Below are 567,708 nucleotides of genomic sequence, written 5' to 3' on the forward strand. Positions count from 1 at the left end.
TCTGTTGGGAGTTCTTGCAGTGGATACTGTTTTACTTATTTTTCTTCCGGTGTGGGTTAGTCATCTGTAGGTCGGAGTCTGTCTGTGTTTGTATCACTTATCGAGTCTGACTCTTTGGGACCCCACAGCCTATAGTCCGACCGTCAGGCTCCTCTGTCCATAGAATTCTCCAGGCAAGAATACCGGAGTGAGTAGCCATTCCCTCCTCCAGGGGATCTTCCTGACCCAGGGGTTGAACCAGTGTCTCCTACTTCACAGGTTGCCTGGAGGAGTCTTTTTGTTCCTTCAGGATAAGTGCAGGGGAAGACAGTCCTGGGTTGTGCGGCAGTTGCATCCTTCGTTGTTTTTTTTTTAAGACACTGCCAATTTTCCAAACTGTTAGCACTATATTACATTTCTGTTAGCAATGGATGAGTGATCCAGTTTCTCCATGTCCTTGCCAACACTGGACTTGTATTTTTTTTTTTTTAAATTTTAGCCACACTGATGGGGGTGTAGAGAAATCTTGTGGTTTTAATTTGCATTTTCTTAATGGCTAATGATATTTAACATCTTTTCATGTGCTTATTTGTCATTTGTATATCTTCTTTGGGGAAAACTATCTCTTCCTGTTGTCTGCCATTTTCTCACTGGACTGTTTTTTCTGCTGTTGAGTTTTGAGAGTGCTTTATATAGCCTAAATACTGGTCTTATGTTAGATATGTTGTTTGCAAAAATTTTCTCCCAATCTATAGCCTGGCTTTTCATTCTTGCTAACAGATCTTTCACAGAGCAAACACTTGTAATTTTGGTGGAGTCAAAATGATGAAATTTTCCCTTTTTTGTATCATGCCTTTAGTGTCAAACTCTGCATAGCCCTAAATCCTGAAGATTTTCTCAGATTTTTTTTCTAGATGTTTGATAAGTTATAGTTTTATGTTTTATATTTAAGACCATGAGTTAATTTTTATATCAGGCACAAGGCTTAGGTTGAGGTTTTTATTTGATTTATTTTTGCCTATCGTTGACCAATTGCTGCAGCACCATTTGTTTAAAAAGTTATCTTTATTCCATCGAATTCCCTTTACACATTTGTCAAAACTCAATCGGGCATATTTGGTGGATCTATCTCTGGGGTCCCTATTCTGTTCCATTGATCTAATTGTCTATCCCTTTACCAATGCAGGTTTCCCCAACGGCTCAAGGGGGAAAGAATCCACCCTCAATGCAAGAGACCCAGGAGACTCGGGTTTGATCCCTGGGTTAGGAAGATCCCCTGGAGGAGGAAATGGCAACCCACTCCAGGATTCTTGCCTGGGAAATTCTTTGGACAGAGGAGCCTAGACATGACTTAGTGACTAAACAACAACAACATCTGCAGTTTTGAGCAAAGTAAGTGGTATTCTAATTTTTTCAGGATCCATATGCTCACTGATAGTATATTGAAATAAAGTTGAATTTTGAATGTTTACTTTATACCCTAAATCTTGTTCAATTCATTTATTAGTTTTAGAAGTGGTGTTTTTTTTTTTTTTTTGGTCACATCTTTGAGACTTTCTATATAGACAATCATGTCATCTACAAATTGTAAGGCCGGACCCCGGGGCCATGATGGGCCGCCCCTCCTCTCTCCCACCGGAGGGGGGACGTCCCTAACGGAAGGAGCCTCCCAGATCCCGGGGACCAATGACAGCACACTTCACCAGCTAAAGCCGCCCCGCCCCAGCCACGTAGAAGGACCTGTCAGCCCGTGACACCTTGGCCTTGGCAACCTGTCCGAACCCCCATTCACTACCCGTACCTTTTTTGGGTGATCTAGCCTGACCATCCCCCACAACGAACGTATGTAACCCACTCCCCAGCACAGTCCAGGCACGGACTTCCTCGACCTGCCTCGTTCCGGTCCGGGAACCCTGCCCAGGAGTGCTTCCCATTAAAGCCTGTTAGACACTCTTTTGGTGTCCTGGTCATCTTTTACCTAACATTTGGCTCCCAACGTGGGGCTCAAGGCGAGGGCCCATCCCACGATGAGCGGAATTTGCGGCCCCCCTCGGGTCTGGCCCGCGCCGGACCAGGTGACCCCATCACCCCTCCGGGACCATTCAACTGTCTGGCAGGATACGGAGTAAGTTCCATGGGTCAGGTTTTAGGGGCTGTTGTTCCCATGGCAATTATTCCTAGCGTGTCTCATACCTTTAAATCGCAGCCACGTTCGGACCCCTCCTCCACAGGCCAGGCCTGCTATTCCTCTGCGCAAGTCAACTCGGAGACGTCCATCTCGGCTGAGTGGCCTTCTCCTCACCTCGCTGGGTTGACAGCCTGTTCGGGGACGCCTGACCGGACTGCTCCCAGCCCCACTAACGATTGGTCCAGGACCTACGTTTCATATTCGCCATGGGGGCGGCTGCCTCCAGGGCCGACCAACCCTGGTCCACACCACTAGAATGTTTACTCGCCAACCTCAGAACTCTACATATCTCTGGAGAAATTCGCTCCAAACGCTTAACCTTCCTCTGTTCTGAGGCATGGCCCCAATATTCTTTAGATAACGGCTCACAATGGCCGCCAACCAGAACTTTCGATTTTAACATCCTCCGTGACTTAGATAATTACTGCCGGAGGACGGGAAAATGGTCTGGGGTACCTTACGTACAGGCTTTCTGGCTGTTGCGCTCCCGTCCCACCCTATATACCCACTGTTCCCCTCCTAAAATTCTCCTAACCATGGCCCTTCCTAGCCCTACACCAACTCCCCCTTTATTGCCCTCACCAACTTCCTCCATATCCACTCCTCCCCCCATCGTCCTCACAGCCCAGCCCTCCTGTGACTAAGCTGCCTCTATATCCACCCCTTCCTTTGTGCCCTACCTCACCAACCTCCCCCACACCAACTTCCCCTCTATCGCCCTCACCAACTCCCTCCATATCCTGCCCTCCCTCATCGTCCTCACAGCCCAGCTCTCCTGTGACTATGCCTCTCACCGCTCCCTTGGCTCCGCATCAATATCCACCCCTTCCTCCATGCCCACCCCTTTCAGCTCACACACAAGGTCCCAAACCGCTCCCAATCTACCGCCAGCTCCCCTGCTTCCTCTCTGCCAGGTGGCCAGCCCAAAGGCTCTCGCCCACGTCCACGTGCCCTTTTCACTCCAACATCTTGCCCACATTTAACAACGGCTAGGATCCTACTCAGCCAACCCCTCTAACTACATCAATAACTTCACCCAGCTGCCTCGGTCTTACGCCCTCACCTGGCAGGACGTATTTGTCATTCTGGGGTCCACCACTACCCCAAAGGAGAGAAAGGCCATTTGGGCCGCGGCAAAAGTGGTGGCTGACCAAAAACATCTAGCTAACCCAGCAGACCCAGCCTGGCCGCCTGGAGCAGCTGCTGTTCCAGATGTAGACCCAGACTGGGACTATCAGGAGGGACAGAGAGGAAGAGCCAACATTTGGTGCATGGTAAAATGCCTATTGGAGGGAATGGAGACTACCTCCCTCAAGGTAGTAAACCTACTTAAGCTAGATGAAGTAACCCAGGGCCCCGATGAGAACCCGGCAGCCTTTCTTAACAGACTGACAGAGGCTCTCATCGCCTATACCTGGATTGCCCCAGATTCTCCGGCGGGGGTCACCACCCTAGCCAACCGTTTTATATCTCAATCAGCTTCAGACATTTAAAAAAAAAAAACTCTCCAAGGCTGAGGATGGGCCTCAGACCCCCCTCCGAGACCTGGTAAAAATGGCCTTTAAGGTTTATAACACCCGAGAGGAAGCCGCCGAAGCCAGCTGCAAAGCAAGGCTTAAACAAAAAGCCAAACTCCAGGCTAACCTCCTTGAGAGACACACCCAGGCACTGATAGCAGCCCTGCGGCCAGCCACGGACAGAAGGTGGGTCCCCAGAAAGCCACCGCCAGGAGCCTGCTTCAAATGCGGTCATGAGGGCCACTGGGCCTGCCAATGCCCAAACCCCCGGCTCCCGACAAAGTCCTGCCCTCGTTGCAAACAGCCAGGACATTGGGCGAGTGATTGTCCCCGGGCGACTCAGGCCCTGGCCTTACCGGGCCGAGGTCTGGGCTCCCAAAAGGACATTTCCTCCCCGCACCCCGCCTTGGAACTTCTCTCCTTTGATGAAGATTGACGGCGCCCAGACTCGGGGACCCCCATAACCCAAGTAGAGCCCAGAGTAATGCTTCAAGTGGCGGGTAAGTCTATCAATTTCTTGATAGATACGGGGGGGCTACTTACTCGCTCCTTCCCTCCTTCGGGGGCACCTTGCCTCCTTCCCAGGTCTCGGTGGTGGGTATAGACGGCACGTCTTCACGACCCCGGCAGACTGGGCCACAGCCCTGTCAGCTTGACCACTTCTTGTTCGCACACTCTTTTCTGATAATCCCTCCATGCCCCACTCTGCTGCTGGGGTGGGACATTTTAGCTAAGCTTAGGGCCACCATTCACCTACCTCTCTCACTTTCCCAATCTCTCACCTTTCCCCTTCTCCTCCTCTGCTCCCCTGAGGCTCCAGTTGTCGACCCTAGCATCTGGGACACCGAAATCCCTCTGGTAGCAATCCATCACACCCCCGTCCTGATTAAACTACGTGATCCTTCCTGCTTCCCAAGCCGCCCTCAGTTCCCCATCTCTCAGACTCACCTACATGGTCTTAAACCAATCATAGACCATCTCTTAGGCCAGGGCCTCCTAGTCCCCACGGCCTCGCCCTACAATACCCCCATTCTCCCGGTACAGAAAGCTGCTAGCGACTACCGGCTGGTCCAGGACCTTCGACTGATAAATGAGGCCATGATCCCTGCCCATCCGATTGCCCCCAATCCTTATACCTTGCTTTCTAACATCCCTAGCAGTACGACTCACTTTACTGTCATAGACCTCAAAGATGCCTTTTTCACTATTCCCTTACACCCAGACTGCTAGTTCCTCTTTGCTTTCACATGGACTGACCCAGAAACCCGACAGTCCTCCCAGCTAACGTGGACAGTCCTCCCTCAAGGGTTTAGAGACAGCCCCCATTTTTTTGGCCAGGCTCTAGCCGGGGATCTGGCTACATGCCCTTTGGCCCCTACTGTCCTCTTACGCTATGTGGATGACCTTCTGCTCTGCAGCCCCTCACAAGCTCTTTCTCAGACACATACCACTGTTCTTCTTACTTCCTTAGCTCTAAAGGATACTGAGCATCTCAACAAAAGGCCCAACTCACCCAGACCTCTGTGACTTACCTAGGTCTAAAGATTACCCCGACAACCAAGGCTCTAACTACTGACAGACTCAGCCTTCTCCAAGACCTCTGCCCCCCGTCCACTGGAGAACAAATCTTGTCCTTTTGGGGGTTAACAGGATTCTTCCGGCACTGGGTCCCCAAGTATGCTTCGCTGGCTAAACCACTCTACGCAGCCACAAAAGACACCCCTACTGGACCGCTCTCTTCAGAAACAGAGGTCCAGAAGGCTTTCTACAACCTTCACTCAGCTTTGCTGTCCTCTTCCCCGCTCTTCCTGCCCAATCCCAACCTCCCCTATCACCTGTACACTGACTTAAAAAAAGGGGGCATAGCCTTTGGAGCCCTCATACAGCCTGTGGGGCCTGAATTGCTGCCAGTGACATTCATCTCCAAACAGTTAGGCCCCACCGCCCGGGGATGGTTCCCTTGCCTACCCGCCCTGGCAGCAGCAGCTTCTCTATACGCAGATGCAAAAAAGCTAATTTTAAATCAACCCCTAACTATATTCTCACCACACCGCCTGGCTGACCTCCTGGCTTCCAAATTCCTGTCAGACCTTAGCGACTCTCGGCTCCAACAATTCCACCTGGTCTTTCTGGATAACCCCCAGGTTACTTTGGGCTGCAGCTCCCAACTAAACCCTCTATCTTCTCTCCCCTCACTTCCAACCTGTCCTTTAGGCAAAGACACAGGACCTCACTCATGCATAGAGGTCCTGGACATTCTTACCCAACCGCCCCCAAACCTTTTTGCTACTCCGCTACAAAACCCAGACCTCACGCTATTTGTAGATGGCAGTTCAAAACAAGACCCTAACGGTCGTCGGGCTGCTGTGTATGCAGTTGTGATCACCGATGACATCCTCGAGGCTCGCCCGCTGCCCAAGGGAACCACCTCCTAAAAGGGAGAACTGATAGCGCTCACTAGAGCCTTTCACCTGGCAACAGGAAAACGGGTTAACATCTGTACTGACTCCAAATATGCCTTTCTGATTGCACATTCTCATTCAGCTATTTGGAGAGAGAGGGGATTCCTCACCACCAAGGGACCACCCATCTCTAATGCCCCCCTAATCGCCAAGCTCCTGGAGGCCATCTCACAGCCCACCCAGGCAGCCATCCTACACTGCAAAGGACATCAGACGACTCACGACACGGTTTCCCTAGGCAACAATAAGGCTGACCAGGTGGCCCGACAGATAGCCTTACAACAGGGGCCTCTGCCCATACTATTTCTCAGGACCTCCCTTACACCTAACTACTCAAAGGCCAAAATGGAGGCCCTCCTCTCACAGGAGGGCGCTTCCAAACACCCCTCGGGATGGATCACGCTCCACGACAAAATAATCCTACCCAAAAAACAGGCAATGTCCATTATCACCCAGATCCATGACTCTTTACACATTGGGCCCCGCGCACTCTTGACCTTCCTTAGCCCTCTCTTTTCCCCGTTACATCTCCGACCTACCATTCAGGCAGTCCATCGTCGCTGCCTAATCTGTGCCAAGACCTCTCCTCAAGGAGGACTCAGGCCGCCACAAGAAACTCACCAGTTGAGGGGACACCTGCCGGGACAGGATTGGCAGATAGACTTTACCCACATGCCTAGATATCGGACCTTCCAGTATATGCTGGTCTGTGTTGATACTTTTTCTGGATAGGTGGAAGCATTCCTCACTGCCCGGGAGACAACCGATACTGTTGCCAACACTCTCTTAACACACCTCATTCCACAGTTTGGGTTCCCCAACTCCATCCAGTCTGATAATAGGCCTGCCTTTGTTTCTCAAATCACTCAGCAAATAGGCGAGGGTTTAAACATTTCTTGGCACTGACATGTCCCATACAGGCCTCAGTCATTAGGCTAGGTAGAACAGGCTAACGGCATCCTCAAGGCTCATCTGACCAGGTTAACGGCAGAACTTCGTCTCTCTTGGGTCGATCTCCTGCCAGAAGCCCTGACCCGCATACGGACAACTCCTTATGCTAAGACGGGTTTGACGCCTTTTGAATTGCTGTACGGTAGGCCATATCTGCTGATTAAGCTTCCGGATTCCCCAGCCCCCCTTCTTGGGACTTACTTGCCCTATTTCACCCTCCTGAGGTCCCTACTTAGAGAACATGCTGGCCGTGTCCTCCCTCAACCTGTCACAGATCACGCCCAGGCGATCCTGTCCCCCGCTTTGGCACCAGGAGATCACGTTCTCCTAAAGACGCTGACCCCTCAACCCCTCCAGCCCCAGTGGAATACAGCAGCCACACTGTGGGGACACGAGCCGTGGTATCGCATCATATGGCTCAAGTGGGCTCCACTACACGGCCTGCCTTCTCCCAAACCCCTGGAGACTTACACCTCTAAAATCTCAGGACCTACCAAGATCACCATTACTAAGACACTCTTGCCTCTTGCCAGTGAGTGACACGCCCCGTCCAATGCTTGTCTGGCCTCATTCGCTGTGGCTGTTGCCAATCACAACTCTGGCCATACTCTTCGCCATTGGACTGGCTGTCACGGCCCCCCGGGACTGGCCGCTCACACTTCGACTTTCACTGGCCCTTGCTTACCTTATTATCTGTTCACTACTCCTGGGGTGCTATTCCTTTGGGGCAGCCTAACCTGGCCATATGTCTCTCACCCTAGCCTGCCTTGAAGACTTTATCCTGACCCTATTACAGGACCTTTAGCTGGCTATCCTGATTATTGACTGTGCCTCTTTCTTTCAGGCAATTTCTGATCTACACTTACAGGGGACCTTCCTCCTTTTTACAGAATCACCCCATCTTCCTTACTCCCGACCTGACCATTCTGACACCTCAGGCAGTGGAAGACCAGATCCAACCAACCCGCCACCACCGGAGGGAACTGGCTGCAGCTACCCTGCTCCTCGGGGGAGGCTTATCCACGGCCTTAGGACTGGGGGCGGGAGGATTGGGATCAGCCACGCACCTCTACTATAAGCTGTCCACAGACCTCAATCGAGACCTGGACAAGGTAGCAAATTCCCTAATGGCATAACAAATCCAGATAACCTCTCGGGCAGCAGTGGCTCTCCAAAATCGAAGGGCCCTAGACCTGCTAGAAGAAGCTGAAGTTGAACGGTTCTGTGAAGACCTACAAGACCTTTTAGAACTAACGCCCAGAAAAGATGTCCTTTTCATTATAGGGGACTGGAATGCAAAAGTAGGAAGTCAAGAAACACCTGGAGTAACAGGCAAATTTGGCCTTGGAATGCAGAATAAAGCAGGGCAAAGACTAATAGAGTTTTGCCAAGAAAATGCACTGGTCATAGCAAACACCCTCTTCCAACAACACAAGAGAAGACTCTACACAAGGACATCACCAGATGGTCAACACCAAGATCAGATTGATTATATTCTCTGCAGCAAAAGATGGAGAAGCTCTATACAGTCAGCAAAAACAATACCAGGAGCTGACTGTGGCTCAGATCATGAACTCCTTATTACCAAATTCAGACTTAAATTGAAGAAAGCAGGAAAAACAGCTAGACCATTCAGGTATGACCTAAATCAAATCCCTTATGATTATACAGTGGAAGTGAGAAATAGATTTAAGGGCCTAGATCTGATAGAGAGAGTGCCTGATGAACTATGGAATGAGGTTCTTGACATTATACAAGAGACAGGGATCAAGACCATCCCCATGGAAAAGAAATGCAAAAAAGCAAAATGGCTGTCTGGGGAAGCCTTACAAATAGCTGTGAAAAGAGAAGCGAAAAGCCAAGGAGAAAAGGAAAGATATAAGCATCTGAATGCAGAGTTCCAAAGAATAGCAAGAAGAGATAAGACAGCCTTCTTCAGCGATCAATGCAAAGAAATAGAGGAAAAGAACAGAATGGGAAACACTAGAGATCTCTTCAAGAAAATTAGAGATACCAAGGGAACATTTCATGCAAAGATGGGCTTGATAAAGGACAGAAATGGCATGGACCTAACAGAAGCAGAAGATATTAAGAAGAGATGGCAAGAATACACAGAAGAACTGTACAAAAAATATATTCACGACCCAGATAATCACAATGGTGTGATCACTCATCTAGAGCCAGACATCCTGGAATGTGAAACAAGTGGGCCTTAGAAAGCATCACTACGAACAAAGCTAGTGGAGGTGATGGAATTCCAGTGGAGCTATTTCAAATCCTGAAAGATGATGCTGTGAAAGTGCTGCACTCAGTATGCCAGCAAATTTGGAAAACTCAGCAGTGGCCACAGGACTGGAAAAGGTCAGTTTTCATTCCAATTCCAAAGAAAGGTAATGCAAAAGAATGCTCAAACTACTGCACAATTGCACGCATCTCACATGCTAGCAAAGTGATGCTCAAAATTCTCCAAGCCAGGCTTCAGCAATACATGAACCGTGAACTTCCAGATGTTCAAGCTGGTTTTAGAAAAGGCAGGGGCACCAGAGATCAAATTGCCAACATCTGCTGGATCATGGAAAAAGCAAGAGAGTTCCAGAAAAACATCTATTTCTGCTTTATTGACTATGCCAAAGCCTTTGACTGTGTGGATCACAATAAACTGTGGAAAATTCTGAAAGAGATGGGAATACCAGACCACATGACCTGCCTCTTGAGAAACCTGTATGCAGGTCAGGAAGCAACAGTTAGAACTGGACATGGAACAATAGACTGGTTCCAAATTGGGAAAGGAGTGCGTCAAGGCTGTATATTGTCCCCCTGCTTATTTAACTTCTATGCAGAGTACATGATGAGAAACGCTGGACTGGAAGAAACACAAGCTGCAATCAAGATTGCCAGGAGAAATACCAATAACCTCAGATATGCAGATGACACCACCCTTATGGCAGAAAGTGAAGAGGAACTGAAAAGCCTCTTGATGAAAGTAAAAGAGGAGAGTGAAAAAGTTGGCTTAAAGCTCAACATTCAGAAAATGAAGATCATGGCATCCGGTCCCATCACTTCATGAGAAATAGATGGGGAAACAGTGGAAACAGTGTCAGTCTTTATTTTGCGGGGCTCAAAAATCACTGCAGATGGTGATTGCAGCCATGAAATTAAAAGACGCTTACTCCTTGGAAGGAAAGTTATGACCAACCTAGATAGCATATTCAAAAGCAGAGACGTTACTTTGCCAACTAAGGTCCGTCTAGTCAAGGCTATGGTTTTCCAGTAGTCATGTATGGCTGTGAGAGTTGGACTGTGAAGAAGGCTGAGTGCCGAAGAATCGATGCTTTTGAACTGTGGTGTTGGAGAAGACTCTTGTGAGTCCCTTGGACTGCAAGGAGATCCAACCAGTCCATTCTGAAGGAGATCAGCCCTGGGATTTCTTTGGAAGGAATGATGCTATAGCTGAAACTCCAGTACTTTGGCCACCTCATGCGAAGAGTTGACTCATTGGAAAAGACTCTGATGCTGGGAGGGATTGGGGGCAGGAGGAGAAGGGGACGACCAAGGATAAGATGGCTGGATGGCATCATTGACTCCATGGACGTGAGTCTGAGTGAGCTCCGGGAGTTGGTGATGGACAGGGAGGCCTGGCATGCAGCGATTCATGGGGTTGCAAAGAGTCGGACACGACTGAGCGACTGAACTGAACTGAACTAGACCTGCTAACGGCTGAAAAAGGGGGAACCTGTCAGTTCCTAAGGGAAGACTGTTGTTTTTTCATTAATGCCTCGGGGATAGTTCAGAACAAGGTCCAAGAGCTGAGAGAGAGCATCAGACTTGGACAGGCCGAGTGAGACGGTTTCGATTTCTCGGGATGGTGGAGGTCGTCTTGGGCAGGATGGCTTCTCCCGCTTCTTGGACCCCTCGCAGGCTTGCTCCTCATCCTGTCGATAGGACCTTGTATTTTTCAGATCACCCTCCAGAAGGTCAGGGAGCTGACCCAGACGGCTACTGGACAGATGTTGATGGTGGCTGCACACTCCAGACTCCCGTCCAGAGACCCTGAGGCCCCCTAAAGGTCACCGGGATCCGGCCACGACCCTCAGCCCCAGTGATGCCCCAGTTCAGCAGGAAGTAGCCAGAAGTGATAATGGCACCCCTTATCCTATCAAAAGGGACAGAATGTAAGGCCAGACCCCGGGCCATGATGGGCCGCCCCTTCTCTCACCCGCCGGAGGGGGACGTCCCTAACGGAAGGAGCCTCCCAGATCCCGGGGACCAATGACAGCACACTTCACCAGCTAAAGCCGCCCCGCCCCAGCCACGTAGAAGGACCTGTCAGCCCGCGACGCCTCGGCCTGGCAACCTATCCGAACCCCTGTTCACTAACCGTACCTTTTTTGGGCAATCTAGCCTGACCACCCCCCACAATGAATGTATATAACCCACTCCCCAGCACAGTCCCGGCGCGGAATTCCTTGACCTGCCTCATTCGGGTCCAGGAACCCCGCCCGGGAGCGCTTCCCATTAAAGCCTGTTAGACACTCTTTTGGTGTCCTGGTCGTCTTTTACCTAACACAAATAAGAACTGGTTTATTTTTTCCTTTCAAATCTGTAAGAAACAGGGCTATTTCAATTATCTACTTTATACTGAGTGCACTGCGATAGTTTATATTGAGTTGGCCAGAAAGTTCTTTAGGGTTTTTCTGTAAGACGTCATGGAATTTTCTGAGGAGGTGTTCTATTTCTTGTAAATTGTTAAATGTTTGCATGTGGAGTTTTGAGTACTCCCTTTTGATATCTGCAGGTTCTATAGTGATATCCTTGATTCCTTCATCCGTTCCTGATTTGGTAACTTGCATCTTTTCTCTCTCTTTTTATCAGCCTTACTTGAGATTTTTCAATTTAATCCTCTTTTTAAAGAACTAATTCTGTGAGGCTGTTTTTTCTGTTTTCAGTTTCATTGATTTCAGGTCTTATATTTCTTTTTCCCATCCTTCTGCTCACTCTTCTTTTTCTAGGCCGTTGAAGAGTGGGAGCTTAGATTATAGAGATTTTTTTCCTCTTTTCAAAAGTATAAAATTTAATGATAAACATTCCCCCTCTCTATACTGGTTTAGCTATATCCCACAAATTTTATGTGATGTATTTTCATTCAATTCAATGTATATTTTATTTTCCATTGCAATATCTTTTTTGACCCATGGATTATTCAGAAGTGAGGAATTAGTTTCTAAGTGTTTGGAGATTTTCGTACTATCTTTCTGTTCAGTTCAGTTCAGTCGTTCAGTCTTGTCTGACTCTTCGTAACCCCATGGACCACAGCATGTCAGGCCTTCCTGTCCATCACCAACTCCCGGAGTTCGCTCAAACTCATATCCATTGAGTTGGTGATGCCATCCAAACATCCCATCCTTTGTTGTCCCCTTCTCCTCCTGCCTTCAATCTTTCCCTACATCAGGGTCTTTTCAAATGAGTCAGCTCTTCACATCAGGTGGCCAAAGTATTGGAGTTTCAGCTAAACATCAGTCCTTTCAATGAACACTCAGGACCAATCTCCCTTATGGTTGGATCTCCTTACAGTCCAAGAGACTCTCAAGAATCTTCTCTCAACACTACAGTTCAAAAGCATCAATTCTTCAGTACTCAGCTTTCTTTATAGTCCAACTCTCACATCCATACACAACTACTGGAAAAACCATAGCCTTCACAAGATGGACCTTTGTCGGCAAAGTAATGTCTCTCCTTTTTAATATGCTGTCTAGGCTGGTCATAACTTTCCTTCCAAAGAGTAAGCATCTCTTAATTTCATGGCTGCAGTCACCATCTGCAGTGATTTTGGAGCCCCAAAAAATAAAGTCAGGCACTGTTTCCCCATCTATTTGCCATGAAGTGATGGGACTGGATGTCATGATCTTAGTTTTCTGAATGTTGAGTTTTAAATCAACTTTTTGACTCTCCTCTTTCACTTTCATCAAGAGGCTCTTTAGTTCTTCTTCACTTTCTGCCATAAGGGTGGTGTCATCTGCATATCTGAGGTTATTGATATTTCTCCTGGCAATCTTGATTCCAGCTTGTGCTTCATCCAGTCCAGTGTTTCTCATGATGTACTCTGCATATAAGTTAAATAAGCAGGGTAACAATATACAGCCTTGACGCACTCCTTTTCCTATTTGGAGCCAGCCTGTTATTTCACATCCAGTTCTAACTGTTGCTTCCTGACCTGCATACAGGTTTCTCAAGAGGCAGGTCAGGTGGTCTGGTATTTCCATCTCTTTCAGAATTTTCCACAGTTTATTGTGATCCACACAGTCAAAGGCTTTGGCATAGCCAATAAAGCAGAAATAGATGTTCTTCTGGAACTCTCTTGCTTTTTCCATGATCCAGTGGATGTTGGCAATTTGATCTCTGGTGCCCCTGCCTTTTCTAAAACCAGCTTGAACATCTGGAAGTTCACGGTTCATTGTATTGCTGAAGCCTGGCTTGGAGAATTTTGAACATTACTTTACTAGTGTGTGAGATGAGTGCAATTGTGCGGTAGTTTGAGCATTCTTTGGCATTACCTTTCTTTGGGATTAGAATGAAAACTGACCTTTTCCAGTCCTGTGGCCACTGCTGAGTTTTCCAAATTTGCTGGCATACTGAGTGCAGCACTTTCACAGCATCATCTTTCAGGATTTGAAATAGCTCAACTGGAATTCCATCACTTCTACTAGCTTTGTTTGTAGTGATGCTTCCTAAGGTCCACTTGACTTCACATTCCAGGATGTCTGGCTCTAGGTCAGTGATCACACCATCATGATTATCTGGGTCGTGATGTGGTCCACTAGAGAAGGGAATGGCAAACCACTTCAGTATTCTTGTCTTGAGAACCCCATGAACAGTATGAAAAGGCAAAAAGATAGGACACTGAAAGATGAACTCTCCAGGTTGGTAGGTGCCCAATATACTACTGAAGATCAGTGTAGAAATAACTCCAGAAAGAAAGAAGAGACGGAGCCAAAGCAAAAACAATACCCAGTTGTGGATGTGACTGTTGATAGAAGCAAGGTCCGATGCTGTAAAGAACAATATTGCATAGGAACCTGGAATGTTAGGTCCATGAATCAAGGCAAATTGGAAATAGTCAAACAAGAGATAACAAGAGTGAACGTTGAATCAGCGAACTAAAATGGACTGGAATGGGTGAATTTAACTCAGACGACCATTATATTTACTACGGTGGGGAATAATCCCTTAGAAGAAATGGAGTAGCCATGATAGTCAACAAAAGAGTCCGAAATGCAGTACTTGGATGCAATCTCAAAAAGAAAGAATGATCGCTGATCATTTCCAAGGCAAACCATTCAATACCACGGTAATCCAAGTCTATGCTCTAACCAGTAATGCTGAAGAAGCTGAAGCTGAACGGTTCTATGAAGAGCTACAAGACCTTTTAGAACTAACACCCAAAAAAGATGTCCTTTTCATTACAGAGTACTGGAATGCAAAAGTAGGAAGTTAAGAAACACCTGGAGTAACAGGCAAATTTGGCCTTGGACTACAGAATGAAGCAGGGCAAAGGCTAATAGAGTTTTGCCAGGAGAATGCACTGGTCATAGCAAACACCCTCTTCCAACAACAGAAGAGAAGACTCTACACATGGACATCACCAGATGGCCAACACCGAAATCAGATTGATTATATTCTTTGCAGCCAAAGATGGAGAAGCTCTATATAGTCAGTAAAAACAAGACCAGGAGCAGACTATGGCTCAGATCATGAACTCCTTATTGCCAAATTCAGACTTAAGTTGAACAAAGTAGGGAAAACCACTAGACCATTCAGGTATGACCTAAATAAAATCCCTTATGATTATACAGTGGAAGTAAGAAATAGATTTAAGGGACTGGATCTGATAGAGAGAGTGCCTGATGAACTATGGACGGAGGTTTGTGATGCTTTTGAACTGTGGTGTTGGAGAAGACTCTTGAGAGTCCCTTGGACTGCAAGGAGATCCAATCAGTCCATCCTAAAGGAGATCAGTCCTGGGTGTTCATTGGAAGCACAGATGTTGAAGCAGAAACTCCAATACTTTGGCCACTTGATGCAAAGAGCTGACTCATTGGAAAATACCCTGATGCTGGGAAAGATTGAGGACAGGAGGAGAAGGGGACAACAGAGGATGAGATGGTTGGATGGCATCACCGACTCAATGGACATGGGTTTGGGTGGACTCTGGGAGCTGGTGATGGACAGGGAGGCCTGGTGTGCTGCAGTTCGTGGGGTTGCAAAGAGTCGGACACAACAGAGTGACTGAAGTGAACTTTCAATATGCATATATCATTATATTTGAAATGAACTTCTTATAGACAACATACAGTTGGGTCAAGCTTTAAAAACACCTACTCTGCTAGGGCCTGTCTTTTAATTAGTGTTTTTAGGCCATTTACATTTAACATAATCATTGATATATTAGGGCTTAAATCTGCCACTCTGTTTTCTATATGTTCTCTATTTCTCTATCTCTATCTTTCTTATCTCTCTATTTCTTATTTCCTCTGCCTTTAGGTGGATTATTTGAACATTTTTTAGAATTCCATTTTGATTTTTATATAGTGATTTTGAGTGCATTTATTAGTATAGGTTGTTTAGTGTTCATTCTAGGTATTACAATGTATATACATAACTTAGCACAGACTCAGTTCAGTTCAGTTGCTCAGTCACGTCTGACTCTTTGTGAGCCCATGGACTGCAGCACACCAGGCCTCCCTGTCTATAACCAACTCCCAGAGTTTACTCAAATCCATGTCCATTGAATTGGTGATGGCATCCAACCATCTCATCCTCTGTCGTCCCCTTCTCCTCCTGCCTCCAGTCTTTCCAAGCATCAGGGTCTTTTACAATGAGTCAGTTCTTTGCATCAGGCAGCCAAAGTATTGGAGTTTCAGCTTCAGCGTCAGTCCTTCCAATGAATATTCAGGACATGAACAGTATGAAAAGGCAAAAAAGAATCATATCAGGCAATGCCATAATTTTGGCTTCAACCATTAAACATTACTTAGAAAAGCCAAGAAGAAAAAGAGCTTATTGCAGTTACCTATATTTTTTGTTTGCTGTGTACTTTCTCCTTCCTGATATTCAAATATTCCTTTGTTTATCATTTCCTTTTGGTTTTGAGAACTTTTAGTCATTCTTTTAGAGTAGGCAACAAACCCTCTTAGTTTTTCTTCATCTGAGAAGCTTGTGACTTCCGCTTTATTCCTAAAATATTTTCACTGGATATAGGAATTTGAATTGACAGCCCTTTTCTTTCAGCACTTGAAAAATGTTATGCCCCTTTTTTCTGGACTTCATGAATGTTGGTGAGAAATTTGCTGTCATCTGAATTGTTTTTCCTCTAGAGGTGAGATGTCATTTCTCTCTCACTGCTTTCAAGATATTTGTCTTTAGTTTTCAGAAGTTTGACTTCTGAAGAGTCAAACTTTTATGCATTGGTGTAAGTTTCTTTTGGACTTCCTTGGTAGTTCAGACGGTAAAGAATCCACTTGGGATGTGGGAGACCTGGGTTCTATCCCTGGGTTGGGAAGATCCCCTGGAGGAGGGCATAGCAATCTAGTATTTTTGCCTAGTGAAAAGTTTCTTTCAGTTATTTTGTCTGGCATTAACTCAGCCTCTGGACTCTGTAGGTTTATTCTTTTACCAAAGTTGAGAAGTTTTCAGCTATTATCTCTTTGAACACTTTTATACTCCTTGCTGTTTTTTCTCTCTTTTCAGAACTCCAATGACACAGATGTTAGACTGTTTGTTACAATTCCACAGATTCTTGAGGCTCTGTTCATTTTCAGTCTATTTTCTCTCTGCTGTTCAGATAATGTAATTTCTATAGTTCTATCTAAGAGTTTTTAAAAAGCATGATGTTCTAAAAATATGAATAAGAATTAAAGTAAACTCCATGGGATCAGGACTTCTGTAATGATCTTGGTGTAAAAGTTTTCATAAGTTTCATCCACAATGAATTTGTATTTACTTTGTCTACTGTTTAATATGCTTGAACCATTCAAAAGAATCAGACTTACTGACATTTATAATTGCAGTTTATTTTGTTCAAGAGAATTTAATAAAATTAGTGATCTATGTCAAATGTGCAAGGGATATTGGCTTTCTTATTTATTAATGAATAACAGCCAGCATTCACTGGTACTTACTCTGTGCCAGGCCCTATTCTAAAAGATTTATATGATTTAACTCATTAAACACAAAATGACTTTATGCGACAGATCCTAATACATTCCCATTTTGCAGAAGAAGAAACTGTGGTACACAGAGCTTGAGCAACTTATCAAACAACACACGGTTATTAAGGGGGACTCAAATCCCAGTAGTCTCCATGCCTAAGCACAACATAGTAATGACTCAAGTGTATGTTTTATTAGCTACGTTTCATCATACGTGTTCATTAGATATGAGACTTATGACTTCTACACTGAACACTGAAGTAAAATAGCACCCAATCCCCTCAAATATTGTAAGACCTGTCAACAATTTGAGTATATTTAGTCACGAAGTGGTTTCTCAGTACTCAGTACCACCCGGTAACAAGGACCACTGACACTCTTATAACCTAAAATCTGACACAGTGGTTCTCAACCCTGGCTGCAGAGTGAATCACCTGGGAAACTTAAAATGCTGATGCCAGGCCCTGCCCTTAGAGACTCTGACTTAATTGTCTGGGATGTGGCCCGAACACGAGAATTTTTAAGAGCTCCTAGCAGATTCTAATATGCAGTTAGTGTTGAGAGGCACTTTTGGAACAACTCCACTGCTTTCCAGCTGCCCACATCCCTAAAAGCTAGTCCCTCTTTGCTCAGATTCTGGTAGAATCGTTTCCCTGATGCAAAATCTCAGTTGGTATCTGTCACTTCACGTCTAGAGACTTCAATCCAGTTCTCATGGCCCTCCTAAAAGAAAGAAAGTCAAGTCACTCAGTCATGTCTGACTCTTGGTGAGCCCATGGACTGTAGCCTGCCAGGCTCCTCCATACATGGGACTTTCCAGGCAAGAATACTGGAGTGGGTTGCCTTTTCTTTCTCCAGGGGATCTTCCTGACCCGGGGATCGAACTCAGGTCTTCTTCATTGCAGGTAGACTCTTTACCATCTGAGCCACCAGGGAATCAGGTATGGCTCACCAAGGAATGGCCCTCCTGAGTTCTACCGAATTTTGCATCTTTACATCTCCAGAGCCCAGGCATGGTCTGTGGTAGACATTCTGTTAATGTTTACTAAGTTAATATTTGAATACCAGACTTGGTTTCCCTCATCAGCAAACTTGGCATCCAAGCCTTTCATTATTCCTTTTATTCAAGAAATATCGCATATACTAGGCTAAGAATACAACAATGAATAAGACCAACATTTTTAAATCTCTGCATACACAGAACTTATATTTGGTTGAGGGGAGGGGAGGTGGAGTTGGAGGGGACACATAATAAACAAATGAGTGGAACGTATGATAGCATAAAGAAGAGGAGACAACCAGGGCTACGGAGGAAAACGAAGCCGGAGAGAGAGATGGGGAGTGATGGAGTGGGGTGCCATTTTGGATAAGGTGGTCAGGGAAGCCCTGGATGATTAGGTGACCAAGCGCCCTAAGTTAAGCAGAGACCCAAGGAAAGTAAGCAACTGGGACCCTCTGGGAATGTGAAGGAAGGATTCCAAGAGGAAGGAAAAACCAAGAGCAATGGCTCCAAGGCAGGGACAAGCAAGACCTGGCTTAGAGCCATCAGGGGACTGGGGTGCAGAGCCAGTGACAAGACCACACAGCATCTTGAAAGGCTGAAGGAGGACTTTGCATTCTACACTGAATGACAAGGGGAACCATTGCAGGGACTTGAGCAGAGGAACAAATTCTGCTTTCATTACGTTAACAACAGATTTAGTTGGATATAACTGACATAGCATACAATCCATCCGTTTAAAGCCAACAGGTCAATAGGTTTTAGTATACTCACAAAGGTGTACAATCATTACTACAACCGATTTTACAACTTTCTCATCATCCTAAAAAGAAACCCCATGCCCATTAATAGTCTCAATCACCCCCCAACCTCCAAAGCCCTAGATAACCATAACCACTGATCTACTTACTTTCTGTCTTTCTAGACTTGCCTGTTCTGGACACTCTGCATAAATGGAATCATACAATATGCGGTTCTCTGTGTCTGACTTCTTTCACTTAGCATGATTTTGTTCAAGGTTCTCCCCCATTGTAGCATGCATCAGTACTTCTCCCCTTTTTGCAACCAAATCATGTTCCATTGTATGAATATACCACATTCTATTTATCCATGCATCAGTTGATGGATACTTTGGGGCTAGTATGAATAACACTGCTAAGAACATTTGTGTACAGGTTTTTATGTGGCTCTGTCTTCAGATCTCTGAAGATGAGACAGAAAGGAGCTGTTGTTGAGACCAAATGAGGTGGTGGAATATTTCTCAACATGAGAGAGGCAGACCCATGAGGAAACACAGATCATTTTATGTTGCACTAGATAGCTCTGCTGGTAAAGAACCTGCCTGCCAAAGCAGGAGATGCAAGAGATGCAGGTTCAATCCCTGTGTTGGGAAGATCCCCTGGAGGAGAGCATGGCAACCTACTCCAGTATTCTTGCCTGGAAAATCCCACAGACAGAGGAACCTGGTGGGCTACAGTCCATGGGGTCAGACACGATTGAGCATGCACACACACAGATGGTATTTAAATAACATTTAATCCCACAGAGTGAAAGTTATTTCCTGTGTCAACTTTCTTTAACTCTTCATTACCCCACGGAGAGGGTCTCCGCGGGGTGTTAGTCTCCCATTAACTCCTCATCACTTGGTAACTCCCTTTCTAACAGCCTGAGAAGACTTCAGGACCAGGGACTTTGACATCTTGCTGCACTTTGACATCTTGCTGCACTTTGACAGCATTGGTTTCTTTTTATTTTATTCTTCTAATTACTTTTGACTTAAAGCAAGTGACTGTTTTTTGATTAAAGCCAACGATTTCTTTTTGATGAAGACCATTCTTAAAGTTTTGTTGAATTTATTACAATATTGCCTCTGTTTTATATTGTGTGTTTTTGGCCCCAAGGCCCACTGGACCACCAGGGAAGTCCCTAACGCCCATGACGTTAAAATATTCCTCCTTTTAAGCTACATCTATTGAAGTTTACAATGTGAAGCAATTCAAAGAAAAATACTAAGTAATTCTGGAGACTGCATGGTTATGGCAAAATTCCAAAAATTAGATGCAAACATCTGAAATTTTGGAAGACAAGACAAGACACGAGAAAGGCCCAGATAGAGGTGCAGTGTTCACTTCCTACCCAGGTCATGCTGCTGTGATTCCCATAAACCCTAGGCCAAGTTATTTCCCAATGGACCCTTGCAGGCTGTGATGAAACCTTCTCCCGTGTCCTTTCAGGTTGGAGACCTGACCTTGAGCCAGTCCAATAGTCGGCTTCATCAAAGGTGCTAGCCAGGTTAGCATCAGATGGTCTTGGATGGACTGCAAAGCCCTACAGGGAGCACTTTGGACATTTGAGGACTGGATGTGGGAGGATGGGGCGCTCCAAACTGGAAAAACTAGTCCTAGGGATTTGGACCAGCTGACTTCATAGAAACTCAGGTCCATTCCCCAAACCCTGGGTGGAAGCTGTTGGGACAGGGTATACTGGACCCAGTGTCCCTGGACAGGCTCCCTTATTCTGAAACCAGCTAAGGGATTAAGAGTACAAATATTTTCTATTAGAGCAGATGTTTCAATCTGGTGGCTCAAATGTATTAATAATAATAGCATACAGTCCATGGAATTCTCCAGGTCAGAATACTGGAGTGGGTAGCCTTTTCCTTCTCCAGGGGATCTTCCCAACCCAGGGAACAAACCCAGGTCTCCCACATTGCAGGTGGATTTTTACCAGCTGAGCCACAAGGGATAATACCAGATACATATCCTGCACTTACTATGTGCAGGGCACAGTTTGCAGCACTTTATATGTATTTACTTTTTTTTTTTTTAATCTCTGTTTCTTTTTTTTTTTTTTTTTACTTTATAATATTGTATTGGTTTTGCCATACATTGACATGAATCCGCCATAGGTGTACATGTGTTCCCCATCCTGAACCCCCCTCCCTCCTCCCTCCCCATACCATCCCTGGGTCATCCCAGTGCACCAGCCCTGAGCATCCTGTATCACGCATTGAACCTGGACTAGTGATTCATTTCACATGTTAATATACATGTTTCAATGCCATTCTCCCAAATCATCCCACCTTCGTCCTCTCCCACAGAGTCTACAAGACTGTTCTATACATCTGTGTCTCTTTTGCTGTCTCACATACAGGGTTATCATTACCATCTTTCTAATCCATATATATGCATTATTATACTGTATTGGTGTTTTTCTTTCTGGCTTACTTCACTCTGTATAATATGTATTTACTTTTTAAAAATCCTTACAATAATCTGTTTCCATTACCTTATTGAGTCTGTGGGCTTCCCTGGTGGCTCAAACGGTAAAGCGCCTGCCTGCAGCGCAGGAGACCTGGGTTCAACCCCTGGGTTGGGAAGATCCCCTGGAGAAGGAAATGACAACCCACTCCAGTACTCTTGCCTGGAAAATTCCATGGACTGAGGAGCCTGGTGGGCTATACAGTCCATGGGGTCGCACAGAGTCAGACACGACTGAGCGACTTCACTTTCTTTCTTTTCTTTGAGTCTGTGACCTTGCATTAGATAAAGCTACATTCAAATTCTGGCTGTTCCACTTGCTGGTTGTGCAACCCTGGGCAAGACATTTAATTCCATGGGGCTCCAGTTTCCTCATCTAAAATGAGAACAAAAATTGTATATAACTCATAAGGATGTGGAGAGAATTATCAGGTGAGTGTATAGCACAGAACTTGCACATAGGCAGATAACAACCTCTGTAGCAAATATATATATATATGTAAACACACTGTTATAGTCATCAGGTAAGTTACTAAGGGGCCTGCTGTGTGCCAAGCACTGTGCTGGGCACTCACACGAATGACTGAGTCCTGCTGAGTACTTCAACTCCATGTCCTACCCACCTTCCCTTCAACCACTAGGTGCCACCCTCTTTCTGACCTTCTTCCTCCTCCTTGAGCATGCCAGGTCCTTGCACTGACTGCTCCCTCTGACTGCATGTCTCTTCTCCCACTCCTTCCTACCATCCCTCATAGTGGCCGCTTCCTTCTCCTCACTCAGGTCTCAATTCAGACGTCACCTCCTCAGTGGGGCCTCCGTGACTACCTAATTTAGTGAAACACAGCATTCCTCAACTTGCCAACACTTCCTCTGTATAAAATCCTCTGTGCTGTTTCCCTCACAGCATGACTCACCATTTGAAATTCTTCCTAGATGAAGCCCCGTGAGAACAAGGAGTCCAGATCGCATCCTGCCACAGTCCCCGTGCCTGGGACACAGCAGAGGCTCAGTCAACTGCTGAATAGTTGAACATGCTTTAAATCACTGTATTGTATTACTGTGAACATCAACCAAAATCATGCCTATCATTCATTCAACAAATATGAATTGAGTGCATCCTATGTACCAGGCATCACTCTGGGTGCTGGGACAATAGCAGGGATCAAATGAAACAAAAGTGTCTGCTCTCACAGAGCATTTGTTTTGGCAGCCTTCTAGCAAGATGCATGCGTGAAATACGCAGCATTATGTTCAGCATCACGTGATGTTTAGCACTATGAAGAAATATAAAGCAGGGAGAGGGGAGAGTCTTCTGAGGGGCGTATGGGCACCAGTCTCCCACTTTGCCCGCACAGAAGGGCCTCTCGGTGCACCCCCCATTCCCCTCACTGAGCCCCGTGGTACCACGGTCAGCATCTCAGTGGGACATCTTGGTCGAAGCCTCTGCATCTCCAAGAGCAATATTGGCTTTGAAGCCAGGCCCAGCAGGTGGGGTCGAGGCTGGGGTTGGGATAAGTCAGCCCTTGAGATGCCCTGGAGGGAGGGGGTCACGCGGCTTGACCTCTCAGGGCCTTTCCTCACTGTGGGGAAAGTGGCAGGCTATGGACTCCCCTGGCCTGGAGCTGCAACCAACCCTGGATTCTGGGCCATCCCTTGACCCCCTCTATCTCATGCAGAGAGCCACGGTTTACAAACATCCAGAGGCCTTTGATCGGCACCAAACCCCCCAAGGGTTCTGACTGTTTTTTGTTCTAAGCCACAGGCCAGGACCCTACTCTGCTTTGCATCCAGCAGGGAAGACTGTGGGTAGTTGGGGTGTGTGTGTGTGTGTGTGTGTGTGTGTGTGTGTGTGTGTGTGTGTTTGACATAGTGGTAGGCAAGTGCACATGGCTCCTTGATTTTTTTTTCTCCAACATCTAGGCTGGGCTTGTATGAGGGAATTCAATTCAGTAAATGTTTACCGAGCACCCACTACCTTCCATGCACCAGTGCAAAAACCAGGGCTGGAGCAACAAAGCAAACACCACCTTGGCTCCCAGGGTGGCCAAGAGGCAAACGAGCAAGTGAATGGAAATGGGAGCAGGTGCTTGTGAATGGGCTGGAGACAAAGCTGGGGAGGCAATGGGGTACCTTCTGCACAGGATCCTCCCGGAAGACCAAGTGGAGTCTGGGAGAGATCGGAAGGAAGCGAAGGCGGTGGCCACGTGAGGATGTATGAGGAACAGTGTGGCAGGCAAAGGGAAAAGCAAGTACAGTGGCCCCGAGTCACTGGAAGACAGTTCCAATTGGATGAACTCCGTGACTGACCCAAAGTGAGAAGAGGGGGTCAGAAAGGTAAGAGGGTGAGGGTGGGGGCAGGTGGGTGTCTGGCCCTGAGAGAGGTGGCAACCCTGGAGTGTTTTGGACAGAAGAATGAATGACATGATAGGGATCGGTCTTGAACAGGATTCCCTAGGCTGCTGTGCGGGAACAAGACCAAAGGGGATGAGGCAGAAGCAGGGAGTGTGGTGGTGAGACGGCCAGAGTGGTTCAAACGAAAGAGCAGAAGGTCCAAGAAATAGGATGTAGGTCTTGTGGTGGGGGTGGGGTGTGCTGGGTGGGGTGGAGGAGCTAATTTCTGTGTTCTCATGAACAGGATTTACTTTTGCTAGTCATTGAATATTCATAATTTCTGGCAGATCCCCTGAAGAAGTGAATGGCTACCCACTTAATATCCTTGCCTGGAGAATTTCATGGACAGAGGAGCCTGGCGGGCTACTGTCCATGGGATTGCAAGGAGTTGGACACAATTGAGCAACTAACACTTTCACTTTTTTTTTTCCAGGAAAAAGATTCATTTATGGTAAGTGTGCATGCAGTTGGTGAAGTTTTACAACAAATCCACCCAAGTAACCAGAGTCAAGATGGCGAAATGGAACTTACCCCTCCCCTGCAGAAGGCCCCAGAAGCCTGTTCCATGTCTCTGCCCCTCCTCCAAGGGAAGCCACTCTCCCAGCTTCCTGATTATATTCTGGAAGTAAAGCTAAGAGGATTCACTGCTGGGTTGGGGAACGGGGTGTGAGGGTGAGAGAGAGGTGTCAAGGGGAGTCATTTCCTATGATGGGGAAGCTGGGTGGGAGCAGAGACCAAGGGCTGGAACCAGGAGTTTGTTTTTGAACAGACTGCATTTGGAGCTGCTTGTGCAATCCCTGGAAAAAGATAGAGACCAGCTTATCTGGGGGCTTCAAATTCAATACTTACAGGAATGAGCAGCATGAGGGGGAGAAGGTCTGCAAATAAGAAATGTTTCACTCTCTTCTTAACTGCATCGTGAGAAGAGCAAGATGAGCATGGGGATAAATCGTGACCAGCAGCCAGCCTCAGAGCCAAGGGGCAGGGTGGGGACTGGGGTAAGCTGGGAAGCACAAGCCCTCCCCCCTCACAAGGGGAAGTGCTGGAATGCGGGTCCAGTGTGGCTGGATCTCCTGACGATGTTTCCAGAGAAGTCAGATACCTGGATGTTGCTATGAAACCATCCTAATCATTTAACACTGGCAACCAAAAAAACAAATACTCCACGGACCCATCAAACATGTCTACAGGTACAACAACCAGTCCGATCCAGATGAGAACCTTCATTTTACAGATGGGGAAACAGAGGGCCAGAGAAGTCTAGGATTTTTCCTAAATTTAAAGAGGAAGTTAGTGGAGAGATGGGCCAGGCGCTGAGTGGGCCGGATCTCAGGCCACTGGTTTAACCTCGTTCACCACTGCATTTAAAAGCAGGCATTGTTCACACAGCGGGCAGCTGCACAGGCACCCATGCCAGGCTGTGCAACATGGCTGGGCTGCTGCGCTGCTGAGTCTTGCGGGCAAAGCAAGTGCCCAGGTCCAGTCTTGTACCACCTGGCTCCTGGGCACCACTGCCCCTTTCGGGAACTGCCATGGCCACCAGGACCCGAGCAAAGTCACTGAGACAACAGGAGGCAACATCAACAGCAGAGAGGAGAAAAAGCAAAGCAAGTCGCAGCAGCTGAAAAAGACTTTCCAAAAATATGGTGCTCTTGGCGTGTCACTGCACACTGGAATCTCATTAATCTCCTTGGGCATGTTTTACATGGTTGTTTCAAGTAGTGCGGGCATGTCGGCTATCCTGCTTAAACTCGGATTTAAAGAGTCACTGGTCCAGTCAAAAATGGCAGCCGGCACGAGCGCCTTCGTGGTAGCGTAGGCCATCCACTCACACACATCCGTGGATGTGAACATCACTGTTCACACCCATGAGGATCAGCATTACCTTAGTTTCCTGGCCCTTGACTGTCAGATATTTTCAAAAAGTGAGACTTTTTAAATTCCCTCCAGCTGCAAAGCCTTGATGAACTCTTCAATTGCAGACCTACTTCTTTTAAATAACACATTTTGGATTGGCTTTATTAATAGGATGTACGTTTTGCGGTGGGTGGGGGGACAAGGGCTAATTGTTGTGTTCTTGTGAACAGGATTTACTTTTGCTAGTAAAAATTCAGGGTTTCAAATCATTGTAATTTGGGGGGGGAGGGCTTTATTATTTTTGGTAATGCTATTCATCACAGGGCTTGTCTGCATAATTGAAAATGTCAGCAAAACACCACCGATGAGTTGTCATCTCAAACAAAACTGTCACCTAGGAAATGTTCTTCCGGAAGACCATCGCTGAGGGTCTGCCTGCAAAAGCCTCGGGGTTTTAGTCTTTGCTCAAGTTCTTAACGGACAATGGTTCATCAAGCTGGTTTTTAAAATTCTCTTTCCTCCAGTATTTGTCGTCAGGCTGCCTGCAGCTTAGCGTGCAATATTGTGCAAAACAACTACCAGTGCTCCAATTAATGAAGCAGAATTTAAGGATTCACAATATGTAATCAGGATCTCAGTTAGCATCAACACTTTGACATTCATTACACTTGTTTGGGGGGAAAGAAAAATATTTCTGGTATGTTTCATTAATCCCCCCAAACACCTTCAAATCTGGACATGATGGGGCCTGCCTCAGCTGTTTTTTCCCAAATTTCATTAAAGTAGGTCAGAATCCTTTGTCTCTGTTCAGGTAAAATAGGAAACTTAGTCCAATACTAATGGCATCAGTTGGCTTTGGATACCTGGGTCCTCAGAGCAATCTGGATACTGTACTTATATGGAAAGCTGAGGCAACCTTGGCCTGAGTCCATCTCAGACTTCAGACATTCCAGAACTACCGTCACAAAGTTTACACTGTGTTGCTACTTATATTTTTTGAGTTAAAATTACATATGTTAAGAAAAAAAAAAGATTTTGCGTCATTCTCTAAAAAAGGAAAATTACTAGCAGTTGCTGTAAATGGGAGGCAACTGTGAAATAAGAATACAAGCCCAGGAGGGACTGAACCAGTTTATCAGCTAAAGGGGGCGTGACCTGAGGCCCCCTGTTCTCTGTGAGAGACATTCCTTAAGAATAGAAATCCAAGCACACAGACCCAAATTAAGACTTTCTCTTGAAATAATCAGGAGCAGGCAAAGGAAAAGGAATTCCTCCCGTGGGCTTCAGCATCAGTGACCGCTGTGACCAGGTTCCTGCAGGGCACCTGCCACCATGCATGAGGGCTTGTGTTTATCTTTTCTGGCTCCCAGATTTATTTTTATTTTGGGGGGCTTGATTAAAACTACATTTGGGACAATCAGAAAACTAAAGGAACTATAAACTGATCTGATAAACTATAACCTGGTTTTAATGAGATCTGACTATTGATAGTTTCCTAGTTAGCCCTTAGAAAACCCATGTCAATCAGTTATTTCAGTTAACTTTTGCAAGAATCTTTGTGGGACAAATTCTCCACTTTCAAGATCTCTAAAGCGGATCCGTTATACTCCTGCCCTCTTAAAGCAATTAAAGTGAAAGTGGCAGTCGCTCAGTAGAATCTGACTCTTTGCGACCCCAACAACTATACAGCCCATGGAATTCTCCAGGCCAGAATACCGGAGTGGGTAGCCTTTTCCCTTCTCCAGGGCATCTTCCCAACCCAGGGACTGAACCCAGGTCTCCCGCATTGTGGGCAGATTCTTTACCAGCTGAGCCACAAGGGAAGCCCAAGGATACTGGGGTGGGTAGTCTATCCCTTCTCCAGCTGATCTTCCTGACCCAGGAATCGAACCGGGCTCTCCTGCATTGTGGGCGGATTCTTTACCAACTGAGCTATCACCAAAAGGTTTTAAATGGCATCATCGACTCAGCGGACATGAATCAGAGCAAACTTCAGGAGACAATGACAGACAGGGAAGCCTGGTGTGCTGCAGTTCACGGGGTTGCAAAGAGTTCGATATGACTTAGTGACTGAACAACAATAGGTTTTAACAATTTAAAGTTGGAGCTGCCTTTCTGGGGCCAAATTCAAAGGACACATGTACACAGCAGAGCCAGATGGTGACGCCAGTACCAGGTAATTCCTCTCGAGGACAGGACTGGTGCTTTTGTATTGCTGTCTTTATGTAAACAGTTGGCTTTGGGTTCCTAACCACCTTCCACAAGGAGCCTCCCTACCATTCAGATCCCAAGTAACGCCTCTGAAAAAAAGCCGACAGGAATTCCTACAGGTTTAAGGGCTTAAATCTCAAACTTTGATTCTGTGTTTGGAGAAATGGGAGTGGACTGAAAGGGCAAGGAAGAAAACAAATTACCATACCAAACAGCTATTTGTTCAAGGCATAGTTCTCGTCTAAGCCCCGACTCCTATGGCCAGTGGTCAAAACACAAGATAACTGGAGAGGTGAAAGTAAGGTGTTAGTCGCTCAGTCGTGTCCGACTCTTTGGAACGCCATGGGCTCTAGCCTGCCAGGCTCCTCTGTCCATGGAATTTACTGGGCACGAATACTGGAGTGGGTTGTCATTTCCTTCTGAGGAGAGGAAGTTAAAAGATAAGGGAACTAGAGTATTACGTGAATTCTTCAGCAAAGTATACAAATCACTTGTAAATTTACATTGTTTTCATGGAACTAGGGGAATAAAACTGATGATCCATTTAAAAAATGTAATAAATAAATAGAAGCAGACATTGTTGATGGGGGTGTGTTGGGGTCAGAACTTAGAATTCTCATACTCCTCTCACCTTTTATAAGAAGCAAAATCTTCCCCCAGAGCAAACTTCAAAGGTTTTCTCTAATGTCTTATTGGCCAGAAAAAGGTCACTCACCCACCCCTATCTCAGGGACTGATCTTAGCTTTCCTGGAACCACCTGCACCTAGTAAATACCTGGACAAATCGAGGCTCTGTTCAAAAGGATTAAGGGGGTTGGCTTTTTAGGAGGCAACAATGTCTGGCACAATCTCTACCATATAGGCTGATGACTCTGGGCCAGGCGTTTCGTGGGAAGATCAGGAAATGGATGCTGCAGGGCGAGGGCAGAAACGGTCATGAATTTGTTCTGCCCCTTTTACAGTGAGGGAGGCTGGAAGGGCAGGAAGTTTTTCTTTGCACCCAGAATGACAGAAACTGCGACCTCTGGTGGCAAAGGAGAGCCACTCCACTGGGTTCAGGAAAAGGGGAACTGAGTCCTTTGGAATTGCAGGGCCCTGAACTCAGGACACAAGAGGAGAGTCCTAGTTCCCAAAAAGAGGGTTGGGGGCAGGCCCTTATAAGGGCATGGGCACTCATTCAGGGTCTCCGTTAGTTGGTGACAGCGGGGTTAGGAGTTAAGGATGAGTGCAAGGCCAGAGCAGCACTTGCCTAGGGCCAAGACACAGTAACTGAGACAAATATTTTAATGCAATATTTTAAACAAATCAACCTGGCAAATTATGGGCCACAACCAGGCGCCTGTTTAAAAGAAATCGTATGGGAAGTGGCATCAGGATCCAGGCTGACTCCTCAGTTACAGCAGAGACTACAGCCCACAGGCCTCACCAGTGTGCCCACCTCGAGGGCAGCTCAGACGGTTCAGGAGCATGCCTGCATGGGGCACTCGCCAGGCCAGGCTTGGGTAACTGCATTCCGTGGCCCACGGACTAGCCAGTTCTCCAGATGTGGCCTGTGCCCTTTTTGCTGGACACCTCTATGTCAGCACCTTGCCCTGCTCTGCCACTCACTCACTGTGTGACCTGGAGCAAGGCTGAGTTTCTCTGCCTCACTGCCTTCCCTTGAAGACGGGGCGATGTACACAAAGAACCTAACTGCTCAATACAGTTAACTGATGTTGCAAATGGGAACTTGGATCCCAGTTCTGTCGCTTACTGCGACCCTAGCACATCATACTTACGTTGCTCAGTATTTCCTTATCTGTATAATGGAGGTTTGAACCCCTGTCTGGGGGGCGTGGGGATTCCAGGGGGAATTCACACAAGGCTGCTGGTGCTGTTGGCTCACTGATGCAAAGCACAGGCTGTCCCCACGTGGACGAGGGAGCTGGGATCGCAGAGGGTTCCCTAGCCTAGCCTGTGTGAGACACTGAACTAGGAGAATCCACTGATCCCCTAGGAAGGCTTGTTCACCCTTGCTTCCCAGCCTGGAAAATGGACTGAGGAAGAAGATGGAAGCTCCTCCTGGGAACAGGTAGACATCTCTCCAGTCTCTGGTTATCTCCTTCTCCCCACCTGCAGAGGCCAGTTTTTGCCTCCCTGTTGCTGCTGACACCTCCCCCAGCTGCTGGCCAGCGTGTCGCATGGCTTACCATCCACCCATCGACCATCATCACAGGCTCAACCTTCTCGCTGCTCTCTTGCCTTCACTCTGACTCCGTACAGTCTCTCCTCTACTGATGCCATCCTTTCACAACACAAACCAGATGTTCCGTTTAAAACCTCTTGAGTTGCATTAAGAAGAAAAACCCAAACTCATTACCAGGCCAGGAATGACCCAGCACTTACCCACTTCTCGATTTCACTTCCCACTTCTCCTTGCTCAGCTACCAACCAGTCCCACTGGCCTTGCTGTCCCTCGAGCAAGTTCCTCCTTCACCAACCTGGTACACCATGCTCCATCTGCCATCTCTTGGTTCTCCGGCGCATCTCAGCGCCAACATCACTTCATCAGAGGCTTCTCTGACCACTCCTGCCCCTCCCCCCGCAACGTGCATTCCTCGCAGGCACTTGGGATCTCAGCATCCTTTACAGCCCTCATCACTGTCTGAAACTGTCTTAGGTACTTAGTTTGTTTCCCGAGTGGTTCACGCCCCATCTGTGTCTCCGGTGCCTGGCACACAGCGAATACTAGGTATCTGCTGATGTAACGCCTGCACACATGGGTCAACCATTCCCTCCATGAGGCAGAGATTAGCCATAGTAGCTGTACAGTACAGGAGGAAACTGGGGAATGAGCCTGCAGTCTTGTTGAGAATATTCATTGAAAAAATTATGGCCAGCCTCTGGGGCCTTGGAATTCTTTGAAAAACACTGTGATATAACGCCAATACATAATGTAATGATTTAAAGACATGTCATAGCCAGCATCTCATTTCTTAAAGGGTCAGTGGAGTTAAGCAGCATTTTTCTTTTTTTTTTTTTCACCATACTCTCAAAAAGAACTGTATTTTACACCAAAACCTACTATGTACTGTTGTCTATATACACATTTGAAACAAGTTTCATAAAACAATATTAACAATACTACGGATAATGCACTTTAATATTTTCTAATCTCGGATTCCATTTCTTTTTTTAATATGCTGATTGCATCCCACTATACTGGTTTCAAAAGGAGTATGTCATGAACAAAACAACAAAAAATGCTGGGTTACAGAGCTGATAAAGATACACTGACACCAACTGAAACGTTGTCCTTGTCTCACCAGAAGCACTGAAATGTGGTTCAGTGTGGTTCACTGGTTCAGTATGTGGTTCAGCGTTTTGTAACGTCAGGCCCTTCAACCTGGGGTGTATGCCTTACAACTGCAGACAAAGCCTGAGATTTATTCTGAATGCCCAGTTCTGCCAGACATATACAGAGTAAGTGAGAACAGCCAATGGCAGGTGGTAATGCCTAACAAGCACGATCACAGCTCTTAAAATTATCCGACCATCTTTATTTAGGTAGAACCTCATACTCATAGCCTTCCTTCAAACGTACTGTGAACAGTTTCCTGCCTGTGGTTGTCGCACAGAGAATTCTTCTAGCCCACCATGGATCTCTTTCTCCCTCTGAGGCGCACCTCATCTAATTTTTTTAACACTGGTTTGGACTTTCTGGAGGAGGTGGAGTAGCTCTTCAGAAAGGCTTCAAACACAGTCTCAGTGTTGGGATGGGTGCTGAGGAAGGCCTTCTCCAGCACGTACAGGTCAACTCCCTTGTCTTCCGGAAGTGCTGAAACGAAGCTCAGCCCAAAGTCTATAAGCACAATGTTCAGCTGCTCCAGAGGGGGTTTCAGGAGCATGTTGGATGTGGTGAGATCACCATGAATGAGGTCTTCGTCGTGCATTCGAGCCAAAACCTGCCCGATGGTCCTGGCTAAGCCCAGGAGACTTTGGGAAGATTTTTCAATCTCCAGAGTGGATTCAATATAATCTCGAACAGTCACTGAGCCTTCTATTTCTTCCATAAATAAGCAGTTGGAAGCATAGTCCACAAAAAAGACAACTGGGGCACATATTCCTGTAACCAAGATATAAGGGGTCATTGAATTAGATACTTTTTTTTTTTCTTAATAGTAAGCTTAATTTTCTAGCTCAGTCAGAAAAATTTTCCAGTGTGTATCTGCATATTTTGGGAAAAAGATTTAGGAATGCTGCAGAATGGTACAGCTTTCCTTCTCTGGAAGTTTCTCCTGCCAGACTATGCTTAGACCACCACAGCTAAGGTCAGCACGCCAAAGCTCCCTCCTCCCTTCTACCCACTGTGATTGAACGTCATTTGTTATATTTGGGCTTCCCTGGTAGCTCAGCTGATAAAGAATCCACCTGCAATGCAGGAGACCCCAGTTCAATTCCTGGGTCTGGAGGAGAAGGGATAGGCTACCCACTCAAGTGTTCTTGGGTTTCCCTGGTGACTCAGCTGGTAACAAACCCGCTGGCAACGTGGGAGACCTGGTTTTGATACCTGGGCTGGGAAGATCCCTTGGAGAAGGGAACAGGCTACCCACTCCAGTATTCTGGCCTGAAGAATTCCATGGCCTACAGTTCATGCGGTCGCAAAGAGTCAGACACAATTGAGCGACTTTCACTTTCCCTGTCATACTTCTTCCCTAAAATACAAATCAAAGTAAACAGCCAGAAGGGTAAGCACCATTAGTTATATGTTCAAACATATGAAAGCAGTTTCCTGACAGGGACAGAAGCAGGAGAGCAAGCAGCATGCTGGCTTAGAGATGCACCTTTACAGAGAGGAAAGAGAGTGAAGTCGTGTCCAACTCTTTGTGACCCCGTGGACTGTAGCCTACCAGGCTTCTCCGTCCATGGGATTCTCCAGGCAGGAATACTGGAGTGGGTTACCATTTCCTTCTCCAGGGGATCTTCCCGACCCAGGGATTGAACCAGGGACTCCCACATTGGAGGCAGACGCTTTAACCTCTGAGCCACCAGGAATACAGAGAGGAAGGACAAGTTCAAATCCCAGCTTCCTTCCTTATTAACTGTGTATCTTTAAAGTCACGTGTATTTCTCTAAGCCTCCATTTCTGCTTCTATAACATGAGATCAGTACTACCAATAATCCAATAACTTCACTGAATTTGAAGATTCAATGACTCTTTACTGAATGTCAATCACACTCAAGACACTTCAAGATACTAGAGACAAATGTGTAGAGATACAGCAGGAAACAAAGCAACCGGGATCCCTGCTTAAGAGAACTCAGCTGCTGGAAAGGGTGAAAATAGGAAATACGAATGCATGCGTAACTTTGCAAATCCAAGCAAGGGCAGAGACAGTGTGCTTGTTGCCAACTGAATTTCTTCCAGATCTCCCAGCACCTAACAATGTCTTGGTGTGAGGTAGATGCCTAAAAAATTACCAATGAAAGAAACAAAGGTAAAAAGTGTAAAAGTGAAATGCCAGTGTTTCTGAGTCAGAGGGATGGGGGGTGAAAGCCTTACTAACTGTGTAACCTTGGGCAAGTTAACTTCCCCCACTCGGAATTTGTTTCTCAACAGAGGCAAAGGTTTACCGTCATGGTGCAAAATAGTGTTTAGTCAAAGCTATGGTTTTTCCAGTAGTCATGTATGGATGTGAGAGCTGGACTATAAAGAAAGCTAAGCGCCAAAGAATTGATGCTTTTGAACTGTGGTGTTGGAGAAGACTCTTGGATCCTTGAGATCCAACCAGTCCATCTTAAAGGAAATCAGTCCTGAATATTCACTGGAAGGACTGATGCTGAAGCTGAAACTCCAACACTTTGGCCACCTGATGTGAAGAACTGACTCATTTGAAGACGCTGATACTGGGAAAGACTGAAGGCAGGAGGAGAAGGGGACAACAGAGAAAGAGGTGGTTGGAAGGCATCACCGATTGGATGGACGTAAGTTTGAGCAAGCTCCGGGAGTTGGTGATGGACAGGGAAGCCTGGCATGCTACAGTCCATGGAGTCGCAAAGAGACACGACTGAACTGAACTAGACTGTGTGAACCCAGAGACCCTGGCTCCTGGGCAAGTACTTGTAACTACATCTGCTTCTTGAAAGTAACTAACAGCGATCGAAAGCTGGGATTGTACAGATGGGGAAACTGAGGCTCGGGGCAGTTAAAAGACACGCTCAACGTTGAGTAAAGGTGGCAGAGTCGGAACTGAACCAGGCGCCAAGAGCTCCGGGACAAATGCTCGTCGCTACAACGTCAAGTGGCTTCTTAAGAGTTAATGAAAGGAAAAGGACGAAAGGATGACATTTCTTAATGGAAAGCCGTGAAGAAGGTACAAATGGAGAAACTGAGTCAAATCTCGCTCGCCCCTAACCCCGCAGCGCAGGGGAGCCCCTCACCTGCGTCGCCCGAGCCCCGGAGCCTCGGGGGTCCCCCGCGTCCCCAGGCTGGGCCGTCTTACCTGCGCGGCGACAGCGGAGCAACGCCCGGGCCTCCTGCACCGTCCGCCGCCGGCTGAGCCGCGCTTCCAGCGTCGGGTGCCGGTAGCCTTTGGGGAAGCGGTGCTTCACCACGGCCGCGCGACCCTGGAAGCGGCCGCGGAACACGCGCGCCTCGGCGCCCTGCTTCACCAGCTCCAGGCCGCTCAGGAAGCGGCTGCTCCGCTCCCGGGCTGCGGCCAGCGCTTCGGCCGCGGGAGCCAGCTCCTCGTTCAGCTTAGCGGCAGGAACGCCTGCCGCCGCCATGTTCGCGTTTCCGCGTCGCCGCTCGGAGCCCTTCGGCCGCCTCCGGAAACTGTCAGGGCTGCTTCGGCTCGCTCCGAAAGTACTCGGGCCTCCTCGGCCTCTCTAACGCCGACCTTTTTGCCTCGTGGAAGTGGTTTCTCCTCTCTTCGGCTCTTTTCTAAACCTCCTGGTCCCGCCACTCGGCTCCTCGGCTATTTCCGTAAACCCGCGGCAGCTCTCGGTGAGCCGCTCTTTCCACTCCTCGGCTCTTTCCGGAAATCCTTCGTGACTCTTGCGGTTGGCTTCGGTGGTGCTGTCTCTCAGCTCTTCGGCTATTTCCGGAAAGCTTCGGCGTCTCCCTGAAAAACGTCTCTTGGAATCTGCTCTCAGGAATCTATCTGGATCCTGGGAAGTTGCACTTCACAGTCCCTGCGTTTCATTCATACACAGGGAAGGTAACCTTTTCAAACATCAGATCCTTTGTTTTGTACTAATGTGGTTTCCAGCACCTTTCATCAGTTCAGCCTACTTGAAGCCCCTATAGAACCAATTCTATTTGGTTTGGAAAACCCAATTTCCCAAGTTTGTAGTTTCATTATCATAATTCTTAGTGTCCATATGGTCATCTCCATGGTTACCAAATCTGTCTGAACTGCTCTGTATGGTTGTTAGCATAACTGAGGCCATCTTGGGTCTGTACTGTTCCTTTTGTCCTGCTCACCCTACCTATGGCTGTTCTGTGTAGTAAATATCTTCTCTGTCATCAGTGATTTTTAGGTCCAGGTGGCCTCTATGCTTTGTTAGCCTCCAAACGATGAAGACTTTTGCTGACCTACTCTTGGTTCCTGCAAAAACTAGTTACCCATTCATAACTTGACTTAGGAATGCACTTCCTGTTTCCAAGGATGTACCCCTAAACCCTAGGTTAACTATAAAATTGTCCCAATGGCCTCTTGAAGGTTCAAAGTGCAGCTGCAAATGCTTCTGGATCTCTGTCCACTTGAATCTACCCTGTAAGTTATCTTATAATAAACTTTTCTGTTGATTTTATGGAGCTGCCTGCCTTGTTTTCCATTCTCAAGATACCTTTTCAGTTTGGTGGGCACTTTTCGTTTCCTCCAATTTCCAACACCCTCCTTTGGAAAAATCCATTGTGCAAACATATTTAAAAGTCCCAGGCTTGCTATAGTCAGACTGGTTCTGACTTTTACCATAGGAAATCTAGTTTAAAATCTTTCAGTGAAAAAACAAACAAACAAAAAAATAAATAAATAAAATCTTTCAGTGGCTCCCTGTTGTGCTTCAGACAAAGACCCATGAGGTCCTGCATGGGGCCCTATGTCCCTCTTGCAGATTCATCTCCCACCAAACTCCCCTTTACTCTGGGATCTTCAACACATTTGCCTTCTCTCAGTCTCATTCTTGCCAGGCTCCCTCTTGCCATGGGGCCTTTGCACCTTCTATTTCCTACATCAGAAGTGCTCTTCCTTCTCTTGGTTGCCTAAACTCATCTAGGCATCTTTCCATTTCCAGCTCAAATGTTACTTCCTCAGGAAGCCCTCCCTGACTTCTCATAGGAGGGAAAACCCAACTTAATAATTCCTGGAGTCCCTATGAATCTCTCTTTTGTGTTGCCTTTTTGTTTGCTTACATAACTATTTGATTAGTGGCAGGATTTAGTTCCCCACAGATTGTTAATCTGAGGGCTTTAGTTCCTCCCTGGGTATTGCCTAGAGGCCACCCTCAATTCTTGCCACACTGGCCTCTCCACTGGGCAACTCATAACACAGCAGGTGGCTTCATCAGAGTGAGTAAGTGATCAGAAGAGGTTGCACAAGATGGAAATCACCATCTTTTATAACCGGAGCACACTTTTGCTTATTCTCTTTGTTAGAAATGAGTTACTAGCTCCTGCCTTGCCTCAAGGTAAGCCATTTTTAAAAATAATGTTTACTCTTTAAATTTTTGTATTTATTTATTATCATTTTTGGTGGCTGTGCTGGGTCTTCATCGCTGCACGTGGGCCTTCGCTAGCTGCAGTGTTGTGGCGAGTGGCAGCTACTCTCTACTTGCGGTGTGTGGGCTTCTCATTGCAGTGGCTTCCCTTGTGGTGGTTTCTCCTGTGGTGGAGAATGGGCTTTAGAGCACATGGGCTCAGGAGCCATGGGTCGTGGGCTTGCAGTTTGCCCCATGGCATGTGGAATCTTCCCAGACCAGAGACTGAGCCCAAGTTCTCCGCGTTGGTACGTGTGCTCCCAGCCACTGGACCACCAGGAAAGTCCAAGGGAAGTCATTTTTGAAGACGCCTACCAAAATGCCCAATTAGAACTTTTCCTCATTTGGGAAAGAAATGAGTGAAGAGATATTCTCTATTCTCTAGAAGAGCTAAAACCCAACAGCAGACTTGCAAACATCCTCCTGACATAATGCAAGCCGTGAAGATCAGACTTCCTGCCTTTTTTCATCATATAATTTCTACAAGTTATCTCGGGAATGGAACAGCCTAGGCTTTTCTGTACGTCTCCTGGTGACAACTCCAGATATGCATGTGAAAGAGGAACTGTCACGTGGCAAAAGCCAAGAGGCCTCCTTGGGCTCTTCTCCATGCCAAAAAGGCAGTAGAGCTTGATGGAAAGAGCGTGGTTTTCCCCATGAGCTTGACTTCAAGCTCAGCTGTATACTAGCGTGTGTCCTTAAGCACTGTTGATTTCCTGTATTGTTTATGATGCAAATTACTTCAATTCCCTTTGCCTCTGTTTCCGCATTCATAAAATGCTCCTCTCCCGGTCCATCTGCCCTTATCGAGTCTGTCTGACAACTTTTCTCCAGCCCCACTGCTATCACTCTAGTCCATATCAATGTCACCTTTTCACCCTGCAACAGCCTCTAAAGGGCCCCCGGTTTCCACTCCTGCTCCCTATAACCTGCTAGAACTGCCCAATTATTTCTGTGTCAGTTGGAATAAAGTCTCATCCTGATCTTGGCCTCCCAAGGACTTAAATGATCTGGGTTTGCCAACACTTACCCTGGACCCTGGGCTTCCCAGGTGGCGCTGGTGGTGAACAACTCGCCTGCCAATGAAGGAGACATAAGAGCCTCGACTTCAATCCCTGGATCGAGAAGATCCACTGGAGGAGGGCATGGCAACCCACTCCAGTATTCTTGCCTGGACAATCCCCCTGGACAGAGGAGCCTGGCTGGCTACAGTTCATAGGGTGGTGAAGAGCAGGACAGAAACTGAAGCGACTTAGCATGCATGCACCTTAGACACTGTCTCCCCTGTGCTCCAGAAACTCTGGCTTCATTTGTTTTTATGCTGCACAAGCTCTTCCCTGCAGGGTCTTTGCCTTTGGTCTACTTTCTGTCTGGAAGCCGAGATCTTAGCTCAAAAAATTCCCTCCCCCCCACCTCCCTCCCACCCCTCAGCTAAAGCAGCCACCTGTGGCTGCCTAACCCAGCACCCTAGCTTAATTCTCTGTCTGGCCTTCATCACTAGATGGTATTTCTCTGGTTCTTTTGGCTATTTATCTTTCTGCTTCCCACACCAGAAAGTAAACTCCACAGGAACAGAACGAACTGTCTTTCTAGTTCTCCCAGCCCATCCTCAAGAGGTAGGAGAGTGCCTGAAGGCAGGTGGGAGGTGTCCAAACCTAATTGTTCAATGAATGGAAAATGAATCCGTGTGAGCCTGAGCGGCTGAAGTGGGTGTGTGTGTCAGTGTGGACGCATGAGTGTGTGTGTGTGAGTGCACACACACACTCGCTGGAGAGGCCAAACTATCATGGATCGCAGTGATTCTGACTCCTTTCTTCTAGGAGGACAAATTGTGGGCTCCCCACCCGCAACTGGGATGACGGTGGGTGGGGTCCCAGCCTGGCCGGGAGAGACTAGCGACGTCCAGAGCGCACCTCCGTCCCGCCCCCCCGCCCCGAGCACAGGGGCCCTGAGCTGGCCGACGTGGCGGCGGCGCTGCAGGCGGACAGGCGGGGAGGGAGGGACGGAGGCGGGCCTGAAAGTTTGTCCGGCTGCGGCTGCCGAGGCGGGGACTCGGCTGGGGCGATGCACACCCAGTCCCCCAGCGCTCCCCGCTCGCCTCGGGAGCCCTGGTCGCCATGGGTAAGTCGCGATCTGTGCTGCGGGCAGAGGGGTGCTTCAGACCTGGAAGCCCCGAGACCCCATCCTTGCGCGCGCGCACCCTCTGCCCGCCGCTGCCGCGCCCAGACCAGATACCGCCCACTCGGGTGGCCGCCGGGACAGCAGGCCTTGGCTGGGGGCTGGGAAGGGACTTGGGCCCACTTCCTTCCACGCTCCTTTCTGCCCAGAAAAAAAAGTTACCTGAGAAGGCTCCTTAACTTGATACCAGAAGCTTATTCCGGGGTCCTACCCTCTCCTGACCGCTTGAAGCCTTGTAGTGTCCCACGAATGAGTGAAACTGCTCCTATTCTGCAGACGAAGAGGCTCCGAAAGGAGCAAACTCATTCATGGATTCGCTGAGCACTTCTCTCCAGGCACTGTTCTAGGCTTGGGATGCTGCTCTACACAAAACAGACAAAAACCTCTGCTGTCAGATGCCTAATAGACGCGAGATAGAGAAAAGTGGGGCGGGGGTGTGGGGGTCGGTGGATGATTAGGAAACTTCTTTGTTGCTCCGGGGGACTAAGGTTTGTGTTTTTCTCTCTGGATTCAGAAGCCTCAAAAGGTCAATCATTGATCCATCTACTACCTGGCAGACATTGGTTTGGGGGTTGGGGCCTCAGTGGACTTGTATGTAGATTTGGGGGTCAGAAAGATGAGTGGGGCGCGGGGTGGGGTGGTTCCAGCCCTCATTCTCCCATTTCCCAGGTGCATCCTGATCTAGGACAGGGTAGTTAACTTTTCTGACCTTAATTTCCGCATCTCCAAAACAGTCACCAGGAAACACCCCATCACAGGGAATGTGAATGACATGAGAATATGAACTTAAATACTCCAGATACCACTTGCACATGGTAAATGATCCGTTAACATGATATATATATTTTTTAATCATACCCAACATCGGAACTCTGGAATCAGACTTCTCAAGTTCAGAATCTGCTCTGTGACTTGATAAACTCTCACCCTAGGCAAATGTCTTGGGAAATAGATGGGGAAACAGTGGAAATAGTGTCAGACTTTATTTTTGGGGGGGCTCCAAAATCACTGCAGATGGTGATTGCAGCCATGAAATTAAAAGATGCTTACTCCTTGGAAGAAAAGTTATGACTAACCTAGATAGCATATTGAAAAGCAGAGACATTACTTTGCCAACAAAGGTCCATCTAGTCAAGACTATGGTTTTTCCAGTGGTCATGTATGGATGCAAAAGTTGGACTGTGAAGAAAGCTGAGCACTGAAGAATTGATGCTTTTGAACTGTGGTGCTGGAGAAGACTCTTGAGAGTCCCCTGGACTGCAAAGAGATCCAAGCAGTCCATTCTAAAGGAGATCAGCCCTGGGTGTTCTTTGGAAGGAATGATGCTAAAGCTGAAACTCCAGTACTTTGGCCACCTCATGCGAAGAGTTGACTCATTGGAAAAGACTCTGATGCTGGGAGGGATTGGGGGCAGGAGGAAAAGGGGATGACCGAGAGTAAGATGGCTGGATGGCATCACTGGCTTGATGGACGTGAGTTTGAGTGAACTCTGGGAGATGGTGATGGACAGGGAGGCCTGGTGTGCTGCAATTCATGGGGTGGCAAGAGTTGGACACGACTGAACAACTGAACTGAACTGAGGCAAATGTCTTTACTTCTCTGTGCCTCAGTTGCTTCATCTGTAAAATGGGAAAGGCACCAGTGTCTGTGACACAGGGTTAATGCAGGAATTAAGGCAGCTGCTACAGGTATGGCTTCTGGAAAAGGAGGTGAGCTGGCTATAGTATCAACAACAGTCTCACTTATATCACCTGTCGTTGGGACACTTGGAAGCCAGCCGTCTGGGTGAAGATATTTGCATGGGTCAGTCTCACCCACGGGTCAGTCTCACCCCTGGCTTTTCCCTGGAGTTGCAAGGGAAGCCACGGCAGGTCTCTGGCCGGGGAGGGGTCCAGTTCATTGTGCCTCTGGGTGAGATGCTGTCTAGTGTCACCCACTGGAGACGCCCTGCGACTTGCGGCTGGTAACGTGTGCAGCCATGACCTGGGGTTTTCCTCTCCACCTGCCCCTCGATTCTCTCCCCTGGGAAGCTCTGCTTTCAAGAACTGAGGGACTTCATCCAGCGTGAGCCAGTTTCACATACTATATTTAGACAGACAATCCATAGAAAGGGAGTTGTTTAGTCGCTCAGTCTTGACTGACTCTTTTGCGACCCCATGGACGGTAGCCCACCAGGCTCCTCTGTCCATGGGATTTCCCAGGCAAGCATACCGGAGTGTGTTGTCATTTCCTCCCCCAGGGGATGACCCGGGGATCGAACCCAGGTCTCTTGTACCTCCTCCATTGCAGACAGATTGTTTACCTGCTGAACCATCTACTACCTAAACTCAGGCGGTGCTGTCATAATTTGGAGGCCAGGCTTTACTCCACTTCCTGTCCATGGCCATTTCCAGACCCTGAATCCACCAAGATGCTCAAGAGCCCAAATCCTTTCTGTCTGGGTCTCCTCTGTCCTGAATTCACTCATTCATTCAATCATGTGTTTGCTCAACCAGTATTTACTGAGTGTCTACTGTATGCCAGGAACTGTCCCCAGCATCAGGAGACAACTGAGAATGCACAAAGAACTCCTGCCCCTTTAGGGCTGACATTCTGGTTGTTGAGCCCCCCAAATATGTAAAATGTATAGTTATTTCAGATGATGACAAGTACCGTGGAGGAAAACAAGCAGGAAAGTGGAATATGAAGTATTGGATGCCATGGGAGCTTGCAGTTTTAAGTAGAGCACCAGGGAAGCCTCATGAAAAGGTGATGCTTGAGCAGGACCAGAGGGAAGCAGGGCTGGGGTTGCTGAAATGGAGAGAAAGGGCTTTCCCAGCAGAGGTGAGACCTGGTAAAAAGCTTTGACTTGAGATGGGCGTGGAGTGAGGAGGAACCGCAGGGAGGCTGGTGTGGCAGGAGCTCCGTGAGAGGGGGCAGGTCCTGTAGGGCCTTGAAGATCACTGTCAGGACTTTGGCTTTTTTCACAGTGAAAGAGGAGCCATGGAGGGCTTTGGGCAGAATGATGTGGCCTGACTTGGGCTATCATAGGATGTCTCTGGCTGCTCTAGAGCATTAAACTAACTTCAAACGTATCTGACACAGTCCTTGGAATGGGATGTGGAGATACTGCCCTGGATCCTGACTCAATCTTTCATTCATTCAGTAGAAGCTTTAATTGGCCCATCTATGGCAACCCACTCCAGTACTCTTGCCTGGTAAATTCCGTGGACTGAGGAGCCTGGTAGGCTACAGTCCATGGGGTCGCAAAGAGTCGGACACGACTGAGCAACTTCACTCACTCACTCAGGTTTCAGAGTGGGGCTGGGGCCTAGAGACACAGACACTCATCATATCCCGTTTAACAAGGAAAACACATCAATTTCACAATTACTTGATGTGAGCAAATGCAAAAGAAAGCATAATTGGCTGGAAGTGAAAAATATGACTTGGAAAGTTGAGGAAGATGTACAGGAATTAGAGTCTCTGTCAAACTAGCTTAACCAGGAGAAAAAAAAAAAGGTACTTATTTATTGGTCCCAGAAAAATTCACAGCTTCAGGCATGGTTGGATCTAGGAGCTCAGGCAGTGTAGTCAGGATTCCCTGCTAGGGAAAGATGACCCTCAGCTGCTCCAAGCAGGTAAACTACCAGCTCAGAACCCCAAATAAGCAACCACCCTGGGCTGGACTGTCTCTCACTGGCTCAGGGTCAGCCACGTGGCTGCTAGGTAGTCAGATCTGGATCATGGACACTATGTCTGGAGCTAGGTGATGGGGGCTGGAGGTGGGGAGGTCAAGTCTGCCCAGATCCAGAGATTGAGAGATGAAGACAAGAGAGGCGAAGGCAGCTCCCCACAGAGCACGGGGTACTGAGGCCAAATCACAGATGTGTATTGCCAGAGCCCCTCAGGGAGGTGAACTGGGACTGAGCAGGATGAGTGAGCATGTGGGGAAGAGAGGTCGGGAAGAGAGGGACCAGGTCGTGTAGAGGGCAGGGCAGCATGAAACGCTATGATGTGTGCTGGAAACAAGTGTTTGCAGGGTGTGTCGGAGGGGAGGGAGTAGGGGTGGAGAGGAGAGGTGGCCAAGGAGGTGGGCTGGGGCCACCAGCTCGTGCAGGGACTGGGAGGTCATGCTAATGAGTTAGGACTCAATAGAGCAGGTGGTGGGAGCCTTGGAAAGCTTAAATACGTGGGTTTGGGAGTCAGATGGGACAGCGTTTGAGTCCTGATCCTGTTGCTTGCCAGCTGTGAGAACACTTTGTTTCTCACAGAACATTTAGAACCTGAGCCTTAGTTTCCCCATCTGTCAAATGGGGGTAATGGGAGCAGTACCACCTCGAGTTGTCACCAAGGTGACTTGAGAGAAGGCACCTGGAGTCTTTGCAGAGATCTTCCTTTATTGTCGCTGTTCTGCTCTTACCACTGAGACCTGAGTCTGTCCTTCAGCATTTTCTGGTGGAACCTGTGGACAGTTAGCTTTGCCCCTGGGCCCTTTGGCTGGGTTCCCATTCACCTCCAGAAGAACCCAGGACATGGCAGAAAAGTTCTGTGTTTGCATGGGATTGCCTCACAAAGCCTGGATGAACCTTCCCTTCTGGCAGTGAATTCTAGAAACTGAGTGAGGTGGGGCAGAAGGGGGTGACAAGGGGCAGGACCTGGGCAGCATGGTCCCCCCACAGGGTGTTGGTTGATGGTCATGAAGAGGAAGGACTAGGCCAGCCAGGGAATGGTAGGGGGTTGATTCCTGGGGGGCAGAGGTGATGGGGAGAAAAATGAGCTGGGTGGGGGGAGGTGATTCCTCCGCCCATGAAAGTCCTCTCCCCGCCCCTGCACAAAAATTGCCTAACATAGATGGGGTGAGGCAGAAGTGAGAAAACAGTGAAATTTTATTCTGCCAAGGTTTTATACTGGAGTGCCTAAGGGTACAGATTGTGGAAACAGACTGCCAGGCTTTGAATCTCAAGAAGCTACTTACCATTAACGCTCTTCATCTTAGGCAAGTCATTTCGTGTCTCTGATAATCAGTTTGTATGTGCGTGCTCAGCTGCTCAGCGGTGTCCTACTCTTTGTGACCCCGTGGACTGTAGCCCGCCAGGCTCTTCCGTCCATGGGGATTCTCCAGGCAAGAAGACTGCAGTGGGTTGCCATTCACTGCTCCAGGGGACCTTCCCAATCAAACCCAGGTCTCCTGTATCTCCCACACTGGCAGGCGGATTCTCTACCATTAGCACCACCTGAGAAGCACAGGGATCAGTGGACTCCTTCATAAACAACACAAAAGCCCATCTCATAAAGTTGTCGTGAGAATTAAATGAGCTAGTCCGCTAAAAGGGCTCAAAGCAGTGCCTGGTCCAGAGCAAATACTCCATAAATCTGACTACAATGTTATGAATGTTCTTGTCAGGTCCAGGGTAGGGGGTGGGTGAGACAGATATGTCTGGACTACTCTAGATGCTTCCAGAAATATTTGTTTAAATATGTGAGTTAAAAATTAAGAGCCACCTGTTTAGCTGCTCTGCCAGGACAGTAGCTGCTGGCCACATGCGGCTATTTTTACACTTGATTAAAATTAAATAAGATTAAAACCACAGTTCCTCAGTTACACTGGCCACATTTTAAGAGTTCGATTTTTTAAAAAAAGGTGCCTAGAATCCACTGAAAGGGAAGTTCGTCAATGTCCTCCTGATCTGGCCCCTGCCTACCTCTCCTACCTCATCACCTACTACTCTCAGCCACTCCTGCCTCCTTGCTCAATAGGCCATGATGAAAAGCCTGAACTCTCTAGTCACATCCACTTTGCCACTTACTTGCTGTGTGAGCATGAAAAAGTTTCTTCACCTCTCTGTGCCTTGGAGGATGGTGCTAATAATGGTAGATGTTAAGGTTGTTGTAAGAATTAAATGAGTAAATACATGTAAAGCCCTTAAAACAGAGCCTAGTACTTAGTACCGTAGGAGTATTAGCTATTCATAGTTATTTTTCAAACATGCCCCAAACTGTCCAGCTTCAGAGCCTTTGTTTCTGCTGCTCTCTTGTCTAAGATGTTCTTCTCCCATACTTGACATGACTTTCACCCTCACTTCGTCTGCTCAAGTTTTCCCTCTTCAGAGATGCCTCAGCTGGCTGGCTGCCCTATTTGAAACAGAACCCCTCCATCACTCTCAGCTCCCTTTCAGCTCAGCCCAGTCGCTCAGTCATGTCTGACTCCTTGCGACCACATGGTCTGCAGCACGCCAGGCTTCCCTGTTCATCACCAACTCCCGGAGCTTGCTCAAACTCATGTCCATTGTGTTGGTGATGCCATCCAACCATCTCTTCCTCTGTCGTCCCCTTCTCCTCCTGACTTCAGTCTTTCCTGGCATTACCTGCTCTTTTTTTTTTTTTTTAATGACACCTATCACCTATTCATTTATTATCTGCCTTTTTCTACTAGAATGTCGGGTCCTTGAAAACACCGCTGTATTGCCAGCCCCAAGAACACAGCCTAGTGTGCTGTAGATGCCAGATAATTTTTTGAATGATTGGATGGATGAGTGAATGGATCGGTGTGTGTGTGTGTATCTGGGTAAATAGTGAATAGACTACAACGATGGGTGGATGAATATATTTTCGGATAGATGGATCAATAAATGGATCGTGTTTGGGTGAATTAAGGGGTGCAATGTGAAGTCAAGTGGGCCTTAGAAAGCATCACTATGAAAAAAGCTAGTGGAGGTGATGGAATTCCAGTAGAGCTATTTCAAATCCCGAGAGATGATGCTGTGAAAGTGCTGCACTCAATATGCCAACAAATTTGGAAAACTCAGCAGCGGCCACAGGACTGGAAAAGGTCAGTTTTCATTCTAATCCCAAAGAAAGGCAATGCCAAAGAATGCTCAAACTACTGCACAATTGCACTCATCTCACATGCTAGTAAAGTAATGCTCAAAATTCTCCAAGCCAGGCTTCAGCAATACATGAACCGTGAACTTCCTGATGTTCAAGCTGGTTTTAGAAAAGGCAGAGGAACCAGAGATCAAATTGCCAACATCCGCTGAATCATGGAAAAAGCAAGAGAGTTCCAGAAAAACATCTATTTCTGCTTTATTGGCTATGCCAAAGCCTTTGAGTGTGTGGATCACAATAAACTGTGGAAAATTCTGAAAGAGATGGAAATACCAGACCACCTGACCTGCCTCTTGAGAAACCTGTATGCAGGTCAGGAAGCAACAGTTAGAATTGGACATGGAACAACAGACTGGTTCCAAATAGGAAAAGGAGTACATCAAGGCTGTGTATTGTCACCCTGTTTATTTAACTTCTATGCAGAGTACATCATGAGAAACGCTGGACTGGAAGAAACACAAGCCGGAATCAAGATTGCCGGGAGAAATATCAATAACTTCAGATATGCCGATGACACCACCCTTATGGCAGAAAGTGAAGAGGAACTAAAAAGCCTCTTGATGAAAGTGAAAGAGGAGAGTCAAAAAGTTGGCTTAAAACTCAACATTCAGAAAACGAAGATCATGGCATCCGGTCCCATCACTCCATGGGAAATAGATGGAGAAACAGTGGAAACAGTGTCAGTGTTTATTTCTGGGGGCTCCAAAATCACTGCAGATGGTGACTGCAGCCATGAAATTAAAAGACTCTTACTCCTTGGAAGAAAAGTTATGAGCAACCTAGATAGCATATTCAAAAGCAGAGACATTACTTTGCCAACTAAGGTCCGTCTAGTCAAGGCTATGGTTTTTCTAGTAGTCATATATGGATGTGAGAGTTGGACTGTGAAGAAGGCTGAGCACTGAAGAATTGATGCTTTTGAACTGTGGTGTTGGAGAAGACTCTTGAGAGTCCCTTGGACTCCAAGGAGATCCAACCAGTCCATTCTGAAGGAGATCAGCCCTGGGATTTCTTTGGAAGGAATGATGCTAAAGCTGAAACTCCAGTATTTTGGCCACCTCATGCAAAGAGTTGACTCACTGGAAAAGACTTTGATGCTGGGAGGGATTGGGGGCAGGAGGAGAAGGGGACGACCGAGGATGAGATGGCTGGGTGGCATCACGGACTCAATGGACGTGAGTCTGAGTGAACTCCGGGAGTTGGTGATGGACAGGGAGGCTTGGCATGCTGTGATTCATGGGGTCGCAAAGAGTCGGACACGGCTGAGTGACTGAACTGAACTGAATAGACCAATGAATGGAAGAATATGTGGTGGATGAAATAGGTGGATGGATGGAGGAGTGGATGATGAAGGGATGGGTAAATTGATCAATAACTGGATGGACAGATGGAGTGGATGGATGGATGGGTAGATGGATGGAAGGAAGGATGGAGGGAGAGATGGATGAAGAAAGAAGTGGGTGAAGGGATGGATGAAGGAAGGATGGATGAAGGATGAAGGCAGAAGTGGACACATGCATATGTGCATGTGCGGGTATATGGACAGAACAGATGGATATATAGAGGGATACACAGATAGGTGAGTGAACAGATGGAGAGATGGAGGGCTGGGCAGATGGGTAGGGACAGGTGGATGGATGGTTGGGTGCTCTGGCATGGAAACATTCTGCACCCGCCCTGTCACTTTTGTTTTTCAGGCCGACCGTCACTCCTCCTGCCCCTGTGTGCCTCGGTGTCCTTGCTGGGTGGCCTGACCTTTGGCTATGAACTGGCAGTGATATCGGGGGCCCTGCTGCCGCTGCAGCTTGATTTCGGGCTGAGCTGCTCACAGCAGGAGCTCCTGGTGGGCAGCCTGCTCCTGGGGGCTCTCCTGGCCTCCCTGGTGGGGGGCTGCCTCATCGACCACTATGGCCGGAAGCAAGCCATCCTCGGGAGCAACTTGGTGCTGTTGGCAGGCAGCCTGAGCCTGGGCCTGGCAGGCTCCCTGGCCTGGCTTCTCCTAGGCCGCTCGGTGGCTGGCTTTGCCATCTCCCTCTCCTCCATGGCCTGCTGCATCCACGTGTCCGAGCTGGCGGGCCCACGGCAGCGGGGAGTGTTGGTGGCCCTCTACGAGGCAGGCATCACTGTGGGCGTCCTGCTCTCCTACGCACTCAACTATGCGCTGGCCGGCGCCCCGGGGGGATGGAGGCACATGTTTGGCTGGGCCGCTGCGCCTGCTCTCCTGCAGTCTCTCAGCCTCCTCTTCCTCCCCGCTGGTACAGTCGGGGCTGCAGGCCACAAGGACCTCATCCCACTGCAGGGAGGCGAGGCCACGAAGCTGGACCCGGGGAGGCCGCGATACACCTTTGTGGACCTCTTCAGGGCCCGGGATAACATGCGGGGCCGGACCGTCGTGGGGCTGGGGCTGGTGCTTTTCCAGCAGCTGACCGGGCAGCCCAACGTGCTCGCCTATGCCTCCACCATCTTCCGGTCGGTCGGCTTCCGGGGAGGCTCCTCTGCTGTGCTGGCCTCCGTGGGGCTCGGGGCGGTGAAGGTGGCGGCCACGCTGACGGCCATGGGGCTGGTGGAGCGAGCCGGCCGCAGGCCGCTGCTGCTCGCCGGCTGTGCCCTCATGGCCCTGTCGGTCAGCGGCCTCGGCCTCGTCAGCTTTGCTGTGCCCCTGCACTCAGGCCCAGCTTGCCTGGCCATGCCCAATGCCACCAGGCTGTCCGGGCTCCCTGGAGACTCCAGCCTGCCCAGGGGCTTGGCTCCGCCGCCGCTGCCCACGATGGACCAGAGCCCCAGGCCGCCAGTCTTGTCAGCCTCTGAGAAGACCAGGCCTCCTCCTGGAGCCGAGGACCCTACAGCGCTGAGCCTCACTCCCCCTGCAGGCCTTTCTCCCGCCCCCGAGGACGCCCTGCTGCACTGGACCGCGCTGGTCTGCATAATGGTCTTTGTGAGCGCCTTCTCCATTGGCTTTGGACCCGGTAGGTGGGAGTCTTCTGCAGGTAACTTGGAAGCCTTCTGCCTCTCCTAGCGGAAAGCCTGGGGACTGAACCTGTCAGGGTCTCAGAGGGACCAGAGGTGGCTTGACCATGAGAACAATGAGCTCAGACTCCAGGGCTCCTTGCTTCCTTGAAGCTACTTCTTCCAAGCGCAGGAGCCTAATTTGTGTCTGTTATGTTTTCTTCCTTATAAAGAACCCAAATCTTTTAAGCTTCATAAAGTCAGAATGTGCCCCTGGATAGCTCACTCAGAAGGGTTGACTGGAAAGGAATTTAATAAATAGGGTGACCAACCATCCCAGTTTGCCTAGGACACTGAAAGTCTGGGGTCCCAGGAAACCAACGGGTCGCTGGTCCTTCTAAAGGGAATCTTATGGCCACGTGGGTGAAACAGCAGGGAGAAATGAGTGTCAGGGGCCTGACCCTGCACTGAGTCCCATTGTTGGGGGGCTGCCTGCTGGACTGTGGGTTCCAGACCCTGGGTCCCGGCTACTAGGCATCCTCTCTGCCCTCCTGTCCTAGTGACCTGGCTTGTCCTCAGCGAGATTTACCCCGTGGAGATCCGAGGGAGGGCCTTTGCCTTCTGCAACAGCTTCAACTGGGCCGCCAACCTCTTCATCAGCCTCTCGTTCCTCGACCTCATCGGTGAGTCCTCGGACCTAATTCCCTGGCCCAAGATCCAGAAACAACTGCCTCCAAACAGAGCCCAGGCTTCCATATCGTCTGGGTATAAGTGACAGAAAATCCCGTGCAAACCAGTTGATGAGCAAAAGGTAATGTTTTTGTCTTAAGTCATGAGAAGAGGAGGGTAGTAGCTGTCTTTAACCATGACTGATCCAGAAGCTTCAACAAAACTGTGGGCCCACCTTCATACTCTCTTGGCTCTGCCTTCCATGCTGTGAGCTTCATTCTTTGGCTACAAAGATGACCACAAGTGGGGTTCTTCATCTTGGCAGCCCCCCGGGGAGAAGAGCCTGTCTTTTCCAATGGCTCTCACTCAAGTCCTGGGACTGACTCTCATTGGCCCAGCAAGATCATGTGCCCATCACTGAACCATCACTGGAAGGCTGCAATATTCTGATGCCCAGGCCTTGGGCCACATACACAGTCTGAACAGCATGGAGTGTTAGACACCCCACTGCATGGACTGAGAGTTGGGGGAGGGTTCCCCAAAGGAAAACTGAGGTGCTAGTGAAAGAATGAGAGGGGCTGAGAGACAAAGACAACAGGAGATACGACCTGCGAAGTTTCTACTTCATTCCAGGCCCCATTGGTTGGCAGCAGAGGGGTGAGGGTGGGGGGAATTGGCTTTATTGACAACCTGGGAGTTGAGGCTGAAGGGGGAATAGAGCTAAAGCATCCAGTTCTCCTCGGTCCAGGAAGCCATCCCTGATTGGTGGTGGGGGGATGAGTTTGTTCTCAAACCCAGAGTTTGGTCTCTGGGTAGGGAGTACAGAGATTGGGAGCCCTGAGTGTGGGCCTTTGCTCTCTGCCCCCATCAAGACAAGTCCATTCTCCCCTAGTAACTGAAAGTTTTCACTCTACAGCAGAGGACTTTCCACTGAGTGACATCTTCTCTTCCTACCTAGCATTCAGACCCAGTCTGAGTGCTGGTGGGGTGGGGTGAGAATTATATGGCCCAGAACACGTGGGGGTGTCCGAGATGCAAAGGATATTCATGACTCAAGGCCAGAGGTCATCGGGGCTCAGATGGGAGGTGGGGGGCGCTCCTCCCTCAAGGCAAGTTCTGAGAATTTAGTTATTTTCCCACTTCCTGCAGCCAAGGGTTTCCCCTTCAAAGGAGGAGCCCTTGGGGGCTGTGGAAAATACTGGTGGAAGAGCCTGTCCACAGTGCCAGTCTCCCACACCCAGTCTTTGGGAATTTAAATTTCTCACTAGTGCCTCAGTTTTCAAGCATCCCTTTTATGTGGAATGAATGAGAGAGAAGAGAGGAAGGAAGGGAGAGAGAGGAGGAAGGAAGCAAGGGGAAGAAGGGCTTCTTAGAATTGTTTCATAGCCTATCATCCCCATCTCACAGATTGGGAAATACATCCTTCCCAAGTCTAGCCAGGTAATCAGAAGACTAGAACTCAGTCCTCCTTCTCGCAGCCCAACACTCTCTGCTGGTATAAGGACTGAGTGGAGGTCAAGCTTCCCAGGTGGCTCAGAGATAAAGAATCCACCTGCCGACACAGGAGACACAGGCTCAGTCCCAGATGTTTTGTGGATTTGGGTCCTGGCCCTTTGCCTGCCTCTGGGACAACCAGTCCCACTCTTGCTTTATGGTACTTTTATCTGACAGTGTATTGGTCATTCTGCAAATCTACCGTCTGGAGAATCTGTTCAGGGTAAACTGATTTTCAGTGTTTCCCCTGGAACACTGGTCAACCAGTTGGCCCAGGCTAAGCTCCGCCCACATTCCACCCTGTTGTTCCCAGGTGCCATTGGCTTGTCCTGGACCTTCCTGCTCTATGGGCTGACTGCTGTCTTCGGCCTGGGCTTCATCTATTTATTTGTCCCAGAAACAAAAGGCCAGTCGTTGGCAGACATAGACCAGCAATTCCAGAAGAAATGGTAAGGTGGTCAGGGCTGGCCAAGGGGGAAGAGTGACCTCAGACCATGAGTACTTTGCTTCGGGATTTAGTCCTTACTCTTTGCCTTTGCAGAAGAGTGTTTTCCTTCTCTTCTTATCGTTCTTACTGCCTGGACACAATCACTTCTGTTCTATCTTTGTATACGAGCTCTTCTCCTTGAGTGGGATGGGAAAAATGGGACTGGAAAGCGGTGATGTGGGAGAGGCTGGTTGGGCGTGATGTCACTTCCCAGCAGGAGTGACAGGAGCTAGCCTTTGTATTTAGGAGGGTCAGCCTGGCTGTGATGGGGAGATCTGGCTGTAGAGGGCACAGGTGGACCCAGGAAGACCAGGGGGAACAGCTGGGCCGTTCGGAAGATGGAAATGTACTTTAAGGCAGAAAGTAGGAAGGGTCAGGTAGGAGTGGGGTGGGGATGGGGTGGGGATGGGTTGGGGATGGGTTGGGGATGGTTTGGGGACCCCAGGCATGGTCCACTCTCATCACCCCCAGGGAAGGCTGCCAGGCCCTGCCGACCTCTGACCCCACCTGCTCTCTGCACTGCAGGTTCCCCCTGAGCTTTGGCCACAGGCAGAGCTCAGCTGGCATCCAGTACAGTCGTATCGAGGTCTCTGCAGCCTCCTGAGGGGGTCCATCTGGAAGGTGCTGGAACCATGGCCTTAACAGACAGTCTTCAGCTTCCTGCTTGCCTGGGCCCCAGAACACAAATGCTAGATGGTCCTTCAAGACTCGCCCCTGCCCCAGAAGAGGTCTGTTTTGCTGGGGGAAAAGGGATGAAAGTCTGAGAGCTGCAGTCTTCATTTTGAGTCTCAGGCTCAGAGGGTTCCTGAGGCGCTGCCTTCCTGCCTCAGTTTCCCCACTGACTCCGCACATCGCTGCAGTAATGACATGATGAGAGCATCTCACGGTGACTCTGCTGCTCCGTGGGCTTTCTCAAAGAATCTCAAAGGTACCACCCTGGCAGGAAGTCACTCCTGGAATCGCCCCTAAATCCAGCAAAGGATACTATATTATCTGCTCTCTTTCTTCATCTGGCTGGGACTTTTGGGGGGGAACACTTGCTTTTTGGTACTCAGATCTCATTTTGTTCAACCCCTCCAATTCCCTTGCCCAGAACACTTGTCATTCACCAGCGACTCAGGTGGCTGGTAGGAGGCTCGAATTCTAGCCCTGACTGTAGGTGTTCTTGCTGTCTGACCGTGGGCCTCAGCTTCCCTTGGGTGTACAACAGGGGATCTGAACCAGGTGGTTCTTAAGATCTCTTCAGAAGCCAATGAGTCAGAATTTTAAATGCTGGCAATACCACATAAATCAGCATGGACCCTGCTTTCAAGTTGCTAGTCATCCCTTTAGGGGAGATAAGTTTTAATTAGGGGAAAGGTGAAGAATTCCAGAGTTGTGTGCCCTGAAATCCAAGGGCCATCACATTGCAGGTTATGCGCTCCAAGAGCAGTGTCCAGGATGGCACGGGAGGACTTTGCAGAAAGGGGATAGGTCTGAAAGCTAACAAACCCGGCTGCCAGTGTGGCCTCCACCTCTTGGCAGCTACTGACCTTGAACAAGTAAGGACTCCCTCAAGCCTCAGTTTCCACATCTGTAGAATGGAGTTGACTTTCTCCCTAAGGGTGTATTTAACCTCTGTCTCCCATCAGGAGTGTCTTCAGCTAGTCCCATTCAGCTGATCAGGGTGAATGGGGTTTCTCTTTACCCTCAATACCTAGGTCCCTACCTTTGGGACATTGTAAAGGATCACCCCCCACTGCTCCAGGCCACAAGGGTTGAGTCAAATGGAGACAGAGCAAATAGCTCCACCCCACAGGACTCTGGCCCCTCCCAAGTCCTCCTCTCCTCTCATTTCTAGAGACTTCCTTTAGAGCACTGGAGCTGGCTTGTGCTGGCTTATGAAAGCTGATTGATAAATTTTCAGACTCTTGTGAGATCATTATTAAACACAGTTGCTAAAAAATTAAACTATTTAAATTTATACTAAAATTATCTTAAAAACCAAGGTAATGTATACTCTAAGCTCATCACGTCCTCATTTTACTGCATTTTGCTTTTGTCTGTGCTCTTAAGGTGATTTACAGCTATTGTATCACAAGAGGGGCATGGGGAAGGGGCACTGCCCACCCCTGGCTGATTCTGCATTCGTGATGTGTTGGTCACCTGAAACCTCCACGGGGAGTGTCTTTACATCAGAGAGACTGAGGAACAGGACAGATCAGGGCTTGATGTATTGTTTTGTTGATTTTCCAGTCTCAACAATGTGATTGATAAAATGTTAATAATGTAAATTAAACTTAACAATTTGTTGTGTCTGTAGTCGATACGTTGTGAATGGCACCCAAAAATGGAGGGATTATTATCCAGTTCAGCCAACAGGTGACTCATGTCACCTGTGAAGGAGTCTGAACACACATCTGCCTTGTTTTACTTCCATCTTACTTATTAACATGAGCAAAAATTTCAGCTAGCATTCATATCACAACTGCACACATGCTTCAGTGATGTGAGCGACTTCCTTACTGAGTTGCGTTGCTGTCAACCATTTCTTTACGGTCTGATTTTCTGAAATCATGGCTAAACTGCAGTGACAGTTGGTTTTGGGATCCAGAGTTTGACAGGAAAACCAGTGAAAACATTTCTGAGAGAATTAGTTAGCTAGCTGGAGTTTACAATAAAGAGTATTTACAATGAAGTGTTTATTATTATTTGTAAATTTGTCAGGTTTGTGCAACAGTACATCCTTTATCCCAGTAAAACACACATTTTTTTTCCCCCTAAAGAGCAATTATTACCAGTCCACTAGCAGCATTTACCCGGCCACCGTTGCTTACAGCTGCTATTTTGGCTCCTTCAGACCTAATTTTCTCTGCAGGAGCCCCCAACCTTCTTAGTTCTCCTTTCCTGTCAGCCTAAGGGGATTCTTTTCCAGCCTTAGGGTGGGTTCTCCTCTGTTTTGATCAGGGTCATAAAACTCATAGATCAGGCAGGGGATGTATTGCATGTGCGAAGGCCCAGAGGTAAGACTGAGATTCCTTCTTGGAGGAATGCGAAGGAGTGAGTGAGTGAAGGGCGGAGTGATGCAGAAGATGAGGAAGAGGTCAGCAGGGGTTAGGTCATGAAGGAACTTCCAGAAAACAAGCATTTCCGACTTTCTTCTAAGTGTTCTGAGGAGCCACTGGAGAACTTTGACAATGGAATGGCATGATCAGACTTAATGGTATAAAATACCCTTTGTGGGAGATGTTGGTGAATACAAAAAAAAAAAGAATGTCAGTTACAGAAACAGAAACCATAAAGATACTATGGAAGTAATCCAGTCCCACTGGACTTGATTCTTTTGCAATACTGTCAACAACCGATGGCTTTGAACTTAAGGCCTCCTCTGTGTTGAAAAGGGGGCTTAGCAAGTGAGAGAGGTGTTCATGACATAGTAGCACCATCCTAAGCTTGTGTCTGGATTGAAAGAAAAGTGGTGTGATTCAGCGCATTTACATGTTTGTGAACCAACGAAAACCATTTCCAATGCCATGGGAACTATGCTTCCCAGTCTTTGGTTGATATAGCACTAGAGTGAAACGATCAAGGAAGTCTTAAGCACCAAGAAAGAGAAAGGGTGCCTTCAGTTCAGTTCAGTTCAGTCACTCAGTTGTGCCCAAATCTTTGCGACCCCATGAATCGCAGCACGCCAGGCCTCCCTGTCCATCACCAACTCCCGGAGTTCACTCAGACTCGTCCATCGAATCAGTGATGCCATCCAGCCATCTCATCCTCGGTCATCCCCTTCTCCTCCTGCCCCCAATCCCTCCCAGCATCAGAGTCTTTTCCAATGAGTCAACTCTTCGCATGAGGTGGCCAAAGTACTAGAGTTTCAGCTTTAGCATCATTCCTTCCAAAGAACACCCAGGGCTGATCTCCTTCAGAATGGAGTGGTTGGATCTCCTTGCAGTCTGAGGGACTCTCAAGAGTCTTCTCCAACACCACAGTTCAAAAGCATCAATACTTTGGCACTCAGCATTCTTCACAGTCCAACTCTCACATCTATACATGATGACAGGAAAAACCATAGCCTTGACTAGATGGACCTTTGTTGGCAAAGTAATGTCTCTGCTTTTGAATATGCTATCTAGGTTGGTCATTAAGTTACTAAGGTAACTTTACCTTAGTTACTCCCTAATCAGACCCTGCTGGAGAGGAGCATTGGCAGTGTCAGCCTGGAACCATGGAGACAAGAGCAAGGTCCCCACAGCAAGTGTCCTTCAAGGAGGACTGAAGGGATGGGGGGATGGGTCCTCCAGCAGAGGAGAAGGCTGTGCACATCCACCCACTATCTCCCTGCTGCTTTGAGGGGCTGCTTATTCATGAGACAAGATGTGAAACCAATCACAGCCCATGCTTGAGGTCATGGGTCATGAGACTTGGGAGGGGAATCTCCATTTCTCCTTTGTGGATAAGGAAACCAAGGCTTACAAGGAAGATGACTGACCCTCTCTAGCTTTAGCATCCTCTTGGATGACACCTCAGCATGGCCTCTCTGGGTCCCTGTACCTGCCATTCCATCAGCCTCCTGTTCCACCCCAAACCTGGTCAGCCTCAAACCCTACTCAGTCTTAATGTTTTATATCAAACATCCCACTTCCTGGTCACCATGTGCTAACATTTCTTCTAATACTTGGATGCTCCCCCTGGCAATAACTCTCTGACCTCACTGAGATCTCTGATCTCTAAAGGCTGATCCCTGACTCCAGTACTTTTCCAGAACCCATCAAGAGGCTCATGGGCTTCACTGTCCTTCTTGTCGAATCTAGATCCCACATCCCAGCCTTAGGACGAATCCCTGCAAACACCGTCTTATATATTAGCCATGTTGATACTGGATTAATGTACACACCTGCCGCACGTGGGCAGAAAATGCACGTCAGCCAGCCTGACAAGCAGGTTTCACTGGAAGCCCAGGAACTCAAAGCCTGACACTCACCCTCCAAATGCTCCGACACAGCAAAGGAAATGCTCAGTGAGTGGGAAAGGCAACCGACAGAATGGAAGAAAATTTCTGCAAACTCTAAATCTGATAAGGAGTTAATCTCCAAAGTATATAAGGAACTCAACTCAATAGCAAAAAAGCACATAATCGAATTTAAAACTGGGTGCTGGACCTGAATAGACATTTTCTTCCAAACACATACAAATGGTCAACAGGTACGTGGCAAAACCACTGTCAAAACCACAATAAGACCACACCGGTGAGGATGAGCATAATGAAAAAGAAGAGATAATAAACGTCAGCGAAGATGTAGAGAAAAGGGAACCTGCACCATTGGTGGGGATGGCAAACCGTTGCAGCCACTATAGAAATCAGTGTGGCGGTTCCTCAGAAAGTTAAAAGGAGATCTATCACGTGAGCATCCACCCCTAGGTACATGATTGAAGAAACTGAAGTCAGTATCCCCAAGAGGTATCTGCATACCAGGTCCACTGTAGTATTGCTCACAGCAGCCAAGCTCTGGAAACTACCACGGATGTTGACTTTGGCCATGTGACTTGCTCTGGCCAATAGGATGTGGGCTGAAGCTACACCGTGTCAGTTCCCAGCCTTGACATTAAGAGGCAGTGGGTGTCTCCTCTCTCTCCTCAGGGAACTTTCTACATCCACCATAACAACAGGGTACCCCAGCCCATCTAGCCTGGGCCCCAGAAGGAGAAATCTGGTACAGCTTGCAGTGGGGCTGTGCCAGCCAACTCACAAGTCTGAAAGTGAGAAAGGAGTGCTAACTTGTGATTCTGGGATTGCTTATCGCACAGCAAATAGTGACTAATACAGAATCCACCCAGATAGTAAGTGCTTTTAACCTCACCCACAGGGTATACAATTGCCATGACTGAAAGCCCTAAAATAAAATAATAATAATGACAGCAATAATAATAGTAATACAGTCTTTGCTTGCAAAAATACAAAATACTGAAAAATATTGAGAAAAATAAAACCCACCCAAGCCCTACTACTCAAACATAATCACTAACGTGTGTCCATGCGTGGTCATGTCAGTCGTGTCTGACTCTCTGCGACCCTATGGACTGTAGCCTGCCAGGCTCCTCTGTCCGTGGGGATTCTCCAGGCAAGGATACTGGAGTGGGTTGCCATGCCCTCTTTCAGGGGATCGTGCCCACCCAGGGATTGAACCTGTGCCTCTTATGGCTCTCTCATTGGCAGGTGGGTTCTTTACCACTAGCACCACCTGGGAAGCCCCAAATCACTAAAATCTTGGTGTACATCCATCTAACCTCGTATCTCTGATGACAGCTGAAGCACCTTAGGAAGAGAGATAACAGGCAACCTCATCCTCCGAAATGTTCAGATTAAGACCTTGGAGGCATCCTTGACTCCTCTTTTTCTCTCTCACATCCGGTCTGTCAGCGCATCCTGACAGAATCCCATCTTTCTGATCACCTCCTCCATCACCATTGCCACCCCACCCCCACCTCTCACCAGAAAGATTGCAAGTGCATCTCAGGCCTTCTTCCCTCTGGTCCTGCCCTCTCGTCTGCCCTCCACGCAGCGGCCAGAAGGAACCTTTCCAAACCTGAGTCGGTCCACGCCACCCTTCTGATCTGATTGCCCCACAGTTCCTCCTCTTACTCAGCAGAGCACCGACCACCACCGCTCAGGCCCTCCATGCGGGGCCACCCTTTCCTCTCAGACCTCATCTTTTCTCCATTGCTTCTAACCCATCTGGCCAACTCCGCCTTCCATTCTTGGCTCCTTCTGCGCCCTGTGGTAGGAGCGTGCACACGGCAGATACTGGGACTGCTCAGCTCCTAGCTTCCTTCCATCTGTTATTGCCAAGCTGCCTTCTCCGGAAGGCCTTCACTGGCTACCACAGCTACACTTGCACACTCACACGTGCACACACACATGCACAACACACGTGTGTACACACAGCTAAACTTGCACACTCGCATGTGCACACACACACTGACACTTCACATTCTCCCTTCCCTACATCCTCGCTTCTCCTTGGCCCTTTCCAGTCTCCAACAGACTGTAGCTCATTTATTTGTTCATTTATTATCCATATCCCCTGTGAGAATATACGTGCCACAAAGGCAGGGTATTTTGACTGCTTGCCTCTATACTTCCTGTGTCTAGAACAGCTCGTAAGGGGACACTCGGTGTTTACCACATGAATGAATGAAGGAATGAATGAGTGATGGATGAGTGACTGTAAAGTGCCCAGAGTGTTGCAGATACAGAATAAAGCGTATTTGTTAGTGCCAGAGACTTAAAGAAAAATGCTTTCTTCCTCTTATAGCATAGGTGTTATAAAAAGTTGATATAAATTTTTTAATGGAGTATAAATATTTAAAGTCATAAAGGTCACACTGGCAGAATAATAATATAAGCAATAATATCACTAATAAAACCAAGGGAATAAAAGGAAAGGAAGGGACACTGGAAGGAATGCAGATGGCCCAAATTCCTCATCCCTCTCATCATGAGACACTGTCTAGGACTGATAATTTAAGAAAAGCACTGTGTTTATTTTTCTAAAGAAGAGGCCTCAGTGCTCTAAAAACAGGTCCTAAAGTGTATTCTATTTGGCCCAACCATTGCTTTTAACTTTTTTGAGTTAGTACCAGCTTTTGAAATTTGGGCCGTTTTCACATTCAGCCTTGTCTTTAAAGAGATCTGGGCTTGCACTCTGACGTCTAGCCAGCAGGTGGCGAAGGGTAGCAGCCTTTCTCTTCAGATGTGGCTTTTAACCCACAGTTGGCTGCGGACCCACCTAGATTTTCATTCCTGGTATAGTTTTATGGTAACAACCTTAAAGGAAGGAAGGCGGGCAAGGACAAAGGGAAAGAAGAAGACAAAATTTTAACAATTGTTATCTCACAGATGTGGGGCCTGGGAGTGTTGGAAAGATGAGCTACTCCCTGATTTGAACCTTTTAAGCTCTGTCTTCAATATATTCATGTAAATTCAGGTATGCATGTCTTGTTTCAATAATAAAGGGATTGCTGCTGCTGCTGCTGCTGCTGCTAAGTCGCTTCAGTCATGTCCGACTCTGTGCAACCCCAGAGACAGCAGCCCACCGGGCTCCCCTGTCCCTGGGATTCTCCAGGCAAGAACACTGGAATGGGTTGCCATTTCCTTCTCCAAAGCATGAAAGTGAAAAGTGAAAATGAAGTCACTCAGTTATGTCTGACTCTTCGCGACCCCATGGACTGCAGCCTACCAGGCTCCTCCGTCCATGGGATTTTCCAGGCAAGAGTACTGGAGTGGGGTGCCATTGCCTTCTCCAATGAAAGGACTAGTTGGGTTTTTAAAAAATCATTGAAAAATAAATTTTTACCTTAGGAAAATCTCAAAGCACTGAAAAATCTAAAGATCAAAAATAAAACTGCCCATGTCCTGCCAGTTACTAACCACATGTTGGTGTATGGTCACTGAACCTGTTACGTATGATGACAGCTAGTTTAAAATGGAGACAGACAACACGCTTGATAGATACTTCCACATCACTGAGACCATACTCTATCTAAAATGTGCTGCCATATACCTTTGTAACCCATCAGGCATTGACAGAAGGCTGAGTTCATGTACGTATTGCCTTCACTGGTGTTAAAACCTGTATCAGCCGTTTCACTGTCTGGCTTTTCCTTTACTTTGGAACGTATAGAAAATCGAATTATGTGCATACCAAGTCAGCATTCCAGTTTTCCTGGCAAAGACTGATTTCTGCCAGTGGAAACAGAGTGTTCTCATTTTCCTTCTTCCCCCCATCAACCTCTGATTTTCTGGTTTCTCTGTGAGCATATTTTCGCCCTGGATCTGGCACTGTGAAGTTGCTAAGTTCTTCCAGATTTGGGATCTGATGCCATCCTAAATCTCCGGGTTTGACAGGCGAGGTCGGTGGTCACTGAGATACGATCCAGAAAGCTCGCTCTGAGGTCATCTCTCAATCAGATGTCAACCCCTGAAGTGGGGGGAATTTGGCAGCCATCCTGCCTTTGGACGCCAGCTTTCACTGCCTTCTCCCTGAAATACATCTGGCACGACACTGGGCACAAAATAAGTGCTCACTACATCCTTGACAGTTGGAACCAACTCAGGTAGCTCTTGGCAGGAGATAGAATTTTTGCTCCAAATCAACTCTTCACTGCCCTCCTTACCAATATTTCCAGATCTGAACAGCATTTAAAGCATCAGTGTGCATGCTCAGTCATGTCCAATTCCTTGCAACCCTATGGACTGTAGCCCACCAGCCTCCTCTGTCCATGGAATTTCCCAGGCAAGAATACTGGAGTGGGCTGCCGTTGCCTTCTCTAGGGGATCTTCCCCATCCAGGAATCAAACCTGCATCTCCGGCTTTGGCAGGCGGATTCATTACCACTGACCACCTGGGAAGCCCATAAAAGTACCAATGGCCATTCTAAATTCTCGAATGCCATTGTGGCTTCATTTTTGAAGATATTTACAATGTGACCCCCGTGTTAGCACCTGCGACTTCCAGCCTTCCAGAGTCACCCTCTCTCACGCCTGATCTGAAGCTCCATTCCTTACGGTGGTCCTGCCTGCCATCACTGTCTCTTTGAACTTGCTCCAGGGGCAGACACATTCGAGCACATTGAAAGGGAGGAAGCCAGCAGTTGCAATCATCAACCCTATTTCCTCTCCCGCCAGGCACTCAAGCACTATGAGTGGGAAGGTTCTTTACCTGGCCCCGCGGGATCTATCCCACAGACTCCCTAGCTTTTCCGCTCACCCATACACAATGATAAATAACAATATAAGAACAATAAAACACCTTTCAGTTATTTCCAAGGGTAACAGTCTGTGTGTGTTCAGTCACTCAGTCATGTCCAACTCTTTGCCACCTCATGGACTGTAGTCCGCCAGGCTCCTCTACCCATGGAATTTTCCAGGCAAGAATACTGAAGTGGGTCCCATTTCCTACTCCAGGGGACCTTTCTGACCCAGGAATCGGACCCGCATTAGCAGGTCTCCTGCATTAGCAGGCGGATTCTTAACCACTCTAGTGCCACCTGGGACGCTAAGTGACAGTCTAAAATCAGTAATTAACATGTCATGTCAAAATTCCCGATTTCATTCATGTTACATCTTCCCCTTCCCCACACTTTCTTTTTTTTCTTTTTTCCCACACTTTCTTCCCCTTCCCCACCTCCCCCAGACACCAAAGAGGTGAGAGGCAAAAAAGGCCTTACCTGGCTGGCACTGTTAGGACATGGTGTTGTGCCTTCTGGACTCAGCAGGTGTTGGCAGTGGTTTGCAGTGGGGTGTGCATGTGTGCGTGGGGTTTCTTGGCCATTCCCCTACCGGGAACCTGTGAACTCACTTCCTTGGAGGCAGATTCTTGGGGTTCCATGGTCCAGTCCCTGCCCTCGGATCTCTCACCTTTCCAGGTGGTCACTGAGAACCCAAGGGATCGAAGGCTTCTGTGGGATTCAGAACCAGTCCTCGGGAAAATTCACACCTTTGACCCCCTCGGGCCACTTCCTGCTGTTGTTTGCAGTAATCCGTTTCCTATGGAGGCTGAGCAGCTACTGTCTAAAACTTGTAGACTGTTGGAGGCCTGGGTGTGTCCAGGAGACTCAGGGCAAAATTCCAGGTGGTTCCCCCACATCGCTCTGACTTTTCTGTAGGTGAGGAGCTGCCAGCAAGGAGAGCCTGGCTGAGGATGAGGCCAACACATAATGTGGCAGGGTGACGATAAGGAGAGAAATAGATTTCTAATGACATTGTTTGAGCACCTCACATCCGAATTCAGACCCACTCATGACCTTTTTCATGACTGTAAAATCTCCTTTTGTTCTTTTAAACCCGTTTACATTTTTTTTTTCTTTTCTTGCAATCAATAGACCTGACTGATACAGAAAGAGGAGCAACTGTCTCCCAGGAGGGGAAATGATTAAGCATTTAATTTGAGACATGCCTAATCTTAAATGTCTCTTTCGCATAACTCACAGCAAGAATCTCATCAAGTCATTCATTCATTCAGCAAGTATTTCTGGGCTTCCCTGGTGGCTCAAGTGGTAAAGAATTCACCTGCCAATGCAGGAGACATGGGTTTGATCCCTGGTCAGGAAGATCCCACATGCCACGGAGCAACTGAGCCTGTGTGCCACACCACAGCTGCTGAACCTGTGCTCTGGAGCCTGGGAGCCGCTACTGCTGAGCCCGTGGCCCCAACTATTGAAGTCCATGCACCCTATAGCCAACGCTCTGCAACGAGAAGCCACCGCAATGAGAAGCCCGCACAGCAATGAAGACCCAGCACAGGCGAAAATAGATAAATAAAATTATTTTTTAAAAACCAAGTATTTCTGAAGCACGTGGATTTCCCTGACAACCGCCCCCTACCCCCCACGAACCAAGTTAAGTATTATTATCCATATTTTATCAGTAGGAAATGCAAGTGTGAGCAAGGACATGAAACCGGCCTGATGTCTCACACTGGGATGTCAGAGCTGGGTCTGGACCCCATGAACTTTCCCATCAGGTTTCACTGACTGCTCTGTGAGGCTGCTTATTGGATCACATTTCAGAAGGGAGCTTCTGGAGGTGCAGGGCACAGGTTGTGCCATCCCCAGGCAGTTGACCAAGGCCATCGATTGAGGCGGGGTAGGCAGCAGGCTCTCTGCCCTGAGAGAGTCTTTAGATTATGCCCATGTGACTCAGTAAGTCCGAGTCAGCCTGGAGTCTTTCACGGGACTTAACACCATACATCCAGTAGGTGCTCAGGGGTAGTTTATCAAGTGAAGGAAATAATAGGGGAAAATGCCCATCTCCGCAACTAGTGCCAGTGCTGATTCAAAGTGGTGCAAATTGGCCCTGGGAAGCACCACATGTGTGTCTGCGTGCTAAGTTGCTTCAGTCATGTCCGACTCTTTGCAACCCCATGCACTGCAGCCCGCCAGGCCCCTCTGTTCATGGGATTCTCCAGGCAAGAACACTGGAGTGGGTTGCCATGCGCTCCTCCAGGGGATCTTCCCGACCCAAGGATCAACCCTGCGTATCCTGCAGCTCCTACATCTCAGGTGGATTCTTTACCCTTGAGCCATCAGGGAAGCCCGAGAAGGACCACATACACACGCAATTGTATGCCTAAGAATTTTCCACACGTACATTTGCACATCAGGGCTCCAGTGCAAGGCTGGGCAGACTGCACTGTCCAACATGAGGGGGGCACTTTTTTGCATCATGGAGGATGGGAGTGAGAGACAGATAACTTTTCACCGCCTACCTTTTTGTATTAAATGAATTTTTTTCCTTTTACCATAGTCATGTAAAACTTATTCCAATGAAAAACCTGATGTCACGACTGAGGTGGTGCATTTAAATTACTGAAAACACTGCTTGGCACAGCAGTCGTTATTACTATTGCTGCAATTTTTAAAGATGTACTGTTTGAACATCCTACAGTGTTATTACACCATAGAGACTCACGAGGGCGCGCCAAGCACCTATTAAAGAAGTGTTTTCATAGCTGTGGCCCTTGGAGGCTCTAACTTGAAGAACACGGGGTGGTGGGGAAAAACACCCTGGGGGTCTCCTGTAAGTGATGAGGGCGATTCTTGGCTCCATCTTGGTCCCGTCGGCCAACCCCGCCAGTGGAATTCGAGGGCGTCCTGAGCGCGTCCATAAGAGGAATCAGGGTGAGGATCCATTCCCTGTAGGTGGTGGGGAGGAGAGCTGGCAAAGCCAGACTGAGCAAGGGAGTGTTTGTATTCTTGGACCTCAGTTTTCTCATCTATGCCATGGGGACAGTAAATCCCACCTTGCGGGGCTGTTGCGAGGATCAAGCAGGGACTCCTAGAGATCAAAAGAAGCCTGAACTAGTTCTCTCTGTAGTGAAAAATTGAAAAGAAAAAAAGAGAGAGAAAGAAAAAATAAAGCCCCAAACGGAGTTACCGAAATCGAAGTCACTTTTACTGAGGTTAGATTTTAAAACTCATGCCTTGAACACACACACACACACACGTAAAAGCTGATGCCAGGACCTGCAGCAGACAGACTGCTGTCCTCCCTTCCTCCTGACCGAGCGAACTCCCACTTTGTTCCAGCACAGAGCATATGGCAGTGTGCTCAAGGGAGAGATGCTCCGGCCCCGGTCCCAGGAGGACAACTGTAATTGATGTAAACCATCCCCCTTTGCCAGTGATTGGTTTACAGGTGGACAGACGCCCTGGTTCTGGCCAATGAGAAGTAAGTGCATGTCTCCTGGAGGCTTCTGGGAGAGATTTTCCTGCGTAATAAGAGACAGACCCTTGAGAAACTTCTCTACCTCTCCTCCTACCTTTGAACATAGTCAGAATGGCTGGACTTGCGGCATCCATCTTGCAACCACAAAGCAAAGCCCAGTGGATGCAGGGATCCCCATCCTTCTGTTTGACGTAATTGAGGCTGAGTGAACCAAACTTTAATTCAGTTCAGTTCAGTCGCTCAGTCGTGTCCGACTCTTTGCGACCCCATGAATTGCAGCACACCAGGCCTCCCTGTCCATCACCACCTCCCGGAGTTCACTCAGACTCACGTCCATCAAGTCGGTGATGCCATCCAGCCATCTCATCCTCGGTCGTCCCCTTCTCCTCCTGCCCCTAATCCCTCCCAGCATCAGAGTCTTTTCCAATGAGTCAACTCTTCGCATGAAGTGGCCAAAGTACTGGAGCTTCAGCTTTAGCATCATTCCTTGCAAAGAAATCCCAGGGCTGATCTCCTTCAGAAAGCACTGGTTGGATCTCCTTGCAGTCCAAGGGACTCTCAAGAGTCTTCTTCAATACCACAGTTCAAAAGTATCAATTCTTCGGTGCTCAGCCTCCTTCACAGTCCAGCTCTCACATCCATACATGAACCAAACTTGGAACCATTTAATTCGAGGCTACTTGTTACACGACGCACTTTCTAGAAAATACAGTTCAAATCTCTTCTAGATGATCGCTTACTTGCAGACAAAGCACATCCGATGATACAGTGCTTGTGTGAACTCCGTGAGGCACCTGCCAAAAGCTTCTTTGGCAGAACCTGAGAACTGCATATCTAACAAGCTCAGAGTGGGTTGCACTCTCCTCCAAGGGATCTTCCCAACCAGGGATCGAACCTGCTTCTCCTATGTCTCCTGCATTGGCAGGCGAGTTCTTTACCACTAGCACCACCTGGGGAGCCCCAGATGGAGGATAATCGCTTTGCACTGTTGTGGGTTTCTGCCATACAACTATGCGACTCAGCCGTAAGTGTATAACGTATATCCCCTCCCTCTTGAGCCTTCCTCCCATCCCCCTTCCCACCCGCCACATCTGTTTTCTTCTCACCGTTGTATCTCTGCTTCCAAGCATGGAACCTGGCACACAATAGGTCCTCAACAAATACTGATATTTGCTGAATACAATACCTGGATGACTAGCAGCAGTTACACACACTGCAAAGTTGTGAGGATTTAGTGGGATAATTTTGTAAACCATCTGGCACAGTGCCTGGCCCTTAAGTGTTAGTCGCTCAGTGGTGTCTGACTCTTTGCGACCCCATGGACTGGGGCTTGCCCGGCTCTTCTGTCCATGGGATTCTCCAGGCAAGAATACTGGAGCGGGTTGCCATTTCCTTCTCCAGGAGATCTTCCTGACCCAGGGATCGAACCCGGTCTCCTGCATTGCAGGCAGACTTTGTATCATGGGAGCCATCAGGGAAGCTCGCCCAGCCCATTCGCACTCAACATGTGAAGGTCACTAATCGAGGCCACCCTCCCCGGGGGCAGGGTGGAGCGGAGCTGGCAGTGAGAACCTTCCTCTATTCTAATCTCTGATTGTCTGAGGTCCAGGCTTTGGGGATAGGAAGAGCTTCTCTCCCCAGGAACCGAGGAGGTAAAGAATCCCCCGCCCTGACCCCTAGCTGGACTCCCCAACCTTTGAGCACTTTCTGAGCCAATCTTGTGGCTCTCTCTGCTCCAGCCCGGGAGGAGCCCAGGGAGACTCGGATCCCACTCTATTTTCCTTGCCCCCACACTGGAGAATGGGAGGCCCATGGGCCAGGGAATGGAGCGAGTTTTTGTTTTGCTAGCTGTCCCCCGCCCCTGTAGGGGGGGACACCGACGCCTCCACACCTCTGGGGATTCTCCAGCTCAGCCAAGCTCTGCGGCCTCCCTCGTTCACCCACACCCACCGGGGGCCTGTTTGCCAGATTCTTTTCACCACTTTCCTTGCTCCACAATAACTCTGACCCTTTCTGCTATTGTTTTTCTAGGTTAATTGAATACGTGCTCTTTGCCGTGGAGGCCTGCAGACCACGCCAAGCACAACAGGCCCAGCATGAAGTGGGCCTGGGAGGCCCGGCCCACCTCGGCAGCCTGGGGCCCGCTCAGGCAGGGGCAGGGGATGTCTCTAGGGGACCAGGGATGTGAGCTCACCTCGCATGGGCAGCTGCCAACTGGGGTGGGAGGCAGGAGGGAGGAGGGCGTCTTATCTGCTTTTCAACTTATTTTTCTTAATAGAGCAGATAATCCCCAAATTATTCTTTTTTAAAAAATTAAAAAAAAAAAATCTTTTGGCTGTACCGCACAGCATGTGGGGGTCTTTGTTCCCTGACCAGGGATCAAACCCACGCCCCCAGCATTGGCAGCATGGAGCCTTAACCACTGGACCACCAGGGTTTTTGTTCCTGTTTAGTTGCTCAGTCATGTCCAGCTCTTTATGATCCCATGGACTGTAGCCTGCCAGGCTCCTCTGTCCACGGAAGTCCTCCCCAGTTATTCTTTAGGAACTCATGTTGATATTTTCTCAAGAAGAAAATCTGTAGCAAGGTGTTGGGGGTAATAATAGAAACCAAGGGTGCAGTTGTTCTCAACTGAGGGGCATCTGTGCCCCCAGGAGACATTGGTCACTGTCCAGAGACCTTTGGGTTGCTGTGATCTTTGGGTGGGGTGTTGCTGGCATCTACTGAGTAGAAGCCAGGGATGCTGCTAAACTTCTTACAGTGCACAGGACAGCTCTCACAAGAGAGAATTACCCGACCCAGAATGTCAACAGGGCTGAGGCCAAACAACCCAGATTTCTCACGATCCCATTGTATGGATGAGCTGGCTGAGGTCCAGAGCAGTTATGTAATACATCCAGTGACACACAGGAAGGAAGGATCAGGACAAGGTTTCGGCCAGAAAGCCTGCCTCTGCTACCCTCCTGTCCCTCCCACTACTAGATCACATGATGCTTGTTCCTTGGAAGAAAAGCTATGACCAACCTAGACAGCATATTAAAAAGCAGAGACATTACTTTGCCAACAAAGGTCCATCTAGTCAAAGCTATGGTTTTTCCAGTAGTCATGTATGGATGTGAGAGCTGGACTCCAAAGAAAGCTGAGCGCCAAAGAATTGATGCTTTTGAACTATGGTATTGGAGAAGACTCTTGAGAGTCCCTTGGACTGCAAGGAGATCCAACCAGTTCATCCTAAAGGAAATCAGTCCTGAATATTCATTGGAAGGACTGATGCTGAAGCTGAAACTCCAATACTTTGGCCACCTGATGCGAAGAGCAGACTCACTGGAAAAGACCTTGATGCTGGGAAAGATTGAAGGTGGGACGAGAAGGGGACGACAGTGGCTGAGATGGTTGGATGGCATCACCGACTCAACGGACATGACTTTGAGTAAACTCTGGGAGTTGGTGATGGACAGGGAGGCCTGGCGTGCTGCAGTCCTTGGGGTGGAAACGAGTCAGACATGACTGAGGGACTGAACTAAACTGAACTGGGGTGATGGCATGTGAAGGAGCTTGGAGGAGGGGCTCATTCCGGGCGAGGTGGGAGCTGGGAGAGAGAGGGGTGAGAAGTGGAGGGTGGAGTCCGGGGACCTACCACAGACGGGGGAGGCACTGGGAAATTTGGAGTCTCAGAGGATGGCCAAGTCTGTCACGATCCCTCTTCTCATTCACTTTTACCTGCTTCCAAATTTCCATGGGGCACCTCCAAACGCGCCACTTGGGGCGGATCTTGGGAGCTCCGCTGCAGTATCCAATAGTCAGCAGAGGGCGCAAGAGGTCCTTTGCTGCCTTTCCGCTTAAAAAGCTTTTTCATTATAAAGGAATAGGTGTGCCTTAAAGAGAATGCGGCCAAAACAAAAAAAAGTAGAACAAAGAACTCTAAACTGCCCCTAGTCCCACCTCCAGGGGCAGCTAAAATTTAAATCATACTTTCTTCTTTTTCTCAAGCCAAGTTGTTTATGATTTCTCTTTTGTTAGTTTTTCAACACAGGTGTGATCACCCCCAGAGGCTTGATTCTATGGCCTAGGTTTTCACCCAAGGTCACATCTGAAGTTTCTTTCCAACTGTCTAACAAGCTCTCCGTACCACCTGTAGTCCCTGAGCAGCAGCGTTGGAGGGGGTGGGGTGCAGGCATCCATCTGACAATTGGGTTTTAAGTGCCAACTGTGTGCCAAGCTGTGTTTGTGCACAGTGGGGGGGATGGAGGCCAAGGTCTGGGGACATACTCGGGATCCCTTCATATTTGGAGCAGTGCAGGGAGGTGGGGTAGGAGGGAACCCCCAGGGTGATGTGATGGGGACTCTGGGGTGGTGGTCCCGGAACCTCTCCTCAGAGGATGGGACCTTCAAGCTGAGACCTGGAAGATGACAAGCAGTCAGCTGGCAAAGAAGCAGGGGTGAGTCAAGTGATTCTGCCAGGAGCATGCCTGGCACATTCGGAGACTAGGCTGGGAAGGGGGCGACCGGCTGGGGGCTGGGCGGAGAGAGGAGAGCGGGCAACCGCCAGACCAGGAAAGCCCCCGGGAGGACCACAGAGGGGAGGTCCATCTTCATCTGAAGAGCAGTGGGATGTCTCGGGGTTTTCTGCACAGTGGGTGACGGGCTCTTTGCATTTTTTTCCCTTGGGGATGGGGGAGCTGCCGGAGGAGAGGAGCCAGGAAGCTACCGCAGACACCCAGCAAGAAAGGACTTTGGTCGGGAGAGTGAATAGAGAGCAGCTTCATCCAGAGCAGGACTTTCCTTTCCCAGCGGCGCTAGTGCTAAAGAATCCGCCTGCCAGTGCAGGAGACCCAAGCGACGCGCTTTCCATCCCTGGGTCAGGAAGAGCCCCTGGAGTAGGGAATGGTTAACCAGTATGCTTGCCTGGAAAATTCCATGGACAGAGGAGCCTTGCCGGCTATAGTCGTAGGATCGCACGACTGAGTGCACATGCACAGAAACGTTTTCTTAAAAATCTAAACAAAAGTACAGAAAATGGTAAGGTCGACCCCACGACCACCCCTCTGACCCCCAACTCCCGGTCCATCTACCCTCATTGATGGACCCACCCCACCCACCGCACTGGGTGATTTTGAAGCAAACCACAGATGCCACGTCATTTTACCTGTGGACATTTTGTAAATATCACCAAAATGAGAATTTTTTAAAATGTCACCTTGAGACCGTTAACATGACTTCAAAAATTACCCATGATTCTATGCTGCTGCTGTTAAGTTGCTTCAGTCGTGTCCGACTCTGTGCGACCCCATGGACGGCAGCCCACCAGGCTCCTCTGTCCACAGGATTCTCCAGGCACGAATACTGGAGTGGGTTGCCATTTCCTTCTCCACCATGATTCCATAGCGTCACCCTAAATCTAGTGTTCAAATATTCCTGATGGTCTAAATTAGCTTTATAATTTATTTATTCAAACAAGCATCCAAAGAAGGAACAGATATTGTGAATGGCTAATCTGCCATGGGCTTCCCAGGTGGTGCAGTGGTAAAGAATCTGTCCACCGATGCAGAAGACGCAAGAGACACAGGTTCAATTCTTGGATCAGGAAGATCCCCCAGAGTAGGAAATGGCAACCCATTCCAGTATTCTTGTCTGGAACACTCCATGGACAGAGGAGGCTGGTGGCCGGTCCATGGAGTTGCAAAGAGTCAGACATGACTGACCACACGCACATACAACCTGCCCCTTAAACCTTTTAATCTACAGGTTCCCCCTTTTTCTTTATGTGTTTTTTGGGGGGCGGGGGAAAGCTGGGATTCAAAGACTCAAAAGGAGCTGGACATGGGAAGAATCAGGTTTAACTCTTTTACTTAAAACCACAGTCATTCCCCTTTCCATGCTTGCTTCCTTTCTCACCTTCCAACATAGATTTTTATTTCTGAAATTAAATTGTTCAGTTGTGCCTGACTCTTTGCAGCCTCGTGGACTGCAGGCTGCCAGGCTCCTCTGTCTGTGGAATTTTCCAGGCAAGAATACTGGAGCGGGTTGCCATTTCCTTCTCCAGGGGATCTTCCCGACCCAGGGATCGAACCCGTGTCTCTTGTGTCTCCTGCATTGGCAGGCAGGATTCTTTACCACGGCGCCACCTGGGAAGCGCATTAATTGGATTTATTGCTTATGTCTTTTCATTGGAATGCCAGCTCCGTGAGGACTGTTCTGTTTGCCAGGGATCCCTCAATGCTTAAAACAGGGTCTGGCGCACAATAGGGGCCTAATAAATTTTTCTTGAGTGAATGAACGTTGCACTCAGAGGCAGCTTCAGATTTCTTGTCAACAGTGAGTTCCCAGCAACCACAAGGAATCAATCAGAACAGGCAAAGGAGATAAACCCAAAGCTACGGGGATTCAGCAAGAAGAGACTACGGATTTGTCAAAGAGGTTCCATCTGAAAACCCTTTCAGTGGGCTTCTAAATCGGACTGAATTGGCTTCAACCCCAGGTCCACCACTATATAAACTGTATGATCTTGGGCAAATCCAACGTCCTCTCTGAGCCTCAGTTTCTACATCTGGAAAATAGGGAAAAACAATAGGTGCCTCCCAGGGTCATTGAAAGAATTAACAAGATAACATATGTTAACAGTTCCAAGGGCCACGGGAAGAAGAGGGATCGGGGCCATTACATTTCATCTTTAAATTGACTTACCATGGGTCTCGTCTACACTGGAAGGTATATGAGATCATCACAAAACTACTGGGAAACCAGGGAACTAGGTAGGAGGAGTAGGGGTCACTTTGGGGCCTGGGCACTCTCTGTCCCCTCTCCCTGCTGCACGGTCCCCCTCCCTGACTCCTTCTGGTCATTCGAGTTTCAGGTCCAACATCAGCTCCCTAAACGGGTCTTCCCTGGTCGCTGTGTTAGAAGTAGCCTCTCTCCTCCTCTCCCCCCTTTCCTTGCCTCATCACCGAGTTGATTTCTATCATAGTGCCCATCACCACCTGTAAGTCATCATTGCTTCGCTGTCTTCTTTATCGTCTGTCTTACCCTCCACCAGCCACGCCTCCCCACCAAACGTGACCATAAATGCCTTTTCTGCGGGGAGGGGCAGGGCTGTGCTGGGTCTTCATTGTGGCGTGCAGCTTTCTCCAGTTGCAGCTCGTGAGCTTCCCTAGTTGTGGCACGTGGGCTTAGTTGCCTTGCAGCACGTGGGATCTTAGACCCTGGACCAGGGATCAAACCCTCATCCCCTGCATTGGAAGGTGGATTCTTAACCACTGGACTGCCAGGGAAGTCCCTCGATCACAAACTCCTTGAGAATGGGCTCTCACCGGTTTTTCTTCACCACCTGCATCCCCAGCACCTAAAACAGTGTTCGTCCCATAGCAGCACTCAAGACACAGGTGCTGAATGGCCGAATGAATGAGTGAGTGAGTGACTTAGGTCGATGGGAACAACCCTTGGAGGGAAAGCATGGGAGGAAGGGAGGCTGAGAGGCTGTCCCCCCAGGAGAGGGATTTTGGAGTTTCAGACCGCGGTGGGTGGAAGTGTAGAAACAGATCCCCAGGAAATACCAAGCCTCCTGCAATATTACTGGTTTTTAAATGTGGCCTTAATGTGATTTTGGCATATTGGGAGTAATAAAAGTGTAGGCGATGTCTGCTCAGAACACACTCCCCGATTCAATTTCCACTCTGCTCATGAGCATGTTGCTAAATTTTCTGGTCCCCTGGGTTAAGAACTCAGATTCCTCGTCTGCTAGAAGCGAAAGGCCCTGGGAAGTGATCTAGTGCAGAGCATTCCACTTCCTTCGACGGCAGCCCACGATAAAGAGCTACATGCGGTACCTGCTCCCACACACGGGAACCTGGAAGTCAGAGGAGACGCGCTCACCCTTCCTCACGCTCAGCTAGTCACACTCTGCTATTTTCTATTTTTGAAATAATGGTCCCAACCCCCAACTTGATTGTGTGACTCATTTAATGGGTTTCAGCTCACAGTTTGAAAATCAGCAGACCTAATGCCTTCAGCTTACAGATGGGAAACTGAGGCATACCCAAGGTGGATCAGTGACCTTCCTAAAACAACAGGAAGTTAGTGGTAGGGCTCAGGGCTTCCCGGGTGGCACTAGGGGTAAGGAACCCGCCTGCCAATGCACGAGATGTAAGAGACATAGGTTCGATCCCTGGGTCTGGAAGATCCCCTGGAAGAGGGCATGGCCGCCCACTCCAGTGTTCTTGCCTAGAGAATCCCGTGGGCAGAGGAGCCTGGCAGGTTACCATCCGTGGGGTCGCACAGGGTCGGACATGACTGAAATGACTCAGCACACGTGCATTTCAGGGTGAAGGAACTTCCACTTTCCTTCCAGAGCGGATGTCGGGGAGCCTGGGGGTCCAGGGGAGAGCAGAGAGCCTGGAAACGGAGGAAATCCAGCGTGGAGAAGAGCGATTTCGCTGTGGTGTCCTATGAGCCCCACTAAGTACCCTTTCCACACCTGCCCTGCTAAGCCAGCGTCCACGTCAGCACGCTGTCAGATTATCTTCAAGATGCTATTGCCAGCCGGCAAGATGGTGTTCATTTGCAGGTTTCCTTGTTGTCCGTTCCACCCCCCACAGTACCCAAAATATAGTCTGCGCGAGAGGGAGGACTTAACCGCATGGTTGTCTGCTGTGCCTCCAGCACCCAGAAAGGTGTCTGGCACATAGTAGGTGCTCAATAAATGTTTATCAACTGACTATGAGAATAAATGGAGCAGCTGGCAGCGGGCATCCTGGTTTTGAGGAAAGCAAATCTCAGACCACATCCATTTTACACAAATTGTTACTTATCAACAGACAGCAGAAAATAGCCATACAAGCCGACCTGGAAGCTTAATGGACTGCCGGATCCTTGTCCTTTTTGAGGCTCAGAAAACGCTTTGCACAAAAGACAAAGACAAAGACAGCAATATTGCAGCAGCAGGATTTGTCTGACATCCACAGGGGTCAGAACCAAAGTCACGCAGGGGTCTGACCTAGGATAGCAAAGGGTACCACTCCCTAGATCAGCTCTGTCCAATAGCACTTGCAACAAATGAATCTTCTACTCTGTTCCATCCAGGACATTAGCCCCCAGCCACATGGCTATTGAGCACTTGAAACTCAAGCTGATGTGACTGAATTGAACTGAATTTTCGATTTTATTTAAACTTGGGTTAGTTTACAATGAAGTTGAAATACCCACCACGTGGCTTCTAGCTATTTTATCAGACATCACAGACCTAAACCATTAAACCCTGTTCATGCACGTGGAGGGAGCTGCTGTTAAATATTTTCTGCCACCTCCTTTCCTTGAGTAGCGCTAAAGTCACTGAAGAGAACACATTCGAACATCCACTTTGTTACTCATCAGCCACGACTTTCACCAATTCCATTTATGTCTAATGTTCATTGTGTCAATTAGTGAAGTCTCTGGTATTGACCAAACATCAAAGTCATTGCCTCTGGAGTATGGTCTCTCTGATGCCTTGCTAGGGGATCACCCACAGAGAGTGAGTTATTGATTAGAACAACTGATCACCATGAACACGGTGGTTGAAACGAACACTGTCAGCCCTCCATATCCCACAGGTTCCGCATCTGCAAGTTCAGCCAAATTCAGGGAGCAGACCTAATCTACCATCCAAGGATGGTTGAACCTGTGGATATGGAGAACTGACTCTGGGACTTAAGCATTGGGGATTTTGGTATCCACAGCGAGTCCTGGAACCAGTCCGCCAAGGATACCCAAGGATGACTGCCCTATGTGCCCCATCTCTGCAGAAGAAAAAGAAACACTAAATGCATTTTAATGTAATTACGCTTGGTGACGAGTCATGAAGGGCCTGAGAGGGGGGATAATGGGAGAAGGTTGTGGTTAAACCCAGCTTCCCGAGCAGGTGATTTTTGAAGTTCAAGACTGAGAAGGAGAGAGCCAGAGGAGGGCCAAGGGAGAAAGCATTGCAGAGGCAACTGTAAGCGCACAGGGCCGGGGTTGTCCTCGGTCGGTTTGAGGAATAGGAACAAAGACGAGTGTGGAAAATTAGTGAGCAGCCAGAACTTTCTGGCCGTGCCGTGGTAGCAGGGATTCCAGATTTTGTTTTGGCATCCTTCACTGGAGACACTGGCAGATACTGGGTTAAGCAAAGCTCAGAAGAAGCCGGAGACTTCCAGTTGAAATGAAATCCTCTGTACAGGCTTTCTGCTATGCGATCCAATTCAGTATCGATATTCTCATTTAAAAAATACTAATTTCCATTAGATTGAGGCCAGAATGCCCTGGGAAGCCTAGTGTGGTTTGCCAATTGATTCACAGAATGAAATCTTATCTAAAATCTTTTTATTTTATGCTATTAAGGACACAGGAGGGAGAAGCGAGTAAAAAGTTTCCCAGGCAGGTTAATGCACAGGGTCAACTGAAAGTGGCCCCAGGGCTGTCTTAAAAAGATTGTCATTTGTGATTTCTCACTATTTTGTTTCCCGCTACCAGTAATTGAAAAAAATTTTTTCTTCCCTTCGGGGGAGGTTAATGGATTGACACCTCCTTATCAGCACCTCAGATCTTTATTGGCAATTTCTTCCTGGGGCTGGCATCACTCCCAGGTGCCCTTGGAGGGAGTGAGGCGGTCAGCGTGGTTTGCTCACACTGGTCTCTGCTTCTCCTCCTGCCGATGGGAAGCAGGGCAGGGGGCGTCGAGGGAAGGAGGGGGTGCTGCCCACAGTTCTGAGACCACAGGCCTCTTCAGCACTGACCATGTGATAACCCAGGGAAGGACAGACTTGAAGGGATGCTCAGGTCTCACGGGAAGTCATCCACTGTGCCGATGCAGAACTGATCAGAAGGAGAAAACCATCAGCTTTCCACGGGCCAGAAAGGAGGAGATGTCTTCCCTCCTTCTCTTTGGCTCTTCCTTTAATGATAATAAAGGGTTTTTATTTCCATGATGAGACTTCCCTGGTGGCTTAGCAATAAAGAATCCACCTGCAATGCAGGAAACATGGGTTCGATCCTTGGGTCTAGAAAATCGACCCACTCCAGTATTCTTGCCTGGAAAATCCCATGGACAAAGGAACCTGGCGGGCTATAGTCCATGGGGGTCACAAAAGCTGGACATGATTTAGTGACTAAACCTCCACCATTTCCATCATACAAGTTCTGTGCTCTCATTAGAGAGAACACAGAAAGCACAGCAAATATCCACCCCTTTTTCTCTCTGCTCCAGCCTCACTGACCCCCGGCAAGTTTTATGCACTTGCTGTTCCCTCCACTTAGAACCTTCTTCCTCCAAACATCCTCACTCCCTCCTTTCCTCCCCATCTTTGTTCAGCTGTCACCTTTTCTCACTGAGGTTTTCCATCACCCTGCTTGAACTCAAGACCCCCATCCCCAGCCTAGCACTCCTTGTCCCCCTGTCCGGTTCTATTTGGTTCTCCCAGGTACGTGCCAAGCCCCATCCTGCTCTGTATTTTACTTACTTAGGTGTTTATTGTCTGTCTCTGTCCATCAAGAATTTTTGCAGCTTGTTAAGCACTGTGTTCTTTTTCAGGGTGTATAATAGTATCTGGGACCTAGTAGATGCTCAATAAACATTTGTCAATGAATGAAACAGAGAGGCTGGGAAAAAATCACCCACACTTCTCATTCATAGTCAACCACTGGTGGTATTTTGGTGCATTTGCTTCCTATTTTTTTTGGCATATATAGGCTTTTGTTTTCATTTCTACTGTGGAGTCATTGTGTACACCAGGGTTAGAGTATCAAGAAAAATGCCTCTGGAGAGAAACCAGAAATGCCCATGAAAGCTGCTAATTGCTCCCAAATGATTTTGTCTACACAGGAAGTAGCTGGTTTGCTTTTGAAAGGGTTGTTGCATGGAAATTATGTATCCTGAGTTGCCAGAGAGTGACTCTAAGAGGGAGATGCTCTCAGGAGTACTGGGACCCAGAGTCTCTGCCCCCCCAGCATCTCACCCCCCATTTCACACTCAATTCACGGCAAACTGTCCTTAAATTAGAGGAACTGCCTGTACTGTGTAAATAAATTTTTTCTTTCCTATTTATTTTATTGAAGTATAGTTGATTTACAATATCATGTTAGTACAACATATATATGTATATTCTGTTTGACATTCTTTACAAGTTACTAGAGAATACTGAGTGTAGTTCCCTGTTCATACAGCAGGTCCTTGGTGGTTATCTGTTTTGTATAGTGCGCATATGTACATCTCAACCTCCTAACGCCCTCCCCCTTTTCCCTTGCTGACCATGTTTGTTTTCTGTGTTTGTGAGTCTCTTTCTGATACATGAACCCCAACATTCACAGCAGCACTATTTACACTAGCCAAGACACGCAAGCACCCGAAATGCCTGTCGACAGATGAACGGATAAAGCTATGGCACGTTTATACAATGGAATACTACTCAGCCATAAAAAAGAATGAAATAATGTCATTTGCAGCAACATGGATGGCATACTAAGTGAAATAACCTACTAAGTGAAATTACATGCTAAGTGAAACAACGCAAAGACAAACATCACATTATTGTTTATAAGTGGAATCTAAAAAACAAACAAGATACTAACGAACTTATTTGCCAACCAGAAAAGTCTCTTTCCTTTTTAAATGTTTTTGATCAAGAGACTATATAGGTGACTTTACTTGCAATTGATGGACACGCATGCAGCTCCCCTATGTACAGCTCTAATTTCAAATTGTGCTTTTTCACTTCATGATACTGTATTCGTTTCCTATGTTCTTGCAAACTTGTCATGCCTATCATCTCTAAAGGCTACGTAATCTGCCCTCAGGATATGCCCTCATCTATGTCTTGTTCAGCCCATCCTGTATTCTTGTACATTTTTTCCCTGTACCCTGCCCAGCTTTATAAATAGAAACCTCCCTTCAAAGGGCCCTCTTTAATTCTGTCCCCATTTCTTCCTCAGACCCCGGCTGATACAGATCTCTCTTAGTTTACATACCCTCAGTGTTACAAGCCAAGATTGCAGACTAGTGGCCCTCGTGGGCTGAATTTGGGTGTCACTCTTGCTCAGCTGATCTTTGCCACCATTAGTCATCAGGAGAGCTCATGTAACTAGATGTCCACATGGAAGTTTAGATCTGGCCACACACAGCTGCCCCTCACAACATCTCTCAGCCATCAGGGAGGAGCTGTGATGTCTGTTGCCTTTTTAGGAGCTTGACCCCAAGCTCTCCACGAACTAACCCTCCCATCTAAAACCGCCTTTCCTATTGATGTTACCTGCCTGGCTCCACTAGGCATTGAGTTTATGACCTCTCAAGTCTTCCAGACTTCACCGGCCTTTAACCATGGGCCTGCTTGTGAGAGAAACCAGAACTAGGATCCCATTCTCGGGTTTAGGGGGAGAGCTCGGATGGCAGTCGATATTGGAGGAAATGGACCAGCAGTGATGGTCTGGGAGCTCGGCAGCTGCAGTGGGTGTGGAGGCAGCAGGCAGGCTATGTATAGATCGGACCGAGCTGGAGAGACTGTGCTTTGATCTCCAGCGAAGCTAGTTAGATTTGGGAATAGCAGCCTCAGTAATTTGCCAGCGGTAAGAGCTGAGAGGCAACATGAGAGCTTCTCACTGAAGTCTCTCTCTGAGATATGAGTTCAGATGGAATCAAAGAATTAGAAGGGCTCTGCACTAGAGGCCACCTTTGCCTTCCTCTCTGGGGTTTGTGATGGAGCTCTGGGACCCAGTAAGAGTGAGAAGATCAAGGCCCTTGACCTTCTAATAAGATGATGCTGTAAATTTCCCTCTAATTTGCTTATCAAGCTCACACTTATCCAAGAGCAAGGTTAGGCCTGGAGAGAGCTCCCTTCATGATCAATGAGCTGAGAAAGCCCTCTGGAAGAGTCCCAACACACACACACACACATACAAAGATCCCAAAACCCAGCACAAGAGAGAACGCAGAGAGAGCATGGAGAGTTAGGGCAAAGAATCCCAATTCAGGGGCTTCCCAGGTGGCAACAGTGGTAAAGAACCCACCTGCCAATGCAGGAGATGCGAGACATGTGGGTTTGATCCCTGGGTTGGGAAGATCCTCTGGAGGAGGGCATGGAAACCCACTCCAGTATTCTTGCCTGAAGAATCCCATGGACAGAGGAGCCTGGCGGGCTACAGTCCATAGGGTCACACAGGGTTGGACACAACTGAAGTGAACTTAGCCTGCACACATGCACCCCAGTTCAGTCTGGGGGTTACCCCGTCTAAGAGGTCTCACTGTGCTGGTCCCGAGCTGATACCCATGATATTCTCACATCGACAGTTTGGGAAAGTTCAGTTTTTCAAGCACCCGAGGGACAATTTTCAGACTTGGGGTCTGCAATATGATCGGATGATCCATTAACATCTGGGAGTTGGACAGACTTCAAATCCAGCCCGTCTCCCAAAGCTCGGTGTCTTTAGCAATGAGAGCAACCTCTCTGTGCTGGCTTTACTCATCTGTAACAGATGCCGGCCATTGCCACTGAGTTCTTGCTGCACAAAGCAGAGGACCAGCGGCACAGCATCACCTGGGAGCTTTTAGAAATGCAGGACCTGGGGCCCCACCCCAGGCCAGAAACCGTGTTTCCACAAGATCTCCAAGTGATTCATGTGCATGATACATCTTGAGAGGTACTGACTGAGCTTTTATGAGGACATGCAATTAATTCATTGATTCGACATGTTTCTTGAGCACTTAGTCTGTGCCAGGCTCTATGGCAAACACTGGGAATACACCAGGGTACGTGATCCACAAATCCTGACTCTTCTGAAATTTAATTGCTACGGAGGGAGACCAACAGGCCAGGAGGTGAAGCAGTGCTCCTGGATGGGGCTTGGCAAGAAAGATTATGATGGTGGAGAGAATGACAAGAAGGTGGCAGCTGAGCATGAGCCTGATGGAGGTGAGGAAAGGGGTGTATCACAGCTGACCTGAGAAAGTACCTGCAGAGACGCCTCAGCAGAAGCCATGCTTCCTGCGTTTGAAAGAGCAGAGTGGCTGAAAAGAAGAGAAGGTGCCAGAAGATGAGCTGGGAGAGACGAGAGGACGGGGCAGGTAATGGGTGGCTTCCCTAGTGGCTCAGACGGTAAAGTGTCTGTCTGCAATGCGGGAGACCCGGGTTTGATCCCTGGGTTGGGAAGATCCCCTGGAGAAGGAAATGGCAGCCCACTCCAATATTCTTGCCTGGAAAATTCCATGGACGCGGATCCTGTTAGGCTACAGTCCATGGCGTTGCAAAGAGTCAGACACTACTGATCGACTTCACTTACTTAGGAGTCACTGAAGACGGTGGCTTCTCCTTCAGCAAGCAGGGACCCCTCCACCACCACCGGCAGGAGGAGAAAGAAGGGGTAGCAGATGGTAAGTAGGCAACCAAGGGTGACACTGTTGTTGGCATTGCCCCCGTTATCCAGGTTGTGTGGAAGCAAGTTGGAGGTTTCAGCCTGGACATCCCTTCTCTAGAATTCCTTCTCGGACTGCCCACACTGGAGGGGAGGGATTGTAGCCGTCTGAGTGCCCACAGGCTTCTGAAAGCTCTTGGGTGTGTCTGGGGTGGGGAACTGGCCAGTCTTATTCGGGATCATATCTCAGAGCTGAGCACAGTGCTTGGCACCTGCGAGATGCTTAATAAATGCTTTGTCAGCTAAAGGAATGAGTTTATACAAAGACCCAGGGGTGTGGATGGGCGGGTGTGCTCAGAAAGGGTGAGAAAGTGGCCGGGGAGGAGTGGCGGGGTGTTGTTAGACGCCAACACCTGAGCTTTGTCCCTTCAAGGCGCCCTGGAGCCTGACATCCAGGAACAAGGCAAGGGCCCCGGCCGGCTTTGGTCACACAGCTGGGACACGTGACCCAGAGGCCGCAGGGACTCGGGGCCGAGAAATCCTGGCTTTTTGTGCCGAGCGTGGTGAGGCTTCTGCTGCTGGCCACCTTATGCTTGGGCCCAGGCTCCTCCACAGATTTCTCCCCAGCAGCAGTGCTCGGCTCTGGGAGCTGGAGCAGAGTCCCGTGGAGAGCCATGTGGCAGCACTCTGAGAAAGTAACAGTGCGCACGCTCTCAGACAGGGCATCCTGCCCCACGGCAAAAGCCCAGAGCAGGGATTCTCAACCAGGACAGTCCTGCGCCCGGGTGACACCTCGGCAACACCTGGAGACGTTATTTACAGTCTTCACTTATTTATGCGGCTGTGTCAGGCAGTTAGATGCAGCGGTGCACAGGATCCTTTCCTTGCAGGCACAGACTCTCTAGTTGTGGCACGTGCGCTCCCGATCACGTGGGCTTCAGTAGTTGCCAGAGGAGGGCTTAGTTGCTCCGAGGCAGGTGGAATCTTGGTTCCCCTACCAGGATTGAACCCCTGTCCGCTGCATTAGAAGGCGGGTGCTTAACCATTGGACCACCAGGGAAGTCCCTGGAGACATAGTTGATTGCCACACCTAGGGGTGCGCTACTGGCATCTAACGGGTAGAGGACAAGGAGGCTGCTAAACGCCCTACACTGCACACAGTCATCCACATCAGAGAATTATCTGGTCAATAGTTATTATTGTTTCCTAAGGAGCTTTTGAGGAGGGCATGGCAACCCACTCCAATATTCGTGCCTGGAGAATCTTCATGGACAGAGGAGCCTGGTGGGCTACAGTCCACGGGGTCGCAAAGAGTCAGACAAGACTGAACAACTAAGCACAGCACAGCACAAAGGAGCCTTTAGGGGCATTATTCCTAAATGCCCACCCCCAAGAAATGTTAATACCACAGGGACACTCTGTGTACTGTATCTGTTTATGTGCTGTAGGTATAGCTGTGCTTTATACATAAGCAGAGTTAAGTGTTTTAAGTGTCCATCGACAGATGAACAGATAAACAAAATGTGGTCTAGACCTACAATGGAATATACTACTCAGCCTTAAAAAGGAAGGGAATCTGGACACAGGTTACAACATGGATGAACCTGGAAGATGTTATGCGAAATGAAACAAGCCAGTCACAAAGAGACAGACGCTTTATGATTCCACTTGTAGAAAGTACCTATGTGCATGCGTGCTAAGTTGTCAGCCGTGTCTGACTCTTTGTGATCCTACGGATTGTAGCCCGCCAGGCTCCTTTGTCCATGGGATTCTCCAGGCAAGAATACTGGAGTGGGTTGATGTGCCCTCCTCCTGGGGATCTTCCCCACCCAGGGATCGACACTGTGTCTCCTGCAACTGATGCATTGCAGGCAGATTCTCTACTTCTGAGCCACTGAGGAAGCCCATAGGAGGTACCTAGAGCTGTCAGATTCATAGAGACAGAGAGTAGAAGGGGCTGAGGGGAGGGCGAATGGGGAGTTATTGTTTAATGGGACTAGAGTTTCAGTTTCACCAGATGAAAAGGGTTTTGGGAGATGGATGGTGATGATGGTAGGACAAAAACGTGATGGACTTAATACTACTGAACCATATGCTGTAAAACAGTTGAAATGGTAAATTGATGCCATGTGTATTTTAGCACAAACTTTTAAGAGTTCTGTATTGCCAGCCCCACAGCAATTGATTCTTATCCTCTAGGGGACAGTGGGACACCTGTTAAGAATGCATAGTCGAGCAGGTCCTTGTATAGGACACACATGTTTGCACGTACATGGCAGCGCAGCTCACACAGGACACACGCATTTCCATTAGATGGCAGCGCAGCTGGAGGAGATGGGACCTGGGTGTTCCTCCCTGGTGACTGGGGGAGGATGGTGACTGTCCGGCCATGCAGGGCGGAGGTGCTGATGGAAAGATGCTTGTGTTCAGAGACAGCCTGTCACAGGTACTCCACAATCATCCTCTCCAGGTTTTCAGAAAATCCATTTACAGCCAAAATGTCTCTTTGCTCTCTTGAGCTGATGACTCAATGACCATTTCAAGGCAACTGCTTTTCTGGATGCTAGAACTTTCAGAGGAAGGATTAAAGAACAGGTCACGAACCATGTGAGTTCTGCCGGCTGCTTGGGAATTAGCCAGGTGAATAAGGCAAGGAGAGCATGGGGCACATGGATCATGAACCATCAGGGACCTTTCAGAAATTCTCGGTGACTGAGTGGGAGGCCAAAACGAGACATAAGATGAGGGCAGAGACGTAGGCAGGGGCCAGACCATGAAGGTGCTTGGTCACCTGGCGAGTGAGGAGGTTGGTAGGTTTATGGGATGGATCATATAACTTCTGGCATACCATTGTAAGGACTAAAATTTTCCTGGAAGGAGACGGAAGCCACTGCTGGATTTGAGCAGAGGCAGCACATAGTCTGGGCTCTCCAGGTGGCACTAGCGGTAAAGAACCCACCTGCCAGTGCAGGAGACATAAGAGACATGGATTCGATCCCTGGGTCGGGAAGATCCCTGCAGGAGGGCATGGCAACCCACTCCAGTATTCTTGCCTGGAGAATCCCATGCACAGAGGAGCCTGGCGGGCTATGGTCCATAGGGTTGCAAAGAGTTGGACATGACTGAAGCGACTTAGCACGCACGCACAGCAGGTAGTCTGACTTAGGTTTTAACGGAAAGGAGGTGCCACTGATACTCGCCCCTGAAACTCAGCCAGACCATACAACAGATTGAGGTCTGTTACTTCTTTTCCGGAGTAGTTTCTAAGATGAGAATTCAGCCTGTCACCCCCAAATACAGCAGGCCATTAGCCCCCCATCTTAATCAGATCTCGCCTATCTTATTAAGCAATTTGGGGCCGTTTCTAGAGAAGATTTTGTTATTTCCCTAAATCTCTGGCTGCTTCATTTAGACCTGGTGTTTAGGTGGAATGCAATTAACACATTCCAAACCTGGTTTCCCCTGAAATCCAATCAATTGTAACTCGTTTTTAAATCACGCCGCTTTCTCTAATTGGGAGCTGCAGCCTCCACAGAATAGCGATTTAAGTCAATTATTGCATCGCCTGCATGAAAATTGCGCTATTTATGTTGGCAGCTCCCCCACATTACTGATGAGCTTCCTCCAGCTAATGGAATAATGAAAACACAAAACAGATTTACTGTTCTTAATAAGAGAGAGAGATAATGAAGGCAAATTAAAATGGAAGCTCAGATCTGCGTAGAGTACAGGTAATGCAGTTTCTTCTTTTAAATTAACACTCGAATTCTCAAATGCTGATGGCGAGCGGTGGAGAGGAACTCAAAATTCTATTAGACACAAGTGTACCACTTGGGTTTGGTTTGGGAGATGGTGGTCTTCCTTTGCACTTCCTGGAGTTTAGTTACGGGACGCTGTTAGGAGCTGAGCCCCCTGGTGCCCCGTTCCCCCGTTTTCACCCCTACACCTCCATTTATTAGAATAAACTCACTTTCTGCCAACCACCGGGCTTTTCTTGTTACATGCTTTCAGTCATCTGCTGTTGCTGCTGCCAAGTCGCTTCAGCCGTGTCCGACTCTGTGCGACCCTATAGACGGCAGCCCACCAGGCTCCCCCGTCCCTGGGATTCTCCAGGCAAAAACACTGGAGTGGTTGCCATTTCCTTCTCCAATGCATGAAAGTGAAAAGTGAAAGTGAAGTCGCTCAGTCGTGTCCGACTCTTAGCAACCCCATGGACTACAGCCTACTAGGCTCCTCCGTCCATGGGATTTTCCAGGCAAGAGTACTGGAGTGGGGTACCATTGCCTTCTCCGATTCAGTCATCTAATCCTCCCCAAATTCTATGAGCTTGGTGGTGTTATTATCATCGTTTTACATTAGAGGAACAGGGAGTTAAATCATGGATCTAAGGTTTAAAGCTGCACATGAATCCATATCAGAGTTTCTCAGCTTTGGGGCCCAAATTGTCATCTGGGGCCAGATAATTCTTTGTAGGGGGATGGATGGTTGTTCTGTGCATTGTAGCATTCCTGTCTCCACCCACTAGATGCCAGTGGTACCCCTGTCCCCCAGTTGTGATAACCAAAATGTCTCCAGACATAGCCAGATATTCTCTGGAGGGTGATACCATCCGCGGTTGAGACCCACTGGTCTAGAATCTGGGTGTTCACCCATCACCCAGGCAGCCTCTCTTGCCAGGAAGGGCAAGGAACGTGGGGTTGGAATTTGGGAGACTGATCCTGCTTCACAGTGGGATCCAGAAGAAATCATGACCCCTCACTGGGCCTGGTTCCCTGACTTGTCAAATGGGGGTAATAACACCAGGACCTGGAATCTGCCTTGGCTGAAGAGGTTTGGCCAAGGTCTTAGAAGGTCTGGTCAAATGAGAAGCAGCAAGCCAAGGGGAGGATAGAGAGGAAAGGACCAGAGAGATGCCAGAGGCCAGGAAAGCTAGTTGGAGGGTCCAGACTGGCAAGAGGTAAGGCCAGGGACTTCCCTGGTGCTCCAATGGCTGACTCCGAGCTTCCAATGCAGGGCGCCCGGGTGGGTTCCATCTCTGGTCAGGGACCTAGATCTCCCATGCTGCAACAAAGATCGTGCCACAACTGCAACCCCGTGTGGCCAAATAAATAAATAAATGTTTTTAAAAAAGAGGTAAGGCCAGAGGAGGGGCCAGCAGCCAGCATAGGCAAGGCCCGACTCTGGAAGGCCAGGAGAGTTGGACCCTCCGCCACCCCTCTTCCCTGCCGCCCACCCCACCCTGCCTCCCTCTTCCACCTCCTCTGTGCCAGGCACTTAGCATCATAGACTCAGTTATTGTTGTTTAGATGCTAAGTTGTGTCTGATTCTTTTGCGACCCCAAGAACTGTAGCCAGCCAGGCTCCTCTGTCCATGAAATTTCCCAGGCAAGAATACTGGATTGGGTTGCCATTTCCTTCTCTGGGGATCTCCCCAACCCAGTGATCAAACTCGCATCTCCCACACTGGCAGGTGGATTCTTTACCACTGAGCCACCATAGACTCAGTTGCTCCTGCACTTTCATTGTGTGCTTTCTCATCTCCTAGGGCAGGTGGGTCTGAGGGACACCTCAGAGGTTATCAGAATCACAACAGATCCCAGCAGACATGCAAATGAGAGCAATGTGTGTGAAGCACCATGCTAAACCCTTCAGGTGCATCGTGCCAATGCCGCCAGGTCTTCCCAGTGGCGCTTGTTTTTTTCAAGTTCACTCATTCCTTTTCTCTTTCTTGTTTCCTTTTCTGGCTGTGCTGCACGACATATAGGATCTTGGTTCCCTGACCGGGAATTGAACCCTCGCTCTCTGCAGTGGAAGCTCTGAGTCTTAGCCAGAGACTGCCAGAAAAGTCCCTGGATCTGTATTCTTATCACTACTAGCCCAGTGGGATGGCCTACTGCTAAGCGTCCCAGAAGATGAGGAGAGGCAAGAGGGTCCTTTGAGGCCAAAGAAAAAGAAAAGAGAAGGGGTGGGGGACGTTTGCTGGTGCCAGCTGTCATTTACTGAGTGCATCCTCTATACCAGGCCTTATCCTAAGGCCTTAAATGGTTTCACTTGTTTACTCCTTACCATAACTTTTAATCTCCATTTCAGAGCTAGAGGTTAAGCCAGTTGCCAAATCTGCACAGCTAATAAGTGGTCGAGCTATGATATGAACCCATATGGCCTGGCTCCAGAGTCTGTGCCCCTAAATCTGCCCATTAGAGCTGTTGGCTGCAAAGTGCACCTGGGAAGTTAGGGGCAGTCTTACCAAAGGTCTTGTGTCTTGATCATGGTGTGAGTGACTGGGGCTTCCTGCCTGGGTGGGAACTGGATGTCTCATCAAGAGGGGACTGTGGACCAGTAAGAACCGCCTCCCATGACTTGAGCCATCCCCGGCCACCAAACATTGGTACAAGACTTGGATGGGGGCACCCAAAAGGACTAAATTTGGTTTTCCCTACAGTTCACTGACATGCATGTGGCTTGGAGACCAAAGGGAAGTGCTTAGCAAAACACAGCAAAAATTTACCTGAGTTTGTGGACCAAGAATAATCCAAGGACAACACTCAGTCAGTAAGAAAGAGGCCCAGCGTGGGGGGTGGCAAGGAGCAGATACTTAGCTTCTTCCTGAGTTCCTTACTATCCCACCCACCTTCAGCTTGGCTGACCCTGTGGCTGGGGTTAGTTTTGGGGTAGCTTTGCAGACTTCTGACTGCCCCCACCCCTCACTTGCTGCAGACCACTCTCCCTTAGTGACTTCTCTTTCTTTTCAGAGGCCCATGCTTAGCTGTGTGACCTTGGGCAGGTTGCTCAACCTCTCTGAGCCTCCACTTCCTGGGGGGTTGGTCGGGATCTGTGGACTCCCAGCTCTAAAGCTCTAGGAATCTGCACTCTGGCCCCCTGGCCATCCTCTCCTCTCCTCTTTTCCTCCCCGCTCCTCCTCCTACGCTGTTTTCCTTGCACCTCTGCACACACCTCTGAGACTCTGTCTAGATCACGATTGCCCAGGGATGAGGGGCAGGATAGCATAGAGAAGACCCTCTGTTTTTCTAAGAGGTTCAGGCTAGATACGGGGGTGCTCAGCTTGCCTTTTCCAGAACTTTCTAGCACAGGTAGAGCTCAGCTGACATCTGGTTGACAAGCTAAATATTTATGGAGCTCCTAAGATTTCCCGCCATGTTAAGCCCATTGCTTTATCTCCCGTCTGCACAGAGCCCTTCTCTGTTCACCTTGGGTCAGGCATTTCCCAGAATCCTCTGGGTTTCAGGCAGCATCTCTCAGGAGGGTGATGAAACCACGTCCGGCTCTAATCACTTCCAGTAATAATAATAGTTCCCGACATTGTATAAGATTTCTCAAAGCCCCTTTGCACACGTTATCTCACTTGCTTCTCACAATAACCCTGAGACTTGGACCTTCTTTTGAGTCCTGTTTTAGAGAGCACTGTTAAGCCACCTGCCTCCGAGCTCCCAGCCAGTGTGGGGCAGAGGCATCACAGCCCCTCGCGGGCCATCCGCAGTGACCAAGGGCCGCTCATCCAGGTTCAGCTCATCTGTTGGACCTGGAACAAGAGTATAAATGGAGGCCCAGGGACTTCCCTGGCAGTCCAGTGGTCAAGACCCAGCATTTCCAATGCCAGAGACACAGGTTCAATCCCTGGCCAGGGAACTAAGATCCTATGTGCCACTTGGCACAGCCGAAAAATAAACAATACAGTAAAGTTAAAAGTTTTAAAAAATAACTGGAGACCTTAAGCTTCATATGCAAAAGGTATGAGTAAACCTAAGAATTTTTTTTTTTTTTCTTTCTCCTCCTACCTTGACACACATATCTGGAAGGCCAGGTTTGAATTTAGCGATCTCACACTCCTTGGCGTTTCACACTGGAATGTGCTAGAAACCATAGTATACATGGCTTTTTCAGTTTCATGAGCCAATAATTCTTCTTTATGCTTAAGCCACTTACGTTTTTGTCACTTATGACTAGAAGACCTGCTAATATATCGCTGTGGAAGACAGACTGGGGGGCAGGAAGGTGGCTCAGTTATACCCTTTGAATTGTGAAGGTCAGAGGCCCACAGTAATTTATAACCAGACCTTTTAGATAAAGAAATAGTGATAGAAAGTTGAATCAAAGAATTTATACCAGAAGATGCATAAATCTCTGAACGACACACATATACACTATATCTTTTTTTAAAAAAAATTATTTTTAGATTTCATATTTAGGTCTATGATCCATTTTGAGTTAACCTTTTGTATATGGTGCAAGGTATGACCAGTTGCTGTTTTTTTGCATAGAAGTATTCAAATTTTCCTGGAGAAGGCAATGGCACCCCACTCCAGTACTCTTGCCTGGAAAATCCCATGGATGGAGGGGCCTGGTAGGCTGCAGTCCTTGGGGTCACTAAGAGTTGGACACGACTGAGCGACTTCACTTTGACTTTTCACTTTCATGCATTGGAGAAGGAAATGGCAACCCACTCCAGTATTCTTACCTAGAGAATCCCAGGGACAGGGGAGCCTGGTGGGCTGCCATCTATGGGGTCGCACAGAGTTGGACACGACTGAAGCGACTTAGCAGCAGCAGCAGCAGCATTCAAATTTTCAAGAGTTATTTTTCTTTCTGCACCTCTCAGCATGTAGGATCCTCGTTCTCCAACCAGGGATCAAACCTGTACCGCCAGCATTGGAAGGTGAAGTCTTAACCACTGGATGGCCAGGCTACTTCTATCACACCTTTTTAAGATAGAAATAGTGTGGGCACCTTGAAATTCTCAGCCACCACTTACTCTCACGAACAATCACAGCTCATCTGATTCAATCCCTTTATTATACAAGTGAGGAAATGAAGGCTCAGAGAGAGGAAGTGATTTGCTCAAATTCTCACAGCTCCTGAACAGCAAGAATCACCAATCAAATCAGCAAGTATTTATTGATAACATAGCACATCCAAGATCTTATGGGAAGCACTGGGATACCACGGGGCAGACATAACAGAAGATACCACTGTGGCCCACCATCTGTTTTTGCAAATAAAGTTTTATTGACACATAACACCGTTCATTGGTTATGTATCATCTGTTGCTGTTTGTGTTTTGCAGCGGGGCTGTTCCATAGCCACAACAGAAACTACGTATCATGAGAGGGTTGGGCTTACCTTGGGTTCTGACCACCTACAAGTTGATACCCCATGCTCAAAGCTTCCACCATCCTTATTGGAAGACAAAGACCCTTGGGTCAGCAGGGCAGGCATTCCGGCTCCTCTCTCCCCTTAGAAGAGGCCAGGGCAGCAATCTTGACTTCAGAATCTTTATTGGAAAATAAACACCATTAATGTACAAGAAATCCATCCAAGGGTCCAGTCAAAACATCCCCGTGTGGGATTGATGCCATTCTAATGGACTCCAGATGTCCCCTGGCCCCGGTGTCCTGGTGACCTGAAGGAGGGAGGAAGGCCCTGGGAGGGAGACACATAGCAGGTTCGGAACCCAAAGAGGCATCTTTATCACCCCAATTTCTTCCTAGTGGGGAAGTTTGGGGGGACTCCCTCACCCCGCCCTGCTCACCAGACCCAGTTGCTCTCTGCTCTCAGTGGTCCTGACAGCCCCCTTCTCTTGTGTTTATTCACCTGGCCAAAGGAGATAGCCAGGGTTAGGGTTCTACTTGGAATGGGAGCTAGGGGTGACTTCCTGAGGCCAGGCCAAGCTAGAATCTCTGCCAAAGCCAGCCAGTGCAGCAAAGAGAATTGTGGAAGGAGCCAGCTGTAAGGGGTGGGGAGTGAGTTATGGATAGAGGAGGCCAGAGATACATATCAGAGCCCAGAAAGGAAGACACCAATTTGGGGGCTGGGGGGGCGGTGGTGGAAAGGCAACCGCAGAAATGGCTCTATGTATTATGATTTTAAAGACAACCATTCAAAAGCACCACTTAAATACCTTTTCATCCACTTTTCCATTTAAATACCTGAGCTGGCCCCCAACTCTCTCCCTCTCAGGCCTCACTTCCTGCCACCCCGCCCATCAGTCACGGGGCTCCAGCCACACTTAGTCTGCTTACTATTCCTCCAACAAGACGAGGATCGTCCTGACTCCAGGCCTTTGCAGCTCCAGGCCTTGTCTGTATTTGAGGATGACTTGCTTTATTCAGATGTCCTCCTCCAGCAATGCTTTCCCTGTCCACTTGCCTCCTTCCCATCTGATTCTTCTATCTCTTAAATTGTTTCACTTTTTTTCCAAAGCACTTCTCTAGCTGCTATCAGATTCAGATGGTGTATTTCATTGTCTGTTTATTCGTTTATTTTTCCACGTCTCTCTCTGCTAGGTTCTACGTGCCACCTGGGGACTGTGTCTCATTCACTGCCTTGTCTCCAGCACTTAGATCAGGGCCTGCATTCTCAAGGCGCTCAGTCAATATTTCTTGAACAGGACTTCCTGGGGGTCCAGTTGTTAAGAATCCGCCTGCCAACAATGGAGAAACAGACATAGAGAACAGACTTATGGACACGGGGAGAGGGGAGGAGAGGGTGAGATGTATGGAGAGAGTAACATGGAAGCTTATGTTACCATATGTAAACTAGATAGCCAATGGGAATTTGCTCTATGTCCCAGGGAACTCAAAGAGGGGCTGTGTGTCAACCTAGAGGGGTGGGATGGGGGGAGAGACGGGAGGGAGGTTCAAGAGGGAGGGGGCATAGGTACACCTATGGCTGATTCGTGTTGATGTTTGGCAGAAAACAACAAGATTCTGTAAAGCAATTATCCTTCAATTAAATAATAATAATAAAAAGAATCCACCCGCAAAGGCAGGAGATACAGGTTCGATCCCTGGTCCAGGAAGATCCCATGTGCTGCGGGGCAACAAAGCCCCCCATGGCCGCAACTACTGAAGCCGGTGCACCTCGAGCCCAGGCTCCTCAGCAAGAGAAGCCCCTGCAGTGAGAAGCCCGCAGACTACAACGAGAGAGTAAGCCTGGCTCGCTGCAACTCGAGAAAGCTTGCGTGCAGCAACAAAGACCAAGCACAGCCAAAAATAAAAAATAAATAAAGATAAAAATTATTTCTTGAGCAACTTCTGTGCTCATACCATCCTTTTGGTAAAAAAAAAATTTTTTTGTGTGTGTTTGTGGACCATTTTTTAAGTCTTTATTGAGTGGGTGACAATCCTGCTTCCATTTCACGTTTTGGTTTTTTGGTCCTGAGGCATGTGGGATCTCAGCTCCCTGACCAGGGATTGAACCCACACCCCCTGCACTGGAATTGTGGAGTCTTAACCACGGGGCCGCCAGGGATGTTCCCACGCTAATGCATTCTTGATATAAAAATAGTTAAATAGCCCACCAGATGAGACTTGTGCCCTTGGGAGGGTTGAGCCACCCCCAACCTGGCTCCCGGGCTGCCCCAGGGCCCCATGCCCCTGGAGTCAGGAGCAGACAGCCATGCCTCTCTGTGATGCAGTCATGTCTGATCCCAAGGGCTGAGAGCTGGGAGCCTGTCTCATGCACTCTGGTTGGCCTTCCTCTCACCCCTTGGCTGCCAGAGGATGACCACTGGAGAGGACTCAGTAGCAACCAAGGCAGTGACAATAATTCAGGCTGATAGCTCAGAGCCCTCATTAAGCCTCACGATAACCCTGGACAGGAGGTTGCAACCATCACTACCCCATTAGCAAAAGAGGAAACGGAGGCCCAGAGAAGTTAAATGCTTGCCCAGGGTCCTGTGCCCAGCAAGCAGAGGAGCTGAAGGTGGAAAACCACAGTCATTGGTTTTGTCTCTACAACAGGGAGCTCTAGTGTGCTCTGGAGTCCAGCAGAGTTAAGTAGTTTCCATCATCAGTGTGGTTCTGAAGGGGAAAGAAGTCAGAGAGGAGAATTACCTTTGGGCATCGGAGAGCGAGAGAGGATCCCGCTAATGGGATGACCCAGTATCCAGGGTCCTGCTCCACCAGTTGCCTCTTAGGGTGGCCTTCCATCCTCCCTTCCCGTTATTGCCAAGATACTGGAATCAAGGTTTGTGGGGCTGCAAGAAAGAGCCCTGTGCACTCTCACCAGACCTCCCTCCCCGAGAGAACACAAACTTAACAAACGCCCAGTGACTGGTGTGAATTTCTCATGATGTACACAATCCAGGATTGGTTCCATCAGCCAGAGGGAAGCAGAGACTTCTAGCAATCTAGCGCTAAAAGGGGACTTAAAAACCATGTATCCATTCTCCCTTTCTTTCACTCTGTCCCACCCTCACTGATGTTCTTGGAGCACACAGGGCTCCCTCCCACCCCAGGGCCTTTGCATTTGCTGGGCCTTCTGTATGGAACAACAGTCTATCTCTTTCCTATCAGAAAACAAAAAACAAAAAACAAAAAAAGTCAGCTTCTCAGTAAGGCCTTTTTTTAGTGTTCCTTCATTTTTTTTTAACGTGGACCACTTTCCAAGTCTACATTGAATTTGTTACAGTACTGTCTCTGTTCCGGATCTTGGCTTCTTGGCTGCTGGGCATAAGGGATTCTAACTCCCTGACCAGGGATTGAACTCACACCCCCTGCACTAGAAGGCAGTCTCAACCACTGGACCACGAGTGGAGTCCCATCAGTAACACCGTCTTTCCCATTACAAACACACCTCCCACTGGTCCTTCTACCCTTCTTCCTCACTTTATGCTTTCTCATAGGACTTTCACATCCTCTGTGTGTGTGTGTGTGTGTGTGTGTGTGTGTGTGTGTGTGTGTGTGTGTATGTGTGTATGAAGTCACTTCAGTTGTGTCCGACTCTTTGTAACCCTATGGACTGTAGCCTTCCAGGCTTGTCTATCCATGGCATTCTCCAGGCAAGAACGCTAGAGTGGGTTGCTGTGCCCTCCTCCAGGAGATCTTCCTGACCCAGGGATCGAACCTGAGTCTCTTATATCTCCTGCCTTGGCAGGTGGGTTCTTTACAATTAGCGCCACCTGGGAAGCCCATTCACATCCTGATATACATGTTATCTACTTATTTTCATGTGTATGACCTTCCTCCCATTCTCTGGGATGTCAGCTTCATGGGAGTAAGTGTTCCTGTCTGTTTATCCAGTGCCAGGTACATAAGAGGTGCCCAATATACATTCATTGAATAAATCTATGTTCAAGAGCATCCCATTTTACAGGTGAGGAAGTTGAGGACCAGCAGAGGGACGGACTTGATCAAGCCATGAGATCTGTATAGGTGTCCTCAGGTTGCTGGAAAAAATTGCCACAAACTTGGTGGCATAAAACAAAGCCATTTATTCTGTCACAGTTCTGGAGGCCAGAAATACGAAGCTGAGGTGTTGGAAGGGGCTCTTCTCCCTCTGAAGGCTCTCAGTGGAGGATCCTTCTTGTCACTTCAGCTTCTGGGGCCTCGGCATCCTTGCCTCGCAGCTGCATACCCGCCTCAGTCTCTGCCTCTGTCTTCACACGGCTCTCTGCCCTGGGTCTCTGGGTTCATCTCCTCCTTCTTGTAAGGACACCGGTCATTGGATTTAGAGTCCCCGCCCCCCCCCACCAGCTCTGGGATCAGCTCACCTCAAGATCCTTAACAATTACAAATCTGCAAAGAGCCTATTCCAAATAGGGTCACATTCTGAAGTTGTGGGTGGACATGAATTCGGGAGGATGCTGTTCAACCACTACACTGGTGGAGCTGACAAGGACCCGGGTCCCCAACCATGTTCCCTAGGGGCGTCACCCAGGTCTCCCACAATCACATCCCCTCGGGGTTTCACCAGCGGCTCGGCTAAGAGAGGCTGGGTTGGCAGCCGGCGGCTGTGGCTGTCAGTCTCCCGTGAACTTGTCAAGACGGAGAGGGAAAAAATAAACTCTGGGGTTAATGAAAGCAACGAGATGATCTGGGCTGATCCCCGTAATCCCCTGCTCTGAGCTCAGTTTTCCATCATCAGTCGAGGGTTCTTTTTTTACCCCCTTCTTTTTTAGAGTTTCCCCAGAGAAGCAAACCTTCCAAATTTAATAAACTTCCCCTGCCCCCAGCTTTCCCTGAAATAATGTAACAGCAGATGATTTTCAAATGTCTGTCCTGACCCCATGATTGATGAATCCCAACGAGCAAAAAATGAAGGGGAGGGGGACATGGTGACGAGGGGATGAGAATGCACCAGTGTGTTTTTTTAAATAATTTTAGTCATGCATTTGGCTGTGCTGGGTCTTTGCTGCTGTGTGCAGGCTTTCTCTAGGTGCGGGGAGCGGGGGCCACTCTCCTGTTGCGGTGCACGGGCTTCTCACTGCGACGGCTTCTCTGGTTGCGGGGCACAGGCTCTAGGGTGCGCATCAGTTCAGTTGCTCAGTGCTGTCTGACTCTTTGCAATCCCATGGGCTGCAGCACATCAGGCTTCCCTGTCCATCACCAACTCCCGGAGCCTACTCAAGCTCATATCCATCATGTCGGTGATCCCACACAACCATCTCATCCTCTGTTATCCCCTTCTCCTCCTGCCTTTAGTGTTTCCCAGCATCAGGGTCTTTTCCAATGAGTCAGCTCTTCACATCAAGTGGCCAAAGTATTGGAGTTTCTGCTTCAACATCAGTCCTTCCAATGAATATTCAAGACTAGTTTCCTTTAGGATGGACTGGTTGGATCTCCTTACAGTCCAAGGGACTCTCAAGAGTCTTCTCCAACTCCATAATTCAAAAGCATCAATTCATTGCCACTCAGCTTTCTTTATAGTCCAACTCTCACATCGATACATGACTACTGGAAAAACCATAGCTTTGACTAGATGGATCTTTGTTGGCAAAGTAAGTTCAGTTCAGTTCAAATAATGTCTCTGCTTTTTAATATGCTGTCTAGGTTGGTCATAGCTTTTCTTCCAAGGAGCAAGCGTCTTTTAATTTCATGGCTGCAGTCACCATCTGCAGTGATTTTATTTCCCAAAATAAAGTCTCTCACTGTTTCCATTGTTTCCCCATCTATTTCCCATGAAGTGATGGGACCAGATGCCATGATCTTATTTTTCAGAATGTTGAGTTTTAAGCCAACTTTTTCACTCTCCTCTTCCACTTTCATCAAGAGGCTCTTTAGTTCTTCTTCACTTTCTGCCATAAGGGTGGTGCCATCTGCATATCTGAGGTTATTGATATTTCTCCTGGCAATCTTGACTCCAGCTTGTGCTTCATCCAGCCCAGCGTTTCTCATGATGTACTCTGCATATAAGTTAAATAAGCAGGGTGACAATATACAGCCTTGATGTACTCCTTTCCCTATTTGGAATCAGTCTGTTGGTCCATGTCCAGTTCTAACTGTTGCTTCTTGACCTGCATACAGATTTCTTAGGAGGTAGGTCAGGTAGCCTGGTACAGTCAAAGGCTTTGGCATAGTCAATAAAGAAAAAGTAGACGTTTTTCTGGAACTCTCTTGCTTTTTCAGTGATCCAACGGATGTTGGCAATTTGATCTCTGGTCCCTCTGCCTTTTCTAAAGGCAGCTTGAACATCTGGACGTTCACAGTTCACATACGGTTGAAGCCTGGCTTGGAGAATTTTGAGCATTTCTTTGCTGGCATGTGAGATGAGTGCAATTGTGCAGTAGTCTGAACATTCTTTGGCATTGCCTTTCTTTGGGATTGGAATGAAAACTGACCTTTTCCAGTCCTGCGGCCACTGCGGAGTTTTCCAGATTTCTAAGGTGTGTGGGCTTCAGTAAATGCAGCTCCCAGGCTCTAGAGCACAGGCTCAGTAACTGTCTCGAATGGGCTCAGTTGCTCCGTGGCACGTGGCATCTTCTCAGATCAGGGATCGAATCCGTATCTCCGACATTGGCAGGCAGATTCTTTAGCCACCAGGGAAGCCCTGGTTGTGTGTTTGAGTCTCTGCACAACCGCTGTGAGTGACAGTGGGAGCAGTCAGCAGAGAGGTGTGTGTGTACAAGAGTGTCAGGTGGCGTGAGGGGGGTCAGGGCTGAGTGTGAGTGAGCCATGTGTGGGCAGCTGATGCTGGTAAGCATGTAGATGTGACTGAGCAGAAACGAGCACACGTGAGTGCACATGCATGCTTGTGATTGTGCGTGCATGCTTGTGTGCGTGAGTGCGTGTCAGAGAGGATGTGGGCAAGTATGTCAGAGTACGTGCGTCCAGGCAAAGGATGTACACGTCCATGTGTGAGTGTGTGTGCTTACGCGTCCATAGGCTAACATAAGCGCAGGTCTGCAGGGTGTATGTGGGCCTGTGGGATTGTGGGTGTGAGCGTGTGATGGAGAAGATGTGTAAGGCTGACAACATAGTAACCACGGTCAACACCACCATATCGCATCCTTGAGAGCTGCCAGGAGAGTAACGCTTGAATGCAGCAACAAACTGAAATTATGAAGGATGAGAGCTGTGTTAATTAACCTGACTGTGGTAAGCATGTCACAGTGCATGTGTGATGAAATCATCCGTACACAGTGTCATATGCAAATTATATCCCAACAAAGCTACAGAAAGATGTGTGGGACCAAAAAAAGGATTTACATAACTGTGAACATCATGCTAAGATTAAAAAATAACTCCCAGCTCCCCACACAGTCTGCCCCCTCCCACATTTCCTCTCTGAACTCACCTCGTACCACTCCACTCCCCCGTTCCCTCTCCTCCAGCCACACCAGGCTCCTTGAACACAGCAGGCTCACGTTTGCCTCAGGACCTTTGCACTTGCTGTTTTTCTTGCCTGGAATACTCACCCTCCAGAAACTCACATGACTTCCTCCCTCACCTTTTCCTGGCTCTGCTGTAATGCCATCTGATCAGAGTCTCCAGCTGTGACCACCATTGTCATCCGCCAGCCGTCCCAACCTCCTGTCCCTGGGGTGGAGCAGAAGGACAGAAGGACAGACCAGGAGAAGGGAGTGAAAGGGCGGCCAGAGGTGAGCGCTGAGTTGGTGACTATTAGGAAAACTTCGCTGGCTTGACAAGCAATCCCAGGTCGCGTAAAATTCTTTGTTGTCAAATCTTGGAAGGGAAGTTTTTTAGACTGTTTGGCTGGAGGGGAATTTAGAAACCATCTAGCTTCATGCTTCTTAAATGATTTGTGGTTGTGAACTAGTATTAAGCCTCTCTGGATAAAAAGTGACAAAAATATAAAACTTCAAACCGGCTTAAACCAAAAAGCAAATCTGTTTGCTCCTGTAACTATAACATCCAGAAGTGAAATTGGCTTTCAGCTTGGCTGGATCCGGGGACTTACTTGTGTAGTCAGGAATGGTCCCCCTCCATCCCTCAGCTCTGTTTTCCTTTGTGTTGGATTCAGACCCAGGGGGCTGTCTTGGCCTGGGTGTCTCGAGTGATTTTGGGCTTTCATTTAGCTTAGCAACCCGAGTTCATATGCTTGCAGAAACAATTCTAGGAAGACACCCACTGCCCTGACTTGAACCCTCTGCTCAGGCCAGAAAGATGGCTCGATGCACAGGATGTAGAAAGCACTTAATATTTTTGCTGACCAGCATGTGCTCTGCTGTGCTGTTCTCAGTCACTCAGTCGTATCTGATTCTTTGTGACCCTGTGGAGTGTAGCCCACCAGGCTCCTCTGTCTGTGGAATTCTCTAGGCAAGAAAACAGGAGTGGGTTGCCATTCCTTCTTTAGGGAATCTTCCCCATGCAAGGATCGAACCTGCGTTTCCTGAATCTCCTGCATCGGCGGGTGGATTCTTTACCACTGAGTCACTTGGCAAGGCCAGATACCTGTGCAGTGTTACGTGCACTCTACCACAATGGTAGATCGTATTTTCTTGGACTCCAAAATCACTGCAGACAGTGACGGCAGCCATGAAATTAAGAGATGTTTGCTCCTTGGAAGGAAAGCTATAACGAACCTTGACAGTATATTGAAAAGCAGAGCCATCACTTTGCTGACAGAGGTCTGTCTAGTCAAAGCTATGGTTTCTGTAGCAGTCATGTATAGATGTGAGAGTAGGATTAAGTGCTGAGGCCCTCATGCTTTTGAATTGTGGAGAAGCTCTTGAGAGTCCCTTGGACCACACGGAGATCAAACCAATCAATCCTAAAGGAAATCAACCCTGAGTATTCATTGGAAGGACGGATGCTAAAGCTGAAGTTCCAATTCTCTGGCCACTTGATGCAGAGAGCCAACTCATTGGAAAAGACACTGGTGCTGGGAAAGATTGAAGGCAAAAGGAGAAGGGGGCAGCAGAGGATGAGATGGTTGGATGGCATCACTAACTCAATGAATATGAATTTGAGCAAACTTGGAGAGATAGTGAAGGGCAGGGAAGCCTGGTGTGCTGTAATCCATGGGGTCACAAAGAGTTGGACAGAGCTTAGCGATTGAAAGACAACAACCACAATAAAAAAATTACCTCCAATGCATTCCTTATTTGTTTAGGTTCAGTTGAATCGCATTTTTACCTCTTAAAACCACAACTTCATGGTAGCACTAGTTATCTGCCTTTGACGTGTATCTGTCCTGTGTCCCCTCCCCTCATGGACTCCACTGGCACCTGACCAAGCATCTGGATGAAGGTTTTAGCAGGTGCCAACGAGCTTAGCGCTTCTGGGTGTCACGGCGTGAGTTCACCCAGGCTCTTGGTAGAGAGTCCAAGTCCAAAGGCAGGCTCCCGTGGTGGAACAACCTGAGAGTGACCTGGCTTCCCCACAAATCCATAATAGCTTCATTCAACAAGCAGCACTTCCTGAGGTCCACGTCCTCCCCCTGGGAGTGGCGAGCCTGGGCACCCTGGTCTGCAGGAGCCTCCGGGGTGTCCCCATCCCAGAGGAGCGGCCCCGCCTCCCCTACAAGGAAGCAGACTGCGGCAGGCCAGACAGCCATCCCACTCACCCCTCTGCTCGGCCCTAAATGCTTCCCCACCCAGATTTTTATCCCTGGGGGTAATTACATGTGATTTCCTGGTGACAGATGCTGTCAGATTCTGAGACCCTGGTGGGACAGACCGTTGGGCCTCCCCACTCCCTCCCTCCTCACCTTGTCTGGCTCCCTTCCTTCGCCTCTCGACCTCCAAGTGGTTATTAAAGTAATAAGCGGCATTTCTGATCCAGCTGCAACATTTCTGACGGTTCTCGTCGCCATCCTAGACAGGGGACTTCCCCTCTCCCTCCAGGGGCTGGAGAGATCTACCCCAGATGGCCTCCTCTCCGATTTCTCTAGCTCTAGGTCGTCCGCTCAGTGGTTCACGCAGCCGTGCGTTCATTCTGGCCACTGCAATCTTGCCGGCCTCATTTCCTATCTCTTTTACTTGATGGTGGGCCCCATCACACTTACTCCTTTCTGCTCCTCTGACGTGCCCATCTTTCCCCTCCTTGCCCTTCTCACGCCAGCACCTCCCCCTCCCCCCCCCCCCCCCCCCCCGCCCCAGCACTTTCGCTGGCCTTGCTCTCTGCCGGGAAATTTTTTCCTTCAGAGCTTCCCACGGCTGCCTTGTCTTCATCCTCCAGATCTACCTTATCAGAGAAACCTTGCTTCACCATCCAGACCAAGATAGTCTTCGCCCACCAGCCACTTTCTGAATCATGGTACTGTTTAACTCTTTGGGGCATCAGCATTTTCTGTTGATTTTCTTGGCGATCTACTGATGGGCTTGTTTCTGGTCTGTGATCCATTCCAATCAGAGGAAATAAGGGTCAGAGGAAGCCTGGTCAGTTTGTTCCTGGAGACCAAAGCCACTTCTGGCCCCAAGTGGGTCCTCAAAATCTTTGAATGTCTGATTTGGTCTCCACAGGAGCAGACACCGTGACGGGAATTCAAGTGCAAGAAGTGTATTTGGGAAGAATGGGAAACACCACTAACTGAGTGGGGAAGTGACGTGGGAAGGAAGACGGCCTCTGCAGCAGGTGGCATCAAGCAAGTTTCCACCTTGGGCGACTGGAGCCTAATCCCATTGGGATGCTCAGGGCAACCATGGAGAACACGCACCTCAGTTACCCTCCCCTGGGGAGTGAGCAAGCTGGAGTAATCTCCAAACTCTAATCAGTCATTAGCTGAGCGTTGCTCTTGGGAGGGGAGGGAGTGTTAATTTCTTGGTACCTCCTACCTGCCACATGCAGGGCAGAACTCATCACAAAGGCTCATGGAAGCCCTCAGGCAAAGAATACAGATGTTGGCACCTGCAAAGTCGGTCTGGGGTATACTGAATAAAGACCAGATGGACCCAGGCAGAGGGCAGCGGGCTGATGGTGTCTGCTTGGTGAATAAATGAATGAATAGAAAAATATCATCATTCATTAACTTCATAAGCCTGAACACTTACAGAATATATAAAGCCCTGGCGACAGTGATGGTTTAAACAGACACGGTTCTTGGCCTGATGGAGCTGGTAGTCTGGGAAGGGAAATGAGATAGACTAGCAAAAAACAGACTTCCCTGTTTAATTTCAACTATGACACAGGCACTAAGGAGATGGGGAAGGGAGGGTGGGGCTCTGAATGTCTGTAAAGTGGAGACCTGGGGAGGATCTGCGGCATGACAGAGGGATCTTCCTGAGTGGGTCACAATGAACCTGAACTATTAACTTGAAAGAACAACATTTGCACAGAGGGAACAGCATTATGAAGGCTCTGAGACAGAAGGGTGATTTGTTTGAGAATTACATCATTCGGCAAATTCTGTCTTCAGTGGCCTGTCTCAAATCTCCACTAGGTATTAGCAGCTAATGAGCATCTCAGATTAATGTGTTCCCCCCAGAAATGTTTTTCCGATCCCAAACTTGCTTCTCCCAAAAAAGTTTTCCCATCCTTGTCAATGGTTCTTGCACTCTCCCCAATTACTCAAATGTCACCTTGACGCAGAAGAGCCCTCTGATCACTAATATGAACATGAAGGAGTATTCTACCCCATTTTGTTTCTTCATCACTGGTATCACCACTTGACCAATTGTTTGTGCTTTGATTATCATCTGCCTCACTGAAATGTCAGATTCTCAAGAGGACAAATGTTTCTCTGTTTCCTGAGATATCTCTGCCCCTAGAATAGTACATGGCTCAACTAATATCTGTTTAAATAAATGAATATCTGAACAAAAACTGGGTGAATGATTCTGTCTCCACTACCAGACTATGTGCTACATGAAAACTAGGACTGTGTCTGACTTTTAGCTTAGGCTGCAAGAACCAAAATTCCCAGCCAGCAGCAGCTTAAGCACCCAAGACATGCAATTGTATCATTTAACAAGATTTCAGAAGCAGTCATGCTCAACCAGGGGTGATTTTGCCCATCACGGGACACTTGATAATATCTATGGAGACTTTTTTTTTTTTTTGTCATGACTGGGATGTGAAATCTACTGAATGGAGACCAGGAATGCCGCTAAACATTCTATAGTACACAGGACAGCTCCCCACAACAAAGAATTATCTGCTCCACATGAGGTTGAGAAACTGACCTAAATGAAAATTTCAGGGTCTAAATGGTTTCAGAGTTTGTTCAATAGTTCATCAATGGCAGGACTTTGTGTCCCTGTGATTTTCTAGAGTTTTCCCTCCTGGTTATAATGTGGTTGCCATAGCTCTGAGCATCACACTCATCATCCCAATCATTCCAAAGAGAAACAAATATCTCTCTTGCTCTCTCTCTCCATCTCTTTCTGAAAAATCATTCATTATATGTCCAACCTTGGGTCACGTGTCCACCCCTAGTCCAACTGTCCAATGAAGACTGAGTTACTGTGATGGGCTTGGATCAACTGACTCATCCTCTGGAACAGGACCCTGTGCCTGGGATCAAAATCAGGGTTATATGAGTAATAAAGAAGGGGAATGGCTGTTGGATAGTCAAGTCAAAGGGAAATGTCCATCATTGAAAATAATTTCATTTTTTGCTTTTTATTGCTGCTGCTGCTGCTAAGTCACGTCAGTCACGTCCGATTCTTTGCAACCCCATGGACTGCAGCCCACCAGACTCCTCCGTCTATGAGATTCTCCAGGCAAGAATACTGGAATGGGTTGCCATTTCCTCTTCCATTCTTAATGCTCCTACCACCCAAACCAAAAACCAACAAACAAGTAGAAAATACCTTGCTCTTCCAGTTATTGCCCACCTAGAGTTCTACTTTTGCCAACCTAGCCCCACTTCCTCAGTTTGCTAGAGAAAAGAAGGCAACTCTCCCCACTGTTCCCCATCAGGTCACGATGGGTCCTAGGTTTGCCTTTGAACCCAGATCAATCAGATACCCCTTCCAATATTCCCTCAGTGAAATGCCCCTTCTTCTTCCTGCCAGAAGTCTCTTGCTGGCTGGACAGCTCTAAGCTGCTGGTAGCAGTGGGACAAACATCCAAGTTCACTGAAGAGGCCTGACCTCAGGAAGGCAGGTGGGTGTTAAGCAGCCTGAGCCCATCCGTCCGCAAATGCCAGACAGCTGTGCACATCTTTGGGGTGGAGATGAAAAACAGATACTTAATGTATCTGGTTAGAAATGAGGATTTTCTGGTTTGGTTATGCCTGTCATTTCGGATGTGTCTCTTCTATTATTTACAGCATTTGTGCACCTGACCTTGTCAATTTCATCCCCAGAAGCAACTTGGCGAACCATCTTCACAATCCAACCAGAGGTGCAGGGGAGCTCTCAGCCCAGACTCAACCTCTCAAGCCTTTGTTGAGAGACAAGTCTGGGTTAAGATGCGCATGTAGGGAAAGATTTGGGAAGCTGTAGACACCGCTTCTCAACTCAGGGCAGAGCCAAAGCAAGCTGGTTTCTTGATTTCACCGTCCTTTACCTTCACCCTCAAATCTGTGGATGGCCCCAACACCCAACCCATTCCAAGTCTCTCAGTCTCGAGGTTATCCTTTCCTTCTCTCATACTGTACCTCCTTTCCATCCATAAATCCTATTGGCTCTTAATAAAGTTTATTCCCCAAACCCATCTAATTGCCGGTGCTTCTCTAGCCCTCACTCTGGTCCAAACCATCATCAGCTCTAAAGTACTGCAACTGCCATCTCATTGGTGTTCTTATTTCTATTCTTGCCCCCCTTTAAAGCCAGTCTCTACAGAGCAGCCAGAAAGATCTTTCAAAAAAGAAATCAAGTCAGGGGACTTCCCTGGTGGTCCAGTGGTTAAGGCTTTGCCTTCTAAAGCAGGGCGTCTGGGTTCAATCCCAGGTCAGGGAGCTAACATCCCACATGCCTGGGGCTGAAACACCAAAACATAGAACAGAAGCAATATTGTAACAAATTCGATAAAGCCTTTAAAAATGGTTCACATCAAAAAGAAAAAAATTTAAAAAAAAAAAAGAAGAAATCACGTCAGGTCCCTACCTTGCCTCAAATCCACCAATGACTAATTATTGCCCTTAGAATAAAATCCAAATTCCTGGCAATGACTTCTAAGCCCTGCATGATTGGTTCCCCAGAAACTTCTGTTCCAGCCATGAGAGCTCCTTTCTGCTCCCTGATCGCTGCAAACTGAGTCCCACCTCCCAGCCACAGGGGATGCCTTCCTCACACAGGAAAGACACAGTGCTTGGACCCAGCTCTCAGACTTCCCTTGCCATGGCTCACTCCTTGTCACTCACATCTTCACTTCAGTGCCATATCCTGAAAGCCTTCCTGCGCATCCAGTCTATGCGGCCAACTCACTTCATCAGTCACCATGACACCATCCCATTCTGTTTGTTGATTACTTGGTGAGTACTTTCCTCCCTCCATTTGACTGTCCCCTCTGTGAGAACAGGAGCCGTTTCTAACTCTTTTGACACTATTTTCCGAGTCTAGAATGGTACCTGGAACACAGTAGAGGTCAGTAAATTGTTGCTGTCCGGTCACTCCATCGTGTCTGACTCTTTGCAGCCCCATGAACGGCAGTGTCCCAGCCTTGATTACTAGTGGCCTTTTCACCAGAGCGTTATCCTGATGTACTGGGCCCCCAGGACCCCTGCTCTCTCTGAGTCTCCCCGAGCCTTGGCTGTCTGCTGCTGCTGCTAAGGTTGCTTCAGTCGTGTCCGACTCTGTGCGACCCCATAGACGGCAGCCTGCCAGGTTCCCCGTCCCCTTGGCTGTCTAGGAACCTCCAAAAGGGAAGCAAACACCCTGGGAACGCCCTGCTCTCAACTAGACTCTAAGCGCATCGGGACAAAGCCTGGACTAGATCTAACTCCATCTTCGCCTGGATAAGTGCTGGATACACGGTGGATGGAGAATTCTGTCTCTACCTCAGAACAGTACTGAGTCCCAAGACAAGCTTGGCTCTTTACTCTTGGCAAAGTCAAAACAGCACAGCATCTGCCCCAGAGTACAACCTCTCTGACGTGGCACTTCCACTCCTAGGACACAGATGTGAGGCACACACGTGTGAGGCAAACTGCATTGGGGCGGGGGAGGGGGGTGTTTCCTGCGGCATCAGCAGTCCTGGGGGAAACCTGGAATTTAACCCAAAAGCTCCTTTTTACAGGAATGGCTGCATGTTCCATAGTCCTCCCAGTAGCAGGAAACACTCTAAGCTGATTTTTTTTTAAGTTTTTTTTTTGTTGTGGGCCATTTTTAAAGTCTTTATTGAAGTAGTTAAAATACTACTTCTGTTATAGGTTTTGATTTTTTTGGCCACAAGGCATGTGGGATCGCAGCTCCTTGACCAGGGATCGAACCTGCATCCTCTACGCTGGAAGATGAAGTCTTAACTACCGGACCACAAGGGAAATGCCTCTGAGTTGATTTAAAAGGCACAAAAGTGCTTGGATGCTGTGTTCTTTCTTGAATGCCTACCATGTGTCAGGCACTGTGCTAAATATATGGTATGTAACGGGGAGCAATGAGGACAGAAATCTGTGCTCAAGTTGAGGAAGACAAGCAGAAAAACTAAATCAAAGGAAGAATAGGGCAGATCGGGATAAGGGCAATGGAGGGAAATTAAAAATTAAACAGGCCAGGGTCAGGGGATTGCCTAGCTATCTCCGAAGTCTCATGGAGATGAGGGTCCTGGGAAGAGGGGGTTATGAGGGTCTGGGCTTCTTGGGGTGTCTGATGGAGCCAAGGGGTCAAAGACAGATTAGTTCTGATGGTTTTGAGGCAGATAAAGGTGAACAGTGGGTGTGGAGGGGAGGTGAGGAAGGGGTCTTGCTGAGAAAGTATGGAGCCTCCAGCACCCACCCCCCATGCAAGCTGACAGAAGAAGCTCCAGGGGGGCAGGTCACATGGGCCTCCTTCACTGCCCCTCCAAATCCATCCTGGAGGAAAAGCCAGGGGGTAAATCTAAGCACTCCCCTCCCCCAGCTTCCTGTGGGTTCAACCAGTGAGAAGCCCCAGCAGGAGCTGGACACACAGAAGGAGAGTGAGCACAGGGTCTCTCTCCCCCTGCTCCCTGCCGGGCACAGTCTCTCTCCAAGCATCTCTCTCTGGGTTCAGGGGCTCCTCCCTTCCTGAATCCCTTCTGGCCTGGAGAGATGAAAGCTCCCACGGCTGGTACCCCAAGTGCAGAGCACCGTCTGCAGGGTTCTCCCTGCCTCTCCCCATGGCTTTGTAAATATTTCATTCACTCTGTGGCCTAGACTGAATGCTCCACCTGTTTCCCACAGGATCCTGATGGACACACGGTGGAGTCTCTTAGCTATAAGAAGTAAAATTACCCCTAGGCAGGCACAGAGACTTCCAGACTGGAAACAAAGCATCTCCAGGCCCCCGGGACCCCCAGGAGCTTAGAAACAGCCCGCACTCTCCAGACTGGCAGAGCTGATCGAGGTCCCTCTTGGAGAATCCGAGTGGACTTCAGGGATGGTCTGACTTGAGACAGGCCCAGGACGTGTTGAAACACCAGGTTTAGAACCTTCTTGGGAAAGGAGCACGTGAGAAGCATCCTCCTCTGCCAGGCTGCCTGTCTTTCCCCAACACTTGGTGCACCATTGGAAACAGACAAGATGGAGGAGACCAGCCATGCACCAAAATCTTCGGAGCTCTCACTTTCCCAATTTTCTGATAACCTCTGTGCAAGAAAGCTAGCATTTCATAAAATCACAGCTATTTGCCATTCATTTTCTAAAATTCCAAATGTCCATTTTTCTGATTAAAGTTCATTCACCTTTCTACAGCAGGCAACCATTCTAGTGTGTTCAAGATGTATTTTGGTGGAATTCCCTGGGGGGGTTCCCGTGGTTAAGAATCTGCCTTGCAATGCAGGGGATGTGGGTTCAATCCCTGGTCAGGGGACCAAGATCCCACGTGCTGCAGGGCAGTTAAGCCCATGGGCCACAACTAGAGTCCATGTACTGCAAGGAGAGATTCCGCATGATGAGGGAAAATCCCTCGTTCCAAAAGTAAGACCTTATCCAGCCAAAAAAAAAAAAAAAAAAAAAAAGATGCATTTTGGGTTTGCATGTGCCCATATACAAATTGTAGTATTTGGGGATACATATATGCTTTTACCTTCTGTAAATGGTAAAGTGCTGCATACTAGGACTAGGTTCTTAGGATGCATTCATGCTGTACTGTATATGCTTCAGCCATTGCTCAGAACTGCAAGCTGCTGCTGCTGCTGCTAAGTCGCTTCAGTCGTGTCCGACTCTGTGCGACCCCATAGTTGGCAGCCCACCAGGCTTCCCCCGTCCCTGGGATTCTCCAGGCAAGAACACTGGAGTGGGTTGCCATTTCCTTCTCCAATGCATGAAAGTGAAAAGTGAAAGTGAAGTCGCTCAGTCGTGTCCGACTCCTAGCGACCCCATGGACTGCAGCCCACCAGGCTCCTCTGTCCATGGGATTTTCCAGGCAAGACTACTGCTGCAAGAGGGCCTCCGTATTTTATCCATCTACTCCCTCAGTAATGAACGCCCCGGTAAACTCTTCTCGCCACCACCACTGATGCTGGAATGATGTCCTTTGGAAGGTCCTTTTATGACCTTCATGAGAGCTTGTCTTGAATTAATACCTGGGAGAGGATTAGCTCTACTAACGCAGCAGTGCCTGCCTGTCTGCTCTTTAGAAAGACTGCATCAGATTACCCTCCCGCAGAATATTTTTGCTTTACCCTGTTTTTATTACTTTCTACATTTTGAGTTTCCACAGGTAGCAATACCAATGTCCAAGGTCCCTTTTGGTGGCTTTTTCCTTCTTGTTCACACACAGTTTCCCTCTTTGTCCTTTTCAAAGCTCTTCATCTCAAATTCTGTTTTGTTGGGCCCCAGGACCTGAGTGCTTCCTAATTTTACATGCTGCCTTTCGGACTCAAAACTCGTGCCTTCTAATCCCACTGATCAGGATTTATGTCAATGCCCATGGCTCATGCATGTCCATTGTCAAGATGGGATAATTCCTGTTGATGGATTCTTCAAAACAACAGCCTTTTGCCAGCAGAGAAAAAAACAACTGACTAAGAAATGTAATGAAACTGTTGTTTATGCCTGCTCAGAATCCATTCCTTTTTCTGGCCTTCGAAGCCCAGTTTTCATCTGGGAAATCCACCCTTCTCCTATTCCTAGTCTGTGAGGATCCATCTCTCCCTGGATCCAAGTCCTGGCCAATCAGAGTATCCCACACTCCTGGCCACCGTGATTGGCTGAGCAAGGGCAACTGACCCACGCCATCTCACAAAATTTAAACCCAGGATATTACATGGAACTTTTTAGGAAAAGGTACTCTATTTCTCCTGAGGTGTCTAAGTTTGCAGAATGAAACATGGAACCACTGGAAGCCACCTTAGCCATAATATGTAGAAAGCCTGCTCAAAAGGGAAACAGCTGACAGAGAGAGACAGACACAAAGAATTGAAAATTCATTATGACATCGTCGTCTTCTGAGCTACTAGATTCAGCCACGCCTGAAACCTGCATGCCTCTGTTGTTTGTTTTTTTTTCCCCAGATACATGATCTAATAAAGTCCCCTGTTTCGAAGAAGATAACTTGAGTTGGATTTCTATCACGCACAGCTGAAAAGTGCCTAATACAGTGAGTGACAGGCAGTTTACCCCAGTACCTATTGGAAAAAAAAAAACAAAAACTACCCCTCAATTACCTATTAGCCTTAGCCCCTGCCCACCTCTTGAAGCTCGTGGTTTACCTGGCTTTCTCACACACACTCTGCCTCCTGGCTATTCCCGGAGCACCACAGCTCGTCCTCCGTCAGACCTTTGCGTTTGCTGTTCTCTCTAACGCGAGTGTCCCACTGCCCGATTGTCACCTCCCCATTTCCTTGTCAGGCTTCCGGACTCAGCTAGGATGGGGACTCCCATCTAGATGCTCTCCCGTCACCCTGCTTTCCAGCCTGGCACAGCCGTCCCACATATGTGATGCCTTTCTGTGTACTGAGTCCTTTACATCATTCCCACTTGTTTCCCTTGGTACCATGATGCTGTTGTTCCCTCACCATAACTGATGTTTAGAACAATGGTTTCTGGAAGATGCTCCATAAACTAACAAAGGAAGGGAATTTAGCAGGGGGGGGCGGAGGTAGGAAAAAAGAGAAAGGAAGGAAGGAAGAGAGGAAGAAAAGAAAGGAAGAGAGGAAATGAGGGTGGTGGAGGATGGATTCAAACAAATGTTCTAGGTTTAAGAAAGAGCCATTCCTTTCTTCTTCACACACTCAGACTTGGTCCAGAACCAAACTCAGAAAATATCAGAGCCTTTGAAATCCCATCTCAGAATGTCCCTCTGGCCCGTCACTTAATTAAATGACCCCATAATGAAATTTCTCCCCATTGAATCTATATTTAATAATTAATTGACCTCTTCAGCCCAGCCACGCTTGGAGTCTCATCAATTATGCATCTTTCCCTTCTGCACTCAACATTCACCTCCTGGGAAAGTAGGACCCAGACAGGAGAGACTCAGAGTGGCTGGAGCCTAAAAGGGCCCCTCTGAGGGGAGAAGGTCCCCAAAATGCTGATCTGTTGGAGAGATATGGGGTAAAGGTTTGGGGGCAAAGACAATCTTGGGCCTGAAAGTTATTCTATCTGAGGGGCCCTCTTTATTAAAAAGAAGACAAAATTACTGATAAAAAATCTCATACAAACTGAAATATTTAGAAAAAAATAAATCAAAAACAATTACTTTTTTAAAAGTTGGCACAAGCCACAAAATTCAGAAATAAAAAGCAATATCATTAATTAACTTCCTGGTATGCTTTGAGAGGGCTTGCCAGGTGGCTCAATGGTAAAGAATCCACCTGCCAAGAAGGAGACGTGGGTTCAATCCTAGGGTCGGGAAGATCCCCTGGAGAAGGAAATGACAACCTACTCCAGGACTCTTGCCTGGGGAATCCCATGGACAGAGGAGCCTGGCAGGCTAAAGTCATGGGGTCACAAGAGTTCAGACACAACTTAGCGACTAAACCACTACCGCCACCACCAAAGAGAAAAGGAAGGTGACTCAACCTTTCCTCTAGAAAAGTTGATCAGGAAAAAAAAAAAACCAATTGACAATTTTTAGAAAAATTTCTCTTGGCCTGGTAATCCATGATCAGCGATGTCACATCCAGTGTTAGCTTGCTACAGCTGTCATAACGACGTACCACAGACTAGGTGATTTAAACAACAGAAATTCATGTTCACGCAGTTCTGGAGGGTGGAAGTCTGAGAGCAAGGTGTCAACAGGGTTGGCTTCTACCGAGGTCTCTCTCCTTGGCTCAGAGACGGCTGTCTTCTCCCTGGGTCTTCACACGATCTTCTCTCTGCGCCCGCATCATCTCCACCCCGTCTAACGACATCAGTCATGTTGGGTTAGAACCCGCCCTGAGGACCTCATTTTGACTTAATGACCTTCTTAAAGACCCATCTCCAAATACAGTCACATTCTGAGGTACCGGCGGCTAGGACTTCAACACAGGAACTTGGGGTAGGATGCAATTCAGCCCACGACACACTTTGGCAGGACGGTTGTCAAATCTGGGGAAAACACTCTCAAGTTTCTTTCCTACACGAGCTAAAACATTTCAAGGCATTTCAAGTTTTCTAAGCCCAGTGTCTCAGCTCCAATACTGTCTAACTGATGACTCTCATCAACCAGTCTGTCAATGCCATCCATCCTCGTGTTGTGACGATGTCCCTGGGGCCACCGTGAGCAAGAGGAATTTTCTGGGAAGCCATTCTCACACCTGGAGGTCAAACAATGACTTAACTATGCAGAGATGTCTGTGAGCCACACAAAACATCTCATGGGGCCAACTGAACGCAAACCCAACCAAACTTCCCTTTGGCCAGCCCCCTAGGGCTGTCCCAACACAGTGGTCTTGAGAAATAGTAGTTAAAATGGCACATTTTTGCAGATTTCACAAACATGTGGTTCCATGGACATGGTGTTAGGGCTCTTCCCAGAGTTTTAGAAGATGCCCGGGTGAGTGACTCGGGCCCTGAAGTTTAAGCTTCATTAACTTCACAGGAAATCTGCCTCTGGGGCGGGTGGTCTGTGTTCTGAGCATCCCCTCTCTAGCCCCTCAGAGTCCTGGCCAGGCCAGAGTTCCAAAGAGAAAAGCAAATGGGGCTTTTTGTGAGTGTGATGAGGCGTGTATTTGTTTCCTAGCATCACTGTAACAAATTACCACAAACTCAGTGACTTAAATAACATGAACTTATTCAGCCACAGTTTTGAAAACAAGAAATCTGCCATCAACGTGTTGGCAGGTCCGCACTTGCTCTGAAGATTCTAGGTGAGAACCTGCTGTGTCTCTTCCAGCTTCCAGTGGCCCCTGGCAGGCACTGGCTTTGGCTAGCACTCCAGTCCCTGCCTCCGTCTTTACCTGCCCTTCCTGATGTCTTTTCTGTCTCTTATAAGGATATCTGCATTGGGTTGGGCCAACTCAACCCAGGAAGACCTTATCTTGAGATCTTTACTGTAGTTACATCTGCAAAGACCTTTATTTCAAATAAGGACACATTCATAGGGTCAGGATTTGGACATATCATTTGAGGGGGGGGGAAGTGTCCAATGGAAGTGTTCAGTCCACTACAGGGGGTCACCAATGCCCTCACCAGGCACAGCCTTTAAAGAATCCCTAGGCTCCAGGGATTTCATTGGAAAGACCACCCACTCAAGACTGAAATCCCACTATTATCACTCTACTTCAGGCTCAACTTGATTTCAGCACATCCATCCATCACCCACGGGTGAAGCCTCTGAAAGCAAATGCGTGGGAGACAGGTTTCTCTCCAACACAGCAGAGTTGCCCAAACTTCAATCATCTTCTCAACTTCTGGGATGAATTTCATGTCCACAAACCACTTAATGTTCTACTATTCACTTAATGTTTTTTCCTCAAATGGGTCTATTTTTAAAACTTCACGCCCATGAAGGGGTTTGACATGCTCCTTCTGGTTTTGGCTCACATCATTAGAACTCACAGGTAGGGATGGCTAGCTTTGTGCCAGGGGGTCTCTAAGCCCTGGTTAATTAATCCTCACAGCAACTCTGAAAGGAAGGAATTTTTTATTATCATCCCATTTCACAGTTGAGAAACTGAGGTATAGAAAGGGTAGGTAACTTGAACCAGGTAATACAGGAAAAATGGGGTGCAGCTTTGTTTCATTCACTGCTATTTCCCAAGAGCCTTGAGCAGTGCCTGACACAGTAGGCACACAGTAGGCATTTTATTGTGGAATGCTGTCCCAATGTGGCAGGATCAGCACATATAGGGAAACAGAGTATGAAATGAGGGCAGAAAAGTGTCCTGGTACAGGACCGATGGGGTTCATAGACCTTGGTAGGGATCAGAATTGTATTCTTGTGCAATAGGAAATTAATGGAGGACTCTGGGTTGCAAGAAACAAGTTCTGATTTTTTTTTTTCTATTTTGATTGACTATGATTTCTTAAAAAAAAAATTTTTTTAAGTAGAGGGTAATTACAATATTCAGTTCAGTCTCTCAGTCGTGTCCGACTCTATGTGACCCCATGAACTGCAGCACGCCAGGCCTCCCTGTCCATCGCCATATTATTAGAAGATAATTACAATCTTCCTTCATAGCTCAGTCAGTAAAGAATCTGCCTGCTATACAGGAGACCCGGGTTCGATTCCTGGGTTGGGAAGATCCCCTGGAGAAAGAAATGGCAACCCACTCCAGTGTTCTTGCTTGGAGTATCCCATGGACAGAGGAGCCTGGCGGGCTACAGTCCATGGGGTCGCAGGAGTTGGACCCGACTTAGTGACTAAACCAACACCACACTATTGTGATGGTTTCTGCCATAGGTATATATATGTCCCCTCCCTCTTGAACTGCCCCCCCACCCCGGCCACCTGCCTCCTCATTCCACCCCTCTAGGTTGTCACAGAGCACCTGTGGTGGGTTCCCTGCTTCACACACCATCTCCCACTGGCTTATCTATTTTACATACCTAATGTACAAGCTCTGATTTCTAAAAGATTGCCCTGGCTGCCGCAGGTGAAAATTTGGCAAAGAGCCTGACACTGAGAATGTGTGTTCTAACCAACTGGCCTGAGAGCAGCTGAGTGAGGAGGTGTTTGGAGAGGTGGGGGATGGGACCAAGAGGTCCTCCTTATCCACCAGGCCATGGCCCTGCTGAGGAGGGCCTTGCACTGGGCCTTCTGAAATTACATCTAAATGAGCTTTCCACTTAGTCCCAAGGCTTCCCTGATAGCTCAGTTGGTAAAGAATCCGCCTGCATTGCAGGAGAACCCAGTTTGATTCCTGGGTCGGGAAGATCCCCAGCAGAAGGGAAAGGCTACCCACTTCAGTATTTTGGCCTGGAGAATTCAGTCCATGGAGAATATAGTCCACGGACTACACAGCCCATGGGTTCACAAAGAGTCGGATATGACTGAATGACGGTTACTTCCCTTCGTCCCATGGACAGAGGAGCAAGTAGCTGATAGGAGGCCGAGATTCACCTCCTACAGAGAAGCAGCTCATCATCCAGCCGGACCCTTGACCACATTACTGGCCACCCTGTCTGCAGGGCTCTTAAGAACTATCATTGTACAGCTCAGTCCTATAAGCGTCTTAGGAAAAGCACAATTTGATTGCACTTTGATTGGTAATAGGCTTGGGGGGGGCGGGGTCAGGTACGGGCGGTATTGGAGGGTGGGGTTTGGGTGTGAGGAGGTTCAAAAGGGTTGATGCAGTCAATGCCTATTTAAAATGGGATAGAATTTCAACACCCTGCTTCCGCATTTCCTGTGCATACCTGGTGTAGGACTAAAAATGAAGCGGAGGAGGGGGGGTCACTCAACGTCACTGAGGGTCCCTTGGGGACAGTCCTGGACTCGGAGTCCCTGGGGAGCTCCGACTTGCTGGGCGTCCTTGGCTGCGAGGTCGGTCTCACCTGGCTTCAGTCTCCCGCACTAAGCGAGGCCCTGGGTGCGACAGGGGTTGCGGTTCCCCGCCCCGCCCCCAGCCCACGCCTTTTACCCCTGCGCGCGCTCTCCCCGTCCCCCCCTCCCCCAGGCTGGAACACCCCTAAGAGACGGCGGCGGTAATGACCCTCGACAGCTGCGCTCCCACTAAGCAGCCGCCCCTCCCCGGGCCCCCGCCCTCCACCCTGTCGCCTCCCGAGACAGGTTCGCACCTGCTCGGGGCCATTTCTCATCAATTAGGCCTTGGCAGCGCTTGAATGCGGCCCGGCGAGGGCGCGTCCCGGCGGCCCCTCCGCGCGCCGCCCCCGGCCGCCCCCGGCGGCCCGGCGCACGCAGATGGCAGCCCGGGCGCAGCTGCCCGCCGGGCTCGCGGGGGCCACAATCGGCCGTGTTCGCTGCCCCCAGGTTGGGCAGGGGGCCGGGCACACCTGCGCGGCGCAGATGGTGCCGCCCGCGGCAGCAGGCACCGAGGACCCTCCAGGGACCCGGAGGCGGGACGAAAGCGGGGGGATGGGAGGGGTAGGGGAGGTATGGGGGCGGGGGGGGGGGTGTCCTTCCCTCCCCGCCCCGGTGACTCCTTTCAACGTCTGTAATCTGGAGAACGGGCCACTGAGAAAGTGGCATTGGGCTGTGGGACCAAGCCAAGCCCCCATCCGTCCCTTCCCCATGCCATGCCCTGCGCCCCTGGCCCGGTGGCCTCCCCAGCCCCCCTCGCTGCAAAAAAGAGTGAGTCCCTTTTGGTAACCTAAATACTCAACAATAGGGGATAGACTAAAAAATGTGCTGTGGTTTCTGCAAAGCCCTGACATGCAGCCGTGAAAAAAACATATTAGAGAAGGGACGCAAGTCTTGGAGCAGTATGTTCAGTATACTGGATCCAAGATTGGATTCTGGCTTCCTTCATTGCTTTGGAGCTCTGCAAAACTGCTGAGATCACCTCTTCCAACATCAGTTTTCTCATCTGTAGAATGGAATAATAATAGGACTGTTTCAAGAGTTAAATGAGACTGTGGGTTGAAAGTGCCCAGCATAAGACATAGTTAAGTACTTAGTATTTTTTATTTCTTATAAAAATAACACATACTCATTGTTAGGAATTCACACTTTATCAAACTATATAAGATTCCAAGTTAAAGTATCATCCTTTCACCTCTGCATGAAATATCCATTAGTAATGGTTTACTGTTTGGCTCCAGGACTTTTTCTGCATTATATCTACATTAGATGTATAATATACATATGTGCTGTGTGTGCTCAGGCTCGTCTGACTCTTTGCAACCCCATGGACTGTAGCCCACCAGGCTCCTCTGTTCATGGAATTTTCCAGGCAAGAACACTGGAGTAGGTTGCCATTCTCTTCTCCAGGGGATTGTCCAACCTGAGTCTCCTGCATTGGTAGGCAGATTCTTTATCACCAGCGCCACCTGGGAAGCCACCTATATATGCACATAGACTCCCAAATCAAATGAGACGCAGTTTAACTTCGTGATTAAAATCTGAAACTCTGGGGCCAGACTGCATCCAAAAAACCTGACTCTGTTGCTTGTCTGCTGTGTGTCCCTAGGAAAATCACTCAACTTTTCAGGGCCCCAATTTCCTCATCTAGAGCATTGCAGGAAGGCTGTGAGATTAATTGAGCTAATGTACACAAAACATTTCAAACGATGCAAATAGAAATATTAGCTTTATTGTAGATACTGTTTTGTAAGTTTTTTTCTTAAGATTTTTCTGGTCCAGCAATCGATTGTTAAAGCAATAGAATTCTTTAAACAGCTGTAGAATATGCCATCCGATGATAGACCATCACGGACTTAAGCAGTCCTCCTTGTGGCTAGCTGGTAAAGAATCTGCCTGCAATGCAGGAGACCCTGGTTCAATTCCTGGGTCAGGAAGACCCATTGGAGAAAGGATAGGCTACCCACTCCAGTATTCTTGGGCTTCCCTTGTGGCTCAGCTGGTAAAAAAAATCCACCTGCAATTCAGGAGACCTGGGTTCAGTCTCTGGGTTGGGAAGATCCCCTGGAGAAGAGAAAGGCTACCCACTCCAGTATTCTGGCCTGGAGAATTTCATGGACTACAGTCCATGGGGTCACAAAGAGTCAGACACGACTAAGCAACTTTCACTTTCACTGGAAGGGACTTTGGGTTTGGTTCCCTAATGTTACAGTAAACACCACTGAATGCACATCTTTATGCCCTGGAGTGAAATTTTTTGTAGTTTCAAGTCCTAAAGGTGGTTTTGCAGAGTTGACTCTCCTGGGCTGGGACTAGGGAGAGGCAATCAAACCACTCCACTCAGGCACAAAATTTAAGAAGACACCGAAAAGAACCGTAACCAAGATACATCAGACGTTAATGCAACAGTTCTTAAAAATTGAATGCTAAAAACAGGCCACGATGAACAAAATATCACACTTTTACAGATGGGATCTGGCAGTGCCATACTGAACTACACTGAAGCCTGTGGCCAAAGAAAATGCATGCCTCTATATACAGAATTTTGTATATTCTTTAATGGTAATTTTTTGCCAGAATATTTTTAAAATTTATTTTATTGACGTATAGTTGATGTACAATGCTGTTAATTTATATTGTACAACAATGTGATTCAGTTCTACATATAAATGCATTCTTTTTCATATTCCTTGCCATTATGGTTTATCCCAAGATATTGAATATAGTTCCCTGTGCTATACATCCATTCTATATAAAATAGTTTGCATCTGCTCATCCCAGACTTCAAATCCATCCCACATCTACCCCTCTCCCCGCTTGGCCACAAAGTCTATTCTCTGTGAGTCCATTTCTGTTTCATCGGTAAGTTCGTTTTTGTCATATTTTAGACTCCACATATCAGTCATATCATATAGTATTTATCTTTCTGATTTAACATGATAATCTCTAGGTCCATACGTATGGCTACCAATGGCATTATTTCATTCTTTCTTTGTGGCTGAGTAGCATTCATTGTATGTACGTACCACATCTTTATCCATTCATATGTTGATGGATATTTAAGTTGATTTCATGCCTTGGCTATTGTGGATAGTGCTGTTATGGACATAGAGGTGCATGTATCTTTTCTAATTAGAGTTTTTTTCCAAATATATGCCCAGGAGTGGGATTGCTTTTTTCCCAGAATACTAAAGTAGTTGGAAAAAAATATTGTAAAGTTGAAAAGTAGGTGTATTAAACAAAAGAGCATTATTTTATGTTTAAATATTTTACTGATATCAGACAGAATTTGTATCAGTTTTACTTTCCTGGCTTTAATGGAAGTAAACTCATCACTAGTATTTTCAAAGTCTACTTCTAGAAAGAAATTAACCATGACAAAAATTACATAAAAACGTGTTTATCAGGGATACACATTTTTTTCTCTTGCCACAGGCTCTAAAACGACTCAAGAAGGTTCTGGATGTTGTAAATTTGTCATCCCAAGGGGTTAAAACCATTGTCATTCCCACTGACAAGGGACTTCGTTTTTCAGGCATCTTTGGGCATTAAGCTGCTTCCAGCAGACAGTCATTATCTCCACATTAGGCCCTTGTCTGAGAAGACCCCGGAGCTGGCTTGCCTACCGGGGCTGGCTTTCTGTCCTCATTCACTGCCGAGGAAAACCCAGACAGCCCTACCAGCGCCTGGGAGGGCTCAGGTTACATCAGGCTCTGAGAGCAGCCTTATCACAGATCTGCAAAGGCCCTGCGTGCGCGGCGCTCTCAGGAAGACCTTTCAACTCCAGGGCAAACTCTAAAAACCCTGCAGCTGCCTCGGGGGCAATGAATGCAGCTCCGGAATTGAGTAGATCTGGGACCCTGGCTGAAATAATCTCATGAATGTTCCCTCACATGTGGCCAGCAAGAGGGGCTCTGCTCCTTCGCTTCTTCACTCCCTCTACAGACACCCCGAGCCTCGCTGCTCTGAGCGGCCCTGAGTCAAGCCCTAGGACCAGGGCGGTCTCTGGAGTGCAGAGGACAGACAGCTGCTGCTGCTGCTGCTAAGTCACTTCAGTCTTGTCCGACTCTGTGCGACGCCATAGACGGCAGCCCACCAGGCTCCTCTGTCCCTGGGATTCTCCAGGCAAGAATACCGGAGTGGGTTGCCATTTCCTTCTCCAAGGCATGAAAGTGAAAAGTGAAAGTGAAGTCGCTCAGTCGTGCCTGACTCTTAGCGACCCCATGGACTGCAGCCTTCCAGGCTCTTCCGCCTATGGGATTTTCCAGGCAAGAGTACTGGAGTGGGGTGCCATTGCCTTCTAACAGTAGTAGTTGTAATAGTAATAATGATGATGGTGATGATGAGGACAGAGTATTTACCGCAACCAGGACTGTTCCAAGTGCTTTATACACATTAACTCAGTAGGTCCTCATCAGGATCAAATACTTTTCTGTACTGTCTAGTTCCATTTTACAGATGAAGAAACTGAGGCATAGTGGGGCTTAGTCGCTTGCCTGAGTTTCTGAAGATGGTAAGTAGCAAAGCTGAGAAATGAACCCACGGGTCTGGCCCCAGAGTCTGCTACACTTTGATCTTCGATTCCTCCTTTTTCTCCCTTAGTTTTCCACATCTCAGAAAAACAGCAGCACTCAAAAGAAGGAAAAAAGAGAGAAAGAAAGGAAGGAAGGAGGGGAGGGAGGGAGGGAGAGAAAGAGGAAGGAAAGAGATTCAGCCACCGCTTTTATTCCACTCTTTGCCAATCTTTCTCAAAACCAGCCACTCGTCACTCAGATATCAGAGGCGCCTGACAGCTGAGTTTCCCAGAAGCGTCACAGGCATGTGGTTTATTTGAGAAGCCTGAGGCAAAGGGAAGCAGGGAAGGGGACGGGCCGTGAGCAGCCACTGCCCATCCCTTATCAAACCAGCCGCCGCATGGGCGACCACGGTTTCATTCCTCAGACAAACCCCGGGAGACGGCGCAGATTACACGCCCCAGAGGTATTCTGCCCAAGGGGAGGGAGCTAGAGTGTTTCTACATGAATGCCTGAGTCACTGCTTGAGAGCTGTCACAGTGTTAGATCCTGGGTACTTCTTCTCGTTGGCAGCAAAGCTTTCCAGTTTCAGGGAAAGAAGCTCCCAGGCCGAGATGTCCATACTGGCAGTGGGAAGTTATTAGAGCCTCCAGGGACCATTTTCCTTGTCTATCCCCTACTCCTTCTTCTCCTTTCTCTCCATACGACGTTATGGACTGAATGTTTGCAACCGCCCCCCAAACTAATATGCTGAAATATAACACCCTATGTGATGATATTTGGAGGTGGAACATTTGGGAGGTGGTTAGATCATGAGGCTGGAGCCCTCATGAACGGGATTAGTGCCCTTATAAAAGGGGACCCAGAGAACTTGAATAGAATTTGCATGCTACTGTTGTGTGAGCATAGTATAAATCTTAATTGTGTTGAATTGGTTCATAGCGCTCTTCTGGTCTCCTGTATCCTTCTGCTTCTCTGTACATTCATCCTATTAATTTGCGAGAGTTGGATATTGAAACTCCAACTAAAAATCTTATTTATCTACCAAAAAATAATTGTAATATATAGTGGAGCTGTATGTAACTTTGTTCTGTATTTTTTTAAGTCTCCTGTAAATGCGTTATCATACTTTCATAATTTAAAAAAAGAAAAAAAGAAAATTACTGACCGAAAAAATAAGTAAATAAAAGGGGACCCAGAGAGCTCTCTTGCTTGCTGTCTCTGACAAGTGAGGATCCAACAAGCAGTTGGCAGTGTGCCACTCGGAAGAGGGTTCTTACCAGAGTCTGATCATGCTAATCCCCTGATCTCAGGCTTCCAGCCTGCAGGACTGTGAGAAATCAATTTTTTAAAAATTGTTTAGTTTTTTGCTTGCAACTGGTCTTTTCTGCTGCATGGTGGCTTTCTCTAGTTGCAGCAAGCGGGGGAGGGAAGCTGCTTCTCATTGCCGTACACAGGCTTCTCACTGAAGTAGGTTGTCCTGTAGTTCACGACCTCTAGAATGTGGGCTCAGAAGCTGTGGGACATGGGTTTAGTTGCTCTGCAGCATACGGAATCTCCCCGGACCAGGGACCAAACCCGTGTCCCCTGCACTGGCAGATGGATTCTTCACCACTACACCACTGGAAAAGTCCAGAAATCAATTTCTATTGTTTGTAAGCCACCCACTCTGTGGAACTTTCAGACTAAGACAGAAGACAGAGAAGAGAAGGAAGCCAGTATAGAGTGTAACCAAGGAGGTGATCACTGCAGGCAGCCAGTTTCATCTCACTGGGGCTGTCCGGATGCAGGGGTGGGGGGCTGCACTGAACAGGTGCCTCCTGCCGGGAGAGGGAGCGCAGGTATTTATCCTCCAGTCCCCACCTGTCATTGGGCGAGCTGCTTCTTCAAGCATTAACTCCTCCGTCCTCTGGCTTGCCCTGAACGCAGGCCAAGCATGCTCCTGGGGCCAGAAAAAGAGCCTCAGGCTGGAGGTTGGCAGGTGTTTGCAGTGAGCATTCTCTGGTGAAAGGAGGGCAGTGCGAGGGGACGTAGATGAGGCACCGCCGTGGCTGCTCCAAGTCACTAGCTTAGAGGGAGAAGCGGGTGGTGGCCCTGCTATTTGCCTAGCATCATGCTGAGTGCTTTCCTTGTGCAATTTCACTGCAAAACATTCTCATGTTAGCCCCATAGGTGGATGAGAAAGGCAAACTTTAGGGAACGTAGGACTTTGCCTAAAACCACATACCCAGTTAAACATGGCAGATTCATGATTCAAACCAGGTCTGTTTGATTTACCAGACCCAATATTCTCCCCCTCAGTCCATCCCTCTGGCTTTCTCTGCATCTCTGAGATTCGTGAGCCTCAGCATTCAGGCCCATCAGGGTAATATGTTCCAAAGCTCTTATGAGTGCCGAAGTGAATAAAATGCTAATCCTCATCAATAGATTAAACTGAGAAATGCTTAAACCAGAGATCTGTCTGCAATAAAAGCAATTGGGTTGTTTCTTTGTAATTTGACTGCTCACATGAGCCCAGGAACCTGCCTTATAGCTTTACAAATCTGTGATAATTTCCTTCAACTTTTCCATTTTATTGCTGCCATTAAAATCCCGTTGTGTTCTTAAAACAGAAAAAAAAAAATGATTAAAACAGATGTGGCTCTTAAAGTTACAATATGAATTTTACAACCCAGGGTTTTATGGTACTGAGAGAAATTTCAGCCACCAGGGTCAGAGGCAAGAAAAATGGGACCGGATTTCTGAAATGGGTTTGGGGAGGGGGAACGAGTCAGGGCACGGGGGTTCAGAATGACAAAGACAGCCAACAGAGCTAATTTCCTGACGTTTACTTCTCTCTCCAAACTCTCGGGACCAACTACAGGATGTCACATTTGCAGCTTGCACCCCAAGTTTCGTCTCTGCAGCTACCAAGTTTTGATTAAACCACTTTCCCTCACTCCAGCCTTCCTGCCAAGCAACTCTTTTCAAATCATACTTTCCACTTAAATAGTCTGCAGGGATCTTTGTTTTGTTTATGGAGGCAGCATTTTGTCATAAAAAGAGCATTGAGACACGAGTTCTAGACTCAAATCTTCAACAAGTTCATTGTGTGACTTGGGCAAATCATTGAACTCTTGTGCTTCAGTTTCTTTGTCCACAAAACCGAAGACTGTACCAGGTCTCCAGTTTCTCTCCCAGCTCCGCAGTTTCCTGACCTCGTCCACAGGATCATGGTTTCCAACACAAAGAACACTGAATATTTGTTGCCTGGAAAAATAAGTGAATTCCTAAATTCTTCTTTATTTCTCTTTTTTGAAAAATGAAGGGGTTATTGACTTCTACTAACAATCAAAAAGAGAATTAAAACCACCATGAGATTGGTTTTCCTTTTTTTAAAAAAAATAAGTTATCAGCCTGGCAAAGAAAGAGAACTCGGGATTCCTCTATACAGCTGAGTCGGATTGTAACGGTATGTGTGTGCTTAGTCGCTCAGTCGTTCTGATTCTTTGCGACCTTATGGACTGTAGCTCACCAGGCTCCTCTGTCCATGCGGATTCTGCAGGAAAGAATACTGGAGTGGGTTGCTATACCCTCCTCCAGGGGATCTTCCTGACCCAGGGATTGAACCCAGGTCTCCCACATTGAAATTAAAAGACACTTACTCCTTGGAAGGAAAGTTATGATCAACCTAGACAGCATATTAAAAAGCAGAGACATTACTTTGTCAACAAACATCCGTCTAGTCAAGGCTATGGTTTTTCCAATGATCATGTATGGATGTGAGAGTTGGACTCTAAAGAAAGCTGAGCACCGAAGAACTGATGTTTTTGAACTGTGGTGTTGGAGAAGAATCTTGAGAGTCCCATGGACTGAAAGGAGATCCATCCAGTTCATCCTAAAGGAGATCTGTCCCAGGTGTTCATTGGAAGGACTGATGCTAAAGCTGAAACTCCAATACTTTGGCCGCCTGATGCAAAGAGCTGACTCATTTGAAAAGACCCTGATGCTGGGAAAGATTGAGGGCAGGAGGAGAAGGGGACAACAGAGGATGAGATGGTTGGATGGCATCACTGACTCAATGGACATAGGTTTGGGTGGACTGCGGGTGTTGGTGATGGATAGGGAGGCCTGGCGTGCTGTGGTTCATGGAGTTGCAAAGAGTTAGACATGACTGAGTGACTGAACTGAACTCCCGCATTGTAGGCAGATTCTTTACCATCTGAGCTACTAGGGAAGCCAAAAGTGGTGTAATGCTTATTATCAAAATGTTAAATGGTCATATCCTTTGAAGAGCAATTTCATTCTCAGGAGTTTATCCTAAGGAAATGATCAGAAAAACATAGCATGAAGAAATGCCCACAGTAGAAAGTCTAGGTAAAGAGAAAAAAAGAATATAAACAACGCATGTGCTGTAAAAACCTGAAAAGATTTCTCTATTGGAAAAATAATCTGAATCCTTTTCAGATTTTATATATATATTTATTCTATATATAATATATATATTCTATATATATATACACAGGGGCTTCCCGGGTGACACTAGTGGTAAAGAATCCACCTGCCAGTACAAGAGATGCAAGAAACATGAATTCGATCCCTGGGTCAGGATGATCCCCTGGAGAAGGGAATGGCAGCCCACTCCAATATTATTGCCTGGGAAATCCCATGGACAGAGAAGTCTGGCAGGCTACAGCCCACGGAGTCACAAAGAGCCAGATATGACGGCACACTCATTATTTCCTAGTATTTATATATACTCTGATATATACATGTATATATGTATAGATGTACATATATGTATATATCAGAATCACTTTGCTGTACGCTTGAAACATTGTAAATCAACTATGTATCAACAAATTATTTTATAAAACCTTGTATTTCACATGTGTTTAATTACGTATTCAAGTTTCATTCAAGTTGCCCCACAACCTGAGTGTCAAGTCCATGAAGGCTATTTCCTTAGTACGTAAATGAAGCCTGGTGTATAGAAGGTGCAAAAACCATGAATGGTCACTTGAGTGGATGAATAAAAATATGCAGATATGTATATGTAAATACATATGCAGATATGTATATAAATATGCAGGTATGTATATGTATATACAAGAGTAATCTGTTGCAGTGTAGTTTATAATAGTGAAAGTTTGTTTAGATGTAATACAGTATATTTTCATGTATATTTGTCATTCTGTAAATACTCCATTTTGCTATTGAAATGTTTTACCTTTTTCTTGTCCATTTCTAGGAGCTCTTTGTAGGTTAGAAATATTAAGTCTTTGCCTGTCCGTTTTGTTGTAAATGTCTCCTCATGCTCTCCTGAGTGTATACAAACATTCTCTCAAGTATTATCCAAATGTCATGCTATTTTCTCACATTTAGATACTTGATCCACCTAGGATTGATTTGTGTATAGTACGACGTAGAGTCTAACCTACCTCCTTATAAAGAGATAGCAGTCAGGCTCTCTGAAACCTTACAGCAATACTATCATAAAATAAAACATCCTGTTTCTACTGAATTGAAATGCCACCAAAGTATTTTTTTCCGTATATACTTAGATTCTTTTCTGGAAGTTACAATTTCCTACAAATCTTTTTGTTTATTCTTAACGTTTTTCTTTCACTAGTTGTCTCATAATATAGCAGCCAGGTTCTCAAAAGGAAATAAACGTCCCACTCAAGCAAGAGGACACAGAAGGGGTTAATACACGACTTGCCAAGGGAGGGACAGGGTCTATGGAAGCCAACAAGGGATAAAGCAGTACAGGGCTACTAGGGAGCTGCCGCGATCTTGAGACCTTAAAGGAGGCAGAGGAATGCTGGAACTAGCTTGCACTGGCTAGCAAGAACCAGTAGTCAGCATCTCTTTTGAGCTACGCATGACTTCACATGGGTAGCTTGAAATCAGCCACGGTGGGAATATTTCACACCAAGAAGTTGGCAAATGCTATAAATCAGAGCTCCTCATCCCCAGAGTCGACTCTTCAATGCTTAGCAGCACACCACCGGGAGAAGTGTTGCCTGGAACCGGGAGAGTAGACTTGTCTGGAGCAGCCTGTCTATGAGGAACTTTGATCTCCTCTAGGACACAGCCCAATCACCACAGCCCAGCGGGGAAGAAGGGGGGAAAAGTATGCTGATCTCCACCTTGCATCCCTTCATACCTCTCTACCCTTGCAGTGCCTCCCACTACGGAAACCCCAGCAGATGTAAGGGAGCTGGAGACACAGTCCGAGAGATCAACTTCCAGGGACATGGAGCAAAGGGTGGAAATGGAACTATCCAGATGGAAATGTTCTCCCAAGACAATCTGGTAGGACAGCTTGTCTAATCCATCCCCACCCTGATCCTCATTTTCAAAAACATCTTGGAGATTCTTACCCATGTCCCTAAAGACCTTGTTGAGATAAGGATTGGAATTTTATACAACTTAATGATTAATTTGGGAAGGATTGAAGCTCTGGGAAATTAAATCTTCTCATGCAGGGACATGGAATGTCTTTCTTTGGATGCCATTTATTTAGGATTTTGTTTCTTATTCTTTAATTAAATCTTAAAGTCCTTTCGATATGGGTCTTGTGTTATATTTTTATTGCTAAATTTCATCATATTTTATAGTTTTGATCACTGATATGGGTGAAATCATTTTTTACCTTCCTTGTTCACTAAATTCATACTTAATAAAAAGAAAAGCTATGGGTTTATTCATCTTTAAAACATATCAGAGCAACTTATAAATTACCATTTACAAATACCAAATACTCAAGTGAATGCTATTTTTTAAAATAACCTCTTTTGAATTTTCTGCACTTACAATGATATGATCTGCCCCCTAAAAAAGACAATTTTGCCTCCTTATTTTGAATATTTATACTACTTATTCCATTTTTATATAATTACATTAGCTAATTATATAACTAGCTAAAACTCTTCAGTATCAGTAGAGGCAGTGACCTTCCTGCCATATGTCTCATTTTACTGGGCCTGATTCATGTTTCATGGTATCTTAATAAGTCCACTGTTAGGTTGTCATAATTAATTTTATTCTATTTATGTAGCTTCTTTTTATCCTTGGTTTTACTTAGAGTTTTTCCTAGGAACAGCTGTGGAATTTTATCAAATGCCAATCCAGCATTTTTTTAAATATAAAAACGGTTTTCCTCTCTTAATTTGCTAATGTAATGATGTAATAAATTATATTGTCAGCTCTTCTAATGAGCTATTCCTGCTTCTGAAAAAGATGTTATTTTCTCATGATATATTATGCCTTTTAATATGCCACTGAATTCTATTTGCTGACATTGTATTCAGATTTTTAGTATCTCTATTCACAAGTGAATACAATCTAGGGTTTTCCTAACTGTACTGGGAATGACAAATCTTGTCATTAAGGTTGTTCTTTGCTTTGATAAATGACTTGGGACCTTTGCATCAGTTTCTACTGAAATGCTTTGAATAACATTTTGGTAAATTTTTAACAACTTCATTTTTTCCTATGGTTTGCCTTTTAACATTTCTGACCTCTTCTTGAGTCAATTTTGGTCATTTATATTTAGATTTTAAAAATCACTTATTTCCTCTAGATTTTCCATGTTTTTGCCCATGGTGTTTCCATTTTCCAAGCCATTTTCTTAAAATAATTTTACTTTCTTCTTCATCTGTAATTATATTTTTCTCTCATACTTGATGCATATTATTGTCTTTATTTTTCTTCCAGAAGGCTCACACAGGATTTATCTAGTTCTCCCCTTCTTCTTGACCCTCTCTTGCTCTAAAGAACTTTGTTTGGCTTTGTGTTCTGACTGTAATAGTGTATGGAGTGATAGGAAGGGTTGTGGATGCCAGTACACATTCTGCCACTTGCAAATGGGGGACCTTGACAAATCATTTCACTTTTATGAGCCTCAGGCTCCTTATGTTCCCATGTCCCAGCGTTGCTCCCTGTAGTCATCCATTGTATGAAATGATAAATTTTGATCGAGTTTCCGTCACTTGCAACTCGGAGACCTGAGTAACTCTGAGGGGGTACCCTATGAATTAAACTGCAGTTGATTTTTTTGGTCCAAAGGACCCCCTCTATCTGCTTGCACAGCCTCCAATCCCTCTACTGTTGTGTCCCTAATCCCAGGATACAGTAATTGCCTCTCTTCTTGTCTGTCTCTCCCCAAAGACTGCAGCTACTAGAGACCAGAAATCTTTTTCATTTCTGTGTTCTCCTCGTCCCGCCTAGAGTCCAGAACCAACAGTTACTGGGAGCCTACAGTGTAAGCCCATCCCTAACTGTAATGTGTGGGTTCCTTACTCATTGCGCAGATAGCTGACCACATACACCTCTACGAGGAACTCCCCATGCCCCTCACGCTTCAGAGTCCCCATTTTACCTACCCTTAATGCTCTGTATGTTTCCTTAACACCATCCAACACACCTGTTAATCACACACCTGTCTAGTGCCACATGGGAGCAAGACACCATCCTGGTGGTTCTCAGCTGTGTCCTCACCCCTGGAACAGGACCCAACCCTCCCTGTATGCGTACTCAGTCACTTAGTCATGTTCAACTCTTTGAGACTCCCTGGACTATAGCATATCAGGCTCCTCTGTCCGTGGAATTGGACCAGCAAGAATACTGGAGTGGGTTGCCATTTTCTTCTCCAGGGGTGGGGGCGGTCTCCCTGACCCAGGGATTAAAGACATGTCTCCTGTGTCTCCTACATTGCAGGCTGATTCTTTACCACTGAGCCACCAGGAAAGCTCCACTAGGAAATCCATAAATATTTACTGACTGGATGAATGAATGAGATCAACCAATTTGTGCTCAGATCTGGAGGATTCTAGTGGGTTAATGATCAGTTCCCCTCAGATTGCAAACTTATTTATATGTCATCAAAGTGTTAGTTGCTCAATCATGTCTGACTCTTTTGAACCCACAAAGCTCCTCTGTCCATGGGATTTTCCAGGCAAGAATACTGGAGTGGGTAACCATTCCCTTCTCCAGAGGATTTTCCCAACCTAGGGATCGAACCCGTGTCTCCTGCATTGCAGGCAGATTTTTACTGTCTGAGTCACCAGGGGAGCTCCAGACACCTCCCAACCCTTCACCTGGAGCTGGAATACTGAGCACCAGAGCAGGATGACCTCTCACCTGGTCTGGATTAACATGAGGACACCTTCCACACCCATCCCACTCTGGGCTGCGTGCCCTCCTAAAGCTGAGGCTGTTTCCTATTTGTATAAAAATCTCTCTCTAACCTCTGCTCTTAACTCCCCTGAAAATGTCACCCCATCTGCCTTTAAAGGAGTAATAAGTGAAGTCGCTCAGTCGTGTCTGAGTCTTTGTGATCCCACTGACAGTAGCCTACCAGGCTCTGCCGTCCATGGGATTTTCCAAGCAAGAATACTGGAGTGGGCTGCCATTTCCTTCTCCAAAACGAGTAATAAAGATAATACAAACAAGGATGATAGGAATTCCCTGGTGATCAAGTCCCTACTTGGGGAACTAAGATCCCACAAGCCACATGGCATGGCCAAAATAATAAAAAAAGGATGATAATAACAAGTGTTTATCATGTGCCAAGCACTTAGCACACTTCAGTTCATCTAATCTTCTCCCACAAATTCTATAAGGTGGAGGTACAATTATTGCCCCCATTTCAGAGACAAGGAAACTGAGGCCCAGATAGATTAAATCAGTTATTCACGGTCACACAGCTGGGAAGCGATGGAGCCAGACAGTCTGACCCCAGAAAAACCTCACATAACCACTAAACTATATAATAACGACTTCCCTACATTTTTCACGGTGACTCACAGCAAAAAATACTCTTTCTCTCATGACCCAGTTCACACATATGCATTCACCCACATGAAAGATTGAGACAGAAGTTTCTCAAAGCAGTACTTACTTTCATTACGTGCCACGCATTCTCTCTCCTAAGAGAATAGATGATGGTAAAGATCCAGGGCAACTAATAGGTGGTACATGTCCAGTAGGTTAAAAATTAGGTCCATGTCACGTTTGAATGGGAAACACTGCTTTTTTTTGTTGTTGTTTTACATCAGAATTCGACAGCTCCTCTTTAGCCGATAAGACCTGTGTCAGACTTCCAACCTACACAACTAAAACGATAATAAATTCGGGTCGTTTTCAGTCACTAAGTGTGTGACCATTCGTTACAGGAGCAGCAGGACACTAACCCAACTAATAAGACTCCTTCCGTTCTTAGTTGCCTCTGGGAAACGGGAATGATCGGTTAAAGCACAGGAATGAAAGGGTATGGAATGGAAAGAATACATTGTGTGAGTTTTGAACTATGTGAATGCACGGTTTTAACATAAACAAACTGTTTTGACTATTTGGGAATTCCTTTTAAGTCTCCCCTAAACCCAGACTAGAAAGCCATTGATCCCCTCCAGTCCCCCTGGCAAACATCAGGTAATGTTGCCTTCATATAGCATGAAGCCCCTTTGCTCCAGCTCTTCCAGTCTGACTTTCCTTTGAGAAAAACTTTCCCACTATTGGGCTTCCCTCATAGCTCAGTTGGTAAAGAATCCACCTGCAATGCAGGAGACCCTGGGTTGATTTCTGGCTTGGGAAGACCTGCTGGAGAAGGGATAGGCTACCCACTCCAGTATTCTTGGGCTTCCCTTGTGGCTCGGCTGGTAAAGAATCTGCCCACAATGCAGGAGACCAGGGTTCGATCCCTGGGTTGGGAAGATCCGCTGGAGGGGCAGCCCACTCCAGTATTCTGGCCTGGAGAATTCCATGGGGTCGCAAAGAGTTGGACACAACTGAGTGACCTTCACTTCCCACTCTTACTCTCTGTCTACATGATTTTTGTAGGTCCAGTCCCTAGTGTTGGGCTTCCCTGGTGGCTCAGATGGTAGAGAATCCACCTGCAATGCAGGAGACGTGGGTTTGATCCTGGGTTGGGAAGATCCCCTGGAGAAGGGAATGGCAATCCACTCTGGTATTCTTGCTTGGAGAATCCCCATGGACAGAGGAGCTTGGTGGGCTACAGTCCATGGGGTCGCAAAGAGTTGGACACAGTGGAGTGACTAAGCACAGCAGAGCACAATCCCTAGTGCCGGGGTGAGCACGTGACCCAGGCTGAGCCCATCACAGCCTTGTTCATCCGGGCACAGTGACTGTTAGGGTGTGGGAAATGGCTCCAGAGCGGTTACTCTTCCCCACTGCACTATACCTGGCTAGGTGGTGTGCTGCGCTTAGTTACCCAGTCATGTCCATGGACTGTAGCCTGCCAGGCTCTTTGTGACCCCATGGTGGCAAATGTCTCCCGCATTGCAGGTGTATTCCTTACCATCTGAGCCACCAGGGAAGCTAGGTGGCAGTGAGAATTAAATGAGAGCAAGCTTGCCAGGTGCTTAGTACAGGGCATGGCACAATAAACTCCAAGCTCCATAAATGATGCTCTTCTGACTTTACACACTCTTCTGCCGCCTCTGTGTCCATGCATTACTTTACTTGTGACACACCCAGCTACATGCTTCTGGAGGCCTGGCATCCATTGATCTAACTCTGGAGAAAGACTGAAGTCAGTCTGTTCCTCACAACACCTCACAACAAATTCCCACAGGTCTCACCCTAGAGGTGGCTAAACCATGTCTCTAAACACCTTGGCAGGGCCAGAAAACTGTGCCCTAGTCCCAGGCAGACAACCCAGAGAACTCAAGTTCAGAGTTGAAGAGTTCAAATCCAGGGCAGTTCATGAATGTTCCTGGACCCCAAAGAGTAATCCGAGAAATTGTTTGTATCAGCAAAGAATGACTTAACTCTTGGCAAATTCTAGTAGACAGCCTCTCTTCTGATTTCTAGAGGCCTTCCAAAGAAAAGAAACAGTTTAGGTTTGCTCTGCTCTGTGGCTGACTGGAGACTCCCTCCCTCTGTGGTGTAGGGGACCCGTGGGTGAGGTTTCAGCTCCCAGGAACAGCGGGAGGGAACATTTACGGAGTGCAAGCCAGACAGTTGGTTTCTCTGGCCACGGGGGCCTCTGAGTCAACTTCAGAGACCATCAAAGGGTGGAAGGGTCTTCAACACTGATCCCAGGATCTCGACTCTGAACTGCACCTACCAATCGACAAGGCCGGTCTCCTCACCACCCCAATCCAACCTGTTCCCTCTCCCGCCATCTTGCTTTCCACACACGGAGGCAGCTGCCTGGGATGCCCAACATGCCGTGACTAAACAAATCTATTTCAGCTTTCAATACCCAGGTAAAGTGCTACATCCATCCCATGGAGACTGCCCTGAGCACCACAGTTCAACACAAACTTAATTTTTTAAAATTTATTTATTTGGCTATGGTGAATCTTCTCTAGTTGCATGTGGACTTTCTCCAGCTGCAGAGAATGGAGCTGCTTTTTGTTCCCGTGCGCAGGCTTCTCGCTGCGGCGGTCTCCCTTGCTGGAGAGCACAGGCTCCAGGTGTACCAGCGTCAGCGGCTACAGCGCTCGGGCTCAGTAGTTGTGGCCCATGGGCTTAGTTGCTCCGCAGCGTGCGGGATCTTCCCAGACAAGGGATCGAACTGGTGTCCTTCACACTGCAAGGCTGATTCTTAACCACTGGACCTCCAGGAAAGCCCCCAACATAAACTTTTATTTCTTTCCATCAGCCTGCTATACTACTTCTTCATTCATTAATCCAGCAAATCATTTTAAAGCAAGCAGTTCTCAAGGCTGCTGATCTCACGAACTCTGTAGACTCTTGAGAATGATAGAGGACTCCAAAGAACACTTGTGTTCCATCTATTGGTTTTTACTGTATTAGAAATCAAAACCAGGACATGTTTATAATATACCTTAATGTATGTGCAAAGAACAATAACAAGGCCAGTCCACGTTAATATCGGGCGATGACATCATCATACATCATGTGGCCCGGGAAATCTCCACTCGACACTTGTGAGAGAATGAGAGGGAAAAAGGCAAATAGCATCTTATTATCATTATATCAAAACAAAAGTGAGTTTTGATCTTACGGATTCGCTGAAGGTTTGGGGGAGCCCAGGGCCCAAGAAGCACAGTTTAAGCATTAGAATACTTAGAGGTACTGAGGTCTCCCTGTCCCTCCAGAAGCCTTCTTATCTTTTACCTATCATTGCCTTTTTGGTGTAACTTCAGTATTTATATTATGGGTTCTGGTTAGCATTTTTATTATTTTTTTTAATTTTTTTTTTTTTTTAATTTTAAAATCTTTAATTCTTACATGCGTTCCCAAACATGAACCCCCCTCCCACCTCCCTCCCCACAACATCTCTCTGGGTCATCCCCATGCACCAGCCCCAAGCAAGCTGCACCCTACGTCAGACATGGACTGGCGATTCAATTCTTACATGACAGTATACATAAAAATCAAATAAGATAGGAAAGGGGGGAAAAGGGACAGGAAGGAAATATTAGTGTGTAAAAATGGATAAAAGTGACAGTTTTCATTACTTCCCATGAGGCTGTGTATCTGAAATGAATGAGAACCATAAAATCAACCAAGAGTAGGATACCTGTGTGTAGATTCTAGATACTTTGTTATGCATTGTTCTAGATACAGCCAAAACTGCATTCAGATATCGATATATCTATACAGATAGAGATATGAATGGGAATACAGATATGGTGATGAATGTGGGTATGTACTTGTTACCATCAGTGGGTGATTGTAAAATTTTGAAAACTAGTCTACAACAAGACCTCTTGTAGAGGTTCCTCAGTGTAAGGCAGTGTTTAGCAGAGTGTGGGGGCCTTTCCCCGTGGTGGTATGGGAAATGATGTTTTGGTTGCAAACTGCACGTGAGTATGTGATGTAACACTTTATCACATAGTGGGATTTGCCGGGCAAGAGTACTGGTGTGGGTTGCCATTGCCTTCTCTGAGTGATAGTGTTAATAATCCCTGTCCAATTATCTTTCAACTATTCTATTACAGCCAGGAGAAAGTCTCACTTGAAGGTAAGGATGCATCTAACATGGATGCTCTCTTGCATGTGTGTTCAGTTGTGTCCAAGTGTAATCCTACGGAGAGAGGAGCCTGCTGGGCTACAGTCCATGGGGTCACAAAGAGTCCTCTGTCCATGAGATTATCCCAACAAGAATACTGGAGTAGACTGTCATTTCCTCCTTCAGGGGACCTTCCCAGCCCAGGCATAGAACCTGCCTCTCCTGTGTCTCCTGCATTGACAGGCGGAATCTTTAGCTCTGCCCCACCTGGGAAGCCCCACTTTCAACACTAACACATACTCTCCCTTCATAATTGAAGCAGCTGCAGGTTAGAGTTCTCAGCGCATCACAGCATCTAGCTGAGATTGAACAACATTGTCTTGGTTTCATTAAAAACTAAGTAAATGTAGGTACATACACATAAAGTATTAGAGTCACTGTCTGTGTTACAGTGATGCTGGTTTTCCATTCTGAGATGTAACATTTCATATTTAAATAAATTTATTGCTGTAATAAAATGAATTTATTTAAATAGCTTTAAGAAAGTAATGTTGCAGGTGGTGTGCATATCTGGTGAAAAGTGCAAGATGAAGGTGGCTACTGAGTGGTTGAAGTTCCAGAAATACTCATCGACTTGGAAAGAGCACTAGATGGAGTTAGACATATGTAGGTTCAAATTCTGACTCCACCATTGGCTTTGTGATCCAGCCAGTCTGGGACTCATTACTCCTTTGGGCTTTGGAAGTTTTCAAGGATCAAAGACATCCCAGGGTGAATTAAGATGACTTCAGGTGAGAGAAACATCCTTGTAATTAATTCTGTGCTACACTGTACGCTAAATAAACAATCTGTGGGCATTATCTCATTTCAGACTCACAGCTACCTTGGTACAAGGACACTATTTCTACAGCTGAGAAGAGAAAGGCAGAGGTGCAATGATCTGCCTAAGGTCACACGGCTGGAAAGCGCAGGAGCGGGTACTTGAACTCAAGTCTATCTAGTGCACTATCCACTGGGGTCCTGGAAAACTTGCCCAGCATCTTGGATTCAGTTACAGAAGCAGGAGTGGCCATCTGGTAAGGGCCCCCTCTAATCACCCTCCTCTTTCTGCCTCTTCCTCTACAGATGCTACTGAACATGGTGGGAAAAGTCGAGATCATTTTAATTTCTTCTGCTATAGCCATAATTTATTTTTACTTGCTTTGTAATTTACATCTGGGGGAAAAAAAGGCAGGCCTTTTATTTTCCCCTAAGTCTAAGAGACTAAGATCAATGCAGTCATTGTCATTGAGTTAAACCATTAGGAGGCTGGTTTGTCAATTCAAACTCAAGGTTACATTAAAAAAACATTTAGTTGAACTGAATTTTATGAGGACAAGAATATGCATAAATCTGATAGAAAAGATTTCTTCCCATCCACCCTGCTTATATTTACATTTTTGAAGTCTTCAAGGTCTGACTTAGAACAACAGTTTTCACCTTTATTTAGATAATCAACTGTTATGGCTGGTTCAAGGTTTTGTATTTTGAAGGACTTGCATTCATAGTTCAAACTTTCTATTACAAGTGAATGGCTTCTGATTGGAAGTTTAATTTTATTCAAAATTAAATAAGAGGATTTTGGAATCATCATTGTGATTCCTTTCAACAAATCAATGATCTTAGTTTCAAATTTGAATACCCTCATCCCCGAGCATAACTTTTACATCGGGTCATCTTACAGGGGGAGGAGCATTCAGGCACAGGTAATAGCAAGGGCCAAGATCTTGACATGAGAGTGACCCCCCCCGCCCCCCCCCCCCAGTTTCCAAGGAGAAGCTTCAGAGTCTCCAGAGCCAAGGGAATGGGATCAGATGGCATCAGAGAGGTGACGGGAGTCGGGAAGGAGAGACCATTCAGGGTTTGTGCTCCATGGAAGGATTTTACCCCTCCTGCCCCAGTGCCTCAGTGGTAAAAGAATCCACCTGCCGAGGCAAGAGATGCGGCTTTGATCCCTGGGTCAAGAATATCCCCTGGAGAAGGAAATGGCAACTCACTCCAATATCCTTGCCAGTCCCATGGACAGAGGAGCCTGACGGGCTATATTCCTTGGGGTCACAAAGAGTTGGACAAGACTGATCACATTCACATCTAATTTCAGGTAAGGACTTTGGTTTTACTCTGCATAGGATGGGAAGCAATTGAAGGGTTCTGTGCAGAGAAACAGGATGCTCTGTCTTAGGTTTCAATAGGACCACTCAGGAAATGGTAATGATACTAGGTCTGGAAGGAGGACTAGCTGAGGATTCTATACAATAAGCCGTGTGAGAGATGATGTTGGCCTGGGTGAGACCAAGAGTTGGTTCGGGCCACGCAGTTTGAAATGCCCACTAGACATACAATAGCGGATGTTGACAAGACAGCAGGGGACTGAGTCTAGAATGCAGGGGAAAGGCTGGGCTGGAGGCAAAACAGAGGAAGCTGTCATCACGAAGACTCTATCTGAAGCCTGAAAAGTGTTTACCGAATTACTGAAGGCTGTCGAGGGAAGAAGTTTCCATTGAAAAGGAAATTTGAGTGCTAAAAAGCTAGAGCATCTCAAGAAATTGGGGAGTGTTCCCAGCCCAGACAGAGAAAGGAGAACGCACAAAATATCACCCAGCCGGGACCCCAGCCTGAGGATAGAGGCTGCACAGAGGCATGGCTATGGACCGAGTGCTTCTGTCCCCCCAGAATTCTTAGGTTGACATCCTAGTCCCCGCGGTGATGGTATTAGGATGTGGGCCTTTGAGGGTGGGTGAGGATTAGTGCCCTCATAAAGAAGGCCCCACAAAGCTCCCTTGCCCTTTCTGCCACGTGAGGTCACGTCAAAAGGGCACCAGCTGTGAACCAGGAAGCCGGTCCTCACCAGACATGGCGTCTGCTGGCGCCATAATCTTGGAACTGCCTGCCTCCAGGATTGTGAGAAATAAATTTCTGTTGTTTATAAGCTGCCGGGTTCCTGGTATTTTGTTAGAGCAGCCTGAACAGACTAACTCAGACACCCAAGCCAGGGCAAACCACGAGGCCTGGTTACAAAATGACACCAGACGTGTTGTAACTGAATCACAGGCCACTGTCTCTTCTCTGAAGTATTTTCCCGAGACTCTGCCTGCTTCTGGCTTTCCCATCCCTCTCGTGGTCAATTGTTTAATAGCCACAGATTCCTCCATTCCGGCTCGCACAGCCCTTGACAATGTGACTGGTGCTTCTCCCATCCGGTGGTGGTGGTGGTTTAGTTGCTAAGTTGTGTCCGGCTCTTGTGACCCCATGGACTGTAGCCCACCAGGCTCCTCTGTCCAGGGGATTTTCCAGCAAGAATGCTGGAGTGGGTCATCATTTCCTTCTCCAGGGACTCTGGACCCAGGGATCGAACCCCAGAATCCTGCCTTGCTGGTGGTCTCCTGTACTGCAGGTGGATTCGTTACCGAATGAGCCACCAGGGAAGTGAGGTCTATTTCTCCACCCCTTTGAATCTGAGCTTGACTTTGTGACTTGGTTTAACCAGCATGATGTGGGGTTCCAGAGCGTGTTCTTAAGAGACCTTGAAGCTTCTGCCTTCACCTTCTTGGAATCTTGAGACCACCACATAAGTTGGTGTGTCTAAACCTCCTGGGGGATGAGACCCTCTGTGGAAGAGGACCAAGGTGTCCCAGACAACAGCCAGCGAGACAGAGGAGGGAGTCTATTTGCAGCCCTTTCAGCCTCAACCTATCTCCCAGCTCTGTAGACACATTGGTGAGCCCTGGCCAATCAGGAGAGAGACTGCTTATCCAAGCAGAACCACAAGATGTCACATCCAGAGTCACCCAGCCTATCAGCAGCAAAATCTGTGTTCCCAACAACTTTGCCTGCGTTTTCTCCTTCTATGAGTACACACTCCCCTGACCCACAGTGAAACAGGATAAGAAGAAAGTATCTGAAAAATGCTTTTTAAGCGGCTTCACCGTCTCTCTTCCTGACTCGCAGCCCTGCTCCCAGGTCATCCTTGGAAAACTCAAAATGTCTAAGACGATAAAAGTTTCCAAACTTCCCCAGCCGACGGGACTTTGATCTCAGTGTTTCCCACATTTTGCAATGATTTGCCTTTTGAGACGCCCCGAATTCTCTCGCCTGACAAGCTAGCAAGAGCCAGACCATCTCTCAGGAGGGCTGATGTTAGCCCGAGAAAAGAAAACACCACTGTGTATTTCGCAAATACCATTCACATTCAAATGTCCCAATTTTTGTTTCAGTTATTTAAATAATCCAGTCAATTAACTTCTTAATTTGAATTTTTTATTTATTATTAGAGTAAATTTAAGCCTCTCCACCCCTCAGAGGGAAAAAGAAAAACCCACATCTTTAATCCATTTGCTTCCATCACCCATGCATTGCATTTGTGGGGGGAACAATATAGTTACAGTTCCATGGTTTCCTTTTTCTGTTATTGTTTAGCTGCTAAGGGACTCAGGGAAGCCCGGTTTCCTTTTTTGACACTTGGTAGAATATTGTATGCGCTTTCCTGGTGGCTCAGACAGTAAAGAATCTGCCTGCAATGCAGGAGACCTGGGTTCAATCCCTGGGTCTGGAAGATCCCCTGGAGAAGGGGGATCTTCCAATATTCTTGCCTGGAGAATTTCATGTACCAAGGAGCTTGGTGGGCTACCGTCCCTGGAGTTGCAAACACCTGGACACAACTGAGTGACTAACACTCACTTCCCAGGGATCAGCAAACTTTCCTCTGTAAAGGGCCTAATAAATCTTTTACGCTTTGCAGAACAGATGGTCTCTGTTGCAACGACTTGAGTCTGCCACTGTGATCACAAAAGCAGTCACAAGCAATCCATCAGGGAATGGGTGTGGCCATGTTCCAATGAAAACGTTTCGCAAAAACGGGTGGCCCGCGGGCCACAGTGTGCAGACTTCCTGTATATGCTTGTAAGTATGCAATGTATCGGTATGGTAAGGAGCTGAGGCTGAGAGTTTAGTACCAAACCTGTGTTTCAGTTTGAATTGCTCCAATACAAGTTATAGAAATCTGATTGTACAAATCATATAACCACTCTCTGCCCCAATTTCTTCATCTGTACAATGGGAACAGTATGACTAGATCCCATGTCAACAGTATTAAATGGGCTAAAGTGGGTCGCTCACTCAGCCCCTTCACTGGACGTGGCAGCACCTGCAGAAACAGTAGCTGCTGTGATGACTTGTTACCTTGAGCCAGGCTTTTTGTTTGTCTTCCATCCATCGGCACGTTAGTCCGTTGAGTAAATATACTTTAATCTTTTTCATTATTTCTCCCAGACTGTCTACTTTAAAAATCATTCAACGCCTTTGAAGAGTGGAGGATGAAGGGGAGAAATTGATTTGAATTTGGGACCACATGTCTGAGTAACTCTGTGTGTTTGAGTGACGGATGGTGGTGTTTAAAGACATCATCAACAGTGAAACATTAGTGCTCAGGAAGACTTTTCTTCCCCTCCCTCTATCAAGGACATGTCTACTAAAAAACGTGACTGCCTTACAGAATTCTTTGAGCTTGAGTTGGGTTAGATAGGCTCTTCATTGAAAGTAAGAGAAACTTAAATTCCGGATGGTCCAGGGAAGTTCTTCAGTGGGGTTCTTCTAAACCAAACAAAGGAATTTGTTATAAGGAATCAGGGATGTTCTATGGATTCCAAAGCCCAAACATGCAGGCCACATCAGCAATCCAAGATAAGAATGGAAAGATACTGGGGCCAAGATAAGGGCATCTCTTCCTCTGGGGCAATATGGTATCTCCTCCCTGCAATGACTGCAGAGAAAGGTACACCTGGATAGTATCCTTTAAATCTCGTTCTATGTGCAGCCTCCTTCATTGGATCCAAGACTACAGAGTTCTTATTATCAGGTGGGGGCAAGGAATGACAGAGAGAATAAGAGAAAAGAAGGCATCTGTGTCTTCACTTCCCACCATGGTTTTGGGCCAGGAGACCTCCATCAGACAGGTTAGGGGGAGCCTGAGATAAGAGGGGCCCCTGCCTCAATTTTTCATGTAAGACTGAAAATGGATCCCCTCTCTGGCTTCCTCTGGCTGACTTGTCTACACCCAGGGATGTCACATTGGAAGTGAACTTGGAGCAGCAAGTTGGTGAGGCCAAGGACAGCCTTGGCTTTCTGCTTTGCCCTGCTGTTCTTGGTTCCCGACATAAGGAAGGGTGAGACCTGGCGTTCCCTGTGGCTTATAAATTGGGACTCAGGAGGCAGCTAAATCAAAATTTAGCACATGGTACCTAGGGTGGCGAAGGCAGCATGGCTTGCTGCAGAGGCTGGGATGCAGCTGGACTGCCTGGGCATGATAAAATTACGGGGGCGCGGTTCACAGTGGGAGATGGGGGTAAAAGGAAGCACCGCGGCCATTTGCAGGGGGAGAACATTGGCTCAAAGAGCCCCAAGGTGAAGGAGAACACAAGTTAATAGTGAGGTTCTGGCCGAGTTGAGGAAAAACAGATATCCTGTTCCATCAGCCATCAGCTTTCACTGTGGAGGCCCTGGGGCCTCCAGGGACCCGAAGAGTCACAACAGCAGGCTGTGGATGCAAGGACATCTTCCCTTTGGACCACCTGCACTCACACTGCCTCTGAGCACCTGGAGATCATCTCAGCAGGCTAGACACAGAAATAGGGGACCTGGGACTAAAATAGTACAATTTAAATATATGTAATAGGAAAACAAAATTGGTTAATGCCCCTCACACCTCAACAGTAGAGGTCTTCCTCTATTTGAAGATCAGTTTTCAGGGACTTGGAAGAACGAAATGGTTGATGGGAACATAAAGATTTACCTAACATTTCCATGTTTGTATTGAACATTGATAGAACTGGGTGGAGGCAGAAGGAGGTGGGAGTGAGGATCGGGTATGAGCAGAACGGGGTGTCCGTTGCACTGTTGACAGAAATATGGAAATTCACAAGAAGCGCTCATTGTACAAATTACAAGGTGTATTCCACGCATGATGTGTGCTGAGCTTAGTCTCTTAGTCATGTCTACTCTTTGCGACCCCTTGAACTGTAGCCTACCAGGCTCCTCTGTGTATGGGATTTCCCAGGCAAGAGTACTGGAGTGGGTTGTCATTTCCTTCTCCAGGTAATTTTCCCGACCCAGAAATGGAACCATGTGTCCTGCATTGCAGGCAGGTTCTTTACCACTGAGGCACCAGGGAAGCCCCATTTCAATCGTATGACTAGGTAATAAAGAAAACAAAATTTAAAAAAAAGAAAAAGAAAAAAGGGACCTGAGTAGCTCAACAGCTGAGCATTACCTAGAAGAAGTATTTGAATCACTAGATTAGAGCCTTTTTTTATAAGATAGCTTCTAAAAATTTTTTCTTTAATGTAATATTTAAGAGGTCAGCAAAGTTTTTCTATAAAGGGCTAGAGTGTAAATATTTCACTTTCCAAGTTACACGGTCTCCACCATGAATACTCTATTCTGCTGTTGTATGCAGCAAACAGCCTTGGGCAGTTGTAAACAAATGGACATGGCCACGTTCCAACAAGACTTTATGGACACTGAAATTTGAATTTCATATAATTTTCAAGGGTCATGAAATAGTCTTTTCATTTTTTTTAACCATTTCAAAACCACAAAAACCATACCTAGCTTGAAGGTCTTACAGAAACCGCAAAAAGTTATATATAAAATATGTTATAAAATGCAAGAATAAAAAACCTGTGAACTCGGCATCCAACGTAACTCTCAAAATATTACTCGCACCATCGAGTCTCTACTCCCTTCTCCAATCCCACTGCCTCCCTCTACCCTGCCCCAAGGGGACCACGTTCTCAGTTTTGTGCTTACCTTCCAGTTTTTTCTTTCACAGTTTTATCAAATATGTATGTTTCCATAAGCAACATGTGTAAATACTTCGCTTGTGGGGGAGCTTTCTAAAAATAATATTATATCGTCTATAATTTAAAGGGACTGGCTTTTCAGATGTGACATTTTATTGCTAAGATTTATCCATGTTGTTCCATGCAGCTGTGGTTCCCTCATCCTCACTACACCAGGGGTCCCCAACCTCTGCGCTCTATTGCCTGATGACCTGAGGAGGAGTTGATGTGATATTAATAGAAATCAAGTGCACAGTAAATGGAATGCGCTTGAATCATCCTAAAAACATCTCGTCCGCGGAAAAAATTGTCTTCCACAAAACCGGTCCCTGGTGCCAAAAAGATTGGGGACCACTGCACTAAATAACATTTTAACCAAATAGAGATGAGAGTAAGTTTCTTTCCATGGAAGAGGGCTCATGAGAAACCAGTCAATCAGAAAATAAAATCGCCCTGTATATCCACCACCTAGACGTGTCAGCGTTGTTTCCTCCTTCACTCACTGCTATTTTTTTCCTTTCCAGCAGGCATATGAGCAAACACGGCCACCTCCAAACCTCCAGCTCCTATATCCTCCCTCCTGACCTTGGTGGAGGAGGCTGCCCTGTACCTTGAGGGATGTTTAGCAGCACCCCTGGCCTCCACCCACTAGATGGCAGTAGCACCCCCGAGTTGTGACAACCAAAAAATGCGTCCAGGCAATGCCATAGAGGACAGTGTCAATCCAGGTGAGACCTGCTGCAGAGCGCACGCACAAGGACTTGTTTTAAGCTTGAGTAGTAGCAGAGACCCACTCGTGTTTGAATGTCACATGTTCTAATTCTCCGGAGGACAAATCCGACTGTTCAGCCTGAAACTGGAGAGGCAACAGTGGCCAAAGATGGCGCAGGGTTTGGGGGGAATCACATGGTAAACACTTGGCCTCGGGGACTTGGCCACAGGTCACTGGGGGCTGTTCTCCATGAATAGGATCGTGGGCTAGGTTAGATAACCTCTCAGGTGTGGATTACACCAGTTCATTTTATCAGTAAGTATTCAATCTCATATTTCGTCAACGGAATTTAATGCAGGAAATTGATTATGAAGGTGTTGGAAGGGCTGGAGGAAGGAGACGGAGGATGTGAGGTTACTGGAGTCCACAGGCATGGTGCCTCTGAGTCTGCTGCTGACAGGAACGAGCTGCCCGGGTAGGGTCAGAAGCCGCATGTCACTCTGCCGTCTCTGTCACCGGTCAAAGGAATCACCAGGAGCAGGGGAAATGGCCTCTTCCCTCTCCCACCTTCCATTAACTCCACAGTGCCGCCAGAACCACAGGAAGCCAGCTAACAAAGGAAGTGGAAAGCGTAGTTTGCAGCTGTCTAGTCCCTGCAGTGGAGGAGAAAGGGGAGCGTAGGCACATGGAGCTGGGAGTCAACCTACTTAGCCTGCACATGCTGCCCAGCCTGCGGCATGCTAGTTCCCCAACCAGGGATCAAACCCACGCCTCCTGCATTGGAAGTGTGGAGTCTTAACCACTGGACCTCCAGGGAGGTCCTGAATTCCTAGGAATTCTTGAAGCTGTTGTTTATTTCATTCTTAGGAATTACTGCAAATCTTTGATGTGCTCAGTTCAGTTCAGTTCAGTCGCTCAGTCGTGTCCGACTCTTTGTGACCCCATGATGTGCTCACGTGCTCATAAATGCTGCAAAATAGAAGTCTCTTGGGCTCCCTGGTGGCTCAGTGGTGAAAAATCCGCCTGCAATGCAGTAGCTGCAGGAGATGTGGGTTCTATCCCTGATCCAGGGATAGATCCCCTGGAGGAGGGCATGGCAACCTATTCCAGTATTCTTGCTTGGAGAATCTCATGGACAGAGGAGCCTGGAGGAGCCTGGAGTCCATGGGGTCGCAAGGAGTCGGACACGACTGAAATGACTTAGCAGGCACACAGGAGGCTCTTAGGGTTCCATATATATATATATATATATATATATATATATATATACGTATATATCTGGCCAGGCACAGGTGCTGTTCCACCTTCATAGTGTGATCACATCTACCCTAATTAAGTGGACAGATTTGGAGATGAGTGGATTGGTTCCCAAGGAGGCTGAAATGCTATTACCAGAAGAGGGAATTATGCTGGGTCAGCCAAAAAAATAACTTATTCTGAGGGAAGGCGGAAGTAAAGGAGAGTTCCAGGCAGAGGCTGTGAAGATCAAAGAAAACCTGTGATGCTTCAGAGGACCCCAAGGAATGCTCAGGACTCAAGGTCCTACATCAGAGCTGGCAACGTGAGAGATGAGTCTCGGAGGCCAGGCCACAGGGCGTCTTAGCCACCTGAGGGTTTCGCCTTGATCCCAGAGGCAGTGAGAAGCCACTGCAGGAGGAGAAGTCACTGAAGAAGGAGACTGAAGATTCTGAATGTCTTCACATTTGAGAAGTTGACAGTTTTGCAGAGAGCGGGGTGAGAGGGAAGAAGCACTGCTCTCAAGATCAGACCTTGAAAACAACCCTATTAAAGCAATTGGGCATTCACGTTTTCCAGCAGAACCCATTTGGGTGACATGTGTTCCTCCGATGGGTATAACAACCTGGAGATGCTTTTCCAGGGCAAGATGGCCCTCTGACCCTCATGCTGTTTCCTGTGATTCACTCAAGTGATTTCATTCCTCAGCTGAAAGAAGAGGGTGCTTGTACAGGGGCTACAGCACGCCCTGCCCTGCAACTTTTAAAAAGGTGCTTCTTGTAGCAAACAGCGCAGGTGCTTCCAGCAAATGGTTAGAGTTAACCCTTCAGCAGCCTCAGTCATCGCCCTGCAGGTGGGCCATGACCATCCTCCACGGGAGGACAAATCCCACCTTTGAAACAACCATATGGGGCAAGTTCCGCTCCTAAGACAGTGTCTGCATGTCTGGTTCTACGCGTAGTTAAATTGCATGGAAAGTACAACTGGATTTCTCCCCGGTTTTCCCATTAGGGATAATATAAAGTGGAGGCGGAAGTTAATTGAGTTCCGAGTTGACTGTGTAATGTCGGGGAATTGGGACTCTGGCAAGCTGGTCGTGTGTAACATGTGTTCTTGGGGGTAGCATGTTCACACGACCTCCCTAGGGGAGGAGAAGTTTTCTTTCACCAGGAGTGCAACCTTCAGAAAACAGGCTTCTGGAGTTCCAAAGGGGCTTTCACCTACATTACAGGATAAAGGTCTCATTTTGCTTAGAGAGACTTTCTTGCAATGGGGCATGTTCATGATATTCAAGAAAAGGTAATAAAAACCTCCTGCCTTTCAACAAGAGCCATAAAGTCCAAGTGGTTAAGAGCTGGGACCCTGGAGCCAGACTGCCAGAACACTCACAAGTTGGGAGATGTGGCACTGATCACTTAACCCTTGGGGCCTCGATTTTCTTATCTGTAAAATGGAGTAGTCAACTGCACCTCCCCTATAACACCACAATGAGGATTAAACAAGTTAATCTCTGTTAAGTGCTTAGAGCATTGGCTGGCTATTTAATTGTTTGCTGTTAGTAATGAGCATTTCTGTGCTAGGACATGGCACTGAGTTATTTACGTGTCTTGTTTCATTATAAAAAAAAATGAGAAAAAGTCTTCATGAAAGCAAAAGTGGGTTTGCGTGCAAGTTAGGTTGCTTCAGTCATGTCCGACTCTTTGTGACCCAGTGAACTGTAGCCCACCAGGCTCCTCTGTCCGTGGAATTCTCCAGTCAAGAATACTAGCGTAGGTTGCCGTGCCCTCCTCCAGGGCATCTTATGAACCTAGGAATTGAATCCTGCGTCTCTTGCATCTCCTGAATGGCAGGTGGGTTCCTTACCACTAGTGCCACCTGGGAAGCCCCAAAATGAGTTTACCTTGAGGCTATTAAAGTTAAAAGAAGACCTCTGGGAAAGCTCCTGACAGCATGGTAACATTGGAAAAGTCAGACCCTTATTCTCAAAAAGGACCCCCCCTCCCAAGTTATATAATCTTCAGGCCCCAGAACACCACTTCCTTCCCTGGAGGTAGGGAGTCTTATCCCCATTTCACAGAGGAGAAAACAGTTCAGAGAGCTAAGATGACTTGTCCAAAATCACCAGAGAGGAGCGGAGCTGAGATGCCAGCCCAAGTCTATCCGGCGTCTGTGGGACCCCACCGCCTGCTCTGGGAGCAGACAGACAACGGCAGATCCCCGCCAGCCAGAACCTACTTCTTCTCATCTCTCCTACCTGCATCCTGCCCAAGTGGCCATCTAGAGCTTAGCCTCAATGAGCACAGTTTAAACACAAACATTTTCTGGATGATTGAATGAGTGATTTTCTAACCTCCCCTTCCAGAGCCAGTCCAAGGACCATGACTTCTCTTCCCCCACTGCATGTGTCTTAGGGGCCCCAGCACTGTTGTTAATCAGGTGGGACCCCATCCCTGTCCTAGGAGAGGGCACAGGAGTAACCCAAGCTAGGACAACAGGGGGCTTCCTCTCTGCAGTGTGAGCTCAGAGTAACTAAAAGACACAGGGGGAATTAATTCCTGCCTCCTACAGCATCCTTGGTCCTTCCTGTTCCTTTCCCCTGTTCTGAAGCCTTTCCAAAAATTCCATGACCTCCTGATAGCCTCACTGTAAAGTCTCTTTCACTCAAGGTTGCTGAGAGCAGGGTGCTAAGATTCACAATCAAGAGCTGCAGTCAAAATTAATTAATTAATTATGAATTTAGGGGAGGGGGGGACAAAATTTGCCCTGTAACAATTGGTTTTATAATTTAATTTTTGTATTAAGTTTTAGCTATACATCTTTGCATTATTTTTTAAATTGCTTTACAGGGTATATTCTCAACTTTTCATAGTCTACCTACAATTAGGCTTATATCACTTCATGTAAAAGGTAGAAATACTATAACTTTATAGATCCACATTCTCCCATCTTTTATGTTATAGTTGTTATGTGTATTAAGTCGACATACATTATAAACCCGATAGTGCTATAGTATTTGTTTAAACATAGATATGTATTACAAAGAAATTAGACGGGGGAAAAAGCAAAAACATAGAACTTGGTATTCATCCAACTATTTACCATTTGTAATGGTCTTCATTGTTTTCTGAAGCATGAGATTTCCATTTGGTAGCATTTCCCTTCTGCCTGAAGAAATTCCATTAACAATTCTTGCAGGCAGAACCACTGGCAAAGCAAATTCTTTTAGTTTTCTTTCATCTGATAATATCCTTCATTCTTGATGAACGTAGAATATCTTCATACTGGATATGGAATTCTGGGTTGACAATTTTTTTTCTTTCTTTCATCATTTTAATCATATGGCTTCACCCTTCTGTGCTCTGTGTTTTCCCGTGGAGTGTCAAATCTTCGCCCATATTTGTGATACGTTGTTTTTCTCTTGCTGCTTTCATGACTTGCTCTTCAGCTTGACTTCAGCATCCCCTTTCTCATCTCTATTCTTCTTGCTGTTCATTGAGCATCCTGAATGGGTGAGTTTATGTCTCATCAAATTTGTGGCGTTTTCAGCATTGCATGCTTAGTCACTCAGTCGTGTCTGACTGTTTGTGACCCCAAGGACTGCAGCCCCCCAGGCTCCTCTGTCCATGGGGATTCTCCAGGCATGGATACTGGAGTGGGTTGCCATGTCCTCCTCCAGGGGATCTTCCCAACCCAGGGATCAAACCCAGGTCTCTCACATTGCAGGCAGATTTTTTACTGTCTGAGCCACCAGTGAAGCCCATTTTTAGCATTATTTCAATATTTTTTCTTATCTCATTCTTGTTCTTCTCTCCTTTCCTCTGTCTCTTCTACTCAATCAGTTTCAAAGCGGGGTCTGAATCACCTGCAGGATGAGAGGTGGGGAAGGCTTGTACAAAATGCAGATTGTTGGTTCCTACTCCAGGCCTATTGAATCAGTCTCTGAGACTGAGACCCAGAGAAATAAGGATAAATGCCCCAGGTGATTTTATTTATGCACAAAGTCTAAGAATGGCTGCATAGCATTTTCTAGGCTTCAAGGGCTAGACTATGTCTCATTCACCTTTAAGATGTTCCTTACTTGTCCTGTTGTGCCTAATACCATGCCTTGTACCTTGAAGGTACTCAATATACAGGTTGACTTCATGTGATATTTGTAGAGATATGTGTGATGGCTTATTCTTCAAAATTCAAAAGATGTTTCTTATACCACTCCTTACCTCATCTTAAAGTTGAGGTGGTCGTAGTTCTACTGAGTTGATCAGAACTCTTCTGGTTTCCAGTTACAGAAACACAACCCTAACTGACTTAAACAGAACAAAGGAATTTGTTAGCCCAGGCAACTGAAAGTCCAGTGGTTGCATCAGCATCAGTCATGGCTGAACCCAGGGCACTAGCAACACATCACTAGTCCCTTTCCTCTCCTTTAGGTTGGTTTGTTTATAGGCAGGTCTTTTCCCACTTTAAGACAAACACTGTTGTCAAGTTCTGGGCTCCTATGATCCTTCCTTGTGAAAGTAAATGGAGCAATATTTCCCAGACATCTCCAAACAAAGGACTAAGTCTATGGCCTGACTTAAGTCAGGTGCCCATTTTTGAACCAATCACAATAGCCAGGAGATGGATGATTCTAACTGCCTCTTCTGAGTCACATGGTCAGCCCGAAAGTAGGAGAGGCAGGGCCATGAAATTGATGGCTCTTGGATGGGAAGAAGGAAAGGATGCTGAGCACACAAAGTAACGGATGTCCCCTACCACAGTCTCCAAATAATGGATGTGAATTCCTGTCAATGCCTTTCACCTGAGAAACTTTAGAATCACATTTGTGAAATGGGCCCCCTTCTTATTCCAGGGAGGTTACAGCAAATTCCATAAACCAGTCATTCCCAATCTTGGCTGTAAATCAACATCCCCTTGGTATGCTTCCTAAAAATACAAATGCTTAGACCCCTTTCCAGACTGAAAGAAGCAGAATCCCAGGGGGTGTGACCAGGGAGGGCATATAGTAATTGACGTATAGAAGGGTAATGTTTTTTCCCAGCCAGCATATATTCCCCTTTCCTCTAGAAACTCCAGGTCTCCTTCTGAAACCACATTCTCCAAGCTTCAATCTATGCAGCTGCTGGAGGGGATGACACAGCCCCAGTACTGAGAGCGAGCACAGACCTGGACCTGGTCAACCTGAGAACTTGCTCCCTCTGTCCACAGAGAGTGGTTCAAGGGCAGGCACTGAATGCAACCTGAGCTTGTGAACCCCAGTCCCAGAATTTTATTGGAAATCTTGTAAACCAGAAGTCCTCTCTTTCCATTGGGAGCACTAATGTGAGGGTGATGGAAACCTGCAGTGGTCAGGGTCTACCACCTGGTGCAGACCCACTGGAGAGTAAAGACTTCAGTAGGCAAAATGGAGCTGGAAAGGGGAAAAGAGGTGTCTATAGATTCTTCTCTTAAATATTTATTTAATTTATTAGGCTGTGACAAGTCTTAGTTGCAGCACGTGACTCTTTAGTTGGGGCATGCCAACTCTTAGTTGCAGCATGGGAGCTCTAGTTCCCTGCCCAGGGATTGAACCCAGGCCCCCTGCATTGGGAGTGCAGAGTTGTAGCCACTGGACACCAGGGAAGTCCTGATTCTAGAGGTTCTTAAGGGAGCAGCCCAAGAATGAACCCATATGCAGAAGACCCAGAGGGCTGAGAAAATCAAAGAGAAATGAGGCCATAGTCCTGAAGCATGCTTCTATAGCCTGCCCTATCCCTAGATTTGCAGTTAGGAGAACCTCTGACCTCCCTTTAGAGCAAAGACAGTTCGAGTTGTGGGTTTTTGTTACCTGGTGGTTCAGAGGGTAAAGCATCTCCCTGCAATGCAGGAGACCCAAATTTGATCCCTGGATCAGGAAGATCCCCTGGAGAAGGAAATGGCAACCCACTCCAATATTCTTGCCTGGAGAATCCCATGGACAGAGGAGCCTGGTAGGCTACAGTTTACTGGGTCGCAAAGAGCCAGACACGACTGAGCGACTTCACTCACTCAAACAGAATATGCCCGAAGTCCTTCATTCATGTTCCAAAGCTTAATCATTCATTCAACAGCTGTTTATTGAGCGTCTACTGTGTGCTTAGCACTATCGTAGATGCTGGGGACACAGCAGTAATCCAGATACACAAACTCACTGGCCTCATGGCGATTCCAGCTAGGAAGGTTGACAGGCCATCAATAACACCTATTTGCATATATACATAAAGCATCACTAAAAATAGCATATAAGAGGGAGAGAAAGAAAACAGGGAAGGAGGATAAACCATGGCAGGTTTCTGAGCAGAGGAGGGTCATGGGTTTTGTGGCCTTAGGCAAGTGGTTTCAGCTCTGTGAGCTTCCTTTGCTTAATGTATAAAATGAGAGTGAATCCCATTAGGTAAACATCATAGTAATAATTGTTTCAGGCAAGATCCACCCACAAATGCTAAAATCAGTGGGCAAAAGTTTACAGAGAGACAGGATACTCACAGAGCATGAAAGTATCACCTCCAGGATATTTATTAATTGCAAAAGGAAATCTTAGAACTTTACAGCAGAGAAGCTCAACAGGTACAACCTTGACCAAGTGATCAAGGTTAGCATCCCCAATAATAAGACACAGGGAAATCCTGTCACCCCTGATAAGATGCCATGAGAATGCAACATTTGCCCTGTTCTTGCCAAAGATTCATAAGCTCAACCTAATCCGAGAAAACACCAGACTAACCCAAATGAAAAGACATAACTCACCGCTACTCATCAATCAGAGGCCGTGAAAAATCAAGGAATGTGGAGAAATTGTCACAGACTGGAGGAGACTAAGAGACAATACATCTAATTGCTATGTGGGTTCTTAGAGTGGATTTGGGAACAGAAAAAAGGATGTGAGTGGGAAAAACTGGTGAAACTTGAATAAGGTCTGCAGTTGAGTTAACAGAATTGCTCCAGCATGAATTTCCTGGGGTTGGAGATTGATACTTGTACAATGGTAGGTAACTTGTTAACATTGGGGGCAGCCAGATAAAGGGTATATGGGAACTCTCTGTACTATTTCTGCAGTTTTTTCTGAAAGTCCAAAATTACAGCAAAATTAAAAATTAGGGTGAGTTAGTTCTTATCATAGAGATGTTATATGGACTGAACACACGTAAAGCCCATAGTGCAGCACTTGATAAGCATCCTATAAGTGATGGTGACTATGACTGCTAGCCCCTTTACATCTGTTATCAAACACTTGCTCACATAGCACCAGCATGTTCATCGCTGCCTGGTGGCTTTTGCTGTCTCTTGCCCTCAGCAGTGACTTCTCTGTTTGGGACGGAGTAAACAGGATTCCTCAGATCAGTCCTAAAAACCAAGAGTTTAACCAAAAGCAAACTGTGACTCTGGCTGCCTGTATCACTCCAATTATGAAATAGAAACCAGAAGCTCCCGAATGCTAGATGCAATACATTAGCAAACAGTCCCAGCCCTGCCTCCCCCAGAAGCAGATGGTATTATTTATTTGCACAGGTCTACAAGGAGTAAGAAGAAAGCATCCACCCTCAGACAGACCTGCCAAAGTCTCAAAGGCAAAGGGGCCACTTGCGGTTTCACCCTGGGTCACGTTCTACCCTAAACCAGTGTTTTCCAAACTTCTGATCAGGCAAAATATTTTGAAACAGCTCCCCCAATATTGACATATTTACTCACAAATCATATACATATTCTAGTCTATTAGCATATTCTCTGAATGGTGAAGCAGATGCAAGAAAAAGCCTAAGAAGAAGTGATAAATAAAGGATATTTTGGAAACAATGATTCGATGACATCAGAAAATCTTTTTACTCTCATTAAACCATTATTACTGTTTGAATATTGAAAACAATGTGACTCAATAGCCTTCGTTCTTTTTAAATTCTTGGCTTATAATCATATGGTAGATTTTCTAATCAATTATTGATTTTAATGGCTGTCATAAATGGAAAAATAACTTCATAAAGATATGTCTTCCAACTGGAAGAAGGGTTTCACTTGCTGTAGTTGTTTTCTAAAATGCTTTCTAGCCTTTCCATCCCATACACCAGTTTTGCAAAAGTTTTAGTTGAAATCTGTTTGCTTCCTTCTGTCTTCCCTGAGGTTAAGCTATTGTTCTTGAAAATGGATTCAAGAGTGTTGAATGTTTATGCTTTTAACCCATGAGTTTAAAATCCCCTGACATGTTAGGTTGAGATGATTTTTTTCACAATTTACTCAACATTTATTTACTTACGGCTGTGCTGGGTCTTCACTGCTTCACGCAGGCTTCCTCTAGTTGTGGCAAATGGAGGCTCTTCTCGAGTTGTGCTGCGTGGGCGTCTCATTGCAACGGCTCTGTTGTGGAGTATGGGCTGTAGGCACACGGGCTTTGGTAAATATAGCACACAGGCTCAGTTGTTGCAGCACAGGGGCTTGAGGGTTCTAGAGCAAGGGCTCGGTAGTTGTGGCATGTGGGCCCACAGGATCCTCCCGGACCAGGGATCAAACCTGTGACCCCTGCCCTGGCAGGTGGACTCCCAACCACTGGACCACCAGAGAAGCCCTAGGTTGTTTTGCTTCGTTATACACAATGGGATGATTTTAAATTATACTAGAGAATGCCATTTCCAAGTCTTTGCATTGTGTACAGTTTTGAGCATCTATATAGGTAATTTACATAATGTTGACCCATGTAAAAATATCAACAGTAATCCCTGAACAAGAATCTTTCCAAGCATTTGTTTTCAAAATAATCTCTCTGTAGTCCAGTTTTCCTTTGAAAAGCAATCCTTTTCTCTCTCATTTTTAAGTGCCACCTTCACCCTGAAGGCCCTGAATAAGTATGTGGCTGAACCAATGCCTGGAGTGGGAGGAATATGAACTCTGCCCTCCTCCTCTGCTTGCATGATTCTCGCCATCTTCTCCCCAAGGCATCTCTTCAGCCACTTGGCCATTGCCTTTTGGGAAAGGCTGGTTCAATTGCAACTAGAGTGGCCACAGAGCCCCCATCTGGTCCTCCTCCAGCTGTGCCCTCTCCCTGGGGGAGGAGTCAGCAAGGTGAAGGGGATGCGCCCACCGAGAATCCACATACCATCTCCCAGACCACAACTCTGGACCCTAGAATTTCCTTCCAGGGCTGTTTGAGCTTCCTCCCCAGGGCCATCCTCCCACGAGCAGATTGCATCAGCAAGGTCCACATGTTGCAGCCCCAGTGAAAGCCAAGCACGGGTCAGGACAGAGCTGGCACATAGGTGCTGCATGTGCCAACGTGTGCATGGAGCTTCTCATAGTAGAAGGAGTTAGAGGTAGAAGGAAAAGGGAGGTAGGCTATAGGCTGGGTGAAATTCCAGCCAGAACATGGAGAAGTTCAAGAATTCTAAATCTGAACCTGGCAATCCAAGTCACCATGACAGTGTATTTGTAAAAGTAGGAGACTTGATAAAGCTTTATTTAACATTTGAATATTTGGGCATATGGTAAGTGGGCCTCCATTTGTACAATTGCCCTGGGCTCCACAGATTGATAAGGGCAGTTGATCAGGGCAATTTAGTATCATTCAGCTGCCTCTTCTACACAGGCAGCCACTTCAGAAGGCCATTCAGTGAGAGTCTTCATCAAATGCCATCCATTATCAGGTGCTCCCCCTTGAGCTCTTATTGCCAGCGGGCCCTAGGAGGCTGCCAGCCTGCAACAGGACAGGCTGTTCTCCCAACTTGAGACCACAGTGTCCATCATTAATGGCAGACTGGCATGAATCTGAAAGTCCGAACCTACCAACATGAGATGATTCACCGTGGGGGACTGGGAAAGAGAAAAGTTTTCAGTTCCACCCCGGACCTAAAAACCCATTTCAAGGGCTGCTGTAATCAACTCCACTGTCAATGTGAAAGATATTTCAAAAAATATAGAGTGAAATGAACAGTTGTCCAAGAATGGAGAGAGCGCACAAATAATTTCTAAGTAGCGTTTGTTAATTTCTAAGTGAAAGTCAAAGTTGCTCAGTCCTGTCTGACTCTTTGCAACCCCATGGACTGTATATATAGGCCATGGAATTTTCCGGGCCAGAATACTGGAGTAGGTAGCCTTTCCCTTCTCCAGGGGATCTTCCCAACCCAGGGATCGAACCCAGGTCTCTCTGCATACCAGCTGAGCCACAAGGAAAGCCCCTAATGTCTAAGTAGTGTTAGTTAATCGACTTACCTTCAACACATGACAGAGGTAAGTGAATGAATGAAAGTGTGTTGCTTCCAGCCTCTCAACTTCGGAAAACTCCAGTTCTTCCCTCTGCAGTTCTCAAATCCCTAAGGGACCCAAGACTATCTAACCTACAGTCTAAGGGGGCATCACTGCCAAATGGAATATTCAGTATTAGTAGAGCTGAATGCCTTTCTTATTATTTTAGATAAAAATTATACTTAGAAATAGTTCTTCTGTTGTCCTCTTCAATTCCAATGGTTAATCTGACCTACTTCACATTGGAGACCCTGCCCTACCTAGATCATGAATTCCAATTAGAGGAGTTAAAAGCCTTAGAGCAGGTTATCTGCTGAAACAGGTGCCAAGCAACCAAGGCTTCTCCAAATTAAAAGGAGAAAACTCTTCTCCAAATTAAAAGGAGAAAACTCAGTAATACATTTTAGTTACCTCACTGGAGAGAAAGTTCAAGAATTTCATCTCCTGCTAATGAATATGGAGAAAGGGAACAGGGCTCCAGCAGAAAGAGGAATTACTGAGAAGTCAGAAGACCAGCACCTAGTTCAGCCTCTACCCAACCATGTGATTGCCTCAGTTTCCCCATTTGTAAAATCAGAAGGTCAGCCTTGATGCTTGCAAGTTGAAAAGTTTAGATATCCATCAAATTAAGGGCTGCACATTCAAATGATTGTAGGGGCCAAGGAGAAAAGATACACAAATGAAGAAGCCCAGGAGTGACACCACAGGGGGTGGCAGAAACCATGGTGAACAGAAGAGAAAAAGTCAGCTCCATCAGCTGCCACCATTTAGGCAGGAATAGAAGCCGATTATTGACAGATGTTCCAATTATTTGGGGAGAAACAGAAACCCAGATCTTAGAGAAGTTTTTCATATCATTCATGATGCCATCCAATTTTTAAAAACAATTTTTGGTAACACTGGACAAACAAAATCCACCCTGTTTTAGAACACGGTCACACGTCACTACAATTCAACTTCACTGGCAGCATTGATTGGAAAGACTTTATGCTGCCCTGTCCTCATGGCCTTAATGTTTACTTCTGCAAAAGATGTTTATTCGCCTGGGAAGTGGCTCCCTAACAGAAACATTTGTTTTAACTGTTGTGGCAAATCATCCATTTGCTAGAAGACCAAGAAGAACAGCCAAACTTTTTTCCCCTACAAGAGAGGCCAACTTATAAAAGCATTTGCAGATTTGTTTGTTTGTCTCTGTAAGAGAGGCCAAAGTTGTCTTGGCATACAATGATGCCCTCTTGAACAGTTGGGATGCAAGTTTATAATCCGGCACTGCAAATTCAGCACCTGATAAGGGAGACCTTGATAATCTTCGTAAAATTTACACTCAGTCCTACACACAACTGTCCATGTGAAGACCCATTCTTCTTCCTTCCTCATTCACTTGTCCATTCATTTATCTCAGCCTGCTTTGTGGCTGATATTGACCTATTTTTTTTATAATGAATATCAAGTTAATTTCTATCCTCCTTGCTTCACACCATTTCATGCAAATGATTCCTGCCTAAATGCACATTTCAAAGGGGACTCGTTTTATTTGATCCTTCAATCTTAACTTTGCCCTCTAAGCATGCCAAAGATACCTTGAGCCTCGATTTTTAATATAACTGCACAAAAAATTGTGGGAAAATAGAATCCAAATGATGGACTAGATATTTTTTATATAATTAGGCAGGAATTAATTTTTCAAAATAATTGTCTAGAGGTGATTCAGTTTCACATCCTCTTTAAATATGTATTTTTCAGCGTTCTATGGCTTGAAGGAATGATTTTAAATTAGTGTATAGAATAGGCTCTGAATCATAAAATAAAAACACTAGCAGTGAAGCTCTGTCATCTTGGTGGCAAAACTATTTTGTCTAAATGATATTCTGCCTTCCTGTTAAATCTACTTTCTTCCCCTCTCCTCCACTGTCTAAATAATTTCATCAGTGGAAAGACAGAGGATTGGGACTTCCCTGGTGGTCCAATGGTTAAGACTCTGCACTTCCCCTGTAGGGGCATGGGTTCAATCCCCAGTGGGGGAACTAGGATCTCGCATGCTGTGCAACATGAGGGTAAAAAGAAAGATAAGAGGATTGTTGAAATAACTGCCACTTAGAGATGTCCTGGCTGGAGAAATCCTAAGATGGTTCCCATGATCTTGACCTTGGTGTTAATGCCCTGTAGAATTCCATCCCCTGCAGGGGCAGGGGCCCTGTGACTTCCTCTGAGCCAGTAGAATTTGGCAAAGGTGGTGGAACGTCTCTCCCTTAATTACATTACATTAAATGGCAAAGGTGAAGGGAGTTACTCCTATGATTTTATATATACACATATAATTTATATAAATGTAAATATTTTATATACATATATAAAACTCCACAGGAATTTTTTATATAAAATATGTATATAAAGATTTTACACGTGTGTGTGAGAGAGAACCCTGTTGCTAGCACGATCTAGAGGAGAGAGAGATTCTAGCCTTGAAGCAAACAGTTCTACCTGTGTGAGCTCTCCATGGTGAGTATGAACTCCCCAGAATGAGCGCGAATGGTACTGACCCACGTCCTTGCACTTTTTCGTCTATAGACATTGTTAAGAGGCCGGGGCTTCCCTGGTGGCTCAGACAGTAAAGAATCTGCCTGCAGTGCAGGAGACCCGGGTTCGATCTCTGGGTGGGGAAGATTCCCTGGAGAAGGGAATGGCTACCCACTCCCTTGCCTGGAGAATTCCATGGACAGAGGAGCCTGCTGGGCTCCAGCCCATGGGGTCGCAAAGAGTCAGACACAACTGAAGCGACTTAGCATGTTCAAGAGGCCAGATGAGAAATTCAGGAAGGCTTTATGCTGTAGCACAAGACAGGGAGAACTAGTAACAGGGAACCCCGCTGGCGCTGGCAGAAGGCAGGCTGGTCCCTTAAATAGGGTTAAGAGGGTGGAGCAGGTCAGTGGGCGGGGCGATAGGCGTGGCTTAGGTGGCCCGCCCCTTGCTGGTGCTGTGTGCAGGCACATGTAGGACCCTGCTTTTGCTTCGGCAATCTCAGAAGTGGGGGTTGGTTGGTGGCCTTTTTGTATCTTGTTGCACGTAATTTGCCCCAGTGGACAGAGGTATGGTTATTTTTAGCCCCTTTCAGTTCAGTTCAGTTCAGTCGCTCAATGGAGTCCGACTCTTTGCGACCCCATGAACTGCAGCACGCCAGGCCTCCCTGTCCATCACCAACTCCCGGAGCTCACTCAGACTCACGTCCATGGAGTCAATGATGCCATCCAGCCATCTCATCCTCTGTCATCCCCTTCTCCTCCTGCCCCCAACCCCTCCCAGCATCAGAGTCTTTTCCAATGAGTCAACTCTTCGCATGAGGTGGCCAAAGTATTGGAGTTTCAGCTTCAGCATCAGTCCTTCCAAAGAACACCCAGGACTGATCTCCTTCAGAATGGACTGGTTGGATCTCCTTGCAGTCGAAGGGACTCTCAAGAGTCTTCTCCAACACCACAGTTCAAAAGCATCAATTCTTTGGCGCTCAGCTTTCTTCACAGTCCAACTCTCACATCCATACATGACCACAGGAAAAACTATAGCCTTGACTAGACAGACCTTTGTTGGCAAAGTAATGGCTCTGCTTTTTAATATGCTGTCTAGGTTGGTCATAACTTTCCTTCCAAGGAGTAAGCGTCTTTTAATTTCATGGCTGCAATCACCATCTGCAGTGATTTTGGAGCCCCCCAAAATAAAGTCTGACACTGTTTCCACTGTTTCCCCATCTATTTCCCATGAAGTGATGGGACCGGATGCCATGATCTGCGTTTTCTGAATGTTGAGCTTTAAGCCAACTTTTTCACTCTCCTCTTTCACTTCCATCAAGAGGCTCTTTAGTTCCTCTTCACTTTCTGCCATAAGGGTGGTGTCATCTGCATATCTGAGGTTATTGATATTTCTCCCGGCAATCTTGATTCCAGCTTGTGCTTCTTCCAGCCCAGCATTTCTCATGATGTACTCGGCATAGAAGTTAAATAAGCAGGGTGACAATACACAGCCTTGATGTATTCCTTGTCTTATTTGGAACCAGTCTGTTGTTCCATGTCCAGTTCTAACTGTTGCTTCCTGACCTGCATATAGGTTTCTCAAGAGGCAGGTCACGTGGTCTGATATTACCATCTCTTGAAGAATTTTCCACAGTTTATTGTGATCCACACAGTCGAAGGCTTTGGCATAGTCAATAAAGCAGAAATAGATGTTTTTCTGGAACTTTCTTGCTTTTTCGATGATCCACCAAATGTTGGCAATTTGATCTCTGGTTCCTCTGCCTTTTCTAAAACCAGTCTGAACATCTGGAAGTTCACAGTTCATGTATTGCTGAAGCCTGGCTTGGAGAATTTTAAGCATCACTTTACTACCGTGTGAGATGTGTGCAATTGTGTGGTAGTTTGAGCATTCTTTGGCATTGCCTTTCTTTGGGATTGGAATGAAGATTAACATTTTCCAGTCCTGTGGCCACTGCTGAGTTTTCCAAATTTGCTGGCATATTGAGTGCAGCACTTTCACAGCATCATCTTTTAGTATTTGAAATAGCTCAACTGGAATTCCATCACCTCCACTAGCTTTGTTCATAGTGATACTTTCTGAGGCCCACTTGACTTCACATTCCAGGATGTCTGGTTCTAGGTGAGTGATCACACCACCATGATTATCTGTGTTCTGAAGATCTTTTTTGTACAGTTCTTCTGTGTATTCTTGCCATCTCTTCTTAATATCTTCTGCTTTTGTTAGGTCCATAGCATTTCTGTCCTTTACTGAGCCCATCTTTGCATGAAATGTTCCCTTGGTATCTCTAATTTTCTTGAAGAGATCTCTAGTCTTCCCCATTCTGTTGTTTTCCTCTATTTCTTTGCATTGATCACGTAGGAAGGCTTTCTTATCTCTTCTTGCTATTCTCTGGAACTCTGCATTCAGATGTTTATATCTTTTCTTTTCTCCTTTGCTTTTGGCTTCTCTTCTTTTCACAGCTATTTGTGAGGCCTCCCCAAACAGCCATTTTGCTTTTTTGCATTTCTTTTCCATGGGGATGGTCTTGATTCTCTGTCTCCTGTACAACGTCACGAACCTCCGTCCATAGTTCATTAGGCACTCTATCTGTCAGATCTAGGCCCTTACATCTATTTCTCACTTCCACTGTATAATCATAAGGGATTTGATTTAGCCCCTTTAGTTTCTTTGCATTCTGTTGCTAGAGGAGAGGTTTGTCCAGGTGCAAACACTGCAGCAGAGAGTCCCAGGTCCTTGGTCTCAGCCTGTCTCATGAACTCTGTAGGATGGATGTGATCTCTCCATGGTGAACTGAACCCCTTACGATGAGGACCACATGGCAGGAAACTGCAGGCAGCCTCTGGGATCTGATGGTGGCCTCCAGTTGGTGGCCTTTAAAGAGCTGGGGCCTGTCATGCAACCACAGGGAAATGAATTATGCCACCAACTTGAAGGAGGTTGAGAGTAAGTCCTTTCGCAAGTTGTTAAGCCTGTGGGTGAAAACGGTGCCTGGCTAGACCCTGACTGTGGCCCAGTGAGATGTGTGTAGAGGACTCAGTAAAACTGAGCCTGGACTCCTGACCCACAGAAACTGAGCTAGTAAGTGTATGTTGTTTTAAGCCACGTAGTTCGTGATAATTAGGGCTGTACAGCAATAGAAAACTAATAAAACTGATTTGCGAGGACTTTTGCAAATCTTTCAAGTCAAAAAAAACTTTAATGCTGAGAAAGACTGTAGTCCAACCCCTTCATTTTACAAAGGAGCCCTGGAAATCAGAAATGGGGGCAGACACACAGCACACAGTGATAAAACCAGGAATCCTACCTCCTGGGAAGTGCATTTTATCCAAAAATCTCATACCTAAAAACAGAATAAGGATAGCTAGCATTGTGTTATGTGATTTGCATAGATCATTTTTCCCTAAAATAATTCCGTTTTTTAAAAAATGACCATTTTACAATTTGTTTTTAATTCATTGCTGGATCATATGGTAGTTCTGTTTTTTTTTTTTTAATTTTTAAGGACCCAACATACTGTTTTCCATAGTGCTTGCACCAGTTTACATCATTTCCACTAAGAGTGCACAATTGATTCACATCCTCGCCAACACTTATAATTGCTTGTCTTTTTGATAACAGCCTTTCTAAAAAGTATGAGGTGAGAGCTCATTGGTTTTGATTTGCGTCTCCCTGATGACGAGTGATGAGCATTCTTTCATGTGCCTTCTGGCCATCTGAAATCTTTGGAAAAATGTCTATTCCAATCTTCTGCCCATTTTTTAACCCAATTGTTAGATTTTTTGCTATTGAGTTGTATGTATATGTGTGTTCTTAACATATTTTGGTTATTAGCACCTTATTGGATACATGATTTACAATTATTTTCCTTCCATTCAATATGTTGCCATTTAAGTAGGGGTTCCAGTTTCATCCTTTTACACGTGGCTGTCCAGTTTTCCCAACACTATTTTATTATAGAGAATATCTTTTCCCCATTGTATATTCTTGGCTCCTTTGTTGTAAATTAATTGATCATATATCCATGGATTTATTTCTGGGCTTTCTATCTGTTCTATTGATCTATGCCTAATTGCTTTGGCTATGACCTCCAATGGGCTTCCCTGATGGCTCTGTGGTAAAGAATCTGCCAGCTAACAGGAGACACAGGTTTGATCCTTGAGTCGGGAAGAACTCCTGGAGAAGGAAATGGCAAGCCACTGCAGTATTCTTGCCTGGGAAATCCCATGGACAGAGACCTGGCAGGCTGCAGTCCATGAGGTCGCAAAAGAGTCAGACATGATTTAGAGATTAAACAACAGCAACAGCAATGACCTCTAGTACTATTGGAAAGAAGTGGCAAGAGTGGGTGTCCTTGTCTTGTTCCTGATTTTAGAGAGATAGCTTTCACATTTTCACTATTGAATTTGATGTTAGCTGTGAGCTTATCATATATAGCCTTTATCATAGCACATTATTACATTTCCTCTATATGCACATTGTTGAGAGTTTTCTTTTTACCATAAATGGATGTTGAATTTTGACAAATGCTTTTTCTGCATCTACTGAGTGATCATATGGTTTTTATCCTTGATTTTGTTAATGTGGTGTATCACATTGACTGATTTGTGGATGTTAAACCATCTTTGGATCCCTGGAGTAAATCCCACTTAATCATGGTGTATGATGCTTTTAATGTATTGTCGAATTCAATTTGCTAATATTTTGTTAAAGATTTTGCAACTAAGTTTATCAGGAATATTGGCCTGTAATTTTCTTTTTTCTTTTTTTGTACCATCCTTGTCTGGTTTTGTTATCAGGGTAATTCTGGACTTTTAAAATGTATTTAGGGGAGTTCTCTCCTCTTCTGTTTTTTGGAAGAGTTTGAAAAGGATTGGTATTAATTCTTCTTTGACTGTTTAGTAGAATTCACCATCTGGTCCTCGACTTTTGTTTGTTCAGAGGTTTTTGATTACTGATCCAGTCTCCTTGCTAGTAATCAGTCTGTTCAGATTTTCCATTTCATCATGATTCAGTCTCGGTAGGTTGTATGTTTCTAGGAATGTATCCATTTCTTTTAGGTTGTCCAATGTGTTGGCATGTAATTGTTCATAGTAGTCTCCTATGATCTTTTGTGTTTCTGTGGTATCAGTTGTAACATTTTTCATTACAGCTTTTATTTATTTGAGCCTTTTCTACCCATTCCAGTATTCTTGCCTGGAGAATCCCATGCACAGAGGAGCCTGGTGCTCTTTCTTGGTAAGTCTACCCAAAGCTTTGTCAGTTTACCTTTTGTTTATTCTTTTGATCATACATAAATACTGTCACTCATATTATTTATGACATCTCATGAATTACACTTCTCATACATATAGATTCACCTTCTTCTTAAATACTGTCAAATATGGATACACCAGGGCACTTAGCCATTTCTCTTCGGTTGCCTTTTGCTTCCATCTCCTTACTCTTATAATCAAGGTTCGATTAAATTTTTTTGTACATGCTCACTGTAGGCGACCTTAACCTGTGTCTCTGGTGAGGAGACAGATTATAGAATTCTTGGGTTACTCTTTACGTTTTAATTAATATCGCCAAATTTTTCTCTTAAGTGGTCACACCAGTTTGAACTTACAAGGATACGACACAAGGGAAATCACGCACGCAAAACTCAGTAACCCATTGTCAAGCGTTGAATGTGGCAGAGGCTGCCGTCACTCAGTGTGTCTTCCTGCCTTAGTAATAGAATACAACTGATCCTTGAACAACGTGGGTTTGAACTGCAATGGGTCCCCTTATACACGGACTTTTTCCAATAAATAGCATATTACAGTACCATACAACCCGGTTGGTTGAATCTATAGATACGGACAACCCACTGTAAAGTTATACTTGGATTTTTGACTACTGCTAGGTCAGCATGCCTAACCCTCACATTATTCAAAGGCCAAGTGTATTTAGCTCGGCACTATCTATCTGCCTAAATAAAAAATAAAATCCACATTTTCCAAACTTCCATGGAGCTAGACATAGTTATATCATTAAATTCTGGTCAATAGAATGTGAAGGAGGTGATGTGTTCAATTTCTGTACAGATCCTTTAGAAGAAAAGAATGAGCCCTACAGCTCTTTCCCCTCTTCCTGCTGACTGGAATGCAGATGTGATTACTGGCACTAGAGCAGCCATCTTAGACTATAAAATGGAAGCCACTTCTCAATGGAAAAGCAAAAAAACCAGAAGGACCCTGGGTCCCATGAGTGTGGAGCTATCAAACCAGACATCCACTGCCTACCCAGACTTTTAAGCAAGAGAAAGAGAAGCGTATTGAATAAAAGCCACTTTAGGGGAATGTCTTTCTGTCACAACAGCCAAAACAATGCAATTATTAAATTCTAAAAGAAAATTATCTGGTAAAAGAAGATTCCAACTGGGGGGATTATAAAAATATTATTTTACTTGATGTTCCCAGTAATTCTACAAGGAGGAATTTTGTATACGGGTATTTAATTGCCATTACTGTTGTAGATTGTTAAAAACGCTTATAGTACAACTATTTTATTCCCCTTGAGACTTTTCTACACTGTTGGAGAGGGAAGGCCGAGGGATTCAGCTCCGTTGAAGGAACCAGGAAGAAATGTTGTCCAAACCAACTGGGGTTTTGGCAATGAATCTGCATTTGTTCACCAGTATAGCTTTTGTTTAGATTCCACTGTTTTGAAAAATTAAGTGGTTGAGTATTTTAAATTTTTTCCTAATCCGAGTGTAACGAATGACCTTTCCTCTCCTTAGGTCGCTAAAAAGAATTTTCTTGTGTTTGTGGCTAATTCCTTCATGGCAGAGGCCCAAATAAGGGGACAGGGGGACACTTAGGTCAAAACTAAACATGAGATGAGAGCAGGATCCTGGATTTCCTGCGGCTCATTCCATTTTCAGTCATCCGTACTGCTATACATGTGTTTGAGTGGTTTTCTGTGTACAGAATAAGCTGTACACAAATTCTAGGAAATAATTTTGAATTACTAAAGTTACAACTTACCAAACCTAGTTTCTCTCCCTTGGGTTTTTAAGTTTCCTTTTTCAAATCTATTGCTCTAAGAACAAAATAACAAAATTCAGCCAGTGTTTTTAAGGAAGTCATGGATTAATATTTGGTCCCACTTAAAACGTAACTAATTAAATGCCTTAAAACACTTGAAATTGCATTTCTAAATTTGATATCCTGGATTTTCTTTGCAAGTACTGTAACTGTTCAATATTTCTACTTCTCAGTCCATTCTTTTTTTTTTTTTTAAAGAGAGAGTGACTCTATTTTATTATTTATTTATGTATGGCCATGCTTGGTCTTCGAGGCTGTGTGCAGGTTTTCCCTAGTTTCAGGGCACAGGGGCTGTTCTTCATTGCTCTGCGCAGACTTCTCATTGCAGTGGCTTCTCTTGTTGCAGAGCAAGGGCTCTAGAGCCCGGGCTCAGCAGCTGTGGCACACGGGCTTTGTTGTACCGCAACATGTGGGATCTTCCCAGATCAGAGATCAAACCTCCCCAGCACTGGCAGGCAGATTCTTAAACCCTGGACCACCAGAGAAGTTCCCAACCAGTTTTTATAAATCTAATAGATCCCACTTATATAGAAAACCTTAAATTCTCTTAAGTGTTCTAAATGATTACAGATAAACTTAGTACGACTTTGACTTACAAATTTCACATTTAAGCAGTGCTTCAATTACATTAAAAATGATAATTAACAAGTCTGACCAACATCCTACTCTGATGGGTCCAAGTCGCTTAAACATGAGTCTCTTAAAGTATGTAAACGGTTAAATATGGACAATTTCCTTCTTAACAAAAAATATTAATATAATGATTTTGACTTTGTTGAGTATTTCCACATTTATTTCTGAATCTTAGTTAAAATATGCTTCCTGATAAAACTGCTTTCCCATTTCAGCTATTTCTATAATTCACTCTAAATGTTCCTGGAGTTTAAAGATGAAGAACTAAAGAGCCTCTTGATGAAAGTGAAACAGGAGAGTGACAAAGTTGGCTTAAAACTCAACATTAAAAAAACTAATATCATGGCATCTGGTCCCATCAGTTCATGGCAAATAGATGGGGAAACAATGGAAATAGTGACAGACTTTACTTTGGGGGGCTCCAAAATCACTGCAGATGGTGACTGCAGCCATGAAATTAAAAGACGCTTATTCTTTGGAAGAAAAGTTATGACCAACCTAGACAGCATATTAAAAAGCAGAGACATTACTTTGCCAACAAAGGTCCATCTAGTCAAAGCTATGGTAGTAGTCATGTATGGATGTGAGAGTTGGACTATAAAGAAAGCTGAGCACCGAAGAATTGATGCTTTTGAATTGTGGTGTTGGAGAAGACTCTTGAGAGTCCCTTGGACAGCAAGGAGATTCAACCAGTCCATCCTAAAGGAAATCAGTCCTGAATATTCATTGGAAGGACTGATGCTGAAGCAGAAACTTCAATACTTTGGCCACCTGGTGTGAAGAACTGACTCATTTGAAAAGACCATGATGCTGGGAAAGATTGAGGGCAAGATGAGAAGGGGACGACAGAAGATGAGATGGCTGGATGGCATCACCGATTCAATGGACATGAATCTGAGTAAACTCCGGGAGCTGGTGATGGACATGGAGGCCTGGCGTGCTGTAGTCCATGGAGTCACAAAAAGTCAGACATGATTGAGCAACTGAACTGAACTGAACTGAACTGTCCCTGGAGTTTAAAGATGCTTAGCTGAGATTGTTTCCAACTAGACTTCCTCACTTGGGGTGCACAGCAGAATTCAGGGGGCTCTGTAAACTTGGATGTTAAAAAAAGTATCTTTATATTCACCAACCTCTAAGTGAAAATAAACATTCCCTTCAAATGTGAATGTGGCAACAAACCATAACAGATAAACAGGACCTCAAATGTGTTACCAGCAGAAATCACGGGGATTTTCATTTCACATTATGGCTATTAACAAACATCTTGAAATATCTTTTATATTCAGCATTACTTTAAAATTATGAAAATTAAAGGCCTTCTCCTTTATTAATGTATTAGTAAAGGAACTCACATGACTATGTCACAATATTTTAATATTTTTATGGAGGTATGTGCTCAGTGGCTCAGTAGTGACCAACTCTTTGTGACTCCATGGGACTGTAGCCTGCCAGGCTCCTCTGTTCATGGAATTTTCCAGGCAAGAATACTGGAGTGGGTTGCCATTTCCTCCTTCAGGAGATCTTCCAGACCCGGGGATTGAACCCAAGTCTCATGCATCTCCTGCATGGGCAGATGGATACTTTACCACTTTACCATGTCCCCTCTTTGGGAACATTTTAAGGGTTTAATTTTATCATTTTTGATGTATAGATATACAGATAGAGATATACCGTGAAGCCATCAACACAATCCACAAACTGGACTTTTCTTTTTGTGTGTGTTTGCCACATGGCATGCAGGGTCTTAGATCCCTGACTAGGGACTGAACTCATCCCCCTGCATTGGGAGTGCAGAGTCTTAACCACTGGGCTGCCAACAAACTCCCCCTACACTGGACTTTCTCATCATATCCTCGACAGTTTCTTTGAGCTCTTGTGTAATCCATCCTTCCTTCCACACCCATCCACAGGTGACCATTACTTTGCTTTTTGTCACTGTATATTAGCTTGTCTTTTTGAGAATTTTATATAATTGGAATCATGCATTGTGTCTTTATGGAGTGAATGAGGGTCTGGCACTTTCCTTCAGCATAATGATGTTGATATTCATCTATGTTGTGTGTGTACATTTCTTTTATTGCTGAGTAGTAGTCCACTGCATGGATATACCACAATCTGTTTATTCATTTACCTGCTAATGAATAGTTTCACTGTCTCCAATTCTTAGCAATTACAAATAAACTTGCTATCAACATTCACATACAAATCTTTGTGTGGATTTGTGTTTTCCTTTCTCTTGGGTGTTAGATGGCTGGGTCACATGACTGGGAGATGTTTTACTTGTTGAGAAACTGCCAAACAGTTTTCCAAAGTGGTTGTACCATTTTACATTCCTGCTGCTGCTGCTAAGTCACTTCAGTCGTGTCCGACTCTGTGCGACCCCATAGACGGCAGCCCACCAGGCTCCTCCGTCTCTGGGATTCTCCAGGCAAGAACACTGGAGTGGGTTGCCATTTCCTTCTCCAATGCATGAAAGTGAAAAGTGAAAGGGAAGTCGCTCAGTCGTGTCCAACTCTTAGCGATCCCATGAACTGCAGCCTATCAGGCTCCTTCATTCCTAATAGCCATGTATAAGAGTTTAGCTGCTCTATATCCTTGGTATAGTCAGTCTTTTTAATTTTAGCCAACCTAATGAATACATAGCGGTATTTCATATATATTTTTTAATGTATGTTTCCATGATGATTGATGATGTTGAGCATATATTTTGTGCCTATTGGCTATTCATGTACCTTCTCTGAAGTGTTTGTTCAGAAGTTGTACCCATTTTTAAAATTGTTTTGGAAAAGTTATTGAGTTATTCAAGTTCTTCATATATTGTTATATTTCCCGTATATTTTTATGTCTGTCTGATAGAAGTATTATATTTTTTCTATTCTATAGCTTGCTTTTGCTCTTCATTTTCTCAGTTTTGTCTTTTGAAGAACAACAGGTTTTATACTTTGATGTAGCTCAGTCTACTGATGTTCACGGTTGGTATTTTTTATCAGTGTTCTAAGAAATGTTTGCCGACCTCAGATTTGCAATGATTTTCTCCCTGTGTTGTCTTTTGGAAGATTTACGGTTCTAAGCTTTCCTTTTAGGGCTCTAATCCACTTTGGGTTAATTTTTTTTTTTTCATTTTGGGTTAATTTTTGTGAACAATGTGAGGTAACCTTTTTCTTATCAGTAAGAAACAAGAAATCGTTTCTTATTAGTATTCAGTTTTCTAGCACGCTATGTGCATTATAGGCATTTCTGTATATATACAAGCATTTTTCTGAGTAAATGTCCTTAGACTTCAGCAGACTGCCAAAGAGGTCCCTGGCAGATATTCTAGAGATTCCAGCAGAGTGAGAGATAAGGAACTGCAGACTTTCAGGGAAAATACTCTTGATGTGCTTGTAGGAATCCATCAAGTCAGCCCACCCAGTACGGGGCACCCTTTTTCAGCACGATGATATTGCGTAATAACCATAGATCTGGTCCACAGTGCTGATTGGGGTCTTGTCAGAGATGTGGATGGAATGCCCCAACCCACATCAGGAAGCGTTATGTTGATGATTTTGTAATTTCAAGCAGGATTGCTCACAGCCCCTGGTCTACTCATGGAAGCTGTCACCGCCTCTTGTGTGATCACTTGATTGAGCTTCACATGTTTTTGTCCTCAGGACATATCCAAGTCGTCCTTTTTAGGCAGGGTGGCCATCTGTCCCAGTTTGCCTGGAACAGTCCTGGTTTATGCTATAATTGATTTGATTTTTAAAAATCTTTAGGCCGTGCTGCACAGCATGTGGGATCTTAGTTCCCCAGCCAGGGATCAAACCTGTGCCCCTACATTGGCAGGTTGGAGTCTTAACCACTGGACCCATCAGGGAAGTCCTGATGTTTTGCTTCCGTTTTTTTTTTTAATTGAAACATAGTTGATTTACAATGTTGTGCCAGTTTCTAGTGTACAGCAGAGTGATTCAGTTATATATATTCTTTTTCATATTCTTTTCCACTATGGTTTATTACAGGACGTTGAATGCAGTTCCTCGTGCTACACAGTAGGACCTTGTCTATCCATCTTGCATATACTAGTTTGCATCTGCTAATCCCAAACATGCTTTATTACAAATAGTGCCCATTCCACTCTCCTGTACCAGTATCAGAAAGCGTTCTGATTTGTTCAAGTAATTCTGTTAGTTTCTATCTTACATGCTCTGAGTATCATGAACCCAGCGAAGCACTTTGAAATCCATGGCTTCCAATCTTGACTCTGCACAGCTCTGGGTACTTCTTCAAGACCCTTTACAAGTACCCACAGGAGAAAGGTGCAAGGCACGTGGCTGGGATTTTACAACTCTGTTTTCCATATGGAGATTCTATGTATGCTTGTGTGGCTTGTGGGAACCTAGATCCCCAATCAGGGACTGAACCCCAGGCCCTCAGCAGCAAAAGCAAGGAGTCCTAACCACTGATTGCCATGCGTTTTTTTTTTTTCTCTTTTAAATTCGTGTTAAAAACATGAAATGCTTCAAAGATTTGCACATCATCTTTGTCCAGGGGCCATGCTAATCTCTGTATCATTCCAATTTTAGAATACGTGCTACCAAAGCAAGCACAATATGCTTACTTTTGAGTTCAAGAAAGTTTGAAAGCCACTCATATAATGGATTGCATTTTCCTCTTTGCATTGACTGCCAGGAAGCTCAGCATCTAATTCTCAGTCCGCCATTAACAAGTGCTCAGAACCTCCTAGCCTACATATTTATGCAAATCCACCCTTGAGTGTCTTTTCTTTCCCTCTCCATGTTTCCCCTTCACCTGCTTTTCTTGTTTTCTCACTCTGCTGCCACATATATGTTTTTGCATGCAACCTCAAGTCCTTTTTGGAAAAAGTCAAGGTTTAAACGAATGCATTAAAACAAAAAAGGATACTTTTTCTGTAGAGGAGATTTTTACAGATAGGAAAGGAATGTGATTAGAATAAGGCATGATTTGGCATGGTGAGTACATATGTGTGTTTATAGGATATGTACATACACGTTGAAAGCCTTGTGAAGTTTGTTGTTTTCAAAGTTCAGCTGGTCTTCTGGCTTCAGAGGACATTTACACTTGGAAGATTTTAGGGGAAAAAATACTTTACTCCAGGTTAGGTATGCCTGTGGTCTACACTCCAAAGAATCTGCGTTATGCTTTAGCATTTTCAGATTTTGTCTGGGATTATTTTTCTGGTCATTATAAAATGAGGACAAATAGTTATCAAGAAGAAATCAAGGGAATTAGGGACAGGAAAGAAGTGCTTCTGCATAGGAAGGGGGCTGGATTTTAAGTGATCTTGAGTAAGAAATGGGTGCCTTAAATCTTTTCTGAGTTTCCATCTCATTTGCTGTGAATCTGTGATCAAGTCCTTTTTCTCCCAAACATGGGGACTCTCACCCTCAGCTGCACACTAGAATCACTGGGAACCTTAAAAAAAATATGCTGATGCCTCAGACCCTCCCCCAGAGAATCTGGTTTAATTGGTCTGGGGTGAGGCCTCAACACCGGGATTTCTAAAAGCTCCCCTGGAGATTCTAATGTGCAAGCCAGGGTTGAGAACCACTGCCTTAAGAGAAGGAAAAAAATAAAATTAAAAAGCACCTGCCTCCTGTTTCTCTCTCTGGGGGCCGGAGGGTGTGGCTGCGATTTATGAGATAATGGGCCAGATTCTAGTGATGGAGTTGAGAAGGCGGAGGCCGGCAGGAATAGATTAACCCTTTGTATTCCATTGAGTACTCTTGGTTAATAAGTGTTCACCATTTTGCCCACCATTTGCAAGAAGGAACACATTTCACATCCTGACCCAGTACACACACACACACACACACACACACACACACACACAGTCTTACTCTGCATGCAGTTCACTTGATACTTTCTATTCCAATCTACTCCATTCTTTTACTTTAGAAAAAAAAAAAGGCTGCTTACTGCCACTATTTAAACAACATTCTGGGACTTTTCTGGTGGTCCAGTGATTAAGATTCTGCCTTGCAATGCAGGGGACGTGGGTCTGATCCCGGGTCAGGAACTAAGATCCTACATGCAACTACAGAGCCCAAGCACCACAAGAGAATCCAAAGAAAGATCCCGCATAATGCAACTAAGACCCAGTGCAGCCACAGAAATAAATATCTTTAAAAAATAAATTAATCAGCATTCTATGAAGGCTTGTGGACCCAGAATTAAATACCTCTGGAGAGCATTAAGATGCTCAGTCTATAATGACTTAGAACTTTTTGCAAAGATGCTATGGGAAGCAAAGTTTGTACAGTAATATCAATATATGTAGAACAATGCTCATGCCCAACTACAGTCACAGGTTCAGGAACAGGATCTCAGTGAATCATCCCAAGATGGGTACTGTTCTCTCCAGGGCTTCCCTGATGGCTAATTTGGTAAAGAATCTACCTGCAATGTAGGAGACCCAGGTTCGATCCCTGGGTGGGGAAGATCCCCTGGAGAAGGAAATGGCAACCCACTCCAGTATTCTTGCCTGGAAAATCCCCTGGACAGAGCAGCCTGATGGGCTACAGTCCGTGGGGTTGCAAAGAGTTGAACACATGTAAGTCACCATCTCCATTTTAGACATGAGAAAGTCAAGGCCAAGTACACATATACGTCCTGCAGCTAGAAAGCAGAAGAGTTAACTTCATCCAGGAACAGGAGATCTAACCTCAGCCCTGTCACTGGAGGAGAATAACCCTGTCACTGTGAATATTAATAGATTTGCATGCCTGAATTTTGGGGAGCAGAAAAGGGATGGAGTAAGTTTTGACCAGGGGTGGCTCCTGGTAGAGCGGGGCCTGCAGCTTATACAACTTGAGGGCCTTACTTAAGATAAAGAATACGAAATTATGAGTCTGAAATTAGGTACGAAATTTCTTTGAATTAAGAAATCACAACAGGGGCTTCCCCGGTGACTCAGTGGTAAAGAATCCACCTGACAATGAAGGAGACATGAGTTCGATCCCTGATCCGGGAGGATCCCACAGGCTGCAGAGAAACTAAACCTGTGTGTCATGACTGTTGAGCCTGTGCTCTGGAGCCCGGTAGCCACAACTCCTGAGCCCACATGCCACAGCTACTGAAGTCTGCATGGCCTAAAGCCCACGGTCTGCAACAGAAGAAGCCACTGCAATGAGAAGCCTGCACCCCGCAGCTGGAGAGTAACGCCTGCTTGCCACAACTAGAGAAAAGTCTGTGCAGCAGCAAAGGCCCAGCAGAGCCAAAAATAAAATAAATAAAATTATTAAAAAAAAAAAACTCACGACAAAGGCATAGTTTAAGAAGCTGAAGAAGACCACCAAGATCACAAATTCCCAACTCCTCTTCCCCTTCACTGGACCTCTGAAATGCCAGTGGCCACTCCCATACACCCTACCCAAGGTCAAGTGCTCCAGGGGGAATGAGAGTGGAGAGAGATGGTGGGCTCTGCCGCTTGCCACTAACTATCAAAAGCAAACAACTTTCATAAATTTCACATGAACAGGTGACCCATGAATACATTTCTAGGTCTCTGTCAGGGCCTTACAAAGAGGCATAGCAAGAAAGGGACCCAAGGGTTTAAGTTTCACTGTCTTCCCAGTAACCCCACAGGTGGAGTTACAGGCTCTATATTATATCTTGAGAGCAAGTGCTTTGAAGTCAGCTTGATCTGAACTTCAACCCTGACTCAGACATTTTCTGCCTTCTCTTTGAGCTTAGATGATCATTTGCAAAACAGGCATGCTAGGGGCTTCCTTGGTGGGTTCAGCGGTTAAGTCTCCAAGCTCCCAATGCAGGGGGCCCCAGTACCATCCCTGATCAGGGAACTAGATCCCACATGGTGCAACAAAGATTGAAGATCCTTCATGCCACGACTAAGACCAGGGGCAGCCAAACTAAAAGAAAGAAAGAAAGAAAGAAAGAATAGGCATGCTAGCAGCATCTACCTTCTGGTCTCTTTGGGGGATCAGAGGAGCCAAGGAAATGTCCTGAAAACTGGATGGATGTAGGGAGGTCAGATATAGCAAATAAAAATATAGGTCTAGTTAAATTGAAATTTCAGAGAAAAGTGAATACATTTTTAGTAAAAGTATGTGTCACCTATTGCAGAGGACATACTTATACTAAAAGTTATTTCTGTTTTTCTATAATTCACATTTATCTGGGCATCCTGATCCCAGAAAAATATGATTGCTTGAGCTTAACAAATGGCAGTGGTTGACACTGCTTTCCGACTGAAGCAGCCTGGGTGCTTATAAAGGGGCTTCCTGAACATTAGAAAGTGGGTGAGAGGAAGAAAAATGCTGTATAGGCTCTGTTCATGACAGTTTATTATGGGGAAGATTGAAAGAGGAGAGGATGCAGTGGGTGCCTTCATTTAAGGGTATGTGTAGAGGACACTATACCAGACTTTAGGTAAGCCAGTTAAGTTCTTGGGACCTCAGTTTCTCCTACGTGTAAAACAGGTCAAAGGAGATCCTCGAACTCTCCTCCCACAGATATCATCAGAAATGGCACTTTCTCATCATACAGACGTCACCTCCTCAGGGAGGTCTTCCCTGACTACTGCAGCCAAGATTCCTGTTCCCTTGCCCCAGCACATACTTCCCCTCCGCCATAATAATTATAATTTTCTGAAACTGTCTTGATTCTTTACTTGATTGTTTGTTTACGGTCTGTCTCCCAGTTAAGTTCCGGGAAGGAACAAAACTAGTCTGACTTGTTCTAGCTGAATCTCCGAAGAGCTGTACCTGGCACATAGATGTTCCACAGATGTGGAATGAATGAAGAAGCGGCTGAATGAGTGAATTCAGTGTCACCCTTGAGGTCCCTTCCAAGCAGTCATTCTCTTCTGGGGGGGTTGGGGGGGCCGCGCCTGGGTTGCCGAAGGAGGAGGTGTGGGTGTCGGTGGGTGGGGAGGAGGCTGAGACCTCGCCTCCTCTAGGACCGGCTGGAGCGAGCGCGTCCGGCTGGGCGGCAGGCGCCGAGGGCAGCGCCGAGGCAGCTGCAGGGCCGGAGCCCCGCGCCCCGCGTCCAGCCGCCGGGGGTGTGCGCGCCCGCGGAGACCGGCGCCGCGCCTCGGCGCCCCCACGCGCCCACGTCGCGGCGCGGGGACCCGGGCGGGGGCAGAGGGAGGGCCCGGCCGAGGGAGGGGAAGGGGCCGGTCCTCCCCGCGCAGGCAACGGCCGCGGCAGCCCAGGAGGCGGAGGCAGTGGCGGCAGCAGAGGCAGCAACGTGCCCGCCGCAGTCAGCCCGGCTGCGTCCGACCCGCGCCCGCCTGGCCGCCGGCACCGCGCCGCGCCCGGGCGCCCTCTCCACTGCGCGCGGTGAGTACCGCCCGCGGCGCCCAGCCCGGGCCTGCCTGCGGGGATTCACCGGGCTGGTGTTGACCCGGACACCCTGGCCTGGAGCCTCTCTCTCGTACTCGGCCAGCCGGGGCCTCCGCAGCTGTCGGGGCCCTCGAGGGCGCACTGGCAGGGTCGCGGCGTCCGGGGCTCCCAGGGTGTCTCAGGCACAAGGGCAGCGGGGAGAGCGCGCAGATCTCGGGAAAGTCCGTCTCAGGGCCTCAGTTTCCCCTTGCGCCCGGAAGGCCACGACCCTGAAGTGTGCGCTCCCGCGCGGGACAAGTGCATGACGCTCAGACTCGCCGGGGTCCTCCGCGTTTGGTTCGTTTTACGGCCCCGGTGGTTCGCGATGAGCGGCGATCCGCTCATCGGACGCCTGGAGCCGGGAGCCAAGCTCACACCCTCGGGCGCTGGTAATGGGGTAACGGAGCAAAAGGCTGGAATCCCAGGGATGGGGCTGGAATGGCCCCCTGAACCTTTTTCTAGCTGTATTTCTTAAAAAAAAAAAAAAAATCCATCTGCGCTCGGCCAGCTATGGTCCAGCTCGCTGGGCTTTGTACCGGAACCGGCGTCCGGGCGCTAGCTGAAGTTGGAGCTGAAACTTAGAAAACTTTACATCAGAAGGATGTTTAGAAGGAAGCGAGAGTTTGTTGTAATGGGACAAAGCGGAGAATTGAATGGGGTTGTTGCCTTTTTTTTATTTTTTTATTTTTTTTTAGCGGAGCAGCCTGGGGTTTAAACGGCCGTGGTGGCTCTTAAATCTATCTCCTGTCCCCAAACAAATAGGTTATACACTTAAGAAATGTTAGGAAAGCTTGACTGGGAAAAACTTTCGCATCCCCAAATCCTCAATACGCGAAATTCTCAGCCGCATGAAAGGGAAGCGCTTTGACGATTTAAGGTTCCTACTTCCCTTTAGCGAAGCTTCGAAGCTTCGCTGGGGCTAAGAGTTGACAGCAGGCACGCTTGCTCTTTAAAAAGCAAGACCGATACTGTGACTTTTATGGATACCTTTTTTCTTTTCTTCCCCCGAAATGCGACGTAATCTTTCGAATTACTTTTTTAAAAATAACCTTGAGGTATATATAAATCACCCCTGGTGGAGGTACCTTTTAATTACGGGGCGCAGTGGAATGAGTGAGCATCGGAGCTGGGTGTTGTGGGCAAGGCAGAGGCGAAGCAGAATGATTTACAAACATCAAGTGAGAATCTGAGTGCTGAATTAGGTTTGAGTTAGGGCGCTCCCTTCCAAAGGAAATTATAACCAGCGGACAATTGTATTTCAAGCCGAATCTGTTCATTTCGCGAGCCCTTTCCTGCTTGAGTGAAATTTCTACTGCTAGAATCTGAGCTAGTAGCCGCTTTACCAGCCTATGGTCCTTTGGGGGGCGGCGGGGTGGAGGGGGGGGAGTTGGGGCCGGAGAGGAGAACCTCCTTTTTAAAATGATTGTGAAAAAATCTTCAGGCAACTTTACCCAAGAAAGGTTCATTTTTTTCCCACCTTTCTCTCCCCATCACTTTAAGCCCCTTAAACTTTATACTTCCTTGCATTTAGACGTACTCAGACTAGGAAAACTTAATTAGTAATTTATGTCACAAATGCGGACAGTATGAATCTTGCTTTAGACTAAGCATAAACTCCAGTTTGTATCCCAAATCTCCTTGCCTTTTGAGGAAATTCTAAATTTTGCAGTTTCGACCTATGCGGCTAGATCTGAAGGGACCTGACCTTTTAAAAAAGCACTTCATGTGTCCCATACCTAGTTAGTTGCTCCAGTCTTGTAACTGTAGGTTCACAATATGATAAACTATTTTACCTTAAAGGTCTCGGCATTTTTCCTGTCTTGAAAATAGCTCACCTATTGAGTGTAGTGACTGTACGTATGAGAATATTCTGTAAACATATACATCTTTCCTAATATGAAATAGCTAAGATAATACCACAAAATGTTATTGTCCCAATACTTTGAGATTTAGAAAAACAGATGTTTTCAGCCCTGGAGTTTTAGAATCTTCTTTTCATGCCTTTTGTGTTGTATTAAACACATCATAAAGAAATATGATTTGTTGACTTGTTATAGGATTACCATTTGGCAAAAACATCCAAGACACGCTGTTTCAAATACGCGGTATTACTTCTGCTTTAAATTGCTTGTAAGAGATCGCAAGCCTTTTTCCAGACGGATAAATTGATAAAATGCTAGCTGCTGTTGGGAGAGCAAAGCAGTCCTACACACACACACAACAGACCAAAAACAAAATAAATGCTTTGTGGTGCAGCTGAGTACATTTTGAATTAGGTTGAGCGAGCTACTGAGAAGAGACCCTGGGCAGCTTGGGGAAAAGTATCCGCAATTCAGGCATGTCCACTTTAAGACGATTTTGGTTCCCCCAGGACAAGATGACTCCTTTCCCACAAAGAAGAAACCGTTTCCTTATTTTTTCAGTTACTTTTCCAAAGATAACTTGTGTCAGGCGCAGGAGACCAGACTTATGCAGAAAGCCAACCGTAACCAGCTCCAAAAAATGAGGACTCATTCTTACTCCTTCCACCAGATGTTTTTTAGGTGTCCTCAGCTGGAATGCCCAGTTTGAAACTAATTAGGCCAGCAATAAACTCCTTGTATAATAAAATCGCAGGCCGTTATGCTGCATAAGTGGGGTTCCCGGCAGCTCATGACAGATGCCTCTCTCTCTGCAGAAAGAACCATGGCTGTCAGGAAAAAATGAAGGAAGTGGGAATATCTTGTTTGGATTTTTTTTTTTTTTTTTGCCTGGCCCTCAATATCCAAGCACACCACACACGGTGTCTCTTCTTCTCCAAGGAGGTGGGTTGCATCAGGGGTTGAGTTTTGTCTTTGGGGACAGGCCTCCTTAGCATAAAAATGCTTGCGGAAGAAGGAAAACCATAAGTATTAGGCAGTGGCCACAGGTCTGAGGTGTAGTGTTGAGCTTTGGAGTGTGTGTGTGTGTGTGTGTGTGTGTGTGTGTGTGCACACGCGCATGCGCACGGAGACTGGGTCAGAAGGCTTTCTCTCCACTAGGCACAGATAAAATGCAGGGTTCTTCGGCCTGACGTCAATTCCTTCCAGGAGAGGATAACTTTTTCCCTTAAAGATTTTTTACCTCTTTCTCCTGATGTAGTTTCTCCTTATCTGCAGGGTGGGGTTGTGGGGGGAAGAGTTGGTTTGCGGAGATGAAGTGGCTGGTTATTCAGTTACCTCTGAAGGCTGAACCTTCTGCCTCTTGCCAAGATTGAGTTTTGTTGGTGGAGGGAAACTTTTTTTCCTAGCTAGCTGCTCTGAAAAAGGAGTCGGTGGACTCGGCTCAAAAGGAATCCCTTTACAGAGAATTAACCCCAGAGCTGAGAAGACATGGCCTGTTGACAGAAAACACACATACCCACTCATTCCCCGCCCCACAACGCCTCCCTCCCTCCTCACCTTCCTCTCTGACCCCCAACCCCCTATATCACAACAGCTTTCCGAAGGGCCCGCTTTTTGTCCCCCTACCGTTTGTGGCTGTTCAAACAGTCCCAAACATATAAAACAAAAAGAAGGCTCTGGTAGGGAAACAATTAGCAGAGAATTCGCCAGAGACAATACTTCATTTTCCTATTTGAAGATCGTAACTGGCCTAATGGTGTTTAAGTAACACCTCTTCTAATCCGAGGATAAACCCCCCTCAGTCAGGTGACAAATACTTGAAATGACTGTCTTAGACCCACTGTCTTGGTGGAAATGAATCAGAGGGGCCAGAACTAGTTCTTTGTTGCGTGTGATTTAGAATCAATTTCAAGATACGAGAGTGCCGGCCAGGTGGATGGAGGGGAAAAGGACGAAGAAAGCCATAGGCTTTAAATTTTATTTTTTTGGCTGCTTTTTTTCTTTCTTTTGCTCACTTGCTATCGATGCCTCTGTCATTTCTCTCTGCTTAATTTCTGTCCTTGTAGTTAACAGTGATGATGAAAATAACCGAGCGTTTGTATGCCAGACCTGAAATCAACTCTTGACATGTATTTTTCAGGATTGCTCTGACAACATTTTGAGTTAGGTATTGTTACTATTATTAATTTTCCCAACTTTGTTAACAAAGGAACGGAGTCACAAGTCAAATGTCTGACAAGGCTGAGGGGTGCATGGGCCAGAATCTAGGCCTTTAGCCTTCTACTGACTGGGCTGTGAAAACCTTGCCTCCGAGGATATTTCTGCTCTCGTTTTCCTTTGAAAAGAGATGTTGACTTTGGATGATTTTAAATGCCCTGAGCACAATGATTTTCTGACTGTACCCTGATTTTTTTTGCCAATGTCCTAAATGATAAAAAAAGCACACTAAGTGTTTAGAAAACACAAATCTGGGCCTTGGTGAACCATGATATTTAGCAGGTTGTATGTGGTCTATAAAGGAAAAAAAAAAGTTTATTTACAAGGACTAATTTGATTTGTTCCTTCAATACTATAAACGCTACGCATTTCAGTTCCTAAAAACAGTCAATAAATTTACCGGCAGTGGCAGGGCCCGAAAACGTGACGGTAGGCTGTCCAAATCCAGTTTACCGGAAGGTGCTGGATCGCTATGGGTGGGTTGTTGTTTGGAGGTTGGAATATAAACATTTGGAGTTCGAAGAATAATTTGGAACAGGTGGTCCCAAGAGTCAGGTAACCAGAGCGATTTATCTTTGCCACTTTGAAGGTTAAGGGAGGCTTGGCAGTTGCCTGAATCTGGGACAGGCAGCCTGAGGGTCAGGCAAGGGCTGAGAGGGCCCCCACTTTGGGATGGAGCCTGGAGGGATGGATGAAGGGGTCTCTGCACATAGACCCAGATCTGCAGAAAGCAGGACATTGTCTTGCGTGTCATCGCCCATCTGATGATACTAGTTAGGGTGTAGCAGTGACTGCTTATACGTTTTTGCAAAGGCTGCCTCTGCTCTCAGATATACGCAGAAATTTACAGCAGGAGCTCAGAGGAACGCAGTCAAGGAAGCAGGTTTACTTCTCACCAGTTTTGAGAATGTGCACATGCCAATTGTCTTTGCCTAATAATGCCTATTTAGACATATTTAAACTTGAACCAAAGATTTGAAAGAGGCTAGAAATTATTTTGTCTCTTAGTATCCGTAGTATTGTGTCAATAACATGAAAACATATGTGGTTTCAATGGTTTGGGTTTTTCCCCTCTAGTTTCCTTTTGAAGATCTAGTAAAGTTAGATTTTTAGATCTGTGCATTCCCAGCATTAACATATCTGCACCTCTGTACTTACAATCATTTGGAGGAGAATTGTCGGCTCTCTGTGAACTGAGCTAAAGGAAAAATGTTAAAATCGACATTTTTTTCTCCCAAAGAATGAGGAACTGGAGGGTTAGACTACTGTCTTACTTTTGTCTTGCATCAGCTGAATCTGTCAACTCCCCTTTCTTTACTGTTCATCTCCCAAGAATCGTCTTTCATAACTGAAATGTACAGTATATTAGCCAAAAGACGTTTTAATTTTGTTAAGAAAAATCATGCCAGAGACGGCCGAGTCTGTTTCAACCATTATTGTTTCTGTAGCGTGCATACTTTGGGTTTCATGGTTAAGATGTGGGTTTGCCAAGAAAGAAAATTACAGCAAGAAACTATGTTGAAAACATATACACTTCTGTTTGAGAAATGGGAAAAACACGGAAAAATTCCACACGGTAATTGCTTTAACGTGAGTTTTAAATGTCATTGTTTGACTTATGTCAAAAAGTCCCTCTTAGCTAATTCTCATAGATGCTGTTACCAAATACCTCATCTTAAAAATGGCAAATGTGGGTCTTACTCTGATGATCTTGAGGCTTTCAGAGATAGCTGCAGTCCCAGTGGAAACATTCCAAATTTTTAGATTGTGCAGGCTGAGTTTTGTTTTTTTTTTAAGGTTACTTAGATATCGATTTTATTTTCTTGACCCAAAATAAGAAAACATGGGGAATTCTCAAAAGCTTTTTACAGGCTGCTATTATGAGAAAAGAAGCCAAACCAACATGTATTAGGTCATGAGCTTGAAGTGCATAAATAAGCCCTTGAAGGTCACCAAAACAGGGTGAAAACCACCAGTTCTCTTCACCTCGGCCAAGTCTAAATTCCTGCCTGTTAGACGTGTTTGGTTCAAGTGGACAGACAGTGGGGGTTTCTGAGTGTACGGTTGAAAGATCTTGATTTGGATTCTGAAGACGTTCTTGCAGGGAGAAGCTAGATTGGAGGGCTGGAATTCCCATCTCCTTTGGATCTCTCCCTCCCAAGGCTCCACCAAAAAAGCAGGTTCCGGGGCCACCCCTTCCTCCAAAGCTGATGTTTCATTCCTGGTGTTTGGCGGTGTGGAAGCCAGAGATCGAAAATGGCTTGTGTTCCTTCTGGTCAACTGCTTCGCCTCCCATCCCCTTCCTGTAGTAACTTTGCGGTTAAGGTATTAGTAGTTTCCAAAACAATTTGTTGTTGTTGTTGTTATTGTTGTTGTTGGTCTAGGAACACGTATGTGTGTTTTGGCCTGTGGGGTACAAGATGTAAGTACAGACCTTTTGGTCTTCATTGATGGGCAGCTCCTGAAAATTCAGAGAGGTGGAGAGAATTCTGCCGCGTCCCTGAAATTGGTACCGACACTGGGGCTGATGGAAATTCCACGCAGGGAGAAAACCTCCCCGCAGGAGACACAGAAAGGGTTTCGCTGCAAAGAAGATTGTTTTCTTTTGTGGGTGTGTATTATTTGCAAGGATGGGAACTTTAGTTTCACGGCGTTCTAGAAACACTTGTCTCCCCAGCAAAGGTCTGAATGCCCTTCCTAGTTGGGAAGAGGGAGGGGGAGAGAAGCCGAGCGGGCAGATTCCTGCCCCTCTGGCCTTTTGTGTGACTGGTACAGTAGAGGGAAGCAGTGGCTCACTGCTTAGAGGGTGTCATGTGGCATAACAAGTTGTGACTTGCTGCTTGTGTTGTAAACAAAGTTTTGTCCCCATCCAGGGGTGGAAAAGAATGGAGCTGAGATTATTCACCTCCGGGTCTGTGATGGGGCTTTCTGGCGGTCTCCCCTTGCTAAAGAGCCCGAGCTCCCTGGAGACTTTAATTTTGGAGTGTGCAGTGAAGGGGGGAGGGTGGGAGGGGAGAAAGAATGTCTTAAACTCAGCAAATGTCTGAAACGCTCTGAATTTCTCCAGCATTGCTGTGACACCCACGAGAAAGACAATGATAAAAGGACACAGAAGCAGGCTTTGGGGCAGATGGGGCTAAGAAGGGAGATTGGGGGCTTGCTAGTAGTCCGATCTAGAGGAGAGAGTTTTCAGACACCTTGGGACCCATAGAATGCCTTGCTAAGTGTCTGTAGGAAACCAGTTTGGAATGTCTTTCCCTGAAGTTTTGCTGTCCTTTATTCGTGCTTGTTTTTAGAGAATTAGTTTTTAGTTTTGTTTTTAAAAAAGACACAAGATTTGTTTGGGAATAATAAGTGGCTCATGGTTACTGAATACTTACTATGTGCTAGTGTGCTAAGCAAACACTTATATTTCTGACTCCAAATAGCCTTAGATGGAAAGTTCTATTATTATTACCCCTATGGTACAGATGCGAAATTGAATCTCATGGAGAAGTAATTCGTCCACGGTTACATGGCTCATATCAGAGCCAGAACTGAACCTAGTTTTGATTCCTAACCACTAGTATACCCAGCTCTCCCACCTCCAACCCCCCGACGCTGGTGTGATGAGAGCTACGTTTCCTGTGCATGTCTGTCTCGGAGAACTAGATTTCAAAGTCAGTCTCCAGTTGTTTTGCCTGGAGGATATTCAGTGATGATCAGGTATAAAAGTTGGGTTCAGAAATAAGCGACATTACCTGATTCTCACAGAATCTTGAGCCTGTCCTTGTAGAATAACTGAAGTTTAGAATTGAAATCTGTTGAAATGGTGGGTGCATCACTGCAGTTAGCTGGTCTAAGCTATTGCCTATGGCTGCTTCTGTGCTAGCAGAGTTGAGTAATTACTATAGAGACTGCATGGCCTTTTATAGAATGTTTGCTGACCCCTGAGCTATTGCAATATGACAAGACAAATTTTGTTGACAAGGAAGAACACGCACTTGGGACATGACATGTACCATTTCTTTGACTTTATTAATACTGTTTATTGAGCGTGTCCTACATGCCTTGTATGTTGTATGGTGATGGGGAAAGTTACAAATGCATTCATTCACTCATTTATTCAGCTTTATTCATTGAGCTGTGTTCTAGGCATTGGGCTAATTAATGGCGACCCAAAGGCAAGAAGGACCTAATCTCGCACCTCTGATAGCAGGATTGATTTTCGCATGGATCTCTAAGATTCATGAGCCAGGAGCCAGGCTGCTTGGGTTCAAATCCTTGCTCAGCATTAACCAACTACTTAATGTCGGGCAAGTTACCTAACATTTACCTGCCTTGGTTTCTCCACCTATAGTTTAGGGTGGTTATCAAGGAAATATGGGCTTCCAGTGTGGCACAGTGGTACAGAATCCACCTGCCAATGCAGGAGATGCAAGAGGTACAGGTTCGATCCCTGGGTCAGGAAGGTCCCCTGGAGTTTGAAATGGCAATCCACCCCAGTATTCTTGCCTGGAAAATTCCATGGACAGAGGAGCCTGGCGGGTCCTTGGGGTCCCAAAGATTTGGACATGACTGAGCATACGCACACACATCATGGAGCTCAAGCTAATAAATGTAAAGTGCTTGCAGTAGTACATGGCAACTAGTGTGAGCTACATCAAAGTCAGCGACTGTATTATTGTTATTACTGTTATAATTATTTCAGCTTAAATGCGTTATTTGCATAGTTGCGTGGCCCTAGTCTCAGTCCCCCCTCTGTAAAATGGAGATGATGATAATAATGACAGTAGTAACTTCAAAAGGCCATTGTGAGAATTTAAATGAGGCAGTACATGTGAAACACTTTGCTTTGCTACTGCGCCTGCCTACATTGAATGCTCAATAAGCCAGCTATTATGCTCAAGCCAGCTGTCATTACGCTTGAGGTTATAGGGAATTACATACCTGGCCAATGATGTGCTTTAAGCTATTGGTCAATGGAGTCCTTTTTCAGTATCAAGCAAATGTAAGGCAGTGGTTAACAATGCAGACCCTGAACTCAGACAGATCTGACTTGAACCTTAAGTCCACCACTCACTAACTATGCCAGCTCAAGTTGGGGAATGACCCCCTCAACTTTCCAAACAGAGGAGGCAAGGGTCGGTGTGCATTAGGAGGTCCTGAGGGTTAAAGGGGTTGCAGGGTCTTTGGCACATAGCAAGCACTCAATAAACGCAAGCTCATATTATTATCACCCCGACTCCTTGCCCTACCCCCACTCCCCAGAAAGCATGGAACATTAGTAAATTTTAATTTGAAAATAAAAGAACACATTTTAAAACTGCCAAACAGATTTAAAATAATATTCATTAAACAAAATTAAAATATTCTATTAAAGCCAGACTTTGGGCTCAGACCAAATTTTTATAACCCAAGCTTAAAGGCCAAGGAGTCCCTCAGCCACAATGGGGACATTGTGATTGAACTTGAGACTTCAACGCTGCTATTGAGCGGTCTTTGAAATGCACGCACGTTTCCCGTTAAAATGAAAGGGAAGTCATAGGAAGAAAAAAAAAGTGAGGTTCTTGCTCACCCCAACAAACCTTAATGAATTGAAAAAGAAAAACAAAAGATTTCTCATTTTTCTCTTGCTGCCTTATCCTGCCAAAGATGCCTGGCCCCCTCCTAACCCCAGCTTTGAATGGTACCCGCTCAGAACATTTCAGATCTGATATGCTCCACCAGCTAAGCTAGTCTAAATTCTGGTCTTTGTCAGGTTTTATAGGTGGTGGTGTATCAGTGGGAGCTGGGACCTGAGAGCCCAGCTGCTAGGGTCCCATTCCAGCACTGCCTCACTGAACTCTGCCTCACTCTCCATAACCAAAGATAACCTCCTCTTACCTTTCGGTAGCACCCTTCATCCTCACTGAGCCTTTCACAACACATGGGAAAAGTGACATCCTTCTCTAGGTGGGGTTTCTTGCCAACCAGTGGGCGGCATGACCTCCTCAGCCCTTGGCTGTGATGTGGGGCCACGAGATTGGGAGGAGGCAGGCTGGGCAGCCGTTGGGGAGGGCATGGGGTGGACTCCCGGATCCACCCTCCACCTGCTATGTGATACTGGGCAGAGGACTTGGGCTCTCTGAGCCCCTCACCCGTTCATGGGTCATTTGCCATCTCCCCAGTTACCCACCCCAGTGTTCTTGCTGGAGAATTCCATGGACTGTGTAGTCCATGGGGTCACAGGGAGTCAGACATGACTGAGAGACTTTCACTCACTCCTCCATGCTGGGTTTGTTAAACAGCTTCAGTACAGTGATGGATGGGAACATGGCCTGCAGGTTCAGAGAGGGATGGTTCTTACAGTGGACTTGCGCCCACCCCTAGAAGTACTAAGAAAAGACAGAAAGTGATCGCTACTTGCCTAGGGAATATTCCTTCTTATTCTTCGAGTAGCTTCAGTCTTGGGATTTCGACATTCTGAAAGAATCTACTGGTCTCTGAAGGGCAATCTTCTTCTTACTGGGGGGTAGGGTGGGGAGGGTGTACCGTTTCCACATTAAAACATGGATGACTATTTTTTTTAGAGTTCTGTCTGTATGTTATTATAAATTTGAAAAATAACAGGCACTTCAGAAAAATGGTTTCATATGTTTTTAACCATGTAAGACAAAAGTATTTTAAAATCAAGTCCACCAGGTAATTATAGCAAAAGTAGCATCCAGATATTTATAGCAAATAACTCAAGTAACAGAATTTTCTACTAGCCAGAATTGGAATTCTGCACTCAGTTTTCATGGGAATACAGTGAAACAAATGAGTTTTCTCATTTGTAAAGTCATCTCAGAGCACGTGTCTGGACATATTCAGTCTGTATCTTGTATCTTCAGAAGAAAAATGGCTGTCCTTTGGATGAATATGATGCTAATTAAAATAGCCTCAGTTCCAGGATCTGTTCTGATCGACTATAAGGATCAACTCACTTATTCCTCACAACAATTCTATGACAGAAGTCTATTACTAGTCACAATTTAGAGGAGGACAGTAGGCACAGAGAGGTTAAGCGGCTTGACACAGCAAGTGAGGAGTAGAACCAGGCTTTGTCTGCAGATGGTTCTAGAGACAGTCTTCACAACCCCTGCACTCCCTGCCTCTTTAACCACCATAGAAAAAATTAAATTTTCCTTCTCTTTGACCTTCACGTTACTGGAAAGTTAATTAGTTAGGGACAGGCATGTGAGGGAAACAAAGGAACTGTCAGTCCTGACTGTAATTTTTCAGTATTTTACAAGGATGTGTTGGTGTATTCGCCTCCGGTGCAGCGTAATGCAGGGGTTAAGAGCCAGTCTGTCCAAGTCTACGGCTTATTAATACTATCTTTGTGACTTTGGATTTACATGACTTCTTCCAGCGACAGTTTCCTCACTTAGGAAGTGAGGATCATGCATCTACACCATCAGAGTTAGCAAATATTAATCTATATCATCAGCGTTAACAACTATGATCTGAGTAGCAAAGGGCATCTGATACAGTGACTGATTGCCTGGTGCTGTTTATTACCTGTTGGGGAGAGAGTAACTGCAGAAATTGTCTCTCCCAGTGAGGCACAGTTGCAGTGGGGTACAGTCTGGAGTGAAGGAGAAGGGAAAGAGCCTGGGATGCGGGGCTCGAGCTGGAAAACAGCTCAGGATTTTCCATATGAGATCAGAGACACTGGCTTTCCACGTCCCCACATGAGAAGTTGCAGAGACGACGCCTCAGCAGGCAGCCTGGAACTCTTGAGCCCGCTGGGGTTAGAATCTGCGCTTGAGGACCCGCGCCCCCGCCTCCAGGGTGGGGGGTGGGTGAGGCTTGACTGTCACGTGACCAGTACCTGGCAGCGGGGAGACGCTCCCCACCACCCCAGGAAGAGCTGGACTTTGGGCGTGAGCTCGACTCAGAGGCAGAGAAGAACTCTTCCAAAAACCCTTCCCCACTTGCCTGTGCAAACTCTCCTTTCTTCTGTCTTGGAAAATGTCCTTCTCTCCGAAGCCTCTGCCGAGTTTCCACTGACCGGGTGTGCAGACCATCTGGGTTTGCCGCCTTCCACTTTCCTCCTCCGGTTCAGCCCCCCTCCATTTCCTCTTGAATATAGAAAATGGAATTTCATTCATTCATTCAAAAATATGTATTGAGCACCAGCCGTGTACCAGGACCTACCCTGGACACGGAATACAGTAGAGAACAGAAACAACTGAAATCTACTCCCTCGTGGAGCTACACTTAAGAGGGGGAAAGACCACAGATAAAAACCTGAATGTGTATAGTACACTGGATGTCAGACGGTCATGCCTCTGTGGGGAAAAAACAAGAGAAGGTTGATGGAAACTGTAGGGGTGGTGAGGTGGGAATGAGAGGGCCTCCTGAGCAGACAGCCTCTGAGCACACCACCGCTGGAGTGAGGGAGCCCTGCCCACATCTGGGGAAGAGTATTCTAGAAAGAAGAAACCAGCAAAGGCAAAAATCTTGAGATGGGCATGGCCTGGAGCCCAGTGGGCTAGGCCCACTGAATGGGGGCAGGAGGAGGTGAAATGGTGATGGAGGGGCCCCATCCAGGAGGGCCATTCTGTGTCAGTTAGACATGTCTGAAGTCAACAGTATTATAATTTTTAAATGACTTTCTAGAAGTACAATAGGACCTAAATCTGAAGTCAGTCATTGCAAGTTCAGATAGCCAGAGTGGCCAACCAGGTAAGAAGTTAATTAAATGAGCAGGGTAATTAACCAGGAGAAATGAGGACTCCGTATTGCCATGTGTTCTGATTTTTCAAAAGACACCGAAACCTGGACCTTTGTGAGAAATGTTCTGATTTTTAAATCAGCGTGCGGAACCATGGGCATGCAACTGCGTGCTCAGAGTTTGAGCCCACTCTTCCAAACATCCCTGTCGACCTTGGGAGTCTGACTTCAGTGAAAAGGCATCAAGCCTTTCTCGCACACTCTTTTCTTTTTTACCAATTCCTGACCAGAAGGATGCCAAGAGATGCTAAAAATTGTTTCCAGGAAAAAGTAGGACTTGAATCTCTTGGGGATGGGGGCTGAGATATCTTCCAAGGAGCAATCAGTTTGCTTCATTTTTTATGTCTTTCTCAGGACTTTTTCCTGATCACCCCTCATCATGGGTAATGGCAAACATGGTCCAAATCTGTCCTCCTTCGGGTTTCCATTAGTTTCATGATGATTATTATTTTGTCATCTGGGGTTGATTTATGAGTGGTGAAATGTTTGCAGGTTTCGTAAATGGTTGTCAGCCACTGTTTAGAATGGCAAGGAACTTCTCGTGTTTTTCACATTGTAAGGACTGTTGTGATAGTTTCCAGTGGCTACAGACATGAAATGGGATAAAAGGAGGGGGCCTTGAAGGATTCCACATAGAGTGATTGGAAAATTGAGTAATTAGTTGGAGGTGGGGGGCTCTGAGGGGGTGGGGGGGCCGCTCAGAGCCCTAAAGATCTGGAATGCCAAGGCTGACAATACCAACTTTATAGTCTGCCTTCTCAACCCCAAAGCTGGAGTTAAGCAAAATCCCAGCCAAGGGTCCACATAGCTATCAAGATTCTTCTGGATGAAAGTAACAGAGAACTTACTTCCAAGCTGGTTTAAATAAAAAAAAGAAATGTATTGACTTGGGAAAATGTAAAATTCTGGGGCGCGCTGGCTTCAGGTGCGGCTGGTTCAAGAGCTCAGATATAGGTGAAGCACCCATCTTTTAATTCATCCCTGTTCAGGAGGAGTCCATCCTTTGTCACATGCCACTTCTGGAACTCAGGATGGAGTGGGTGAGAGGTAGCTTTCCAAACTGAACTCAGCACCGTTTTCTGGAAGTGAGGAGTGGACTGGTTCCCTGTGGACCCCAAATTGCAGTGTAATGCTGCTCTAGATTGGCCTTGACCGCCCCTCTTCTGCTGACCTACAGTGCCGTTTGTGAAATGTGTAATCTCACTCTTTCTGTGCATCATCTCCTCAAACATTCCTGTGAGGATGGCAGTTTGTGCTACCACTCTGCCTCCCACGTGTTCTTTCCCACAGACCTAGAGGATGATCTTTTATTTCAAGTAAAGGTGTTTCCCCATCTATTTCCCATGAAGTGATGGGACCGGACGCCATGATCTGCGTTTTCTGAATGTTGAGCTTTAAGCCAACTTTTTCACTCTCCTCTTTCACTTTCATCAAGAGGCTCTTTAGTTCCTCTTCACTTTCTGCCATAAGGGTGGTGTCATCTGCATATCAGAGATTATTGATATTTCTCCTGGCAGTCTTGATTCCAGCTTGTGCTTCTCTAAGCCCAGCATTTCTCATGATGTACTCTGAATATAAGTTAAATAAGCAGGGTGACAATATACAGCCTTGACGTACTCCTTTTCCTATTTGGAACCAGTCTGTTGTTCCATGTCCAGTTCTAACTGTTGCTTCCTGACCTGCATATAGGTTTCTCAAGAGGCAGGTCAGGTGGTCTGGTATTCCCATCTCTCTCAGAATTTTCCACAGTTTATTGTGATCCACACAGTCAAAGGCTTTGGCATAGTCAATAAAGCAGAAATAGATGTTTTTCTGGAACTCTTGCTTTTTCGATGATCCAGCAGATGTTGGCAATTTGATCTCTTGTTCTTCTGCCTTTTCTAAAACTAGCTTGAACATCAGGAAGTTCACGGTTCATGTATTGCTGAAGCCTGGCTTGGAGAATTTTGAGCATTACTGTACTAGCGTGTGGGATGAGTGCAATTGTGTGGTAGTTTGAGCATTCTTTGGCATTGCCTTTCTTTGAGATTGGAATGAAAACTGACCTTTTCCAGTCCTATGGCCACTGCTGAGTTTTCCAAATTTGCTGGCATATTGAGTGCAACACTTTCACAGCATCCTCTTTCAGGATTTGAAATAGCTCCACCGGAATTCCATCACCTCCAGTAGCTTTGTTCGTAGTGATGCTTTCTAAGGCCCACTTGACTTCACATTGCAGGACGTCTGGTTCTAGGTTGAGTGATCACACCATCGTGATTATCTTGGTCGTGAAGATCTTTTTTGTACAGTTCTTCTGTGTATTCTTGCCACCTCTTTTTAATATCTTCTGCTTCTGTTAGGTCCATGCCATTTCTCTCCTTTATTGAGCCCATCTTTGCATGAAATGTTCCCTTGGTATCTCTAATTTTCTTGAAGAGATCTCTAGTCTTCCCCATTCTGTTGTTTTCCTCTATTTCTTTGCACTGATTGCTAAGGAAGGCTTTCTTATCTCTTCTTGCTATTCTCTGGAATCCTGCATTCAGATGCTTATATCTTTCCTTTTCTCCTTTGCTTTTGGCTTCTCTTCTTTTCACAGCTATTTGTAAGGCCTCCCCAGACTGCAGCCATGAAATTAAAGGACGCTTGCTCCTTGGAAGAAAAGTTATGACCAACCTAGATAGCATGTTGAAAAGCAGAGACATTACTTTGTCAACAAAGGTCCATCTAGTCAAGGATATGGTTTTTCCAGTGGTCATGTATGGATGTGAGAGTTGGACTGTGAAGAAAGCTGAGCTCCAAAGAATTGATGCTTTTGAACTGTGGTGTTGGAGAAGACTCTTGGGAGTCCCTTGGACTGCAAGGAGATCCAACCAGTCCATTCTAAAGGAGATCAGCCCTGGGTGTTCTTTGGAGGGAATGATGCTAAAGCTGAAGCTCCAGTACTTTGGCCACCTCATGCGAAGAGTTGACTCATTGGAAAAGACTCTGATGCTGGGAGGGGTTGGGGGCAGGAGGAGAAGGGGATGACAGAGGATGAGATGGCTGGATCGCATCACCGACTCGATGGATGTGAGTTTGAGTGAACTCTGGGAGTTGGTGATGGACAGGGAGGCCTGGCGTGCTGTGATTCTTGGGGTCTCAAAGAGTCGGACATGACTGAGTGACTGAAGTGAACTGAACTGAACTGAAAGGTGTTTTAGGGGCTTCCCTAGTGACCGACTGAACTGACCTGAACTGGTGGCTCAGCGGTAAAGAATCCGCCTGCATTGCAAGAAATGCAGGAGACTCAGGTTCAATCACTCAGTCAGAAAGGTCCCAGGGAGGAGGGCATGGCAACCCACTCCAATATTCTTGCCTGGAGAATCCCATGGACAGAGGAACCCGGTGGGCTGCAGCCCATAGGGTTGCAAAGAGTTGGACACGACTGAAGCGACTTAGTATGTGCACGCACAAAGGTGTTTCAGAGAGGGTCATCTCTTTTCATGGTGTCTCATACAAAATTAACGCTCAATATTGGGGTCTCCAGCCAAGCATGGGAGCTGCAGTAGACTTCTGAGGAAAAAATGAAAATGTCTCAGCATCACCTGGAGTGGCTGGAGCGACCTTGGGGAGGCTGTGCTTATGTTTTTGGGCCTTTGACGATTAGCCTGTGTTTCTTATCCTCCTCTGAGGTTTGTCCTTCATTGTTGCCTCCACTCCATTATTGCTTTTTTCCTGTTGCCTTTAGTGACCCTACAGTAATATCTGATGCAACATAAAGACTGCAAGCCAGCAGCCAAAAGGCATTTTGTTTGGTCTGCAGACCATTTAAAGTAGAAAATGGAGCCAACATTTGAAAATCTGTACATAGCGCACAAAAATGCAGATTTCTGGCTTCCATTTAAAAATTAGAAGATCTGTTGACACTTTGCCCACATCTTCACGTGACCTCAATCGACTGGAACCGGGAAATGATTGCCTGTTTTAGATGCATGAGTTCTCAGTTCACTGCGGTCCCCACCTTTCTCTGTTGTCTTCCCAAAGCAGGGGTTCAGGATTAATTACCGTTGACCATCAGGACGGTGCTGTTGGTTGTCCTCCTGTCCTACAGTAGGTTTCAAAGGGAAGAGAAGTCTTTCCTATATCCAGGTCTTCATCAATAGTGTGAAAATGAAGTGTAAATCGAGTTGGTCATTAGTATTAAGAAAAATAAGGAAAAGCACGTTTCTCAACGCTGGCCCCGTGAAGATTTGAGGTTGGACAGTTCTGTTTGTGGAGATGAGTCCTTGCATTATAGGATGGCATTTAACATGTCCACATATGGACCATACTTCTTTGAGAAATAAATAGTTCCCTTTGCTCCCGGCATCCACCACCAGTTTGGTAAGAAGAGTTATCGTAAGAAAAAGAAAACAAAACTGCTTTTGCCCTGAATTGCTTGCTGGCGGGCCCTGCATTGGCAGTAGAGGTTCTGAGTTGGCTGATTTGGGTTTAATCATAGGTGAACTTGCCAACTATTGAGGCCACTTATGACAGCCTGTCTAAGATGTTATAAAAGGGATTCAGCATTGGAAGAGAGGTTGAACCATCTTAAAGAGTCTTTGGAGAGTTTCTTGACTTTCAGCTGTGAAAGGACATTGTGGCCACTACTTTCAAAAGGCTTGCAAACAGTCAGTTCTGCCACTGAGAGTGGACTGGCATCGAGGCTTGCTGCAGAGCAGATAGAGGGACCAGATGGTCTCCGGGTGTCTCTTCCAGCTCTGATTCTGTGAGCTGCTCCTCAAAGAGTGAATTTCCCCAAGACTGGTTTAGTTTGTTCCCTCCTGCATCAGAGCAGCTCCTAACAGTGGTCTGTGATGGAAACCAAGAGGAACATGGTTGTCCAGGGAGGGAAATGAGGCTTCCCTAGGCCAGTACTGTGTACTGCTGGCTTGGTTTTTTTGCTTATTTGTTTTGGCCTTTCACCCATGCTCCAAATCTGGTCAAGTGTCTGAAATAGTGTCCATGTTTCAATTTCCCATAATGACAATAATGGGTGCCAATCATCCATTCAACACATATTAATTGAACACCTGCTATGAGGCAGCCGCTGTTCCAGGCACTTGGCAGGAAGCTGAGAGCAAAACTGACCAAGTTGGCCCAGTAGCTAAGACTCTGCACTCCCAACGCAGGGGGCCTGGGTTCAGTCCCTGGTCAGGCAACTAGATCCCACATGCCGCAGCTAAGAGTTCGCAGGCTGTAACCAAAAGATCCTGTGTGGTGCGAGGAAGATCAAAGATCCTGCATGCCACAACTAAGACCCAGTGCAGCCAAAAAAATTGAAAAAACAAATACAACTGACCAAGTCCTTGCTCTCATGGAGCTGTGTTTTTGGTGGAAGAGAGATGGGCAGTATCAGGAACACAAGCAAAAATACATATAGTATGACAGAGAGTGTTAACTGCTGTGGAGAAAAATTAAGTGGGAAGGGGGAAGCAAGGAGGGTTGTAATGCAGCAAGGAAAGGTGGTATTTTTAATTTAGTTTTAATTTAAAATAAAGTGCTCAGTGAAGTGGTATGCTGTAAGCTGGCTGGAAATTAAGGTCCTGATTTGTAGCATTTGCCACTTCCCATGGTGTAAATATTCCCACCATGCTGATTCAAGCTCCCGAGGGTGTAACAACCAGTTCACAATATTCACAGCGATTTACCAGTCATTTCTTGCAGGTTGGTGCTGGCTGGCTCTAGCACGCCACCAGTGGGGAAAGCCTCACCGTAAACTGTCTGGCCGATGAGCACGTGCAGAAGCCCTGAATGAGATTGTGCTTGATGTATTCAGGAATAGCCCAGAGTCCACTGTGGCTGGAACAGAGAGAGGGGATTGGGACAAGAGATGTGGTCAGAGAGCCAGAGGCAGATGACCTAAGCATTTCAAGCCACGGTGGGATTTTTGGCTTCTCCTGTGACTGAGGTGGGAGCCCCTGGAGGGACCAAGCAGAAGAGAAACAGGATCTGATTTACATTGAGCAGAATCCCTCTGAGATTATCCCTCTTTGCCCTGAGAGCAGGCAGCAAAGACAGAGCGGGTGATCCTGTTGTGAGACTGCTAATGGCAAGAGATAATGACTTGGAGTCAATACTTTCGCCACCTGATGCAAAGAACTGACTCATCAGTAAAGACCCTGATGCTGGGAAAGATTGAAGGCAGGAGGAGAAGGGGACGGCAGAAGATGAGATGGTTGGATGGCATCACCAACTCGATGGACATGAGTCTGAGCAAGCTCTAGGAGTTGGTGATGGACAGGGAAGCCTGGCGTGCTGCAGTGCATGGGGTCGCAGAGAGTCGGACACGCCTGAGCAACTGAACTGAACGGAATGACTTGGAGTAGGCGAGTAGCAGCAAGGGTGGGGAGAAGTAGTTAGATTCTGGATGTATTTTGAAAGCGGAACCAATGGAACTTGCCAACAGAATGGGTCTGGGAAGTGATATGAAGAGTCTAAGGTGACTCCAAGGTTTTTGGCCTGAGTATCTGGGAAGCTGGAGCTAACATTTCCTAACATAGGGAGGCAAGTTGAGGAGCAGGTTGAGGAGGAAGCTTAGGCGTTCTTCCTATGAACCTGGCTTTGAGCGAGCGCTTACATGCAGCCTCTTCTTCCATGCTCACGAGGAGGTTCTTTTATTACCTCAGGTTAAACAGCAAGCCCCAAATGACCCTGCTAGGACCTGACCAGGCCAGAATTGCCCCCTCCACCTCTCAGCTGTCTTGCCATGTTTCCTTGGCTCTCCCAGCCACATTCCTCCTCTTTGTTCTGAGGAAATGGAGGCAGAAAATTTCTGTGATGGAACCAGCCAAGGAACCAGAAGCAAAGGAGCTCTGCAGGGTTTAACAATACAGGCACAGGTGGGTTCTGCTCAGTCGGTCCACTGCCTGCCTCTTTCTGTGACAAGTATGTTGGATTGACTCAAGAAGATTAATATGTCACAGGAGAACTCACACTTGGCAGAATCTGCCCATCAATGCATGAGATGAGGGTTCGATTCTTGGGTCAGGAAAGATCCCCTGGAGAAGTAAATGGCAACCCACTCCAGTACTCTTGCCTGGGAAATCCCACAGAGGGCCTGGCGGGCTACAGTCCATGGAGTGCGGAGTGGGACACGACTGAGCACACCACCCCCTACATGCCCCTGATACTCTTGCTAGTGGCTTAGGGACCTTAGGGGACTCACACTTAAAAAACGTTGGTCAACAGCCTAGAAGGCTTTGGTTTTGGGCGGACATAGGTTTAAATCCAGATTCCGCCGCTCAATAACTTTACCTGCCTGAACCTCAGTTTATCCATTTGTGCCATGGACACACTAAGAGTTCCTCTCGAATTAAATGAGATAATACATAAGGTGTTTGGAACTGTGCATAGCCCAGAGGCCACACAGGGCTCATGGAGAGTCCCAGGACCGTTGTGGTTTGAGTGAAGGAATGAGAAGCTTTGGTTTGATCGTAGATAAAGGCTGACTGGCCTTCTGAAGCTGGGGTGGGGACAAGGAGTTGTGAAGTGTGTCCTGCGTCAGAGCTTTGTAGTTTGGCCATTTTTTTTTTCTTTTTGTCTGGTCCTGGAGGTTGGTGGCCTCTATCTGCGTCTCTGCTATGCTCACAGGTGGCCAGTCCTTGGCCATTTACTGCTGTCGGAGCCCCCAGAGGGGCCGACCTCGGCCCCACGGAGAAGGCTGCCTTGAGATGTCATTTGTCGAAGGCAGAACAGCCTGTTCTCTCAACAAGCAAATCCCCAGATGGGAGCCCATTCAGGGCTGCCACGTTTTTCCTGATGAAATTCCTGACTTGGTGTGTTGTGTTTTTTTAAAAACACGCCCACTGCCTCCCAAAACCTCAGCCGGAGAAGAGAAACATTTCTCGTTGAATTACTGGGTTTTGAAAGGGTGTCAAGTTATGCCCCACTTGCATGGCCTACGTACGCCACTCTTTCCACTCACTGCTTTGGAAGAGAGTCCCAGATGGCAGAGCCTGGCTGTTATCTCAGCCACCCTTGCGTTTCGCGGATGGGAAAACTGAGGCTCGGAGAGGCCAAGGAGGAGAGCCACACGCTGAGTTGGTCTCCGGGCCTCGGCCAGACCCAGATCTCTGGATTTCGGCCCATTATTCTTCCTCCTTCATCAGAGGTCACCAACGGGCAGCCTGTGGCCACCTCTACCCCACAGATGTGCTTTCTTTGGCCCGAGAGTGTTTTAATTTGCATCAGTTGCCAGCATTTAGAAATCAGGAGATTCCATATAAAAACCCACATTTCTGGCTGCTCTTAGACCATTGGGAGATCTGCCAAATGAGGTCTGCATTCCTGCCTGGTGACCATTGAGGATCTCAGTAATGTCCACTCCCTTTAGCCAGAGCATGTCTTCATTTTGCCGCGGTCCCCACCCCGCCCTCTAGTCTCCCTGGATGCTTGGGGCTGAATGTCAGTTACCATCAGAGAGGTTCTCCTTTCCTGGTTCTCTGATGGCGATGTGTGTGTGTGTGTGTGTGTGCATGCGCACACACGCACTTAGTCCCTCAGTTGTATCTGACTGTTTGTGACCTCATGGACTGTAGCCCACCAGGCTCCTCTGTCCAGGGGATTCTCCAGGCACGAGTACTGGAATGGGTAGCCATTCCCTCCTCCAGGGGCTCTTCCTGACCCAGGGATCAAACCTGGGTCTCCTGCATTGCAGGCTGATTCTTTACTGTGCGAGCCAGCAGGGAGGTCCGATGGTGGAGTTAAGAGGAAAGTAAACGAAATCTTGAAGCTGTGTCTTTATATCAAAAACAAAGAAACAAAAGATGAACTGAAATGGCTGCTTATTTTGAAACTAATGGTACAGAATATCATTTCTTTGTGGCAGGGAAGGAATTTTCTGTGAGTTTAATGTGCAAGCAGAATACATCGGTGTCTAAACAGCCAGCACTCCCTGACCTTCCCTCCGCCTCTCCTTTCCCACCAGCATCCCATTTGTGACCCCCTCCATGCCAGGGCTGAGGTTTCCACTTATTTTTTTAAAGACAGAATTAAACTTCCTTGACCGAAGTCTGCCCCACTTCTCTGAAACTTGAAATGCTATTAAATGAAATTAAGAAGTTTTAAAAAAAGTTTAAATAATCTTTTCATTGCTCAAGAAAGACTGTGTGTGTGAGTCTGCATGAGTCTGCGTGTGTGTCCACGCGCGTGCATGCTGTGTGCCTTTGTGATGTGTTCTTGATTTATGGGATTTCCCCTGAATAGAACTGGATGAAAGTGTTTTTTCCCTGGCTCTGGGACTGGCACTTCACTTTGGTGTAAATTTAAGCCAGGGTGCAAAGCCACGTGGTTTTAACTCTCTTTTAATGGTATAGCAGGGAGCTGCGTTAAGGTTGGGTTAAGAGTGACGTTTCTTCTTTCTGGGCCATATTGGGAGGGCTCGTCGAGAGAAGAGTTGTGGATTCCCAAGTTTTTAAAATGATCATCACGCTCCTTCCAGGAGAGCTGACCAAGACAAAAGAGACTCAGGTTTTCAGAATACCTGCTGTGTGTCAGAACTCGGTGTACAGATTCTCTCCGTCTGCTTTCCGAAGTGAGCTATGGAACTTTCTTTGAATACTGATCTGTTCTTGTTCTTGTGGCAGGGAAGGAATTTTCCCTAATCTGTATTAGGGAAAAATAGAGAAAGATAGCTGTAAAGCACATAACGGGTAGTATTTCCTAGAACGAGGCGCAATTTGTTTAAGGGAGGAAAGAGTGCATTTAGAGGAAAAATATGTAAAAAGCACAGGTGGCTTTGTGGATGTGACAGGATCATGAGCGATGGGTTTGGTTTTTCCCTCACAATACTCAGGAGTGGTCAGGTGGTCAGCCTGCCCCTACGCTTGGAAACCCTTCTAACATCGTGTACTTCCTCAAAGCACTTAAACTTGTCATTAAATGCTTAGTTGTGTAACCTTCTGCGTAGCTCTCGCCGACTTCTTTGAACCAAGGCTCTGTGGTCATTTCATTGTTGCTGCGTCCCTAGCCGCCAGGAGAGTGCCAGGCATGCGGTGGGTGCTCAGGGAATAGCAACCCAGGACTGCATGGACACCCTGCGAGGCAGGAATTGTCCCCATTTTACAGACGGGGAAACAGAGATTCAGAGGGGCTCAGCGACTTGCTTTAAGGTGTCACAGCTAGGATAGGGCAGAGCCATGGTTCAAAGCATTACGTCCTCTGATCATAGGAACACTCCCTTTCCTTTATTTTTCCAAGGTTTTCTGAATGCTTTCCTGAACTTCAAAAAATTATTTATGTATTTATTTTTGGTTGTGCTGAGTCTTTGTTGCTGCACAAGGGTTTTCTCTAGTTGGGGCAACAGGGGGTACTCTGTTGAGGCGGCTTCTCTTACTGTGCAGCCCAGAGTCTAGAGTGCATGGGCTTCGGTCAGTGGCTGGGCTTAGTGGTTCCGAGGCATGTGAGATCTTCTCCCACCAGGGATTGAACCTCTGTTCCCTGCATTGGCAGGCAGATTCTTATCCACTGTACCACCAGGAAAGTCCTCCCTTTCATTTATAAATCCCTCTTGAAAGCCTTTTCATAGTGATTGAACTCACTTCTACAAGATGACATTGGCCTATTTTTGTGGATGACTGATCTAAGGCAGAGAAGGGGAAGGAAGCAAGTTAACTTTTTTCCCCCCTCTTCAGACCATCCTTACCAACTTTCAGTTTGGAGAATAAAGGCAATTTTTAACACCCAGGACACCTCCACCTCAGGGGAGGGGAATGCAAAGTGATTTGATGAACAGCCAGAGTGAACAAGGTCAGGGAAGACCCTAAACTGCATCACGGAGTCACAGTAAGGGTAGAACTAATAGTAAGTTGAGATGCCTAGAAAAATTCTAGCGTGTGGGAGAGGAAATAGTTAACTGCAGTTAACTATGGGATGTGGAATGGGGAGAGAAGAGATTTTTGTTTTTCACTTTATATACTCTCTGCACATTCTGAAAACTTTTACTGAGGGCATGGATTGTTTTATATTCAAATAAACAGTGAATTTTGAAATGTAACAGTAGCTGACTTTCACCTGGGACACTTAGAGTATCAAATAGTGACTTACAAACCTTTGAAAACATAGGGATCCAGGAGTCTAAGCCAATAATAAATAGATAAGTAAATAAACAGCAGAGAGGGAGGTTTCTCGTTTACAGCAGAATGACAAGGGCTGACGGGAAGTGTGGAGGGAGGGCTGGATTGGAGACATACCATGTTGCAACCATTATGGTAAAAGATTTGGTGCCGTCAGGAATCATTCATGGATACCAAGTCTGGGGTGGGGATGTTGATGAGAGCCAGGAACTTTGTATGCTGTTTAAGGGTCTCCCCACGGATGGCTTGTTAATTTCAAGGGGAAAAAGTAGTCACTGTGCAGTGGGGAAATCAGATGACACGTTGCCTGGGTGATCAGTATTAACATCATCAGTGAGAGGAGGGTGGGTACAAGATACCCTTAGAAGGACACACCATCAGCTGTGTAGTGGGCTGGTCGAGAATGCAGAACCTGAGTCTAATCACGAAGAAACAGCAGAGGAACCCAGAATGTGGAACATTCTGTTTTTTTTAAAAAACCCACCTTATTCTTTAAAAACACCAGTGTTGTGAAAGACAGAGAAAGGCCAGATTCAAGGAGTCTAAAGAGATATGACAACTAACTTCAGAGACTATATCTAGACTGAGTCCTATGTAGGAGAGGAAATGCTATGCGGAACACGGTTAGTCAGTTGACAAACTGTAATACGGAAAGTGGATTAGGTAAAATAGGATATTGGCATTCAGTGAACTGATGGTAACTGTCCTGAGATTATGTACAAGAATATTCTCAGAAAATACACCCCGAATGAATGAATTCTTTAACAGTAAAGGGCCATGTAACTTACTGTTAAATGGTTCAGAAAACAATTAGATGAGTGTGTGTGTGTGTGTGTGTGTGTGTGTGTGTGCATGCATGCACATGGGTATGGAGAGAAAGAACAGTTTGTAAATCAAATGGGTAAGATGCTTACAGCAAGTGCATCTGGATAAAAGGTACACATGTGTTCTTTGTACTAGTAAGTCTGAATACTTCAGTGTTCATGGGCTTCCCTGGTGGCTCATATGGTAAAGAATCTGCCTGCAGTGCAGGAGACCTGGATTGGATCCCCTGGAGGAGGGCATGGCAACCCACTTCAGTATTCTTGCCTGGAGAATCCCCCTGGACAGAGGAGCCTGGCAGGCTATGGTCCGTGGGGTTGCAAAGCGTTGGACACAACTAAGCAACTAAGCACAGCACAGCACAGCCCTGTTATATCCTTTGCTCCTCAGAAAGACCCCTGACATCAGGCACAGTTATGTTTATTTTCACAGAGGAGAAAACTGAAGGTCAGGGAGGTAAAGTTGTGTTAAGACCCAGAGCGAGTTGGTGCTAGAGCAGTGCTCCCCCATGTCTGCCCAGAACCACTGGTAATGGAACGCCTCTTCCAGTGATGGTTTTTCAGTGTTATGCCAGTGGAGCCCTGGGTAACATTAAGTCCCTGAATCATTTTTTTTTTCTTTAAATCTCATTTCCATTCACTTTTGATTCTTTTAAGTTCAGAAAAAAAGTCTCAAGTTGGTGTGAGAAGGTTAACAGCCTATATCTTATGATTCTTACTGAATAAGAGAGCATCATTGGGCAGGTGACTGTTGCAGGCCCTCCACGTACATTTGCTCTTCACTGTATCTCTATGAAGATAGACCGTTTCATTATCCTCACTTCACAGATAAGGAAACTGAGGCATAGAGGTTAAGGATCTGGATAAGGGAGGAGGTGGCTTTTGAAACCTGGGAGTTTGGCTCAAACACTGTGCTTACTTGAGTTCACCATTCTGTTCAACAAGCTCAGGAGCATGCATCTGAATGAATGAGAAAATTAAAACCCCCAAACCTTCAGTCAAAGTCCCCTCTAGGCAGGAGTCTCTGATCTTTCAAGTGCTGCCTGGACCATTCTTAGTTCCATGAATTTCCTTTTTGTTATATATGTATAAATGGGGATGAGGATAGTAATAAGATCTGCTGTTTACTGAGCACCTGCTAGGTGCCAGGTGCTGGGACAAGTACCTACACATCTTGTTTTTGTCTCACTTGAATCCTATGCATAAGTACTATTGTCCCCATTTTACAGACGAGAAGATTGAGGTTCAGAGGGGCTCAAAATCTTCAGTTGTTCAGTCTTGTCCAACCCTTTGTGATCCCATGGACTACATGGACCCCATGGACTCAAAATCTTAGGCAACCCATAAGTGGCAGAGATGGAGTTTGAAGCCACATTTCTCGGATTCCAGAGTCTGGATCCATCACCACCCCGCTTGGCCTGGACCCTTGGGGAGCTGGCTTGAGGATTCAAGCTATTTTTTGTGCTCTCTGGCACAGGGCGCTGGACAGGTAAAACCACCAAGGCCTGGGGTGGTGGTGTTACATCTGCTTGTGGAAAATTGACCTCTGCTGGGTCAGGGTACAGATGGCGGTGCGGGGAGGGGAGGTCAGGAGGCAGCTTTCAGGGACTGCTTTATGGAAAGGCTTCTAGAAGGTTGTGTGGCCCGGAAGCGGCACTGCGCTGATGCTGGGGGCCTCTGCCTCGGAACTACAAGCAAATTCTTCCCTCCAACAAGAGCACATTGTGTTCTGGCCCCGCTCTCCCACCCGAGCTACTTAAAATGCGGATCCTGCTGCCAACAGCTACTTTTAGCAAGGGCAGACTATCATAAGGAGAGAAACTTGTGAGAAAGTAGCAAAATGGAAGCATTGTTCCTGAGGGTTTGGAGCAGGCTCCGGGAACTGTGGGGTGGGAGAGGCCTAGAGACGTGCTTTGCCATCACAAATAAGTTGTACAATAATAATAATAATAAAGTCCCAAAGCTTTTTCTGAAAACTGAAAGGAAGAGAGGGCTGGAGAAATGAGTTCTCGAAAGGTCAGGGTCCTGTGGTCCTGTGGAACCTCAGCTGGAGGAGCTGGGGGATGTTTGGGAGAAGAGAATCGTATCTAGAGGCTGGAAGGAACCGTCAAATTGAGGGAGTGATCGTTTGTGAAGAATGTGGGATATGAGGGTAAGCTTGTGGGTCAAGAGGGTAATGGAGAAAAGGCCTCTTTTTTTTGAGGAGTTAGAGTTCCTAGGGACAAATAAGTATCGTGGGATGAAAGGTTGCAAGGGCAGTTCCAACTCCACACCAGTTAGACCTTCTGATGCTGCCAGGAGGCTGCCTCATGCAGTAATGAGTAGACCGTCCCCAGAAGCATTTAAGCAGAGTCTGTGTGATAATTCAGGGATTTCATCTTTGAGCTAGGACACAAGACTTGAGCAGAGGCTCACGAACACTGGTCTGTGTGTCAGGGCCAAGAGGATTGAGTAGTGACATTTTAGTCCAAAAGATGAAATTAATGTTTCTTAAAAGACTGCCCTTTGAGACTATGACTGAGTGGGTATTACTCGCTCAGTCGTGTTTGACTCTTTGCGACACCATTGACTATAACCCTCCAGGCTCCTCTGTCCACGGAATTCTCCAGGCAAGAATACTGGAATGGGTTACCATTTCCTTCTCCAGGGGATCTTCCCCACCCAGGGATCAAACCTGGATCTCCTGCTTTGCAGGCAGATTCTTTACCATCTGAGCCACCAAGGAAGCCCCTTTGAGGCTATGCCCTTCCCATGTGTTTGGGTGTTTCAGTGTCCTTTATAAAATTACCAGTTTGTGGAATGTAGAAGCCTGGAAATATCAGGATTAGATAATGTCCCAGTCTGTTCCATTGCTAAGATTCTGTGATTTTAGGAAAATATGCTTCTGATTTGGATGAAACAGGATAGGGGGAATGCATGTAAAATCAAGCCTAAAACTGACACATCCAGAAATGGTCGTGTCAGCATATTATTTAGAAATGTGGAGTTAATTACCAGAAGGAACAGCTAAAAAAGTTGACAGTGGTTGCCCCTTGAGAACTGGGCTGGAGGTGAGTTTTCCTTTAGTATATATTCTGTGTTATATGAATTTTGAATTCACATGTAGCTATATGAACTTTGGGGAGAAGGCAATGGCACCCCACTCCAGTACTCTTGCCTGGAAAATCCCATGGACGGAGGAGCCTGGTGGGCTGCAGTCCATGGGGTCGTGACTGAGCGACTTCACTTAAGGAAATGGCAACCCACTCCAGTGATCTTGCCTGGAAAATCCCAGGGACAGAGGAGCCTGATGGGCTGCTGTCTATGGAGTCGCACAGAGTTGGACACGACTGAAGCGACTTAGCAGCAGTAACAGCAGCATATGAACTTTGATTAAAAATGTCAAAAACTTTAAGAAATAAAACACGATAGTAGCTGCCATTTTTTGGATTCTATGCTAAGAGCTTTTCAGATATTGTCATATTTAATTAATTGTATCTTAGAAATGAGGAAATGTGCTCAGGAAGGTGAAGTGATTTGTTTTGCTCTACAAAGAGGGCTCCCTGGTGGCTCAGTGCTAAAGAATCTGCCTGCCAATGTAGGAGTTTTGGGTCTGATCCTTGGGTCGGGAAGATCCCTTGGAGAGGGTAATGGCAACCCACTCTGGTATTCTTGCCTGGAAAATGCTATGGACAGAGGAGGCTGGTGGGCTACAGTCCATGGGGTGGCAAAGAGTCAGACACAATTTAGCAACAGAGTGCACACGCACAAGGAGGGAACTGCCAAGGCTTTTTTTGACTTGAGAACCCAAGTCAAACTCATATACACAATTCTCTGTTGTCCTCTGCCCAAGGTGAGACTTCTGTGAGGTTTGAGAAGAGGGAGAGGATGAGGAGGTGGATGGTACTGCAGAAAGGACCAGAAGATAACTGGAAGAGAAGTGATTGCAAAAAGAGGAGGTTGTGGTTTGGTTTCTAGATTGTGCGTTCTGAGAAATTCTGCAGAGAAGGCACAGATGCACATTAAAAGATAAATTAATGAACAGTTTCTTGTTTCATTTTGGCCTTGATGGGAGGGAAGCAGAGAGGGAGAAAGCCAGCTGTTTTTGAAGACTCCGCTCTGTGCCAGGCACTGTGCTAGGAACCTTAGGTAAATATCAGCCCGTCTAGTCCTCACCATGACCCTGAGGAATAATCATAGTCACTATAGAGGTCACTCTGGAATGCCTACTGCAGGGTTTCTCAGCTCACAGTTGGGGGCTGGCGAGTTCTGTTGCAGAGGCACTGAGCACCGTAGAATTTAGCCGCACCCCTGGCCTGTATCCTGTAGATGCCAGGAGCACCCCCCACCCTCTCAAGCTGTGACAATCAAAAATGTTTCCAAGAAATAGAGACACAAACATGGACAACAAACATATAGACACTAAGTGGGGAAAGCAGAGTGCGGGATAAGTTGGGGTTGGCATATACGTATATACTGCTGTGCTGTGCTTAGTTGCTCAGTTGTGTCCAGCTCTTTAGGACCCCATGGACTGTAACCCGCCAGGCTTCTCTGTCCATGGGGATTCTCCAGGCAAGAATACTGGAGTGGGGGGATGCCATGCCCTCCTCCAGGGGATCTTCCCAACCCAGGGATCGAACCCACATCTTCCACATTGCAGGCGGATTCTTTACCCTCTGAGCCACTAGGGAAGCCCATGAACACTGGAATGGGTAGCCTATCCCTTCTCCAGGAGACCTTCCCGACCCAGGAATTAAACCAGGGTCTCCTGCATTGTAGGTGGATTCTTTACTAGCTGAGCTACCAGGGAAGCCCCATATATATACTACTATGTAGAAAATAGATAACTAATGAGAATCTACTGTGTAGCTCAGGGAACTCTACCCAAGTGCTCTGTGGAGACCTAAAATGGGGAGTCGGAAAGGGGAGGGGAAAAAAAAAAAAAGGAAAGGGGAGGGGTACATGTATTCATCTGACTGATTCACTTCGCTGTATGGTAGGAGCTAACATGACATTGTGAAGCAACTATATTCCAAGAAAAATTAATTTAAAGATAAATAAATTTTAAAATGTTTCCAGACATTACCAAATGCCTCCTGGGAGGCAAGACCACCCCAAGCTGAGGATCACCAGTCTCCTGTGACTGGGCATGCCATATGGATTGTCTTCAGTCACCTCTACAGCTACTGGTTGGGATGTCCACATTATAGATGAGAAAACTGAGGCTGAGCAAAGGGGAGAGATTCACCTGGGGACATGTAGTTAGTAGTAGTAGAGCTGAAAATCAAAGTATTTCAATAAAGACCTGGATCTAGGCTTGACCTCAATTTTCCCCAGGCCAGCATTAAAATGCAGAATTGAATCATACTAGTATTTCATTAATGTTTTAAAAGCTGGCTGGACAGCACCAAATGCTGGCAAGGGTGTGGAGCAACAAGGCCTCTCATTCATGGCTAGTGCGAATGCAAAACGGTACAGCCACTTGGAAGAGAGTTCAGCGGTTTCTTACGAAACTAAATATACTCTTACTACTATCCAGCAATCATTCTCCCTGGTATCTACCCAAAGGAGTTGAAAACTTATGTCCACACAAAAACGTACGCATGAATGTTTATAGCAGCTTTATTCATAACTGCCCACACCGGGAAGCAACCAAGATGTCTTTGAGCAGCTGAATGAATAAACAGGCTGTGGAAAACTATTTAGCACTGAAGACAAATGAGCACTCAAGCCATGAAAAGATATGGAGGAAACTTAAATGCACATTACTAAGGGAAAGAAGCCAGTTATATGCAGTGTGGCTCCAACATCGTATAAAAGGCAAAACCAAGGAGACAGTTGAAAGATCTGTAGTTGCCAGGGGTTAGGAGGAAGGAGGGGTGAATAGGTAGAGCACATGGGATCTTCAGGGCAGTGAACTCCTTCATGTGGTACTTTAACGGTGGATATATGTCGTTATGCATCTGTCCAGACATAGGTTGCACACCACCAGGCTGAACCCTGATGTAAAGTATGGACTTTAGGTGATAATGTTCTGTCAGTGCGTGTTCTTTGATGGTGGTAACAATGTACCCTCCTATAGGAGATGTTTTTCTTTTGGCCATGTAGGATCTTAGTTCCTGACCAGGAATTGAACCCATGGCCCCTACACTGGAAATGCAGACTCTCAACCACTAGACCAGTGGTAGGGGAGGTTGATAGGTTTAGGGGATGTTGATAGCGCTATGCATACTTAGGGGCAGAGTATATTTAAGAAATCCTGTACCTCTGCTCAGTTTTGCTGTGAACCTAAAACTGTTCTTTAAAAAAGTCTTAAAAAAAAAAAAAAAAAGCTGGTAGCATTGTAGCCAAGAGAACAGGCTCTGGAGCCAAAAGCCTTTATTCACTCTACTTACCCATTTGGAAACCCTGTCATGTTATATAACATCTTTGGGCCTCAGTTTTCTTTTCTGTAAAATGGAGTTAATGATAATACCTCTTCACAGAGTTTTTCTGAGGATTAAACGACACAGAGTAAAACAGTGCTTGGCAGATCAATATTCAGCATTGATGAATATGAGCTGTTATTCTTAGTTGCGAGCTTTTAAATCCATTTCACGTACTCAGGCCTGGAACTCAGACCCCAGTGATGTACATCAGAGCCTCATCGCCTAAGTGGCTGACTCTGCTTCTCTGCAGCAAGTCCTGGAGTTGCCATTTGGGTCGATTTTTCACTGACCACTGAGCAATCATTTCCGGGCTGCAGAAGTAGCCAGATTTGGCTTGAATGTCCCAAGAAGAAGCCATCCAAGCTGATCAAGCATTCGCCTTCCCCACCAACGGGAGTCTCAGGAGAACTATGGAAATATCTCTGCACATGGAAGAGATTAATTCATGCGGCCACAAATAGCTCGAACACTGTGTCCTCAGCGCTGTGATCTCCTATCCCCTGAAATTTACTCAGGGTGCCAACTCGGCAGCCGAAAAAGCCACAGGGCTGCTTTAGCTACCCAGCCTGTTTAGCTGGGGGACCTCTCAGGAATTGAAGGGGACAGAATTAGATTAAGTAGTTGGATTGTTTTTAATTTCACCCTCCCACTACCACCCCCATCATAGCTTACTTCTGCCCTCCCACACATCAGCCAAATTAGCTTGTTGAATGGCCAGAGTTCCCACCTCCCAGGCCTTTGCCTCCCTCATTCCCCCACCTAACAAACGCTCTTTTAGCCCCATGACCGCCTTTCCAGTCTCTACAAGGCTAAATACCAACATCTTTCGAGTTTAGTGCCGCCGCCACCACCTCCTTCTAGCAAATCACAGATGTGCGACCTGGAATGGGGTTTAAAACCTCAGCTCTGCTAAGAAGGGGCAAAGGGCTTACTCTCTCTGGGCCTCAGTTACTTGCCCTGTAGAATGGGAAGACTGATTGGTGTCTTCCTCAAAGGATCATTTCAGATTTAAAGGAGAGAAGTGTGCTAGGTGCTTGACACTGATGAGCATGTGATTATGACTCAATTAGGTTAGCTCTGGGTAGGGGAGGCAGAGAGACCCGTTTGGATAGCTGGGGATGGCAGGAGAACATGCGAAGAGGCGAAAGGGAACGCCGACTGCTCAGAGCCCTTAAGCAGCCGGTGATGGCAGCTGCCATTTGACTGGCCACACCTCCATTAATATGGCGGATAAGGAGACAAGGCATCCTTATGGATTTAGGCAGCAACATCGGTAAGAAGAGCTTGGCATCAGCTTCCGCATCCTCATAGTCCCAAAGGGCTCCAGCCAAAAGCTCCACTGGAGCCACAGGATTGACTCTCACTGTCCAAGTTGGGGCCCATATCCACCCCTGAAACAATCACGATGGCCAGGGATGAGTCAAAGCTCTGATTGGCCAGGCTTGGAACATGTGTCCATCCCTCAACCAATCACATTGGTCGAGGACAGGCCAAAGCTCTGACTGGCTAGGCGTGGGGACCTATGCTCATCCCTTTAAAAGACAATGCGAGACGTCAACTTCATCCAATTTGTATAGACTGAGAGTGAAGGAGGAGTGGTTCTCTAGAGGAAAGTTGAAATGTTGTTAGAGAAGGCGAGATCAACACTGGACAGGTAGGGATAACAGGTATCAGTTTGACCCTTGAAGAAGATGGTTGCATGGTTAGAATGAGAGTTCAAAAAGTGGGACAGGAGGTCTGGACTGAAGGGAAGGGAACAGCATGAGCAAAGGCCCCAAAGCATTAAATGACATGTTTAGGAAGCAGATACCAAGCTCACATGTGTGGATCACAGGGAATTGGATGGGAGTACGTGGACAAAGTTGGAGAATTGAGAAGGGGCCAGGTGACTAGGGGTCTTGAATATCAGATGATTCAAAGAGGAAAGGGCTATGGTCCACCTCGTGTTTTAGAATTTATTCCTTCATCCAACACAAATTTGATGAGCACCTACTATGTGAAGAAGCAAACTCCTTGGTTATATTTTCATGATACCCAAGGACGTGATAGGGGACGCTGCCTCTGAGGCAGGGTGGCCAGTGGGGAGGCCGGTGTACCGGTGCAGACAGAAGAGGATCAGACTTAGTGGGGGTGTGGGGCATATTTCCCCCGAATCACAGCTCTGCTCAAAGTCAAAGCTGGGCTATGTAGGGAAAATGCTTGAGGCACATTGCCAGGCTCTCATTTGATGCCGCTTCAGGGCAGCCTGCTGGGAACAATTTTGTAGCATCTGCTTGCCTAGACTGCCACCCACTGAATTAGGCTAGATTCGAATCCTTGCTGCCGCATACACTACTGGCTCTGTGACCTGCCCCACCTCCCTGGGCCCCGGTCTCCTCTAAATGGCTTAGTGATAGTACCTGTCTCCTGGGCTCATCTTGATGATTAAATGGGACTGTGCCAGCCAAGCGCTTGGCACATAAGAGATGCTCAGTAAGTGGCAATGTTGCTAGTTACTCTTATTACCGTGACTGTTTTCAAGGCACGTCACCTGCTGGTACTCATCTGACTCTCTTGGAAAATGAATCTTGATGCCATGTATCTTAGTGGGGAGGTCAAGCACTTAGCAGCTCTGTGGCCTTGGGCAAATGATGTCACCTCTCTGTGCCTCAGATTCCTCGTCTAAAAAAAAAAAAAAACCAACAGAGCTAATCTTAGTACCTGCTTACAGGGCTGCTGTGCAAATTAAATGAATTATGTTAGCTGCTTAGAAGAGTTCCTGGTACGTAATTTGCCCTTGATATACATCAGATAAATAAATATCAGTAGTCGTATGTTTTTAATGAGTAGGAGTAATAGTGATAACTAAGTGAGGTTATGACATAATAAGAGCTTATTAAATAGTGGCTATTACCTGTATCATCATCTTCCCATCAAATACTTTGAGAGGAAATGACAGCATTTGGTTTTGCGGACAAAAGGGACACCATTTCCTCCCACAAAGGCAGATGCCTTTCTCCCCAGATCACATGGATATTAAATATTGCTCCTTGGGTGGGGTGAAAAGACATCCATTGAGGAAAATTTGCCCCCAGCCCTCTTCAAACAGGACAGGAAAAGGAGGCTGGTGCCTTTCTCTGACTCACTTCTCCCAGGATAACAGGAGAAGGTGCCCCCAACTCCTGGTGACAGTCCCAGGATTTGACTATAGCTAGCGTTTTGGTGTTGTGACTTGGAGATTTTTTTTTTCCTCCCTTGTGCCTGGAATAATTTGTGGCTCCATTTACAAAAGTAAAGTTCTTGTGATCAACCCCACTCAGGTCCCGGAAGGAGTAATGCCTGGAAAGTGGTTTGGAAAGGTCAGTTGAGGGCAAAGTCCAAAGTGATTTTAAGTGGCCCAGCTAAGTGCCAGGCCGAATGGGGAGCCCTTTTAATTTATGACAGCCTTGCCCTGAGAAGAAAAAAAGACAACACTGCTCTGGAGCCGTTTGACTGCAAAGTAATAAATCCCTCTGTGTATGTAAAAAGTACAGACAAATCTAGCTCACGTTTCAGGAGAAAAAAAATCTCAATTGGGGGGGGGGGGATTGGAGTTGAATTCATGGACATGAACCTACAGGGGAACTTCATGGAGGGGTTTTATAATCATTGTACTTTTGTATTTATATGGATTTGATCTGAGACTGTTTGAGATCACAACTTTCTGTGATCTGAGATCACAACTGAGATCCAAAGTTGTGTGACTTTAAGCAAGTTACTTCACCTCACTGTGCCTCATCTGTCCAATGGAAAGGATAATAGGACTAGTTTCTAGGGTTGTTGTAAGGATTTAAGGGATTATTAGGCATAAGGAAAAACAGTTCCGGGATACTAAACACCCTTGGTAAGGGTTACTTAGTATTACCTTATACAGACTTTTGTTTGGAGGTTGGTGGTAATTTTCTGCCTGGCACACAGGAAAGTCAGTCTAGAGAATGGCCTTGCTGTTTGCAAGAGAAACCTGTAATTGTCTATTTCTCCTTGGTTTTCTAGCTTGGAGTCCAATGCAGGCATTTCATCATGTCTTGATTTTTTTTCTTTTTTAATCCAACCTTTCAGGATATGCTTCCTAGCAAGGCATTTTAGAATTCTTGAATCCCAGAGAGATTTTTCTGGCCACATTAACTCACAGAGGAGCTCTTCAAAACCAAGAGGAGACTGCAAACCACTGGTTAGAAAACTGACTCATTCATTCATTCTACAAATATTTCTTGTGGGCTTACTATTCACCAGATCTCTGTGCCAGGCTCAGGGTACAGAGCAAGCATGACACAGTACAACTGACTCTTTGGGGAACCAGACCCTGATTTTAGAGCTGCACCTCCACCAGTCCACTTACTCATCACCACAGTCCTACAGTAGATGCCATTTGCATTCCCAGTACACAGATGCGAAACTGAGGCACAGAGGGTTAAGTAACCCAAGGGAAAGGGGAGAGTCGCTCAGTCGTGTCCAACTCTTTGCGACCCCACGGACTATGCAGTCCATGGAACTCTCCAGGCCAGAAAACTGGAGTGGGTAGCCTTTCCCTTCCCCCAGGGGGTCTTTCCAACCCGGGGATCGAACCCAGGTCTCCCACATTGCAGGCGGATTCTTTACCAGCCGAGCCACAAGGGAAGCCCTAAGTAACCCAAAGGGCTACTTAAGTAGAGTCCAGATTCAAACAGAAGCAGCCCACCACCAAAGTCTATTCTCTTCTCTTTTTCTCCCCAGTTTCTTAATTTGGAAACTATCAAACCCACAAAATTTGCCAGTGTGGTCCAGTGAATATCAGATCGTTGTCACATGGCACCAGTTGTTAAAAGTTTGCCATGTTTGCTTTCTCTCTTTCTCCATAAATTTTTGCTCAACCATTTGAGAGTTTCTTGCAGACATCCTAATTCTTCATCCTTAAATACTTCAGTGTGTAGAGTAGTTATCTATTGCTGTGTAACAAATTACCCCCCAAAATCATGACTTGATAAAACAAATACTTATTATATCACAGTGTGGAGGGCAGGAATCTGGATGAAGCTTGTTAGCTGGGTCCTCTGCTTCAGTGTCCATCACTAAACTGGAATCAAGCCCAAAGCTGGGGCTGTATTTATGTGAGACATCATTTTACTAGGGCGTCCCTGGTGGCTCAGACCGTAAAGAGTCCATTTGCAATGCAGGAGATGGGGGTTTGATCCCTGAGTTGAGAAGATCCCCTGGAGAAGGGAATGGCTACCCACTCCAGCGGCCTGGAGAATTCCATGGACAGAGGAGCTAGGTGGGCTACAGTCCATGGGGTTGCATAGAGTCGGGCAGGACTCAGCAACTGGCACATGTCACGTGGCTGTTGGCAGGAGGCCGAAGCTCCTCTTCACATGGACCTCTTTATAGGGCTGCTCGTGGTGTGTTGGTTGGCTCCTCACAAAGTAAGCAGTGAGAGAGAAAAGAGAGAGATGGGGAGAAATGGAGAGAACAAGAGAAAAAGAGAAAGGGGAGGGTGAGCTGCCAAGAAGCCAAGATGAAAGCTACAGAGGAGGGACCGAGGGGCAGTCAGAGGCTGTGGGTCAAACCAGAAAGACATGTAGGTGAATTCTGAACTGGTCTTGGGATGGAGAGGATGGCTGGGAGAGCAGTTTGGAAGATAGAGTCTCCTGATGGTGAAGGTGAGGTGGAGTTAGGGAAAGGGAGGTGGTCAGATTTAGGGATGAGAGAGCTCTGAGAAGTCAGCATGTCTTTAAGAAGTGGGGGTTGTCTGGAATTCGGTGCATCAGCTTGTAATGCTTAAGGCAATACTGAGGATGGGAAGTTCTCCTTGGTAGCCAAGTTGAATCACATGATTCAGAATCTGACTCTTTTAGGAGGGGCAGTCAGCCTTGCGATTAAGACTCTGACTGCTGGGGACATCCCTGGTGGTCCAGTGGTTAAGACTCCACCTTCTAGTGCAGGGGATAATGGTTCAATCCCTGGTCAGGAAACTAGGATCCCACCTATCACGGGGCAGCTAAAGCTTCACCCTTCAACTAGAGAGAAGCCCGAAAACCACAACTAAGACCCAACACAGCCAAAAAATAAATAAATATTTTTTTAAAAAAAGACTCAGCCTGTTGCCTGGGTTTAACTTCCAGTGCTACTCAGCTGGGCAAGTGGTTTAAATGCCCTATTTCCCTATCTTTAGAATGGACATTCTACCAGTATCTACCTCATAGGTTGTTGTGAAAAGAAACCAGTTAACTGGTGTTTTCCAGACCTGCCATTCCAGACCCAGAGAAACCTCTGAGTTTTGGGGCTAGCTAACATTCCTTCCTCTTCTTTTGGTAACTTGCCTTGATTTTCCTTGAGGAGTCCCTCACCCACTCAGGTTGCAGAGTTTTCCCTCTGTTCTAGTTCTGTGCTTTGCTGTTTCACTGTTTTATCTATTACCCCGAAGTTTCACGATGAACTTACACGTCTCTCTCTCTGCCTCTCGGCTACTGGACTGTGAGCTGCCAGTCCAGATCCATTCCACGTTCTTGATGTAAAATCATCTTGATTGTCCTTTTGGGAAGCACTCCTTTCCTACTCTCAGTTCAGGAGGGTCTGACTCCCCTTCCCACACGCCTGGTGAGCATATGACACAGGTTTGACCAATGAGTACTATATAGCATCACCCTGGTGCTGGTGATTGGTTCAGGGATGGGCACGAGGTCCAAACTTGGCCAATCAGAATAACTCCTGAGTTTTAGCTGGTGGTGGTGCTGCTGCTAAGTCGCTTTAGTCGTGTCCGACTCTGTGCTACCCCATAGACGGCAGCCCACCAGGCTCCCCCATCCCTGGGATTCTCCAGGCAAGAACACTGGAGTGGGTTGCCATTTCCTTCTCCAATGCCAGAAAGTGGAAAGTGAAAGTGAAGTTGCTCAGTCGTGTCCGACTCTTAGCGACCCCATGGACTGCAGCCTACCAGGCTCCTCCGTCCATGGGATTTTCTTCACTATTAAGAAAAAATATAACCTTACTGTAGGGATTGAAGAGCTGGCAGGGGGTCAGGCTGGACACACCAAGGACTAGCTTTGCCAACAACTTGGGGGAAAGAATGCTGAGAATGAAGCCAACATGGAGGAGAGTGAAACAGAGCAAGAGGGATGGTAATGACTTTACTGTTTCTAAATCCCTTGATCAAGCTATATCTGAAGTTAGCTAATCCGAAGGTTTCTAGTTATGTGAGTCAATAAATTCCCCTTTTTACTTAAACCAATTTGAGCTAAATTTCCTGTCATTTGCACTGAAAATGGTCCCAATATGCACATCTTCCAGGGAAAGAGAATGATTTACTGTAAATCCTTACCGCAGAAGCTAATTTGTTTGCAGCAGAACTTTGCTGTAAGAGAGCAAGGCTGATATTCTTAGAAATCAGAGCTCTTGGCTTTCTGCCCTCTATTTGTAAAAGATGGTGCAGCAAACCCTCTAACCTTCCTGCCTTACGTAATGGGTTTGCCCATCCCCCAGGAAGTTCATCAAGGCCTAGCTGTTCCCCATATTACTGCTAGGATCTTGAGTAAGTCACTTACCCTCTCCAAGCTTCAACTTCGTTATCTGTAAAATAGATATATTAATAGTACCTAAAGTTTTAGGAAAGAGTAAAATAATATATGTTAAGTATTAGGACAGAGCTGGGTATATAGTAAGTGCCCAATAAAACTATAGCCATTTGTAGTTATTATTAGATGAATGGTCTTCTGTGGGCCCATTATTGTTCAAAGATCTGTGAGAAGATATACCCGAAGTATGATATGCCTGCCTAATATCTCAGGAATCTTCATGGAGGAAAATGGCTTGATCTGGCCTTTCAAGGATTCAGCCCAATTTAAAAATATAAATAAATAGATGGGCTTCTTAGACAGAGTGGACAGAAACACAAACCAATGAACTATTATTATATAAACAAGAATGCAGAAGCATGAAGAGGTTAAATCATTGGCCCAAGACCACTTTGGTCCTAAGTGGGGACACAGGATTGGTGTGTCTGTCTCCAGAACCCACATTCCTAATCACTCTGCAAGTAACCCAAGTGTTAGTTGCTAAATCATGTCCGACCCTTTGTGACCCCAAGGACTTGTAGCCCACCAGTCTTCTCTGTCCATGAGATTCTCCAGGCAAGAACAGTGGAGTGGGTTGCCATTCCCTTCTCCAGGGGATCTTCCTGACCCAGGGATCAATCATGGGTCTCTTGCATAGCAGGCAGTTTACCATCTGAGCCACCAGGGAAGCCCAATCACTCTGCAAATACTATTACTGATCTTAAAAACAAATGAAAAGAACAACAGCAGTTATTGAGGTCACATGGCTGAAAACTCAAATGGTGACAAAGATGTGAAAGAAAAGGCATGGAGATCACCCATGTAGCCAGGGCTAGAGCCCAGCCCTCTGAGCTCTGGCCCTCAAGGAGTTAAACCCTTTGTTCTGTGATCGTGGTCAGGCCCAGGCAAGGGATTCTGGAAGAGGAAGGCGACAGGCCAGCTGAGGGAGGGGTGGACAGCTCCAGGCAGCTGGTGCCACTGGGGGCTGTGGCCAGCTGTCTCCCACTGACTAGGCTGGGCACCCCCAGGTCTCTTACAGGCGAGGCCCGACAGCTGTGGGAGGGGAAGGGTGCCTGCCTCTTCAGCAGACCCGCAGAGCTGGCCAGTGACCCTGAGGTGAAAGCTTTGCCCGCCGGCCCCTCAGCCTTCTGACTCGCCATCTGTCTTGTGGCCTGGAAGTGCCATTTCTGATTGTTCCCTTCGGTGTAAATGGGGAAACGACTCTGAAATAAACAGTGGGCACTGTGCAAGACACAGCATCTTTCAAAAGCCCTGGTCCTGCAGGCTGCCAAAGGGTATTTGGTGGAGAAGGCTGGTTGGGGGTATCATCAAAGAGATGGTGCAGTGAGAAGACTGTACCTTGGAACCCTAGGGGCCCAGGTTCGAATCCTGAGTCTGGGCAAGCCCCCTCACTGGACCACATGTCATGTATGTCTTCCATGAAGTGGCGCTGGAAGGATTTAGTGAGATGATGTTGATTACACACAATGTCTAAAACCAAACTCCTAGGTTCATATCCTTAGCTGTGGCTTTGGTGGGCTCTTTAATCTTTCTGGGGCTTAGTTTCTAAAATTTCTAAAATAGGGTGACAATTTTGTTGCTGTTTAGTCATTAAGTTGGGCCTGACTGCTTTGCGACCCCAGGGACTGTAGCCCTGCCAGGCTCCTCTGCCCATGGGATTTCAATATCTACCTTATCGTCTATCAGGGTAAGAAAATAAAGACACTTCCCCTAGGGTAAGAAAATAGATGCACGCTTTTTAAAAAAGTTTTATATTTGGCTGCTTAGTTGTAGCATGGGAAATCTAGTTCCCTCACCAGGGGTCAAACCCGGGCCCCCTTCATTGGAAATGTAAAGTCTTAGCCACTGAATCACCAGGGAAGCCCCAGTGCTCTCTGTGTAGAACTTTAGTAAGCACTGTTAAGAGAGGGGCAGTTTGTCCTGGTGAGTAATTCCACTACCTGCCAGCTGTGACCTGAAGCAAGTTATTTCTCCTCTCTGTGCCTCTGTTTTCCTCATCTGTAACATGGAGCTCCTCATAGCCCCTTCCTCAAAGGCTTGTTGTAAGGACTAGAGGAAATACGAGAAAAGCTCTTGGAGAGTAGTGGTGAGCACACTGTAGACGTCAGCCCTTCAGGTTATGAAAGTGCTCGTCAATTGTGAAGTTGACTGTGACTAGAGTTCTTGTTACTGACATTCTTTCTAGAAAATTCCTCACTGAAGAGGGCACAATAGACAAGCCAAGGAAAGGCACCATGTTATAACAGAAAGACCTCCTTAGACAGAAGATGAGGAGTAGGGCAAGGGGCCCACTGATTTCAGGGGACATTTTTTGTGTCCTTGAGAGAACCTAAGAGTTGAGTTCATGCAGCTCCAGAATGGAACCTCTTGAAGGCCTCCAACAACCAGCTGCACAGCCTTGAAGATGTGCTTAGAGCCGAATTAAATGTGCGCAGGTCTCTGGGGAGAGAAACCCGCTGGGCTGAGGTCCCTCTCTGATGCTAGCTCTGTGACCTTGGGCAGGAGCAGGTGACTTAACCTCCCTCTCCTCTGTGTGATGAAGACCCCAGCAGACTTGCCTCACAGAGAGGATTCTGTGAGTGAGTCCTCGTAGGGTGGTGGTTCCTAACCAGGGGTGACTTTTTCCCCCCACCTGCAATCGACATTTAATAGTGTCTGTAGGCATCTTTGTCATAGCTGAGAAGAGGATGCTATAGAGGTTCCAGTGAATAAAGGCCAGGGATGCTGCTAAACACCCTACAGTGCCCAGGACAGCCCCCCAGCAGGGAATTATCCAGCCTGAAGTGTCAAAAGAAATCCTGACCAAGTGTACGGTTTCAGCACGGTGCCGTTAAGTGGTAAGGGCTCGTATTTGTTGAAGGACTTAAAAAACTTGCTCTCTCCATCTCAGCTTGCTTCTAGCATGGAGAGGATGTATATATATGTGTCTAGATTTGTCATGAAATTTAAGGGGAAAAATCTATGGAAGTTCCCAGCCCGAGGCATGACCCCTTCTGGACCGGGTCACTGCTGTCAGCTATTGAATGAACGTGGCAACCAGGGGGCGCAGAGTCCCAGATCTGAAAGTGGGGAGTCAGCATGAATTTCTTCCAGTTCAAACTGTTTTCTCCCTGAAGGATTTCAAGGGTGACACGTACCCAGAGAAAGAAGGCTGGCAGCAGAGTGAACAGAAGGAATCTGGGATCAATTTGACCCCTGGGGTTCCCCCACCTCCCAGATTTCCAAAGCTGTAAGAATTTTAAGGGGAACTTAATCCACGTGTTGTTGCCTGTTTGTGATTCCTCAAGTCGCCTCTCTGTTAATAGAACCTCTGTGGCTCAAAGCCATTTATTTTTTTTCTTTTACTTTTCTCTCTCTCTCCCTCCTCTTTTTTTTCTCTTTAAAAGGATGCCTTTCCTCTCAAGTACAGGAAGTTGGCTTGGGTCAAAAACAAACAGGGTGTTTGCTGAAAGTTCTCAGGATCAGCTTGGAGCCTCCCAATGCTCTGCCCTGTTCTGTCTTCTTCTCTGGCTGGGTCCCAGTAGTAGTAGTAGTAATAGTAGTTCAGTCGCTCAGTCGTGTCCGGCTCTTTGCAACCCCATGAATCACGGCACGCCAGACCTCCCTGTCCATCACCAACTCCCGGAGTTCACTCAGACTCACGTCCATCGAGTCGGTGATGCCATCCAGCCATCTCATCCTCTGTCATCCCCTTCTCCTCCTGCCCCCAATCCCTCCCAGCATCAGAGTCTTTTCCAATGAGTCAAGTCTTCGCATGAGGTGGCCAAAGTATTGGAGTTTCAGCTTTAGCATCAGTCCTTCCAGTGAACACCCAGGACTGATCTCCTTTAGGATGGACTGGTTGGATCTCCTTGCAATCCAAGGGACTCTCAAGAGTCTTCTCCAACACCACAGTTCAAAAGCACCAATTCTTCGGCGCTCAGCTTTCTTCACAGTCCAACTCTCACATCCATGCATGACCACTGGAAAAACCTTGACTTTTTTTTTTTTGCCAACCTTTGCTGGCAAAGTAATGTCTCTGCTTTTTAATATGCTGTCTAGGTTGCTCATAACTTTCCTTCCAAGGGTCCCAGTAGGACCTGTCAAATAATTAGTGCTCAGAAGAGTTTGTTATGTTGGTGACTTCTCTTAGTCTGTTTGGGCGGCTGTCACAAGTTACCATAGGCTGAGTGGCTTAAACAATAAATGTTTACTTCTCCCAGTTCTAAGGGTAGAAGTCCAAGGTCAAGGCAGATTTGAAGTCAAGTAAGAGTTCATTTCTTGAGTGACCATTTTCTCATTGTGTTCCCACCTGTCAGAAGGGGCCTGGGAGCTCCCTTGGATTTCCCTTAAAGGGGAGCTAGTCCCATTTAGGAGGGCTCCACCCTTATGACCTAATCACCTTCCAAAGGCCCCACCTCTGGATACGACCACACTAGGGGTTATGTTTCAACATATGGATTTTGGGAGAGGCAGAAACTTTCAGATTATAGCATGTCTCAGATCTTACCTAATTGATGCCCACTGTGCACTGAGAAGAGGCATCAGGTAGGAAGGAGAGGGGAGCATGAAAGGTTAATGATGCAGGCTTTACCATCTCTTAGCAATTCTTTTGAAAAAAATATGGTTTTTTGAAAATATATGCTCCTGCGATAGCCATGGGAAAATTCCTCCTTTATCTGGGGGGCCTTCACTTCCCTGGGCCTCAGTTTCCTCATCTGTAAAATCGGACTAATTATAGAATCTGCATCATATTGTGGATTCAATGAGACTGCCTCTGTGAAGTGCCTACAATAATGTCTGCTGTTTCCTAAATGCCGTGTAAAAATGGGCCAGGGTGGCCGGACTCTGAGTGTCGATCTGGGGGATTTTTAGAAAGCTCAGTCTCCTTGTTTTGCTTTGTTTTTTAACCAACTCCAAGGCATCTCAGAGAGTTCAGCAGCCTGTCTTACACCTTGGCGTTTGATGATTTTGGACAGGGTCTGCCTTTCACCTCTGCAGCCGGCTGGGCCCTGCTGGGCGTGTTGCCAGAAGGGGTGCCTCATTGCTCCTATCTGCCTGATCAGTGGTTGTCGCAAGCTCTTGATGTGATGATTGGGTGTTTTGCTTTAGATTTCCAGACCTCAGGCAGGCTCCACTACGGAGGGTGGAAGCACTGGGACCTTCCGATCAAACCAGCAGCTGTTGAGTCTCACAGCATGGAAGACACTAAGCTGCCCTTCTCTGGCCTGAGGTCCGGCACGCAGGCTCTGGTGTACCCGCAATGAGGGCTGACCTGGAACCCAGGTGGTCGGGGCGCAGAACGCCCTGAGCGCTGAGGACCTGAAGAATAAGTGTTGACCTTGGGATCCTGGTACCATTCCCCAGTAGAAGTTAGAGTCTTATGGTTGAGGTTGTCTTTTTCTCCAGTGCCTGCTTGTGTTTGAACTTGTTCCTCCCCTGGACTCACCCATTGGTTCCCTGTAAGACCATCTGACCCTCTACCAACATGGGCCATTGGTGGAGAAGGCTCCTCTCTCCTTACTTCTAATCTCAGGACCCTGGGCGGTCTTGCCTGTGGAGATGGGGTGCGTGGCTCTCTGTTTTATTACTATTTATTGTTCTTGTTATTTTAACATTTACGGAGCACGTCTTAGCTGTGAACTCATTTCTTGAGCGTCATTGCGGTCGAAATCTCTCCAGGGTGCAGGGCCAGAGGTTACTTTGATTCGTTTTTGGCTTTTGCCCTATTTAATTTATTAAAAATATTGTTCTGCTTGGGGCTCCCTTTGTTCTAAGGATTTTTCTGGAGATGGTTCTGAGTCCACCCTAAGCCTCCAAACACCATTGTTTGAACACAAGCCTGGGCATAGTTGCAGCCAAGAATCGGCAAACGTTTTCTGTAAAGAGCCAGATAATAAATATTTTGGGCTTTGCGGTCCAATGGTCTCTTTTGCAACTATTCAGTTTTAACTGCCATCACATGACAGCAACCATAGACAACACCTAAACTAACAAAATTTAATGAAAACTGAAGGCAGCTAGAATTTGGCCCACGGCTAGGAGCTTACTGAATCCTAATATAGATGATGGGTTCTTGTTCTTCTAATAGAAACTCATCTTTAGCTCTTCTGTGTATCTCAAGTATAAGTCCTTCCATTTCAACCTGTTTCTACCTCTTTGATCCCCTGGAGCAGGGGCCAGCAAACTACAGCCCATAGGCCAAATTTGGACAGATAACCATTTTGTCAATAAAGTTTTATTGGAACACACAGTCATGCCCACTCACTTCTGTATGGTCTGTGACTGCCTTTGCCCTACACAGGCAGTGTTGAGTAGTTGTGACAGAGACCTCTGGGCCTCCAAAGCCTACAATATTTAATATCTAGCCCTTCACAGAAAATGTTTGCTGACCCCTGCTCTAGAGAGATGGAGAAGAGCTGGAAAATACCATTTCTTTTCATGTACGCGAAGAGTATTGAAACCAACTCCTCTAAACGTAACTTCTTATGGGGCTTCCCCGGGGGTCCGGTGGTTAAGACTCTACCTTCTAATGCAGGGGGTGCGACTTCAATCTTTGGTCAGGGAATTAAGGTCCCATGACTCAAAATATTTTAAAATAAATAAACTTAACTTCTTAGACCTTTCCCTCCAAGTTCTCCTTTTTAGTCCTCCAGATAGTTTAGATGTTCTCTTCTGGACCCTAAGTTTTTTCCAAAGTTCCATAGTATTGCCTCTAAAAACTTTTGACCATGATTCTCAGTAAGAAATTTATTTATTATGATCTTGTAATGACATAAGAAAGAAAAACCACACGTGCACAGAGAAGACATGCCTCCCGCCAGCCCCACCACCACATGGAATTTTGTTCAGTCACTTAAGTCATGTCTGACTTTTTGTGACCCCATGGACTGCAGCACGCCAGGCTTCCCTGTCGTCCACTGTCTCCCAGAGCTTGCTCAAACTCTTGTCCATTGAATTGATGATGCCATCCAACCATCTCATCCTCTGTCATCCCCTTCTCCTCCTGCCTTCAGTCTTTCCCAGCATCAGGGTCTTTTCCAATGAGTCAGCTCTTTGCATCAGGTGGCCAAAGTATTGGAGCTTCAGCTTCAGCATGAATACACAAGGTACCTATATAAATAAAAGTCTCAGTAAGCAATACTGACCCTTACTGCATGCGGTGCATGCTCATATTATCTATTAATATCAGTCAAGATAGGCTTGACTCTGCTGTAGTAATAAATAGCCCCAAATCTGAGTGACTATAAATCAACAGATATTTGTTTGCTGTTTTTGTTCCACATCCCTCCTGGGCTTCTGGTGACTCTGAAGCGATAGAACATCACATACTGGTTCTCTAAGCCTCTGTCCAAAAGGGTCCATCATCATTTCCTTTAACATTTCTTTGGCCAAAGTAACTCATGCGTCTATAACTTTAAATAGGATGAAGAGGCATAGTACTAGCCAAAAGACAAACCTGACCTATTTGATGAACAGCATATTACCATATTAGTTATCTCAAAGACAGGGTTTTAAATGGCAGTCAGCATTTGAGACTCTGTTTTTAAGGGGTTAAGGGTTTAGTGTGGAAATGTACCATAATGTACTCTACAAGGCATTGCCAAAAACATAGATGACCGATTTCTTTTTATGGAAAGATCTGAAACAAAGAGAGAAATTGGAGGAGTTTAACGCTTTAGAAACTGTCCCAAGTATAAGTTGTACTAAACCTACTCTCATAGTCAAGACAAGTTACATGTGACAGAAAACTCAATTAAGACTGACTTAGTGAGTAAAGGGGCTTCATAGGGTCAAGGAACTGAGAGTTCAGGGTTAGATCCGCATTCAGGTATAGCTGGTTCAGGGTTCAGGTGAGGCAATCAGGATTCAAGGTGCTTTCTGCCTCTTGATTTTATTTTCCATTTGGGGGGCTTAATCTTCAGACTGCATGTAGAGCTGGATGGTAGAGGTATCTCCATCCCCACATCCTCTCAGGCACATAGTAGATGCTCAGTAAATATTCACTTATTTTTGTCCGAGCTGGGTCTTCATTGCTGCATGGGCTCTTTTCTAGCTGCGGTGAGCGAAAACCGCTCTCTGGTTGTGGTTCATGGGCTTCTCGTTGCAGTGGCTTCTCTTGCCGTGGAACACCGAATCTAGGATGCTGGTTCCAGTCGTTGTATCTCCCTGCCGTAGAGGACGGGAGTTGGGGCACACGGGCTTAGTTGCTCCACAGGATGTGGGATACTCCTGGATCAAGGATCGAAGTCGTGTCTCCTGCGTTGGCAGGAGGATTCTTATCCACTGAGCCACCAGGGAAGCCTGTAAATATTTACTGAATGAACAGACTGCTAAGGTTGGTTTGAATGGTTGATACTTTTGTTCAAGTGTTAAGTTGATGCCTATTTTAAGACGTGTGTGCATTGGTCAGGGTATGGGACAGAGACAAATGGGGAGACAGGTTGCTCTTTTTTGGATGCACTGGGTCTTCCTTGCAGCGTGTGGCTTCTCTAGTTGTGGCGCTTGGGCTCCAGAGCACGTGGGCTCAGTAGTTGTGGTGTGTTGGCTTAGTTGCCCCACAGCAGGTGGAATCTTAGTTCCCTGACCAGGGATCGAACCTGCGTCCCCTGCTTTGAAAGGCAGATTATTCATCACTGGACCCCCAGGGAAGTCCTGAAGCAAATTGCTTGGATTGCAGCCTTGACTGCATCACTTATTCACCATGTGGCTTTGGGCAAGGGTCTCAACCTCTGCGGCCCTTAGTTCTGCATCTGCAGAATGGAAGCTAAGAGTTGCCCAGAAGTTCAAATGAGGTTGTAGTAATATTTACCACTTCCTGACAGCTCCCCAAGAGTCACACACTGTCCTTGGGTATTTACATGAATTATTGAATCTTTATAACATTCCCTATGAAGTAGCTACTAACGTAACATGCATACACCACACAGGGAAAGCGTCACACAGAGAAGCTGAGTGGCCTGCGCTCAGTGAGTGCTGGATCGGGTGTGCAGCCAGTAGTTTGGTCCCAGAGCATGTGTTTTTATCAACTGTGAGTGCGTAGTGCCTGGCACAGAGCAAGCACTCAATAATTGAAATGATTATCAATGCATGCTGGTTTGAAGGTGATGGTGGGTCATGGAGAGGCTGTGCACCAAGAAAAAGTGAAGCCCAGCCTCCACTACAGCTGCCCCCTGCCCCAAGCTGCTCCCTGGAGCTCATCTCCCACACAGTGTGTGACTGAGTCCTGCCAGTCCAGCCTGCTGATCCCTTGGGGCCCACGGTATCTGCACTCACTCTCCAAGACCCTCACTCCAGGTCAGCCCCGCTGGCATAGAAGCAGGGAATCCTAAGACACGTATAGAAGAAGTTACACCCTTAGTTAGTTTAAGATGCAGAACCCAAGGCGTTTCCCCAGAGGAGTGAGGGTAAAGGAGTCACCCTGTGTCTAAACACACAGAACACGGGACTTCATCTGTATTTCCATTTTGTTCTGTCTCATTTACTCATGTAACTCGATTTTCAGGTACCATCCTTCTCTATGAGACCTGATGTTTCAAGTTCCGGAACTCTATTTTTTGAAACGTTTTCACGTTAAATAAAGTTTTACCGTTATTTCTAATATTACAACTTGGGGAAACTTTTCTGGCGGTCCAGTGGTTGAGATGCCATGCTCCAAGGCACGGGACATGGGTTTGATCACTGGTCAGGGAACTAACATCCCACGTGTCACATGGTGTGGCCAAAAGGTAAAAATTAAAACAAAGCTTGGAAGATGCAAAAGAGAGATAGTTGGGTAATCTTAATAGCTTAATGTTTCTCTGCGACTTAGTAATGTGCCACTGTTTGATGCTTTACATATACTAATTCATTTCATCTTCGTGATGATCCTCTGGGACAAGTTTCACGTTAAGTTAATGTTACAGCTCATGTTAAGCTCACCTAGCTGGTAGGAGAGCCCCACAGGCCATGTCCATAACCTCCACACTAGGTTAACCCAGTTATGACATCCGACCCTAAGGAATTTGGTACCGTCATAGGTAGTGTTTGCAAAAAAAAAAGATCTTGGGGAACAGTTTTGTTTTCATGGTTGGTAGAAAGAGCAGCAGCAACATAGAAGGAGCTCAACTATATTAAAAATAAGTGAATATAAAAACAAGTGGACTTGGGAGCAGGGGAAATGTCCCAAAACATTGGCTTGGAACAGGACTTTTCAGCCTTGGACGTAGGGGCACGTGATTGTGGCAGGGAAGGTCCCATGCATTGTAGGATGTTTCGTAGCATCCCTGGCCTCTATCCATTAGTGCAGCCACCACAACCACCTCCCAGTTGTAACAACCAAAAGTGGCTCTAGTTATTGCCAAGTCCCCCATGGGGAGTGCGATCATCCTGGTTGAGAACCATGCGGTTATAGATGCTAAGATCACAGGTGGCATCACAGGTGCCATTTCCCCTTCTTTTTTCTTTTCTATGGCTTCCAACGTTCCTTTGAGAGGTAAGCTTGGGTTGCATAAATAAGTTGGAATAAAGAAACTCCTATTAGGAAAGATCATGTCTTGCTTGTTCAGAACCTTCCAGTGAATTCCGAGTATACTCAGCCTCACCAAGACTGACAAGACCCTGGTGTGATCTGGCCCCTGGCTACTTCCTGGCTGTGTTCTCCTGTCCCCATCACTCTCACTCACCACATTCCCGCTGCTCTGTTATTCTTTCTGTTTTTCAGACACACCTGGCTCATTTCCACCTCAGGACCTTTGCATATGCTGCTCTGCCTGGTTGCTCATCCCTATCTCCTCTCCACATTGCTTGTTGAGCCACGTCAAGTGTCTGTTCAAATGTCACCTCCTCCGAGAAGCCTCCCCTGGTCACCCTGTCTGGAATAGTCATGTGTCCTCCCTTGACTGTCTGTCTCTCCCACTAGAATGTCAACTCCTGGAGGGCTGGGACTGTGTTTCGTTTACTGTTCCATCTCCAAACCCTAGAACAATGCTTGGCACATAGTCGAAGTTCAATAAATATTTGTGGAAAGAGGGAAGGAGAGAGATGGCAGGAAGGAGACTTGGAGGAGAGAGGAAGGAACAAAGGGAGGGAGGAAGGAGAATAATTAAGGAAAATAAAATCAGTAAGCTCAGGAGCTTATGGTAAAGGCACAACCTCACAACCCACACAGCTGTGTTTCTCTCTAAATTCCAACTCATTTTGAACTTGTGGTTTATGGACAAAAGATTTGCATAGCAAACAGGCTCCAGGCAGCTAGCTCCCTTGGAGAGAACACATTAATATGATTTTTATGCTGCCTCTTTCCAGAAATACCAGGCTGATGAGTGACCTGTGTTAAAGTAGCAATAACATAAGCAGAAGCTCCTTCCTTGAGCTGGTGAGTGACGGAAGGACTCTTAAAATGTGCTGTCCCTCAAGCACCAGGAAGCACCCAGAGCCACCGAGTCCTCCTCAAGGTCTCCTGCTCAGCCTTGAGCAGCTGTAGTTCACATCACTCTTGACCTTGACCCAAAGGGAAACAAGCTCTGATGACAGTTCTTACAAGGAGGCGTGTGTGATGCTGAACTGGTGTGATCTGCGGGCTAAACATTTTTAACAGACCACTTATTCTAGGTTTTTTGTTTGCTTGTTTGCCTTGCCTTTAGGGTGGGAGGAAGCAATGCCATACCTTTGGTTATTCCAAAGGTCAGAACGAGACGTCAGTATGTCCTAGTCCTGGGTTGATTTCCAGGCTCTGCTGGGTGAGCAGAGGGAGGTGGGGTTTTTTCTCTTCTCTTTTCATCCTTTTGTTATATCACTCATTTTCTCCAACACTTGGCTCATGCTGTCAGTATACATGGTTTTGTTTGTTTTGTTTTGGCCAAGCCACGTGGGGTGTGGGATCTAGTGCCCTGACCAGGGAGCAAGCCTGCACCCCTGCATTGGAGGCACAATCTTAACTATGGGACCTTCAGGAAAGTCCTGAGTAAGCATACTTTTAATGAGCATCTACAGTGAGAGATGGTTGGATAGCATCACCGACTCAATGGACATGAATTTGAGCAAACCCCAGGAGATAGTGAAGGACAGGGGAGCCTGGTGTGCTGCAGTCGGTGGGATCTCAAAGAGTCAGACACAACTTAGCAACTGAACAACAGCTGTGTTGCCAGCCAGCCCCAGCCTGCTATTTAGAGAGTCTGAGGAGGTATAAGAACTGTCCTCCACAATTTCTCCTTCACCAACAACCTTTATGCTCTTTGAAGTTCAAGTTTCTTGTGATTTTTTTTCTTGTATTGGTTTTATTTTTAACTACAGAAGTAATTAACAGGCTCATCATAAATTCCCAGGTTTCCTCTTAACAGGGCCACTTGTAATTGTTGGGTGTGTACACTTGCAGATGTGTTTTAATGTGTATGCAAACCATCATATGAAGTCATATAGTTTTTTTACAAAAATGAGATTGGACTTTGCATACCATAACTTCCTGCCTTCTACTTTTATATGGTGGACAAGTTTTCCATATCAGACACTATCAGTTGGTTCATTGGCAGATACAGCATAATCTTTTTCCTTCCTCTGTTGGCTAACCAGTCCAAGAACCAGCAAACTTTCTGTAAAGATCCAGATAGTAAATATTTACACAGTCTTCACTGCAGCTATTCAACCCTGTCATCAGCGTAGCATGAAAACAACCATAGAGAGATGTAAATCAAGGGGTATGGCTGTATTTCAATAAGACTGTATTTGCACACCAGGTAGTGGTGACCAGATTTGGCCTCCAGACCACAGTTTGCCAATCCCTGACTTTGTAGTCTTCTTCATACTCTTGTGTTCCTAAACACATGGATGTAGCTTTGGGTTTACTTGGGTTTTTTATTTTTTTTCAATTTTGAGGGTTGAGAAGAAACAGGAGGAATTGCTGATTATTTTTAAATAATGTATTAAATATGTTTAGCATCTTATTTTTTTTTTTTTTGGTCAGTGATATTCATGGAATTGCCTTTAAGACAGTTGATATCACTCTTATTTTCAATGGCTGTATAAAATTTCATGTGATAGATAGACTGTCTGTATCGGTCTAGGCAATGCTAGCTGCTATAACAAATAACTCATGTGGTCTGTGGCCTTAACACAATCAGAATGAATTTCTGGCTCACGTAAAGACCAGTAACACTTTTCCTGGTAGACTGGTGTTCTGCCTGTGGTCCACTGGAGACCCAGGCTCCTTCTGTTGTCTGGCTCTGTCTCCTTCAGTGCCTCAGAGGCTAGTCCAATCAGCAGATGCATAAAGAAGGAGAGGGCATGGTCGAGTGTTAAAGACTTTACCAGCCAGGCCTATACATTACACGCCACGTTTCTGCTCCTGGTTTATCAGCCAGAGCTCAGTCATTGGCTGCATCTAACTGCAGGGGCTTCCCTGATGGCTCAGCAGGAAAGAAGCCACCTGCCAATGCAGGTGGAAAAGGTTTGATCTCTGGATCAGGAAGATTCTCTGGAGAATGGCAACCCACTCTAGTATTCTTTCCTGGAAAACCCCATGGACAAAGGAGCCTGGTGGACTAGAGTCCATGGGGTCACAGAGAGGTGGACATGACCTAGCGACTAAACAACAACCACCACAAGAATGGCAAGGGAGGCTTGGAGATAGTCTAGATCTGTTTAGAAGGAAGGAAAGCTGGATTTTGGTAACCATGTAAGTATCTCTGCCTTAAGAACTCAAGGACTTGATTAAGCAGTTACAGTCTGGCTCAGTGTAGAGCCAGCACTCAACAGGTGCTACCTTGATGATTGTAAACATGTGGCTTGGTACTTTTCTGACAGTGTAATGCTCTCAAGACTTAATATATGAAAGTAATACTCTGAGAAGTTTACTAAGGATCTTTTAGGAATAAAATGCATAAGTACCTCAATTTGTAGCATGTCCCAAACCAAATTCCCTGCTCTCTCCTACCAAATTTCCTCCTGTTGGCTGTGAACTCCACTGTCCACTCATGGTTCATGCTGAAAACTCCAAATTCTCTCTGGCCTTCTTCCAATCCCTCCCTTCTTGTATCCAGTTTCATCCGTCGCTAAACATTTGTCCAAGTGGCTCAGAAATAGCTCTGGATCCACCCTAACATTTTATTCTCATCATCACACCCTTAGTTGTAACTTCGGTGTCTTTTGCCTAAGCTAGAACTCTTGTTAACAAAACCAGTCTGCCTACCTGTCCCTACACCTCCCTCCACGCCACCCACCAAGATGCTGCCTGGGTAAGGTTTTCCAAAATTGTTTCTTTGCCCAACATTCTCCATGGGCTCTCCTGTCCCCACAAGAGAAAAATTCAAGTGTGCAGCCAAGTCAACTGCATTTCTAGCCAATTTCCAATCATTGTTTAGGAGATGAGTTAGGCTGGGAGCCAAAACATGCCTGGCTGCAATAAAACTTCATGATATTTGGTGAATCTAAGCCCATGTTTTCTGTAAGTGTGAGAAGACCATGAGCATACAGCTTTCCACTGACAGTAAATGTGAAGGTAGTAGCATTATAGGAATAAAAGATAACATTCCGATGCTTGTTCAATCGCTCAGTCTTGTCCGACTCTTTGTGACATGGACTGCAGGGTTCCCTGTCCTTCACTCTCTCCCGGAGTTTGCCCAAACTCATGTCCACTGAGTCAATGATGCCATCCAACCATCTCATCCTCTGTCACCCACTTCTCCTCCTGCCCTCAATCTTACCCAGCATCAGGGTCTTTTCCAGTGAGTTGGCACCTTGCATCAGGTGGCCAAACGGTTGGAGCTTCAGCTTCAGCCTCAGTCCTTCCAGTTAATATTCACAAGTGATTTCCATTAGGATTGACTGGTTTGATCTCCTCGCAGTCCAAGGAACTCTTAAGAGTCTGCTCCAGTGCCATAGTTCAAAAGCATCAATTCTTTGGTGCTCAGCCTTCTTTACGGTCCAACTCTCACGTCCATACATGACTACTGGAAAAACCATAGCTTTGGCTAGACAGACCTTTGTTGGCAAAGTAATGTCTCTCCTTTTTAATACGCTATCTAGGTTTGCCATAGCTTTTCTTTCCAAGGAGCTAGCATCTTTTCGTTTCATGGCTGCAGTCACCATCCACAGTGATTTTGAAACCCAAGAAAATAAAGTCTGTCACTGCTTCCATTTGTTGCCCGTCTGTTTGCCATGAAGTGATGGGACCCGCTGCCATGATCTTAGTTTTCTAAATGTTGAGTTTTAAACCAGCTTTTTCACTCTCCTATTTTACCTTCTTCAAGAGGCCCTTTAATTCCTCTTTGCTTTCTGCCATTGGAGTGGTTTCATTTACATATCTGAGGATATTGTTATTTCTCCCAGCAATCTTGATTCCAGTTTGTAATTCTTCCGGCCTGGCATTTCAAGTGATGTATTCTGCATATCAGTTAAACAAGCAGGGTGACAATATACAGCCTTGACGTACTCCTTTCCTAGTTTTGAACCATTCTGTGGTTCCATGTGCGGTTCTAATTTTTGATTCTTGACCTGCATACAAAAGTTGAAGAGTTCTGACAAAACATGGTCCACTGGAGAAGGGAATGGCAAACCACTTCATCATTCTTGCCTTGAACTCCATAAACAGTATGAAAAGGGGGGGAAAAAGAGCATTCCCATGAGAGAACCCATTTATTCCTTGACACCCAACACATAGTAGATGCTTAGGAAATAAGTGTTGAATGAGTACATACATGCAAATGGATCCAGGTGAGTCACAAAGGCCTTTTTTAAATGAACTGTAGTTGATTTACAGGTCTTCCCAGGTGACTCAGCGGTAAAGAATCGCCTGCCAATGCAGAAGACGGGTTCCATCCCTGGGTCAGGAAGATCCCCTGGAGGAGGAAATGACAACCCACTCCAGTATTCTTGCCTGGGAGATCCCATGGAAAGAGGAGCCTGGCGGGCTACAGTCCATGGGGTCACAAAAGAATAGGACACGACTTAGTGACTAAAGAGCAGGCTTGGTTTACAAGGCTATGTTCATTTCTGCTCTACAGCTGAGTGACTCAGTTATGTATGTACATTCTTTTTTATATTCTTGTCCATTATGGTTTATCCCAGGATATTGGATATTGTTGCCTGTGCTATACAATCAAACACGACTGAGCGACTGAACAACAATACAGCGGGGCCAGGTTGTTGATCCACTCTATAGTAGTTTGCGTCTACCAACCCCAAATTCCCAGCCCATCCGTTCCCCACGCCTGCCCCCTTGGCAACCACAAGCCTGTTCTCTGTGCCTGTGAGTCTGTTTCTGTTTCATAGACAGGTTTGTTTGTGCTATATTTTAGATTCTAAAGACCTTTCTAGTTGCATTTGCATCCATCACTGTAGACAGTAAAATCCTCTTCCTTAGCTCAGAGTCTCTCGACCTTGGCGTCACCCACCTTTTGAGCCGGATAGTTCTTTGCTGTGGAGAACTGTCCTGTGCATTGTAGGATGTTGAGTAGCATCCCTGGCTGCTACCCACCAAATGCCAGTAGCACTTCTTCCCCAGTTGTGATGGCCAAAAATGTCCAGTCATTGCCCAAGTTCTCCTGGAGGCAAAACGGACCCCATCGCTGCTTAGCTGGTCCTGGGGAGGCACTGTGCCTCTGCAGAACTTCACTGCCTCCCCTGACAGAGCCGTCTCCCTCCTGCAGCACCCTGCTGCTTGTACACCCAAGACACACGCATGTGTGTGCACAGATACACACATCTCCCTTCAACTGCCCCCACTTTGGCATATAGACCTGTCAGAAAATGAAGACTCTCTTACCCTCCCTCCCTGGCTGTCCACTTACTGAACCCAGAACCTGGCTGCCATCAGGGGTGTCTCCTCTCTGAAATTCTCCGAGCACCCCATCCCATTGAAGTTAGCGGGAGCTCCAGCAGAGAGATGGTGCCAGGGAATGTGGGAATTGCCTGCCCTGTGTTTTTCTGTGCCTTTGAAACCTCAGGAAGGAGTTGTGCAGAAAGGGTTGCAAGAAAACAACCTTTAAAGAGGCCCCTCTGGCCACACCTACCAGATACAGGCCAGGTCAGCAGCCTGTGCTCATAGCCAAGGTTGTAATGTGCCCAAGGGTTGCTCTGATTTGTTAAATGTTTCTATGCGTATCATTCTGGGAAGTGCTACTATTGACTTTGGCTGTTGAACACTTACTATGCACTCGGCGAAGTACTTGGCATGTATACACTCATTTCATATCACAGCAACCCTGGAGATAGACACTATTATTACCCCATTTTACAGCTGAGAAAATGAAGGTTGAGAGTCTCCGTGGCCCCAGGGACAAACCTACTAAGAGAAGTCTCTGGGATTTAATCTCAGGACCTTCCCCTTCCAGATAGTAGCTAGGATTTACTGATGTGTTTACCGAGTGCCAAGTACTGCCTGGAGCACTTCGTGTGCGTTCATTTATTTAATGTTCCCAACCACCCTATGAACTCGATTCCTTTATGATTCCCATAGAGAACTGAGGCATGTAGAGGTCAAATGACTTGTCCAAGGTCCCACAGCTGGGCTCCAGTGGTCTAGCTCTTAAGCCCTATGCTGTGGTGCAGTGGTGGGCAAACAGTGTCTCAAGGACCAGATCCAACCCACAGCCTGTTTTTGTAAATAAAGTTTTACTGAGACACATCCATGCCCATTCATTGACATGGAGCTGCTTTCCAACTCCAGTGGTAGAGTTGACCAGTTGCAGCAGAGACAATGTGACCCACACAGCCTAAAAGGTTTACTCTCTGGCCCTTTAAAGAAAACATTTGCCAACCCTTGCTCTCAGGCCTTCTCTGATCACCATCCAAACATCCGAGCTGTGGGACTCCCACAGCCTGCTAGATTTGGGGCATATGTTGTAGTTTTAAACAAGTTGATCTTTTTGGCAGCTACTGGAAAGAAAACCCACATCCTAGAAGGTGTTGTGGAGGTGCCCTCAGAGCTGAGTTCTCATCTCCATCACATTTCTTACTTTAAGATTAGGCCAGCAACACATGTGCAGGCACCTCCTCGGCCCCCAGGGAAGGGAGAGGAATGTAAAGAAATCTGAGACTCTTTTCCCTTGCTTCATTTAATCCCAGACAAGCAAATAAATAAGCAAATACATAAGCTACTAGTTCAGGTCATCCCAAGTGCTCTGGAGGAAATAAAACAAGGTGACTTCTACACCCAGGGGTTCTCCATACTCACTGGGGAATTTTTTTTAATCCTGATATTCAGGCTTTACCCCACAGAAATGCCTGATTCAGTTGATGTGAAGTCAGGACTGCTGCTGCTAAGTCACTTCAGTCATGTCCGACTCCATGTGACCCCATAGATGGCAGCCCACGAGGCTGTGCCGTCCCTGGGATTCCCCAGGCAAGAACACTGGAGTGGGTTGTCATTTCCTTCTCAAATGCGTGAAAGTGAAAAGTGTAAGTGAAGTTGCTCAGTTGTTTCCGACTCTTCGCGACCCCATGGACTGCAGCCTACCAGGCTCCTCTGTCCATGGGATTTTCCAGGCAAGAGTACTGGAGTGGGTTGCCATTGCCTTCTCCTGAAGTCAGGACTAGGCATTCATTTAAAAAAAAAATCACTCAAGGTGGTTCTAAGGTTCAGGAGAGTCTGCAGGTGGGTCACAGGCGATGGTGAGACAACATTCATGGGGTGGGCAGGCAGCTTCCCTAAGGAGGTGGCCTTTGGCTAAGCCAGATGAACAATCGGGAAGAGGGAACAGCATGTTCAAAGGCCCGGTGGCGAGAGGGCGTATGATGCAGGGGGTTCAGCCTGACCAGAGCTCGGGCTACCAGGAGACGGTGGGGAGGGATGAGTCTGAAGGGCTGTCAGGGCCTGGGCCTGAGAGTTCTGAAACCAGCACTGTTCGGACTGCAAGTCTGAATGCCTTGGTGGGTCGTGAAATCAGTTTAGTGGGTCACAGCTAGCACTGGGCGGGGGGAGACAAAGAATAGAATAGAAAATATTCATGTGTGTTGCCCATGAGGTCAGTGTGGTTTCTCGAGACTTTTATTTCAAGTTTTATAAAGGTGTACCCTGCACGGCATTGAAAAATGTGTTTCTTACTGTACGTCTCAAAGATTTTGAAAGCCACTGTTTTTCATCCCTGTGAAAGTCTGGAACTGAGCCCGAGGGCAGTGGGGAGTCATTAAAGAGGTTTTAGTAGGGGCATGACAAGGTCAGATTTATGTTAAAATCTTACCCAAGGAGCATGGAGAAGGGATTCCGGGAGGTGGGCCATGGAGGTTGGGAGGTGCCCCCGGGGGCTGCTGGGCTGGGCCATCAAGAAGCGAAAATGAAACCCAAGGGGTGTCCAGGGCGCGGAGGGCCTTCAGGTAGCTGTCGAAGAGATGCATGTACCCCGAAGAAGTGCCAGGGGAGTGAAGGGGCCGGAGAGTTGGAAGGTTGAGTTTGAGATTCTGCCTGCCAGCCTTCCCTCGGGAGCCTTGACCCCAACTTGTCACCTTTCCTGTGGCCCAGATATCACTTGCATGATGGACCTGGGGCTCTTCTTTGAACACTTCCTCTTTGCCAGACACTCTGCTAAACGCTTTCAGGTATTAGCTCATTTATTACCCTCGCAACAACCCATTGGTAGGTACTACTATTATTCATTCCCATTTTATAAATGAAGAAACTGAGGCCCCGAGAGAATAAGGTCACAGCTATGATCAAGTTGCATAGCTAGGATTCCATCCAGGCGGTGCAACGCCAGCATCAGCAGAGGGTCCATGGGAGCCAACATGCCTGAGTTTGAGTAATAGCTGAGGGCTGTCGTGAGGATTCAATGAGCGATACATTCAGTGAGTAATACACGTAGAGCAGTGACTGGCTAGAGCTTGGTGAGTGATTGCTAAATAGCTGTTGGTGCTATTGCAAAGCGATAGGGCAAATCGACAGTAGAGCCGGGGTTCAAATCCACGTAACTAGTAAACAGAATGGCAGCTCCAACTGCCAGGGCTCGGATCCCATCTCTGCGGCTGACCCTCTGGGTTGCTGACACGTGGGACCAGCGTTAGCTCTCATTTAGGCCCTCATTGCTGAGGACTTAGAACGGAATCTGGCCGGTAGCAGTGGCCCCTTTCCAAGTATGAGTTGTCAATGCTACTATTCAGACAGGAATACAAGCACCAAGGCCAGGGTTGGGGTTCAAGCTTATTGTAGCCGGCTCGCTCCAAAGCGCATAAAGCCCAATTTAAAAGAAGCCAAGACACCAAGGCTTATTTCTCTTCTGTTCCCTCAAACCCTTAATCCCTTCTCTCCACCCAACAGTGGACCTAAATTAGAGCGTCAGGCCCAGGAGGGACTTGGGAAGGGACAGCTTCAGAGAGCGCTACAGACTCACAGCCCCCAGGGGCCACGTGGCCTGGGCCGCTCCCAAGTCTGACCTGGTCAGCTGCCTCCTTCCTGTCTCATCTCAGAGAACTGTTTTCCTTGGCGTAGGAGGGAGACAGGTGACCCCACCTGGCTGATTCAGGCCCAGGCTCGTTCAGCCTCTCAGATACTTGGTCGTGGCCTCTTGGCTTCCCCGCGGTTGGCACAGCCTTGCCCGCCTTGGCTCCTGTCCACGGTGCCGTCCCCTGCAAGTTCAAGTGGCCCTTTCTAGAACGTGTTTGTCCGGTCAAGGTTGATAGACTCCCCAAGCCACCATCTCTTGGCTTTTGTGGGAGACTGTGGCTGCCAGGCTGCTGTGGACGTTTCGCTAAAGCCTTGTCTTTCCTTGGGCTGTGAAGTCAGCTAAAGAAGCAGGGGAACTGGCTGAAAGCTGGCGCCCGTTGTTATCCAGGACTACGCAGGTGAACGAACTATAATTTCACGGATATACCTGGTAAACATTTGGAGAACTTTAAAATGCAATATACAAGCTCTTCTTGACAACCAGGATATGAACCTGGCAACCGCTTACAGGCTGTTCACTCATTCATTCACTCATTTGTGTATTCAGCAGATCTTTGTTCAGCACATATTCTGTGCCAGCTGTCCTAAGCACTTGGGATAAGTAAGGAACAATCTAGTTGTGATGTCTATTCTCAGGGAACTTATTAGGTCTCAAGCCGCACCATCCAATAGAAATGTAAGTTAAGTGAAAAACACAAACCACATGTGCAATTTGAAGGTCCCTATAGCCACATTAAAAGATAAGAAATAAGTGAAATTAATAGTACATTTTTATTTTACCTAATGTATCAAAACCCAATCAAACCAGTCAATCCCAAAGGAAATCAACCCTCAATATTCACTGGGAGGACTGACGCTGAAGCTGAAGCTCCAATACCTGGGCCACCTGATGCAAAGAGCCGACTCATTGGAAAAGACTTTGATGCTTGGAAAGATTGAGGGCAGGAGGAGAAGGGGACGACAGAGGATGAGGTGGTTGGATGGCATCATCAACTCAATGGACAAGAGTTTGGGCAAGCTCCAGGAGATGGTGAAGGACAAGGGAGCCTGGTGTACTGCAGTCCATGGGGTCGCAAAGAGTTGAACATGAGTGAGTGACTGAACAAGAACTATATATAAAAAACTAGTATCATTTCAATATAAAAGCAATACTTTTACGATTATTGATGCGTTGTTTTATATTTTTTTGGTATTAAGTCTTGGAGATCAGGGTGTGTTTGACATAGCCACATTTCTAGTGCTCAAGAGTCACACTTGGCTCACAGCTGCTACGTAGGACATAACAGGAAAGGGAAGCATCATACAACTAAATTTTCAGCTAATTGTTTGTTACAATGATAATAAATGCCATAATCAAAAAGTGCACGGTTCAGTGAAAACTAATCCAGTAAGGGTGGGTGGTGGTGGTCAGGGAAGGCTTCCTGGAGGCAGTGACATTGTGACATTCATGCAGAATCCTAAAGGTGGAGGTGGGTGGGGCAAGCATCCAGGGCAGAGGTAATAGCTGCACATAGAACCCAAGGTAGCAAGGAGCTTGGTGCTTTTAAGGGGCAACAGGTGAAATACCAGTGTTGCTAGAGGGTAGGGTGGTGAGGGACATGATGGGAGAGAGTGACAGGGTCCCCTGAAGTGGCTGGCATTTGTCTGGTGCAGGGTGAGGCTGCACTACTAAATGACAACCGGTGCTTGGAGGGGCAGCCGTATCTTCCAGTTATACCACGTGTCTAGAAGTTGGGCTTGGCTGGTGTATTGGATTCCTCCAGGACAGCCTGGGTGGATGGCTCAGCCAGTAGCCATTGCTCCTCTTCTGGACCAGCAGACCCACAGTCTTGTTGGCCTTGTACTCGGGCCAAAGGGATGAAGGATGACTAGACTAAGCCCCTTTACCATGAGCCAGTTCTGACTGATGAGACATAAAGCCATGTATGCTGGACGATGCTGCTATAGATGGTCCTCTGAGATAAAAAAAAGAGCTGAATGCCCCTTTCCCACTTCTTCCTCCTCTGGATGGGTCTTCCTAAGTTGTGTTGCTGGGACCTGTGGCTTGTGGCGTCTTCTGCCCGCAGGAGAGGCCAAGAGATGTGCTGACCTAGTGTGTGTGTCTCAGTCCTTGATATTCTTGACCCTCTGAGCCCCGTTGACAGACATCTCATGAATTGCGATAACAAATTCATATATAGTTTCCTGTGAGGTGCCCTGTGTGGAGTGAGCAAACATTTACCTGCCACTTACTACATGCTAGGCATTGGAGAAGGAAATGGGAACCCTTTCCAGTATTCTTGCCTGGAGAATCCCAGAGACAGAGGAGGCTAGTGGGCTGCCGTCTATGGGGTCACACAGAGTCGGACACGACTGAAGCAACTTAGCAGCAGTAGCAGCAGCAGGCATTCTTCCCAGCACTTTAAGTCACTTCATCTTCTCAGCATCTCTCTTATCCAGGGTGTACAGGTAAAGCCAGAATTCACACTCAGGTTTTTGGGCTGTTTAAACCACCATTCTGTACTGCCTTTCCGTTTTTCTAATGTGTTCATTTGCAAAGTTTATTTTTCCCCACAGAACAGCATTGTTCTAAAACAGGGTTTCTCGTTGGCACTTGGGACATTGGATTCTTTGGCACTTGGGACATTGGATTCTTTGTTGTGGGGACGTCCTGTGCCTTGTAGGATATTTAACAGCCTCCCTGACCTCTACCACTAGATCCCAGTAGTACCCTTCCACGGTTGTAACAACCAAAAATGTGTCCAGACATTGCCAAGTGGCCCCTGCAGGACAAAATTACCCCCTCCCCACTGAGAACCTCTCCTCTAAAAAATGTTTCACTGGACTTCCCTGGTGGGTCAGTGGTTAAAACTCCACATTCCCAATGCAAGAGACATGGGTTCAGTCCTTCGTTGGAAAACTAAGATCCCGCATGTCACTGGGTATGGCCAGGGAAACAAAGAAAGAATAAAAGATGTTTTAGCGCCAGTCACCTAGGTGGCTCTTTATGAAAGCTGTTTAATCTTTCTGGTCCTCAGTTTCCTCTTCTGCAAAACGATGGCCAGGGCGGGAGCAGGGGGGTACAGTATTGATCTTATTAACTTTGAGGATTAAACGAGCCAGTATATAGAAAGCAACAATACAGCAGATAGTGTACAATGAGCTCTTTCTCAGTGTGAAGATTTGGCTTAGGTGTCCCTCTCTCCTGTCTATCTTTAGCTAACAGGAACTGCTAGGTGGATTTTACTAGTAAGGGTGAATTCCATGGTCCAGAGTGAAATCTACCAGGATGTTGATTCTGGGAGTCAGGAGTGCCATCTGTCTTGCCCCTGCCCCCAGTGGACTCCTGGGGCTTCAATCTGTACCATAGTACATGCTCACAGCATTTATTGAATGAATAAGTGACTTAAACCCTTGTGAATGTCCCTTAAGGCTTCTCTTGTCTTTCTTTGTATTTGTTTTTCCTTTGTTTTTTTTTTAATATTTTTTATTTTTTAGTTTGTTTTTGCTATTGTCGTTCAGTCACTAAGTTGTGTTCAACTCTCTGCGGCCCCATGGACTGCAGCACGCCAGGCTTCCCTGTCTATCACCATTTCCCGGAGCTTGCTCAAACTCATGTCCATCGAGTCAGCGATGCCGTCCAACCATCTCTTCCTCTCTCCCCTGCTTCTCCTCCTGCCCTCAGTCTTCCCCAGCATCAGGGTCTTTTCCAATGAGTTGGGTCTTCACATAAGGAAGCCAAAGTATTAAAGCTTCAGCTTCTTATTGGAGCTTCAGCATCAGTCCTTCCAGTGAATATGTAGGGTTGGTTTCCTTTAGGATTGTTTTTGCTGTAGCTGTGTTTTAACCAGCCCAGGAATTGTAGATCCTGAGGATTCTTTGGTGCTGCTATGAGCTGAAGAATCACCAGCTGGACCAGCCTAACTCCAGAGCTTCGAACCTACTTTAGTTACTTCCTTGGCTTATTTTGGGCTTCCCTGGTAGCTCAGCTGGTAAAGAATCCACCTGCAAAACAGGCGACCCCAGTTCGACTCCTGGGTTGGGAAGATCCGCTGGAGAAGGGATAGGCTACAGACTCCAGTACTCTTGGGCATCCCTGGTAGCTCAGCTGGTAAAGAATCTGCCTGCAATTCGGGAGACCTGGGTTTGATCCCTGAGTTGGGAAGATCCCCTGGAGAAGGGAAAGGCTACCCACTCCAGTATTCTGGCCTGGAGAATTCCATGGACTGTATAGTCCATGGGATTGCAAAGAGTAGGACACGACTGAATGACTTTCACTCACTGACTATTTCAGCCCCACGAGGCACCCTTTGGCCCTTTGATTTTTCCCTTGCAGCTTGTGGCTGCATATTAAATCTTGCCAGGGGCAAATCTCGGCAGAGGGGCTATGCTTCAAGCTGTTGGGTTTAGGATCCATGTAGAATTTGGAAGTCCTTTCCTCTTTCGTGTACAAACACCATTATAATACAACTTCTTATTACATGTAAAGATAAAAAGGATGTGGAGGGTCACACCTGTCCCTGAAACCTAATCCAACCACTGGAAGAACACAGGACTGTGAGTTAGGATGGCGTTCCCATCCCTACATCTTTTTTGTAAAATGTATCTCGTGTTCTTCCATCAGATCCTGACGGTAGTAAGTACAATCCAGCTTGAGTATGAACTGATATTTTTCTCGAGCGGCCACCATTTTGCAAACTCCTGTTTCCATTTCTCCACTGGCCTCCGCTGTGGAAATGAGGGCTGTCTACTTGCTTAAGTGTATATGTAAGTGTTTAGAGTCATGCATTGTGACCAGTGCCCCAGGGGACATCTGGCAGTGCCTGGAGACAGCTCTGGTTGGTAAGACTTGGAGAGGGAAGTGCTGCTATTATCAAGTAAGGATGAGGACCAGGGATGCTGTGAAAGAGCCTACAATCCACGGGCCCACTCCACACAGAAAAGAGTCATCCAGCCCAAAATCTTAAAAGTGCCCAAGCTGAGAAATCCTGAGATCAGTAAAGGTCCATTGGTTCATTGATTAAAATGGCAAAAAAAAAAAAAGAGAAATAAATTAACATGAGAGTCCATAGACTGGGGGATGACTATAATGGTTATACATCATTTCTATGGAATACTGGACATTCCATGTTAAGAATTAGGTGGTTCTATGTGCATGTGCCTGCTGCGTGTAGTGATGTTGAAAATTGCCCACGGTATATTTTTTACATGGTGTTTTTGGTTAAAATAAAATCTGCTTTAGTAATATTAAGGAATTTTCTAGGCATAATAGTATTATGTGTGTGTTTTTGAAAAAAGATATTGGGGTTTTTCAGAGATTCACTTACAGATAATATTTACAGATGAAACTTTTCCAGATGAAAGTATATTTTGGCTGGGATTTGCTTCCAGGTGGCTCAGATGATAAAAGCATCAGCCTGCAATGCAGGAGACTGGGTTCGATCCCTGGGTTGGGAAGGTTGCCTGGAGAAGGAAATGGCAACCCACTCCAGTATTCTTGCCTGGAGAATCCCACAGACAGAGGAGCCTGATAGGCTACAGTCCTATGCTGCCCTTTTCCTTGTGGTCCAAGATGACTCTCTATCACACCGAGCAAGTAAGAATGGAAGAAAAGGAAAGGTTCACCCCACTTTTTAAAGGACCTTTAAAGTGTTGCACGCATCACTTTTGATTCCATCCCAACCATAGTTTAGTCTCATAACCACAGCCTCACCACAAGGAAAGCTGGGATATTCATTCTGGAGCCTGTATGCCATGCCTGGAATCACAGATTCCTTGATTGTAAAAGAAGGGGAGAGAGGAAGAATTCTGGGGCTCACCTAACAAACTCTACCATGGCTTACCTCAAACTGTGAAGGATGATTAGTACAGACCAGTGAAACTATGGAGGACCTCATCTTTTTCCATTATATGTTGCTTTAATCAACTCTTTTATCATACACAATTTGTTTTATTTTGTAAAAAAAAATAGTATAAAAAAGCTATTGATAAATGGTGCACACTTGATTCTTGTGCATAATGCTGTGAGGCTGTAGGGTGAAAGGATATTTTGGCTGGGATTTGCTTCCGAGTACCGTGAAAGAGGAAGGAGATGGATGAAAACAAAGCTAGATTGGCCATGAGTTGGTTGATGGGGTTGGAAGATGGGCAGAGGGAGGTATTCAATGTTCAGTATCCACTGACTGTGTGGTGCCAATTTCAGTGACTTATACTAGATGCTAGGTCTTCCCCGATGGGTCAGTGGTAAGAAATTCGCCTGCAATGCAGGAGATGTGAGTTTGATCCCTGGGTCAGGAAGATCCCCTGGAGGAGGAAACTCCAGTATTCTTGCCTGGAAAATCCCATGAACAGAGGCGCTTGGCAGGCTACAGTCCTTGGGGTCGCAAAGTCAGGTACAACTAAGCGACTGAACACGCGTGCACACTAGATGCTAAGGGTGCCACAGTGAACAAGACAAAGCACCTCGGACAGTGAACCAACAAATGTGCAACGTGTGTTAAGATCCTGATCAGACTTGGAAAGACAGCAGGGCCCGGGGTTAGAAAGTGGGGAGTGGTTGGCGTGAGGGGGAAATGGGTTTGATACTCTGATCAGGGAAGGCATCTCTGAGGTGGTGACATTTGAGACAGCACCGAAGTCAGGGAAAGCTCTGGGAAAGAGAATGTGCGGCGGAAGGAACCAGTGCAAGGCCATGAGATGGTTTGAGTGAAGCAAAACAGTGTCCCTGCATTTGAGGAAGGACAGACTTTCTGTTACTGACCCAGGTCCTCGGACTCTTCAATCAACAGAAGTTGTTAAGAGGCCAGACAAGAAACTCAGGCAGGGCTTTCCTGGGGCTCGTGCTGCACGAGGGAGGGGAGATGCGATACGCACTAGCGGGTGCCCTTGCTCGGTCCCGGGGGAGCTGGTCCCTTAAATGGGGGGAAGGTAGGGGTGGGTCCAGGGGTTGGGCCAGAGGTGTGGCTTGGATGGCCTGCCCACCCTGTTGGTGGTGCACCCTGTTCCTGCTCCTGGCACCTAAGAAGTGGCAGTTGGGAGTTTGGTCTTTTTGTATCTTGTTGTTCGTAATTTGCCCCAACTGGGCGTGCATGCAGTTACTTGCAGTTACTTTTGGTCCCTTTAGTTTCTTTGTATTCTGTTGCTCAGAGGAAGCATTTGTCCGGTGCAAACACTGCAACCAAAGGTCCCAGGCCCAGCCTGTCTCGCTCCCAGGAGACGAGATTGGAGGATGCTTAGCGCCCACATCATTGCAGGACCTTGGATCTGGTGTTATACTAAGCCATTTAGGTATTACTCTTCAGTCCTTATGGACAGAGTTTGTTTTTCCTAATTGTTTGCAGTTATTTTCAAAATGTGGAAGAACATTCCACTGACACAGTATCATGCAGTGGAAAGAGGTCCTGTTCAGCACCCCATCAGCTCTGGGACCTGAGGACATGTATTCAGCTTCCTGGCCTCTCGATTTCTTTACCTGGAAGGGTGGAAAAAAGAGGAGTTTGTGTCCTGTACCATTCTATGAGCTGAACAAGCAGTAAGTCAGCCTCACACTAGCCCAGGTGGTGCCATTTGTCCCCATTTGACAGGTGAGAAAGTTGAGGCTGAGAAGTCAAGCAAGATCCCATACCCCTGGTAAGTGGCAGAGCTGGGATTTGAACCCAGACTCCCAGGCCCCCGAGGGGGTCCTGCTCAAGTCAGCCCACTGTTCTGGGCTCCTGTTGGCTTGGCCCAGCTCACAGGCTGGTGGGGAGAGGGCACGGAAGAAAGATTTGTGGCCACAGTTTAGCAGCATGTAGATGCTGCAAAGATATATTCATATGATCGCAATACTCCCAGATAACTCTCCCCATTCAGAAAACTTCCAGACCCCTAATGAAATAACTGATCCGAGCCCTGAGCATGAGTGGATGAAAACATTAGATGAAAGGTGTAGGGGGAGCTTCATACTGGAGCAGGCAGGGTGTTGCCACCTGGCCTCGCTGTCACTGGAAGGGCAGGGGGAGCACGTGGACACCATGCCCCTCCTGATGCGAGGCGATGGGAAGAACTCAGCACCACTCGGAAGCCTTGCCCCCCCACCAGGTTAATCCAAACCCAATCTCATTTTAAAGTGAAATCGTGGGACATGAAGTAGAAAGAGAAATTAACAACACCATGAGGAAGCCAACGGGTAAGTCCAGAACATGAGATGGTCTACAAGACAACTAACCTGCTTCGCCAACATGTCAATAGTCTGTTTTAAAAAAAAAACAAAAAGGAAGGGGGAGGCTATTCTAGTTTAAATAAATGTAAGAGATACGATAGGCAAATGTGATGTGTGTTCTTTGTTTAGACCTTATAAACAGGTATCTTATAAACCCAGCTGAGGGCATGTAGAGACAAGGTTTGAAGATGAACAGTGTTCAAGATGGCAGGAAGTACTGTGACTTTTGTTAGGCGTGATCATAGAAAGTGTTCAGATTTTTATGATACAGATGAACTTACAAAACAGAAACAGACTCAGACTGAGAGAAGGAACTTAATCGTTGCTGGGTGAAAGGATGGGAGGAAGGGAGTTTGGGATGGACATGTACAACTTGTTATATTTTAAATGGATAACCAACAAGGTCCTACTGTATATATAGCACGGGGACCTCTGCCCAGTGGTATGCGGCAGCCTGGATGGGAAGGGGGTCTGGGGGAGAATGGATACATGTATAAGTGTGGCTGAGTCCCCTTGCTGTTCACCTGAAACTATTGCAACGTTGTTAATCCGCTATACCCCATTACAAAATAAAAAGTTTTTAAAAAAGTGTTCAGATTTTTAAATGATGTTCAGTGGAGAGAGGAGACTTCAAGAATTTTTAAAAAACATTTTACCAAAGAGAGCAAAAAAAAGAAGAGACACGTGTGGTGGGATCTTGAAAACGGCTGAATCTGAATGGTACACAGCAATTCATTTTACCATTCCGTCTGCTGTTGCGTATGATTCAGATTTTTCATTAAAAAAAAAAAAACTTATAGCCTTCACTCCAAAATCATCTTACCAAAAAAGGAGGGGAAAAAATACCCTTCAGTCTATGAAATTGCATAAAATTGAGCTAACCTCAACACAAGAAGAAAAACATTTTAAAAAACTCATGAATCACGGCATGGCCCATTCAGTTTGAGAGTAATGATGTAAGTAAAAGAGATCCATCATTAGGGAAGATTAATTCTAAGACATCTGCTGCCAGCGTGGCAGATGGCAGGAGAGTAGAGCTTTCAGCATCAGACATCCTGGCTTTAACTCTGCCTCTGCTGCTTGTAGCTGATTCTAGGGAAGTGACTTCAACTTCCTGTCCTTGCTTTCCTTATCTGTAAAATGGGATCTAAGTTCTGCCAATCTCGTGGAGGCTTTTGGGAAGATAGAAAGAAAGAAGAAAGTGAAGTTGCTCAGTCATGTCCGACTCTTTGTGACCCCATGGACTATAGTCCGCCAGGCTTCTTCCTCCATGAGATTCTCCAGGCAAGAATACTGGAGTGGGTTGCCATTTCCTTCTCTAGTGGAGCATCCCAACCCAGGGATCGAACCCCGGGTCTACTCCCACATTGCAGGCAGACTCGTTACCATCTGAGCCACCAGGGAATCCCATTTGGGAAGATAATATGAGTTTAAATCTGAAAAAGCACTTAAAGCAGTGCCTGGTTCCTAGACAGCATTCACTGCCTGAGAATTACTGTTTTTCAGTTTCATAGTGGTCAGTGCTTCATGGAGACCCAACTAAGGATTTGGATAGGATGAAGATATTCTAATATTTATTTTTAGAAGTTTTTTTTTTTTTTTTTTTTGCTGTATCAGGTCTTAGTTGCGGCTCTCGGGCTGTTCATTGCAGCGCGTGGCCTTCTCTAGTTGTGGCTCACCGGCTCTGTAGTTGCGGTGCTTGGACTTAGTTGCCCTGTGCCACGTGAGAGCTTAGTTCCCCGACCAGGGATGGAACCCACGTCCCCTGCATTGGAAGGCAGGTTCTTATCCACTGGACCACCAGGGAAGTCCCTCTAATAGTTGGCGTTTAGTACAGTTTCTTTTTGCATTTCTCCACTATCTTTCTCCCACCCCTCCCTCTTCATTCGCATTAAAACGTTCTTGCTCTGTGACCTCAGAAGCAGTTTCTTCGTGGTTTAAATCGGGTCCAGGCCATTGCGGTGGACTGTGGTTGGGTGAGTAAGAGGGAGAGGGGCAGTGATGGGCAGCAGGGCTGGTGTGGTGTCTACCGAATGCAGGGACTGGACTCAGCAAAAGGCCTTTGCCATCCAAGGAACACTGCCTGCCGCCGGCTGCCGCTTGCCTGCCTGCTGGGGAGGTCCCTGGGCTCCTGGTGGCCCCCGAGCCCTTGATGTTCCCCAGCCACCACTGGTGCGGGCAAGCCTTCCCTTGCAGTAAGAGTCCATGGTGTTTTGCTTTGTACCTTGTTTTGTTGGTTGTGGGTTGGAGTCTTTTTTTAATGGCTCTGCATGAGAAATATTCTATAAAGTTCTGCATTTTGCTCCAGGGCTGTGCTGAACCCAACCTGAAATCAGCGGAGTGTGTGTGGTCCCATCTCGGTTGTCACCACACGCTGGGCGCTTTTGTGAAGTTTGTCTCTTGTGGGTCTACTGAGTATGGGAAAGCACACTGTAAAATGCAGGCATCTGACCTTGAGTCATTTTTTAAGCCAATCTCCAGCGGTCATGTGCTGTATGATTCTATTTATGTAATATTCTGAAAGTGACATTTTAGAGATGAAGAAAGGATTAGTGATTATCAAGGGTTAAGGGTATTGGGAATGAGGATGGCTGTATTTCTGAATGGGGTAGCACAAGGGGGATCTTTGTGGTGATGGGATAGTTGTCTCTCTTTTTTTAGGAGGGTTCTTTTTTAGGAGGGGTTTTTTTTTTTCCAAGGCTTCCCTGGTGGCTCAGAGGTTAAAGCGTCTGCCTCCAATGCGGGAAACCTGGGTTCAGTTCCTGGGTCGGGAAGATCCCCTGGAGAAGGAAATGGCAACCCACTCCAGTATTCTTGCCTGGAGAATCCCATGGACAGAGGAGCTTGGTAGGCTACAGTCCACAGGGTCACAAAGAGTCGGACACGACTGAGTGACTTCACTTTCACTTTTCTTTTTTGAGATATTTATTTATCTGAGTACACCGGGTCTTAGTTGCGCATGCAGGGTCTTTGATATTCGTTGTGGAGAGTGGGATGCTTTTTAGTTGCAGCAGGCAGCATCTCTAGTTGTGGCCTGTGGGATCTAGTTCCCTGACCAGGGATCGAACCCAGGCCGCCTACATTGAGAGCATGAAGTCTTAGCCCCTGGACCACCAGGGGAGTCCCAGAATCACCACTCTTGATTGCAGTGGGGGTTACATGAATCTGCAGATGAGATAAGATGACACAGAGATACAAACACACTGTCCCAATGTCAGTGTTCTGGTTTTGATCTTGTGCTATGGTTATGGAAGATATAATCGTGGGGGAGGAAGGAGGGATTTGAATCAAGGGTACCAGGCCCTCTTTGTACTTTTTTTTTTTTTTTTACAACTTCTTGTGACTCTGCAATGATCTCAAAATAAAAACAAAACTGCATTCTCCTAAACAATGGGCCCTTGTTTTACATGGTATTGCGGCTGAGAGAAGCGTAGTAAAATTCTCCCATTGATGTTTTTATTCTGCACCAAGTTCACATACAAGAGAATTTATCAGACCTGAATGAGACAGCTGTCTGGGGCAGATTCAAGACTCAGGCTGGTTTTCCTTTCCGACATAAGACACAAGACTTCCCTTTCTAAGATAAGAACTTCATCTGCTTGGCTGAAAGACGGTATGAGGAGTGGACTGCTGCTGTGGGGCAGATGCAGATAATTGCTGCGTCTTCCTAGGAGAGTTTTGGATAAAGGCTTTCCGATCAGGGAATGGAAACAATACAAGGTGTGAAGACAGGACATGGCCACTAGGAATATAAATTTTGATCAGCCACTCCAAGGCAATTTGCCAACGTCCCTTACAGTTTTAAAGGCAGACCCAGCCTTTGCTTGGGATATCACCCCTAGAGAACTGCATGCTCGTGCTCCCAAGAAGACCCATCCCAGGCAGTGTGGCATTAGGTTACATCAGCCAGCCTTGGGAGACCTGAGGGCTGGCCCAGAGCCCGGGGAATCCTATGCAACAGTTAAAAAGAATAAGCTAGACCTCCATGTCATGACATGGAATGAACATCAAGACATTTTCTTACTAGAGCCAAAAATGTCCTGGAATAGGATATTCAGGGAAATGACATTGATAAATACATATTCATGAAATACATTTATAAAACAATACTGTGTGTATTTAAGGATCTATGTGTGTTTATGACTAGAGAAAGGTCTGCGAAGCTCTTCATTTTATCAGTCATCGTGGATACAGCTAAGGGGAGACGGTGACCAGAGGTGCCTCTGCATGCGTGCTAAGTCACTTCAGTCGTGTTCGACTCTGCAACCCTATGGACTGTAGCCTGCCAGGCTCCTCTGTCCATGGGACTCTTCAGGCAAGAATACTGGAGTGGGTTGCCATGTCCTCCTCCAGGTCATCTTCCCGACTCAGAGATCAAACCCACATCTAAGATGGCCTTAAAAAAGTGAAGTCGCTCAGTCGTGTCCAGCTCTTTGCGACCCTGTGGACTGTAGCCTGCCAGGCTCCTTTGCCCATGGGATTCTCCAGGCAAGAATACTGGAGTGGGTTACCATTTCCTTCTCCAGGGGATCTTCCCGACCCAGGGATTGAACCCAGGTCTCCCGTATTGGAGGCAGACGCTTTAACCTCTGAGCCACCAGCTTTAATTTTATCTAAAATTCTAAAATTTATTGAAATGTTTTGAGATATTAGCTGGGTCGTTAAAACTGTATCATAAAAATGTAGAGTAATACAGATAATAGAGCTGTGATAGGTGGCTCAGAGGATAAAGCGTCTGCCTGCAATGCAGGAGACCTGGGTTCGATCCCTGGGTTGGGAAGATCCCCTGGAGAAGGAAATGGCAACCCACTCCAGTATTCTTGCCTGGAGAATCCCATGGACAGAGGATCCTGGCATGCTACAGTCCACGGGGTCGCAAAGAGTCGGACACAACTGAGCGACTTCACACGCACACACACACAATAGATAATAGGGATAATAGAGCAGGAGAAGGTCCATCTATGTGGCTGGGAGATCTAACCCAGCTGTCTGGGGTCACCCATTGATGAATGCCACCTAAGACTGAAGAGCAGTTCAATCTAGAATGTCAACTCTGTGAGAGCAGGGAACTTGTCTGGCCAATTTGACACTGTATCCCCAGTGCCTGGAACAGTCCTTGGTCTTCCTAAAAAAAAAAAAAAAGGGAAGTAAGTTAGTGAATGAGCAACAGTTTTGATTTTTGGTGTATGATATGAATAGAGTCATTCAAAAAACTAAGGTCACAGTATCTGGTCCCATCACTTCATGGCAAATATATGGGGGAAAAGTGGAAGCAGTGACAGACTTTATTTTTTTTAGCTCCAAAGTCACTGCAAACGGTGACTGCAGCCATGAAATTAAAAGACCCTTGCTCCTTGGAAGGAAAGCTATGACAAACCTAGACAGTGTATTAAAAAGCAAAGATCACTTTGTCAACAAAGGTCTGAATAGTCAAGGCTGCGGTTTTTCCAGTAGTCATGTATGGATGTGAGAGTTGGACCATAAAGAAGGCTGAGCACTGAACAATTGATGCCTTTGAATTGTGGTGCTGGAGAAGACTTTTGAGAATCCCTTGAATGGCAAGGAGATCAAACCAGTCAATCCTAAAGGAAATCAAACCTGAATAGTCATTGAAAGGGCTCATGCTGAAGCTGAAGCTCCAATCCTTTGGCCACCTGATGTGAAGAGCCGACTCATTGGAAAAGACTCTGATGCTGGGAAAGATTGAAGGCAAAAGTAGAAGAAGACAGCAGAGGATGAGATGATTAGATAGCATCATTGACTCAATGGACATGAGTTTGAGCAAACTCCAGGAGATAGTGAAGGACAGGGAAGCCTGGCATGCTGCAGTTCATGGGGTCACAAAGAGTCACGCACAACTTAGCAGCTGAACAACAGCAACATGAATGAAGTCAGTGATTCTAAATGATTGACAGCTTGACTCAGTGGGTGAATCAGTGAATGAATTTAGTGCCAACTGTGTTCGTAGTTTACCAGTCTTCTTCCTAGCATTTGGAGAGGAGACAGAAATCACCTCATTCATCTGGGGTGTTGGTCCCCTCTGTATCCCAGCCCTGTCCCACAACTTCTGTTAAGTGACATCTTCCCCACTGTAAAGGGGGAGACAGGGTGGAGACACGGAGATGTCGGCAGGAGGAGGGGCTTCTGACTTTAGAGTCAGCAGGTGGCATCCTTCCCCCTAGATGTGGAAGTCGTTTGTGGTGACAGCAACCCCTGAATTTCACTGTATTTACAGTTTATTCTTACACTGAACACCAAAGATGTGACATGCATGTGTCAGAATGGGAGTCACAGTCTTCTAAGACTGTGCCACTCAAAGGTAGTCTGTGGACTTGCACTGCCAGTGAAATAGATACCTTCCAAGGTTTGTGTCCTGTGGGAGAAATATCTTCTACATTGGGTAACCCCAGGCCTTTCATTGGCCTCCATTGACTCACGTGACCATCACCTTTGAGCCAATCACTAGACAGAGGGATGAAGGATGCAAATGGCCAGTCTCCAGGCCTGTCAGTCAGCCCCACCAAGCCACATGCACCGAAAGTGGGGGAAAAGCTGTTCCCCTAAGGAAAGGAAAGATGCTATTGCCCCAAGAACCACTAGGACCAAGTGCCAGGCACCCGCTGCTCCCACCATGTTCTTTAAGTGATAACTTTCTCCTCCATGCTGTTACACGGGACATTTCTGCTTTCTAAGCTCCCAGTGGGACTACCAAAATCCCTCTGCAATATATACATGTATCAAATCATCTCATCATATGCCTTAAACTTATGTAATATGTCAGTTATATCTCAATAAGCTGGGAAAAACAAATGGGCTGGGGAAGCAGGAACACCAAGGACATGATAGCCAGGCAGAACTTAATAGTGTGATAACCATAATTAACAAACACTTGTATCCCTTGGCCAGGAGCTTTTGGACTACTTCTCCCTTCTGGGATGGCCTGGGGACAGTAGCATCCAACATCCATGTACTTTTGAAATTTTTATTTATTTTTGGCTGTGCTGGGCCTTTGTTGCTGCATGTGGGCTTTCTCTAGCTGGGGCAGTCGGGGACGACTCCTCAGCTTCTCATTGTGGTGTGCAGGCTCTAGGCTCGTGGGCTTAGTGATTGTTGCACTCGGGCTTCATTGATCCGCAGCCAACATCCACGTACTTCTGATCATGTCTACATACAGTGCTAACGCTGGCAGGAAGGGTAAACCAGGGGTCTCCGAATCCTTTCCTAGAAGGGCCAGGCAATGAATGTAAATAAGTGTCCTGTCCAGAGTGGTGACGATGACAGTGACCAGCACAGTGTTTGGAACATATAACAGGCGGTTAATATTGGTTGAATAAGTAACGTTTATTCATACAGCACATTCATTCATCCTACAACAAATATTTACTAAATAGTCGTCAAGAACCAGGCCCTGCAGATCTGGGAACTGTAGTGGTGGACAAAATAAAATCCCTCAGGTAGGCTGTAGTCTGGTTGGGAAGACAAATGGAAATTAAATAGCCTAAAAATTGTTAGAGTGACTGGCATGTGAAAGAGAGGGGCATGGGTCCCTAGAACGCACCAGGGGGAAGGGTCTGTACTCAGGGACGGGTAGTACCCCAGATCCCTGGGGAAATCCTGCTAGAGCTGAGACCCCCAAAGGGCAAGCGGAGGGGAGTCATATTCCAGGCAGATGGAACGGCATGTGCAAAGGCCCCGTGATAGAGCATGGGGTGAGAGGAAGGCAGGCACCCTGGAATGAGACAGCAAGCAAAGGGAAGCCGGATCAAGGCTGCGCTCAGAAGTTTTGCTTTGTTCTAAGAACAATCAGAGGTTTGAAGCAAGGATGAAGTGAAGGCGGCAGCTTCAGATCTATGTCGTCAGAAGTCCCTCTGGCTGGCACACAGAGAACAAGCAGGAGGGAGGCCAGAGTGGCCCCAGGGGGACAGTTCAGAGGCTGGTGGTAGTTGTCCAGGGCAGAGAGGGTGGCGGCTTGGCCCTGGGCGATGGCCGTGGGGGGCGGTGGGGAGAAGTTCACAGGTTCTGTGGATGTTAGCAGATATACTTGACAACCCCGAGTGATGGATTGGACGTGAGAGCTGAAGGAGAGGGAGGAGGGGGGAGGATCCTGGGCTTTTAGTGCAAGCAGTGTCCGTCCCCACCCCGCCTAGGCTCGGGGAGACGGAGGTGGAGGGGCAGAGACATTTCACAATAAGCAGAGGTATTTTGAATGAAATCAAATGGGATGGAGGCAGCCAGGAAGGTCCAGGTTTGGGCCACAGCTGTTGCCCCTCCAGAAGCCGGTGATCGCTGTCGACAGATTTGGATTTCTAAGCCCCTGAAGGCTGCCGGGAGTTGGCCCTCTCTAAGGGCCCTTTGGCCGACTGGCCATCTGTCCTCTGCATCCAGCAGGCAGGGCCCCTGTTCTCAGCCAAGGTAGCAGTGCGCTCGGCGGGGTGTGCAGAAAGGTGAGCTGCCTGCCCGCCTGGGACCCTCCATCTGCTTTTGATGCTTCCCAGCCTTTGAAGTCACCCCCGCCCCCACCCTCCAGCTGTCATCTCTTGGGCTCCTCCACACCCCCCCAGAGCTTCTCCGTCCCCGGGGACACCGGTGGTGACAAGGATAACAAATGATGGCAAGCCGCTGGCAGCCGCAGGAGGAGGAGAGGGCAGAGGGCGGGGACTTAGGCCTCTTTCTTCTTTCTTGTTCCTCCTGTCCTGGTTCTGAAGCTGCTGGTTTTGCAACAGTGCAACGCAGGGCAAAATTTTATTTGGTAAATGAATCCCACGCCTTCACTTCCTTTCCCTGCCTTCATGAAAAGGAAACTGAGTCTTTCTCCTCTCCTCGGACTCTGTTATGACAAGCCTGATTTCTCTCTAAGCTTCCCTGCAAAGAAAATAAGCCAGTCTCCTCTTTCAAGTAATTGTAAGGGGTGGGGGAGAAAGCGAAGGAAGTACCCCCAAAATTGTGAGAGAACTAACTCTGCCTGTCAGACCATGATAGGAACCAGTGGTTTCCAGACAGTCCTCAAGGCGGTTCCCAGTGTCAACCACTGTGTGTTTCAAGCTTTTGTCTGTGAATGCAAATAATGTCAGTAATTACTCTTTATTGAATACCCACTCACTCATGCCTTCTCTGACATAATGTGCAGAACAACCTCCCTGAGAGGGTATTATTATTTTCTCCATTCTGTTGGATAAGGCTCAGAGAAGTTAAGTAACTCACCCAAGGTCACAAGGCTCATAAGACCCAAAGCTAGGATTTGAACCCACATAGCAAGTGACAGAGCTGGCTTAGTGAGTGTTGGAGCTGGATGGACCCTGGGTTTAAATTCTGACCCAGTTTCAGTCGCAAGCTGTGGTTAAGAGCGCACTTCCCAGGTGGCTCAGTGGGAAATACAAGAGACGTGAGTTCCATCCCTGGGTTGGGAAGATCCCCTGGAGAAGGAGATGGCAATATTCTTGCCTGGGAAATCCCATGGACAGAGGAGCCTTGATGGGCTACAGTCCATAGAGTCACAAAAGAGTCGGACGTGAATTAATAACTAAACAACAACAACATGGTTAAGAGCACAGACCCTGGAGCCAGAACCACCTGGTTCTGAATCCTGGCTCCCCCACTAACTAGCAAGTCACTCTCTTTTTTTTTTAATTTATTTATTTTAATTGGAAGTTAATTACTTTACAATATTGTATTGGCTTTGCCATACATCAACATGAATCTACCACAGGTGTACACATGTTCCCCATCCTGAACCCCCCTCCCTCCTCCCTCCCTGTACCATCCCTCTGGGTCCTCCCAGTGCACCAGCCCCAAGCATCCAGTGTCATGCATCGAACCTGGACTGGCGATTCGTTTCATATATGATATTATACATGGTTCAATGCCATTCTCCCAAATCATCCCACCCTCGCCCTCTCCCACAGAGTCCAAAAGTCTGTTCTATACATCTGTGTCTCTTTTGCTGTCTCATATACAGGGTTATCGTTACCATCTTTCTAAACTCCATATATATGCGTTAGTATACTATATTGGTGTTTTTCTTTCTGGCTTACTTCCCTCTGTATAATAGGCTCCAGTTTCATCCACCTCATTAGAACTGATTCAAATGTATTCTTTTCAATGGCTGAGTAATACTCCACTGTGTACACGTACCGCAGCTTTCTCATCCGTTCATCAGCAGGTCACTCTCTTAATCTCAGTCTCCTCATCTCTGCCCACGTCACTGCATTAAGATGAGCTGATACATACAAAGAGCGCCTAGCCCCAGAGTCAATGCTCTTTAAGAGTTAGCTCTTTGTATTTCTATTGTCTACAAAATGGGCACTATAATGGGGCCAGGTGAGGCCCTTCAGAGCCCTCAAAACACCGGAGAGATTAGTGCCACTTCCTCTGATGCTCAGGTAATTCAATAATAAAACAAGATGACCCATAAAACATGAACACAACATTCACCCTGTGCTGAAATCTACAAAGCTTTTTTTTTTTTTTTTAAGATCCTCAGGGCAGAATAGGAAATGTTCACCAAACAGGAATGATTCTCCTTTCCTTGGTCCCTGTGCTTTGCTTAGCCCTAAATCTGTGTTTAGTCATCCTGTTGGGAAATACAGAGTGAGCCAAAAAATTTGTTCCCTGAATGAACTTTTTTGGTCAACCCAACAGACGTGGATAATCCTATTTCCCCAGGTGGTTGAGAGAATTAAAGGAGATAATTAAGGTAAAAATTATCGAGGAAAGTGCCTGGCACATAATAGGTGCTTGGGACATAGGAGCTGGTGTTAGAATTTTTGGAAGGACTTTTCTCACTTTATGTTGCCTTGAACTATTCATGTTGCTATAGTTTGTGGTTAATGGCTTGCTTCTATGAGGTAGCAGTGCCCATAAACTCTAGGTGGCAGCAGGAAAGAACAATAATCAGGTTCTTAATTTAGGATCCTATTTAGTGTGTGAGGACTAACATTTCTTTTTTTAATATATTGTATTTATTTTAAGGACTACTTTTTTTTTTTGACCATGCTGGGCAACCTGTGTGATCTTAGTTCCCTAACCAGGAATTGAACCCAGATCCTCAGCACTGAGAGCACGGAATCCTAACCTCTGGTGTGTCAGGGGAGTCCCGGGACTAACATTTCTATTGCTTTGACTTCGTTTGTGATATTTATTTACTTGCCTCCGAAGGATTGTATGTTTGTACTGCTCTAGGTATGTTTGAATTTTAGGTCTTGCATTACCTAACAAAGACTCTAGTGCAGTACATTGAATGTAGTTATTGATAAATTGAAGTTTAAATCTATCAGTTTTTCTGTGTGTCCCATCTCTTCTTTGTTTCTTTTCTTTCTTGCTCTCTTTGGATTAATCAAGTACTTTTATTATTCCACTTTCTCCTGGATTAGCTTGTTGGCATACATGTATTATTTTTATTCTCTAAGCAGTTACCCTAAAGATTATAGACTGCACCCATGATAAATCTTTACCAGTTTACTATAAATTAGTACTTGTATTACTTCAAGGAAAATGCACAGTCCTTAGACTGTGTTAAGTTTATTTGTTCCTCTCTGCTCTTGAATTTACCCTTTTATGTTGCTCTTTATCCCTCCTTGAATTTTTCTGCTTCCAGAGTATTATTTTGTACTGCAAGTCTATTTGCTATAGTAATCTAAATTTTGTAGCAAAATTAAGTGGCAAATGATCTTAATTTGTTTCATTTTTGCCTTCATATTTGAAGGATTTTTGTTGGCATGGTATTCTGCACTGGCAGATAAAATTCCATTGTTTTCCGGTTTCCGTCATTTCTGTTGAGAAGTCTTATTAGACCTTCTTTAAAAATAATTTGCCTTATTCCCCCTCTGACTGCTTTCGAGATTAGTATATTCTTACATGTGTGTAGTTTGACTGTGATATGCCCTGGCATATTTTTCTCTGTTTATCCTGCTTCTGATTCACAGAACTTCTTCATTGCTTTGGTTTGAGGTCTTTCATCAATCTCGAAGGGGTTTCAGTCAGTTTATCATTAAATGTTGTTTCTAAGTTGTTCTTTCTCTCCTCTCCTCTCCTCTGTGGTCCTATTACATATATGTTAGATTTTACTCGATGTCCAATGTTTATTTTATACTTTTTTAAAAACTTGTTTTCCAACCTTTGTTCTGAAATTAGTCTAGTGACTTATATCTCAGTTCATTCTTTTCTTCTGGTATAGCCAATCTGTGATTCAAATGCTCTGCTGAGTTCTGAATTTCAGTTATAGTATTTTTCAGGTTTAGAATTTCCATTTGATTTTTTTTTTATAACTTCTAGTCCTCTAGTAGCATTTTCCATTGTAAATCTCTTTTCTTGATCACATTATCAAGGTTGTTGATAAGTCCTTGCTTAGTTACTCTGATATCTGAATCTTATATATGAGTTTGGTTTTTTTTGGTCTTGGTTTTTGACTGTTTGGTTTTGTCTCTTGCATGCCTATGTTTTTATGAAATGCTAAGCATTGTGGCTGGATGGCATCACCGACTTGATGGACATGAGTTTGGGTGAATTCCGGGAGTTGGTGACGGACAGGGAGGCCTGGCGTGCTGCAGTTTGGGGGGTCGCAAAGAATCGGACATGACTGAGCAACTGGACTGAACTGAACTGAACTGAAGCATTGTGTAGGAGAAATTTTGGAAGATGACATCTTCCCCAAAGGAAAAGTTGCTCTTCTGGCAAGTGGTGACAGTTGAGGCAAATCACTTTGATCTAATAAGAGATTTAAATGATTCAAGACAGGATCTGTTTGGTTGGTCCTTACTCCAAGGAAGTGACTTTTCAGAGGTCTCATTAAAAGGCCGATTTGTTTACCAAGAAGTCTCATCTTGATGGACCGTGAACTCCAATTTTGTCTCCCTGGTACTGGGAGATTGCCAAATCTCTGCTTCGTTCCTTGCCGTCTTAGCCGCCACCTTTCTGCTTTGCTTCTCTGACTCTTACCCCACCCAGGTTAGGTTTCAGCAAATACCTCAAAGGTAATGACTGTCACCGACATCAGGCTGACTTCTCTGTGGTTCTCACATCTCTAAGATCTTAGCTCCTTGGGTCCTAGCTGCCTTAGTAAACTGAACTCCAATCTTTGTCTCCCCAGCTCATTGAGACTGGAAAACTCTAAGCTGCTTCTTTTTTCTTCTGTGCTTATAAATTGGCAAATGTCATGAGGGGAAAAGTAGCCGAGGCCAGACTTAGCTCAGCCCACGTCTCATCTCTGGGACCCTGGGCCTTCAAGTCCTGCCTTAGTCGCCCTGCAATGTCTTGTTGTTCAGTCGCTCAGTCGTGTCCGACTCTTTGCAGCCCCGTGGACTGCAGCACGCCAGGCTTCCCTGTCCTTCACCAACTCCTAGAGTTGGCCCAGGCTCATGTCCATTGAGTCGGTGAGGCAACCCAACCATCTCATCCTCTGTCATCCCTTCTCCTCCTGCTCTCAATCTTTCCCAGCATCAGAGTCTTTTCCAATTAGTCAGCTTTTCACATCAGGTGGCCAAACTATTGGAGCCTCAGCTTCAGCAGCAGCCCTTCCAGTGAATATTCAGGGTTGATTTCCTTTAGGATGGACTGGTTGGATCTCCTTGCAGTCCAAGGGACTCTCGAGAGTCTTCTCTAGCGCCACATGGTTCGAAAGCATCAGTTCTTCGGCACTCAACTTTATTTACGGTCCAACTGTCACCTCCATACAGGACTACTGGAAAAGCCATAGCTTTGACTATACGGACCTTTGTCAGCAAGTGATGTGTCTGCTTTTTAATATGCAGTCTATATTTGTCATAGCTTTTCTTCCAAGGAGCAAGCATCATGGCTGCAGTCACCATCTACAGTGATTTTGGAGCCCAAGAAAGTAAAGTCTGTCACTGTTTCCATTTTTGCCATGAAGTGATGGGACCGGATGCCTTGATCCTAGTTCTTCGAATGTTGGGTTTTAAAGCCGGTTTTTCATTTTCTCTTTCACCTTCATCAAGAGACTCTTTAGTTCCTCTTTGCTTTCTGCCTTAAGGATTCTGTCATGTGCATATCTGAGATTATTCATATCTCTTCTGGCGATCTTGATTCCAGCTTGTGATTCCTCCAGCCTGGCATTTCGCATGATGTACTCTGCATAGAAGTTAAATAAGCAGGGTGATAATATACAGCCTTGATAATACACAGCCTTTTGCTTTGTCACCAAAAAGAAAAAAAAAACCAAAACCCAACAATGGAGTAATACCTAGACTCCACAAGGCACGCCAGGAAATCCACAAAAAGGGGGAGAAAAGAAAACCTAGAAGAATGGGCAAGGATAAAAGGTATGAATAGACAGTTCCTAGAAACTCATATGGCCCACAATTATGTGAATATATGTTCAAAGTCTCTAGAATCATAGAAATGAAAATTAAAACCAGTATGAGATAATTGCTTTCCATTTAGCAGTTTGGCAGCCGTTAGAAAGCTGGACAATGCCAAGTGTTAGCAAGAGTTTATGAAATTAGAATGCACATGTACTTCTGGCAAGAATCTAGATTAGCACAGGATTTATGAAGAAAAATCTGCTAGTACTTGGGTCAGGTTCATTTCATATATACCCAGTGGCACATGAATCCTCCTCAAATATTTGTATGTTTTAAGAATATGTATGTGTGTGTAACTACACCGCATTACATATATGTGTGTGTGTGTATATATATATATATATAATGAAGATATTCGTTGCAGCATTGTTTGTAGTAGCTAAGAGATGAAGGCATCCTATATGTCCATCACTAGTTCAGTTTAGTTCAGTCATTCAGTCATGTCCGACTCTTTGCAACCCCATGAACCGCAGCACACCAGGCCTCCCTGTCCATCACCAACTCCTGGAGGCCACCCAAACCCATGTCCATTGAGTCGGTGATACCATCCAGCCACCTCATCCTCTGTCATCCCCTTCTCCTCCTGTCCTCAATCTTTCCCAGCATCAGGGTCTTTTCAAATGAGTCAGCTCTTTGCATCAGGTGGCCAAAGTATTGGAGTTTCAGCTTCAACATCAGTCCTTCCAATGAACACCCAGGACTGATCTCCTTTAGGATGGACTGGTTGGATCTCCTTGCAGTCCAAGGGACTCTCAAGAGACTTCTCCAACACCACAGTTCAAAAGCATCAATTCCTCTGTGCTCAGCTTTCTTTGTAGTCCAACCCTCACATCCATACATGACTGCTGAAAAAACCATAGCCTTGACTAGATGGACCTTTGTTGACAAAGTAATGTCTCTGCTTTTTAGTCTGCTTTCTAGGTTGGTCATAACTTTTCTTCCAAGCAGTAAGCGTCTTTTAATTTCATGGCTGCAGTCACCATCTGCAGTGATTTTGGAGCCCAGAAAATAAAGTCAACCACTGTTTCCACTGTTTCCCCATCTATGTGCCATGAAGTAATGGGACTGGATGCCACGATCTTAGTTTTCTGATTGTTGAGCTTTAAGCCAACTTTTTCACTCTCCTCTTTCACTTTCATCAAGAGGCTTTTTAGTTCCTCTTCACTTTCTGCCGTAAGGGTGGTATCATCTGCATATCTGACAGTAATCCTCAGTAAAAACCCATAAACTATGGGGCTGAGGCCAGAGGTGTCACATTGCTGTCTCTTTCCTCATCAGGCTTGTCTGATGGCACATAATCCACAGAGCTCAAACACAAAAGCCTGTAAAGACCACGGGGAAATATAAGGAGATGGAAAAAGTGGGGTCAAATATAAGACACTAGGGAGTGGTGGGGGACTGTGGCAAATGAGCTCATATGCCTTGACCAAAGCGGGCAGCCAACTGATAGTTGCAATACAGGAGTGGTCAGTGTTCCTCTAATTCTTCAAGAGAAGCTGAAACTCTAGATTCTTATGTGAAATCACCTCATTTTTAAATATTGGCAACTACTTCAAATATTTTTAAACCTTAAGAAGGAGTAAAAACAATTCCTTACGTTTTTCACTGGATTTGGTCATTTAGCTAACAATTTGCTGCTTTTCATACCCACGTTCGTAGCATTTGGATGTTTAGAGACCTATGCAGTTTTTTACAACATTGTTTATTTTTTAACCTTCAATTATTTGCATATATCAAAAAGAATGAAGGGAATGAGTTTGGATAAAATGCAAATTTCTGACACCTACAGTCAGACAGTAAGTTCAGTGTCTGCTATTTGCCACACTCCACACAATATGTTTTGACATATTAAAGAGATACGGAAGCCTCTTTCTGGAGTGCTTTGTGGCATTTGAGGAACAAGAAAACCGGATCTTAGGACCCATGTATACATGGGAACACTTAGGACCCAAATGTTTAGAGACATAAACGCTAGGAGCTAGTTTGTGTGGGATTTTCTTCTCCGATTAAAAAGCACATATAAAGTACCCCCTATGTGCAAGTCCTGGGATAAGTGATTTCTTTCTTTGTTATAAATTATTGAGTATTGGGGGCATGCAGAGATGCAGAGGAACCCTATGAGAGCTTCCCTGGTGGCTCAGCCAGTAAAGAGTCCACCTGCAATGCAGAAGATGCTGATTCCATACCTGGGTGGGGAAGATCCCCTGGGAACTCCCATGGATGGAGGAGCCTGACGGGCTATAGTCCATGGGGTCACAAGAGTCAGACATGCCATAGCGACTAAGCCACCACTTGTTGTTCAGTCGCTAAGTCGTGTCCGACTCTTTGCGACCCTGTGGACTGCAGCACGCCTGGCTTCCCTGTCCTTCACTGTCTCCCGGAGCTTGCTCAGACTCATGTCCATTGAGTCGGTGATGCCATCCAACACCTCATCCTCTGTCGCCCCCTTCTCCTTTGCCCTCCACCACTTGCTTACAGACTAAAGCAGGGGGTGGCACACTTTTATGCCAGATATGAAATATCTTCAGCTTTGTGGGTCTCTATGGCAACTACTGTACACAGAAATTGCAGCATAAAGGTAGCCATGAAGGATGCAGTAACCTGCCAAGCAGGGCTATGCTCCAAGAAAACTTCACTAACGGACACTGAAATTTGAATTTCACATAATTTTCACAGGTCATGAAATGCTATCCTTCTTAGGATTGTTTTCAACCATTTAAAAATATGAAAGACATTCTTAGTTCATGGGTCACGTAAAAACAGACGATAAGATGGATTTGGATGGGTCAGAGTTTGTGTCAACCTCTGAACTACATTGTTGCAAACACAGCTGAAGCTCCAGGGTACCTCTTTCTAAATTTCATCCCCTGATGACCCCTAGCTAACCATTCTCCTGCAACAGGTGTCTATCATTCCTATGCATATTATTATGTTTTTTATTGATTGTACCTATCCTTGAACAGTGTGTAATATTGATTTGTATACTTTTGAACCTCATAGGAATGGTATCATATGCTGGGTACCCTTCTGTCTCATTGCCCAGTGCTTTGGCAATCTGTTCATCATGCTGAGTGGCGCTCCAGGGCAGTCTTCTTCATCGCTGTGTTGTGTTCCTTCATGAGACCTTTCTACCTGTATTGTTCATTCCTGTGGTAGTGAATGGGCATTTAGGTTGCTGCCTGGTAGGTCCTTTATTTGTATCTCATCTCTTTGCATCTTCAGCATGACCTTGTAAGGGAGATACTGATAATCTCCATTGTTCAAGTGAGAAAACTTAGCTTCGAGCAGTTTGGTTAACTTGTTCAAGGTACTGAGTAGTGAAGTGGAGCTTGAATCCACAGTCTTTTCAGGATGGATTGTGAGTTCATAACCATGTTGCCTTCGCTTGGCACACTGTGTTCTATTAACACAGTAATGATGGATCCTGCCAAGGATGACCTTGGATACTAACGTGCAGTGACTACCATAGCCTTCCTCTGAGGACGACTTGAATCAGTGTCACATGTTATTGGTTGTAGTTTAGTCCTTTGAAAATAGCTGTTTGACATTGTACACATTAATAAAAAACTTTACTCCCCGTGTACATGGTATCATGTGGTATTCGTCTTACTCCCCGTGCACGTGGTATCATACGGTATTCGTCTTACTCCCCGTGCACGTGGTATCATACGGTATTTGTCTTACTCCCCGTGTACGTGGTATCGTGTGGTATTCATCTTACTCCCCGTGCACGTGGTATCATACGGTATTCGTCTTACTCCCCGTGCACGTGGTATCATACGGTATTCGTCTTACTCCCCGTGTACGTGGTATCCGTCTTACTCCCCGTGTACATGGTATCATACGGTATTCGTCTTACTCCCCGTGCACGTGGTATCGTGTGGTATTCGTCTTACTCCCCGTATACATGGTATCGTACAGTATTTGTCTTACTCCCCGTGTACATGGTATCACGTGGTATTCGTCTTACTCCCCGTGTACGTGGTATCATGCGGTATTCGTCTTCCTCCCCGTGTACATGGTATCATATGGTATCCGTCTTCCTCCTTCTGCCTTAGCTCATTCATTATGATAATCTCTAGATCCGTCCGTGTTGCTGCAAGCGACACGTTTTTATGGTAGTATTCCATTGTGTGTGTGTGTGAACCGCATCTTCTTCATCCGTTCATCTGTCGGTGGACACTTAGGTTGTCTCCATGTCTTGGCCGCTGTAAACAGTGCTGCCGTGAACATAGCCGATGCATGTATCTTTGAGCAGCAGACTCAGAGACAGGACAGACTTGTGGCTGTCGAAGGAGGGGAATTGGGGGAGGGCTGGTTTAGGCGTTCGGGATTAGCAGATGCAAACTATTATACATAGAATGGATAACAATGAGTTCCTACTGTATAACACAGGGAAACTATCTTCAATATCCTGTGAGAACCATAATGGAAAATACTATGCCAAAGTATGTATACATGCCATACATATCTATATCTATATCTATATCTAACTGAATCACTTTGCTGTACAGCAGAAATTGACACAAATTGTAAATCAACACAGAGAGCCCAGGCTGGTGCTCTGTGATGACCTAGAGGGGTGGGATAGGCGGAGGTGGGGAGCGGAGGGAGGCGCAAGAGGGAAGGGGTGTGTATATAATTATAACTGAGTCCCACTGATGCATGGCAGAGACCACCACAACATTATAAAGCAATTATGCTGTGATAGAAAAAGTCAACCATACTTCAATAAAATAAATTAAAAAAAAAAAAAAGAAACCTCATTCCCTAACCAAAGTAGGGGTGGAAATTTAAGAATAAGTGCTGACCTAGTGCAAGAGTTATAAAATTGTTCATTAAAAAATGAGAATGACCCCCAGAGATTTGCCCCTTTTCTTTGCTGCCCTCCCCAACACCCCCCCCCCCCATAGCATTTATCAAAATCCTGGGTAATTCAGGAGCTAGCATATTCTTTCTTGATGGGGACCACAGTGCTGGGCTGAGTGCTCTGCTGCCTGAGGGCCGTTTACATATCCATGACATCTTTTGAGCCTTTCTCCGCTTGCACAAGCGACATGTAACACCACATTCAGTCTCTCTTAACTGCAGTCAGTGCCACCTTCTCTCCACGCCTCTGGCTTGTAGGACTCCAAATTCAGTCCTACCTTGCCACCTGTTTCTCTCTGGCTCTCCTGGAAAGTCTCCCTGGCTCACTCCAGCTCAGTTAGATGCCATTTAAAAGGCCCAAATATAATTTTTCTAATGGCAAAATCCAGGAGGAAGGAGGGGAAAGTTTTAATCAAGTGGGTGTATTCTCCGGAGGGGAGCAAGTACTTCATTTCAATTCCTCATTTCCCTCTGATGAAAAGTTCAGTGAATTTTTATGATGTAGAATTTATAAGATGGCTGAGTTTAGGTAATCAGCTTTAATATTTATACTCTTAGGGAAAGAAATGGGAATCATTAGTAAGCATGCATAATTAATGAATAAATTATATTTCCCTTTGTTTTCTTGCAGGTACAAGGAAATGCTAGAACTACTGGTCTCACCCAGCCTTACTGTAAACAGTGATCGTCCGGGGAAACTGAAGCTTAACCGTGCTGACGCTGATGTCTGGACTCTGAGTGACAGAGAAGGTAGGTCTCCTGCTGTGTGTTTTAGCGGGCCTGGCGGTGGTTCCGTTCACCCCACAGAACATGGTAAGGGACTGACGGCCTTAGACACGCATCCTCTCCCAAGAACTGTCATTACGACAATTTCTCTTCCCGTCCAATTAGATTATTGACTCTGGACCAAAACTTTGTACGTTGCTAACAATTTTGTCGAGTCATTAAAGGTAAAAGTGTGCTGGTTCGTGTTCTGAACTTCCTGAATGGTCTCCAGTTCCAAGAAATGCTGACACCTCCACAGGCGCTAGTCAGTTTCAGGTTCCAGGCCCGGCCCCGGGTGTGTCCTGCAGGCTCTGGACCTCTGAGTCCTCTTCTACCACCGCCCCATCCAAGCAGGCGTCCTGTTTACGGGGGGTTGACGTTGGGACAACAAGTCATCTGCCTTTTGCTTTCAGGTCGGGTTGGAGTCAAGGAAGCAGAGGAGAGTTAAGCTGTTTAAAAAATTATTGGCAAATGATGCAGTCAGACTAGTTTTCACTAGAACAATTCCAGCTATTGTTTGCACTGTTTGGGATCTGTCAGCCTTCCTGGTAAAGCTCAGAGTTACTTAGCAAAAGGCATTAAGCTATTATGTTTAACCATTGGGCTTAACCCTTTGTTTGAGCAGCTTTGAAATTTGCTGCTGGTATTCCAAGACCCCTGGCTGTCTCTCCTTCTTTGTTTGTGTTTGAGGCCTGTTCGTGGGGACACAGTGCTATGTAATTGTCATGGAAAACCAAAGAGACATGGTTCTAGTTGAATACAACATCAGAAGGAATTTGCTTTTAAGCAACTCCAGGCTTTGGGGAGTGATTACTGCTGTCACCAAGACAGCAGTCAGTAATGTCTTACATGCTGGTCATGAAGCTGAAACAACCTTGCTGAAAGTACCATCAGGAGGTTCTGGGCTCCTGTGCCAAAGCTGCATAGTAGACCAACACACCCTCGTTCCTCCCAGGCCGGTGGAGCATCTGGATAAGCCATGCTGAGCTGTTTGAGAGTTTGAGATAATTTCTGGAGCCCTGTTCAAAGACCGTCTTCCTTTTCCTTCAGCCTGAAGGCACTAGTCAACTAAAGACTCTTCATTTCAGAGCCAGTAACAACAGAAAAGGGCGTAGACTGCTGAAGGAGGAGGATCCTAGACTGACTCCCAGCCAAGTGACCTTGGGCAAATTGCTCAACCTTCCGGAGCCTCAACTTTCTCACCTATTGAATGGGGAGCTGGGAAACATGACCACTTCGTAGGGTGCTTACTGCAAGGATTAAATGAGGTGATGTTGTGTAAAGTGTTAGTCCTTCAGTTGTGTCTGACTCTTTGCTAGCCCATAGACTTTAGCCCGCCGGCTCCTCTGTCCATGGGATTCTCCAGGCATGGATACTAGAGTGGGTAGCTATTCCCTTCTCAGGGGATCTTGCCAACCCAGAGATTAAACCTCAGTCTCATATATTACAAGCAGATTCTTTACCACCTGAGCCACCAGATTGGAAGCGTGATAAATAAACTTACATCCATTGAATTAAATACCCATAACGGGGACTTCCCTGGAAGTCCAGTGGGTTAAGACTCTGCACTTCCAATGCAGAGGACTCAGGTTTGATCCCTGGTCGGGGAACTACCACATCCCACATGCCACACGACATGGCCAAAAAAAAAAAAAAAAAAAACCCGTCACAGTGGACTCAAATCCGTGGTTGCAAACTTGGCAGCTCACAGCCGAGCCTGGCCCTCAGGTACATCTTTGTTTGATTTATACTGTGTTTTAAATAAAGATAACTTGTAAAAATTGAGAGAGTGCACATAAAAATCTAGATTTCTAGTTTCTCTGGAGAGGCTGAATGCTCTAGAAGTGCTGGGCCTGTGTCCCCACCTGGGAACCTGGCTGCCACCACTGGGGACTGAGGGGCAGCTGTGGCGAACATGAGTGACTGCCACCCCCTCTTGCCCTTCGTTTTTGTGAGCATCTATCTTGAGAGTCCCTTGGACTGCAAGGAGATCCAACCAGTCCATTCTGAAGGAGATCAGCCCTGGGATTTCTTTGGAAGGAATGAGGCTAAAGCTGAAACTCCAGTACTTTGGCCACCTGATGTGAAGAGTTGACTCATTGGAAAAGACTCTGATGCTGGGAGGGACTGGGGGCAGGAGGAGAAGGGGACGACCGAGGATGAGATGGCTGGATGGCATCACTGACTCAATGGACGTGAGTCTGAGTGAACTCCGGGAGTTGGTGATGGACAGGGAGGCCTGGCATGCTGCGATTCACAGGGTCGCAAAGAGTCAGACACGACTGAGCGACTGAACTGAACTGATTCTGCCTCAGGCCCTGTTCAGAGCAATAGAAATCTAGATGAATCCTCCTTCTCCTCCATCACTGTCAAACCAAACCCTTGGCACCTGCTATGTGTCAGGCATTAATGGGTATTAACACTTGAGTGTCTGCAACTCTAAGAAGTGGACACTTGTTTTCAGGTGAGACACAGGTTAAGTGGCTTGATTGAGATGACAGTTTAGTGATTGCCAAATTTGAACCTAAGTAATCAGACTCCAGGGCGTCCCGGGTGGCACAGTGGTAAAGAATATGCCTGCCAGCGCAGGAGACACAGGTTCAACCCCTGGGTCAGGAGGATCCCCTGGAGAAGGAAATGGCCGCGCATGGCAGTATTCTTGCCTGGAAAACCCCATGCCTCGCGGGCTACAGTCCATGAGGTTGCAGAAGGGTTGCACGCAACTTAGAGACTAAATAACAACTGGTCTGACTCGAAAGTCCGTTTTCCTAATTACTGTTTATCATGTAATTATTACACCCCTATTGGGTTATGGGCTTCCCTGGTGGCTCAGACGGTAAAGTGTCTGTCTACAATGTGGGAGAGCCGGGTTCGATCCCTGGGTCAGGAAGATCCCCTGGAGAAGGAAATGGCAACCCACTCCAGTACTATTGCCTGGAAAATCCCATGGACAGAGGAGCTTGGTAGGCTACAGTCCATGGGGTCACAAAGAGTCGGACATGACTGAGCGACTTCACTTCACTTCATTGGGTTATGAACCCATTTTAGAGATGTGGAACTTGAGGCTTGGGGAGTTGAGTAACTGGCTTAAAGTCACACAGCTCGTGGCAGGGCCAGGAATTAAACCCAGTCCCTTGGCTCCTGAGTCTCTGCTTCTAAACTCAAGATCTTAAGGGTCTTCAGACCCCAGATATGCATCCCTCACCCCCAGTGGTGGTACCCACAAACACCTCGCCTCTCTCCTTTTTTGTGACTTGGAGCTGTCTGCACCCTTTCCAATGCCGGGGGAGGGGAGGTCAGCTGGGGCCAAGAGAAAGACTTTGGGGGTGAGCAAAGGGGCAGAGAGAGGTTTCTTCCAAATTCAGACCAGGCAGGGCTGGCAGGGTCAGGTTACACACACACACACATGCACACAGACAATGTACACATGTTTCTTTCTCTTGATTATTGGTGTGGGCAGTGAGCTCTGGGACTCAGCAGGGGACATTCCACTCTAGCTATGGCCTCAAGTGTCAGACTCAGCTACTCTTCCTGCCTGACCTCTGGTCTCCCTCCTCCTGGGCCCACCCCTTCTGTTACAAAGTGACCACAAGGGTCCAGCCCCAAGGAGGACCCCAGGAGGCATGGGCCACAAGGCCTACACTCCAGGAGGTCTGGAGGGGAAACTCAAACCCAAGAAACCCCCCAAGGCTCCCACTGTGTTTCCTACTTTAACTCCTACCTTTTTCAATCCCTAGTCTAGTGGCCTAGTCTCTTGGAGGCTCATTTGCCTCTTCTGTTAAGTAGAATAATTAGTCCACCAAGCTCATGGTTGATGTGAGGTTGAAATGACTTAAAACGTGGAGAGGGCTTGGTGTTTTTAAAAAGTATAGAATCAGATCTAAATTCCTTGCTCTTGGCCAGGGGGCTGTGCTTTGTATCCCTGGCAGCCTCTCAGGCTGGACTCCACCCCATCGCCCCTGCCCTCGGCGCCCAGCCCCCGGCCCTGTTTCTTTTGCTCTAACTGACAAGTCTGGCGCTCCCCTCAGGGCCTTCACACCTGCTGTTCCTCTGCTTGGACCGGGTTTCCTCCCATCACAGGACCATCACTTGATCCTTCAGTTCTTAGCAGGGAGGTCTTTCCTTTCAAAAGTAACCATTTGTTTCTTCATTCATTTGTTCATTCAAGAAATGTTTCCTCGAGCACATGCCCAGCATTGTGTAAGTACTAGGAAGAAAATTCAAAACCTGTGCCTCCTGGAGCCTAACCCAGGGTGCTGGTAGGGCGGGGGTCTGATGGTAACAGTAGATAAGAAAGATATAGAGCATGGTGGATGGTGCCGCGCCCTGTGCTGGGGACACAGAAAGCAAGGTGACATAAGAAATGCGGGGACATGGGATTGCAGTTTTTGTTAGGGGCACTGGAAATAATGTCACTGGGAAGGGAACACTTGAAGAAGGACCTGAAAGAGCAAGTTCCCTGGCCATCTGCTGGTTACGAATCCTCCCTGTAACACAGGGGACTTGGGTTTGATCCTGGTCAAAGAAGTAAGATTCCACATGTCTTGGAGCAACTTAGCTTGTGCACTGCAATGAAAGGTCCCACATGATGCAATGAAGATCCTATGTGCCATAACTAAGGCCCAACACAGCCAATAAATAGATTAATTTAAGGATTAAAAAAAAGGATAAAAGGATAAAAAAAAAAAAAAAAGACCTGAAGGAGGTGTGCGAGAGCACTTCATGGTGACGGAGAGGAAGAGCCTTAGGAGGAGAGGAAATAGCATGTGCAAAGATCCTGAGGCAGCAGCTGTCCCAGAGCACGTGAGGAGCAATAAGGAGGTTGGTGTGGCTGGAGCCCAGTGAGCAAGGGACCAGTGGCAGGGAGACGAGGTCAGAGAGGCACCCAGGATCAGACTCCGTGAGCCCTTGGAAGGACTTGGCTTCTACCCTGAGCGAGATGGGAGCTGTGGGAGGGTTGAGAGCAGATGAGAGATGATCTGATCTACTTGACAGGATCCCTCAGGCTGCACGAGAGAAAGGACTGGGGATGCGCACAGTGGGAGTCCAGGGGCTAAAGAAGAAGAGTTTCAGTAACCCAAGTGAGAGGCCGCGGTGGCTTAGATGCGGTGGTGGTGGTGGAGGGGAGAACAGGCCAGGCTCTGGAGCAGGTGGAGGGGGAAGCCAGCAAACATCCGGCCATGCTGCTCTGCTTATCTTGTTTGTGTTCCTGCTCCCTGCCCGGCGTGTTGTGTTTGCTCACTTGCGTTTTGTCTGCCCCTCCACCAGAACGTCAGTTCTCTGAAGGCAGATCTCACCTGCTTTAGTTGCCTACATATCTGCTGAGAAGAAGGTATGATGTGTAATAAGTGCTCTAAAAATACTTGTCAATAGAAAACAAACTTACAGTTACCAAAAGGGGGTGGGGCAGGGATAAATTAGGAGTTTGGGATTCATACATACTACTAGATATAAAACAGATAAATAACAAGCACCTACTGTATAGCACAGAGAACTATACTCAATATCTTGGGTTTTTTAGTTAATTAATTAATTTCAATGCACCATGTCTTAGTTGCAGCACGTAGGATCTAGTTCCCTGACCAGGGATCAAACCTCGAACCCCTGCTTTGGGAATGTGGAGTCTTAGCCACTGGACCATCAGGGAAGTCCCCGGTAGGCTTTTTTTTTTTTTTTTGGCTGTGCTGCATGGCCTACGGGATCTTAATTCCCTGACTAGGGATCAAACCCACATATGCTGCAGTGAAAGAGCAGTCTTAACCCCTGGACCACCAGGGAAGTGCCTATAGTCAATACCTTGCAATAACCTATAACGAAAGAAAATCTGAATCCCTTTGCTGTACACTTGAAACATTGCAAATCAGCTATACTTCAGCTCTTTAAAATGATACTCACCATGTTTAAAAAGAAGAAAGAGTTGTAAAAGGAATCAAGACAGGAGACTCAGCATTCTGCAAGACTATAGGATGCGGCGGTTAAATGAGCTCCACCCTCCATGATCTCACAGCCTTAGCACAAGCTGTGTCGCCTGTCTGCAGCGCCCTCCCCTGCTGCTGCTGCTTTTTTTTTTTTTTTTTAAGACAATTCAGTTTCTGATCACCAGGTAACACAGTCCTTATAAAAACTTGAATGTTAGGCCAAATTCCCCTTTGCTGCATTTATCCAATCTTAGTGCTTTCCTCCCCTCCCCAGAAGTAACTCCTGTTATCAGTGTTTCGTGTTCCCGTTATTGAAGATTTCTATGTTTAACGGGTGCATAAATGTATATTTCAGTAATTTAAGGAGATACACTTATGTTCTCAAATTCTCCGGTGCACCTAAATCACCTGGGAAGTTCTGTTGGCACACTGGTTGCAGGGCCCCATTCCCACATTTCCGCTTCTGTCATGGTTTGGGGCTGGGGCCCAAGAATTTGCATTTCTAGCAATTCCCAGACAATGCTGATGTTACCAGTCCAAGGACGTGCTTTGGGAACTAGGCTCCAGGACTGATTCTAAACCTGGGTGCACGTTGGACTCTCCTGGGAAATTTTTTGGTAAAAATTTAATGCAAATGTCTAGATCTTACCCCCAAGGAGTCTGATTTAGTTGTTCAGAAATGTGACCCAGGCAGTGAGTTGTTGTGTTTTTTGTTTTTTGTTTTTTGTTTTTCTTTTTGGCTGCCCCACGAGGCATATGGGATCTAAGTTCTCCTGACCAAGGATCGAACCCTACCTGCTGCATTAGAAGCACAGTGTCTTAATCACTGGACCATCAGCGAAGTCCTGAGATGTTTTTAAAGCTCTCCAAATGCACCCAGTTTTATGCACCCAAGGTTAATAATCCCTGCTCTAGATGGTGAATTACTTCAGGACAAAGACAGTTTTTTATTCCTACATATGTATTTAAATTTCTGTTCCTAATTAGCACACAGCTCAGTGCCTGACTTATGGTAGATCCTTAAAAATTATTTATGGTTGGGTGGGTGAGTGAGTGAATGGAGGTGAAGTGGATGCTTGGTTAGGTGGATGGATGGGTGGTGGATGAATAGAGTAGCCTATGGGCTTCCCAGGTGACGCTAGTGGTAAAGAACCTGCCTGTCAAGTCAGGAGACATAAGAGATGCAAGTTTGACCCCTGGGTGGGGAAGATTCCCTGGAGGAGGGCATGGCAGCCCACTCCACTGTTCTTGCGGAGAATCCCATGGACAGAGGAGCCTGGCAGCCTTCAGTCCGTGGGGTCACACAGAGTCAGACAGGACTGAAGCGACTTAACACAAGGAACCACAGATAACTTCAGGTTGATATTGGTTTTGAATCCTTAGTAATGTTTCTTTGACTTCCCCTTACCTCATTTTCCATATGTGTAAAGCAGAGAATAACATGTTCTGGGGAATAAAAGAGATAAGGCCCATGCAGTCCTTAGTAGCGTGCCTGGCTTGTAGGAACCACTTGAGAAATAGAAGCTATCATTTGTTACCATTTAAGGCAAAATTGGATTTGAATTATATCCCGTGTTCTGGAAGGAGGAGAGAAAAAGTTACGGAACTAAGGAAGAAAAGCTGAATCAAGAAAAAAAGAAAAAAAATTTTTTATTTTAAAATGCAGACACATTTTGCAAAAGCTGAGACTATAATCTCATTAAGTGTTTCCTTGGAGAGGTGAAGTCACGCCCTGTGAAACAAGCGGGCTGTCATCTGCACTCAGACCGCCCTGCGCCTCCTCTGCCCCTGGGCGGGCTGTGGTTTCATTTCCAGTTTCAGTCACCGGTTCTAGCCAGGGGCTGGCAGGTTTTCCTTCATTTCCCCCAAGCCAGGTTGAGCTGCCCAGAGCTTTGCCTGGGTCTGGCCTGGGGAGGCACAGATCAACTTGACCTTTACCATTTTGAAGCTTTTTTCAGCAGGCTTCCTGGGGGGCCTCTGCCCCCAGAACGACCTCTACCTGTGCGGTGCACACGCTGGCCTCCTCACACAGTGCCCCCTCCTGCAGTCTCTGCCCGTGGTCTCGGTGCCACTTAAAGCACCCACAGGAGGGAGATGAGCTGATGAAATTTACAGGTACGCACCTTCCGCAGCACAGACCTGCCTCAAGACATCTTGCATTAGAAACTATCTCATCTCATGGGGATCAGTTGGAAGTGGACCCTGGGGCCCAATTAGGCAACATAATAGTGGTGGCTGCCTTCAGAATCATTAGTTTCTTAATCCTCCCAGTGAAAGGAGAGGTTAAAAAAAAAAAATGTGTGAACATTCAAATTGGGTTTACAATGGAAGTGGATTAAGCGAGAGCCCCAGGAGAATAGAAAGCTAATAATAGCTCCTCTGTGTTGATCAGTTACCATTTGGTAGGTACCTGCTTTGCAGCAGCCCTACAGGGATGAGATGGTGCCCCATTTTGTGGATGTGGAAACTGAGGTTTAGGGAAAGGAAGTGATGGACCCAGGGCCATACAGTTATAGTGCAGCAGAGTCAGGATTTGAATTTGACCATTTAGCCCATGTACTTTCTTTGGAAGGAACAATAAGACAACAAATTATGAGACTTGAGTTGTAAATCTGGTCCGCAGGAGGTGCATGGTAAGCATTGTTGAATGAATGAACCCACTGTGTCTGTCTGTGGGTAAGTTACATCACACAGTCACACACACACAGTCACACACCACATGTGCGCTCACACATAGACTCCAGCTCTAGTTTCCTCATGTTCCATTAGATCATTAATATTCCCTTCTTGGCCCCGGTAGGCATTTGTGTTTGTGACTCCTGGAATGAAGATTTATTTTTATGAAGCCAGAATTGGGACTTCTTAGTAATTTGCAATTCCTTATGAGCCTGTGGTCTAAACTCTCTCTACTCGAAGTGGGGTTTCCGGGCCTGCCGTGTCAGCGTCACCTGGGAGCTTCCTTGACCTACAGGCTTGCAGTCTGCGTTTTAATAAGATCCCCGGGCGAATGCTGTGCACAGTCACATTCCAGGTGCTCTTCTCCGTATCCATGCCTTCTTCTGCACGTTGGTACAATTATAATGAAGTTCTTTACCTGTGTATTTGTTTACCATCAGTCTCCCCTGCTAAGTGGGCTTCCCTGGTGGTTCAGACTGTAAAGTATCCACCTGCAATGCAGGAGAGCCAAGTTCAATCCCTGGGTTGGGAAGATCCCCTGGAGAAGGGAATGGCTACCCACTCCAGTATCCTTGCTTGGAGAATCCTATGGACAGAGGAGCCTGGTTGGCTGCAGTCCATGGGGTCACAAAGAGTTGGACATGACTGAGTGACAGATGCTCCCACTTTCACTCCCCTGCTAAACTGGAGTGTCCATGAGTACAGGAACCCTGACTGGTTTTGCTGATTCTTGTAACCCATTACCTACCACATGACTGGCATGTGGAAGGTGGTGAATGAATGAATGAGATCCCCCTAAGGCTCTGGCTATCTGTTTAGCTAATCCTTCTCCCTTCACCCATAGGAAACTGGGGAGGAAGAAGGGACTTAGAGCTTTCAGTTCACAAATGAAGGAGGCTCTCTGCCCCTCCCCTGAGAGCCAGCTGCCCCCGTTTCTGTGTTAACCACATCCCTCGGAGACACGTCATGAAGCTTGGTGTAAATAGATTTGGCTATGGTGAGTTGGGTCACCGGGGCTGTTTTCACCACTGGCAGCGTGGATTTAGTGCTAGTGCTAAGTCGCGTCTTTGCAACGCTATGGACCACAACCTGCCAGGCTCCTCTGTCCATGGGATTCTCCAGGCAAGAATACCGGAGTGGGTTGCCATTTCCTCCTCTACGGGATCTTCTCAACCCAGGGATCGGACCCGCATCTCAGGCATCTCCTGTGTTGGCAGGCAGCTTCTTTACCACTAGCGCCACCTGGGAAGCCCCAGCGTGGATATAAGTCACCATCAACGTGGATATAAGTTGCCATCAGTGATTCTGCCATTGACCCCAGTCTTGTCCATCATGGCGTGTTCCGTGGCATGGCCAAGTCTGAGAACAGAACACTGTGGTCAGTGGGGAGGGTATCGCCACCTTCCAGGCTCTGGATCCCACCAGCATCAAAGGGCTGATGCTGCGACAGCCCGTGGGGTCTTCACCACCCTTGGGGCTCACTTGAGAACAAGAGTTAACATGTCTTCTGCCCCTGTGCTAAGGGTCCCATGTTTGTGATGGGGCAACCAGGAGCAGTATGACCACTCCCCCTCGATTGTCAGCGTGCCCTCTGGGCCTGGGACACTGGCCTTATGGAGAGACTCATGACCGAAGTCTACACTCTCTATCCCTCTGGCAAGCTGGGTGCGATGGGCATGCTGCTGTCCAGGGGGTCATGCCTGCACCCAGGGGCATTGCCAAGTCTGTGGGCCAGACCATTCCTGAGCTGCATGGAATGTAAGTCTAGCTCTGACTTAACTATTTGGAGAAAGCTGTCACAACAGCAGCCAGAGAGTGGTGACTCTGTGGGTCCCTGAAAGGTGTCCAGGGCTACCCCGAGAACCAGGCTGTTCCTGCGACGTGAACAATAGTTCCTCTTCCACCTTTCTTGCTGGGGCTGGCATTGCCCCACGACCACTCCATCAGGCCCTTTCCTGATACGCAGAGGATGTATGGGTCCAACTGCAGCTGGGCCTCCTGGTCCACAGGACTAATATCCCTGGACCCCAGCAGAGGAAGAGAGAGGCTCTCTGCTTTCGAGGAGTCCTTATTCCACCTCTGCACCCAAAGAGTCGAGCATGGCCGTCCTTGACACAGTCCCACTCCAGGGCCCGCAGGAAGGGAAGGAACTTGAGGACCCAGTGTCATCACATCCCATCAGGATTCTCCAGGAGGTCCATGCCATCCTTACCAGGGAAAAAAAAAGGAAGAAGAAAGGGAAAGAGATTATTTTCTATAGAATGCATTCATTTTCCAGGTTCTCAATTCTCCCAGGCATATTGGATTCAAAAAAGTTAAATGTGATACCAGTTTAAAAAAAAAAAAAAAGGAGAAAGCCTGTGTTTTTCAAAAAGTACATCATCTGCTGAAGGAAAATCTTGTAGCACTGACTGAAGGCCTGTTTCTGGCTTGTGCAGTCTTCCTGGGGATTGTTGGGGCGGAAGAGGTAGAGGATAGGAGGTTTGCACGGCCGGAGAGGGAGACGGGCCCACGTGGGGAGGGCAGAGCATGCAGGGGTTCAGAGGAACAGAGGAGGCGATTGGCGCCGTGTGAACCCACAAACCAGCGCGCAGAGGCTGCAGGCAGGGGAAGATGCTTTCTTCACATTACTAGAGTGCCAAGTTCATCTGAGCCCACGGGACTGTTTCCATAGATTGCGATTTGTATGAATATTTACATGTTTATTAAAACATACTGCAAAATGTTTAATTCAGTATCTTATGTAGTGTTATTACTAAATATAAATCACACGCTTCGTACCAGTAATGAAATGGAGGCTGTTTCAGAAGGAGACAGTCCTGGGGGAAGCTGAGGAACGGGAATATGGGAGGCTCCACCCGGGGCAAAAACCCAGAGCAGGGCATTAGCAGTGAGGGAGCGGAGCCAGGGCCTTTCCTTGGCATTGGACCCCTTTAGCCCGACTTTTTATAAAGACAGCACATAGGAAGATATGTTATATTACACAGTCATCCAGCACACACACACACACATCACATCCTCACACATCATATAGCTAGAATAAAAGTTTTCCACGGTTCCTTCTCGTGTGCTGTGTGGCCAATATATGCTGATGCTGTCCGTTCTATTTTATTTTTAAATTCTAGCTATAGCTCTAAGTGGACTTCAGGACTTGCCTCCTCACCCTAGTAGCTTGGGACTCAAACAGAATTTGACTCAACCAAGGAGATGATTAAGGAAGTGGACTTGGGACTCCCCTGGCGGTCTAGCAGTTAAGACTCCACACTTCCAATGCAGGGGCACGAGTTCCATCCTGATCAGGGAACTAAGATCCCACATGCCACAAGGCATAGCCCACCACCACCACCACCCCCCCCCACCCCCGCGCAAAAAAAAAGGAAATAGACTTGGGACTAAACAGCCTTAGGTTCGAGTCCCAGTTTCCATGTCCGCAGGCTTGAACAAGGCACCTCATTAGCCTTTGGAGCCTTGGTTTCGTCATGACTACAGTGAGGGTGTCCTTGTAGCATTGCCTTGGGAGTGAAGTGAGTTCAGGCAGTTAACACAGAGCCTGGCACGTGTGAGCTTGTTGGTGGGGGCTGGTTGTTGTTAATGATGATGACTGCCCTCGTGGGCTGCTGTGCCCTGCTTGGGAAGCCAAACTCCGGAGCCAGACCACCTGAGCTCAGATCACGGATCTGCCCCTGAGGACCCATGCGTTCTTGAGTGAGTCATGTCAACTGCACCTCCCTTCATCTGTAACACAGGGACGGGAACAGAACCTTCCTCAAGGTGAGGAGGAGGAGGATTATGAGGATTAAAATAATGAAGCCAGATAACAGATTTAGAAGAGAATTTGGCTCATAGCAGACACAGGGTAAATGATGGATAGAATCATCACTGTTACCATCATCATAATCTCATTTCATCCTCACGCACCCTTGTGAGATAAATGTTTTCCCCCATTTCACAGGAGGGTGCCCTGAGCCCCGGAGACTATAGGCGATCTGCCCAGAGTCTCAGTGCTGACTCAGAGATACAGTTGGGATTGCAGGTTGGTTTATAGAGTGGCTCAGAGCTGTGGAGGGCGTGGAGTATTTCTCGGGAGGCACAGGGACACCCCTGCCCCTGCCCTGCAGACCAGAGAGTGTGAACTGGCAGGTTGGCACAATCAGTCGACACGTCATCTAGAACTTGCCGGGGCTCCACACTGAGGACATTGCGTTGTCTTTGTTCAAGATGACACAGCACAAAATCCTCCCCAGTGAACTGATGGTGTTTAAAATGATCCTCTTGGCAACATCTCTCCCAGCAAAATTGTATCACCTCTTCATCATCTCCTGATCATTGCCTCCCAACCATGGTTGGAGGCTCAGTGCCCAGGAACACAGCCCTTGTACCAGGACTTCAGGCATCTCCCATCTCCCTCCCGACACTCTAGTTGGAGCCTCGGAGACAATCCAAGATGTGTCTCCTGTAAGTGCTGGAGCCAGCCGCACCTGAACCCCACGGACTGAAACTGGGGAAGGAGAGGAGGAATATCAATGTGATGTCCTCAGAAGGAAGGAAAATGGGTGTCGGATAGCCAAAGCCAACCAGTATCTGCCTTTCTGGGTTTCTGGGGTTGACTTTAAAGCAAGGAAAAGAGCGGGTCTCCATCCAAGAGTAGAAATGGTGCCAGCTGTCCTCTAGTCGTGGGCCTGGCTCTACCTCATTCTTTCTGTCTCTTTGGCCTCCGTTTCTCCATCTGTACAATGGGTGGGGGGGTGAATTCCACCCTGATGTTTCAAGATGCCAGAGATTGTGTATACATAGTCCTTCAGTTAGTACCTGGAGACAAAGCACACCCTGAGAAGGTTTTTCAAGAAGGAAAGTGCTGCAGTGATGTGGCTTGGATAAGCTTGTGTGCTTGAGAAAGTCCCTGACAGCAACTCCATGAGTTTCTTCCCCCTCAACCTGGCGTCTGAAGTCACAGCTTCTGGGGACCATCTCTCTGACAGCTCAAGTCCTTCAAATGTTTTTTTTCCCCTCCAGGCATCACCACATCGGCTCCGAGTGTGTCCCAGCTCTTTGCAAGGTGAGTACCCTTGCCTTAGCTTCTTCTCACTCTCTCTCCCTTTTCTCCTTGGAGGCAGAGGCTCTGGAGCCAGACTCCCTGGAGAGGAATCCCAGTGATGCTCTTACTGCTTGAGCGACCTTGAACAAATGACCCCCACTTCCCCAGGCCTCAGTCTTCCCATCTGGAAAAAGGGGACAATCCTGATGTCTGTTTCACATGAAAGACACTTAGAATGGGGTCTGGAATAGACTGTTCCGAGAGTGTTGGCTGTTGTTTATTTTCTCCTTTTTTCAATCTTTTCTTCCTTTCCTTCCTGTCCTTTCCTAACAAAGATTTTCTCTGTTCTGTCTCCCTCTTGTTTCTCTATCTCTCCCTGTTTTTCCTTCCTTCTTTTCCTCTCTCTTATCTCTCTCTCCTCCTTCTTCCCTCCTTCCTGCTCCAATATTCACCCAACACTGCTTGATAACCAAATCTCCTAGGAGCTCTGGAGACTTGCAGGATCAATGAGACACAGCCCCTACCCTCAGAGAGCTTCCAGTCTAGTGGGAAATGGACCAGTAAGTCAGAGATCTCAATATGGTGAATGGTACAAATGTTCCACCAGAGCTGCGTCCAGGGGTTGGTGGGAGCCTGGTGATGAACAGGGCTTACCCAGGGCAATTGGGGAGCTGCCTTGGCGGGACGGTCAGCATGGACCTCCTCTGAATACTCACCTCCTCCATAGCTGGATATTCTCTTCCCCGGACGACCCCGGAGAAGCTGTTTGTAAGGAACACACTTTCTCAGCCTTCCTTTCCCTCCAGAAGATGTTTTGGGGGTTGTCAGTAGCAACTGAGGTCTATTAAATCTACCTAACTTGTTTTATGGCCTTGGGGTTAGAGAGCTTCCTTGTCCTCTCTCTGGCTTTTCATTTGAGCCCCAGTTTATTCCAAGAAATTCACATCAGTTTTGATGGGAAGCAGGAATTGATCATCTCGGATTTCCACCTTCTACTTCCAGAAAGGTGTAAATTGGGAGCGTTTTCAAATAAAATTCTCTGCTCAGTGCTAAGTCCCATGCTCTGGATGTGTTTCCAGGCACCTCATAGGGTGGGAGTCTTGACTGATGAAACACCTTCCAATACTGAATCTGGAGTCTCCAGTTCAAGCGACTTTCTTATGCATCTTGGGACAAATTACAAAACAAGCAACTTTCTTATGCATCTTGGAACAAATTCCCTGACCCTTTGGCACAGAAGTTGTCAAAAAGAAAGGGGGCCTGAGAACATCTTTTTATAATTCTGTGAATTTTTACATCTGTCTCATACATGCCATTAGGCTTCATATGTAGGAGAAGCTCTGGAAATGAGAAGGTTTCCCTCTATTAACGTGATCAAAATGGAGTCAGATACCGGTCTGGGAATCTCATTACCATCTACTGATAAGCTCATGGTCAGAATGATTAGATATAGTTGTCAAGTCGCACAGAACTTTAGTGTCTGGGTTTTTGACCTAAAGGGCCTGGGTGTCCTAGTGGAGTGGTTAAGGATGTGGCCTCTGGAACCAGGGTTCAAATTGTGGATCAGCTGTATGCATTCTCTGCCTCAGTTTTCTTATCTGTAAAATGGGGATTGGAATAGTAACTGCCTCCAAGGGTTGTCACAGTTGCTATGATATCTAAATGAGCCAGTCCACATACAGTGATCAGGACAGAGCCTGGCGTCTCATAGATCCAAGAATTGTCAGTTTTTTTAATCACAGGAAGGACTGTTGAGGACAATGTGAGAGTCAGAAGAAATTCGCAAACCCAGCTGAATACAGCACCCAGGAGAGCAGACCCAGGCTTTCCAAAGCATCTGCTTTGCAAGAGAAGGGGGAAATAAGGAGTGTGTATGTGCATGTGTGAATCTCTCCTGGTTTTAAAATATTGGCGACTCCGAATTAAGAAAAAGACTGCACTGGCCAAAGAAATTGCATCTGTAGACTCACCGTCTTGTCCCCATCCGGTTAGAATGAGCTAACCTTTATTTATTGCTGCCTGCAAGATTTAGTCAGTCCCAGGCCCGTCCCTGAGCAGCAGCAAAGCTCCATGGTTACAAGTGTGGGCTCAGGAGTCAGACTTCCAAGTTCAGATTCTGGATTTCCCGCTGTCTAGCCATGACTTCTGGTCTCTGAGCTCAGTTTTCTCTTCTCTAAAATGGGAGTTAGCAGAGCCTCTACCCCAGGGAGTTGATATCAGTATGTGATATGATGTAGACCACGTCAGACCTGTGAGACACAATTCCTAGCCTGTGGTCAGAGCTCAGTGGTCACTAGCAATCATTGTGTTATGGATGTCGTAGGTCAGCAGCCCTTTATTTACTTTTTTAGGATTTTTCACTAGTATTATTTATTTTTGGTTGCGCTGGGTCTTCCTCGCCGCTCACGGCCTTTCTCTGGTTGTGGCAAGTGGGGGGCTAATCTCTAGTTGTGGTGTGCGGCCTTCTCTCACAGGAAACATGGACTCAGTAGTTGTGGCACGCGGGCTTTGTTGCCCCGTGGCATGTGGGATCTTCCCAGACCAGAGATCAAACCCATGTCTCCCACATTTGCAGGCAGATTCTTAACCACCAGACTGCCAGGGAAGTCCCTCAGTGGCCCTTTAAATCCTAGCCCTTCATGAAACCGACTATTCATCTTGAAGTAAGGAATTCATTTGTGTTCTTTGGTTGCAAGTAAGACAAATAGACCCCAGCTGTGTTTAGATGCTCAGGTGTGTCCAACTCTTTGTGACCCAGAAGACCCAGTCCCCCTCCGTCCGTAGGCATCTCCAGGCAATAATACTGGGGTGGATTGCCATTTCCTCCTCCAGGGCATCTTCCCGACCCAGGGACAGAACCCGTATCTCTTACGTCTCCTGCATTGGCAGGCAGATTCTTTCCGCTAGCACCACCTGGGAAGCCCAGACCCCAGCTGATGTAAGCCCGAAAGGAGTTTTGTTTGTTTGTTTGTTTTTTTTGGGGGGGGAGGATCTGGAGTAGCTCACAGTGAAATCAAAACTGGAATAATCAGGTCTTGAGAAAGACCTGGAATAGGACCGCTTCTGAGATCCAAACAATAGGAAGGGAATAAAAACAGTCTTTTCAGAATGTGGGTGTTGAAATGAATTATTCAGCCCAGGATTTCAGTTCCCAGAATAGAATCTGATTGGATAATCTTGCACCCTGTGCCCACCCCGTGGCCTAGAGCAGGGCATGTTGACTGGCAACCCTGTCAAAGCTGTATCATTTGGGAATGTGTCTAAATAAGGGTAGAAAGTCACAGCGGAATGGGCTCTACTGTAGTAATCAAGAAACCCTGGTCCCAGTGGATTAACACAACAAAGGTCTGTTTCTTACATAAAGCCCAGGGATCGCATGGACCTCTCCAAGGCAGCGCTCCTCCACAGGCTGACTCGGGGTTCCAGGGTGCAACCCTGCTGGCTCTGCCCTCTCAGCTGGCACCCTCCACAGTTGCTGCTGAAAGAGGAGAGAGGGCAGCAGGTCTCGAGGAGACGGTTTTATTGGCTAAACTGCTGTGTTGAGCAGAATCCAGTCACGTGGTTGAATCTGACTGCAAGGGACCCAGGAAGTGTCATTTTCCTGGTGCCCAGTAAAGGAAAATGAAATAGGACCTGATGAACATGTAAGTTGTCTCTTTCCTGGAAAGAGTACATGGTGGTCCAGAGACTAGGACTAAGTACTTTCATTGCTGGGACCAGAGTTCCTGATCAGGGAGCAAAGATCCCAAAAGTCACAAGGCCAAAAAAATAAAAAATACCCAAAGGGAAGTAGTGGTAGTGGTGATACCAGGGGGGAGGGATGTGCTAGGTTGGGCTTGGAGATTTAATCTTCTTTCTTCCACGCAGACCTTGCCCGCGTGTCCTACCCGGTCAGCCTCCCTCGGCCATGGCAGCCTACGGCCAGACACAGTACAGTGCAGGGATCCAGCAAGCTACCCCCTACACGGCTTACCCGCCTCCAGCACAAGCCTATGGAATCCCTTCTTACAGTGAGTACCTGATCAAGCCCTTGCTTTCTCCGGGACTCCTAACATCATGGTTTTCATTCTGCCCAAATGCTTCAGGTAAATGCAGAAAGAGGTACACAGCCAGCCTGATTTTGGATTGGAGATAGAGAAGAAGGACAGACACTTTCCATACAGTTCAAGTTCTAGAGACTATGTCAAGGCCTCTTTTGATTGCAAGGGTAAGAAACTTAACCCAAGCTGGCTTAGAGAAAATGGAAATTTAATGATTCACATACTGGTAAGCTTGGGGACACAGCTGATATCAGGTATGGCTGGATCCAGGTGCTAGGAGGATGTCAGGAGGAAAATGTCTCCTCTATTTTCTGATGTTTTCCTCTGAGTTATCTTTACTTCTGCCTGCGTTCTGCCAAGATAATCTAGAACTGAGATAAGGTGGCCCTTGGATACTTTTTAACCAATAAAATATACTTGATATTTGAAAAATTAATTGCCAGTTTTTAAATGGGAAATGTTTACATAGTAATACGTATTTCTAAAGGGCTTCCCTGGTGGCTCAGAGGTTAAAGCGTCTGCCTGCAATGCGGGAGACTGGGGTTCGATCCCTGGGTCAGGAAGGAAATGGCAACCCACTCCGCTGTTCTTGCCTGGAGAATCCCATGGACGGAGGAGCCTGGTGGGCTACAGTCCACGGGGTCTCAAAGAGTCGGACACGACTGAGCAACCTCAATTCACTTCACGTATTTCTAATGTCTTTAAAAAAAAACAAACAGCAGGTGACTGGGCAGCACTGGGCCCACATTTTTGCGTCAAAAGTAGGTAACTGACCCTGTTAGCCTCTGTTGGCCACAGTCCTCTCCTAGCCCTCATCACTCACTTAAATTAGCTGCCTGAAGAACTTTAAGCTTGCAACCCCTGGCCTAGAGGGAGAAAACACAAATGAACTTTTAAAAATCATAGCTTAAAGTAATTTCAAATTATGATTCATGGGAGGAAGGAAGACAAGATCGTGAAATGGAACAGAATAAGCAAGATTTAACTTAGGTTCTAGCTCCAAGGATGGTCTTTTACAGAAGGAGCTTATTCATCTGAGAACTGAGAGACGACCGTTAGTAAGCACGGGAAGAGAGGCTTCCAGGCAGAGGATGCCTGGGAATCCTGGGGAGATGGATTTGGCAAACCCCAGAAGCCCAGTGGCTGGAACACAGGACCTAGATGAGATAGGCGAGGTGGGCAGTCTTTGCACCTGGGGAGGAGTTTATTCCAGTGAAACAGGAACTTATTGGCAGATCTATAAACATAGGGCTATCTGATGCAGTCTGGGGTTGTTAAAGATCACTTTGGGGCTTCCCTGGTGGTCCAGTGATTAAGAATCCACCTTGCTATCAAGGGACACTGGTTCAATCCCTGATCCAGCAAGATCCCTCATGCCTCAGAGAAGCTAAGCCCGTGAGCCACAACTGCTGAGCCAGCGCTCTAGAGCCCACTCGCCGCAACTGCCAAAGCCCGCCTGCCTAGAGTCTGTGCTCTGCAACAAGAGAAGCCGCTGCAGTGAGAAGCCCCATACGACGGTGAAGAGTAGCCCCTGCTCGGCGCCATTGGAGAAAGTCTGCGTGCAGCAACAGAGACCCACCGCAGCCAAAAAATAATAATAATAATTTAAAAAAAGATCACTTTGGCTGCTGTGGGGAGATTGGATTGGAGAGAAGCAAGAGGAGAAACAGGAAGGCAAATTGGGAGACTGATGCAGCCTGGAGTGGACTGATGGTAGAAGCCTGCTGGGGGCAGTAGACAGACAGATAGACATATTCAAGAGCAGTTGTGGCGTTAGGAGTGACAAGTCACGGGACACTGGGTCGGGCATCCGTCAGAGACACCATCACTGAGATGCTGTGTCTTTGAGATGGTGTATCACTGAGATGCTGCCACCCACAGTCCTCAGGGCTCTGTATCCACTCATTCTTTGAAGTCCCCACTCAACTCTCCAAGGAAGGTCTGATCATTATCCTCTTTCAAGGGATAAATAAATAGAGGCTCAGAGAGGATAAATAACTCGCCCAGGGTCCCCCAGTTGGTCGGTGGTAGAGGTGGAATTACACCCAGCAGCCTGGGCTCTGGAGTCCAAGCCCCTCACTGCTGAGCTCTGCTGCCTGAGCACACATTCCAGAAATCCTGGGGGATTACCTGTGATGGACCTCGGCCAACTGGTGTGGGCATCTTTTCTAACTTCTGTCCCTCCTGTGCCAGAAGACGGGTGATAAAATCACAGGTGAGTCACCTGCCTGGCTGACAGTCAAGACGCATGAAGCCGGATTATTTTTCAGCATAAAAGAGAACCCTAGCCCTGCTTCCAGACAAAACATGGCATCCGGTGGAAATTAATTTGGTCCAAAGTCATTTTTAAGTGCCAGTTACTTTCAGAGGCTCTCTGCCCTCAGAATACAGCATAAGGGACAAGGTCACATGTCCTGGGTTCACACCCCACCTCTGCCCCCTTGCTGGTCCTAAGACCCAGGGCGAGTCACCTCCATACAATGGGAGTGATACTAAGTCTGGCTTCCTAACCATTGTTGTTGCTGTAAATGGGATTCTCTACATCCAGGATCAGCTACCTTTTTCTTTAAAGGGCCAGTTCCTAAGTATTTTCAGCTTTCTGGGCCATGCAGTCTCTGTCACAGCCACTCAGCACTGCCGTTGGAGCATGAAATCAGCCAGACAATATGTAAACTAATGAGTGTGTCTGTGTTCTAATAAAACTTTATTTACACAAACAAACGGTGGGCCACAGTAGGTCCACGGACCACAGTGTGTCAGCCCTTGATCTATATTAAGGGCTTAGCTCACGGGGCCTGGCCCAAGGGAAACGTTCAGTCAGTACAGTAGCGGCCGGGCTGCCATACACCTGGTATGTCCACATCACTGAGTAATGACAGGTGGGCTGAAAAGCCCTTTCCTTTCACACATGCCTGTGCCCGAGCAAGCGGTGTTTGCTCACTGTCTGGACAAACCTTGTTGAATCTTGTTAGGAAACTTTTCTCCTTGCTCCTTGGCAAATAGCGTTATTCACCTTTGTTTAAATAGCTGCAGGGGAATAATAACACAGTTGAGCAAACGAGAGGCAAGGAGGTCAGGAGTGTGGAGTACTTTTTTCTCAATTTGTTATGCAAACATAATGTTATGCAACATTTAAGACATAAAAGAGTAGCACTATAAATAACCGTGAGCTGACCATCCAACATGAAGAATAAAGGGAGGTTATCTCCCTTTCTTGTCAAATACCCACATCCCTGGATTTGCTGATTACTGTTCCTTTCACTTTATTAATATCATTGCTCTGCCTTTCTTTATGTGGAATGCCATGTGTGCTCAGGGGTGTCCAACTCTTTATGACCCCATGGACTGTAGCCCGCCAGGCTCCTCTATCCATGGGATTCTCCAAACAAGAGTACTGGAGCGGGTTGCTGTTTCCTTCTCCAGGGACCCTTCCTGACCCAGGGGTCAAAGCTGTGTCTCCTGCATTGGCAGGTGAATTCTTTACCAGTGTGCCACCTGGGAAGGCCTTATGTAGAGTAGAGGTTGGCAAACTTTTTCTGTAAAGAGCCTGACAATAAGTATATTTGGCTTTGTAAGCCATATGGTGTCTATCAAAGCTACTCAGCTCTACCCTGTATTTTGATAACAGCCACAGATGATAAGTGAATGGGTGTACAGGCACGCCTTGTTTGAGTGCATTTTGCTCTCTTACGATTCACAGATACTGTGGGTTTTTGTTTTTTTTTTACAAATTGAAGGGCTGTGGCTTCCATGCTTTGAGCTAGTCTGTCAAGGCCATTTTTACGTCTGCTCGCTTCATCCCTCTGTGTTACGTATTGGCAATATTTTGGACTTTCGCACCATTACTATATTTGTTGTGGTAGTCTGTCATCAGTGACCTTTGGTGTTGTTATTGGATTGTGTGGGGGCTCCCTGAAATGGCCCACATACGACGGCAGATTTAGTCAACCAATGTTGTGTGTCCTGACTGCCCACCACCTGGCCATTCCCTCATTTCTTTCCCTCTCCTCAGACTTCCCTGTTCCCTGACATGCACCAATATGAAATTAGGTCAATTAATAACCCCTCGGTGGCCTCAAAGTGTTCAAGTGAAGAAAAAGTCACACATCTCTCACTTTAAATTGTAAAAACGGTAAAAATGATTAAACTGAGGAAGTCCTGTTGAAAGCCCAGACAGGGGACAGCTAGGCTCCGGCACCAAACAGTTAGCCAAGTTGCTGTCATAATTGTCAGTGAAGTCGTGCACCATCTAGCGTGTAAAATCCCTTCACACCCATTCCTGAGAGGCATCAAGAGAAAGCAAAGAAAACCTAGACTTCAGAGTTACGGGCTAATTGCAAGACTCTGATTAAGTGGCCTGGTTTTCTGAACCTCAGTTTCCACATCTTTAAAATGGGGAGAAACTTCCCTGGTGGTTCAGTGGTTAAGATATCATGCTTGCACTGCAGGGGGTGCAGGTTCGATTCCTGGTCCAGGAACTAAGTTCCCATATGCCTGCCTCTGAGTTTGGCAAAATAAAATAAAATGGGGAAAGTCATGTTGCCTATTTCTTGGGATTGTTGTGAGTACCTCATTCACAGCTTTAGATATTCATTCATTCCCTTTCTTTTCATCTCCCAGCAATCCTGCCAGTGGGAATCGGCATCTTATTTCATAAGGGAAGGAGTTGGAGGAGAAACTGTTCAGGTCACCAAGTAATGAAGCAAACCGTCCTGGACTCCTGCCCAGACCACTTGAGTCAGAATCCATTGTTTTTTACCACATTGAGCATTCTCTTTATTTATGGGGGTGAATGGGTGAGAAGGGGGGAAATAATAACTACAAAACCATCCCCAGAACTAACAGTGTTCTTTTTTAAAAATGCAAATTTAAATAGTATTGAAATACTGCTTTACACCTATAAGATAAAGATAAGCAAAACTGATTACGTGTTCAATAAAAATACCATATATGGGCTACTGATGATAGATCAGCTTCCTCCCTCAATACAGTTCCTTCTCCAGCCAGCTGCTCTTAGAATGGGTGCCTGTGCCTTGGAGAAGCATGTCAGACTTTGGCTAAAGCAGAAGGCAGATTTGTAACTGTGGCCTTTGGATAAGTAGGTCCCTCCATGAGAAGAGGGCAGAGTATGTCTTAAGATTGAATGGCATCATCTTTACAGAGGGAAGGTGGTTCATTTAAAACCTTCACCCCAAATCCTGCTGGACTTTTAAGTCATGCATGGAGCTAGTCCTTGGCGTGCATGCTCAGTCACTCAGTCGTGTCCGACTCTTTGCCACCCCATGGACTGTAGCCTGCCAGGCTCCTCTGTCCATGGGATTATCCTGGCAAGAATACTGGAGTGAGTTGCCATGTCCTCCTCTGGGGTATCTTCCCAACCTAGGGGTGGAACTCATTTCTTCTCCAGCTCCTGCACTGACAGATGGATTCTTTACCACTGAGCCACCTGGGAAGACCCCAGTCCTTGGAGTAGAGGGTTATAAACTCATTACCCTCAGAGTCAGGCAGGAAGCTGACCACATGTGCAAAAGATGAGATCCACTTAGCCTGCCTTTCCCTTTCTCACTTTTGAACATGTCCCAGGATGTAAAAACAAACAAAAACACCCCCAAAAAACTGTGGTGAAAAATAGCACCTTAAAAACAAACCTCCATGTCTGAGTCAGTATGGGAACCATGGTGACCTGGGAAACTCACAAATTGGGGAGCTTCTGGGGACAGTGTATTATCATGTGGGAACATGGTCATGAGGTTTCTAGATCATCCTGTTGCTCAAGAGAGGCCATAAGTCTAGACTTTGGGGGTGAAATCTCCTGATTTTTAAACAAAAGCAACCAACTTCAGGTTTTCCTTTAAAATACACAAGCCAAGAAGGACACGTGGGACTGAGTTAGAGCCGAAGTAGAGTAGCTTCCGCTCACAGACCACCAGTTTGCAATCAGTTTGGAAGCTGATAAAACCGCGTGCTGTCTTAATTCCGTAGCTCTTCTGCGGGTGACAAGGAAGCATCCTAATTGTGTGTGCCTGGTGCTTCTCTTTCCCCTTCCAAGGCATCAAGACAGAAGACAGCTTGAGCCATTCCCCCGGCCAGAGTGGCTTCCTCAGCTACGGCTCCAGCTTCAGCACCCCACCCTCTGGACAGAGCCCGTACACCTACCAGATGCACGGTGAGTGCAGCGCTGCGCCCCTCCCTGCCGTCTCTAAGGCACTGCTGGGTGTCCAGTCATTCGTTCATTTATTCAGCAGCTTTATTGAGTACCTACTATGTGCCAGGACCTATCTCAAGTAGTGGAGTTGCAGTGGTGGGTAGAGGAGATAACAACTTCTGCCCTCATGGCGATTACAAGGGCAGGAGGGAGAGACTGACAATTAAACAAGGCAGCAAATAGCAAATGGCTAATTTCAGAAGGGGTTGAATGCAATGAAGCCAATAAACGTGGTGTTGGGACAGAGAGTGATGAATAGTTGAGGGGTCTGGAGAGGCGGGAGAGGTAACTTTCATAGAGTCATCAAGGGAGGCTCTGGGAAGATGTGACGTTGGACAGAGGCCTAAGTATGAGGCAGAACCAGCGCTGCGCAGACCAGGGGGAAGAGCATGCCTGGCAGAAGGAACAGCCTGTGCCAAAGCTCTAGGGGGGTGGGGCGGAGGAGTGTCTTAATGTGTTTAGGGCACAAAATAGGGGCCGGTGGGGCTGGAGCAGGATTAGGAAGATATAAGAGGAGAGAGTCTTGGGGGAGAGCAGGGCTAAATCATGCAGGGCCTTGAGGGCAGAGGGGAGGTGTTGGCTTTGATTTGAAGTGTGATGGGACAGGCGAGTCCGTTGTAGACTCAGAGAAGTGGCAGGTGTTGGGAATACTGGACAGCAGGTAAAAGCATTGTTATTCCAGGGAGGAGGTTCCAGGCTCCGCCTTAGAAAGGGAAGAAACTCCAGTGTAACTCCCACCAACCCCAGGTACCTTAAGGCACTGGCCTGCTGCATTCTCCTGATCCCACCTGTCACCATCCAAAGGCCCCTTCCCTTCTCCGGTGCCCCGTGGGGAGTGCATCGGAGCTGATACATGGAGTAGAGGGCTGGTGGCAGTAATCTGGGGCATCCTCACCCTGGTATTCTTTTTTTCCTTCTTGAAAGCTGGTAAGAATGACCACCAAGAGTCTGAAAAGTAATGTGCAAAATTGAAAGAGTAATGACAAGGTGGTAGGCTAATGCATGGTGCTACATTTCTTTGAAAAAAATCTTTGCAAGTTTTGCTGCTTTGTCTTTTTAATTAAGGAGACAATTTAAATGGATGTTAAGGGCATCCTTTCAGGAAAAAAGCATTATGAAGAGACAGCAAATGATCTTAGGGGTATGTAAGAGAAAGGAGGGGATGAGCATTAATGCCTAGACGTTGGAAGACCATCCATGTAAGGATTTGCAGTGGAGTTTGTTGATGACGCCATCACCTAACGTTAACCCAGCACTCACCAGATGCCACGCAAACCGGCTTATGATCTCATACCACCTTCACGACACTCCACAAAGTGTTGGTTCTAGTATTATCCCCAGTTTACAGGAGACAGAACTGAGTCGTAGAGGGATTGCCTGACCTGCCCAGCATCAGGGCAAGGAGCTTAGATTTTACTGCAAGTGCCGTGAGAAATAGGTTGCAAGAAGTGTCTTGAGGGCCTGGTGGATTCCCAGCCCCAAATCTGACTCAAAGTCTGCTCTTTGCTGTGGTAACTCCTGCCTCCTCTGCTTCTGTTGGCACCTCTGTCTCCCTGGGGGTCTTTTCTGAGTCCCACTGAAGGGGATAAGGGGCAGGGACCCATCTTCAAGTGGGGAGTAAATGATAGCACAATCCTGATCATAAAGGCTGTTGAAGACCCTGAACTTGAACTTATATTTGGATTGATCTTAACCATCTTAATCAGTTCTTTTTTCAGCTTTTGCGATAGAAATGTATGTGACTGCCTCAGGGCTTCTAAGGAGCCAGACAATGAGCAATTAAATAAGTCGATCATAACAGATTGTGCTAAATCGCATGAAGAACCAAACCAACAGGGTGCTGTGATGGGCCTTGCTGAAGGGAGTGGTGATGGACATGGCCCAGATGGTCAGGAGGCCTGAGTGATGGAAAGGAACCAGCCTGTGAATAGCTGGAGACTGGAGAGCCCAGGCAGAGGGACCAGCGGGAGCAAAGGTCTGGAGGCAGGAAAAGACTTGCAGTGTTGAAAGACTCCAGTGGAGACTGGAATCTGGGGGTAGTGAGAAAGGGATATGAGACTGGAAAGTGAAGCAGCAGGAGGCACCCCTGGACTGGGACGTAGAGAATATGTTATTTCTTCTCTGGTCCTTACAGAAGTTACAGGAGGCGGGCTCCATCAGCGCTGCTTTAAACACAGTGAACATGAGGAAGTGGCTTACCCAAGCATCACAGGGCCAGGAAGTGATGAGAGCTGGGATTCAGGGTAGAGTTCCGGAGCCTGTGCTGTTCCCTTCAAGTGCTGTTTCCCAGACTCCTTCAGACTCCAGATGCTGCCCTCGTTCTGCACATACACCATTCCCCTTGACCTTCCCAGCAGCTCTGTGACGTAGGTTCTGTTGTATCCCCATCTTACAGGTGGGAAAACCGAGGCACACCGTGGTAAAGTGGCTTGCCCAAGGTCACCTGGCTGTGGCAGTGGGATTTCAAGCCAGGCAGCTCCCCTCCAGAGCCCAGGCACATAACCCCAACACCAATCCGCCTTCCACACTCTCATAGATCCTTCTAGAAGACCAACCTCCGTGGATGAGCCCTGGCCCAGACCCCACCCCCACCAGCCCTCACAAATAGAAAAACATCTCCTGATCCACTCCCACTGGACCATGGGAATAGTCCAGGTTATTTTCTTATCGTCTTCATGGCCCAGATGCCAGCTGGACTTTGTCCCAATTAACTGCCTTCAGTCTAATGCTAATGGCCATAAACTGCTCTTGAGACAGCCCAGGCATTTTGCAAGCCTGACATATTCCTCCTTAAGTATTTTTTTTTTCAAATGCAAACACACAGAAGGCTCACACACCATGCCCATGTGCTTCCTATTAACTTTTTTTTCAAGTTGTTCCAGAGGAGAAATAAACTCTCCAACGACTCTGTGTGCCTTTCAGAATGGAAGATGTTGGTTAAGCGTAAGGTTTGTGAAAGAAGAAGGGAATCAAGAGAGATTGAGACTGAGTTTGGGGCCTGAAAGCACCAACTTGGAATCAAATTGGTCCATATTCAGAAGCTGAGCTGAGTCCTTTTCTTTAAGAATTTAAAGTCATCATTTTATAGAAGTGAAAATAAGTCCCTGAGTGGGGACCACTCCATCATTTACAGATGGGTAAACTGAGGCACGACAGCAGCAGCGTGACTTGTGTAGGGTCAGCATTGGAAAGCATTAAAAATGCCTCCTGCTGGGTCTTCTACCCGATCTCAGAAACTTCCAGAAACTTCAGCAGAGCCATTTCCCCTGCCCCCCACGGCCCTGCTTGGAGATCCGTATCTGCTAATATAGCATTGCCCCGCTGCCAAATGTACAGTAAACGCAGAAAAGAAAAGTTCACAGCCCCTATAGCCTTTTCCTGGCTGTTTATTTTCTTTTTTAAGTTCACCCAGGGGTTTTCGCAGCTGAAATGTATTTCTTATGAGTTCGATTTTTTTTGTTGTTGTTCCGTTTCGGCTTCTCCTGCTAAAACACTGCTGTTCATGGAAACGGCCACAAAGATTAAAAAGAAGAGAAAAACAAGCAAACAAAAACTCTTGAGACTGTGTTTTAAGAACTTACCTGTGCCCCTGAGGGGTTAAGAGCCCTGGACCCGGCTGCAGTCAGCGCTGTGTCCCGCGGCGGGGCCTGGGTGAGGTGCTTGGTTTCTCCAGGCATCCCTTTCCTCACCTGTGGGACCAGCATCACAGCACGAGCGGGGAGCCCATGGGGCTATTGGGGGACTGCACAGAACGGCCATGAGCAATCAGATGAAGTCCTTCAAGGCTGGGTGTACTTTTTATTATTTCTCTCGCTGCTTCTATAACATGAGAGTTAAAGGCAGTAACCCTGAAGTCAGGCTGAGCTAACTTCCCAGTTGTTCCCTGTGCGCCAGCGTGTGACTTTGAGCCTTGTGACCTTTTGGTACCTCAGTCTCTTTCCCTGTAAAATGGGGATACGAACTGTACCCACGCATGGGGTGCTGCAATAATTAAATGAGTTAATGTGTGTGAGATATTCGGAACGGCACGGGCACAAGCTAAGTGCACTATAAATGTTAAATATTATTTTCATCCTAACGTCTGATTTGATGGTATTATGGTTTCCCCAAATTCATTTCTCTTTCCTGAACTCTCCTTTTTAGGAAGTAGTTTTGGTAAGAGAAAAGAGGAATACCAATTTGAGATTGTTGAGCCACCCACATTAGCATCAGATTCCCTCCTGGTGAAGTATGGTGGATGGGGGCGGGGCGGTGGGCCTTACAAACAGTGGGAGAGCCTTCTTCTGGGGGAATTCCTCTTTACTATTATTTACCGAAGTCAGGGGTTGTTTGGCTGCTCTGGTGGCTCAGTGGGAAAGAATCCACCTGCAAATGCAGGAGATGTGGGTTCAGTCCCTGGGTCGGGAAGATCCCCTGGAGGAGGAAATGGCAACGCACTATGCTTGCCTGGAAAATCCCATGGACAGAAGAGCCTCAGTGGGCTACAGTCCATGAGATTGCAGGAGTCGGACATGACTTAATGACTAAATAACATCAATAACAGGGATTGTTAATAGTGAGCTCAGAATCCAACATAAGCCTTTCGAGAGCAACATGGAAACGTATGATTTGAGGATGCATGAAGTGAAGTGAAGTGAAGTCACTCAGTCGTGTCGGACTCTTTGCGACCCCGTGAACTGTAGCCCACCAGGCTCCCCCGTCCTTGGGATTCTCCAGGCAAGAATACTGGAGTGGGTTGCCATTTCCTTCTCCAGGGGAACTTCCCGACCCAGGAATCGAACTCAGGTCTCCCTCATTGCAGGCAGACGCTTTAACCTCTGAGCCACCAGGGATGCATAGGAAAATTAAAAGTCCAGTGGAAGAGTCTAATCCAATGATTTCACCCAGAAACCTCTGAGGTTGGTTTGTGCCAGATTCATGAAACTTAGCACCTTCTCTGGCTCCAGCCAGATGTGTGACTTTGGACAAATCACTGAACTGTAATGATCTGTGTTTCAAAGCTCTGGCACTCACAAATACCCACTGAAAAATAAAGACGTTGGGAAAGGTCATCGTCAAATACATCAAATACACTTGGTAAATAGTGTGTAGCGTGAACTTAGATGTCTTCACTTTTCGCTCAGTCATGTCCAGCTCTTTGGAGTTCTCCAGGCCAGAATACTGGAGTGGGTAGCTGTTCCCTTCTCCAGGTGATCTTCCCAACCCAGGAACTGAACCCAGGTCTCCCGCAGTGCAGGCAGACTCTTTACCAGCTGAGCTGGCTTCCCAGGTGCCGCTAGTAGCAAAGAACCCTCCTGTCAATGCAGGCAGACTTAGGAGACTCGAGTCTGATCCCAGGGTGGGGTAGATCCCCTGGAGAAGGGAATGGCAACCGACTCCCGTATTCCTGCCTGGAGAATCCCACTGACAGAGAAGCCTGGCAGTTTAGTTCAGTTCAGTCACTCAGTCGTGTCCAACTACTTGCGACCCCATGGACTGTAGCACACCAGGCCTCCCTGTCCATCACCAACTCCCAGAGCTTACCCAAACTCATGTCCATTGTGTCGGTGATGCCATCCAACCATCTCATCCTCTGTCTTCCCCTTCTCCTCCCGCCTTCAATATTTCCCAGCATCAGGGTCTTTTCCCATGAGTTGGTTCTTCACCTCAGGTGGCCAAAGTATTGGAGTTTCAGCTTCAGCATCAGTCCTTCCAATGAATATTCAGGACTGACTTCCTTTAGGATGGCCTGGTTGGATCTCCTTGCAGTCCAAGGGACTCTCAAGAGTCTTCTCCAACACCACAGTTCAAAAAGTATCAATTCTTCGGCACTCAGCTTTCTTTATAGTCCAACTCTCTCATCCACACATGACTACTGGAAAACCCATAGCTTTGACTAGATGGACCTTTGTTGGTAAAGTAATGTCTCTGCTTTTTAATATGCTGTCCAGGTTGGTCATAGCTTTTCTTCCAAGGAGCAAGCAGTCCATGGGGTCGTACAGAGTCAGACATGACTGAAGCACACACACACACATAGGACTTTTCAGAGCCTTTGCAGACTAATGTGCCTTGTGACTCTCCAGGAGTGGAATTCAGTAGTCAGTTTTCCCAGGTAGATTTGAACAGGGACCTTTTTCCTACACTAATGTTCTCTGCTCACTGGGAAGCCCTGGTTGTAACGACCATTAGTCCCCATGCTCAGCTGTTTCAGTCGTGTCCGGCTCTTTGCGACCCTTTGGACTGTAGCCCACCAGGCTCCTCTGTCCATAGGATTCTCCAGGCAAGAATACTGGAGTGGGTTGCCATGCCCTCCTCCAGGGGATCTTCCCCACCCAGAGATCAAACCCCAGTCTCCTATATCTCCTGCATTGTCAGGGTGTTCTTTGCCACTAGCACCACCTCGGAAGCTATTAGGGCCTAACAGCTTTCTGTGTTAAAATTCTTTCTCTAAATTTTTTTCATAATGATCACGCATGTGTTCCTTTTTTCCTGTATTTTCATTTATTTTTTGATGAGATTAATTAATACACCATAAAATTCACCATTTTTAAAGCGTAGATTCAGTGATTTTACTGTATTCACAGAGTTGTGCAACCATCACCCTATCTAATCCCACAATATTTTCATCATTGCAAAAGAAACTCCACACCCATTAGCCAACATTCCTTAATTCCCCTCCTGCCAATTTATTTCCTTTTTTTAAATTTTAATTTACTTTTGACTGCACTGGGCTTCCCTGGTGGATCAGCTGGTAAAGAATCCACCTGCAATGCAGGAAACCTGTGTTCGATTTCCTGGGTTGGGAAGATACCCCGGCAAAGGGAACGGCCACCCACTCCAGTATTCTGGCCTGGAGAATTCCATGGACTCTATAGACCATGGGGTTGCAAGAGTCAGACACGACTGAGAGACTTTCACTTTCACTTTTCATTTTTGACTGCACTGAATCTTCATTGCTGCGCTCGGACTTTCTCTGGTTGCAGCAAGCAGGGTCTACTCTGGATTGCAGTGCACAGATTTCTCATAGCAGTGGTTTCTCTTGCTGCAGAGCGCAGGCTCTAGGGCACATGGGCTTCAGTAGTTGTAATATACGGGTTTAATTGCCCTGAGGCGTGTAGGATCTTCCTGGACCGGGGATCAAACCCGTGTTCCCTGCACTGGCGGGTGGACTCCCACCCACTGGACCACCAGGAAAGTTCCCAGTGTATTTCCTTTTATAATAACAAAAATACATATATATTTAAAGTTACTCCTTTATATTAATTTTTTAAGCAGGTTATGCATTTATCTACTTTAAACATCTACAGAAATCTCTATCCCACCCTCATCCAACATCCACTCAGCTTCTAAATCCCCAGTGCTTAGCCCCTGTTCTAGGTTCTTGTGAACCCAGCCGGAATTTCCTCTTGCAAATATAAGCAAACACGAGTGCAGTCTATCACACTGCATATTTCTATGCCAGGAATCAACTCACTTGTGATTCATAAACAAGGAAATGATGGCAGGGAACTCCAAAGGTGTATTGGTTCATTTAAGATTGTCTCCTTATCATTGGTTTGAAGCGATTTAATTTTGATGGGCCTTGATGTAGTCTTTGTGATTCTAGTGCTTTGTGTTCATTGAGCTTCTTAGATCTGTGAGTTTATAGTTTTCATCAAATTTGGAAAATTTGGGGGTATTATTCAAATATCCTCCCCATGTCTTCAAGTTAATCAATCTTTTCTTCTGCAGTATCTGATTTGCTTGTTAATTACTCTCCAGTGATTTCTTTTTCATCTTATACATATTTTTCATCTCTAAAAGTTTTATATGGGTCTTTTTTTTTCTTCCATGTCTCTGTTTAACACTCCCAAGCTTTCCTCTGGCCCCTTGGACAGTACACTGTACTGTTTTAATGTGCTTATCTACTAATTCTGTCACCTGTGTCATTTTAACATTTGCATTGATTTCTCTCATTATAAGTTAGATTTTCCTGCTTCTTTGCATGCTTGATAAGTTCTTTTAATGTTTATTTTTACTTATTTGGCTGTGCTGGGTCTTAGATGCGGCACGAGAGATCTTCTAGTTTGAAGCATGCAGGATCTTTGTGTCTTGCAAACACTTAGTTGCAGCATGTGGGGTCTAGTTTGAACCCAGGCCCCCTGCACTGAGGGCACAGAGTCCTATCCATTGAACCACCAGGGAACGCTTGCTTGATAAGCTTTGATTGGATGTCAGACATTGTGAGTCTTGCGTGGTTGACTGCTGGATATTTTTCTACTTGTGTGACTATTCTTGAGCTTTGCTCTGGGATGCCGTTGTTACATGGAAACAGATTGAGTCTTTTGAGTCTTGCTTCAAGCTTTGTTGAGGGGGACAGAACAGCATCTGGTCTAGGGCTCTCTCTACCTAACAGGTTTTCCCAGGACTGAGACAAACCTCTCTTGAGTATTCCTCTCAATGCCCCAGGAATAAGAGGTTTTCCAGTCGTGTTGGTGGGAACAGGAACTATTCTCAATTCTGTTATGAGCTCTGAGGATTGTTCCTTTTGATCATTTCAAGTGGTTCTCTCCTGGCCTTGAGTAACTTCTTCACAAGCATATGCTAGTCATTGCTCAAGGGAGCCCTCACGGCGAGCTCGGCAAATCTCCAGTGCACTCTCTCCATGCAGCCCTCTCTTTTCTGGTACCTTGCCCTGTAAAGTCTAACCACCTTGGCCTCCCTGGACTTGCAGCTCCATCTCCTCAATTCAGAGAGGATGCTGGGGGCCGCCTGGGTCCCCCTCCCTGGATGCTCCCCATGCTGGAGAGAATCTTACAGATCACCACCTGTTTCTTTTCTTTCAAGCATTATGGTCTTTCTTTCCTTGGGTTTTTGTTTTGGTTTTTTTTTTTTACCTTTCTAATCACTGACCTATTTATTTATTTTTTGAACTTTTTATTGTTGGAGTATAGCCGATTAACAAAGTTGTGATAGTGTCAGGTGGACGGCAAAGGGACTCAACCATACATATACGTGTAGCCATTCTCCCCCAGACTCCCCTCCCATCCAGGCTGCCACATAACACTGAGCAGAGTCCCCTGCTACAGTAGGTCCTTGTTGGTTATCCATTTTAAATAGAGCGGTGTGTATTAGTTGAAGGCATCACTGTCTTTCATTATCTGATGCCCAGTGTCTTGGCAGTCCAGTCTTTAAACCGTTTCCTGTGAGAGGGAGACCAGGCCCTGGGTCTCGGTCTTGGCCAGAACTGGAGGTACTGCTGCCCTGATTCATCGGCACTTTTTTCCATCACACGTGGTAACAGCAGCTGAACGCAAAATACTTAACACAGGTAAAGACAACAAACCTTGTAGAAATAATTCTGCCTCTAGTGACCCGTATTCTTCCTCTGACCTCAGTTTGGCCGTGTGCTCTGTTTTTGAAGAATCTATGTTGCCGCTTCCCCCAATCTTTGTGTACTTTGCCCTTGTCTCCATGATCGGCACCTCTGTCATCCTTCACCGCTCCCCCTATCAAGGCACCTTTACCTTCTTTTTAAGGGGAAGTCCTGTATTTAACATGGCACCTCCCTGGGGAGTACTTATTTATTTTTTCACTGTGCTATTATTTTTATTGGGATTATTATTGCTTTCATTAATGCTGTGGTTACTAAGTTGCATGGCTTTTTAGCAATCTGCTTGAATCCTGCTTTTTCCCATGAGCCCCATTATTTTAGCGCACAATTTTACACAACTCCATGGCCTCTCAGATTATAGCAAAACCTTTGCGTATATTGTTTTCCTGGGAAACACAGTGTGCGTACTCTCTGTACTTTGCTTTCTTAACTTAGCTATATACCTTGGGGAACTTTCTCAGTCAGTCTGTAGAAAGCGCTTCCTCATTCTTTCTACAGATGCCTATTATTCCATTGAATGATATGCTGTAAATGATTTAACCAGTTCCTTATGGGGTATTCCCAGTCTTTTGCAATTACCACCAGTAAGCTATAAATATACTCCTATATGTATATCATTTTGTTTTTCTACAAGTATATCTGATAGACGAGTTCCCAGAAGGGTCAAAGGGAAAGTCCATGTTTAAATTTTCAAGTATCTCCACCTTACCCTCCATAGGGAGCCTATCCTAGACTCCTACCAGCAGTCTATGAGAGTGCCTGTTTCGCCAACCCAGTATAATCTTACTATTGGAGTTTTTGCATGAAAAAATATTAGCTCAGTGTGCTGCTAATTTCTAATTGTATCTTACAAGGGTAAGCATCCTTTCAGATCTTTGATCAATTTATGTTTTCTTTTCTGTGAACTCAGAGGTTAGACTTGAAAAACTGCCAAAGCAGAGTGCTAAGGTACTAGGCACACCAGTATTGAAACATAAAGCTGGAGGGACTTCCCTGGTGGGCCAGTGGTTAAGATTCCGTTCTCCCACTGCAAGGCATGAGGGTTCAATCCTGGTTGGGGAATTAAGATCCCACACGCTGCATGATGCGGCCCCAAAAAAATTAACAATAAAAAGAAGAAATGTAAAGCTTTACTAATCAAAATAGTGTGATTCTGATATTGGAATAGACTGATTGAGTAATAGAGGAGACCGTATAGTCCGCAATGAGACCAAACACGTCAGGAAATTGAGCACATGGGAGGAGATAGAATATTCAGAGAATGGTGTTGGAACAACTGGTTAGCCATCTTGGGGTGGAGGGTGGAGATCCATCCCTATTACTGTATACCAGGAAAAAATCCAAGTGGATCAAAAATTTTAATGGCAAAAGTATAACTATAAAGTTACAGAACAAGGAACGTTCCTGGTGGTCCAGTGGCTAAGACTCCACTATGCCAGTGTAGGAAGCCGGGGTTCAGTCCCTGCTCAGTGATGTAGATGCCTCCCTGAGGAGCAGCAAAATGAAGTTTTCAATGCTTACCATTTAAATAAACTGGTAAGGCTGGACGGCGTCATTGACACAATGGACATGAGTTTGAGCAAACTTCGGGAGATGGTGAAGGACATGGAAGCCTGGTGGGCTGCAGTTCCTGGGGTCACAAAGAGTCATACATGACTGAACAACAACTTAAAACAACCACAAATTTTTTAAAAGTTCTAGAGCAAGAATGAATCAAAATTTTTACGACCTTGACAACAGTTGGACGTCATGACTAAGAAATCCAGACGCCATCAATGAAAAGGCTCACAAATTTGACAGTCTTTGAGTGGTTTTTTGTCTTTGTCTTTGTCTTTGTTCTGGTATGGCAAAGAACCCCAGAAGTCATGTTGGAACAAAAAACAAGACAAAAAACAAGTGGTATACTGAAAGGAAAGGTTAACACGTCAAATCAGAAACACATACTCTTTTTCAAGTGATTCTACAGTTCTATGAATTAAGCTGCTCTAGGATATGATTTTTCTAATTAAAAGAGAAATGAGCCAGATGTACTGTTATAGGGAGTGGTAGGGTCCGTGGCAGTTAGGAAGTATAGGCCCATCAAAGTTAAGGGGTGGGTGTTATTCAGCTTCAGCTCCTTGCTGCTGCACTAGAATGGGAACCTGGAGAGGCCAGATCTTTCATTTTTCAAGAAAATCCTCAAAGGTATATATTTTCAGTAATTTTTATGTTGATATATTGTATTTTCATTTTTATTCAGTTCACAAAGTTTTTTTTTTTATTTTCTTGGCTGAGTGACGTGTGAGTTCCCTAACCAGGGATCAGACCTGCACCCTCCAGTGGAAGCGTGGCGTCTTCACCACTGGACTGCCAGGGAATTCCCTCAAAACTATTGGCTTTTAGTCGCTAAGTCGTGTCCAACTCTTTTGCGACCCTGTGGACTATAACCCACCAGGCTCCTCTGTCCATGGGATTTCCCAGGCAAGAATACTGGAATGGGTTTCCACTTCCTCCTTCTCTCATTGTTCTTCAGTATTGGCAATGGATTTAAACACTCTTTAAAATACCTGTGAAGCAGACACACATGTATAAAGCTGCTGTTTATGCCTCTGTCTTGCAATCTGGTTCTGTATTTTCGTAATTGAACCACAGATTACGAGACCAGGAATGGAAGGAGAAAATTCCAAGCCAAGTGATGACCTGGGGAGCCAGAACTATCACCTCCCTTGGTCCCCATCTCTGATTTATTTCACCACCGAGGCACGTCCCAAAAGACTGGAGTTGTGGGTATGGTTATAGCTGAGTTGGAGCCCAGTGGCCTCCTGGTGAAGTCAAGTATTTCCCTATTTCTGCTTGGCAACAGCAACTTTCAAGCCATCCTGGCTCAGCTAGTTTTGAGCAGTCTGAGTCTGCCTGGTCTCACTGTGTCGGTCAAGACAGGAGCCAGGCTTGGCATTCCTCGGGTTCCTGGCTGGTGGTCAGGTTTCCTGGAGTGAATCAGCAACTCTCTGCACACGATGAAGTGGGCGAAGTTTTCCGATACCTGTCAGCACTCTTGTGCCACGCAGCGCCTCCACCCTGGTGGCTGCTTTCTAGAGACCTTCATGCGTGTTGGCAGGCTTGCTGCCTCCTGCTTGAGCTGAAGTCTTCTGGATTCAGGACATATCAAGGCTAAATGGATGGTCTTTTCCTATGGTTGTGTAGCAAGTTTGATTTGGTCACCCTCAGCTCCAGAAGCTGCTGGAAGAGAAAACAGCTGGAGAGATTGAGAGTTAGTTTGGGGACCAGCAGGGATTTTGATAAATGACAGTGCACAAAAGCCAGCATTGGCCTGTAGACCTTTTGGTGATGATGATGGAAACGTTCTTTATCTGTGCTGTCCCACATGGTGGCTACTAAGTCCATGGGGTCGCAAAGAGTTGGACGCAACTGAGCGACTGAGCTGAAGTGAACCATGTGTGGCTGTTGAGCATTGAAAAGTGGCTGACGCCCATGGCCACACCACCCTGGACACGCCTGGTCCTGTCTGAAATGTGGCCAAGGCAAATGAGGAGCTGAAATTTCTACTTTGTTTTAATTAATTATATCAAACATAAATGTGGCTAGTGGCTGCCATATTAGGCAGTACAACTCTTAAGAGATGATTAAAACCCAGCTCTAAACCTGGTTACTTCTGGAGTTGAATGAGGATGACTAGTAGGCATTATGGACTGAATGCTTTTGTCCCCCTGAAATCCACGTGTTGAAGTCTTAACCCCTGGCATGATGGTATTTGGAGATGGAGCCTTTCCGAGGTGATTAGGGTTAGGTTAGGTCTTGAGGGTGGGGCCCTGTTGATGGGATTGGCGTCCTTACAAGAAGAGGAAGAGAGAGATCTCTTTCTCTCTCATCTTACACCCTGAGGAAAGGCCATATGAGGACACAGCGAGACCATGGCCATGTGAAGCCAGGAAGAGAGCTCTCATCCGGAACCAGATCAGGCAGCAGCCTGATCTCAGACTTCCAGCTTCCAGAACTGTGGAAATAAATTTCTGCTGGTTAAACCACTCTGTGGCGTTTTGTTGTGATAGCCCCATCTAACTAAGCTGTAGATTTTTCTGAGACATTTAAAAGCAAAGGAAGAGGACTTCCCTGGTAGTCCAGTGGTTAAGAATCCACCTGCCAATACATGGGACATGGGTTCAATCCCTGGTCCAGAAAGATCCCACGTGCCGCAGAGAAACTGAGCCTGTGAGCCATCACTACTGAAGCCCTCTCACCCCGGAGCCCATGCTCTGCAACAAGAGAAACCACCACAAGGAGAGGCCCACGTGCTACAACTGGAGAAAACCCACACATAACAACAGAGACCCGGCACAGCCAAAAATACAGAAATAAATGATTTTTTTTAAAAGAAAAGGAACATTTTAAAAATTTCTTCTTTGCAGATGCTTCATCTCCTTCTGCTCTTGCCTCCTACTATGAGAGATATTTTCAAGGCAAAGGTCTATTCAGTCAATTCAGTTCAGTTCAGTTCAGTCGCTCAGTCGTGTCCAACTCTTTGTGACCCCATGAACCGCAGCACACCAGGCCTCCCTGTCCATCACCAGCTCCCGGAGTCCACCCAAACCCATGTCCAAAGGTCCATTACTGAGGGCTTCATAGGTGTAAGTCCCCTGAATGTGGAACTGAGAAGGAGGGGCAAGGCTGCCACCTTCCTACGACCATTATTGCAGCAAATATTAATAGAGCCTCTTCTCTGTGCCAGGTGCTAAGAGCACAAAGGCAAGCAAGACAGAGAAGGTCCCTACTTGCATGGAGCTCACAGCCCAGAGTCGGGAGACAGACGATAATCAAATGATGGCAAAACACATGTAAAATTGCATCAGTAAAGCACCGCGAAGTAGGGCCAAGGCAGACTCCGCAGCTGTCTGTTCCCAGCCTGATCTCTTCATCTGGTCCAAGACACGCCCACCAGCCCAAGTGATGTGGGTAATGAATGGAGGAGCCCCAGCCCTGCATAAGGGGGCCGCTCCTTTTGTTTTATGCATGGGTCAGTTATCTCAAATTTTCAAAACAAAAAACGAGAGATCTGGAATTTTCTCAGCTGTTTCCCAATTTAAAAAACAAAACTTAAGCTGGTGGCAGCAAATTAAAAGAACTACTGTGCAGGTCAAAACAAAGCGCAGCTACAGACTGGATTCCGCACCCCCAGGCCACCATGTTGCTAACGCTGTTCTCCATGGTGACCGTGGAAAGGACTGACATCTGGACGAGAGACTCTGTGCTTATTTTAGAGGCCTCGCCCCCAAAGAGCGGACACCAGCACCAGCAAACAACTCCCCGTTACGTTGTCTCTGAGCCTGACTCCAAGGCACTGCCGGAACGCGTTCCGCCATTCGTTCAGCAAACGTGTATAGACGGAAACAGACGCAAAGCCTGCTCTCCACAAGCTGAGGTTCTGTGGCAGGAGACAGATAATAAATATGAAAAACAAAGCGTATAGGATGTGAGATGGCAAGAATAAGAATTAAGGTAAAATCGATAGAAGGAGGCACTGGAGGGTGCATGTTTTTTTTTAGAGTGGGAAGACTCCACGGAGGAAGAGCTGAGCAAAGGCCTTCAGAGGAGGGATCCACATGGTAGGTAAGCAGTCCAGGTTTCACGTGCTTGAGGAAGGTCAGGATGACCCATGCAGCTGGAACAGAGTAAGCGGGTGGAGGAGGGCAGTGGAGATGAGGGCTTCACGCCATGGAGAGAACTCCAGCTTCTGCTTTAGGATGGGAGACTTGGAGGAGTGGAGGGCTTTGAGCAGGGGAGTGATGTGATGCAGCGTAGTTTTAACAAGCTCCCTCTGGCCACCATGTAGAGAACAGACTACAGGGACAAGAGTGAAACAGGACACCAGTGCAGAAGTGACGGTAGTAGGTCAGGCAAGAGACGGTGGAGGCTGGGCTCGCAGGGGAGGTGGAGGTGGGAGAAGCGATCAGATTCTGGGTGCGTCTTGAATGCGGAATAGCTGATTGCGGGGTGTGGACGAGATGTATTTGGACCATGAGAAAGGGAAAGCTTCCTGATCTGTGTCTCTCTAGGGTCCAGAAAAGGAGCTGCATCTTCAAGCTCGGTTTCCCTAGGAAGGCACTTGGGAGCCTGTGAGTAGACGGCAGCCCGGACACCAGGGCTGTCTATATCCCAGTTCCTAACCCCATCGGGCTTCCCAGGTGATAAAGAATCCTTCTGCCAATGCAGGAGATGAGGGTTCGATCCCTGGCTCGGGTAGGTAGATCCCTTGGAGGAGGAAATGGCAACCCACTCCAGTATTGTTGCCTGGGAAATCACACGGACAGAGGAGCCTGGGGAGCTACAGTGCGTGGAGTCACAAGGAGTCAGACATGACTTAGCGACTAAACAACAAACCCCAATAGACCCAGTGCCCCCCGCTTTTTTTTTATTACAAATGTCCTAGAAAACCCCTTCACTCTCTTGAAATTTTATAATTTAACCTACTTGCATGTATCTTTTAAAGTCAAGCAGAATGCCCTTGCTATAAAATAATTATAAACTGTGTTTTTGAACAAATGAACTGCCCAGGCATGACTCCACTAGATAACCTAATGAAACAGTCAGACACACCCGTGGGAAGACTCATGAGATCGCGGCTGATGAGCTGGGCTGTGTGGCCAACCAGACATCACCAGCACGTGGCTGTCAGCGGCATGAACTTCCATAATGGTAGGCCAGTCTTGGTAAAATCCAACCGAAGCAAAGGACAGCCATCCTTCTACTGACAATGGTGGCATCCTTGGGAAATTGCCCTGAAGCAGTGACAGCCTCCAGGGAGGTTGTTCTCCCAGAGGTCACAGAGATAAGGCTCACAGAACAAATTAAGATGTTCAGATAACGTGGTTTATTAAATTGACTTAAACTGAGGAACCCGGGGAGAGAGATGGAGTTGAAACCTTTAGGACAGGGTACAAGGAGGTGGAAGAGCCATACGGCCTGGTTCCTGGGTTCTGTGTGTGTCCTGTCTTTCTCTCTCTCTCTCTCAGTCCCATCAGCCTTCTTGGTCAGTCGGACCGGATTTCAAGCTGAATAAGGGGCTCAGCAGGTAAAAGGTACCTGGACCTAGAAAGCCAGCCCACCTCTGCTGTGCAGGAGACACACGGGAGCAACACTGCCTGCTTCCACGGTGGTCCTCCAGTTGCCCTGCTGGGCAGCCATGATTTTAGCCATCTTTCTAGGGCACTTGGGGCCAGAATGCCACACACTGGTTGTCCGTAGTGGATGGCCAATTTGGGGTTGATAGAAACATCAGTAGAGAGCCTAAATGTGGAAATTAAGAAAAGTGTCCATGGGTCATGAGTGTTCCGGACAGACAAGAGGCCCAGTGGCTGGAGGAGGGTAGACGGGGGAAGATAAGGTTGGAAGGTGGGTGAAGCCAGACCTTAAAGAGCCTTGTGGCCATGTGGAGGTGTTTAGATTTCATCTTGAGAGGATCGAGCAGCCATCAGAGGTTTTCAAACAGGGAGGGTTGGTCTGGTTTGCATCTTTGAAAAAAAACCAGGTGGCCACCGTGGGGTGAGTGGACTGTAGGGAGGTTATGGAAGATGCAACCAGGAGGAAGGTCTCTCTGACCACCAGCCCAACTCTGGACCTCCCTTCCATCCAGGGCTTTAAGGCAGGCACAGTTGAAGCCCATATTCATGGAACTTGGCTTATAACAATACCTACCAGGTCCCAGAGGCTCAGTTCAGAACATTCTAGACTCATCCCAGCATATCCTTTCATTCTTGAAGGAGCAAAGACCCAAAGAAGGGCTTTGACATTGCCCCTCTTGTGTATTTGTTTTCATTTTTAGTTCTAATGTGTCAATGAAGCAGGAACTGAGCCCACAGCAAGGTCTGTGTCCGAAAAATGTGTTGAAAACCTGAAAGAATAAATCTGATAAGTATGGCCAGAGAGTAGGAGGTGATGGAGAGTGAGGAAAGGGAAACAAAAAGGAACCAAATAACAAAACAAACAAACAAACGAAAACCTACAGACACACAGAAACGGGCTTATACAAGGTACACGTCCCGGCGAGGCAACTCCTCACGGATAAAAGGAGGGCGCCGTCTGCTCCCAGCCCAAGGCAGGCTGCCTTCTGCTGAGGACTGAAATGGATAATGAAGGGTGGACAGCGAGGGGAGGGAGGAAACAGCCTCAGGCAGGGAACCGTTGATTAGGCTAGAGACGAGACAGACAGACACTGCTGATCCATCTTCACCCAGAGAAAAGCCGAGGTCAGGGCGGAACCAGGCTAGGGACACGGAATGTGTACCTTAGGACAAATCGGACTTTTCTGCTCCTAAATGTTGTTAGGAAAGGGGGACCAGGGCCCAGATCCCACCCTGGAGAGCTCTTGCCCTGATCCAGGGAACTCGCAGAGAGTTTTTCTGATGTCTCAGCGTTTCTCTCTGTTGTCTCCAAGTTCTCTCTCTCAGCGTCATTTCACGTTGAGTAGTGTCTGCGTGCCCCGGGCAGGCAGCATCCTTTAGACCCTAATCCACTGGGCTTTTTATAGTTATTTTTTTATAGTTATTTTTAGTCTTTCACGTATTTGTTTTAAATCACATGATAATGTTAGTGTTGTATCTTTCTGCAACATCTCTGCGAGTGTGTGTGTGTGTGTGTGTGTGTGTGTGTGTGTAAGCATGTGTATGTGTATTTCTCCTCCCACACCTGGAGAATTCCTTACAAAAATAAAACACCTTTTTGCTGTTCATCTTGTTTTATAAACTGCCTTTGATATTTGTCACTAAATGGCATGCTTTGTAGATCTCTTAAAGTTAGTCCAGATACACCCAGATTATTCTCTGGTTTCTGGCCTCCTTCTGCTCCATCGGAAAAACCAACCACCTGGGTTTGAATCCCAGCATCACCACTTACTGGCTGTGTGACTTCACACAAATCACCTCTCTGGGACCTGATTTTCCCATCTGTGAAATGGGGTCTCTAGGAGTAGCTGATGTGTTGTGGATCTGGATGCTACATAGTACATGCACAGGGCCTAGGGTGGTACTTGGAACAGTCAAGGCACTTTGTTGGTGTTGGCTATTATCATTCTTAGGGCTTCCTTGGTGCTCAGATGGTAAAGAATCTGCCTGCAATGCAGGAGATGTGGGTTCGATCCCTGGGTCAGAAAGATCCCCCTGGAGAAGGGAATGCCTGCCCACTCCAGTATTCTTGCCTGGGAAATGCCATGGACAGAGGAGCCTGGCGGACTACAGTCCATGAGGTTGCAAAGAGTCGGACACGACTGAGCAGCTAACACAGCAGCAGCAATGATTCTTACAGATAAATCGTGGTGTTCAGCCATTCCTCTTTGGAGGCGGTTAAATGGTTCCCAGCATCTCACTGTCCTTGCCTCCTGTGTAGCCCATAATCTCTCTATCTCTTCCGCCCCCAGAATATGGGTTGCTCTCTGGAGTGTCAGTTGTTGGCTAGAACCTTGATTGTTGGGCCATCTGTTGCCCTTGCTACTTCGTCCTGGGATCCCCATCTCTGTGTGTGTTTGTCCCTCTTTGGGGCAACAAGGGCCCCTTCTGATGTGTTCAGCAACCTCTCCAGGTCTCACCAGACCTTGAGTCTCTGCTGCGCCAGCCCTAGATCGTGGTCTCCAAGAACTGGCTGCTCCAAAGATTGGGCACACCCTCAAGCCACAGCCTGGAGCTATCACAGCTGCTGCTGCATTTGGGCCCCAGTCAGCTGCCTGACCTTTACATTCTCCAGGCTTCTCTGAATGACCTCCTTAGAGACCTCTGGGACCAAACAAGGGATGTGGCCAAAAGGGTGCACAGGAGGACCCCGCCATGGGGAGGGAGTGGGACCTGTGACCTCGGAGGCCCAGATTCTTAGCATCTGCTCCTGCTGGGGCTTTAACCTTTCTCATGGCCTGTCACCTGCCATAGGGTCGTTCACCACGTGGGCATCCGATACTGCACCTTGGGACGGCGGGCTGATTGCCCTGGCCTGGAAGGTTGGGGCAGGTTATTAAAAGGGATAGGTGGACTCATCTTCCAGTGTTTGCCCAGCGTGGGACAGTGTCAGGGATTACATAGCCTTCTCTCTGGAACTCACCTTTCCCACATGTAAAATGAGAGAGTTGCACAAGATATCAATGGCTTTCAACCTTCTCTGATCATAGTCCACACTAAAAAAGACATTCTACATCACAGCCCGGTATGTGCTAAATGTACAGATATTTGCTTGCATGACCAAGTTTCTGCAAACACTTAAACAACCACGCTTACCGTGTGATCACCCTGGGATCTTTTCAAGGTCTAGATTCAGCTCCCGCCCCTTTGAAGCTGTGTGATCTTGGCTGGATTACTTAACCTTTCTGTGCCTCAGTTTCTTCAGCCCAAAGAACAACAGTAGCCCTATTCATCTGTTGTTCAGTAGCTAAGTCGTGTCCGACTCTGCAACCCCATGAAATGTAGCCCCGCCATGCTTCTCTGTCCATGGGATTTTCCAGGCAAGAATACTGGAGTGGTTTGCCATTTCCCAGGGATTGAACCTGCATCTCCTGCATTGGCAGGCGGACTCTTTAGCACTGAGCCACCTAGGAAGCCCATAGCCTACTAATAGGATTGTTGTAAAGATGAAGGGAGGTAGTATTTATGAACTATACAGAATAGCACCTAGAACATGATATGTGGTTGATAAACATAAGTCATTGTGCTTTACAGATACTGTGACTTTTTTCGAAGGAGTTATCTATCATGTTGGTTGAGGACTGAAGTCCATGGAGTATTTATGGTTGCTCAAGGATGCAGGATTAGAGACGAGCCTGGCTTTTAGGCCTTTGGCAGGCAACTGTATTTAGCTACAACTAAAACCATTTGTTTTCTGTGTATTTTCTATTTTTACATTTTCATTACAGATGGCAAGTGGTATTGATTTTCTCATATGGTAGTGATGTAAAGTCTTTTTCTCAGACAAATTTATTTAAGAAAAACAATGGGTGATTTTGTAGACATTATGACTTAGGACAAAGCAAAGTTTTCTAAACGCGAGTCAATCTGAAGTTGACTTAATAGAAATAGAAAGTAAAATAATGTAAGAGTGGCTGGAGATGTGGTGAAAAGCATAAAGAGGTAGGGAGGTAAAGCCTGGATACATTGATCTAGTTTGAGATCTTTCTTGCACCGACGTGGAAACGGAGGCTCAGACTGGGGATGTGCTCTATCTGGGGGACCCGCTCCTCAGTGACAGGGCCCAGAGGCGTCTCTGGATTTTGCAATTCAGAGGCCAGGCTGTCCTTGTGCTCACGTCCCTCTCCCTGCGAAAGGGGGAATGAAAAGTGATGAAGGCCAGCAAAGCAACAAAATCAGCTGCACTAGTTCCCTAAGGCTGCCATAACAAGGTACTAGAAACCGGGGATGCCTTTAAGGATAAAAATTTCCTGCGGCACAGTTCTGGAGGCTAGAGTTTGAAATCAAAGTGTTATTCACTAGGTCGATTCCTTCTGGAGGCGCCGAGGGACCGTGTGTTCCACGCCTGCCTCCTAGCTTCTGATGGCTGCTGGCTCCCTCCGCATCCGCTCTCTGCCTGACTCTTCCCGGCACGTTCTCCCTGGGTGTCTGCGTCCAAATGTCCCTCTTCTTGCAAGGACGCCGAGTCATTGGATTGGGTGCCACCCTAATCCAAAATGACCTCATCTTAACCTCCATTACATCTGCGGACACCCTATCTCCACCTAAGGTCACAGTCACAGGGACCGGGGGTTAGGAGTTGAACTGATCTTTTCAGGGGACACAGTTCAACCCACAGCATCGCCCACCCGGGGTCCCTGCCTGAGCAGCAAGAGGTGGCTGGGGGTGGGTGGCAGGGCTGAGAGCTTGCTCTACCCCTGAGATATCTGGGCTGTGCAAAAAAATTGAAACCACCCAAGCGAGAGGGGTCGGTCAAGGCCCCTGCTGCTCAGCTGGCTTGCATTAGTCTCAGTCTAAGTCTGTGGCGGCAGAGGCGGTCCAGGCCCCGGCACGTTCGACAAGGACCGGCCGCCGCCAGCAAAGGTCAGGGCCCCCTCTTTACAGTATAAATATCACCCGCTTCCCGGCCACCCCCCTCCCGCAACCACACAATATCTCTTTCAAAGATCTCAAAACACCAAAGCAGACCGTACCAAATTGACTTTATTATTTTAAAACCGGCCCCTTCTGTCCACCACCACCCGCCACCGCCTTCCCAGGGGGAAGAAAATTCATAATAGATGTCTCTCCAGCGTGTGCCTCTGTTCTCTGCTCTCTGATGGTTCTCGGAACCCTGGGGCAGTAACTCTCACAGTGTGTCCTAACATCCAGCCTTTATTTGACAAATATTTAGGGACTGCCAACCTCACCGTGGCCACCAGGAGTCAATGGCCTGTGTAGTGACAGGTGCTGAGTCCTGGTGCAAATAGCTTACCCGAGGCAGCAGTGTGGTGGGGGCTGGGGGGTGGGGGCCAGGCTGAGGGCTTTGGCTGCGTTCACTCCCTTGATCCTCACTTGAGCGTTTGTGGCAAGTTCGTTACCATTTGACAGATGAGAAAACGGAGGCTCCAAGGAAGGAAGTCACAAAGCCAGGACATGCCATAACCAGGCTTCAGTTCAGTTCAGCTGCTCAGTCGTGTCCGACTCTTTGCGACCCCATGGACTGCAGCATGCCAGGCTTCCCTGTCCTTCACCATCTCCTGGAGTCTGTTCAGACTCCTGTCCATCAAGTCGGTGATGCCATCCAACCATCACATCCTCTGTCGCCCCCTTCTCCTCCTGCCTTCAATCTTCCCCAGCATCAGGGTCTTTTCAAATGAGTGAGCTCTTCGCATCAGGTGGCCAAAGTATTGGAGTTTCAGCTTCAACATCAGTCCTTAGGGCTGAGACTAAAGTAAAGTAAAAAAAAGGCATTCTCCCAGGTGCAGAATTTCAGAGGATGTCCAAAACTCAGTAATCATGATCGATGTTTTAATACAGTATTTAGAAGAGTCAGAGTCAATGCCAAAAATCCCTGATGAGGAAAGTGTCAAAAAAAATTTTATGCCTCTTTTTTTTTTTAATCTTTTCTGGCCACACTGAATGGCATATGAGATCTTGGTCCCCTGACCAGGGACCCCTGCATTGGCAGCAAGGAGGTCTTAACCAATGGACCTCCAGGCAAGTCCCTTGTATTTTTAAATGAAGACTGCTGAGTTTCTCTGTTTTTCAGCCTTGCCTTATTGTGCAAGGGGCTTTGTAGGTGGCTCAGTGGTAAAGAATCTGCCAGCCCATGCGGGAGACGCAAGAGACCCCCTGAAGGAGGAAATGGCAACACACTCTAGTGTTCTTGCCTGGGAAATCCCATGGACAGAGGAGCTTGGTGGGCTACAGTTCACGGGGTCACAAAGAGTTGGACATGACTGAGCACACACTCACTGTGCAAGGGGAACAGTTGTTTCCAATTGTCCCGTGATTCGGGCACCCACAGTCACGGGGTCCTGCCAGGCTGGCCTATGAGGGTGTGCAAACAGATTCGGCAACTTTATATATAGTTTTGCTTTTTGAACGTAGAGTGTTTAATAACTTTTTCTCTCGGTTCAGAATGTGAGAGGATATGTTGGTAAAGACACAGAGGACTGGGTGTTTTTCCTTTCCCGTAGACTCAGCACCAGCCTGGACAGCCCTCCAGGCAGCCTGGATGAAAAGCCCTTGTCTTGCATTATTCCCTTCTGGTGGCTCTTAACAATGTCGTCGTACACACGCCCTCACGTAATCCTCATAACCAAGTGTGGAGGTGCAGACTGGTGGCCTCTGCATCCGAACTCTGACTTCCTGTTCCAGCTCGACCACCTAGCAGCCGTGTGACAGGCAAGCAGCTTCGCTTTTCTGGGCCTCCGTTTCCACATTTGTAAGTGTCAGATCACAGGCATCTCTGTTGTGTTGCTAAGATTGTTGTAAGGGTTAAATGAGTCAGTGTAAAACCCTGAGAATAGAGCATGGCACAGAAGAAACACCATACATTCCGGTGTAGTACTATTATTTTATTTTCATTTGTAAAATTTTTGGCTGCGCTGGGCCTTCGTTGCTGCAGCAGTCTTTCTCTGGTTGCAGAGGTCAGGGGCTCCTCTCCAGCTCCGGTCGCTGGCTTCTCACTGACTTTGGTTCCTCTGGTGGCGGAGCACAGGCTCTAGGTACACGGGCTTCAGGAGCTGTGGCCCAAGGGCTCCAGAGCGCCAGCTCAGTCGTTAAGGTACACGGGCTTAGTGTACCACGGCATGTGGAAACTTCCTGGCCCAGGGATCAAACCCGTGTGCCCCGTGTTGTCAGGCGGATTCTTATCTACCGCACCACCAGGGAAGTCTATCTATGGTATTATTGTTATTCATTGTATTATTATATTGTTTTCTATTGTTGCTGTAGCAAATGACTGCAAAATTGGTGGCTTAAAACAGCACACATTTGTTATCTTACAGTTCTGGAGTTCAAAAGTCTGAGGTCGGAAGGTCTCGCTGAGCTAAAATCAAGGTGTCAGCAGGACTGCTTTCCTTCTGGAAGCTCCAGGGGAGAATCCATTTCCTTGCCTTTTGCACCTTGTGGAGGCTGCCCACATTCCTCGGCTTGTGGCCCCTCTCCCATCTTCAGAGTCAGCAGCAGTGGGTCAGGTCCTGTTCAGATAGCATCGCTCTGGTCTTCCGTGGTTATATCTCTCTGCTGCCTCCCTCTTCCGCTTTCAAGGACTATGTGGTAACACTGCGTTCACCTGGGTAATCCCAGCTCCTCTTCCCATTTTACAGTCAGCTGATTAGCAAACTTAATTCCATCTACAGCTTTAATCCCCTTTTGCCATGTAACCTCCTATAGTCCCACACTCCAGGGATTAGGATGGATAATGGGCCAGGGAGGCATTATTCTGCTCACGTCACTCACTCATTCACTCATCAGTAACAAACAGATATTTACTCAGGAGTATGCTGTGCTTAGTCACTCAGTCATGTCCACTCTTTGCGACTCCTAGCCCACCAGGCTCCTCTGTCCATGGGATTTCCCAGGCAAGAATACTGGAGTGTGTTGCCATTTCCTCCTCTAGGGGATCTTCCCAGCCCAGGGATTGAACTTGAGTCTCTTGGTCCCTTGTGTCTCCTGCCTTGGCAGGCAGATTCTTTACCCACTGAGCGCTTGGGGAAGCCCGCTGTTTATTCACAGAAGGCACCGTGTAGCAGGTTTGAGGTCCCAGCCGTGACAGTCCAGACAGAAGCTCCACACTCTCAGCCCCAGCTGTCCTCACTGTGAAGCCGAGCAGCCTCACCTCCTTTGTAACACTCCTTGCCCTCAGAATCCCTCCCTCCTGGGCTTTGCAAGGTGCCAGCAAAGGAAAAACACGGAACTGTGCGCCTGCCCCCTTCAGGTGTGCCTTGTGTAGGAACCCCTTCAGCGTCAGAGCGGCTGGCAGTGTCTGAAGAAGCAGAAACCCTGTCCTGGCTCGTGTGGCATCAATGCTTGGATCCTGTCGACCCATCGAAGCCAGTTCAAGTCAACCCTGGGACATGTCCAGTGGTCACCAGCCAGTGTAAGATGCCCAGCCCCAACTGCCTGAATGACAGACACTACCTGAACGGCTTGAGGGCTCCAGGGGCCATGTGTCACTAGAAGTGGGGGTGTGGATGGGGGCAGAGAGAGGGAAGGAAATCCAGAAGCTTATCATTGAATAGCACATGTTTGGTTAACCCTTGGAGTGCCAAACTATGTCCTCAGAGATGCAGGTGATTCAGAAGCACCCTGGGGCTCTTGCAGGTAAGCAACTTAGGCCTGGCTGGAGGCACACACCACCACCGCCGCCGCCCCGCCCCCCCCCACCCGCCCCCGTAGCGAAGTTAGATAACCAGCCAGTGGGCATCGCAAGCTGGACCAGGAGCTCAGCTGTCCCCTCTGCCGCTGGAAGTTAAACTACAGACAAACTTGCTTTTGCTTCTCCAGGGTTTGAAGGACATCCAGAAATTTTGTCAGCTCTAACCCACCAGAAAATCCCCCCACCCCGTGCTCTTTCCTTCCATGATATGTTAATCACGCTCTGCGCATAGTTACTACACGCACCTAGTGCAGAGGGACAGGTCCGTTCCTCTCACAGCCCCCTGCGACTCCCCACCGGAAACAGCTCCTGGCCCCAGTTCTTGGGTGTCCTTCCAGAGACAGTCAGTGCGTGTCACATCTGACACTTTCTATACAAATGATAAAAACCCGACCCTAACGTACTCATAACCTTTCTGCCGCTGCCTGCAGCTCACTCTGGTGTGTTCTTAGCAGCAGCAGCTTGCAGTGGCAGGTTCTGGATTTTGTCACAATGGGAGAAATCAAGGAAGCCCTTGGTGAATTTCATTCAATAAACGTCTGAGGCCTGTGGGCCTCAGTGGAGAAGCATGTGGGGATCAGTTAGTGATGTCTGCCTTGATCGTGGTAGGGGAGGCTACAAGGTAGATGCAGTTTTCTCGCTTGGTCCAGAAAGTGTTTCCCGAACATCAGGCACGCCAATTCTTACTCATGATTTTCGTCACATCTAAGTCCTACCTGTGACACAACTGCGCAGCTGAGCACGCACATGCACACACACACACAAGTACCACTTGTATTGTTGTTTGATTTTTTTTTAATTTATAGACTTCTTTGGGCTTAAAATAAATTCATTTTAAAAGGGAAATTTGTACCATTACCTCAAGTGGAAAGCCAGCATTATTTGCTATAAATGGAGAGAAGTGGTAAAAATAAGTTCACTGAAAATAAAATAGTATTATTAAATTCTGGCCAAGGCTCTGAACCTCTTAGCAAAAAAGAGATTAGTGAGTATCAGATATTTTTCTCTTTGATCTATTAATAATGAATATTTATTTAAAATTATGTTCCAAGTGGTACCTCATTAACTACTCACAACTACTATAGAATATAGAAAATTGTTATCATTTCTGTTTTATAGAAGAAGAGGAGGAAACCAAGGCACAGAGAGAGCCGATAACATGTTCAGAGTCACTCAGCTAATGAATAGTGAAGCCAGGATTTGAAGCCAGGCAGAGAGAAGGCAATGGCAACCCACTCCAGTACTCTTGCCTGGAAAACCCCCACGGGCAGAGGAGCCTGGTAGGCTGCAGTCCATGGGGTCTCGAAGAGTCGGACACAACTGAGCGACTTCACTTTCAGTTTTCACTTTCCTGCATTGGAGAAGGAAATGGCAACCCACTCCAGTGTTCTTGCCTGGAGAATCCCAGGGACAGAGGAGCCTGGTGGGCTGCCATCTATGGGGTTGCACAGAGTCGGACACGACTGAAGCGACTTAGCAGCAGCAGCAGCAGCAGTCTAGTTCCAGAGTCCAAGCTCTTAACCTCTGAGCTAGGCTGCCTATGAGATAGATTAAAAGAGAATTAAAAAGCGATTCATCTAACATTATCTTCTGTACACCCTTAGGGGTTTCTGTTACACTCTGAGACCCACAGACTAGTAGAAGCAGCAAAACTAGTCTTAGGACCTAAGTCCAGGTTCTGATCCCATTTTTGTTAATAATTCATCTGTGACCCTGGTCAGTCTCTGATCTTCTAGCTCCCCACTGTAAAGAACAGGAGTTGGTCTGTATCTGAGCTTCTAGATGGCACGAACCTTCCCTTAATCTCACAGGACCCGTGGCATCTGGCACACATTTTCAGTTAGAGTTCCTCCAGCCAGAAGCCACAGAAAACCCAGTGTCCCAGCTTTCCTCGGTGTATCTCCCTTATCGTCCTTAACCGCTAGCTTTCACCCTCATTCTTGTCACCTAATATCACCAAATGGCTGCTTCACCTCCAGCCCTCACCTCCACATTTCAGGCAAGCAGAATAAGGAAGAATCAAGGAGCAGCAAAGCCATAATCAGGAAAGCTGAAGTTTTCAAGTCTTGTATTGGCTGGATTTGTATCATATGGCCGCCCTTGGCTGCAGGCAAGGGATTATATTTACCTGGATGCATTGGTACTCTGTGTGGCTTCTCTTAACAAGGATGGGGAGGAAATGGACATTGGGTAGCAACCATTCGGTGACTGTAAACAAGGAAAGGAAGGAGGGGAGGGTTAATTCCTTAGACCCCCTTCCAGCTCTACAGAGCTGTGATAAAAGAATGTTCATCCTGCTCCCTCTTAAGGCACTCAGTGCCCAACAGCATAAACACTGTATTTTTCCATAAATGGGCTTTTCTGTGAACTTCTACATGTTGAGGCCACTTTTGTTTTTACTGGCAAACTTACTCCAGGGGAATGAAAGTTCACCATGGTGCAGATGTATATTTAAGTACGACAGGAGGCATAGGCAGGGGACTCATGGAAAGAGAATGTTTTAAAAGAGGGAGGCAAACATTCAGCCTGGGAAGGTCAGGTAGAAGTCTCCGGAAGAATGTGTCAGGTGCCTCCCTGCGACGGCAGGGACAGGAAGTGGCCTTGGAGCCAGGCTTGGTTCTTCCAGATGCCCGTGGTCATGAGCATGGACCACATTTTTCATGCGACCTGCCAGCACCCTTTCCACAGTACTGCACTCATAAGGCAGTTTCTCTGTTACTTTACGACCTGGCCCACCTTAGCACTTCCCCATCCACTTTCTAGCTGGGTGGCCTTGCAAAAGTTTCTTAACCTCTCTGTTCCACAGTATTCTCACCTGTATAATGGGCTGTTGATGATATCACTTCATAGAATTATTATGAGAGTTAAGTGAGTTAATACATACAATGCTCACAGAAACTTTCCTGGCACATTAGAAGCTCCATATTAAGGTTATTGTATCAGCATCATCGTCCCACGTGAGAGGGTCAACAGAGGTTGATCCATTCCCAAACAATGTTTGGGCAGCTTTGGCATAATCATCTCATTTTCACAATGGTCAAGGGGGATAGTTCAACAGCGCTGTGAGATTTTAAATCCCAGTGACATTGTCCGGAGACAGAAGATCCTTTTCGCCACAAACCTATTAATCCATATACTTGGAGAGAAGGCTTTGAGAAGGTGTTCTTGAGCTTGGTTGATGTTGAATAGACCTGGGTACTGTTTGCCAGCATTCCCCTTCCCATCAGGTACACGATCCTAGGCAGTACCCTTCACATCAGAGTCATCACAGACATACATCATTATCAGGACCGCTTTGAATGTGCAGGGCCTCCTTCTAATGGGACTGCTTTCCACATGCTTGTGTTTACACATCCCCAAAAGTCATGGATGCCCACGAACACTTCTTGCATTTATTCATTCATTCATCAAATGTTTGTTGACACCTATTGTGTGCTGGGCATGGTTCCAGGCACTTGAGATGCTTCAGGGAACAAAACAGCTAAAAATTCTATTTTTGTGGTGGGAAAGACAGGTAAAAGCCAACATAGGAGATAGAACAAATAAGTCTGTTGTATTGTAGGGTGGTAAATACTGTGAATGAAGAACAGAGTTGGGGGACTTCCTGGGCGGTCCAGTGGTTAAGACTCTGCACTTCCATTGTAAGGGGGCCTGGGTTCGATCCCTGGTTGGGGAACTAAGATCCCACATGCCACCCGGTGCAGCCAAACAGAAAAGAAAAGAACAGAGGTCAGTGGCAGGAGGATTGGGATGTGGCGGTGGGGACAAGCTGTATCTTTCCATCAGGTGAGGTCTCACCAAGAAAGTGACATTGAGTAGTTGGTTCATTCAGACAACGAGTATTTGTAGAACTGTTTCGTGTGTGTGTTAGTCGCTCAGTTGGGTCTGACTCTTTTTGACCCCATGGACTGTAGCCCACCAGGCTCTTCTGTCCATGGAATCCTCCAGTTAAGAACACTCGAGTGGGTTGCCGTTTCCTCCTCCAGGGGATCTTCCCAACCCAAGGATCAAACCTGGGTCTCCTACATTGCAGGCGGATTCTTTACTGTCTGAGCCACCAGGGTAGCCCTTGTAGAACTGTTACATCTACTGTTTCATTCCTTCACTCGATAAATATTAATCAAGAGCATGCTGTGTACCAGATCCCGTGCTGGAAGTTTAACAAACATCCTCTCATTTCATCTCACAAAAATCTCATTAAGTAAGTACTAATATTTCTTCCACATTGTAAATGAGGAAACTGAGTCCCAGAGAGGCAAAGTGAGCTCCCCAAGGTCACACAGTCAGAGAGCAACAGAACATAATTCTGAATCCAGGTCTGAGACCCTCTTGAGTACACACTTCCTACCACTTGAAGAAGAAGAAGAAGATTGCTCAGTCGTGTCCGACTCTTTGCGACCCCATGGACTGTAGCCTACCAGGCTCCTCTGTCCATGGGAGTTTCAAAGCAATAGTACTGGAGTGGATTGCCATTTCCTTCTCCAGGGACCTTCCCAACCCAGGGATTGAACCCTGGTCTCTCACACTGTAGACAGATGCTTAACCACTTAAATATACTTAACAAATAGTCACACTAATCAAACGATGGTGACGTGATTGATGCTATGAAAGAAGAGTACACGGGGCTTTGAGGAGCTGTAACTGGACCTGAGCAGATATAGACAAAAGTCAGACAGTTCCTGTGTATGGACCGGCTATTGCTGTGTAACAAACCACCCCCAGACTCAGTGGCTTGAAACAGCAACAGTGTGTTGTGTGTGCACGTGTGCAAAGTCGCTTCAGTCGTGTCTGATTCTTTGTGACCCTATGGGCTGTAGCCCACCAGGTTCTTCTGTCCATGGAATTCCCCAGGCAAAACTGCTGGAGTGGGTTGCCAGTAGCCCCCTACTCCAGGGGATCTTCCTGACCCAGGGATCAAGCCTGCATCTCCTGAGGCTCCTGCACTGCAGGCAGATTCTTTACCACTGAGCCTCTGAGGAAGCCCCCCAACAGTGTGTTACTCCTCGCGATGTCTGGGGTCGATTGGGCTCAGCTAGGCGGTTTTTCTGCTCTTTCCGGTGATGCCTGGGGTCACATGCTGTCACACTGAGCTGAGATGTCAGGAGGGCCATACTCACTCGTGTGGCAGGGTGCTACTCTAGGCTGGGTGCTTTGATTCTCCTGCACGGGGGCCTCTCTTCCTCCAGCTGTCTGGTCAGCTTCCTGACAGCGTGGCGGCTGGCTTCCAAGAAGACAAAGGCCAGAACTGCCAGCTCTGGAAGTTCCAGAACATCAGTCTGCCACATGTTATTATTGGTCAAAGCAATCACAAGGCCAGCCAAGATTCAAGGGGAAGGGAAAGAAGCCCCAGCACCAGAAAGAGGAATCAGCACCTACATCCAGTATTCAAGGGATTCTTGTGAGCCGTACTCAAAGGCAACCTACCACATTCTGTCTTGAAAATTTCTCACGAGTTTCCGGAGTAGCCAGAATGCAATGTTGCCATGGCTTTGCCATCGGAAGGAACTTTTGTCTGGGCTGCCCCTCTCCTCTTCCTCAACTTTTTCTCCTGGACATCTACATAAGTAATGGAATTGCTATTGGACCAAGAGAATTTCTATCAGAAAACTGCCAGGACCCCTGTCTTGGAGAGTTTTGTTTGACATCAGTGGTGTATGAGGGTTTGGGAGTAGTGTTGGAGTGTATACAGCTCAGCTGCTGTAACAAGTGCAAGTCGCTCAGTCATGTCTGACTCTTTGCAACCCAGGGACTATACCATTCACGGATTTCTCCAGGCTAGAATACTGGAGTGGGTAGCCTTTCCCTTCTCCAGCGGCTCTCCCCAACCCAGGAATCGAACCAGGGTCTCCTGCATTGCAGGGGGATTCTTTACCAACTGAGCTGTGAGGGAAGCCCTCATAGCAGTAACAAAGACCAGAATTAAAAACGGTTCCACAGGGGACTTCTGTGGTGGTCCAGCGGGTAAGACTGTGCACTTCCAATGCCAGGGACCTGGGTTTGAACCCTGGTCAGGGAACTAGAACCCATATGCTGTAACTAAGAGCTCACATGCCGCAACTAAAGACCCCACGTGCCACAGCTGAAACCCAGTACAGTCAAATAAACAAATTAAGTATGTTTTAAAAGCTATTTTTTACAAAGCAGTTCAACAGGATAGCAGTGTATTTCTCTGATGCAACAGTCTGGGTGTAAGCCGCTCTGCAGAGTTGGACACTCAGACCCCTTCCCTCTTGCTGCTCCTCAGTCCCCACTTGCTGCCCTCCACCTCATGACCAGGATGGCTCACACCAAGCTTAGCCCAGCCAGAGGGAAGGGAGGGAGAGGAGCAAAGGGGCCATACCTTCCTTCTAAGAGCACAACCTCGGAGTTGCACATCACACATACACTCATGTGACACTGGTCAACTCCTAGGCACTTGGCCAAACATAGCTGCAAGGGATGTTGGGAGATGTCAGGGCAGCCATGGCCCCAGCTCAGACTTGCAAACTTTGTCCCTATGAGAGAGAAGGAAGGGACAAACATCTGGGGGCCGTTATCAGGCTCTGAGTGATAGTAGAAACAGTGACAGATTTTCTTTTCTTGGCCTCCAAAATCACTATGCAGGGTGACTGCAGCCATGAAATTAGAGGATGCTTCTTTCTTGGAAGAAAAGCTATGACAAACCTAGACGGCGTATTAAAAAGCAAAGACATCACTTTGCTGACAAAGGTCTGTATAGTCAAAGCTGTGGTTTTTCCAAAAGTCATGTACAGATGTGAGAGCTGGACCATAAAGAAGGCTAAGCACTGAAGAATTGATGCTTTCGAACTGTGGTGTTGGAGAAGACTCTTGAGAGTTCGTAGGACTGCAAGGAGATCAAACCAGTCAATCCTAATGGAAATCAGTCCTGAATATTCATTGGAAGGACTGATGCTAAAAGCTGACTCATTGGAAAAGACCCTGATCTTGGGAAAGATTGAAGACAAAAGGAGAAGGGGGTGACCGAGGATGAGATTGTTAAACAACATCACTGACTCCGTGAACGTGAACTTAAGCAAACTCTGGGAATTAGCGGAGGACAGGGAAGCCTGGAGTGGGACATGACTTAGCAACTGAACAGCAATGGGGCTCTGACACCCGTGGCTGATTCGGGGGAGAAATATGTGGGTATGCCCAAGGATGACAGTCACCAAGTTATCTCTGCACAGAGCAGTTGACTCCAGCTGCCTACTGGCATTCACAACCCTCTCTTTTTTTTCTTCTATTTTAAGAATGTATTTCTTTTGGCTGTGCTAGGTCTTTATTGCTGCCTGGCCTTTTCTCTCGATAAGGGAGCAGAGGCTACGCTCTAGTTGCAATGCATGGGCTTCTCACTGCAGTGGCTTTTCATGTTGCCAAGCCCGGGCTCTAAGGCGCACGGACTGCAGTAGTTGCAGCTCCTGGGCCCTAGTACAGAGGTTCAATAATTGTGGTGCACGGGGTTGGTAGTTCCCCAGCATGTGGGATCCTCCTGGACCAGGGATGGGACCCACGTCTCCTGCATGTCCTGTACTGGCAGGCAGAGTCTTTGCCTCTGAGCCACCAGGGAAGCCCTCAGCCCCCTCTTGGTGTAAATATCCAGAATAGCAGCTTTGACGGCAGGCTGGTGTTGCGAGTGGCTAGGAGCCAAATCCTCCCAGCCAAGTGTGGAGTTAGCGCTGATCTGCTTTTTCTGGACCAGTCGTTGCATCTGCTCTGAATGTGTCACCAAGTGGCTGCAACCGCAAACAGCCCAGTCCAGGGCCAGCTCCGGTCCAGGTTAATCACCGTAACATGTGCCGCTGCTTAAGCGCAGGCCGGTAAGAGTTGAGTTCAAGAGTTCAGCAGCTTGCTGTGCTTCTCGGGGGAAGCTCTGACAGATTTGAGCACCTCTTGGAAATACAGAACAAAGACAGGCTCCTGCTGGAGCTACTAGCCACTTACCAGCTCTGCAACCTTCAGTCTGTTACTTAACTTCCCTGAGCTTCACTTTCCTTCCTTTTGAGATGGTCACCATGGGTATGATGTCTGTTTCCTCCGGGTTATTGTGAGGACAGAACTTAGATGACATTGAGGCAACTTGTCCGATTTTCTAAAATTTTGTGTATTTTCATACTTCTTTTTTTATTTTTTTTCGCTGTGAGCAGACTTCGTTGCAGCACCTGAGATCTTGTCTTCTTTTCAGTATGCAAACTCTTAGTTGTGGCATGTGGGATCTAGTTCCCTGACCAGGGGTCAAACCCAAGGCCCCTGCATTGAGAGCATAGAGACTGCCCACTGGAACAACAGGGAAATCCTTTGTTGTTGTTTTTTTTCTTTTTTGCACATTTCTCATACGATTTTTCGCTTTTTGAAGCTTAAATGTTGTGTTTAATCCCCTCAAATATTCACTTAGACTGTAAGATTCTTAAGGGCAGAGTCTGTGTCTTATTCTCCATTGTGTCCTCAGTGAATAGTTACAAGGCTTGCATGCATGCTTGCATGAATGAATGAATAAGGCTCCTGGGTCCAGGGGCAGCAAACACGAATGGCCACAGGAACAGGGCAGGTCACACGAGTGAGTAAAGTGGACTGAGCCTAAGAGAAATTGGCCTCTGCCGGATTTTTCTCTCTTTTTTGTTGTTGGAGACAGGAGTACTATTAGTGATCTATTGGTGTAACAAAAAATTGCCCAAATTTAGTGTCTTAAAATAACACGGTCGTTCTCTTGGGACTTTCCTGGCGGTCCAGTGGTTAAGACTCTGTGCTTCCAACGCAGGAGGCATGGGTTTGATCCTCCGTCAGGGAAATAAGAGCCTGCATACTGTGTGACACGGCCAAAAATATATATTTTTAAATTTGTTATCTTTTCATCTTCAAGGTCAGAATTCTGAAAGCAAAGGTGTCAGCAGGGCTGCATTCCTTCTGGAGGCTCCAGGGGAGAATCCATTATGTCGGCCTTTCTAGCTTCTAGAGGCTGCCCGCATTCCTTTCTTGCAGCCCCTGCCTCTGTCTTCAAATTGCATCATTCCAACGCTGGTTTCCATTGTTTTATCTCCTCTCTTAGCAGACCTTCTTGCCTCCCTCTTATTAGACCGTTGTGATTACCTTGGGCTTGCTTGGCTAATTAAGAATAATCTGTCCATCTTAAGATCTGACGTCACATCAGAAAAGTCCATTTTGGCATTTAAAGTAACGTATTCCCAGGTTCTGGGGGTTAGGACATTGGTATCTTTGGGGTCGTTTACTCAGCCAACCACAGATACACTAAAAAAAATTTTTTTAACTGTAGAAAAGGTATCAAGTCAAGAATGGTAGGATTTATCCTTAGTGATGGGAAGGCAATAGGGAGGGGAGGGGAGTGTGGGCCCATGGAGAGCACATTCTCATCCAAAAGGGGCAGATGCTCCTCATCTGGAATGTGTGACGGCATGGCAGACAGTAAGCCCAATTTTCCAGAGCTCCCCTCCCTTTTTTGCTCAAAAAAAAAAAAAAAGGCAAAATCTGGTTATATGAAATTAATAACTTCTGTCAGCTTTATATTTTAATTTTTTGGCCGTGCCGTGCGGCATATGGGATTTTAGTTCCCCAACCAGGGGCTGAACCCGCTTTCCCTGCATTGGAGGAAGCATGGAGTCTTAACTACTGGACCTCCAGGAAAGTTCTGTGTGAGTTTTTAAATTCTTTTGCCACAGTTACCTGGCAGATACTATGAAATGTCCAGGTTGATAAGCTGACAGAGGACACTGAATTGCTATACATGTTTCACCCCATTCTCTCCCAACAAAAGAGAAATAGCAGAAATGAGAGTGATGAGATTAATGATACTAACAGCAGATGACACTGGTTACAGGATTTCAGAACCAGATCCCATTCTCAACACAGTACACATGTTGCTTCATTTAATTTTTACAGTAACCTTGTCAGGTGGCTACTATCTCAATACCCATTTTACAGATGGAGAAATTGAGGCACAGAGGGGTTACTTAATTTGCACTGGATCACCTAGCCAGTAAGTATCCAATTCAAACTCCATCAGAATTTGTCCTTTTTCATTTTTTAACTTTTTATTTCAAAGTGAGTTAAGACTTGTGGGAGGAGAGTTGCACAGATGGGACAGAGAGTCCCTGTGCACCCTTCACCCAGCTGCCCCCAGTGTGAGTTTTCTGGAACTGTAGTACAGTGATCGAAATCAGGAAATTAAATGGGGCACGGTGCTTCTAGCTGCACTACAGACCTGACACGAAATTCACCAGTTTTCCCACAAATTTCCATTTTCTGTTCCAATATCCCACGTCACATTTAGTTATTTGGTCCCTCCTGGTCCCCGATCTCTGACCAACCTTCAGCCTTTCAAGGCCTTGACACTTTGATGAATACTCGTCAAGCATTTTTGTCGGAAGTCCCTCAGTTGGGTTTGTCTCATGTTTTCTCAAGGTTAGATTGAGGCTGTGCATTTGGGACAAGGAGACCACACACGTGATGCTGTGCCCTCCTTGCCTCTTATCAGGGCTACATGATATCAGTCTTATTACCCGTGATGTTAACCTTGATCAGCAGAGTCCATGCCCTATAACCCCTTGCTTTAAATGCTTTCCTTCTGCAGAGAGGAGGGAAAATACAAAATAAACAGAAAATACGCAGAGCGACTCGTCGGTAGACCTCATCCAGCCCACGCACTGACCTAGTACGTAGGATTTGCTTTGTGTGTGGGAACGCCCCTCTGAGTTTTAAGACAGACTTAAAAACACCCACGAGTGATGGCAGGAGTGGGGAAGGACGACACCCAAGTTCTGGGACTTTGGAAACCATTGAAGGTACAGAGATTGGAAGAGCTGCCCAGAGAAGGGGAAATAAATCCAGCAGAGATGAAAGCCAAGGTCTGCAGCTGCTTGGACCATCAGATCTTTAAAAGCCACGTGAGGTTTTAGGGCAGGGAGTGAATTATGGCTTTTAGGACCCAGGACAGTCAGCTTTGATCTAGAAGTGGGGGACATCTTAAGGGAAACCGTGGCCTTTACGTAAGGTATTCCCACATCCTCCTGGGGTGCATTAGGTGGACCCACTTGGAATTTACAGGTCTGCAGAAGCAACCTTAGTCCTAATGGTAAACACTTGAAAGAGGCAGCTTTGTAAGCAGAGGAGTGACGCATTCAGGGAGAGCCAGCCCCGTACTCCCGTAAAGGGTACCTGAGAGGGATGCACCATTTTACGAGGCTCTCTGCACCCCCCCTCAAGTCGGACAGATGTAGGATTTGTGAGCTTATGAGGCATTCGAGGATGGCTGTGGGCGGTCATTTTGGTGAGCACTTGACCTCTCTATTTAAAAAAGTATCAATTTGGAGAAGGTTGTCTTTACTGCCAAGAAACTTTAGACCTGAGGCTGTACTGTGGCTTTTTGGACGGCCACCCTGTCACGAACCAGATGTTGGCCTCTGTTTGCCCCAGGGCGAGCCCCTGGCCCCTCCAGCAGAATTTCCCCTGGTTGCTGAGCACTGGCTGCCAGGAGATTATAAAAACACGTTCTGCAGGGCTTCCTCATGGCAGACTGGCCTCGGGGCCTGTGGCTGGCATCGCAGAGCATGATCAAAACAGCCCTGCAGGCAGCTGTGTACTGTCGGGGGATCAGAACCCTGTGGAACAGATCCAGCAGCTAGGGGCACCCTGGAAGGAAGAAGTTTTCACTAGGTTCAATCAGTCATACACTGAAACTATTAATGAACCTTCCAGGGTCGGGGGTGGAAATTCCAGCAGGTTGGAGGTTGTTGAGATGGAGAACAGCAGGGCCCAGAGTCGGGCCTGGGTTCCAACCCCTAGCCCTGCCACTTATAATCTCTGAGCTATAAATTGCAAGTGACATAACCTCTGTAGGTGTGGCTCTCTCACCTTCTGCAAGGCTTTACTAAAATGCAGAGCCTTCCCTGACCACCCACCCTGTATCCCAGTGTTCCCTTGCTCCCGTCCTCATCTTGGCTGGCTCCAGCACCTGTCACCATCTAACATGTTATTTGACATGTTTATTCACTTCCGGCCCCTCCCCACTAGGAGGTCAGCTCCACGGAGGCAGTGGTTTCTTTCCATTATCTTATTCACTGCTGGGTCCTTTGTGCTTAGGACAGACTGGCACACAGTGGGTGCTCAGTAAACATTGGTGAAATGATTGAAAAGAGATCACACCGAGCCCCCTTTGTTCTGTTCTCCTTGTCAGAGGTGGGATAAACTAGGATAATTAAAATGAGGGACTTCGTGTAGTTCCTGGTACGTAGTATTAACAAGTGCTCAATAATCAGTTATCCTAGTCAATCCCTTCACTTTTTTAATTCGTTCAATAAATAGCTGTTGAATGTTTGTAACGTGCTGCATATGGTGCTAGGAGCTGAAAATGGTGCCAAAAACAAAGCCTACCTTCTTTTTTTTTTTCCAAAAATTATTTCCAGAGAGCCCATCATGTACCACCTACTCTTCTAGAAACCAAGCATAGAACAGTGAATAAAAGACAAAGTACCTGCACTCAGGGAGCCTACATCCAAGTGAGAATGAGATAAACAATACATGTGTATCTAAAGATGTAAAGATGATTCCAGAGGCTGTGCTGCTGCTGCTGCTAAGTCGCTTCAGTCGTGTCCGATTCTGTGCGACCCCATAGACGGCAGCCCACCAGGCTCCACTGTCCCTGGGATTCTCCAGGCAAGAACATTGGAGTGAGCTGCCATTTCCTTCTCCAATGCATGAAAGTGAAAAGTGAAAGTGAAGTCGCTCAGTGTAAGTGATACCAAAAGAAAAAAATCGAAACCAGGGTAGCGTGTGAGGAGTGGCTGAGGTGGCTGGGGCTGTAGGGACTGCTTTAGCCAGCGTGGTCAGAGTGTCCCATCGAAGCTGGGGCTGACGAAGGAGGCAGCCCCATGGAGAGGGTGCAGGACCTCCGGGCAGGACTGCCAGGCCTGGCAGCCTCAGCATCACCTGGGAGAGGGTTAGAAACCTCAGGGCTCACCCAGAACCTACAGAATCTACTTTTTCACAGGATCTCTGGATGATTCGTGGGGACACTAACATTTGGGCTATAAGCAGGTATTCCAGGCGGAGGGAAGGGCAAACATAGACGTCTCAACATGATGTTCTAAACGGCCAGGAAACTGGAAAGAGGCCAAGCGGAGGTGTCCTGGTTTGCTAGGACTGCAGTAACCAAGTCCTACAGGTCTGGAGGCCAGAAGTCCATTATCAAGGTGTGCGCAGGGTTGGATCCTTCTGCAGGTTCTGGGAGAGAACCTGTCTCTTGCCCCGCCCCCAGCTTCTGGTGGTCGCCGGCCATCCTTGGCCTTCCTGGGCTGTGGAAACACATCTCTCCCGTCTCTGCCTCTGTCCTCACAGGGCCTTCTTCCCTCTGCCTGCCTGTGTCCAGATTCCTCTCTTCTCATGAGGACACGAGTCCCTGGATCATGTGTTGGGTACTCAGTCTCTCAGTCCTACGCAGCTCCACGGACTGTAGTCCACCAGGCTCCTCTGTCCATGGAATTTCCTGGGCAAGAGTACTGGAGCAGGTTGCCATTTGCTTCTGCAGGAGATCTTCCTGATCCAGGGATCAAACCCACGTCTCCTGCATTGGCAGGCAGATTCTTTACCACTGCACCACCTAGGAAGCCCGTCATTGGATCAGGGCCCACCTAATCCAGAATGACCTCATCTTAACTTGATTATATCTGCAAAGACCCTATTTCCAGATCAGGTCATGTTCATAGGTCCTGGAGCTAGGACTTGAGTAGATCTTTTCAGGGGGTGCAGTTCATCCCACAGCAGGGCCGAAAGGTGGAGCTCAGTGAGGTTAGAGAGGACGCAGGTCTCAGCAGCCCTGTGGACGTAGTAAAGGGTTGTAAATACAATGGGAAGCCAGGGACGCTGTACTGATCTGAAGCAGAGTGGGCCTTGAGGATGAGGAATTGAACCAGGACCTGGGTGGGTGCAGGAAAATCAATGAAGATACTATGCATTCTCCGGCAAAGAGATGATAGAGGCGTGGAGGGGGTGGTGGTGGAGATGAAGAAAAATGGATAGACTTGCAGAGTATTTAAGAGGCCCTATTCATAGAAATCGGTGATGGCATTTAAATCTGTGATGGGGGCAGAGCATCAAAGATGAAGATTCAATCATTTCATCTGATCTTTCAGCAGACTTTTTTGCATATCTACTCAGTGAAAAATGGGTATGTTATCTCTTTTTGGAGGAGGGCAGTCATGTAAATGCCAAGGGCCCTCATGATCACCAAGTGGCTGCAGCAGCTCAGCTGTTTTACGATCTATTATCTTGAGATTGCCTGTCGTTTGGACCTGTGTGGTTCAGAGGCACACCCCTAAAGCAATCATTGTGCTCGGGGGAATGTGAGACAGTAATCGATCCAGGCTGGCTCCCACACTCCCTTCTTGTCAAATTTCCACCAGGGCATTATAAGGCCTGTCTAACCTTAGTGCCCTCCCTAGGCACTTGACATCAGTGTACATTTCTCTGATCTTGGGACTACCATGGTGGTCCAGTGGCTAAGACTTCTGCACTCCCAGTGCAGGAGGCCCAGCTTCAGTCCCTGGTGGTAGAACTAGATCCCACATGCCGCAACTAAAGATCCCATATGCCGGGACTAAGACCAAATACATTCATACATAAATGAGTATTAAAAAAAAAAAAAAGAATCTCTGGTCTTTATAGGTTCCCATTCTCAAGAGTCTCTCTCGAGGATCTGCTTGGCAGTAAGAATAGCGTATTTGGCCTTGGCATCCATTATCACCCCTGATGTCTTTCTACCACACTAAGCAGAGAAGTCACACAGTCAGTCCTTTCCCAAGTTGTATCAGATCATGCCATTCCCCTGCTTGAAAGCGCTGCTGGGGTTTCCCGTTGCAATCAGAAATAAATGCCAGGGCCCAGCCATAGCTGCCCCCGGCCAAGCCTGAAGAGCCTTTCAGACCGCATCATGCATATGGCCCCCTGAGCCCTTCTTCCATTTCAGCTCACACTGGCTTCCCTTTTGTTCTTCCCATCTCAGGGCCTTTACGTTGTGCTGATACCCCCAACCTGGAATGACCTTTCACCAGCCCTTCACTGGTTGGGCTGGTTCTGTCTCATCCGTTGAGCTTCTGCTCACCTACCATCTCCTCTAAGAGGCTCTCCCAGTTTATCAATCTTTCTATGTAACTGAAACGAACAGATTTCCGTGTTTCGTCTGGCGTGTTTGCTCAGGGCAGCCTCACCATCCTGCCTCTTGCCTTTCTCACCGAGCGCCTTGGATGTCTTCCCGCAGCAGCACGTGTGGCCCTGCCTGTGATTGCTGGCTCCCCAGCAGTATCCTCGCCCCTCTTGGCACCCCCACCTCCCCCGCCTCTGCCCCAGCTTTATTCCGACTCGTGTGGCAGAGACGCAGTGACAGGGCAGCCGATCTGAAAAGGCATTCTCAGGAATGCGGATTGTTTTATTACCAGTTAAATATGCTTTATGCTACCTGTGAATGAGGCCATTGTGACATTTAGCAACTGATTTGATTAAACGCAGATGTGGGCTGGACTCCACGTGGAGCAAAGATGCGAGAGGACAAGCTCCAGGGGCATGTTTGGATTTGTTTTAAGACGGCAAAATGGGCTTGACGACTCGGTATCAGCAAGACGGACCTGGGCGCCTCCCTTCCTATCTACGGACCACGAGTGGGTCTCAGAGCCGGGAGCTCAGTCCAGGCCCACCCTGGAATCCTCTGTTTTCATTTGGGATCTGTGTTTGGCCCTATCCAAATTGTTTTCTTTCTTTTTCTTTTTTTTTCTTTTTCCAACCTTCCTGGATGTTTTTACTTCCATGAACATTTTTTAAATGCTGGATCAATGAGATACTCTCCTTGTTGATACCTCCAACAGTAATTACGAACCTAGAGAGAATCATAAGCTCAGCCCCTAGTTACTGAACACTTACTCTGTGCTGGGCTCTGCTTCTCATAAGCCTTATCTCACAGAATCCTCATAATAAATCCTAAGTAAACTATGCTCGGTTCCACTGTTCAGGTGGTAAAACTGAGGCTTAGGAAAACTGAGACTTGTGCACAGTCACAAGGGCAAAATAATCAGTTACATCTGAATTCACTGTTGTCATCCACCCCTTCCAGGCTCTTAGATCCAAGAAGACAGGACCCAGCTCTCTCTCAAGATAGAAATCTTGGCACATAGGAGGCACTGAGCAAATATTTATTGAATAAATGAGTGAGTGTCTGGATGAGTGGACACAGTAGGAAAAGGGCTGGGCCAGGGCTTACCAGGTCTTTGTGGTCACTGGATCCTGGGTAAAGAAAAGAAGCAGAAAATCACCCTGAAAAAGAGCTGTGATTCGTCCCTTTCTGGAACCTGGGCCATGGATGGGATGCTTGAGTGGGTGGGTTTCTATAACAGGCTCACCTCTCTCTACCTGTGGTTTTTCTCTGTGGTACATTATCTCCTGATGACTTTGTATATCACCCCTCCCAACTGCATATCCAGAGATTTCTCACTTGCAGTCCTGGTATGTTTTCATCAATTTTATTCTAGTACTGGCAGCAGTCAGACTTAATGAATGAATGAGTACCTGTGGGGGGTAGAGGGATGGGGGTTTTTTTAAAGCGTCTTTTAATAGTTAGTTGGTTGTTAGTTGCGGCAAGTGGGAATCTAGTTTTTGAGTGTCATTGTGGACCCAGTAGAGGAAGTTCCTTTGTTACAGGGAAGGAAATTGTAAGATAGATTCCAGAGCAAGTAGCATTGATGAGAGGGTGCTTGTTCACTGGGACTCTCCGTGAGATTTCCTTTGGCTGGGATGGCGGGTCAGACACGCGGTGACAGTGAAATCAGGAGGGCCTAAAGAAACTGTGACCTTCCCACAGCTGCTTGGAAGGCTGAGCTGCACACAAGCTGGGGCCCAGAGCTTTGGAGTCAGGCTGACCTGGGCTTGAACCCTGCTCTGTCACCTACTGATAGAACCTCCTTCCTCGGGTGCGTAGTGGAGACACAACAAGATAACGCATGTAAAACGACCAGCCCTGGGGAAGGTAACAAGCATTCAATAAATGGAGACTGTTTCCAGTAGTGGTACAATAGCTAATGCTGGTAACTGAAGCTTCTCGGGGCTTAGATTAAGTTAAAGCCGAGCTTGAGAGGGAGGAGAGGTTTTCATTGACAACTGTCACCATCTCCTTAAAAAGAGGGAATCCAGGGACTTCCCTGTTGGCCTGGTGGTTAAGACTTCACCTTCCAAAGCAAGGGGTGTGGGTTCGATCCCTGGTTGGGGAGCAAAGTTCCTACATGCCTGGCAGCCAAAAAAAAACACAAAACATAAAATGGAAACAGTATTGCAACAAATTCAATAAAAATTTCAAAAGGGTCCACATCAAAAAAAAATCTTAAAAAAAGAAAGGAAATCCAGAAGGCAACAAGCCCAAGAAGGGATGTGCAGAGTCACCCAGTCATCAGAGAAATATGAATTCAAGACAATAAATGAGATGTCACGTTGGTCCTGATTGGATAGCAGAGATTAGCAAGTGGGGTTATGCCAGCCGCTGGTCGGGATTCGAGGACAGGGGACCCACCATCACTGACAATAGCTGTGCCAAGAGCGCTCACTCAGTCCTTAGGGAAACTCAGTCTGTTCGGCCTTGGGACCCAGCAGCCCACCTCGTGGGGGTACATCGCAAGGAAACTCACACACAGAACATGAGGGAGAGGTCAAGCGATGTTCACAGCAGCCTTGTTGGTGATGGAGGCATCCGACGTCCCCTCCCGGATGGAGGAGGGAACAAAAGAGATAGGAAGAAAGCACGCAGGGAGGACTGCACAGCTGCAGGGGCGGCAGGCGGGATATACCCGCAGTAGCATCGATGGGTCTTAAGAACCTAATGCGGATACTCAGTGCCAGTGACTAAGAGGTTAATACCATAAAAGGCCAACATGGACATAGATGCATCCCACTCCGAAAAGATGTCATACCCTTTCCAACTTGTGCTTTCCATCTCACATCTTATAAGCAACACAGGTTAGTTTCAGCTTCAGTTTTCCTTTCTGATATAGACCCGTGTACCTCGTTCTAGGCAATGGCTGACTTTTATGTTTTGATTAGTCTGCATTTGTATATGTGACTTTTGTCTTGAAAGTAGTAAAACCATAGACACGTGCAAAACAAATAACAAATGTATAAATATTAAGTATGTAATGCAGAAATCAGCTGTGTACTTAAAAATATTTTTGCCAGGTCTGGAACTTTCAGGGGATTCATGCAAGAAATATGGAACATAGATTTTTAATGAGCTATGTTAAAAGATATCAATAAAGGTACTTGAGAGAGAAAAAAAAAAGAACCTAATGCTGGATGAAAAAAAGCTAAGAAACCATAAGAAATGTAATGCACAGAATTTACTGGAATTACATATAAATGAGTGATGATGTTAGTCACTCAGTCATGTCTGACTCTTTGACACCCCATGGACTGTAGCCCACCAGGCTCCTCTGTCCATGGGATTCTCCAGGCAGGAATACTGGAGTGGGTGGCCATTCCCTTCTGCAGGGGATCTTCCTGACCCATGGATTGAACCCGAGTCTCCTGCGTTGCAGGTATATTCTTTACATCTGAGCCACCGGGGAATTATATATTTGCCCACAAAATGCTAGTGCACTATTTGTAGGAACACAGAAACAAAGGATACACACAGACACACTGGAATGGAAGATGTGCAAAGAACGTGAATTAACTCCTCAGCACTCAACATTTTGCATGAAGACAAAGGCGGGGGTGAGGGGCCGTGAGATGCTAGCCGCACAGATTCTCTGACATTGGTGGAAGTACAGTTCCAGAGACAGGAAGAATTCCTCAGTCCCTTGTCTAGGTATGAATCTCAATCTGTGCGCTCAAGGGGGTAAAAAATAGAACTGATTTTATTTTCAGTATTTCAATGTGGTTTCTCTTTGGAGCCACCATTTCCCTGAACTGATGGGAAAGTTTTGTCTGGGGCTTTCCCAAACTCTCCAGAATGTTGGCTGTAGTTCTGGCATCTTACCCAGTGTGTTGTGGGGTTGGGGGCTCACCCTGTCTTCCCTTACTGGGGCCCAGGCTGCTGCCAAATCATTCATTTCTTGGTCCATGTGGCCTTTTTGGGTCTGGGGCTCTTCCTTGCTGTGTCTATGCTACATTGTGGACCCAGGAATCTTTCATTGTTCTATCTTCCTAGACCAGAGGTCACAAACTGGAAACCTATAGGCCACATCCACACGGTGACCGTGTTTTTAATTTTTTTTTTTGTTTTGTGTTTTGTCTGACTACTTTGTATTGATTGCATATACTTTAAAATTGGAACGTTTTATACAAATCCAGATTTCTGACTTGTTTGGAAAAATCAGACACCCTGGCTACTTTAGACTCACGTTTCTAGGTGACACAGGTGAGCTGGAGCTGAGTAGTATTGTATCAGTTAAGAATGCTTTGGTCTGCAAGGAACAAAAACCTCAGTTAACATCAGCTTACACCATAATGGTATTTATTGGGTATTTAGCCAGAAGTCTGGACCCCCAAGGTTGTTTGTCAGCTCAATTTTTTATCTTCAAGGACCAAGTTCTTTTCATCTTTTTACTCCTTGTGCCTCAGCCAGTGGACTTTTTGTTTTTATGGCTGTGACCTCATGTCCCAAGATGGCTGCTGTAACTCCAGACATTACATCCTTACGTAATCCAAGGGAGGATCCAGCAGAGGAACAAAAGTTTCTCCCAGAAGCCCCCTTGACCAGAGCTAGATTACATGGCCATCCTGAAGCTGCTGGGGGGAAAGGAATGGGGAATACCTCCTGGGGAGCCAAATAGTGTCTGCTCCAAACTGCTGCCCCCTTAGATAGAAGCTATACATTGCAGTTTGACACAATCCCCACCACCCTCATCATTCCCTGACCCTGAAACTGCATGTCAGTCACCCTTTATCACCGTCTGCACCAGCTCCATCCCTCTCCTCCCAGTAAGATTTCGAGGGCTTCCTGTCCTAGCCACAGCACACACGGCCACTTCTGACTTGAGGGTCTTTTATTTATTTTTAATTAATTTATTTATTTTTAATTTATTTATTTATTTTAATTGGAAGCTAATTACTTACAGTATTGTAGTGGGTTTTGCCATACATTGACATGAATCAGCCCTGGGTGTGCATGTGTTCCCCATGACGTGAGGGTCTTGCTGCTTTCTCAGCAGCTATGTGCGTGTGCAGAGAACAGAATCCCTCTGCCCTGCGACTCCTGCTCATCCTCACTCGCCTCCTCTCACTCTTTTCCCTTCCCTCTTGCTCTGTCCCACTTCTCTAGCCCGGAGAATTGCATCCCCAACTTGAGAAAAGCCTTCTTTCTTCCTGTTTCTTACTAAGCCATTTTACCTACTTCAACCTCATTCTTAGTTGGCCTGCCAAGTGGGGTCCGCCCACGAGCCTGCTGGCCAGCGGTAACAAACATATACGGAAGTGGAGTGAGAAGCTTTCATAGCAGCTCCATCTTGCCCCCAACATCCATGCCCGTGATCAGAGACTCGTCTCCTAGAGCCCGGTGTGGACCAGTTCAGAACTTGTCAGATCCCACTGTGAATTGCCCCATCTTCTTCCCCAAAGGGTTAGCATTTAAAAACCAGCGCTCATACACCACTGTTTTGATCTGTCTGGAATTATCTCAACTCCTTGTGTATCTATTCACTCAGTGGTCTTCTGTCTGTCCTCGCTGAACATCAGCGTCAAACCTTGCCTGTTGTAGGATACTAGAAAAGTTGTAGGCACAGTAGTATTTGGTACATCACTGGGAAATGATTATTGAGTAAATGAATGACCATTCACTTAAAAACTGTTTTACTGAGCCAGGCAGTGAGAATCAACTTTTACTTAAAATCCAAGAAAACCAACCAGCCCAACCAGCCAAAAAAATAAAGCAGTTCTCCGATATGACATATAGAATAGCAGCGTCTTCAGCAAGAAAGAAGGGCATTTCTTTCTCGCCTCAAAGTCCAAACTGATTTGGTGGTTCTGGTCTGCACATATGGCAGGGGTCCAAGCTCCTATGTCTGGTTCCTCAGTTTTGTGATCCAACATAGCTCCATTCCAGGCAAGGAAGAACCCGCCTCTGCCCTTTGAGGGCACGACTCGGAAGTTGCACACAGTAACTTACCTCTCTTCCCTTCCCTGGAGCTCATCACATGACTGCACCAGTCACAGGGGAAGCTGGGCCGTGCAGTGCTTATTCTAATTGGCCATGTGCGCAGCTTGAAAGCAGAGATTCCCTTAATATGAGAGAGAAGGAATGAAGGGATAGTGGAGGGGACCTCAAAGCAGGATCCGTCACTATCATCCCCTTAAGAGATGTTTTTCCTCTTCTCATCCTTGCCCTCCCCAGGCCTTCCACCAACCAAATGGAGGCTAGAGGTCAGTGTTTAACATTCCAGCTCCAGTTGGATCCATTTGCAGACCACATATGTGGCATGAGGCATCTGGAGCTGTGTGCCCCCTTCCTCCTGCGTCCTCTCTGGCATGGGAGGGTTCTCTCACTGCGGGGACGAAGGGACTGCCCTCAGCATGCTGCGGTTTGTTCAGCTGCCCATTCTTCTCATGCCCCTGGGTCATAAAATGTAAACAAACAAGAAGCCATTTGGGAGAAAGAATACCAAGGGATGAGATTGTGGGCTGGTTTATTTCTAAACCCGCCCCATTCATCATTCAGAAGGTTGCTGCCAAAGGAAAGAGAAATCAGGAGAGAGAGCACCGCATCCAGAAGTGACTTCCCAAGGCAGGCATATTTCTGTGATTTAGCAGGGAGGAGTTGCCATGGTAACCAGGACCCCCAAAATGACCTTGAATGAAATAGACTGGCCTAGACTTTCTGCCCAGATGTGTCCTGACAGGCCGTGGAGGAGAGAATGGGATTCCAGCATATTGTGCCGTATTAGTGAGGACACACTCTCTGGTTTCTGGGTCTCAGATACGCCTCTGTGGAATGACGATCTGAAGCAGATGCCCATGTATGCTGGTGTTCCTGGTTCGTGCCCTCTTCATGCAGCTCACTCCTACTCATCCTTCAGAGACTAGTTTAGTTGTCATTTCCTCCAGGAAGCCTTCCCTGACTCCACACCTCCCAGTTGGCATTTCAGAACCCTTCCCTGTGCCCCCCAAGCTCCTAGTGAAATTCCTTTCTGGCAGTTTACTTCCCCCCTGCCTTACCAGTGCTTGGGACACATTCCCCTCACCTCTGGATAAGAGTGGTGGTGTTCAGTTGCTAAGTCCTGTCCAACTCTTTCGTGACCCCATGGACTGTATCCCACCCGGCCCGCTGTCCATGGGATTTCCCAGGCAATAATACTGGGGTGGGTTATCATTCCCTACTACTCCAGGGGATCTTTCCGGACCAGGGATCAAACCCACATCTCCTATATTGGCAGGAGGATTCTTTACCACTGAGCCATCTGGGAAAGCCCTGGATAAGGATATGGTTAGTTTATTTTGTCGATTTGATTTTGGAACCATTTCAGTGTTTTATATAGTTGTAAAGCAAGTTTAATAGCAAATAGTTATGAATCTAATTGTATATTGAGTTAGTGTTATAACCTCTTGGCCAAGAGATTTACTTACCCATATTTTTACTCTTTTTCTTTCTTCCTGCCTGATGTTTCAGGATTCCTTCCCCGGCCCAACCCGCACCCCCCCCCCACCGCCCCCGGTTTTTAAAATTTCCTGTCTGTTTTAAGAACTTTCTGTAGCCCTTATTTCAGGGGAGGTCTACTGTGTGACAAGTTCTCTTGGTTCTCCCTCATTTTGAGAATGTGTTGATTTCCCCCATTTCTGAAGGATGTTTCCTCTGGATATAGATTTCTGAGTTGATACTCTTGAATAATGTCATGCCACTTTATTCTCGCAATACAAATTATCAAGCTTATTCTAAAACTGATATGTAAATGCCAAGGTTATACTGAGAAGGTGAAACAATCTTGGAAAAGAAAAACCAAGTTGGAGAACTTACGCTAGCTGGTTTCAAAACTTCGTATAAAGCTACAATAATCAAGACCGGATGGAATTGGTGCAGAACGGATAGGTCAGTGGAAGAGAACAGAGAGCCCATAAATAAACTCTCACGTTGTCAATTTTTGACAAAGGTGCCGAGTAATTTAGTGAGGGAAAGGATAGACTTTTTATTCTTGTGTTGGAACAACTGGGTAGCCATGTGCAAAAAGATTAATTTAGGCCCTTATCTCACACAGTACACAAAAACTCACTTACATTAGATCATAGACCTAAATGTAAGGCCTTCAACTCTAAAATTTCTAAAAGAAAATATTAGAAAGAGTCTTTATGACCTTGAGTTAGGCAGCAAAAGCAAGATTTGTAAAAAATATTAGTAACTTTAAAACTTTTGCTTTGCTTTTCAAGCGACACCATTAGGAAAATTAAGAGATAGGACTGGGGGATAATATTTGCAAATCATATGTCTGATAAAGAACCTGTGTCCAGAGTATATAAAGGACTCTTACAAATCAGTGTTAAGAGGACACCCTAACTTTTTTTTAGTGGGAAAAAAATTTGGATGAATCTTCATCAAAGAAGCCACCTGAATAACTAATAAGCACATAAAAAGGTGCCCAGCTTGATTAGTCATTAGAGAAATGCTGCTTAAAACCAGAATGAGAGACCGCTACCCATCTACTGTTCAGTTGCTAGTGCTTTCTGACTCTCTGCAACCCCACGGACTGAGGCCCACCAGACTCCTCTGGCCATGGAATTTTCCAGGCGCGAATACTGGAGTGGGTTGCCATTTCCTACTCCAGGGACAGACACATCTACTAGGATGGCTATAATCAAAAAGAGCTGCCTGAGGATGGGAGAGGAGGTCAACTGCAAACAGGCATGAGGGTTCTTTGAGGGTAATAGAAATGTCCTAAAACTGCATCATGGTGACAGCTGTACAGTTAAGCAATTTACTTTAAAAATCATTGAACCAACATTTACAGTGGAGGGATTGTATAAAGTATGCTCCAAAAACAGTTCTAAAAAGAAACAGCTTTGGCAGTAGAGTGTGTGTGTTCAGTCGCTTAGTCGTGTCTGACTCTTTGTGACCCCATGGACTGTAGCCCGCCTGACTCCTTTGTCCGTGGAATTCTCCAGGCAGGAACGCTGGAGTGGGTTGACGTTCCTTCTCCAGGGGATCTTCCTGACCCAGGGATCAAACCTCGGTCTCTTGCATTGCAGACTCTTTACTGTCTGAGCCGCCAGGGAAGCCTGGCAGTATAGAGCCATGTTGAAAAAGGAGGCTTGAGCCAGACTGCCTGGATTCCAGCGCCCGAGGCTGTCACTCACTATCCAGGCTGCTGTGAGCACCAGACCTAATTTTCCTCTGCTCACTTCCCCCAGGAGGAGCCCTGACACGCGCGAGTTCACTGCTGTTCTGGCCGTAACCCCCCTCTTCCCTCTCTGGGCTCCTGCCCCACGGACCCCTTTTTCTTTCTCTGTAACCTATCAAGCTAATCCCTACCTGAGTCTCACCCTCGGTGTTCGAGACGTCTCTTCCCTCAGGGTATTTCCATCACTGGTTTCCTCTTACCATTCATGACGCGGCTCACATGTCATCTCGGAGGTCTCCCCGGACCACCAGCTTACCTGGTCAGGGGAGACCAGGGAAAGACACCGACTCATTCATTCATTTACTCATTCATTGACTAAGTAGCATTTTCTAGTAGTAGTAGTATCATTTTTATTCCCATTTTACAGGTGGGACAACTGAAGTTCAAAAAGGAGAAGTCGTTTTATTCTTTCATTTAATTCAAAGCATAGTCATTGCTACCTTACACCCTTTAGAATGGCTGCAATTTTTTTAAAAAGTCAGAAAATAAGTATTGGTGAGGATTTGGAGAAATTGGAACCCATGTACGCTGTTTTACATATATGTTTAGCCGAATCACTCTGCTGTATGTCCGAAACTAACACAACATTTTTAATTAGCTATACTTCAATTTTTAAAAATAAAAACAAAATGGTTAAAATGGCCAGTGTTGTTATGTACATTTACCACAATTTTTTTAAAACTAAATTATTTCTAAAACATAGTTACCGAGTACCAGAAGCTGTGTTGTGTGCTCTCTCATTTCTCTCTCACCAGAATCCTTTGAAGGTGTTATTTGTATTTTATTCATTAACTGAGAGAACCGAGGTTCAGAGAGATGGTCAGAGTCATAAGTTCCATCCCAAACTGTCGAACCTCCAGCCTTCCACTGCGCCTTTCTCCTCCACGTCCCTCCCTGACTGCAAGAGCCTCATCTGTCGCTCCTTCCCGCAGGCACGGCCGGCATCTATCAAGGAGCAAACGGACTGACCAACGCGGCCGGATTCGGAACCTTGCACCAGGTAGACTAGCCCCCTACCAGTGGTCTTCTGGGCTCTTTCCCTAAGTAGTCCCCTTAAATCAGGGCGGCCAGAGAGGCCACCTGCACCAGGCCTCTCATTCCCTGGGTTTGGAGGCCACAGGGGCCAGGCTACACCAACAGCCACCAGACAGAGACAGCGTAGGGGCAGAGAAATCGGAATTGTTGGCACATTTCCAAGATGAAGGGGCTCCGTTCTGTGTTCCATCTTGATCCCCGTCGAAGACACCCATTGACTGTTGAATCTGGAACGTATGCAAGCAAAAACGTGTGCCTTTCACCAGACCCCGAGCTCTTCAAGGGTGAAAGGATGTCATCTTCACCTCTGCATCTCACTGTAAAGTGCCCAACACAGAGTGAGGGCATTATAAATACTAGTGAAATGGAACTTAGTCAACACTATAAAGATGGATGGATGTTGGCCAATAATGTGAGTCTCCTGGTTTCACTTAAAGAGTGAGTTAAGAATTAACCTGCTCAGGGTGGAGGGAACTCTGTGTACTACCTGCGTACCTTTCCTGTTAAGAACCTTCCATGAGTTCTTTGCGAGATTGAGAAGCTCTACTTTCCGGTGGGGCTAAATATATGAAACAGTGACTATGGTGGGAGAGTTGGACTATTTGGTTGGTTGAAACAGACCAAGATCCTCTTTGATAAAGAGGATTGGTATTCTTTGATTTCATCTCTGAGACTCCCTCCTAGAAGGTTCTGGATCCCTGATGCCGTGTAGGCGTACTATGAGCCACCACCACCACCACCCGCCATGAACCTAAAAGGTCACCTAGTCTCCTGAGCAAGTGCATGTGGTCTTCATTCCGCATTCAGTTGTTCTTTAATTTTTTGTAGCATTTATTGAGTGCCCACGTGTGCCCAGCACTCTCCCAGGCACTGGGGGTACAACAGTGGCTGAGATGGACGCTGTCAGAACCATACCCATGTCCCTTAGGGTGCACCTGTTGGCTTCCAGCTGCCAATCTCTGCATCCCTGGGCACACGGGTGTTTTCTGGAACCAATGTATAGGGCAGTAGGAAGTGCCAGGGAATTGAAACCCTCTGGGAGCAGCTCTCAAGCAAAGACTGGCTGGAGTTGGTGTATAAATACCCCCGCTCCTTTGCCCCTGGGAGAGATCTTTCTGAGGTGTGTTTTTTGCCATCCCAGCATCTCCTGGGTAGAATTCAGCTCCAGTCTCCATTGGAGAAGCCCCCGTGCTGACTCCTTGCCCTTCTTCCCTTTGCTACCTCGCTTCCCCATTCCCCAGCTGGTCTTGCCTTCACCCCCTAAATCCTCTACTTGCCCTTGAATCCTTGTCTTGGGGGAAAATCTGCTTTTAGGGAAAACTCCAGCCCTCACAGAACTTTTATTGTAACGGTGGGGGAACAGGGATCGATGCAGAAGACCCGGCCCAGGAGGCCCCTCGCCCGCGTCAACCTGACAGTCTTCCCCACTCACAGCCTTGTGGGTTTCCCTTTGCAGGACTATCCTTCCTACCCCGGCTTCCCGCAGAGCCAGTACTCCCAGTATTACAGCTCATCCTACAGCCCTCCTTACGTCCCAGCCAGCAGCATCTGCCCTTCTCCTCTTTCCACGTCCACCTACGTCCTCCAGGAGGCATCTCACAACATCCCCAGCCAGAGTTCCGAGTCGCTTGGCGGTAAGTACCATCACTGCCCTGTGGTCATTCGTGGCTGTGGTCTGAGCTCTTGTATGAAAGATGAACTGGGTGGAGGTCCCAGTTGTCATGAACTGGCCACCCATGAGTTAGCATCAGCCCTCAGATATGTTTTCTTAGCTTTTCTTTGTGTGTGGGTGTGGGGGCATGGTGTACGTGTGTTTTTAATTGCACCCATGTTTTAGAAAGTCATGAATTTTTACCTAAAAATTTTAATGCCTGCCTTCTCTTAAAAGATGACCTAGTCACCCTAGGCCCACATTGTTAAGTGACAGTGCTTGGCTGGAGCTGAGTAATGTTTGCTCCATTTAGACAGAGCACACCCGATTCCACATCCAGGCCCTTTGGTGATGTTTGCATCCCTGTGCAAACTAGCTCACCAGCTTGGGCATTCATTTATTGATTTTGTAAATCTGCTATGCACGTGTCTACTCTTCATGAGACAATTTAGACTCATCACCGTTAAATAGCATGACAGCCGTAAATTAGAACGTCCAGTGGTAGGAAATCCCATTGCATTTTCTTCTTTTCTGAAGCCTCCTGTTTCTGGGGCTTTGTAGAAGGCAAGCTAGCATGATGTGTATGGACATTCATTCAATAAATATTCATTGGTGGATGGCTAGAAAAAGAACAGTAGTGAAGACTCCCCACTTTGATTCCTGAAGTTCTCGGTGCGGCTGTTGCTTGCATTTTCCATCGGTTGGGGTGAGTTAAATAGCATTGGCTTGGTGACAAATGGAAGGTAACATGGCCAAGCATTTTTCAATCAACTTGGAAGGCAGTTTAAGATTTGGGCACTGGCTTTGGTCACTGTGACCTCTTCAAAGAGTACAGAATAAATGCATAATACCCAGCTTCCAATTTCCAAAGTTTGCTTCCTTGGAAGAGTATGAAATGTAACAAACTTGCTGAATTGTCTTTGCCCATCCTGCTTTTCAGCATGTGGCCTCTTCAAACTGGTTTCAGAAATGAAATATAAGCAGGAAATCTTTCACCTGATGCTACTATCTATAATTTGCTGGTGAGCTGGATTCTAGAGACTGACTTCTCAAGAATTTGGGTTATGTGAGATGGTCATTTTTGTTCCCCATCCGGAGCGAACATAAAGGCTCTTTGTGTCTCTTTGAAATTTTCCCTTATTGTTTCCCCCTGTTCTTCATTTATCCTCTGGCCCTAAGGTTCAACAATAAGTGGTTGAGATGGCTTTTACTGTGTGTCTAACAAGCTCACATAAAATCTAATGACATAAATAATAGTCAGCTGTAACCAAGGTCTCTTGCCTCGTCTCCCCCGTGTCTGTTATAAAGGAACGGCATGTAAGCTTACTTGGGCGCACACGCACACACACACACGCTCATGCACTCTCTTGAAATTCCCCATAAAAACTCCACTTCTGAAATTATCCAGGATCTCCTTGAGTGGTTGGTTCTAAATTCCAGAGGCTCAAGAGGTTTATGTATTACTGACAGAGCATGCTCACCCTTTGCGTTGTCCGGATACGCTGTCCTCAGGCTCTGCTCCTCCGCAGCCCGCAGCCCCATCACCGCACCGTTGGCATCAACACGCATTCACAATTACGTGAAGCCCCAGCAACTCACAAACATTTGCAGGGCAATTCACTGATGGCGGGAAGATCCCCTGGAGAAGGGATAGGCTACCCACTCCAGTATTCTTGGGCTTCCCTTGTGGCTCAGCTGGTAAAGAATCCCCCCAGAATGAGGGAGACCTGGGTTCGATCCCTGGGTTGGGAAGATCCCCTGGAAAAGGGAATTGGCTACCCACTCCAGTACTCTGGCTTGGAGAATTCCATGGGATCACCAAGAGTCAGACATGACTGAGCAGCTTTCACTTGCACTTTTGCTGATGGCAAAAGCAAAATCTGAACCTCTCTTGTTACTCAAGAGAAAAGACAAATCAGTAGTGGTTGCTTTAATTCAATTATTCTACTTCTACAAACTTACACTAAAAATTAAGTTTCACATAGGCACAAAGACTTAAGTTAAAAGAATTCTTGATGCAGCAGAGCAAAAGCCTGGAAGTAACCTAAATATCCATGAATAGGAGTCAGGTTAAATAAATGGTAGTGTATCCACCCTTGGCACTCTATACACCTGTTGAAAAGAATCCACTAATATGGATCTCTCTGGGCTATTGTGATAGGTGAGGAAACAAGAACTGCGTGCACAACGTGATCCTGGAGAGTTTTAAATATGAATCTAGTTTAATGCCCATATTCGCTAGGAAGTTTCCGGAAAGATGCAAAAACAACCGTTAACTCATTTTCTCTGGGGAGGGAACTAGAGGGGAAAGATGTAACCTGTAGGCCCCTCCACGGAACAGCAAAATTCACGTTTTTTTCAAATGCGCATGAAACATTTACCAAAACAGAACTTCCAGGCCATAAATCGTGACGTCCCATTACATTTAAAAGGTTTCAAAGAATTAAAAGTACATACTCTGAAAATAGGGGACTTAAATTCGAAGTGAAAGGAAGATTTTTGGAAAATTCGGAAATATCCAAAATATCCAAAAGCAAAGTATTTAGAATACACTTCTAAATAACTCATGTGTGATAGTTAGTTTTATGTGTCAGGAAGAGAGAGAGTTCTCCCTTCCTCTGCCTTCTTGTTCTACCCGAATCCTCAATGGATTGCCTGATGCCCACCCACATTGGTTAGGGCATGTCGTCTCTACTCACTAATCTCTTTGGAGATACCTTCACAGCCACACCCAAAAATAATGTCTTACTAGCTGTCTGGGCCTCCCTTGGCTCAGACAAGTTGACACATAAAATAAACCATTCAGAATATGGGTTTTTTTTTTAACTTTCAAAACCAATAATAAGAAAACAACCCAATAAAGAAATGGGCAAAGTACTTCAACAGACACTTCACCAAAGAATATACCAGCACGGCCGGAAAAAAAAAGAAAAGTGCCTGACTAGAACTTCCCTGGTGGTCCAGTGGGTAAGAATCTGCTTTCCAAAGCAGGAGGCACAGGTTCAATCCCGGTGTCTAAGATCCCGCATGCTGCAGGGCAACTGAGCCCATGGACCACATCTAGAGAGCAGCCCTCACCCCACCACAAAGAGCCCTAGTGTTGCAGCTGAGACCCAGCGCAGCCAAAAATAAAAGAAAGAAATATTTTGTAAAAAACAAAAAGAAATATTTTGTAAAAAGCACATGACTAGGGTGCTGCGTTAGTCAGAGAAATGCAAATTGAATGGCTGTAATTACAAAGACTGACCATACCAATGATTGGCAGGGATGCAGAGCAGCTGGAATCCCCGTAACCTTGCTGGTGGGAGTGTGAGATGCTACAACCACTTTGGAAGACATTTTTGCAGTTGCTTATGAACCAGCAACCACAGTCTCTCATAACGAGAAAGCTCAAGTCTATGCAAAGATGGATGCGCACTGATGAGTAAATGTTCATAAAAGCTTTCATCCAGCCAAAAACTAGAATCAACCCAGATGTCCATCTCCAGGTGAACGGATAGGGATTCTTCCACCCAGTCGAGTGGTACTCAGCAACACAGAGAGATAAACTAGCGATAAACATAGCAACGTGGATTGAATCTCAGAACAGTCCTGCTGGTTGAAAGAAGCCAGAAAAGTGTGTGTTTGTATGTGTGTGGACATCACATACTAAGTGATGCCATTTGTTTAAAACTCTAAAAAATACAGACTAATTTATGGTGAAAGAAAGCAGACCTCTGGTTGGCTGGGGAGTGGGTAGCAGGAGGAAGCGACTACAGGGAAATTACAGAGAAACCCTTGGTGCTGGATTCGTTCATGAACTTCATTGTGGTGGTGGTTTCATAGATGTGACCACGTGTTCAAAACTTATCAAACTGTGCTCCAAGTATGTATGGGTTTTTTTGTATGTCAGTTATACCTCAACAGTTGTTAAAATAAGTAAAAGCATTAAAAGGGGAGAAAGAAGAATGAGATGTCTCCAAGAAGGATTATTATAATTTGCTGTGGCATGTGTACCTCTGACTTTGTCCTTGAACTTTGACCCTTCATTCTCAAGAATGTATATATATATTATATTAACAGTGAACGAACGTGAAGTCGCTCAGTCGTCTCCGACTCTTTGTGACCCCATGGACTATAGCCTACCAGGCTCCTCTGTCCATGGGATTTTCCAGGCAATGGTACTGGAGTGGTTGGCCATTTCCTTCTCCAAGGGATCTTCCCAACCCAGGGATTGAACCTGGGTCTCCCGCATCGTAGACAGACGCTTTACCGTCTGAGCCACCAGAGAAGTCTCAAGAATGTATGAGGTTGGGGAAAGCTGCTTTTTTTGGCACCCCTAATAAATTGACTTCACCCAACACCTTATTAGGACATTTCTTAGGTAGCTGGTGTTTCCTCCTCTTTTTAATAATATTTGCCTGGATTTTAATGGGGTCAATGAGTGTTTTCTAAGCCTCCACAGTCTTAGAACTACCAAGTGAATCAGGATAAACTTTATTTATGACTCTTAGGCATCTGTGAATTTATTTGCTGCCTTTTCCTCATCCTCCAGAAGAAAGTCTTTGCTAGTCTGATGTTTGGGGAGTCTCTAATGCTGTATCCCCAAAACTGGGGGGGAGCTGGAGACAGCCCAGCAGTTCTACAACTCAAAATCACATCTTTTTTTATTATGTCCTTAGTCGGCTAAGAAGTTTTATAAATATTAAATAAATAAAATTCAATCCCTTGGGTTTGGGAGGGAAATAGTCCTTCCAGGGTAGGAAAAAATTAGTGGCTTGCCAAGTATTTTTAGACAAAAGCGTTTCTCCCCGCCACCCCAATGATCCAAGAACTGGCAATTATGGAAGGAAAGATGGAGTCCACAGGGTACATTTGGGAGCTAAGACAAGCAAATGTAAGACGAGAAAGTGGGATGGGAGGTCCTCTAAGGTTCCACGCTGGTTTATAGTTCTGTCACTCTAGTGACACAGGCAGGCCCAAATTTTAGTTCTGGCTTTATCGCTCATTCACAGGGTTACAGGCTTACATCATCTCCATAAGCCTCAGTTCCCTCATTAGTTAAATAAAGATAATGAAGTATAATAAAATGCATTTAAAACTTCTGTGCTTAAAAACCAACACAACTTGGACGCTGGCTCTGGGACTTAAGTCCTGCGGGGTGCTGACCACTTGTTCATTGTGGATCATTAGACAATTGCCCGAGGGCAGGAGCCTGGCAGCCTCTCAGCACACTATGACCAGAAATGCCACTTCAATGAGAATGCAAAAGTGCCCACCCTCATCCCTACACCTTCTCACTGGTCCTTGCATGTATGTAGGTCTCGTCAAACCAGAACTCAATTTAAGCCCTTTGCTGATATCTCCTAATTGCCAGCCCTGTGCTGGATGCTCTTGCCTTAGAATCTCAGACTGACAGATTTCTTAACAAGTAAAGCTTGGAATGTAAAGTCAAGTGGGCCTTAGAAAGCATCACTACGAACAAAGCTAGTAGAGGTGATGGAATTCCAGTAGAGCTATTTCAGATCCTGAAAGATGATGCTGTGAAAGTGCTGCACTCAATATGCCAGCAAATTTGGAAAACTCAGCAGTGGCCAAGGACTGGAAAAGGTCAGTTTTCATTCCAACCCCAAAGAAAGGCAATGCCAAAGAATGCTCAAACTACCACACAATTGCACTCATCTCACATGCTAGTAAAGTAATGCTCAAAATTCTCCAAGCTAGGCTTCAGCAATACGTGAACTGTGAACTTCCTGATGTTCAAGCTGGTTTTAGAAAAGGCAGAGGAACCAGAGATCAAATTGCCAACATCCACTGGATCATGGGAAAAGGAAGAGTTCCAGAAAAACACCAATTTCTGCTTTATTGACTATGCCAAAGCCTTTGACTGTGTGGATCACAATAAACTGTGGCAAATTCTGAAAGAGATGGAAATACCAGACCACCTAACCTGCCTCTTGAGAAATCTATATGCAGGCCAGGAAGCAACAGTTAGAACTGGACATGGAACAACAGACTGGTTCCAAATAGGAAAAGGAGTACGTCAAGGTTGTGTATTGTCACCCTGCTTATTTAACTTCTGTGCAGAGTACATCATGAGAAACGCTGGACTGGAAGAAACACAAGCTGGAATCAAGATTGCCGGGAGAAATATCAAAAACCTCAGATATGCAGATGACACCACCCTTATGGCAGAAAGTGAAGAGGAACTAAAAAGCCTCTTGATGAAAGTAAAAGAGGAGAGTGAAAAAGTAGGCTTAAAGCTCAACATTCAAAAAACGAAGATCATGGCATCCGGTCCCATCACTCCATGGGAAATACATGGAGGAACAGTGGAAACAGTGTCAGACCTTATATTTTTGGGCTCCAAAATCACTGCAGATGGTGATTGCAGCCATGAAATTAAAAGACACTTACTCCTTGGAAGAAAAGTTATGACCAACCTAGATAGCATATTCAAAAGCAGAGACATTACTCTGCTGACTAAGGTCCGTCTAGTCAAGGCTATGGTTTTTCCAGTAGTCTTGTATGGATGTGAGAGTTGGACTGTGAAGAAGGACTCTTGAGAGTCCCTTGGACTGCAAGGAGATTCAACCAGTCCATTCTGAAGGAGATCAACCCTGGGATTTCTTTAGAAGGAATGATGCTAAAGCTGAAACTCCAGTACTTTGGCCACCTCATGAGAAGAGTTGACTCACTGGAAAAGACTCTGATGCTGGGAGGGATTGGGGGCAGGAGGAGAAGGGGACGGCCGAGGATGAGATGGCTGGATGGCATCACTGACTCGATGGACGTGAGTCTGAGTGAACTCCGGGAGTTGGTGATGGACAGGGAGGCCTGGCGTGCTGCGATTCATGGGGTCGCAAAGAGTCGGACACGACTGAGCGACTGAACTAAACTGAAAGCTTAAAGGACTTGCTTTTAAGATACATACAGAAAATGCAGCAAGCTGCCTAGTGACAGGAACTTAGAGAATTCTCCCCACACACCCCCGCTCACCCCAAGAGAGGGAGTTTGATAGCCAGCTACATAGTGAAAAGTGAAAGTTGGTTGCCCAGATGTGTCCAACTCTTTGTGACCCTGTGGCTCCTCTGTCCATGGAATTCTTCACGCAAGAATACTGGAGTGGATTGCCGTTCCCTTTTCTGGGGGATCTTCCCAACCCAGGGATTGAACCGTGCATTGCAGGCAGATTCTTTACCGTCAGAGCCACCAGAGGCGCCCAGCCAAATATGCATGTGTGTGTTCTTTCCCTCCTTCTGTTGGTTCAGGGATTCTCAAGCCCTAGGGTATATAGACAGTTGCAAGCACAAAACTCCATTCCCTGAAGCTGTAGGGCCCCACCCTTGCCTCTCAGATCCCTGCTCAGCTGTCCCCTTATCCACGAGGTGTCCCCCATAAGTTAGTGGCCCCCCAGCACTCTCCCTGCTCTTATCCAGTTCCTCAGCTCTCTGTCACACACGTCCCCACCTGGCATGTTACATGTTTCCTTATCTCTCTGATGTCTCTCTGCTCCCTCTAGAGTCTGGGTGCTGTGGGAACCAGTGCCTGGAACTATACCTACGCAGTAAATCTTTGCTGGATGAATGAATGATTATGAATGGGCAGTTTAAGGAACTTTTTTTTTTTTTTTTTTTAGTTTAAGGAACTTTTGAGAGTTAATTTTGATCCTACGTGATCTTTGCCTTCACTGCTGCCTTTGGGACCTCCCACTTTGGAGTTCGATGGTTCTGGTATAGTCGTTCACAGGAGGAGACGCTCAGCCAGCTCTCTGACCTGTCTGCCCTTTCCTTTCCTACGCCAGGTGAATATAACACACACAATGGGCCTTCCACACCGGCAAAGGAGGGAGACACAGACAGGCCACCCCGGGCCTCCGACGGGAAGCTCCGAGGCCGGTCTAAGCGGAGCAGCGACCCCTCCCCAGCAGGGGACAATGAGATCGAGGTAACTCCAGATGCTTCCGCCTGGTTGAGTGAATGTCACGTCCACTTATGGCTGGAACAGGAGGTGGGGACCAGAGTTCTCTCCATGTCCCTGGGGGGAAGATGGCCCTTTGTGTTCACAGAGTGCAGTAACAGAAAAGTGCCCTTGATGAGAAGGAGGGAAGAATTTGGCCACACGAAAGCACTGTTGACTGGCCAGGCTAGGAAAAGTGACCCTAGAGGTGGTAACAACCGGTGAGCTGAGACAGCATCACCTGGGGGCCTGGGAAAACCCAGACTGTGCCCACCGCCAGGGCTTCTAAGTCAGGAGATCTGGGGCAGGGCCTGAGAAGCTGCATTTCCAACAGATTCCTAGATGTTGTTGATGTGGTTGGAGACCACACTTTGAAAACCTCCGATAAAGATGACATTGGACAGTGGACCTTCCCCATTGGATTGGTGATTCTTAACCTCAGCTACTGGTTAGAGTCACGCGGGGTGCTTTTGAAAATTCAGATGCCCAGACCTCCTCCCAGACTAATTAACTGGACATTGCAGGGAGTTCTAAAAGTTCCTCTATTGACCCTATTGGGTGTGTGTCGCTCAGTCGTGCCCGACTCTTTGCAGCCCCCTGGACTATAGCCTGGCAGTCTCCTCTGTCCATGGGATTCTCCAGGCAAGAATACTGGAGTTGGCTGCCATTTCGTCCTCCAGGGGATCTTTGCAACCTAGGGACTGAACCCACGTCTCCTGCGTCTCCTGCATTGACAAATGGACTCTTCTACCACTGAGCCACCTAGGAAGCAACAGTGACCCTCCTACAGCTTAGATATTTATCTATCTGGAGATAGGAGGCTGGCTGAAATGAGTTTGCATTGTTTCTGTGATTCTGAGTTTCTCAGACAGTGGCTCTCAGTCTGGGCTACACATAAGAATCTTCTGGGGACTTTCCTCATGGTCCACTGGTTAAGACTCTGCCCTCCCAATGCAAGGGGCCCAGGTTCAATCCCTGGTCAGGGAACTAGATCGCACGTGTCACCACTAAGAATTCACATGCCGCAACTAAGACCCAGTGCTGCCAAATAAATTTTTAAAAAAAGAAGAAGAATCTTCTGGGAAGCTTTGAGAAACCTTCATTCTCAAGCTGCAGATCAGTGACTATCCACATCAATGAAGTCAGAGTCCTTGGGGAGAGACCCAGGTGCCAGTATGTTTACGCTCCGTCGGTGATTCCAGCGCAGCCCAGGCTCAGAACTGCTATCGAAGGGCCGCAGCAGTCCTGATTATAATGAAGCAAGTGTGGGGTTATTGGTCAGGTGCTGACATTTTCCCAAGCAAACAAAAAAGAACAGTGTGCATGAGAGATGGAGGAGACAAGTGAAGGAGACAAATGCCCCCCAGAGTGTGTTAGTCACTCAGTCCTGTCCGACTCTTTGTGACCCCATGGACTGTAGCCCACCAGGCTCCTCCATCCGTAGGATTTTTCCAAGCAAGACACTGGAGTGGGTTGCCGTTTCCTTCTCCCAGGGATCTTTCCTGGCCCAGGGATTGAACCCGGGTTTCCCACATTGCAGATAGACTCTTTACCGTCTGAGCCACCAGGGAAGCTCATGTTACCTGTCTAGCTCATGTTACCTGTCTAGCTCATGTTACCTGTCTAGCTCATGTTATCTGTCTGTTTATCTGTCTAACTGTTATCTAAGGGGAAAAATGGGCACAGACACAAGTTTGTACTTGTTTGCAGAAGGCAGTCATTTGTCGGCTTGAGTGTGCCATGGGTATACATGGATAGTGTTGGCAAAGCCTGGGTCACTGTCTAGGTACCCAAATGCAGCATTATCACACCCCTGTTCACAATTCTGTGCAAATCTGGCAGCTACAAAGCTCAGCCGGCAAACTCAGATATGCTAAGAAATACCATTTTCATCTTTGCCTTAAAACCAGTGTCATTTGACTCTGAGTCCCCATCCACCCAGGTGGTGGGGAGTTTCATTTCATTACTGGGCCCTTCCCCCTGCCGGGATTATGTGAGAATCTTAAGGTTCATGTGGTCTCGGAAAACAGAATAATAGGGACTTCCCTGGCAAGCCACTGGTTAAGATTCTACGCTTCCAATGCAGGGGGTGTGGGTTTGATCCCTGGTGGGGGAACTAAGATCCCACATAATGCACAATGTGGCCAATAAATAAATTAATAATAATAATAATTTTTAACTTTTTAAAAAAGACAAGATAATAGCCTCTGTTGTCCAGTGTGGCTTGGTGGCTGCTGCCTTTCTCATTTTCAGGATCTGCAGTGGTCACTGGCAGTCCAGCCATTCTCTGGGGTCTCCTGCCATATGTTGGGCAGAGAGATCCTTGTGGACACTAAGGACTTTGAGGTATTAGGTACAGTCCTTTGGTTGCAAGCAACAGAAACCAATTCTGGTTACTTAAGCAAAAAGGAATTTACTGGGAGGAAATGGCATGAAGAGGAAGTGATACAACCAAAGTTATGAAGAATATTATCAAAGGCCATGCTGGGAAATCCAGGGAGCTTCAGGGTGCCAGCCCCCACTGCAGAGCGAAACATTTAAAATTCTAACACTATGTCACTTGATGTTTGATTCCAAAGAGGCGGCATCCCATTGGCCTGGTCTAGGTCCTCACTCGTGCCCAGATGGACAGTCCCACCGAGAGAGCACGCAATGGGAAAAGAAAACCGGATGCTCTTCTAAGCCAGTGGGGGCTTCCCTGATGGCTCAGTAAAGAATCCATCTGCCAGTGCAGGAGACAGGGGGTCAATCCCTGGCCCGGGAAGATCCCACATGGCATCGAACAACTAAGCCCGTGTGCCACAGCTACTGAGCCTGTGCTCTGGAGCCTGGCAGCTGCAACTACTGAAGCCCGTGCGCCCTAGGTCTGTGCTCCGCAGCGAGAGAGTAGCCCCTGTTTGCTGCAACTAGAGAAAAAGCCTACGCAGGAACAAGACCCAGAGCAGCCAAAAATAAATAAATAAAAGTTCTCTTTTGGAAAGGGGGTGGATGCTGGAGACCCTAACAACAACAAATGGCCAATATTAGGACATTTGATATTTAGCCAGCATTCTCTGGTAGGACGTACGATGTTTACTAGCAGGGCTGTGCTAGTTAGCCATAGTCACTAAGAGAGCAGTGGCAGTTGTTTATGGCTGGTGTCTGTTGCGATCATCCTAGAAGCTGTTAAATATTTTGAACATCACTCCCCTCCCCTAGGGCTTCCCAGGAGGTTCAGTGGTAAGCGCCCTGCCTGCCAAGGCAGGAGGTGTGGGTTCGATCCCTGAGTCGGGAAGATCCCCTGGAGAAGGGAATGGCAGCCCTCTCCGTGATTCTTGTCTGGGAAATCCCATGGACAGAGGAGCCTGGCAGGCTGCAGTCCATGGGGCTTCAAAAGTGTCGGACACGACTGAGCGACTAAACAACGACTCTTCTCCTGTGCTTGGTCAGCCTCTGGAGGTATACCCAGCCATCTCCTCTGAGAGCTTGACTGCGCTGGGAACCTGCCACAGAGCATGTGTTCCCACTGTTCATGGCACCATTCTCAGCCCAGAGGATTCTGTCCTTGCTTTTCCTCTAATTCTTAAAGCTACCACCTTCCAAAACCAAAGAGACTTTGCACAAACCCTTCAGGGGATTAGGCCTTCGCGAAGAGTTAGAAGAAAATGTACTGGCTCCAGGTTACTCTTGCTTTCTGCCCTCCCAGATGCCTACGGATTTTATACCAGCTAGAAGTTTCAGAGCTATAGAAAATCCCGGAGAGCAACTCACACTTTAATATATTTTTAAAATGTATTAAGTCACTAATGTGGTTTCTGCTCTTGGTAGGGGACAGTGGGGGTGGAGAGACATTTTTCCATTAAGCTGAGAAGGGGGTGGGGTGGCATGGAAGTGGGGGATTATGGGGTGATATTTTTCTAGAAACATCTGCTGCTTGATTCCAGAGTAAGTACCACAGGGCAGGAACAGTTGAAAAGGTGTGAGCTGTGTTTCACTGCCGTGCTTAATATCAGCATAAAGGGTTTGCACGAGTCTCACCTCTTAACTCTTTGGCACTGTTGCTAATGACTGTAGCCCACGAGAGAGAAATTAGGTAGAGAAGTGGAAAGAAGGAAAATTCGGAGTCTGTATTAGTTAAAATCCCTTGACTGCAGGTGCCAGAAACCAACTTGAGCTGGCTTAAGTGAAAAAGCAGAATTTATTTTAAGGATATGGGGATTCTCTTAGAAGTTATGAGCCAAAGGGACAGCCAGTGTCGGCAAGATACTGTAACCAGAAGGTGGGAGAGGCCAGGAAACGCATTTACGCCTTCTTGCCCCACGTTCCACAGTGTAGGTGCTAGAATCCCCAGGCAGGAATGTCTCTTCAATGTACAGGTTACTGGGCACGGCTCTCCTCCAGGCCCTCTCACTCTGTGCTCAAAATCAGTCACTCAGTCATGTCCGACTGTTTGCGACCCTATGGACTGCAGCCCGCTAGGCTCCTCTGTCCATGGAATCTCCCAGGCAGGAATACTGGAGCAGGTTGCTGTTTCCGCCTCCAGAGGATCTTCCTGTCCCAGGGATCGAACCCACGTCTCCTACATTGGCAGGCAGATTCTTTACCACTGAGCCAGCTGAGAAGCCCTTGCTTCTCACTAAAGCCAAGTCTTACAAAAGCCTTGGATCATGTTTCCCTCTCTCCAACCTCTGTTCCTCTCCCTCCCCAGATTTGCCTGGCCTGGCCTCCAGATCATGTTGCCAGCAACAGCCACCCAAAGACGATGAATTTCTTTCCAGGCCCCAGTTTTGAGTTCCCGAGGAAAGACTTCTGACCCAGTGGGGTTAGGGGCCCAGTCCTGGCTGAAACCCTGGTGGGCTAAAAAGTTAGGGTCATCAGCGGAATGGCCACCGTGAACAATATACCCACTAAAAATCTAGGGCAGGGAGACAGAATGGTGGCCTAGTGAGGAAGAGGGACAGACCCTCTTCAGAGGGAATATAGTCAATAAATTAAGGGAGTCTGCATTAAATTGAAAAATATTCGTTGATTTTTTAAAAAAATCCTCTTACCAAAGTATCTAAGTTTAACTGATCCAACCCAGTTGGATAAATTAGGACTTAGCATATTTAACCCCCCACAGTGATTTTCAAACACTTTTTACCTTGACCTATAATAAGAACAATACTTATTATCATGACCCAGAATATATATACACATAATTGTAAGCAGAGCAAAAATTTCACAAAGTAATATTCAAGTCTACTAATTGTTTTGAAAACCTCTGTATTCACTGATCTTTTTCCTTTGAGGTATTACCTTTCTCTTCACTTTTAAAGGCATTACAGATGTATAAATACAACCCCTGACCCCCCAGAGAGTTTTCCAAGGTGGCCCACTCAAGTTGGTAGACTAAGTAGGTATCTCTGCTTCCCCCAACACCAGCTACATAAATGATCAGTCAGCCCTTTTGTTCTTAAAAATAATGATCACCAGAAAAATTAAGAAAACCTACAGTATGGAAAATTATGGCCAAGATAAATGAATAGGATAAATGACAAGAGAGGTAACTTAAGAAACAAAAGAGATCGTAGAAAAATTCTGTTTGGTTTTCTTATCTTGTATCCACAAAATAAGAAGTGCAGGCTAATGGAAAAGAAACATTCAGAGACAAAGAAAAAGCTACTGTGGATTTTTAAATAATAGACTCCAAAGTTTCATAGAAAGGTTAGAAGAGAAAGTTACAGACATCTCTGAGAACATTTATTAAAAAAAAATTATAGAAAAAATATTTTTAAAGGATAAGTAATATCAATCCAAAAGGTCTAATTTGACTGTTGGAAATTCCAGAAAGAGAGAACACTGGGAGAGATGAGAGGACATTATTTAAAGAAACAGGATTGAAATTATTTGTATGCTGAACAGTATGAATGAAAAAAGACTACACCTAGATATATCCTCATGGGATTTGAGGATACCAAACATAAAGAAAAGAGCCTAAAAAACCCAAAGAGGAAAAAAGTAAAACCTACAAAGAACTGAAGATCAGTGAAACATCAGACTTCTCATTAATCATGCTGGATACTACAAGATAGAGGGATTCTTTCAAAGTTCTAGAGGACATTATTTTCCCATTGGAATTCTGCACTTAGAAGAACTTCACAGCAAATTAAAGGTATGATTAGATTTGTAAAAATGCAGGGAGATTACTTTCTATGCACCCTCTTAGAAAAAGCAACCTAAGGATATACTCAAGCAAAACAAGGAAGAAACCCAATAAAGAGATTTGGGATCCAAAAAACAGTGAATCTGACCCAGAAATGCAGTAAAGGGGGGGTCTCAGGATCCTAGCTCTGTGGCAACCCTAAAGATGATCCAGTCCCCACGGGAACATTCTGTCACAGAGGAAGAACATCTTTGATACAGAGGGTGTGGCTGAATTTGAGATTCTAATAAAGACACCATATTGGAAACAGAAGAATTAAATCAGTTAATAAACTCCAGCAAAAATAAAAAGTTATTCCAGACAGGCATGATTCCTACGTGAAAAAAACTGAGCTATGACATGATTTTAATCAAGATGGAGTACAAGAAAGGAGAATACATATGACCTTAGTGGCAGAAACAGTTTCGTTAAAGTCATTCTGGAGGGGACTTCCTGGTGGTCCAGTGGCTAAGACTCCACACCCCCAATGCATGGGGCCAGTGAACTAGATCTGGTCAGGGAACCAGATCCCACTTGCTGCAACTGAGAGTTCACCAAACATGGAAGATCCCACGTGCCACAGCTAACACTTGGTGGAGCTAAATAACTACATTGTTGTTGGTTTTTTTTTTAATAAAATAAAAATAAATGGGCTCCAGAGTTATGACACTGGCTACATAGAAAAGGAAGTAAAATCCTAGCTGATTACTTGGCTCTTCAGTGAACAGTAATCACAAGATGTAAATAAATGCCCTTTACTGGCTACCAACTTTTAACATCAACATGGAGACAGAGCACCTAAGGTACAGTTATAAAACCCAACGCACAAACCAGTTTATCCACACTGACAAGGCAAAAGTAAGGCTGAAGCTCAAATACTGGAGAGGGGAGGAGCTAGTGGAACGGGTACGGGCACCAATATCCATATTTTCCATATTGAGCTTGCTCTTTTAGCCAAGAGAAAATATCCAGAGCTGATGGGAATTGGAAATAAAGCAGTTCATATATGTGAAAAATATAAAGTTCTGGAGAAACGGGGGAGATTACCATGAGCTAAACCTTCATCTTTCACAATGCCCAGTCTAAAGTGTGCAATCAGGGATTTCCCTGGGGGTCCAGTGGTTAAGACTCCACCTTCCAATGCAGGGGGCACGGGTTCAGTCCTTGGTCAGGGAACTAAGTTCGCACATGCTTCGAGGTGCAGCCAAAAATTTAAAAAGTGAAAATAGAAGCACACAAAAATGAGTAAAGTTGGCAAACCAATAAGTAAAAGTAGGTAATTTAGAGTTACAAAGGTAATCACCAGAACTGCTAAAAACAAATGCTCAGAAGTAGCTAGGCTTATGGTGAGCAGTCAGCGTAAAATGGCAGTATTTCATTTTGTCAAATGAGTTATACGATTTTTATTGTTGGTTTTGGACTGAATTCCTCCTTTTTTGAGCTTTCATGTGAAAGGCAAGAACAGGCATCTCAGTTCTGGCATCTGTGGGTTGACAGGGACCCCCAGGATTGGCCATCAGAATATATTTTACACAGTGGAGGTTGAATGGGGACTCAAGGACACATCCATGAGTCACATGTTTTAGAAATTAGAGATAATGTTTTTCAAGACATCTTTCTCCTCCCAGGGAGTTAATTTCTGCAGACATCAAGTCAGATGCAAGCAAATGTATTTATCTCCTTTCTCTCCCTCTGTTTCATCCCAGCGTGTGTTCGTGTGGGACCTGGATGAGACGATAATTATTTTCCACTCCTTACTCACGGGGACTTTCGCCTCCAGATACGGGAAGGTAAGAATGATGTTGTCTCTCTGTTTCTCTCTCTCTCTTTTTTTTTCAGCATAACAGTCTGTCCAGCTGGTTTATCCTGGGAATTGTGGGGGCAGCTGGTGAGGCAGCTTCTCCAACGAATGCTGCCCCTTTGCATCAGCCCAGGTTTGAGAAGTCCTATAGAATTTTCCCTTGACATGTGAAAATTCAATCAGCTTCCCCCATTGTCTGCCTTGCCTTTTCTTCCAACACATGAAACAGTCAACATCCACTTGATTGGATATAAGCTTGTAGTTTTTGCCTGTCTCCCTCCTCCTAAGAGGGCTAGGAGATGCTTCAGCCAAACCCAGGAATCCTAGCTGGAAAGTGAGGTAAAGTACTTTTCTTCCTCCCTATTGTTTATCTTAGTATCTCTGGCAGATGAATTTAATTTTCCTCCCATTTTTCTGAGACAAGGGGGAGGCATTTTGTCAGCTCCAACAGCTTTGCAAATGTATCACCGACAAATTATGTCGAGGAACCATCCAGTTAGAATTTCAGGCAGATGCTGTTGGGGGACTGCTGGTCCATGCAAGAACCACCGAAAACCCCTTAAAAATGCAAAAATGAGGGTTTCCCCAGTGGCTCAGTGGTAGAGAATCCGCCTGCAATGCAGGAGATCTGGGTTCGACCCCTGGGTCAGGAAGATCCCCTGGAGAAGGGCATGGCTACCCACTCCAGTATTCTTGCCTGGAGAATTCCATGGACGGAATTCTACTGTCAGTCTACAGTCCATGGGGTCTCAAAGAGTCAGACCAAGCGACTGAGCATGCACGGAATGCAAAAATGAACCCAACCACTAAAACCCAAACCCTGCCGATTCTTTGCATCCATCCTGAGGGCTTGGTATCAACCCCACTGTGGATGCTCCAGATGTCTGCCATCTCTTCGGGGAGACACGTAAAGGTGGAGGGGTGGGGCTTTGGGGGACAGACACAGAATCAGCTCCTCTGAGTTAAGTGACCTGTCGGCAGCTGCTTCCACGCATGAGTGGGAACCAGGAGACTCACCAGCGCCTGGAAAATATTTCTGTTTCTGTTTAGAGCCCAGGAATATGATTTGACATCACCTCATGGCTTTTCCAGCTGCTCGTGTTTTTTATGAGGGTTGTAACAAGCTGGATGTGTAATTAGCAAGATAGATTTATCGTCTGCCGTTACGTTGTAAAGAACGTTAAAATGGTGTTGGTGGTGCAGAAACCTCTCGCCGAGGAGGAATGCCGTTAATATGTCTAGCAGTGCCTGCGGGAAATCCGGCATGCGTTTTTGGAGCGTGCACAGCTTAGGGAAAGGATGGCAGAGTCCAGAGCTGCTGGAAGCAGACTTGGCAGCTATTGCAAAAAAAAGAAAGAAAGAAAGAAAATGGGCTTTCCCAAAGGGGCTGCAGTAGTGAGATGCCCCCCTGGGCTGGGTGTTCTGTGGTTCTTAACCACCCAAATAAAACCATCTCCCCTAAGAACCACTCCTTCACTCTTCTTGCCCTTCAAGAAGTTCCACTGCTTCACCCACCAATTTGGTTTCCATGCAGGGCTTTGTAATCTTGGGTATGATTTTTGTGTCTGTGTCTCACCACCACTTTTTAAGCCAAATTATGCTCCTACTGCTGCTGAAAATTTGAGGGTATGGGAAGCTGGAGAAGGAAAGTTTAAGAGATGACATGCAATTGTTTTCTGCGTCTGTGTCTCTATTTCTGCTTTGCAAATAGGTTCATCTGTACCATTTTTTTCTAAGGAGGATGGGATGAATTGGGAGATTGGAATTGACATATGTACACTACGTATAAAACAGGCTTCCCTGGTGGCGCAGTGGTGAACAATCCCCCTGCCAGTGCAGGAGATGAGAGTTCGATCCTTGGGTCAGGAAGATCCCCTGGAGAAGGAAATGGCAACCCACTCCAGTATTCTTGCCTGGGAAATCCCATGGACAGAGGAGACTGGTGGGCTACAGTCCGTGGGGTCACGAAAGAGTATGACATGACTTAGCGACTAAACAACAATACTGTGTATCAAATAGATAACTGGTGAGGATGATATAGCACAGGGAACTCTCCTCAGTGTACTGTGGTGACCTAAATGGGAAGGATATCCAAAAAAGCAGGGATATATGTATACGTATAGGTGATTCAACCCACTCCATTCTTGCCTAGAAAATCCTGTGGACAGAGTAGCCTGGTGCGTTACAGTCCATGGGGTTGCAAAGAATCAGACACAACTGAACGGCTTTCATTTTCATAGCCGATTCACTTTGCTATACAGCAGAAACTAACACATCGTTGTAAAGCAACTCCAATAAAAAATATACTCAGTAAAAATTAAAACAAATTACAGGCTCACTCAAGGTGGGGGCAAAGCTCAGAGCTCCCTTCTGGGCCCCATGGCACCTGGTCCGTGTCGGTCCTCATCACTAGCCAGCTCTCTGCAGCCCGATCACCTGATCACCACCACCTTCGCCTGCAGCTCTCTGGTCTCCACTCTTGCCCTTTCCAGCCGCCTGCAGAGAGGTCATCCTAAAATGCAAGCCTGGTCTCTCCTCTACTGAAAAATTGTCAGTGGCTTCCCTGTAGAGAAACCCTAACCGCAGCCTCCACCGCCCTTCATGAGCTGACTCCTTCCCGTCTCTCCTGCCCCGTTTCCTGCAACTTGTCCAGAGTTGCCTTCTGTACTCGTAACCTACCACATTCTCCCCCATCTATCCTAGGTTTCTCCCAGAATCAGAGCCTGAGGACAGGAGGGAGTGAGTTCTGGTGGTTTAGCTGGGGGGTGATCCCAGGGTGCACTGGGCACAGAGTGGGGAAGTGAGGTGGGGAGGGGAAGGCAGCCTTTACAGGGTACGTGAATATTGGATTGGCCAAAATATTCATTTGGGTTTTTCCATAAGATATTAGCTATTAACAAACAGTAGCTATGGCTGCAGGTAACTAGGGCTCAGAACTGTTGGGGACCTCTGGGAGACTCGGGAACACACCTCAGAGGTGATAGCCCAAGGAGCAAGGATGATGACATATTTACTTACAAATTCCCTTCCATCATGGGTCGAGGGATTCTTCTAGGGGTGTTAGCGCCCTGTCTTGGCCTGCCCCATGAAAACTCTAGGGCAGGAAATCACAGGTCCTAACAGGAGAGAGCCTCTGCTGGCTGAGAGGACCTGGAAGAGGGGCATACTGGAGGTTTCTGCTATAATCTAGACTGTTCTAGAAAGTTGGTGTACTAGGTTAACTCACACTTACCTTTCAGTTCCCATTTTCAGTGTAACTGCCTCCAAGAGGACTTTCCTAACCACGCCCATCTACATTGCATCTCTTCCCATAATTCTTATTTTTCACTTACAATTATGGAACTCCCCGGTGGTCCAGTGGTTAGGGGGCTTTCCCAGTGGTAAAGAATCCGCCTGCCGATGCAGATGATGAGGGTTCGATCCTCGGGTCAGGAAGATCTTCTGGAGAAGGAAATAGCAACCCACTCCAGTATTCTTGCCTAGGTAATCCCGTGGACAGAGGAGCCTGGTGAGGAATAGTCCATGGGGTGGAGTCAGACACAACACAACTGGCCGACTGACACGCTCACCAGTGGTTAGGACTCCATGCCCCCATTGCTGAGGGCTCAGGTTCCATTCCTGGTCAGGGGACTGAAAATCCCATGAGCCTTGTGATGTGGCCAAAAATTAAAAATAAATAAATAAAAGTAATTATGTCCTCACTCTCTGTCTCCCTTCTAAGTTGTATGTGCCCTGAGGACAGTGCCCATGAACATTTTTTTATCAGCCCGCCTAAGCACAGTGCACAGACCAGATTGCTCAGTGGATATTTGTTGGGAGAATGAATCGGGGTGGTCCTCTAGAATGAAAGCAGCATGACGACAGGCGCTTTTTTTCCCCATTTTGTTCATTGCTTTGTCCCCAGAGCATAGAACAGTGCCCCCTACTTAGCAGACATCAAGTAAATATTTGGTAAATGAAGGGAGGAAGGAAAGAAAAGAGCATCAAAACAAAAAATTCCTAACTGGGGGCCACCCGCCAAATTCTGCCTGCAGACATTTGTGTTTTGCCCCTAGAGTGTTAGAAAAAATGTGAATTTGTCGCCAACATTTAAAAAACCAGGAGATTGCACAGACCAAAATAATCGCGATGTCCAAGTCTCCTTGAACACTTAGAAAATCTGGCAATCCTGCATTCCCAGGTGGCAGCAATCAGCAGGAGCTGAGCAGGGGCGGACGCTCTCCAGCCTGTCCATGGCCCCGCCTGGTCTGTTTAACCCATTTAGGGGACATTCCTGACCCTACTGGCACCTGAGTTTCAACATCTGTCCTAAAATTTCAGAACCATGGAAGTTAGAGCTGGAAGGACCTGGGAGATCATCACGTCCAGTGAGTCTCCATGGGACAGTAGGAGAAACTGAGGCCCAGAGACAGTGAGCTCACCCAGGGGATAACAAGAGGCATGCCTCAGGCTCACGTGCTTCCCTGGGTACTCACACAAGGTCCAAGGAAAACTAAGGTGAGATGCTCTTAGAGACCCAGGTCTCCTGTGCATCATCATCCCTCTTTTAGACTCTTCCATGAAATTAGAAGATGCTTGCTCCTTGAAAGAAAAGCTATGACAAACCCAGACAGCATATGAAAAAGCAGAGACATCACTTTGCCGACAAAAGTCCATATAGTCAAAGCTATGGTTTTTCCAGTAGTCATGTACAGAGGTGAGAATTGGACCATAAAGAAGGCTGAGCACCACAAAATTAATGCTTTTGAACTCTTGAGAGTCCCTTGGACTGCACAGAGATCAAACCAGTCAATCCTAAAGAAAATCAACCCTGAGTATTCATTGGAAGGACTGATGCTGAAGCTGAAGCACCAATACTTTGGCTACCTGATGTGAAGAGCCCACTCACTGGAAAAGACCCTGATGCTGGGACTATTGAGGGCAGGAGGAGAGGGGGGTAACAGAGGATAAGATGGTTGGATGGCATCACTGACTCAATGGACATGAGTTTGAGCAAACTCCGGGAGATAGTGATGGACAGGGAAGCCTGGTGTGCTGCAGTCCATGGGGTCACAAAGAGTCAGACACGACTGAGCGGCTGAGTCAGCCTGTCCCCACTCCTCACCCCCCAAGCCAGAAATGGCTTTTCCGGAACCAGACACTTTGGCTGAGATTGGAAGTCACATCACTTGAGCCGGCCCTGATGGACTCTGAATCCTTACTTGGCTCCCCAGCCTTCCACCACAACCCCTGATTTATGAGCAGCCCATAACTTTTTAGGATGTCATCATATGTGTCAAAGAGAGATGAGTGGGAAGGCCCAATCTGGTAACCAACTTCAGGGCCTCTCTATATCCATGAATGTTACCAAATGCAATGCTTCCAAAAGTAATTTTTCAGGAAAAGCTCAAACAATGAAAAACACAACTCTTATCTGTACACTAGCCTGTTCGCATGGGGATCAAAAGTTGGCTGCTTCCGGTGGCAGTCTCTTTCACCCTGATCACGGGGGTCTCAGGTAGAACGCCACGGTCAGTCCTTCAAGACTTTGGACAACTTCCTCCAGCTCTCCTAGGTGAGTACGGTTGGTTGGTTGGTTTTGCTAAATCCAGCCACTCTGAGAGAGACCCAAAGTAACCATGGCTCGAACAAGATAGAAGTTTACTCCTCTCACCTTGCAGTCCAGGCATAAGCAGTCCAAGCTGATAAGGCTGCTGCCCAACTCCAGGGACAACGGCCCCTTCCATCTTGTTCTCCTCCATCCCTGGAGCATTGCCCTCATTGCCAAGGTGAAACATGGCTCACCCCTGCGTCTGCATCCATCCAGTGAGAAGGCAAGCAGGAAAAGGGAATCCACTCCTCTCTTTTTCAGTTTTATTTTTTTCCCCTCTCTTTGAAGGGCCAGATCCAGAAGTTGCACAGATCATTTCTGCTCACATACCATTGGCTGAGGGTTGATCACATGGCTACCTCTAGTTGCAAAGGAGTCTGGGAAATGTAGTCTAGTCACATGCTGCATTAAAATTCAGGGATTCTAGGATTCTGAGAGGGGAAAAAGGAAGAAGGTGCATTAGAGGACAGCTAGCGTTTTCTGGCACAAAGTCACCATGCAGTAAGAGGAAGAACCATGAAAGAGAAAATTGTTGAGGAAAAGTAAAATGTGCTCTGGTCAAGAGACGTGGAGGGCAATTGTATTTGTGTGTCTGAAGCTCTGAAGGGAGGTCTGGGCTATAAGCCTGGACGACAATGGAGGGAATACAGAGGAGCAGGAGGAGTGTGAGCCCCATTCTGCAGACAGAGTAACTGAGATACAGAGAGGTTATGTAGTCAGGGTATTCACAATGGAGCTAAAATACATGGCCTTGACTTTTGGCCCCCAGTTCTTTCTCTTTGTGCTCTTCTTATAGGTGCAGCTACATGAAGCCCGTTATTAATACGTTATATCAAGCAGGACACAGCTTCAGCACTCTGGAGTGTTTAAACTACAAAGGGAATTTATTAGATCACAATAATTGAAAAGCCCAGAGGTAATGGGATTCAGGTTGGGCTGGATCCAGAAGCTCAGTATCTTAGGACTTGGATCTTTCTGCATCCCTCGGTTGACTTTTTCCATGTGGCAACTCCTTCTTAGAAATCCCAGCTGAAAAAGAAGACCTCCTTTCCAAATTCCAGCATAACTCCCAGGCTTGAATCTCATTGGCCCAAACTAGGTCAAATGCCCACCCATGTATCAAAGTCTGTGGCCCTCTGTAGCCAGCCTAGGTCAGGAGCCTGGCATTGAGGTAACAGTGGAGCAGGTCAGCTCCATCCCAACCACATGGGAGTGAGAGGTGTGTCCTGAATGGGCTCTGAAGGTCACGACCCTCTGTACATCCACACCAAGGGCCAGCTTGGTGGCTGTTGTGTTGAGCACCTTCCAGGAAGCAGAAGTCATATCAGTTGTGGTCCCAGCCAAAGGGGAGACGCACTGTTTACTTAGGGAAATAAAGAGCTACAGAGCTAAAATGATTAAGGAATGATTCAAAACAGAGTGATTGAATTTAAAACAGAAACTGGGCTCTCTTCCTGTTCCCAATCAGGGCATGTGCTGCTCGAGGCTGTCATCTCTCCACTTCCTTTCCGTCTCTTCCCACCCAGTGCTCACAGCCAGAGCATCCCTTTGGTGGCTACACCTCCTCGCATCTTGTGGATCCATTAGAGGTTCCCCGGAGAGCCAGAGCTGCCAGTGATCGCCGCCTCTTTCTTAACCTCTCCTCCGGCCCCACCTCCCCTCCGGCCCTGAACGCTGTTATTTTTCCAGCCGGGACTAGACAAATGCAAGGTGGTCAAGAGCCTTTGCCTGTGGCCAGGAAGAGCTCATAGGGAGGACTGGCGAGCAGTCTTTCTGGGTTCACAGTGGGTCGGCCCCGACTCCCTCTTTTGTGCCTTGCCTTCCAGGCTGCTCAGTACCAATTGAAAGCTCAGCTCTAGGCCCAGTTGTAGGTATGTGTGTTTTAATAACAGCTTATTGAGATATAATCCACATACCATAAATCTACCATTTCACTGTGTACAATTTTATTAGTTTTTAGTGTATTCACAGAGCTGTGCAACCATCACCAGCATCTAATTTTAGATCATTTTCATCACCCCTAAAAGACAGCCCAAACCCTTTAGTAATCACTCCCCATTTCCTCCAGCCCACCCCCACCCCCAGCCCCTGGTAACCACTAATCTGCTTTCTGTCCCTATAGATTTGCCTCTTCTGGACCCTTCTTATAAATGGAATCACACAACATGTGGTCTTCTGTAACTAGCTTCTTTCACTTAGCATAACGTTTTTTAAATTATTCGTGTTGTACCGTATATCAATACCTCACTTTTATTGTCACGTAATTTTAGTGTATGGATATACTTCATTTTGTCCATCCATTCATCACTTGATGGACAGTTGGGTTTTTGCCTATGATGAATAATGCTTCTGTGAACATTTGTATACTAGTTTTTGCATAGACATATGTGTTCAATTGGAGAAGGCGATGGCACCCCACTCCAGTACTCTTGCCTGGAAAATCCCATGGACAGAGGAGCCTGGTGGGCTGCAGTCCATGGGATCTCGAAGAGTCGGACATGACTGAGCGACTTCCCTTTCACGTTTCACTTTCATGCATTGGAGAAGGAAATGGCAACCCACTCCAGTGTTCTTGCTTGGAGAATCCCAGGGACAGGGGAGCCTGGTGGGCTGCCGTCTATGGGGTTGCACAGAGTTGGACACGACTGAAGCGACTTAGCAGCAGCAGCATGTGTTCAATTCACTTGGGTATATACCTAGGATTGGAATTGCTGGGTAGTATGGCAACTATTTGTTTAAACTTTGAGAAATTGACAGACTCTTCCAGAGTAGTTGCACCATGTTGCACTCCCATAAGCAAGGTATAAGGGTTCCAATTTCTCCACATCCTCACTAATGCTTGTTACCATCTGTCTTTTTGGTTATCGTCCTCTTGGTGGATATGAAGTGGCATCTCGTGGTTTGGGTTTGCATTCCCCTGATGACAAACTGTGTTGACTAATGACTAATGTTTTCATGTGCTTATTTGGCCACTTGTAATACCTTCTTTAGGGCGGCCCAGGTGGCCCTAAGAATTCTTCAGTTGTAAAGAATTTGCCTGCCAAGCAGGAAACGCAGGTTCGACTCTTCAGTCGAGAAGATCCCCTGGAGAAGGAAATGGCAACCCACTCCAGTATTCTTGCCTGGGAAATCCCATGGACAGAGGAGCCTGGTGGACGACAGTCCATGGGGTCACAAAAGAGTCAGACATGACTTAGCGACTAAACAACAACAAATATCTGCTTTATTACCTAACAAATCCTTTGCTGTTTTTTATCGAAATATTGGTGATTTACAATATTGTATTAGTTTCTGGTATATAGCAAAGTGATTCAGTTACACATATATTCTTTTTATATTCTTTTCCATCACTTTATTTCAAGATATTGAGTATATTAATAATTCCCTGTGCTGTAGAGTTGTTGTTTAGTTGCTAAGTCATGCCTGACTTTTTTGCAACTCCATGGACTGTAGCCCGCCAGGCTCCTCTGTTCTTGGATTTCTCAACAAGAATGCTGAAATGGATTGCTATTTCCTTCCTAATCCCTTCCTGAGGGATTGAACTGTTTTTCAAGATTTATTCAATATCTTGAAATAAACTAATGGAAAAGAATATATATGTATAACTGAATCACTTTGCTATATACCAGAAACTGGTACAATATTGTAAACCAGCTCTATTTCAATAAGAAAACAGCAAAGGATTTAATAGGTATTTCTTTAAAGCAGATATTTGTTGTTGTTTAGTCGCTAAGTTGCGTCTGACTCTTTTGTGACCTCATGGACTGGTGTCCACCGGACTCCTCTGTCCAGGGGGTTTCCCACCTTGGCAGGCAGAAAGTCTCCTGCCTTGGCAGGTGGATTCTTAACCACTGATCCTCCTGGGAAGCCTTGTGCTATACAGTAGGACTTTGTTATTTATCCATTTATATATGTAGTTGTTTGTACCTGCTAATCCCAAGCTCCTAATTCATCCCTCCCCTTTGGTAACCATAAGTCTGGTTTCTGTGTCTGTGAGTCTGTTTCTGTTTTGTAAATAAGTTAATTTGTATGTTTTAGATTCCACATATTACTGACACCATGCAGTATTTGTCTTTCTCTCTCTGACTTACTTCACTTAGTATGGTGATTTCTAGGTCCATCCATATTGCTGCAAATGTCTTTATTTCATTTTTGTATGGTTGACTAGCATTTTGACACACATGCATATCTTCTTTTATCTAGTCGCCTGTCCATGGATCCTGTGCCCATTGGCAAGTAGTTTATTTGTCTTCTATCATTGAGTTGTAAGAGTTCTTTACACATTCTGGATAACACACCATTATCAGATACGTGATTTGTAAATGTTTTCTCCCTTTCTGTGGGTTGTCTTTTCACCTTATTGATGATGTCCTTTGAAGTATATGAAATATTGCAGGGAGAAAGGGTTTAAATGAAAACTTTTTAAAAGTGGCCCAGGAAGGAGCCCTCATGGAGAGGCTAAAATTTGAATAATGACTTAAAAGGAAGTGGAGGAACAGATATCAGCTGTAGGAGCAAGAGGAAACAGCAAGTGCAAAGGCCCTGAGGCAGGAGTCTGCCTGATGGACTTGAGGGACAAAAAAAGCTAGCATGTTTGGAGCACAAGTCAGGGGAAAAATAGTGACTCAACTCGCTTTTCCCCTTGAGAGGGAGCCATGAGGTTTGAAACAGAGAAAGGACAGACAGGGCCTGAGTCATATTTCTAAAGAGTCCCTCTTGCTGCTCCCCAGAAAAAGGGGGGTGGCCTGGCTGGAAGCAGAGAGACCAGTGAGGGACTGCTGGAGCAGTCCAGCTGAAACATGATGGCTGTTTGGACCAGAGTGGGTGAGATGCCGGAAGATGAGAAGCGCAGCAGCCTGGATACACTGTGAAGGCAGAACCAACCACACACAGTGTAAAGCGAGTCCTTATTCCCACCCGCTGGGCTTCAGAGATGTCTTACTCACTGTCCCTGGTCTCCCTCTAAAGGGACCTGATCTCTTCTCCCTCTGTTGCCAACTAGCAAATTCCTCTTGAAAAAATCTCCCCCTTTTTTTTTGGCGGGGTGGGGGGAGAGTACATTCACCGTATACCAAGTACTCTGCTGCTGTGAACATGTGCTTTTTGGATTTGGGTGGGTTTCTGTTTGTTTGGTTTTTTGAGTTGAACCTAAGTGCCAGCATTGAGTTGTTCACACTTTGCCCGCACAGGCCTCTTCCTGATATCACGTGGGCACATGTAGGTTTCCTTGGAGGCCCATTTGGACTCGCCCTGCTCCCCTCCTTGTAGTTCATTGCTACCATGTTGTGTACTTTCCTGTAAAGTATGTATTGCCTTCCTGTGTGCGTTCATTCCTTCTGCCTGTAGGTGGCGTTGTTCGAGTAGCCCCTGTTTCTTCCCTTTCTCTCTCTGCACTGGGGTCCCAGGTCCTTCCGCGTGGCCGTATGCCCTGCTCCGTCGCCCTAACTCAGTGGTCTTCGGCTGCAGGTGACTTTGCCCCCAAAGTGACATTTGGCAATGTCAGCCGCTCTCGCCTGTGGCGACTTGGGGTTTCTTACTAGCACCTAGTGGGTAGAGGCCAGGTATACCGCTAAACATCCTACAAGGCTATCGGTCCCCAACTTTTTTGGCACCAGGGGCGGGTTTCATGGAAGACAGTTTTTCCACGGACCAGGGTAAAGAGGATGGTTTCAGTCACATTACATTTATTGTGCACTTTATTTCTATTATTATTACATCAGCTCCACACACCACCCCCCCATCATCAGGCATTAGATCCCAGGGGTTGCGGACCCCTGCTGTAACGCACTGGACAGTCCCCCACAACAGAGGATTCTCTAGCGCCAAATGTCCTTAGTGCTGGGGTTGCGAAACATCACATCCATCTGCTGCTCTGAGTTCCAGGGTTCCCCGTCTTCTTTATCCGCACCCTGCAGAGGTCACCCAGGGTCCACCAGCTGCCCACCAGCACAGAGAATGCTGTGACAAGCATCCTTGCCTCTGAGCTTTATACCACTAACCTATAAGGCAAGACTGTTCTATTACACCCATTTCTGGGAAGACTGAGGCTCAGCAAGGCAGCATGATTCAGCCCAGGTCATCCACATTGAAAGAGATGAGAGCCAGAAGGCAGCCCACTGCTCTTAGTCAGTATCTAAACTGCATCCCCAGTGATCCAAGTGAATGTCCTCAGGGTGCAAATTACAAGCCATTGGAGGGACTTCCGTGGTGGCCCAGTGATTAAGAATCCACCTTCCAATGCAGGTTCAGTTCCTGGTCAGGGAACTAAGTTCCCACAAGCTTCGAGGGAACTAAGCCCACACCGCAACTAGAAAGAAGCCCGTGCACTGCAATGAAGAGCCCACATGCCACAGCTAAGGCCCAACGCAGCCAAATAAATAGTTTTTAAAAAGAAGAACTTCCTTTAAAAAAAAAAAAAAAAAAACCAGTGGCATGAACTCATCTGCTTGACTGGGCTCCAGGAGCACAGACTGGATCTGATGTCTTCATAGCTTCATCCCCTGGCAGCCGACAGTTCCTGGCACATCCAGTTGATAAATATTTGTTGAATAAACAAATAAATAAACAGCTCATGGGTAGGGAGTTTTCGGTGTGCGTGGTTGCACACACGGCAGAAATGAGATTCCAGGGTGTCTGCCCTGCAGGGAACAAACAACCACATGCTTGACAAGATAGGGGGCTGTCAGCATCGATCCGAGGCCAAGATGCTGGGTGCCAACCTGGCCTGACCTCACCCAGAGCTGGGCCCACAGCAGGAGCTCAGCAAAGGCTGTGGAAAGTTGAGTAAGCGGCCCCTCCAGGCAGGCATGGGGCCAGGGACTCTTTGGCAGGTGGAGGACCTGGGATGGAGCCAGGTGACCCTTGGTGCCTGAGCAGACTCCAATCAAGGGCTTCTCTCCGTGTCACCCGTTTAAAAGAGCCAGCCCCTGCTCAATCTGAAGAAATTAGAGATTTCAAACTGGCAATGTGGGGGCCAGATCGGGCTTGAAGACAGGTTGGCCCTCTGGCATTTCCTTCAGTTCTCAATTCATTGCCAGTATTTTAAAATCTAGATGTCTCCCTTCTCTTGGAAAATAGGAAGATCTGGCAACACCAGGCCTGAGTTTTCAGAGTGGAGACCCTTTGGCAGGACGTGTGCCCTGGGGTTCATCCCTGCCCCCTTCTCTCCCTGGAGTCACTTACCCTCCCTGGGCTGTGGGTTGTGGCTCCATGGTGCCTTGTTTGCACCCACAGAGGCATTTACATTTGTGCCCTGCCAGCGCCAGGTTGCGCCCAGCCTAGGTGGAATATGCAGGGCAGAGGTTACTGGTCCCTGTGCCCTCTGGGTCCTCTGCATGGACTCTAAGACATGTGGGTCCCTGCTTCCCTCCAACCAGATTCCAAGCTTTGTCAGGTGGCTCAAAAACGATGCCTTTAGGACCGCCCACCCCCACAAAATGCAGGCTGCTACTTCCCAAGGATCATCTGTTCCAGGAATCCATTATCATGACTGCGAATTCTGTTCACTCAGTGTGGTTTAAATGCCACCCTCTCCTCTCCTCCAACAAAGAAAAGAAAAGCAGTGCTATTATCCAGGGTCCCTTCCTTAGGCGGGTCTGCCTGGCCTTCCCAAGTGGTTAGAAACGGCCTCTTGAGATGACAGCAGGCTTCCCATAACACATTTCTTGGTGTGATTATTTGATGATAGAATAACATCACTATTATTCTATGATCGTTCAATGGCGGGGACTGACTTTCCATTGAAGTAGATGCTGTTAATGCCTCATATCTCTCACCACAGCCCTCCCCATCCCCACAGGCGTGGTGGGTTCCCTCTGTAAGAACCTGTGACACTCTGGGGTGCAGTCTCCCACGTGTCCCCAGAAGGGCAGAACCCACAGCAGCGCCCTGCTCACGGGCCTGCCCTTGCTGTTCCTCTGCGCCCCCCTCACCTCCATTCTTGGTCACCAGGGCTTCCTGGGGTCCCCTCCCAGATAAACTGCTTGACCTGAGTCTTAGGCTCAGCATCTGCCTCGAGGGGAGACCCAAACTAAGGCATTAAGGATGCCTGGATGTTCAGACATCTTCATGATGGGTTTCTTATAGGAACTGAAACTCCGCATCGCCGGACCCCTGTTGTAACATAAGCCCTCCTGGCCCCTCAGAGTGTGGTCCAGGGCCCGGCCTCATGAGGGAGCGGTTAGAAATGCAGTCTCGGGTCTCAACACCAGAATGGACATGTCGACTGGACATCTCCGCACCTTAGTCCGTGAAGCAAGATGAGAGCCATGCATTCCCTGGTGACGGCGTTTCTCGTGGGTCCTGCCAGCCTGCCAGCCTCTTTGTGTATCTAGAAGAGGCTGGGCAGACAGAGCCCAACCAAGTCTTGGCTCTACACATCTCTGCCCAGGGCTCCCCTGCCCTCTCCAATCAGCCAGTCCTCCTCCCCCATCTCTCAACCGGTGTAATTACGTGATTCCGGCTCGGATTCCGGAATCCAATACCCAGCACGGTGCCATCAGGATTCAATCAGATCCAGTTGGCGAGACACGGCTTGGCCTGTCCCTTACTGCTTTACAAACTGAGAAAAAAAAAAAAAAAAAACAACCCTGCTTTTATGACCCAGCAGTTAAAAACTATTTGTAGAAGTTGCTAAGGTTCAAATCAAAAGTGCCCTCCCTAGAGGGCGATTAGTTAATTTCAGAGGAGCACAGCTTCTTTTCTTTTCTTTCTTTTCTCCCCTTCTACCTGGAGATGTGGGTCTAATTCATTTCTGCCCTTCAGACATCGAGAACGCTCCATCCTTGGACAAACACAAGCCAAAGTGCTTAAGGACATCTGTTTATTTTATTTCTTTAATGAGAAAACCTTCCAATTTCTCCAGGCTCAGCTGTGTTTATTTACATTGTGTTAACCATGTGAGGCCAGCACCTTGGATGTTTAAAGGCCTGGCTGGGGCCCTTGCCGCGGTCTCCAGCTCTGAAATGGAGTCAGCCCAGCCCAAGGAAAACAGAGTCCTTGGAACTCTATAAAATAGATTTTCAAAATAAATACTGCCTAATTCACTCAGTAGATGTGGATTAAGTCAAGATGAATACAATTTGGAAAGGATTTTCTGAGGAAGTCGGAGATTTCTTTCCCCCACTGGGGGTTAAACCTTGTATTTGAGTCTCTGCGCCCACCCCCACCTCCCGCTCCAACTTCCCCCACTTCCCCCGCCACCACCCCCACACCCCGCAAGCTCTCTTTTCAGTTAGGTAAAGGGTATTTAGTCTTTGTGGCTAATAAAGAAACGATGACTTCGATTGGCCTCCTCGAGCCATGATTCCTTTCTTTGCAGGACTAGGAAGAGTGACCTAACTAATCGCTGTGTTCTCTCTGGGAAGGGCAGGACGCGAACATCTGCCCTTGTCATTCCGGTGGGGGTGGAGGAGGAAGAGGTGGGAAACGCTTTCAAAGATGTCCTCGAGGTGAATGACAGTTGGAGGGGCCGTGGGCAGGGGGGTGGGACCCTTTGTAGCTTTAATCCCCTGTAATAGTTCTTCCCTGAGCCACTGGGCCTCCATGCCAAGTGCCTCTGCTTATGTATTTTAGAGCATTAAAGGATTATTTTCAACATAAAATATATTTCAGAGATGGTTTGGGGTTGTCAGAAAGGTGCTCATTAGCAGAGACTTTCTTTGAAGCCCCAGGCTCACTCTGCTGGGAGACAGACCATTTCTACTTTGGTGGAGGGTTTCTGAGCTAGTTAAGACTCCTGAGTATGCCTCATTTTCCGCCCCCAAATTGAACAAATGCGACTGCTTTCCCAGACTTTGGCCAGTCTTTTTTTTTTTTTTTTTTTGTCTAGCCTCACCTTTCACTGAATGCTGCAGGGCACCTGGAAAAAAAAAAAATCATAATAATGCTAATCATAATAAGAGGGAGTTAAATCTCCTGTGCAAAACCTACAAATTGTTGGTCGGGTTAGAATGAGAAGCTCTTTTGTCTGCTATAAATATAGGGGTGCTGCTCACAACGATAAGTGGTGGGAAAAAAAATCCCAGGCACCCTGCGAACCTGAATAATGGGAACAATTTTCCTTTACACTTAACTAGCAGGTTGAGAGGCCGTCTCTCTCAGCGTCCCCCCACCCCGTACTTTTTTTACGGTATTTATTTCTGGACAAAAGGGCCCCTGAGCTGTCCAAAGATCTCAGCCCTTTCCATGGGCCTTGGGTGATGAGGGTGTCTGTCCATGAGTGGCAGGAAGGTGTCAAGGTGGTTGTATGGGAAGTTAATTTTGACAGGGAGAGAGGAGGTTCCCCCCGCCAGGCCTGCTCCCCACACTTCTGTGAATTCACGAACTTGTGGGCCCTTCCGATGGCAGAGAGGGGAAAGTACTACTGCAAAGTCCCCGATGGGGCCTAATTCAGAGGAGAAATATGCAGTGTAAGAATCTCTTTGGAAATGTCCATCAACAGTTGAATGGATAAACACATCCTTGGATAGTCATACAATGGAATATTTTCAGCCATAAAAAGGAATGGAGAACTTAATACGCACTCGATGTGGACAGACCCCAAAAACATTATGCTAAAGGGAAAGAAGCCAGGCACAAAAGGTCATACGCTGTATGTTTCCATTTATATGAACTATCCGGAGTAGGTAAGTCCATAGAGGCAGAATACAGATTGGTTGTTACCAGGGACCGGAGGGGAGGACGGATGGAGAGCAGCTTCTTCATGGGTGTGGGGTTTCCTTTGGGGGTGATGAAAATATTTTGGAACTAAATAGAGGTTTGCTCATCTGTAAAATTGGAATAACAGTTCCTGCCCCACTGACCTCAAAAGACCAGTCCCAGAATCATCTGATGTTTCCCTAAAAGCACTCTGGGTGCCGTTAAAGGAATGCCAAACTGCCTGAGCTGGTAAAAGATGAACTTTTTTTTTTTAACTTGAAAAATGAAGGTTTGTGTGTTTTTTTTTTTAAGTACTCTCCTTATCTGGTTTTGGTGTCCAGGTGATAATGGCCTCAAAAAAAAAAAAAATGAGTTGGGAAATATTGCCACCTCTTCTATTTTCTGGAAGAGCTCGTGGTGAATTGGTGCTATTCTTCTTGAAATACTTGGTAGAATTCTCCAGTGAAACCATCTGGACCTGGAGATTTCGTTTTTCAGGAGGTTTTTAACTTTGATTTCAGTGTCTTGAATAGTTACAGCTATTTCACCCTGAGTGAGTTTTGGTAGTTTGTGGTTTTTGAGGAATTTGTCCGTTTAATTCATTGTTGAATTTAAGTGTCTGGAGTTTAAAAAAAAAAAAAGTATACTTTTGCAGTGACTTTCAGTTTCTAGCATATTATAACCCATACCCAGAAGCCTTCAATTACAGGGATAAAGAATGTAAATCTCTCCCTGCATGCGTGGCAGTGGGCTATAAGTCATCTCCTTGGTCCTTAAGATAAACCTACAAGGTATATGTGATCCTCATTCTATCCAGGACACACCTGGATTTTCGACTACCAGTTTCTTAAGTGGCAGAGAAAGGATCAGACCCCAAACTCCAAAGGCCATTGGAAGCCCCTCTGACACTGAGCAGAGCACAGCCCATCAGAAGACCCCCAAGTTCCACGCACAGCTTTCAGACCTTCAGTCCAACTCCAGGTCCTTCCAATGCCTGATTTCCCCCGGTGGGCGAGAGGAGAGCTGCAGGCTACACCTGACTCTCAAACATATTTTGGGGTTCCATTGTTTAAGTCAGCTGCCACCATTCAAACTGGAGAGATTTTTCTAAAGCTTTATTTTATTGAAGTGTAGTTGATCTGCAGTGCTGTATTAGCTCCTCTATACAACAAAGTGGTTCAGCTTTTTATATATATATATATATTCTTTTCCATTATGGTTCATTACAGGATATTGAACGCAGTTCCCTGTGCTATGCAGTCAGACCTTGTTGTTCATACATAAGAGCTTGCCTCTGCTAATCCAGAACTCCCACTCTGTCCCTCCCCCAACCCTCCACTCGCCCTTGGCAACTACAAGTCTGTTCTCTATATCTGTGAGTCAGTTTCTGTTTCATAGATAAATTCATTTATGTCCTATTTCAGGTTTCACATAGTAAAAGCGATACCATATGCCATTTGTCTTTCCCTGTCTGACTTCACTGAGTATGATCATCTCTGGGTCCATCCTCGTTGCTGCCAATGGCACTAATTCGTTCTTTCTAAGGCTGTCCCATTGCATGGGGGTACCATATCTTCTTTGTCCACTCATCTGTCGATGGAAATTCGGTTGTTGCCATGTCTTGGCTGTTGTAAAGAGTGCGGCTATGAGCACGGGACTGCATGTATCTTTTTGAATTATAGTTTTTCTGGATATATACCCAGGAGTGGGATTGCTGGATCATATGGTAACTCTATTTTCAGTTTTTTGAAGAACCTCCTTGCTGTTTTCCACAGTGGCTGCACCCATTTACATGGGTGGCAGTGTTGGAGGGCTCCCTTTTCTCCATACCCTCTCCAGCATTTGTTATTTTTAGACTTTTTAACGATGGCCATTCTACATGGTGTGAGGTGGTACTTCATTATACTTTTGACTTGCAGTTATCTGATTATTAATGATGATGAGCATCTTCTTATGTGCCTATTGGCCGTCAGTATATTTTCTTTGGAGAAATGTCTGGTTAGGTCTTCCGCCCAGTCTCTGATTGGGTTGTTTGTCTTTTTGTTATCGAGTTGGATGAGCTGTTTGTCAGTCACATCACTTACAAATATTTTCCTCCCAGTTCATGGGTTGTCTTTTCATTTTTTTTATGGTTTCCTTTGCTGTGCAAAAACTTACAAGGTCCCATCAGATGATGAGTTTTATTTATTTATTTATTTGGCTGCGCCTGGTCTTAGTTGTGGCTCCTGAGAGCTTCGATCTTCATTGTGGCCTGCAGGGTCTTTTAGCTGTGGCACTTGAGATCTTTAGTTGAGGCCTGCAAACTCTTGGCTGCAGCTTGTGAAATCTTGTTCCCTGACCCGGGATCAAACCTGGGTCCCCTGCATTGGGAGCGTGGGGTCTTAGCCACTGGACCCCCAAGGAAGTCCCAGGTGGGGAGATTTTAGATAAACAGCAAGGATATATTGTATAGCACAGAGAATTATAGCTGTTATCATGTAATAATCTTTAATGGAGAATAATCTGTAAAAATACTGAATCTATGTACTATGCTATACACCTGAAACTAATATATTATCAATCAGCTAGACTTTAAATGAATAATTTTTTAACTGTGAGATTTTACACAGAAACTGAGGCTCTGGGTTCTCTTAAAAACTCAGGAGATCCGGTCATGCTGCATCCACACTCCCAAAGGTCACCACTTGGTTGGAGCTGCACAGCAACTGGCTCCTTTCAGTGGGGTAGGTGGCTTCCAGTTGGCCACAATCCCCGGCACTCCCCGTTGCCTCCCTAACACTAAGGCCACGTGTCAGCTGTCATTCCTGTCTTGCTTGCACTATTGTCTTTCTCCAAGAAGAGTTAAGGGGAAAGTTAAATATTTCTTGTACCAACAGGTGGAAATTGACAGACCAGCAAGGCACATGCTTCACTCCGTGAAGTGAGCTGCTTAGTCTCTGTAAGTCTTGTCGGCTTGTTCTCATTCACAGGATAAAAGTCCAGACCCTCTGGGCTGGCTTGCAGACCTTCCGTGACCTTGATCTGCCTTCCATTCTGTCCTGCCTCATCTCTCAGACTCTCGTCTTTCTGTTTTCAGCTACAGCCTTGCGGTTGCACCAACAGACTCCCCCAGCTTTATCCATGCTGCTCCCTCTGCCAGGAATGCTTTTCTCACTTGCCATTCATTTGCTCAGCTAGTGCTCACTCAGCATTCAGGTCTTAAGACGTCTCTCCCTCCAGGAAGCTCTCCTTGACTACACTGAGTTAGGTGTCCTTCCGGTGTGTTCCCTTAGCGCCCTCTTCTGTTTGTCTCTAATTATTTCATCACCTGCTGATTCGTGTCTCTCCCTCACTGGACTTCAGAGCTCGAATGCAGGGACCATGATCATGTCTTAGTCCCTTCCACGTCTCTGCTTTCTAGCACAGCACAGTCTATGTGCCCCGTAATTAGTGGTCAGATTAATTTCCTCTCCATTATAACTCAGCACAAGCTGATTTAAACAGAAAAGTGAATTTATTGGCATTTATAACCAGAAAGTTCAGGGGCATGGCTGAATCCAGAGGTTCAAACGGTGTCAAGGGAAGTGAGCCTCTTTGCATCCCTTGGCTCTGTTCTCTTCAGGTTGGCTTTGTTCTTTTCATGTGTGATGGCAGAAATGCCCCCAAGCGACACAGGACTTCCAGCCTGATAACTGTTGTAAAAAGAGAGTAACTCTTTCCCAGGAGTTCCAACCAAATGCCAGACGAAGCTCTCCTTGGCCTGGCTAGAGCCAGTCACTCAAAGGTGGACGTAGGTTGAGACAGCCCCCTTGGAACTACACAGATGGGGAGTGATGGAATCCCCCCTGCACAAACACTCAGGATACTGTTACCAGAAGGTAACAGCATGGATGCTGGGAAGACAAGAATAGCAGCCCTTAGCTTCCATGTGTATGTTTTAAGCCATATGAGAGCCAAGAACATGTTGGCCTTACCCAGCTCATAGTAGGTGCTCAGTAAGCGCTTGAAGACAAATCCGGCCCAGTTACCAGGGGCCACGCCCTTAGATGCGGCTCTGAAGGGTCTGGCCCATTACCTCCATGCCCTCATCTCCTAGGACTCCTCCCCTCCCTCTCTCTACTCCATCCACACTGGTACTCAGGCCTGGCAGACACACGCCGACCTCAGGGCCTTGGAACACTTGCTTCCCTCCGTCTGAACCATTCCTCCTCCCACGTGGCTTCCTCCCTCTCCTCCTGAAGATGTGTTCAGATGCCCAGATTCACACGAGGACCTCCCTGACCATCCTATGAGATGCAGTGCCTCCCACACAGCCCACACAGCACAAATCCTTTGCTGTGTTTTTTTCCATAGTCTTTATCACCCCATGTATAGAATGCACTTTGCCCAGTTCTCGGAAGCACACTTTCATGGTGGTCTGTAATAAATATAACCATAAGTAATAATGAGTGAATGAATGTCTTTTAAAGAGCTGCATCTTTATTTATTTATCTATCATATATTTATTTGGCTGTGCTGGGTCTTAGTTGTGGCACACAGGATCTTTAGCTGTAGTATGTGGAATCTAGTTCTCTGACCAGGGATCGAACCCTAGCCCCCTGCATTGGGAGCTCCGAGTCTTAGCCAATGGACCACCAGGGAAGTCCCAATAACTGCATCTTTAGAAGCACGTTGCTGGTTGTGTAAGAATATCCTCTCTCTGGAATGTATCACTACCACTACAAATAATAGTAAAAACAATAATAAAAATAATAATGAAAAGCAGAAGACTCAAGAGCGTTGATGAGGACATGTCCATTGCTGGACAGAAGCAGGAGCCACTTTGCTGGGTGTCAGGCCCTGGTCTGAGCACTTGGTGTGAACTTCCAGAAATGCACTGGTCTCCCATGCCAAAATGCACTGGTCTCAAATGCCCCTCGGTCATGAATGGTGACTCGAGTTAGGGTGGTCATCTCATCTGGGTCATCTGGAACTTTCCCAGTTTTCATGCTCAAGGTGCCAAGTCCCAGGAACCTCCTCAGTTAGGCACATCCGGACAGTCGGTCCCCCTAATCCACGCTCACAGCTCCATTTATCTATTTAATATTTTGCCTTTAAATTTACATCCTAGGGAAATGCTTTTAAAGTTGCCAGACACCTCCAGCTGAAAGAACATTTTTCAAAGGGTAAAAAAAAAAATCTTAAGAGGCTGAATAGTTACGTAAAACTTCAAAAGAAGAACCAGTTTAGACATCTTTGTTCTCTTCAGTTTGACTATGATTTTATCATTTGTAGTCAGTTTGATTCTTTTGTGATTCAATGATGACGGGGATTTATCCTTCTGGTTTTTTTTGGTAAAGTTCTTGTGAGTACAAATAGACCCATTTGCTGAGCTAAGAAGGTCTTTTCTATTTTCTGTGTTCTCCTATGAAACTTCCAAAGAAGCCAAGTTTTTTGTTGTTGTTGTTGTTGTTGTTTTTTAGCTTTACTGTTTAAACATGTGAATCAACCTTTTTTTTTTTTTTTTAACCACCATCATTTTCTTGTCTTCCTCTTTCAAACAAGCTGATCTGTTTTCCAGGAGTTTCCAAGTAATTAAACCCAATTAAAACCATTAAATTCTTTCTTTTAATGACAACTTTATTATTAAAAGCTAACCACAAGGAGGAGATTTAACTGGCAAAGCCCTCCATTGTGTGTTAATCCGTCCCTAACCTCTGGCTGACACTTCCAAAAGATAAACCCCACAGAATAGCGAGGCTGGTTTAATGAATAGCTTTAATTAATACTTTTCTTCCTTGTGGCAGAGTAATTATTTGTTCAGCTTGTAAACAGCTACTTGGCAGTTTTTTTTTTTAAAGGCCCAGTTGGCTTGTATGGCGTGATGGCTCTGATTTCGTCTGTTTGGTTTTGCAATTGGTTTTCTTTTTTCTTTAAAAGGGAGAGGTCTGTGTTCCAGAATCAGTGCAGAACCACGTTGACCCCAAGTTGGGGGCGTCAGGGTAATCTACACAAGAGAAAGCCAGGTGAACACACGTGGCAGGCCGCGTGAATTTGTGAACTGTCTCCAAAGTGGGAAAGGCTGCCCTTTGCAGAAGTCTGCAAGTCCAGACAGGGTGCCCGCCAAGACACAAGGCTGGCTTGTGGCGGTCTGGGTGCTGGGATGAGAAGAAAAAGGTCAAGGTCACAAAACGCCAAACCAAGCTTCTCCTCCATGTTTCCCCTGATCGCCCCTTCAGGTGGCACCCGAGAAAGGGACAGCCCAGTGCAAGTGCTGGGTGTGGCCAGTGAGGCCCCGGAGAAGTTCACTCTGTGAATAAGGATGACAGACCCTCTGTGCTTGCTCCCAACTCAGTATCCACTAAAGAGCTTTACATACATCAGCTCATTTACTCTCATCACTTTAGGAGTAGATGCCCTGGATACCCACATGTACAGGCCAGCAGATGGGCACAACGACTTCTAGCAGTCACTCACCTCCTAGTAAGAAGGACGGAGCCCGAGCCTGCAGACAGGGGCCTGGGTGCAGTGGTGATGCCGAACATCTGGGCCGTGTGGCCTTTTGAAACGGAGAAGGGCACCTTACACTCAGCTGGTTGGGAGATCGAAAATTTTTTTAACTTGTCACTTATTTAGAAAGCTAGTTTCATTGATAAGGTTGTCCACTCTAGAGTTACAGAGTTAATTGACTAAGAACCAAACCTTTCATTAATTTTAAAGGAATTAGAGCAGCGGTTCCCCACTTGCGGGTACTTTGGCCTCCCGGGTGCTTGACTGGAGACATTTTTGGTTGTCACAACTGGATGAGGGGGATACTCCTGGCAGCTAGTGGGTAGAGGCCAGCGATATCGCTGAACAGCCTACCGCGGACAGTACAGCCCCAGCAAAGAATGATCTGGCTCCAAGGGTCAACAGTGCCGAGGCTGAACAACCCTGATTTATCAAGAGCTCCAGTTTTTCACTCCAGAGACATTCTGTAAACACACAATAGCAGTGTTCACGCTCCCTATCAGTCTCCTAAAGAACTAGCCCAAACTTCTTTTAAAGTAATTAAGAGTTCCCTGGTGGTCTAGTGGTTAGGATATGGCGTTTTCACTGCCATGGCCTGAGTTCAATGCCTGATTGAAGAACTGAGATCCTACAAGACAGGGGTCCCCCACCTCCAGCGTCCAATGCCTGATGATCTAAGGCAGAGCTGCTGTAATAATAATAGGAAAAAAGTGCACAATAGATGTAATGTGCTTGAATCGTCCTGAAACCATCCCCCCACCACTCCCATCCATGAAAAAATTGTCTTCCACAAAACGGTCCCTGGTGCCCAAAAGGTTGGGGACCACTGCCGCGAGACACGAAGTGTGGCCCCCCAAAATAAGAATAAAGTAATTGACTAAGGAAGTCTCTTAGTGAATTTGACTGTTAACCATGCCGCTAGCTTTCAGAAACACATCTAAGGAGCTGAGTTCTCATAGGAATATTAGCCGTGAGCTTGCTAATTAACAAGTAATTAGCAAGATCACATCCTGTACTCACAAACATCTATCTCTGCTGGTTATACACGTTTCCTTAAGAAAATGCCTTGTGAGGAGCTTGAAGTAGGGTTAACTAATTCCATCACCTAAGAAGCTTCAGGGTGAGAGAAGAGTTTGGAAATCTCTGGATGCCTCTTTAGACATGCCTCCCGTTGGGAGCACTCAGAGATGCCTTTGGAGCGGGAAGTCCAGGAAGGCTTACACCTGGGGCTGGGTCCACTTAGAGACCGGAAGTGGTTTAACCTGTAGGATGTCAGCATAGGAGCATCTTGGAGGAAAGACTGTGGGCTGCCCCGTCTTCATGTTGAAGGACTGACTGGCATTTCACCCGAGACCCCCGTGATGAGGGTGAAAGAGACTGCCCCTGGAAGCTGCCGTCCTTTGATCCCCATGAGAACAAGATAATGTGCATACAAGAGTTGTGTTTTTCATTGTTTGGTTGGTTTTTTTCTGAAAATTACTTTTGGAAGCATTGCATTTGGTAACGTTCGTGGATATAGAGAGGCCCTGAATTGGTTACCAGGATGGGCCTTCCTCCGGCTCATCTCTCTTTGACACATATGATGACATCCTAAAAAAGTTATGGGCTGCTCATAAATCAGGGGTTGGGGCGGAAGGCTGGGGAGCCAAGAGAGGATTCAGAGTCCTTCAAGGCCTGCTCAAGTGATGTGACTTCCAATCTCAGCCAAAGCGTCTGGTTCCTGAAGAGCCATTCCTGGCTTGGGGAGTAGGGGGGGCGGGGGGTACAGCTAAGAAGTGAGGGATTTACTGGGTAACTTTGCTTTTCTACATCACGTCTGGGAAATGAGAGGCACAAATGCTCAGGGGCAATGAAGGAAGATCCTTCCCCAGCCCGTGGTCGCTCCTTTTATCCACTCTGAAGCCCAGCAGTTATTAAAAAGGAAAGCTAGCCTGAGGCCTAAGGAAAGAATCAGGCTGATTGTTGCACGGCAACCACCTGTCATTTCTCTTAACTTTGGAAGTGTAATTTAATTAAATGGGTCCTTTGTTCATTAATGGAGAAGGAAATGGCAACCCACTCCAGTATTCTTGCCTGGAAAATTCCTTAGACTGAGGCGGCTGGTAGGTTACCAGGTAGCCAGGGTCCATGGGGTCGCAAAGAGTTGGACACGACTGAGCAACTTCACTTCACTTGTTCATTAAAAGTAATCTGACTGTAGCTTCTTTTTCTTAATAAAGGGAATGATGCTAAAGCTGAAGCTCCAGTATTTTGGCCGCCTCATACAAAGAGCTGACTCATTGGAAAAGACTCTGATGCTGGGAGGGATTGGGGGCAGGAGGAGAAGGGAACGACTGAGGATGAGATGGCTGGATGGCATCACGGACTCGATGGACGTGGGTCTGAGTGAACTCCGGGAGATGGTGATGGACAGGGAGGCCTGGCGTGCTGCGATTCATGAGGTCGCAAAGAGTCGGACACGACTGAGCGACTGAACTGAACTGAACTGAACTGTGAAGACATACTCCATGAGTAAAATGGATAAGATTTTGGTTTCTTTGGTAATCCTGTTACCAAAAGAGTGTGGGGTCTGGCTGCTCACCACTCCAGAGCCAATAAACAGGCCACGTCGATGGAAAGGAAAGTTAGCTTTATTTCAGATACCGGCAGCTCAGAGGGAGGGTGGAGGACGTCTGTCCAAAGGCCAACTCCCCGCCACCACCACTGGCAACCGGTGGGCAAGAGCTTTTACAGAAGTCGGGCGGTGGGCGGGTGCTACATGCAGAAACAGCACAGTCATCTCTGACGGTCATCTTCAGATGGGCCATCGGTGGTCTGACCAGTGTCATCTTGATTGTTTTAGGTCCAGTTAATTTTCAGTTCCAGGGTCCATATGTTGCCATTGCTTTGCGGCCAGTTTTCAGAATCGTGGCAGCTCATGTCCTGGGTACAGTCTGGTCATCATGTAGCTAACTTCTCCACCTGCTATTTCAGTGTCTATAGGACAGCTCATAGGATTTGGCTCAGAATACTATCTACAGCCTGTGAGAAAGAACTAAAGGTCCTCGGCTCTGCTTACTGACCACATTATTATTATTATTCAGTCTCCTTTGCCTGTTTTCCTGTTTGCACACTTCCCACTTGTTGGATTCAACTTATTCTTTAAAGTTCTCCGCAGACAAAAAGCAGGCAGAGGCATGATGGTGGGGGGAAGGGGGCAGAAAGCGCAAGGAACATAGGGTTCTGCTCCGCTTCAGTCCTGGGTTTGAATCCCAGCTCTGTCACTTTGAATCTCATTAATCTGTTAACTAGGGAAAAGATATTTTGGGGAAGAAGTGTGTTAATATACAAAAGACTTACACACACTTAAATATTGATTTTTAAAAATACGTAACTGAGCATCTGCCTTGCACCCGGTCCAGGTTCCAGTTACACAGCAATAGCTCTCCTAGAGCCTGCATTCTGCTTGAGAGAGAAGCATCAAAAATCATAAGACCTTTCCAGATAATGATAAATGCTGTTAAAAACTGTAACGGTGTGATGAGATGTCGCATGAGTGGAGGGTCAGCACCCAGGTTACTTCAGGCGGGATGATCAGAGAAGGTCTTTCTGGTATTGAAAGTGGGAAGTGAATGTTACGAAGGGGCCAGCCATGAAGGCATCTGGGGAATGGAAATTCCAGGCAGTGAGTACAGCAAGTGCAAAGGCCCTGAGGCAGTATCGAGTTGGCAAGCTCACAGAGCAGGCCAGTGGGTTAGAGTGGCAAAGTGAAGGATGCTGTCATTATTCAGAGGGCCAGAGGATGCTGATGGGTTTTAAAAGTGGAGGGACAGTTCTGGGTTTTGTTTTAAATAGACCGATCTTGCTGCTGTGTGGACAACAGCTTTGGAGGTGAGTGGAAGCTAGCTAGCTGTATATAGCCCAGCATACAAATGTGCTTGTTTTCAGCCTCCCTCACCATCTCCCTCTCTCAGTGATGATCTAAAGGCCCCTTGGGAATAAAGTAAAGACATGAGTTACAGGCTAGGCTCCGATAATTAGAAACAGGTTTTTGATAACAAGAGTGTCCAGCAATGAGATGGGAAAGTTACGTGGGATGTTTGACAATTTTTCATTACAAATGACTGTCCTGTATCCCTGGCACCCTCTAATGTGTATTTTCCAACATCACCAAGCAGGTAATTCAATTCTGACTCCGTCTTCCTGAAGACAGCAACACAGGTTAATCCCACTCGCTAAGGGCTCAGTACACAAGACTGCCCCCACGTCAGATGCCAGTTGCAAATCTACATTGTTCCCTGTGCTTCTGACCAACTGGCTATAAATTAGAGGTTCCCATGACCCCCTCCTTGGGTTCAACTAATTTGCTGGAGCTCACAGGACTGAAAGAAACACTTACATACAGGGACTAGTTTTATTACAAAGGATATTATGAAGGATACGGAATAACAGCCATGTGGAGAAGTACATAAGGAGGGTCCAGAAGGGTCCCCAGCACAGGAGCACCCACATGCAACTGGGGTGTGCCACCTTCCCAACATGTGGATACGTTCATCACCCCAGGGAAAGTTGCTCAGTCATGTCTGACTCTTTGTGACCCCATGGACTGTAGCCCGCCAGGCTCCTCTGTCGGTGGGATTTTCCAGGCAAGAGTACCGGAGTGGGTTGCCATTTCCTTCTCCCAGTGTTATATTAGTTTCAGGTTTGAAACATAATGATCCTATATTTTTATAGATTTCATACCATAAAGTTATTATAGTATGATTGACTGTATTCTCTGAGCTGTCCATTACATCTCCGTGACTTACGTGTTTTACAACTGGTAGTTTGCACCTCTCAATCCTCTTCACCTATTCTGCCCACCCCTCTCTCCTCAGGCAGCCACTTGTTTGTTCTCTGTATCTATGAGTATGTTTTCATTTTATGTTTGTTTGTTTTGGTGTTTTGCTTCCACATATAAGTGAAAACGAACAGTATTTGTCTTTCTCAGCCCAGCTTATTTCACTGAGCAAAATATCCTCCAGGTCCATCCATGTTGTCAAAATGGCAAAATTTCCTTCTTTTTCACGGCTGGGTAACATTTCATTGTATACACACACCATATCGTCTTTATCCACTCGACTGCTGATGGGCAGTTAGGCTGCTTCCATACCTCGGCTATTAGAAATTCCAAGGGCTTTAGGAGTTCTGTGCCAGAAACAGGGACAAAACCCAAATATATATTTCTTACTATAAATCACAATACCACCCTCCCCAAATGCCACTTCCCCCCAGTTATGACAAGGAGGAGTGTTGCCCAAACTTGCAAACTGCTCTCTAGGGGGAGATGCCACCTTTGCTGAGAACCACTGCCTTAAACACAGGCTTCTCCGGTGGCTCAGCAGTAAAGAATTGGACCTGCAATGCAGGAGCTGCAGGAGACACGGGTTCGATCCCAGGGTCAGGAAGATCCTCTGGAGGAGGAAATAGCAACCTACTCCTGTATTCTTGCCTGAACAGACAGAGGAGCCTTGTGGGCTACAGTCCATGGGGTCACAAAGAGTCGGACATAGCTTAGTGACTAAACAACAACTGCCTTAAAACATGATATAGGAGATCACATACCCAAAAGAGCAGCATTTTGTCATTTTTTTCATCGCATGCTGTGTGGTAGGCTCATGGGCCCCCAAAAGGTGTTCAGGTCCCAGTCTCCAGAATCTGTGAATGTTACCTTGTATGGCAAAAGAGACTTAAATAGGTGTGATTCATGTAATCACAGAGTCCTCGGAAGAGGGAGGCAGGAGGTGAGAGTCGATAGCGGGAACTGGCTGCGGCGAAGGAGCCGATGCCAAGGAGTGCACTGGCCTCTGGAAGCTGAAAAAGGCAAGGAAACTGATTTGCCTTTGAAAGCTCCCAAAGGAACCCCTTGACTTACTTTTTTATTTGTGTTATTTATTTCTGGCCGCCCTGGGTCTTCGGTGCTGCACGGGGTCTTCTCTAATCGCAGAGAGCGGGGGCTACTCTCTGGCTGTGGCGCACGGGTGTCATTGGCGCAGAGCGCAGCCTCTAAGCTTCAGTAGCGGCAGCACAGGGCTCAGCAGCTGTGGCACACAGGCTTAGCTGCTCCATGCCACGTGAACTCTTCCCGGGCGAGGAATCGAACCCCTGTCCACTGCTTTGGCAGGCAGATTCCTATCCACTGTGCCACCAGGGAAGTCTGAAACACCTTGATTTTAGATTTCTAATGTCTAGAACTCTGTAAGAGGATAAACTTGTGGTAATCTGTTACAGCATCCACAAGAAACTAACATACATGCTCACCTTCGTGCTTAACTTTCTGTGATGGTGAGTGGAACAGGTTTGCCATCTGTGGTCATGAGGACAAGTTTCCTTCTGAACTGAATGTTTGTTTTAAAAAAAATGTGCAGGAAGGGTAGCTCAATTAAAGGAAAATCCTAAGTTAACACAGCTGCTCTGCAGTGTGTGAAACTTGCGAAGGTGTTACAAGAATGGCCGTGGTTTAGCAAATACCAGGTGAAACTACTGCACGGGAATTTCTAAGTGGGAAAAGCTTTCTGATGGAAGGTTTTGAACTCTGATGGCTTTTTGCTAATTTGCCTGTGCTAATAATACCTGAGCACCAGGAGGAAATCATATCGCACTCATTATCCTACAGGAGCCCTAGAAAGGATTCACTTGCTTATATTCAGGTGAGGAAACTGAGACCCAGGGACGGTGAACATCTCATCCAAGGTCATGTCCCTGGGGAATGGCAGTCCTGGGATTTGAAGCCAGGTCCTGCTGACTCCGCAGTTAATGTTCTCAGTCGCTTTGCTTCAGGGAGCTTCTTGCCTGTGGCCGCTTTCATGCACACCTGGTGAATGGTGGAGGTGAATGATCTGTGTGCTCATTGGAGGAAAGCCACTTGCTCCATTAGGCGATGCTTGCATAAAAAAGAGACTGTGGCCCTAAGACCAGAAAATAAAACAGACCCTTCTGTGCACTTGACTTCACGACACTTTAGGGTTGAGGGAGTAAGAGGTGCCATCAAAAGAGAAGACCGTCTTCTGAAGTGCTGCCTGGAAAGCTGTTATTCCTGAGATGTGCAGAAGCACTTGGTCAGAAGCCTGTGGTCATTGCCACTCTGACTGAAATATACCTGTTCAGGTGCAGACACAGGGAGGCTGTGAGCAGACTCAAGAATCTTTCAGTTGCATGCAACAGAAACAGCAGACATTAGTTTAAGACAAAATGGCAAATGTATTCGTGTAACCAAAATATCCAGAAGTAGATTTTGGAAACAGTGGGATCTGATCCCCCAATATTTTCGTATGAATTTGCATATGATGATGTACTCTGATGTTCTGTCATCTATTCTGCTGCCGCCGCTGCTGCTAAGTCGCTTCAGTCGTGTCCAACTCTGTGCAACCCCATAGACGGCAGCCCACCGGGCTCCTCCGCCCCTGGGGTTCGCCAGGCAAGAACACTGGAGTGTCATCTATTCTAGAGATCGGTAAATTTTTCCCTGGTGGCATAATAAATATTTTAGGCTTTAGGCTAGGCTCTGCAGGAGCGATCAACTCTGCCACTATCGCCCGAAAGCAGCCACAAACAGTGAGTGAACAAGTGGGCATGGCTGTGTTCCAGTAAAACTTTATAAAAACCGACAGCCGTAGTTTACTAACCCCTAGATTCTCTTATATTTCTTTCATTTTTCTTTTTTAAGCTGGTCATTTTTAAAGTAAACGTTCACTAAAAGGATGACAACCTACTCTTTGAAAAACTCATTTAATCGTTGTATTAATAACAATTTTATGAGTTGATTAACCACATTTTACAGATGAAAAACTGAGGCACACAGAGGTTAAGTAACTTGTACAAAGTCATCTAGTGGTAAGAGGTGGAACTAGCCTTGAACATAATAAGCAGTCTGGCTCAGAACCCACACTCTTAACCTACTACAAAACACTCAGTAATGACTGGCTATTATTATTATCCAGCCAGCTGTGGAAAAAAAAAAAAGACCACAGTCTTATAAGTTAATTTCAAGATGAATTTGGGGTGTGCCTTTCTTTTCTTCAAAGCGTTGTGATGCTGAATAGTGTGGCTCTCACTTCTTTAAATTATAAACGGAATTAAATGATGAATTAAACCATCTACTACAAAAGCATTATGTGCTTAAAATAGAAAACTTGGAAAATTCAATAAAGGAAATTCTCTTTTGGAATAATAGAGCTGTGATTCATTACATACGACTTTTTGGTTCAAAACTTGGACTCCTTCAGAAATGAAAATGGTTTCCTCCTAATCCACAGGGATTGGGCAGAAGACCTCTAAGAATACGGCTTAAATCGGAGAGCTTGGATATTTGGGAGTGATGAAGGCGCTTGACAGAAAACAATTGCCGTCATCTAAATTAACATCTAAATTAACCCCGAAGCATTTTTTGCATTCAGATTTTGAAACCTCCAGGAATCCACATGCCATTTTCCTCCTTCAAGTTTGTTTGATATTCGATTAATTTCATTTTAAGAAAAGACTTTCTGTTTTAAGGCTCTTACCCTCTCCGCCCGCATCCAGGAAATACAGCCATACGTCACAAGATAACTTACTGATCCACAAGGCAGATCTTTGAGGGGCCCATATGGTGAACACCCCCACCATCTTCCTCTAATTAAGAGAACCTCACCAAGAATGCGTGATAATTAGGTTACAGCTGCATCCAGACCCACAGCATCTGCCTCAAGGGGGGTGTTCCAGGGCTTGGAACGTCCTCATCAGCCTCCTAAATGAAAGCGTGCATAGCCCACCTCGCTGTCATCAAAGCCGAACCCTGACAAATCTGTAGAACATGAGAGCACATTGAAAAAATCTGCAGTCTGATTTGTCCCTTCGTGGAGAGACAGCCACCCACAGATTCTTGAGTCAAAGATGACATTCCATCCACCCAACCCCAATGGCCCCCAGCGCAGTCCTTTCCACAGACAAGTTACAAATCGAAGCCTGTTTTGGAAAAACTCCCTTTTCTCAGTTCTCCATTCTGGTTTAAATTGATTGTTTTTTAAGCACGATCTGTTTCTTGCTGTTACTTGCTGAAGAAATTAACCACTGATTTTTTTTTTAATCCAAAGAGTATGTAATGATTAAGAAAATGGTTTTCATGTGAGATGGTATTTTCATAAAGGACATCTTTCCTAGAGTACCATCTGATTCGGGATATTCCTGCTGGGTTTACAGAAACACGAGGAAGCGGACTGGGATGTTTTGACAATAACCAGCGCTCGTAGAGTGCCTGATATACCGGACCCTGGGCCAGGGGTTTACATGTGTGCTATTCCATTTAGTCCTTTTATTAGCTGGAAAAACATGGCGCAAAGACTCCATATTTTAGGCTTTCTTTGACTGGGAGGAGTGCTCGTTCAGGCAGGCTTCCTCCCTCTCCAAGCTACACGGGATGAATTAAGCTAACAAACCAGGATGGTGTGTTTATAGAGCACGTCAGGGATGCATTTAGGGGGCAGCATGAGATGAAACCCCTGTCTGTCCCCCTGTCCTCACATTACTTAGTGCTCAGCCTCCACCAATTTTTGTTTCTTCGTTTCTCAGTCTTTACAACCCTGAGAAAAACATTTTCTACTTGGGTACAGTGGTCTGGCCCAGAGTAACACTGTGTATCACTTAACTGCAGGGACACTTGTGCATTTCTTGGGCTGTTCTAGACTTTTCCACCTCAGCAGAACTAGTTTTTATCAAGTATCTTGAAAAGAGGTTCCCGCTACACAGTTTAAAATCACCTAATAGGCAGCATGCAAGCAGATTTTAGAAAAAACTGAAATAAGAGAATGCTTAGGGAGTAGTTAGGTATTCTGAAAGTTCTCCTCAGAAGCCTTTGGGTGTCTTGAAGTTTTTGTTTCAGTTTTTAATAATCCCAGAAATGTCTGACTCTCTTCTCTTTAAAAAAAAAAATTGAGAATATTCTAGATAATGCTGAAGTTTACTTTGATCATTACTTCTGATTTCTCTCTCCCCTCCACTCTGCTTTCCAAAGGTAATTACTGTTCTGATTATGGATATATATCTTTGCAGATATTTACAGATACATAAGGGCCCATGGAAAATATGTAGTAACATACATCTCCAATAAATGGTAATAACATGCAGTATAGAACTCTCGGATATATACTTTCAGTCAATGTTAACACCTGGAGATCTGATTCATTTGTTTCCATCGAATTTAGTTTCCCATTGCATGAATATTATACATTTTATTTCTCTAATCTCCTTTGGTGGACAGCTAAATAGCTTTCAGTCATTTGCAGTTTACAAACAACTCTGTAATGAACATCTTTTTACACATCCCATGTTCGCATATATGGATTTTTCTCTAGAGTAGTATTTACTCTGGGCTTCCCTGGTGGCTCAGACGGTAAAGAACCCGCCTGCAATAAGGGAGACCTGGGTTTGATCCCTGGGTTGGGAAGATCCCCTGGAGAAGGAAATGGCAACCCACAGTCAAAAACTCTTGCTTGGCAAATCCCCATGGACAGAAGAACCTGGCGGGCTGGAGTCCATGGGGTCACAATGAGTCGGACACGACTGAGGGCCTAAGCGCGCAGTGTTTACTGGCGGGTAACGTCACTCGCGGAGGTCTCCCTTTTTGGCGGCACTGGGCCTTCGCTGCTGCACGGGTTTTCTCCAGCCGCGGCGCTCGGGCTTCTCACTGCGGTGGCGTCTCTTGTCGAGCTCCGGCTCTGGGGCCCGAGGGCTCGGTGGCTGTCACGCACAGGCTTAGTTGCCCCGTAGCGTATGGAGTCTTCCAGGACTAGGGATCAGACCCGTGTCCCCTGCTTTGCCAGGTGGATTCTTAACCATTGGACTACCAGGAAATCCCCTCCTTTGTTTTTAATTTAGTTTTCTTTTAATCCAAGAAATATATGCATAGAGTTTAAAACTCATGTCTTCTCCAAAGGAAAGGATCATGAAACACAGCGAGCAGTCCCCAGTGGTTTCCCGCCAATCCCACCCTGTTTTTTTGCCCAGAGGCAACAACTCTCAACTCTTGATTCTTTGAGATTTACCTTCAGATTTCTAAGTAACCTGCTTCTCTACCCACTGCATAATTTTTTTCTGTTTTAGGCAGACTCTCTGGCTTCCCAAACTACAACGTAAGACTTTAGCTCTCTCTTCTCACCCACCCTGGCCTCTCACACACATGTAGACTTTCTCTCCACATCCTCCCAATATCAGTAAGTCATCATTTCAGCTTTATTGATGTAGAGGACTCGGCTTCTTATAACTATGCAAACACTTGTCACGGGTAAGCCATTTTTGTCTACAGTAATTGCTTTTCCTGTTTTGTGTGCTGGCCTGAGAGTTGACATTTTCCGAAAAAATCCTTTCAGTGGATGAATCTAGATGGCTCCTTCTTGCTTCCCACTTAGTACATGGAGGGCTGGGCATAGGTGGTTAGGCGTACAAACAGCCTCACCAGGAAAGAATGTGTGCAGCCCTGCAGAGGTGAAATGGTTTGGGTTCAAGGAGGATGTGGAAACACCCCCGAAACCTTTCCCCAGGTCACACAGTGACTCCTTACTTGGCTCCAACGAGTTTGTTTTCCCCGTTTCCTCTTCGTTTTTCATGGACCACTCTACCCTGCCACTTCCAGCCAGGGCCTGGCGTGCTGAGCTTTGGCTATGGAAGCCCTAATGAGGTGTTTCACCTAACGGCTGTGTTCCTGGGCTTGATCCTTCACAGTTGTGTGTGTGAAGCTGAGATCACCAGCTGCGATTTTCTGTTTTTTTAAGGGTCAAGACGGGTTTATGTCATTCATTATTTGTTTTTATAATAGAGGTAATACAGCCTCCTGGTGAAAAATTCAACTGGGAAAAGAGGTGTATGGAGGTCAAGGCCACCTTTCCTTCTCTCCCAATCCTGGCCCCTCCGAGGCCTCCTCTGAAGCTGAGCTGCCCTGAACCAGATTACCAGCTTCAGATCCCAGCACTCGCTAGCTGTGGCACCTTGAGCAGGTTGCTCTGTGAGCCTCAGTGTTCTCATCTCTGAAATGGGAAGATAATAAGTGCTCACTTCAGAGAGCATTGTGGGGATTAAATGAGTTAATAAATACTTAGAGAGTGGCACAGAGAAAGCACCTAACAGATATTAATGAGGACTATTACTAACTGTTGTCTCTCCTTGTAGACCAGTGGTTCTTAACCTTGACTGCACATTGAAATCAGGTGTGGAGTTTAAACTTTCCTCGTGCCTGGATCCCACCTGCAGCCATTCTGATTTTACTGATTTTTAAATGCTCCACACATCAACAAAGTGTGCAGCCAGGGTTGAGAGCCATTATGCACTATATTTCCCATGTGTATGCTCTATATTTTCCACGTGTATCAGTTGGAATCAGTGAGGTTATGCTGCAGTAACAAACATGCCCCGAATCTCACCTGCTTCTTATTTATGGTACATGTCTGTTGTAGTCTGTTGCAGCTCTGGCACTCAGCATCTTTATTCTGGAACCCAAGCTGACCGAGTCACTTGTAGCTGGAACATTTAGCCTTGTGAAGTGGGAAGAGAGCATGGCAACCCATACACTAGCTCTTAAAGCTTCCAACCAGAAGTGGGAAAAAAAAAAGGAGGGGAAAGTGTTAGTCACTCAGTTGTGTCTGACCCTTTGAAATCCCATGGACCGGGATCCCACAAGACTCCTCTGTCCATGGAATTCTCCAGGCAAGAATACTGGAGTGGTTATCCATTCCCTTCTCTAGGGGATCTTCCTGACCCAGGGATCAAACTTGGGTCTCCTGCACTGCAGGCAGATTCTGTACCATCCCAGCCACCAGAGAAGCCCCTTCCAACCAGAAGTGAAACATCTTCTGCTGACATTTCATTGGCCAAAGCAAGTCACCGTTGAGCTCCACAGGGAACCTCTAAATCAGGGGTCAGCAGCCTTTCTCTTCAGGGGGCCAGATAGTCAGCACTTTAGGATCGGTAAGGATCTGTCACAGCTACTCACCTCGGCCTTCAAAGCCCAAAAGCAACCACATACCACACTGTCCAGAAATGTAAAAATCACTCCACTTGGGAGCCATTCAGAACAGACAGCAGGCTAGATCTGACCTGCAGGCTGTAGTTTCCCAGTGCCTGGCATATCATCTTCCTACAGGGAGAAGCTTTTCAGGAAGGGACCCCAAATATGGATGAAGAGCAGTGCAGCCTACACACTGTGTGTAGGAAAGAGAGGGAGAGAGAATGGGCCCTTTTATTGTACATTGTGTTTTACACAGTAATTGCATGCGTGCTAAGTTGCTTCAGTCGTGTCTGACTCCTTGTGACCCTAAGGACCATAGCCCACGAGGCTCCTCTGTCCATGGGATTCTCCAGGCAAGAATACTGGGGTGGGCTGCCATGCCTGCCTCCAGGGAATCTTCCCAACCCAGGGACCCAACCTGCATCTTATGTCTCCTGCATTGGCAGGCGGGTTCTTTACCACTAGCGCCACCTGGGATGCCCTTTACACATCGTGTACTGTGATACGACTTGCTCTTGTTCCTTAATACTGTGTTTCTGGATGATTCTTTCATGTCAGGAGGCCTAGCGTGACTCCATTTTTTTTACGGCTGCCTAGTTTTCCCTGGTATGGATGTACTACAGTGGGTTTTGTTTGTGTTTTTATAGTTAATCCTCTCTTGTTAGACAACAGTGGTTTTTTTTAAACATCTGGAGCAGGAAGGCCGTGTCATAGACTGATCAGTATAAAGAAAGAACCAAGATCCCAAGTCTGCCAGTAGTTTACACATGGTTTACACTGCTTTCCCTGAAATGTCTTGTTTTCCAAGAGGTTCTCTTTTCCTCCAGCCACTTGTGGTTCTTGCAACACTGAACACAGGTGCCATTCCAGAGGCATATTTGGTGGGGAGTGAGGGCGGATTTAAACACTGATGAGGATAAATAGAAATGATGAAAAGGCAGAAGTGAAATCCCAGAAGCTGTGCAACATTATCACCCTGAGCCCACCTGGACACACATTTTAGGCTGTGTGGGAGCCACAGAGATAAGACAGACCACAACCACCGTTCACAGGTGGGACCGGAGGAGGGGAGGCTAAGATGACACCAACTCCACTTAGACGCTTTTCTCCTCTTCTTCCTAACAGGACACCACGGCGTCCGTGCGCATCGGCCTCATGATGGAAGAAATGATCTTCAACCTCGCAGACACACATCTGTTCTTCAATGACCTGGAGGTTTGGAATTGTTTGATTACTTGTTTCATTCCATAGTTGCTTTATTGAATCACCTGCATCTAGTTTGGGGGCAGGGACACTGCCTTTTCATTTTCCCTTTTTTCTTTTTCATTTGGAGACTAGAAACTTTTGCTTGCAACCCAAGAAGGCATAGGACTATGGCCAGCCACAGCTTATTGGAAACACACTTGACCGAATTCCCTCTGTGGTTAATGGGCTTTTCTCTCTGCTCTAGCAGTGATGTCCACTGGCAGTTTTACTAATCCAATCAAAGCTGTGTAGTTTCTTCCTCCTGAAATTTACTATTTAATAAAGTTTATTAAGGCAAATTAGTATGGATCCTCCTGGGTCAGGAATAATTAGCAGTGGGCCAGGATGGAAGCTTTTAAAAACAATTTACATTCCCCTGAAAACATGTTTTACAAAGAGAAAGGGGAGGGGGAGCATGCTGATTTAAAGCATCAGCTCCTGTGCCCTTAAGCAAGGAGCAAGGGAGATGGGAGAAGGGGGAAAGCAGCTTCAGAAATAAATTTAATTCATTTGTTTATATACTGCCTGTGTCCGAAAGATTGGGGAAGAATCTCAAATAGAAAACATATTTAAAATAGAGCTACTAAAGCAAACACAAAGGAACAGAAAGCCCTGTAATGAGTAAGGTTGAAGCATTGTACAAAAATAAAAATCCGGCTTGGGTTAATGACAGCAGTTCAGAGTCTGTCTGTGAGCTTCCTGGTAGCGAAAGCAAGAAAGGAAATAAATGCACTACCTTCCCCCAATGAAAGCACAAACAGCTTTCTCCAAGGTAAGGAAAGGTTGTCTGATAAGAGAATTAACGTGGGAAATCTTCTAGATTTGTAAATTATATTCTCATTATTGGCTTAACAGATAGAAAAATAAAGGCAACCTAAAATATAACTGCTTATGAAAGAACAATTCTATTTATCCTGGTAGGAATATTTTTTCCTAGAATATGAAAAATCCCTGGGGACTCCACTGCGAAGTAGAAACATCAAGGCTATAAATTTCAAATCTGTCTTGGCCAGCCTGGAGCATTGCTAATATTTATCATCAGGAAAGGATACAGGGTTTCCTTCCTGTTCTGCTGTCCTTGAGTTCCAGAGGGGAAACGCTTGCCAAAATGATCGGCCTTGTGTTCTGTCCAGTCTCGACAAGCCATTTGGGCCTCAGTCCTCACATCTGTGAAATGGGATTGATGCTCTCTGCCCAGCCTCTTTTTTAAGAGAGGATTGAGAGAGAAACTTGCTGAGGAAGAAAGAGAGCTTTGGAGTAGTAGAAAATGCCAGTAGCATCAAAGCCCAAAACTATCTCTTTCACCAAAAGCACCATGCAAGCTCTCTTTACCAAGGCCTCTCATATCTTGGAGGGGAAAAAAGAGAGAGAAAGAACTTAAAGTTTTAAATTGGAAAAAAAAAATACATGGCAATTGAATTTGGCAAATATTATGGAGCCTAATGTAGTAAAGACTCCACTGATCACACATAGCAAAACCCAAGTCGCTTTAACAAAAAATGAAAACTATTGGCCCTTTTAGTTGAAAAGTCCAGGGTAGATTTAGTTTTTCCCTGTCTCCTGCTTAGAATGTTACTTATATGAGAGCAGAGACCATGTCTGTCTGATTCACCTTAAATCCCTGGAGACCAGGCAATAAATAGCCAAACAAATCCGTAAACAAGAATGCTTGTGAGTGAAAAGGATGTGAAGAAAATAAAACAATCAGGTGTGACGGTGAGGGAGCAGGTAGGGGAACAGCATTCTCGTTCTCCACGGAGTCTGAGAAGGTGTCTCAAGGACATGGCACTTGAGCCAAGGCCTGAATGATGGCAGGGGTCAGCCAGGTAGAGATGAAAGGAGATGGGGTCAGCAGGTGCAAAGGCCCAGGGGTGAGAACTAGTGTGATGTCTTCTAGGTTCTGCGAGAAGGCCACGTGAGTGCAGTGGGTGAGTGAGAGCAAAGAGAGATGAGTCTAGAGAGGCAGGCATGAGCCAGACGCAAGCCATAAACATCAGGGTTTATTCTGAGTGCTGTGGACAGCCATGGGGCGGGAGAGCATGAAACAGGAAGAGCCACGTGACCTGGCTTACGTGTCACAATGACCCCTCTGGCTGCTGCATGGAGAACAGGCAGTAGGAGCAGGAGGGGAGAGACTGGGGGACTAACGCAGAGGTACCGCCAAGCAAAAGAAGAAAAACGGGTTGGATTGAGATGGGAAGAAGATGTGCACTTAGGGATGGCGGTAAAGCCAAGAGGCCTTGCTCACAGGTTGGACAAAGGGGATGAGGGAGAGTGAGGAGCCAAGAGAGACTCCTGGGCTCAGCCTGACCTGGGTGATGGTGCTGTTCCCTGTGATGGGCAACACAGGGGAGGTGAAGAATCCATCTCTCTGTCGAGCGCACCTGGGGTCTGAGATGTCTGGGACACTGCAGCAATGACACTAAGTGTGTGTTAGTCGCTCAGTCGTGTCCCACTCTTTGCGACCCCCATGGACTGTAGCCCACCAGGGTCCTCTGTCCATGGGGATTCTCTAGGCAAGAACACTGCAGTGGGTAGCCATTCCCTTCGCCAGGGGATCTTCCCAACCCAGGGATCCAACCCGGTCTCCCACATTGCAGGCGGATTCTTTACCATCTGAGCCACCAGGGAAGCCCGATGATATCAAACTGTCAGTCAAATACATAAGCGTTTGAAGCTCTTATGCAATAGAAAGGCAGATACATAGTAGGGGCTTTGTCCACCTTGGTTGAAACTGCGACTCAGAGCCAGGTATTTTGAGGGGACTGTTGTGTTTGAGTTTAAGCCCGTATCTTCAGATCCTGCCCCCTCTGCCATTCCTCACTGGCCCCAAAGTCTAAGTCGCACCTCTCAGAAAACCATCTTAATTACCAGCTGGAGCTACTCAGGGAAGACAGTTTGTTTTTATTCTCTACACTTTTTTTTTTTTTTTCCAAAATGTCCCCAATGCCAGAAGCCCCGAGGGTATCTCGGCAGAATTGAAACCACGTTCTTCGATGGAGAAGTTAAGACTCACACAAGTGAAAACACACTGCTTGCTGGTGCCGGAGAGCCCCTGTCAAAATCTGAAGAGCAGCCTCGTGGAGCTCTGCAGGGAGGCTGTTCTGGGCTGGGCAGAGGCGTGCTGTCTGCGGGAGTCCAGTGCAAGGCCTGGCTCCTGGGCCGCTGCTGGTTAGATGATGGCGTTTTCTCTGAGCCTGCAGTGCTCTCGGTAAATTAGGAGGTTGGCTTCCACAAGCAGCAGCGATTTATGGAGAATTTAGCGTTCCCCAGGCCCTACTCTTAAGTGCTGTGAATTCAGTGGCCAAAAAAAAAAAAAAGCACAGCAAGATCCCCCACCCTGGACGCACTGACCTTCCAGTTGCGGAAACAGACCATAAATAATTGAATATAAAATGTCAGATGAAATGCTCCACAGAGAGCCTAGCAAAGTCAAAGAAGATAGACCCAGGGTGGGTATTTTACTTGGTATAACCAGATAAGACTTCTCTGACATTGGAGCAGAGACCTGAAGGAGGTGAAAGAGAGGAGCATGTGGGTATCTAAGCAAAGAGTGTGCCAGACAGAGAAAACAGCAGTGCAAAGGCCCTGGGGCATGGGCAAAGTTGGCAAGTTCTGGGAACAGGGAGGAGAGGCCAGTGCAGCTGGAGCTAGAGCAGGAAAGATTGTGGAGGGCCGTTTGGGGGAGGGGAAGACAGATCACATGGCTCACGGTAAAGTTCCAGATAGCATTCCGAGAGTGACCAGAAGCCATTGGACGATTTTGAGCTGGGGAGTAAAATGACCTGACTCGTGGTTCAGAGGCGCCCTCTGGCTGCTGGGTGGAGAAGACCAAAGAGGGAAATGGTGGAAGCAAGAGTTATGCATTAAATCAGTGATTCTGGGCCTCAAGGGTGAAAGGGCTCATGGGGCGGGGGAGGGGGAGTAGAATCCACAGAGGAAGAACTGGTCAGAGACAAAGTAGGTGCCAAGTTCAGCTTTCCCTCTGGACATTCGGGATGCGCATCCTGAGTTCAGGACAAGCACCTGCTCATCAGCTCAGTCTGCCTTCGACTCCTGGCCCCACCATCTCCTGGGCTGTGTGACCTGAGTGAGTCACTGCATCTCTCTGAATCTCAGTTTTCTCATCTGTTAAAGGGGTAGCTGAAAAGCCCCTACCTTCCAGGGTCATCGTGATGATGGGAGATGTATGGAAGCAGTCAGCACAGAGCCTGCTCCCATGTACATGTCCAGAAGGTGGGCCTCCCCACCAGTGGCCACATGCACCCCTGGGACCTATACGAGGATAGGGTAACATGGTACAGGAGCAAACTGATTAATAATTGTTAGATGCATTGTGTGATGAACTGGAAACTAGTTTACCCAATCCCTGATTTAACCATAATTCAGTAGCAATAGTTGTAATACAGAGATATGGCAAAGAAAAGACAGTGGTGGGTGACCTGGGCCTCCGCTGACAGCCAGTTGCTGGAGTCTGGGCAAAAGTCTTGACAATTACCAGGCTAGTTTGCCTTTGTGCGAGAACTGCTTCTTTTGCAGGAAAATCCAGGGCAGAGGACTCTCACCTGAAATGTCAGCGGGGCTGCGGGGCGAGGGTGGAGGCTCGATTGAAACTCACATGCCGACAGCTCCGGAGCGGTAAGCCTCCGGGGCTCACTGAACTGCGCGTGCGCCCCCGCCACGCTGGGGCGGGACCCAGTCCTGCGTCCCTGTGACCGCAGGCGCTGGGGGGCAAGCCCTCTGGGGTTTGATTTCAGCACTCAGTGCACCGCAGGGGTGGCGATGCCATTCATCCGCGTGGCCCCCGGGTGAAGAGGTGAGTGGGGCAGGGCAGATTCAAGCGAGAGAAAGCCGGCCCTGGCTTTCCCCACCTTCCCTCGCTCTCAGGTGTCAAGTGGGGGAGAGTGAGTGTGGAAATGGGAGGGAAGAGTGGGCTATCACACGAAAGGGAAGAATTTTTGGCTTCTAGCAGGCGGGGCCAGAGAAGCCACATAACCCAGTACTTTGGCCGGCCTTGTGCAATGAGGAACCGTTCCACCCAAAATGCCAGGGGCACCCCGTTGAGAAATACTATGCGGAGCCCTTGTATTTGCATATCACCTAGTCAACTCTACCGTATTTACGAATTACCTAGCGTTCAGCCCAACCCAGGCTTCATGTAACTTACTTTTACTTGAAAAAAAAATTTTTTTGTTGTTAAACTTATTTGTTTTTCTTGCTAATGTTTTTTTGGGGGGCGGGGGGGGGGATGACTAGCACATTATGCCAGTGATATCCTTGGTGATATTGCTTAGAATGAAACTAAGGTTTTATTTATTGTTTGTTGGTTTTATTGAAGTATAGTTGATTTGCAATGTTGTGTTAGTTTCTGGTGTACAGCAAAGTGATTCAGTTATATATATATATATATATATATATATAATTTCATATTCTTTCCTAAATGGCTTATTACAGGATATTGAATACAGTTCCCTGTGCTAAATATAAATCCTTATTGTTTATTTTATGTATAGTGTCGTATATCTGGTCATCCCAAACTCTCTTTCCCCTTTGGTGACCATAAGTTTGTTTCTTATGTCTGTGCGTCTATTTCTGTTTTGTAAATAAGTTCATTTGTATCATAGTTTGGATTCCACATAAAAGGGATATCATATGTTTTTTGTCTTTCTCTGACTTCGCTAAGTATGATCATCTCTAGGGCCACCCATGTTACTGCAGATGGCGTTAGTAAATTCCTTTTCATGGCTGAGTAATATTCCTCTGTGTCTATGTACCATATCTTCCTTATTGATTCCTCTGCTGATGAACACTTGGGTTGCTTCCATGTCTTGGCTATTGTAAATAGTGCTGCAGTGAACATGGGGTGTATGTGTCTTTTTGAATTAGGAGTTTTTTTCCCTACACCTGCCTAGGAGCAGAATTGCTAGATCATATGGTAATTTAATTGTTAGTCTTTTAAAGGACCTCCATCTTGTTCTTCATAGTGGCTACACCAATTTATGCTCTCCCCACCAGTGTAGGAGGTTTTCTCCAAACCCTCTCCAGCATTTGTTATTTGTGGACTTTTTAATGATGGCCGTTCTGACTGGTGTAAGGTGATAGCTCATTACAGTTGAGATTTGCAATTCTCTGGTAATTAGAAGCCAGTTTTTTAAACATTTAAACAGGAGAGTTGACTGAAAGAGGTGTGATAAGAGTGCATCACAAATCGTAGTAGTGAATATGTAGTAGTGTTTGAGAAATTGTTTCAGTAATTTAAATCTCTCTGTGATAGAAAACGTGTCTCTTATGGAAGGTCACAGTCAAAACCACTTGAAAGCCAGTATTCTAGAGCAGGGCTGTCCAGTAGAATTTTCTAAGCAATGTCAGTGTTCTGTTCTGCACTGTCCAGCAGAGTAGCCACGGGCTCCCTGAGGTTACTGAGCACTTGAGATATGGCTAGCGTGACTGAGGCCCTGGATTTTTCATTGTATTTAACTTTAAGTAATTGTAATGTAATAAGCCCCATGTAGCTGGTGGCTGTCATATTGGACAGGACTGAAAACTGACCTCATTGCACTCATTGTGTTAGGCTTCCGTGGTGGCTCAGTGGTTAAGAATCTGCCTGCCAAGCAGGAGATGAAGGTTTGATCCCGGGAGGGGAAGAGCCCCTGGAGTAAGAAATGGCAACCCACTCTAGTAGTCTTGCCTGGAAAATCCTATGAACAGAGGGGCCTATCAGTATTCTTGCCTGGAGCCCTAAATTTGTAAGACATGACCTACATTTTCAGTTAGGATGGTGGCAGGTTACAGTCCTGGGGTCACACAGAGTCAGACACAACTGAGGGACTAACAGTTCTGGAGGCCAGAAGTCCCAGATTAAGAGGCTGGCAAATGTGGTTTTCAGAGAAAGTTATTTTCTTGGCTTGTAGAGATCACCTTCTCGCTGTCTCCATGTGATCTTTCCTTGATGTGTGTACAGGAGAGAGAGAGAAAAAAAGAGAGAGAGTGTGTGTGTGTGTGTGTGTGTGTGTGTGTGTTTGTGTGTGTGTGCTAGCCAGTTTTGAGTCTCTTCTTGACTATTATGAGCGCGTGTGCTCAGTTGCTAAATCATGTCCGACTCTTTGCAACCCCATAGACTATAGCACACCAGGCTTCTCTGTCCGTGGAATTTCCCAGGCAAGAATACCGGCGTGAGTTGCCATTTCCTTCTCCAGGGGACCTTCCTGACCCAGGGATCAAACCTGTGTCTCCTGCACTGGCAGACGGATTCTTTACCCTTGAGCTGCCAGGGAAGCCCAAACGAACACACTAATCCTATCAGATCAGGGTCCCACCCTTACAACCTCGCTTAACGTTAATGACTTCCTTAGATGCCCCCTCTCCAAATAGAGCCACACTGAGGGTTCACACTTCCACACATGAATTCGGGGAGGACACAAACATTCAGTCCATAACATCTATTTTACAAATGAAGAGACTGAGGTACAGAGGGGTAAAGCGAACCATCCAAAGTCACACAGTTGGCAGTGGCAGTCTTCACACCCAGGCAGCTGGCCCCAGAGCCCTTCCACGCATCGGCTGTGCTGTGCAGTCTCTCCCAGGAGAATGATTGCCATCTGGCTGAGAGCAGAGATTCCCAGTGGGAAATCTCGACTTGCACAGGGCTGTAGACAGTGGGTTCAGAGGGAAAGGGGGAGCAGGGAGGATAGATGTGCCAGGAAGCCTGGAAAAGGACCGACAGCAAGGGAATAAATTCCCGGTGCATGTGAAGAAAGTGAAGATGAAAAACTCCTCTGTGACTTAGCATGGCATCTCCACATTGTATATGCAAAGGTCACACAGGTCACAGCAACCTAAACCACACTACAGGACTAGAGCCCCCTCCCTCCCCCCGACCCCCGCAACAGGAACAAAGCCATGAACAGAGGCTCTAAATGCAGGACATGGACAGAGGTTGGAGCTGAGTAGGAGGCACTGGTGGTAATAATAAACTCAGTCACAGTGACAGCTGACACGTCCTGAATGCTCACCCTTCAGGTGACCCCTGAAGGGCTCACCTGTATGCCTTCATTTAACCTTTGCAGCAGCCACAGTGGTAGATTCTGTTATGTATCCCCATTTTAGAGCTGGGAAGACTGAGGCACGGAGAGGTTAACTTACTCAGGGCTGACTTGTATTGAGCTCCAACACTGTGCCTAGCATCACACATGCATTTTCTCACTGAAATCTCACAAGTACCATACAAAGGAGTTGTTTCTTTTTTAAGTCTATTTTATGGATGAAGAATGAAACCCAGAGAGGTCACTTTTTGAGGGTCACAGAGCTAGTAAGAACAGAGTAGAGGTCTGATCCAGGGCCAAGCTGACTTCTAGGCTAGGGCATTTATCTTTCAAAGAAGATACAATTTTGAGATGAATGGTGACTTGGAGAAGGAGAACAGGTCCACAGAATAGATGGAAGAAAAGAGTCCTTCATAAGAAACGAGATCAACGGAAAGGTTTTGGCAAAAGGTGTCCCTAGCCCAACTCAGGCCTGGCCAGGCAGGCGGGTGGGCCAGAGGGAGGACATTTCTAGATGCTGCTGGAGCTCTGGGAAGGCTCATGCTAGAGGGACTCAGAAGTGGCTGGAGTCTGGGCAGGCCGTGGCTGCCTGCCTGACACACAGGCCTGATTGCTAAGCGTCTGATTTATGGTTCTGCAGGAGCTATCAGGGAGAGTAATATTTCACCGTGTCAGCGCTGAGCTGCTCTCCAGAACATCCTGCCCAACTGACCATTAATGCAACATGGCCACAGCCTCCTTAATGCTCTTCAGAGAACTTAAACATGCAGACAACACGAGAAAGATGGCCCGGGTTTCCCTCCCAGGAAGCAGGCCCCTCTCTGGCTAACCTAGAGGCAGGATTAAGCAACCTCGCTCTTAAAATATACCTGCCTCGGAGGAGAAGGAGTGGGCAGGGAGTCCATCTGCGCTCTGAGTCATTTTTCTAAAGCAAATTTGTCAACAATTTCCTTTCTGCATTCGTGTCTCCAAGCAGCCAAGGACAAAAAGTAACGGGATTGGACCACAGCAGAGCAGGTCGGGAAAAGCCCAGCTGTTACCAGCTTAATCAGAATGGATTTTGATGGGTATTTGTCACCAGGCTTACTGTTCATAAATGAGCAAGGATGCAAAGTAGTCAAACCTGTGGGATGCAGGCAGAGTCTAATCCAGATAACCTTAAATTACATTTTAAACCAGGAAAATTAATAAGAACTGGTCATTGAAAAGACCATTAAAGTAGATAAGCCCTTGGTAAACACAAACAAGGAAAAAAAAGAGATCAGTAACCAACATCCAGAATGAAAGAATGGACATTATCGTAGGTTCAGAGAAGATTCTCTTTTTTAAGTATTTATCTTATATTTATTTATTTGGCTGCACCGGGCCTTAGTTGCAGCACAAGGTATCTTTAGTTGTGGCATTCGACTCTTGGTTATAGCTGGCATATGGGATCTAGTTCCCTGACCAGGAATCGAACCAGGGGCCCCGGCATTGGAAGTGTGGAGTCTTAGCCACTGGACCACCAGGGAAGTTCCTCGTGTGTGTGTGTGTGTGTGTGTGTGTGTGTGTGTGTGTGTGTTTTAATTATGAGAATAGCAAAAGTAAAGTGAAAGTGTCAGTTGCTAGGTCATGTCCGACTCTTTGCGACCCCCATGGACTGCTATAGCCCGTCCGATTCCTCTGTTCATGGAATTCTCCAGGCAAGAATACTGAAATGGATAGCCATTCTCTTCTCCAGGAGATCTTCCAGACCCAGGGATCAAACCCTGGTCTCCTGCATTGCCTGCAGATTCTTTACCACCTGAGCCATCAGGAAAGTTCCAATTGTGAGAATACCAAGAGCTTATATTATACCAGTGAACTTGAAAACCTGGGTGAAGTTGACCCTTTTCAGGAAGGTACAAATTGTCAAAATTAACCCAAGGGGAAATTCTTTAAATAAATATAATGAATCAATGACCTTTGGAAACTGAAATTGTGGATAAAAACATACATCTCTAAAGAGGCACCAAGTCCAGCTTGTTTTAAACAAGAGTACCACCAAACATGCAAGGAAAGGATAAATAAGTCCCATCCTCCACAAACTGCAAAGCGAAGAAAAAGAGGGGGAGCTCTCCCATGCATTTGAGGAGACTGATGTCACCCTGAAATTAAATCTGGACTTTGAGCACATGACAAAAGGATGAATCGCTGTCGTTGATGATGAGCGGTGGGACGCTCCTGCACCCAGGCCCTTTATGTAAGTTCCACTGACCCGGTCTGAACTTCAGTTTCCATGCTGGTGAAAGGAGGGGTCTGGACTATCATTGGAATCCTTTATTAGGCCAGCCACATGCCTCATTTCATAGCTACTGCTGCTGCTAAGTTGCTTCAGTCGTGTCCGACTCTGTGCGACCCCATAGACAGCAGCCCGCTAGGCTCCCCTGTCCCTGGGATCCTCCAGGCAAGAATACTGGAGTGGGTTGCCATTTCCTTCTCCAATGCCTGAAAGTGAAAAGTGAAAGGGAAGTCGCTCAGTCACGTCCAACTCTTAGCGACCCCATGGACTGCAGCCTACCAGGCTCCTCCGTCCATGGGAAAACCAGGCACGAGTACTGGAGTGGGGTGCCATTGCCTGCATAGCTACAAATGGATGCAATAACCATATTTCATGATTTTAAAATCCTAGAGACCTTGAAGGCCCAGAAGCAATGACACTCCTGTGGCAACTAGCATACCTAGCACCCAGATCTTGGCTTCTAAACACCATTTTCCAGTGAAAGGAACCAGGGCTCCTTGGATATGAGACTGATTCTAGGGCTGGGACAGGAAAGACACTTGGTAACATGGAGCATCTCACAGTGCCCCAAATTAAGGACATACTCACAAATCCCTGTGATGATGGGGTATGTCACAGGGATACAAGAGCTGACCAGAAAGAGTTCCCAATGGTTCGAGCTAGAACAATTTGAGTACTAAAACAAATAACATAGCACCTAACCCTAAGTATGGGCTTCCAGGTGGCACAGTGGTAAAGAATCTGCCTGCCGATACAGGAGATACAAGAGATATGGGTTCGATCCCTCAGTTAGGAAGATCCCCTGGGGTAGGAAATGGCAACCCGCTCCAGTATGCTTGCCTGAAAAGTTCCATGGACAGAGGAGCCTGGCAGGCCACAGTCCATGGGGTCACAAAGAGTCAGACGTGACTGAGCAACTAAGCACACACACAACCCTAAGTGTAAAGTAAGTACCCGTGAGTCCATCCTGACACAGATAAATGATTGAATAAATAAATAAGTGGGGGAGAAGGGACAGCTTTACAGTGCAGAGACCTGAGGAACACTGGCTGAGCCAGGCAACCAAGGTCAGAATCACCAGTGTTACATCATGTTGACAGCATACGCTTGATGGGACGTGTTGGGAACGGCACTTTTACCTCTGTGATCTTCCTCCCCAAAACCCCTAGCCCCGGTCTAACCACGAGAAAAACATCAGAGAAATCCCAGTTGAGAGACATTCTGCAAAATACCTGACCAGCATTCCTTTAAACTGTCACCAAAACCAGGGAAAGTCTGAGAAACTATCACAGTCCAAAAGAACCTAAAGAGACAAGACAAAAAAATATAACGTGGTACCCCAGATGGGATCCTGGAAGGGAAAAAGAACAGTAGTGGAAAAACGGAATTAAAAATAGACAGTAGCTAATAATAATTTAGTGATATTTATTAGTTGTGACAAGCTGTTTGAATATAAGATGTTAACAATAAGGGAAACTGGGCATGTGGTGGTATATGGGAATGCCCTATACTATAGTCATAACTTTTCTGTAAATCTAAAACTATTTTAAATTTTAAAGTTTATTGTAAAAAAAAAACAAAAACTGAAGACTCATCCAGTAACTTGCCCAAGGTCACACACCTAGGAAATGGCAGAGCTGGTACTTGAACCCAGGGTTGGGCTTTTGTAGGCCAACTACAAAGTCGAGGCCACATGAAACTGAATGTGTCTACCCCTGTTCTCTTCTGCCACATTCCCTGAGATGTATTAATGTGTAGCATCCTGATGTGTCCATGGGATTAGGACTGAAGACTGCAGGGTTCTGCTTTGCTTCTAAATTGTTTCATCAGCAGAACTGACCATCCATGAATCTCTTGCAGTGGTGAACTCAATTCAGTTTGAAGCTATGGAATTCACAATAGTAATACTAGCAATAATCAAGACAAACGTGTATGTGGTATTTTCTACAGTCGAGGGACTTTTCAAAGTGCTCTATCTGTATTGATTCATTCAGTCCTTACAAAACTCTATGTGGGAAGTACCATTCTGCAGCTCAATTACAAAGAGGCTGAGAGTCAAAAAGATTCAATACCTTGTCCAAGTTCATTCTGTTAGTAAGTAGCAGAGTCAGAATTTGACCCAGATCCCAGAGTCTGTGCTGTACTCTCTGACCTTGCAAAAACCAGTTAAAAAAAAAAGGACACTACTTTACAATTTCCCAGTTCAGTAGATAAAATAAATCAGCCAGTGTATCAGGCCTAGATTCATCCTACAGGCCCCACAAATTGCAGAAACAGAGAAACATTTGTCCTGAAATGGGGGAGAATTGGGGCAGTTTTTACAAAGGCAGTGTCATTAACAAACCTTTGCAGGTTTTAGATAGTTGGACAGAGAGAGGGGGAAGCATTCAGAACAGAAGGCACAGCAAGTGCAAAGGCCCTGGGGCAAGAGGATGAGGGTTGTTGAAGGACTAGCAGAGGCTATGTCTGCAGTGTGTTGGGAGATGGGGGGTGGAATCCAGTGATGAGTGGCAGGGTGTGCAGACAAGTGGGACCTGAGTCATGGTGAGGACTCGGAGGGAGGTGGGAGCCATTGTGGGGTTTTGAGCAGGGGAGGGCCAGGATCTGTCTTAGGGTTTAGCAGGATCCCTCTGGCTGCTGATGAAAACTAGGCTGGAAAGATGGAGGGTAGAAATGAAGAGGTGATTGTAATAGTCTGAGTCAGAGGTCCACCATCTTCTTCTGTCAGGAGCCAGAGAGTAAATATTTTAAGAGTTTCGGGGTCAGACTGTCTCTCTCTCAACTACTCACTTCTGTTGCAGGGCAAAATCAGCTACAGACCCGAAGTAAATGAATGAACATGGCAGTGTTCCAATAAAACTTTATTTATACAACAGGTGGCCGGACAGAATGGCACAAGCGCAGAATTTTGTTTTTCAGTTCTGTTCAGTCACTCAGTCATGTCCGACTCTTTGCAACCCCGTGGTTTTTCATCAGTGTAGACCCCGGGGGTACTGGCTGTCTCCATCTCTAGTCTGCCGCTTTTGGCCCTGCAGGACGTCTTTGTGCTACCCTAACAATCTCCGTCTTCCTTCTGAGCAGCCGGGTAGGAGTGTCCTGAATGGATATACCACAGTTCATTCCACCGTGACCCAGATGAGGGAACTGCAGGTGACTGCAGCTTCTCACCGGGGTGACCGGCCTCCTTGTGCAGGACTCTCTGTGTGTGTTTCTCTGGGTCAGAAACCGTCAGTTCCTCAGCACCACTGCGCCTCACCAATGTCAAGGCCACAGGAACCCACCACTCTGTCTTGGAAGGGTGTTCCTGCTCAGATCCTCCCCCCCAAATTATAGTCACACTTTGAGTCCAGAGAGGCCAGAGGCACCCTGGGCAGTGAGGAGCTGGCATCCTCAGCGTGAGCCCAGTTGAGGAGCCAGGGGTCCTTACCCCAAGGACCCAGCCCAGTTGAGGAGCCGGGGGTCCTCGCCCCCGGGACCCAGCCCATCCTCACATCCTCCACCCTGTCCCGCTCCCCTCGGTGCCGGCTCAGCAGGTAACTCGATCCAGGTCAGCTGGCGGAGTATGAGGTAGCGTCTAGCTGAGCGTCATGGTATTTTATTAAGCCCGAAATGTGATCGCTACTGTTGTCACACTTTAGCGCCCCCAACAATCCCCTGGCAGATGAGAAAACCAGAGCCTTCCCGCATGCCTTTCCCCTGACGTCAGGGAAAGTGCAGGGAACCCTGCCCGGGGGCCCGAGAGCCTGGGTGACCCCCCGGAGCAGCTTTCAAGCCTGAGGGAAGGACCGGGGGCCACTGGGCGGTGTTTTTCTAATTTCAGGCAAAGCAACGGACTGGGGGAAATCTGCTATTAATTTCTCCTCAGTGCCTGGGTCTCGGAAGTCAGCACTGGCTTTTCAATACAGTCTTCGTTAACCTATTAGGATGGCGGGCCCTAGGATCCTTCTGTCTAAATGACGTTGCTCTGGATCAGGGGTCTGAAACGAGGATGCCCAACAGGGACCCAGGTGAGGTAAAGTGAGGAAAACCCAGCAGAGGCTGTGGAGGAGTGGAGATGGAGCTTGAGGCTGTGGATGGTCAGGACAGAGGCATGCAAGCCCTCCCTTGCCAGAGCATGTAAATTCTCAAAGTAGCAGAAAATCTGGAGAGACGGAGAAAGAGGGAGAAGAAGGGAGAGAGAAGGGAGGGAGAGAGGCAGGGACAGAGACGGCTGTTGTTCCAAAAATTGTTTTACTGTTTTAAGACAGTTTGGGCTAGATGAGATACCTCTCCTGGCCAGCTTGCAAGCTCTTCCCTAACTGAACCTATCAACACAGCAGTGAAATTGTCCACCCTGTTCCTCTGTCCCTCCAGAGCTGTGCTGTCCAGTGAAACTTTCTGCAGTGATGGAAATACACCATCCAGTATGGTAGCCATTGGCTCCATTTGGCTATGGAGCCCATGAAATAGACCCAAGGAACTGAATTTTCCACTGAGTTTTTAAATTTATTTATCTTGGGCCGCACTGGGTCTTCACTGCTGCACACGCGGCTTCTCTAGCTGCAGCGCGTGGGCATCTCACTGCAGTGGCCTCTCTTATTGCGAAGCCTGGGCTCCAGGGTGCGTGGGCTCAGTAGTTGTGGCACACGGGCTTAGTTGCCCTGTGGCATGTGGGATCTTCCTGGAGCAGGGATCGAACCCTTGTCTCCTCCATTGGCAGGCAGATGCTAAATCACTGGACTACCAGGGAATTCCTCTATTTAATTCTAATTGACTAACTATAAAGAACCACGTGTGGCTGATTGCTACTGTATTAGATAACATGATTATCGAACCTTTTCAGTCGGAGGTATGCCATCACCACTCTTTAGGAAAGAACATGCCGTCTCAGGGACGGGGATCAATTATACCACCAAGAGATTAGAATCCTGAGTGCCTGGAAAGAAAGGCCATGTGGAATCATAAGTAGAAATGGCGTAGGTGTCAGCCAGATGTTTGCTAGCTCAAAGAGTGGTCATTCAGTGCCTCCCAGGTTTTTTTTTCCACTACTACCCAGAGAGTCTCTCAGTCGGGGTCACCGCTGAGCGTCCGCCATGTCACTTGCCCTCTGGTCTGGCTGCCCTCTGCCCAGGGCTGACCCCAAGGAAGCCCCTGGGTGGACGTCCCTGCTGTTGCTCCCATCCAGGCATGTCGGAGCACACCAGCCCCCTGCCAGGGACCTGAAACACACCAGGTCCCATACCACGGGACCCCAAGTCCTACTTTAGCACTGCCACAGAACTGTGGGCAAAGCAGGCCAGGGACTCTGGGCACAAACCTCTTTCCAAGCCAAAGGCTTCAGCAAACCCCCTTCCCGTCCACAGCCCCTTGAGGAGGCCAGGGAGGGGTCAGCGCCACACCACTCCTTCTAGGTTCCGACCTCGATCCCCACAAAGCCGCCCAGGCTTCCCCAGGTGTGACTGTCTCCACCCTGCCCCCTGTATCTCCATGACAACCAGGTTCCCGCTGTATATCTCTCACAAGTGATGGGAAGGTGTTTCCATTATCCCCCAGCAAAGCTCCTGTCCTCAAAGATGAATTCCAGCCTCCTCCTTGTGTAAAAAGAAATCTGCTCAAAATGTTGATAGCACCATTTTTTTTCCCCCAGCGTGTCTCCTCCTGTGAGGAGTCCAGGGATGTAACAACCAGTTTTTTTTCTCCGAGGTCAAGCTCAGAGTTCCACGTGTGTCTTCTCTCTCTAACAGTCTTTACTAGGAGGTCTCTACTCCCTGAAATTGTCTTGCAAAACCCAAAACGTGGATGTTTACATGTCTTAACACAGTAATCAAAGCTAATATTTATGTAGCACCAGGCGTTTTTTCTCTCATCAACCATGTAAGCAGGTTCTGTTGTTATCTCCATTTGCCAGTCTGACCTCTGTGGTTCAGGATGGTTGTGTCATTTGCTCAAGGTCACACAGCTAGGCAGTGGTTGGATCCAGGATCCAAACCCAGGCGATCAGATTCCAGAGCCTGAGCTCTAATCAGTACCAAGGTGGCATGCACAGCGCACTCGCGATTTTTGCCTTACAGATCTTTCACCTGAATGTACTTTATGGTGGAGGTGGAGCTCTTCACAGGGTTGGTGGGACTTGCATGTGACTTCCTTGGGGGCACTGGTGTCACTCTTGCCTCTTGGTTGCCAACTGCAGGAAACCCCTCTCCACCCCCTTAAACAGAAACGTCCGTGTATTCCTTTCCTGTGACTGCTGTACAAATTACCACACACTTAGTGGCTTAAAACAACACCACTCTAGAGGTCAAACGTCCAAAATCAATTTCACTGGGCCGAAGATGTCGGTAGAGCTGGTTTCTTCTGGAGGCTTTAAGGGGAGAAACTGTTTCTTTGCCTTTTTCGACTCCTGGCAGCTACCTGTATTTCTTGGCTTGTGGCCTCTTTCTCCACCTTCAATGCACCTCACTCCAGTTCTCATCTCTGTCATCAAATAATACCCCTCTGCCTCTTACTTGCAAGGACCCTTGTAATTACATTCAGGATCCAACCAGCATACTCTCCCCATCTCGAGATAGTTAACTTAATCACATCTACAGAGTTCCTTTTGCCCTGTAAGGTTTCTGGGATTAGGACATAACACATCTTTGGGGGGCTGTGGTTCAGCCTATTATAGGGGTCAGGGTGGCCTCCTCTCAGTTGCGGAGGGATAGAGCGAGTCATGTGATCGGACCTCATCCGTCTCTCTAGCTCCCAGACCTGCTTTCCTCTAACAGCCCCAGGCTTAACCCCACCATCCAGCAGCCCCAGGGAAAGGAGAGCTCCTCTTTTTCAAAAGTCCCAGGACTGGTTCTCATTGGTCCATCTGAGACCACACCCTCATCTCTGAAGCAATCACTGTGGCCAGAGGACCCTGGGTCTCTCTGATTGGCTGAACCTGGGTCACGTGCCCACCAATGTCCTCCCCTCCTCTCTGTCTTAACTGCCATGTGTTAAGGTAGTTCTGTAAAGAGAACATGAGTGGTGGCCGGCAGCTTGTTACTGGAATCCGTTGAATGGCCAGCGCTTGAAAGGGTAACCTGGCACACAGTAGAAGTGAAGCTGCTAAGTCGTGTGTGACTCTTTGCGACCCGTGGACTGTAGCCTACCAGGCTCCTCAGTCTGTGGAATTTTCCAGGCAAGAGCACTGGAATGGGCTGTCATTCCTTCTCCAGGGGATCTTCCCCACCCAGGATCAAACCCAGGTCTCCTGCATTGCAGACAGACAGACGCTTTACCCTCTGAGCCACCAGGGAAGCCCAAACCATATGCCTGGCACATAGTAAGTGCTCAATAAATGATGGTCACAGATGGTGGGACACAGAGGGGAACTTGGGCAGGGGGTATCTCCCGAAGCTAATGCTTGAAGGATGCAAGGTTCACTAAGCGGATGAAAGCAGTGAGCCCTCCACACAGAGGAAGCACCTTGAACAAAGCAAAGGCTTCCACTGTATGGCCATGGCGACCATAGGTCGTAGTGTACCTGGGAACAGAGGGAGATTGGATTGGTCCTATTTTGTGCCCGTCCTCCCAGTATATTACTAATAGCAGGCCCCTTTACACTGCAAAACTGTCAGGGTGTGCATGATAAATTAGAGAGTCATCACCACCCCTTATAGCCAAGCAGCTCCTTCATAAGGAAACCAAAGGCAGAAGAGGATGAGACTTACCCAAGGTTACCCAACATTTAGTAGCAAAGTCTGGACTAGAACTCAGGACTCCTGACTCCCAGTCCAATGCTCCTTCATCCTCCAGCTTATGAAATCAGCTCTCAAAGGCTGCATCAGCTTCACCAGTCACATATCTCCCTTTTTCTCTTCTTGCCAAATTCTCCATAGGATTGTGACCAGATCCACGTGGACGATGTCTCATCTGATGACAATGGGCAAGATTTAAGGTAGGAATTCAGGGAGTCAAAAATGCCCCTTCTGATTACGAATCAAGCTCACCTATCACTGGGACACAGAGAGGAGGCTGGTTATCAGGGCCAGGGTGTGCCTGCCACCACCATAACTGGGACTTATTTCTCTGAACTCAAAAAGCACAATCGTGCCCCCGACCCTGCAGCTTCTTCCGCATCATCTCCAATTACTGCGGCTGAGCTTTCCATAAATTCCCTGTAACTCTGCTTCTGCTGATCTCTTTGTGGGTCTTTTTTCCCCCTGCTTACTAAAGTAATGCATGCATGGGGGCACGGGTTCAGTCCCTGGTCAGGGAACTAAGATCCTGCAAGCTGCACGTGCATGGCAAAAAATAGAGCATTAAAATATTATAAAAACAGAATAAATGCATGCATATTGTAAAAACTGTTATACACCACTTCTAAGCTTGCCTCCCAGAATCACTACCATCGAGAGTTTAGTACACCTTTTCCCAAGGACTGACTGCACTCATTAACATATGTATATATTATTTGATACAAGATCAACAGTCAATACTCAAAAATATTTCTTGAATTAATAAATGGCATGTTGGTTTTCTAGGAAAATCACTCCTAGGACATGAATTCCAGAAATAAGGTCCCCAACTGCTCAAAATGAGAACAGCTTTCTGAAGAATGTGGCTGAGGAATGTTCCAAGCCTGCCCATTATAAAAACGGAACCCTTGTTAATCTGTGCTTATCAAAATGATCACTATTCAGCACCTCTCGGCCCATCAAAAGTATTGTGAGACCAAAACAATTGGCTTGTGGGCCGTTTGTGGTAATTTCACTTAGCATTGGCTTCTGAGGTGTGTCTTCCAACTTACTCCAAAAAAAGAAATCAAAGTGTCTGTTACTGAGCCCTGCAAGTCTTTTCAAAGCCCAGCTCAATTAGAAGTGATCGGTGGGCATCGCCTGCTTTGCTTTAATTAGCCATTCAGAAAATCCTCTGCAGTCAGGCCTGGCCAGGACCAGCCAGGCTCCAGGGCCCGCCAGGACTGCTCAATTTATGGAGTAAATAAATCCCAGATCAGGGCTAATTGTATCCTTTCCATGAAGTCATCCCTGGGAACCACTCTCCCTTTCAAAGCAATAAGCGACCAGTGTTCCATTTTTATCCTTTTTGCTGTAGTGGCTGGCTTGAATCGAAAGCAGTGCCCCTCTGAACCCTAACTTGAGCTGAGCTGTTGGTACCTCACTTCAAGAATCCACAATCCAAGGATGTTTTTTGTCCCTAGGAGCCAAATTCCCCATGTGTTCATTCAGGAAATATCTGTTAAGGACCTACTGTGTGCTAGGCATCAAATGCCCCTCCCCTTTTTTTTCTCAGTTAATAGTAAAAACTGAGACTGCCCTGGTGGACCAATGGTTAAGACTCTCTGCTTCCAAGGCAGGGGTCACAGGTTTGATCCCTGGTCGGGGAACTAAGACCCTACGTGGTGGCCAAAATATAATTAATTAAAAAAAAGAAAAGCACCGTAAAAAGCAACAGTGGTACCGTCGGTATCTTGCACCATGCCCTGTTCCAGATGCTTTGCGTGGCTTACCTCTTTGCACCCTCACAGCAATTAGGAAAAAGTGGCTCTTATCATCCTCATTTTACACTGGGGAACAGGAGGTACAGAGAGGTTAAGTAACTTGCTCGGCCTGACACAGCTGGTAAGTGGTGGAGGAAGGATTCATGGACACCCTGCCCTGCTCTCCGCCTCTTGGCAGAACATCCAGCCATCTCCCCAGGGTGTCCTCTGAGTTTCGAGTCAGCGTTTTTCAAGAATAAATCCTCCAGCCTTTCTGCACTACCCAGGGAGGAGATGCTGGTGGCTACCGATCCCAGAGCTGACACCTGTCTCTCCCGGAGACTCTCGGGTTAACCCGCCCACCGCTGCTCTGTGTAGCACAGACTCTCCTCTGAGCCGTCCCTGCAATACCAAGGGAGCTTCGCCAGCGGGTCTGATGCGGTGGATACTGGTCCGGGAAGCCCTGCACATGCGCGGCACCATCTCCCATGAGTACCCAGGAGGTCGTGCCGGAGCTCTGCTTCTCCAGGGATCCAGAAGAGTTTGAAAAAGAAGAACAAGCCGCTTTTGAAAAGGAGGAATGTTAGGGTGCATGGATGCCCCAGCACCCAAGTTCACTGCCACTCAACCAAGGTCACAGATGGGTCTAAAGTCACACAGACGCACTCTGTGCCTGCCCAGCGGCTCCTCATTGGAGACTGTGGTGCTCAGACCACTGGATGGGAAGTGGTCTGAAGCTGTTCTTCCACAGACTCTTTAAAAAAAAAAAAAGGAAAAGAAGTTGATAGAAATTAAATGAAAAAACAAAATTCTCTAACAAGATGAGAACCTTGACAGCAGAGAGGACGGAGCATGTGGCAATTTAAAGCGTTGGCTCTTGGGGCATATGATTCTCCTTAGTAACAACATTTGTATTTCAAACCTTATGAACATTCCCTCTTATAATTTGTCTTCCTAGGGACATGGTCTTTGTATTGTAATTTATCAAATCTGCTGACTTTCATAAAAAATACATATTTTCCCAACATATGTAAAAACAACTATAGTTGAATATCACTCATCAGGCTATTCATATCAGTGGTTTTAAATACTACTCCAAAATGTGAAATTTAAATTTCAGGAAAAAGTGTCAATATTTTTTTTATAAAATATTGTGAAATATCCAAAATATTTTCCCTCACTGTGTCAATTGAAAAACTCTTATAAAATTTCCTTTACTTGATAAAACTAATGAGTTAAAAAATTTTTTTAATCCAGAGTAAGAGACCTTATATACAACAAGCTATGTAATGATTTCCATTTAACATTAGACTTGGTGGTGGTCACTCAGATAAGAAGTAACCTTGTATTTATCCAGACACCCAATAAAGCAAAATTCTCAGGTGGAAAAAGAAAAAGTGTCAGTTCTACAAAAGAGGAGCCCTGATGGGATAAAGTCACATAGCCCCTTTCTCCTCAGGTTAAGAATGTGCTCGCAAAGTGCCCAGCACAGTGAGTAATCCTTACTAAATGGCTCTCTGTCCCTTTGATTAGATGTTGTCTGCTCCCTTTTACTAGTTGGGTGTATTTTATTTCTCTTTCGCCCCTGATCACCGCCGCCCAAGGGAGGGTCTGAGAAAAAAGCGACAGCAACACCTCTGTGTAACAAACCCAGCGGCATCTTTCTGGGAAAGAGGAAGGACTGCATAATTTCCCCTTCCAGCCCTCAGGGGAGCTGGTCCCAGCTTGTGCAGAACTTCTGGGGCCAGCATCCACTGCACCAGACCCGCTGGGGAGCCTCCCTTGCGGTTCAGGGATGGTGGGGAGGAGAGTCTGTGCTACACAGAGCAGGGTAGGCAGGTTAACCTGAGAGCCTCTGGGAGACGCAGGTGTCAGATCTGGGACCAGAGTCATGCAAACAAGTTGTTAGAACTGCCACATCTTATCTCCATGCAGAAAACATTTTTTTAGTAATCTTCTCAATATCTCAGAAGTTTCTATATTAAATACCACATTATCAAGCTAGTGCTCGAATAAGTTAATTACACACAATCTGTATTTTTGTTTTTGTTTTTTTGGTCATGCTACACAGCTTAGGAGATCTTAGTTCCCTGACCAGGGATTGAACCCATACCCTCAGCAATGAAAGCATGGAATCCTAACCACTGGGCCACCAGGGAATTCCTCATCTTTTTAAATCTGAGTAATTCAGTAAAGAGCAGAGCAGAGACTGTGATCACCCCATTCGAATCTACCATCTCCAACTCACCATTTGCTGATATTGTGACTTACTTGCTTCCAATCTTGTACACACTCACAAATGTCTGTGAAAAATGACCCAGGTGAATGTGTGTGTGTTTATGGCCATATGGGCAAGAATTTGTCTGAAGAACAGCTTCTGTCAGCCTGTTGGTATCTCTGGGATTGTCCATCCGGCCTCCTCTGGAGAGAATCCCAGCATCTGCAGCTGAGCCCTTTCCCGTTGAGGACCCCAGTCAGTGTCCTCCTGGGCCGCCTGCCCCAGTGGTGAAATTAGCTTTCAAATTTGAGGCATCAGCAAAGCATCTCTGTGGATCCTGCACGGGTTTTGTTGACACCAGTTCGATATTCAGGCTGAGCCCCACGCACAGGAGAGAATGACCCAGCACTTCCCATTTCCAAATTCCCTTTTCTCTGTCGCAGCACTTGTGTTGAACTGGGGATACCTAAGGTACAATTCCCCAGTGTTGTTTCACTCCTAGTGCATCATATCTCCACCCTCAAACCCATCACAGACAATCCAGAAACAACAAAATAATAGGAAGAGATAAACGTCAGCCAGCCACCCCCCACCCCCCACCCCCGCCATTGAGAGGCCCTGGTACCACGCTGAACTGCTCCCACCCCACACCCAGGCTTTTTCTCTCTGAAGAGACCTTCACTTTGGAAGTTTTTGGTCTGCACATTGCCTTGTGACGTCCCGTGATTTTGCAGACCTGCACCAGGCTTCCAGTGGAGGGAAAGAAAATGATGTTCCGTGAAAGCTGGGGTTTTCCTTCCCACGCTCTAGCTGCTGTAGGTGATGAATCGCCCACAATTCCCCCTTCTGGTTCCCAGCTGCCACTCCTGTCATTAACTTCCTGTGATGCTCTGACACATCCCCAGGGCATTATTCGTGCTGACGGAGGGTTCTGTCTGCAAAGTACCAGCAGTCGACTCTGCCTGTTTTTTTCATTTTTGGCTTCAGCGTTGTGCACAGGCTTTCTCCAGTTGGGGCAAGCAGGGGCTCGTCCTCCTCACAGAGCGCAGGCTTCTCGTTGAGGTGGCTTCTCCTGTTGCGGAGCACAGGGTCTAGACTGCGGGCTCAGTAGCTGTGGCCTGGGGGGCTTATCTGCTCTATAGCACATGGGATCTTCTGGAACCAGGGATTGAACCTGTGTCCCCCGCACTGGCAAGTGGATTCCCAACCACTGGACCACCAGAGACGTCTGACTCTGCCTAGTTTAAAAGATAAAATTAGCATGGGGAATGCCTATGGAAAGATACAGAGACGCTCACAGCAGAGGAAGAAAGGGTTAGCCGCCAGGCCTTTCGAGGCATGTGAGGCAGGGCAGATTTGGGGATCAAAGTGCTTTCCTTGGCTTGGCCACTGCATGCAGGGAACAGAGTGACTGCCCCTCAAAAAAAAAGACAGATGTTCTTTGATACCAGAAGGAAAGAGAATGGATGCCAACTTGGCACGAGCTCAGGATGCCACCGTTGTTTGGGAAGTTAATGAAAGCCCTGATGCTGCTTCTCCCAGAACACAGATACTCAGAGCATCCTCGCACGTTCAGGGACACAGCCAGACCTAAGCCCACCCACGGGTCTCCTGGTGAGAAGCTCCCACCTCCCCACAGTAACGCTGTCTCTTCTCCCTCTGCCGCCTCCCCAGCACCTACAACTTCTCCGCCGACGGCTTCCACAGTTCGGCCCCGGGAGCCAACCTGTGCCTGGGCTCGGGCGTGCACGGCGGCGTGGACTGGATGAGGAAGCTGGCCTTCCGCTACCGGCGGGTGAAGGAGATGTACAACACCTACAAGAACAACGTCGGCGGTGAGCGGGCCGGGGGCGGGGGGGGGGGGGGCGCCCACGGCGCTCAGAGGGTCTGCCTGCCTGGGCCCGGGGCGCACCCCCGGACCAAAGGGAACTCATCGAGAGTGGACGCTGTCACTCACTCCCCACCTGTGCGGCGCCAGGCTCCAAGAGGCCCGCAGACCCTAGCTCACCCGGGGCAGCCCTCGTGGCGGCCTCTGGAGAGCACTAGGACCTCGTCACCCCCACTTTGGGTCTGGGGAAGAGATGACGGGTCCTGCCCGTGCATGATCACGCCTCCGGCCCCGCTGCGGTTCTCCACCTCTGGTCCTCGGACCAGCAGCATCAGGGTCACCGGGAGGCTCCTTGGAAATGCAGATTCTCTGGCCCCCACCTCAGACCTATCAGATCAGCAGCTCTGGGGTGGGCCTGGCCCTTTGCATCTTGACTGGCCCTCCAGGTGATTCTGATGCTTGTTGAAAGCTTGAGGGCCATGGGCTTCAGCCCTCACTACTCAGACTGTGGCCCCTGGAGCAGCCACATGAGCATCACCTGGGAGCCGGTGGGAAATGTAGACGCCCAGGCCCCTCCCAAGGCAACCGAGTCAGATCTGTGTGTTTAACAAGATTCCCAGGTGATTCGTGGAAACACTGGTTCGCAAGCTTGGCTCATATTGGAACCCCCTGAGGAATTTCCCCTTCTGCTTTCCTTGGCCTGGCTGCCGCTTGGCTTTGGGACTTACTGAGTTCCCTGCATGATTCTACTGTGCAGCCAAGTCGTGAAAGCCACCAGCTTCAGTGGCAGAAGAGCATTGGTTTATCACAAGAAACCTGGAAGGGGCTGGAGGCAGGGTGGTTTCACCAGTGACTGGGCCCTTGATCACTATTTCTGGAATTCTCTAGGCCTTTGACTCTTAACAGTTGAGGCTGCTTCTTCCCCGGGAGGCACATGGAGATGTTTTTGATTATCACGATGTCTCTAACCAGCTACTAGCCGGTAAAGGGAATTAAATTTGAGTAGGCAGATAATAGAATCTGCCATCTACACCTTGACCCCATTCCTGGAAAGAATAGAGTCCCAGGAAGAATTCAGGGTCTCCAACTGGACAGAATCCACTTCTTGTCCCAGCGCTGCCACTTTCTAACTCTCTGAGCCTTAGTTTCTTAAGTCTGTGCAATGGGGATAAAAATATTCCTGCTTCCCTAGTGACTGAAAGGTTTGTTGTTGATGCATACAAAAGGCGGGATTCTGTGCCTGGAATGCAGCAGGCACTCAGTGAACAGTAGCATTTATTACTAGTTCTTTTCAGTTTCGTTTGAGAGTCTTAGATTCTTCTCTGTCTGCTTTCTGCAGGTAGAGCATCAGTTCTTCAGGACAGATTTTCTGCCTTGTCTGAGGCTGCGGTCCTGACAACAGCGAATGTTTATTAAGCATTTCCTCCATGCTAGGCTCTGTTATGAAGGCTTTTTTGCTCTTCACAACACCTCTGTAATGTAGCAGCTTTCTTTTAAATAATTTTTCTATTGATTTATTTTGGCCTGTGCCGGGTCTTCGTTGCTGCATGGGCTTTTTCTCTAGTTGCAGAGAGCAGGGGGCAGCTCTCGCGTTGTGATGCAAGGGCTTCTCGTGGCAGTGGCTTCTTGCAGAGCACCAGCTCTAGAGTGCAGGCTCAGTAGTTGCGGCCCCCCCAGGCTCTAGAGCTCAGGCTCAGTAGTTGTGGGGCATGGGCTTAGTTGCCTCGTGGCAGGTGGAATCTTCCCAGATCAGGGATCGAACCTGTGTCTCCCACGCAGGTAGACGGATTCTTCACACCAGGGAAGCCAGGTATCAGTTTTTATCACTCATGTTGTATGAAGGTGGAAACTGCGATCAGAGAGTCTCACAGCCCAGGCGGCAGAGCCAGTCCTGGGCCGGTGACTTCACCTCTGCCCACACTTCATGGCCTCTCACATCCAAGCCTGTCAGCCGCAGGAGGGAAGCACAGAGCTTCAGGGTCAGCCCTGCTTGCTCACCCATCTCTGCACGCAGACGGAAGGAAGCGGGTGTGCTTGGAGTAGGGGCGACAGGGACCGAGTCAGCCAACAGAGGCCCTCGGGTCGTCATCCAAGTTAAGCCGCAGGAAATGCCCAGGGCTTCTGTTGGGCTGTTCTGCTTTCCCATCAGCTCACGGGAAATTATCTGATGTATCAACAGGCAAGGAGCTGGCGGCTGGCAGAACACCGCTGCCCAGCCCCTTCCTGCTGCCCTGCCCCCAGCTATTTCTGCATCCCAGAACCAGCCCAGTGAGGGCTGCGGCCGCCAGCCCGGGGGTCACCACAGACGGCAGCATCTTAAGGGTTTCAGTAAGTGTGTCTGGAAAAGAGCAAGATACAGGATGTAACGAGAAAATGCTTAATAAGTCAGCATCTGGGAGGCAGTGAATGATCAATCCATCCACTGAGCCTATCAGTCAATCTCAAAATAAAATTTAGCTCACTGGATTGAAGTTGACCTTGGGTGTCACCTGTCTTGAAACCTCAAAGTACAGTAGCTAGACTCCCTTTCCATCACCCTACTACCCCAGATCTCTAAAATGATAACTATATGTTTTTTGGTTTTGTCCACAGGCTTGATAGGAGCTCCCAAAAGAGAGACCTGGCTGCAGCTCAGAGCCGAGCTGGAAGCTCTGACCGACCTCTGGCTGACCCACTCTCTGAAGGCACTAAACCTCATCAATTCCCGGTAGGTGGGAGCCCCCGTGTCTCTTTGTGCCACTGAACTTTCTCCCATTCGAGGCTGGTGGCCCCTTCACTTCCACACTGGGACAATTGAGCTCTCCAAATTCTCCCTGGCACAATTTCCAGCCATTTGATAAAGCTGGGATGTACCAGGCACCATGGACACCTTGTCCCATAGAGGAGCAGATAGCTGCAGAGACTCAAGCAGGGGCCAGCAGAGCTAAAGACTTTTGTCCGTAGGTCTGTCTTCTCCCGTCCACTCTTGCCCACAACACCCTGCAGCCAGAACATCGCCCTGTGAAAACCATTGTATAGGATGCCACAGTTTACCTGGTGGGCCCTTAGTGAGGTCAGGGGAGTCCAGTTTCATTCTGCTGCTACTGCTAAGTCACTTCAGTCGTGTCCGACTCTGTGACCCCATAGACGGCAGCCCACCAGGCTCCCCCGTCCCTGGGATTCTCCAGGCAAGAACACTGGAGTGGGTTGCCATTTCCTTCTCCAATGCATGAAAGTGAAAAGTGAAAGGGAAGTCGCTCAGTCGTGTCCGACTCTTCGCAACCCCGTGGACCGCAGCCTACGAGGCTCCTCCATCCATGGGATTTTCCAGGCAAGAGTACTGGAGTGGGGTGCCATTGCCTTCTCCAAGTTTCATTCTAGGCCTCCTAATAAATTGCCTCTTGCTCTTAAAAAAAAAAAAAAATCACCTGCAGCAGAGAACTAATTACTCTGTACCAACATCAGAATTCTTGTGACCCAACATATGGTTACAAAATGGCAGCCCATGAGCTGAATCCACCCTACTGATGCATTTTGTCTGATACACATTTGGCCCCAAAGACAGGGAAGGTTAATCCATAACTGCAGGTTTTGAGGATGTCAGGTATCAGAACTCGCACGTGCTTTCCAGTCCTTACGCCAGGCCTCACGTCTCTGCTCTCCTACACTTGTCCTGTGCCACTCAGGCACATTTCCAGTAGGTCCCTGCAGCTATTTTAGTGACCCTTGCAATAAACATTTGCTTTGTAAATAGAAGTATTATACTTGTATTCAATTGTAATGTGTCAGGAGGCTTAAAAGAGAGGAATGGCTGGAGGATCCTGGAGCTCCATCCACCCTCACCTGAAGATGACTTAGCCAGAGCCTCCAAACCACACCAGCATTCCCACCGACTCCAGGCTCAGCTGCAAAACTCCTTGCACTATCCTAGAGTTCTGACCCACAGTCTTCTTTGTCCTCAGGCCCAACTGTGTCAACGTGCTGGTCACCACCACTCAACTAATTCCCGCCCTGGCCAAAGTCCTGCTGTACGGATTGGGTTCTGTGTTTCCTATTGAGAACATCTACAGTGCAACCAAGACAGGTAGGGGAGCCTAGACCTACAGCGGGGAGGGTAAGGTCAACTTTGCCTGCTGGGATGAGAGGCTTAATGACACCAGGGAAGTTAAAGTATTTGTCCAGAGACATGACGAAATTCCCCAGGCCACCCTCATAACCCACTGGGATTAACCTCTGCTTCTAGAGAAATTGCTTAGTTTTGCAGTTTTCCGAAGTATATTAGTAAGATAAGCACAAAGCTGCTATTAACAAATACTCGCAAATACAAGGGTTTAATTACATTAGTGCATGTGTGTGTGCGAAGTCACTTTAGTCGTGTCTGACTCTTTGCAACCCTGTGGACCACAGCCGGCCAGGCTCTTCTGTCCGTGGGATTCTCCAGGCAAGAATACTGGAGTGGGTTGCCGTGCCCTTCTCCAGGGGATCTTCCTGACCCAGGGATCGAACCCGCATCTCTTTCATCTCCTGCATTGGCAGGCGGTTCGATCCCTGGGCGGGTTCTTTACCAGTAGCCCCACCTTTGGGAAGACCCTAATTACATTAGGGCCAAAGCTAATTTCTCTCAGATGTCGACCAGACCAGAGGCGAGTGATCCAGGCTGATGGGGTGATTCTGTTCATACTCACCCAGAAAGCCAGGTTCTTCCCATTTTTCCCATCATCATCCCTTTTAATTTTATTCTCATGTATATGGTCAAGTCAGAATCTGCTATATTGTTATTCTAGCTTATGGGAAGGGAGAAAAGAGGAAGGGGAAGGGGTGATACACCTCCAGTATTCTAAAAATAACACTGGGGGTGGGGTTTACATCTACTCACCTATTGGCCTAGCTTAGTCACGTGGCCACAACTAGTTGCCAGGGAATCTGGGAAATGTAGTCCATAGCTAAATGACCCATCGCTAAGCCCCGGTAAAACTCGGGAAATTCTATTACTAAGGAAGAAGAGGGAAACATTTCCCACCCCAGGATGGTACATGAGGCAGTTTTATTTTAGGTAGTACATTAAATAACCTAACCTTGAACCACACAGAAGACTGTCGATTTTTTAATGCTCTTTCAAGAAGAGTGTCTCAATTTAGTGTTATCCTGTTTCAACAACTCTTTCGTATTTGCTAATCCCCCTTATTAACAGATAAAACACCTTAGGCTCAGAGCTTTCATCAGATAAGAGAATTCAGTAACTAGAAATGAACAGCAGCATTTGTCATCAGGACAAGTAATATTGGTTTTTCTGGGGTAGGGGTAGAGGGCACTGTGTCTTGCTTTGTGTGTGTGTGTGTGTGTATCACCTAAAAATGTATAATAATACAAAATCTAGTTAAGATGTTTTTGATGAGACATTTTTACCTGTTTTTTTTTTTTTTTCTGGAGAAAAAATCAATTTATAATATATACTTTGGAAGCATTTCCTTAGAGCAGAGCCTTTACTAACGTTCTAGACCAGAGATGGCACTGGATGTCCTTCAGTGCTCAGGGCGGCAAAGCAATTAGCCAGCCCAAAACATCAGGAGCACCAAGGCTGAGAAACGCTGATAGAAGTGAAGCGCTCAGCAGGCGCCAGCATAGAGTCACAGCTGTCACTATTAGCACGCTTCTCGTTATGATGGTAGTTCCTAAACTTGCCGACCAGGTCAGGATGAGCTAAGATCTGAATTCAGTGTGCCAGGATTGATGCTACTACCTGGCCCCCTGGGACGAAGGAAAACATGACAAGAACATCTACACAAAGCAAGAGAAAAACAAACGGGAATCGCGAGGGCCACTCTGGCACCGGGCTGCCCACCCTCGGACACGTGAAGCCCGACACTTCCGCTTCCTAACCCTGGGACCCTGGGCAGGTCGCCTCACCTCTCGGGGCTTCACGTCTAACTTGTAAAACGGGTCCATCGCTCTTACACCAGACAGCTGAACAGACACCAGAGTGTGTTTCAAACTCCTGTTCTGCCTTTCTGCTGAGTCCCCGTGGACCAGCCTCTTAACCACTCTGGGCCTCTGGCTTGTCATCCCGTCGCCTGGGGACAGGGACACCTCCAGGTTTGCTCGAGGATGAAATGATTCATCCCAGGTCCTTAGGAAGACGGCTGCACGAAGTAAGCTCTTAATTAGCGGTGATTATTCACCGCAGCCCCAGGTCCTCACCGAGCATCCTCCTTTCCTTCTGTGCATGCAGGGAAGGAGAGCTGCTTTGAGAGGATAATGCAGAGGTTCGGCAGAAAGGCCGTCTACATCGTGATCGGCGATGGTGTGGAAGAGGAGCAGGGAGCCAAAAAGGTACTTCCTCCACGCAGCTCTCAGGGCGCTTCCCCCTCCTCTGTTGAGCCTGTCTCCTTTCCAGGCTCCTTGGTCGCAGGTCCACTCCCACTCAGAAATCGCAGAAGCATCCTGAGTCACTTCCTTCTGCATATCCCCCTCCGTGCCTTTGGCTGCCGCCCCTGGTGGCCTTGCGTTGTTTCTGGGACAACTGCTCAGGAGCCCAGAGACCCTCCATCAGGGCAGGCTGGTGGGGGAGCTGGTGCACGTGTGTGTGTTTTATTTAATACTCACTGATCATATGTTCCAGGAACCCTTCCCAGTTAATAAAGACAGCATTAAGCTAATGAAAAAGAAAATCCCGCTTTTGTGATCTCAGGCCCATGAGGAGACGGGCAGAGGGGTTCTGGTGGCCGCAGCTCTGTTCTTGGAAAAGAAACAGCTGCTAAAGTCCGGGGTCTGGACCTGTCAACAGCATCCCAGAGAGCCTGCCACCCCCCCACCCAGAGGCCTGGAAAGCATATTGTTAATGTCACAGAGCTTAATTTGAGGGACCTGGCTTCCCCCTTCCTGCCTCAGAAACAGATTCTAAGGAAATGCAAAAATGTTTAGGGTCTCAGCGGATGAAACCCACAAGAAGATGGAAGGTCCTGAGACAGGGGCTCGGAAGAGGGGAAGCTTAGTAGGCTTTGCATGTACCGGTCCAGCCTCCTGGAAGGCTCCTCCCTTTTCCTTCCTTGCTCCTCCCCTTGCTCTTCCAGACTCGTCCTTTTCCAGCCTCAGCCTCCCTCCAGAGGAGGCTTTCCCTCCCAGCTCCCACCTTCCAGCTCAGTGAGGCCTGCCTGCACTTCCCTCCCCAGCTCTCCATATTCCTCCTCCAAGGCCTTATCCCCTCTAGTCATTAGCTGAGCACCTACTGTGTGCCAGCCTCTCTTGCAGGCGCTAGGCCTGGGCAGTGAGCAGAACACACAGGTCATCTCACCCCTCACTCAGCTCACAGCCTGGGAACAAGCAGTCAGCACCTTAAGTGTAACAAGCGTGTCAGATGACCGCCAGAGCTTGGGAGAAGAGCGAAATGGGGAGTGGAGAACAGAGGTGGCGCTAGGGGTGGGCAGGCTGGGAGTGTACGTGGTGATCAAGGCCGGCCTGGCTGCGAGGTGACCGCCGAGCAGAGGTGGGAGGAGAGGAAGTAAGCCAAGTGAGCATCCCTTAGTTCAGTCGCTCAGTCGTGTCTGACTCTTTGCGACCCCGTGGACTGCAGCACGCCGGGCCTCCCTATCCATCACCAGCTCCCGGAGTTTACTCAGACTCATGTCCATCAAGTCAGTGACACCATCCAACCACCTCTTCCTCTGTCATCCGCTGAAGTCCTCCCGCCTTCAATCTTTCAAGCATCAGGGTCTTTTCTAATGAGTCCATTCTTTGCATCAGGTGGCCAAAGTATTGGAGTTTCAGTTTCAGCATCAGTCCTTCCAATGAATATTCAGGACTGATCTCCTTCAGGATGGACTGGTTGGATCTCCTTGCAGTCCAAGGGACTCTCAGGAGTCTTCCAACACCACAGTTCAAAAGTAACTTTTCCCTCTGATGCAGTGAGCATCAGAGTGAGGGAATTTCAGGAGAGGAACCAAGGAGTTCAAAGGTCCGAAGGCTGGAGCTTCCTGCAGAGAGCCTCAGGGATGCACCAAGCAAAGGGCAGGGTGGGTTAGGGAGGTGTGGTCATGGAGGTGCCTTGGGCCTTCAGAGGGACTTCAGTTTTTACTCTGAGTACTTCTTTTTAAAGCAGATTTCTTTAACTTTAAAAATGAACTGATTTTGAGGGCCTTCTTTACCTGGCTGTCCTTACCACTGGCCCTCCAGTGGCTAAGACGCTACACTCCCAATGCAGGGACACAGGTTTGATCCCTGGTTAGGGAAGTGAGATCCACACACCACACAGCACGGCTTACATTCAATTTAGAGGAGAAAATATTAATCATAGCTATCGGGGTGACCATGAAAAAAGCAGAGCACCGAAGAATTGATGCTTTTGAACTGTGGTGTCAGAGAAGACTCATGAGAGTCCCTTGGACTGCAAGGAGATCCAAACAGTCCATCCTAAAGGAGATCAGTCCTAGGTGTTCACTGGAAGGACTGATGTTGAAGCTGAAACTCCAATACTTTGGCCACCTGATGTGAAGAGCTGACTCATTGGAAAAGACCCTGATGCCGGGAAAGATTGAAGGCAGGAGGAGAAGGGGACGACAGAGGATGAGATGGTTGGATGGCATCACCGACTCAATGTATATGTGTTGAAGCAAGCTCTGGGAGTTGGTGATGGACAGGGAAGCCTGGCATGCTGCAGTCCATAGGGTCACAAAGAGTCGGACACAACTGAGCAAGTGAGCTGACTGATATGGATGATACATCAGGATATGACCAAAACAGTGGTGTGAACCTCATGAATTATCACATGAATCCAGGACCAGTGTGCCAGGTCAAGAGCTGGTCTCTGGTGAACCTACCTGAACCCCACTGCTGGGGTGGGAGGGGGAGTCTAGAGCCCCTTTTCCAAGTTCAGACCTAACTGAGAAGAACTTCTGCCCAAGCATGTGACAGCGATCAAAATAAACTTTAACTCTGATAGAAGCAGATTGAGAACCTGCTTAGGCCGCTGGTTGTGGACACCTCCCTACCTGCCCTCTGGTTCTCACCTGGATAATGACAAGAAAGTCCATGAAGCAGTCACTGCTGTTTACTGGCCTTCTCTTGTCAAGGGGCGTTTCTTAGGGCAGTGTAGCAGATGTTTTCAAACGTCTTCAAATAAGTCAGCTCTTCGCATCAGGTGGCCAAAGTATTGGAGTTTCAGCTTCAATGTCAGTCCTTCCAATGAATATTCAGGGCTGATCTCCTTTAGGATGGACTGGTTGGATCTCCTTGCAGTCCAGGGGACTCTCAAGAGTCTTCTCTAACACCGCAGTTGCATCAATTCTTCAGCACTCAGCTTTCCTTACAGTCCAACTCTCACATCCATACATGACTACTGGGAAAACCATAGCCTTGACTAGATGAACCTTTGTTGGCAAAGTAATGGCTGTGCTTTTTAATATGCTGTCTAGGTTGGTCATAACTTTCCTTCCAAGGAGTAAGCATCTCATTTGAAAAGACCCTGATGTTGGGAAAGATTGAAGGCAGAAGGAGAAGGGGACAGCAGAGGATGAGATGGTTGGATGGCATCACCGACTCAATGGACATGAGTCTGAGTGAACTCCGGGAGTTGGGGATGGACAGGGAGGCCTGGCGGGCTGCGGTTCATGGGGTCACAAAGAGTCAGACTGAGCGACTGAACTGACTGAGCAGATGTTTTGAAATGATCTTTACTATCCTGAAATGAAATGCTAGTGGATAATAAAACCCCCTTAAAACCATAATGGCCTGCCCCAGAAACATTCAAAGAAAAAAAAACCATAGTGGCCTGGAGATCAACATCCAGTGATACAGAGAGAAATAGGGCAGGGCCTCCCTGGTGGTCCAGGGGTTAAGACCTCGCCTTCCAGTGCTGGGGGCATGGGTTCTATCCACAGGGGGCTAAGATCCCACACGTCTCAAGACCAAAACATAAAGCAGCAGCAGTATGGTAACAGATTCAATAAAGAGTTTAAGAATGGTCCACATCAAAAGAAATTTTTTTAAGAAATAAGGGCTAAAGTAAAAATAAAAATTCTTTAAAAAAGAAATAAGGGAAAGTCATTTGTACTCAAGGGTTCCTCGGCTGGCGATAGTGGTAAAGAATCCACCTGCTAATGCAGGAGGCATGAGAGACACGAGGTCGATCCCTGGGTCAGGAAGGTGCCCTGGAGGAGGGCACGGCAACCCTTTCTGGTATTCTTGCCTGGAGAATCCCATGCACAGAGGAGCCTGGCGGGCTACAGTGTATAGGGTCGCAAAGAGCTGGACACGACTGAGCACACACACGTATTTATACTCACAATAACGTGTGCTCCAGTAGGGAAACGTTTGAGCACAGAGCCTTGCACCCAGAAGTGCTTTCACTGAGGATGCAGCCCAGCAAATGCAGGGGGACACGCGTGCGCAGCCTCGGCCACTCATAAAACCATCGAGCTGCTGCAGCCATCACGTGATTGCTCCAAACCGCAGGGCAACCCATGGTTAGGCTCGGAGTAAACCAGAATACAGCCTTCCCCAGTTCACACAGTAATTGCAGCCCTGGAAAATGTTTATTAAAAGCATGTGAAAGGTACTCTATTTATGTGTCAAAGTGGAGTTAAGGGTCTCCACTCCAGTTATTATGAATGGGTTTGTACTTAAATATCTGGCAGAACATTTGAAAATCATTCAAGTCTAAGGTGTGTGGGATGAAGCAGGCACCTGCCCCACGTGTAGTGCCCCCCAGTCGTGACAACAGTCAAAACTCACACAGTCACTCCTAGGGGGCAGGCTGCTGCTTTGAGAACTGCCAGTCTAGGGTTGCCCTCCCTTAGAGAGCCAGGAGGAGGGGGAGCTGACAGAGATGCCTCTTGATAAACTAAAGGAGTCCTTTTTTTTTTTTTTTTTTTTTTTTGAGATCTTAGTTCTCCAGCCAGGGATCGAACCCACGCCCCCTGCAGTGGAAGCGCAGAGTCTTAACCCCTGGACCTCCAGGGGAGTCCTGGAGGTGCCTCTTTCAACTCTGTGTCCCAGGCGCCTCCCTCGCCTTACGCTACAGCCACCTGGCTCTCACAGAAACAGGTGGCCAGGGGAGCGTATTTTGCCCTAAATCCCAGCTCTGCCATTGTTGGCTGTGTAGCCTTCAGCCAGTGGCAGCCCTCTCTGAGCTGCCTTTTAATCCATCACACCTGCAGAGAACAGACACCAAGGGGGCCAGCAGAGGAACCGTGCAGAGTTAGCCCTCAATAGCCCAAAGCGGATACAGTTACTACTCCCTGGGGCTGCAGGAGAAAGCTAAATCCATCTTCAGAAATTCAGAGGAGGGTCTCTCTCCAGGGGAGCCAGCAGAGAAAACAGGAGTCCGAATTTGCACATAACAAAGGGGGAAGATGAAATGAGCAAAGAATCTAATTAAAAGTAAGCAAAGAAGAGGGGGTTTCCCTGGTGGCTCAGTGGTAAAGAATCCACCAGCCAGTGCAGGAAACACAGGTTTGATCCCTGGTCCGGGAGGATCCCACACGCCACGGAGCAACTGAGCCTGTGCATCAAAACTGTTGAGCCCGTGTCCTAGCACGGGAGCCTTACCTACTGAGTCCACTTGCCCTGAGTCTGTGGTCGACAACAATAGAAGCTGCTGCAATGAGAAGCCTGAACTCCACACCTGAAGAGTGGCCCCTGCCCCCTTCAGCTAGAGAGAAGCCGTCATGGCAATGAAGACCCGACGGGGCCAAAGATTAATAAATTTTAAAAAACAAGGCAAAGAAGTTTATAAAAGAAAACAGGAGAAGTCTGACAAATAGAAGACACAAAGTAAACTGATGTCAAAAAAGCCAAATGTCATCACAATAAATGGGAATGAAGCACAAAGTCAGTGATTTTCTGACAGTTAAAAAAAAAAGAATGCTGGCTGAATGTGAAAGATTCCTAATATAGAGAACAGTTGAAAAATACAGAAAAGGTGTTCATATGTATACTAACAATGAAAGCCAGTGCAGCTATACGGATATCAAGCAAATGGATCTTAAGGTGAAAATCATTACTAAAAAATTAGAAATATAAAAGTATTCATTTGAGCTAAACTTCAGTTGCTCAGTCATGTCTGACTCTTTGCGACCCCATGAACCACAGCACGCCAGGCCTCCTTGTCCATCACCAACTCCCGGCGTTCACTCAAACTCAAGTCCATTGAGTTGGTGATGCCATCCAGCCATCTCATCCTCTGTCGTCCCCTTCTCCTCCTGCCCCCGATCCCTCCCAGCATCAGGGTTTTTTCCAATGAGTCACCTCTTCGCATGAGGTAGCCAAAGTACTGGAACTTCAGCTTTAGCATCAGTCCTTCCAATGAACACCCAGGACTGATCTCCTTTAGGATGGACTGGTTGGACCTCCTTGCAGTCCAAGGGACTCTCAGGAGTCTCCTCCAACACCACAGTTCAAAAGCATCAATTCTTCAGCATTCAGCCTTCTTCACAGTCCAACTCTCACATCCATACAACTTGCAAGTACCTAATAAAACAGCTTGGGCTTCCCTGGTGGCTCAGAGGGTAAAGTGTCCGCCTGCAATGTGGGAGACCAGGGTTCAAATCCTGGAAGGAAATGGCAAGCCACTCCAGTACTCTTCCCTGGAAAATTCCACGGATGGAGGAGCTTGCTAAGCTAATGTCCATGGGACCGCACAGAGTCGCACACGACGGAGCAACTTCACAATAAAATAGCTTAAACAAGAAAAAAACCAAAATCTGCCCACGTAACAAAAACTCACCCCAGTGTCTTGTTTGGGCAAAGTCCACAGGAACAAGTGTGTCACTGAATCCAGGCCGAGGGAGTGGGTGAGGTGGTCCCCAGTGGGGCCAGATTTTGTTCAGTGGAGTTTGCGACGCCAGAGATGCCGGCCGGCAGCTTCAACAGCGGAAAGCCGTCTCTTTCTCCCGTTCGCTGCCCACAGGGCGGGGGCGGCACCGGGGGCCCAGGCCCCTTCCGTCTCGTTGCTCTGCCAGTCCCAGAACTTCTCTTACCACACAGTCCACGACGGCTTCTCTCCCCCTCCACGTCTGCACTCCCCGCACCAGGGAAATCAAGGGGAGAGGAGAGGGGAGGACTTCCCGGCCCTTTAAGAGCACAGCGGGTACAGGTGACATCACGGCTGCTCAAATCCTATTGGCCAGACTTTTGAGTCAGGAAATCACACCTTGCCACAAAGTGAGCTGGAAGATGTGGCCTGATTCTCAGCCACTCCTGCCTAGCAAGGAAAGAAACAAAGGAAGAAAACAAGGCAGGAACATTTTCTGAGAGAGAAGGGGAGAGTGAATGTAGGGAGCCAGCCAGCAGTCTCCATCACAGCCGGCAGATGGCGGGGCTGTAACTCATCCCAGCCTTCAGTTCAGTTCAGTTGCTCAGTCGTATCTGACTCTGCGACCCCATGGACTGCAGCACGCCAGGCCTCCCTGTCCATCACCAACTCCCGGAGTTTACTCAAACCCATGTCCATCGCATCGGTGATGCCATCCAACCATCTCATCCTCTGTCGTCCCCTTTTCCTCCCGCCTTCAATCTTTCCCAGCCTCAGGGTCTTTTCCAATGAGTCTGCATGAGGTGGCCAAAGTATTGGAGTTTCAGCTTCAGCATCAGTCCTTCCAATGAATATTCAGGACTGATCTCCTTTAGGATGGACTGGTTGGATATCCTTGTAGTCCAAGGGACTCTCAAGAGTCTTCTCCAACACCACAGTTCAAAAACCATCTATTCTTCAGCGCTCAGCTTTCTTCACAGTCCAACTCTCATACCCATACATGACCACTGGAAAAACCATAGCTTTGACTAGACAGACCTTTGTTGGTAATGTCTCTGCTTTTTAATATGCTGTCCAGGTTGGTTACCCACTACTCTTTATTACTGATGTCATCATTTTATTTAATCCTTCAAGCCCCTCCCCTCACAAAGTGGGTACCATCCCACTTCATTTTATAGAGGACATGTTTGAGACTCAGAGAGGTTAATTAATTTACTTAAGGTCACACAGCTGGCACATGTAAACTGCTATGTATTTTGCGCCAAACACCTGGTAGGAAGGAGGTGGACTTAGGAGTTTCAAACACTGTCATTCTGCACCCCCGAGCTGGTCAGAAGAGAGTGGAGTCCACCAAAGAAGACTAGGGCACACCACCCCCATACGCCAAGCTCCCCTGAAAATTCCCACCAGTGTCTGAAGCAGCAGCCCCAGCCCGTTAATGAGCAGCTCTGTGCGCCAGCAGCTCTCCTGGCCTGATGGATGGGCCTCATTAGCCCAGGCCGCTGGATACCTGAGCAGTGTGAAATACAGCGACAGGACAGGGGGCTTCAGCTGTTTCAGCTGACAGTGTTGTTAATGTCTCCATTTTAGTGGGTCATTTGTCTCCACCTCTCCACAAGTGATAAATCCACCCGGGCTCTGCAGCCACCAGGCCTGGGAGGGAGGCTGCTGAGACAGTCTCTTCCCCTTTGCTCATTTCCTCCCAGAAAAATAAATTACATTGTTTAAGGAGGGACTGGATTGGCCAGGCAGCCACCAACATCCATCTTTGCAGAAAATGAAAGGCTCAGCCAGGCTGAAGGGAGGAGGATGGGGGAGCTGAAAGGCATTAAAGAGATGGCATCTGTTGCCCACGATGGATCATTTTTTGCTTTCTTTGGGCAAAAGAGAAAAGGATGTGTCCATTGAGAACTTTGCTGTGAGAAACTCTCCTTCCCTCTTCTTCTCCCTCCCTTCCTTTTTTTCTTTCATTCCATGAATATTCAGTGCCCACTGTGGGCCAAGAGGCAAGAGCAGTGAATAGGACTTTCTAAGCTCAGACCCTCCTCAGGGCCTTTGCACTTGCTGTGTCTTCAGCCTTGACTACTTCCCTCCAATATTTGCATGGCCCCTGCCTTCCCATTCTCTGGGGCCTACTTAAATGTCAACCCTCCAGAGACCTGCCCTGACCCAGCTATCAAAAGTGCAGAGCCTCCAGAGGCAAGAAAGGGTTTATTGTGCTCCTGGAACCAAAAGGACACTTGTATAGTTTCTACCCTGTGGGCAAAAAACCTCACAAGGCAGCAGATCTACCACGGAACTGGGGGCATTCATACATGTTCATCAAGCATCCCCTGTTCACTCAGTAAGTAACTGAAGGTCACTGACTGTCTTGAGGAGGCTCAGTATCTTTTAGCTGTAATGAAGACTTAAACACTTGCTCACCTAACAAGATTAGAAGTAGGTGTACCCTAGGTTGTTTCAGTAGGTCCAAAAATTCGCCAAGTATCCCTTTCCATCATTTTGCTCTACCTTTCTAATCATCTTTGGCTTTTTCATTTCTGCTATGTTGCCTCATGATCTCAAAATCGCTGCCACAGCTCCAGACATCACGTACTAACATGCCAGCATTCAAATGAAAAGGAAAAGTAAGGAGAAAAGAGTTTTGGGGTGCTTCTCTCTAACCATGAGGAAAATCTTTCCCAGACGCCCCCAGCCAGCTTCCTCCTTGGCTTCGGTGGCTCACAAGTCAAGAGGGATACAGGACAAATCGCTGACAAACAGGGTCTGGGTTGTCATAGCTCACTTATATAATCATAATTCACCCCTTACTTACCTCTCTGGCACAGTGCTGCCAAATTCAGGGTTCTGGAAGCAGGAAGGAGGAGGATGGCATCAGCTTTAGTCAGTGGTTACATTTTCTGGTGATGAACATGCAGTCAAGTTTTTTCCTCTGGAGTCAGACAGAATCTCCATGTGCCTCAGTCCCCTCATTTGTAAAACAAGATAGACATGGTATACAGCAAGTATTATCCCCATTTTTCAGACAAGCAGCAGAGTAAATCACTTAAGGTCACCCAGCTAACGAAGGTAGAACAGAGCTTTGACAAGGACAATCTTAAACATTTAACCTTCACACTATGGACGTGTTTCACAGATTTCTCCTTTCCCATGACTGATTTCTTTCCGTAACCAACACAGCACTTCTTTTACGCCAGTTACTTCTGCCGTATCTGCATGCTGCCTGTCCTGTTATCTACTTCGTGTTTCCCTTTCAGTCAGCACACTTATGTTTAAAATGAAAAACCTCACTGCATGACAGTAACACAGAGCAAGCATCACCTGCTGTAAAGAAAAGATAAAAACCGTCTCTGGGACCAGCCCTGTCTGTTCACATGGAAATTAGTATCAGGGAGGGGTTGAAGACGCTGTAGCATCTGGCCAAGACCTTCTATTTGAAGTATCGTGATGGAGAACACGTTTTTAAGATGGAATTGCTTTCCTGCTGTGTGATTTGATGCCATGTCTGTGCACCACTTCCCTGGTGGCTCAGACGGTAAAGAGTCCGCCTGCAGTGCAGGAGACTCAAGTTTGATCCCTGGGTCATGAAGATCCCCTGGAAAAGGGAATGGCAACCCACTCCAGTATTCTTACCTGGGGAATTCCATGGACAGAGGAGCCTGACAGGCTATAGTCCGTGGAGTCGCAGAGTCAGACACAGCTGAATGACCATCACTTTCGGCACATCAAGACCACAGCGGCAGTCCCGACGGAGGGGAAAGGGGTCAGCCAGTCCACACGTCAGACAGTGCAGGATAAGGTGTCAGAAGGGGACTCCCCTGGTAGTCCAGGGATTAAACTCCACACTCCCAGTACAGGGGGCACAGGTTCCATCGCTGTTGGGGAAAAGATTTCCCCAGGACACTGGGCAAAGCCAATAAATAAATAAATAACAGGCTCCAAAGAAGTAGAAAGGATGACTAGACCGGTGGGTACTGATCACATCGGCGGGAGGCTGGGGGTCCACCACGGTGTGTTGACTTGGTGACTTCTCCTAAGGCTCTCGCCACAGGCGTGGGGCCCAGCGGGGCTGCAGGAGGTGCCAGCAGAGCCGTAACCATGTGTCTGCGGTTCTGTGTTCCAGCACAACATGCCTTTCTGGAGGATATCCTGCCACGCGGACCTGGAGGCGCTGAGGCACGCCCTGGAGCTGGAGTATTTATAGCAGCACCCGCAGCCTCACCACCTGCCATCAGAGATGCAGCCCACCAGCCCAGGCCCCCGGCTTTCCCCGCCGCCCCCGCCAGATGCTGGACACCAGGCAGGGTCCCTCCAGCCAAGAAGTGTCCAGTGACCACTTCAGAAGTTGTCCTTTCAGTCCCAACGCGGGTCCTGAGAAACAGGGCACCCAGCAGTGGCTTTGGAATATTTAACTTTGGGGAAGAGGGGTGGCTCAGAGTCCAGACTGTTCGGCAAGACTCACAGAACAAAAGCAAGGAATTGCTGATTCGGGGGAGGGCTGGTGATGAGAAGGGAACAGGCTTTTTTTTTTTTTTTCCACTTTAATTTATGGACTAATCTCATTACTCCGCTATTATGCTCTTGTACCTGTGTTGGTTTTCTTAGCTGTTGGTGTTTTTGTTTTCTCAGCTGGCATGTTTGGCGGTGCACAGTTCTAATTGAAGCCTCTCTGCTCCGAGTCGTGCTTTGGGGGGACTAGTGAAGGAGGCGATTCGGGGCTGTGGGGAAGACTGTTGCTTATTTTGTTTTTAAGAACCTAACCTGACATCATGTGGACAGTGTGCGTGCCTTACACTGCCATCTTGTTTTCTGGGAAGAGGGGACCCTGGGGAGGAGGTGGTATTTTGCGACGGAAAGAGGCATTAAATAAAACCACGTTTACATTTTGAAGTGGGGTAGGGTGTCACTACTTGATGACCACGTTTGCGGCTTCTGAATATGTTGGTCTTTTCCTCTTTCGTTGCAGAAGTATAAAATCCAACTGAAATTGGCTTAAGCCCAAAACAAAGCGTCTCCAGAAACTTTAGTCCATATGTCTTCAGGCATAGCTGGATCCTATAGTGGAGATGGGAAAACGACCTGATGATTGGAGTTTCAGAGCTAGAATCTGATACGCAGAAAGCCATCACCAACAGTGAGATGGGCTCTGAACTCCCTAGGGGCAGGTGCTGTTTGTTTCATCTCCATTTCCCCCAAAAGCAAGCATGGGTCCTCGTGGTCAAGTGACTTTATCCTGGGTGGTTTTACTTCTCAGGCAGGCTCTTCCCTGTTGTGGCAAAAATGGCTCCAAGAATCTTTCAGCAAAACCACACCAGTAGAAAGAGCTGCTTCTGCCTTGAGGTTCCAACAAGAGCCCCAGGATTGTGTCTCATTGGCCAAACCTGAGTCATGAGCTACCCATGGAGCTGGATTTAGGGTAAAACCTCTCACGAGCAGAAAGTTGGAGAGAGCTGGTTCCCCAAAGGAGGAGTCAGTGAGCTACTACTAAAAGAATTTGGGGGGTGCTATGGAAGCAGAACTAATCTCCATGCCAATGGTAGGAGTTTGTTTTCCAGGGGATGAACCGAGGATTCGGTGTAAGAAACAGGAAGAGACATCCAGAGGAGTTCCAAGGGCATCTTGAGCTCTGTTGCTGCCCACAGAGTTCCCAGCAGAGCCTCGATCCATTTGCTTGGATGCTAAGCCTAAGTATAAGCTCCTCCCTCTATTCATGTTGGTGAAATCCACGGTCTTCAATTGGCTGGCATCCATGTCAGTGGAGATGGGAAAACGACCTGATGACTGGAGTCGCAGAGCTAGAACCTGATACATAGGAAGCCATCACCAACAGTGAGATAGACTCCTCTAGGCGCTGAGCTCCCTGGGGGCAGGTGCTGTTTGTTTCATCTCTGTTTCCCCCAAAATCAAGCATGGAATGATGTTCTTGGAATCAATCCACAGAGTGGATGCTAACACTTATTGGAATCCCATTATAGATGAGGTTCCTATATCAAACTGACACAGCATATTAAAAAGCAGAGACATTATTTGTCCGCCTAGTCAAAGCTGTGGTCTTCCCAGTGGTCATGTATGGACGTGAGAGTTGGACCATAAAGAAAGCCGGGCGCCAAAGAATTGACGCCTTTGAACTGTGGTGTTGGAGAAGACTCTTAAGAGTACCATGGACTGCAACCAGTCCATCCTAAAGGATATCAGTCCTGAGTGTTCACTGGAAGGACTGATGGTGAAGCTGAAACTCCAATACTCTGGCCACCTGATGCGAAGAACTGACTCATTGGAAAAGACCCTGATGCTGGGAAAGACAGAAGGCAGGAGGAGATGGGGATGACAGACGTAAGATGGTTGGATGGCATCACTGACTCAATGGGCATGAGTTTGAGCAAGTTCTGGGAGTTGGTGATGGACAGGGAAGCCTGGCATGCTGCAGTCCATGGGGTTGCAAAGAGTCAGACACAACTGAGCGACTGAACTGAACTATAGATGAGGTAGAAAGAAGGATGGAAGTAACTGAAATCATAGTAAGGCAATTGGCTGGGTGAACGGAATATTTGTAAAAATGGATGAATAGATGTTTAAATAGTTGGGTGGGTAGGTGGCTGGTTAGGTGATTGGAGAATGGATGAATAAATGGGTGGATGACTCTTGGGGTGACTAGATAGATGGTTACATAGATTAAGAGTGGTTGGATGATTGGAGAGGTAACTGAATTGATGACCAGATGGTGAGATGGTGAGATGGATGGGTGGATGCTTGTCTGGATGAATGGATGGCTGCATGGTGAGATGGAAAGATGGATAGACAGTTAACTAGGTGAATGAGTGGCTAAATGGATGGATGAGTATTTGAATGAGTAATTGGATAGAATGACTAATGCTTGATGAGTGATTGACAGTAATACTGTGATGGCTGGATACGGGATTGCAAGAATGGTATAATGGTTAGATGGACAGATGGTTAAATGGAGGTAAAGAATCCCCAGAGTTAGCTGCTGAAAACATGGGTCAACCTCACTATAATCTGCCAACTTAGGTTTCTTCTAATGAGTGGAGGAGATGTGCTGGATGAATTGACTTCTGGCTGGAGAAGCAAGAGAGACTGGAGCAGAACCACCAGGCAGTCAGTGATGTGAACACTCCCGGATCCTCCCTGTTTTCCCGTCGACACCCTGGCCACTTAGGTCCCTACTTGTGATCACATGCTATCCACCCTTCCCTTCCAGCCACCATCACAACCTGCCATCAGATCGAGAACAGAGTTGTGGTTGCCAAGGGTGGGGTGGAGGGGAGAGGGACGGGCTGGGAATCTGGGGTTGGTAGATGCAAACTACTACATTTAGAGTGGATAAACAAGGTCCTAATATGCAGCACAAGGGACAATATTCAGTATCCTGTGATAAACCGTAATGCAAAAGAATGTAAAAAAAGAATCTGTATATGTGTATAACTGAGGCACTTTGCTGACTTGCAGAGATTGGCACAGCACTGTAAATCAACTATACTTCAATAACTTGAAAAACAATAATAATAAAGTAGTCCACCTCCAAATACTAAAAAAAGAAAAAAAAAACTGCTGTCAAGAAAAATTCTGTTTAGAGTTTAACAAAGAGTAAATTTACTTGTAAAAAAATAAACTTTATTTTAAAAGGCTTCCGTTAGCGGCGCTAATAGTAGACTCTCAGCTGTCCACACAGAAAGAGGTTTGGGGTGAAATAGACTGTCCCTTAATCCTGAAATTAACTGCCTAGGGGTCAACTACTTCTCTGTTGTGATGACTGTCGACGGCTGGTGCTGACGGTCCACAGTCAGAGAGTGTTTCATTCTGAATTCTAGATAACTAGATGACTTGGAGCTCTCAGTGGGTAAAGACACTATCTCTCTCTTTCTGTAAGAGAGATGGCAATAAATGAATGTTGGATGATGGATGGATGGATGGATGGTGGATGGTGGGTAGATGGATGGATACATGGATGGACGGATGGATGGATAGCTAAGATTCAGTAGTCCCAGACTGCTTGCCTTCACTGTTTATCCAAAAGTATCCTGCAGCCCTCTGGAACACTAAGAAGTAGAGTAACTGGACTATGCATTACTCCCAAACAAAAGCCCTTGGCCTTCTGGAAGTCTGAGCATGACACCAGAACTTCCTGGCCAGCTCAGCAGAAGGACAGAGAATCAGAGAAGTCTTCAGGTCAACCTCCAGGGCTGAAGGTATTTGTTTCACAAGGGCTTTAGACATCAGAGCGCTAACGTGGGGATTTTTCAGTTGCTGCTGCTACTAAGTCACTTCAGTCGTGTCCGACTCTGTGCGACCCCATAGACGGCAGCCCACCAGGCTCCCCCGTCCCTGGGATTCTCCAGGCAAGAACACAGGAGTGGGTTACCATTTCCTCCAATCATGAAAGTGAAATTATGCAAACGGCATAAATACCATCAAAGTGGCTTTTAAAAAAGAGATGTCTTTGGCCTACTTGACTGAAAGGTTCAGAAATGTGTGATCTCAGACCCCATCACCACCAACACCCCAAATGCAGAATTCAGCAAGCGTCTCTAGTTTCTTTTAAATTCAGTCTCTTTGTCTCTATCCCTGGACTCTGGTTCCTCTAACTTGGCTTCATTTATAGACAATAATTCACACACTTGCGGTAAAAGATGTGGCAGGAGTGATTCAACAAAGATTTCTATTGATTGAGCACTGGTTAATTCTTAGAAGGATAACTGCTTAGGAAAGATAGGTTAAATTTATTATGTGAGATTAAAATGTCCTGATGGTTGAAATATTTTGAGTTCGTTCTTCCTTAGTTATTTGCAGCCAAGAGCATCTCAACATACATAGCACATAATAAATAGTAGTAGTAGTAGATCACATGGGCTCAGATGTCTACTCAGAAAATCAATCATTCAAGTGAGTGGACATTTCCTCCATCAGATATTAATCGAGTATCTACAATGCATTGGCAGTGTCCCAGGCGCAACAGACATATATTTGAATGAGACATATTTGAATAAGACATTGTGCTTGCAAAAAAAAAAATTTTGAGAAATTTGACCACCTTAAAAAACTTACTGAAAAATGTAAGTAAGGCTTCCCTGGGGGCTCAGTGGTAAAGAATCCACCTGCCAATGTAGGAAATGCTGGTTCGATCCCTGGTCTGGGAAGTTTCTACATGCCCAGGGGCAACGAGACCCGTGCACTACAGCTTCCTGAGCCTTGAGCCCGGGAGCCCCAGACACTGAAGCCCACTTGCCCTACAGCCTGTTCTCCACAACAAGAAAAGCCACTGCTATGAGACGCCTGTGCACCACAGCTCAAGAGTAGCCCCCGCGCTCCCCAGCGAGAGAAAGGGCCTCGCAGCAACGAAGACCCAGCGCAGCCACAAATCAATTGTAAAAATAAAAACATGAGACGAAAGTCAAGTTGAAATTCAAATCGCAGACAACAGCAAGCGTTAATGCCCCCTTAATACACAAAAAGCTCCTAGAAATAAATTATTATTTCTATATTTGGCCAACAACCCAAATAAAAAATGATCAGAGGCCGTGAACAGATATTTTTGTATTTTTTTAAAGTACAACTGGTTCTTAAACGTATACAAAGATGTTCAAGTTCACTCATAATAAGAGAAATGCAGATATATTGAGACACCATTTTTCACATCAGAGTGACAAAAATTTGAAAGTTTTTATGACTCAGCGCTGGTGGAGCTGTGGGGCTTTGTGCATTGCTTGTGGAAGCTGAAATTGGTACAGCTCCTAAGGAGGGAAAGTTGGCCACATTTATCCAATTTGTAAGTTTGTCTCAGTAATTCCACTTCTGAGACTCTACAGATATTTTTACGTAAGTGGGCATATTCTGTATAGAGTTATTTTCGACAATACTGTCTATAATAGCAAAGAATGAAAACCAACCGAATATCGATCAGCAGTGGACTGATACATACTGGCTGTCGGACTTTTTATCTCGTTGGAGTTTGGACCTTACTCCAAATCCAGTGAGAGAAGACACCAGAAAGTTTAAAGCAGAAGAGGGACATGATCTGACTTCTGTTTTAAAAAATCATCCTGATCTGGGGATGGGTACCCAAGTATAACCCTGTGTAATAATATGTCACGATGCGCACTTGAGCTTGGTGCCGTAAACCGGGTGTAGGTTACAAAGGGAGGAAATACCCTCAAGGTCACGAGAAAGCCCATGACCAGCTGTTTTTGCCCAGACACCCTGCCTCCATCCTTTCGGCTGGAAACCATGCTCCCCGACGCAGATGAGGAGGGACGACGGCCCCTCATGGTCCTTCCCAGCCTCTCCCGGCCTTCCACCTCTCTTCTGATTTCTGTCGCCCCAGATCTCCAGGCTCCTATAAATGGACCCATACAGAATGCAGCCTGGTTTCTTTCCTCACAAGGATGTGGGAAACTTCTAGGATGTTGTCCGTATCCATAGACAGATTCTGGGTAGAGGAAAATCTGAGTTCAGCGCACTGCGCGGTTCTCCCCCAGCGCCCGCAGCCCCGACGATGCTGCCGGCTCAGCACCCGCGACGCTGTGCTCGCCAGTGACCACCAGAGGGCAGTGTGAGCCCGCCTTTGGCCCCAACTGCCCGCAGGTGCCACCCCAAGTTAGGCCTAGAAATAGCACTGCAAGGATTCCAGAAGCATTTTCTTAGGCTGCGCCCTTGCTTCGGGGAGTGCTTCCCTGAAACTGCAGCACCTTCAAGGATATGTTCAGGCCCAAGAGTTAAGGATTAATTGACCTGCTGTGGTCGCAACGGGGATTCAAGCAGAGAACAGCAGGGTGGCCTCGAGCCATCAGCAACCACTGGCCTGGAAGCGCTTCTTCCTACACTCAGCCCGGCTTTAAAAGTTAACTGCCCTAACGCTTAATAATACCATAGTCATGATAGTTTAAATTGTTTAACAAAATGGTTTTTTTTTTTAATCCATAAATTCAATATAGCAAAATATGCAGAAGTTCATTCAAGGATGATGGATAAGCCAGCTCCAGCCAAATACGGATTTTAAAATTCAGCCATCAAGTATTTGGCCAAAAATGAGTTATTTGGGGAGCTCAGGCTGCAGGGGAGAGGGTGTCTCTTTGCCCCTGTAGCTCTGTCCCCACCGCAAGGGTACCGGGACCGCAGAAGCCCAGCCCGCCTGTCTCTTGTAGCCCTTGGATTCCTGCAGGCCACCTGGTGTGGCTGAATGAGGAGCCTGGCTCGTACATTTACTAAGCACCTGCTCTGTCCCAGACACCCGGCCAAGCCCTGGACTTGCACTAGCCCCTTTCATCGCAGCCACACAGGTGCTGTCTGGAGAGGACAGATTGCCCGTGGTTAAGATGTGGCCTGGGGTCACATCCCAGCTCTTCCTTTTCCTGTTTGTGGAAACTTCACTCTCTGAACCTCAGCTTTCTCACCTGTAAAATGGGGTTGATGAGAAAACCCACCTCACAGAAATGTTGCCAGTATTGAATGCATTCAGACATGAACAACATTTTTTATTTGAAAGCCTCCTTTTCGGTCACTGCACATGAGAAATGCATATTATCTATAACAAGACCCAGTCTAACATATATATGTGTGTGCATATTATGTGTATACAACTAAAATATGTTCCACAACGCAATGATGACCTATAATACTATGATACATCCTGTTATTTTCCATCCTGTCCTGGTCTCTATTTAAAAGATGCAGGTTGCAATCCACTAAATCGACTCCATGACCCACCGTTTAGAAAATACTGGTTCAGTAAAAGGCTCAGCAGACCATGCTATTCTCAGGAGTGCCATTTTACAGAAGGGGAAATTGAGGCCCAGAGAGTGTCGTGGCTTGCCTGTGACCCCACCCACTGGAAGGTAGCAGAACCCAGACTCCAACCCAGTATCTCTGACGCCTAAATTAAGGCTCTTCCACACAAGATGCAAACTAGCCAGATCTGACCCACAGAGAAGTTTGACTGATTTTCACAACATTTGCAAAATTTGATACAACTATAGGTAATTTGGAAGAAATAACTCTAAATATGAATTTTCAACTTCCCACTAAAAAACGTGGGCAATCTGGCAACACGGGGACCTACGTATGCACGGGACCAGCAGGAGCCACACCAGAGCTGCCACTTTGAGCTGCTCTCCAGGTTCATTCATTTACCCTAGTCCCCCCCATGCCATGGAGAGAGGAGCCTGGCAGGTTACAGTCCATGGGGACTCAGAGAGTCAGACATGACTTAGCAGCCAAACAACAACAAGCACTGTGCCGTTTTGTGTCCCAGACACTGAGACAAACCATCAGTTGGCGTAGTCTATGGTTTTTTCAGAATGGAGAAATATTTTTCTATCACAAAAGGAAAACCAAGACTTCCCTTGTGGTCCAGTGGTTAAGAATCTGTCTGCCAATGCAGGGGACACAGGTTCAACAACTGGTCTGGGAAGATTCCACATGCCGTGGGACAACTAAGCCTAAAACTATTGAACCTACATTCTACAGCCCACACTCTGAAAAAAGGGAAGCCACCACAGAGAGAGGCCCACGCACTGCAACTAGAGAAAGCTCTCTCACAGCAATGAGGATCCCGCACAGTCCAAAATATATAAATTTTTTCAAAAAAGGAAAAACAAAAACTAAACCAAGGGACCTACGTTTCAAAAAAGGCACAAATCTTTTCTTATACATTTAAGTACAAAGAAAACACATCAATATCAACTTAACCCCAAACCTGTTTCACCTGTCTCTATTCCCTGACTTGTTGAGAACTTGCAACCCCCATCCTAACACTACCCTTTATCTACCTCTTCCTGGTTTGCCCACCACTATGTCCGCAGCACCTGAAACTGCTCAGCCAAGAAAAAGTGCCTAATTAAGAATGAATGGCTTTTATACAAAAGCTTCTCCCAATATTAACAAATACGCAGTAACAGTGAGGAGCAGGCACTCTTTGGTTAACAGGATGGCTCAAGTCCGGCTTCTGTCGTAACTAGCTGTGTGACCTCAGGAAGCTTCCTCCGTTTCTCTGGGCCCTGTGTGTCCTCAGTTGCAAAATGCACCGTGTACATAAGTGACCGGGAATGTGAAAAATGCTGGATAAATGAAGTTCCCTTCTCTTCCTTCATTTCGTCAAGGTGAACTGAGGTCAGTACTCAATCATGTTAACAAGTCACCTGGTGACCAGTTAGCCTGGCCTTGGATTATCTACAGGGCCAGGGAGGTGATGGTTTCCCATTAACATCATGGCCCGAAAAGAGCCAGATGGCAACATCAGAGATTCGATCCCCAGGCACATCTCTGGGTGAGAACTGGCTTTTTCAACGTCCAAGCATTCCTCTTGCTGCTTACCTTCCTAAACTGAAGAGGCTGGAGAGCAGAAAATTTCATCTTCCAGACTCCCTTGCAGCCAGGGATCTGAAGCCTTTAAGGGATCACCCATCAGCCGTGTCCACAAGACACCTGTGCTTGAGCTGAGTTAAGAAAGGGAAAATGGCTGAACACAGGAGACTGGCCTGCAGATGAGTAGGGCCTCCTGATCCTGTGGCAGTGGCTCCCCGGGGGCCCAGGCCTGTAGTGTGGCTTCCTCAGCCGTCCTGAGATTCTTTAAATACTCATGATGTTATCAGCCATACCCTAGGAAATTTGAGCAAACTCGGGGAGACGGTGGAGGACAGAGGAGCCTGACATGCTCCAGTCCACTGGATTGCAAAGAATCGGAAAGACTTAGTGTCTGAACAACAACAATCAGTCACACCCAATCAGGGAAGCAGCTAGATCCAGCCCATGTGGCTGGGGAGTGGAGCTAGTGATAAAGAACCCGCTTGCCGATGCAGGAGATGCGAAAGATTCGAGTTCCAGCCTGGGGTGGAGAAGACCCCCTGCAGGAGAGCATGGCAACCCACGCCAGTACTCTTGCCTGGAGAATCCTATGGACAAAGGAAGCATGACGGGCTACAGTCCACCGGGTCACACAGAGTCAGACACGACTGAAGGAACTTAGCACGCACACGTGCACGGACAATTTATTATGAGAATTATTAATAAGCTTTGTATGTCAGCATGTGGGAAGAGGTTGAGAAGTGAGGTCTGAACAGGGACTTGTGGAGCCACCAACCAGGCAAATTGAGAGGCCATGGGGTCCATCTAGTCACCCAGTGAGGCTGCCGAGGGCCAACAGTAGAGAAATGGGCTGGGAACCATTGCCTCTGCAGCCAAGCGGCCGGTGCCAGGCCAGGTGCTGATGCCCAGGAGTCGGGAGGAAGACATGGACGCAGCCCAGAGGACAGCAAGGACACGCCAGAGCCTGCAGACAGGTCTGCGGCTATTTGTCACCACATCAGACCACAGCGACCTTGTAAGAGGACACACTGCTGCTCCCCGTCCACCTTCAAACTCTCTCGCAAGTTACTTTTGGTCAATTTCTACCTGGGAACCAAAGGATTCTGGGAAATATAGTCACAGCCTAGCCAAATAAACACAGCGGAGCACAGACCACTTGGCTCACTAAACCCTTCTGCTTCAATTAGGAGGGTGACTTCTGCTCAGGTAAACTGACCTGACTGATAAAGAGATTTTGGACAAGTCTGCAGTGGGTCGACTTTTTTGTCAATGCTTTAATTTCCCATCTTACAAATCTGCACTGGAAACAGCATGAATCTCAGTTTCCCAGCCTCCCTTGCAGTCAGAATATAAGCATGTGACCTAGGCTCAACCAATCAGATACACCCAGATGGGACCCAGGCTCAGCCAACCAAATACATGCAGATGGTACTTGGGCCGCAATTAGCTACAGCCACATGGAATTTGTAGGCTTACCCAATGGATACACCTACATTGAAAGCAACGCAAGCTGATTCTGATGCGTAGAATTCCATCTAGAGGAAGGGGAAGAGACATAACTAGTGTTACTAGTGACAGCCGCTGTGTGTGGACCGGTGGTAGTGACAGGAAGGTCCTGCAGTATAATTTGTATATTGTTCATAGCTGTCTCTCCAGCCCTCCCTCCCAGAGATCTGAGTCACTTAATAGCCTTTATAAGTTCCTTTCCTGCTCAGACTTACCTATAATGGATTCTATTGTTTTCAAGTAAAAACCTGACGCCCCTCTAACTTCATTTAACCGTCAAGTCTGTTTCCCAGCCTAGACAAAGAAGAAACAATGTCCACTCCCGGGGGCAGCGGAGTCAGAGGCATTTTGTAAACTTACCACAGTGCCACCGGCTCTGGGCCAGTGTCATCTGAGGGGGTCACGGACCTGGGTTGTGAGTCAGCCAGACTGATTTGAATCCCGGCTCTGGCGCTGACTGCTTTTGTGACCTTGAGCAGATCCCTTTCCTCATCTGGAGAATGGACTGGGAATTGGTGCCTGCCTCGTGGGGTTATCATGGAGACCAAAAAATTCCAGCACGGAGCAATCTCTCAGCACATAGCTCAGGGTGTGGGACGCACCCACACCAGTGACGTTAGAAGGAATGTGAGTGCCCTTTGTTTCGCTGGATTAAAGAAAATAATAATAGAGGCGGTGTCCTGATGGAGTCCAAGATGCAGGTGGTCTGTGAACACTGAAGCTTAGAAAACATTTACATGTTTAAAACCCAACCTTGACTAATGTCACTGAATCGTACACTTCAAAAAAAAAAAATGGTTAAGAGGACAAATTTTATTACATCTCTTTGACCCCATTAAAAAAATAATAATGTGAAATACCCAAAGCAGTTATACACTTTAAATGCTATGTCAATAAAGCTTTTAAAAATACCCACCACCCTAGCTTCCCAATTCCTTCTGATCCTAGTTTTCAACCCCCGAGCCCCCCGACCTCTCTACATTCTCTGACCTCACCAACCTCCAGCGCTGCATCCCTCATTCTGGCCTCAGTCGCCTTCCTCCTCTTCTTAGAAGATCCAGGCGCCCCCTCGGGCCTTTTTCATCTGTTCTCCCTTCTGCCTGGGATGTTCTTCCAATCAGGCTACAGGCTCTGAGATCGAGCTGCCCATCAGAATCACCTGAAGAGCTTTATGGAGGCCCAAGCCCCACCTCGGAAAGTCAGATGTTATTACTTGGGGGAAGAGGGTGGCACCTGGACATTTATTGGTTTGTTGTTTTAAAACTTGCCAGGTGCGTCTAATGTTCAGCCAGCTTTAAGAAATCACTGCCCTACACATCACGCTCAGTCCCCACCGTCTTTAGGTTTCGGTTCAAAGGCCAGCTCTCCAAAAGGCCGTCCCCAATCACACCATTTACCTTCCTTCCATATCCTGCTTATTTCATTCTGTCCCCTCTAGGATTCTGTTATATACATATCTGACTGCTTCTCAGTGAGAATGTCAGATGGATGAAGGCAGAGGCTGGGTCCTCAGTGCTTGGGTCACACAGGTGCTCAGCACACAGCTGTTGCCGGAGTGAACCTACACCGGTCCCACCTGGGTCCAGCGCCAGCTCTAGGGGCTGCAGTTCTCCAGGGAGGCCACAAGGTGGCGATAGTACCTGACTGCATTAAACAGCACTTTGTCAACAAATGTCCGTCTAGTCAAGGCTATGGTTTTTCCAGTGGTCATATATGGATGTGAGGGTTGGACCATAAAGCTGAGCACCAAAGAATTGATGCTTTTGAACTGTGGTTTTGGAGACGATTCTTGAGAGTTCCTTGGACTGCAAGGAGATTCAACCAGTCCATCCTAAAGATCAGTCCTGGGTGTTCATTGGAAGGACTGATGCTGAAGCTGAAACTCCAATACTTTGGCCACTTGATGAGAAGAACTGACTCATTGGAAAAGACCCTGATGCTAGGAGAGATTGAAGGCAGGAGGAGAAGGGGGCGACAGAGGATGAGATGGTTGGATGGCATCACCGACTCGATGGACATGAGTTTGGGTAAACTCTGGGAGTTGGTGATGGACAGGAAGGCCTGGCGTGCTGCTGTTCATGGGGTTGCAAAGAATCGGACATGACTGAGCGACTGAACTGAACTGAGACCCACCAGGCAGCTGGGCAGGACGGGGTGGGGGAGGAATGCCCATCCTTCCCTGCGCCTGGCCATCGCTCAGAGACGGGGCAAGAGCCACAGCAGACAGCGCTGGGGTTCTCCCTCTCCTCCTCATTCCTAGACTTCAAACAACCGAGCCCTGAAAACACTCCACTCAGACTGAAGTCTGAGGGAGAAGGCCCCACTGCCCTGTCTGAGCCTCCAAGTCCTCCCCCTCTTACCTGGCCACTCACTGAGCCCTGGATGTAACCTGGGATGACTCCCACAGGCCCCTCAGCTAGCTCATGGCTGCACACAAGGCAGGTCTGCTAGCCATGCCTGAATATCCATCAACTGGGAGATGTGACACGCATTGTCACCTTCCACGTGGCAGGCTCCCACACCCACGAAGAAGAACAAAGAAGCTCTCGTATGATCCTCTCTAAACCAGCCCCATTCCGCTCCTTTCACAGCACCAGCCAGGGATGGCCTGAGGGGCCAAACCATGCCCCGCTCTTGTCCAGCCACGAGCTGAGGCATGTTCACGTTTAAATGACTGAAAAAAACAAAACCAAAATAATTACGTGACACGTGAAGATGAAATGACCAGGGTGTGCCTGGGCAGAGTCAAGGTCACATGTTGCCCACAGAGCTCCCTGTAGCTCAGGCTGCCATCCCAGCCATAGAAAGACAAACTTACTTCCTCCCGGAGAAAGCAATGGCACCCCACTCCAGTACTCTTGCCTGGAGAATCCCATGGATGGAGGAGCCTGGTGGGCTGCAGTCCGTGGGGTCGCAGAGAGTCAGACACAACTGAGTGACTTCCCTTTCACTTTTCATTTTCATGCATTGGAGAAGGAAATGGCAACCCACTCTGGTGTTCTTGCCTGGAGAATCCCAGGGATGGGGGAGCCTGGTGGGCTGCTGTCTATGGGGTCACACAGAGTCGGATACGACTGAAGCGACTTAGCAGTGTTCTTCCAAGACTGACCCAGAATTTCCCTTCTGTCTCCATTTCTGTCAGTAAATCCCCAAGAACTGGACTTCCCAGGAAAGCTCCCAGTGGGGTCCATTATTTATAATGTGGAGAGAGGGGTTCCTGACCTTGTGTGGCCCCGTCTCCATGTTTGGTCCAAACCTGACACGGCCATCCCGACCAAAGGGAAAACTGCAAATTCGAGGATGACCATGGCATTTTTCCAAAACAGTTTAATTAAAAAAGGGTGAAGAATCTGAAAAACTTAAGGGGTAGGGGGAACCCAAGAGAGCATACCACGTGAGTCCACTGGCTCAGTCACAAAGAAACACCATCATCAAAAAAGATATTTAAGTTTAATACAAATTTTATACAAAGAAAATGTGAAAAAATACTTCCATATGCTAAAAGCAATTATGCTTCACAAATAAGGCCAGCTAGGCTAGGTTTTTTTTTTTGTTTTTTGTTTTTGACAACTGCAATCGACAAATGTTCTTTCCTGTTTTCTTCTAGGACTCTCTTTTTTATTTCTTCTCTAATATGGGTTACTAGCTGGAAACTGTACAGTTCGCATCCTCTTATCAACAATGAAGAGAAAGGAAACGAGACTAAAATGTACAACAGAATGTACTGGAATGATATCGTACAATTGATTTTTCTCATATACATACATCACCTTTTTGCTCTGTTCAATGCTTCTTGTTTCACACAACATACAAAATGATCTACAGCATACGTAGTGTTGACAGCACGGCGGCGTCCTGCTTCCCCTCAAACTGCCTTGGTTTCATGCTGACATAAAAACGTACAATTCCATCGTATAAATATTACATACATGCTTCATCTCAGACTCAAATGTCCTCTCCGCGTGCGTCTCGCCTTTGACGTCTCACTTCCGTGAAGCACGGCCATCTCTTACCAAGCGGGTGTGAGTGTCTTTAAAGGAACCACAAAGCAAAGAAAAACTCTCTGTTTCGGAGCTTCTGACTCGAACGCTTTCTATGGTCCTCTCTTCGGCACACTGAGCTGAGCGGGGCTTGTTTCTAGCTAATCTTCTGTAAACAAGGATGTGGGGTTTTGTTTTGTTTTGTTTGTCTTTTTTCCCTTTTATAGGAGTAGAGTCATCGTGGAAATCACATAAAATTAACGAGCTCCTCCGTGTGTCCTTCTGGTCCAGAGAGCTTGCCTTTTGTAACATGATAACGTAGTATTTGAAAGGGGCCAATGGGTGCATGTGATGTTGTCCACAGCAGCACCGAATTCTGCACTGGAAATTCCTGATCCCAACGTGCTGTGTACAGACATACGAATGGAAACTGCTCACGGGGCATCAGAGGAAGAGGAGCTGTGCCTCCCAAAGCGAGCCCCGCGCCCTCTCCGCACCCGTCACGGACGGGCTGGCTGACCATCCTTTCTCCAGCATTCAAACATTCTTTTTGTTGTTGGGTGTGTTTTCTGTTTATTGTTTTTTCTCCTCTCTCTCTTTTTTTTTTATAAGTTAAAGTCAATACAAATATAAAAAGGGGAAGGTTCTCTAGGCTCGATGACATCCACAAATTGTACATTATTTACATCTAAAGCAAAGGTTTCACGTGGGTGGAACAGTCCTCAGTCAAGGCTATCGCCGGACATGATGTAGTGTGGGCGGCCCTCTGTGCCGGGCACAGAGGCCGAGTCTGAATGGCTGGCATCCTCCAGGCTGAGGGTGGCGGTCTTCCGGACTCACGTTTCTTTGCAGTTTCCGGTTTCCCTGGTGTCTGGGTTGTTTCCCTCCATGGGGCGGGCAGCTTGTGTCCCAGCTTGTCCCTAGTCCCAGAAGGTGTCCAGGCGGGACTCTTTCGGGATGAGGCTCTTCGAACTGGTACCGGCATTGTGCTCGGAGCGGGCTGACCCTCGCTTCTCCTCGCTGCCGCTCCAGCAACTGGATTTACTGCTCCGGGAATGGTCTGGGGACGGGGGAAGCCAAAGGGAAAGGGAGCTTTAGCATCCAGGCCCACCCCTGACAAGGGCAACCATCCCCTTCTACGTGATCCACACCTGCCCCCCAGGAAGCCACCTTCCCCTCCCGACTCCCCACAACACACAGGGGCAAAATCCTGCCACCGTTTACTGCCCTACATTTATAAGGATTTAACAAGAGCTGGTTGGAAAAACAGGAGGGCATCATGCTCAGAGAAAATAAAGACAAGTGGGGAAAAGGTACTAATTTATCGAGGAAGATGTTTCTTGTGTGCCACTTGGGACCAGGCACCCTTGCCACATGAGCAGACACCAAGTACCCCCATGTCCTTGTTGCATCCGACCTTGGCCACTAAAAAAGGCACTGAAATTTGGCGTTCAATCTACTCACTTCTGTTAATGGGGTTTCTTTAATTATTGTACAGGCAACTTGAAAAAACAGACTTACACCTAAACCAGCCAAAGGAAAAGGAGTGAGGACCAGAATGGTTAAGCCCACCTGGGCTTAATGGTTAAGACCAACTGGCTCCCAGTAAGGACGAGCTTAAGGGTCAACTGCAGGATGCAAGAACCAGAGTGAGACCTAAGGGAGCTTCAAGGACGTGTGCGTTGTAAGGAGCTACATCGTGGATGAGTAAGACGTGAGGACACTGAAGGATGAGCCAAAGGAGGTGTCTGTCCAGCTGGGAGACAGTCCAGCCTGCAGGCTCAGCGGGATGGCCGACTCTGAGAGACCCACCAGCACGTCACTGAGATCCCATCATATCTTAGATCATTTACCAAGTTCAGACAGATTGGGACAAAACTTTAACTTCTTGAGGTGGGATGATAATATTTGATCGAAAGAAGTCGGCTGTCAAGCTTAGAGACAGAATCGGAGTGAGGGAGCAAGGGACCGGATCATCGCCTAGAAGGGTGACCACTCTTATCATCGCCTGGTGATAGAGGCATGTGTGTGGTCCTGAGCTCTGGTTCTGGAAGAGAAGCAGCAAAGACAGTGGTAAGGATCTCCCAAGTCCTGGATTCATTCAGGAGGGAATGCTTCCTCGTCACTTGCATCTGTGACCCAAAGGAGGCGCTATTGTGGTGGGCAGAGCTGGGGTCTGGGGTCGAGCTCTCTTGTGGTCCTTGAGTCCACCTCTTCTTACATGTTCTTCCCAACTCGTGACACCTACATTGTTGTTCCTCCGGAAGGTCAGTGATGCAGCTGGTCATCACAACACGGAAACTCTGACAACAAGGCAGTTAAGTCACACTGCAGTCTCCCCAGCTCTGCTGAAGGCAGAGACCAGCTGGGCAGCAGGGCTTAGCTTACTTAGCACAGAAGCTGCATCCCAGAGCCAGGCTGGCCACCTGAGGAACTACAGAGCCGACAGGACAGGGCATGCTGGCTGGTTCAGCCGGTCACTGCAGAGGGTGTGACTCCAGCACTCATCATGGAAAGACTAAGGATGAAGCCCCTTCAAGAAGCCAGATCGGGAATTCCCTGGCAGTTCAGTGGTTAAGACTTGGTGCTTTCACTGCCAAGGGTAACAGGTTCAATCCCTGCTTGGGGAACTAAGATCCCATGAGCTGCATAGCATGGTTAAAAAAAAAAAAAAAAAAAGACCACCTGTCCTGGCTCTCTCATTTCTTACTGCAGTTTCCAATGGCCATCAGAGGCACAATGAGGAAGAAACCAGGCAAAGCCAAGACCCATCACTCAGGAGAACAGGAGAAGACACGCCCACAAAGCAAACACACACGGACACACACAAGACGAGCCCTCCGCCTGCCGGGAAAAGCTCCCCGCTGGCTGCCGTGAGGCGGGTTCATACTTACACTTCTGGGCTGGGTAGTTGGGGTGCGGCTGGTGGTCTGTGGAGGTTGGGGCAGAGGCAGGTTGCTTGTCGCACCTGTTGCTAACTGGAGAGATAGCACAGTACCCCTCAGAGTCTGGCAGAGAGCTGAGTCCGCCAACCCCACGGGCTCGCTCTCCTGCTCATCAAAAGGCTACTGGTCTTAGCACGGGGTGGGGGCTGCTGGGTCGATGTCACCATTTTCCAACTCAAGGCATTCACAGGAGACTAAGTCTTTTAAAAATGCATAGTAAAACCATGAACAGGATCCCTGGACACAGCACGAGAATACAGGTGGAAATACGGCATACAGGACATGAAAGCAACCACGTGAAGCCATCAACTCCCAGAATTCTGACAGCAAATTTTTCTCGGAACCACTAGCTCTACCCAGAGCTTAATTCAGCCAGGGAAATGGGAGGTGCCGGCCCCACCACACTTAGGTGGGAAGGCTCCACCCAAGGAACCCAGATTATTCAGGGCAAGTATAATCACAAATCTACTGCCAAGGCTGATGAGAGATCAGAAAAGAGAGAGCGATGGAGCTGTGTGTGGTGAGAAGGACTGAGGGAGGAGCCACAGGTGAGCTTCAGTGGGCTTCACTCCTCAGCCACGATGGCAAGACACCAACACCTAACTGTCTGAAATGCAAGAGCCCGAAATAAGTGACAGGAAAAGTGTCTCAATAAAACAGCTGTCACGGCGAAGCACTCGGCAGGGAAATCACTGAAGATACGGTACAGGGAAAAGTAAGGCTATACAGAGATGGAACAGCACGACCGTAATGATGGAAACACAGATGATCGCCTGTCAACCTTTAAGAGAGCCAACAGCCGGAACTGAGAAGGACCAACTGCAGTTATAGAAGAGAATGCACATGTTCTCCACCTTGATGATGGGCAAGTCAGAGCGGGGAGATGGGAATGGCTGAATATGACAGTGGAGGAGTGGTGAGGGAGGCGATGAGCACCAAGAGAGGGGTCCAGGGGCACTGTTTCCTCCACCTGGAGAACAAGGACGAAGCAGACAGTGTTGAATTGGACCAAGGGAACCCACAGAGCACATCCAACAGGGACAGGGTGGTCTGGGAGAGAGGGGAGAAGAGAGGTGGTAAGTGACCCCGATTCTCATCTTCTAAAGCCAGAAGTCAACAAGCAGTGTCTAGATAAAGTCGAGAAACAGAAATATGGGGAAACAAGTTATTCACAAATAAGTACCAGATGCAAAAGATAGCCATGGAAACTGGGACAAGGAATTTTTTTCCCTGTTTGATTTTCTCTGACTAGTCATCCCTTGGTATCAGGGATGGTACAGCAGATTCATTCCAGGACCCACCATGAATACCAGATTCCATGGATACAAAGTCTCATGGTCAGCCCTCCATATCCACATCCACAGGTTCAACCAGCTACAGACTGTGTAGAACTGTATTCATTATGGGGAAAAAAATCCACACAGACGTGGACCTGCATGGTTCAAACCCATGTTGTTTAAGAGTCAACTCGATAGGCAGGCATCACTTTAAAATCTTAAAATGAAGAGACAAGTGAACAGGAGAGGCCCATGCCCACCCCCAGGAAGCTCCTGTCTCCTATTCAACCTTTCTCCCTCCCGACTAGACCCTCATCTTAACCAGCCAGGTTCCAGAAGCCGATAAAGAACATAGGAACCTCCATGTTTTTGCAAAGCCCACTTTTCTCCAGATTCCTTCCACACTGTCAGCGAGCAGCAAAACACTAACAGAAGCTCGGAGACGTATGAGGAATCAGAAAATGAGCTGGTCTGTCTGCTTTGACGACAACCCATCAGCCAGCCGGCTGTGGAGCGCAAATAGGGGGCAATGAGGAGCCATGAGCTCCCAGTCCTGATCCAGCCTCCAGGGACCTCTGGTTCAGCTCCCTTCTGCCCCCGCTCTAGAATAACACTGCAACACTCCCTAAAAAATGCTGACGATTCGGGATTCGGGATCTTTCCCTCCCTCCCCCGCTAGTTATCAGACTCCCTGGGATGGTCTTCTCCCCACTCCACCCTCCGCACCAACTCCCCAGCAACTTGAGCCTTCCTACCTCCTCTCTCTGCCCTCCCTTTCTACTCCCTCGCACACCAGGATGCTTCAGGTCGGGGGTCAGCCAGTGACGGCTCACAGGCCAAATCCAGCCCAACGCCTGCTTTTCCAAGTGCAAGCTCACTGCAGCACAGGCCCATCTGTTTACGTGCCATCTGCGGCTGCTTTCATCCGACAACGGCAGTTCTGATAAAAGATGGTGTGGCCCTCGAAGCTTCTCCTCTTTTACTCTCTGGTCCTTTACAGAAAGTCTACCAACCCCTGGGCCAGGGAACACCTCATCCACCTCACAACTGGGAGATGCTGTATCTCCCAACCGCCTTCCTGCATGCAAGCCTCCTTGTCCCACTGGATTCGATACCCCACAGCACCGCTTATCTTCCTAAGGCCCGTTAATCTTCCCACATGGATGCCGCCACTTTGCTGCTCCGAGACCTCAACAGCGGCCCCTGCCCGCAGCAGTGTTTTCCCCAACTTAAACCCTTCCCCATCCCAAGCACCTCTGCAGCTCTGACACATCCAAAATCCTACTTACGGCTCAGCTGATGTTTCTAAACTCACTCTCCACTTAAGCCGAACAGAAACTCCTGTATCACCACCAAAAGCAGGAACCCATAATACCTGCCACACACAGCAGGCAACTCTACAAATCAACATAAAGAAACCCGAACTGTAGCAAGAAGCTCTAGGCGGGTGCCATGCTGCTGAGGTCTCAAGCCCGCTCTGCCTTTGTTAAAAAGAGAAGCTAGAAGAAGGGATGAGGAAGACCTCAGCTCCAAACTCAACGTGTCCTCAAAATGCAATCACAAGACCCGAGTGAGAGTGAGAAGGGAGCTGACAGGCGGTTCAATCATAATTCCATGCCCAGTTCATATTCCCCCTGAAGTCAGCTCATGCCACCCCCCTTTCATGTCCCCTGAACCTAAACCCCACTTCCAGCACCACTGGGAAACCTCCAGCCACCCTAACAAGGGACATCACTTCTTCCTCTATGTACTCCATACGCAGAAATGAGAAAAAAAAAAGTTTGGTTTTCAACAGAAGAGAATGATCTAGAAGAGAAAAAGACCCTGGTTGGAGCTGAAGGACCCTGAAAAGAGCAGAACAGTTCTCACTGAGGATGAACCCTTTTGGAAGGCCTTAAAACTGGTTTGAGAGTGGGCAGGGGAAACACCCACTGGGCTAGAAGACAGCTCAAGCTCCACAGAAGAGGAGAACCAGAAAAGTTAGCGCCAGCCTGCCAGGTTATCCCTCGAGAGGAAAGATTTCTACAGAAAGCTCATCTACTAGAAATGGGGTTTTTTCCTCTTAAGGCTCAAGAACCCTCCTCCACGGAATGTAGGCACTGGGACCTCAGGGACTGTTTCACAGTGTCATTCCGCTTGGAGAAATGCCTCAATGCCGCCTGCCCAGCCACTCCCTCACTCCTGCTGACCGGGCAAGGGCGCCCCCGAGAATCCCTAAGGAAACCCAGTTTGCAAACCACCGCCCTGAACCCTTCAGGCTCTCCCTGAGGACATGGCTCCCCTCTGCCCGTGCGGAACATAAGAGCACATTCACCCACCAGGGGGCAACATACCAGAGCCTTGGTTGGAGCCTAAGAGAATGGAGGAGGGCGTCTCCCTGGAGCCAGAGAGGTCGACGGTCTAGAAACACAAAAAGAGAGACATGGAGGCAAGGCACTGGGGTCAACGGAGCCCTCCCAGGGAAGCCCTAGGATCCATGGGGGTGCTCGTCATGGCCCCGCCAGCACCTTCATGGCCCCTACCTGGTGTGTTCAGGGAGGGGAGGCCAGGTCAGCTGGGGTGGCCCTACCCCTGTGCTCTTTTCTGGCCTGTCTCCCTGGACACAGGACTAGGGGGGGCCCTTACTCCACTCTAGAGCCTCAGTGTCAAGAACACTGTTCCTCAACTGCCCTCTCTCTAAACTACTCCCCTCTCCAGATTTCTACCTATCACAAAAGAAGTACAGCTGTCCCCCAGGACCCAAGGTGGAACGGTTCCAGGAGCCCCAAGGATGCACAAATTCCTTATATAAAATGGCCCAGAAGGATGAATATAACCGTGCCTTTGTATCCGAGGGTTTAACGCATTCACAGATTCAACCAAACACAAAATGGCATTTTGGCAGGTTGCATCTGCAGATGAGAAATCTACGGATACGGAGGGCTGACTACATATTATACCATATTATACTGATGCACTTTTATTTCACAATAACCTCTTCCTAGGCAATACTATCAATGAAATCAAAGAGGTTTGACTTCTGGGATGACTTGATGTTTTCCCTAATACACGTGAAGTAAAACCATAATGACCACAAACGTAAAAAATGACCAACGTGTCATCTAAAATAATGTCTGCACACAATCCATATACCACACCCTGGGAAAATAAGAGGTGCAATGTCTGTGTCCAATACGGCAGCCACCAGGCCCCCGTGGCTATTGCATTTAAATTAGTTATTACTAAACTAATTTAGTAACATCTGAAATCCAGGTTCTTGGTCACACTGGCCACAGTTCGAGTGCTCAATAGCCAACTGAGGCTGGTGACTCCCACAAGGGGCAGAGGAGATACAGAACACTGCCATCATCACAGAAGGTTCTGCTGGACAATGCTTGCCCTCAACACACACCTGAGGAGAAGGAGGCCTGCAGAGACCCTGTTGCCCCCACCTGCAGCCTGAAGACAGACTCGCCGTGGCGGTGGGAGGGGGGCAGGTCTGAGATTCTGCTTGGCCCCGAGGCGCGTGGGACAGATACTCACCGAGCCACCGTCCTTGCTTTTCTCAGCTGGCGTCTCCTTCTCTTTCGAGGCGCTGCTTTCCGTGGGGGCTGCCTGAGTGCTGGAGGAGGTGCCCTGGGATGATTTAGTTAGTGTTTCTGTGTTTACCTCAGGGTCTGCTTCCTGCTGAGGGGCGGTAGCTGTGGGCAAAGGGCAACAGAAGCCATGTATAAGCAGAGCATAGTAGCGCCCAGGCCCGCAGGGAACCCTGCTCCGTGCAAACCACCACGTGTTAAGAGATGCCAGCCAACCCCGCCCAGGGCACAGCGCCGGCCCAGAATAGCTGGACCGGAGTCTTCCCAGATGCAAGAATTCCAAACTGTGTGTGAAGATATGTTCATTTTTCAGAGTCTGTGATTTAAGTTTTATTAAATCATTCTGGAGACAAAAACATGTTCGTGAAGCAAACAGCCTAGTACGGTTGTTCCAATTACTCATTTCATAATTTCTAATTTTAGACCAGTGTTCACCTCATGAACTCGCTTTCACCCTGTAACAGCAGAGTTGAGAAGTTCTGACAGACCCCATGGGCCACAAATCCTAAAACATTTATTCTCCGGACCTTCATAAAAAAACCTTACCAACCCCTGCCTAGAGCTTCTCAAACGTGGGTCATTCATCGACCGCCTTTGAAAAATTTGCCAGTGCACTGATACATTCCCTTGTCATATTATTTATGTTATTTGCATTTAAATAAATTCTTTGAAGTGGAGACTTTTACTTCTAAACACAGGAATCTAATATTGGCCATAAATAAGCGCTAACTATAAAATATTACTGCTGCTAAGTCACTTCAGTCGTGTCCGACTCTGTGCGACCCCATAGACGGCATCCCACCAGGCTCCCCCGTCCCTGGGGTTCTCCAGGCAAAACACTGGAGTGGGTTGCCATTTCCTTCTCCAGCACATGAAAGTGAAAAGTGAAAGTGAAGTTGCTCAGTCATGTCTGACTCTTAGTGACCCCATGGACTGCAGCCCACCAGGCTCCTCTGTCCATGGGATTTTCCAGGCAAGAGTACTGGAGTAGGGTGCCACTGTCTTCTCCAAAACATTACTAATAAATATTATTAATAAGTTCTAACTAGACGGTATTTCCTGCTAGAGTCTCCTGGCCTGGGATCTGCTCACTTTGCATTAGAAAGAGATTTTAAAGACAGATTAGTTCCAAACCAACACTTTGCCATTCACAGAAGAACTGGTGCTTGTTTGAAGCCTTGAGTCCAGGGTGGGTTCCATGGTGGGGGGCTGTCCTGTGCACTGGAGAAGGGGGTAGAAGACGCGCTGGATTTGAGTGTGTGTCTGCTTAGTCGCTCAGTCATGTCTGACTCTTTGTGACCCTATGAACTGAAGCCTGCCAGGCTCCTCTGTCTGTGGGATTCTCCAGGCAAGCATACTAGAGTGGACTGCCATTCCATTCTCCAGGAGATCTTCTCAACCCAGGGATCGAACCCAGGTCTCCTGCATTGCAGGCAGATTCTTTACCATCTGAGCCACCAGGGACGCCCACATTTGGTTTGGGCAGAGACAGATATTGCCCCCAGTGCAGAACCACAGCAAGCCACAGGAAGCTGAAGTCATCTGGGCTGTCATTACAAGCTCCGTTCACACAAGGGAACGCCGCCAAGGAAACCAGAGGGTGGAGACAACGGAGCCCGGGGACTTGGCCACGTGTCTGCCTGCTCTCTTGTGTGCAGGAGTCACTTGTGGTGAGTGAGCATGGCAAGTGTCCTGTGGTCCACAGGGGGGGGACAAGGGCCCGCCCACCACAGCCTGGGCAAGGGGGCGCTCCTGAGGCCCTACCTGACTGGGTGCAAGACTTCATGTGCTCGGGCCAGTGGGCCTGCTGGCAGGGGTAGTCACAGTAGCTGGTGTTCCAGCAGCAGTAGAAGATGGCCTCCTTCTTGCAGTTGGCGCACCACTGCTTCTTCTTGGTCTCGTCCACCGCCTGCTGCTTCTCCAGCTCCAGCTGCTTCTTCACCTCGGCAATGAGCCGGTCCCGCTCCTGCTCCAGGCTCTGCCGCATCTCCGCCATGGTCAGCTCTGCCAGGGGAGGGGAGGGGAGGGGAGGGGAGGGGACGCCAACGTCACTCCCCCAGCCCGAGCCGCGGGCTCATTCACAGCAGGTCAGAGGGTGGATCCTAACAGCTGTGAATCCCTGTGAATCCCTCGGGGATGTCCTGGTCATGTGAGCCAGTGCAGAGAGTCACCCAGCCTCCCTGAGCTCCAATGTCCTCATCTGTAAAATGGGCATCCACCGAGCCGACCTGAAGAACTATTTGTAATCAGGAATGTCAGCTCCTGAGGATACTGATAATGGGGCTCCGTGGGGACTCTGCAGGAAGTGCTCACATAAATCCTCAGAGCAGTTTTCACTCAATTCATTTTGAAATTTATCATTCATATAAGCTTTTTTTTATCAAATACTTATACAGCACCTATGATCTGTAGGCACTGTTGTAAACACTTTATAAATATGAACTCTTTTAATCCTTAATCTTAAGGAGGTGTCTACTACTATAATACCTATTTCACAGATGAGGAAACTAAGGCACACAGCTGCTAAGACGGGCAGAGCTGGGACTACAACTTAGATATACTTCCTTTTGATGTGTTTAGTGGCAGTGGATCTAATCTGCCAGATAGGACATCAGGACTGATCATTAGGCTGACAGGACAATTATCAAACTGCTCAGGCTACTGAGATGTCTCTCAATTTTACAACAGGTCAGAGCTCACAAGCAGGAGCAGCTACCACAGCTGTTGGGATGACTGGTTGCTGATGTTGGTATTTGGAAGAGAGGAAAGGGGGTTCCTGCCAGCTCCTGCTTCATACCTGGTTTCTCCAGGTTAGACTCCCCAGGATGCTGTGCTCTCCCCAGGAGTGGTACATCCCCCAGCCTACTTTTGACTCAGTTCACATCTGGGCCCAACTCTAGACACAGTAAGAAGTTCCTATCCAGAACCTTCGTCAGTACAGACCAGGTCAGCAGCACTTACCCAAGTTGTGTTTCATTTCCGAGAGCTCCTGCTGGTGCAGCCACTGGAGTTTCTCTATCTCAATCCTCAGCCTGCGGATCTGTAAGGGGACAGAAAGACTTACAAAGCGCATCTGGGTGCCTATTGCCAATAGGGCTCAGAAGCTCCAGCTCTCGCTATGGGTTAACGTCACGTGCTGAGTCAAAGGACGGGCAGCTTGGTCTCTGCTGGCCTCCCCCAGTTTGGGTGTCAGTGAGTTAATCCAAATTCATGAGAAATTCTGCTTCAAAAAACCAAATACAAGTGATTCATCTTTTCTAAGAGATACTCCAGGAAAAGCCATTTAGAGCGAAAAAAGAAGACGAGATTTTCAAAATAAATAGTACAGTGAGTCCCCTACATACGAACAAGTTCCATTCCTAGAGCCCGTTCATAAGCCCAGCCTAAGCAACCAACTAATACAATTGGCTATATAGCACAGTACCAGCTACACCACCGCTGCTTTTATGCTTGCTTCTGGACATCCTGGGCTTGAGATAAAGATACTGTAATACTGCACCCGATACAGTAAAGCATGTAAGGCACAACCTCTTGCAGAGCATGTACGCACGTGACGACGTGAGCCAGACACAGAGGGGGTACGCGCGTGACGACATGCGCCAGATATGTGAACTAACCTACGTGACTGGACATGCAAACGTTCGCGTCTTTGAAAGTTCCCAATTTGATGGTTCACAGGTAAGAGACTTACTATATGGAACAGCTTTGAGCAGGACTTTGGCCTAAAAAAATAAAACTAAAACATCCTAAAAACAGCTTTATCTTTGACCTAAAGTTTTGGGTGGGGGCCATAATCATTCACCTGAAATCCCAAAGCTTAACCATTCTGGAAACCATGGGGTATTTGGGGTGGAGGGGAGGAGGAGTATATTTGGGGCCAAATTCATCTGGAGAGAAGAAAATATAAACCCAAACTGAACTGATACAAGGCTGCTGACAGTGTTTAATCATCGCCGTGGTTCTTAACTGGGGTGACTTTTGCCCCCCTCCTCTGTCTATGATGCTGCAGTGCCTGGAGACATTCTGGGTTGTTTCTGGCATCCAGAGGGTAGAGACTGGGAATTCTGCTCAACATCCCAGCCGGACAGGACGGCCCCCACCAGAGCGAAACATCTGGCACCAACGTCAGGAGCTTCAAGGCTGAGAAATTCTGATTCTTCCAACAGGGTGGGAACAATCGTACTGTATCACTGCAGAAATGCTGTCTCTACTTGTGGAAGGGGGCTGTATATTACCTCGTTAAAATCTGGAATATTCTGACATCTGTCGAGACCCAAGGTTTCAGGTAACCCGACATCAATTAAATGAACAAAAAGGAATGAAGTAGGACAGGTCAGGGTGAGGGAGAGGAGGTTTTTCTAAAAACAGCATTTGGCCTTGTTGTTTGACACCCCAGCATAATCATAAAGACGGTCATATAGCAAAAATACCTAAAGAGATTCATTGATTTTTCTTGGGACCTCCCTGAAATCTTTACATTTGCACAGCTCTCTTGGAATTTCCCTGGCAGTCCAGTGGTTAAGACTCCATGTTCCCAATGCAGAGGTCACAGGTTCAATCCCTAGTCAAGGAACTAGGGTCCTATAAATGGCTCAGTGTAGCAAAAAAAGAAAAAGCTGAAGCACACAGCTCTCTGTTTAGGCCCCTCAGAGCATCTTCCTGGAGATGTTCCCCTCTTTTTCCGGGTGCCAGCCTCACTCTGCCTGCCCTCTCACATCAGTGGCTCCATGTGAGGTTCCCCTCACTTTCCATCGTGACTTTCAATGATCTCAACAAGTCCTGCCACCTGTCATTTCCCCAAGGCACCCATTTGCAGCCGGCTTGTACTGACATTATCCTAGGAAGAAAATCCAGGGAGGCTTTTCTTTTAAAAAAAAAAAAAAATAAGTGGTCACTTCATAAGTGGACATTTCTATGTTTTAACCACTCCATTCTCTAAGTAATCGCCTAAACTGAGGAAGTTTGGGATACTACCTCTTGAACCCCAAGATCACTTGAATAAAAAAGTCCAAACTTCAGGAGATGACGAAGGAGCCAATTTTATATGGGGCCAAAATAACCGGTTTCTATTTCGCCAGTGGGTCAATAACTCAGGCTTTGGTTTTGGCCGTTTGGTTAGAAGTGAGGTGATCACAGAGAGCAGGGTGTGTCTCCACAGCCCCAGCTTCCCAGCCAAGTGAAGAAATACCCTCAACACCACCATCAAGGCAGAGCAAGCCTGGGGACCGGGGCCAGAACCTGCGAGGGGTTTCCAGAGAACTTCAGGGCGCCCCCATATCAGCCCAGAGAAAACACCCTTAGCAAACAGGGAGTGAAGAACGGGAGGAAGGCTCAAGGGAGAGGAGACACACGTATACATACAGCCGGTTCATACTGCTGTACGGCAGAAACTAGCAACACTGTAAAGGAATTTTACTCCAATTTTTAAAAACTTAAAAAAATATATATGAAACACAGATAACAGCCACAAAAAAGCAAGACTAGCATGTGTCACCTCTGACCTCGGCTATTGTGCTTCCGGTAGTGTTCTTAGAAAGATCGTTGTATATTTCCGTCATCGTGCCTTTTATTGCATCCATCATCTGAAAAGATAGAAAGAGAAACAATTCGGGTGATCAACTTCCCTGATACTTTCTAGAGGACATATATGCAAAATCTATCTGTGTGCAGCCAAGGAAACCATAAGCAAAACAAAAACACAACCTTCACAATGGGAGAAAACATTTGCAAAGAAAGCAACCGATACGGCATTAATCTCCAAAAAGGAATTACTTTCCAAAATATACAAACAGTTCATGCAGCTCAAAAAACCCCCCAAATAACCCAATCATAAAATGGGGCGGAAGACCTAACTAGACATTTCTCCAGAGAAGATATACAGATGGTCAACAAATGTACGAAAAGATGCTCAACACTAATGATTAGAGAAATGCAAATCAAAACTACCATAAGGTGTCCACCGCACAGCAGTCAGAACGCCCATCATCAAAAACTCTCAAACCATAAATGCTGGAAAGAGGGTGGAGAAAAGGGAAGCCCCTCCACTGTTGGTGGGAATGTGAATTGGTGCAGCCGCTAGGGAGAACTATATGGAGGATCCTTAGGAAACTAACAGCAGAGCTTCCATGTGAGCCAGCAACCCTACTCCATGTATCTGGAGAAAACCGTAATTCAAAAGGAGGCACCACCCCCGGTGTCCACTGCAGCACTGCTGACGATAGCCGGGGCTCGGACGAAACCTGAAGTGTCCATTGACAGAGGAACAGATACGGGAGATGTACCTATATACAACGGAGTACTGCTCAGCCGTAAACAAGGCACGAAACTGCCATTTGCAGAGACACGCGCGAACCTAGAGACTGTCACACAGAGTGAAATAAGACAGAAAGAGCAAAATACTGTCCAATATCACTTCTATGCGGAATCCAAACAAACGGCAGAGATGAACTTACTGGCAAAGCAGAAACAGAATCACAGATGTAAAAAACGAACCTTCGGCTACCAAAGGAGGGGATGCGTGAACAGGGAGGTTCAGACCGGGACTGACATATACACACTACTGTGTATACAACAGACAACTCATGAGAACCTACTGCTCAGCACAGGGGACTCTGCTCCATGCTCTGCGGCGACCTAAATGGGCACACAGCCGCTGAGCCCTCCCACATCACAGGAGGGGCAGGAGGGGACAGGAGACCAAACCAGGCCTCAGCTCTGGCCTGGCCACCACCAAGACACCCGGTGCTATGCAGTCTGCTCGAGGTTCAGCAAGAAAAGAGGACAAAGCGCACCCTTGGATCTGATGCCGGAGATTTGTTCCTGCCATTATATCTTGCCATCCACAACTCTCTCTGAGCCCCAGGCATACAACAAGGATAACAACAGTGGCCCCTAGTAGGGTGTGTACAAGGATTAAATGAGAAAAAGAGGAGACTGTGGTTCTGTACATGCTGAGGAGTTCATAAAGAAATACCTGTTTTCTTATTTTCACAGAAGAATTAATTCTCAAGAACATGTGATCGCAAAACTGCTGCCAACCCCCAAAAGAGTAACCCCCAATTCACCCCCAAAATAGGTGGAAAATGAATAAAGTATCTGTTGAAATATTAGTTCTCCTCCTTGTTGCAGGGACCACAGGGGGACGTTGCCAGCAAAAACACTTTGTGCTTAATGGTCAGCCATTCTGTACGGGCCTCCCTGCTCAGGTCCATTTAAACTATTCAAACGAAATTGCTTTACGAGAAAACTTTAGAGAGTGGATGAAATCCAATACTTTACTAATGCCATAGTTACATTCCATTTTAAAGAAGTCATGAATTTGTGGACTGACCTTTGTTCTCACTTCCAAATATAGCAAAGAACTCAACATTAATAAAAAGAGCCCTTCTGCCAAAACACACAAATCTGGGTCTTCAACTCTGGGTCACCTCAGACACAAGCAAGTTCACCGGCTCCAAAACTATGTCGCTGAGTGTATTTTCTTAACTGCAAAGAAAATGCCTATCAAAAAGTTCATTCCTCAATTCTGCTCCATGAGTAAGGGGGAGAACTGTAGGAGATGGCATAAAAAGGGCTGCAGGAGTGGAGAACACTGGGCTTAGTGTGAACACCAGCCTGAGCTGCGTGGCAGCCTCAGTTTTCTCATCTGTAAATGGACAACTTGAACCAAATCAACGGAAGGCGATACAAGAAATCCAATCAAAGGCAAGCAAACGAGAAGCCATGTGGGGGGGCTTCCCTGGTGGTCCAGTGGCTAAGCTTCTGCACCTCCAGTGCAGGGGGCCTGGGTCTGATTCCTGGTCAGAGAACTAGATCCCACATGCGAACTAAGAATCTGCACCCCACAACTAAAGACCTGGATCAGCCAAACAGATAAATAATTTAAAAAAAAAAAAAAAAAGCCATTTAGGCAATACCAGACATCTTAAGTCAGTAATTTTAAAAAGTACCCTCTTTCAGTTCTCTTGTAATTCTACAACAGATCTTGTTAGGAAGAAAGTCTCCTCGTGGTACCATTAATTCTTTTTTTTTAATATAACTTTATTTATGCATTTATTTCTGGCTGTGCTGCGTCTTTGTTGCTTCACAAGCTCCCATCTAGTTGCAGCGAACGGGGGCTACTCTCCAGCTGCCGTGCAGGCTTCTCACTGCGGCGGCTTCCCGTGCTGGATGGAGAGCACGGGCTCTAGGCACGGGCTTCGGGACTTGCGGTTCCCAGGCTTGGGAGTTGCGGTGATGGGCTTAGTTGCTCTAGGGTGTGTGGGATCTTCCCGCATCAGGGATGGAACCCATGTCTCCTGCACTGGCAGGCAGATTCTTTACCAACAAGCCACCAGGGAAGCTTGCATTAATTCTTTAACACTTTCATGCAAATCACTCCTTTTAACAGAAGAAAGATGGACTTAGGCTTCAAGCCTTGAAGAACAGGATCTGGTGAGTTTAGACTTTTAATGTCACTATAAATAAAAATATGAAGTCAATCCTAGTTCAAGGTGATGAACAGTTAAGACAAAAACCCTGAGGATGCAACCATGCCTAATAGTTGAACCCTTCCTGTTCTGAAACTCAGGGACTCAATAAAAATTCTTGTGTTTGTATTCAAAAGGGGGGGAACAGAAATACTAAATAAAGAGATGTTACCCCAAGACTTGGGTTTTATCTCTTTAGCCACACTGACTCAAGCGCGGTTGCTTTAAAAAGCCACATGTAAGAACAATAGGTTTGTGGACACTGGACAACTGTGGTCAGCAGGCCTGGTGTGAATTCACAAGTCAGCTCAAAGCCGGGTTAAGCGGATACTCTGGATCCTGGCTGCTATCATTCAAATGCCAGTTAGACATTCACGGATTATGTGACCCTGGACAAGTTGTGTGGCCTGGCCAGTTCCCAGTGTGCTCATCTATAAAATGGGTGTGAGGACGTCCCTGGCAGTCCAGTGGTTGAGACTCTGCCTTCCACTGTGGGGGGTACGGGTTTGATTCCTTAGTCAGGGAGCTAACATCCCACATGCCTTGCAGTCAAAGAACCAAAACATTTTAAAAGAAGGAAAATAAATCAATATTGCGACAAATTCAATACAGACTTTAAAAACTGTACACGTTAAAAAAAAAAGGTACTGATAAGAAGCCCAGTGAGAAGTTAGGCAGCAACCTGCTTTCATTCTTCAACTATGTATCAAGCACTGTTCTAGGCCCCAGCAGAGAGCAGAATGGACTCCCCTGGGAGCTGCAGTTCTGGTGGTGATTTTCACTCCAAGGGTTCTACAGACATGAACCTGCACATCACTCCAGAGCACCTGCATTTGACAGCGAGGAGAGCTGCAAGCTTTACTTGCCCGAATTCAACAGTGAGCAGAAAAGCACTTGGCAAATTAAGGGAGAAGTGGAGAGGAGGGCTGGGTTGGGGGACGGGATGCACTGGGAGTCTGGGATTACCAGATGCAAACTACTATACACAGAATGAACAAGAAGGTCCTACTGTATAGCACGGGAATGACAACCATTATCCTGTGATAAACCATAATGGAAAGGAATATGAAAAAGTCTGTGTGCATATAACGGAATCATTTTGCTATACAGTAGAAATTAATACAACATTGTACATCACTTATACTTCAACAGAATAAATTTTAAAAGAGAGAAGAGAGAACCTGCACGGAGAGGGTGCCCACAAGTGAACGCGCAGCAAGGTAGCCTGCCCACCACACCCCTCCACAAGGAAGATGCCAGGAGGACAGGCAAGTTGGAAGGGGACTCTACCACTTCCCGGTCCCCTTCAATTCCTGGAAAGATCCAAGGCTGGTCCTCCCCGCTCCCGCCGCAGGCACTCACCTTGCTAGTGTACTTGGCGATGTCTGCAGCGACATCAGCTGAAGCGGTGGCGATGGGCAGGTCTGCGCTGACCGAAGATGCGAGCGTGCTAGTGGTCCCTGAGCTGGTGACCAGGGGTGACGACTGGGTGCTGGTCACCAGGGTGATGGTGGAGGTGGATGGGCTCTGTGTGATCTCTTTCTGCTGGACAGCTGGGAAAGCAAAGGTTCTTGGTCACCCCACTGCCTCAGGAAGGCTGCCCCAGCTCGAAGCTATGGTGGGAGCAGGGCCCAATCCACACCATTCGAGTTACTCTGCTGTCAAGGGACAAAAATTCTCTCGTCGGCCAAACTCAAGCAAGTTTCCTCCGAGCCCTTTCTCAGTGAGACCTCCATCTGGGTCTATAAGGACTAATACGGTTTCCAACAGCTCAAGGCTGCACCCCTAGGATGACCCCCACCCCTTTTAAGTCCCCACCTAAGAAAACTCAAGGCTGCCAATAGAATTGCCGATTTGCTCCAGTCAACACCTAATGATAGAGCCCATTGTCCAGTCTCTGTGGGAGGGCAGAAGCCTACCTTTAAGAGGTACCAGAGTCACCAAACCCAGACATTTCACACGGACCAACACCCCCTTCCCACTTTGTGTAAAACTGTCCCTTTCTGACTCTACAGAGCCCCTACGATTCCCCCTCCATATTCCCAAATTCTCCCTTTAAAACCCCAGTCCCCAGTGTACACGTTGAAGCTGACTTCAGTTCATATCGGACATTGTGCCCTACTGCAATAGTATATAGCAGATTAAAATCTATCTTAACTGCTTCAACTAGTGGCCAGCTTTGTTTATCGTTAATAGGACAATCTGGGAATTAGGAACCATACCATCAATGAGCTCCTTCTTGCCAGCTCCCACGTTCCCTGGGATGGCTCATTATACTTAAGGGCTATGAATTCAGGAGACTGGAACTGACCATCCCAACCTGAAAGATCCCAGACTCGGTTCTGCCCCAGCAACTCCTCAGACAGCAGGATCGATCCGGCTGTACTCCAACACTGTGTCTAATCGCTCAGTCTCCTTCCGCCCCAATCTTTGAAGGGCTTCACTGGGGGCCCAGTTCAAGATCTGGCTACTTTTTCATCTCACAACCTGCTACAACTCTCAAGAGTTCTACTCACAAGAGTGCACTCGGTATGTGAGAGTTTCGATCAAGGAGCCCAACCACGGAGGATCGCAATGCGGGTTTCCCCATGAAACAAGCCCTGTGTCAGTCCTCACAAGAGCTGGACAAACTAGCACCCATCGGATCAGCGCTTTGTTCGGCTTTACATCAGCCCAGATGGAGCCTCCTGCTGGGAGCTGTCGTTCCAAGCTTCAGCAACGGTTCCTGATGCTGGATCTTCTTGCGTAAGGGGGCTAATCCCTACTTATTAAGGTACCCTTTACTATCCACTTCTCATACTGTACTCTTTCAAAAATAACGCCCAGGGGTTAGCGGGCATGCACGAGGAAACTTATGCAAAGGTACTCACTGCAGCACTGTTAACAACAGGGAAAAGCTGGAAGCAACCTACATGTCCATCTGTACGGGGATACTTTATTAAGTAAGCTGTGGAATACTACGCAGCAGTCCAAAAGAATCAGGAGAGCTCTATGTACTGACATGGATGGACCTCCAAAACATGCTGATGGGTGGGGGGGGAGGGGGGGTAAAAAAAAGGCAAAGATGGTACCATTTTTATGTTTCCAAAAAGAAAAAAAAAAATAATACTTTTATGAAGTCATATATATAGATACATAAATATATATGCATACATGCATGAAAAAAAGATCTTATGGTTAACAATAACCTCAGAGAAAGGGTGGAGAATGAAATAGGAAGTCAATCAAGACAACAGATTTTTGTGTGTCTAGGCATCTATTTCACCCCTTTCTGAGAAGACGTGCATGTACCATTTATAAAATGAAAAAGGAAAAAGAAAAGTACAAAAAGCAAGCTGCAAAACAATTTTTAAAAATAATGCCAAATGGAATGTGTCAGGCCTCCAGGATATGGTGGCCAGGCAACCAAGGGGAACTGAAAAAAAAACAAAACGAGGACGATTTTTCTCCTGTCCGTGTGGCGAAAAGGGAGCGGGCGCCACGGAGAGCGGAGGGGGAGGCTCGGTACCTTTCACAGCCTGTCTGGTCTGATATCTCGTCCCCTGGGAAGACTGAGGCTGCTGCTGCTGCTGCTGCTGCTGCTGCTGCTGTTGCTGCTGGCGCTGCATCTTCTGCATGTGCCACTTTTGGGAGGACGTTTGAAACTTACTTGATGAGTTCCACACGACCCGCTGCACAGCCGGGGCAGTCTCCTTCGGTAAAAGCGGCCTCTGCTTTTTCACCGGGCTTCCCGTGGTGGTGGTGGTGGCGGCGGCGGCGGCGGCGGCGGTGGCGGGGGCCGTGACTGTGGACGTGGTGCTGGCCGTGACCCCAGCCGTGGGAGTTTGGGAGGATGAGCGGGTGAGGACCGGCGTTTCGGGGGGAGACTGGCTGCCCGCTGTCGTGGATGGTGGAGCTTTACCTACAACTGAAGCCAAGGCATGAAAACACAAAACAGAAAGTAGACAGGACTCAGGCTGGCCTGCAGGGTCTGCAGGCCAGCGAGTTCTAGGTGACCATCCCTTGGCAGGCTAGCATGCCAAGGACCTCCCCGTGAATGGGCACACCGTCACTTTATATGCTTAGGCCACTTCTTCAGCAGGTTCTAGCATAAAACATCAGCCTCCTTGGGTTACATGCTGGCTCACTTTTGAGATACTTGTCAAGGCCTCCAGGGGACTGAGGCCAGCATGACCCAGCCCCTAGCCTGGAGTTGCCCACCTCCTAGTCGATGGACCCAGTGGATGAACAGAATCACTGCAAGGACCTTGTTTTACAAGTTCAGTGAGCACTTTGAGAAAGACTTAGCCAAAGTCCAGCTGGAGATTAACAGGAATCCTTTTCTTGGCCAGGAAACCTACAGAGCATGTACCCCAAGGAACCAGACAGCCTCCCAATGGCCAAAGCACTGAATAACAATGAATCACCCAGAAAGAAGAGTATTGTCTTTCATCCCTTCTAATTCCTTCTAGAATAGTCTCAGTGTGGTCCTGGCAGCCTTGACACCTAACACTCAAGGGAACCCCACCCCAAGGCCAGAACCTTCCCCAGCACAATGGTATTTATGGAGAATTTAGAAGCCTCGCTTTTGTTTTGACTGCAGTTATTCCTGTTACGTCTTTTATGCAGAGCACAAAATACTGTTTCACCTACTGTGTGGTAGTCAAGTTTAAGTCCAAAATTGAGTTTAGTTTGTTTTTTTAAAAAAAGAGCTGCTGCTTCAAATAAAAATATATTAAGTCAATAATTGTACTAGCAGGTCTTGGGTATGGCAAAAAGAATGAATGCGAGTGACTCAAGCTTGAAAAAAGCTGCCTTTTGGACTATATCTTCTGGGAGGAGCTGGGCTATAAGGGAGGAGGGCAGGATGTCAACAGGCAGCAGGGAGAATTTGGAGGGGAACAGCTTTAGCCAAGACATGCCCAGGAATCAGCAGCATATTGGTGAGTGAGGGCAGGCAGTGAGAAGGGCTGGTCGGAAGGCAGGTTAGAGCCAGAAGCACTGAGCGGCAGAGAAGGGATGACCACATGAGTGCTCGTCTGTAAGGGGGAGGAGGTCAGTTACTACTGCAGGGGCCCCAGGCCCTGCAGAGATGAACCTGCGTCCCCAGAGAGGATTCCCCGGGATTCACACAAAAATCACGGGTGCAAGTCAGCATCCTTGATCTCAGACGATGTGCCTGACATCAAACTCTTTTTCAGAAGGACTGAAAGTGAAGCCGCTCAGTCGTGTCCGACTCTTTTGCAATCTCATGTACTATGGCCTGGCCAGGTTCCTCTGTCTATGGGATTTCCCAGGCAAGAATACTGGAGTGGGTTGCCTTTTCCTTCCTTCCCCAGAGGGGATCTTCCTGACCCAGGGCAAGAATCTGGGCCTCCTGCGCTGCAGGCGGATTCTTTACTAGCTGAGCCACCAAGGAAGCCCCTTAATAAGGACCACAGCTTTTTCAGGGGCTCAGCATGCTTCCGCCGCGTGACTCCCTGCCTATCATTTCTAGATTTCTATCACCCAAAAGAGACGTGAGCTCTTGATCATTCTAGGGGAAATTTTCAGTTAACGGTGGGTCTGGAAAAACCAAGGAGTGTGAAAGGAAAGGAGTGTTGACAGGCTGACTTTACTGCCTGGGGGTGGGGGTGTCTCGGCGGTTATCACAACTGACTGGCCTCCTGCTCCACTGGGGAAAAATTCAGCCAAGGTCCTGGGCAAGAGCACAGGGCGGGGCTGGGAGAAGATCTCTACCTAGAGTGAGGAGCCCCCATCCTTGCCCAGGACAACCTTCCAGATGTCGGACACAACCTCTGCCCCTTTCCTTTCCAGGGGCAAAGGTGGCTTTGAGCTTGGCCCTTCTTAAAAAGGCAGAGATCCCACAGGCAAAGCTTCTAACCTGCAAAAGCATCTTTAGTGCCTCTCTTTTTGGCCATGAGATTTAAAAATATACTGCCCTTGTTGATTAGCTAGCCTGAACCGTCCTTGGGCAAAGGGCAACCACAAAAAGCTCTTTTTCTCTCTCTCATCTTGCAAAAGCAAATAGCTGGCTTTGTAGATGGGTTACTGCTCTGCAAGAGTCCCATTGGAGCTCTTTTCCAAAAAAAAAAAAAAAAATTCCAGCCTTGACACACTCTTGGCAGGGGGGGAGTGTTTCATTTAGACACTAAAACATTTTAATTTCTAGAGGATGCTGATGGTTTATTGGGGGGTGGGTGGGGTGGGTGGGGGGTGGATAGGGAGAGGAAGGGCCATGGAAAATTCCATTTGTCCTAAAAATTTGGGAGTGTATAATCACCTGTAGTCTCAAAAAGAAGTGATTTTCTTAAAGGTCAACACTCCAAAAGCGACCCCACCCAACTAACCTACTTATATCAGACTTCGGTTGCTGTCTTGTACATTAAAAAAGGACTTTTTAAGAGAAGGCTGGAAATGACTGATGTGACCCAGGTAAGCATAGTCAAGGTCCTGATGCGAGCTCCCTTAGCTTCTGCTCTAGGACCTCTAGCTAGAACAGCCGTCTTTCTATCTGAGGATTCAGATTCTGTGTATAAGCTGCACTCCGAACTGAAGATCAGTTGGAGGTCACCAAGCACTCTCCAAAACACCCTTGACTTAATAAACTCGTTTGATTTAATAAACTCGTAAGTAAAAGCACATCGTTGAAAAGATGCTCAACTGCAGAGTCGGACACAAAGTCGAATCTTCAAAACCCAAATCATGCTCAGGTGGCTCTGGATTTCAACCCCTGCTAAGTTCCTCTGAATTATGTTTCAGAATCATCCTTTGCTTCAAAGTCCCACCACATACTCAGGGGATCCTAGAGAAATTTGCTCCAGATACCAGTGAGAGGAACAGCTCAGCTTCATTTTATCAACTGGAGTGTTTTCTATTTAGCGGGGGGAAACATGAGATCTTTTAAGGCACTCATATGTGTTTCCCTTTTTGCTTTGACTGCCAGGAAGCTCGGACCCAAAATGGAAGCCTGACTTTGCTAATTCTGAAGGCTGAAATAGTTATTTCTGTATACAAACTTTCCCCAGATCTCTCACTGTTCTATTTTCATCTTTCTCACTGATGTCTTGATTTCCATTTTATCAGTATGTCACAAATCCTTTCTGGAAGGGGCAAAAAAAAAACCCCACAACCAAACAAAAGATCTATTCCAGAAAGAGAGGAATAGTATAAATGTATCATTCATAGGAACACTGCCATCTGGGACCCAACAATTCTACAAACTTCATGGAATAATTGCTACTCTTATTGCTTTCTGCAGCATCAGAAGTGGTACCTCAAACCCTAATCCACACAGAAATGGATGTTTCAGATGCCATTCGTAATTCTAAGGGATGGGGCAGTGATCCATCCTTCCTGACCCACTCAACTGCCTCTCTCTCTTCCTGCCTTATATCACTGAGAGATATTCCATCCTCTTCCAGTGAACTGCAGGGACTGAGGTTCCAGAACAGTTCATGTTGATACAAACACAGAAGGAAGATGCTCAAAGCCCATCCCCCTCCTGTTTAAGCAGCCAGACTAATAAATCCCCAGGGGACACATAACTGAGATGTTACCTCCTGTCAGAAGCTGTGTGTTGTCTGTCACTAAAAGTCATGTCCAGCTCTTTTGTGACCACACGGACTTTAGCCCACCAGGCTCCTCTGTCCATGGAATTCTCCAGGCAAGAATACTAGAGTGCATTGCCATTTCCTTCTCCAGGAGATCTTCCCGACCCAGGGATTGAATCTACGTCTCCTCCATTGGCAGGAGGATTCCTTACCACTGAGCCACAGAATTAAACCTGGCTATCCCCTTATGTAACCCACAAAGTACCTGAGGTTTTATGGCTACAACCTCCAATTTGTCTTTTGGCCGCGTCTCTCCTGGGCCCTTAATTAATTCTTCATTATCTTTCTTGGGTATATTGGAATCCCCTCACCACCCACTTGCCAAGCCAGCTGAGAAGTTCGCTGACTGCTTCGCCCATGGGCCAGACATCTTTCAAATCATTCCCATGTTCCACTGGGGGGTCTGCCAACATGCCTGGGATGCGGCAGGTTTGAGACCAGCCACTGCTGGTTCGGTCCCTAACAGCAGCGAAGGAGGAGCTTAGGTAGTAGTTCACAACTAGGAGAGATTTTGTTTTGTTAAGACCCTTTTGAAGGCCACCACTGGGTAGATGCTACTGACATCCAGGGATACTGCTAAACATCCTCCAGGGATACTGCTAAACATCCTCCTATACACAGGACAAAGAATTATCTAGCATAAAAAGTCAATTAGTGCCAAGGCTGAGAAACCTCGGGCCCATGTCAGTTAAACGCAAATATGGCAGAACACGGGCTTAGGTGGGTATCATACAATAATCCCCCCTTGGATTTCTAGAGGCCTTAAGAAGAATGCAGCAGTCTGGTGCCACCGACCCAAAAGGTCTTAGAGTCTAGTAAGAAAATGTGTTTTGAGATGCCTGGGCAGCGTGAGGGGAGGTAAAGGAGAATAAACTCATCAAGGTCTTTGAACTGAACACTTTTAACAATTTCAGCGCTGTTCAATATCTTAACATTGACAAACACTTAAGGCATGTAAGTGAACACATTGGAAAAGAAACTGCTTAGGTTCAAAATGACTTGACTGTTAGAAGCAACTACTACTTTCTAAGAGACTTCTCTTCCTGTGCTCAAAATCAACCACATTGGGTACTGAGAAGGTAAAAGGTGGGCAGGCCCAGGTTAAGGCCTGGTCCCACTCAGTAACTAGCTGAGTGACCAGGAGCCAATCCTAGCTTTGCTGTGCCACCCTTCACGATGTTAGAGGGTGACATGACACGTGATACTACAAACGGCAAGGTGACATTCTCACACCAAGCCAAGAAACCGGAAACGGGTGCAATCACTTACCCTCCTGCTTGGGAGATGGTTCTTTGGGTTCCTTCTTATTTTTTCGACCCTCCCGCCCAGAATGGTCTTCTCCTAAATCTATGACAAGTTCGCTCTCTGAATCAGAGTCCAGGCCCAAATGCACTGTTGGGGAATCCGTCTCATCTTTTCCCTTCAGCTTATCCTTTGTGGGATGAGGCGAGGGTTTTGCTTTGTCTGAAAAGTCCTTCTCAGGCTGGGGGCTCGTCTTCTCCTTGACCGAGCTTGGGTCTGCTTTCTCGCTGGCTGGTGACGTGCTGACTTTCAGCTCCTCTTTCGTCTCCACTGGGTTCGGCAATTTGGGCTTTTTTTTGACAGCAGATGGCTCTTTGTCCATCCGAGCCCCCTCTTTGTCTTCAGCATCTTCTGGCTCGTTCTTGGACCTCTGTTCCTCATCACTGATAGAGTCACTACCGCTACTATCTGACTTCTCAGAATCCTCCGAATCGCTGTGCTCGACAGCCGTATAAACATCTTCCGAGATTTCATTTATGCCTAAATTCAAAAAGAAAACCCAGCATGTGGCGTAGTCACAGAATAAAGAGCAGGACCAAAAAAATGCAAACATTTTCCACGCCCAACGCTGGAATAAAAAAAAGAAACATTTCACATTGCATCACATTTGGTCTGGTTGGGGGTTAACAGTAGACTCAAGTTGCAGCTGACTACAGGTGACAAATGGAACGTCTGCTGAGGGTTTCAGTTACTGACATTTCAAGATGAATTTCTAATTTATCCAGAGCTCAATATTGGCAGCATGGGTAACTCATTGGGACACAGAGAATGGGAGGGATGGAAGGGAATGCTACACAGGCGTTGTTAAAACTGATCCATTTTACAGATTAGAAAAAAAAGAAGCCCTGAGAAATCACTTGTCCTGGGACACAAAGAAAACTAAGACAGAGAGGCGAGGCCAGAGACATGGGCTCGAGGCACCACTAGGGCTCTTCCCACAAATTCCCAGAGCATTAAGTCTGTTACCCTTTGTATCCAGGACTCAAAGAAACAGGCCAAGGCTTAAAGCAGGGGATGCAACTCACAGCCCACGAGCCACAGGAAGCAATGGTTTGACCCAATGCTTTCCAACATTGTGTTATTTGTTTTTATTTTTAACCTAGAACGTCCTGGCCAATTCATAAATCGGGACGTTTCACACAAAAATTAAGATGCTAGGCTTGTGCTGCAAGAGCAGAAGACCCGGCCACTCTGGGTCGCAGGCCCGAGAGGCTGGCTGGGGCTGAGAACCACTGGCCCCTTCCGGTTGGGGAGCACCGTCTCCAGGCGGCCCAGCCGCCCAGCCTCCACCGGGCTCCCTGCCCTGAAGCAGAGTCAACACCACTGTGTCTCTACTGCTGCTCTGCTTGTAACCGAGTCCAGTGGAAAGTCACCCATTTCCACGTCTCAAGCAAAAGGAGAAACAATGAAATAGCAGGAGTTTCCTATATACACAAACCGAAATGGGCAAAAGCCTATTTCTAACAACAGTTTCATTTACCCTATTCATGTTTCCTTCCTGCTCTCGGTAGTGAGCGTCATCCACCTGGAGGTAAGTAATCCAATACCCTACAATTTTGAAAGGAGGAAACCCTCATCAACTCTGTATTGTCTTCATTCTAGAGCAATGGTTACCATGAGTGGGGTCACGGAAGAGAAACCTGTAAAAGGCTAAGAGCCACAAACAGCCCAGCAGGATCAGGAGTGAATTACATCCACCTCCTCCAGGGCTCAAATTGAAAGAATCTAAAAACCAAATCTGGTTTAACTTCTGGATCTCATGGTTTGTGCAACTGGTAACTAAAGGGTAGACACCAGACTGACAAGCATGGCCACACAGGCTTGGATACTGGAGCCCGAAGGATGTGAATTCAGATCCTGCTCCCCCGCTTCTATTAGCTGTGTGGCCCTTAACGAGTGAACTACCTCTCTGAACCTCCATTTCTTCACCTGTCAATGGGTCTGATAACAGTATCAAACTTCCAAGACAATCTGTGCACAGGGCAGGGGACATGGGAAGTCCTCCATAAATCGTTATTAACAACAACAAACTGAGGAGCTAGACCAGCTGCTTGGAAGAACCCAAGAGGGATACAGCCTGCAAAATTTCATCCATGTCACTCAATGTCCTAAACAAACGGGCAACCCAGCAAGGAATGCTTTCCTCAGACAGCCTCACTGACTCCCAGCTAGCTCCTTTCTCACCCAAAGGTCCAGAGCACCCAGTGACATGGAAATCTCATCTTGGACTGGCTTTCTCTACTGAGACCCAGCCACCCCCTATTTCCTTATAAATACCTTCTGACTTCATTTACCTCTTCAACAAACATTCTAGAGCATCACTATGTGTATAAGATCAAGTACCTTGGAGAAGACTAGTCTTTATAACATCTTTATAAGACAAACCTCTCTGCCCTCAAAGAGCTTCCAGTCTAGACTGGGAGGAATACCCCCCACACAAAAGGACCACTGATGCTTTGGAGCCATAAAGGACCAAAGGAGGTGGGCAGATGGGGAGGGCAGTCAAGGAAGACTTCCTGGAGGTGGTGATGCCCAAGCTCAGCCTTAGGGATAGGATTCAGGTAGCAGTGTAAAAAGACAGGCAGCATGGGGACGAGGAAGGGGGGCAATAGATACAGAAACAGGATGCATGTGCCGGGGGCGGGGGCCAGCCTGGAGGGGAAGGGTTTGTGCCAGGGACACTTGTGGGATACACGTGATGCTGAAGTGGAGACACCGACGTGCAGAGAAGCATAACGGCAAACTCAGGAGGCTCTTCCTGCTTCCAAACTTTCTTACAAGCAGCACCTCGAATCAGCAGGCTGCCACAATCAAAGAATGCACTCTGACAAACTCAAAATACCCGCTGAACAATTAACTAGCAAATGTGAAATATTCTGCCATGAGAAATGATTTTTTGTTGAACGAACATGCCGAAGTTAAACCTGCTGCGAAAACAGCAGCCAGGGTCGGGCTTTCATTTCATCCGGGTGGTCCCCCTAAAGACAGTAATGATGGTGATAATGATATAAGCAAGCCGAGACACATACCTAGTTGTGCTTTGCAACTCTCTATCGTCTTGTCGAGATTTAGCTGGAATCTGCTGCGAATCTGTCGCTTGGGAGAGATGAGAGGAACAGGAGTAGACTGCTGCTGAACAGACTCACTCAGCTCCTTCAGGTCCATCTCGGCCTTGCTTCGATCTGGAAGACACCACCGCACCCTCATGAGATCAGGCACTGGAGGGAACCAGTGAATAACGCTCATCACTTGGCTTCTTCTCGAAAACACGCTTTTGAGCCCAGGAGGAAAAAAACCTAAAATGTCTCTGTTTATCCCAGCAGTATAATCTACTCGACGGCCTGGGCTGACTTGGCGATAAGAGCGAGAGAGAACATTTGGCCGGTTTCTACTGAACTATCGCCTGGGTTGCTTTCAATACAGAGAATGCACAATCCCAGCCAGATCGTTGGTTTCTAGGAAGCTCAGCATCACTGTGGATCCTCCAAAGCCAGAGGTTATGCTATGTTCAACCTCAACAAAGCAGATAAAGTGACACTGAGTCTGGCCAGTTTGCTTTGAATTTCAGGCCCAGAACAGAGTGGGCTTGTAACCTAGAGAGGCACTGAGCCTTGCGGAGAACATGATGATAAAGACGGGGAGCCCAACTCCTCCTTTACCACATAGACTTCGATCTTCACTGACCTAGTCTGGAGCTCAAATTAGGAGGAAAGGGTAAACAGGAACCTCCCTGGTGGTACAGAGGTTAAGACTCAGTGCTCCCAATGCAGGGGGCCCAGGTTCGATCTCTAGTCAGGGAACTAGATCCCACATGTTGCAACTAAGAGTTCACATGCCGCCAAGGAAGGCCAAAGATCTCAAAAACAAGACCCAGCCTAGCCATGTGCATGGATAAATGTTTAAGGAAAGGGAAAATACAAGACAGGCAGACCCTCCCGCCGGCGTGCTGTACCTCCCTTTGACTCCTGGCATCTATCTGAGGAATGGGGACCGATTAGTCTTGGACATGAACCTATGTCTTGTTCAGGTAAGATATCAACTCCTCCTCACCCTGACGGCAAGCAAAGGCCTCTGCTTAATGACTCAGGTCCAAAGGTCCTGCCCCCACCCCCATGCCCACGTCTGCTGTGGGTCTTTGGACGACCAAGCTGGCCCAGATTCCAAAGGCTCCATGAGGTTGTGCGTCTTGAACTCCTTGCCCACCTCCTCGGTTGCCTCCTCTAGCTACCCCACAAAACATAAAAAGGGGACAACAGGGTGGAAGTAGCCAAGGCCAGCTAACAGTGAGAGATTCTGCAGGAAGGAAGCATGGTCTTTCACCCTGACGTCACCTCCAAGACCCCAAGCAGAGAATGCACTTGGTGTCTGATAAGGGGGTGTGTGGGGGGGGTGCCCAGCTCCTCTTCTCAATCCCTGAAAGTGGATCAGGGTCACAAAGGATGTGGGATCCCTCATGGACCCATCAAGAACAAAGATGAGCCACCGTGAGCTAGTTCTACCAGCTACGCGCTCACTACCTGACTTCTCCCATTTCTTTGTTGCCCCCACCCAGAAGGCTACCTCTAGCCACCAGCCTGGTACAAAGGCCAAGATACAGACTGAGCGCTGGACTGCAGGGCTCCTCCGAAGCCTTCACTCTCCCCCTTAACATGACCCTTTCATTCCGCCCTGCACCCAGGAAGGGGGCATGCTCCTAACACCACTCACCAGAGATTTACCCTTTTAAGGGGCCACAGGTAGTCTCCCCAAAGCCCCACACAACCCACTCATAGATGACTGGAGCCACAAATCGCTCCAACTTCATTTATCACCATAACGAGGTAAGATTAGGAACAGCCCTGTCCCAAAGACACACTTCAGGTTGGCCACCAGCGAGATTCCAAAAGTGAGCTTTCAAAGCAAACAGGGACAGCATCCTTGTCATTAAAGTAATGGCTCTAAAAAAGCTGACCTGTGTGTGCACGCATGTGTTTGTCTGGTGTGTGTGCACACGCTGATCAGGGGACCTTCAGAGAGCCTCTTGGGGCCAGGACTGAAGATGCTTGCGAGGAGAATGGCTGAGTGTGCAATTACTGCAGTGGGGGAAGAATATTCATTCAGTTTTACTGGCGAGGCATCTTACAAAGTAAACAGAGAGAGTAAAAGAGATGAAAGAGGACGACGACTGGGGAACACAGAAAAGAGGAAGATCCGATTAAACGACAGTGCGATCAGGACTTAAGGACTTCAACTGCTGAGCCAAGAACACGACAGTGAAAGGGGGAAGACAGGAGGCCCGTCTCGTCATTTCTGCTCTCAGAAATGGAGAGGCACTGCATTCCAGAGGGAAACTGCAGGCAGCCTTTTCAAGCATAAAGTTGGAAAAGAAGTATCTCACAAAAATACCTTCCATGAAGTGGAGCAGCAGGAAATGGCGGCGTTGCCTGCGTTACAGGAGGGCACCCTGTCCTCTACGACATTCCTATGTGGCTAACAGATTCCACACAGCTGTTACCGAGAAACACAGCTGACCATATCAGGCAAGGGTCCACCAAATTTCTTCCATAAAGGGCCGCAGAATAAATGAGGCTCTGCAGGTGTATGAGCTCTGCTGAGTGCCATAAAATAATGTGTTCAATGAATGTGGCTGCATTCCAATAAAACTTTATTTACAAAAACAAGTTGGGGGCCAGATTTGGTCCACAGGCTGGAAACTGTGGACCCCTGACTGATAACCTTGGCTGCACATTGAAATTGCTCCCTGTCCAGTCCAGAGCTTTAAAAAAAAAAAAACCCTGACTACTTGGCCCCACCCCCAGAGACTGAACTCACCAGCATGGGGGGAGGCCTGAGCACTGGCCATATAAAGGTTCCCCAGGTGTTTACAATTGGCAGGTAAGGCTGTAAGCCCCTGTACTGGACCAATGTTGTCTGTGAGTAAAGAAAATGCCTCATGATTAGCCTTAACCCTTATGCACCTTGTATGAAACCTTGGGGTTCATACGAACAGATCTACACATCACCAAAATAATCAAGTATGAGCATGTGTGTACCTGTGTGTGTCTACATGGCGCTGTTTTGTTTTTGCATGTGAGCTCAATCATGTCTGATTCTTTGCAACCCTACGGACTGCAACACACCAGGCTCCTCTGTCCTTGAGATTTCCCAGGCAGGAATACTGGAATGGACTGCCATTTCCTTCTCCAGGGGATCTTCCTGACCCAGTAATCCGCATTGACAGGCAGATTCTTCACCGCGGAACCACCTGGGAAGCCTAAAGGGCATGTTGCCTCCTTTGTGTGTCTATGTGAGGGCAATCTCTTAACTTTAGCCTAAAAATTGAATATTCATAATCAAGAGGAATGAAAAGATAAAGCACTTCTTTTCACAAAATACAGGGTCAGTGAGCTATTGTGAAGCTATTCTAAAGAGAAACCACCAAAAGCCAGGGAGGGGGCTACCCCAGGGTCCCTGAGAGCAGACCTTCAGGAGTTAAGCCAGATGTAATTATCTTTCTCAAATTTTCAGCTGTGTGTGGACTCAATTGTGCTCCGCAGGGGGAAAAGATGAGCTTCTCTTTCTCATTTAGCTCCTAGTAGCTTATCAGGACTCCTTCCACCTCTGCCCTTCTATATCGGGAATATCTGCAGAATCCACCCTGGCTGTCAACATTTTGAACTTCTCAGTTGATAGGAGGACAGCTTAGGCTATAAATGGAAACCAGGGATTTAAAAAAAAAAAAAAAAAACCACCCAGGCTAGAGAAACAAGGCGTGATCCTCACATTGCTGGAGGGAGCATAAATCAGAACCACCCTTCAGAGGGCAATCTGGCAATATCTTTCCCAATGTCAGCAGCTCCAGGCCTCTGACCCTCAGCTCCACTTCTAGGAACGATTCCTGTTTCTAGATCCTGTTCACTACCACCTGGGCAGAAGGGTCTTCATCACAGCTGTTTCCAGCAGCAAAAAAATGGAGATCTACTCAATAACTAAAGTGCCTGGATGAATAAGTTACTGGTCACCTTTAAAGGGAATAAAATACAGCTGCTAATATAACAGCAGCATAGCTCTCTGTGTGGTGATATGGAAAGCCCATCTGTTTAATGAAAAGGAAAACAGTCAGTCAAGGACATGAGCGCTGGTGCGGGAAAAGTAAGGAAATGCAGATACTAACATATGTGTTCTCCGGCTTCTCCGTGTGGGCATTTGAGCCTAGCGGGGTGGGGGTAGGGGGCCAGGAGGGGTTCTGGCACTGCAGAACATTTGACAGCAACCCTGACCTCCACCCACTAGATGGCAGTAGCACTCACGTCCCAGCTGGGACAATAAAAAGGGGTCCAGGGGATTCCCTGGAGGTCCAGTGGTTAGGAATCCACCTTCCAACGCAGGGAGCACAGGTTTGATCCCCGGTCAGGGTACTAAGATCCCACATGAGATACACACTGCAGCGCCCCGACGCGGACTCCCTGCTTCAAAAGTGTCTAGACATTGCCAACTGGGGACCAGATCACTCAGACTGATGTCTAAAAGAGCTCTCCAAGGAGACTAAATAGAGCCAACAGGGGCAGAGGATGGACCAAAAAAAAGGAGCCAACACTGGTCACTCTCTTTTTTGGCGGGCAGCAGGGGGAGGATAGAGAGAGGAACAGGTGATCAGAGGTGACAGGTGTGGACTGCCTTTTCATTAATCATCTTTCTGTACTTTGACTTGGAGAAGGGAACAGCAATCCGCTCCAGTATTCTCACCTGAAGAATTCCATGGACAGAAGAGCCTGGCGGGCTACAGACCATGGGATCGTACTTTGACTATTTGTTCCCGGTGTGCATTCATTACTTATAAAAACAAATTGTTTTTCTTCAATTGTGTGATTCTGCAAAAGTAAAAACACACTAACAAACAGCCAAGCCAACTCTGTGGTGTCCTGAGAGAAGACAAGCCAGCTTATACATATGACGGACAAAAATCTCACTGCCTTAAGGCTCCAGCCACAAGAGAAACAGCCATCACAATGAAACGTTTTAAGGGCACTTCCTTGGCAGTCAGCGGTTAAGACAAAGTTTTCACTGCAGGGGGCACAGGTTCCATCTCTGATCCGGGAACTAAGATCCTGCATGCCATGAGTCATGCCCCTCCCCCCCCCCGAAAAAAGTTTTAAAACAAAAATACAAGCACTTCTTTTTAAGCTTAAAAAAAAAAAAAATGAACTCCTTTATTCAAAAGACAAAGGCAATGGTATTTCAGGAGGCACAAGATAATGGCTCCTTCAAAGGAACAATATCTTTAGACAAGACACCGGGGCAGATGTTCTTATCAATCAGTAAAGCAGAGATCTTCCTCACCTCATTCACTCTTAAACAAAATCAAGACAACATCTGGAAAACCAGGGTACCCAGCCCTGCATCCACATCCTCAAAGAACACCTGGCATCCAAAGTCTTGCCTTCTGCTGGTGACAGCAACAGTGGAAGAATAAACTAGAGGCAAGTTTTCAGGTCTGAGGACGTTTCATCATCGGCATCTCTGACGGGGCATTGAGGCATCGAGGCACATTTTGTCACTAACAGTACGACTAACTGCTGAGTTTGTTGAGCCCAAAGCAAACACCATGCAAGAGACAGGAGGAGAGAAGGTTCCCAGAAAAAGCAAAAAGGAGTCGAGGTACAGGAAAGAAAGACCCCACCCCACCCCACCCCCATCCCACCACGTGCCACAAGCGCATTCTTATTCAGGACTCATCTTATCTACTGCCCGAGAGGCACAGAAGGAGCCAGAACCATCCGCCTAACTTGGCTCCTTATTTTAGAGCAGAGAGAAGGGGCCCAGACAGCAAGTGAGGCCCAGTGTGTCAGCAAGCAGGGCCTTCCCCCACATTACGCTGTAAAATAAATCATAACAGTATCCAACTGGTACTCAATCAGTGGGCTGGCTATATTTTTCATTGTACTTGTTTCTTTGGTCTAAAAAGTGATGGGTGGGTTGGTTTATTTACTAACTTACTTTCTTGTTTATCTATTTTAATTTGCTTCCGGGACTTTAGCTCCCTGAAGTGAAGTGAAGTGAAGTTGCTCAGTCATGTCCGACTCTTCACGAACCCATGGACTACAGCCTACCAAGCTCCTCCATCCATGGGATTTTCCAAGCAAGAGTACTAGAGTGGGTTGCCATTTCCTTCTCCAGGGGATCTTCCGACCCAGGGATCGAACCCGGGTCTCCCACATTGTAGACAGACGCTTTACCGTCTGAGCCACCAGGGAAGGTCCCTGAGCAGGGATCAAACCCTTGCCCTTGGCAGTGAAAGCACAGTCCTAGACACTGCACCTTCAGGAAATCCCCAAACAGAGGTTTTTAATGAAACTGATGGTCAATGTTTAAAACCTAGAAGAGTTCATATTAAAAACCTGGATTTCTGTTTTCTTGAAAATTCAGGGTTGGACAGCACAAGTTCAATGGATGGGAACTGCTTCCTTGAAAAACACACTTTGCGCTTCATTCCACTGCCATCCAAATCCTCACCTGACCCTTGACCCCTACAGCTGGGCCAACTAACCCTGCAGCACTAAGCGGTAAGAGCCCACGAAAGTGAAAATACACCCTGTCCTGCAGCACTGCAGTTCATGCGTCTTGGTTAAAAACACAAGCTACACACGGCAGACAGACCCAAATCTAAAGGCCAAACTCAACCACAAACCACGTGTGATCCTGGGTAGGAAACTATTTATCTGCGCAATGGTGCTACTACCTTACCTTGAAGGTCACTATATATTTTTTTAAAGTTTTCAAACACAGAGAGTAAAATTCACTTTTTGGAGAATACATCAATTTTAACACATGCGCAGACGCAAGTAACCACCAGGACAAACAGAATGCAGAACAATTCCATCTACCAAAGAATCCCTTTGTGATGTATAGTCAAACCCTCCCCAACTCCAGGCAATAACTGATCTTTTTTCCATCTGTATCAGTTCAGTTCAGTTCAGTTGCTCAGTCGTGTCTGACTCTTTGCGACCCCATGAATCGCAGCACGCCAGGCCTCTCTGTCCATCACCAACCCCCGGGGTTCACTCAGACTCACGGCCATTGAGTCAGTGATGGCATCCAGCCATCTCATCCTCTGTCGTCCCCTTCTCCTCCTGCCCCCAATCCCTCCCAGCATCAGAGTCTTTTCCAATGAGTCAACTCTTCTCATGAGGTGGCCAAAGTACTGGAGTTTCAGCTTTAGCATCATTCCTTCCAAAGAAATCCCAGAGCTGATCTCCTTCAGAATGGACTGGTTGGATCTCCTTGCAGTCCAAGGGAGTTTTGCCTTTTCTAGTTTTTGGTTTTGTTTTGCTTTTTAATGAAACACTATTTTGTTAGCTAGAATAATGTCATTATTATCCCTGGCACTCTCACTTCTCTCTGCTCAAAGTAGTTACGGGGATGCCAGACATCAAGTGCCATGAAAATTATTATTTCCCTCCACTTTCTGATTTTTCTACCCATTCACAGCACTTTCCACCAGGCCCTATCTGATCCTCTTGGCACTGAATAACTGAAATCCCAGCCCCAAAACTGCCAACATTGCCAATGCTTTTGTTTCCACTGACATGAAGCCTATGTCCCAGGAATGGAAGGGGCTGGCAGGGAGCTTCTGCAAAGAGAGCCTGGGACTCCGCTGTGCCCACCACTGATACACACACCAGGAGAAAACCTTTCTCTCCCACCGCATGACTCAAGTCAAACAGAAAGACCCAGAGCATTGCACAGATACCCAAGGACAGCCTCGTTTAGGGAAGGAGCTAGTCCTGCCACGCACGACTGGCAATTAGGAAGGGTGACTGTGAAAACGCCTCCGTACAGCTTTCTTTTTGAGGGTGTGGAGGAGAGTGTGAGAAACCAAACCACGCTGCTGAGAATGGGAGTGATCCCCAGGGGGCGCAGATGGGTCCTCATGTGCTCAAATGAGTTCCCACCAGCCAACCTGAGGGGAAGCCCCTCAAGCCACTGCCCAGGCTGTCCCGTCACTTCTGGGCCGGACGAGCAGGTGACGGGGGTGAACACGGCCTCGGCCTCCGTGGGGACAGAGACGCACCCCAGCCCCACCACCTCTGCCTCCGCAATCCCAGTCCCTGGGGCACCCCCTCCAGACCTCAGCTCCTCCATCTGAAAATGGCATCTCAGGACAAGATGAGCCCAGAGGGCACTGACCACCAGAGGCTGTGAATTCAGGCCGGAGCATCACTCCACACAGGTGGCTTCCCCTCCCTCCCTGCTGCTGCTGCCAAGTCGCTTCAGTCGTGTCCGACTCTGTGCGACCCCATAGACGGCAGCCCACCAGGCTCCGCCGTCCCGGGATTCTCCAGGCAAGAACACTGGAGTGGGTTGCCATTTCCTTCTCCAATTCAGGAAAGTGAAATGTGAAAGTAAAGTCGCTCAGTCGTGTCCGACTCTTCGCAACCCCATGGACTGCAGCCCACCAGGCTCCTCGGCCCATGGGATTTTCCAGGCAAGAGAACTGGAGTGGAGTGCCATTGCCCTCCCTCCCTAAAACCTGGTGTATTCAAAGGGCTCCGGATCATACACCCTGGGCGCTGCTTTCTGCTTGTCGCCGGCTCCTTTCTCAGTCTCCTCTGCTCACTTTTCCTAAGGTCTACATGCGCAAATGGGCTACCCTGATGGCAAAGAACCACAATGCAGGAGACTCAGGTTCGATCCCTGGGTCGGGAAGATACCCTGGAGAAGGAAACGGCAACCCACTCCAGTGTTCTTGCCTGGAAAATCCCATGGACAGAGGAGCCTGGGGGACTACAGTCCACGGGGTTGCGAAGAGTCAGATATGACTGAGCAACTAAACAACGACACGTGCGGGTGGCTCGGGCCTCTCACTCTCCTTATCCTCTGGGCCAGCGTCTCTGAACCTCAGCACTACCGCCGTCGCGGCTGGATAATTCTCTGTCGTGGGGACTGTTCTGTGCACTGCAGAAAGTCTAGCAGCATCCCCGGTCGGCAGCCACATGCCAGCAGGGTCCCTCATTCCCCACTTCCCCTAAGTTATGAGACCTACTGCTTTGAATCCAATCCCATGAATGAATCAATATTCTCAGAATTACACGTTCTGCCCTGACCTGGCCTGATCCAGGCCTCCACCTGCCCTCATGTCCTCTCCACCTAGGAATCTAGCAGGCATCTCAAACTTACGAAATCGAAAACTGAACCCTTGGCTCCTATTTCTCCTGCTGTAACCAAATCTGTCAACCCGGGCACGACCCAGCAAATCTCCGTTGTGGGGCCCGCTCTAGATACTGGTAGCAACAGCCTCCCCAGCGAGCTGCAACAACTGAAAAATGTCTCCAGACTTTGCCAAGTGTCCCCTGGGACAAGGGGGGAGCTTGCCTGGTGAAGAATGGCTGACACAGGCTAATTCCCAACGCAGCACTCAGAGGGGTCCTTCTACAATGCCCGGGCACATCACTCCTCTGCCCAGAGGGCCCCACCTCAAAGTCCACAAGGTCACTGGGTTTTCTGACCTCAACGCCTCACCTCCGCCCCTTCACCCACTGGGACGTGTCACTGGGCTTCCTGACCATTGCTACAACACACCAAGTTCAGACTGATCTGAAGGCCTTGACATTCCTCTTCCTTCTAGAATGTTCTTCCTCCTAATCCTGGCATGGTTAGCTTCTCTTGTCATACAAACCCTTGACAGGACATCACCTCCCCAGAGGCTTCCCCTAACCACTGCCTCTTGCTCCCCGCCGCCATCCTGCCCAGCTCTCCCGTTATCAAAGGAATGCCTTTTACGACGTGACCTGTCTTGGGCTTTTTTTCGGTTTGATTATTATTTCTCCCTCTGTACAACCTAGCTCCACAAGAGAGCAAGGCCTACACTCACCAGTCTCTGCCCGAGGCCTAAAACAGTACACAGCACAAAGCAGATCCTCAATCAAAATCTGGGCTCATGATGCAATGAATTAATAAAATAACTTCACAGTTGAGTGTTTAGCATTCCTGGTGCCAAGTTTTGTTAAACACTTTGACCTGAGAGAATGCTTTTGAAAGAATCTACTGAGACTCAGTAAGTTTTTTAAAAAAAAGTAAATACTGATTCATAAAACAATAGATACTATGTGTATACATATAACTTTAAATATACATGTTTACACACGTAAGAACTGGGTTGCTGTGGTCAAGGGCAAGTAAGGTGGTAAACACTGGCCTGAAGTATTTCAAAATAAAACAGCCTTGCAATTCAATAAGTCCCGAGCAATCCTGTGCCAGTTCCCTTCTACTGATCTCTCTTCATCTCCTTCCGCTGTACCTTTTCAATATTTTGCACAGAGAAAAGAGTGGTTCAAGAACCACACACCAGGACTTCCCTGGTGGTGCAGTGGTTAAGACTCCATGCTTCTAATGAGGGGGGCATGGGTTCGACCCCTGGTCGGAGAACTAGGATCCCACACGGCCAAAAACAAATAAAAATACCAACCTTAAAAAAAAAAGAACCACACCCTAAAGAGGACATTTTAACTTGCAGAAATATGCACAGCTGCCACAGAAAGAAGCTTCCCAAAATTTCAACTGACCCAGGTTAAGATTCAGGATGCTTCCCGTGGCGGGTGTCTTGTCCGTTTTCGTGGTGACTGGCGTTGATACTTGAGGAGAGAAAGGTTTTGGGCTGCCGGATAAACTCCCCGCTTGTCCTGTCTTGGTGGAGGCTGGTGAAGCTGAAAAAGCAGGTTACTTGTTAAAAGACAGATTTACAAATAAAGGAACATATAAAGCTTGTAGGTATAGGGCAGAGAAGAGAGTACAGAAACTGTATTTGATTTCAACCAGACCCCCAGAGCACCATGGAGGGGTTGGAGCGGGAAGGGGCTGGCCATTTATTTCGAGCAAAGAGCTTTAACCCAATGTTAAACTGTTAAAGCCACGAAGGAAAAAGGCCACCCCAGTCATTCTATTAAACACAAAGCTCTAAGACAAATCGGCTAAGCTGCCACTGAAATTGGTTTGGCCCATTCACGGGTGTAAATCTCAAAATAAAGAGCGATTAAACCGGCCCCCACCACAGTCCAGATGCAGAGGCCAGAGCCAGGCTTACAAATGGCATGTCATCCGTTTGTGGGAGACACAGGGGCCGTGCGCACAGCCACTGCACCTGCCCTGGGGGCCAACTTGACCCGCTGGGGGCTCGTGGGCTTCCCATTTCAAAGGTCCTGCGATGCTGAACGAAGCCAAACTCCACACCAGATGGAGTGAGGGAGTGGCTGGTCAATTATCTGCCTCCTTACTGGGTTTCAAACTTTTATAGGACAGAGTCATACCTATGCCCGAGTCTTTTAAAAAGAAGTCAAAATTCCCTACTTACTGCTCCCCTGAGCCCTGTCCACTGGGTGGCGGGAGGCAGGACAGAAACCAAACCATTTAACAAAACAAAGCGTACGAATGGGCCAACTGGAACCTGCCAAGGATCTCTGAGATACCGCCCCTTTGCAGCAATGGCTCTATATTACTGGGCTGTCCTGTTACTATAAACATGTGACAGGGACGTTCCTGGTGGTCCAGTGGCTAAGACTCTGGGCTCTCAGTGCAGGTGGCCCAGGTTCTATCCCTGGCAGGGCACTAGATCTCAGGTGCCTCAACTAAAGATCCTGAATGCCGCAACTAAGACTCAGCGCAGCTGAAATAAAGAAACATTAAAAAACACACAAACAACGTGTGACAGGCAACCAAATGATTGTGCAGCCCCTCAGACGCACAGCAAACCTCAAGAAAGCTGTGGATGGCAACAGGTTTAGAATGGAGACATCCCAGGGACTTCACACGTGCTTAGACACGCGGGTGGGTTCTTGCCTTGGTTTCCTTATCTGCCAAACAGGGATCCTCAGAGTGAGCATTTAATGGATTTAACTCTACACTAGGTTCAGCCAGTCAACCTCCATGAGGCAGCCCCAGCTCCAGGCCAAGACCTGCCAATGCTATTTTTAACACAACACAGTGGGAACAACTTTAGAGGTAGGGAGCAATGGATCCAAACACAGATCAGGAGCCAGGAGCGAAGTTCAAATCCCAACTCTACGGCTGACACACTATGTGACTTTGGGCAGGTGACTTAATGTCTCTGAATCTCCTTTCCTGATGGCTACAAGAAGGGACACTGATAATACAAAAGGATCCATAAAACAACCCAACTTGGGGACTTACCTGGTGGTCCAGTGGCTAAGCCTCCATGCCGCAAGGCAGGGGGCCTGGGTTCGATCCCTGGTCAGGAAACTAGATCCCACATTCCACAACTAAGAGTTCCCGAGCTGTAACTAAAGATTCCACACGCCGCAATTAAAAGACCCCCAGTGCTGCAAACGAAGGCCGGCGCAGGCAAATAAGTGAAGTTTTTTTCAAGTCACTTAAAAAAACAACCAAAAATAAATTCATCAATTACCTAAACAGTGCCTGGTTTCTATTAAGTACTATATTATCGGCGCACTCAGCGCAGGCGACGGCAACCAGCGCACTTAGCACGGCCGAGGGGAGCTACCCCACATCCAAGATCAGGGGCAAAAGCCAGGAGGACCCCATGCCCAAGGGATGGCGGCCAAGAGGAGTTACCCCACGTCCGAGGTCAAGGGCAGCAGCCGAGAGTGCCAGGCTGCGACGGCGCAGGAACAGCCGAGAGGAGCTACCCCAGTCGGAGGTCAGGGGCGGCAGCCAGGAGGAGCTCCCCCACGTCCGAGGTCAGGGGCGACGGCCGGGAGGAGCTACACCGAGTCCGAGGCCAAGGGTGGCAGCCGAGAGAAGCTACCCCGCATCCGAGGTTAGGGGCGGCGACCGAGAGGACTACCCCGCATCCGAGGCCAGGGGTGGCGGCGGGGAGGAGTTACTCCGCGCCCGAGGCCAGGGGCGGCAGCAGAGAGGAGCTACCCCGCGTCCGAGGCCAGGGGCGGCAGCAGAGAGGAGCTACCCCGCGTCCGAGGCCAGGGGCGGCAGCAGAGAGGAGCTACCCCGCGTCCGAGGCCAGGGGCGGCAGCAGAGAGGAGCTACCCCGCGTCCGAGGCCAGGGGCGGCGCCCAGGAGGAGCAACCTCACGTCCAAGGAGCGGTGGCTGCGCGGGCGCAGGAGGGCCTAGAGGAGCTATTGCATGTTCAAGGTCAGGAGGGGCGGTGGTGAGGAGACACCCCTAGTCCAAAGTAAGGAGCAGCGGCTGCCCTTTGCTGGAGCAGCCGTGAAGAGATACTCCAAGCCCAAGGTAACAGAAACCCAAGAAAGACGTTGCAAGAGGGCATCAGAGGGCAGACACACTGAAACCATACTCACAGAAAACTAGTCAATCTAATCACACTAGGACCACAGCCCTGTCAAACTCAATGAAACTAAGCCATACTGTGTGGGGCCACCCAAGACGGGAGGGTCATGGTGGAGAGGTCTGACAGAATATAGTCTACTGGAGAAGGAAATGGCAAACCACTTCAGTATTCTTGCCTTGAGAACCCCATGAATAGTATGAAAAGGCAAAATGATAGGATACTGAAAGAGGAACTCGCCAGGTCAGTAGGTGCCCAATACGCTACTGGCGATCAGTGGAGAAATAACTCCAGAAAAAATGAAGGGATGGAGCCAGAGCAAAAACAATACCCAGTTGTGGATGTGACTGGTGATAGAAGCAAGGTCTGATGCTGTAAAGAGCAATACTGCATAGGAACCTGGAATGTCAGGTCCATGAATCAAGGCAAAGTGGAAGTGGTCAAACAAGAGATGGCAAGAGTGAACGTCGACATTCTAGGAATCAGCGAACTAAAATGGACTGGAATGGGTGAATTTAACTCATATGACCATTATATCTACTACTGTGGGCAGGAATCCCTTAGAAGAAATGGAATAGCCATCTTAGTCAACAAAAGAGTCCGAAATGCAGTACTTGGATGCAATCTCAAAAATGACAGAATGATCTCTGTTTGTTTCCAAGGCAAACCATTCAGTATCACAGTAATCCAAGTCTATGCGCCAACCAGTAACGCTGAATAAGCTGAAGTTGAACGGTCCTATGAAGACCTACAAGACCTTTTAGAACTAACACCCCCAAAAGATGTCCTTTTCATTATAGGGGACTGGAATGCAAAAGTAGGAAGTCAAGAAACACCTGGAGTAACAGGCAAATTTGGCCTTGGAATACGGAATGAAGCAGGGCAAAGACTAATAGAGTTTTGCCAAGAAAATGCACTGGTCATAGCAAACACCCTCTCTTCCAACAACACAAGAGAAGACTCTACACATGGACATCACCAGATGGTCAACACCGAAATCAGACTGATTATATCCCTTGCAGCCAAAGATGGAGAAGCTCTATACAGTCAACAAAAACAAGACCAGGAGCTGACTGTGGCTCAGATCATGAACTCCTTATTGCCAAATTCAGACTGAAATTGAAGAAAGTAGGGAAAACCAGTAGACCATTCAAGTATGACCTAAATCAAATCCCTTATGATTATACAGTGGAAGTGAGAAATAGATTTAAGGGACTAGATCTGATAGATAGAGTGCCTGATGAACTATGGATGGAGGTTCATGACACTGTACAGGAGACAGGGATCAAGACCATCCCCATGGAAAAGAAATGCAAAAAAGCAAAATGGCTGTCTGGGGAGTCCTTACAAATAGCTGGGAAAAGAAAAGAAGCAAAAAGCAAAGGAGAAAAGGAAAGATATAAGCATCTGAATGCAGAATTCCAAAGAATAGCAAGGAGAGATAAAAAAGCCTTCCTCAGTGATCAGTGCAAAGAAATAGAGGAAAACAACAGAATGGGAAAGACTAGAGATCTCTTCAAGAAAATCAGAGATACCAAGGGAACATTTCATGCAAAGATGGGCTCGATAAAGGACAGGAATGGTATGAACCTAACAGAAGCAGAAGATATTAAGAAGACATGGCAAGAATACACAGAAGAACTGTACGAAAAAGAGCTTCACGACCAAGATAATCACAATGGTGTGATCACTCACCTAGAGCCAGACATCCTGGAATGTGAAGTCAAGTGGGCATTAGAAAGCATCACTACGAACAAAGCTAGTGGAGGTGATGGAGTTCCAGTTGAGCTATTTCAAATCCTGAAAGATGATGCTGTGAAAGTGCTGCACTCAGTATGCCAGCAAATATGGAAAACTCAGCAGTGGCCACAGGACTGGAAAAGGTCAGTTTTCATTCCAATCCCAAAGAAAGGCAATGCCAAAGAATGCTCAAACTACCACACAATTGCACTCATCTCACATGCTAATAAAGTAATGTTCAAAATTCTCTAAGCCAGGCTTCAGCAATACGTGAACTGTGAACTTCCAGATGTTCAAGCTGGTTTCAGAAAAGGCAGAGGAACCAGAGACCAAACTGCCAACATCCGCTGGATCATGGAAAAAGCAAGACAGTTCCAGAAAAACATCTATTTCTGCTTTATTGACTATGCCAAAGCCTTTGACTGTGTGGATCACAATAAATTGTGGAAAATTCTTCAAGAGATGGGAATACCAGACCACCTGACCTGCCTCTTGAGAAACCTATATGCAGGTCAGGAAGCAACAGTTAGAACTGGACATGGAACAACAGGCTGGTTCCAAATAGGAAAAGGAGTACGTCAAGGCTGTCTATTGTCACCTTGCTTATTTAACTTATATGCTGAGTACATCATGAGAAACACTGGGCTGGAAGAAGCACAAGCTGGAATCAAGATTGCCAGGAGAAATATCAATAACCTCAGATATGCAGATGACACCACCCTTATGGCAGAAAGTGAAGAGGAACTAAAAAGGCTCTTGATGAAAGTGAAAGTGGAGAGTGAAAAAGCTGGCTTAAAGCTCAACATTCAGAAAACGAAGATCATGGCATCTGGTCCGTTCACTTCATGGGAAATAGATGGGGAAACAGTGGAAACAGTGTCAGACTTTTATTTTTTTCGGCTCCAAAATCACTGCAGATAGTGACTGCAGCCATGAAATTAAAAGACACTTACTCCTTGGAAGGAAAGTTATGACCAATCTAGACAGCATATTCAAAAGCAGAGACATTACTTTGCCAACAAAGGTCCGTGTAGTAAAGGGTATGGTTTTTCCAGCGGTCATGTATGGAAGTGAGAGTTGGACTGTGAAGAAAGCTGAGTGCCAAAGAATTGATGCTTTTGAACTGTGGTGTTGGAGAAGACTCTTGAGAGTCCCTTGGACTGCAAGGAGATCCAACCAGTCCATTCTAAAGGAGATCAGCCCTGGGATTTCTTTGGAAGGAATGATGCTAAAGCTGAAACTCCAGTACTTTGGCCACCTCATGCGAAGAGTTGACTCACTGGAAAAGACTCTGATACTGGGAGGGATTGGGGGCAGGAGGAGAAGGGGATAACAGGGGATGAGATGGCTGGATGGCATCACTGACTCAATGGACATGAGTCTGAGTGAACTCCGGGGGTTGGTGAGGGACAGGGAGGCCTGGCCTGCTGCGATTTATGGGGTCGCAAAGAGTCAGACACGACTGAGCGACTGAACTGAACTGATTAGTATCATATTATTTCCCCATTAACCTCCAGGGTTTTGGTTTCAATCATCTAACCTGTGATTCTCAGCCAGGAGTGACTCTGCCCTCCAAGGAGCAGTGGGCAATGTCTATAAACATTTTTGTTTGTCACAGCTGGGGAGGGGTGTGCTCTGGAGTCTAATAGGTAGAGACCAGGGATGCTGCTAAACATCCTGTGATGCATAGCACAGTACACCCCCTCAGAACAAATAATTATCTTTGGCCTCAAATGTTAACAGTGCTAAGGTTGATAAATCCATATAGGAATGAAGGAAGTGTGTCTCCAGGAAACCTTCACCTCATTTGCAAGTAAGGTGAGGATGCCGGAATGAGATAAGTAAATACATGCCAACTGGTGCTTAGCAAGTGCTCAATAAACATTTGACATTATCTTGAGATTTTTAAGTTGTTTAAAAATATAATCAGTTTTACTGGAAGGATTAAATGCCCTGCCCCAGCACCTGGCAGACAACATCCTCTCCGATAATGACCCTGATTCCCACTTGTTCTCTAACTGTAGGCACTTGAACAAGCAGAAATGCTTATCACACAAAGAAGTAAGAATAAAGAAGTGAAGTGAAGTGAAGTCACTCAGTCGGGTCCAGCTCTTTGCGACCCCACGGACTGTAGCCTATCAGGCTCCTCCCTCCATGGGATTCTCCAGGCAAGAGTACTGGAGTGGGTTGCCATTTTCTTCTCCAGGGGATCTTCCCAACCCAGGGATTGAACCCAGGTCTCCCATATTCCAGGCAGACGCTTTAACCTCTGAGCTACCAGGGAAGCCCCAAGAATAAAGAAAGATAAAGGCATTTCAAAAGATGTAAGTAGTACCAACAAAATCTTCAGCATTAGGACTTTTAAATTATGATTATTCATTCATGTACGTCCTGTTTCCAAAAGAGATGAGCAGTGGCTGAAAACATCAAGGAAGTGTGTTCCCTCCACAAGGGCTAAAGTCAGAGCCTTTTTAGTTGTACTCCCTTAAGTAAGCGAGGGAGCTGTGAGGTCTCTAGAGAGGGTCTTACACTCTAGAAGTTCTGCTTCTGGCTGCAGGCAACTCTGACAGGAACTCTAACCCCAAAGGGTAGCAGGAACCAAAAGCCTACAGAAGTGTGGGGTCACACAGAGAACTCAAGCAAGTAGAGTCCGCATTTCCCTTCTTAACAGATCAAGTTACAAAAGTAAGCAGCAGCAGCTGGTAGGCAGTCTAGCAGAGCCCTTCCCGACTGAGGGCCTGCTGCAGGGAATTTACCAAGAACACAGGGGGAGTCATTAGTTTTATAATTGTGTGTGTGTGTGTGTATATATATATTCATGGAGTTAAAAAATAGTAATTGGAAAAATGAGCCTTTAATTTCACAAAGTTTCCTTTGTTAATAAAACTTAAGTATTGAAGATTTAAGAAACATGTCTAAACCATGCCTCACCCAAACTTCAGCAAGGCCTCTACACACCACTTCGAAAATATAGCCCACTTGCTTGGGGCTGGTGCATGGGGATGACCCAGAGAGATGTTGTGGGGAGGGAGGTGGGAGGGGGGTTCATTTTTGGGAAAGCATGTAAGATTTAAAGATTTTAAAATTTAAAAAATAAAAAAAAATTTAAAAAAAAGAAAGAAAATATAGCCCAATCTTCCCACTTATCTCCACCCCCATCTCCAGGGCTATCACCCTAGTCCGTGAATTCTGAACAGGGGTAATGTGGGCCCCAAAAATAGATTTTAGGGCCTGAAAAAAAAATCTTACTCTTTATATATATAAAGCCCATTCACAGTAATGTAATGGGACATATAATACTTTCAAAATTCATGAGGGTCCACTCTTAGATACAGAGCCTAAAGAACTGAAAACTTGCATTCAAACAATGCCTCAAGGCAGCCCTATTCAGCCCAAAGATGGAAACAACGCAAACATCCATCAACAGACAAGCCATGGTGCAAAAGAATGAAGTTCGGATGCGCACTGCAATGTGGGTGAAAACATCACACGAAGTGAAAGAAGCCAGACACAAAGGTCACGTTTTACAGGATTTCACTAAAATGAAATATCCGGAATGGGCACATTCATACAAATAGAATGCAGCCTGGTGGCTGGCGGGGCTGGGCTGAGAGAAGGATGGGGTGGGGGAGGCGAAGGGATGACGAGGGGTGGCTTGGTAGATATAGGATTTGATTCTGCAGTGACAGAAAAGTTTTGGATCGAGGTAACAGTGGTGACTGCACAATATCACAGTGTTGTGACTGCACGAAATACCGCTGAACTGTTGGCTTTGAAATGATCAATCTTCTGTTATGTGATTCTCACCTCCACTTAAAAAATTCACGGGAGGACAATTAGGAAGAAAGTGTCAAAAAAGGCTCCTTAGGGGGTGATAATCAATGGGGGGGGGGGGAAGGTTGGGAAACACTGCCCTTACCTACCATTTCCACAGAGACCCTGTAAAAGCTTCCCACTACTGGTCCCCCAACTGCCTGCCACAGCACCCCTCTCCCGGGGCACCTCCACCTAGCAGCTGTGAGGCACCTAAAACAAGGAAAGGGACGTCCTGCCGGCCAGCATAAAAGCCAAGGACCTTTCCTCGGCTCTTTCTGGAACCTCCAGCCATGTGGCCTTTTGTGCTTAGCCCTTCCAGATCAAGTCTGCTCCTACCTCAAACCTTTCCACTTGGAATTTCCCAGGAAAGACACCCTTCCCCCTACCCACCACTCCCACTCAAATCATACTGACTGGCAGTCTTCTACATTTGGGTCCAACACCACCTCCTTGAAGCCCTCCCTGCTGGCCCCACCTAAGGTGGCCCCAGCGCCCCTTCTGCCTTGAGAATACCAGCTCTACAAGTGCAGGCTCCTTGCCGGCCTCTGACACTGCCAGGCACCTGAGACGCCAGAATGAGTCGATATGTGAGATGATTAATTGAAGAATCAGGCCTCCATTTCTCTTCTCGTGACTGGTCACAATAAGCAATAACAAAATGATAATGACAAGCAAAATGAAACCTCTCTCATACACAGGTGCCAAGGTACACCATCTCCTTGATATTCCGCAGCTACTGAAGGCGTTCTGAGTGATTAAGCATCCAAGGGAGAAACATGGATAAGCAGCCCACAGAAAAAAATACAAAAGCTCAAGAAGCACATTTAGAGAGAAACTTGAGTTGGATATAAATAAACGTAAACCCAGCTAAAGAGGCACAGAGATAAATAGATACAGTCTGTCTATTTATAGGCTCTATCCTACAGCCTTTCCATATGCATGGTACACTTGTTACAAAAAATAACACCTCGGGCCTTCCCTGGTGGTCCAGGGACTCTGTGTTCCCAGTGCAAGGGGCCTGGGTTTGATCCCTGGTCAGCCTACTAGATCCCACATGCCTCAACTAAGAGTTCCCATATGGCAATTAAAAAAAAATCCCGCATGCCACAACAAAGACTGAAGGTCTAGTGTGCTGCAGCTAAAACCTGATGCAGTCAAATAAATAAATATTTTAAAAAATAAAAATGAAACATACAGGGCATGCAGGGAAATTCCCTGGCAGTCCAGTGGTGAAGACTCTGCATTTTCATTGCCAAACGCCTGGGTTGGATCACAAGTCACACAGTACAGCCAAAAAAGAAAACGTGTGGAAAAAAGAGATAAAATCAAGTGTACACAAATGCCCCCATATGTGTAAATACTTTCCAAAAGCAGTCCTACATCCTTAAATGAATGCATACTTTTTTTTTTTCCTATCAGCACATTCTATAGCCATAGAAACTTTGGAGAAAAACTGGAGCCCAGAATTCAAGGATTACCAAAAAAAAAAAACCTTTAGTTTTTTCTTATATACCTTCCCCACCTGCTCTAATATTGCCTGGGTTTCATTCTGTTTTAATTCTAACCATGTGCGTTTAGTTGTTTCATCACTTAAAAAAGTCAACTAGAGGCATTTAGATTATGGACCATTTTGCTCTTTTTAAAATGCTTTTACTATGCTTTGTTGGTGGTGGAAGCATTAAAACGGGTGTAAAAATTTACTTATTAATATAAAAAATGTAAGGAAGTGAGAGGAATTCAGTATGATGCCAGTAACATTCAATAGATATCTTCTTGAAGACTTTTATTCATGACCATCTAGAGAAACACGTAAAATACTAAGGTGGCCAAAACATCTTCAGCACTGGGGGTTAGAAAGTGAGAAAGGACTCTCTCTCTCCCTCTCTCTCTGTATATATTTATATATAGTTGACATTAAGAAAACAAGTTGATATATCTGTTTAAAACATCTGCATTCATATGATTTCATAAAATCTACCTACTGTTGATAATGAGAACTGTTGCTGATGTTCAGTCACTAAGTCGTGTCCAACTCTTTTCAACCCCATGGACTGTAGCCCTCCAGAGTCCTCTGTCCACGGGATTTCCCAGGCAAAGGATACTGGAGTGGGTTGCCATTTCCTTCTCCAGGGGATCTTCCTGACCCAGGGATCAAACCTGTGTCTCCTGCATTGGCAGGCAGATTCTTTACCACTGATCCACCAGAGAAGCCCAATAATAAGTTCCTGCAAATAAGATGATGTCAAAGACACAATGCCAAATTGAAAGAAGGAAAAAGTTCAGTATGATGCCATTCTATCACACACACAAAAATAATTTTTATTATAGACATCATCAATGTGATTATACACATTAAAAATCTGAAGGACCACCCAATTCTTAGTAGCTGTCACCTCTCAGGATGGAATAATGGACAATTTATTCTACAATGTTAAAATTTCAAAGGAATATTTTATATTTGGGGGAAATGATGAAATGTAAATATTGAAGAGATTCAAACCTGAAAGCTAACCAAAGTTTTATTGGTGCTGAAAATCAAAAGCATGGTACCTAAATCTATGATTCCCGATGAGGACTGGAGATGACCACGCCCCTCCCACAGGGGGTGTGTGACAATGTCTGGAGAGGTTCTGACCACGGCAGGGGTGTAGACTGGCATCAAATGGGTGGAGGTCAGGGATACTGCAGGGCACAGGACAGCCCCACCACACAGAACCATCTGGCCCAAAATGTCAGTAGTGCTGGGGTTGAGAAACCCCGTTTTAAATCACTCTAGACATTTTCAAAAGCAGAAAGACATTTGGAAATGCTCGTTTCAATTATGCCTTCAAATGGATGCCAATCCTTTTATAAAGCCATAAATCTTGCCCAAAGGAAGACCTAATTGCCTTTGAAGTCACAAATAATTTAATCAGATAATCTACTTTGATGTACAATTCACGAGTGCCGGCTAAAACACATCATTTATTATCTACATTCACAAAACCCCCAGCCTGTGCTAAGTGCCCTTTTGACTACATGAAATACAAGCTGTAGAATTAAATTAGAAAAAAGGGGCCCTTTCCTCCCACGCACCCCAGCACTCTGGGTGGGGTAGCCAGTGGAGGAGTTATGATTCATGCTTCAGCTCCTCTACTTACAGAACTTTGGAAGCAACCTATACATTCAAAGGGCTGCTGGCACCTTGCACCACTCTTGGTGGCTTGTACAAAGGACCTACATAGCACAGAATCACTGGGTGATCCAGTACAGGACAGAAATGCTGTTCTGAATGGTTATTGAGTAACATGGAAAAGTGGTCAGAACACAGTTTTATTTTTCTCAGTTCAGCTTCAGTCACTCTGTCGTGCCCCACTCTTTGGGACCCCGTGGGCTGTGGCTCGCCAGGCCCCTCTGTCCATTGAATTCCCCAGGCAAGAATACCAGAGTGGGCAGCCATTCCCTTCTCCAGGGGATCTTTCCAACCCAAGGATCGAACTAGGGTCTCCCACATCGCAGGCAGATTCTTTACCATCTGAGCCACCAGGGAAGCCCATTCAGAATCCAAGGTTAAATAGGTCTACACTAAAGAGGTGGTCCACGAAGCACTTAGTTCACCGGTGCATTTGATGCAGCCTACAGTTTTCTTCACTTGTCTTGGTTTCTAAGATCCCACAGCATGTGCGATCTTAAATCCCAGCAAGGACTGAACCATGCCCCCTGTGCTGGGACAGCAGAGTCTTTAATCACTAGACCACCAGGGAAGTCCCTCTGAGCTATTTTTAAAAATTGGAGATAACGTGTTAAAGCTGGGGTAGTCTGCATTTTAAAAAATATTTGGGATTTCTCTTTAACAACACAGAAACGTGGCAACACTGAGCCAACCTTCCCACTTGGCTAGAACCAGCAAGGGGAGAGGGCCACCAGTGACTTTAAAAAAGCACAGGTCTCTAGCTCAGCACACACATACAGGAAGAGTCAGTACTGCTTTGAGAAGCGTTACAGACACAGCACCCATGAGTGGTTAAATGGTCATGAAGACAAGCAGATTTCTGCTTCAGTTCAGTCCCTATCACTTCCAATCCTCACTTATTTCTGTATCTGCCTGATCCCTCAAAGTACTTGAGTTTTCAACTTGGCATATGATTGTGTCAACTAACATAGAAATAAAGCTCAGGACGGGGAATTCTCTAGAAGTCCAGTGCTTAGGACTCCTCATGTTCACTGCCAAGGTTCAATCCCTGGTCGAGGAAACTAGGATCCAGCATGCTGTGTGGTGCAGCCAAAAAAGAAAAAGTTCAGGAAACAATCTCTAAGGGCTGACTGTGGAGGGTGGGATTATCCCTGACTTTAGTTTTTGTAACTAACCACTGCTTTATGACAAATAGGTATTGATTTCACAGGGCAAAGTGTATACGAAACCATATTCCTTTCTCCCTGGAGTAACCCATGAGGAGCTGCAAGACCAAAGAACCACCATTAGCCCAGAGGCTGGTGAAAGCCAGGCCCCAGGATTCTTACTCTGTGTGTGTGAAGTCGCTCAGTCGTGTCCGACTCTTTGCGACCCCATGGACTGTAGCCTACCAGGCTCCTCCCTCCGTGGGATTCTCCAGGCAAGAGTACTGGAGTGGGTTGCCATTTCCTTCTCCAGGGGATCTTCCCGACCCAGGGATTGAACCCAGGTCTCCAGCATTCCAGGCAGATGCTTTAACCTCTGAGCCACCAGGGATTCTTACTTTAATACATATTAATTGTAATTTTCTATGTATAATTTCAATATGCATATAAAATGCAACAGGATCCTGCAAGCAAAATACTGGCAAGGCATCAGTTCTGGCCAGGAGGTCTAGAGAGAGGAAGCAGACAAAGCACGGAGAATATAAACTACTCTGACCCGTAACATGACAAGATTCCAGGAGTGAACAGCTTCTGGCTGACCGAAGTGCTCCTCGAAGACTAAAACCAGCCCTGAGGATTACAGACACATGATTCTGAGCTCCTCAATGCCCTAAACAAAAGGAGATTTCTAAACTCTTGTGAAATTTTTATCTAATAATTTATTTCAAGGTGTATGTTTATGCTGCACACTATAAATTTTTCCCTGCTGAAGCAAATAAGGTTTTGCAATCCTATGACAGGCTACTATTTTAATACAATCTTAGATAAAACACAGTCTTGTCTCAGTTATATTCTCAACGATTGTGGGGGCATTTCAACAAACATCCATGTCTTCTTCCACTACATGCTATTATCACTGCCAGCAGCAGAGGGCAGTGGCATGCAGGGAAAAGAAAGCCAGTCTCAAAATCTGGCTGTGGAACTCCCTCATTCTCAGAGACCTCAATTTGCCTTCTGTAAGAGGAGAGTGACTCAGAGTTTCTCTTAGTCTGTACCACATATTGGCAAACCAACCCATGTTGCCTGCAAGCTAAGAAGGGTGCTGTTCTTCTTGTTTCATCACTAAGTCGTGTCCAACTCTTTTTTTGACCCCATGGACTGTAGCTCGCCAGGCTCCTCTGTCCATGGGATTTCCCAGGCAAGAATACTAGAGTGGGTTGACATTTCCTTCTCCAGGGGATCTGCCCCACCTGGAATTGAACTTGCATCTCCTGCAATGCAGGCAGATTCATTACTGCTGAGTCACTTGGGAAGCCAAGAAGGGTATTTACCATTTTTAAGTGGTTTAGGGGAGAAAAAAAGGAGTCACAGCTCCTGAAAACGTAACAATCATATGGAATTCAAATTTCAGCGTCACAGTCACATACTTACTGCCTATGGCTATTTTAGTAACACAAACAAGGTGTTGAGTAATTGCAGAGTTGACAAGAGACCTACAAAGCCTAAAATATTTACCATCTGGCTCCAGAAAGGGGGCAGTTTCTAAGACTAAAAAGATTTTTAATACCTTCTCTTCCTACACTACTCATTGGCTGCCTAACTAATGATCAGCAAAATAACCCAGACACATACTAGCAAGCAGATTATGTTTCAGAAACAGATTTTAAATTCTACTGAAATGGGGCATCTGCTAACTCACCACCTCAAAAGTCACTCAAATAATGAGGAACTCTGTCAGGAATTCTGGCATCATTTCAACCTCTGCCCTCTCGAGGGATGAGAGAAGTTTAATTAAACCCACAATATGTGTTCCTCATACTCCTCTGAACTGTGGTTCCTGAAATATGGTGTAGAAACATCCACAGTGGTTCACGGACCAACATGTTTTACTGTACAAGCTATGTGCTAATTTCATGTACTTTAGGGGGAAAAAAAAAGCAAGCAATTTAAACACCTGAGCTTGTGTATTTTATTTAGCTTCACATGAAGCTAAATTGTGGGTCTAATATATAAGAATGTAATAAAACAGGTGGTATGCACATTATAGCAAAAAAAAAAAAATCATGGTGATGAAAAGTTCAGTTCAGTTCAATCACCCAGTCATGTCCAACTCTGCGACCCCATGAATCACAGCATGCCAGGCCTCCCTGTCCATCACCAACTCCCGGAGTTCACCCAAACTCATGTGCATCGAGTCGGTGATGCCATCCAGCCATCTCATCCTCTGTCGTCCCCTTCTCCTCCTGCCCCCGATCCCTCCCAGCATCAGGGTCTTTTCCAATGAGTCAACTCTTCGCATGAGGTGGCCAAAGTATTGGAGTTTCAGCCTCAGCATCAGTCCTTCCAATGAACACCCAGGACTGGTCTCCTTTAGGATGGACTGGTCGGATCTCCTTGCAGTCCAAGGGACTCTCAAGAGTCTTCTCCAACACCACAGTTCAAAAGCATCAAGATGGACAGAGGTACGTGACATTGTACAGGAGACAGGGATCAAGACCATCCCCATGGAAAAGAAATGCAAAAAAGCAAAACGGATGTCTGAGGAGGCCTTACAAATAGCTGGGAAAAGAAGAGAAGCCAAAAGCAAAGGAGAAAAAGAAAGATATTCCCATATGAATGCAGAGTATCAAAGAATAGCAAGGAGAGATAAGAAAGCCTTCCTCAGCGATCAATGCAAAGAAATAGAGGGAAACAATAGAATGAGAAAGGCTATAGAGGAAACAATAGAATGGGAAAGGCTAGAGATCTCTTCAAGAAAATTAGAGATACCAAGGGAATATTTCATGCAAAGATGGGCTCGATAAAGGACAGGAATGGTATGGACCTAACAGAAGCAGAAGATATTAAGAAGACGTGGCAAGAATACACAGAAGAACTCTACAAAAAAGAGCTTCACAACCAAGATAATCACAATGGTGTGATCACTCACCTAGAGCCAGACATCCTGGAATGTGAAGTCAAGTGGGCATTAGAAAGCATCACTACGAACAAAGCTAGTGGAGATGATGGAATTCCAGTGGAGCTATTTCAAATCCTGAAAGATGATGCTGTGAAAGTGCTGCATTCAATATGCCAGCAAATATGGAAAACTCAGCAGTGGCCAGAGGACTCTAAAAGGTCAGTTTTCATTCCAATCCCAAAGAAAGGCAATGCCAAAGAATGCTCAAACTACCGCACAATTGCACTCATCTCACATGCTAGTAAAGTAACGCTCAAAATTCTCCAAGCCAGGCTTCAGCAATACGTGAACCGTAAACCTCCAGATGTTCAAGCTGGTTTTAGAAAAGGCAGAGGAACCAGAGATCAAATTGCCAACATCTGCCGGATCATCAAAAAAGCAAGAGAGTTCCAGAAAAACATCTATTTCTGTTTTATTAAGTATGCCAAAGCCTTTGACTATGTGGATCACAATAAACTGGAAAATTCTTCAAGAGATGGGAATATCAGACCACCTGACCGCCTCTTGAGAAACCTATATGCAAGTCCAGAAGCAACAGTTAGAACTGGACATGGAACAACAGGCTGGTTCCAAATAGGAAAAGGAGTACGTCAAGGCTGTATATTGTCACCCTGCTTATTTAACTTATATGCAGAGCACATCATGAGAAACGCTGGACTGGAAGAAACACAAGCTGGAATCAAGATTGCCAGGAGAAATATCAATAACCTCAGACAATCTCAGATATAAAAAGTTCAGGCAACAGTAATTCATGAGATTGCTGCCCATTAAAACGCTTTCTCAAGCAGTAGGATTTCAATAGGAACTCAGAGGCTGAGGAGATTGTGTGATTATACACCATATGTTGTTAACTTGGCTTAAATGAAATCATGTCATGGAATAAAAGGATGCCTTTAAGGACTCTGGTCAGAAACAAGGGGGCAAAGAGCAAGTTTTTTTTTCTGAAGCTATGTCAACAGAAATTATGTCATCCCAGAACAAAGCTCCTAAACTCAACCTTGAATCCGTCAACCACGTGGCTGGATCAGAACTGAAGAAGAGACTGCAGCCTTCACTCTGAAGAATCAAAAGCTGTTGGTGATTAACTCTGCTCCACCTAGAGCCATTCAGAGAGCAGCTATAAGCAGTACTTGAAAATGAGCAGCCACCCAGAAAGAAGCCATAGCGTGAACCAAAATGAGTGGAAATCTTTTGAATTCACCATTGACTAAGGCTTCATCATTTATCTTCTGGGGATATTGATGTTCTCTTAACTGATGCCTGCTCCTCTTTTTTTTTTTTTTTTTTTGCGGGGGGGAGGAGGGTGCCGTGCAGCTTGTGGAATCTTAGTTCCCCAACAAGGGATTGAACCCAGGCCCCAGCAGTGAGACCTTGCAGTCCTGGACCACCAGGAAATCCCCGATGCCTGCTCCCTAAAGAGTTCTGTGTGAAGGAAAGAAGGGAAAGAGGAAAGGAGGGAGGTAGGGAGAGGGGGTAGGGAAAGGCTATCTAAGGGTAATGCTCTGGCCAGAAGTCTAAATACTGGTGGTCCAACCTGTGGATGTGCTATATTCATTCTGGCAAATATCTTAAGACAGTTTGAGCTGAACTTTCATTACTGGAGAGTCTACATAAAAAGGCAGATTCCGCATTTCTCTATAAGAATGTTAAAACGTGGAAACCCTAAGTCCACATTTCTGGGCAGCAACCATGGGCTGAAACCCTTGAGAATGGGGCATGTGCCCTGAGGTTCACCAACAGTCTCCTCAGCCCAGAGCCTGCAGGCTGCCTGCGTTCATCATCACGTTTATGTAAAGCTTTTTTATTTTTTAGCTATGCCTCTCAAAGAACAAGAGCGAGCAAACAGTAAAGGCCACGTTTCAAGAAAAATGACAGTAAACCCATTTCCTTGAGAAAACCATAAAGTTCTCACAGGTTTTATTTTTTTTAATATTTATTTATTTAGCTGCACCAGGTCTCGGTTGCGGCGTTTGGGATCTAGTTCCCTGACCAGGGATCAAACCTGGGTCCCGTGCTTTGGGAGCTCAGAGTCCCAGCCACTGGACCACCTGGGAAGCCCCCTCATAGGTTTTTAACATGCAACTGAATTATGTCTGGATAGAAAAGAATTCAATTTAAGTCATCCTGGCTTTTGTTATACTCAGCCAGCACCCCTCCTTTACAACACCTCTCCGGATCCGTATCAGCATGGGATGAATGACTATCAGGATAAATAACAGAGCAGCCAACATTTTTGTAGCACTTATTATCTTAGGTACTATCTAAACCCCTTATGTATATCGGTTCATTAATCCTCACAAGAAACACTGAGGCAGGGCCTATCATTATGGCTGTGTTACAGGAGGGGAAACCAAGGCATGGGAGGGTCAGGCGCCTTGCCTAAAGCCACAGAGCTAGTAAATGACAGAGATGGGACCTGATCTGAGACCAGCACCCTCCTCCTTCACCACAAGATGCAACGTGACTGGTAGACGGAGCGGGGCGCGGGGAGGAGTGGGCTGGGACCATTCAAGAAGTGGGAGCACTCTGCTCTCTCTCGGGAGAGAAGATTCTTGTTTCCCTTACATGTTTCTCTAATATTTGAGCCTTCAGTAATGCGAGTATCTGGTTTTGATCGAAAAATACTGTTTCCGTTCAAACGAAATTCTTGAGAAAGAAAAAAAGCAATTGCAGGAAGTTGTGATTCATCTCCGAGGCATTTGAACTGAACTCTGAAGGATTTCTGGCCACCTCTGCCCACTTCTAGGAATGACCTCCAGCTGGCCTTTGGGGAACGCTTTTCTCATTTGTGGGGCCATGCTGCAGTCCACGGGGTCGCAAAGAGGCAGACACGACGTAGCAACTGAACGACGGCAGCAAGAATCCCAATGGGTTTACTCACTTAGAGTTGAAAATCGGCTCCACTGGGATGAGATCCCCCCACCCAGCTCCCTCTGACTGTGATGCTCACCAGGTAGGCAGGGCCAGACAGGTGTCCCCCAGATGAGAACCCCTGTGTCGCAGGGACCCCCTGCACCCTCTCTCCCCGGGGCTGACCTGTGCTCTTGTCCAGGAAGTCCATGGACTCTTCACTGGCGCTGAAGTGGCTGGACGTGGCCTTCTTCTCAGCGTCCTGCTCCACGTCGGAGCCCGTGTGCACGGAGGAGTTTGTACTCATGGGGGAGCGAGGCATGTCGGACAAGGAGATCCTGCGGCCTGCGCCCCCGCTCAGCATCGGCTTGCTCATCAGGATCTTAGGCGATGCCGTCATGTCAAAGCTGAGCTTGACCTTCTCCTGCTTGTCCATCTTGGCGGCACCAGCACCGGGGTTGGAGGGGTCGAGCAGCATTTGGTACTGGCTGTTGGGCGTGTAGGGTGTCCTGAATGGAGAGTAATTAAAAACTCCGAACTTCCGGCGGATGTTCTCCACGTAAACCTCCATCTCTTGCATTGCACTGTTGAAGATGCTTTTAGTCTTTTTCACAGAAAAAGGAATTTCTTTAGACATGAGGTAGCAATTATTTATTGGAACCCAGGCCCTGGGAGCACAAAAGAGAAAGGGAGTTTAAATCAGCCTTGGTCGTTTCCAAGATTTTTAAATCTTTTTTTTTTTTTTTTTTTTTTTCAAATTTGATTGTGCAAGAACACTTAAGTTGAGATCTGCCCTCTTAACAAATGTACTCTCTTAACAAGTGTATCATACATTACTGCTGTGTCAACGGAAAAACAGCACAGCCTAAAAGTTGAGAATTATGTTTTATTTGGCAGACAAAATTGAGGACTTTAGCCCTGGACGCAGCCTCTCAGATCACGCTGAGAGACTGCTCCAAAGAAGCAAGGGAGGAGTCAGGATACACAGGAGTTCTTTTGCAACAAAGACCAGGTAGCCAGAACTTCAAAAGATTCCTATTAAAGAAAAACCAGACAGCTTGTGTTAAGGAATTCAGCATTTTTCTCAGTCTAGGGAGATGCAACAGTCTGGGTTCACTGAAATCTTTCCTCTGACATGCACCTTAGCTATCTGGGGCTTTCTCAGCCTGAGTCCCCTCAGGGTGCACCGCTGGGGGGTGGCTGCAGCAGCTGAGCACTTGGCAGCTAGGTACCCACTTGTCTCCATCCTAAGCTCCCTCAGGGTTCATCATCTGGGTGTCTGTACTGGCTTGATGGCAGTACCGTCCTTTGTCTACTGATAGAGCAGGCAACATTTTTCAATAGCTAGCTGTAGGTATATGCCAGCTCTCTAAAGCTTATTCAGGCTGTTTAACTGAAACTTTCTATCTGTTAATCAGTAGCCACCCTTTTTCCCCAGTCCCCAGCCCCTGGCAACCACCACTCTACTCGGTGATTTTATGAACCTATCTCAGATACCTCCTACAATTGGAATCATGCAGTATTGGTGGAAAGGGCTTATTCCACTTTGCCCAAAGTCCTTCTGGTACAGCCGCGATGCTTCATCTTTCTTAAGACAGAACAGTATCCACTGTGTGCAGAGACCACATTTACTCCATCCATTCATCTCTCGATGGCCACCTAGGTTGTTTCCAGAATGGTGTTTTTTCTTTTTTTCCTTAACGCAAACCAAATTATCCTGGTGGAATTACCAAGATTCTTAAACACATATTCCATTTTTTAAAAATTACTTGGTTTGAATGGTTAATTAACAATCCTCTTAACAGCCATGTTCTGTCACAAGGACGGAATGCGAACAAGACACTCAGCTACATTAAAAGGCTCAATAGCTTAGTCAGTTTAATCCATTAAAAAAATAATAAATTCCCTCTGCCTCTGGGTTGGTAGAGTAAGAAAACAGTCTGGATCCTAGACCACACCTCCGAGAAGATAATTATTGCCCAAATCTCACTCTCATGCACTCAGACATAAAGAGGTTTCTTTTCTCTTTTAAAAATGCGATTCTCCACGGGACTAGAAGGAACGGACTAGAAAACCACAACCCTAAAAAGCGTTCTGAATGTGAGATAATTCACATGGATAAAAATGGGAAAACAGCCTATTAGCTTTGAGGTATGAGCTCTTCAACTCTTGATTCAGGCTAGTTCTATCTTCCTACCATCAGCCCTCACATCCTAGTGTGCTCTGCAGAAATCCACTAGAACGTGAGCTGCTTTTCTGGAATCAGCCACCCAAGTGAAGGCAGGCAGGAGATGGAAACAAAACCACCATGCTCTGGGGAAGGCAAGAGTAGATATAAGAGCATTCGGGGTGTGCCTTTGCGATACCTCATGCCCCTAGCCTCAACCCAGTGTGTAGATGGGAATCTGGTAGGAATCAGCATTTCCAAGGAGACCTCAGGGATTTCATAGACCATAAACTCAAGTCAGGTACAAAGCCATGGGGAGCAACACTTAGTGGGGACAGTGGGTGGGAAACTCACACCCGGTCTAATGCAAGGACCCCCTACTCAGGTGCTATCAGAGTGCCTTGGGAATGTGGACCCAACACCAAGTCTTCCAAAATTTTAAAGTAGAAAATATAAACTTTCTATCTTCTCTTTTCCCCAAATGTTAAGAGCATCTCCTTCCTATTTTTTAAGAGGAAACCACCAGGGAGAAACAAAGCCTGGCCATGGGGCAGAGTCCAGGGTACAGGCTGGCTACCCACAGCTCACAGCTCTTGGTGATGCTAGGTCACGATGCATATGAACACGGAACCCCTCAAAATACCCACCCGCACCCTCAGAGTGCTAGAAACTACCCGCTTCTCATCCGCTCCCACTTACTGCTGTCATTCTGCAGAGGACCGAGGAGCCAAAGGTGCAGCCAGGCAGAACGAGGGCTGGGCAGGAGCCAAATGCCCCCAGGGCCAGCGTCTGCGGGGCCTCCAGAGCTTTCAGCCGAGTGGGCAGGAGTTGGGACCAAAATGGGGCTCTGAGGAGCAGCGGGGAGCTCCAGGCGGCCCCAACAGCTGAGGCCCCTTCACTGGGCCAGCCTCCACTCTGTTGGTGAGGTGGAAGATGAGCCCCTACCTGGAGGGATACTGGGGAGACGCATCTGACCGGTACCCTGCACCCCCAGGAGCTGACCAGCCACAGTCACTGGGGTTGTACCCTCTCCCATTTTTGTCTTGCATTGGTGCCCTAAGTTCCATGAAGTTATTTTACAAGTGATTTCAGAAAAGGGTTTCTTTTTCTTAAAGAAGACCCAGAAAATACTGAAAGGGATATCCTATTTACTTAGTGACAGGAAGCCTCCAGGAGGCTATGTCTTGAGAGGCAACACAGTCACACAGCTGAGCTACTTTCTAATTCTGGGCCTTGGTTTTCCTATCAAGGAAATGGGGATAAAAGCAGCTTCTATTAAAAAAGGCACTTAAAACAATGTCAGCTGCCATAGTAGCATGCACTCGGCCTGGCACACAGCACACACTGAAAATATGTTTCTTTGAATGAATCAATGAATAAGGGAATTTCAGAAAGTTTCCCAACAAAAAATGGTCAAGATCAAAATATAATACTTGCCATCAATCCCAGAACCATCTCCACTAATTTCCATCTTGTTTCCTATCAATGCACTGCTTGGATTCCTGGTAAGTGACTTTGCAGATTACTTTGAAATTCGTTTGGTTTTTTTCTTCCCCCAAAGATGACAAGCAAAATTTTACAAGGAGCAATTATTTCAGATTCTGCTGTTGTTTCAAATGATAAACTGTATTTTCTGTATGTTCTATGGGTGGGTATAATTTTCAAAATATGTCTTTTAAATATACACACACACAAACACTTTCCAGCCTGTCTGCTAGGGCTCTGGGGGGAGTTGGGGGGGGTTGCCTCATTTAATCACAACATAACTTGCTGAAAGAGAGCCGGAGATATTAACCGCTGCTCATCTCTGTCTACCTGTTGTTCTGAAGCAGGTGGGGGGGCTGCGCTCTGCAGAGAGCCGCTATTAGCTAGAGTAATTCACATCTAGCTAGAATAATTCGATTCGCTAGGAGGGGGAGGGCAGGAAGGCTAGGAGAGAGGGCTCCTACCTGTCAAAACAGCAACCCCTTCTAATTTCCCATTTTAGCTCCACAGAAAAAGGAACAGGAGGGGACTACCCCACACAACGATGGGAGATTCATTTACCAGCAATCTGGGGAAATGTTTTTGATCCCTGAAAGCATTATTTTGAAAAGCAATTTGTGCGGTGATTTAATTTACTGCAGGGGGGAGAAAAAAAACAACAAAAAAAGAACAGCAGAGCTTAAAATAGCCGTGGAACCTATGCCCATGCTGGCTGCATCCACAAAATCACGAAAGCAAGATCCTTTCCAACCTACCTGAAAAAACGGAAGCCGGTGCACAATCAGGTTTAACACAGCCCAGGCCAGTATTTTTAAACTACAAGATCATCGGTGGGTATCATGACAATCAAATAATAGCTATGCCCCCCGCCCCTTCTCGCATTCATTGGCAGGATCAAAGGCTCACTTGGAGCTACGCATTTGAAGCCCGTGTTTAACTCCCACCTGTCGTGTTGTCCAAAGAAACGGGCATCCACCTGCCCATCTTTATCCCTCAGAGCTTTCGCAGGCCAGAATGGAAACCCCTTCAGTTTTGCCCAAACCAAAGGATGTGGATTGCTCTAGGAAGAGAAAAACAAAATCCCGAGTTTGTACATATTCGAAAGCAAGACCCATACATAAAGCTCGGTAGGTGAGGTTCAGGCAAGGGAGCGGTGAGACAGGCCACAAAGTGAAAGAGGATCGTTTCAAGCAGGGTCTGTCTCCCCAGATGCGTGGCCAGTAAGCCTGGGCAAGGCTGGCAGTTAAATGGGGAAACCGAGAAGGCAAGCGCTGACAAACCCAGGCTTGAATCCTGGCTGTGCCGCTACCACCTGGATGGCAGTGAGCAGGACACTGACCCTTTCTGGGCAACACGGGGACAGTGATACCTACACTCTCCGTTAAGTTGGAGGGTTAAATGCACATGACACCCAGCACAGAATAACAGGCAGCACTACATACCTTTATTCTTCATCAAGTGCTCCTCAAAGCCTGAACTATTCAGATATTCATCTCCAAAGGCAGGAAAAGCTATCAGCTATGCTTTGACTCTCAACTCTAATGACAAGTCTTGCCGCCCAATTCCCTCTACCCCCACCTCCATACTCCCAGCCCACCCCAAAACACGCCTCTCTCTGCAAAGCACCAGTTTGGAAAATGTAGATCCCTGGGGGCAACGAGGGTGACTGACCTACCCCCATCCCATCCTCAAGAACCATGGTCTCATATGTAAAATAGACAGCTAGTGGGAAGGTGCCATGTAACACAGGGGAGCTTAACCTGGTGTTCTGCGACAACCTAGAGGGGTGGGATGGGGTGTGAGGTGGGAGGGAGGTTCAAGAGTGAGGAGTCATATGTACGCCTATGACTGACTCATGTTGGTGTATGGTGGAAATCACACAACAATGTAAAGCAATTATCTTCTGATTAAAAAGATTTTTTTTTTTTAAAAAAAAGGGGAAATCCAGACAACCCTATATTTTCCTGCTCTTTCCTGAGCTCTGACTATGTCAGTGTTGATTAAATCATTGATCAAATCTTAAAGAAAGGAAAAAAAAAAAGAAGAAGAACCATGGTTTGGCAAGATCATGGAGTTAATCCTAGAAGGGATTTCCAAACCTCTTAAAATAGACCCAGGTGATTTGTAAGAAACATACTCATTTTCCACTACTGGTTCACTATCTGCATGACATTGGTGTGTCTTTCCTCTGATGAGTTTTTCTTTTACTCTGCATCCTGCTGTTTTCAAGGACTAACAGACCCTGTCAATGATGATGCTTTGAACTTTTAGCCAAAGAGGTTTATCCCATCTGGATTACTTCCTTTCTGACTATAACTGTATCAGCAAGAAAATTATCTAAAAACATCATCCAAAGTTCCATCCAGTAAGCCACCTGGAGAAAGCTGTCCTGGGTCATCCAAGACAGGGAGTTCAGAAAACAAAGATAGAAAAGGAAACCCAACTTACACAAGGCTCACAAAACCAGTTATCTCGTTTTTGGCAGGCAGCTAGATAACACTCTGGACAAACTTCAATTTCATTCATCTGTAAAGCAAAAAGGTGTTAGAATGTGTCACTCCCAGGGGCCTTATATCTGCAAGTCCTCAAGAAATATATGACGATACTGGCAGGTAAGGTTAGCTAAACTAAGTGCCACGGTGGGGAACACCCTGAACATTAACTGGACTATTTCTCACCAACCTTGATGCAGTTACCTAGCCCAAGCCATCATCATCTCTTTCTGAACCTCACCTCCCAGCGTCCTAACTTGGTCCATTCCCCACACACATGGAACAGCCCGAGCCCAGCCCAGGAGGTTCATTTCATCCACACCATCAAAACTAGGGGGCATTTTTCCAGGACACCTGGGCCATTCTTGGAGAAATTCAGACATTTCCTGCAAATAACAGCAAATGCAAACACCTGCCACAAGAAGACTGAAAGGGAAGACGGGGTCGGCCTCTGAGCAACAGCGACGCAAGATGGCAGCCACCACGGGCTAGGACAATTTGTGAAAACCGAACATACAGCCTTAAAATACAATGTGGGCCTAAATACCCAGAAGCTGCCCCCTTTGTAAGATTTGTAACAAAAATTAATGTGAATGGAGCTAATAGTTCTCATGGAGCGGTGGACCCAAGAGCCGTTATCAGTGCTAGCACAATGGCAGAATTCTTACAGCATCAAAGTCGTCCTGCCAGAGCTTCGGCGCCTAACGACGTTTAGAGAAAATATGAAACTCCCTCAGCCGCCTGAAGGACAGCGTTACATCAACCAATCAAAAAGCACAGGCCTTCCCCGTCCCCCATTTGATTTAAGCAGTCTTCATTTTCCATAGTAATAAATTTTCTAGATACGTCTTGTAGACCTCAAAGTACTGGAAAGAAAGCTCCCATTCAAAGGCAGTTTATCTTCAGATATTGTAAATGATACTAATTTTTTTGTCCATTTGAAATATATAAATTGTGCTATAACAGAAAAAAAAAGAAGAAGAAGACTAAAAAGGACCCAGGGAAATGCCACAGACTGTGGGGCAAAGAAATTATAAACTCCACGCTACATGCAGGGCTTGACCACCAGTCAAGGCTGAAAAAGTCCCCTTGATCACAGATAAGGCAAGGGTGTTATTTCATCACATACTAGGGTCCCCTCTGTTGCTTTTACTTTCCTCAAAGACAAAAGACGCTGTTCGTGCGTCAACAAATTCTCCAATCTCCACAACTACCCTCGGACAATTCCACCAATGGGAACATCAAGCACCCAACCCACCATTCCAGGTACACTTAAAAGGGGACAGTGGGAAACACATACCTCATGCTCACAGATTTTGATGACTACTTTTGCAATTTGTGTCAATTTGTGATTTCCTAAGGGAATAAGACAATAGGATTAATTCAAATGGAAACACAGAAACACCTTAGGATTTATACCTCTATTAGCAACCTTTTCACTTGCTTTCCCTTGGGAGTAACTCTTTAAAGGTTAAAAACAAGACATGTCTGGCTTCTAACATCAGTGTAGTTGACTTTTCCCAGGAACCAACCTTTGGTGCTGAGATACTCCCTGAAAGATGACAATTTGTGGTGGTTTCCCAATAGTTCACAAGTTAATATTTGAAAGATGCTTTTCTAGTTTCAAGGCCCAAATTAGTGGAAAGGAGCCTTCTGGACTTCCCCAGTAGTCCAGTGATAAAGAGTCTGCATGACAATGCAAGGGGACGCAGGTTTGATCCCTTTTCCAGAAAAATTACATGAGTAACTGAGCCCAAGCACCTTGGAGCCCATGCTCTGCAACAAGAGAAGTCGCCACGAGAAGCCCATGCGTCTCAACTAGAGAGCAGCCCCTGCTCTCTGCAAGCAGAGAAAAGCCCGCAGCAACAAGGACCCAGCACAGCTGTAAATAAATAAATATATAAATAAAGGAGCCTTCTTCTGCCCCTTGTCCCAGACCCTAACCCAAGAAGTGGAAGTGAAAGTGAAGTCGCTCATTCATGTCCGACTCTTTGCGATCCCATGGACTGTAGTCTACCAGGCTTCTCTGTCCATGGGATTTTCCAGGCAAGAGTACTGGAGTGGGTTGCCATTTCTTTCTCCAGGGGATCTTCCTGACCCAGGGATCGAACCCAGGTCTCCTGCATTGCAGGCAGATGGCTTTACCCTCTGAGCCACCAGGGAATACTAAGAGTCCAGGGAAAAGAAAACATTTAATTGACTAACTCCAGTGGGCCTGGTGCAATGAACTTAACTCCTTAAAAAAGCCTTATTAGGAAGCAAGCATGAATGGTCTCATTTCACCTAAGAGTAAACTGAGGTTCAGCAGTCATCACATATATGAGATCACTGAGCTAATGAATTGAGGTTATGGCTCCAGGTCTAACTCTTAATCCCTCACCTTTGCACTAAACCAGAGAACAAGAAGGTCAAAAAGCCATGTTGTATTGAACAGTATGTTTTCAGAAATTATAGATTTGGTGGCAAAAGATTTCATACACACAAATACCTAGATTTCTGACATGTTTGAAAACTCAGATCAGAAAACCCTGTACCCAATAAACCACTGGAGTCTCCAATGGCGACCTTTCCAGAGCGGATAGGAGTTTCCTGCTGTCTGCAGTCTCCAGCTTCCCGCACTGGTCATCCTGGCTTATTCTGTTTTTCTGCTACCTGACTTCATTCACTTGTTTCTATGATCGTACTGGCCTTTCTCTGTATTTGAGTTTATAACCTTTACACAAATTCCCAATGCCTAGATACTTCTCTTTCTCTCATCCCTGCATCCCCAGCCCTGCAAACACGTTAGTAATGCAAAATATGTACTTTAAGCAGATAGTCATCCACTCATATTTCCTTCCTCAAACATCAGCTAACAACAGTCTATGCTAGGCCCAAGCGTGTACAGGAAACAAGATAGGCCCTTAAAGACCTTACGCCCTGGTGAGCAACTCAAAATTTAAAAAGCACCATCAAGAAAGTGTGATAAATACTGTCATGAGGAAGGACAGGTACTGAGAGCCCTTAACAAAAGTATGTAATACAGTCTGAGTCACAAAGGAAAACTACTCAGGACTGAAAGGCTGAGACTAAAGGACAAGGAAAAATCATCAAGGCAAAGAGAGAGGAGGGTTTCAGCAGGGGACTAGAGGAACAGGATGGGGCAGGACACGCTTAAAGATCTACCTGGCAAGAAGGCAGACAGAGAGGACTATGGGAGAAGACAGGGCAATGGGAAAGGTGCCCGTGGAAGAGATTTTAATGGGAAGTCTCCTCTAATCTGTCCAGAAAGCTTAATCCACAAAAACGTAACAAAACTTTATACAGAATCAAAGAAAAGTCCTAGAACTCAATAATAAAAAAAAAATTCAATTTTTGAAATGAACAAAAGATCTGAATAGACGTTTTACCAACAAAAGATGCATAAATGACTAATGAACACAGAAGGTACTCAATACCAAGTCATTAGAGACAAATAAAACGGCCACTGCATAACACTGCACGCCTTCAAGGACGGCTACACAGCATCAAATGTTGGCAATGATATGGCGCAACAAAAACTCTCACGTACAGTGCTAGAAGAAGTGTATTTTACAACTACCTGACGAAATAGTTTGGTAAAATTTCTTATAATTTAAATACAAACCTAGTCAATGATCTAGCAATACCACTCTTGGGTATTTATCCAAGAGAAATGAGAGCGTCCACACAAAGACTTCTGTAACAATGTTCACGGGGCAGGGCGGGGAGGCGGGGGGCAGGGGGCTTTATTCATAATAGCCGAAAACTGAAAACAATACAAATATCCATCAACATCAACAAAGGAAATGGATAAATTGTATATTGACACAATGCTGATACCACCCCTCAGTAAGAAGAAACAAAGCAATAATACATACAACAGAAGTGAATCCCCAAAATATTACACTCTGTCAACACAGTCAAGACTCCACTGATATGAAATTCTAGAATATGGAGAATTAATTCTCAGTTATAGAAAACAGAACAGTAATTCCTTTTGAGGAGTGTGGATTTAGGGGAGAGAGGCAACTGGGATATAACAGGGTGATAGAAACGTTTCAGGGTCGTCTTCGTGGTTGGAGTTACGGAGGTGGAACACATTTGTCAGATTCATGGAAAGCACCTGTGAAACCTGTGCTTTCTATTTTATATAATTATTCCTCCATTAAGAAGGGCAGGGAGGCCTTCCCTGATGATATAATGGGTAAGAATCTGCATGCCCCTGCAGGGCACACGGGTTCAATCCCAGATTCCACATGCCGTGGGCCACCTAAGCCCATGCCCCATGACTGAAGCCTGAGCACTTAGAGCCTGTTCTCTGCAACAAGAGAAGCCACCGAGATGGGAACCCCATGCACGGCAACGAAGAGTAGCCCCCACTCGCCGCAACTAGAGAAAGCCCACACGCAGCAGCAAAGACCCAGTGCAACCAAAGATAAATTAATATGTTTTAAAAATTAAGAGGACAGGTAAAAGCATCACATAGTCACAAGCAACAGTGGACATCAGCTCATACCCTAAAGTGCATGTAGTCACCACCCCCTATTCACACATATGAGCAATCTACACGTAAGTTTTTTCAGCTCTGGGTTCTGACGCATGAGAAAAGATTCTGATTTTCTTTTTTTTTTAATGAAAGGCAGGAGAACAGGCAATGCACACAGTGCGCCCTCTTTTCTAAGAGTCATCTAAGCCACTCACCCCCATTGTAAATGATACAGTTGTGCAAAATCCACTTTGCATCAGCCAGGAAGGCTTCTGTGCAGCCATACATTTTCTTTTTAGCATTCTGGGGAGAAAAGCCACAGAAAATAATCACCAGTAATTCTCTGTAAGCCACAGCCTGTAACACCTGCGTCCCCACATAATTTTCTTAGCAGTCATTTGCCAAATTAATTAATGCTTTTACTCATTTCCCAAGATGCTATTACAGTTGAGATCTATAACTCTATAAAAATGCATTCACTGAATTCATCACACTAACCTGAATCTTCTCATCTTATGGCACTGTCATTTATCAAGCAGCTTCCTCCAATGAACCAGGGTATTTTATATATTTACACATTTATTATTAATTGTACAGTCTCCCAAAAGCCTCATAATTAAAAACTCAATGAAGCCATTCTTATCCCCATTTTACAGACAGGGAAACTGAGATATAGTAATGTTAAAGAACTAATCCAAAATTCCAAAGCTATTAATTTGTGAAATTAGGATTCTAACCTCATCTTTTTGGAATGTCTTCTTTTTTTTTTAACACCATAAGGGTGTGAGCAATTTTCCAAAGCAGGCTGAATTTACTGTTTGGAGGTTGGGGGAGTGGGTCCATCAATACATACAATATAAAGTAATGTTTTCTCCTCATTCATGGTTTTTTTTTTAAGAATATTTTGGTGCCAAAAATTTGAAAATCAGCACCAAGATGACAGACACAGTCTAAAATGCTACCAGTGTAATTTTCAGCATGGAATTTCAGTTTGAACCTTTGAAAACCAAGGCTAGGCACTACAGAAATACCCTTCTCCGTGAAATAAGCCAAGATCTAAGAAGCCACATGTTTACTGCTAACATGAAGGTTTCCCAGATACTTGATTTTCTCTGCTTCCTTCCTGCTGCTCTCATTAACACCTCCAAAAGAAAGAGAAGGGTAAACCCCAAATCAATCAAATCACTATTGCTTAGAAGCTGTAACTTTCTCAGATAAAAGGCTAGAATCACCAGCAGAAATACTATTTGGCGCTAAGCAGTGGGTTTCAACGCCCACTGCAATCCTTGGGAAAATATTACAAAGAAGTTAGGGGAATGAGCGTTCTTCCATCCAAATAGAAGTGGCGCAGGGGAGACATAGAAGAGCCATCTATTGAGACAGGGCTGGGAAGTAAGGGCAAATCTTGAGTCATCTCGACAGCTGTGGGCTCTTTGATGGAAGCCCACCTTTTCCAATGTACAAAGGTCCATGGGGTGGAAGATGTATTCTGCATAGTCAGGATGTTGCTCCAACGGGACAGGCTTCTGAAATGCATCTGTCTGTAAAAGAAAGGGCGCATACACACAAACACAAACCCGTCACTGCTACGGAAGACCGCAAGCATTAACGCCTACAAAGTACTTCCACAATGGAGACATCTTTCCAGAAAACACAGTTCTAAAACTTTCTACAAAACAGGCCCTTGAAAAGCTTCAAAGTGGTTCACCTTCTAATTCTGCCTGGTTGTCAATAATCATGGCCCAGCTGTGTTCCAGTTTTGTCATCTGCTCTGTTTCCAGTGTATACTCAAATAACAGGTCCAGGCCTCTTCAATCAAGATCGACAAGAACAACGGGCTATCAGTTACTTTAGACCTCAACTCTGAAGGAGGCTCATCTGTAGTACACTGCAAATGCCCACAATTAAAACTGACTGGAGGTGAAATTTGGCTACACCTAGGGATGACATTGGAGAAGGCAATGGCACCCCACTCCAGTACTCTTGCCTGGAAAATCCCATGGATGGAGGAGCCTGGAAGGCTGCAGTCCATGGGGTCGCTGAGGGTCGGACATGACTGAGCGACTTCACTTTCACTTTTCACTTTCATGCATTGGAGAAGGAAATGGCAACCCACTCCAGCGTTCTTGCCTGGAGAATCCCAGGGATGGGGGAGCCTGGTGGGCTGCCTTCTATGGAGTCGCAGAGAGTCAGACACGACTGAAGTGACTTAGCAGCAGTAGCAGAGATGACGTGCCAAAAAGTTCCCTTAATTGCCAACAGGTATTTTACACATGGGTGGAAATCTTAGTGAGATTTTGCTCCTCCTCTTAGGAGCCAAATTACTTTCAACACAGGGACTATGTAAAGCAGTGGTCTCCAACCTTTTAAGCACCAGGGACAGGTTTTGTGGAAGACCATTTCTCCATGGATGGGGGTGAGGTAATGGTTTGGGGATGATTCAAGCATATTACAATTATTGTGCACTTTATTTCCAATCTAATGCCACTGCCGATCTGACAGGCATACCAGTCCGTGGCCTGGAGGCTGGGGCCCTAGAATAAAGGTTTTGTATCTTAGTCCACTTTTTTAAGCCCTATTTGAATCAGTTCAAAATGTGAGGCCTGGTTTGTCAATGGACACTATTTATTTATTAATAAAAAAATATACAGGGAATTCCCAGTGGTTAAGACTCAGTGCTCTCAACGCCAGGAGCCCAGGTTTGATCCCTTGTCAAGGAACTATGACCAGGAACACACATATACAATTCATATAGACACACACACACTTATAGATAAGATTTAATTAACGACCAAATTATGCTCAAGCAAGGCATGTGAATGGGTTACCATCTACAGTTATCCAAGCTCTTTCTCATCCAGAATAAGTTTGGCTTTGTCAGTTTAAAAGATGCTTCCATAAAATCAGCAACTTTCTGCCCTGATTTTTAACAAACAATTTAGGTAAGAAATTAACACATTCTTATTCTTTTTGGTTTATAATTCTACAGTGTTGACAAATCTAAATAAATCAATTCTTCTTGTCAAAGTCTGGTGTTTTATTTTTAATGAGGCTATATACTTTTGCTTCCGTTGATGGAGTTTTTGTGAAAGGGGTTCCCAATTTAGCAACACCCAATGGGCATGCTCTGAACTTTTTCCATCATGGTATCAAATTTCAGAATATAATCTCAAAACTAAAGTTTCTACATTTTTAAAGAAATTAAACCACAATGGCTACTAAAAGCATTCAGATTCTGTATTTCCATATATTCCTTTGACTTAGAAAGCAAAGTCTGAAGAGTTTCATAAAGGGTCACCACTAGCCCATCTGGTGCCTTTGTGTAAATCTACCAAAGAACTCTACAAAAGAACCCAATTTTCTGTAGGAAAAATGTCCTAACGTTGATAATCTTGTCATAAAGTATTATTTTTAAAAACAAGGTATGTTACTGCCATCTTTCTGACAACCGTTGCAAAAAACTACAAAATGACAGCTATGGTAACTGGGACTGTTTGAGAAAAACCACTTTAAAGTACACAGCTAAAAAAAAAAAAAAAAGTACACAGCTTGCCAGCTGAACATGGCAGGCCTGCTCTCACATCGATTTTCCTAAAGGCAAAGGCTGCGCATCAAATCCCAATTCAAACTTAAAGAAACCAAGCAAATCCTCGCCCTCTACAGGAATCTCAAAGGCTCCCTCATTAGACCCTGATTACAAATACCCTGGGCTGCACTCAGCTCTCTCACTGAAATGGAATTTTTACAACTCCCCCTTATCTAGCGTGGTCTGAGGCTTCACTTTGCAACCACTAAGAATTTTACATCCCCACCAGCTTCCTAATATACGTCATTTCCCGACTAAACTCCTAGGGGACACAAAGAGTTCACTTTTGAGAATTCGCTCAATGCCTCTGTCCCATTAAATTTACAGGGATTTGCATCTGGGCACACAAGACCCAAACAGTAAGAAGCACACGAGTCTGAAAAGCCGAGGTAACTACAAGGAACAAAACTGTTAACAGAACAAAAATCACCATCTCATTAACACGTGTAACAAGGGGAAGTGTCTTCTTACCCCTGGCTGTTTCATTTTCTGAATGGCGAACTTGAGCAGGTATGATAACTGTTCGATGGTGAGCATCGTCATGGCTTTACTCTGAGTCTCGATGCATTCCGCTACTGTGATCTTCTGCAAGTCAAAATCACACAAATACCCGGTTAGGAAAGAACATTAGGATGCCATGTATTCATTTCTCTTTCCTAATTTTCCAGTAACTTCAAACACAAAAAATGACCCCCATCTAAATGAGACCAGTTGTTTCTCTTGACAAGGACTCCAGTCTACTTGACCTGGGGGCTGATCTGTGGATAAAAATGAAGCAGCCTACCAATCCACTGATGAACTGATTAAGAAGTGTTGTTCGCTCATGGAGGGAATATAATCTGAAAAGAGGGGAGGTGGGCAAGGACCCGAAAAATCGTCATTCTTATAACCTTGGGTTTCAAAAATAGGACACGAAAGGCCACTGGTGGTTTCAGAGCACTCTCCTCACACAATGAATGAACCACTTTCCTTGAGCCTCTAAAGGTTCTGGGCTATCTTTCAGGAAACTGACAAGGCATTAATACAATGACATCATGGATGGAGCAGGACAGTCTTCCCTATAGAAAAAGTCTAATGCATGGAAGTGAACTAATAAGTATGATTTCATTCTCTGTCACCACTGACATGAACCCCCTCAGGACACTCCAACAAACTACCCAAGGAGCAATCTTACACGTCTACCTCCATGGGTGAGAAGAGAGAAATTCCTATTAAAGACATGTCTGAAACCAGATTCTGCTATATAAACTGGTACCAGCTCTCAGAGCTGTGGAATCCTTAGGTAGCAGCAAGAACAAAAATAGCCAACTCGGGTGATGTCACTCTTGATTCACCTGTGTAGGGAAAGCAAAGCAAGGTTTCTCCAACTAATCTGGATTTTGTTTCCATTCTTCAGATCTCCGGATCCTCCAAAAGGAACTTTCATGGCTGGTTGTTGAGAAAAAAGGGCAGCACAAGAGGTGCTCGGAAGAGGAAATGATGCATGGATCTAACTGTTCAGCTACCAGAACCAGAAACAGCTAGTCTTCTTAGTTGACCGCCTCGCCCATTCACTCCTGGAAGAAATCCAGGACTCAAAGTCTTAGACACAGATCACACATCTGTTTGAACTCCAGTTCGTCTCCAGGTAACTCTCCATGGTGAACACCTGAGTTGCTCACTCAACTGTGGACCTCTTCTCTCCCAGCCCAGCCCAGTCCTCCTGGCTGGCAACGCCCGGGGCCTACAATGCAGAATGAAAAGGGGCCAGAGTTTGCAAGCATTTCCTGCCTGGGGACTGGTGAGCCAATCCTGACCAAGGAGCCCAAGGGCGTGTCTTTTGCTTGATAAAAAGGGATGTGAGGAGACACACTTCTCCCAGGAGGACTACTGTCTAGCCACACGTGATAAAACCTCCAGCCACCATCTTACGGCCAAGGACACGTCACCTCAACAACAAAATGTGAAGATTCTGGCTCTGAACAAACTCTGTCCTGGTCCTGCCTCTGGCTTCTTTCTACACATGATAATATATCCCTATGGTTTCAGCTGCCTTTCATCAAGCTCTATTCTCTACAGCAAAAGTATCCTGTCTGAGCCACTATCTTCGCTGAGAAATTATTAAACAATTGGGAAGGAATGGTCAAGACAAAGGAAACAGATGAAGGCTCCAGTTTCCACAATTAAACGCAGAGAATGAGATTGGACTCTGAACAGGAGGCCACTGCTGAACAATGTCTCTGTCTAAAGTAACCCAGACAGAATCAGGGATCATCTTTTGCAACTCTAGGGGCATAACACCATTAAAATGTCATCATCATATTAATCTGACACCTCATTTCTTCCCACAGATTTTCCCTTTACTGTACACAAAAGCGGTATGACAGACACCATCCTAAAGCTTGCCTTTCTTCCCCCATGATCAACATCTGAGAACTTTCCATTTCCTGCATAGAAAGCATCCTCATCTGAGATCTAATACCAATGTACCTTTGAATTCAGGTGACATTCCATATTAAATAACTTTGTAGATGACATTCTTTTTGCTTGCTGCTGCTGTTGTTTCACTTCATTTTTGTTTTCTAGATAAAATTCTTATTTTCAGCATTTGGAAAAAGCATCTTAGATGGATGTTCCCAAGACTAGAAGACACTTCAGAAGACTGGAAATCTTAATTGTTTTCATGAAGAGTGTTCAGGCTTTGCTACAAATGAAATATACACGTTCCCTTCACTGTGCCAGCGTGCTTCTGACTCGGTTCCGTCCCCACTGCCTTTTCCCATGGCTCCATGGCTCCTTCCCTTCTTTAAGTCTTTCTCAAATCACAAGAGGACTTCCTGGACCTCTTCATTTAAGAGGTATGAAAAAGAGCATCAGACGGCCACCATGTGGAACATACAAACAACACTGGTCTTCCAGCTTGGCTACTGCCGAGGATTCAGTGACACAGCAGGAAACAACATCCAAGAAGGAAGAAAAGAGCTTGGTAGAAGTTTGTACCTTCCGGAATGCTCATTCCAGAAGAATCAAAGAAGGCTGAAGATCTCAGAGCGATCCAGAAACCCACGAAGACTCAAATTCAATATTCAGTGCGATTGTCTTTCCAAGAGCTGGAATGCTAAGACCACTGCCAGTGTCGGTCCCCAAAAAGGGGGATGATCAGGACCGAGCAGAGGGAAGACAAAAAACTTCTCTCCTCCTCATGTTTGGATTATTTGAAAAATTCGATATCAAAGGAAGAAACAGAAAGGAGAGTAAGCGAGGCAGACAATGCATTCATTCATCAGGAACTAACCTCACATTCAGGACAAAACCAGTCCCCCTCTGGTTCCGATGTCAGTCTCAGACACTTAGCGTGATAAACCCGGGGACAGAGCTCACAGCAAAGGACTTGGCCTTCCCGGTGACAAACCCAGCAGTAGAAATCATTTCGTCCGTCCTGCGGTACAACATCAACAGGGTCTGTGGTGAGTGGCTGCTTCATATAGTAAAACGGACCATGTCTTAGTTCTGACTGAAATGTAGGCAAGAAAGACAGGTTTGGTTTCAAAACAAATGTGCATTCTCAAAAGGAATTTGAACAAACACAACAATAACAACAAAAGAAAATCAGAGCATTACACACATTCATTAAAAAGCTATCTGGGGTTACTCTATTTTATATTAATATAAAATTTGCAAGTCATTAGGTATTAAGATTTACTTTTTCAATCATGTATTTGAAGAGGCCATGACTTGAAAAGCTGGTGTCTGAGAGTTAACAGGCAGCCTAGCAGGAGAGCACAACGGCTAAAACCAAGGCATGCCTGGGTTCAAATTTAGCTCAACCAGCTGCAGGACCAGGGCAAGTCGCTTAACCACCCCCAGCTTCAATTTTCTCATCTGTAAAATGGGGTTGATAACATCTAATTCCTTGGGATTGTGGTTGGAATTACAAGGAATCATACAACGCATGCAATTAACACAGCGCCACCATGACAAATACTGCTGGTACACTTCAAAGTCCAACATATGGAAGTCTAAACGTAAAAAGCTAAGCAAGCATGGCAATTTGCCCTGGGAGTCTTTCAACAATGGGCCAGAGGAGAATGGATCCGTTTGGAAATGAGTCACCAAAAATGACAATTCATTTTTTTGAAGGCTACCCCCAATGCACAAAGAATTATAGCCAACAAGAGGCTTTCGTAAAACCATGCTTCTCAAACACAGGAGGCCTTGGTATTTGCAGAGAAGCCACATTTCTTACTGAAGACAAACAAGGGCAGAAAGATAAGAGTGGGAAGTGCCAATTCATGAGAGCTAGACCCCTCCCTACGCCAAAATAGCAAGAGAAATGCTTCCCTAACGATGCATTGGAAAAGACCCTGATGCTGGGAGAGATCGAGGGCAGGAGGAGAAGGGGATGACAGAGGACGAGATGGTTGGATGGCATCACCAACTCAATGGACATGAGTCTGAGCAAGCTCTGGGAGTTGGTGATGGACCGGGAAGCCTAGCATGCTGCAGTCCATGGGGTCAAAAAGAGTCAGTCACAACTGAGCGACTGAACTAAATGATACATTACAAAATCCAGCAAAGCTACTCTCTGAAAACAATCCCTCAGAGAAACTCATTCAGAAAATGCATATTTGAGACCAGTAAGAAATCTTGTTTAGGAAGTATGAGAAAGTCTAGGGGTTAAGTGTTCAAAAAGACCTGGTAACTTCCCATGTGACCTTGGGAAAGCTACTCAACCCACTTTAGCCTTGATTCCGTGGACAAGAGGGCAGCCACAACCACAGTGCCTACCTCTAAAAAAACTTCCTTTCCCTGTCCTTCAGTAAAACTTTACAGTTGTTTCCATGAAGATCTCATATATTGGTCAGGGACTGCATAATATTTGTTGCTGCTGTGAATGGGCCATTTTCCCATTACAGTTTCTAAATAGTTATTGTTGGTACATAGAAGCGCTATTAGATTTTTAATACTATTTATATATATACACAGTTCTAATAGTTTACTGATTAAAAACGTTTATCATCTCTAAGTAACATTAGTTTTGTCTGCCCATGTCTAATATCTGTGTATCATTTTAGTTTTCTCCTTATTTTACCAGCTAGGACCCCCAGGATAATGGGAGCGAGTGACCACAATTGCAGGCATCCATCTTGCTCCTGGTTTTTACTATGAGGTTTTAATGTCTCCCAAATGCCTGGTACTTCCACCTTCCTTGATAAAGAGTTTCAGAGATGCTTGCTTAGCAGATCTTCATGAATCAATCCTTCTAAGCCTCCCAACTCATTTCTACTAAGAAAAGAGCTAAGACTAATAAGGGCAGTTGTGTAATTTTTGAGTCCTGCTTCAGTTCGTTTAAAGAGCCTGCTCTACTTGGTTTCCAGCAGATAATAGCATCATTATGCTATTCTCTCTACGTTACGCTTTTCAGCACACTGTCACACACACCATCTCCATTCTGTCCTCACCATCCCCCAGAGAGGCACGCAGGGCAGACATCACTAGTCCTAGTGGACAGATGAGAAAATGAAGCTTAAAAGACTCATCTGACCCCACAAGTCCAGAAGCAAAGACTCCCACCCGGGTGTCCTAGCACTTTCATCCCTATGCCCCACAGAAGATGAAGCTGAACGAAAAAGAGATTCTGATGATTCAGTGACCCCCTCAGAGAACATTCTCTGTAATTCAAAATACCTTCTGCCAAACAAACTTACGATTATTACCAGGCGGCAAAGGGAGCGGGGGATGAACTGGAAGATTCTGACTGACATTTACACATTACTATATATAAAATAGATGGACTTCCCCAGCGGCTCAGTGAGAAAGAATCCACCTTCAATGCAGGAGACTCAGGTTTGGATCTTCCTGGGTCAGGAAGATCCCCTGGAGGAGGAAATGGCAACCCACTCCAGTATTCTTGCCTGGGAAACTCCATGGACAGAGGAGCCTGGGGGGCTACAGTAAACGGGGTCACAAAAGGTTTGGACGTGACTGAGTGACTAAACGACAACACGTAAGACAGAATACTAACAAGGACCGGCTGCATAGTGCATGGATCTCTCCTCCATTCTCTGTAACGAACTATATGGGAAAAGAATCGAAAACAGACTGCATACATGTTATGTGCCTGTTTCTCCTTGCTGTAGGCCTGAAACTAACACATTATAAATCAATGATACACCAGTAAACACTTAAAAAAATAACTTCTGCTAATGCAAAAAGAGTAGAGGGGGAAAAAAAGTCTGAAATTTAGGAAGACAACTAGAAACGTAATAGAGAGGGGGCAGGAAAAGATAACAGCATCTAGAGTAAGGGGTTCTCAACTCAGGTGACGTCTTGGGCTAGACAATCTTGGTTGCAGGGACCTGCTCCTGTGCACTGGAGGATGTGTGGCATCATTCGGGGGCACCCCCACCCACCACGCACCAAACTGGGACAACCAAAAATGTCTCCAAGCGCTGCCCACGGTCCCCAGGTGGGGCGCAAAACTGCCCTCAGCTCAGAGTCACCCAGGCAGAAGCCTGCTCTCTGCCTAGGGAAATGGTTGCTTGAATTTCGACAGGGGAGGGTGTGAAAGTGGAGCGGCTGGGGGAGGGGAAGACGGAGGAACCCCCCCCCCCCCAGAGAGATAAACTGGACCTATCAAGCAAGCAGAACTATTTCTAACCTGAGTGGGGTCCTCCAGGATGCACTGCGGCTTTCTGCAAGATAGCAGGAAGGCGTATTTGAGGGCCCAGCTTCCTTTCAGTAAGTTAATAATAGAACAGGAAGACGCATGAAAACCTCAATGAAACTAGAAGAATCAGAATGTGACTGCTCATCATCTCTTGAGCGGGCAACCCAAGTCCTTTCCATCTAACAGAAGCCAGGATATTGCCCCTTGAGAAGTTAAGTTCCCCTCCTCCATGTCCCTGCCCCCAACCCCCACCTGGCCAGGGGTGGGCGTTCCCAGGACCAAGAGGTGGGCGGACCAGGCTGCCCTTGTTTTAGGAGGGTTCATCCTTGATGAGAACTAGCTGGCTGGGAATCACCTTGCCAATCAGATACCGGCCTTATCTGCTGCTTGTAAGTGTTTTCTGCGCCATAAAAATAATCTGATAAATATGCAACATTTTAAAAAAGGAAAGGTAAATCATTTCAGGTAGAATGAGTTACGATTTTTTCCTCCCCCATGTGCCCAAGGTGTGTTCTCAGAGTCAGGCAAGCAGGTTGCTATGGGACTAACTGCAGGCTCCGAGCACACACGTTCTTACGTCCCTGTTCCTTCCACAGGTCAGCTTAACGAGAAATAGACAGGCCTGTTCATCGGCTTCTGGAACACTCCATGGAACACCCCAGCCTATACCAGGAGCCAGCAAACCTTCTCTACAAAAGGGTTCTATAAAGATAGGAGGTGAACAGCTGAGGCTTTGCAGGTCATATGGTCTCTACTGCAACACTCTCGTCACAGGAGAGCAGAAGTGACTACAAACGAGATGTCGCTAAGTGGACGTGGCTTTGTGCCTGTAAACTTCATTTACAGAAACAGGCGCTGGGCCACACCTGGTCTGCGAAAACCAGAGAACATGTCTGGAGAGCCGGGGGGAGGACCACTGACTCAAATTCCTTCTGGGGCCACACAGGAAACACAGAGGAAGGAAAACCGTCCTCATTCCAGCCTGTGTTTTCCTGCATTTGATAAAAATACACAAGGGCTGCAAAATAAAGAAAAACTGCTCGGCCCTGGAGTGTGAGGATGGTGCCGGAGAGAAACACCAGGAGGGTAGGGCATCCTCGAGGCCCTCGGCTCCAGGGATCAGCAGTCCTACTGACTGTCCCCTGATCTATCTTGGCTGTTAATACACAGCTCCCACCCAACAAGGAACCTCTGCTTTTAGATAATGCATGTGCTGTGTGCTGTGCGTAGTCGTGTCCCACTCTTCGCGACCCCGTGGACCGCAGGCTCCTCTGTGCATGGGGATTCTCCAGGCAAGAACACTGGAGTGGGGTGCCATGCCCTCTTTCCAGGGCATGTTCCCAACCCAGGGATCGAACCCAGGTCTCCCACACTGCAGGCGAATTCTTTACAGTCTGAGCCACCAGGAAGCCCAAGGCAACGCACAGGCCCAACAAACTGAGTTCCAGCTCGCCTCCTTATGAACATGGATAGCCCTGAACTCAGAGGAGGCAACAGGGCCCTGTCATTTCTCTGTTATATTTGATCAAAGGTACACCTAAGGCCATTATGCACAAATCTGTTAGCAGATTATTGCTCAATACTTGAATAAGAAAGAAAAGAAGTAAAGAAAGGAGGAAGGGAGAGAGACCCTCTCCAAAGGACTCAAACTCAAAATGTCCTAAGAACTACAGATAGACTGGTATTTCTCAATAAGGGTCCAATGTCACTTGAGAAAAGGTATTTCTCGCCCCATCTACCAGAGGTCATTCAGCAACCTAACCCTCCTCCACACAATACCAGAAGCATCCTTCCAGGCTCTGGGATGTCCCCCACCCCCAGTTCCAAGAAAAAAGCGCCTACATACTTTCTCACTTTTGTTAAGAGGTGAAACAAGATGATGGTGGTCCATTCCAGGTGGTGAAATCCTAGTGGTCCAGTGGTTAAGAATCCCCACCCCTCAATGCAGGGTACACACATCTGATCCCTCATCCAGGAAGATCCCACATGCCTCGGAGCAACTAAGCCCGCAGGCTGAAACTACTGAGGCCCTCAAGCCTAGAGCCTGTGCCCGCAAGAGAAGCTCTGCGATGAGAAGCGCTCGGACCACAACAAAGAGTAGCCCCTGTTCCCCACAACTAGGGAAGCCCCGCGTGCAGGAATGAAGACTCACCACCGCCAAAAAATAAAATCAATAAGTCTTCTTTTAGAAAAGGTATTTTAAAAAAAAGAAGTAAAATCAGTGGACAAAAAGGTTGAAAAAAATTAAATAACAAACCTTAGAACACTTCCCCTAAAAGTGTGTTCTAAAGTTCTTCTTGGACTTCCCTGGTGGCTCAGACAGTAAAGCATCTGTCTACAATGCGGGAGACCCGGGTTCGATCCCTGGGTCGGGAAGATCTCCTGGAGAAGGAAATGGCAATCCACTCCAGTACTATTGCCTGGAAAATCCCATGGACAGAGAAGCCTGGTAGGCTACAGTCCATGGGGTTGCAAAGAGTCGGACACGACTGAGCGACTTCACTCACTCACTCACTCACTCACTCAAAGTTCTTCTTAAAGCGCTTAGAACTCCCCTAAAAGTAAAGTGAAAGAAAAGGGAAGTCGCTCAGTCGTGTCCGACTCTTTGCGACCCCATGGACTGTAGCCTGCCAAGCTCCTCCCTCCATGGGATTGTCCAGGCAAGAGTACTGGAGTGGGTTGCCATTTCCTTCTCCAGGGGATCCTCCCAACCCAGGGATCGAACCCGGGTCTCCCGCATTCCAGGCAGAGGCTTTAACCTAAAGTAATGCGTCCCCAATGCACGAAAAATGGGTGGAAACTTAAAACCCGTAACTCTACTTCATAATAACCCATCTCTACCAAAAACGGGAAAATATGAGGGCGGGGTTGGGGGGGGCCGGTTATTATGCTAGAATGGTTTTCTTTTTAGAACACTGGAACACAGAGAAATTTCAGCGTGAAGAAAAACAAGAAAGGGATGAAGAATTTTGATACATACCAAAAATCAAGAGTATGAACGCCTAGAAAGAGCTAAAGGCAGAAAGAATGAGCAACCTGGCAGGAGACACCACTATAGGGAGGGATGGGGAGCGCAGAACTACAGGGAGGGATGGGGAGTGCAGAATGCAGGTCCAACGTCCAGCTATTGTTGGATTTTTCTGAGTTTTTGTAGGAACTCTAAAATGTGAGTTGATATTTGACATCTCATGATCATCAAATGTTGATGACTAACAGAAATCACATTGGTAAAACCTGGCATATGGAGACATGCATTTTGCATTTAATTCCATAACTTTTTTTTTCAATTCTGTAATCTAAAAGAAAGAAAAGGGAAAGAGAAGTTTTTTTTTAAAAAGTATCCAGAAGAATTTTTTTTTTTTAAGGATTTAAGTTACCCTTAGGAAAACAGACTGTGCTCAAGGGGAGCTGCCTCGAGGGAGGGTTTGCATAGTTTATGCAAACACTATAAACTAGAGAGAATTATGGGGTCAAGGGTCAGGAATTTCTTTTCTTTACAGTTCAGGCTATTTCTCTGTTGCCAACTCTTGGCCGTTCAGCCCCAGGGAGTTTTAGATGTGACAAACAAAAACCTACAATCAAGCTTAGAAATGTTCCTTCCCAGTTCAAACCCCTGTTTTACCAGGATGGGAAAGCAACTGACAAGGTCACCCAGTGGGTTTCCCAGATGCAGCGGGGCAGGAAGGAGTCTGGACTTCAAGGCCTGGACCCCTTCTCCTCCAGAGACACAGCTCTGTAAACTCTCTCATCACTGTGATGACCGATTCTGCAAACGTGTAGTCACGCCCTGTGTCCAGCCACCCCTGCCTCTCTGCTCCACATGCCCAGTGCATTCTGCATTCATGAGCTCCCCCTGCGTCAAACTCTGGGGTGACAGCAGCCATGAGCTCCCCCTGCGTCAGACTCTGGGGTGACAGCAGCCACTGGACATTTTCTGGCCACAGATTTACAAATATACCATTGTGGTCCTGAGGTTTAGGTGTTAAGAGGACCCGTGGCTGAAGAAGGGGGAAAAGAAAATCTGTGAGCTGCCTAAGGTGGTCAGATTCTAGGAAGAAAGATGTGAGCCAATTCTTAAAGGACAGGAGGAAGTCACTAAGCGCACACACACAGAGAACCACTAGGAGACTCTCTCTCCCCAGAGAGGACAATATCTGCTTCACGACTTTACTGATAACTGGTAAAAGAGGGCTTGCCTTAAATTAAAATTTGAGGATTATTTATAACCTTTGTGTTTCTTAGTCTTCAAGCCCAACAGGTATAATGGGATGGCTAATGGTGACAGGGGCTGGGGCGGTGGGGTGGGGTGGGGGTAGCAGCTTCAAGCCAGACAGGCAGACCTACGCTTCTTGCTATAAAGCCTTGGGGAAGTAACTTAACCTCTCTGCCAGTAAAACAGAGAGTGTACCCTTCCTCACAGCATCATTATAAACATCCACACAAAAAAAGGCTTATGAAAGGATAGGCACACTCTTAAGTCCTGCTTTTAGTATTAGTCTCACCAACACTATTACTGAGCCACCACAGCCCAGCTAGTAAAGAACCCACCTGCAATGCAGGAGACCCCACTTTGATTCCTGGGTAGGGAAGATCCCCTGGAGAAGGGACAGGCTACCCACTCCAGTCTTGGGTTTCCCTGGTGGCTCAGCTGGTAAAGAATCCTCCCACAATACGGGAGACCTGGGTTTGATCCCTGGGTTGGGAAGATCCCCTGGAGAACGGAAAGGCTATATCCACTCCAGTATTCTGGCCTGGAAGATTCCCTGGACTGTACAGTCCATGGGATCGCAAAGAGTCGGACGTGACTTTCACTTTCACTCACTTTTCCAACACTGTTATTATATGATCTTTCAAACTGCAATTTGAAATGATCTTTTCAAATGATCTTGATCAAGATCTTGAAATGATCAAGATCACGGAAAAGATCATTGAAAAGATCTTTTCAAATTGCAAAAATTTACTTAGAAGCTATCAGATTCTCCTGTAATGGGAGTTCCAACTCATTAAACCTGGGCTGACCAACATGGCAGCTATAAACCAGAGGTGGCCACGTAAATTTAAATTCAATTAAAAATTCAGTTGCTCAGGCACAGCTGCCACTTTTACAAGTGCTATGGCCACACGTGGCTTGTGGCTATCACACTGAACAGTACAGGCCTGGAACATTTCCAAAGCTATTTAATTATTTCACAGATAGTCTGTGTGATTATTTCACTTAGTATAGACTCTCGCTTAACTTTTATTATTTATGTCATTTAGCTCAATTCCTCTTCACAACAGCCCTGCGAGTTTGGTAGCAGTAAGATCATTATTCTCATTTCAGAAAATGAGAAAATGAAGCACAAAGAGGTTAACCTGCCCACAGCCACAGGGCAGCAGCAGCGCTGGCATTTCACTGTGTAATTTGGAGAGAGAAAATAGATTCATGCCCAGAAACGGCCCCTCTCAAAGTCCCGGGCGTTTAACCGTTGCTGGGTTCCTTCCCGTGAAAGCAACAATCTTATTTTATTCGACCTCAAATCCCCAGGGCCCACTTCCACATCCATAATCTGCACAAATGCGTGAATACATCCCGAAGAATCCCCTCTGAAATGGTTATCAGGAAACCAGGCATCCTGCTTGCTCCATGCTAGGAGACTCGACCTCATGGACCAGGAAAGCACCTCTCATCTTTTTAAGTCAGAAGAGTAGCTTGTTTGCAGCACAGAATTTTAGAGGTAGAAGGTCCCTGAGATAAGATATAAGATGGTGAGTCGATGTTTGCATCAAGCATGGGGTCTGCCAGGGACTGGGCACTCTGAGAAGAGATAGGGACCAATTACCTAAGTCACAGTGGGCAGTGGGTCGGGAGGGCGGCTGTCTCTCACCACAGTCCTAAACCCATTCTTTTACAGATGAGAAAATTGACACCAAAAGGGACCACAGGCCTCAGCCATACCACCCCCTCCAGGCAAAACTCCAAACTGTCCTACCAGCCCAGGCTAGCAGGGCAACACCCTTAGGCCACGAGGGCAAACAGTGCCAACATGAGAAAAAAACAAATCCGAGGAAAATCCCCAAATCCTAGAGCATGGTATCTCTATCTTATCTGGGTCACTGCCCTGTCCCCACAAAGAGATCTGAAAAGCCACTGGGAGTTTCTCCCCAGGCCCATTTTGCGCTCCCCTTTCCGTCCTAGGCAAATGACAGCCGGAGCAAGGCAGCTTCCTAAATGCCGAGCACACGGGCAGTTGGAGAAACATCAGCCTTTGTTCGCAGCCCCTCCCCACCCCTTCCACGCGAGTGGACCCCATTCCCGGTGGCCTCTTACCTGCTCCTTATTGTTATTGTTCAGTAAGCCGGGTTTCTTTTTCTTTTTAATGGGACTTGTGGATGTGTCCTGTGGCGAGTGGCCATTGGAAGAATGAGGAGGGCTGGGGAACTTTCTTTTCTGGGCTGTTCTCTCTGTGGAGCCAGGATCTGAAAGACACACAGGATCGCATATTTTAATGCAGTCAGGACTAGGCCCCGCAGGGAAGCAGGGTGTGGAGGACACACTCATTTTGTCCCCAAACTTAATGCTATCTTATTGATCCTCCTAGAATATACCTACCCCACTGTCTTCATTGCATGTCTCAAAGAGGTAAGACAGTCTTTCTTTTGCATACAAACATTTCTGTGAAATTTGTAATTTATGGCCAAAATACAAAAATTGGGAAACTTCAAATAATACCCTAGATTTGGGGCTTCTATTAAAAAAAAAAAAAAATCAGAGCCTGCAAGGCCTTATACAACCAGATAGAGCTAAACACTTGCCAGCTACTTTTTAGAAGGGAATATGCCCTCTATTTTGCCAAAATCCCCACCATTCCCTTTGTTGATAAAGGTCCGTCTAGTCAAATTATGGTTTTCCAGTAGTCACGTACCACTGTGAGAGCTGGACCATAAAGAAGACTAAACGCCAAAGAATTGACGCTTTCGAACTGTAGTGTTGGTGAAGCCTCTGGAGAGTTTCTTGGACTGCAAGGAGATCAAACCAGTCAATCCTAAAGGAAATCAAACCTGAATAGTCATTGGAAGGACTGATGCTAAAGCTCCAATACTTTGGCCACCTGATGCAAAGAGCCGACTCATTGGAAAAGACTCTGATGCTGGGAAAGATTGAAGGCAAGAGGAGAAGGGGGCGGCAGAGGATGAGATGGTTGGATGGCATCACTGACGCAATGGACATGAATTTAGGAGACAGTGAAGGACAGGGAAGCCGGATGTGCTGCAGTCCATGGGTCGCAGCAAACAGTCGGACGTGACTTAGCAACTGAACAAGAACCACCACCAGCCTTCCCTACCGTGTCCCTGTTGACCAAGCCATGAACCAGCAGCCAGGAGCTGTCACACACCCGAGAAAAGAAAGAAAGAAAGTGAAGCTGCTCAGTTGTGACCGACTCTTTGCAACCCCATGGACTACAGGTTCCTCCGTGGGATTTTCCAGCCAAGAGTACTGGAGTGGGTTGCCATTTCCTTCTCCAGGGGATCTTCCCAACCCAGGGATGGAACCCAGTTCTCCCACAGTGCAGGCAGACGCTTTACCATCTGAGCCACCAGCCACACACTCAAGGCTGATGCAAAAGCAGGAGACCGTAAGAGACGGACCAAGAAAAGAAGGCCACATACTTTTAAGAAAATGAAGGCAAACATAACTCGTGGTAGAAGACATTTATTCACGCTTATCAGATTAACAAAGTATAACTACGTAAAAGAAAAATATACCCCACCCCTCGGAGCTCCCATGACCCAATCACCAGCAGACGTGTTTGTGACTATCCTCCAGAGATCAACAGAAAGCTGCATTCTCACCCGCGTCTCATCTGAAAAATACCAATGCCACCCTCGCCAATCCATTTCTGTTTTTCTTCTCCCCATACCTCATTTAAACACAAGCATTGACACAACCATCCCATCTTCACCTGCAAAGGTCTGAATCCGTTCCATGCCCGATGGCTCTCCCGCTAGCTGACGGAGGCCATAAGGGAACGGCCTGGAGCCCCTGCTATGCTTGAGGAATGAAAAGTTCAGGCACCAGACGAGCACAGGACTGTGCCAGGAGCACAGGTGGCAGAGCGGGATACAGAGTTCAGAAAGATGACTATCTGCGAAGATGGCCTGATGACGTTCCCCAGCTCCAGGGTTAACTCTTGGGCAAGTCCCAGCATGCGGGCTCTGCTGTGTGTCACCAGCCTGTGTCTGGGATGGTGGCCAGAGCTGCTGGGGCAGATCACCAGGGTCCAAGAGCTGTAGCACCCTCCAGCACGCTTCAGACAATGGACCACTTTTGCAAAATCCAGTCCACACCAGGGAGTTCTCTCCGCTCACCAGGCAGGCTGCAGGAAAATCCTGAACACATGTTCGGAGTGCTGCACTGAGGCTAGCCCCGAGAGGAAATTAAATGCTAACCACAGGCACCTTGAGGGAGAAGAGACCTCAGAGTCAAGGGGCCACCCCACAGACATCAAAACAGCAGCCTGGAGAGCCCAAAGGGATGGCTCAGAGGCACACAACAGCTAGTTAGTCGGAAAGTGCACTAAAAAGATGTAGCCTAGGATTGGCAAGTTTCCCCGGAGAGAACCTCCTCTCATTCCCACAGGGATCCTCACCCCACATCACCATCATACGTGAAAATGCGCACCTTCTCCATAGGGTCTCTGACCTAACAATCTACTCCTAGAAACATTCTACAGGCCTGGTCACAGGGCAGCAAAGCATACGCAAGATGATTCAGCTGCAGCACTTGGTGTTATAGCTAAGACTAGAAAGGGCTTCCGTGTCCGTAAACTGTTGGTCTGAACACATAGTGGGATTCAGCCATGAAAAACACATCACCTTGAGACAAACTGATTATCTCCAAGCTTCTGGGTCAGGTTAAAGAGCATGAAAATACCAAGGACATTCTCCACAGAACGAAAAAAATTACCATTTTTAAATCTGTATAGGAACACAAAGACCCTGAATAGCCAAAACAATCTTGAGAAAGAAGAACGGAGCTGGAAGAATCACACTCTGTGACTTCAGACTATATTATTTAATACAAAGCTATACTCATCACAACACTTTGGTACTGGCATAAAAACAAGACACGTAGATCAATGGAACAAGACAGAGAGCCCCAAAATAAACCCACACACTTATGGTCGATCTATGACAAAGGAGGCAAGAATATACAATGGAGAAAAGACAGTCTCTTCAATAAGCGGTACTGGGAAAACTCACAGCCACATGAAGAAGAGTAAAATTAGAACATTCTCTAACACCATATACAAAAAAGCAATGCACGTCTAGCACCAATAGTAGACCAAAAGACACAGCCCAAAAAAGATGGGTTGGTTTGGGTTAGCTTGGTTTTTTTTCGGGGTTTTTTTTTTCCCCCTCCATTTTGTTTGGGTTTTTTGTTTCTTTCTGAAAAAGATGTTTTCGTATATATTCATATTTACATAAGCCTAAAATACTCCTAGTTGAACACAAAAGTCTAAGTTCTTAATGGGGACCAAAGGTTGCCTCAGGGGAGGAGAATCTGCAAGGAGTGGACGCAGGACTTCTTTCTTCTTGCCACTGTGTATCCTACTGTACTTTACCATGTTCCTGAACTACTTTAACAAAATAAGGAAAAATAAAAAGGAAGTATTTAGAAGGTACAGTGTTACATTTTGAAAAAAAGCAGTGGGCGCAAACCAAAGCCAGTAATGAGCAAATGACAGAGGCCTGACTCAGGATAAAAAATGTGACCAGATGTACACACTTAGGGTTGATCTGTGTGGGCCTACAGACCCCAGGACGGAGCTTGAAATTTGTTCTGTGTGAATCTAATAAATCCAAATAACTCCATTTATGTATCAGAGGACAGGTGCTTAACAAAATCATTTTGGGGGCTCAAAGGAGACGTGTCCCAGAAGAAATGGTACCCGAGCCAGGCAAAAACTGAAAGCTACTGGGCCAAGGTTTTGCTTCTCTATGTATTGTTTCGTTAGCGTACAAAGTTTGAAAGAGGAGAGCACATGAGCAAAGTCAGGCCAGTGGAAAGCTAGGAAAATGTCTGGGGAAAAAACAAATAACCACAGACTCTTGAACAACAGGGTTGGGCCATCAACCACTACCCAGCTGAAAATCCACATACTGCTTTTCTGCCTCAAAAACAAAGGAACTGATAAAGGACTCACCAAAAAGCAGGAAGCTGAAGCAACCTGGACAGAATCAGGACTCAAGCCCTGGTTTTTCATGATTCCACATACTGTGATTTGTAATCAAATGCAAACTTTTCCATGCACTTAAAAATTGGTAAAATGAAAATGCGTGCGTGCTCACTCAGTTGTGTCTGACTCTTTGTGACCCCCATGGACTGCAGCCTGCCAGGCTCCTCTGTCCATGGGATTTCCCAGGCAAGAAAATTGGAGTGGGTTGCCATTTCCTACTCCAGGGGATCTTCCTGACCCAGGGATTGAACCTGTGTAGCCTGCAATGGCAGGCTGATTCTTTATCATTGAGCCACCTGGGAAGCACAAAATGAAAAGACAAGTATTCTATGTATTGGAAAAAAAATCTACGTGTAAGTGAATAAGAGTAGATTCAACACATGTTCTTTAAGAGTCAAGTTTAGTGTATCGATGTTTCTCGATGGAGTACTAGTGGATTTTGGAAAGGATGGCCCCCTCCTCATTGCAAGGACAAGCCCACCCCCCTCACACCTGCTGCCATTGATGGTCCCAAACACTGTGAAAACCAAAAGCATCCCAAATGCTTCCTGAACCCTCCCAGAAGTGGTACCTCCCTTCTGGGGCACCTCAGAGCTAGAGTATGAGGCACAGTGGATGAAACCCACAGAGCACAGCCCAGCCCACACCTGGTCAACCTCCGGGGCCAGAAATGGCTCCAGCTCCTCCCCGGGCCATATAATCATCCGCCTGTGGCTGAGATCTCCCAGGATGATGGGTCCCCATCCAAGTGTTGTCCCCACACTAGCTGCAGCATCACCTGTGAATCTGCCGGAAATGCATGTTCTCAGGCTCCATGTCAGATCTACAGAATCAGAAACTGGAGCAGGGCCCAGCAATCTGGGGTTTAAGCAGGCTTCTGGAGGATTTGGGTGCACGCTAATTTGAGATGCTCTCACATGTGTGTTTGGGAGACAGAGTCTGAGTTCTTGAGTCTCAGGTATCGCCTTTCCTTCCTCATCGCCATCTAGAAGGTTGGTTCAGGACCCCAGGAAACAGAAGCCAAGAATGAGGCAAGGAGAAAGAATTGAAACAGCTAAACAACTTTCCCTCCTTCTCAGGGCCTCGGGGACACATCTGTAAAATGGGAGGAAAGGTAAGGAAAGGGACCAGACCAGTTCTTACCTGGAGTCCCTGAAAGTGCCTCAAGGCCCCATAAGCTACCTGCCACAGTTCTATACGTGGATGCAACTTCCTGAGAAAGGGGGCCTGAGCCTATTTCACCTTTTTAAAGGTGAATCAACTCTAAAGATCAAAAAGCTACAGGACCAGAGGATCCTAAAGTCTTTTAACTTTGAAATTCTTTAATTATACATGAAAGAGCAGGATGGGGGAGTGGGCAGGATTCGCTAGAAATGAATATACTCATAAGCCACTGAAAGTGGAGGAAACAGTTTTCCCCAAGGCCACCAGGAAATAAAAGGACAGGAGGCTCTAACTCAGTGAGAGGAGAGGGTCTGACCCAAGGCTGCCCACACCTAAGAGGATCCTCAACCTTCTAGTCTGAGCAAAAGAGAAGGAAATCCCCAGTTTTGTTCCCGGTTACACATACAGCAACTCACTCCAGAGTTAAGGTGAGTTCAGTGGCTGTATCCAAGGGGATACAAGAAATTTAATAGAATCCAAACAACAGACACAGCTGTCAACAGCAGAGGCTCTCAGTGAAGCCTCTTAGGGAGAAAAACTGAGAAATGCCAGCTGGATTCAGTGTCCTTCTGAGATACGAGACAGCAGGCCGGCAGCATTCTGACTAACAGCCTACCCACTCCAGTGGAGGCTAGGCCTCTGCTGGTGATAGAATGTGGGTGGGAACCTTGCTGTAGTCATGGTAACAAAGCTGCCTTGAAGACCTTTTCCAGAAAGCTGAGTCAAAGTTTTTTGGTTTTTTTTCTTTTCCCTTTTTGATGATTTAATTCTGACAGGGACACATTTCTAAATGCATTTCATGTATAAATCTGGAATGATGATGACACACAGCTACTGTGCACCGAATCCTCAGGGAAATGGTTCACCCTTGATCTGAGAGACCTTCCTGGCAAAGTGGCAGGACCTGGGATGCTACGGGGCTAGCCCACGCCCACTCCCCCAAAGTCAGGCTGGTTCTGAAGGAGTTAACATGGGCAAGAGAGCAGAGCAGAGAAGAAAAGGCCAGGAGCTGTGACTCAGGAAAACAGCTTGGCATGGAGCAGGAAGCAGAAGAATTTCCCCTCCTGTGACATTTCACTGAAATCTTAATAATATGGCAAGTCTCCTGGGTATTAGGAGCCAGGCATGTAATGCCATCCTCCCCGAACCCGTGTCTTGTGAAAGGCCGGAAATAATCCCACTCAGCCCTTCCCAGATGTCCCTGACACAAGGGATGCCCTCCTCCCAGATAACGCAGCCGCAGGTAGTTAACAGCTAAGCTGCGCTTGTATTGCAATGCACCAAGCCCTGTTCAAAATGCCTCTCGTGTCCTTCCCTCCAAGTCACTGGCCCAAGAGCACACAAGTGGCCAGGCTGGGATTCAAGCCCAGGCAGCAGAACTTCAAGGCCCACGGGTTGGGCCTCACCCCAGGGAGAGGCTTGCCTCAGCTCTGTTGCCCGAAGGCTTCCTAATTCAGGGTCTTTGTGTTCAACAGCACACACTCCTTTGGCTCCAATCACGCAGAATGCGGGGGTTGGGGTGCTCCAGGAACCAGGAGGAAGATGGAAAATTGTGACCGTGTCACTTGCAACAATGCATGATACTGAAGCACATCCCGCCTCCCAACCCTCACAGGTGGCACCACAGCCTGGCTGGCATCACAAAACAGGCTGGTGGGGAGTGGCGCGCCACAGCCATCTCCCTTCCCCCAACACTCCTCCCCAGTGTCCATCCATCCAGGCACCCCTGCCCCCACCCACATCCGGCACCTGAGTCACACAACCCCCCACCCCCCCACCCCCGCCACCCTTCTCCAGAGTCCAGGAAATGACACACCAATTACAGGGAATTGTCTCCTCCAGAGAGGGAAGGGGCCCCAGCTGAAGGCAGGGCGCTTCCTGGGGAGGACCAGCCCAGCAGTGTGTTTTTATGGGTGTTAAATTTCCCTGGTGTTGTCAATGGCGAGGTGGCCAGGGAGCGGCTGAATGAAACAGGCCCAGACCAGCACCGAAGGCCACAGAGGTGGGTTGACCCACCATCAGCTGGCTGGAGATGGACAGTCTCAGGCAAACGTGGACAACCTGGTCCCCCTACACTGAAGTCAGGCCGGGCGGCACAGGACACAGGGCAGTCCGGACACGCGGGAGTGCAGTGTGGCTCTAAGCAAGTTCCTTAACCTCTCTGTGCCGCCACGCTTCCTTCCGGCCGATGGAGATGGCAGTACCCCACGGAGTAATCCACAGATTAAACAGAGTTAATTCATGAGATGCTCTTGGTCAGACAGAGAGGAAGTACTGGATAAACAGTAGCTAGTTCTTTTAAAAAGCAACACACATCCCCCTTCTTCCCCATCTTCCTCCTCCTCCATCCTTCTCCAAAAACAGAGTCGATTTCTTCGAGAAAGCGTGTTAAATCAAGGCCACAAATTCTGTTACGGAAATACCAGCCTATATGAAGTGGAGATGAGAAGGACCCCAGGACGTGATGTCTTCACGTCCATCAGATCATGCAGAGACCAGGTTTCCGCCTGCCACCGAGAAGGCAGGGGCAGGGGCAGACCGGAGGCCTGCGGAGGCTCAAGCACGAAAGCAGGCGCCATAGCTGCCAGCCTTCAGCACGGCCTCCTTCCAGCGTGACCACACGCCGCTCTTTCCCGGGAGCAGCAGAGCCCAGCATGGCTCATCCTTTCCGAGCCTTTCCCAAAGACGCAGAGCAGGTACCCTAACAGACCTCCCTCCCCAGGAATCCTTCCGGCCCTCTCCAGCCAGTCATTACATCATAATGAAACAAAAGCCCGGAATTTCCTCCAAGCCCGGAGCAAAAAGGAGAGGAATCTAGAGCGAAGCGTGGGGGCGGGGAGGGGCCCAGGTCCCGGCCACGAGGAACACGTGAGTGACCGGAACGCTCAGGTGAACAGTCTTCGGACCGGGGACCCACCAAAGCTGGAAGACGCGGCCGCGACCTGGGCCTCCCAGAGAAAGGCCGCCCTGGCCTAAGCCGGGCTCCTTTAAAGGTCTCCCGCATGTGACTGTGAACTTCCAGATCAGGGAAAGAAGGGCTGGAATGCAGATGAGGAAACGGGTCGTTCTCAACTTGGGGGACACGTCACTGGACCAGAATCTGGGTACCTCTGAGATCCAAGCGAGCGAGGGGCAGGTAACCCTGCCAACGGGGCACTTACCTGCCATTGAGAAAGCTCTGCCGTTCGGAGGGCCTAGCCTCTCTTTAAAAGAGAACAGAGGCTCACACACGGCACACATTCCTGCTTCCGGATGCTCAGCGGCCTCTCCCAGGGGGAGGAGGAAGCGGCAGAGCCGGCAGGCTAAGAGTCACCGCTTCCCAGGCCGGCCGGCGGGGCCGGGACAGCCTCGCCTCCCTGCAATCAGGCAGCCCGAGGCCCACGACAGGCCTCCGTGTCCCCCAGGCTTGCAGCCTCTCATTTATCACCCTTGGCAGACAGCGGCTCGGCTGAGCTGAAAATCTTCAGTGCCAGCACCAGAGAGCCATTTATTTCGCTGATGTGAATAAACACAACAAATTGCATGGTTCTACTTGGCCCGACTGAGAATATCAGAAGCGGGGGTGGGGGTGGGGGTGGGGGTGGGGAATGAAAGTTGGGGTGGCTTGCATTTTGAAGGTGTTTTTTTTTTCAATAATTGTTTCCAATTTAGTTCTGATGCGCCTCTCCCAGAAATGAGAAAACCATCTTCCCACTGCAGACTCAGTCTCCCTCTCCCCCAACCCTCCTCCCCTTTCCACCTCCCTCTCTCCTCTCTCCTCTCTCCTCTCTCTCTCTCCCCCAATAATGCAGAAGTGATGATTAATGGGCACATTCACATGTAAAAGATGAACTTCCAAACTCTCCCGGCCGGAGGAGAGATGGCTTCCACCAAGGGAAGGAGAAGAGGCTGATTTACAAAGGTTTAGCCTTCAACATCTAGAGGCAATGGCAACCAAGTAGCCCTTTCTCCTTCCCCCGTCCTCCCTCCCCCAACCCCAGATGGGATGAAGCCTCTGGAAAAAACGACAACATCTCAACAGGAATTTCCTGGTTCCAGAATGCCAAGCTCTTTCAGGCTTTACCGAGCGGAGGGAAGGCAGGGCCCAACTCCCTAAGAAAAAAACCACTCACTGTGCCCCACCCACCCCCCTCAGCAGGTCTAGGCCCAGAAGGCTGGCAATCCAACGTGTGTACACAGACGAGGACTTTAAAGACCCGCCAGACTGCCACAAAGAAAATGTGGAGGAACCAGTTGCCCTCGGCCTTTACAGCGCAGCTGGCAGAGGAGCAAGGTCGCAGGAGGAGCTGGTCCCAGCGCCCCAAGCCCATGTGCATTATTTATCCAGGCGGCAGGGACTCGGCTCAGGTTCTGGAAAGCTCAGGCACTGGTGGGTGGCTTTCAAACAGCAATGAGGAATTGCAGCATCAGAAGGCCAGTTCCGAAACAAAAAGACTGCTAGCCGCCAGCTGAAGTAGCAAAGTGGGCTGGAGAAGAATGGGCGGATGATAGAGGCCACAGGGAAGAGGGTCGGCACATGAAGGGAGAGGTGCTGCCCCCGGTGGTAACCAGGCAACGTTCCCCACCCACCCTGGGCGGGGTCTGGCTTCTCGGTAAGTCCCCTTAATGAAGACAAAGAAAATTCTCTAGAAGACACCAGAGAAGAAGGGACAGGCCCTCTAGTCACCTCATTGCCTTTTTTCTTTTTTTTTGGAGGAAGCAAAGATGTTAGGCCCAGAATGTCACGCAAATTACCCCGGTCAAAAGGACTCCCTAAGATCACCTGGATATGGAGGCCCCCAGGCTTAAGCGTGTACAGAAGCATGGATTAGCAAAGCCACTACAACACGCCTTAAGAGGAAAGTCAAAGATGGGCAGTAACTCCAATGTCATCCATAGGGGCCTGACGTGCTGTCGTAAAATGAAACAGGGAAGGAAGCACGTCTTTATGCACTGGTGTGGGGCAAAATCCAAATGAAAAAAGGCCAGAAATAGAACCTGGGTGAAAGAAATAGGAGCTGCGTGGGCTCTGGGTTTGCAAAGGCCTGGAGGAACACCCAGGAAAATCAGCCAACACGGAACTCCTCTTTGAATGCTTTCTGAGCCCAGTCACGTATTTAACTATTTAAGGTATTTTTAAATGTCCATGGGAAGAAATGGATGATAACGACAAGATTTATGGGGCTCCCAGTACATGCCAGGGACCACGTCTGCACCCCACCCCAACCCCTGCACACAAGAGGAATTCAGAACATCTCCCACACCCCCACCACCCTCTCCCTACCCTGGCATTAATGAGGAGCTGCTCTTAAGGGGCTCAGGTGTCTGAAACAGTGAAAAACTGGTTCTCAGCCTGTTCCCCTCAGGGGACACTTGGCAATGTCTGGAGACATTTCTGGCTGTCAAAACCAGGCAAAGAGAGGGGGGCTGCTACCTGGACTCTTGAGTCCAGCGGTGCTGCTCAACACCCCACCGTGCTCAGGTCAACTCCCATCCCAGTGAATGATCAGGGACAGGACATGTCAAAAGCACCCGATGATGAGAAAAACCCTGGCGGTAAAGAGACTTCCAGGGAGCTGCCAGGCAGGTCTAACTTTGTGTCAATACACCACCCACGAAGGTTTCTGCAGCCATTAAGAAGGAAAACGATGCCTTATGTTTCACCTGGCGGCCCTGACTTCAGATTTCAAAGAGAAGAAAACAATGGGATCAGTCAGTCAACAAATAGTCACTGAGAAACTCCTAGACATCTGGGCTCCCTGAGAAACCACCCAGGGAAGGGCCCTGCCCCGCTGGGAGGACGGCCAGAGAAAAGCAGTACGAACAGCTCCCATCCGTGGACCACGTGTCACCTGTTCTGGACACAAGTGCGAACGGACTGCCTCCCCACTGCAGCTCTACGAGGCAGTGGGGCCGGAGGCTCCCCCAGTTTTACTGATAAGGAAACTGAGGCCCCGAGAAAAGCAAGCCCATGAGGAAGTGACTAGTAAATAATGGATACAGAATATATTCCACCTAGAAATACTGAATGGGAAACTGATTACAGATGGACCAAAAGCTGAGCAGGACAAATCCCAGGAATTTGTGAATAACACACTGGGGAGAGAGTATAACCAGGAAAGATCTCTGCACTTTTCTTTCTCAAACTTGGCTTGTGTGAGTCACAGCTGATATTTATTAAGAAGCTACTTTACAAATCCTCCCCCAAATCACATGAGGTAAGGATGGTTTTTGTTTGGGTTTTCTGCTTTGGTTCCTGGCCGTATCACACGGAATTTGGAACTTCCCCGACCAGGGATCAAACCTGTGCCCTGCAGTTAAAGCACAGAATCTTAAACCAACGGACCACCAGGAAAGTCCAACGATGATGTTTCTGTACCCATTTCATCGGTGAGAGGTGAAATCACCTGGTGGCCAAAGCAGCAGGCTGGGGCTCCATCATAGCTGGGTCCCACTCCAAAGACAACACCCCCTCCCCCAAATCAGTCAGCTGACTGTCCTGAGGTCCAGGGTGCCACCTTGTAATTCTCCATCACTACAGGCATGTTTACCAGGGGGGCTTCCCTGGTAGCTCAGCTGGTAAAAGAATCCGCCTGCAATGCAGGAGACCCCAGTTCAATTTCTGGGTCAGAAAGATCCCCTGGAGAAGGGAATGGTTACCCACTCCAGTATTCTGGCCTGGAGAATTCCATGGACTGTATAGTCCACGGGATCACAAAGAGTCAGACACGCCTGAGCGACTTTCACACTCAAGTGCATATTTGGTGCCAGCCAACGTCAACACAACACTGTTGTTCAGCACGTGGACTTTGGAGCCATACCACCAGTTCTAAATCCGAACCCTGCCACCAAGCCCTTCGGCAAGTGACTTACCCTCTGTGCCTAGTCAACCCAGCTGTTAACTGTTAAAGACTCTTCCTTCAAGGACTGTTAGGAATAAAAGAGGTACTGTGAGCACAGTGAACAGTTCAAACCACCACCAGTTATTACTGGTAGGTAACCTCGGGCCAGGGCAAAGACACGAACCCAGAAATCTCAAACCAGTTTCCCCAAATCATTTTGCCTCTTCACCTTGATTTGCCCCCCAATGAGCCCTTCCCAGCCTGTTCCTGAAAAGGTTCACTGATGGGAAATACCAGACTTTCATAGTAAGTCCTCCCAGGCTGGCACAAGTTCAACCAAGCCAGCTTCAAATCCCCTCAGGGCTCAGGATTTCCTCCCAGATCAAAGAAGAAGCACCAGGTTGGTGGCCCACAGACCCAGCCCCGCTGTGACCTTCCACCCTAGGAGGCCTCCTAACGCCCTCTCCTCCCTACTCAAGTGAGACTCAGGAAGCCTGGGAGAGCACTGGCCTCAAAATCCTAGTAATCCACAACATGCATGAAGAATGCCAGACCTGGCAGGGTCAGGATGGAGGCATGAAGTGCCTACGTGGTGTCTGGCACGCAGCAAGTGCTCTGCAGAGAGCTGTTCCTCCCCTGCCCACCCTCCTCCTGCCTGTTCCCCTTTGGCCCACCCTTCACAGTGGCCACCATCTTGATCCCAGCCCTGGGACTATTCACTTGCCCTTGCCAGCAGCCTTCTTCAAACCTAAAGGAAATAAGCCGTCCCCTACTTAAAACCCTCTGCCAAGGGGCTTACTACAGGCGCCCACCATGCCCGCAGGGATCTGGCCATGCCCATCTTTTATCCACCTTTCTTTTACTCAACCCTAACCACAAACAGCTTCTTTTGTGGCTCATCCCCAAAGAATCCACCTGCAATTGCAGGAGACCTGTGTTCCCTGGGTTGGGAAGATCCCCTGGAGGAGGAAAAGGCTACCCCCACTCCAGAATTCTGGCCTGGAGGGTCGCAAAGAGTCGGACATGACTGAGCAACTTTCACTTTTAACCACAAACAGCCCCAAAGGAGCCAATCTCATTTGTGCTGGCTGATTCTTCCAGCTGGCACCTTCTATGCCCAATCTTCCCATAGTGGGCAACTTCTACTTTTGGCTTCAACAGTCACCTCCCCAGAGAAGCCTTCCCTTACCAACCCAGTCTCCGTCGCTGATTCTACCATCTTAAAGTGGTTTCCGCCCCCCACACCCCGCCCCTTCATTGAAGTCATCTCTAGCTGGAAATTATCGAAACATTCTCTTTTTTACTGATTCGCTAGCTTATTGTGTCTCCTCCAGAATGCGAACTCAATCTTAGTTTTTCTGTATTTCTTTCCTGTAGCTCAGTGCCTGACACCCAGTGTGGCTCAGAGGCAGTCCCCAAACACCCTGGACCAGCTAAATGAAGTGTGATCACAGCAAACTCCAGTTTTTCTTCCCAGGTCTAAGCATATGTCCCGGGAGACCAAAATGGCCAGAGGGTCTTGGTGAAGTGGGCAGGGAGGATTACACAAAAGGGAGCCTGGCCATTCCAGGGTCTGAAAGAAACTGAAGGAGGAAATTCCCTTTTCAACAGGTACTCGGCTATTCTCACCTCTGGTCTAAAGAGCCCATTTTCCCCAAAGGAGGAGATTAAGTGAGGATTTATATCTTGAACGTGATGGGGCCTAGCAGCTAAATGCAATTACAGAGAAACCAAAGGCAGAAAATTCAGAAGAGTTTTCTCTGGCCACCATTTCCTAACTCCCTCCATTCTTCTTGGGGAGAGCTATTGTTTCAGAAAGATTTAGTGTTAGATAAGGAGAATGACTTTCTCCGGGGAAAACAAACTCCCAACTGGGAGACTCCCCACTGTGATGACCATTTCACCACACCGCTTAACCCAGATTCTTGGCCCTTTTTCTTATCAGACCTTTTTAAGGCCACGGAGGTTCTCTTTTCCACGCCCCCCTGAAGGCTTGCCTGGACTGTCCAGCGCGGCCCTCCAAGACGAAAAAAGGGGCCCATCGCATGGGCACTCTTCCATGGGAAGCCAGCAAGATGGGCTCGGCCTCAGAAAGGGGAGAGTGAAAAATGGCTTCTCAAGTTTGTCTTCCCTCCATCCCACTCAACAGGCGTGCGACAAGAGAAATTAAATCTGCCCTCTTGTCTCCATCTCTGTTCCCCGGGGCTTCTCAGATAAAAGCATTTTCACCCAGCTTGAGGGGAGTCTCGATTGGAAAGATATTTGTCAAGTAACTCTCATCAACTACTACTATATGTCTAGTCTCAACCCAAGAAATAGCAGCCTGGTTTGAAAGATGGTCCCCGTGTTCCTGTGTGGGTATGGGCGGTTACTAGAGGCTGGTTAAGAAGGTGAAGGGCAAAACCAGGTCAGTCTTACTAGGCACAGGGCCCAAGTGACAGCTGATGAGATGAGCCAGTGATCCAGAAGAGAAGCAATGGCCAGGAAATCATCTAAGGAAACTGACGGCCCTGCCTGGGCGGGAGATGGCCCCATGGAAGGATTCCAGACTGCATCCAGTCCACTCCTCACAGCTGTGTGATTCTTTAGTTGTTGGTATTTAAAAACTGGGAAAAACTGATCAAGAAATCCAGATTACTAGCTCCTCTTTAAAAAAAGAAAATTAAGATCCAGCCACAAAAAGTCCCCGTTTCCACATGGTACGATCCTCCAGGCTGCTTCCCCTACCCTTAGGATGGAACATGAAATTCCCCATTTGCCAAGGTTTCCATCATTCTTAACTGTCAAGATAATTAATCGTAACCTTGAAAATCCCTTCAAGGCAGAGTAGAGCAGAGAAGGGCAAAGCAGGTAAATAGTAGGATAAGAGATAAAGGATGCTTTGCTAAAATGGCCAAGATCGAGACAACGCAAGCCCAACATGGTAAACCTTTGTTTTTATTTTTCTAACAGGAAGACAAAGGACAGATGAAAACACATCAAACTGTCAACTAAGTTACCGGGCAGAGGATTTCTGAGCTTTTTCTCTATATACTTCAGCTTGTTGCCAGGAGAGGAACTGACTTTACCATTTGAAAAGAAAATCCAGGGACTTGCCTGGAAGTACAGTGGTTAAGACTCCACGCCTCCGCTACAGTGGGTGCGGGTTCATCCCTGATCTGGGAATTAATATCCCACATGCTGCAAGGTGCACTCAAAAAAAAGATTAAAAAAGAAAAGAGAAAATCCAGGGCTTCCCTGGTAGTTCAGTGGTAAAGAATCCGCCTGCCAGTGTGGGAGACACGGGTTCAGTCCCTGCTCTCGGAGAATCCCACAGGCCACGGAGCAGCTAAGCCCATGCACAACTATTAAGTCTGTGTTGTACAGCCTGGGAGCCGCAACTACTGAAGTCTGTGCGTCTTTGAGCCCATGCTTCGCAACAAGAAAAGCCAGCACTCCACAGCGAGAGAGTAGCCCCTACTCTCTGCAACCAGAGAGAAGCCTGCGAGCAACGAAGGCCCAGCACAGCCAAAAGTAAATAAATAAAAATTACTTTCTTTAAAAAAGCAAAGAAAATCCAATCAACCATTTTATTCCCTTACGTAGTTTCTATTTCTTGGAAGAGAGTCTTCATTCAAAAAGCATTTATTGAGCAGCTACTACAAATCACTGGTTTAGTCACTAAGTCGTGTCCAACTCTTGCAACCCCATGGACTGTAGCCTGCCAGGCTCGTCTGTCTGTGGGATTCTCCAGGCAAGAATACTGGAGTGGGTTGCCATTTCCTTCTCCAGGGGATCTTCCCGACCCAGGAATTGAACCCAGGTCTCCTGCATTGCAGGCAGATTCTTTACCTGACTATGCCAAAGCCTTTGACTGTGTGGATCACAATAAACTGTGGAAAGTTCTGAAAGAGATGGGAATACCAGACCACCTAACCTGCCTCTTGAGAAATTTGTATGCAGGTCAGGAAGCAACAGTTAGAACTGGACATGGAACAACAGACTGCTTCCAAATAGGAAAAGGAGTGCGTCAAGGCTGTATATTGTCACCCTGCTTATTTAACTTCTATGCAGAGTACATCATGAGAAATGCTGGACTGGAAGAAACACAAGCTGGAATCAAGACTGCCGGGAGAAATATCAATAACCTCAGATATTCAGATGACACCACCATTATGGCAGAAAGTGAAGAGGAGCTAAAAAGCCTCTTGATGAAAGTGAAAGAGGAGAGTGAAAAAGTTGGCTTAAAGCTCAACATTCAGAAAACGAAGATCATGGCATCTGGTCCATTCACTTCATGGGAAATAGATGGGGAAACAGTGGAAACAGTGTCAGACTTTATTTTCGGGGGCTCCCAAATCACTGCAGATGATGACTGCAGCCATGAAATTAAAAGACGCTTACTCCTTGGAAGAAAAGCTATGACCAACCTAGATAGTATATTCAAAAGCAGAGACATCACTTTGCCGACTAAGGTCCGTCTAGTCAAGGTTATGGTTTTTCCAGTGGTCATGTATGGATGTGAGAGTTGGACTGTGAAGAAGGCTGAGCGCCAAAGAATTGATGCTTTTGAACTGTGGTGTTGGAGAAGACTCTTGAGAGTCCCTTGGACTGCAAGGAGATCCAACCAGTCCATTCTGAAGATCAACCCTGGAATTTCTTTGGAAGGAATGATGCTAAAGCTGAAACTCCAGTACTTTGGCCACCTCATAAGAAGATTTGACTCATTGGAAAAGACTCTGATGCTGGGAGGGATTGGGGGCAGGAGGAGAAGGGGACGACCGAGGATGAGATGGCTGGATGGCATCGATCACTCGATGGACGTGAGTCTGGGTGAAATCCGGGAGTTGGTGATGGACAGGGAGGCCTGGCGTGCTGCTATTCATGGGGTTGCAAAGAGTAGGACACGACTGAGCAACTGAACTAACTGAACTGAGCCAAGAGGGAGGCCAGGACTAGAAATCGCTAGCCCCACCTTAAAGAGATAAGAAGACCTGGTCCCTGTTATCAGTTCAGGAGGAGACACAAAGGGAAAAGAATGCAACAACAGAGGCTGAAGGCTGGGGAGAGGGCGGCCCAGCACCTCCTGGATTCTTTTTCCCCCAGCCTGCGCACCAAGATGCCAAAGAACATGGCAGAAAGGCAGTTCAGAGGGGCCTGGATAACAAATACCAATTGAGAAGATGGGAAGATAGCTGTGTTCTTTCTTTGCAGATCTTTTTAAAAAAAAAAAAAACAAGCCCAGGAGAATCTAATCAAGTGAAATTTAAGACACCGACAGAATTATTTTTTGAGCATGTTCTATGCTGAGCCAATCGGTAGCTAGGTGTTTCCACCTACTACGTCCAGCACGACGTGTTAATGTATTGAGAGTTGTAATGTAGTGCCGTCCAACAGAACTTTCTATGATGATGGCAACATTCCGTATCTGTGCTGTCTACATATCTGGACAGCCTCTAGCCACGTGTGGTTATTGGGCACTTGCAATGTGACTAGTCCAACTGAAAAAGGAATTTTTATTTCAATTAATATAAACTGAAACAGTCACAGAGTAGCTACCTAATCAGACAAGCCTCGATTTAGAAGCTCAATAGACAACAGACAAGGGAGGAAGTTCAGCAGGCAAGCAGGCCCCTTCAGAATCCTCCACCTGTGCCTAAGGGAAGAATCTGGTAGTAGCCTTCAGAGCAAAATGATTCGGGGGGCTAGAAATGTTTGTGGACTTGCCACCTTCAGCCTAGGTTGGAAATTTTTCACACCTTCAGGATGTGTGAGACTGTCTGATCAGAGCAGATTACCAACTTTTTCCTTTTCCTGGCCAATTTAGGGGACTTTCTGGGGTGATTTCTTTTTTCTTCACCATGCTTGCAGCTTGCAGGATCTTAGTTCCCTGACCTGGGATAGAACTTGTACCCTCGGGCAGTGAAACCATGAAGTCCTAACCACTTGACAGACTGCTAGGGAATTTCCCCAGGGAAGGTTCCACAAGAGGGGAGCCTGGGTCCCTGAGGACATGGAGAAGACAGGTCCTCGGGGAGAGCAGCCTGGAAGGATGGGCAAACCTATGACCCGGCGAGGAGCAGGAGGGAGCCGGTAGGCACTCAGGTCGGACAGGCTGAATAGAAGGGGCAGGTTCTGCAGGGACACTGACCAGAGCCCCAGAAAGCACAGATGGAGTAGGGCCTTGAATCTCAACTCAGGGCTGGGGTCATCTTCAGGAGCCACCAGCAACCCAAAGCAGGCAAGCAAGACAATCGCACTTGTGTTTGGAAAAGGGGCTTAATACCTGGGGAAGGAAAGAAATCAAAGGGAAGGGGGCCATTTCAAAAAGCCCCGTATCCCTGGGGCGGGGGGGGGGGGGCGGTGAGACAGACAAGCCACCGATCATTTCAGAGAGAGAAGAAATTTGAGCTTAGGTAATTATTTCCAGGTGCGGAAGATGCTGGAAACAAAGCCATCCACTCTAGCTGAAAGGCTGCTTTTACTTCCTTCTCCAGGAGTTCTATCCCCCTGGTAGACAAAGTCAAGTCACGCTCATTCATTCAAGAGATATATTTATTGTGCTCCAACTGGAACAGGAACAAGTGGTGGTATAACGGGCACTGGGGAAAGTGAGCTACACAAAAACAAGAGGCAGGACCCAGCCCCACCTGGAGCCTGAGCATCCAGGGGAGGTAGGATGTCAGGAGGGAAAAGAGAGCGGAGGACCTTCCTTCGGAGGATCTGAAAAGATCAGTGTGGTGGGAGTAGAGAGAAAGGGGCACACAGAGGCAGGAGGCTGGAAAAGCAGGCAAGGCTCACACACAAGGGTTTCAGGATTTTGCTCTTCATCCTAATACCAAGAAGCAAGCCCTTAAGACTTCAAAGCAGAAGGTGGTAGCTGAAAGAGAGGTTCCTTTTAGAAAGATCAGGAGGGTAGGGCAGCTAAGAGATGGGAGCCCAGTTAAAATAAAGGGACTTTTCTGGTGGTCCAGAGAGTGGCTAAGACGCCCCACTTCCAATGCATGAGGTGCTAGCTTGAGGGAACTAAGATCCCACATGCTGCTGGGTGAAGCCAAAAAAAGAGACTAGTATAGTTCACTGGTGATAACCTGAAGAAGAGTGATAGGTACAATGTATTATTGTAAGAAAGCAACAAAAAAAGGGCAAAAGGAAACAAGAATCGAGGCTCAGTCCCATATCCCTGGCATAGCCAACTGGCAGAGTCCTGGCTTATTCACCATGGGGGAGAAGCAGGTGTTTTGTTGGGGGAGCAGGAGGGAAGGCAGACAGTGAAATCAGTTTGGGACAGGTTGAGTTTGAGACTCCCAGGACCAATAGGTCGGGCAGTCAGGTAGGCAGCTAGCCCTCTGCATCATAACTCAAGAAACATCTAGGCTGGAAGTAAGATATTCCTGAGTCATAAAGCCACAGATGTGGGCGAGATCACCCAGGGAAAGAACGTGCTGGGCAAGATGAGGAACCAAGCTCTCAGCGACGCCAACACTTAGCGGTGGGGAGAAGAGGAGGAGCCGGGGAAATTAGAGGAAAAGCACAAGAAGAGGCAGGTTCCAGGGGACTGATCAGCAGTGTCCACTGCCTCTGCTAGATCAGGGCACGAAGTGCTGACACCGCCCACTGGAGTCTACAGGAAGCCCGGCGGGAACTGCTAACAGGCAGCGTCTCGGTGGATGCCACCACGGAGCTGGCAGAACAAGCAGGAAGTAAGGAAACCAAGACCTAAATACTGACGCTCCTTTTACCAAATTTGGCTATGGAGAGGCCAGAAAAAGGAGAAACACTAATAGGAAAGACGCAGGGTCAAGAAAGGAAATGTGGAAAAGACCTGCGCGTGTTCAAAAATCTGTACATTCCTCAAAAGGCTACACACAGAGCTACCCTATGACCCCATAACCACACTCCGAGGTCCACATCCAAGAGAAATGAAAACATACACCCACATAAAAACTCGCCCATGAATGTTTACGGCACCGTTCTTCATGACAGCCAAAAAAAAAAAAAGAAACAACTCAAGTCCATCAACAGATAAATGGATAAATAAAACAAAATGTGACAATGGAATAATGCGATGGAACATTATTCAGACATAAAAAGGAATCGAGGAGTGGTGTGAGGGGACTTCCCTGGTGGTTCAGTGGCTGAGACTCTACGTGCCCAACACAAGGGGCCGGGGTACAATCCCTGGGTCAGGGAACTAGGTCCCACATGCTGCACCTAAGAAGTTCACGTGCCACAAAGTTGCTTGCCACAACTAAGACTCAGCACAGCCTTAAAATAAGCAAATAATTTTTTTTTAAGTGATGTGTGCTACAACATGACTGACTAAGCATAAGAACATTAATCTACAAGGAAGAAGTCAGACATGAACGTTCACATACTAAATGAGTCCATCCATACGAAATGATCCAGGTAAGCAAATCCAGAGAGGAAGAAAGCAGGCTCGTGGTCACCAGGGGCTGGGATAACTGGGCGATGAATGGGGAGTTACTGCTAAAGGGTCAGGGAGTTTTTACTGGGGTGATGAAAATGTTCCAAACAAGACTGTGGTGATTCACTGAACGAAGCTTCCCTGGTAGCTCAGTGGTAAAAGAATCCACCTGCCAATGCAGGAAATGAGGGTCTGATCCCTGGGTCGGGAAGATCCCCTGGAGTAGGAAATGGCAACGCACTCCAGTATTCCTGCCTGGGAAATCCCATGGACAGAGGAGCCTTGCGGGCCACAGTCCACTGGGTTGCAAAAGAGTTGGACACAACTGAAAGAATAAACGAGATGATCACTGAACAATTCTGTGACAGGATTAAAAACCATGTTGCTGGGAATTCCCTGGTGGTCCAGTGGTTAGGACACGGTGTTTTCAGCACCAAAGGCACTGGTTCGATCCCTGGTCGGAGAACTAAGATCCCACACGCTGCACAAATCGGCCAAACATAATAATAATACTTTAAAAATAAAAACCTTGTTACTGTTCCCTTTGAAATGCTGGATCTCTGGGTTCCAGGAAAGCTGAAGGTAAGACAGAATGGGGCAGGGGGGCACCCCCACTCACCCCAACTCTGAGATGTGGGCTTGCCAAGCTTGCTCCCCTCAAGTTAATCATCAAGGGGCCTCCACCAATGGAGGAAAGTGAAATAACTACTCTTTGAAACTTTCAAGCAAAAAAAAAAAAAAAAGTGCCAGGATCTCTAAAAGGCCTCAGACCTAGAATGTTAACTCCAGAGGCACTGGGAGAAGGAAAAAGGAGAGATGGTTCTTTTGAAACTAAGGTTGAAAATGGTTCATTGTAGATCACAGTCTTCTGGAACAACAGCAGTCACATAAACATGTAACGTAGGTCAGGCTTCAAAACTGGGGCAAACGCAAGGTTTTCCACGAGTGAACCACGAAGATAAATCGCACAGAAGGTGCTGACAGGATTCCATGGGCAGATTGCACCGAGGCTCTGCAGGCCAAGAGAAGGTAGAAGGTTTCTCATTCAGAAAGCCATATCCAAAAATTCTCAAGAGTTGCAGGAATATTTTAGACCTTGTTGGGAGAGGAACAATCTGGTAGTTATCTAACTCGCAAATCAATTCCTTCCACTGCACAGTATATGGATGGCACTTCTCGGGCTGGAGGAAATGTGAAGAGCCAAAATTGAGTTAAAAATACTGATGCTCATTTTTGAAAAGAAATATTCTCAGCACTTCAGCCTCGCACTGTGATTTAATGGGTGTTCACGGTTATAGTTTCTTAAAGTTTCCTTGGGGAAAAAAAAAAAAAAGAATGATACAAGGTCTCTGTCTGAGAGCCGTCCTCATAAACAGTCCCTTTGTGAAACAAGCTTAATTTACATACAACAGTGAGAACGAGGATCCTGTACTAATTAAGGTCGGGCTGGTTAGCAAATTGCTGTAATTGTATATTCTCCAGCTTCCTGTCTTGGAAAACATATTCATACCGAGGCAGATCTCAGCAAGAATGGTACTGTTCGAGATTTTAATATCTTGGGCTTCCGTTGCGTCTGCGCAGGGTTTCCAAGTGGCTCGTTCCCTTGCGCGGGTGACATTACACAGACAGTTTTTTAAAATGGTTTCAGCTTTGGCAGCCTGGCATCCGCACACCACAATCATTACTGCAAAAAGCACACATCACAGGATCAAGACACAGGCAGCCCAAACAGGAGAGCCTTTGCATGGAGCCGTGAGCGCCTAGCGTCCACCACTTTTCAGACTTTAAGTTCCTATCCTTGGAGAAGCCACACTCCTACGTCGTGCGGCTAAAATCCTGCACTGAACTGTGCTGTGTCCAGTCTCCTGCAGAGAATGCAAACCCACAACTCTCCCACCACTTGTGACCTGGAGATGTGTTCTGTTGGGTTCACGCATGGTCTTTCAGAAACTGGGCTACATGGATCACGATTCTAAATCAGGCATTTTTACAGGAGGCAGGCGGGGAGGGGAATAAAATCCCAGCTGGTGACACCAAGTGAGACATATTCCTGTCCCTGCTTTGTTCAGCAATCAGAGGGAGGCACCCTACCCCTCTAGGACAGATGGTCTCCCACCCACCAAAGGTCCCGAAGCCCTGGATACCAGCTACATTCACTGGTCCACCTGCTGGCCCCTGAGGACATCTCACCCAGGATCCTGGGGGCTCATGACCAAGGACAAAGGTTTAAGATCAACGATAAAACCTAACCTCTCTTCTCTACTTGGCCACTTCATTAATCCCTCTGAGCTTCCGTTTCCTGAACCATAAAAAGGGAATAACAACACACCTGTAACACAGCATTATTAAGAGAATCAAACAAAGTAATTTACATCTAATACTTGACACCTAGTAAGTACTCAGGGAAACAGCAGCTAGGCAAACACACTTGGCACCTCGACGGCACTTCCGAGTTTTGCTCTAGCCTCTTTCAGCAGATCATTACCCCTGGACACAAATGTCAACCTGACATCTTGAAAGTGCGAAAGCTTTGTCTCCTAAGAACTAAAATGCTCCAGTAAATGCCAGGGCTGGCGTTATGGCAATGACTGGCTTGGGAATTATTCAGTTAATAAGTGAGTATGTGTCAGGGGGAAGAGGGTGCACAAATTGAAATTCAGTTAGAGAATCCGAAAGGTCGTACAAACTACACAGGAACAGAATGAAAGAATTCTGAGCCAATTCCTCTTAGGACTTCTACTTTTCTCCAGTAGAGTTCAGGGTCTCCTCTCCACCCACAAGGAGGGCATGATGCTGCCAGTTTCCCAAGATGCCTGGTGGTCCTCATCCTCCTTTGAGGAATTATCTCTTCCCCAGTGAGGGCAACCCTGGGGGGTCCAAGTGTCTAGTACCAGCCCTCCCTCGGCCAAAGGGCAAAAAAAAGGCACTAGGTAAGGGACTCTCCCTGGGGACTCTATCCTATTGATCTGAAGAGACTGTACATTTAGCTTCACTCCCCAGAACAGCACTGGGCCTCCAGCCACTCCACTGAGTCCATCCACCTTCCAGTCCATCCCTTCCCTGCTCCAAAGAACCCAACCTGGCTTCCGCTGCTCACAACAAAAGAATCCCAATCGGACGGTATCAGGCAGGGGCTGAAGCATGAATTTCCCAAACCGTAAGAAAAGCAGGCTAGAAGAACAAGTATATGTTCACGGAGCCCACAGCCTCACAACATGGATTTCGAATCATCGGGACTCAGAGAGAGAGAAGCCTTCACTCCCGCCTTTGCAAGGGGGTCACATTTGGACCAGGCTAACTTTAGCTCTCAGAGCCCCAGCAACCCAGTATCATAACTCCAGGCCTTTCTTTGCGTATGCGGCGTCCTCACCTAACCCCAGAGGTTCTATCAGAAAGGTTCCCTAGACATAGAAGAAGCCAGTCAGTCACCTGGCCATCCGATGGCCCTGGAGGGTGGAAGCTCGGCTCCACACCAGGAAAGCCATCCAAGGCAGTCCCTGGGGAGAGTGGAAGGTCTCCCTCGAAACCAGGTACCCCTTCTCCTCCCGATTCCCCACCAGAACAGAGGCTCCAAAGGTCCTGAGAAAATCAGTCCAAATGTCTCAGAGGATAGGATGCCGGTCCTAAGCATACCCGCTGGGCTACCCTATAAATTCTTTTTTTTCAATTGAAGTACAATTTTTTCTTGATTTATGTTATATTAAATTCAAGTATATAGCATTTCACTTCAGTATTTTTACAGATTATACCCCATTATGACAAAGTGACTGTAATTCCCTGTGCTGTGTGCATATCCTTATTGTTTATCTATTTCATAGGTAGTGGTTTGTAGCTCTTAATCCCATACCCCTACGTTGCCCATATGTATTTATTCCACACATAAGTGAGAGCATACAGCGCTTGTCTTTGACTTATCTTGCTAAGACAAATATTGTCTGGGTCCATCCATGTTGCTGCAAAAGGCAGCATTTCATTCTTTTTTATAGCTGAGTAATATTCATTTCTATATACACATCTTCTTTATCTCTTCTGTTGATGGACACTTGGGTTGCTTCCATATCTCAGCTATTGTAAATAGCGCTGCTATGAATATCAGGGTGCATGTGTCTCTTCAAATTACTTTTTTATAGACATATGTATACAGCCAGGAGTGGAACTGCTGTAACACAGCAGTTCTATGTTTAGCTTCTTTGAGGAATCACCATACTGTTCTCCATAGTGGCCGCACCAATTTACCATCCCACCAATAACGCAGCAACGGTTTCCTTATCCCCGTATCACTGCCAGTTCTCATTATTTGTACTCTTTGATGATGGCCATTCAGAAAGGCATGAGGTGATCTGTTATTGCTAAAGTTTTGATTTGCATCTCTCTGACATTGGCGACGCTAGGCATCTTCCCACGTGCCCCAAGGCCATCTGTGTATTTTCTTTGGGAAAACGTCTATTCAGGTCTTCAGCCCATTTTTTGATTGGGTTGTTTGTTTTCTGATACTGGGCTTTATAAACTGTTTATATATTTTGGATCATACAATTCTTCATTAACGACCTCCATGCCCTCTTCCTGGAGACTGGAAGCAAGGAAAGCAGCACAACTTGCTGAGGAAGGCTTCCACCTGGTAGGCTTATCAACACAAGTGCACCCTCCTCCACTGATTCTAATCGTGGTTAACACGCCCACGCGCTAGCCGTGTTCCTGGCACTGTTCTGGGCGCTCTGCGCATAACGAGCAGCATACAGGGTCTAGTTCTGACCAGGGATTGAACCCAGGCCCCCTTCATTGGAAGCGTGGAGTCCTAGCCACTGGACCACCAGGGAACTCCCCATTTAAAATCCTAATCTGCACCATAACCCACTGTTCTTATCACCCCCCATGCACAAGGGGAAACTGAGCCATGAAGAACAGCCCAGCTAGGCACAGCGCAGCCAGAAGGCAAGCTCAGGGAGTCTGACACAAGAAGTGGGTTTTCTGAAACCTCTATGCCATCCTGCCTCTCAAACGGAAGGGAAAGGTTGACAGTGGTGGTGCAGGCCCTGGAGAGAGAAGGGGCCTGCAACACAGCATAGGAGACCATCAACAAGCAAACAAATAGAAGTATAATATCATGGACAAGGTCCATGAAGCGCTTCTGGAATGCCATGAATGTTCAGCTGTCTTGATCTGGGCCATGGTTCCACAGGTGTACACACGTGTTAGAGTGCATCAAGCTGAATGCTGAACGTAAGATTGTAAATGGGGAGTTCCTTGGTGGTCCAGTGGCTAGGAATCCACGCTTCCAATGACGGGGGCCTGGGTTCAATCCCTGGTCAGAGAACTAGACCCCATATGCTGCAACTAAGAGTTCGCGTGTGTCCTACATGCTGCAACTAAGATCTGGTACAGCCAAATAATCAAACTTTTTTTCTTAACGATTTTAAATGTACCAGAACATGGTAAAGAATGGCAGATGGTATGAGCCACCTCTCACTGTGAGAGTGGGAGATCAGAGATTAAGTAAGGACAGAAAGCTAGAAGGATCCAGGTGGTAATGGATCAGAATCAGGGACAACTGTAGGAACTCAATCTAACTTAGATACAGACAGAAATACTTACAGAGGTGCCTACATGTAGGTTCCCATACACATATGTGTTTCTTCACTCTGTCAGCTGAAAGGGCCTAGAAGCAAAGACCCCTCAGTAGCAATGAGGACATCCAGCACCCAGATCTTGGTTTCTAAAGCCATTCTCCAATAAATAACAGGGGGCCTTAGGGAAATGGCTAATTCTAGGCAGAAAATACATACAAGATGAGCCTATGTGGGGGTGGTGGTTTAGTCGCTAAGTCGTGTGCGACTCTTTGAGACCCCACACCAGGCTCCTCTGTCCATGGGATTTCCCAGTCAAGAATACCGGGGTGGGTGGCCAATTCCTTCTCCAAGGGATCTTCCTGACCCAGGGATGGAACCTGCGGCTCCAGTAGTGCAGGCAGCGTACTACTGTACGCTGAGCAACCAGGGAAGACCCAAACGAGCCTAAAGCATCCTCAGAAATGCCGAGAGCACTTCTGCAGTGGCAGAAAGGAAAACAGTATTCAATCAATCAACCGATCAATCGACAATGATGTCAAAGGGACACAGGAGCCAACTGAAAATGCTCCCAGTGGCCAAAGCTGGAACAATTTGAGCAACAAAATAAGTAAGTAGTACCGAACTATAACCCAGAGTATAAAACAGTTTAGTCCCTGCTGATATAGATAAATGGCTGCACAAACACATGAGGAAAACAAGACAAATCTCCCATACAGAAAAACACAAAATACTTTATGTAGATATTCTGGCCTTCAGGAGATGGGACGTGGCTCCCCACTCTGTAAACGTGGGCTGAGCACTGTGACTTCCTTCCAAAAAGGAAGAGGAAAAACCTGACAAACATCCCCTTCGCCAAGTGATCAAGGTCAACAGCACCAGAGGTGAACTATATTCACAATACATACCCTTGATATGACGTGATGAAAACGGCACTTTTAAAGCCTTCCTCTCAGAAACCCGTAATTCCAGTCTACTCCAGTCCAACTATGAGAAAATTATTACCCCCAAATGAGGCTCATCCTACAAAATACCGCCAAACTAGCAAAGCCATTGAAAACAAGGAAGATCTAACAAACGGTCACAGCCAAGAGGATTCTAAAGGAGACACGTTACTTAAATGCCATGCGGGATCCTGGGTGGGGTCTTGGAACAGACAAGGGATCTTAGTGGAAAAAAACTAAGGAAGTCTGAATGAAGCACACCAATTCATTAATTGTGACATATGAGCCAGACCAATATATGGTGTTAAAAAGAGAGGGGAAATGGTGTGCGTAACTATGTGTGCGGGGGGGCGGGGGCAGGAGGTAGTATGGGAACACTCTGCTTATCCAGAAACCTAAAAACTGCTCTAAAATTAGGTTTATTTTGAAAACCTATCAGAAAACGATGGAATGGCTCCGTGGGCTGGGTGGCCACCAAAGGCCTCCCTGAGGAGATGACGTCTGAGACGGCTCTGAGATGAGAAAACTAGTCAGCGGGACCTAGGGTGGCGTGCTCCCAGCAAAGGGCCCCCAGGGAGGAGGAGCAGGGAGCTCAAGTGAGGTCAGGTGCACAGAGCGTCACAGTAAACAAAAGAGAAGGAAGCTGAAGGGCTCAGGCCAGGCAGGTCGGTCACAGTGACTGCAAACTGGAGTCTGAGGGCACTGAAAGGGCAGCGGAGGGACTCAGCAAGAGCAGACAGATCCCATGAATGTGTTTTTCCAAAATCACCCTGGCTGCTGTTGGGAGAGGATGGGGCGGGGCAGATAAGAAAGAGGGACGGTGATGATCCCAGAGCAGTCACACCTCGGGCAGCCCAGACATAGGGTGAAGGGCCAGGAACGCCCAGGGGGTCGGCAAGAAGATGAGAAGCGGGGTCTCCACACACAGACGGACGGGCCTGAGCAGGCTGATAGTCCCCAGTTTGGACCCTTTTGGAGAACGACTGGGTTCCGGGCCCTTTCAGGCCCTGAGAGTTCAGGAAAGAAGCAGCTCCTTGGAATCAGAGCCTTGATTCGGTCCAATCCCATCCTACACTTCTGACCAGGGAGACATTAGCACTCGGAGCCTCAGTTTCCTCATCTGAAAATGGGAACACGACCTGCCACATCCTCCCAGGTTAAGAAAAGGCTCCTGGACCCTCCAAGCACAGCCTACATAAATGCCGCCAGGACGAGTTACCTTTACAAGAGAAGCCCAAGGTGGAAGGACTCTTGGAATCTAACCCAACAGCCCATTTTACAGATAAGAAAACTGGGCAGCGGAGCCAGAAAAGTGTCCGAGTGATGCGCAGATCAAGCACAAAGAGCCCGCCTCCAGCTCCCATTCTCTCGAGTTTCTTCTCCACAGGCAATTCTGACCACAAAGGGGAGCTGGGACCTGCTTCCCATCGGCAGCTGTCTCCGGACACCTTTTGTTCAGATTCCTCTGCGGCTCTGCTGCTGGTCTAGCCTGAGCTGGGTGGGGGCTGTGGGGAAGGGCAGCAGGCCTCAGACTGGGCCTTGTCTCCCTCCCAACGTCCTCTTCCTGCTCCCCAGGCACTGACCACCCACCCGGGCAGCCCAGCCTGCCCACCTCTTTGAACCAGGCCCAGACCCTGTCAGGCTGGCCAGACCCAACAACAGCCACCACTAGCTGACCCTCATCATCGCCCAGAATGACAGGCTGTCTTATAAAAATCCTCAAAAAGCTCTGTTGTCTCAAACACCTTTATGGAACCACGTTTTGTGAAGCTCTTAAGCTGGAAAGGACTCTTTCTGGCAGAGTCTGTACTCATCCTCTGTCTAGCCCTTCCAGCCTCTCCCAGCACAGGTACCCAGAGACTTGTCGAAGGCATAACAACACCATGGTACAACCACTTAGTTTGGAGAGGAGCATTTTCATCAACCTTCTAAAAGCACCCCTAAGGCAACGTGGGTAAGTCTCATACAGACCAAACAAAAAGTTATCAATATCACAATTAGAAGATCTTTGAGGCACCCTAACACAGGATTCTGAACAGAAGCACACACCCATGTTTACTCTGACTTGCAAAATTCTAACACTGGCCCCAGAATTCCAGGAGGTCCTACATTTTCCTTTACTCACTAACCAAGACCACCGTTTTCCAGGAAGTGGATCACCTTCATTCCACCTTCATGATTCCAAAAAGACCTTTTATTAAAATTGGAAACCAAGAAGCGGCTGGAGATGCCAGTTGCTTCTAGAACATGCTTTATTTAATTGATTCCCAAAAGTCACCCTGCAAAGAGCTAGCCAGCCATCCTCAGTCATGACACACACCACATAAAACTGACTGTTGGGACAATTCCCAACAGGTCAGAACACCTAGCCAGACATGCAAGGGAAAGAAAATCAGGAGGAGATTTCTCTATAAATGAGGGTCATCCATCAAAGGCGCCAACCTCTCAAAATGGGAGGAGTGTTGCAACCTCGGCTCGTAAGCCACACTTGACTGCTCTACAACAACAAGAAAAAGGAATTCCAATTTCCTCCTCTGCTCTGGAATAGATAATACAAGGTTTTTACTTACCTTTGGAGCGGGTGGAAATATCCATGCCCTCTACCACCTCCTGTTCTGTTTTTATTTCCTCTTCAGCCAAGCTGAAACAGAGCAAATTATGTTCACGTTTTAGGTAGACTGAGATCTTGCCCCATGGGGGCATTTATTCAGAAGTTCTAACAACAAAGCCACCTTTTTAAGACAATCCCCCATCCTTAGAAGAGGCAGGGGGAAAGAAACCCACATCTGATTTCAAAGAAGTGTTAAGATTCCTATAGGGTTTTTTTTAAATACTAGTTTGTTCCTGAAGTCAAATGACTATTCCAGTTGTCATGCTATTGGGGGATGCAAAAGGCTTTTTTTAAATGAGACACACAGTTACAATCTACCGCCCTGGACCAATGAAAACCCAGCCTCTGAGTAAGTTAAGTTTCTTGTTAACACTGGGTTCAGGCTGGAGATGGTTTTCAGGGTACCTGGAGTTCTGATCTCTTTGAGTTCTGCAAGGCAAAGAGTATCTTTGCAGAACTCCGTGCTAAATCTTAAAATTCCCCGATGAGGCAGTGATGAGGCAGGAACATGAAAATACATACATTAAATCACAAAGTAGAAAAATATGCCTATGCTAGAAGCAAAAGGCCTCGCTTCAAAACATTCAAACCACCAGCATTTAGCCCAGGAATTAAGATTGGGGTCCCCACATTCCCAGCTCCTGGGATGTTTCTTCTCTGCAGCAAGCATGGCTTAGAGAAAGCATTCAGCACTCTTCTGAGCTGTGACTAATTATCTTCCCCCCCAACCCCCACTAAAGTGGAATGAGGGATTATTTAAAAGACAGGCTGAGAGTCGGGGGTTGGGACAAGAAGTAGGGAAAACCAGGCCCCTTCACCAGAATCTTCTCTCCCTCTCTTGGCTGGAATGCTCCCCAGCTGAACAAAGTGCAGGTCATTTCCATTTTTCCCATGGATACACATACACTTCTCAGGCCAAGCCAGGAAGATCTGCTTTTAAAAGTGCCAACTATTTGAGACGTCGGAACTTTCCAAACATTCAGCTGACAACGAAGTGATAAGAATTTGAGCAATTATTCTAGATGCATTTTCATCGGACTCTGGTTCAACAAGAAGAAATGAGTGCATCTCCAATTGAGACGGCTGAAATTTTCTGGAAGACTGAAGAGCCAGGACAGGAGGGAGGCTGGGTGAGGCAGGAAGAATCAGAATGTCCCGCCTATGTTTCGTGGTCTGGGACAGTGATGAGACAAAAGAGAAGTCCCAAATGGCTTGGAACCTCAGGGTCAGGTGGAGATGCATTTAGGAAAGTTCTGTGTTTGATGAGACTAGATAGAAAAAGGAAGAGATGAGAGCTCAGGATTAAGTTAGAAGAACTTGGAGGCCTCCAACTTCACTGGTCTCAGCAAAGAGAAGAAAGAGAAAGGTAGTCTGCTTTTAAACCAGAATATTAACACATTTAGGCCTCTGATATTGAACCCTGTTGACAATTTCATTCACAGTGCATCTGTAGGGAAAGCTTGGGACACAAACCACCAAAGAAACAACGGACATGTTGTCACAAGCAGTTTTTGTCAGAAGCCAGCGCCTCTGAAATTTAAACACGTCACTAACATGCAATAATAGAACAGTGATTTGTGGCAGGTGATTTTAGCACGGGTACTTTTTCTTCCAACTTAAGGGGCAAACATTCTCAACTTCGAAACACACCCCCTGCATGCAACACACCCAGACTGTCAAATGGATGCTGCTTATGGTTTCTTGCTTGGGGTGACTGGAAATAAATTTTAACAGAAAGCCCCAGGCAGTCCCTTCAGAGAGGAGGAAAATGGTCAGCTTCAAAAGCACAAAGAGCAACCTTGATCTTTCTAGCAACTAAAATTCTGTTCCCCTCTCTAGCACCAAGTATGTGAAATACTAAACTTCTTGAAACTGATCCCATATTTTGAGTGATGGAGGAAACGCTGATCTGGTATCCAACCAAAATGTTCGGTGGTGAAAAGAAACAATTATGCATTTACAGAGCCTACCCCGCCTCCCCGAAACCCACTTGAAGGATTTCTGCAGTGATGAAAACATTCAAAGGTGTATTGATCACGGAGGAGGGTTGCATTCAAGAGAACAATTATTTGGCTTGTAACAGCCTAGAGAAGGCTGAATACTTCAGGGAGGAAAGCTGCTGAGAGGCTAAGAAAATGCAAACTAGCAAAGGGGTGGCTATTTGCTGCAGAGTTTAAGATAATCAATGCTGGAGCAGAAAAGAGGGAAAAGAAAGTTAAGCTGTTTTATCTTTCCAAGTATTACAAAGTGGGCACCATAATCTAAACCTGACTCTAGCAACAGCACCACCAGCTTTAGCCAAGGATTTGAAGGACAACAATTTCAGAAAACCATCTTTTTCACAGATCAGCAAGCCATCCTTTCAAAGGAACTCATACATGCACATGCATGCGCGCGCGCGCACACACACACACACACACACACACACAACTTGTATTTGACTAAAGGAAACTGCAATGTCTATGCATTTAAAGGGAAAAAAAAAAATTCATTTACAAAAGCAAAGACCAGAATGCAAAATTAGTCATTTTGAATAGCCACATCTAAAGGGACTTCCTTTTTTCTACACCACTGATCTCATTTTTTTTTTTTTTTTTTTGCTTTTTTGGTTTAGTGTTAAGTACTAGTATGTTGTTAGGTGGGGGAAAAAATATGAATATTACATCAAAAGTGGTGGTGAGAAAAGATTTGTACCTGTCTGAATGCCCCACAGATCTCAGTCAGTTTAGGTTAAGAACTGTTAAGTCATTTGGAGGAAAACAAAAAAGCAGTCAAATAAGAAAAAGAGGCTATGTCTGGAGAAAAGACGTTGAACTCTTGTCATTAACACATTAAAGTCTTACAAAATACACAGCATTTTTCCTTCCATATCTGCTAGCTTCCAGCAACCCCGATTATTTAAATCCAAAACAATGGAACAAGCAGTCCTTGTTTCAAACTGACATTACTTTTTTTTTTTTTTTTTTTTTAGGTCGGCTAGGGGCCCGCTAAGGGAAAGAGTAAAATTAGCTGAAAATCAAACAACAGCCTCTCACCCCAACAGGAAAATACCCCACCGACTAGTTGTATATACTGTATGCTCCCCACCACCATCCCCTCTTGCACTCACAGGTTCGCCTAAGTCACTTGCCCCTGGATTTCACACACTGATACATTTCAGGCAATTAAAGAAGAAATAACCAGCGCCTGCACAGACAACCAAGACCATCCCATCCCGCCCAGAAAGAATAAAAGATTTCTCCCCCAATGCCTGAGCAAGAAAACCTCTGCTTACTTAACCTGCATGCACTGGAAAAGAGCAATTAAAAGTTGCAGATGAACTGCACCTCCAGGATGTTTTAAGCCTTCTGATTATTAATTCTGAAGACTCAAGGCTGGTCCGTAATTCCCAGGAATCCCATCCCCTCCACACTTCCAGTAAAGAGAGAGAAAAGAGAAAAATAGCTAGTTTGGATAGAAAACTGCCTGGAAACACAATGCCCAGATATTTCTTCTCCCCAAGTGCCCTTACTATTTGACTTTTAACCAAGAATATCTAACCCCTCTTAGAATATATAACCAGCATGCACAAGACTCTGGGTCTACAGCTGAGGACCATCACACAGCAATTCAAGAATCATGCAATCAGTAGAAAGGACTTTTCCTTCAGCTTTTTCACTTTCATTCAAAATACCAAACTGGTCCAGGCTGTAAGAAATATTTCATCCCCAAGATACAAACATCTTTCCTCTTCCAGATCACAAAAGAGGGAATATCAAAATCCAAACACCATGCTTCCCTAAATCTGCAATTAATTTCTTTAAAAATGGGGGGGCGGGGGAGGGAGGGAATGGTTAGCAGCTTTATATAAGCACTCACCTAAAACAGGCAGAGTCATCGGGAGCTAAGCTATTTATGCAGGATTCTTAAAATGGCGTCTGGCAACACTGCCTCATTCCTGTATTGAAGCTAAAATGGTAGCAGTTTGTTCAATAGCTGTAGCTCTGGCTTAAGCAGCCCTGCTAGTTTCAAAGCCACCTTCCTAAATATCAGAACTAGGAAAAAGCTCAACCAAAGGACACCAACAACCCAACGTTTAGAGGCTTAAAAAAAAAATCTGCAGTGACAGGGGGAGTTTGTGAAGTCACAGGTTCCTAAGGAAAACCCTTCTCTTTCAGATCCTGAGCCTTCAACGTGAGGCTCTACAGTGAGGCCCCCTTACCCTCGAATTAGGTGGGTGGAAGGTTAGGAATCAGGCAGCCCTGTGGCATAAAGTGCAGACAGACAGGTGTCTGCGCAGACAACAAAAATCTTAAAAGGGCGCAGGCTGGGGAGGGGGAAGGAAGCCCATTCCTCCTTGCTGGTAGATTAGAAACCAGCCTTGCATCCCTACCAAAGAGGAGCTGGGGAAAATGAAAAGTGCTTCCAGGGCAGCAGGCATCTGAAGGGCTGTACCCCAGTCTGAGGCCAAAGGAAAATAAAAAGGCTGTTTAATAAGCCTGGAAACGGCCCCCCAACACCTAGCCAGTCCTAAGACAGTTAACATCAAGGAAAAGACAATCCAAGTCTGCAGAAGAGAAACAACAGGAAAACCTCCCCCTTAGCCAAGGCGCAGAAGAATACTCACAAATTAATTTTTGTCCACCCCCAACAGAGCCCTCAAAATTAACCATGGGTTTGGCAAAACCTGCTTTCACAGGCCGAGCTAAGAGCCTCATAGTGGATAATGTAATTTACGGTTACAGGTCTGAGCATGGCCTCAGAGTTTTCAAGGTGACTGTTTTGGAGCTTCAGGAGAGAAAGGAGGGCAGAGTGCCCAACGCTGTGCCAGGGCGAGGACAGGCGGCTGGCTCCTGGCCGGCCGGTAGGTAGGTAATCTTGATGAGGAGGGACAGGCTGGCAGCCCAGTTCGCTGCACTGCTGAAACGGCTCCTGCCTGCTTGTTTATCAGTAAGCAGAGTGGGGTGGAGGGGGAAGGGCGGCCATAGCCTTAGCAACCTGAAGCCAAGGGTGAATCCTTACTTGCTTCTGCCTTTGCAAGCAAGGCAAGGGCTGGCTTGCTACACTGACTCTCCCTTCCTCCTCCTCTGCGGTGGGGTGACCAAGGCACTTCTGCAGGTTATCTTTCTTTTCAGGGTCAAAGCAGAGGCAAAGCCAGACCTAGCGCTTCCCAGCTGACAAATGTTTGTGGCCTCTGCCCAGGAGAAGGAAGAGGAAAAGGAGGCAAGAGAAACAAAGAGATCACACACATGTCAGGTGTCTGGACTTTGCAAAATAGAAAAACCTACCTTTGCCTTCAGGTTTTGCTGGGTTGCTGTCACCCTGCTTTCTGCAAGAGTGACTCATCCCCCCCCCCCAATCTCTCCTGTTTAAAACCTGAAGCCATTTCCCCAATGTTGTCCCCGGGGTAAGAAAAAGGGGAATGTTTTGTTTAAAAGAAAAGGGGTAACAAGAAAGAAAGAAAGAAAAAAAAGCTACTGTTTTCATCTCTAATTTATAATCCAGGAGGCCCCATTGTTGCTTTTCTTTCTGACTCCAATCTTTGAGCTGGTAATTATAAAAGTAACTTAGACTCAGCTTCAGCAGGCAAACCATGTTCCTATGCAGCAATCAGAAAAACTGTGTAGAAAGTTTACTGAGTGATTATATATAATTAATTCTTAGTTACAGACAGAACACGGACCATTTTCTGGAGCTAATAAAAGCAGTTACTCCCCCTCCCCCAACACGAATGCCACTTAATTTCCCAAAGCAGAAAGTGAATCCATCCTGGAGGGTCTTGAAGGGAAAAAAAAGAGAGAAAGAGACGAATCAAAAGCTCCAGTGTGTCTGTTTGTTCCTTGCAGCTGTGCATCCTCTTTGGGGATTGAGGAGGCAGAAGGAAAAAGGAAAACAGCCCAACGGTTCTGTTCTTCCCTCTGCAATTTACAAATGTGGCAGAGAGAACCCGTCTACCTTGATGTAAAAAAGAAAAGGTGGGGGGAGGGAGATGCCCTAGGCAGGGAACCTAGGAGATGCTTCAGCTCAGCAGACCTCCTTTTCCTAAAAGGAACAAAGATGGTAGAAATTTCCAGAAGGCCTGATCTGGGTCCGGCCACTGCAATTGTCAATCTGTAACCTTTCCTCCAAGTCTATTGGTTCAAAAGCTGGAAAGAGGAAGCCCATTGGGCTGCACTGTGAGCCAGCCTGCTGCCTCTTACCTAGTCCTGCTGCAATGCAGACATTTATTTACCCCCACCCCCTACCCCGAGTGAAAACTGGAAAACAACACTACTTTGAAAGCAATTAACTTTTTACAGACTCATGTCTGCTGCTTGGCCACAGTACTAGAGGCAAGAGGCTGGCTTGGTCCAGGGCTAAGAACTTGCTGGGGCTGCACATCTGAAAACAGATCTTGGCTTTGCAAACCTGTGGGAGCCATTTTAATGCAAGCTTTTGGAGGACAAGTGCCCTGCCCTTAGGTCTCCTTCCAGCCCAACAAATACACCATTATGCAAACAGTGACGGCAAGAAACCAGCAGTCTTGTGATTAGATACTGCTCCTATGAACCTCAATATGTAATTTTCATTTACAGCCAGGAGATAAGAACAAAGAAAAGAGCTAAAGTGACTGAACTTTCTGGTGTGGGTTAGAAGCACACAGTTCTAAGTATGTTACATCATTAATGGCCTGTCTCTTTACTCTGAGAAGCTGGCCTGTCTTACACAGACTTTTCTCAAGCTTAGAATGAGGTATATTCCTCGTTATTAAATGACCTTTTTCCAATGGGTTCTCAAAGGTGGGTTGCTGAACACCACTTTAAAAGAAAGATTATTGACTCCATAAAGTTGGCATAATACAGCAACTAAATATACTTCCAGTTTTTACAGTCCTGGATTGGTCTCCAGGCTGGAAATGTATGAAGTGGAACGTCTAGGGAAATTCTGAAGCAAATGCTAAACAAGAAGCTACTTTTTTCACTCTGAAGTTCTAGCTGCAGCCTTGAGAGATCAAGGGGAAATGTAAAAAGTAAGAAATAAATCAGAAGTAAAGGCAGGCGTGCATACAGATGTGTGGGGCAGGCTTGGAAAAAGGCCGGGTCTGGGATGTACTGAATCCTGAATCAGACCAAGTTTGGCGGTGGGTGGGATTTTTACAGACATGTTAAGTATCTTAAAACATAAGTACTGACACCACCCCACCACACACACACCACCACCCCGAGCTCCTCCCCCCACCCACCCCCTGCCTTTAAGGCTCTGTGACTCTAACACCAAGCAGTTTCCTTACATTTCACAAGCAGATTGCCTCCCCAGAGTTTTCTACTTAATATCCAAACAAACCCAATTCAAGGTCTCCAGTCAAGTCACAATGAACTGAACAATTTCTCCCTGTTTGAGGGTAAACAGGAAGTATAATCTTCAATCCTAGCCCCAGGTTATCAGGAAAAACAGTGGATTCAAACAGTCACCTGAAATCAAGACTCTATTTAAAAGCCCTCCTTGGGTTCCTGCTCATAAAAAAAAAAAAGCCCCCAAAGGCTGGAGCCAAGACCCCCCTGTTACAGACAGACCCCAAATGTTCACCAAACTCTTTATACATGGTCACAGAAATGGATTGCTTTACTTACCCAACAAATGTTCAAGCAACCGTCTCATTTTTCCACAGTTAAGAAGAGAGAACAGGCTGGCAGATTTGGGACTTGATCAAAAAGGAAATTTTTTTAAACAGTTACACGGGATTATTAAAAACACACACACAACAACACCACCACAACCCAACCACTGAATATGGGATGCTGCCATGAGCCACAGACGTGATTTTATTTCCTCTGCACTCTATCACACAGGAGGACAGAGGATGATCCAATGTAAAAGAAGGAAAGGAGAATGAAAAGGCAGGAGAAAGGATACATGAGTTCACTGAAAGCCATGCAAGAGGAGAAAACTAAGGGATTCAAAACACTCCTCAGATTTATTGCAGGATGTTGTCCAACGTCTCTCCCCCCACAACCTCCTACACTCCCCCCCCCACCCCCAATCCCCATCCCTACTCCAAAAACTTCCTCCAAAGCCTAGAAAACACTTTCAGAAACATTTGCTGGCTGTAGGCTGGCTTTGCAGAATAACACTCTGTATCAACAGAAGTCAGGAAAAAAGGCTGAACAATGTAGTTTCAAGTGAAGAAATCCTGCAGGGAGAAAAAAGACCAGAGGGAGACACCACCACCCACCTAGGCCCCAGGACCCAGGACCTGTCCTCAGCACTGCTCTTCTGCTGAGGCCTTTGGTTCTGTTTCAAACACACATCCTCTCTGGCCAGCACTGAGTCCGGCCTTCCCAGCACCTCTTTGGAGGTAAACTTGCCTGCTTTGCTGTCTGCCATGAGCTCTCCTTGGAGGGGAGCCTGCTTGCTTACCTTCCATTTTCTTTCCCCAGCAGGCATGTGACACAAGAGAAGACAATAGTACAGGGTTGGGGGGGGAGGGGGGAACTGCTCAGAGAGAGAGAGAGAGAGAGAGAGAGAGAGAGAGAAGAGGGAGGAAGAAAAAAAAAAAAGCTTCTTTTTTGGCAATACCAGGATCTAGCTTCACACTCTTCTAGAAACACCATGTCCTGGTGGAAGAAAAGGTGTGCCAGGCCCTTGCCAGTTTGCAAAATCGAGCTCTGGCTAAATGGCTACTTAGCCATGTGACCCAAGAAAGCAAAAAAAAAAAAAAAAAAAAATTTCTCTCTAAACAGTTCCAAGTTAACCTAAGTGCTGTGGGGGTGAGTGTGGCACGGCCAGCCACAAGAAATCACAAGGCTCGCCCACAAATGCGGATGTCTCAGAGGGAGGGGGAGAAAAGATGGTTAAAAAGTCGAGCTTACCTCTGTGGATGCATTGTTAACACTGTGTAATGTCAATACTTATAAAACATGGAGGACAGGCTCCTAGTTCTCACAGAAAAAGGGTTTGGCACTTCGGCTTGATGATCTGGCCGCCTCATGAAAGCGCACCCCCGATTGGCTGCCCCGGCAAATCGGAGTGTAAGGCGGCCCCGGATTGGCTGAGACACTTCCTGAGCGATTATCTTTGTGAGGCTCTGGTGAGCAAGAGAGCCATCCTGTGCATAGAGAAAGACAGGCTAAGCTAGGCCTTTTGCATCAAGAAAAACTGAGGAAAGGGGCCCCCAGACGCCCTTCTCCCACACCCTGACTAGATTTCCCGGCGCAGGCGAACCAGTGCAGCCAGCCTGACCTGCTCCAGCAGAGCCTGAGGCCCGCAGGCCACGGGCAAGAGAGTTTTGGGGGGTGAGCTGGTAGGACTCAACCTCATCTGCCCCCTCAGAAACGGCTCTCTCTTGCTGGGAGGAAGGCTAACCCTTTTCTGGAACAATCCAGCAGAATGTTCTGCCCCCTACCCCACCCGCGGCGGGGAGGGTGGGGACTGATGGCTGTAGGGAAAGGAGGCCCAGGAAAAGGGCCCAGGGGCAAGAGAAGGAGGCTGGAGGCAGGCCTCTGAGCAAACCAGACAGGCCAGGAGAGCCCCCCAACCCCACCCCGAAATCGCCCCAGAGCAGCCCTGGGCCTCTCAGAGGACAGAGGACTCAGGCTGCCGGGGGGGAGGGGAGCCAAGTGGTCAAAGTTTGCACCGTCATCGTCCCAATGCCTCCTGTGGACAAAGCAGACGAGGGAGGCCACTTGTCCCCCGGGCCAGAATCTAACCTCTCACCACCCCCACCGCCCCCGCCAGCCAGAACTCAAAGGAAAAACCAAAATGGTTTCCAGCCTCCCTGCCAGGATGCCAGGGCCCCCACCCCCACCCCCACCCCCACCTCCGTCCTTACCCTAAGAAAAGCCAAAGGCGCTCCTAGCAGGCCACATGCCTACATCTACAAACTTCCCTTCCCCTCCCCGGCCCCCTCCCCCACGGCTGAGGCCTGCTAAACCTGTCAGTTAAACAAAAATCTGACTTCCGTATTAGTTTGCGATGGCTTCAGCTTCCTGCCTATTAACCCTCTCTCGGACTCTGGGCCTGGCTGGGAAGAACTAGGCCCTGAGATCGCAGAAAAGGCCTGTGGAAAAATACCAGCGGCAGCTCCCCCGGCAGATGCAGAAAGAGAGAGAGAGAGAGAGAGAGAGAGCGAGCGAGCTGCTGTCTCTCTCGCCTTGGCTTCCCAAGGAGGCGTGTACCTTCTGAATCCAGGGCACAGGCAGTGCCTCCCGGGCTGAGAAGCCATTTAAATCCAGAGGGAGAAAGAAAGATGTCAAACTCAGCCGGGAACAAGAACCCCCATTATTAGTCAGGCCTACACCCACTGCTTAGACCTTCCTGCCACAATCAGCCTTGTATGGTGGTGCTCGGGAAACGGCCCTCAGTGGGCAGACAGATCCCATGAGCTTTATTAAGGACTCTTGCTTAAATTTATTTCCACAGAGAGCGGCTTCTTCGGGTCCCCAAAGGCAGACGGAATGGCTATTTCACGCTCAGCCCTACCCTGGCAGTTCCCCACCACCACCACCTCCACTGTATCTGTGGCCCTGCTTCCCAGTAAAATATTAACTAGCATTTCAGAACCGCTTATAATTCCACCCTTCTCAACAGTATTAGGTGCCTGTTTCCTCTGTCGGGCTGTCTTTGCCGTGGGTCTGTAGCCTGAGGAAGAAAAAGCAGATCCAAAAAAGGATCTTAAAACATTTGGTGCTCTCTTGCTTCTTCCTTTTTTCTTTTTTAAGACAAGGTGCTTAATGAACAAGTTTAAAAAAAAAAAAAAAAAACAGCAAGCTGGAACAACAGAAACTAAACACCGTTCTTCAGAGGCTGGAGAAATCTTCCAGAGGTGACGCAGGCATATGCCAGGAGGTAAAAACCATAGCCCAGGAAAGTCTCCCCTTCTCCTAAAATTAGGACTTGTGGGCTTTCTCCTTCCTACCCCGTGTTTTGTGGGCTTTCTCCTTCCTACCCCGTGTATTGTCACAAAGAAGACGGTGGAGCTGAGGGCCTGCTCGCCCTGCCCCCTCCCCCCGCCCCCATGGACAACAGATGCCCACCGCGTGTACATCAATTCTTCCTGGCCGGGAATCTCCTATCAAGACAGGAACAAGCCAGGAATCCAGCCCAGCACACTGGATACCGCAGGGGCAGGGCCCAGGCTCTATGAAAAGGGAGGGGATTTTGTGGCTGCTGTCGTTGCATTTTAGGCTAAAGAGGCCAAGATGCAGGGAGGGACACCTCCACAAAGGTCTAGCACTCAGGAAAACAGGCTGGGCCTCACGAGAAGGGAGGGGCCCCCTCTTCCTGGGGGTGGAACTGGGTACCGGGAGACCAAAGAGAGGGCAGGGCGGGGGGACGGGGACAGGAGGCCAGACCTAATCGGACTGTGCTCTCCGTCCCAGCAGTGTGGGCAGGGGCCCCCCACCACCGTCCCTGAATACTATCTGTGTCCATGGGTGCTGCTCTGGGGGAGGGGGGGACAAGTAGGACGACGAGCTTGTGGCGGATCTCCCAAACAGCTCACTTCCCAAGGGATGAGGAAGTAA

At 46.9% G+C, this 567,708-nt stretch overlaps 4 protein-coding genes, 1 non-coding gene and 1 pseudogene across 22 annotated transcripts; 3 read left to right on the forward strand and 3 right to left on the reverse strand.

Annotated features, from left to right (window-relative positions):
- On the reverse strand, window positions 31,136–34,974 carry TP53RK (TP53 regulating kinase). Its single transcript, XM_018057965.1, has 2 exons — window positions 34,504–34,974; window positions 31,136–32,126 (listed from the first exon to the last, which is right to left on the reverse strand). The coding sequence occupies exons 1-2, from the start codon at window positions 34,784–34,786 to the stop codon at window positions 31,648–31,650; spliced, it is 762 nt and encodes a 253-aa protein (XP_017913454.1). The 5' UTR covers window positions 34,787–34,974; the 3' UTR covers window positions 31,136–31,647.
- On the forward strand, window positions 38,783–54,078 carry SLC2A10 (solute carrier family 2 member 10). Of its 2 annotated transcripts, XM_018057967.1 has the most exons (5): window positions 38,783–38,881; window positions 47,503–48,771; window positions 49,312–49,434; window positions 51,228–51,363; window positions 51,927–54,078. In XM_018057967.1, the coding sequence occupies exons 1-5, from the start codon at window positions 38,878–38,880 to the stop codon at window positions 52,003–52,005; spliced, it is 1,611 nt and encodes a 536-aa protein (XP_017913456.1). In that variant the 5' UTR covers window positions 38,783–38,877; the 3' UTR covers window positions 52,006–54,078. The 2 variants fall into 2 exon arrangements, with proteins under 2 accessions (XP_017913456.1, XP_017913455.1); XM_018057966.1 differs by lacking the exon at window positions 38,783–38,881 and having other exon boundaries at window positions 47,005–48,771.
- Window positions 170,761–428,622, forward strand: EYA2 (EYA transcriptional coactivator and phosphatase 2). Its single transcript, XM_018057968.1, has 16 exons — window positions 170,761–171,121; window positions 258,173–258,291; window positions 271,914–271,956; window positions 275,803–275,945; window positions 282,025–282,141; window positions 332,625–332,692; window positions 334,184–334,361; window positions 342,162–342,304; window positions 350,186–350,269; window positions 387,093–387,182; window positions 405,362–405,420; window positions 410,855–411,015; window positions 413,601–413,715; window positions 414,950–415,071; window positions 417,217–417,317; window positions 427,856–428,622. The coding sequence occupies exons 2-16, from the start codon at window positions 258,183–258,185 to the stop codon at window positions 427,934–427,936; spliced, it is 1,614 nt and encodes a 537-aa protein (XP_017913457.1). The 5' UTR covers window positions 170,761–171,121; window positions 258,173–258,182; the 3' UTR covers window positions 427,937–428,622.
- Window positions 396,693–396,765, reverse strand: TRNAG-UCC. The gene has a single exon. It is a non-coding gene; the product is annotated as a tRNA-Gly (tRNA).
- ZMYND8 (zinc finger MYND-type containing 8) lies at window positions 441,866–566,250 on the reverse strand. Of its 17 annotated transcripts, none has more exons than XM_018057971.1 (25): window positions 566,016–566,244; window positions 565,057–565,292; window positions 563,818–563,888; window positions 556,188–556,258; window positions 526,808–526,956; window positions 517,123–517,341; window positions 514,320–514,433; window positions 511,711–511,803; window positions 510,478–510,565; window positions 507,077–507,132; window positions 505,733–505,810; window positions 504,229–504,344; window positions 499,819–500,300; window positions 481,236–481,376; window positions 470,724–470,876; window positions 467,662–468,174; window positions 462,309–462,707; window positions 460,163–460,353; window positions 455,834–455,914; window positions 453,294–453,372; window positions 452,097–452,336; window positions 450,280–450,437; window positions 449,091–449,157; window positions 445,430–445,513; window positions 441,866–443,595 (listed from the first exon to the last, which is right to left on the reverse strand). In XM_018057971.1, the coding sequence occupies exons 4-25, from the start codon at window positions 556,210–556,212 to the stop codon at window positions 443,456–443,458; spliced, it is 3,666 nt and encodes a 1,221-aa protein (XP_017913460.1). In that variant the 5' UTR covers window positions 556,213–556,258; window positions 563,818–563,888; window positions 565,057–565,292; window positions 566,016–566,244; the 3' UTR covers window positions 441,866–443,455. The 17 variants fall into 17 exon arrangements, with proteins under 17 accessions (XP_017913460.1, XP_017913469.1, XP_017913458.1 ...); XM_018057980.1 differs by having other exon boundaries at window positions 462,450–462,707; window positions 566,016–566,240; XM_018057969.1 differs by lacking the exon at window positions 563,818–563,888 and having other exon boundaries at window positions 566,016–566,245.
- LOC102170533 lies at window positions 505,881–506,676 on the forward strand (annotated as a pseudogene).

This window comes from Capra hircus, chromosome 13, assembly GCF_001704415.2.
Source record: "Capra hircus breed San Clemente chromosome 13, ASM170441v1, whole genome shotgun sequence".
Lineage (NCBI taxonomy): Eukaryota > Metazoa > Chordata > Mammalia > Artiodactyla > Bovidae > Capra > Capra hircus.

Excerpts from the sequence above, each read along its gene's own strand:
- ZMYND8 (XM_018057969.1), bottom strand. Across the intron at positions 460,354-462,308 it reads GACCAGACAGGCTGTGAAAG|CTGTCCAGCAGAAAGAGATC; the intron begins GTACCGAGCCTC and ends TTGCTTTCCCAG. Across the intron at positions 455,915-460,162 it reads TCGCCAAGTACACTAGCAAG|ATGATGGATGCAATAAAAGG; the intron begins GTGAGTGCCTGC and ends CTATCTTTTCAG.
- EYA2 (XM_018057968.1), top strand. The coding sequence starts at position 258,183 with ATGCTAGAACTACTGGTCTCACCCAGCCTTACTGTAAACAGTGATCGT. Across the intron at positions 258,292-271,913 it reads GACTCTGAGTGACAGAGAAG|GCATCACCACATCGGCTCCG; the intron begins GTAGGTCTCCTG and ends TTTCCCCTCCAG. Across the intron at positions 332,693-334,183 it reads GATTCGGAACCTTGCACCAG|GACTATCCTTCCTACCCCGG; the intron begins GTAGACTAGCCC and ends TTCCCTTTGCAG.
- TP53RK (XM_018057965.1), bottom strand. The coding sequence starts at position 34,786 with ATGGCGGCGGCAGGCGTTCCTGCCGCTAAGCTGAACGAGGAGCTGGCT. Across the intron at positions 32,127-34,503 it reads GCTCCGCTGTCGCCGCGCAG|GAATATGTGCCCCAGTTGTC; the intron begins GTAAGACGGCCC and ends TCTTGGTTACAG.
- SLC2A10 (XM_018057966.1), top strand. The coding sequence starts at position 47,397 with ATGGAGAGATGGAGGGCTGGGCAGATGGGTAGGGACAGGTGGATGGAT. Across the intron at positions 49,435-51,227 it reads CTCGTTCCTCGACCTCATCG|GTGCCATTGGCTTGTCCTGG; the intron begins GTGAGTCCTCGG and ends TGTTGTTCCCAG. Across the intron at positions 51,364-51,926 it reads CAGCAATTCCAGAAGAAATG|GTTCCCCCTGAGCTTTGGCC; the intron begins GTAAGGTGGTCA and ends TCTGCACTGCAG.